This window comes from Pseudophryne corroboree, unplaced genomic scaffold (genome assembly GCF_028390025.1).
Source record: "Pseudophryne corroboree isolate aPseCor3 unplaced genomic scaffold, aPseCor3.hap2 scaffold_298, whole genome shotgun sequence".
Taxonomy (NCBI): domain Eukaryota; kingdom Metazoa; phylum Chordata; class Amphibia; order Anura; family Myobatrachidae; genus Pseudophryne; species Pseudophryne corroboree.
In genome coordinates this window covers 42,020-593,356 of record NW_026969651.1, presented here as the reverse complement: position 1 = coordinate 593,356, position 551,337 = coordinate 42,020, and the positions used below count along the sequence as shown (strand labels likewise).

General features: G+C 43.1%; 222 non-coding genes and 20 pseudogenes across 222 annotated transcripts; 114 read left to right on the top strand and 128 right to left on the bottom strand.

Annotated features, from left to right (window-relative positions):
- The first annotated feature begins 29,917 nt into the window (after positions 1 to 29,917).
- On the top strand, positions 29,918 to 30,081 carry LOC135016077 (U1 spliceosomal RNA). Its single transcript, XR_010214222.1, has one exon. It is a non-coding gene; the product is annotated as a U1 spliceosomal RNA (small nuclear RNA).
- Positions 30,082 to 30,233: 152 nt separating this feature from the next.
- Positions 30,234 to 30,396, top strand: LOC135015930 (U1 spliceosomal RNA). Its single transcript, XR_010214099.1, has one exon. It is a non-coding gene; the product is annotated as a U1 spliceosomal RNA (small nuclear RNA).
- Positions 30,397 to 31,070: 674 nt separating this feature from the next.
- LOC135016084 (U1 spliceosomal RNA) lies at positions 31,071 to 31,234 on the top strand. The gene has a single exon (XR_010214229.1). It is a non-coding gene; the product is annotated as a U1 spliceosomal RNA (small nuclear RNA).
- Positions 31,235 to 31,386: 152 nt separating this feature from the next.
- Positions 31,387 to 31,549, top strand: LOC135015929 (U1 spliceosomal RNA). Its single transcript, XR_010214098.1, has one exon. It is a non-coding gene; the product is annotated as a U1 spliceosomal RNA (small nuclear RNA).
- Positions 31,550 to 32,223: 674 nt separating this feature from the next.
- Positions 32,224 to 32,387, top strand: LOC135015787 (U1 spliceosomal RNA). Its single transcript, XR_010213971.1, has one exon. It is a non-coding gene; the product is annotated as a U1 spliceosomal RNA (small nuclear RNA).
- A 150-nt stretch (positions 32,388 to 32,537) lies between these two features.
- Positions 32,538 to 32,701, top strand: LOC135015855 (U1 spliceosomal RNA). The gene has a single exon (XR_010214035.1). It is a non-coding gene; the product is annotated as a U1 spliceosomal RNA (small nuclear RNA).
- Positions 32,702 to 43,694: 10,993 nt separating this feature from the next.
- LOC135015759 (U1 spliceosomal RNA) lies at positions 43,695 to 43,858 on the top strand. The gene has a single exon (XR_010213944.1). It is a non-coding gene; the product is annotated as a U1 spliceosomal RNA (small nuclear RNA).
- Positions 43,859 to 44,010: 152 nt separating this feature from the next.
- On the top strand, positions 44,011 to 44,173 carry LOC135015928 (U1 spliceosomal RNA). Its single transcript, XR_010214097.1, has one exon. It is a non-coding gene; the product is annotated as a U1 spliceosomal RNA (small nuclear RNA).
- A 674-nt stretch (positions 44,174 to 44,847) lies between these two features.
- LOC135015782 (U1 spliceosomal RNA) lies at positions 44,848 to 45,011 on the top strand. Its single transcript, XR_010213967.1, has one exon. It is a non-coding gene; the product is annotated as a U1 spliceosomal RNA (small nuclear RNA).
- Positions 45,012 to 45,162: 151 nt separating this feature from the next.
- Positions 45,163 to 45,326, top strand: LOC135015853 (U1 spliceosomal RNA). The gene has a single exon (XR_010214033.1). It is a non-coding gene; the product is annotated as a U1 spliceosomal RNA (small nuclear RNA).
- Positions 45,327 to 77,035: 31,709 nt separating this feature from the next.
- Positions 77,036 to 77,198, bottom strand: LOC135015948 (U1 spliceosomal RNA). The gene has a single exon (XR_010214112.1). It is a non-coding gene; the product is annotated as a U1 spliceosomal RNA (small nuclear RNA).
- Positions 77,199 to 77,350: 152 nt separating this feature from the next.
- Positions 77,351 to 77,514, bottom strand: LOC135015830 (U1 spliceosomal RNA). The gene has a single exon (XR_010214012.1). It is a non-coding gene; the product is annotated as a U1 spliceosomal RNA (small nuclear RNA).
- A 674-nt stretch (positions 77,515 to 78,188) lies between these two features.
- On the bottom strand, positions 78,189 to 78,351 carry LOC135015857 (U1 spliceosomal RNA). The gene has a single exon (XR_010214037.1). It is a non-coding gene; the product is annotated as a U1 spliceosomal RNA (small nuclear RNA).
- A 152-nt stretch (positions 78,352 to 78,503) lies between these two features.
- LOC135015800 (U1 spliceosomal RNA) lies at positions 78,504 to 78,667 on the bottom strand. The gene has a single exon (XR_010213984.1). It is a non-coding gene; the product is annotated as a U1 spliceosomal RNA (small nuclear RNA).
- A 674-nt stretch (positions 78,668 to 79,341) lies between these two features.
- LOC135015881 (U1 spliceosomal RNA) lies at positions 79,342 to 79,504 on the bottom strand. Its single transcript, XR_010214059.1, has one exon. It is a non-coding gene; the product is annotated as a U1 spliceosomal RNA (small nuclear RNA).
- A 152-nt stretch (positions 79,505 to 79,656) lies between these two features.
- Positions 79,657 to 79,813, bottom strand: LOC135015978 (U1 spliceosomal RNA). The gene has a single exon (XR_010214132.1). It is a non-coding gene; the product is annotated as a U1 spliceosomal RNA (small nuclear RNA).
- Positions 79,814 to 80,487: 674 nt separating this feature from the next.
- LOC135015879 (U1 spliceosomal RNA) lies at positions 80,488 to 80,650 on the bottom strand. The gene has a single exon (XR_010214058.1). It is a non-coding gene; the product is annotated as a U1 spliceosomal RNA (small nuclear RNA).
- A 152-nt stretch (positions 80,651 to 80,802) lies between these two features.
- LOC135015799 (U1 spliceosomal RNA) lies at positions 80,803 to 80,966 on the bottom strand. The gene has a single exon (XR_010213983.1). It is a non-coding gene; the product is annotated as a U1 spliceosomal RNA (small nuclear RNA).
- Positions 80,967 to 81,633: 667 nt separating this feature from the next.
- Positions 81,634 to 81,796, bottom strand: LOC135015876 (U1 spliceosomal RNA). Its single transcript, XR_010214055.1, has one exon. It is a non-coding gene; the product is annotated as a U1 spliceosomal RNA (small nuclear RNA).
- Positions 81,797 to 81,948: 152 nt separating this feature from the next.
- On the bottom strand, positions 81,949 to 82,112 carry LOC135016086 (U1 spliceosomal RNA). Its single transcript, XR_010214231.1, has one exon. It is a non-coding gene; the product is annotated as a U1 spliceosomal RNA (small nuclear RNA).
- Positions 82,113 to 82,783: 671 nt separating this feature from the next.
- LOC135015847 (U1 spliceosomal RNA) lies at positions 82,784 to 82,946 on the bottom strand. Its single transcript, XR_010214028.1, has one exon. It is a non-coding gene; the product is annotated as a U1 spliceosomal RNA (small nuclear RNA).
- A 152-nt stretch (positions 82,947 to 83,098) lies between these two features.
- On the bottom strand, positions 83,099 to 83,262 carry LOC135015760 (U1 spliceosomal RNA). Its single transcript, XR_010213945.1, has one exon. It is a non-coding gene; the product is annotated as a U1 spliceosomal RNA (small nuclear RNA).
- Positions 83,263 to 83,936: 674 nt separating this feature from the next.
- Positions 83,937 to 84,099, bottom strand: LOC135015951 (U1 spliceosomal RNA). The gene has a single exon (XR_010214115.1). It is a non-coding gene; the product is annotated as a U1 spliceosomal RNA (small nuclear RNA).
- Positions 84,100 to 84,251: 152 nt separating this feature from the next.
- Positions 84,252 to 84,415, bottom strand: LOC135015776 (U1 spliceosomal RNA). Its single transcript, XR_010213961.1, has one exon. It is a non-coding gene; the product is annotated as a U1 spliceosomal RNA (small nuclear RNA).
- Positions 84,416 to 84,559: 144 nt separating this feature from the next.
- LOC135016026 (U5 spliceosomal RNA) lies at positions 84,560 to 84,675 on the top strand. The gene has a single exon (XR_010214173.1). It is a non-coding gene; the product is annotated as a U5 spliceosomal RNA (small nuclear RNA).
- Positions 84,676 to 84,945: 270 nt separating this feature from the next.
- On the top strand, positions 84,946 to 85,062 carry LOC135016069 (U5 spliceosomal RNA). The gene has a single exon (XR_010214214.1). It is a non-coding gene; the product is annotated as a U5 spliceosomal RNA (small nuclear RNA).
- Positions 85,063 to 85,348: 286 nt separating this feature from the next.
- Positions 85,349 to 85,461, top strand: LOC135016073 (U5 spliceosomal RNA). Its single transcript, XR_010214218.1, has one exon. It is a non-coding gene; the product is annotated as a U5 spliceosomal RNA (small nuclear RNA).
- Positions 85,462 to 90,275: 4,814 nt separating this feature from the next.
- LOC135016065 (U1 spliceosomal RNA) lies at positions 90,276 to 90,438 on the bottom strand. Its single transcript, XR_010214210.1, has one exon. It is a non-coding gene; the product is annotated as a U1 spliceosomal RNA (small nuclear RNA).
- Positions 90,439 to 90,582: 144 nt separating this feature from the next.
- On the top strand, positions 90,583 to 90,698 carry LOC135016023 (U5 spliceosomal RNA). Its single transcript, XR_010214170.1, has one exon. It is a non-coding gene; the product is annotated as a U5 spliceosomal RNA (small nuclear RNA).
- Positions 90,699 to 90,968: 270 nt separating this feature from the next.
- Positions 90,969 to 91,084, top strand: LOC135016052 (U5 spliceosomal RNA). The gene has a single exon (XR_010214198.1). It is a non-coding gene; the product is annotated as a U5 spliceosomal RNA (small nuclear RNA).
- Positions 91,085 to 91,370: 286 nt separating this feature from the next.
- LOC135016011 (U5 spliceosomal RNA) lies at positions 91,371 to 91,486 on the top strand. Its single transcript, XR_010214159.1, has one exon. It is a non-coding gene; the product is annotated as a U5 spliceosomal RNA (small nuclear RNA).
- A 275-nt stretch (positions 91,487 to 91,761) lies between these two features.
- Positions 91,762 to 91,877, top strand: LOC135016063 (U5 spliceosomal RNA). Its single transcript, XR_010214208.1, has one exon. It is a non-coding gene; the product is annotated as a U5 spliceosomal RNA (small nuclear RNA).
- Positions 91,878 to 98,504: 6,627 nt separating this feature from the next.
- LOC135015989 (U1 spliceosomal RNA) lies at positions 98,505 to 98,668 on the bottom strand. The gene has a single exon (XR_010214140.1). It is a non-coding gene; the product is annotated as a U1 spliceosomal RNA (small nuclear RNA).
- Positions 98,669 to 99,339: 671 nt separating this feature from the next.
- LOC135015981 (U1 spliceosomal RNA) lies at positions 99,340 to 99,502 on the bottom strand. Its single transcript, XR_010214135.1, has one exon. It is a non-coding gene; the product is annotated as a U1 spliceosomal RNA (small nuclear RNA).
- Positions 99,503 to 99,654: 152 nt separating this feature from the next.
- On the bottom strand, positions 99,655 to 99,818 carry LOC135015803 (U1 spliceosomal RNA). Its single transcript, XR_010213986.1, has one exon. It is a non-coding gene; the product is annotated as a U1 spliceosomal RNA (small nuclear RNA).
- A 668-nt stretch (positions 99,819 to 100,486) lies between these two features.
- On the bottom strand, positions 100,487 to 100,650 carry LOC135015937 (U1 spliceosomal RNA). Its single transcript, XR_010214103.1, has one exon. It is a non-coding gene; the product is annotated as a U1 spliceosomal RNA (small nuclear RNA).
- Positions 100,651 to 100,800: 150 nt separating this feature from the next.
- On the bottom strand, positions 100,801 to 100,964 carry LOC135015756 (U1 spliceosomal RNA). The gene has a single exon (XR_010213942.1). It is a non-coding gene; the product is annotated as a U1 spliceosomal RNA (small nuclear RNA).
- Positions 100,965 to 101,634: 670 nt separating this feature from the next.
- On the bottom strand, positions 101,635 to 101,797 carry LOC135015950 (U1 spliceosomal RNA). Its single transcript, XR_010214114.1, has one exon. It is a non-coding gene; the product is annotated as a U1 spliceosomal RNA (small nuclear RNA).
- Positions 101,798 to 101,949: 152 nt separating this feature from the next.
- Positions 101,950 to 102,113, bottom strand: LOC135016093 (U1 spliceosomal RNA). The gene has a single exon (XR_010214238.1). It is a non-coding gene; the product is annotated as a U1 spliceosomal RNA (small nuclear RNA).
- A 702-nt stretch (positions 102,114 to 102,815) lies between these two features.
- LOC135015961 (U1 spliceosomal RNA) lies at positions 102,816 to 102,950 on the bottom strand (annotated as a pseudogene).
- Positions 102,951 to 103,102: 152 nt separating this feature from the next.
- On the bottom strand, positions 103,103 to 103,266 carry LOC135015790 (U1 spliceosomal RNA). Its single transcript, XR_010213974.1, has one exon. It is a non-coding gene; the product is annotated as a U1 spliceosomal RNA (small nuclear RNA).
- Positions 103,267 to 105,627: 2,361 nt separating this feature from the next.
- LOC135015994 (U1 spliceosomal RNA) lies at positions 105,628 to 105,783 on the top strand. The gene has a single exon (XR_010214143.1). It is a non-coding gene; the product is annotated as a U1 spliceosomal RNA (small nuclear RNA).
- Positions 105,784 to 106,457: 674 nt separating this feature from the next.
- Positions 106,458 to 106,621, top strand: LOC135015848 (U1 spliceosomal RNA). The gene has a single exon (XR_010214029.1). It is a non-coding gene; the product is annotated as a U1 spliceosomal RNA (small nuclear RNA).
- Positions 106,622 to 106,773: 152 nt separating this feature from the next.
- On the top strand, positions 106,774 to 106,936 carry LOC135015957 (U1 spliceosomal RNA). The gene has a single exon (XR_010214121.1). It is a non-coding gene; the product is annotated as a U1 spliceosomal RNA (small nuclear RNA).
- Positions 106,937 to 110,240: 3,304 nt separating this feature from the next.
- LOC135015765 (U1 spliceosomal RNA) lies at positions 110,241 to 110,404 on the bottom strand. Its single transcript, XR_010213951.1, has one exon. It is a non-coding gene; the product is annotated as a U1 spliceosomal RNA (small nuclear RNA).
- Positions 110,405 to 111,096: 692 nt separating this feature from the next.
- LOC135015903 (U1 spliceosomal RNA) lies at positions 111,097 to 111,238 on the bottom strand (annotated as a pseudogene).
- A 152-nt stretch (positions 111,239 to 111,390) lies between these two features.
- Positions 111,391 to 111,554, bottom strand: LOC135015983 (U1 spliceosomal RNA). The gene has a single exon (XR_010214136.1). It is a non-coding gene; the product is annotated as a U1 spliceosomal RNA (small nuclear RNA).
- A 692-nt stretch (positions 111,555 to 112,246) lies between these two features.
- LOC135015901 (U1 spliceosomal RNA) lies at positions 112,247 to 112,388 on the bottom strand (annotated as a pseudogene).
- A 152-nt stretch (positions 112,389 to 112,540) lies between these two features.
- On the bottom strand, positions 112,541 to 112,704 carry LOC135016042 (U1 spliceosomal RNA). The gene has a single exon (XR_010214188.1). It is a non-coding gene; the product is annotated as a U1 spliceosomal RNA (small nuclear RNA).
- A 6,742-nt stretch (positions 112,705 to 119,446) lies between these two features.
- Positions 119,447 to 119,562, bottom strand: LOC135016062 (U5 spliceosomal RNA). Its single transcript, XR_010214207.1, has one exon. It is a non-coding gene; the product is annotated as a U5 spliceosomal RNA (small nuclear RNA).
- Positions 119,563 to 119,837: 275 nt separating this feature from the next.
- On the bottom strand, positions 119,838 to 119,953 carry LOC135016008 (U5 spliceosomal RNA). The gene has a single exon (XR_010214156.1). It is a non-coding gene; the product is annotated as a U5 spliceosomal RNA (small nuclear RNA).
- Positions 119,954 to 120,227: 274 nt separating this feature from the next.
- Positions 120,228 to 120,343, bottom strand: LOC135016035 (U5 spliceosomal RNA). The gene has a single exon (XR_010214182.1). It is a non-coding gene; the product is annotated as a U5 spliceosomal RNA (small nuclear RNA).
- A 275-nt stretch (positions 120,344 to 120,618) lies between these two features.
- On the bottom strand, positions 120,619 to 120,734 carry LOC135016049 (U5 spliceosomal RNA). Its single transcript, XR_010214195.1, has one exon. It is a non-coding gene; the product is annotated as a U5 spliceosomal RNA (small nuclear RNA).
- Positions 120,735 to 121,008: 274 nt separating this feature from the next.
- On the bottom strand, positions 121,009 to 121,124 carry LOC135016016 (U5 spliceosomal RNA). Its single transcript, XR_010214164.1, has one exon. It is a non-coding gene; the product is annotated as a U5 spliceosomal RNA (small nuclear RNA).
- A 264-nt stretch (positions 121,125 to 121,388) lies between these two features.
- LOC135016048 (U5 spliceosomal RNA) lies at positions 121,389 to 121,504 on the bottom strand. Its single transcript, XR_010214194.1, has one exon. It is a non-coding gene; the product is annotated as a U5 spliceosomal RNA (small nuclear RNA).
- A 270-nt stretch (positions 121,505 to 121,774) lies between these two features.
- On the bottom strand, positions 121,775 to 121,890 carry LOC135016031 (U5 spliceosomal RNA). The gene has a single exon (XR_010214178.1). It is a non-coding gene; the product is annotated as a U5 spliceosomal RNA (small nuclear RNA).
- Positions 121,891 to 122,034: 144 nt separating this feature from the next.
- On the top strand, positions 122,035 to 122,162 carry LOC135015991 (U1 spliceosomal RNA; annotated as a pseudogene).
- Positions 122,163 to 122,755: 593 nt separating this feature from the next.
- LOC135015808 (U1 spliceosomal RNA) lies at positions 122,756 to 122,919 on the top strand. The gene has a single exon (XR_010213991.1). It is a non-coding gene; the product is annotated as a U1 spliceosomal RNA (small nuclear RNA).
- Positions 122,920 to 123,071: 152 nt separating this feature from the next.
- LOC135015887 (U1 spliceosomal RNA) lies at positions 123,072 to 123,234 on the top strand. The gene has a single exon (XR_010214065.1). It is a non-coding gene; the product is annotated as a U1 spliceosomal RNA (small nuclear RNA).
- Positions 123,235 to 123,909: 675 nt separating this feature from the next.
- On the top strand, positions 123,910 to 124,073 carry LOC135015824 (U1 spliceosomal RNA). Its single transcript, XR_010214007.1, has one exon. It is a non-coding gene; the product is annotated as a U1 spliceosomal RNA (small nuclear RNA).
- Positions 124,074 to 124,225: 152 nt separating this feature from the next.
- Positions 124,226 to 124,388, top strand: LOC135015942 (U1 spliceosomal RNA). Its single transcript, XR_010214108.1, has one exon. It is a non-coding gene; the product is annotated as a U1 spliceosomal RNA (small nuclear RNA).
- Positions 124,389 to 134,130: 9,742 nt separating this feature from the next.
- On the bottom strand, positions 134,131 to 134,294 carry LOC135015775 (U1 spliceosomal RNA). The gene has a single exon (XR_010213960.1). It is a non-coding gene; the product is annotated as a U1 spliceosomal RNA (small nuclear RNA).
- A 655-nt stretch (positions 134,295 to 134,949) lies between these two features.
- On the bottom strand, positions 134,950 to 135,112 carry LOC135015909 (U1 spliceosomal RNA). The gene has a single exon (XR_010214079.1). It is a non-coding gene; the product is annotated as a U1 spliceosomal RNA (small nuclear RNA).
- Positions 135,113 to 135,264: 152 nt separating this feature from the next.
- Positions 135,265 to 135,428, bottom strand: LOC135015834 (U1 spliceosomal RNA). Its single transcript, XR_010214016.1, has one exon. It is a non-coding gene; the product is annotated as a U1 spliceosomal RNA (small nuclear RNA).
- A 9,198-nt stretch (positions 135,429 to 144,626) lies between these two features.
- On the bottom strand, positions 144,627 to 144,789 carry LOC135015941 (U1 spliceosomal RNA). The gene has a single exon (XR_010214107.1). It is a non-coding gene; the product is annotated as a U1 spliceosomal RNA (small nuclear RNA).
- Positions 144,790 to 144,941: 152 nt separating this feature from the next.
- LOC135015823 (U1 spliceosomal RNA) lies at positions 144,942 to 145,105 on the bottom strand. The gene has a single exon (XR_010214006.1). It is a non-coding gene; the product is annotated as a U1 spliceosomal RNA (small nuclear RNA).
- A 675-nt stretch (positions 145,106 to 145,780) lies between these two features.
- On the bottom strand, positions 145,781 to 145,943 carry LOC135015886 (U1 spliceosomal RNA). The gene has a single exon (XR_010214064.1). It is a non-coding gene; the product is annotated as a U1 spliceosomal RNA (small nuclear RNA).
- A 152-nt stretch (positions 145,944 to 146,095) lies between these two features.
- On the bottom strand, positions 146,096 to 146,259 carry LOC135015796 (U1 spliceosomal RNA). The gene has a single exon (XR_010213980.1). It is a non-coding gene; the product is annotated as a U1 spliceosomal RNA (small nuclear RNA).
- Positions 146,260 to 146,852: 593 nt separating this feature from the next.
- On the bottom strand, positions 146,853 to 146,980 carry LOC135015990 (U1 spliceosomal RNA; annotated as a pseudogene).
- A 144-nt stretch (positions 146,981 to 147,124) lies between these two features.
- On the top strand, positions 147,125 to 147,240 carry LOC135016029 (U5 spliceosomal RNA). Its single transcript, XR_010214176.1, has one exon. It is a non-coding gene; the product is annotated as a U5 spliceosomal RNA (small nuclear RNA).
- A 270-nt stretch (positions 147,241 to 147,510) lies between these two features.
- On the top strand, positions 147,511 to 147,626 carry LOC135016047 (U5 spliceosomal RNA). The gene has a single exon (XR_010214193.1). It is a non-coding gene; the product is annotated as a U5 spliceosomal RNA (small nuclear RNA).
- A 264-nt stretch (positions 147,627 to 147,890) lies between these two features.
- Positions 147,891 to 148,006, top strand: LOC135016015 (U5 spliceosomal RNA). Its single transcript, XR_010214163.1, has one exon. It is a non-coding gene; the product is annotated as a U5 spliceosomal RNA (small nuclear RNA).
- A 274-nt stretch (positions 148,007 to 148,280) lies between these two features.
- Positions 148,281 to 148,396, top strand: LOC135016044 (U5 spliceosomal RNA). Its single transcript, XR_010214190.1, has one exon. It is a non-coding gene; the product is annotated as a U5 spliceosomal RNA (small nuclear RNA).
- Positions 148,397 to 148,671: 275 nt separating this feature from the next.
- Positions 148,672 to 148,787, top strand: LOC135016034 (U5 spliceosomal RNA). The gene has a single exon (XR_010214181.1). It is a non-coding gene; the product is annotated as a U5 spliceosomal RNA (small nuclear RNA).
- Positions 148,788 to 149,061: 274 nt separating this feature from the next.
- LOC135016005 (U5 spliceosomal RNA) lies at positions 149,062 to 149,177 on the top strand. Its single transcript, XR_010214154.1, has one exon. It is a non-coding gene; the product is annotated as a U5 spliceosomal RNA (small nuclear RNA).
- A 275-nt stretch (positions 149,178 to 149,452) lies between these two features.
- Positions 149,453 to 149,568, top strand: LOC135016061 (U5 spliceosomal RNA). Its single transcript, XR_010214206.1, has one exon. It is a non-coding gene; the product is annotated as a U5 spliceosomal RNA (small nuclear RNA).
- Positions 149,569 to 156,311: 6,743 nt separating this feature from the next.
- On the top strand, positions 156,312 to 156,475 carry LOC135016030 (U1 spliceosomal RNA). The gene has a single exon (XR_010214177.1). It is a non-coding gene; the product is annotated as a U1 spliceosomal RNA (small nuclear RNA).
- Positions 156,476 to 156,627: 152 nt separating this feature from the next.
- On the top strand, positions 156,628 to 156,769 carry LOC135015900 (U1 spliceosomal RNA; annotated as a pseudogene).
- Positions 156,770 to 157,461: 692 nt separating this feature from the next.
- Positions 157,462 to 157,625, top strand: LOC135015972 (U1 spliceosomal RNA). The gene has a single exon (XR_010214130.1). It is a non-coding gene; the product is annotated as a U1 spliceosomal RNA (small nuclear RNA).
- Positions 157,626 to 157,777: 152 nt separating this feature from the next.
- On the top strand, positions 157,778 to 157,919 carry LOC135015945 (U1 spliceosomal RNA; annotated as a pseudogene).
- Positions 157,920 to 158,611: 692 nt separating this feature from the next.
- Positions 158,612 to 158,775, top strand: LOC135015805 (U1 spliceosomal RNA). The gene has a single exon (XR_010213988.1). It is a non-coding gene; the product is annotated as a U1 spliceosomal RNA (small nuclear RNA).
- Positions 158,776 to 162,077: 3,302 nt separating this feature from the next.
- Positions 162,078 to 162,240, bottom strand: LOC135015956 (U1 spliceosomal RNA). The gene has a single exon (XR_010214120.1). It is a non-coding gene; the product is annotated as a U1 spliceosomal RNA (small nuclear RNA).
- Positions 162,241 to 162,392: 152 nt separating this feature from the next.
- LOC135015842 (U1 spliceosomal RNA) lies at positions 162,393 to 162,556 on the bottom strand. The gene has a single exon (XR_010214023.1). It is a non-coding gene; the product is annotated as a U1 spliceosomal RNA (small nuclear RNA).
- Positions 162,557 to 163,230: 674 nt separating this feature from the next.
- Positions 163,231 to 163,386, bottom strand: LOC135015993 (U1 spliceosomal RNA). The gene has a single exon (XR_010214142.1). It is a non-coding gene; the product is annotated as a U1 spliceosomal RNA (small nuclear RNA).
- Positions 163,387 to 165,747: 2,361 nt separating this feature from the next.
- On the top strand, positions 165,748 to 165,911 carry LOC135015789 (U1 spliceosomal RNA). The gene has a single exon (XR_010213973.1). It is a non-coding gene; the product is annotated as a U1 spliceosomal RNA (small nuclear RNA).
- A 152-nt stretch (positions 165,912 to 166,063) lies between these two features.
- Positions 166,064 to 166,198, top strand: LOC135015984 (U1 spliceosomal RNA; annotated as a pseudogene).
- Positions 166,199 to 166,900: 702 nt separating this feature from the next.
- LOC135016092 (U1 spliceosomal RNA) lies at positions 166,901 to 167,064 on the top strand. The gene has a single exon (XR_010214237.1). It is a non-coding gene; the product is annotated as a U1 spliceosomal RNA (small nuclear RNA).
- Positions 167,065 to 167,216: 152 nt separating this feature from the next.
- On the top strand, positions 167,217 to 167,379 carry LOC135015966 (U1 spliceosomal RNA). Its single transcript, XR_010214126.1, has one exon. It is a non-coding gene; the product is annotated as a U1 spliceosomal RNA (small nuclear RNA).
- Positions 167,380 to 168,049: 670 nt separating this feature from the next.
- On the top strand, positions 168,050 to 168,213 carry LOC135015755 (U1 spliceosomal RNA). Its single transcript, XR_010213941.1, has one exon. It is a non-coding gene; the product is annotated as a U1 spliceosomal RNA (small nuclear RNA).
- A 152-nt stretch (positions 168,214 to 168,365) lies between these two features.
- On the top strand, positions 168,366 to 168,529 carry LOC135015936 (U1 spliceosomal RNA). The gene has a single exon (XR_010214102.1). It is a non-coding gene; the product is annotated as a U1 spliceosomal RNA (small nuclear RNA).
- A 668-nt stretch (positions 168,530 to 169,197) lies between these two features.
- LOC135015810 (U1 spliceosomal RNA) lies at positions 169,198 to 169,361 on the top strand. The gene has a single exon (XR_010213993.1). It is a non-coding gene; the product is annotated as a U1 spliceosomal RNA (small nuclear RNA).
- Positions 169,362 to 169,513: 152 nt separating this feature from the next.
- LOC135015971 (U1 spliceosomal RNA) lies at positions 169,514 to 169,676 on the top strand. Its single transcript, XR_010214129.1, has one exon. It is a non-coding gene; the product is annotated as a U1 spliceosomal RNA (small nuclear RNA).
- A 671-nt stretch (positions 169,677 to 170,347) lies between these two features.
- LOC135015872 (U1 spliceosomal RNA) lies at positions 170,348 to 170,511 on the top strand. The gene has a single exon (XR_010214051.1). It is a non-coding gene; the product is annotated as a U1 spliceosomal RNA (small nuclear RNA).
- A 6,627-nt stretch (positions 170,512 to 177,138) lies between these two features.
- LOC135016060 (U5 spliceosomal RNA) lies at positions 177,139 to 177,254 on the bottom strand. Its single transcript, XR_010214205.1, has one exon. It is a non-coding gene; the product is annotated as a U5 spliceosomal RNA (small nuclear RNA).
- Positions 177,255 to 177,529: 275 nt separating this feature from the next.
- On the bottom strand, positions 177,530 to 177,645 carry LOC135016010 (U5 spliceosomal RNA). The gene has a single exon (XR_010214158.1). It is a non-coding gene; the product is annotated as a U5 spliceosomal RNA (small nuclear RNA).
- A 286-nt stretch (positions 177,646 to 177,931) lies between these two features.
- On the bottom strand, positions 177,932 to 178,047 carry LOC135016051 (U5 spliceosomal RNA). Its single transcript, XR_010214197.1, has one exon. It is a non-coding gene; the product is annotated as a U5 spliceosomal RNA (small nuclear RNA).
- Positions 178,048 to 178,317: 270 nt separating this feature from the next.
- LOC135016041 (U5 spliceosomal RNA) lies at positions 178,318 to 178,433 on the bottom strand. The gene has a single exon (XR_010214187.1). It is a non-coding gene; the product is annotated as a U5 spliceosomal RNA (small nuclear RNA).
- Positions 178,434 to 178,577: 144 nt separating this feature from the next.
- LOC135016082 (U1 spliceosomal RNA) lies at positions 178,578 to 178,740 on the top strand. Its single transcript, XR_010214227.1, has one exon. It is a non-coding gene; the product is annotated as a U1 spliceosomal RNA (small nuclear RNA).
- A 4,818-nt stretch (positions 178,741 to 183,558) lies between these two features.
- Positions 183,559 to 183,671, bottom strand: LOC135016067 (U5 spliceosomal RNA). Its single transcript, XR_010214212.1, has one exon. It is a non-coding gene; the product is annotated as a U5 spliceosomal RNA (small nuclear RNA).
- Positions 183,672 to 183,957: 286 nt separating this feature from the next.
- Positions 183,958 to 184,074, bottom strand: LOC135016072 (U5 spliceosomal RNA). Its single transcript, XR_010214217.1, has one exon. It is a non-coding gene; the product is annotated as a U5 spliceosomal RNA (small nuclear RNA).
- A 270-nt stretch (positions 184,075 to 184,344) lies between these two features.
- On the bottom strand, positions 184,345 to 184,460 carry LOC135016025 (U5 spliceosomal RNA). The gene has a single exon (XR_010214172.1). It is a non-coding gene; the product is annotated as a U5 spliceosomal RNA (small nuclear RNA).
- Positions 184,461 to 184,604: 144 nt separating this feature from the next.
- LOC135015767 (U1 spliceosomal RNA) lies at positions 184,605 to 184,768 on the top strand. The gene has a single exon (XR_010213953.1). It is a non-coding gene; the product is annotated as a U1 spliceosomal RNA (small nuclear RNA).
- A 152-nt stretch (positions 184,769 to 184,920) lies between these two features.
- On the top strand, positions 184,921 to 185,083 carry LOC135015947 (U1 spliceosomal RNA). The gene has a single exon (XR_010214111.1). It is a non-coding gene; the product is annotated as a U1 spliceosomal RNA (small nuclear RNA).
- A 674-nt stretch (positions 185,084 to 185,757) lies between these two features.
- On the top strand, positions 185,758 to 185,921 carry LOC135015878 (U1 spliceosomal RNA). Its single transcript, XR_010214057.1, has one exon. It is a non-coding gene; the product is annotated as a U1 spliceosomal RNA (small nuclear RNA).
- Positions 185,922 to 186,073: 152 nt separating this feature from the next.
- Positions 186,074 to 186,236, top strand: LOC135015846 (U1 spliceosomal RNA). The gene has a single exon (XR_010214027.1). It is a non-coding gene; the product is annotated as a U1 spliceosomal RNA (small nuclear RNA).
- Positions 186,237 to 186,907: 671 nt separating this feature from the next.
- Positions 186,908 to 187,071, top strand: LOC135015774 (U1 spliceosomal RNA). Its single transcript, XR_010213959.1, has one exon. It is a non-coding gene; the product is annotated as a U1 spliceosomal RNA (small nuclear RNA).
- Positions 187,072 to 187,223: 152 nt separating this feature from the next.
- Positions 187,224 to 187,386, top strand: LOC135015985 (U1 spliceosomal RNA). The gene has a single exon (XR_010214138.1). It is a non-coding gene; the product is annotated as a U1 spliceosomal RNA (small nuclear RNA).
- A 674-nt stretch (positions 187,387 to 188,060) lies between these two features.
- Positions 188,061 to 188,224, top strand: LOC135015866 (U1 spliceosomal RNA). Its single transcript, XR_010214045.1, has one exon. It is a non-coding gene; the product is annotated as a U1 spliceosomal RNA (small nuclear RNA).
- A 972-nt stretch (positions 188,225 to 189,196) lies between these two features.
- LOC135015795 (U1 spliceosomal RNA) lies at positions 189,197 to 189,360 on the top strand. Its single transcript, XR_010213979.1, has one exon. It is a non-coding gene; the product is annotated as a U1 spliceosomal RNA (small nuclear RNA).
- A 152-nt stretch (positions 189,361 to 189,512) lies between these two features.
- Positions 189,513 to 189,675, top strand: LOC135015845 (U1 spliceosomal RNA). The gene has a single exon (XR_010214026.1). It is a non-coding gene; the product is annotated as a U1 spliceosomal RNA (small nuclear RNA).
- Positions 189,676 to 190,345: 670 nt separating this feature from the next.
- On the top strand, positions 190,346 to 190,510 carry LOC135015923 (U1 spliceosomal RNA). Its single transcript, XR_010214091.1, has one exon. It is a non-coding gene; the product is annotated as a U1 spliceosomal RNA (small nuclear RNA).
- A 149-nt stretch (positions 190,511 to 190,659) lies between these two features.
- Positions 190,660 to 190,822, top strand: LOC135015875 (U1 spliceosomal RNA). Its single transcript, XR_010214054.1, has one exon. It is a non-coding gene; the product is annotated as a U1 spliceosomal RNA (small nuclear RNA).
- A 674-nt stretch (positions 190,823 to 191,496) lies between these two features.
- LOC135015798 (U1 spliceosomal RNA) lies at positions 191,497 to 191,660 on the top strand. The gene has a single exon (XR_010213982.1). It is a non-coding gene; the product is annotated as a U1 spliceosomal RNA (small nuclear RNA).
- A 152-nt stretch (positions 191,661 to 191,812) lies between these two features.
- LOC135015931 (U1 spliceosomal RNA) lies at positions 191,813 to 191,975 on the top strand. The gene has a single exon (XR_010214100.1). It is a non-coding gene; the product is annotated as a U1 spliceosomal RNA (small nuclear RNA).
- Positions 191,976 to 192,649: 674 nt separating this feature from the next.
- Positions 192,650 to 192,813, top strand: LOC135015797 (U1 spliceosomal RNA). Its single transcript, XR_010213981.1, has one exon. It is a non-coding gene; the product is annotated as a U1 spliceosomal RNA (small nuclear RNA).
- A 152-nt stretch (positions 192,814 to 192,965) lies between these two features.
- On the top strand, positions 192,966 to 193,128 carry LOC135015856 (U1 spliceosomal RNA). Its single transcript, XR_010214036.1, has one exon. It is a non-coding gene; the product is annotated as a U1 spliceosomal RNA (small nuclear RNA).
- Positions 193,129 to 209,940: 16,812 nt separating this feature from the next.
- Positions 209,941 to 210,104, bottom strand: LOC135015852 (U1 spliceosomal RNA). Its single transcript, XR_010214032.1, has one exon. It is a non-coding gene; the product is annotated as a U1 spliceosomal RNA (small nuclear RNA).
- A 148-nt stretch (positions 210,105 to 210,252) lies between these two features.
- On the bottom strand, positions 210,253 to 210,417 carry LOC135015921 (U1 spliceosomal RNA). The gene has a single exon (XR_010214090.1). It is a non-coding gene; the product is annotated as a U1 spliceosomal RNA (small nuclear RNA).
- Positions 210,418 to 211,087: 670 nt separating this feature from the next.
- Positions 211,088 to 211,250, bottom strand: LOC135015844 (U1 spliceosomal RNA). Its single transcript, XR_010214025.1, has one exon. It is a non-coding gene; the product is annotated as a U1 spliceosomal RNA (small nuclear RNA).
- Positions 211,251 to 211,402: 152 nt separating this feature from the next.
- On the bottom strand, positions 211,403 to 211,566 carry LOC135015829 (U1 spliceosomal RNA). Its single transcript, XR_010214011.1, has one exon. It is a non-coding gene; the product is annotated as a U1 spliceosomal RNA (small nuclear RNA).
- A 972-nt stretch (positions 211,567 to 212,538) lies between these two features.
- Positions 212,539 to 212,702, bottom strand: LOC135015854 (U1 spliceosomal RNA). The gene has a single exon (XR_010214034.1). It is a non-coding gene; the product is annotated as a U1 spliceosomal RNA (small nuclear RNA).
- A 674-nt stretch (positions 212,703 to 213,376) lies between these two features.
- On the bottom strand, positions 213,377 to 213,539 carry LOC135015979 (U1 spliceosomal RNA). The gene has a single exon (XR_010214133.1). It is a non-coding gene; the product is annotated as a U1 spliceosomal RNA (small nuclear RNA).
- Positions 213,540 to 213,691: 152 nt separating this feature from the next.
- LOC135015772 (U1 spliceosomal RNA) lies at positions 213,692 to 213,855 on the bottom strand. The gene has a single exon (XR_010213957.1). It is a non-coding gene; the product is annotated as a U1 spliceosomal RNA (small nuclear RNA).
- A 671-nt stretch (positions 213,856 to 214,526) lies between these two features.
- Positions 214,527 to 214,689, bottom strand: LOC135015946 (U1 spliceosomal RNA). The gene has a single exon (XR_010214110.1). It is a non-coding gene; the product is annotated as a U1 spliceosomal RNA (small nuclear RNA).
- Positions 214,690 to 214,841: 152 nt separating this feature from the next.
- Positions 214,842 to 215,005, bottom strand: LOC135015766 (U1 spliceosomal RNA). The gene has a single exon (XR_010213952.1). It is a non-coding gene; the product is annotated as a U1 spliceosomal RNA (small nuclear RNA).
- Positions 215,006 to 215,149: 144 nt separating this feature from the next.
- Positions 215,150 to 215,265, top strand: LOC135016024 (U5 spliceosomal RNA). Its single transcript, XR_010214171.1, has one exon. It is a non-coding gene; the product is annotated as a U5 spliceosomal RNA (small nuclear RNA).
- A 270-nt stretch (positions 215,266 to 215,535) lies between these two features.
- Positions 215,536 to 215,652, top strand: LOC135016071 (U5 spliceosomal RNA). Its single transcript, XR_010214216.1, has one exon. It is a non-coding gene; the product is annotated as a U5 spliceosomal RNA (small nuclear RNA).
- Positions 215,653 to 215,938: 286 nt separating this feature from the next.
- Positions 215,939 to 216,051, top strand: LOC135016066 (U5 spliceosomal RNA). The gene has a single exon (XR_010214211.1). It is a non-coding gene; the product is annotated as a U5 spliceosomal RNA (small nuclear RNA).
- A 4,815-nt stretch (positions 216,052 to 220,866) lies between these two features.
- On the bottom strand, positions 220,867 to 221,029 carry LOC135016081 (U1 spliceosomal RNA). The gene has a single exon (XR_010214226.1). It is a non-coding gene; the product is annotated as a U1 spliceosomal RNA (small nuclear RNA).
- A 144-nt stretch (positions 221,030 to 221,173) lies between these two features.
- LOC135016040 (U5 spliceosomal RNA) lies at positions 221,174 to 221,289 on the top strand. The gene has a single exon (XR_010214186.1). It is a non-coding gene; the product is annotated as a U5 spliceosomal RNA (small nuclear RNA).
- A 270-nt stretch (positions 221,290 to 221,559) lies between these two features.
- On the top strand, positions 221,560 to 221,675 carry LOC135016050 (U5 spliceosomal RNA). Its single transcript, XR_010214196.1, has one exon. It is a non-coding gene; the product is annotated as a U5 spliceosomal RNA (small nuclear RNA).
- A 286-nt stretch (positions 221,676 to 221,961) lies between these two features.
- On the top strand, positions 221,962 to 222,077 carry LOC135016009 (U5 spliceosomal RNA). Its single transcript, XR_010214157.1, has one exon. It is a non-coding gene; the product is annotated as a U5 spliceosomal RNA (small nuclear RNA).
- Positions 222,078 to 222,352: 275 nt separating this feature from the next.
- On the top strand, positions 222,353 to 222,468 carry LOC135016059 (U5 spliceosomal RNA). The gene has a single exon (XR_010214204.1). It is a non-coding gene; the product is annotated as a U5 spliceosomal RNA (small nuclear RNA).
- A 6,627-nt stretch (positions 222,469 to 229,095) lies between these two features.
- LOC135015754 (U1 spliceosomal RNA) lies at positions 229,096 to 229,259 on the bottom strand. The gene has a single exon (XR_010213940.1). It is a non-coding gene; the product is annotated as a U1 spliceosomal RNA (small nuclear RNA).
- A 671-nt stretch (positions 229,260 to 229,930) lies between these two features.
- LOC135015970 (U1 spliceosomal RNA) lies at positions 229,931 to 230,093 on the bottom strand. Its single transcript, XR_010214128.1, has one exon. It is a non-coding gene; the product is annotated as a U1 spliceosomal RNA (small nuclear RNA).
- Positions 230,094 to 230,245: 152 nt separating this feature from the next.
- LOC135015809 (U1 spliceosomal RNA) lies at positions 230,246 to 230,409 on the bottom strand. The gene has a single exon (XR_010213992.1). It is a non-coding gene; the product is annotated as a U1 spliceosomal RNA (small nuclear RNA).
- Positions 230,410 to 231,077: 668 nt separating this feature from the next.
- LOC135015959 (U1 spliceosomal RNA) lies at positions 231,078 to 231,241 on the bottom strand. Its single transcript, XR_010214122.1, has one exon. It is a non-coding gene; the product is annotated as a U1 spliceosomal RNA (small nuclear RNA).
- Positions 231,242 to 231,393: 152 nt separating this feature from the next.
- LOC135016095 (U1 spliceosomal RNA) lies at positions 231,394 to 231,557 on the bottom strand. The gene has a single exon (XR_010214240.1). It is a non-coding gene; the product is annotated as a U1 spliceosomal RNA (small nuclear RNA).
- A 670-nt stretch (positions 231,558 to 232,227) lies between these two features.
- LOC135015964 (U1 spliceosomal RNA) lies at positions 232,228 to 232,390 on the bottom strand. Its single transcript, XR_010214125.1, has one exon. It is a non-coding gene; the product is annotated as a U1 spliceosomal RNA (small nuclear RNA).
- A 152-nt stretch (positions 232,391 to 232,542) lies between these two features.
- Positions 232,543 to 232,706, bottom strand: LOC135016091 (U1 spliceosomal RNA). Its single transcript, XR_010214236.1, has one exon. It is a non-coding gene; the product is annotated as a U1 spliceosomal RNA (small nuclear RNA).
- Positions 232,707 to 233,408: 702 nt separating this feature from the next.
- Positions 233,409 to 233,543, bottom strand: LOC135015982 (U1 spliceosomal RNA; annotated as a pseudogene).
- Positions 233,544 to 233,695: 152 nt separating this feature from the next.
- LOC135015788 (U1 spliceosomal RNA) lies at positions 233,696 to 233,859 on the bottom strand. Its single transcript, XR_010213972.1, has one exon. It is a non-coding gene; the product is annotated as a U1 spliceosomal RNA (small nuclear RNA).
- A 2,361-nt stretch (positions 233,860 to 236,220) lies between these two features.
- LOC135015992 (U1 spliceosomal RNA) lies at positions 236,221 to 236,376 on the top strand. Its single transcript, XR_010214141.1, has one exon. It is a non-coding gene; the product is annotated as a U1 spliceosomal RNA (small nuclear RNA).
- A 674-nt stretch (positions 236,377 to 237,050) lies between these two features.
- On the top strand, positions 237,051 to 237,214 carry LOC135015841 (U1 spliceosomal RNA). The gene has a single exon (XR_010214022.1). It is a non-coding gene; the product is annotated as a U1 spliceosomal RNA (small nuclear RNA).
- A 152-nt stretch (positions 237,215 to 237,366) lies between these two features.
- On the top strand, positions 237,367 to 237,529 carry LOC135015955 (U1 spliceosomal RNA). Its single transcript, XR_010214119.1, has one exon. It is a non-coding gene; the product is annotated as a U1 spliceosomal RNA (small nuclear RNA).
- Positions 237,530 to 240,832: 3,303 nt separating this feature from the next.
- LOC135015804 (U1 spliceosomal RNA) lies at positions 240,833 to 240,996 on the bottom strand. The gene has a single exon (XR_010213987.1). It is a non-coding gene; the product is annotated as a U1 spliceosomal RNA (small nuclear RNA).
- A 692-nt stretch (positions 240,997 to 241,688) lies between these two features.
- On the bottom strand, positions 241,689 to 241,830 carry LOC135015944 (U1 spliceosomal RNA; annotated as a pseudogene).
- Positions 241,831 to 241,982: 152 nt separating this feature from the next.
- On the bottom strand, positions 241,983 to 242,146 carry LOC135015938 (U1 spliceosomal RNA). The gene has a single exon (XR_010214104.1). It is a non-coding gene; the product is annotated as a U1 spliceosomal RNA (small nuclear RNA).
- A 692-nt stretch (positions 242,147 to 242,838) lies between these two features.
- LOC135015899 (U1 spliceosomal RNA) lies at positions 242,839 to 242,980 on the bottom strand (annotated as a pseudogene).
- A 152-nt stretch (positions 242,981 to 243,132) lies between these two features.
- LOC135016018 (U1 spliceosomal RNA) lies at positions 243,133 to 243,296 on the bottom strand. Its single transcript, XR_010214166.1, has one exon. It is a non-coding gene; the product is annotated as a U1 spliceosomal RNA (small nuclear RNA).
- Positions 243,297 to 250,038: 6,742 nt separating this feature from the next.
- On the bottom strand, positions 250,039 to 250,154 carry LOC135016058 (U5 spliceosomal RNA). The gene has a single exon (XR_010214203.1). It is a non-coding gene; the product is annotated as a U5 spliceosomal RNA (small nuclear RNA).
- A 275-nt stretch (positions 250,155 to 250,429) lies between these two features.
- On the bottom strand, positions 250,430 to 250,545 carry LOC135016004 (U5 spliceosomal RNA). The gene has a single exon (XR_010214153.1). It is a non-coding gene; the product is annotated as a U5 spliceosomal RNA (small nuclear RNA).
- Positions 250,546 to 250,819: 274 nt separating this feature from the next.
- On the bottom strand, positions 250,820 to 250,935 carry LOC135016033 (U5 spliceosomal RNA). Its single transcript, XR_010214180.1, has one exon. It is a non-coding gene; the product is annotated as a U5 spliceosomal RNA (small nuclear RNA).
- A 275-nt stretch (positions 250,936 to 251,210) lies between these two features.
- LOC135016019 (U5 spliceosomal RNA) lies at positions 251,211 to 251,326 on the bottom strand. Its single transcript, XR_010214167.1, has one exon. It is a non-coding gene; the product is annotated as a U5 spliceosomal RNA (small nuclear RNA).
- Positions 251,327 to 251,600: 274 nt separating this feature from the next.
- On the bottom strand, positions 251,601 to 251,716 carry LOC135016014 (U5 spliceosomal RNA). Its single transcript, XR_010214162.1, has one exon. It is a non-coding gene; the product is annotated as a U5 spliceosomal RNA (small nuclear RNA).
- Positions 251,717 to 251,980: 264 nt separating this feature from the next.
- LOC135016046 (U5 spliceosomal RNA) lies at positions 251,981 to 252,096 on the bottom strand. Its single transcript, XR_010214192.1, has one exon. It is a non-coding gene; the product is annotated as a U5 spliceosomal RNA (small nuclear RNA).
- A 270-nt stretch (positions 252,097 to 252,366) lies between these two features.
- Positions 252,367 to 252,482, bottom strand: LOC135016028 (U5 spliceosomal RNA). The gene has a single exon (XR_010214175.1). It is a non-coding gene; the product is annotated as a U5 spliceosomal RNA (small nuclear RNA).
- A 144-nt stretch (positions 252,483 to 252,626) lies between these two features.
- On the top strand, positions 252,627 to 252,754 carry LOC135015988 (U1 spliceosomal RNA; annotated as a pseudogene).
- A 593-nt stretch (positions 252,755 to 253,347) lies between these two features.
- Positions 253,348 to 253,511, top strand: LOC135015784 (U1 spliceosomal RNA). The gene has a single exon (XR_010213969.1). It is a non-coding gene; the product is annotated as a U1 spliceosomal RNA (small nuclear RNA).
- A 152-nt stretch (positions 253,512 to 253,663) lies between these two features.
- Positions 253,664 to 253,826, top strand: LOC135015885 (U1 spliceosomal RNA). The gene has a single exon (XR_010214063.1). It is a non-coding gene; the product is annotated as a U1 spliceosomal RNA (small nuclear RNA).
- A 675-nt stretch (positions 253,827 to 254,501) lies between these two features.
- On the top strand, positions 254,502 to 254,665 carry LOC135015822 (U1 spliceosomal RNA). The gene has a single exon (XR_010214005.1). It is a non-coding gene; the product is annotated as a U1 spliceosomal RNA (small nuclear RNA).
- A 152-nt stretch (positions 254,666 to 254,817) lies between these two features.
- On the top strand, positions 254,818 to 254,980 carry LOC135015940 (U1 spliceosomal RNA). The gene has a single exon (XR_010214106.1). It is a non-coding gene; the product is annotated as a U1 spliceosomal RNA (small nuclear RNA).
- A 9,198-nt stretch (positions 254,981 to 264,178) lies between these two features.
- Positions 264,179 to 264,342, top strand: LOC135015833 (U1 spliceosomal RNA). Its single transcript, XR_010214015.1, has one exon. It is a non-coding gene; the product is annotated as a U1 spliceosomal RNA (small nuclear RNA).
- Positions 264,343 to 264,494: 152 nt separating this feature from the next.
- LOC135015908 (U1 spliceosomal RNA) lies at positions 264,495 to 264,657 on the top strand. The gene has a single exon (XR_010214078.1). It is a non-coding gene; the product is annotated as a U1 spliceosomal RNA (small nuclear RNA).
- Positions 264,658 to 265,312: 655 nt separating this feature from the next.
- Positions 265,313 to 265,476, top strand: LOC135015771 (U1 spliceosomal RNA). The gene has a single exon (XR_010213956.1). It is a non-coding gene; the product is annotated as a U1 spliceosomal RNA (small nuclear RNA).
- A 9,742-nt stretch (positions 265,477 to 275,218) lies between these two features.
- LOC135015939 (U1 spliceosomal RNA) lies at positions 275,219 to 275,381 on the bottom strand. Its single transcript, XR_010214105.1, has one exon. It is a non-coding gene; the product is annotated as a U1 spliceosomal RNA (small nuclear RNA).
- A 152-nt stretch (positions 275,382 to 275,533) lies between these two features.
- Positions 275,534 to 275,697, bottom strand: LOC135015821 (U1 spliceosomal RNA). The gene has a single exon (XR_010214004.1). It is a non-coding gene; the product is annotated as a U1 spliceosomal RNA (small nuclear RNA).
- A 675-nt stretch (positions 275,698 to 276,372) lies between these two features.
- Positions 276,373 to 276,535, bottom strand: LOC135015884 (U1 spliceosomal RNA). The gene has a single exon (XR_010214062.1). It is a non-coding gene; the product is annotated as a U1 spliceosomal RNA (small nuclear RNA).
- Positions 276,536 to 276,687: 152 nt separating this feature from the next.
- Positions 276,688 to 276,851, bottom strand: LOC135015773 (U1 spliceosomal RNA). The gene has a single exon (XR_010213958.1). It is a non-coding gene; the product is annotated as a U1 spliceosomal RNA (small nuclear RNA).
- A 593-nt stretch (positions 276,852 to 277,444) lies between these two features.
- Positions 277,445 to 277,572, bottom strand: LOC135015987 (U1 spliceosomal RNA; annotated as a pseudogene).
- Positions 277,573 to 277,716: 144 nt separating this feature from the next.
- Positions 277,717 to 277,832, top strand: LOC135016027 (U5 spliceosomal RNA). The gene has a single exon (XR_010214174.1). It is a non-coding gene; the product is annotated as a U5 spliceosomal RNA (small nuclear RNA).
- Positions 277,833 to 278,102: 270 nt separating this feature from the next.
- Positions 278,103 to 278,218, top strand: LOC135016045 (U5 spliceosomal RNA). Its single transcript, XR_010214191.1, has one exon. It is a non-coding gene; the product is annotated as a U5 spliceosomal RNA (small nuclear RNA).
- Positions 278,219 to 278,482: 264 nt separating this feature from the next.
- Positions 278,483 to 278,598, top strand: LOC135016013 (U5 spliceosomal RNA). Its single transcript, XR_010214161.1, has one exon. It is a non-coding gene; the product is annotated as a U5 spliceosomal RNA (small nuclear RNA).
- Positions 278,599 to 278,872: 274 nt separating this feature from the next.
- On the top strand, positions 278,873 to 278,988 carry LOC135016017 (U5 spliceosomal RNA). Its single transcript, XR_010214165.1, has one exon. It is a non-coding gene; the product is annotated as a U5 spliceosomal RNA (small nuclear RNA).
- A 275-nt stretch (positions 278,989 to 279,263) lies between these two features.
- LOC135016032 (U5 spliceosomal RNA) lies at positions 279,264 to 279,379 on the top strand. The gene has a single exon (XR_010214179.1). It is a non-coding gene; the product is annotated as a U5 spliceosomal RNA (small nuclear RNA).
- A 274-nt stretch (positions 279,380 to 279,653) lies between these two features.
- LOC135016003 (U5 spliceosomal RNA) lies at positions 279,654 to 279,769 on the top strand. Its single transcript, XR_010214152.1, has one exon. It is a non-coding gene; the product is annotated as a U5 spliceosomal RNA (small nuclear RNA).
- Positions 279,770 to 280,044: 275 nt separating this feature from the next.
- Positions 280,045 to 280,160, top strand: LOC135016057 (U5 spliceosomal RNA). The gene has a single exon (XR_010214202.1). It is a non-coding gene; the product is annotated as a U5 spliceosomal RNA (small nuclear RNA).
- A 6,743-nt stretch (positions 280,161 to 286,903) lies between these two features.
- On the top strand, positions 286,904 to 287,067 carry LOC135016007 (U1 spliceosomal RNA). Its single transcript, XR_010214155.1, has one exon. It is a non-coding gene; the product is annotated as a U1 spliceosomal RNA (small nuclear RNA).
- A 152-nt stretch (positions 287,068 to 287,219) lies between these two features.
- On the top strand, positions 287,220 to 287,361 carry LOC135015898 (U1 spliceosomal RNA; annotated as a pseudogene).
- Positions 287,362 to 288,053: 692 nt separating this feature from the next.
- On the top strand, positions 288,054 to 288,217 carry LOC135015960 (U1 spliceosomal RNA). The gene has a single exon (XR_010214123.1). It is a non-coding gene; the product is annotated as a U1 spliceosomal RNA (small nuclear RNA).
- Positions 288,218 to 288,369: 152 nt separating this feature from the next.
- Positions 288,370 to 288,511, top strand: LOC135015897 (U1 spliceosomal RNA; annotated as a pseudogene).
- A 692-nt stretch (positions 288,512 to 289,203) lies between these two features.
- Positions 289,204 to 289,367, top strand: LOC135015764 (U1 spliceosomal RNA). Its single transcript, XR_010213950.1, has one exon. It is a non-coding gene; the product is annotated as a U1 spliceosomal RNA (small nuclear RNA).
- Positions 289,368 to 292,672: 3,305 nt separating this feature from the next.
- LOC135015954 (U1 spliceosomal RNA) lies at positions 292,673 to 292,835 on the bottom strand. Its single transcript, XR_010214118.1, has one exon. It is a non-coding gene; the product is annotated as a U1 spliceosomal RNA (small nuclear RNA).
- A 152-nt stretch (positions 292,836 to 292,987) lies between these two features.
- Positions 292,988 to 293,151, bottom strand: LOC135015837 (U1 spliceosomal RNA). The gene has a single exon (XR_010214019.1). It is a non-coding gene; the product is annotated as a U1 spliceosomal RNA (small nuclear RNA).
- Positions 293,152 to 364,513: 71,362 nt separating this feature from the next.
- Positions 364,514 to 364,692, bottom strand: LOC135015977 (U1 spliceosomal RNA; annotated as a pseudogene).
- Positions 364,693 to 368,190: 3,498 nt separating this feature from the next.
- Positions 368,191 to 368,354, top strand: LOC135015817 (U1 spliceosomal RNA). Its single transcript, XR_010214000.1, has one exon. It is a non-coding gene; the product is annotated as a U1 spliceosomal RNA (small nuclear RNA).
- A 152-nt stretch (positions 368,355 to 368,506) lies between these two features.
- On the top strand, positions 368,507 to 368,669 carry LOC135015868 (U1 spliceosomal RNA). The gene has a single exon (XR_010214047.1). It is a non-coding gene; the product is annotated as a U1 spliceosomal RNA (small nuclear RNA).
- Positions 368,670 to 369,493: 824 nt separating this feature from the next.
- On the bottom strand, positions 369,494 to 369,656 carry LOC135015906 (U1 spliceosomal RNA). The gene has a single exon (XR_010214076.1). It is a non-coding gene; the product is annotated as a U1 spliceosomal RNA (small nuclear RNA).
- Positions 369,657 to 369,808: 152 nt separating this feature from the next.
- Positions 369,809 to 369,972, bottom strand: LOC135015825 (U1 spliceosomal RNA). The gene has a single exon (XR_010214008.1). It is a non-coding gene; the product is annotated as a U1 spliceosomal RNA (small nuclear RNA).
- A 674-nt stretch (positions 369,973 to 370,646) lies between these two features.
- Positions 370,647 to 370,807, bottom strand: LOC135015953 (U1 spliceosomal RNA). Its single transcript, XR_010214117.1, has one exon. It is a non-coding gene; the product is annotated as a U1 spliceosomal RNA (small nuclear RNA).
- Positions 370,808 to 370,959: 152 nt separating this feature from the next.
- LOC135016085 (U1 spliceosomal RNA) lies at positions 370,960 to 371,123 on the bottom strand. Its single transcript, XR_010214230.1, has one exon. It is a non-coding gene; the product is annotated as a U1 spliceosomal RNA (small nuclear RNA).
- Positions 371,124 to 371,797: 674 nt separating this feature from the next.
- Positions 371,798 to 371,960, bottom strand: LOC135015894 (U1 spliceosomal RNA). Its single transcript, XR_010214072.1, has one exon. It is a non-coding gene; the product is annotated as a U1 spliceosomal RNA (small nuclear RNA).
- Positions 371,961 to 372,112: 152 nt separating this feature from the next.
- LOC135015793 (U1 spliceosomal RNA) lies at positions 372,113 to 372,276 on the bottom strand. Its single transcript, XR_010213977.1, has one exon. It is a non-coding gene; the product is annotated as a U1 spliceosomal RNA (small nuclear RNA).
- Positions 372,277 to 372,950: 674 nt separating this feature from the next.
- Positions 372,951 to 373,113, bottom strand: LOC135015893 (U1 spliceosomal RNA). Its single transcript, XR_010214071.1, has one exon. It is a non-coding gene; the product is annotated as a U1 spliceosomal RNA (small nuclear RNA).
- A 152-nt stretch (positions 373,114 to 373,265) lies between these two features.
- On the bottom strand, positions 373,266 to 373,429 carry LOC135015813 (U1 spliceosomal RNA). Its single transcript, XR_010213996.1, has one exon. It is a non-coding gene; the product is annotated as a U1 spliceosomal RNA (small nuclear RNA).
- A 674-nt stretch (positions 373,430 to 374,103) lies between these two features.
- Positions 374,104 to 374,266, bottom strand: LOC135015892 (U1 spliceosomal RNA). The gene has a single exon (XR_010214070.1). It is a non-coding gene; the product is annotated as a U1 spliceosomal RNA (small nuclear RNA).
- Positions 374,267 to 374,418: 152 nt separating this feature from the next.
- Positions 374,419 to 374,582, bottom strand: LOC135015812 (U1 spliceosomal RNA). The gene has a single exon (XR_010213995.1). It is a non-coding gene; the product is annotated as a U1 spliceosomal RNA (small nuclear RNA).
- Positions 374,583 to 375,256: 674 nt separating this feature from the next.
- On the bottom strand, positions 375,257 to 375,419 carry LOC135015910 (U1 spliceosomal RNA). The gene has a single exon (XR_010214080.1). It is a non-coding gene; the product is annotated as a U1 spliceosomal RNA (small nuclear RNA).
- Positions 375,420 to 375,571: 152 nt separating this feature from the next.
- On the bottom strand, positions 375,572 to 375,735 carry LOC135015811 (U1 spliceosomal RNA). Its single transcript, XR_010213994.1, has one exon. It is a non-coding gene; the product is annotated as a U1 spliceosomal RNA (small nuclear RNA).
- Positions 375,736 to 376,409: 674 nt separating this feature from the next.
- LOC135015867 (U1 spliceosomal RNA) lies at positions 376,410 to 376,572 on the bottom strand. Its single transcript, XR_010214046.1, has one exon. It is a non-coding gene; the product is annotated as a U1 spliceosomal RNA (small nuclear RNA).
- Positions 376,573 to 376,724: 152 nt separating this feature from the next.
- Positions 376,725 to 376,888, bottom strand: LOC135015761 (U1 spliceosomal RNA). The gene has a single exon (XR_010213946.1). It is a non-coding gene; the product is annotated as a U1 spliceosomal RNA (small nuclear RNA).
- Positions 376,889 to 377,562: 674 nt separating this feature from the next.
- Positions 377,563 to 377,725, bottom strand: LOC135015874 (U1 spliceosomal RNA). The gene has a single exon (XR_010214053.1). It is a non-coding gene; the product is annotated as a U1 spliceosomal RNA (small nuclear RNA).
- A 152-nt stretch (positions 377,726 to 377,877) lies between these two features.
- On the bottom strand, positions 377,878 to 378,042 carry LOC135015883 (U1 spliceosomal RNA). The gene has a single exon (XR_010214061.1). It is a non-coding gene; the product is annotated as a U1 spliceosomal RNA (small nuclear RNA).
- A 671-nt stretch (positions 378,043 to 378,713) lies between these two features.
- On the bottom strand, positions 378,714 to 378,876 carry LOC135015924 (U1 spliceosomal RNA). Its single transcript, XR_010214092.1, has one exon. It is a non-coding gene; the product is annotated as a U1 spliceosomal RNA (small nuclear RNA).
- Positions 378,877 to 379,028: 152 nt separating this feature from the next.
- On the bottom strand, positions 379,029 to 379,192 carry LOC135016080 (U1 spliceosomal RNA). The gene has a single exon (XR_010214225.1). It is a non-coding gene; the product is annotated as a U1 spliceosomal RNA (small nuclear RNA).
- A 671-nt stretch (positions 379,193 to 379,863) lies between these two features.
- LOC135015865 (U1 spliceosomal RNA) lies at positions 379,864 to 380,026 on the bottom strand. The gene has a single exon (XR_010214044.1). It is a non-coding gene; the product is annotated as a U1 spliceosomal RNA (small nuclear RNA).
- Positions 380,027 to 380,178: 152 nt separating this feature from the next.
- On the bottom strand, positions 380,179 to 380,344 carry LOC135015858 (U1 spliceosomal RNA). The gene has a single exon (XR_010214038.1). It is a non-coding gene; the product is annotated as a U1 spliceosomal RNA (small nuclear RNA).
- A 972-nt stretch (positions 380,345 to 381,316) lies between these two features.
- On the bottom strand, positions 381,317 to 381,480 carry LOC135016083 (U1 spliceosomal RNA). The gene has a single exon (XR_010214228.1). It is a non-coding gene; the product is annotated as a U1 spliceosomal RNA (small nuclear RNA).
- A 674-nt stretch (positions 381,481 to 382,154) lies between these two features.
- Positions 382,155 to 382,317, bottom strand: LOC135015962 (U1 spliceosomal RNA). Its single transcript, XR_010214124.1, has one exon. It is a non-coding gene; the product is annotated as a U1 spliceosomal RNA (small nuclear RNA).
- Positions 382,318 to 382,469: 152 nt separating this feature from the next.
- LOC135015770 (U1 spliceosomal RNA) lies at positions 382,470 to 382,633 on the bottom strand. The gene has a single exon (XR_010213955.1). It is a non-coding gene; the product is annotated as a U1 spliceosomal RNA (small nuclear RNA).
- A 692-nt stretch (positions 382,634 to 383,325) lies between these two features.
- LOC135015849 (U1 spliceosomal RNA) lies at positions 383,326 to 383,467 on the bottom strand (annotated as a pseudogene).
- A 152-nt stretch (positions 383,468 to 383,619) lies between these two features.
- On the bottom strand, positions 383,620 to 383,783 carry LOC135015843 (U1 spliceosomal RNA). Its single transcript, XR_010214024.1, has one exon. It is a non-coding gene; the product is annotated as a U1 spliceosomal RNA (small nuclear RNA).
- A 46,158-nt stretch (positions 383,784 to 429,941) lies between these two features.
- Positions 429,942 to 430,105, top strand: LOC135016076 (U1 spliceosomal RNA). Its single transcript, XR_010214221.1, has one exon. It is a non-coding gene; the product is annotated as a U1 spliceosomal RNA (small nuclear RNA).
- Positions 430,106 to 430,257: 152 nt separating this feature from the next.
- Positions 430,258 to 430,420, top strand: LOC135015927 (U1 spliceosomal RNA). The gene has a single exon (XR_010214096.1). It is a non-coding gene; the product is annotated as a U1 spliceosomal RNA (small nuclear RNA).
- A 674-nt stretch (positions 430,421 to 431,094) lies between these two features.
- On the top strand, positions 431,095 to 431,258 carry LOC135015786 (U1 spliceosomal RNA). Its single transcript, XR_010213970.1, has one exon. It is a non-coding gene; the product is annotated as a U1 spliceosomal RNA (small nuclear RNA).
- A 150-nt stretch (positions 431,259 to 431,408) lies between these two features.
- Positions 431,409 to 431,572, top strand: LOC135015851 (U1 spliceosomal RNA). The gene has a single exon (XR_010214031.1). It is a non-coding gene; the product is annotated as a U1 spliceosomal RNA (small nuclear RNA).
- Positions 431,573 to 442,567: 10,995 nt separating this feature from the next.
- LOC135015757 (U1 spliceosomal RNA) lies at positions 442,568 to 442,731 on the top strand. Its single transcript, XR_010213943.1, has one exon. It is a non-coding gene; the product is annotated as a U1 spliceosomal RNA (small nuclear RNA).
- A 152-nt stretch (positions 442,732 to 442,883) lies between these two features.
- LOC135015926 (U1 spliceosomal RNA) lies at positions 442,884 to 443,046 on the top strand. Its single transcript, XR_010214094.1, has one exon. It is a non-coding gene; the product is annotated as a U1 spliceosomal RNA (small nuclear RNA).
- Positions 443,047 to 463,228: 20,182 nt separating this feature from the next.
- On the top strand, positions 463,229 to 463,407 carry LOC135015975 (U1 spliceosomal RNA; annotated as a pseudogene).
- Positions 463,408 to 466,653: 3,246 nt separating this feature from the next.
- LOC135015889 (U1 spliceosomal RNA) lies at positions 466,654 to 466,816 on the bottom strand. The gene has a single exon (XR_010214067.1). It is a non-coding gene; the product is annotated as a U1 spliceosomal RNA (small nuclear RNA).
- A 16,601-nt stretch (positions 466,817 to 483,417) lies between these two features.
- LOC135015802 (U1 spliceosomal RNA) lies at positions 483,418 to 483,581 on the top strand. The gene has a single exon (XR_010213985.1). It is a non-coding gene; the product is annotated as a U1 spliceosomal RNA (small nuclear RNA).
- A 152-nt stretch (positions 483,582 to 483,733) lies between these two features.
- Positions 483,734 to 483,896, top strand: LOC135015863 (U1 spliceosomal RNA). Its single transcript, XR_010214043.1, has one exon. It is a non-coding gene; the product is annotated as a U1 spliceosomal RNA (small nuclear RNA).
- Positions 483,897 to 484,551: 655 nt separating this feature from the next.
- Positions 484,552 to 484,715, top strand: LOC135015768 (U1 spliceosomal RNA). Its single transcript, XR_010213954.1, has one exon. It is a non-coding gene; the product is annotated as a U1 spliceosomal RNA (small nuclear RNA).
- A 6,732-nt stretch (positions 484,716 to 491,447) lies between these two features.
- Positions 491,448 to 491,611, top strand: LOC135015820 (U1 spliceosomal RNA). The gene has a single exon (XR_010214003.1). It is a non-coding gene; the product is annotated as a U1 spliceosomal RNA (small nuclear RNA).
- Positions 491,612 to 491,763: 152 nt separating this feature from the next.
- On the top strand, positions 491,764 to 491,898 carry LOC135015963 (U1 spliceosomal RNA; annotated as a pseudogene).
- Positions 491,899 to 492,600: 702 nt separating this feature from the next.
- Positions 492,601 to 492,764, top strand: LOC135016089 (U1 spliceosomal RNA). The gene has a single exon (XR_010214234.1). It is a non-coding gene; the product is annotated as a U1 spliceosomal RNA (small nuclear RNA).
- A 152-nt stretch (positions 492,765 to 492,916) lies between these two features.
- On the top strand, positions 492,917 to 493,079 carry LOC135015914 (U1 spliceosomal RNA). The gene has a single exon (XR_010214084.1). It is a non-coding gene; the product is annotated as a U1 spliceosomal RNA (small nuclear RNA).
- Positions 493,080 to 493,750: 671 nt separating this feature from the next.
- LOC135015762 (U1 spliceosomal RNA) lies at positions 493,751 to 493,914 on the top strand. The gene has a single exon (XR_010213947.1). It is a non-coding gene; the product is annotated as a U1 spliceosomal RNA (small nuclear RNA).
- A 152-nt stretch (positions 493,915 to 494,066) lies between these two features.
- LOC135015969 (U1 spliceosomal RNA) lies at positions 494,067 to 494,229 on the top strand. The gene has a single exon (XR_010214127.1). It is a non-coding gene; the product is annotated as a U1 spliceosomal RNA (small nuclear RNA).
- Positions 494,230 to 494,900: 671 nt separating this feature from the next.
- LOC135016079 (U1 spliceosomal RNA) lies at positions 494,901 to 495,064 on the top strand. The gene has a single exon (XR_010214224.1). It is a non-coding gene; the product is annotated as a U1 spliceosomal RNA (small nuclear RNA).
- Positions 495,065 to 501,691: 6,627 nt separating this feature from the next.
- Positions 501,692 to 501,807, bottom strand: LOC135016000 (U5 spliceosomal RNA). Its single transcript, XR_010214149.1, has one exon. It is a non-coding gene; the product is annotated as a U5 spliceosomal RNA (small nuclear RNA).
- Positions 501,808 to 502,093: 286 nt separating this feature from the next.
- LOC135016068 (U5 spliceosomal RNA) lies at positions 502,094 to 502,210 on the bottom strand. Its single transcript, XR_010214213.1, has one exon. It is a non-coding gene; the product is annotated as a U5 spliceosomal RNA (small nuclear RNA).
- A 270-nt stretch (positions 502,211 to 502,480) lies between these two features.
- LOC135015997 (U5 spliceosomal RNA) lies at positions 502,481 to 502,596 on the bottom strand. The gene has a single exon (XR_010214146.1). It is a non-coding gene; the product is annotated as a U5 spliceosomal RNA (small nuclear RNA).
- A 144-nt stretch (positions 502,597 to 502,740) lies between these two features.
- On the top strand, positions 502,741 to 502,904 carry LOC135015831 (U1 spliceosomal RNA). The gene has a single exon (XR_010214013.1). It is a non-coding gene; the product is annotated as a U1 spliceosomal RNA (small nuclear RNA).
- Positions 502,905 to 506,743: 3,839 nt separating this feature from the next.
- Positions 506,744 to 506,856, bottom strand: LOC135016074 (U5 spliceosomal RNA). Its single transcript, XR_010214219.1, has one exon. It is a non-coding gene; the product is annotated as a U5 spliceosomal RNA (small nuclear RNA).
- A 275-nt stretch (positions 506,857 to 507,131) lies between these two features.
- LOC135016037 (U5 spliceosomal RNA) lies at positions 507,132 to 507,247 on the bottom strand. Its single transcript, XR_010214184.1, has one exon. It is a non-coding gene; the product is annotated as a U5 spliceosomal RNA (small nuclear RNA).
- Positions 507,248 to 507,522: 275 nt separating this feature from the next.
- On the bottom strand, positions 507,523 to 507,638 carry LOC135016036 (U5 spliceosomal RNA). Its single transcript, XR_010214183.1, has one exon. It is a non-coding gene; the product is annotated as a U5 spliceosomal RNA (small nuclear RNA).
- Positions 507,639 to 510,095: 2,457 nt separating this feature from the next.
- On the bottom strand, positions 510,096 to 510,211 carry LOC135016056 (U5 spliceosomal RNA). Its single transcript, XR_010214201.1, has one exon. It is a non-coding gene; the product is annotated as a U5 spliceosomal RNA (small nuclear RNA).
- Positions 510,212 to 510,481: 270 nt separating this feature from the next.
- Positions 510,482 to 510,597, bottom strand: LOC135015996 (U5 spliceosomal RNA). Its single transcript, XR_010214145.1, has one exon. It is a non-coding gene; the product is annotated as a U5 spliceosomal RNA (small nuclear RNA).
- A 144-nt stretch (positions 510,598 to 510,741) lies between these two features.
- On the top strand, positions 510,742 to 510,905 carry LOC135015819 (U1 spliceosomal RNA). The gene has a single exon (XR_010214002.1). It is a non-coding gene; the product is annotated as a U1 spliceosomal RNA (small nuclear RNA).
- Positions 510,906 to 536,867: 25,962 nt separating this feature from the next.
- Positions 536,868 to 537,030, top strand: LOC135015888 (U1 spliceosomal RNA). The gene has a single exon (XR_010214066.1). It is a non-coding gene; the product is annotated as a U1 spliceosomal RNA (small nuclear RNA).
- Positions 537,031 to 539,111: 2,081 nt separating this feature from the next.
- On the bottom strand, positions 539,112 to 539,290 carry LOC135015974 (U1 spliceosomal RNA; annotated as a pseudogene).
- Positions 539,291 to 551,337: the final 12,047 nt, after the last annotated feature.

Sequence of the window (551,337 nt, the reverse complement as noted above, 5' to 3'; positions counted from 1 at the left end):
ATACTTGGCTTTGTGGACACTTTTCAGAGAACAAATTAGTTAGCATAAAAATAAAGCCAGAAAATGAAGAGCTGTTTAATCACTCAATTGGATTTTTCTGCCAGCATTTTTCTTTTTCTCTGCAACCCACTGCTAAATTGTGCTTCCTAGCTGTTTTTATAAAATCACTGAATCAAATCTAACTCTGATTACATCAGAGAAGGCCAGGTACCCTACACCATAACAGGGGGTTTGAAATTTTGACTTGTCTACTTAAAGATCACCAAAATCTGATAACAAGGTCAATTAAGTCCCTGGGTGGGATTGAACCACCAACCTTTTGGTTAATAGCCTTACACACTAACTGATTGCGCCACCGCGACACTTTGCAAAAGTACATACTGACAAAGGCTAATAAGCATTCATCTAGAACGATTCCTAGAAACATTTTAAAAAGTCAATAATGTTGAGAGTTTTTGTATGATGTTTCTTCCATCAACCAATGAAGAAACACATTGGTACTTTCCCATGATGAGTGAGTGCTTCAGGATCTCTTGCACTTACATGTGCAGCAGAGTACTGTAATGGAAGCATGCTGGGTCCATAACCCAGAGGTAGGCAGATTGAAACTATCCTCTGCTATATGCATTTTTTTTTTGTTAATTAAAGTAATCCAAAACTGGGATTGATATTTTTGCTCTTTTATTTTTACTTAAAGTACAATAACTTTTACCATTTTAATTTGTTTTAATAGTATATTGACAGTATTGTTTTCTTTCAAAAATCCAATTAATTTTCTTTACCCGATTATTAAAATGGTTATTGACAAAAGCAAACTACATTGTCACCAGAAGAGCAATACAAAATGTACAAGTGATATATTAAAATCATCTTTCCAGCTTGAATTTCAATGATGCATTGGGGCAACGATTTTGTGAGAAACATCTTCACCCTTAAATAAAGATTTTCTTAATTCCTTACCTGTGTGCTAATTAGATATCACCTTGTTTTCACATTAAACAGACTTCCACATGAGAAAGCAGCAAGGATGCAGTGGCGTTAATGTTTCCTGGTGTCAACCTGTATTATTTCAGTAGATATTGAAATGAGGATGCATCTTGCTGCCTTTCCAATGAAGCAAGTTTAATTTAGTAATAGGTGAAAAACCATCCCTACAAAGATGTTAATCAGATACTTGGCTTTGTGGACACTTTTCAGAGAACAAATTTGTTAGCATAAAAATAAAGCCAGAAAATGAAGAGCTGTTTAATCAGTCAATTGGATTTTTTTGCCAGCATATTTCTTTTTCTCTGCAACCCACTGCTAAATTGTGCTTCCTAGCTGTTTTTATAAAATCACTGAATCAAATCTAACTCTGATTACATCAGAGAAGGCCAGGTACCCTACACCATAACAGGGGTTTTCGAAATTTTGACTTGTCTACTTAAATATCACCAAAATCTGATCACAAGGTCAATTACATCCCTGGGTGGGATTGAACCACCAACCTTTTGATTAATAGCTGAACACACTAACCGATTGCGCCACAGAGACACTTTGCAAAAAGTACATACTGACAAAGACTAATAAGCATTCATCTAGAACGTTTCCTAGAAAAACTTTAAAAAGTCAATAATCTGGAGAGTTTTTGTAAGATGTTTCTTCCAGCAACCAATGAAGAAACACATTGGTACTTTCGCATGATGAGTGAGTGCTTCAGGATCTCTTGCACTTACATGTGCAACAGAGTACTGCACTGGAAGCATGCTGGGCCCATAACCCAGAGGTAGGCAGATTGAAACTATCCTTTGCTATATGCATTTTTTTTTGTTCATTAAAGTAATCCAAAACTGGGATTGATATTTTAGCTTTTATTTTTACTTAAAGTACAATAACTTTTACCATTTTAATTTGTTTTAATAGTATATTGACAGTATTGTTTTCTTTCAAAAATCCAATTAATTTTCTTTACCCGATTATTAAAATGGTAATTGACAAAAACAAACTACATTGTCACCAGAAGAGCAATACAAAATGTACAAGTGATATATTAAAATCATCTTTCCAGCTTGAATTTCAATGATGCATTGGGGCAACGATTTTGTGAGAAACATCTTCACCCTTAAATAAAGATTTTCTTAATTCCTTACCTGTGTGCTAATTAGATATCACCTTGTTTTCACATTAAACAGACTTCCACATGAGAAAGCAGCAAGGATGCAGTGGCGTTAATGTTTCCTGGTGTCAACCTGTATTATTTCAGTAGATATTGAAATGAGGATGCATCTTGCTGCCTTTCCAATGAAGCAAGTTTAATTTAGTAATAGGTGAAAAACCATCCCTACAAAGATGTTAATCAGATACTTGGCTTTGTGGACACTTTTCAGAGAACAAATTTGTTAGCATAAAAATAAAGCCAGAAAATGAAGAGCTGTTTAATCAGTCAATTGGATTTTTTTGCCAGCATATTTCTTTTTCTCTGCAACCCACTGCTAAATTGTGCTTCCTAGCTGTTTTTATAAAATCACTGAATCAAATCTAACTCTGATTACATCAGAGAAGGCCAGGTACCCTACACCATAACAGGGGTTTTCGAAATTTTGACTTGTCTACTTAAATATCACCAAAATCTGATCACAAGGTCAATTACGTCCCTGGGTGGGATTGAACCACCAACCTTTTGATTAATAGCTGAACACACTAACCGATTGCGCCACAGAGACACTTTGCAAAAAGTACATACTGACAAAGACTAATAAGCATTCATCTAGAACGTTTCCTAGAAAAACTTTAAAAAGTCAATAATCTGGAGAGTTTTTGTAAGATGTTTCTTCCAGCAACCAATGAAGAAACACATTGGTACTTTCGCATGATGAGTGAGTGCTTCAGGATCTCTTGCACTTACATGTGCAGCAGAGTACTGCACTGGAAGCATGCTGGGCCCATAACCCAGATTTAGGCAGATTGAAACTATCCTTTGCTATATGCATTTTTTTTTGTTCATTAAAGTAATCCAAAACTGGGATTGATATTTTAGCTTTTATTTTTACTTAAAGTACAATAACTTTTACCATTTTAATTTGTTTTAATAGTATATTGACAGTATTGTTTTCTTTCAAAAATCCAATTAATTTTCTTTACCCGATTATTAAAATGGTAATTGACAAAAACAAACTACATTGTCACCAGAAGAGCAATACAAAATGTACAAGTGATATATTAAAATCATCTTTCCAGCTTGAATTTCAATGATGCATTGGGGCAACGATTTTGTGAGAAACATCTTCACCCTTAAATAAAGATTTTCTTAATTCCTTACCTGTGTGCTAATTAGATATCACCTTGTTTTCACATTAAACAGACTTCCACATGAGAAAGCAGCAAGGATGCAGTGGCGTTAATGTTTCCTGGTGTCAACCTGTATTATTTCAGTAGATATTGAAATGAGGATGCATCTTGCTGCCTTTCCAATGAAGCAAGTTTAATTTAGTAATAGGTGAAAAACCATCCCTACAAATATGTTAATCAGATACTTGGCTTTGTGGACACTTTTCAGAGAACAAATTAGTTAGCATAAAAATAAAGCCAGAAAATGAAGAGCTGTTTAATCACTCAATTGGATTTTTCTGCCAGCATTTTTCTTTTTCTCTGCAACCCACTGCTAAATTGTGCTTCCTAGCTGTTTTTATAAAATCACTGAATCAAATCTAACTCTGATTACATCAGAGAAGGCCAGGTACCCTACACCATAACAGGGGGTTTGAAATTTTGACTTGTCTACTTAAAGATCACCAAAATCTGATAACAAGGTCAATTAAGTCCCTGGGTGGGATTGAACCACCAACCTTTTGGTTAATAGCCTTACACACTAACTGATTGCGCCACTGCGACACTTTGCAAAAGTACATACTGACAAAGGCTAATAAGCATTCATCTAGAACGATTCCTAGAAACATTTTAAAAAGTCAATAATGTGGAGAGTTTTTGTATGATGTTTCTTCCATCAACCAATGAAGAAACACATTGGTACTTTCCCATGATGAGTGAGTGCTTCAGGATCTCTTGCACTTACATGTGCAGCAGAGTACTGTAATGGAAGCATGCTGGGTCCATAACCCAGAGGTAGGCAGATTGAAACTATCCTCTGCTATATGCATTTTTTTTTTGTTAATTAAAGTAATCCAAAACTGGGATTGATATTTTTGCTCTTTTATTTTTACTTAAAGTACAATAACTTTTACCATTTTAATTTGTTTTAATAGTATATTGACAGTATTGTTTTCTTTCAAAAATCCAATTAATTTTCTTTACCCAATTATTAAAATGGTAATTGACAAAGCCAAACTACATTGTCACCAGAAGAGCAATACAAAATGTACAAGTGATATATTAAAATCATCTTTCCAGCTTGAATTTCAATGATGCATTGGGGCAACGATTTTGTGAGAAACATCTTCACCCTTAAATAAAGATTTTCTTAATTCCTTACCTGTGTGCTAATTAGATATCACCTTGTTTTCACATTAAACAGACTTCCACATGAGAAAGCAGCAAGGATGCAGTGGCGTTAATGTTTCCTGGTGTCAACCTGTATTATTTCAGTAGATATTGAAATGAGGATGCATCTTGCTGCCTTTCCAATGAAGCAAGTTTAATTTAGTAATAGGTGAAAAACCATCCCTACAAAGATGTTAATCAGATACTTGGCTTTGTGGACACTTTTCAGAGAACAAATTTGTTAGCATAAAAATAAAACCAGAAAATGAAGAGCTGTTTAATCAGTCAATTGGATTTTTTTGCCAGCATATTTCTTTTTCTCTGCAAACCACTGCTAAATTGTGCTTCCTAGCTGTTTTTATAAAATCACTGAATCAAATCTAATTACATCAGAGAAGGCCAGGTACCCTACACCATAACAGGGGTTTTCGAAATTTTGACTTGTCTACTTAAATATCACCAAAATCTGATCACAAGGTCAATTACGTCCCTGGGTGGGATTGAACCACCAACCTTTTGATTAATAGCTGAACACACTAACCGATTGCGCCACAGAGACACTTTGCAAAAAGTACATACTGACAAAGACTAATAAGCATTCATCTAGAACGTTTCCTAGAAAAACTTTAAAAAGTCAATAATCTGGAGAGTTTTTGTAAGATGTTTCTTCCAGCAACCAATGAAGAAACACATTGGTACTTTCGCATGATGAGTGAGTGCTTCAGGATCTCTTGCACTTACATGTGCAGCAGAGTACTGCACTGGAAGCATGCTGGGCCCATAACCCAGAGGTAGGCAGATTGAAACTATCCTTTGCTATATGCATTTTTTTTTTGTTCATTAAAGTAATCCAAAACTGGGATTGATATTTTAGCTTTTATTTTTACTTAAAGTACAATAACTTTTACCATTTTAATTTTTTTTAATAGTATATTGACAGTATTGTTTTCTTTCAAAAATCCAATTAATTTTCTTTACCCGATTATTAAAATGGTAATTGACAAAAACAAACTACATTGTCACCAGAAGAGCAATACAAAATGTACAAGTGATATATTAAAATCATCTTTTCAGCTTGAATTTCAATGATGCATTGGGGCAACGATTTTGTGAGAAACATCTTCACCCTTAAATAAAGATTTTCTTAATTCCTTACCTGTGTGCTAATTAGATATCACCTTGTTTTCACATTAAACAGACTTCCACATGAGAAAGCAGCAAGGATGCAGTGGCGTTAATGTTTCCTGGTGTCAACCTGTATTATTTCAGTAGATATTGAAATGAGGATGCATCTTGCTGCCTTTCCAATGAAGCAAGTTTAATTTAGTAATAGGTGAAAAACCATCCCTACAAATATGTTAATCAGATACTTGGCTTTGTGGACACTTTTCAGAGAACAAATTAGTTAGCATAAAAATAAAGCCAGAAAATGAAGAGCTGTTTAATCATTCAATTGGATTTTTCTGCCAGCATATTTCTTTTTCTCTGCAACCCACTGCTAAATTGTGCTTCCTAGCTGTTTTTATAAAATCACTGAATCAAATCTAACTCTGATTACATCAGAGAAGGCCAGGTACCCTACACCATAAGAGGGGGTTTGCAATTTTGACTTGTCTACTTAAATATCACCAAAATCTGATCACAAGGTCAATTACGTCCCTGGGTGGGATTGAACCACCAACCTTTTGATTAATAGCTGAACACACTAACCGATTGCGCCACAGAGACACTTTGCGAAAAGTATATACTGACAAAGACTAATAAGCATTCATCTAGAACGTTTCCTAGAAAAACTTTAAAAAGTCAATAATCTGGAGAGTTTTTGTAAGATGTTTCTTCCAGCAACCAATGAAGAAACACATTGGTACTTTCGCATGATGAGTGAGTGCTTCAGGATCTCTTGCACTTACATGTGCAGCAGAGTACTGCAATGGAAGCATGCTGGGTCCATAACCCAGAGGTAGGCAGATTGAAACTATCCTTTGCTATATGCATTTTTTTTTGTTCATTAAAGTAATCCAAAACTGGGATTGATATTTTAGCTTTTATTTTTACTTAAAGTACAATAACTTTTACCATTTTAATTTGTTTTAATAGTATATTGACAGTATTGTTTTCTTTCAAAAATCCACTTAATTTTCTTTACCCTATTATTAAAATGGTAATTGACAAAAACAAACTACATTGTCACCAGAAGAGCAATACAAAATGTACAAGTGATATATTAAAATCATCTTTCCAGCTTGAATTTCAATGATGCATTGGGGCAACGATTTTGTGAGAAACATCTTCACCCTTAAATAAAGATTTTCTTAATTCCTTACCTGTGTGCTAATTAGATATCACCTTGTTTTCACATTAAACAGACTTCCACATGAGAAAGCAGCAAGGATGCAGTGGCGTTAATGTTTCCTGGTGTCAACCTGTATTATTTCAGTAGATATTGAAATGAGGATGCATCTTGCTGCCTTTCCAATGAAGCAAGTTTAATTTAGTAATAGGTGAAAAACCATCCCTACAAATATGTTAATCAGATACTTGGCTTTGTGGACACTTTTCAGAGAACAAATTAGTTAGCATAAAAATAAAGCCAGAAAATGAAGAGCTGTTTAATCACTCAATTGGATTTTTCTGCCAGCATTTTTCTTTTTCTCTGCAACCCACTGCTAAATTGTGCTTCCTAGCTGTTTTTATAAAATCACTGAATCAAATCTAACTCTGATTACATCAGAGAAGGCCAGGTACCCTACACCATAACAGGGGGTTTGAAATTTTGACTTGTCTACTTAAAGATCACCAAAATCTGATAACAAGGTCAATTAAGTCCCTGGGTGGGATTGAACCACCAACCTTTTGGTTAATAGCCTTACACACTAACTGATTGCGCCACCGCGACACTTTGCAAAAGTACATACTGACAAAGGCTAATAAGCATTCATCTAGAACGATTCCTAGAAACATTTTAAAAAGTCAATAATGTTGAGAGTTTTTGTATGATGTTTCTTCCATCAACCAATGAAGAAACACATTGGTACTTTCCCATGATGAGTGAGTGCTTCAGGATCTCTTGCACTTACATGTGCAGCAGAGTACTGTAATGGAAGCATGCTGGGTCCATAACCCAGAGGTAGGCAGATTGAAACTATCCTCTGCTATATGCATTTTTTTTTTGTTAATTAAAGTAATCCAAAACTGGGATTGATATTTTTGCTCTTTTATTTTTACTTAAAGTACAATAACTTTTACCATTTTAATTTGTTTTAATAGTATATTGACAGTATTGTTTTCTTTCAAAAATCCAATTAATTTTCTTTACCCGATTATTAAAATGGTTATTGACAAAAGCAAACTACATTGTCACCAGAAGAGCAATACAAAATGTACAAGTGATATATTAAAATCATCTTTCCAGCTTGAATTTCAATGATGCATTGGGGCAACGATTTTGTGAGAAACATCTTCACCCTTAAATAAAGATTTTCTTAATTCCTTACCTGTGTGCTAATTAGATATCACCTTGTTTTCACATTAAACAGACTTCCACATGAGAAAGCAGCAAGGATGCAGTGGCGTTAATGTTTCCTGGTGTCAACCTGTATTATTTCAGTAGATATTGAAATGAGGATGCATCTTGCTGCCTTTCCAATGAAGCAAGTTTAATTTAGTAATAGGTGAAAAACCATCCCTACAAAGATGTTAATCAGATACTTGGCTTTGTGGACACTTTTCAGAGAACAAATTTGTTAGCATAAAAATAAAGCCAGAAAATGAAGAGCTGTTTAATCAGTCAATTGGATTTTTTTGCCAGCATATTTCTTTTTCTCTGCAACCCACTGCTAAATTGTGCTTCCTAGCTGTTTTTATAAAATCACTGAATCAAATCTAACTCTGATTACATCAGAGAAGGCCAGGTACCCTACACCATAACAGGGGTTTTCGAAATTTTGACTTGTCTACTTAAATATCACCAAAATCTGATCACAAGGTCAATTACGTCCCTGGGTGGGATTGAACCACCAACCTTTTGATTAATAGCTGAACACACTAACCGATTGCGCCACAGAGACACTTTGCAAAAAGTACATACTGACAAAGACTAATAAGCATTCATCTAGAACGTTTCCTAGAAAAACTTTAAAAAGTCAATAATCTGGAGAGTTTTTGTAAGATGTTTCTTCCAGCAACCAATGAAGAAACACATTGGTACTTTCGCATGATGAGTGAGTGCTTCAGGATCTCTTGCACTTACATGTGCAGCAGAGTACTGCACTGGAAGCATGCTGGGCCCATAACCCAGATTTAGGCAGATTGAAACTATCCTTTGCTATATGCATTTTTTTTTTTGTTCATTAAAGTAATCCAAAACTGGGATTGATATTTTAGCTTTTATTTTTACTTAAAGTACAATAACTTTTACCATTTTAATTTGTTTTAATAGTATATTGACAGTATTGTTTTCTTTCAAAAATCCAATTAATTTTCTTTACCCGATTATTAAAATGGTAATTGACAAAAACAAACTACATTGTCACCAGAAGAGCAATACAAAATGTACAAGTGATATATTAAAATCATCTTTCCAGCTTGAATTTCAATGATGCATTGGGGCAACGATTTTGTGAGAAACATCTTCACCCTTAAATAAAGATTTTCTTAATTCCTTACCTGTGTGCTAATTAGATATCACCTTGTTTTCACATTAAACAGACTTCCACACGAGAAAGCAGCAAGGATGCAGTGGCGTTAATGTTTCCTGGTGTCAACCTGTATTATTTCAGTAGATATTGAAATGAGGATGCATCTTGCTGCCTTTCCAATGAAGCAAGTTTAATTTAGTAATAGGTGAAAAACCATCACTACAAATATGTTAATCAGATACTTGGCTTTGTGGACACTTTTCAGAGAACAAATTAGTTAGCATAAAAATAAAGCCAGAAAATGAAGAGCTGTTTAATCACTCAATTGGATTTTTCTGCCAGCATATTTCTTTTTCTCTGCAACCCACTGCTAAATTGTGCTTCCTAGCTGTTTTTATAAAATCACTGAATCAAATCTAACTCTGATTACATCAGAGAAGGCCAGGTACCCTACACCATAACAGGGGGTTTGAAATTTTGACTTGTCTACTTAAAGATCACCAAAATCTGATAACAAGGTCAATTAAGTCCCTGGGTGGGATTGAACCACCAACCTTTTGGTTAATAGCCTTACACACTAACTGATTGCGCCACAGCGACACTTTGCAAAACTATATACTGACAAAGGCTAATAAGCATTCATCTAGAACGATTCCTAGAAACATTTTAAAAAGTCAATAATGTGGAGAGTTTTTGTAAGATGTTTCTTCCATCAACCAATGAAGAAACACATTGGTACTTTCCCATGATGAGTGAGTGCTTCAGGATCTCTTGCACTTACATGTGCAGCAGAGTACTGTAATGGAAGCATGCTGGGTCCATAACCCAGAGGTAGGCAGATTGAAACTATCCTCTGCTATATGCATTTTTTTTGTTAATTAAAGTAATCCAAAACTGGGATTGATATTTTTGCTCTTTTATTTTTACTTAAAGTACAATAACTTTTACCATTTTAATTTGTTTTAATAGTATATTGACAGTATTGTTTTCTTTCAAAAATCCAATTAATTTTCTTTACCCGATTATTAAAATGGTAATTGACAAAAACAAACTACATTGTCACCAGAAGAGCAATACAAAATGTACAAGTGATATATTAAAATCATCTTTCCAGCTTGAATTTCAATGATGCATTGGGGCAACGATTTTGTGAGAAACATCTTCACCCTTAAATAAAGATTTTCTTAATTCCTTACCTGTGTGCTAATTAGATATCACCTTGTTTTCACATTAAACAGACTTCCACATGAGAAAGCAGCAAGGATGCAGTGGCGTTAATGTTTCCTGGTGTCAACCTGTATTATTTCCGTAGATATTGAAATGAGGATGCATCTTGCTGCCTTTCCAATGAAGCAAGTTTAATTTAGTAATAGGTGAAAAACCATCCCTACAAAGATGTTAATCAGATACTTGGCTTTGTGGACACTTTTCAGAGAACAAATTTGTTATCATAAAAATAAAGCCAGAAAATGAAGAGCTGTTTAATCACTCAATTGGATTTTTCTGCCAGCATTTTTCTTTTTCTCTGCAACCCACTGCTAAATTGTGCTTCCTAGCTGATTTTTTATAAAATCACTTAATCAAATCTAACTCTGATTACATCAGAGAAGGCCAGGTACCCTACACCATAAGAGGGGGTTTGCAATTTTGACTTGTCTACTTAAATATCACCAAAATCTGATCACAAGGTCAATTACGTCCCTGGGTGGGATTGAACCACCAACCTTTTGACTAATAGCTGAACACACTAACCGATTGCGCCACAGAGACACTTTGCAAAAAGTCCATACTGACAAAGACTAATAAGCATTCATCTAGAACGTTTCCTAGAAAAACTTTAAAAAGTCATTAATCTGGAGAGTTTTTGTAAGATGTTTCTTCCAGCAACCAATGAAGAAACACATTGGTACTTTCCCATGATGAGTGAGTGCTTCAGGATCTCTTGCACTTACATGTGCAGCAGAGTACTGTAATGGAAGCATGCTGGGTCCATAACCCAGAGGTAGGCAGATTGAAACTATCCTCTGCTATATGCATTTTTTTTTGTTAATTAAAGTAATCCAAAACTGGGATTGATATTTTTGCTCTTTTATTTTTACTTAAAGTACAATAACTTTTACCATTTTAATTTGTTTTAATAGTATATTGACAGTATTGTTTTCTTTCAAAAATCCAATTAATTTTCTTTACCCGATTATTAAAATGGTAATTGACAAAAGCAAACTACATTGTCACCAGAAGAGCAATACAAAATGTACAAGTGATATATTAAAATCATCTTTCCAGCTTGAATTTCAATGATGCATTGGGGCAACGATTTTGTGAGACACATCTTCACCCTTAAATAAAGATTTTTTTAATTCCTTACCTGTGTGCTAATTAGATATCACCTTGTTTTCACATTAAACAGACTTCCACATGAGAAAGCAGCAAGGATGCAGTGGCGTTAATGTTTCCTGGTGTCAACCTGTATTATTTCAGTAGATATTGAAATGAGGATGCATCTTGCTGCCTTTCCAATGAAGCAAGTTTAATTTAGTAATAGGTGAAAAACCATCCCTACAAAGATGTTAATCAGATACTTGGCTTTGTGGACACTTTTCAGAGAACAAATTTGTTAGCATAAAAATAAAGCCAGAAAATGAAGAGCTGTTTAATCAGTCAATTTGATTTTTTTGCCAGCATATTTCTTTTTCTCTGCAACCCACTGCTAAATTGTGCTTCCTAGCTGTTTTTATAAAATCACTGAATCAAATCTAACTCTGATTACATCAGAGAAGGCCAGGTACCCTACACCATAACAGGGGTTTTCGAAATTTTGACTTGTCTACTTAAATATCACCAAAATCTGATCACAAGGTCAATTACGTCCCTGGGTGGGATTGAACCACCAACCTTTTGATTAATAGCTGAACACACTAACCGATTGCGCCACAGAGACACTTTGCAAAAAGTACATACTGACAAAGACTAATAAGCATTCATCTAGAACGTTTCCTAGAAAAACTTTAAAAAGTCAATAATCTGGAGAGTTTTTGTAAGATGTTTCTTCCAGCAACCAATGAAGAAACACATTGGTACTTTCGCATGATGAGTGAGTGCTTCAGGATCTCTTGCACTTACATGTGCAGCAGAGTACTGCACTGGAAGCATGCTGGGCCCATAACCCAGAGGTAGGCAGATTGAAACTATCCTTTGCTATATGCATTTTTTTTTGTTCATTAAAGTAATCCAAAACTGGGATTGATATTTTAGCTTTTATTTTTACTTAAAGTACAATAACTTTTACCATTTTAATTTGTTTTAATAGTATATTGACAGTATTGTTTTCTTTCAAAAATCCAATTAATTTTCTTTACCCGATTATTAAAATGGTAATTGACAAAAACAAACTACATTGTCACCAGAAGAGCAATACAAAATGTACAAGTGATATATTAAAATCATCTTTCCAGCTTGAATTTCAATGATGCATTGGGGCAACGATTTTGTGAGAAACATCTTCACCCTTAAATAAAGATTTTCTTAATTCCTTACCTGTGTGCTAATTAGATATCACCTTGTTTTCACATTAAACAGACTTCCACATGAGAAAGCAGCAAGGATGCAGTGGCGTTAATGTTTCCTGGTGTCAACCTGTATTATTTCAGTAGATATTGAAATGAGGATGCATCTTGCTGCCTTTCCAATGAAGCAAGTTTAATTTAGTAATAGGTGAAAAACCATCCCTACAAAGATGTTAATCAGATACTTGGCTTTGTGGACACTTTTCAGAGAACAAATTTGTTAGCATAAAAATAAAGCCAGAAAATGAAGAGCTGTTTAATCAGTCAATTGGATTTTTTTGCCAGCATATTTCTTTTTCTCTGCAACCCACTGCTAAATTGTGCTTCCTAGCTGTTTTTATAAAATCACTGAATCAAATCTAACTCTGATTACATCAGAGAAGGCCAGGTACCCTACACCATAACAGGGGTTTTCGAAATTTTGACTTGTCTACTTAAATATCACCAAAATCTGATCACAAGGTCAATTACGTCCCTGGGTGGGATTGAACCACCAACCTTTTGATTAATAGCTGAACACACTAACCGATTGCGCCACAGAGACACTTTGCAAAAAGTACATACTGACAAAGACTAATAAGCATTCATCTAGAACGTTTCCTAGAAAAACTTTAAAAAGTCAATAATCTGGAGAGTTTTTGTAAGATGTTTCTTCCAGCAACCAATGAAGAAACACATTGGTACTTTCGCATGATGAGTGAGTGCTTCAGGATCTCTTGCACTTACATGTGCAGCAGAGTACTGCACTGGAAGCATGCTGGGCCCATAACCCAGAGGTAGGCAGATTGAAACTATCCTTTGCTATATGCATTTTTTTTTGTTCATTAAAGTAATCCAAAACTGGGATTGATATTTTAGCTTTTATTTTTACTTAAAGTACAATAACTTTTACCATTTTAATTTTTTTTAATAGTATATTGACAGTATTGTTTTCTTTCAAAAATCCAATTAATTTTCTTTACCCGATTATTAAAATGGTAATTGACAAAAACAAACTACATTGTCACCAGAAGAGCAATACAAAATGTACAAGTGATATATTAAAATCATCTTTCCAGCTTGAATTTCAATGATGCATTGGGGCAACGATTTTGTGAGAAACATCTTCACCCTTAAATAAAGATTTTCTTAATTCCTTACCTGTGTGCTAATTAGATATCACCTTGTTTTCACATTAAACAGACTTCCACATGAGAAAGCAGCAAGGATGCAGTGGCGTTAATGTTTCCTGGTGTCAACCTGTATTATTTCAGTAGATATTGAAATGAGGATGCATCTTGCTGCCTTTCCAATGAAGCAAGTTTAATTTAGTAATAGGTGAAAAACCATCACTACAAATATGTTAATCAGATACTTGGCTTTGTGGACACTTTTCAGAGAACAAATTAGTTAGCATAAAAATAAAGCCAGAAAATGAAGAGCTGTTTAATCAGTCAATTGGATTTTTTTGCCAGCATATTTCTTTTTCTCTGCAACCCACTGCTAAATTGTGCTTCCTAGCTGTTTTTATAAAATCACTGAATCAAATCTAACTCTGATTACATCAGAGAAGGCCAGGTACCCTACACCATAACAGGGGTTTTCGAAATTTTGACTTGTCTACTTAAATATCACCAAAATCTGATCACAAGGTCAATTACGTCCCTGGGTGGGATTGAACCACCAACCTTTTGATTAATAGCTGAACACACTAACCGATTGCGCCACAGAGACACTTTGCAAAAAGTACATACTGACAAAGACTAATAAGCATTCATCTAGAACGTTTCCTAGAAAAACTTTAAAAAGTCAATAATCTGGAGAGTTTTTGTAAGATGTTTCTTCCAGCAACCAATGAAGAAACACATTGGTACTTTCGCATGATGAGTGAGTGCTTCAGGATCTCTTGCACTTACATGTGCAGCAGAGTACTGCACTGGAAGCATGCTGGGCCCATAACCCAGAGGTAGGCAGATTGAAACTATCCTTTGCTATATGCATTTTTTTTTGTTCATTAAAGTAATCCAAAACTGGGATTGATATTTTAGCTTTTATTTTTACTTAAAGTACAATAACTTTTACCATTTTAATTTTTTTTAATAGTATATTGACAGTATTGTTTTCTTTCAAAAATCCAATTAATTTTCTTTACCCGATTATTAAAATGGTAATTGACAAAAACAAACTACATTGTCACCAGAAGAGCAATACAAAATGTACAAGTGATATATTAAAATCATCTTTCCAGCTTGAATTTCAATGATGCATTGGGGCAACGATTTTGTGAGAAACATCTTCACCCTTAAATAAAGATTTTCTTAATTCCTTACCTGTGTGCTAATTAGATATCACCTTGTTTTCACATTAAACAGACTTCCACATGAGAAAGCAGCAAGGATGCAGTGGCGTTAATGTTTCCTGGTGTCAACCTGTATTATTTCAGTAGATATTGAAATGAGGATGCATCTTGCTGCCTTTCCAATGAAGCAAGTTTAATTTAGTAATAGGTGAAAAACCATCACTACAAATATGTTAATCAGATACTTGGCTTTGTGGACACTTTTCAGAGAACAAATTAGTTAGCATAAAAATAAAGCCAGAAAATGAAGAGCTGTTTAATCACTCAATTGGATTTTTCTGCCAGCATATTTCTTTTTCTCTGCAACCCACTGCTAAATTGTGCTTCCTAGCTGTTTTTATAAAATCACTGAATCAAATCTAACTCTGATTACATCAGAGAAGGCCAGGTACCCTACACCATAAGAGGGGGTTTGCAATTTTGACTTGTCTACTTAAATATCACCAAAATCTGATCACAAGGTCAATTACGTCCCTGGGTGGGATTGAACCACCAACCTTTTGATTAATAGTTGAACACACTAACCGATTGCGCCACAGAGACACTTTGCAAAAAGTATATACTGACAAAGACTAATAAGCATTCATCTAGAACGTTTCCTAGAAAAACTTTAAAAAGTCAATAATCTGGAGAGTGTTTGTAAGATGTTTCTTCCAGCAACCAATGAAGAAACACATTGGTACTTTCGCATGATGAGTGAGTGCTTCAGGATCTCTTGCACTTACATGTGCAGCAGAGTACTGCAATGGAAGCATGCTGGGTCCATAACCCAGAGGTAGGCAGATTGAAACTATCCTTTGCTATATGCATTTTTTTTTGTTCATTAAAGTAATCCAAAACTGGGATTGATATTTTAGCTTTTATTTTTACTTAAAGTACAATAACTTTTACCATTTTAATTTGTTTTAATAGTATATTGACAGTATTGTTTTCTTTCAAAAATCCACTTAATTTTCTTTACCCTATTATTAAAATGGTAATTGACAAAAACAAACTACATTGTCACCAGAAGAGCAATACAAAATGTACAAGTGATATATTAAAATCATCTTTCCAGCTTGAATTTCAATGATGCATTGGGGCAACGATTTTGTGAGAAACATCTTCACCCTTAAATAAAGATTTTCTTAATTCCTTACCTGTGTGCTAATTAGATATCACCTTGTTTTCACATTAAACAGACTTCCACATGAGAAAGCAGCAAGGATGCAGTGGCGTTAATGTTTCCTGGTGTCAACCTGTATTATTTCAGTAGATATTGAAATGAGGATGCATCTTGCTGCCTTTCCAATGAAGCAAGTTTAATTTAGTAATAGGTGAAAAACCATCCCTACAAATATGTTAATCAGATACTTGGCTTTGTGGACACTTTTCAGAGAACAAATTAGTTAGCATAAAAATAAAGCCAGAAAATGAAGAGCTGTTTAATCACTCAATTGGATTTTTCTGCCAGCATTTTTCTTTTTCTCTGCAACCCACTGCTAAATTGTGCTTCCTAGCTGTTTTTATAAAATCACTGAATCAAATCTAACTCTGATTACATCAGAGAAGGCCAGGTACCCTACACCATAACAGGGGGTTTGAAATTTTGACTTGTCTACTTAAAGATCACCAAAATCTGATAACAAGGTCAATTAAGTCCCTGGCTGGGATTGAACCACCAACCTTTTGGTTAATAGCCTTACACACTAACTGATTGCGCCACCGCGACACTTTGCAAAAGTACATACTGACAAAGGCTAATAAGCATTCATCTAGAACGATTCCTAGAAACATTTTAAAAAGTCAATAATGTGGAGAGTTTTTGTATGATGTTTCTTCCATCAACCAATGAAGAAACACATTGGTACTTTCCCATGATGAGTGAGTGCTTCAGGATCTCTTGCACTTACATGTGCAGCAGAGTACTGTAATGGAAGCATGCTGGGTCCATAACCCAGAGGTAGGCAGATTGAAACTATCCTCTGCTATATGCATTTTTTTTTTGTTAATTAAAGTAATCCAAAACTGGGATTGATATTTTTGCTCTTTTATTTTTACTTAAAGTACAATAACTTTTACCATTTTAATTTGTTTTAATAGTATATTGACAGTATTGTTTTCTTTCAAAAATCCAATTAATTTTCTTTACCCGATTATTAAAATGGTAATTGACAAAAACAAACTACATTGTCACCAGAAGAGCAATACAAAATGTACAAGTGATATATTAAAATCATCTTTCCAGCTTGAATTTCAATGATGCATTGGGGCAACGATTTTGTGAGAAACATCTTCACCCTTAAATAAAGATTTTCTTAATTCCTTACCTGTGTGCTAATTAGATATCACCTTGTTTTCACATTAAACAGACTTCCACATGAGAAAGCAGCAAGGATGCAGTGGCGTTAATGTTTCCTGGTGTCAACCTGTATTATTTCAGTAGATATTGAAATGAGGATGCATCTTGCTGCCTTTCCAATGAAGCAAGTTTAATTTAGTAATAGGTGAAAAACCATCCCTACAAAGATGTTAATCAGATACTTGGCTTTGTGGACCCTTTTCAGAGAACAAATTTGTTAGCATAAAAATAAAGCCAGAAAATGAAGAGCTGTTTAATCAGTCAATTGGATTTTTTTGCCAGCATATTTCTTTTTCTCTGCAACCCACTGCTAAATTGTGCTTCCTAGCTGTTTTTATAAAATCACTGAATCAAATCTAACTCTGATTACATCAGAGAAGGCCAGGTACCCTACACCATAACAGGGGTTTTCGAAATTTTGACTTGTCTACTTAAATATCACCAAAATCTGATCACAAGGTCAATTACGTCCCTGGGTGGGATTGAACCACCAACCTTTTGATTAATAGCTGAATACACTAACCGATTGCGCCACAGAGACACTTTGCAAAAAGTACATACTGACAAAGACTAATAAGCATTCATCTAGAACGTTTCCTATAAAAACTTTAAAAAGTCAATAATCTGGAGAGTTTTTGTAAGATGTTTCTTCCAGCAACCAATGAAGAAACACATTGGTACTTTCGCATGATGAGTGAGTGCTTCAGGATCTCTTGCACTTACATGTGCAGCAGAGTACTGCACTGGAAGCATGCTGGGCCCATAACCCAGAGGTAGGCAGATTGAAACTATCCTTTGCTATATGCATTTTTTTTTTGTTCATTAAAGTAATCCAAAACTGGGATTGATATTTTAGCTTTTATTTTTACTTAAAGTACAATAACTTTTACCATTTTAATTTGTTTTAATAGTATATTGACAGTATTGTTTTCTTTCAAAAATCCAATTAATTTTCTTTACCCGATTATTAAAATGGTAATTGACAAAAACAAACTACATTGTCACCAGAAGAGCAATACAAAATGTACAAGTGATATATTAAAATCATCTTTCCAGCTTGAATTTCAATGATGCATTGGGGCAACGATTTTGTGAGAAACATCTTCACCCTTAAATAAAGATTTTCTTAATTCCTTACCTGTGTGCTAATTAGATATCACCTTGTTTTCACATTAAACAGACTTCCACATGAGAAAACAGCAAAGATGCAGTGGCGTTAATGTTTCCTGGTGTCAACCTGTATTATTTCCGTAGATATTGAAATGAGGATGCATCTTGCTGCCTTTCCAATGAAGCAAGTTTAATTTAGTAATAGGTGAAAAACCATCCCTACAAAGATGTTAATCAGATACTTGGCTTTGTGGACACTTTTCAGAGAACAAATTTGTTATCATAAAAATAAAGCCAGAAAATGAAGAGATGTTTAATCACTCAATTGGATTTTTCTGCCAGCATTTTTCTTTTTCTCTGCAACCCACTGCTAAATTGTGCTTCCTAGCTGATTTTTTATAAAATCACTTAATCAAATCTAACTCTGATTACATCAGAGAAGGCCAGGTACCCTACACCATAAGAGGGGGTTTGCAATTTTGACTTGTCTACTTAAATATCACCAAAATCTGATCACAAGGTCAATTACGTCCCTGGGTGGGATTGAACCACCAACCTTTTGACTAATAGCTGAACACACTAACCGATTGCGCCACAGAGACACTTTGCAAAAAGTCCATACTGACAAAGACTAATAAGCATTCATCTAGAACGTTTCCTAGAAAAACTTTAAAAAGTCAATAATCTGGAGAGTTTTTGTAAGATGTTTCTTCCAGCAACCAATGAAGAAACACATTGGTACTTTCCCATGATGAGTGAGTGCTTCAGGATCTCTTGCACTTACATGTGCAGCAGAGTACTGTAATGGAAGCATGCTGGGTCCATAACCCAGAGGTAGGCAGATTGAAACTATCCTCTGCTATATGCATTTTTTTTTTGTTAATTAAAGTAATCCAAAACTGGGATTGATATTTTTGCTCTTTTATTTTTACTTAAAGTACAATAACTTTTACCATTTTAATTTGTTTTAATAGTATATTGACAGTATTGTTTTCTTTCAAAAAACCAATTAATTTTCTTTACCCGATTATTAAAATGGTAATTGACAAAAGCAAACTACATTGTCACCAGAAGAGCAATACAAAATGTACAAGTGATATATTAAAATCATCTTTCCAGCTTGAATTTCAATGATGCATTGGGGCAACGATTTTGTGAGAAACATCTTCACCCTTAAATAAAGATTTTCTTAATTCCTTACCTGTGTGCTAATTAGATATCACCTTGTTTTCACATTAAACAGACTTCCACATGAGAAAGCAGCAAGGATGCAGTGGCGTTAATGTTTCCTGGTGTCAACCTGTATTATTTCAGTAGATATTGAAATGAGGATGCATCTTGCTGCCTTTCCAATGAAGCAAGTTTAATTTAGTAATAGGTGAAAAACCATCCCTACAAAGATGTTAATCAGATACTTGGCTTTGTGGACACTTTTCAGAGAACAAATTTGTTAGCATAAAAATAAAGCCAGAAAATGAAGAGCTGTTTAATCAGTCAATTGGATTTTTTTGCCAGCATATTTCTTTTTCTCTGCAACCCACTGCTAAATTGTGCTTCCTAGCTGTTTTTATAAAATCACTGAATCAAATCTAACTCTGATTACATCAGAGAAGGCCAGGTACCCTACACCATAACAGGGGTTTTCGAAATTTTGACTTGTCTACTTAAATATCACCAAAATCTGATCACAAGGTCAATTACGTCCCTGGGTGGGATTGAACCACCAACCTTTTGATTAATAGCTGAACACACTAACCGATTGCGCCACAGAGACACTTTGCAAAAAGTACATACTGACAAAGACTAATAAGCATTCATCTAGAACGTTTCCTAGAAAAACTTTAAAAAGTCAATAATCTGGAGAGTTTTTGTAAGATGTTTCTTCCAGCAACCAATGAAGAAACACATTGGTACTTTCGCATGATGAGTGAGTGCTTCAGGATCTCTTGCACTTACATGTGCAGCAGAGTACTGCACTGGAAGCATGCTGGGCCCATAACCCAGAGGTAGGCAGATTGAAACTATCCTTTGCTATATGCATTTTTTTTTGTTCATTAAAGTAATCCAAAACTGGGATTGATATTTTAGCTTTTATTTTTACTTAAAGTACAATAACTTTTACCATTTTAATTTTTTTTAATAGTATATTGACAGTATTGTTTTCTTTCAAAAATCCAATTAATTTTCTTTACCCGATTATTAAAATGGTAATTGACAAAAACAAACTACATTGTCACCAGAAGAGCAATACAAAATGTACAAGTGATATATTAAAATCATCTTTCCAGCTTGAATTTCAATGATGCATTGGGGCAACGATTTTGTGAGAAACATCTTCACCCTTAAATAAAGATTTTCTTAATTCCTTACCTGTGTGCTAATTAGATATCACCTTGTTTTCACATTAAACAGACTTCCACATGAGAAAGCAGCAAGGATGCAGTGGCGTTAATGTTTCCTGGTGTCAACCTGTATTATTTCAGTAGATATTGAAATGAGGATGCATCTTGCTGCCTTTCCAATGAAGCAAGTTTAATTTAGTAATAGGTGAAAAACCATCCCTACAAATATGTTAATCAGATACTTGGCTTTGTGGACACTTTTCAGAGAACAAATTAGTTAGCATAAAAATAAAGCCAGAAAATGAAGAGCTGTTTAATCACTCAATTGGATTTTTCTGCCAGCATTTTTCTTTTTCTCTGCAACCCACTGCTAAATTGTGCTTCCTAGCTGTTTTTATAAAATCACTGAATCAAATCTAACTCTGATTACATCAGAGAAGGCCAGGTACCCTACACCATAACAGGGGTTTTCGAAATTTTGACTTGTCTACTTAAATATCACCAAAATCTGATCACAAGGTCAATTACGTCCCTGGGTGGGATTGAACCACCAACCTTTTGATTAATAGCTGAACACACTAACCGATTGCGCCACAGAGACACTTTGCAAAAAGTACATACTGACAAAGACTAATAAGCATTCATCTAGAACGTTTCCTAGAAAAACTTTAAAAAGTCAATAATCTGGAGAGTTTTTGTAAGATGTTTCTTCCAGCAACCAATGAAGAAACACATTGGTACTTTCGCATGATGAGTGAGTGCTTCAGGATCTCTTGCACTTACATGTGCAGCAGAGTACTGCACTGGAAGCATGCTGGGCCCATAACCCAGAGGTAGGCAGATTGAAACTATCCTTTGCTATATGCATTTTTTTTTGTTCATTAAAGTAATCCAAAACTGGGATTGATATTTTAGCTTTTATTTTTACTTAAAGTACAATAACTTTTACCATTTTAATTTTTTTTAATAGTATATTGACAGTATTGTTTTCTTTCAAAAATCCAATTAATTTTCTTTACCCGATTATTAAAATGGTAATTGACAAAAACAAACTACATTGTCACCAGAAGAGCAATACAAAATGTACAAGTGATATATTAAAATCATCTTTCCAGCTTGAATTTCAATGATGCATTGGGGCAACGATTTTGTGAGAAACATCTTCACCCTTAAATAAAGATTTTCTTAATTCCTTACCTGTGTGCTAATTAGATATCACCTTGTTTTCACATTAAACAGACTTCCACATGAGAAAGCAGCAAGGATGCAGTGGCGTTAATGTTTCCTGGTGTCAACCTGTATTATTTCAGTAGATATTGAAATGAGGATGCATCTTGCTGCCTTTCCAATGAAGCAAGTTTAATTTAGTAATAGGTGAAAAACCATCACTACAAATATGTTAATCAGATACTTGGCTTTGTGGACACTTTTCAGAGAACAAATTAGTTAGCATAAAAATAAAGCCAGAAAATGAAGAGCTGTTTAATCACTCAATTGGATTTTTCTGCCAGCATATTTCTTTTTCTCTGCAACCCACTGCTAAATTGTGCTTCCTAGCTGTTTTTATAAAATCACTGAATCAAATCTAACTCTGATTACATCAGAGAAGGCCAGGTACCCTACACCATAACAGGGAGTTTGAAATTTTGACTTGTCTTCTTAAAGATCACCAAAATCTGATCACAAGGTCAATTAAGTCCCTGTGTGGGATTGAACCACCAACCTTTTGGTTAATAGCCTTACACACTAACTGATTGCGCCACAGCGACACTTTGCAAAACTATATACTGACAAAGGCTAATAAGCATTCATCTAGAACGATTCCTAGAAACATTTTAAAAAGTCAATAATGTGGAGAGTTTTTGTAAGATGTTTCTTCCATCAACCAATGAAGAAACACATTGGTACTTTCCCATGATGAGTGAGTGCTTCAGGATCTCTTGCACTTACATGTGCAGCAGAGTACTGTAATGGAAGCATGCTGGGTCCATAACCCAGAGGTAGGCAGATTGAAACTATCCTCTGCTATATGCATTTTTTTTGTTAATTAAAGTAATCCAAAACTGGGATTGATATTTTTGCTCTTTTATTTTTACTTAAAGTACAATAACTTTTACCATTTTAATTTGTTTTAATAGTATATTGACAGTATTGTTTTCTTTCAAAAATCCAATTAATTTTCTTTACCCGATTATTAAAATGGTAATTGACAAAAACAAACTACATTGTCACCAGAAGAGCAATACAAAATGTACAAGTGATATATTAAAATCATCTTTCCAGCTTGAATTTCAATGATGCATTGGGGCAACGATTTTGTGAGAAACATCTTCACCCTTAAATAAAGATTTTCTTAATTCCTTACCTGTGTGCTAATTAGATATCACCTTGTTTTCACATTAAACAGACTTCCACATGAGAAAACAGCAAAGATGCAGTGGCGTTAATGTTTCCTGGTGTCAACCTGTATTATTTCCGTAGATATTGAAATGAGGATGCATCTTGCTGCCTTTCCAATGAAGCAAGTTTAATTTAGTAATAGGTGAAAAACCATCCCTACAAAGATGTTAATCAGATACTTGGCTTTGTGGACACTTTTCAGAGAACAAATTTGTTATCATAAAAATAAAGCCAGAAAATGAAGAGCTGTTTAATCACTCAATTGGATTTTTCTGCCAGCATTTTTCTTTTTCTCTGCAACCCACTGCTAAATTGTGCTTCCTAGCTGATTTTTTATAAAATCACTTAATCAAATCTAACTCTGATTACATCAGAGAAGGCCAGGTACCCTACACCATAAGAGGGGGTTTGCAATTTTGACTTGTCTACTTAAATATCACCAAAATCTGATCACAAGGTCAATTACGTCCCTGGGTGGGATTGAACCACCAACCTTTTGACTAATAGCTGAACACACTAACCGATTGCGCCACAGAGACACTTTGCAAAAAGTCCATACTGACAAAGACTAATAAGCATTCATCTAGAACGTTTCCTAGAAAAACTTTAAAAAGTCAATAATCTGGAGAGTTTTTGTAAGATGTTTCTTCCAGCAACCAATGAAGAAACACATTGGTACTTTCCCATGATGAGTGAGTGCTTCAGGATCTCTTGCACTTACATGTGCAGCAGAGTACTGCAATGGAAGCATGCTGGGCCCATAACCCAGAGGTAGGCAGATTGAAACTATCCTTTGCTATATGCATTTTTTTTTGTTCATTAAAGTAATCCAAAACTGGGATTGATATTTTAGCTTTTATTTTTACTTAAAGTACAATAACTTTTACCATTTTAATTTGTTTTAATAGTATATTGACAGTATTGTTTTCTTTCAAAAATCCACTTAATTTTCTTTACCCTATTATTAAAATGGTAATTGACAAAAACAAACTACATTGTCACCAGAAGAGCAATACAAAATGTACAAGTGATATATTAAAATCATCTTTCCAGCTTGAATTTCAATGATGCATTGGGGCAACGATTTTGTGAGAAACATCTTCACCCTTAAATAAAGATTTTCTTAATTCCTTACCTGTGTGCTAATTAGATATCACCTTGTTTTCACATTAAACAGACTTCCACATGAGAAAGCAGCAAGGATGCAGTGGCGTTAATGTTTCCTGGTGTCAACCTGTATTATTTCAGTAGATATTGAAATGAGGATGCATCTTGCTGCCTTTCCAATGAAGCAAGTTTAATTTAGTAATAGGTGAAAAACCATCCCTACAAATATGTTAATCAGATACTTGGCTTTGTGGACACTTTTCAGAGAACAAATTAGTTAGCATAAAAATAAAGCCAGAAAATGAAGAGCTGTTTAATCACTCAATTGGATTTTTCTGCCAGCATATTTCTTTTTCTCTGCAACCCACTGCTAAATTGTGCTTCCTAGCTGTTTTTATAAAATCACTGAATCAAATCTAACTCTGATTACATCAGAGAAGGCCAGGTACCCTACACCATAACAGGGGGTTTGAAATTTTGACTTGTCTACTTAAAGATCACCAAAATCTGATAACAAGGTCAATTAAGTCCCTGGGTGGGATTGAACCACCAACCTTTTGGTTAATAGCCTTACACACTAACTGATTGCGCCACAGCGATACTTTGCAAAAGTACATACTGACAAAGGCTAATAAGCATCCATCTAGAACGATTCCTAGAAACATTTTAAAAAGTCAATAATGTGGAGAGTTTTTGTAAGATGTTTCTTCCATCAACCAATGAAGAAACACATTGGTACTTTCCCATGACGAGTGAGTGCTTCAGGATCTCTTGCACTTACATGTGCAGCAGAGTACTGTAATGGAAGCATGCTGGGTCCATAACCCAGAGGTAGGCAGATTGAAACTATCCTCTGCTATATGCATTTTGTTTTGTTAATTAAATTAATCCAAAACTGGGATTGATATTTTTGCTCTTTTATTTTTACTTAAAGTACAATAACTTTTACCATTTTAATTTGTTTTAATAGTATATTGACAGTATTGTTTTCTTTCAAAAATCCACTTAATTTTCTTTACCCGATTATTAAAATGGTAATTGACAAAAACAAACTACATTGTCACCAGAAGAGCAATACAAAATGTACAAGTGATATATTAAAATCATCTTTCCAGCTTGAATTTCAATGATGCATTGGGGCAACGATTTTGTGAGAAACATCTTCACCCTTAAATAAAGATTTTCTTAATTCCTTACCTGTGTGCTAATTAGATATCACCTTGTTTTCACATTAAACAGACTTCCACATGAGAAAACAGCAAAGATGCAGTGGCGTTAATGTTTCCTGGTGTCAACCTGTATTATTTCCGTAGATATTGAAATGAGGATGCATCTTGCTGCCTTTCCAATGAAGCAAGTTTAATTTAGTAATAGGTGAAAAAACATCCCTACAAAGATGTTAATCAGATACTTGGCTTTGTGGACACTTTTCAGAGAACAAATTTGTTATCATAAAAATAAACCCAGAAAATGAAGAGCTGTTTAATCACTCAATTGGATTTTTCTGCCAGCATTTTTCTTTTTCTCTGCAACCCACTGCTAAATTGTGCTTCCTAGCTGTTTTTTTTATAAAATCACTTAATCAAATCTAACTCTGATTACATCAGAGAAGGCCAGGTACCCTACACCATAAGAGGGGGTTTGCAATTTTGACTTGTCTACTTAAATATCACCAAAATCTGATTACAAGGTCAATTACGTCCCTGGGTGGGATTGAACCACCAACCTTTTGATTAATAGCTGAACACACTAACCGATTGCGCCACAGAGACACTTTGCAAAAAGTACATACTGACAAAGATTAATAAGCATTCATCTAGAACGTTTCCTAGAAAAACTTTAAAAAGTCAATAATCTGGAGAGTTTTTGTAAGATGTTTCTTCCAGCAACCAATGAAGAAACACATTGGTACTTTCGCATGATGAGTGAGTGCTTCAGGATCTCTTGCACTTACATGTGCAGCAGAGTACTGCAATGGAAGCATGCTGGGCCCATAACCCAGAGGTAGGCAGATTGAAACTATCCTTTGCTATATGCATTTTTTTTTTGTTCATTAAAGTAATCCAAAACTGGGATTGATATTTTAGCTTTTATTTTTACTTAAAGTACAATAACTTTTACCATTTTAATTTGTTTTAGTGCAAAAGGCATATCAGCAGTCAGCACTAACTGGTGACATGCCATTTGTACAAGTAAGCCATGTGTGACTAATATATAAACATACTTTATTAAATAACACCTCAAACTATCATACCCTGGATTCAAACCTATAACCTGTTGAATTCTAATCAAACACCCTACCCATGGAGCTACTTGATCCTGCATCTTTTCTAACCTCCAAAAACAGATTCAGTTGCATTTTCCAGCGTGTTTTGTTTGCGCCTTTGCAAATGTCTTACATCGACAAACTTATTTAGTACTATTTTGCAAATAGGGTTACATTGTCGCAACATTGTGTTCCCTAATTGCTTGATTTTTTAAATGCAACAATTGATAAAGACACCTGATAATTGCTCTGTGGAGTCTTATTTTGTGTTTTGTGTTTAGTCTTTAGATCTGAATTTGAATGTACTTGTGAACTAACTTAATTTCCTACTTCTAAATTCATTCCTAAATTCACTACTTACATGAATCCTGTAGTTGGGCATTTTGGGACTTCGATTGTGGGCATTGTTTTGTGTCCAGACCAGCAGCAGGTGGTGTGCATTTGCTGGAAAGGCATCGAAGACCTCCGATATGCTGCATCTCCTGATGTGTGTCTCCCTCAAGTGGCTGTCAGCAAATGCCTGCTAGACACCCCATTCCAAGCTGATTGTGACATCATGGAACATGCATCATAGAACAGGCATGCTAGAACATGGGTCTTCAACCTGCGACCCTCCAGCTGCTGTGGAACTACATATCCCAGCATGCCCTGCCTCAGTTTTAGCATACCTTAAAAGCAAAACTGTGGCAGGGCATGCTGGGATGTGTAGTTTCACAGCAGCTGGAGGGCCACAGGATGAAGACCCATGTGCTAGAACCAAACCGCAGGTACATTGAATGCTAGCAAGCTGAATATTTAAATCCTTTTTGTTCCGCAGCATTCCAATGCGGAAGATTCCATGGAACCAGAGATTATTCCATTGAGAAGGACATGCTGCCTGGATGACTGCACTGTGCAAATTAAATCACGGAGCCAGTTGGCTTGTGGGTGGCTCTGGTGACTGGGTGGTTGGGTGGGTGGTGTGTCGGAAGTGGAGCGCATGCAAATGATTGTGTATCATCCAGCTAGTGAGAGAGAAAACTCATGCAGGAGTGTGCCTGCTTGTCAGTGGGTTATGCACCTTGCCAGACGTTAAATCTACATAGAGCAGCTGGAGGGGACAAGAGCAGGTTTGCAAAATATAGATAGAAGAGCATATATGCTGGCGCATTCTCCATGATTGTGTCAGCTTATGTTTTGGTGCACTGCACTTTCCTCCACTAAGTTTTAGCCATTTTTGTTAAGCTCAAGTGTAGTTGCTTCTCGGCCTTTTGGCTGTGATCTTGTATTGTGGTTGAAGGGTCTGCTGGAGGGAGGGATTGTTTTCTTCATTGGCGAAAGACCAAAGATATTCCAGGATGGAAGGCTTGAAATTTTGTGAGGATACCAAGGAGGACTGAGTTCTAGCCAGAATACCAGTATTCACTGCCTAATGAAAATACAAGTGGTCATAGGATAAATTGAGTGACTCTCAACTGCTGAATTTTAAATACCCTCTTGATATTATATCAGATATTTATACCCACTCTTATTATTATTTTTTATATTTAATAAATGTATTATTTTATTTTTTAATTGATACAACTGTTTCCGTTCTTTCATTTTTGAGATCCAGCCGGCGCCAGTATATTTCTCTCTGCTTTGTATTACTGTTTAGGGACTTACCATCCCTATACCGGCTGCCGCTGACAGCGCACTCACTCAAATTGTCTTTACTTGTACAAATGGCATGTCACCAGTTAGTGCTGACTGCTGATATGCCATTTACACAAACATGCCATGTGTGACTGTATATGCATTTAAGGAGGGCACCCTTGCAATACCACAAACCATTGAGTGTCAAGTATACTAGATATATCTTCATATCTCATGTGCTTTCTCTGAGACCAATCTTGTTATGCCCCTTCCCCACAAGGCATGCGCCTTTTGTCCATATTGCAAAAATGGGGGGGAGGGCATATAATTCTCTGTCACAGGGCACCAAAAAGTCTAGTTATGGCTCTGGTATGCATTATGTAATCTGGCAGACCATCTCTCCAACACTGGCTGGTTGGAATAGAAATCCGGTTATCTATGTGAGCAAATGACCATCAACGATTTACTCTCAAACACTAAAAAATGGACAAAAATGGTCCCCTAAACAAATTGGTTAAATTTTGGGTTTAACCAATTTGTGTAATGACCATTTTTGACCACTTTTCTAGTGTTTGGGAGCAAATGGTTAATTGACATTTGCTCCTATACATTACCAGATTTTCATTCCAACCATCCAGACTGGATAGATAGCCTGACAGATAATTGTGTAGTGTACGCCCAGGATAACTGTTAGTCATGCTTTATTTTATGGCGGCACATAAATGGGTGGACAGATCCAGGGCAAGCACTGCCCACTCATGCATAGTTGTCAACTGATGTGAAGTTCCAGGGGGCAATCTCAGTTATAAAGGGAAGTATCTGGAAATTGTCCCTAGTTAACAAAAAAAAAAAAATTTGATCAACTCCATTTATTTAGTATGATATCCCAGCTGATAGGATGCCGGCAGTCAGAACAACATACTTTATTAAATAACACATCTCAAACTACCATACCCAGGATTCAAACCTATAACCTGTTGAATTCTAATCAAACACCCTACCTATTGAGCTATTTGATCCTGCATAAAAATTGTGAACATTATATGAAGCTATTGGTACTTTGCAAAAAAAAAGAATCAGCATTACAACGCAGCAGATCCATGCAGTTTGCAGCCACACACTACATGTATCTGCTCAGCCACAATGCTGATTATTTCTTCACAAAGTACAAGGTGAGCTCCAAACAGAATTCTCTAGCTTAGAATTATACCTTTCTTTGCCAAACCTAGAAGTCGGGCCCCCCACCCTGGGATCCCCCAGAGGGAGGCCTGCACCGTCATGCGGCAGGCTTGTCCGTTTTGGAAGCAGGCTGATGGGCAGCCCAGGATTGCTTCAGTCTGGGCTTGGCAGGTCTGGAAACATGAGCTTGCTTTGGGTATGCCTGACCTTGGGTACGCTTTACCTGGAGGATGAAAGGGCCAAGAAAAGTACTTTTAGCCTTCTGCGTGGTAGGAGTCATACTAGGTAGGCAAGCTGTTTTAGCAGTAGCCAGATCAGCTACAATCTTATTGAGGTCTTCTCCAAAAGGAGATTCAACTGAGGCAGCACAAGGGAACTCTCATCTGGGGACAACAACTGCAGGGAGAACACATATTTTCAGATGAACGTGGTAGGGCAGAAGGCTGCCTAATACTGAAGCACCCCCAAACAACAAATCAAATGCAACTTACTTGACAGAGATGTGCCTGAGCAACGGCCCTCCCCAGCCCTATCCCAAATCATACTTATTTTGCATAGGAGATACCATGGTCATGAAGATTGTTCTCCCAGGGTTAGGTTCATTCATTGCATTCTGGGTATGCTGACCCCTGTGATTTCCCCAAATGTGGGAAACTCGACTGCATTATTTGTGGTAGTGGGGGACTGTATTTGTGCTTTCCTCTGGTCAGCTCTGGTAAAATTCAGATTTCTTTGTCTCAGATCTTCCTCTAGCCTTGTTCTTCTTTCGAGAGTTCCCTTGTGCTGCCTCAGTTGGATCTCCTTCACTTGACAGGGGGGTGCCCGAGCAGCGACCCTCCCCAGCTCTAGCCCAACTCCTACTTACCTGCCAGGTGAGATACTATGATCATGAAGTTGCTTCTCCCAGGGCAAGGCTCACCCATTGCACTCTGGGTGTGCTGCCCCTGCGATTTCCCCAAATGTGGGAAACTTGACTGCATAATTTGAGTTTTCCCTGGTCGGCTCTCATGTAATTCAGATCTCTTTGTCTCAGGTCTCTCTCCAGCCTAGTTTGCTGTCTGGTTCCACTTCTTTTTTCTTGAGCCCCTCCCTTCTATACCCTTGTGCACTATCCTGACTTCTCCTCCCGTCTGCTTACTTTGTGCCTCCCAATGCACAATGCAAACTACGGGTAGTGCTGCAGGGCCCACACCCTTTTACTTGCTTTACAGAGCAGCTCTGGAGCTGTTACAGTGCCCAGCTGCTGCAAGAAATCAGCTTGAATGCTTCAGGGGCTGGGGAATGGCCAACATGAGCCCCACACCGAAGGAGGGTGGGGGTGCTTAATGCGAACTAGGGGTCATCCAAGCACCACAAAAGGCCTCCATGCCCTGCACGCTCCTTTTCTCTTTTCATATGCAGACAAAGGTTGAAGCCAACTTTGACCCACTGCTTGGATGACATCACCATATTCAAATCCATCTGCTGCAGGCCATCCCCCAGGAATGCTTGCACTAGTTGTTGCATTTGGTTTGTTGTTTGGGGGTGCTTCAGTATTAGGCAGCCTTCTGCCACCCCATGTTCATCTGAAAATATGTGTTCTCCCTGCAGTTGTTGTCCCCAGATGAGAGTTCCCTTGTGCTGCCTCAGTTGAATCTCCTTTACTTGACAGAGATGTGCCTGAGCAGCGGCCCTCCCCAGCCCTATCCCAAATCATACTTATTTTGCATAGGAGATACTATTGTCATGAAGATTGTTTTCCCAGGGTGAGGTTCATTCATTGCATTCTGGGTATGCTGACCCCTGTGATTTCCCCAAATGTGGGAAACTCGACTGCATTATTTGTGGTAGTGGGGGACTGTATTTGTGCTTTCCTCTGGTCAGCTCTGGTAAAATTCAGATTTCTTTGTCTCAGATCTTCCTCTAGCCTTGTTCTTCTTTCGAGAGTTCCCTTGTGCTGCCTCAGTTGGATCTCCTTCACTTGACAGGGGGGTGCCCGAGCAGCGACCCTCCCCAGCTCTAGCCCAACTCCTACTTACCTGCCAGGTGAGATACTATGATCATGAAGTTGCTTCTCCCAGGGCAAGGCTCACCCATTGCACTCTGGGTGTGCTGCCCCTGCGATTTCCCCAAATGTGGGAAACTTGACTGCATAATTTGAGTTTTCCCTGGTCGGCTCTCATGTAATTCAGATCTCTATGTCTCAGGTCTCTCTCCAGCCTAGTTTGCTGTCTGGTTCCACTTCTTTTTTCTTGAGCCCCTCCCTTCTATACCCTTGTGCACTATCCTGACTTCTCCTCCCGTCTGCTTACTTTGTGCCTCCCAATGCACAATGCAAACTACGGGTAGTGCTGCAGGGCCCACACCCTTTTACTTGCTTTACAGAGCAGCTCTGGAGCTGTTACAGTGCCCAGCTGCTGCAAGAAATCAGCTTGAATGCTTCAGGGGCTGGGGAATGGCCAACATGAGCCCCACACCGAAGGAGGGTGGGGGTGCTTAATGCGAACTAGGGGTCATCCAAGCACCACAAAAGGCCTCCATGCCCTGCACGCTCCTTTTCTCTTTTCATATGCAGACAAGGGTTGAAGCCAACTTTGACCCACTGCTTGGATGACATCACCATATTCAAATCCATCTGCTGCAGGCCATCCCCCAGGAATGCTTGCACTAGTTGTTGCATTTGGTTTGTTGTTTGGGGGTGCTTCAGTATTAGGCAGCCTTCTGCCACCCCATGTTCATCTGAAAATATGTGTTCTCCCTGCAGTTGTTGTCCCCAGATGAGAGTTCCCTTGTGCTGCCTCAGTTGAATCTCCTTTACTTGACAGAGATGTGCCTGAGCAGCGGCCCTCCCCAGCCCTATCCCAAATCATACTTATTTTGCATAGGAGATACTATTGTCATGAAGATTGTTTTCCCAGGGTGAGGTTCATTCATTGCATTCTGGGTATGCTGACCCCTGTGATTTCCCCAAATGTGGGAAACTCGACTGCATTATTTGTGGTAGTGGTGGACTGTGTTTGTGCTTTCCTCTGGTCAGCTCTGGTAAAGTCAGATTTCTTTGTCTCAGATCTTCCTCTAGCCTTGTTCTTCTTTTGAGAGTTCCCTTGTGCTGCCTCAGTTGGATCTCCTTCACTTGAAAGGTAGTGCCCGAGCAGCGACCCTCCCCAGCTCTAGCCCAACTCCTACTAACCTGCCAGGTGAGATACTATGATCATGAAGGTGCTTCTCCCAGGGCAAGGCTCACCCATTGCACTCTGGGTGTGCTGCCCCTTGCGATTTCCCCAAATGTGGGAAACTTGACTGCATAATTTGTGTTTCCCCTGGACGGCTCTCGTATAATTCAGATCTCTTTGTCTCAGGTCTCTCTCAAGCCTAGTATGCTGTCTGTTTCCACTTCTCTTTTCTTGAGCCCCTCCCTTCTATAACCTTGTGCACTATCCTGACTTCTCCTCCCGTCTGCTTACTTTGTGCCTTCCAATGCACAATGCAAACTACAGGTAGTGCTGCAGGGCCCACACCCTTTTACTTGCCTTACAGAGCAGCTCTGGAGCTGTTACAGTACCCAGCTGCTGCAAGAAATCAGCTTGAATGCTTCAGGGGCTGGGGCATGGCCAACATGAGCCCCACACCGAAGGAGGGTGGGGGTGTTTAATGCGAACTAGGGGTCATCCAAGCGTCGCAAAAGGCCGCCATGCCCTGCATATCCCTTTTCTCTTTTCATAAGCAGACGAGGGTTGAAGCCAACTTTGACCCACTGCTTGGATGACATCACTTGCTGCCTTTCCAATGAAGCAAGTTTAATTTAGTAATAGGTGAAAAACCATCCCTACAAAGGTGTTAATCAGATACTTGGCTTTGTGGACACTTTTCAGAGAACAAATTAGTTAGCATAAAAATAAAGCCAGAAAATGAAGAGCTGTTTAATCACTCAATTGGATTTTTCTGCAAGCGTATTTCTTTTTCTCTGCAACCCACTGCTAAGTTGTGCTTCCTAGCTGTTCTTTTATAAAATCACTTAATCAAATCTAACTCTGATTACATCAGAGAAGGCCAGGTACCCTACACCATAAGAGGGGGTTTGAAATTTTGACTTGTCTACTTAAAGATCACCAAAATCTGATGACAAGGTCAATAACATCCCTGGGTGGGATTGAACCACCAACCCTTTGGTTAATAACCAAACACACTAACCGATTGCACCACCGAGACACTTTGCAAAAGTACATACTGACAAAGGTTAATAAGCATTCATCTAGAACGTTTCCTAGAAAACTTTAAAAAGTCAATAATCTGGAGAGTTTTTGTAAAATGTTTCTTCCATCAACCAATGAAGAAACGCATTGGTACTTTCCCATGATGAGTGAGTGCTTCAGGATCTCTTGCACTTACATGTGCAGCAGAGTACTGCAATGGAAGCATGCTGGGCCCCTTAACCCAGAGGTAGGCAGATTGAAACTATCCTCTGCTATATGCATTTTTTTTTTTGTTAATTAAAGTAATCCAAAACTGGGATTGATATTTTTGCTCTTTTATTTTTACTTAAAGTACAATAACTTTTACCATTTTAATTTGTTTTAATAGTATATTGACAGTATTGTTTTCTTTCAAAAATCCACTTAATTTTCTTTACCCTATTATTAAAATGGTAATTGACAAAAACAAACTACATTGTCACCAGAAGAGCAATACAAAATGTACAAGTGATATATTAAAATCATCTTTCCAGCTTGAATTTCAATGATGCATTGGGGCAACGATTTTGTGAGAAACATCTTCACCCTTAAATAAAGATTTTCTTAATTCCTTACCTGTGTGCTAATTAGATATCACCTTGTTTTCACATTAAACAGACTTCCACATGAGAAAGCAGCAAGGATGCAGTGGCGTTAATGTTTCCTGGTGTCAACCTGTATTATTTCAGTAGATATTGAAATGAGGATGCATCTTGCTGCCTTTCCAATGAAGCAAGTTTAATTTAGTAATAGGTGAAAAACCATCCCTACAAAGATGTTAATCAGATACTTGGCTTTGTGGACACTTTTCAGAGAACAAATTTGTTAGCATAAAAATAAAGCCAGAAAATGAAGAGCTGTTTAATCACTCAATTTGATTTTTTTGCCAGCATATTTCTTTTTCTCTGCAAACCACTGCTAAATTGTGCTTCCTAGCTGTTTTTATAAAATCACTGAATCAAATCTAACTCTGATTACATCAGAGAAGGCCAGGTACCCTACACCATAACAGGGGTTTTTGAAATTTTGACTTGTCTACTTAAAGATCACCAAAATCTGATAACAAGGTCAATTACATCCCTGGGTGGGATTGAACCACCAACCTTTTGGTTAATAGCTGTACACACTAACTGATTGCGCCACAGCGACACTTTGCAAAAGTACATACTGACAAAGGCTAATAAGCATTCATCTAGAACGTTTCCTAGAAAAACTTTAAATAGTCAATAATCTGGAGAGTTTTTGTAAGATGTTTCTTCCATCAACCAATGAAGAAACACATTGGTACTTTCCCATGATGAGTGAGTGCTTCAGGATCTCTTGCAATTACATGTGCAGCAGAGTACTGTAATGGAAGCATGCTGGGTCCATAGCCCAGAGGTAGGCAGATTGAAACTATCCTCTGCTATATGCGTTTTTTTTTTGTTAATTAAAGTAATCCAAAACTGGGATTGATATTTTTGCTCTTTTATTTTTACTTAAAGTACAATAACTTTTACCATTTTCATTTGTTTTAATAGTATATTGACAGTATTGTTTTCTTTCAAAAATCCACTTAATTTTCTTTACCCGATTATTAAAATGGTAATTGACAAAAACAAACTACATTGTCACCAGAAGAGCAATACAAAATGTACAAGTGATATATTAAAATCATCTTTCCAGCTTGAATTTCAATGATGCATTGGGGCAACGATTTTGTGAGAAACATCTTCACCCTTAAATAAATATTTTCTTAATTCCTTACCTGTGTGCTAATTAGATATCACCTTGTTTTCACATTAAACAGACTTCCACATGAGAAAGCACAAAGGATGCAGTGGCGTTAATGTTTCCTGGTGTCAACCTGTATTATTTCAGTAGATATTGAAATGAGGATGCATCTTGCTGCCTTTCCAATGAAGCAAGTTTAATTTAGTAATAGGTTAAAAACCATCCCTACAAATGTGTTAATCAGAAACTTGGCTTTGTGGACACTTTTCAGAGAACAAATTTGTTAGCATAAAAATAAAGCCAGAAAATGAAAAGCTGTTTAATCACTCAATTGGATTTTTTTGCCAGCATATTTCTTTTTCTCTGCAACCCACTGCTAAATTGTGCTTCCTAGCTGTTTTTATAAAATCACTGAATCAAATCTAACTCTGATTACATCAGAGAAGGCCAGGTACCCTACACCATAAGAGGGGGTTTGAAATTTTCACTTGTCTACATAAAGATCACCAAAATCTGATAACAAGGTCAATTACGTCCCTGGGTGGGATTGAACCACCAACCTTTTGGTTAATAGCCTTACACAGTAACTGATTGCGCCACAGCAACACTTTGTAAAAGTCCATACTGACAAAGGCTAATAAGCATTCATCTAGAACGATTCCTAGAAACATTTTAAAAAGTCAATAATGTGGAGAGTTTTTGTAAGATGTTTCTTCCATCAACCAATGAAGAAACACATTGGTACTTTCCCATGATGAGTGAGTGCTTCAGGATCTCTTGCACTTACATGTGCAGCAGAGTACTGTAATGGAAGCATGCTGGGTCCATAACCCAGAGGTAGGCAGATTGAAACTATCCTTTGCTATATGCATTTTTTTTTTGTTCATTAAAGTAATCCAAAACTGGGATTGATATTTTAGCTTTTATTTTTACTTAAAGTACAATAACTTTTACCATTTTAATTTGTTTTAGTGCAAATGGCATATCAGCAGTCAGCACTAACTGGTGACATGCCATTTGTACAAGTAAGCCATGTGTGACTAATATATAAACATGCTTTATTAAATAACACCTCAAACTATCATACCCAGGATTCAAACCTATAACCTGTTGAATTCTAATCAAACACCCTACCCATGGAGCTACTTGATCCTGCATCTTTTCTAACCTCCAAAAACAGATTCAGTTGCATTTTCCAGCGTGTTTTGTTTGCGCCTTTGCAAATGTCTTACATCGACAAACTTATTTAGTACTATTTTGCAAATAGGGTTACATTGTCGCAACATTGTGCTCCCTAATTGCTTGATTTTTTAAATGCAACAATTGATAAAGACACCTGATAATTGCTCTGTGGAGTCTTATTTTGTGTTTTGTGTTTAGTCTTTAGATCTGAATTTGAATGTACTTGTGAACTAACTTAATTTCCTACTTCTAAATTCATTCCTAAATTCACTACTTACATGAATCCTGTAGTTGGGCATTTTGGGACTTCGATTGTGGGCATTGTTTTGTGTCCAGACCAGCAGCAGGTGGTGTGCATTTGCTGGAAAGGCATCGAAGACCTCCGATATGCTGCATCTCCTGATGTGTGTCTCCCTCAAGTGGCTGTCAGCAAATGCCTGCTAGACACCCCATTCCAAGCTGATTGTGACATCATGGAACATGCATCATAGAACAGGCATGCTAAAACATGGGTCTTCAACCTGCGACCCTCCAGCTGCTGTGGAACTACACATCCCAGCATGCCCTGCCTCAGTTTTAGCATACCTTAATAGCAAAACTGTGGCAGGGCATGCTGGGATGTGTAGTTTCACAGCAGCTGGAGGGCCACAGGATGAAGACCCATGTGCTAGAGCCAAGCCGCAGGTACATTGAATGCTAGCAAGCTGAATATTTAAATCCTTTTTGTTCCGCAGCATTCCAATGCGGAAGATTCCATGGAACCAGAGATCCTTCCATTGAGAAGGACATGCTGCCTGGATGACTACACTGTGCAAATTAAATCACGGAGCCAGTTGGCTTGTGGGTGGCTCTGGTGACTGGGTGGTTGGGTGGGTGGTGTGTCGGAAGTGGAGCGCATGCAAATGATTGTGTATCATCCAGCTAGTGAGAGAGAAAACTCATGCAGGAGTGTTCCTGCTTGTCAGTGGGTTATGCACCTTGCCAGACGTTAAATCTACATAGAGCAGCTGGAGGGGACAAGAGCAGGTTTGCAAAATATAGATAGAAGAGCATATATGCTGGCGCATTCTCCATGATTGTGTCAGCTTATGTTTTGGTGCACTGCACTTTCCTCCACTAAGTTTTAGCCATTTTTGTTAAGCTCAAGTGTAGTTGCTTCTCGGCCTTTTGGCTGTGATCTTGTATCGTGGTTGAAGGGTCTGCTGGAGGGAGGGATTGTTTTCTTCATTGGCGAAAGACCAAAGATATTCCAGGATGGAAGGCTTGGGAACACTATCTGTTTTTCAGTTGTGGAAGAGCACAGAGGTCGGATTGGACTACATTCTATAGTAAAGGATATCTTTCTATTTATTGACCCTCCCCTTATATGTGTCTGTGTTACAATAAAGCTTCGGTTTTGTGAATCCCTCACCCTCTTACACTCCACACCCATAGCCTTATTAACTGTTGTATTATTGTATACTTTAAATGTATAGTGCAGTTCATGATTTATAGTGTAGACTGGCCTGTGCTGTAGTTCTTGAACTGTACTATACCGTCAGCATTTGTATTGTGTTTTGGCTGTGCTGCAACACTGTATTTATGTGTGCAATGTTTATGTATGTTTTTTTTTTTATGTCAATAAAGACTGCTTTTTCAAGCCAATATCTGAAAACAATCAATGTTTATCTTTGATGGCAATAAAAGTGGTATGATATTTGATGCTTTTGAAAGGCAATATCTGATATGTCCCCTATCTGGGAACCATATATTAAATGGCTTTTCAGAAAAGGGAGATGGGAGAAGAGCTTTCATTACTTGTAGGACCGATGCACATAAAGAAGCAAAAAAACATACATAAACATTACACACATAAGTACCGCGTTGCGGCACAGCCAAAACACAATAGAAATGCTGATGGTATAGTACAGTTCAAGAACTATAGCACAGGCCAACCTACACTATAAATCATGAACTGCACTATACATTTAAACTGTACAATAATACAACAGTTAATAAGGCTATGGGTGTGGAGTGTAAGAGGGTGAGGGAATCACAAGCCCGAAGCTTTATTGAAAGACTGACACATATAAGGGGAGGTTTAATAAATAGAAAGACATCCTTTACTATAGAATGTAGTCCAATCCGACCTCTGTGCTCTTCCACAACTGAAAAACAGATAGTGTTCCCAAGCCTTCCATCCTGGAATATCTTTGGTCTTTCGCCAATGAAGAAAGCAATCCCTCCCTCCAGCAGACCCTTCAACCACAATACAAGATCACAGCCAAAAGGCCGAGAAGCAACTACACTTGAGCTTAACAAAAATGGCTAAAACTTAGTGGAGGAAAGTGCAGTGCACCAAAACATAAGCTGACACAATCATGGAGAATGCGCCAGCATATATGCTCTTCTATCTATATTTTGCAAACATGCTCTTGTCCCCTCCAGCTGCTCTATGTAGATTTAACGTCTGGCAAGGTGCATAACCCACTGACAAGCAGGCACACTCCTGCATGAGTTTTCACTCTCACTAGCTGGATGATACACAATCATTTGCATGTGCTCCACCTCCGACACACCACCCACCCAACCACCCAGTCACCAGAGCCACCCACAAACCAACTGGCTCTGTGATTTAATTTGCACAGTGTATTCATCCAGGCAGCATGTCCTTCTCAATGGAAGGATCTCTGGTTCCATGGAATCTTCCGCATTGGAATGCTGCGGAACAAAAAGGATTTAAATATTCAGCTTGCTAGCATTCAATGTACCTGCGGCTTGGCTCTAGCACATGGGTCTTCATCCTGTGGCCCTCCAGCTGCTGTGAAACTACACATCCCAGCACGCCCTGCCACAGTTTTGCTATAAGGTATGCTAAAACTGAGGCAGGGCATGCTGGGATGTGTAGTTCCACAGCAGCTGGAGGGTCGCAGGTTGAAGACCCATGTTTTAGCATGCCTGTTCTATGATGCATGTTCCGTGATGTCACAATCAGCTTGGAATGAGGTGTCTAGCAGGCATTTGCTGACAGCCACTTGAGGGAGACACACATCAGGAGATGCAGCATATCGGAGGTCTTTGATGCCTTTCCAGCAAATGCACACCACCTGCTGCTGGTCTGGACACAAAACAATGCCCACAATCGAAGTCCCAAAATGCCCAACTACAGGATTCATGTAAGTAGTGAATTTAGGAATGAATTTAGAAGTAGGAAATTAAGTTAGTTCACAAGTACATTCAAATTCAGATCTAAAGTCTAGGTAGGCCTCACGTCCTGGCAGCCGCCAGCATTTAAAAATGCCTTGATTAGAGGTACGGAATTAAATGTAGATAAGAAGTAGACACAAAATAAGACTCCGCAGAGCAGTTATCAGGTGTTTTTATCAATTGTTGCATTTAAAAAATCAAGCAATTAGGGAACACAATGTTGCAACAATGTAACCCTATTTGCAAAATAGTACTAAATAAGTTTGTCGATGTAAGACATTTGCAAAGGCGCATCCAAAACACGCTGGAAAATGCAACTGAATCTGTTTTTGGAGGCTAGAATAGGAAATGTGCATCGGTCCTACAAGTACTGAAAGCTCTTCTCCCATCTCCCTTTTCTGAAAAGCCATTTAATATATGGTTCCCAGATAGGGGACATATCAGATATTGCCTTTCAAAAGCAGCAAATATCATACCACTTCTATTGCCATCAAAGATAAACATTGATTGTTTTCAGATATTGGATTGAAAAAGCAGTCTTTATTGACATAAAGAAGCAAAAAAACATACATAAACATTACACACATAAGTACTGTGTTGCAGCACAGCCAAAACACAATACAAATGCTGTCGGTATAGTACAGTTCAAGAACTACAGCACAGGTCAGCCTACACTATAAATCATGAACTGCACTATACATTTAAACAATACAATAGTTAATAAGGCTATGGGTGTGGAGTGTAAGAGGGTGACGGAATCACAAGCCCAAAGCTTTATTGAAAGACAGACACATATAAAGGGAGGATTAATAAATACAAAGATACCCTTTACTATAGAATGTAGTCCAATCCGGTCTTTCAACTCTTCCACAACTGAAAAACGGATAGTGTTCCCAAGCCTTCCATCCTGGAATATCTTCAGTCTCTCGCCAATGAAGAAAACAATCCCTCCAGCAGACTCTTCAACCACAATACAATATCACAGCCAAAAGAGCGAGAAGCAACTACACTTGCGTTTAAACAAAATGGCTAAAACTTAGTGGAGGAAAGTGCAGTGCACCAAAACATAAGCTGACACAATCATGGAGAATGCGCCAGCATATATGCTCTTCTGTGTATATTTTCCAAACCTGCTCTTGTCCCCTCCAGTTGCTCCATGTAGATTTGACGTCTGGCAAGGTGCATAACTCACTGACAAGCAGGCACACTCCTGCATGAGTTTTCTCTCTCACTAGCTGGATGATACACATTCATTTGCATGTGCTCCACCTCCGACACACCGCCCACCCAACCACCCAGTCACCAGAGCCACCCACAAGCCAACTGGCTCCGTGATTTAATTTGCACAGTGCAGTCATCCAGGCAGCATGTCCTTCTCAATGAAATAATCTCTGGTTCCATGGAATCTTCCGCATTGGAATGCTGCGGAACAAAAAGGATTTAAACATTCAGCTTGCTAGCATTCAATGTACCTGCGGTTTGGTTCTAGCACATGGGTCTTCATCCTGTGGCCCTCCAGCTGCTGTGAAACTACACATCCCAGCATGCCCTGCCACAGTTTTGCTATTAAGGTATGCTAAAACTGAGGCAGGGCATGCTGGGATATGTAGTTCCACAGCAGCTGGAGGGTCGCAGGTTGAAGACCCATGTTCTAGCATGCCTGTTCTATGATGCATGTTCCGTGATGTCACAATCAGCTTGGAATGGGGTGTCTAGCATGCATTTGCTGACAGCCACTTGAGGCAGACACACATCAGGAGATGCAGCATATCGGAGGTCTTCGATGCCTTTCCAGCAAATGCACACCACCAGCTGCTGGTCTGGACACAAAACAATGCCCACAATTGAAGGCTCAAAATGCCCAACTACAGGATTAATGTAAGTAGTGAATTTAGGAATGAGTTTAGAGTAGGAAATTAAGTTAGTTCACAAGTACATTCAAATTCAGATCTAAAGACTAGGTAGGCCTCACGTCCTGGCAGCACCCAGCATTTAAAAATGCCTTGATTATAGGTAGGGAATTAAATGTAGATAAGAAGTAGACACAAAAGAAGACTCCACAGAGCAATTATCAGGTGTCTTTATCAATTTTTGCATTTAAAAAATCAAGCAATTAGGGAACACAATGTTGCGACAATGTAACCCTATTTGCAAAATAGTACTAAATAAGTTTGTCGATGTAAGACATTTGCAAAGGCGCAAACAAAACACGCTGGAAAATGCAACTGAATCTGTTTTTGGAGGTTAGAATAGATGCAGGATCAAGTAGCTCAATGGGTAGGGTGTTTGATTAGAATTTAACAGGTTATAGGTTTGAATCCTGGGTATGATAGTTTGAGGTGTTATTTAATAAAGTATGTTTATATATTAGTCACACATGGCTTACTTGTACAAATGGCATGTCACCAGTTAGTGCTGACTGCTGATATGCCATTTACACAAACATGCCATGTGTGACTGTATATGCATTTAAGGAGGGCACCCCTGCAATACCACAAACCTTTGAGTGTCAAGTATACTAGATATATCTTCATATCTCATGTGCTTTCTCTGAGACCAATCTTGTTATGCCCCTTCCCCACAAGGCATGCGCCTTTTGTCCATATTGCAAAAATGGGGGGGAGGGCATATAATTCTCTGTCACAGGGCACCAAAAAGTCTAGTTATGGCTCTGGTATGCATTATGTAATCTGGCAGACCATCTCTCCAACACTGGCTGGTTGGAATAGAAATCCGGTTATCTATGTGAGCAAATGACCATCAACGATTTACTCTCAAACACTAAAAAATGGACAAAAATGGTCCCCTAAACAAATTGGTTAAATTTTGGGTTTAACCAATTTGTGTAATGACCATTTTTGACCACTTTTCTAGTGTTTGGGAGCAAATGGTTAATTGACATTTGCTCCTATACATTACCAGATTTTCATTCCATCCATCCAGACTGGATAGATAGCCTGACAGATAATTGTGTAGTGTACGCCCAGGATAACTGTTAGTCATGCTTTATTTTATGGCGGCACATAAATGGGTGGACAGATCCAGGGCAAGCACTGCCCACTCATGCATAGTTGTCAACTGATGTGAAGTTCCAGGGGGCAATCTCAGTTATAAAGAGAAGTATCTGGAAATTGTCCCTAGTTAAAAAAAAAAAAAAAATTTTTATCAACTCCATTTATTTAGTATGATATCCCAGGTGATAGGATGCCGGCAGTCAGAACAACATACTTTATTAAATAACACATCTCAAACTACCATACCCAGGATTCAAACCTATAACCTGTTGAATTCTAATCAAACACCCTACCTATTGAGCTATTTGATCCTGCATAAAAATTGTGAACATTATATGAAGCTATTGGTACTTTGCAAAAAAAAAGAATCAGCATTACAACGCAGCAGATCCATGCAGTTTGCAGCCACACACTACATGTATCTGCTCAGCCACAATGCTGATTATTTCTTCACAAAGTACAAGGTGAGCTCCAAACAGAATTCTCTAGCTTAGAATTATACCTTTCTTTGCCAAACCTAGAAGTCGGGCCCCCCACCCTGGGATCCCCCAGAGGGAGGCCTGCACCGTCATGCGGCAGGCTTGTCCGTTTTGGAAGCAGGCTGATGGGCAGCCCAGGATTGCTTCAGTCTGGGCTTGGCAGGTCTGGAAACATGAGCTTGCTTTGGGTATGCCTGACCTTGGGTACGCTTTACCTGGAGGATGAAAGGGCCAAGAAAAGTACTTTTAGCCTTCTGCGTGGTAGGAGTCATACTAGGTAGGCAAGCTGTTTTAGCAGTAGCCAGATCAGCTACAATCTTATTGAGGTCTTCTCCAAAAGGAGATTCAACTGAGGCAGCACAAGGGAACTCTCATCTGGGGACAACAACTGCAGGGAGAACACATATTTTCAGATGAACATGGTAGGGCAGAAGGCTGCCTAATACTGAAGCACCCCCAAACAACAAATCAAATGCAACTTACTTGACAGAGATGTGCCTGAGCAACGGCCCTCCCCAGCCCTATCCCAAATCATACTTATTTTGCATAGGAGATACCATGGTCATGAAGATTGTTCTCCCAGGGTTAGGTTCATTCATTGCATTCTGGGTATGCTGACCCCTGTGATTTCCCCAAATGTGGGAAACTCGACTGCATTATTTGTGGTAGTGGGGGACTGTGTTTGTGCTTTCCTCTGGTCAGCTCTGGTAAAAGTCAGATTTCTTTGTCTCAGATCTTCCTCTAGCCTTTGTCTTCTTTCGAGAGTTCCCTTGTGCTGCCTCAGTTGGATCTCCTTCACTTGACAGGGGGGTGCCCGAGCAGCGACCCTCCCCAGCTCTAGCCCAACTCCTACTTACCTGCCAGGTGAGATACTATGATCATGAAGTTGCTTCTCCCAGGGCAAGGCTCACCCATTGCACTCTGGGTGTGCTGCCCCTGCGATTTCCCCAAATGTGGGAAACTTGACTGCATAATTTGAGTTTTCCCTGGTCGGCTCTCATGTAATTCAGATCTCTTTGTCTCAGGTCTCTCTCCAGCCTAGTTTGCTGTCTGGTTCCACTTCTTTTTTCTTGAGCCCCTCCCTTCTATACCCTTGTGCACTATCCTGACTTCTCCTCCCGTCTGCTTACTTTGTGCCTCCCAATGCACAATGCAAACTACGGGTAGTGCTGCAGGGCCCACACCCTTTTACTTGCTTTACAGAGCAGCTCTGGAGCTGTTACAGTGCCCAGCTGCTGCAAGAAATCAGCTTGAATGCTTCAGGGGCTGGGGAATGGCCAACATGAGCCCCACACCGAAGGAGGGTGGGGGTGCTTAATGCGAACTAGGGGTCATCCAAGCACCACAAAAGGCCTCCATGCCCTGCACGCTCCTTTTCTCTTTTCATATGCAGACGAGGGTTGAAGCCAACTTTGACCCACTGCTTGGATGACATCACCATATTCAAATCCATCTGCTGCAGGCCATCCCCCAGGAATGCTTGCACTAGTTGTTGCATTTGGTTTGTTGTTTGGGGGTGCTTCAGTATTAGGCAGCCTTCTGCCACCCAATGTTCATCTGAAAATATGTGTTCTCCCTGCAGTTGTTGTCCCCAGATGAGAGTTCCCTTGTGCTGCCTCAGTTGAATCTCCTTTACTTGACAGAGATGTGCCTGAGCAACGGCCCTCCCCAGCCCTATCCCAAATCATACTTATTTTGCATAGGAGATACTATTGTCATGAAGATTGTTCTCCCAGGGTGAGGTTCATTCATTGCATTCTGGGTATGCTGACCCCTGTGATTTCCCCAAATGTGGGAAACTCGACTGCATTATTTGTGGTAGTGGTGGACTGTGTTTGTGCTTTCCTCTGGTCAGCTCTGGTAAAAGTCAGATTTCTTTGTCTCAGATCTTCCTCTAGCCTTGTTCTTCTTTTGAGAGTTCCCTTGTGCTGCCTCAGTTGGATCTCCTTCACTTGAAAGGTAGTGCCCGAGCAGCGACCCTCCCCAGCTCTAGCCCAACTCCTACTAACCTGCCAGGTGAGATACTATGATCATGAAGGTGCTTCTCCCAGGGCAAGGCTCACCCATTGCACTCTGGGTGTGCTGCCCCTTGCGATTTCCCCAAATGTGGGAAACTTGACTGCATAATTTGTGTTTCCCCTGGACGGCTCTCGTATAATTCAGATCTCTTTGTCTCAGGTCTCTCTCCAGCCTAGTATGCTGTCTGTTTCCACTTCTCTTTTCTTGAGCCCATCCCTTCTATAACCTTGTGCACTATCCTGACTTCTCCTCCCGTCTGCTTACTTTGTGCCTTCCAATGCACAATGCAAACTACAGGTAGTGCTGCAGGGCCCACACCCTTTTACTTGCCTTACAGAGCAGCTCTGGAGCTGTTACAGTACCCAGCTGCTGCAAGAAATCAGCTTGAATGCTTTAGGGGCTGGGGCATGGCCAACATGAGCCCCACACCGAAGGAGGGTGGGGGTGTTTAATGCGAACTAGGGGTCATCCAAGCGTCGCAAAAGGCCGCCATGCCCTGCATATCCCTTTTCTCTTTTCATAAGCAGACGAGGGATGAAGCCAACTTTGACCCACTGCTTGGATGACATCACTTGCTGCCTTTCCAATGAAGCAAGTTTAATTTAGTAATAGGTGAAAAACCATCCCTACAAAGGTGTTAATCAGATACTTGGCTTTGTGGACTCTTTTCAGAGAACAAATTTGTTAGCATAAAAATAAAGCCAGAAAATGAAGAGCTGTTTAATCACTCAATTGGATTTTTCTGCCAGCATATTTCTTTTTCTCTGCAACCCACTGCTAAATTGTGCTTCCTAGCTGTTTTTTTCATAAAATCACTTAATCAAATCTAACTGATTACATCAGAGTAGGCCAGGTACCCTACACCATAAGAGAGGGTTTGAAATTTTGACTTGTCTACTTAAATATCACCAAAATCTGATCACAAGGTCAATTACGTCCCTGGGTGGGATTGAACCACCAACTTTTTGGTTAATAGCCGTACACACTAACTGATTGCGCTACAGCGACGCTTTGTCAAAGTACATACTGACAAAGGCTAATAAGCATTCATCTGGAACGTTTCCTAGAAAAACTTTAAATAGTCAATAATCTGGAGAGTTTTTGTAAGATGTTTCTTCCATCAACCAATGAAGAAACACATTGGTACTTTCCCATGATGAGTGAGTGCTTCAGGATCTCTTGCACTTACATGTGCAGCAGAGTACTGTAATGGAAGCATGCTGGGTCCATAACCCAGAGGTAGGCAGATTGAAATTATCCTCTGCTATATGCATTTTTTTTGTTAATTAAAGTAATCCAAAACTGGGATTGATATATTTGCTCTTTTTATTTTACTTAAAGTACAATAACTTTTACCTTTTTAATTTGTTTTAATAGTATATAGACAGTATTGTTTTCTTTCAAAAATCCACTTAATTTTCTTTACCCGATTATTAAAATGGTAATTGACAAAAACAAACTACATTGTCACCAGAAGAGCAATACAAAATGTACAAGTGATATATTAAAATCATCTTTCCAGCTTGAATTTCAATGATGCATTGGGGCAACGATTTTGTGAGAAACATCTTACCCTTAAATAAAGATTTTCTTAATTCCTTACCTGTGTGCTAATTAGATATCACCTTGTTTTCACATTAAACAGACTTCCACATGAGAAAGCAGCAAGGATGCAGTGGCGTTAATGTTTCCTGGTGTCAACCTGTATTATTTCAGTAGATATTGAAATGAGGATGCATCTTGCTGCCTTTCCAATGAAGCAAGTTTAATTTAGTAATAGGTGAAAAACCATCCCTACAAAGATGTTAATCCGATACTTGGCTTTGTGGACACTTTTCAGAGAACAAATTAGTTAGCATAAAAATAAAGCCAGAAAATGAAGAGCTGTTTAATCACTCAATTGGATTTTTCTGCCAGCATATTTCATTTTCTCTGCAAACCACTGCTAAATTGTGCTTCCTAGCTGTTTTTTGATAAAATCACTTAATCAAATCTAACTCTGATTACATCAGAGTAGGCCAGGTACCCTACACCATAAGAGGGGGTTTGAAATTTTGACTTGTCTACTTAAAGATCACCAAAATCTGATGACAAGGTCAATAACATCCCTGGGTGGGATTGAACCACCAACCCTTTGGTTAATAACCAAACACACTAACCGATTACACCACAGAGACACTTTGCGAAAGTACATACTGACAAAGGCTAATAAGCATTCATCTAGAACGTTTCCTAGAAAACTTTAAAAAGTCAATAATCTGGAGAGTTTTTGTAAGATGTTTCTTCCATCAACCAATGAAGAAACGCATTGGTACTTTCCCATGATGAGTGAGTGCTTCAGGATCTCTTGCACTTACATGTGCAGCAGAGTACTGCAATGGAAGCATGCTGGGCCCCTTAACCCAGAGGTAGGCAGATTGAAACTATCCTCTGCTATATGCATTTTTTTTTGTTAATTAAAGTAATCCAAAACTGGGATTGATATTTTTGCTCTTTTATTTTTACTTAAAGTACAATAACTTTTACCATTTTAATTTGTTTTAATAGTATATTGACAGTATTGTTTTCTTTCAAAAATCCACTTAATTTTCTTTACCCTATTATTAAAATGGTAATTGACAAAAACAAACTACATTGTCACCAGAAGAGCAATACAAAATGTACAAGTGATATATTAAAATCATCTTTCCAGCTTGAATTTCAATGATGCATTGGGGCAATGATTTTGTGAGAAACATCTTCACCCTTAAATAAAGATTTTCTTAATTCCTTACCTGTGTGCTAATTAGATATCACCTTGTTTTCACATTAAACAGACTTCCACATGAGAAAGCAGCAAGGATGCAGTGGCGTTAATGTTTCCTGGTGTCAACCTGTATTATTTCAGTAGATATTGAAATGAGGATGCATCTTGCTGCCTTTCCAATGAAGCAAGTTTAATTTAGTAATAGGTGAAAAACCATCCCTACAAAGATGTTAATCAGATACTTGGCTTTGTGGACACTTTTCAGAGAACAAATTTGTTAGCATAAAAATAAAGCCAGAAAATGAAGAGCTGTTTAATCACTCATTTGGATTTTTTTGCCAGCATATTTCTTTTTCTCTGCAAACCACTGCTAAATTGTGCTTCCTAGCTGTTTTTATAAAATCACTGAATCAAATCTAACTCTGATTACATCAGAGAAGGCCAGGTACCCTACACCATAACAGGGGTTTTTGAAATTTTGACTTGTCTACTTAAAGATCACCAAAATCTGATAACAAGGTCAATTACATCCCTGGGTGGGATTGAACCACCAACCTTTTGGTTAATAGCCGTACACACTAACTGATTGCGCCACAGCGACACTTTGCAAAAGTACATACTGACAAAGGCTAATAAGCATTCATCTAGAACGTTTCCTAGAAAAACTTTAAATAGTCAATAATCTGGAGAGTTTTTGTAAGATGTTTCTTCCATCAACCAATGAAGAAACACATTGGTACTTTCCCATGATGAGTGAGTACTTCAGGATCTCTTGCAATTACATGTGCAGCAGAGTACTGTAATGGAAGCATGCTGGGTCCATAACCCAGAGGTAGGCAGATTGAAACTATCCTCTGCTATATGCATTTTTTTTTGTTAATTAAAGTAATCCAAAACTGGGATTGATATTTTTGCTCTTTTATTTTTACTTAAAGTACAATAACTTTTACCATTTTAATTTGTTTTAATAGTATATTGACAGTATTGTTTTCTTTCAAAAATCCAATTAATTTTCTTTACCCGATTATTAAAATGGTAATTGACAAAAACAAACTACATTGTCACCAGAAGAGCAATACAAAATGTACAAATGATATATTAAAATCATCTTTCCAGCTTGAATTTCAATGATGCATTGGGGCAACGATTTTGTGAGAAACATCTTCACCCTTAAATAAAGATTTTCTTAATTCCTTACCTGTGTGCTAATTAGATATCACCTTGTTTTCACATTAAACAGACTTCCACATGAGAAAGCAGCAAGGATGCAGTGGCGTTAATGTTTCCTGGTGTCAACCTGTATTATTTCAGTAGATATTGAAATGAGGATGCATCTTGCTGCCTTTCCAATGAAGCAAGTTTAATTTAGTAATAGGTGAAAAACCATCCCTACAAAGATGTTAATCAGATACTTGGCTTTGTGGACACTTTTCAGAGAACAAATTTGTTAGCATAAAAATAAAGCCAGAAAATGAAGAGCTATTTAATCACTCAATTGGATTTTTTTGCCAGCATATTTCTTTTTCTCTGCAACCCACTGCTAAATTGTGCTTCCTAGCTGTTTTTATAAAATCACTGAATCAAATCTAACTCTGATTACATCAGAGAAGGCCAGGTACCCTACACCATAACAGGGGTTTTCGAAATTTTGACTTGTCTACATAAAGATCACCAAAATCGGATAACAAGGTCAATTACATCCCTGGGTGGGATTGAACCACCAACCTTTTGGTTAATAGCCTTACACAGTAACTGATTGCGCCACAGCAACACTTTGCAAAAGTCCATACTGACAAAGGCTAATAAGCATTCATCTAGAACGATTCCTAGAAACATTTTAAAAAGTCAATAATGTGGAGAGTTTTTGTAAGATGTTTCTTCCATCAACCAATGAAGAAACACATTGGTACTTTCCCATGATGAGTGAGTGCTTCAGGATCTCTTGCACTTACATGTGCAGCAGAGGACTGTAATGGAAGCATGCTGGGTCCATAACCCAGAGGTAGGCAGATTGAAACTATCCTCTGCTATATGCATTTTTTTTTTGTTAATTAAAGTAATCCAAAACTGGGATTGATATTTTTGCTCTTTTATTTTTACTTAAAGTACAATAACTTTTACCATTTTAATTTGTTTTAATAGTATATTGACAGTATTGTTTTCTTTCAAAAATCCACTTAATTTTCTTTACCCGATTATTAAAATGGTAATTGACAAAAACAAACTACATTGTCACCAGAAGAGCAATACAAAATGTACAAGTGATATATTAAAATCATCTTTCCAGCTTGAATTTCAATGATGCATTGGGGCAACGATTTTGTGAGAAACATCTTACCCTTAAATAAAGATTTTCTTAATTCCTTACCTGTGTGCTAATTAGATATCACCTTGTTTTCACATTAAACAGACTTCCACATGAGAAAGCAGCAAGGATGCAGTGGCGTTAATGTTTCCTGGTGTCAACCTGTATTATTTCAGTAGATATTGAAATGAGGATGCATCTTGCTGCCTTTCCAATGAAGCAAGTTTAATTTAGTAATAGGTGAAAAACCATCCCTACAAAGATGTTAATCAGATACTTGGCTTTGTGGACACTTTTCAGAGAACAAATTTGTTAGCATAAAAATAAAGCCAGAAAATGAAGAGCTGTTTAATCACTCAATTGGATTTTTTTGCCAGCATATTTCTTTTTCTCTGCAAACCACTGCTAAATTGTGCTTCCTAGCTGTTTTTATAAAATCACTGAATCAAATCTAACTCTGATTACATCAGAGAAGGCCAGGTACCCAACACCATAACAGGGGTTTTTGAAATTTTGACTTGTCTACTTAAAGATCACCAAAATCTGATAACAAGGTCAATTACATCCCTGGGTGGGATTGAACCACCAACCTTTTGGTTAATAGCCGTACACACTAACTGATTGCGCCACAGCGACACTTTGCAAAAGTACATACTGACAAAGGCTAATAAGCATTCATCTAGAACGTTTCCTAGAAAAACTTTAAATAGTCAATAATCTGGAGAGTTTTTGTAAGATGTTTCTTCCATCAACCAATGAAGAAACACATTGGTACTTTCCCATGATGAGTAAGTACTTCAGGATCTCTTGCAATTACATGTGCAGCAGAGTACTGTAATGGAAGCATGCTGGGTCCATAGCCCAGAGGTAGGCAGATTGAAACTATCCTCTGCTATATGCGTTTTTTTTTGTTAATTAAAGTAATCCAAAACTGGGATTGATATTTTTGCTCTTTTATTTTTACTTAAAGTACAATAACTTTTACCATTTTCATTTGTTTTAATAGTATATTGACAGTATTGTTTTCTTTCAAAAATCCACTTAATTTTCTTTACCCGATTATTAAAATGGTAATTGACAAAAACAAACTACATTGTCACCAGAAGAGCAATACAAAATGTACAAGTGTTATATTAAAATCATCTTTCCAGCTTGAATTTCAATGATGCATTGGGGCAACGATTTTGTGAGAAACATCTTCACCCTTAAATAAAGATTTTCTTAATTCCTTACCTGTGTGCTAATTAGATATCACCTTGTTTTCACATTAAACAGACTTCCACATGAGAAAGCAGCAAGGATGCAGTGGCGTTAATGTTTCCTGGTGTCAACCTGTATTATTTCAGTAGATATTCAAATGAGGATGCATCTTGCTGCCTTTCCAATGAAGCAAGTTTAATTTAGTAATAGGTGAAAAACCATCCCTACAAAGGTGTTAATCAGAAACTTGGCTTTGTGGACACTTTTCAGAGAACAAATTTGTTAGCATAAAAATAAAGCCAGAAAATGAAGAGCTGTTTAATCACTCAATTGGATTTTTTTGCCAGCATATTTCTTTTTCTCTGCAACCCACTGCTAAATTGTGCTTCCTAGCTGTTTTTATAAAATCACTGAATCAAATCTAACTCTGATTACATCAGAGAAGGCCAGGTACCCTACACCATAAGAGGCGGTTTGAAATTTTGACTTGTCTACATAAAGATCACCAAAATCTGATAACAAGGTCAACTACGTCCCTGGGTGGGATTGAACCACCAACCTTTTGGTTAATAGTCTTACACAGTAACTGATTGCGCCACAGCAACACTTTGCGAAAGTCCATACTGACAAAGGCTAATAAGCATTCATCTAGAACGATTCCTAGAAACATTTTAAAAAGTCAATAATGTGGAGAGTTTTTGTAAGATGTTTCTTCCATCAACCAATGAAGAAACACATTGGTACTTTCCCATGATGAGTGAGTGCTTCAGGATCTCTTGCACTTACATGTGCAGCAGAGTACTGTAATGGAAGCATGCTGGGTCCATAACCCAGAGGTAGGCAGATTGAAACTATCCTCTGCTATATGCATTTTTTTTGTTAATTAAAGTAATCCAAAACTGGGATTGATATTTTTGCTCTTTTATTTTTACTTAAAGTACAATAACTTTTACCATTTTAATTTGTTTTAATAGTATATTGACAGTATTGTTTTCTTTCAAAAATCCAATTAATTTTCTTTACCCGATTATTAAAATGGTAATTGACAAAAACAAACTACATTGTCACCAGAAGAGCAATACAAAATGTACAAATGATATATTAAAATCATCTTTCCAGCTTGAATTTCAATGATGCATTGGGGCAACGATTTTGTGAGAAACATCTTCACCCTTAAATAAAGATTTTCTTAATTCCTTACCTGTGTGCTAATTAGATATCACCTTGTTTTCACATTAAACAGACTTCCACATGAGAAAGCAGCAAGGATGCAGTGGCGTTAATGTTTCCTGGTGTCAACCTGTATTATTTCAGTAGATATTGAAATGAGGATGCATCTTGCTGCCTTTCCAATGAAGCAAGTTTAATTTAGTAATAGGTGAAAAACCATCCCTACAAAGATGTTAATCAGATACTTGGCTTTGTGGACACTTTCAGAGAACAAATTTGTTAGCATAAAAATAAAGCCAGAAAATGAAGAGCTATTTAATCACTCAATTGGATTTTTTTGCCAGCATATTTCTTTTTCTCTGCAACCCACTGCTAAATTGTGCTTCCTAGCTGTTTTTATAAAATCACTGAATCAAATCTAACTCTGATTACATCAGAGAAGGCCAGGTACCCTACACCATAACAGGGGTTTTCGAAATTTTGACTTGTCTACATAAAGATCACCAAAATCTGATAACAAGGTCAATTACATCCCTGGGTGGGATTGAACCACCAACCTTTTGGTTAATAGCCTTACACAGTAACTGATTGCGCCACAGCAACACTTTGCAAAAGTCCATACTGACAAAGGCTAATAAGCATTCATCTAGAACGATTCCTAGAAACATTTTAAAAAGTCAATAATGTGGAGAGTTTTTGTAAGATGTTTCTTCCATCAACCAATGAAGAAACACATTGGTACTTTCCCATGATGAGTGAGTGCTTCAGGATCTCTTGCACTTACATGTGCAGCAGAGGACTGTAATGGAAGCATGCTGGGTCCATAACCCAGAGGTAGGCAGATTGAAACTATCCTCTGCTATATGCATTTTTTTTGTTAATTAAAGTAATCCAAAACTGGTATTGATATTTTTGCTCTTTTATTTTTACTTAAAGTACAATAACTTTTACCATTTTAATTTGTTTTAATAGTATATTGACAGTATTGTTTTCTTTCAAAAATCCACTTAATTTTCTTTACCCGATTATTAAAATGGTAATTGACAAAAACAAACTACATTGTCACCAGAAGAGCAATACAAAATGTACAAGTGATATATTAAAATCATCTTTCCAGCTTGAATTTCAATGATGCATTGGGGCAACGATTTTGTGAGAAACATCTTACCCTTAAATAAAGATTTTCTTAATTCCTTACCTGTGTGCTAATTAGATATCACCTTGTTTTCACATTAAACAGACTTCCACATGAGAAAGCAGCAAGGATGCAGTGGCGTTAATGTTTCCTGGTGTCAACCTGTATTATTTCAGTAGATATTGAAATGAGGATGCATCTTGCTGCCTTTCCAATGAAGCAAGTTTAATTTAGTAATAGGTGAAAAACCATCCCTACAAAGATGTTAATCAGATACTTGGCTTTGTGGACACTTTTTAGAGAACAAATTAGTTAGCATAAAAATAAAGCCAGAAAATGAAGAGCTGTTTAATCACTCAATTGGATTTTTTTGCCAGCATATTTCTTTTTCTCTGCAAACCACTGCTAAATTGTGCTTCCTAGCTGTTTTTATAAAATCACTGAATCAAATCTAACTCTGATTACATCAGAGAAGGCCAGGTACCCTACACCATAACAGGGGTTTTTGAAATTTTGACTTGTCTACTTAAAGATCACCAAAATCTGATAACAAGGTCAATTACATCCCTGGGTGGGATTGAACCACCAACCTTTTGGTTAATAGCCGTACACACTAACTGATTGCGCCACAGCGACACTTTGCAAAAGTACATACTGACAAAGGCTAATAAGCATTCATCTAGAACGTTTCCTAGAAAAACTTTAAGTAGTCAATAATCTGGAGAGTTTTTGTAAGATGTTTCTTCCATCAACCAATGAAGAAACGCATTGGTACTTTCCCATGATGAGTGAGTACTTCAGGATCTCTTGCAATTACATGTGCAGCAGAGTACTGTAATGGAAGCATGCTGGGTCCATAGCCCAGAGGTAGGCAGATTGAAACTATCCTCTGCTATATGCGTTTTTTTTTGTTAATTAAAGTTATCCAAAACTGGGATTGATATTTTTGCTCTTTTATTTTTACTTAAAGTACAATAACTTTTACCATTTTCATTTGTTTTAATAGTATATTGACAGTATTGTTTTCTTTCAAAAATCCACTTAATTTTCTTTACCCGATTATTAAAATGGTAATTGACAAAAACAAACTACATTGTCACCAGAAGAGCAATACAAAATGTACAAGTGATATATTAAAATCATCTTTCCAGCTTGAATTTCAATGATGCATTGGGGCAACGATTTTGTGAGAAACATCTTCACCCTTAAATAAAGATTTTCTTAATTCCTTACCTGTGTGCTAATTAGATATCACCTTGTTTTCACATTAAACAGACTTCCACATGAGAAAGCAGCAAGGATGCAGTGGCGTTAATGTTTCCTGGTGTCAACCTGTATTATTTCAGTAGATATTCAAATGAGGATGCATCTTGCTGCCTTTCCAATGAAGCAAGTTTAATTTAGTAATAGGTGAAAAACCATCCCTACAAAGGTGTTAATCAGAAACTTGGCTTTGTGGACACTTTTCAGAGAACAAATTTGTTAGCATAAAAATAAAGCCAGAAAATGAAGAGCTGTTTAATCACTCAATTGGATTTTTTTGCCAGCATATTTCTTTTTCTCTGCAACCCACTGCTAAATTGTGCTTCCTAGCTGTTTTTATAAAATCACTGAATCAAATCTAACTCTGATTACATCAGAGAAGGCCAGGTACCCTACACCATAAGAGGGGGTTTGAAATTTTGACTTGTCTACATAAAGATCACCAAAATCTGATAACAAGGTCAATTACGTCCCTGGGTGGGATTGAACCACCAACCTTTTGGTTAATAGCCTTACACAGTAACTGATTGCGCCACAGCAACACTTTGCGAAAGTCCATACTGACAAAGGCTAATAAGCATTCATCTAGAACGATTCCTAGAAACATTTTAAAAAGTCAATAATGTGGAGAGTTTTTGTAAGATGTTTCTTCCATCAACCAATGAAGAAACACATTGGTACTTTCCCATGATGAGTGAGTGCTTCAGGATCTCTTGCACTTACATGTGCAGCAGAGTACTGTAATGGAAGCATGCTGGGTCCATAACCCAGAGGTAGGCAGATTGAAACTATCCTCTGCTATATGCATTTTTTTTTGTTAATTAAAGTAATCCAAAACTGGGATTGATATTTTTGCTCTTTTATTTTTACTTAAAGTACAATAACTTTTACCATTTTAATTTGTTTTAATAGTATATTGACAGTATTGTTTTCTTTCAAAAATCCAATTAATTTTCTTTACCCGATTATTAAAATGGTAATTGACAAAAACAAACTACATTGTCACCAGAAGAGCAATACAAAATGTACAAATGATATATTAAAATCATCTTTCCAGCTTGAATTTCAATGATGCATTGGGGCAACGATTTTGTGAGAAACATCTTCACCCTTAAATAAAGATTTTCTTAATTCCTTACCTGTGTGCTAATTAGATATCACCTTGTTTTCACATTAAACAGACTTCCACATGAGAAAGCAGCAAGGATGCAGTGGCGTTAATGTTTCCTGGTGTCAACCTGTATTATTTCAGTAGATATTGAAATGAGGATGCATCTTGCTGCCTTTCCAATGAAGCAAGTTTAATTTAGTAATAGGTGAAAAACCATCCCTACAAAGATGTTAATCAGATACTTGGCTTTGTGGACACTTTTCAGAGAACAAATTTGTTAGCATAAAAATAAAGCCAGAAAATGAAGAGCTATTTAATCACTCAATTGGATTTTTTTGCCAGCATATTTCTTTTTCTCTGCAACCCACTGCTAAATTGTGCTTCCTAGCTGTTTTTATAAAATCACTGAATCAAATCTAACTCTGATTACATCAGAGAAGGCCAGGTACCCTACACCATAACAGGGGTTTTCGAAATTTTGACTTGTCTACATAAAGATCACCAAAATCTGATCACAAGGTCAATTACATCCCTGGGTGGGATTGAACCACCAACCTTTTGGTTAATAGCCTTACACAGTAACTGATTGCGCCACAGCAACACTTTGCAAAAGTCCATACTGACAAAGGCTAATAAGCATTCATCTAGAACGATTCCTAGAAACATTTTAAAAAGTCAATAATGTGGAGAGTTTTTGTAAGATGTTTCTTCCATCAACCAATGAAGAAACACATTGGTACTTTCCCATGATGAGTGAGTGCTTCAGGATCTCTTGCACTTACATGTGCAGCAGAGGACTGTAATGGAAGCATGCTGGGTCCATAACCCAGAGGTAGGCAGATTGAAACTATCCTCTGCTATATGCATTTTTTTTGTTAATTAAAGTAATCCAAAACTGGTATTGATATTTTTGCTCTTTTATTTTTACTTAAAGTACAATAACTTTTACCATTTTAATTTGTTTTAATAGTATATTGACAGTATTGTTTTCTTTCAAAAATCCACTTAATTTTCTTTACCCGATTATTAAAATGGTAATTGACAAAAACAAACTACATTGTCACCAGAAGAGCAATACAAAATGTACAAGTGATATATTAAAATCATCTTTCCAGCTTGAATTTCAATGATGCATTGGGGCAACGATTTTGTGAGAAACATCTTACCCTTAAATAAAGATTTTCTTAATTCCTTACCTGTGTGCTAATTAGATATCACCTTGTTTTCACATTAAACAGACTTCCACATGAGAAAGCAGCAAGGATGCAGTGGCGTTAATGTTTCCTGGTGTCAACCTGTATTATTTCAGTAGATATTGAAATGAGGATGCATCTTGCTGCCTTTCCAATGAAGCAAGTTTAATTTAGTAATAGGTGAAAAACCATCCCTACAAAGATGTTAATCAGATACTTGGCTTTGTGGACACTTTTTAGAGAACAAATTAGTTAGCATAAAAATAAAGCCAGAAAATGAAGAGCTGTTTAATCACTCAATTGGATTTTTTTGCCAGCATATTTCTTTTTCTCTGCAAACCACTGCTAAATTGTGCTTCCTAGCTGTTTTTATAAAATCACTGAATCAAATCTAACTCTGATTACATCAGAGAAGGCCAGGTACCCTACACCATAACAGGGGTTTTTGAAATTTTGACTTGTCTACTTAAAGATCACCAAAATCTGATAACAAGGTCAATTACATCCCTGGGTGGGATTGAACCACCAACCTTTTGGTTAATAGCCGTACACACTAACTGATTGCGCCACAGCGACACTTTGCAAAAGTACATACTGACAAAGGCTAATAAGCATTCATCTAGAACGTTTCCTAGAAAAACTTTAAGTAGTCAATAATCTGGAGAGTTTTTGTAAGATGTTTCTTCCATCAACCAATGAAGAAACGCATTGGTACTTTCCCATGATGAGTGAGTACTTCAGGATCTCTTGCAATTACATGTGCAGCAGAGTACTGTAATGGAAGCATGCTGGGTCCATAGCCCAGAGGTAGGCAGATTGAAACTATCCTCTGCTATATGCGTTTTTTTTTGTTAATTAAAGTTATCCAAAACTGGGATTGATATTTTTGCTCTTTTATTTTTACTTAAAGTACAATAACTTTTACCATTTTCATTTGTTTTAATAGTATATTGACAGTATTGTTTTCTTTCAAAAATCCACTTAATTTTCTTTACCCGATTATTAAAATGGTAATTGACAAAAACAAACTACATTGTCACCAGAAGAGCAATACAAAATGTACAAGTGATATATTAAAATCATCTTTCCAGCTTGAATTTCAATGATGCATTGGGGCAACGATTTTGTGAGAAACATCTTCACCCTTAAATAAAGATTTTCTTAATTCCTTACCTGTGTGCTAATTAGATATCACCTTGTTTTCACATTAAACAGACTTCCACATGAGAAAGCAGCAAGGATGCAGTGGCGTTAATGTTTCCTGGTGTCAACCTGTATTATTTCAGTAGATATTCAAATGAGGATGCATCTTGCTGCCTTTCCAATGAAGCAAGTTTAATTTAGTAATAGGTGAAAAACCATCCCTACAAAGGTGTTAATCAGAAACTTGGCTTTGTGGACACTTTTCAGAGAACAAATTTGTTAGCATAAAAATAAAGCCAGAAAATGAAGAGCTGTTTAATCACTCAATTGGATTTTTTTGCCAGCATATTTCTTTTTCTCTGCAACCCACTGCTAAATTGTGCTTCCTAGCTGTTTTTATAAAATCACTGAATCAAATCTAACTCTGATTACATCAGAGAAGGCCAGGTACCCTACACCATAAGAGGGGGTTTGAAATTTTGACTTGTCTACATAAAGATCACCAAAATCTGATAACAAGGTCAATTACGTCCCTGGGTGGGATTGAACCACCAACCTTTTGGTTAATAGCCTTACACAGTAACTGATTGCGCCACAGCAACACTTTGCAAAAGTCCATACTGACAAAGGCTAATAAGCATTCATCTAGAACGATTCCTAGAAACATTTTAAAAAGTCAATAATGTGGAGAGTTTTTGTAAGATGTTTCTTCCATCAACCAATGAAGAAACACATTGGTACTTTCCCATGATGAGTGAGTGCTTCAGGATCTCTTGCACTTACATGTGCAGCAGAGTACTGTAATGGAAGCATGCTGGGTCCATAACCCAGAGGTAGGCAGATTGAAACTATCCTCTGCTATATGCATTTTTTTTTGTTAATTAAAGTAATCCAAAACTGGGATTGATATTTTTGCTCTTTTATTTTTACTTAAAGTACAATAACTTTTACCATTTTAATTTGTTTTAATAGTATATTGACAGTATTGTTTTCTTTCAAAAATCCAATTAATTTTCTTTACCCGATTATTAAAATGGTAATTGACAAAAACAAACTACATTGTCACCAGAAGAGCAATACAAAATGTACAAATGATATATTAAAATCATCTTTCCAGCTTGAATTTCAATGATGCATTGGGGCAACGATTTTGTGAGAAACATCTTACCCTTAAATAAAGATTTTCTTAATTCCTTACCTGTGTGCTAATTAGATATCACCTTGTTTTCACATTAAACAGACTTCCACATGAGAAAGCAGCAAGGATGCAGTGGCGTTAATGTTTCCTGGTGTCAACCTGTATTATTTCAGTAGATATTGAAATGAGGATGCATCTTGCTGCCTTTCCAATGAAGCAAGTTTAATTTAGTAATAGGTGAAAAACCATCCCTACAAAGATGTTAATCCGATACTTGGCTTTGTGGACACTTTTCAGAGAACAAATTAGTTAGCATAAAAATAAAGCCAGAAAATGAAGAGCTGTTTAATCACTCAATTGGATTTTTCTGCCAGCATATTTCATTTTCTCTGCAAACCACTGCTAAATTGTGCTTCCTAGCTGTTTTTTTATAAAATCACTTAATCAAATCTAACTCTGATTACATCAGAGTAGGCCAGGTACCCTACACCATAAGAGGGGGTTTGAAATTTTGACTTGTCTACTTAAAGATCACCAAAATCTGATGACAAGGTCAATAACATCCCTGGGTGGGATTGAACCACCAACCCTTTGGTTAATAACCAAACACACTAACCGATTGCACCACAGAGACACTTTGCAAAAGTACATACTGACAAAGGCTAATAAGCATTCATCTAGAACGTTTCCTAGAAAACTTTAAAAAGTCAATAATCTGGAGAGTTTTTGTAAGATGTTTCTTCCATCAACCAATGAAGAAACGCATTGGTACTTTCCCATGATGAGTGAGTGCTTCAGGTTCTCTTGCACTTACATGTGCAGCAGATTACTGCAATGGAAGCATGCTGGGCCCCTTAACCCAGAGGTAGGCAGATTGAAACTATCCTCTGCTATATGCATTTTTTTTTTGTTAATTAAAGTAATCCAAAACTGGGATTGATATTTTTGCTCTTTTATTTTTACTTAAAGTACAATAACTTTTACCATTTTAATTTGTTTTAATAGTATATTGACAGTATTGTTTTCTTTCAAAAATCCAATTAATTTTCTTTACCCGATTATTAAAATGGTAATTGACAAAAACAAACTACATTGTCACCAGAAGAGCAATACAAAATGTACAAATGATATATTAAAATCATCTTTCCAGCTTGAATTTCAATGATGCATTGGGGCAACGATTTTGTGAGAAACATCTTCACCCTTAAATAAAGATTTTCTTAATTCCTTACCTGTGTGCTAATTAGATATCACCTTGTTTTCACATTAAACAGACTTCCACATGAGAAAGCAGCAAGGATGCAGTGGCGTTAATGTTTCCTGGTGTCAACCTGTATTATTTCAGTAGATATTGAAATGAGGATGCATCTTGCTGCCTTTCCAATGAAGCAAGTTTAATTTAGTAATAGGTGAAAAACCATCCCTACAAAGATGTTAATCAGATACTTGGCTTTGTGGACACTTTTCAGAGAACAAATTTGTTAGCATAAAAATAAAGCCAGAAAATGAAGAGCTATTTAATCACTCAATTGGATTTTTTTGCCAGCATATTTCTTTTTCTCTGCAACCCACTGCTAAATTGTGCTTCCTAGCTGTTTTTATAAAATCACTGAATCAAATCTAACTCTGATTACATCAGAGAAGGCCAGGTACCCTACACCATAACAGGGGTTTTCGAAATTTTGACTTGTCTACATAAAGATCACCAAAATCGGATAACAAGGTCAATTACATCCCTGGGTGGGATTGAACCACCAACCTTTTGGTTAATAGCCTTACACAGTAACTGATTGCGCCACAGCAACACTTTGCAAAAGTCCATACTGACAAAGGCTAATAAGCATTCATCTAGAACGATTCCTAGAAACATTTTAAAAAGTCAATAATGTGGAGAGTTTTTGTAAGATGTTTCTTCCATCAACCAATGAAGAAACACATTGGTACTTTCCCATGATGAGTGAGTGCTTCAGGATCTCTTGCACTTACATGTGCAGCAGAGGACTGTAATGGAAGCATGCTGGGTCCATAACCCAGAGGTAGGCAGATTGAAACTATCCTCTGCTATATGCATTTTTTTTTTGTTAATTAAAGTAATCCAAAACTGGTATTGATATTTTTGCTCTTTTATTTTTACTTAAAGTACAATAACTTTTACCATTTTAATTTGTTTTAATAGTATATTGACAGTATTGTTTTCTTTCAAAAATCCACTTAATTTTCTTTACCCGATTATTAAAATGGTAATTGACAAAAACAAACTACATTGTCACCAGAAGAGCAATACAAAATGTACAAGTGATATATTAAAATCATCTTTCCAGCTTGAATTTCAATGATGCATTGGGGCAACGATTTTGTGAGAAACATCTTACCCTTAAATAAAGATTTTCTTAATTCCTTACCTGTGTGCTAATTAGATATCACCTTGTTTTCACATTAAACAGACTTCCACATGAGAAAGCAGCAAGGATGCAGTGGCGTTAATGTTTCCTGGTGTCAACCTGTATTATTTCAGTAGATATTCAAATGAGGATGCATCTTGCTGCCTTTCCAATGAAGCAAGTTTAATTTAGTAATAGGTGAAAAACCATCCCTACAAAGGTGTTAATCAGAAACTTGGCTTTGTGGACACTTTTCAGAGAACAAATTTGTTAGCATAAAAATAAAGCCAGAAAATGAAGAGCTGTTTAATCACTCAATTGGATTTTTTTGCCAGCATATTTCTTTTTCTCTGCAACCCACTGCTAAATTGTGCTTCCTAGCTGTTTTTATAAAATCACTGAATCAAATCTAACTCTGATTACATCAGAGAAGGCCAGGTACCCTACACCATAAGAGGGGGTTTGAAATTTTGACTTGTCTACATAAAGATCACCAAAATCTGATAACAAGGTCAATTACGTCCCTGGGTGGGATTGAACCACCAACCTTTTGGTTAATAGCCTTACACAGTAACTGATTGCGCCACAGCAACACTTTGCAAAAGTCCATACTGACAAAGGCTAATAAGCATTCATCTAGAACGATTCCTAGAAACATTTTAAAAAGTCAATAATGTGGAGAGTTTTTGTAAGATGTTTCTTCCATCAACCAATGAAGAAACACATTGGTACTTTCCCATGATGAGTGAGTGCTTCAGGATCTCTTGCACTTACATGTGCAGCAGAGTACTGTAATGGAAGCATGCTGGGTCCATAACCCAGAGGTAGGCAGATTGAAACTATCCTCTGCTATATGCATTTTTTTTTGTTAATTAAAGTAATCCAAAACTGGGATTGATATTTTTGCTCTTTTATTTTTACTTAAAGTACAATAACTTTTACCATTTTAATTTGTTTTAATAGTATATTGACAGTATTGTTTTCTTTCAAAAATCCAATTAATTTTCTTTACCCGATTATTAAAATGGTAATTGACAAAAACAAACTACATTGTCACCAGAAGAGCAATACAAAATGTACAAATGATATATTAAAATCATCTTTCCAGCTTGAATTTCAATGATGCATTGGGGCAACGATTTTGTGAGAAACATCTTACCCTTAAATAAAGATTTTCTTAATTCCTTACCTGTGTGCTAATTAGATATCACCTTGTTTTCACATTAAACAGACTTCCACATGAGAAAGCAGCAAGGATGCAGTGGCGTTAATGTTTCCTGGTGTCAACCTGTATTATTTCAGTAGATATTGAAATGAGGATGCATCTTGCTGCCTTTCCAATGAAGCAAGTTTAATTTAGTAATAGGTGAAAAACCATCCCTACAAAGATGTTAATCCGATACTTGGCTTTGTGGACACTTTTCAGAGAACAAATTAGTTAGCATAAAAATAAAGCCAGAAAATGAAGAGCTGTTTAATCACTCAATTGGATTTTTCTGCCAGCATATTTCATTTTCTCTGCAAACCACTGCTAAATTGTGCTTCCTAGCTGTTTTTTTATAAAATCACTTAATCAAATCTAACTCTGATTACATCAGAGTAGGCCAGGTACCCTACACCATAAGAGGGGGTTTGAAATTTTGACTTGTCTACTTAAAGATCACCAAAATCTGATGACAAGGTCAATAACATCCCTGGGTGGGATTGAACCACCAACCCTTTGGTTAATAACCAAACACACTAACCGATTGCACCACAGAGACACTTTGCAAAAGTACATACTGACAAAGGCTAATAAGCATTCATCTAGAACGTTTCCTAGAAAACTTTAAAAAGTCAATAATCTGGAGAGTTTTTGTAAGATGTTTCTTCCATCAACCAATGAAGAAACGCATTGGTACTTTCCCATGATGAGTGAGTGCTTCAGGTTCTCTTGCACTTACATGTGCAGCAGATTACTGCAATGGAAGCATGCTGGGCCCCTTAACCCAGAGGTAGGCAGATTGAAACTATCCTCTGCTATATGCATTTTTTTTTTGTTAATTAAAGTAATCCAAAACTGGGATTGATATTTTTGCTCTTTTATTTTTACTTAAAGTACAATAACTTTTACCATTTTAATTTGTTTTAATAGTATATTGACAGTATTGTTTTCTTTCAAAAATCCAATTAATTTTCTTTACCCGATTATTAAAATGGTAATTGACAAAAACAAACTACATTGTCACCAGAAGAGCAATACAAAATGTACAAATGATATATTAAAATCATCTTTCCAGCTTGAATTTCAATGATGCATTGGGGCAACGATTTTGTGAGAAACATCTTCACCCTTAAATAAAGATTTTCTTAATTCCTTACCTGTGTGCTAATTAGATATCACCTTGTTTTCACATTAAACAGACTTCCACATGAGAAAGCAGCAAGGATGCAGTGGCGTTAATGTTTCCTGGTGTCAACCTGTATTATTTCAGTAGATATTGAAATGAGGATGCATCTTGCTGCCTTTCCAATGAAGCAAGTTTAATTTAGTAATAGGTGAAAAACCATCCCTACAAAGATGTTAATCAGATACTTGGCTTTGTGGACACTTTTCAGAGAACAAATTTGTTAGCATAAAAATAAAGCCAGAAAATGAAGAGCTATTTAATCACTCAATTGGATTTTTTTGCCAGCATATTTCTTTTTCTCTGCAACCCACTGCTAAATTGTGCTTCCTAGCTGTTTTTATAAAATCACTGAATCAAATCTAACTCTGATTACATCAGAGAAGGCCAGGTACCCTACACCATAACAGGGGTTTTCGAAATTTTGACTTGTCTACATAAAGATCACCAAAATCGGATAACAAGGTCAATTACATCCCTGGGTGGGATTGAACCACCAACCTTTTGGTTAATAGCCTTACACAGTAACTGATTGCGCCACAGCAACACTTTGCAAAAGTCCATACTGACAAAGGCTAATAAGCATTCATCTAGAACGATTCCTAGAAACATTTTAAAAAGTCAATAATGTGGAGAGTTTTTGTAAGATGTTTCTTCCATCAACCAATGAAGAAACACATTGGTACTTTCCCATGATGAGTGAGTGCTTCAGGATCTCTTGCACTTACATGTGCAGCAGAGGACTGTAATGGAAGCATGCTGGGTCCATAACCCAGAGGTAGGCAGATTGAAACTATCCTCTGCTATATGCATTTTTTTTTTGTTAATTAAAGTAATCCAAAACTGGTATTGATATTTTTGCTCTTTTATTTTTACTTAAAGTACAATAACTTTTACCATTTTAATTTGTTTTAATAGTATATTGACAGTATTGTTTTCTTTCAAAAATCCACTTAATTTTCTTTACCCGATTATTAAAATGGTAATTGACAAAAACAAACTACATTGTCACCAGAAGAGCAATACAAAATGTACAAGTGATATATTAAAATCATCTTTCCAGCTTGAATTTCAATGATGCATTGGGGCAACGATTTTGTGAGAAACATCTTACCCTTAAATAAAGATTTTCTTAATTCCTTACCTGTGTGCTAATTAGATATCACCTTGTTTTCACATTAAACAGACTTCCACATGAGAAAGCAGCAAGGATGCAGTGGTGTTAATGTTTCCTGGTGTCAACCTGTATTATTTCAGTAGATATTGAAATGAGGATGCATCTTGCTGCCTTTCCAATGAAGCAAGTTTAATTTAGTAATAGGTGAAAAACCATCCCTACAAAGATGTTAATCAGATACTTGGCTTTGTGGACACTTTTCAGAGAACAAATTTGTTAGCATAAAAATAAAGCCAGAAAATGAAGAGCTGTTTAATCACTCAATTGGATTTTTTTGCCAGCATATTTCTTTTTCTCTGCAAACCACTGCTAAGTTGTGCTTCCTAGCTGTTTTTATAAAATCACTGAATCAAATCTAACTCTGATTACATCAGAGAAGGCCAGGTACCCAACACCATAACAGGGGTTTTTGAAATTTTGACTTGTCTACTTAAAGATCACCAAAATCTGATAACAAGGTCAATTACATCCCTGGGTGGGATTGAACCACCAACCTTTTGGTTAATAGCCGTACACACTAACTGATTGCGCCACAGCGACACTTTGCAAAAGTACATACTGACAAAGGCTAATAAGCATTCATCTAGAACGTTTCCTAGAAAAACTTTAAATAGTCAATAATCTGGAGAGTTTTTGTAAGATGTTTCTTCCATCAACCAATGAAGAAACACATTGGTACTTTCCCATGATGAGTAAGTACTTCAGGATCTCTTGCAATTACATGTGCAGCAGAGTACTGTAATGGAAGCATGCTGGGTCCATAGCCCAGAGGTAGGCAGATTGAAACTATCCTCTGCTATATGCGTTTTTTTTTGTTAATTAAAGTAATCCAAAACTGGGATTGATATTTTTGCTCTTTTATTTTTACTTAAAGTACAATAACTTTTACCATTTTCATTTGTTTTAATAGTATATTGACAGTATTGTTTTCTTTCAAAAATCCACTTAATTTTCTTTACCCGATTATTAAAATGGTAATTGACAAAAACAAACTACATTGTCACCAGAAGAGCAATACAAAATGTACAAGTGTTATATTAAAATCATCTTTCCAGCTTGAATTTCAATGATGCATTGGGGCAACGATTTTGTGAGAAACATCTTCACCCTTAAATAAAGATTTTCTTAATTCCTTACCTGTGTGCTAATTAGATATCACCTTGTTTTCACATTAAACAGACTTCCACATGAGAAAGCAGCAAGGATGCAGTGGCGTTAATGTTTCCTGGTGTCAACCTGTATTATTTCAGTAGATATTCAAATGAGGATGCATCTTGCTGCCTTTCCAATGAAGCAAGTTTAATTTAGTAATAGGTGAAAAACCATCCCTACAAAGGTGTTAATCAGAAACTTGGCTTTGTGGACACTTTTCAGAGAACAAATTTGTTAGCATAAAAATAAAGCCAGAAAATGAAGAGCTGTTTAATCACTCAATTGGATTTTTTTGCCAGCATATTTCTTTTTCTCTGCAACCCACTGCTAAATTGTGCTTCCTAGCTGTTTTTATAAAATCACTGAATCAAATCTAACTCTGATTACATCAGAGAAGGCCAGGTACCCTACACCATAAGAGGGGGTTTGAAATTTTGACTTGTCTACATAAAGATCACCAAAATCTGATAACAAGGTCAACTACGTCCCTGGGTGGGATTGAACCACCAACCTTTTGGTTAATAGTCTTACACAGTAACTGATTGCGCCACAGCAACACTTTGCGAAAGTCCATACTGACAAAGGCTAATAAGCATTCATCTAGAACGATTCCTAGAAACATTTTAAAAAGTCAATAATGTGGAGAGTTTTTGTAAGATGTTTCTTCCATCAACCAATGAAGAAACACATTGGTACTTTCCCATGATGAGTGAGTGCTTCAGGATCTCTTGCACTTACATGTGCAGCAGAGTACTGTAATGGAAGCATGCTGGGTCCATAACCCAGAGGTAGGCAGATTGAAACTATCCTCTGCTATATGCATTTTTTTTGTTAATTAAAGTAATCCAAAACTGGTATTGATATTTTTGCTCTTTTATTTTTACTTAAAGTACAATAACTTTTACCATTTTAATTTGTTTTAATAGTATATTGACAGTATTGTTTTCTTTCAAAAATCCAATTAATTTTCTTTACCCGATTATTAAAATGGTAATTGACAAAAACAAACTACATTGTCACCAGAAGAGCAATACAAAATGTACAAATGATATATTAAAATCATCTTTCCAGCTTGAATTTCAATGATGCATTGGGGCAACGATTTTGTGAGAAACATCTTCACCCTTAAATAAAGATTTTCTTAATTCCTTACCTGTGTGCTAATTAGATATCACCTTGTTTTCACATTAAACAGACTTCCACATGAGAAAGCAGCAAGGATGCAGTGGCGTTAATGTTTCCTGGTGTCAACCTGTATTATTTTAGTAGATATTGAAATGAGGATGCATCTTGCTGCCTTTCCAATGAAGCAAGTTTAATTTAGTAATAGGTGAAAAACCATCCCTACAAAGATGTTAATCAGATACTTGGCTTTGTGGACACTTTTCAGAGAACAAATTTGTTAGCATAAAAATAAAGCCAGAAAATGAAGAGCTATTTAATCACTCAATTGGATTTTTTTGCCAGCATATTTCTTTTTCTCTGCAACCCACTGCTAAATTGTGCTTCCTAGCTGTTTTTATAAAATCACTGAATCAAATCTAACTCTGATTACATCAGAGAAGGCCAGGTACCCTACACCATAACAGGGGTTTTCGAAATTTTGACTTGTCTACATAAAGATCACCAAAATCTGATAACAAGGTCAATTACATCCCTGGGTGGGATTGAACCACCAACCTTTTGGTTAATAGCCTTACACAGTAACTGATTGCGCCACAGCAACACTTTGCAAAAGTCCATACTGACAAAGGCTAATAAGCATTCATCTAGAACGATTCCTAGAAACATTTTAAAAAGTCAATAATGTGGAGAGTTTTTGTAAGATGTTTCTTCCATCAACCAATGAAGAAACACATTGGTACTTTCCCATGATGAGTGAGTACTTCAGGATCTCTTGCAATTACATGTGCAGCAGAGTACTGTAATGGAAGCATGCTGGGTCCATAGCCCAGAGGTAGGCAGATTGAAACTATCCTCTGCTATATGCGTTTTTTTTGTTAATTAAAGTAATCCAAAACTGGGATTGATATTTTTGCTCTTTTATTTTTACTTAAAGTACAATAACTTTTACCATTTTCATTTGTTTTAATAGTATATTGACAGTATTGTTTTCTTTCAAAAATCCACTTAATTTTCTTTACCCGATTATTAAAATGGTAATTGACAAAAACAAACTACATTGTCACCAGAAGAGCAATACAAAATGTACAAATGATATATTAAAATAATCTTTCCAGCTTGAATTTCAATGATGCATTGGGGCAACGATTTTGTGAGAAACATCTTCACCCTTAAATAAAGATTTTCTTAATTCCTTACCTGTGTGCTAATTAGATATCACCTTGTTTTCACATTAAACAGACTTCCACATGAGAAAGCAGCAAGGATGCAGTGGCGTTAATGTTTCCTGGTGTCAACCTGTATTATTTCAGTAGATATTCAAATGAGGATGCATCTTGCAGCCTTTCCAATGAAGCAAGTTTAATTTAGTAATAGGTGAAAAACCATCCCTACAAAGGTGTTAATCAGAAACTTGGCTTTGTGGACACTTTTCAGAGAACAAATTTGTTAGCATAAAAATAAAGCCAGAAAATGAAGAGCTGTTTAATCACTCAATTGGATTTTTTTGCCAGCATATTTCTTTTTCTCTGCAACCCACTGCTAAATTGTGCTTCCTAGCTGTTTTTATAAAATCACTGAATCAAATCTAACTCTGATTACATCAGAGAAGGCCAGGTACCCTACACCATAAGAGGGGGTTTGAAATTTTGACTTGTCTACATAAAGATCACCAAAATCTGATAACAAGGTCAATTACGTCCCTGGGTGGGATTGAACCACCAACCTTTTGGTTATTAGCCTTACACAGTAACTGATTGCGCCACAGCAACACTTTGCAAAAGTCCATACTGACAAAGGCTAATAAGCATTCATCTAGAACGATTCCTAGAAACATTTTAAAAAGTCAATAATGTGGAGAGTTTTTGTAAGATGTTTCTTCCATCAACCAATGAAGAAACACATTGGTACTTTCCCATGATGAGTGAGTGCTTCAGGATCTCTTGCACTTACATGTGCAGCAGAGTACTGTAATGGAAGCATGCTGGGTCCATAACCCAGAGGTAGGCAGATTGAAACTATCCTCTGCTATATGCATTTTTTTTTGTTAATTAAAGTAATCCAAAACTGGGATTGATATTTTTGCTCTTTTATTTTTACTTAAAGTACAATAACTTTTACCATTTTAATTTGTTTTAATAGTATATTGACAGTATTGTTTTCTTTCAAAAATCCAATTAATTTTCTTTACCCGATTATTAAAATGGTAATTGACAAAAACAAACTACATTGTCACCAGAAGAGCAATACAAAATGTACAAATGATATATTAAAATCATCTTTCCAGCTTGAATTTCAATGATGCATTGGGGCAACGATTTTGTGAGAAACATCTTCACCCTTAAATAAAGATTTTCTTAATTCCTTACCTGTGTGCTAATTAGATATCACCTTGTTTTCACATTAAACAGACTTCCACATGAGAAAGCAGCAAGGATGCAGTGGCGTTAATGTTTCCTGGTGTCAACCTGTATTATTTCAGTAGATATTGAAATGAGGATGCACCTTGCTGCCTTTCCAATGAAGCAAGTTTAATTTAGTAATAGGTTAAAAACCATCCCTACAAAGATGTTAATCAGATACTTGGCTTTGTGGACACTTTTCAGAGAACAAATTTGTTAGCATAAAAATAAAGCCAGAAAATGAAGAGCTATTTAATCACTCAATTGGATTTTTTTGCCAGCATATTTCTTTTTCTCTGCAACCCACTGCTAAATTGTGCTTCCTAGCTGTTTTTATAAAATCACTGAATCAAATCTAACTCTGATTACATCAGAGAAGGCCAGGTACCCTACACCATAACAGGGGTTTTCGAAATTTTGACTTGTCTACATAAAGATCACCAAAATCTGATAACAAGGTCAATTACGTCCCTGGGTGGGATTGAACCACCAACCTTTTGGTTAATAGCCTTACGCAGTAACTGATTGCACCACAGCAACACTTTGCAAAAGTCCATACTGACAAAGGCTAATAAGCATTCATCTAGAACGATTCCTAGAAACATTTTAAAAAGTCAATAATGTGGAGAGTTTTTGTAAGATGTTTCTTCCATCAACCAATGAAGAAACACATTGGTACTTTCCCATGATGAGTGAGTGCTTCAGGATCTCTTGCACTTACATGTGCAGCAGAGTACTGTAATGGAAGCATGCTGGGTCCATAACCCAGAGGTAGGCAGATTGAAACTATCCTCTGCTATATGCATTTTTTTTTTGTTAATTAAAGTAATCCAAAACTGGGATTGATATTTTTGCTCTTTTATTTTTACTTAAAGTACAATAACTTTTACCATTTTAATTTGTTTTAATAGTATATTGACAGTATTGTTTTCTTTCAAAAATCCACTTAATTTTCTTTACCCGATTATTAAAATGGTAATTGACAAAAACAAACTACATTATCACCAGAAGAGCAATATAAAATGTTCAAGTAATATATTAAAATCATCTTTCCAGCTTGGATTTCAATGATGCATTGGGGCAACGATTTTGTGAGAAACATCTTCACCCTTAAATAAAGATTTTCTTAATTCCTTACCTGTGTGCTAATTAGAGATCACCTTGTTTTCACATTAAACAGACTTCCACATGAGAAAACAGCAAAGATGCAGTGGCGTTAATGTTTCATGGTGTCAACCTGTATTATTTCCGTAGATATTGAAATGAGGATACATCTTGCTGCCTTTCCAATGAAGCAAGTTTAATTTAGTAATAGGTGAAAAACCATCCCTACAAAGATGTTAATCAGATACTTGGCTTTGTGGACACTTTTCAGAGAACAAATTTGTTATCATAAAAATAAAGCCAGAAAATGAAGAGCTGTTTAATCACTCAATTGGATTTTTCTGCCAGCATTTTTCTTTTTCTCTGCAACCCACTGCTAAATTGTGCTTCCTAGCTGTTTTTTTTATAAAATCACTTAATTAAATCTAACTCTGATTACATCAGAGAAGGCCAGGTACCCTACACCATAAGAGGGGGTTTGCAATTTTGACTTGTCTACTTAAAGATCACCAAAATCTGATAACAAGGTCAATTACGTCCCTGGGTGGGATTGAACCACCAACCTTTTGGTTAATAGCCGTACACACTAACTGATTGCGCCACAGCGACACTTTGCAAAAGTACATACTGACAAAGGCTGATAAGCATTCATCTAGAACGTTTCCAAGAAAAACTTTAAATAGTCAATAATCTGGAGAGTTTTTGTAAGATGTTTCTTCCATCAACCAATGAAGAAACACATTGGTACTTTCCCATGATGAGTGAGTGCTTCAGGATCTCTTGCAATTACATGTGCAGCAGAGTACTGTAATGGAAGCATGCTGGGTCCATAGCCCAGAGGTAGGCAGATTGAAACTATCCTCTGCTATATGCATTTTTTTTTGTTAATTAAAGTAATCCAAAACTGGGATTGATATTTTTGCTCTTTTATTTTTACTTAAAGTACAATAACTTTTACCATTTTAATTTGTTTTAATAGTATATTGACAGTATTGTTTTCTTTCAAAAATCCACTTAATTTTCTTTACCCGATTATTAAAATGGTAATTGACAAAAATAAACTGATGAGGATACTACTGCAGTCTTTGTTTCGTCTGTACCCGCTGAAAGAGCAGCAAAAGGTGGAGATCTTGATGGGACAGTTGAAAGGGCTTGCACTTAGAGAGGTTACTTCCTGGCCTACTGAAGAGAAGAAGACTGTGGACCAGATCCTCAACAGGCTTGCTACCACATTTGACACAAGGACAGTGTCAGAACTTAAAATGCACTTCTTTGCTCGAAAGCAACAACCAGGAGAGTCACTACGGGGCTATGCCCTCAGCTTGCAGGAAGCACTCAGAGATGTTCAGCAAGCAGACCCTGAGCAAGTGCATGACAAAGAGAAAATGTTATTGGACCAGTTCACTGAAGGTGCAAGGGGCGAATTTGTAAAACTCAGCTGCGACTATTGAGATTGCAGAAGCCTGGAAGCACATTCCTGGATTTTAAAGAGGCTGCGATTAAAGTTCTAGGCTCCAGTCTTACTTCAGGGGCTGTTCCACAAGAGTCTATTCCAGAGATGCCACGGTATCAAGAGAATTCTGATGCCCAGGAGTCAAGTTTTAAAGGAGCTACTTACCCACCTACAGTAAAAGGAGTGACAGTGCCATGTTCAAAGACATGCATATTTGACTCTTCTAGTGAGTTACGAAGTCTGCTGGCTGAACTGACACGTGGTGTGACAGAGATGCGCAGAGACCTGCAGATTCTGAAGAGACAGCAGGCACTGCTCCATGAAGAAATGGAATGGTGCCAGGAGAGGAGACCACTGAGCAGTTCCCAATGGGACCTACATAGAAACAGGGAGACACTTTTTTCCAACCACTTTGCCTCCCAAAGGCGACCCATTTTTCAAAGCTGTGAAGGAAGCGGACAAATTAAGAGAGAATTTGAGCAGCCAGATCATTTAAACTCCAAATTCATGTGGTTAACCCGTTATGTTAGCCAAAGCCCGGTGGTTCAAGTTTGCATCAATGGAGTCTCAATGCCCGCTCTCTTAGACACTGGATCACAAGTGACCACAATACAAGCAACACAGTTTGAGCAGCATTGGACTGAGGAACAGATGTTTCCGTCAACTTCCACATTGATAAACCCGATTGCAAGCAATGGGCACTGCATCCCTTGCAAAGGATACTCGGAAGCTGAAATTCAAATCGGACGAACAGTGCTACCACAGCAAGGCTTCATCATCACCACTGCCCAAGATGATGGATTGCCTCCAGTGATAGTGGGCATGAATGTGTTGCGGAACTGCTGTGAGGAGCTCGTAGCAGCACTCCAAGGAGAGTTTCAAACTGACAAGCTCCAGGAGAAACAAGGCCTTCAACCTGGGATAGCCAAACAAAAGGGAAGAATGATAACAGAATTATCTGTAAGAGAGGAACATGAAAAAAATAAGGCTAGCCAAATAATGATAGAAATGCCCATCTCCAGTGTCCAGATTATCCGAAAGAATGCTTCAATGTTAGGCATGAATAATATAGCATCCAGTTCTAGAAACTGTGAGCAACCTATTCAAGGAACCAGTTTTGACCACCTGCAAGATAAAAGTCAGATGATAAGACACCTCAAAGCCTTACTGAAGATTGGGAAATACCTGACCAAGCGACAAAGGCAAGAATCCTCGCCAGAACTCCTGAAGTTGTTGAGACAGCGAGAAAGGCTGTTTGAAGAGAAAGGACAGTTGGTTCGATGTAGTGTGGATCCTAATACTCATTATAGGATCAGTCAACTTGTAATTCCAAGACAAAGTGCTTGTTATGTGCTTGAAGAATATCACGACAAGTCAGGTCACCCTGGGTGCAAAAGGATGGAAACAAGCATCTGGAAAAAGTTCTTTTGGGTTGAAATGAGGGAAGACATCAAGAGATGGTGCCGAAACTGTCCAACCTGTTCTGTAAGAAGAACCTTGCTGCCTCTTTCTCTCCAGAATCCATTGTCCCAAACCAGCTGTGATACTGAATCCCAAGATGGAATGGAAGAGGCTCATAAAATGTATTTACAGCAGACTAAGGTGGTTTGTCACCGACAAGGAGGCAAGAAGACTAGGGCTTGCAAAACAGAAAACCACCATAGTCAGCTGCAGTTTTGTACAGCATGTCCCAAAGACAGTTTAGAAAGAGTTCAATACTCATCCATGGCAGGGGGGTTGAGGTTTCCTAGACAAACTTTTCAAGACCATATACTGTCCAGATTTCAACCGATTGCTCCAGGAGCATGTGTTAATGTACTATAGCACAAAAGGAATTATACCTATCAGATACTGATGTTAAAAATGTTGATAAATGTTAATGTTTCAGACATAATCTGTGTTCACTAATGAATGTGACTGGATATAGTGAGAAGTTTATATAGGGATAAAACCAAAATGCGTGAGGACACGCATGTTTTGGGGGGGGGGGCACGTGTGATATCCCATAACAACAAGGACATTTTTGACAACAGTGTAGTTGCCTGTGCCATTTTAAATAAAGTTTATTTAAAAGAAAATTGAACAGCAGTTTGAGAAGTCAGTTGGAGCCATGGTGAGGAAAGAGCTGGCGACGCCATTACGCAGAGATGAGCAGCTGAGAGAGGGGAGACAAATAAGCTGAAAATTGCATGAGAGAGTAAGCAGTAGTGCAAAATACAGCAGTGGAAGTGCAGCAATTAACAAGTAAGAACGCCATGACACTCTCAGCCAAGAGAGTGCACAGCAAGTGTCAGAGACAGGAGAGTATAAAGCCTTTATACCAATGCTGACTGGCCTACATCTGAGGGGAAACTGCCTCAGAAACATCTATTGACTGGGTGAGATAAATCCATATTTATACTGAAACCTACTCCACTGCAAAGGACATTATCCTATATTTACTATACCTATGCAGCGATTTACATGGGAAGCAGCTCCAGTTTGTTTTAAACAATCATCTTTACTACACAGAGCTACAATATTTTGTTCACAGCTAAAGGAGACAATAGCTGCATATAACTATGTAACAACATAACCGGGCCCCAACGTGCACATAGAGACTCCCTGCAGTGACACCAATGTTATCTGGGACTTAAATATTGTCTGCATAAGTTGATTTCTATTACTAAGCAACATAGTATTAATCTCAGATTTAGTTATATTACCATTTGTGTAATGACTTAAAGTGTATATGGTGTCTGTGTTTAAGTTGCTTGAATCAAATCTTTCCCTTCCCTACTGTAATCAGTTCCTTTTCTGAGATATGTGGTAAACCATTTATTCTTTCATACAAAGCCCTGCCTGCCTTTCTTTGTGTCTGGGGAAACCTTGCCTCTCTGCCAGGAATAGAGAAGAGCTGCTGCTGAAGGAGGAATAGTCCATCAAGGTATCCCTGACCTGTTCCACATAGTTTACACACTTGTTATACCGGGGTGTTACATTGTGTGTGACTGACCTTAGGAAGAAACCGGAGCCTCCGCTGCAGTGACCCAGCAACCAGGGCACGGGAGTATACAGTGCCGCTGGGAGTGATGAAGCTGCAGTAAAGATGTCTATTAGACCTAGCCTGCTGCAGCCCTTGTAGATTCTCATAAAAAAAGTTCTTCTTTTCTTGTCAAAATTAATAGCTAAGAATAGGCTGCTTGAGGCAGGCCCCTGTTAAGTGGCCTGCTACTGAAGGCAACAACTACAAACTGAGCTCCCTGTTCATGGAAGCGGGGTTATAGAGGAGAATGCGCTGAGCATCTTGGGAACAGTCAAAAGCTTTGAGCCGGTTGGTGCCTCAGATCAAGATCCTACTCTACACCCCAATGTGAATCCTTGTGGAGTCCAGTGTACCCCACAGAAGAAATTAATGTGTCACACCCATTGGCAGCAACCTTAGAATAGCTGCTGACGGGCACAATTGAGAAAGGAAGGGGGGGGGACATTTGAATCCAGCACATAGATGCAATTCAAATATGTAATTTGAACCTTCCTATTTTAAAATATAATGGATGAACCTCACCCTGTGAGAACAATCTTCATGATATAGAGATCTCATATGCAAAATAAGTATGAGTTGGGATAGGGCTGGGGAGGGTGGCTGCTCGGGCAGCCCCTCCCCCGTCAAGTTAAGGAGATTCAACTGAGGAAGCACAAGGGAACTCTCGTCTGGGGACAACAACTGCAGGGAGACCACATCTTTTCAGATGAACATGGGAGGGCGGAAGGCTGCCTAATACTGAAGCACCATCAAATATCAAACCATATGCAATAACTAGTACAAGCATTCCTGGGGGAAGGTCTGCAGGAGACGAATTTGCATACGGTGATGTCATCCAAGCAGTGGGCCAAAGTTGGCTGGAACCCTCATCTGCATATGAAAAGAGAAAAGGGTTATGCAGGGCATGGCGGCCTTTTGCGGCGCTTGGATGACCCCTAGTTCGCATTAAACACCTCCACCCTCCTTCGGTGTGGGGCTCATGTTGACTATGCCCCAGCCCCTGAAGCATTCAAGCTGATTTCTTGCAGCAGCTGGGCACTGTAACAGCTCCAGAGCTGCTCTGTAAGGCAAATAAAAGGGTGTGGGCCCTGCAGCACTACCTGTAGTTCGCATTGTGCGTTGGAAGGCACAAAGTAATCAGACGGGAGAAGTCAGGATAGTGCGCAAGGGCATAGAAGGGAGCGGCTCAAGAAAAGAGAAGTGGAAACAGACAGCAAACTAGGCTGGAGAGAGACCTGAGACAAAGAGATCTGAATTATACGAGAGCCGACCAGGGGAAACACAAATTATGCAGTCAAGTTTCCCACATTTGGGGAAATCGCAGGGGCAGCACAGCCAGAGTGCAATGGGTGAGCCTTGCCCTGGGAGAAGCACCTTCAAGATCATAGTATCTCACCTGGCAGGTAAGTAGGAGTTGGGCTAGAGCTGGGGAGGGTCGCTGCTCGGGCACCCCCCTGTCAAGTGAAGGAGATCCAACTGAGGCAGCACAATGGAACTCTCGAAAGAAGAACAAGGCTAGAGGAAGATCTGAGACAAAGAAATCTGACTTTTACCAGAGCTGACCAGCGGAAAACACAAACACAGTCCCCCACTACCACAAATAATGCAGGCGAGTTTCCCACATTTGGGGAAATCACAGGGGTCAGCATACCCAGAATGCAATGAATGAACCTCACCCTGGGTGAACAATCTTCATGACCATGGTGTCTCCTATGCAAAATAAGTATGATTTGGGATAGGGCTGGGGAGGGCCGCTGCTCAGGCACATCTCTGTCAAGTAAAGTTAATTCAACTGAGGCAGCACAAGGGAACTCTCATCTGGGGACAACAACTGCAGGGAGAACACATATTTTCAGATGAACATGGGAGGGCAGAAGGCTGCCTAATACTGAAGCACCCCCAAACAACAAACCAAATGCAACAACTAGTGCAAGCATTCCTGGGGGAAGGCCTGCAGCAGATGGATTTGCATATGGTGATGTTATCCAAGCAGTGGGTCAAAGTTGGCTTCAACCCTCATCTGCATATGAAAAGAGAAAAGGGGCGTGCAGGGCATGGCGGCCTTTTGCGCTGCTTGGATGACCCCTAGATCGCATTAAACACCCCCACCCTCCTTTGGTGTGGGGCTCATGTTGGCCATGCCCCATCCCATGAAGCATTCAAGCTGATTTCTTGCAGCAGCTGGGCACTGTAACAGCTCCAGAGCTGCTCTGTAAGGCAAGTAAAAGGGTGTGGGCCCTGCAGCACTACCTGTAGTTTGCATTGTGCATTGGAAGGCACAAAGTAAGCAGACGGGAGGAGAAGTCAGGATAGTGCACAAGGGTATAGAAGGGAGGGGCTCAAGAAAAGAGAAGTGGAAACAGACAGCAAACTAGGCTGGAGAGAGACCTGAGACAAAGAGATCTGAATTATACGAGAGCCGACCAGGGGAAACACAAATTATGCAGTCAAGTTTCCCACATTTGGGGAAATTGCAGGGGCAGCACACCCAGAGTGCAATGGGTGAGCCTTGCCCTGGGAGAAGCACCTTCATGATCATAGTATCTCACCTGGCAGGTAAGTAGGAGTTGGGCTAGAGCTGGGGAGGGTCGCTGCTCGGACACCCCCCTGTCAAGTGAAGGAGATCCAACTGAGGCAGCACAAAGGAACTCTCGAAAGAAGAACAAGGCTAGAGGAAGATCTGAGACAAAGAAATTTGACTTTTACCAGAGCTGACCAGAGGAAAGCACAAACACAGTCCACCACTACCACAAATAATGCAGTCGAGTTTCCCACATTTGGGGAAATCACAGGGGTCAGCATACCCAGAGTGCAATGAATGAACCGCACCCTGGGAGAACAATCTTCATAACAATGGTATCTCCTATGCAAAATAAGTATGATTTGGGATATGGCTGGGGAGGGCCGCTGCTCAGGCACATCTCTGTCAAGTAAAGGAGATTCAACTGAGGCAGCACAAGGGAACTCTCATCTGGGGACAACAACTGCAGGGAGAACACATATTTTCAGATGAACATGGGAGGGCAGAAGGCTGCCTAATACTGAAGCACCCCCAAACAACAAACCAAATGCAACAACTAGTGCAAGCATTCCTGGGGGAAGGCCTGCAGCAGATAGATTTGCATATGGTGATGTCATCCAAGCAGTGGGTCAAAGTTGGCTTCAACCCTCGTCTGCATATGAAAAGAGAAAAGGGGCGTGCAGGGCATGGTGGCCTTTTGCGGCACTTGGCTGACCCCTAGTGTGCATTAAACACCTCCACCCTCCTTCGGTGTGGGGCTCATGTTGGCTATGCCCCAGCCCCTGAAGCATTCAAGCTGATTTCTTGCAGCAGCTGGGCACTGTAACAGCTCCAGAGCTGCTCTGTAAGGCAAGTAAAAGGTTGTGGGCCCTGCAGCACTACCTGTAGTTCGCATTGTGCGTTGGAAGGCACAAAGTAAGCAGAAAGGAGGAGAAGTCAGGATAGTGCGCAAGGGCATAGAAGGGAGCTGCTGAAGAAAAGAGAAGTGGAAACAGACAGCAAACTAGGCTGGAGAGAGACCTGAGACAAAGAGATCTGAATTATACGAGACCTGACCAGGGGAAACACAAATTATGCAGTCAAGTTTCCCACATTTGGGGAAATCGCAGGAGCAGCACACCCAGAGTGCAATGGGTGAGCCTTGCCCTGGGAGAAGCACCTTCATGATCATAGTATCTCACCTGGCAGGTAAGTAGGAGTTGGGCTAGAGCTGGGGAGGGTCGCTGCTCGGGCACCCCCCTGTCAAGTGAAGGAGATCCAACTGAGGCAGCACAAAGGAACTCTCGAAAGAAGAACAAGGCTAGAGGAAGATCTGAGACAAAGAAATCTGACTTTTACCAGAGCTGACCAGAGGAAAGCACAAACACAGTCCACCACTACCACAAATAATGCAGTCGAGTTTCCCACATTTGGGGAAATCACAGCATACCCAGAGTGCAATGAATGAACCGCACCCTGGGAGAACAATCTTCATAACAATGGTATCTCCTATGCAAAATAAGTATGATTTGGGATATGGCTGGGGAGGGCCGCTGCTCAGGCACATCTCTGTCAAGTAAAGGAGATTCAACTGAGGCAGCACAAGGGAACTCTCATCTGGGGACAACAACTGCAGGGAGAACACATATTTTCAGATGAACATGGGAGGGCAGAAGGCTGCCTAATACTGAAGCACCCCCAAACAACAAACCAAATGCAACAACTAGTGCAAGCATTCCTGGGGGAAGGCCTGCAGCAGATAGATTTGCATATGGTGATGTCATCCAAGCAGTGGGTCAAAGTTGGCTTCAACCCTCGTCTGCATATGAAAAGAGAAAAGGGGCGTGCAGGGCATGGTGGCCTTTTGCGGCACTTGGCTGACCCCTAGTTTGCATTAAACACCTCCACCCTCCTTCGGTGTGGGGCTCATGTTGGCTATGCCCCAGCCCCTGAAGCATTCAAGCTGATTTCTTGCAGCAGCTGGGCACTGTAACAGCTCCAGAGCTGCTCTGTAAGGCAAGTAAAAGGTTGTGGGCCCTGCAGCACTACCTGTAGTTCGCATTGTGCGTTGGAAGGCACAAAGTAAGCAGAAAGGAGGAGAAGTCAGGATAGTGCGCAAGGGCATAGAAGGGAGCTGCTGAAGAAAAGAGAAGTGGAAACAGACAGCAAACTAGGCTGGAGAGAGACCTGAGACAAAGAGATCTGAATTATACGAGACCTGACCAGGGGAAACACAAATTATGCAGTCAAGTTTCCCACATTTGGGGAAATCGCAGGAGCAGCACACCCAGAGTGCAATGGGTGAGCCTTGCCCTGGGAGAAGCACCTTCATGATCATAGTATCTCACCTGGCAGGTAAGTAGGAGTTGGGCTAGAGCTGGGGAGGGTCGCTGCTCGGGCACCCCCCTGTCAAGTGAAGGAGATCCAACTGAGGCAGCACAAAGGAACTCTCGAAAGAAGAACAAGGCTAGAGGAAGATCTGAGACAAAGAAATCTGACTTTTACCAGAGCTGACCAGAGGAAAGCACAAACACAGTCCACCACTACCACAAATAATGCAGTCGAGTTTCCCACATTTGGGGAAATCACAGGGGTCAGCATACCCAGAGTGCAATGAATGAACCGCACCCTGGGAGAACAATCTTCATAACAATGGTATCTCCTATGCAAAATAAGTATGATTTGGGATATGGCTGGGGAGGGCCGCTGCTCAGGCACATCTCTGTCAAGTAAAGGAGATTCAACTGAGGCAGCACAAGGGAACTCTCATCTGGGGACAACAACTGCAGGGAGAACACATATTTTCAGATGAACATGGGAGGGCAGAAGGCTGCCTAATACTGAAGCACCCCCAAACAACAAACCAAATGCAACAACTAGTGCAAGCATTCCTGGGGGAAGGCCTGCAGCAGATAGATTTGCATATGGTGATGTCATCCAAGCAGTGGGTCAAAGTTGGCTTCAACCCTCGTCTGCATATGAAAAGAGAAAAGGGGCGTGCAGGGCATGGTGGCCTTTTGCGGCACTTGGCTGACCCCTAGTTTGCATTAAACACCTCCTTCGGTGTAGGGCTCATGTTGGCTATGCCCCAGCCCCTGAAGCATTCAAGCTGATTTCTTGCAGCAGCTGGGCACTGTAACAGCTCCAGAGCTGCTCTGTAAGGCAAGTAAAAGGGTGTGGGCCCTGCAGCACTACCTGTAGTTCGCATTGTGCGTTGGAAGGCACAAAGTAAGCAGAAAGGAGGAGAAGTCAGGATAGTGCGCAAGGGCATAGAAGGGAGCGGCTCAAGAAAAGAGAAGTGGAAACAGACAGCAAACTAGGCTGGAGAGAGACCTGAGACAAAGAGATCTGAATTATACGAGACCTGACCAGGGGAAACACAAATTATGCAGTCAAGTTTCCCACATTTGGGGAAATCGCAGGGGCAGCACACCCAGAGTGCAATGGGTGAGCCTTGCCCTGGGAGAAGCACCTTCATGATCATAGTATCTCACCTGGCAGGTAAGTAGGAGTTGGGCTAGAGCTGGGGAGGGTCGCTGCTCGGGCACCCCCCTGTCAAGTGAAGGAGATCCAACTGAGGCAGCACAAGGAAACTCTCGAAAGAAGAACAAGGCTAGAGGAAGATCTGAGACAAATAAATCTGACTTTTACCAGAGCTGTCCAGAGGAAAGCACAAACACAGTCCCCCACTACCACAAATAATGCAGTTGAGTTTCCCACATTTGGGGAAATCACAGGGGTCAGCATACCCAGAATGCAATGAATGAACCTCACCCTGGGAGAACAATCTTCATGACCATGGTATCGCCTATGCAAAATAAGTATGATTTGGGATAGGGCTGGGGAGGGCCGCTGCTCAGGCACATCTCTGTCAAGTAAAGGAGATTCAACTGAGGCAGCACAAGGGAACTCTCATCTGGGGACAACAACTGCAGGGAGAACACATATTTTCAGATAAACATGGGAGGGCAGAAGGCAGCCTAATACTGAAGCACCCCCAAACAACAAACCAAATGCAACAACTAGTACAAGCATTCCTGGGGGAAGGCCTGCAGCAGATGGATTTGCATATGGTGATGTCATCCAACCAGTGGGTCAAAGTTGGCTTCAACCCTCGTCTGCATATGAAAAGAGAAAAGGGGCGTGCAGGGCATGGCGGCCTTTTGCGGCGCTTGGATGACCCCTAGTTCGCATTAAACACCTCCACCCTCCTTCGGTGTGGGGCTCATGTTGGCTATGCCCCAGCCCCTGAAGCATTCAAGCTGATTTCTTGCAGCAGCTGGGCACTGTAACAGCTCCAGAGCTGCTCTGAACGGCAAGTAAAAGGGTGTGGGCCCTGCAGCACTACCTGTAGTTTGCATTGTGCATTGGAAGGCACAAAGTAAGCAGACGGGAGAAGTCAGGATAGTGCGCAAGGGCATAGAAGGGAGCGGCTCAAGAAAAGAGAAGTTGAAACAGACAGCAAACTAGGCTGGAGAGAGACCTGAGACAAAGAGATCTGAATTATACGAGAGCCGACCAGGGGAAACACAAATTATGCAGTCAAGTTTCCCACATTTGGGGAAATCGCAGGAGCAGCACACCCAGAGTGCAATGGGTGAGCCTTGCCCTGGGAGAAGCACCTACATGATCATAGTATCTCACCTGCCAGGTAAGTAGAAGTTGGGCTAGAGCTGGGGAGGGTCGCTGCTCGGGTACCCCCCTGTCAAGTGAAGGAGATTCAACTGAGGCAGCACAAGGGAACTCTCGAAAGAAGAACAAGGCTAGAGGAAGATCTGAGACAAATAAATCTGACTTTTACCAGAGCTGACCAGAGGAAAGCACAAACACAGTCCCCCACTACCACAAATAATGCAGTCAAGTTTCCCACATTTGGGGAAATCACAGGGGTCAGCATACCCAGAATGCAATGAATGAACCTCACCCTGGGAGAACAATCTTCATGACCATGGTATCTCCTATGCAAAATAAGTATGATTTGGGATAGGGCTGGGGAGGGCCGCTGCTCAGGCACATCTCTGTCAAGTAAAGGAGATTCAACTGAGGCAGCACAAGGGAACTCTCATCTGGGGACAACAACTGCAGGGAGAACACATATTTTCAGATGAACATGGGAGGGCAGAAGGCTGCCTAATAATGAAGCACCCCCAAACAACAAACCAAATGCAACAACTAGTGCAAGCATTCCTGGGGGAAGGCCTGCAGCAGATGGATTTGCATACGGTGATGTCATCCAAGCAGTGGGTCAAAGTTGGCTTCAACCCTCGTCTGCATATGAAAAGAGAAAAGGGGCGTGCAGGGCATAGCGGCCTTTTGCGGCACTTGGATGACCCCTAGTTCGCATTAAACACCTCCACCCTCCTTCGGTGTGGGGCTCATGTTGGCTATGCCCCAGCCCCTGAAGCATTCAAGCTGATTTCTTGCAGCAGCTGGGCACTGTAACAGCTCCAGAGCTGCTCTGTACGGCAAGTAAAAGGGTGTGGGCCCTGCAGCACTACCAGTAGTTTGCATTGTGCATTGGAAGGCACAAAGTAAGCAGACAAGAGGAGAAGTCAGGATAGTGCACAAGGGTATAAAAGGGAGGGGCTCATGAAAAAAGAAGTGGAAACAGACAGCAAACTAGGCTGGAGAGAGACCTGAGACAAAGAGATCTGAATTATACGAGAGCCGACCAGGGGAAACACAAATTATGCAGTCAAGCTTCCCACATTTGGGGAAATCGCAGGGGCACCACACCCAGAGTGCAATGGGTGAGCCTTGCCCTGGGAGAAGCACCTTCATGATCATAGTATCTCGCCTGGCAGGTAAGTAGGAGTTGGGCTAGAGCTGGGGAGGGTCGCTACTCGGGCACCCCCCTGTCAAGTGAAAGAGATCCAACTGAGGCAGCACAAGGGAACTCTCGAAAGAAGAACAAGGCTAGAGGAAGATCTGAGACAAATAAATCTGACTTTTACCAGAGCTGACCAGAGGAAAGCACAAACACAGTCCCCCACTACCACAAATAATGCAGTCGAGTTTCCCACATTTGGGGAAATCACAGGGGTCAGCATACCCAGAATGCAATGAATGAACCTCACCCTGGGAGAACAATCTTCATGACCATGGTATCGCCTATGCAAAATAAGTATGATTTGGGATAGGGCTGGGGAGGGCCGCTGCTCAGGCACATCTCTGTCAAGTAAAGGAGATTCAGCTGAGGCAGCACAAGGGAACTCTCATCTGGGGACAACAACTGCAGGGAGAACACATATTTTCAGATAAAAATCTTGGTCATGCTCTGGTTTCTCTTCAGAACGAACAAATCTTTCGCCTCTTACTAAAGATTTCCGTGGAGAGGAGCAAAACCGAGTTTTATCTCAATTTTTGCATGCCCCATCTTTTTGGGGTTTCTTTTACCGGTTTAAAGATAGAATGAGTGTGCTTTAATGTAAGCTCATTTGCATAGAAATGACAGTAAATGTTTATTTATGTTCAAACAGAACTTTCTTGACCATGCTACTTGCTTTAAAGATCTGGGAGCACATGGAATACAGTACAAACCATGCTTATAGCAAGGAGAAGCCAGGTGAGAAATCTGCTTTCTTTCAAATTGGGCGCTCACTTTGATCTGAATGAGGACTGCTGGCACAGCACTCAGGCGACAGGTGGAATCTTGGTCATGCTCTGGTTTCTCTTCAGAATGAACAAATCTTTCGCCTTTTATTAAAGATTATCCGTGGAGAGGAGCAAAACTGAGTTTTATCTCAATTTTTGCATGCCCCATATTATTGGGGTTTCTTTTATCAGTTTAAAGACAGAACGAGTGTGCTTTCTTGTTAGCTTTAATGTAAGTTTATTTGCATAACAATGACAATAAATGTCTGTTTCTTTTCAAGCAGAACTTTCTTGACCATACTAATTGCTTGAAAGATCTGGGAGCACATGGAAAATAGTACAAACCATGTTTATAGCAAGGGGAAGCCTGGTGAGAAATCTGCTTTCTTTCTTTCAAATTGGGTGCTCACTTTGAGCTGAATGAGGACTGCTGGCATGGCACTCAGGCGACAGGTGGAATCTTGGTCATGCTCTGGTTTCTCTTCAGAACGAACAAATCTATCGCCTTTTACTAAAGATTTCCGTGGAGAGGAGCAAAACTGAGTTTTATCTCAATTTTTGCATGCCCCATATCATACCTCCCAACTGTCCCGATTTTCGCGGGACAGTCCCGTTTTTTGGGGACTGTCCCGCTGTCCCACCTGCGGGCCGCAGTGTCCCGCGGTGGGGAGGACAGTTGGGAGGCTCTGTCTGTCGCTGCCCTGCTTAGCAGAGCAGCGGTGAATAGTCGCTGTGCGCACAGCGTCTATTCACTGAAGTCAGAGGGAGAGGTGGCATGCCAGCGGCTCACAGAGCGCTGGGCATGCCCCCTCAGTGCCGAAAACGGGGGCGTGACTCGCGATCGCGGGTCCTCCCGCGAAGCCATGCCCCTTTTTACTTAGGCCACGCCCTTTTTGGGAGCGCGTGCGACTTCGCCGCGCGTGTGTCCCTCTTTGCGAGCCGACAAAGTTGGGAGGTATGCCCATATTATTGGGGTTTCTTTTATCAGTTTAAAGACAGAACGAGTGTGCTTTCTGGTTAGCTTTAATGTAAGTTTATTTGCATAACAATGACAGTAAATGTTTGTTTCTTTTCAAACAGAACTTTCTTGACCATGCTACTTGCTTGAAAGATCTGGGAGCACATGGAAAACAGTACAAACCATGCAGTATCACAAGAGCCTTTATTTGATCTTTCATGAAGATAGAGCAGAATTGAGGACACGTCAACAATTTCTGCCGAAGGTGGTTCATCTTTCCACATGGTGCCTTTGGCCACTGACACCTTCGTTGAGTCAAAGTCTCTGGCTGTGGTCAGAACTTTGAAAATTTATGTCACCAGAACGGTTCAGATTAGGAAAACAGAGGCTCTGTTTGTCCTGTATGCTCCCAACAGGATTGGGTGTCCTGCTTCCATGTAGACCATTATGCGCTGGATCTGTGGTAAGATTCAGCATGCTCATTCCATGGCAGGATTGCCGTTACTGAATTAGGTGAAGACCCATTCTACTAGAAAGGTGGGTTCATCCTGGGCAGCAGGTCGGGGAGTCTCGGCATTGCAACTTTGCCGAGCAGCTATTTAGTAAACACTTTTGCTAAGTTTTACAAGTTTGATACCTTGGCCGATGATAACTTCAAGTTGGGTCATTCGGTGCTGCAGAGTCGTACGCACTCTTCCACCCGTTCAAGAGCTTTGGTATAACCCCATGGTTCTTAATGTGACCCCAGCATCCTCTAGGTCGTATGAGAAAATAGGATTTTAATACCTACCGGTAAATCCTTTTCTCTTAGTCTGTAGAGGATGCTGGGCACCCGTCCCAGTCCATACTGTGTCTGCAGTTATTACTTGTGGTTATACACATGTTGTGTTATGGTTCTGGTCAGCTTTTTGCTGCAATTGTTCATGCCGTTGGCTTGTGTTCTGTTGAATGCCACATTCTGCGGCATGCTTAAGATGTGAGCTGGTAAGATGCTCACCTTAGTTTAACAATAAATCCTTTCCTCGAAATGTCCGTCTCCATGGGCACAGTTCCTATAACTGGAGTCTGGAGGAGGGGCATAGAGGGAGGAGCCAGTTCACACCCTTTGATAGTCTTAAAGTGCCCATGTCTCTTGCGGATCCCGTCTATACCCCATGGTTCTTAATGTGACCCCAGCATCCTCTACGGACTAAGAGAAAAGGATGCCCTTGCGCACTATCCTGACTTCTCCTCCCGTCTGCTTACTTTGTGCCTTCCAACGCACAATGCAAACTACAGGTGGTGCTGCAGGGCCCACACCCTTTTACTTGCCTTACAGAACAGCTCTGGAGCTGTTACAGTGCCCAGCTGCTGCAAGAAATCAGCTTGAATGCTTCAGGGGATGGGGCATGGCCAACATGAGCCCCACACCAAAGGAGGGTGGGGGTGTTTAATGAGAACTAGGGGTCATCCAAGCACTGCAAAAGGCCGCCATGCCCTGCACGCCCCTTTTCTCTTTTCATATGCAGATGAGGGTTCCAGCCAACTTTGGCCCACTGCTTGAATAACATCACTGTATGCAAATCCGTCTGCTGCAGACCTTCCCCCAGGAAGGCTTGTACTAGATGTTGCATATGGTTTGATATTTGATGGTGCTTCAGTATTAGGCAGCCTTCCGCCCTCCCATGTTCATCTGAAAAGATGTGGTCTCCCTGCAGTTGTTGTCCCCAGACGAGAGTTCCCTTGTGCTTCCTCAGTTGAATCTCCTTAACTTGACGGGGGAGGGGCTGCCCGAGCAGCCACCCTCCCCAGCCCTATCCCAACTCATACTTATTTTGCATATGAGATCTCTTGATCATGAAGATTGTTATCACAGGGTGAGGTTCATCCATTATATTTTAAAATAGGAAGGTACAAATTACATATTTGAATTGCATTTATGTGCTGGATTCAAATGTCCCCCCCCCCCCTTCCTTTCTCAATTGTGCCCGTCAGCAGCTATTCTAAGGTTGCTGCCAATGGGTGTGACACATTAATTTCTTCTGTGGGGTACACTGGACTCCACAAGGATTCACATTGGGGTGTAGAGTAGGATCTTGATCTGAGGCACCAACCGGCTCAAAGCTTTTGACTGTTCCCAAGATGCTCAGTGCATTCTCCTCTATAACCCCGCTTCCATGAACAGGGAGCTCAGTTTGTAGTTGGTGCCTTCAGTAGCAGGCCACTTAACAGGGGCCTGCCTCAGGCAGCCTATTCTTAGCTATAAATTTTGACAAGAAAAGAAGAACTTGTTTTATGAGAATCTACAAGGGCTGCAGCAGGCTAGGTCTAATAGACATCTTTACTGCAGCTTCATCACTCCCAGCGGCGCTGTATACTCCCGTGCCCTGGTTGCTGGGTCACTGCAGCGGAGGGTCCGGTTTCATCCTAAGGTCAGTCACACACACACCACCCTTCCGGATCACGAGGCCGCTGATGAAGGGGAGCGTGGCCGTAGGGGGTGGACCGTGTGCGCACTGGCGTGGACACTGATTACTGGGCAGCCGCTCCACTAGCCACCAGGTACAGTTAAGGAGCACAGGTCTGGGGGTTTTTCTCCTATATTAACCCAATTTTGTACTGCCCGCAGCGCATTGTGATAGGTAATAGGGCCTGATTCAGGTTGGATTGCAATCACAATAAGCGATCCAACTGCAAAAATTGCTAAGAGCATACGCATGTGCCTGCATTTTCTGCGGCACCCCGCAGAGAATGCGATCGCCTCTGCCTGTCAATCGGGGCGGGGGGGGGATAGGTGGGTCAGCAACACTCCATTTCCAAGTCAGGGATGGAGCGGTGCGGGGGCAAGGCTTCAAAATGGGGTCTGCAACGGAGGAGACACAGGGGGCGTGGTCACAGCGGCTGTATGACATCACATTCAGCCGCTGTGATCACAAAAATGGTGGCGGCTTCCTGCGCGCACATACAGTCTGCACCAGCAGGAGGCTACACCATTTTTTATGATCACGCTGAACTGCAGTGCGACTGCAATTACAGCATGGTCAAGAAGGGAGGCGTCATGCTGGGTGGCCATGCCCTTTCTCTGTGCAGGAGCCAGCACCGCTCACACACTAGTCCCCGGGTGCAGCCCCCAACCCCCGGGACACCCGGAGCAACAAAATGTAGATTCAGGCCACCAGGCCACGCCCCTACCTATGAAACCATGCCTCCTTTTTACCATTGCGCTGCTTATCTGCGCGCACTGCATTACAATCTCCCTCGCCACCTCTCTGGGTGTCACCAGTGATAGTGACACCTCTGCCATGCTTGTAGCAGCTGGTCCTAAGATCTACGCCTCAAGCCCTGAGTGTTTGCCCTTGTGACTTGTTGATCATCATAGCGAAGCAGATGCTTACAGAAAACTGCAGGGGCTTAGATTGAAAATAAAAAAATTGATTGGTATAAGGTAGAGAGGAGCGGGTTCGGTTCTCCGAGAACCGAATTCCCCACGAACTCCACGTTGTTTACACTGGTCCGAGGCAGGCTCGGTTGTTCCCGCCTGACTCGCAAAACCTGAACAAGGGAAAATGTCATCATCCCGCTGTCGGATTCTCGCGAGATTCGGATTCCATATAAAGAGCTGCGCGTTGCCGCCATTTTTACTCGTGCATTGAAGAGAGAGCGGAATGGACGTGGCTATGTTCTCTCAGTGGAAATCTCAATATCAGTGCTCAGTATCAGTGGTTACTTATTGCTGCTCAGTAATACTAGTAGTGTGTCTCTCCTGCTCAGTGTCAGTTCTCAGTAGTATCCTCATCAGTGCTCAGTATCACTGCTCATTGTCTTGTGCTGCATTGTGGTGCTCAGCATACTACAGTACATTACTAATAGTCCAGTGCTGCATCTTGCTGCTCAGTGTCAGTTCTAGTATCCTCATCAGTGCTCACTATCACTGTTCATTGCATTTTGGTTTTCTGTATACTACAGTAACATAGTAATATAGTAACATATAGTAACATAGTTTTTGAGGTTGAATAGAGGCAAATTGCCCATCGTGTTCAACCTGTTTTAAGTTGTGATGATTCTACATACTTGCTGAATAATGTTTTATGACTAGTTAGCTACTATAACTCATGTTACCCCCGGATTAACCATGTTGATATTTTAAGTATTATAACCTTAGATAGCTTTTTCATTCAGAAATGTATCCATTCCTTTTTTAAATCCAATTACAGAGTCCGCCATTACCACCTTCCCTGGCAGGGAATTCCACATCCTGATTGCCCTAACAGTGAAGATCATAGTATCTCACCTGGCAGGTAAGTAGGAGTTGGGCTAGAGCTGTGGAGGATTGCTGCTCGGGCACCCCCTGTCAAGTGAAGGAGATCCAACTGAGGCAGCACAAGGGAACTCTCGAAAGAAGAACAAGGCTAGAGGAAGATCTGAGACAAAGAAATCTGACTTTTACCAGAGCTGACCAGAGGAAAGCACAAACACAGTCCCCCACTACCACAAATAATGCAGTCGAGTTTCCCACATTGGGGAAATCACAGGGGTCAGCATACCCAGAATGCAATGAATGAACCTCACCCTGGGAGAACAATCTTCATGACCATGGTATCTCCTATGCAAAATAAGTATGATTTGGGATAGGGCTGGGGAGGGCCGCTGCTCAGGCACATCTCTGTCAAGTAAAGGAGATTCAACTGAGGCAGCACAAGGGAACTCTCATCTGGGGACAACAACTGCAGGGAGAACACATATTTTCAGATGAAAATCTTGGTCATGCTCTGGCTTCTCTTCAGAACGAACAAATCTTTCGCCTTTTACTAAAGATTTCCGTGGAGAGGAGCAAAACTGAGTTTTACCTCAATTTTTGCATGCCCCATCTTTTTGGATTTTCTTTTATCGGTTTAAAGATAGAATGAGTGTGCTTTAATGAAAGCTCATTTGCATAGAAATTACAGTAAATGTTTGTTTCTTTTCAAACAGAACTTTCTTGACCATGCTACTTGCTTGAAAGATCTGGGAGCACATGGAATACAGTACAAACCATGCTTATAGCAAGGAGAAGCCAGGTGAGAAATCTGCTTTCTTTCAAATTGGGCGCTCACTTTGATCTGAATGAGGACTGCTGGCATGGCACTCAGGCGACAGGTGGAATCTTGGTCATGCTCTGGTTTCTCTTCAGAATGAACAAATCTTTCGCCATTTATTAAAGATTTCCGTGGAGAGGAGCAAAACTGAGTTTTATCTCAATTTTTGCATGCCCCATATTATTGGGGTTTCTTTTATCAGTTTAAGGACAGAATGAGTGTGCTTTCTTGTTGGCTTTAATGTAAGTTTATTTGTATAACAATGACAGTAAATGTCTGTTTCTTTTCAAACAGAACTTTCTTGACCATGCTACTTGCTTGAAAGATCTGGGAGCACATGGAAAAGAGTAAAAACCATGCTTATAGCAAGGGGAAGCCTGGTGAGAAATCTGCTTTCTTTCTTTCAAATTGGGTGCTCACTTTGAGCTGAATGAGGACTGCTGGCATGGCACTCAGGCGACAGGTGGAATCTTGGTCATGCTCTGGTTTCTCTTCAGAACGAACAAATCTTTCGCCTTTTACTAAAGATTTCCGTGGAGAGGAGCAAAACTGAGTTTTATCTCAAATTTTGCATTCCCCATCTTATTGGGGTTTTATTTTATCTGTTTAAAGATAGAACGAGTGTGCTTTAATGTAAGCTCATTTGCATAGAAATGACAGTAAATGTTTGTTTCTTTTCAAACAGAACTTTCTTGACTATACTAATTGCTTGAAAGATCTGGGAACACATGGAAAAGAGTACAAACCATGTTTATAGCTAGGGGAAGCCTGGTGAGAAATCTGCTATCTTTCTTTCAAATTGGGTGCTCACTTTGAGCTCAATGAGAACTGCTGGCATGGCACTCAGGCGACAGGTGGAATCTTGGTCATGCTCTGGTTTCTCTTCAGAACTAACAAATATTTCGCCTTTTATTAAAGATTTCCGTGGAGAGGAGCAAAACTGAGTTTTATCTCAATTTTTGCATGCCCCATATTATTGGGGTTTCTTTTATCAGTTTAAAGACAGAACGAGTGTGCTTTCTTGTTAGCTTTAATGTAAGTTGCCATAGATGCAGTGAAACACACGTGTAGGGCACGGCGTGTCCGCGTGTATTTGACTCATGTGAAATGTTATAAAACAAAAATATATGATTATGATGTTAGCTGTTAGTCTCCACTAATAGGGAATAGAAGCTGAGCTATAAGAAAGGAATACACTAGATATGATGTCACTTAGCAGATACAATGTCTAAAGTGCATACAGATAGCTACTAATAACTCTTGATAAGAAAGTATATCAGTGTGGGTATATTTATATGATGGGATATTGGGACTAGTGAATATATATCACTCCTGCTGTCCAGATTGGCAATAACCAGACAATTATGATAAGAGTAGAGATGTCACATGGGCTGCTATAGATATTAATTTAATGCTGTATGTGTCATTTGTTACAAATGGATACATTTTCTATGAGTCAGCCTAGCAGCTGCATGTTCTAACAGAACACTATCCTCACACAGAATCTGCTAACCTTGAGATAACTAAATGACAGTGTGTAACAGTCTCTTTACTATAAGACTGTTACAAAGTAATATATATATTTGAAGTCAGTCTAGCAGCTGTGTGTTCCAGCAGTTTATAAGACAAAGAAAATCTCCTATTGTGGAATCTAGACACATGGGACTGCTGGCCTGTGTCATACTATTTCTATGTAATACCAGTAACATGTATATAACTGTTACATAATTGTTACAAATGGATAAATCTTTGAGTCAGCCTAGCAGCTGCATGTCCGAACAGGACACCATAAATCCTTTACAGTGTAACAAATTGATTGGTAACACTTAAAGGCTGGAGAGCAGTTATATGCCTTACTAGCATACTCAATATACCACATTATTACACCAGTTACCACGATTATTGACAGCGCATTTGATATATTATATTACCCTCACACTGAGTCTGTTTACCTTTAGATAACTAAGTGACCGAATATGTAACAGTTTCTCTATCATAAGACTGTTACAAAGTGAGATAGATATATTTGGAAGTCAGTCAAACAGCTGTGTGTTTCAGCGGTTTATAAGAAAATTCCTCATTGTGGAATCTGGACCACTAAGGGTTATTATATATATAGCACATGGAATTGCCACATCTCCCTATATGATAATTTCATTACACTGTAACATAATACGAATTAACTCTTTAACAGTGTAAATAGAGAGTAATGAATCTCTGACACATGGAATATATTATTTCTTAGATGAATTGGATAAACCATTATGACAGACACTTTGCTTCCTAATAAGAATTGAGGTGGCTATACCTCTAAGGAAAGCATTATTGCCTACGCCTAGATCAGATTAAATAAGATCTGGCTGAATATATGAAGGAAGGTTGCTATTTATATGAGAATTGGAATTGCTATATTCCTTAAGGCAACCCCACCGATTGATATATGTTGTCAATTAAGTATATCTGAACGGCTATATCTGGACCAGATTTAATAAGATCTGGCTGATTATATGAAGGAGGGCTGCTATTTATATTGGAATTGCCATATTCCTTAAGGCAACCGCACCTGTTGGTATATCTCGCCAATTAACTATATCTAAACAGCTAAATTAAAGCTATTCATCATTTTTTTAGTTTGGATATTAATAAATATGATCTTTCCATGATGCATAGAGATTTCCCTATCAAGTGATTCCTTATCCGATATAGAAAGCTATCCCCCTGTGGTATTGAATTTAGGAATATAGTCTTAGGGGACACAGAGAAATAAGTGATCCCCATCTACCTAAGCACCCCACAAATTGGAGGTTAGCTTACCGGTTATACTCAATCACCCCCACAAATTCGCCAATGGGGATGGCTTCCCGGGAGGTAACCCCTATTGAGTGAAGGGAGTATATAGGATACGACCCAGTGGTACCTGACGACATAGATACTAACAGCTATTTAATAACATTACGCTAGAAAGTGATTATTAGCAACATATATATCTATATAAACAACCCCGCCAGGGTTGTGCCTTTAAAAATAATCACACACGGACACGCTTTTTAAACCTTTTTTTCACATCTCTTTATTCTTCTTATGCACATGTATGTTAGTTCTGTGATTTTAACCTTTATGTTTCACTGCAGTTTGGGATAATAATATTAATATTTATCCAATTTTAATACATACTTAATAAAGGTTATATTTTATGATTCATTCATTCTGTCCAGTGCGTCAACAGTGCAGATTTCTTCTTGTTTTTTCTCCCAAATTCTATAACAATGACAGTAAATGTTGTTTCTTTTCAAACAGAACTTTCTTGACCATGCTACTTGCTTGAAAGATCTGGGAGCACATGGAAAACAGTACAAACCATGCAGTATCACAAGAGCCTTTATTTGATCTTTCATGAAGATAGAGCAGAATTGAGGACACGTCAACAATTTCTGCCGAAGGTGGTTCATCTTTCCACATGGTGCCTTTGGCCACTGACACCTTCGTTGAGTCAAAGTCTCTGGCTGTGGTCAGAACTTTGAAAATTTATGTCACCAGAACGGTTCAGATTAGGAAAACAGAGGCTCTGTTTGTCCTGTATGCTCCCAACAGGATTGGGTGTCCTGCTTCCATGTAGACCATTATGCGCTGGATCTGTGGTAAGATTCAGCATGCTCATTCCATGGCAGGATTGCCGTTACTGAATTAGGTGAAGACCCATTCTACTAGAAAGGTGGGTTCATCCTGGGCAGCTGGTCGGGGAGTCTCGGCATTGCAACTTTGCCGAGCAGCTATTTAGTAAACACTTTTGCTAAGTTTTACAAGTTTGATACCTTGGCTGATGATAACCTCAAGTTGGGTCATTCGGTGCTGCAGAGTCGTACGCACTCTCCCACCCGTTCAAGAGCTTTGGTATAACCCCATGGTTCTTAATGTGACCCCAGCATCCTCTAGGTCGTATGAGAAAATAGGATTTTAATACCTACCGGTAAATCCTTTTCTCTTAGTCCGTAGAGGATGCTGGGCACCCGTCCCAGTCCATACTGTGTCTGCAGTTATTACTTGTGGTTATACACATGTTATGTTATGGTTCTGGTCAGCTTTTTGCTGCAATTGTTCATGCCGTTGGCTTGTGTTCTGTTGAATGCCACGTTCTGCGGCATGCTTAAGGTGTGAGCTGGTAAGATGCTCACCTTAGTTTAACAATAAATCCTTTCCTCGAAATGTCCGTCTCCCTGGGCACAGTTCCTATAACTGGAGTCTGGAGGAGGGGCATAGAGGGAGGAGCCAGTTCACACCCTTTGAAAGTCTTAAAGTGCCCATGTCTCTTGCGGATCCCGTCTATACCCCATGGTTCTTAATGTGACCCCAGCATCCTCTACGGACTAAGAGAAAAGGATGCCCTTGCGCACTATCCTGACTTCTCCTCCCGTCTGCTTACTTTGTGCCTTCCAACGCACAATGCGAACTACAGGTGGTGCTGCAGGGCCCACACCCTTTTACTTGCCTTACAGAACAGCTCTGGAGCTGTTACAGTGCCCAGCTGCTGCAAGAAATCAGCTTGAATGCTTCAGGGGATGGGGCATGGCCAACATGAGCCCCACACCAAAGGAGGGTGGGGGTGTTTAATGCGAACTAGGGGTCATCCAAGCACCGCAAAAGGCCGCCATGCCCTGCATGCCCCTTTTCTCTTTTCATATGCAGATGAGGGTTCCAGCCAACTTTGGCCCACATCTTGGATGACATCACCGTATGCAAATCCGTCTTCTGCAGACCTTCCCCCAGGAATGCTTGTACTAGTTGTTGCATATGGTTTGATATTTGATGGTGCTTCAATATTAGGCAGCCTTCCACCCTCCCATGTTCATCTGAACAGATGTGGTCTCCCTGCAGTTGTTGTCCCCAGACGAGAGTTCCCTTGTGCGTCCTCAGTTGAATCTCCTTAACTTGACGGGGGAGGGGCTGCCCGAGCAGCCACCCTCCCCAGCCCTATCCCAACTCATACTTATTTTGCATATGAGATCTCTTGATCATGAAGATTGTTCTCACAGGGTGAGGTTCATCCATTATATTTTAAAATAGGAAGGTACAAATTACATATTTGAATTGCATCTATGTGCTGGATTCAAATGTCCCCCCCCCCCCTTCCTTTCTCAATTGTGCCCGTCAGCAGCTATTCTAAGGTTGCTGCCAATGGGTGTGACACATTAATTTCTTCTGTGGGGTACACTGGACTCCACAAGGATTCACATTGGGGTGTAGAGTAGGATCTTGATCTGAGGCACCAACCGGCTCAAAGCTTTTGACTGTTCCCAAGATGCTCAGCGCATCCTCCTCTATAACCCCGCTTCCATGAACAGGGAGCTCAGTTTGTAGTTGGTGCCTTCAGTAGCAGGCCACTTAACAGGGGCCTGCCTCAGGCAGCCTATTCTTAGCTATTAATTTTGACAAGAAAAGAAGAACTTGTTTTATGAGAATCTACAAGGGCTGCAGCAGGCTAGGTCTAATAGACATCTTTACTGCAGCTTCATCACTCCCAGCGGCGCTGTATACTCCCGTGCCCTGGTTGCTGGGTCACTGCAGCGGAGGCTCCAGTTTCTTCCTAAGGTCAGTCACACACACACCGCCCTTCCGGATCACGAGGCCGCTGATGAAGGGGAGCGTGGCCGTAGGGGGTGGACCGTGTGCGCACTGGCGTGGACACTGATTACTGGGCAGCCGCTCCACTAGCCACCAGGTACAGTTAAGGAGCACAGGTCTGGGAGTTTTACTCCTATATTAACCCAATTTTGTACTGCCCGCAGCGCATTGTGATAGGTAATAGGGCCTGATTCAGGTTGGAATGCAATCACAATAAGCGATCCAACTGCAAAAATTGCTAACAGCATACGCATGTGCCTGCATTTTCTGCGGCACCCCGCAGAGAATGCGATCGCCTCTGCCTGTCAATCGGGGCGGGGGGGGGAGAGGGGGGTCAGCAACACTCCATTTCCAAGTCAGGGATGGAGCGGTGCGGGGGCAAGGCTTCAAAATGGGGTCTGCAACGGAGGAGACACAGGGGGCGTGGTCACAGCGGCTGTATGACATCACATTCAGCCGCTGTGATCACAAAAATGGTGGCGGCTTCCTGCGCGCACATACAGTCTGCACCAGCAGGAGGCTACACCATTTTTTATGATCACGCTGAACTGCAGTGCGACTGCAATTACAGCATGGTCAAGAATGGAGGTGTCATGCTGGGTGGCCATGCCCTGTCACTGTGCAGGAGCCAGCACCGCACACACACTAGTCCCCGGGTGCAGCCCCCAACCCCCGGGACACCCGGAGCAACAAAATGTAGATTCAGGCCAGCAGGCCACGCCCCTACCTATGAAACCATGCCTCCTTTTTACCATTGCGCTGCTTATCTGCGCGCACTGCATTACAATCTCCTTCGCCACCTCTCTGGGTGTCACCAGTGATAGTGACACCTCTGCCATGCTTGTAGCAGCTGGTCCTAAGATCTACGCCTCAAGCCCTGAGTGTTTGCCCTTGTGACTTGTTGATCATCATAGCGAAGCAGATGCTTACAGAAAACTGCAGGGGCTTAGATTGAAAATAAAAAAATTGATGGGTATAAGGTAGAGAGGAGCGGGTTCGGTTCTCCGAGAACCGAATTCCCGACGAACTCCACGTGGTTTACACTGGTCCGAGGCAGGCTCGGTTGTTCCCGCCTGACTCGGAAAACCTGAACAAGGGAAAATGTCATCATCCCGCTGTCGGATTCTCTCGAGATTCGGATTCCATATAAAGAGCTGCGCGTTGCCGCCATTTTTACTCGAGCATTGAAGAGAGAGCGGAGAGGACGTGGCTATGTTCTCTCAGTGGAAATCTCAATATCAGTGCTCAGTATCAGTGGTTACTTATTGCTGCTCAGTAATACTAGTAGTGTGTCTCTCCTGCTCAGTGTCAGTTCTCAGTAGTATCCTCATCAGTGCTCAGTATCACTGCTCATTGTCTTGTGCTGCATTGTGGTGCTCAGCATACTACAGTACATTACTAATAGTCCAGTGCTGCATCTTGCTGCTCAGTGTCAGTTCTAGTATCCTCATCAGTGCTCACTATCACTGCTCATTACATTGTGGTGTTCTGTATACTACAGTAACATAGTAATATAGTAACATATAGTAACATAGTTTTTGAGGTTGAATAGAGGCAAATTGCCCATCGTGTTCAACCTGTTTTAAGTTGTGATGATTCTACATACTTGCTGAATAATGTTTTATGACTAGTTAGCTACTATAACTCATGTTACCCCCGGATTAACCATGTTGATATTTTAAGTATTATAACCTTGGATAGCTTTTTCATTCAGAAATGTATCCATTCCTTTTTTAAATCCAATTACAGAGTCCGCCATTACCACCTTCCCTGGCAGGGAATTCCACATCCTGATTGCCCTAACAGTGAACATCATAGTATCTCACCTGGCAGGTAAGTAGGAGTTGGGCTAGAGCTGTGGAGGATTGCTGCTCGGGCACCCCCTGTCAAGTGAAGGAGATCCAACTGAGGCAGCACAAGGGAACTCTCGAAAGAAGAACAAGGCTAGAGGAAGATCTGAGACAAAGAAATCTGACTTTTACCAGAGCTGACCAGAGGAAAGCACAAACGCAGTCCCCCACTACCACAAATAATGCAGTCGAGTTTCCCACATTTGGGGAAATCACAGGGGTCAGCATACCCAGAGTGCAATGAATGAACCTCACCCTGGGAGAACAATCTTCATGACCATGGTATCTCCTATGCAAAATAAGTATGATTTGGGATAGGGCTGGGGAGGGCCGCTGCTCAGGCACATCTCTGTCAAGTAAAGGAGATTCAACTGAGGCAACACAAGGGAACTCTCATCTGGGGACAACAACTGCAGGGAGAACACATATTTTCAGATGAACATGGGAGGGCAGAAGGCTGCCTAACACTGAAGCACCCCCAAACAACAAACCAAATGCAACTACTAGTGCAAGCATTCCTGGGGGAAGGCCTGCAGCAGATGGATTTGCATATGGTGATGTCATCCAAGCAGTGGGTCAAAGTTGGCTTCAACCCTCGTCTGCATATGAAAATAAAAAAGGGGTGTGCAGGGCATGGCGGCCTTTTGCGGCACTTGGATGACCCCTAGTTTGCATTAAACACCTCCACCTTCCTTCGGTGTGGGGCTCATGTTGGCTATGCCCCAGCCCCTGAAGCATTCAAGCTGATTTCTTGCAGCAGCTGGGCACTGTAACAGCTCCAGAGCTGCTCTGTAAAGCAAGTAAAAGGGTGTGGGCCCTGCAGCACTACCTGTAGTTTGCATTGTGCGTTGGAAGGCACAAAGTAAGCAGACGGGAGAAGTCAGGATAGTGCACAAGGGCATAGAAGGGAGCGGCTCAAGAAAAGAGAAGTGGAAACAGACAGCAAACTAGGCTGGAGAGAGACCTGAGACAAAGAGATCTGAATTATACGAGAGCCGACCAGAGGAAACACAAATTATGTAATCAAGTGTCCCACATTTGGGGAAATCGTAGGAGCAGCACACCCAGAGTGCATTGGGTGAGCCTTGCCCTGGGAGAAGCACCTTCCTGATCATAGTATCTCACCAGGCAGGTAAGTAGGAGTTGGGCTAGAGCTGGGGAGGGTCGCTGTTCGGGCACCCCCCTGTCAAGTGAAGGAGATCCAACTGAGGCAGCACAAGGAAACTCTCGAAAAAAGAACAAGGCTAGAGGAAGATCTGAGACAAAGAAATCTGACTTTTACCAGAGCTGACCAGAGGAAAGCACAAACACAGTCCCCCACTACCACAAATAATGCAGTCGAGTTTCCCACATTTGGGGAAATAACAGGGGTCAGCATACCCAGAATGCAATGAATGAACCTCACCCTGGGAGAACAATCTTCATGACAATGGTATCTCCTATGCAAAATAAGTATGATTTGGGATAGGGCTGGGGAGGGCCGCTGCTCAGGCACATCTCTGTCAAGTAAAGGAGATTCAACTGAGGCAGCACAAGGGAACTCTCATCTGGGGACAACAACTGCAGGGAGAACACATATTTTCAGATGAACATGGGAGAGCAGAAGGCTGCCTAATACTGAAGCACCCCCAAACAACAAACCAAATGCAACAACTAGTACAAGCATTCCTGGGAAAAGGTCTGCAGAAGACGGATTTGCATACGGTGATGTCATCCAAGTAGTGGGCCAAAGTTGGCTGGAACCCTCATCTGCATATGAAAAGAGAAAAGGGGTATGCAGGGCATGGCGGCCTTTTGCGGCGCTTGGATGACCCTTAGTTCGCATTAAACACCTCCACCCTCCGTCGGTGTGGGGCTCATGTTGGCTATGCCCCAGCCCCTGAAGCATTCAAGCTGATTTCTTGCAGCAGCTGGGCACTGTAACAGCTCCAGAGCTGCTCTGTAAGGCAAGTAAAAGGGTGTTGGCCCTGCAGCACTACCTATAGTTTGCATTGTGCGTTGGAAGGCACAAAGTAAGCAGACAGGAGAAGTCAGGAGAGTGCACAAGGGCAAGGGCAGGGGCTCAAGAAAAGAGAAGTGGAAACAGACAGCAAACTAGGCTGGAGAGAGACCTGAGACAAAGAGATCTGAATTATACGAGTAGCCGACCAGAGGAAACACAAATTATGTAGTCAAGTGTCCCACATTTGGGGAAATCGTAGGAGCAGCACACCCAGAGTGCAATGGGTGAGCCTTGCCCTGGGAGAAGCACCTTCCTGATCATAGTATCTCACCTGGCAGGTAAGTAGGAGTTGGGCTAGAGCTGGGGAGGGTCGCTGCTCGGGCACCCCCCTGTCAAGTGAAGGAAATCCAACTGAGGCAGCACAAGGAAACTCAAAAAAAGAACAAGGCTAGAGGAAGATCTGAGACAAAGAAATCTGACTTTTACCAGAGCTGACCAGAGGAAAGCACAAACACAGTCCCCCACTACCACAAATAATGCAGTCGAGTTTCCCACATTTGGGGAAATCACAGGGGTCAGCATACCCAGAATGCAATGAATGAACCTCACCCTGGAAGAACAATCTTCATGACCATGGTATCTCCTATGCAAAATAAGTATGATTTGGGATAGGGCTGGGGAGGGCCGCTGCTCAGGCACATCTCTGTCAAGTAAAGGAGATTCAACTGAGGCAGCACAAGAGAACTCTCATCTGGGGACAACAACTGCAGGGAGAACACATATTTTCAGATGAACATGGGAGAGCAGAAGGCTGCCTAATACTGAAGCACCCCAAACAACAAACCAAATGCAACAACTAGTACAAGCATTCCTGGGGGAAGGTCTGCAGAAGACGTATTTGCATACGGTGATGTCATCCAAGCAGTGGGCCAAAGTTGGCTGGAACCCTCATCTGCATATGAAAAGAGAAAAGGGGTATGCAGGGCATGGCGGCCTTTTGCGGCGCTTGGATGACCCTTAGTTCGCATTAAACACCTCCACCCTCCGTCGGTGTGGGGCTCATGTTGGCTATGCCCCAGCCCCTGAAGCATTCAAGCTGATTTCTTGCAGCAGCTGGGCACTGTAACAGCTCCAGAGCTGCTCTGAAAGGCAAGTAAAAGGGTGTGGGCCCTGCAGCACTACCTGTAGTTTGCATTGTGCGTTGGAAGGCACAAAGTAAGCAGACAGGAGAAGTCAGGAGAGTGCACAAGGGCATAGAAGGCAGCGGCTCAAGAAAAGAGAAGTGGAAACAGACAGCAAACTAGGCTGGAGAGAGACCTGAGACAAAGAGATCTGAATTATACGAGAGCCGACCAGGGGAAACACAAATTATGCAGTCAAGTTTCCCACATTTGGGGAAATCGCAGGAGCAGCACACCCAGAGTGCAATGGGTGAGCCTTGCCCTGGGAGAAGCACCTTCATGATCATAGTATCTCACCTGGCAGTTATGTAGGAGTTGGGCTAGAGCTGGGGAGGGTCGCTGCTCGGGTACCCCCCTGTCAAGTGAAGGAGATCAAACTGAGGCAGCACAATGGAACTCTCGAAAGAAGAACAAGGCTAGAGGAAGATCTGAGACAAAGAAATCTGACTTTTACCAGAGCTGACCAGAGGAAAACACAAACACAGTCCCCCACTACCACAAATAATGCAGTTGAGTTTCCCACATTTGGGGAAATCACAGGGGTCAGCATACCCAGAATGCAATGAATGAACCTCACCCTGGGAGAACAATCTTTATGACCATGGTATCTCCTATGCAAAATAAGTATGATTTGGGATAGGGCTGGGGAGGGCCGCTGCTCAGGCACATCTCTGTCAAGTAAAGGAGATTCAACTGAGGCAGCACAAGGGAACTCTCATCTGGGGACAACAACTGCCGGGAGAACACATATTTTCAGATGAACATGGGAGGGCAGAAGGCTGCCTAATACTGAAGCACCCCCAAACAACAAACCAAATGCAACAACTAGTACAAGCATTCCTGGGGGAAGGTCTGCAGAAGACGGATTTGCATACAGTGATGTCATCCAAGCAGTGGGCCAAAGTTGGCTGGAACCCTCATCTGCATATGAAAAGAGAAAAGGGGTATGCAGGGCATGGCGGCCTTTTGCGGCGCTTGGATGACCCTTAGTTCGCATTAAACACCCCCACCCTACTTCGGTGTGGGGCTCATGTTGGCCATGCCCCAGCCCCTGAAGCATTCAAGCTGATTTCTTGCAGCAGCTTGGCACTGTAACAGCTCCAGAGCTGCTCTGTAAGGCAAGTAAAAGGGTGTGGGCCCTGCAGCACTACCTGTAGTTTGCATTCTGCATCGGAAGGCACAAAGTAAGCAGACAGGAGGAGAAGTCAGGATAGTGCACAAGGGTATAGAAGGGAGGGGCTCAAGAAAAAAGAAGTGGAAACAGACAGCAAACTAGGCTGGAGAGAGACCTGAGACAAAGAGATCTGAATTATATGAGAGCCGACTAGGGGAAACACAAATTATGCAATCAAGTTTCCCATATTTGGGGAAATCGCAGGGGCAGCACACCCAGAGTGCAATGGGTGAGCCTTGCCCTGGGAGAAGCAACTTCATGATCATAGTATCTCACCTGGCAGGTAAGTAGGAGTTGGGCTAGAGCTGGGGAGGGTCGCTGCTCGGGCACCCCCCTGTCAAGTGAAGGAGATCCAACTGAGGCAGCACAAGGGAACTCTTGAAAGAAGAACAAGGCTAGAGGAAGATCTGAGACAAAGAAATCTGACTTTTACCAGAGCTGACCAGAGGAAAGCACAAACACAGTCCCCCACTACCACAAATAATGCAGTTGAGTTTCCCACATTTGGGGAAATCACAGAGGTCAGCATACCCAGAACGCAATGAATGAACCTAACCCTGGGAGAACAATCTTCATGACCATGGTATCTCCTATGCAAAATAAGTATGATTTGGGATAGGGCTGGGGAGGGCCGCTGCTCAGGCACATCTCTGTCAAGTAAAGGAGATTCAACTGAGGCAGCACAAGGGAACTCTCATCTGGGGACAACAACTGCAGGGAGAACACATATTTTCAGATGAACATGGGAGGGCAGAAGGCTGCCTAATACTGAAGCACCCCCAAACAACAAACCAAATGCAACAACTAGTGCAAGCATTCCTGGGGGAAGGCCTGCCGCAGATGGATTTGCATATGGTGATGTCATCCAAGCAGTGGGTCAAAGTTGGCTTCAACCCTCGTCTGCATATGAAAAGAGAAAAGGGGCATGCAGGGCATGGCGGCCTTTTGCGGCGCTTGGCTGACCCCTAGTTTGCATTAAACACCTCCACCCTCCGTCGGTGTGGGGCTCATGTTGGCTATGCCCCAGCCCCTGAAGCATTCAAGCTGATTTCTTGCTGCAGCTGGGCACTGTAACAGCTCCAGAGCTGCTCTGTAAGGCAAGTAAAAGGGTGTGGGCCCTGCAGCACTACCTGTAGTTTGCATTGTGCGTTGGAAGGCACAAAGTAAGCAGACAGGAGAAGTCTGGAGAGTGCACAAGGGCATAGAAGGCAGCGGCTCAAGAAAAGAGAAGTGGAAACAGACAGCAAACTAGGCTGGAGAGAGACCTGAGACAAAGAGATCTGAATTATACGAGAGCCGACCAGGGGAAACACAAATTATGCAGTCAAGTTTCCCACAGGAGTATATAGGATACGACCCAGTGGTACCTGACGACATAGATACTAACAGCTATTTAATAACATTACGCTAGAAAGTGATTATTAGCAACATATATATCTATATAAACAACCCCGCCAGGGTTGTGCCTTCAAAAATAATCACACACGGACACGCTTTTTAAACCTTTTTTTCACATCTCTTTATTCTTCTTATGCACATGTATGTTAGTTCTGTGATTTTAACCTTTATGTTTCACTGCAGTTTGGGATAATAATATTAATATTTATCCAATTTTAATACATACTTAATAAAGGTTATATTTTATGATTCATTCATTCTGTCCAGTGCGTCAACAGTGCAGATTTCTTCTTGTTTTTTCTCCCAAATTCTATAACAATGACAGTAAATGTTGTTTCTTTTCAAACAGAACTTTCTTGACCATGCTTCTTGCTTGAAAGATCTGGGAGCACATGGAAAACAGTACAAACCATGCAGTATCACAAGAGCCTTTATTTGATATTTCATGAAGATAGAGCAGAATTGAGGACACGTCAACTATTTCTGCCGAAGGTGGTTCATCTTTCCACATGGTGCCTTTGGCCACTGACACCTTCGTTGAGTCAAAGTCTCTGGCTGTGGTCAGAACTTTGAAAATTTATGTCACCAGAACGGTTCAGATTAGGAAAACAGAGGCTCTGTTTGTCCTGTATGCTCCCAACAGGATTGGGTGTCCTGCTTCCATGTAGACAATTATGCGCTGGATCTGTGGTAAGATTCAGCATGCTCATTCCACGGCAGGATTGCCGTTACTGAATTAGGTGAAGACCCATTCTACTAGAAAGGTGGGTTCATCCTGGGCAGCTGGTCGGGGAGTCTCGGCATTGCAACTTTGCCGAGCAGCTATTTAGTAAACACTTTTGCTAAGTTTTACAAGTTTTAGAGTAAAGGAGATTCAACTGAGGCAGCACAAGGGAACTCTCATCTGGGGACAACAACTGCAGTGAGAACACATATTTTCAGATGAACATGGGAGGGCAGAAGGCTGCCTAATACTGAAGCACCCCCAAACAACAAACCAAATGCAACAACTAGTACAAGCATTCCTGGGGGAAGGTCTGCAGAAGACGGATATGCATATAGTGATGTCATCCAAGCAGTGGGCCAAAGTTGGCTGGAACCCTCATCTGCATATGAAAAGAGAAAAGGGGTATGCAGGGCATGGCGGCCTTTTGCGGCGCTTGGATGACCCTTAGTTCGCATTAAACACCCCCACCCTCCTTCGGTGTGGGGCTCATGTTGGCCATGCCCCAGCCCCTGAAGCATTCAAGCTGATTTCTTGCAGCAGCTTGGCACTGTAACAGCTCCAGAGCTGCTCTGTAAGGCAAGTAAAAGGGTGTGGGCCCTGCAGCACTACCTGTAGTTTGCATTGTGCATTGGAAGGCACAAAGTAAGCAGACAGGAGGAGAAGTCAGGATAGTCCACAAGGGTATAGAAGGGAGGGGCTCAAGAAAAAAGAAGTGGAAACAGACAGCAAACTAGGCTGGAGAGAGACCTGAGACAAAGAGATCTGAATTATATGAGAGCCGACCAGGGGAAACACAAATTATGCAGTCAAGTTTCCCACATTTGGGGAAATCGCAGGGGCAGCACACCCAGGTGAGATACTATAATCAGGAAGGTGCTTCTCCCAGGGCAAGGCTCACCCATTGCACACTGGGTGTGCTGCTCCTACGATTTCCCCAAATGTGGGACACTTGACTGCATAATTTGTGTTTCCTCTGGTCGGCTCTCGTATAATTCAGATCTCTTTGTCTCAGGTCTCTCTCCAGCCTAGTTTGCTCTCTGTTTCCACTTCTTTTTTCTTGAGCCCCTCCCTTCTATACCCTTGTGGACTATCCTGACTTCTCCTCCCGTCTGCTTACTTTGTGCCTTCCAATGCACAATGCAAACTACAGGTAGTGCTGCAGGGCCCACACCCTTTTACTTGCCTTACAGAGCAGCTCTGGAGCTGTTACAGTGCCCAGCTGCTGCAAGAAATCAGCTTGAATGCTTCATGGGATGGGGCATGGCCAACATGAGCCCCACACCAAAGGAGGGTGGGGGTGTTTAATGCGATCTAGGGGTCATCCAAGCACCGCAAAAGGCCGCCATGCCCTGCACGCCCCTTTTCTCTTTTCATATGCAGATGAGGGTTGAAGCCAACTTTGACCCACTGCTTGGATAACATCACCATATGCAAATCCATCTGCTGCAGGCCTTCCCCCAGGAATGCTTGCACTAGTTGTTGCATTTGGTTTGTTGTTTGGGGGTGCTTCAGTATTAGGCAGCCTTCTGCCCTCCCATGTTCATCTGAAAATATGTGTTCTCCCTGCAGTTGTTGTCCCCATATGAGAGTTCCCTTGTGCTGCCTCAGTTGAATCTCCTTTACTTGACAGAGATGTGCCTGAGCAGCGGCCCTCCCCAGCCCTATCCCAAATCATACTTATTTTGCATAGGAGACACCATGGTCATGAAAATTGTTCACCCAGGGTGAGGTTCATTCATTGAATTCTGGGTATGCTGACCCCTGTGATTTACCCAAATGTGGGAAACTCGCCTGCATTATTTGTGGTAGTTGGGGACTGTGTTTGTATTTTCCGCTGGTCAGCTCTGGTAAAAGTCAGATTTCTTTGTCTCAGATCTTCCTCTAGCCTTGTTCTTCTTTCGAGAGTTCCATTGTGCTGCCTCAGTTGGATCTCCTTCACTTGACAGGGGGGTGCCCGAGCAGCGACCCTCCCCAGCTCTAGCCCAACTCCTACTTACCTGCCAGGTGAGATACTATGATCTTGAAGGTGCTTCTCCCAGGGCAAGGCTCAACCATTGCACTCTGGGTGTGCTGCCCCTGCGATTTCCCCAAATATGGGAAACTTGACTGCATAATTTGTGTTTCCCCTGGTCGGCTCTCGTATAATTCAGATCTCTTTGTCTCAGGTCTCTCTCCAGCCTAGTTTGCTGTCTGTTTCCACTTCTCTTTTCTTGAGCCGCTCCCTTCTATGCCCTTGCGCACTATCCTGACTTCTCCCGTCTGCTTACTTTGTGCCTTCCAACGCACAATGCGAACTACAGGTAGTGCTGCAGGGCCCACACCCTTTTATTTGCCTTACAGAGCAGCTCTGGAGCTGTTACAGTGCCCAGCTGCTGCAAGAAATCAGCTTGAATGCTTCAGGGGCTGGGGCATAGCCAACATGAGCCCCACACCGAAGGAGGGTGGAGGTGTTTAATGCGAACTAGGGGTCATCCAAGCGCCGCAATAGGCCGCCATGCCCTGCATAACCCTTTTCTCTTTTCATATGCAGATGAGGGTTCCAGCCAACTTTGGCCCACTGCTTGGATGACATCACCGTATGCAAATTCGTCTCCTGCAGACCTTCCCCCAGGAATGCTTGTACTAGTTATTGCATATGGTTTGATATTTGATGGTGCTTCAGTATTAGGCAGCCTTCCGCCCTCCCATGTTCATCTGAAAAAATGTGGTCTCCCTGCAGTTGTTGTCCCCAGACGAGAGTTCCCTTGTGCTTCCTCAGTTGAATCTCCTTAACTTGACGGGGGAGGGGCTTGCCCGAGCAGCCACCCTCCCCAGCCCTATCCCAACTCATACTTATTTTGCATATGAGATCTCTATATCATGAAGATTGTTATCACAGGGTGAAGTTCATCCATTATATTTTAAAATAGGAAGGTTCAAATTACATATTTGAATTGCATCTATGTGCTGGATTCAAATGTCCCCCCCCCCTTCCTTTCTCAATTGTGCCCGTCAGCAGCTATTCTAAGGTTGCTGCCAATGGGTGTGACACATTAATTTCTTCTGTGGGGTACACTGGACTCCACAAGGATTCACATTGGGGTGTAGAGTAGGATCTTGATCTGAGGCACCAACCGGCTCAAAGCTTTTGACTGTTCCCAAGATGCTCAGCGCATTCTCCTCTATAACCCCGCTTCCATGAACAGGGAGCTCAGTTTGTAGTTGGTGCCTTCAGTAGCAGGCCACTTAACAGGGGCCTGCCTCAGGCAGCCTATTCTTAGCTATTAATTTTGACAAGAAAATAAGAACTTTTTTTATGAGAATCTACAAGGGCTGCAGCAGGCTAGGTCTAATAGACATCTTTACTGCAGCTTCATCACTCCCAGCGGCGCTGTATACTCCCGTGCCCTGGTTGCTGGGTCACTGCAGCGGAGGCTCCGGTTTCTTCCTAAGGTCAGTCACACACGCACCGCCCTTCCGGATCACGAGGCCGCTGATGAAGGGGAGCGTGGCCGTAGGGGGTGGACCGTGTGCGCACTGGCGTGGACACTGATTACTGGGCAGCCGCTCCACGAGCCACCAGGTACAGTTAAGGAGCACAGGTCTGGGGTTTTTTCTCCCATATTAAACCAATTTTGTACTGCCCGCAGCGCATTGTGATAGGTAATAGGGCCTGATTCAGGTTGGATTGCAATCACAGTAAGCGATCCAACTGCAAAAATTGCTAAGAGCATACGCATGTGCCTGCATTTTCTGCGGCACCCCGCAGAGAATGCGATCGCCTCTGCCTGTCAATCGGGGCAGGGGGGGAGAGGGGGGTCAGCAACACTCCATTTCCAAGTCAGGGATGGAGCGGTGCGGGGGCAAGGCTTCAAAATGGGGTCTGCAACGGAGGAGACACAGGGGGCGTGGTCACAGCGGCTGTATGACATCACATTCAGCCGCTGTGATCACAAAAATGGTGGCGGCTTCCTGCGCGCACATACAGTCTGCACCAGCAGGAGGCTACACCATTTTTTATGATCACGCTGAACTGCAGTGCGACTGCAATTACAGATTGGTCAAGAAGGGAGGCGTCATGCTGGGTGGCCATGTCCTGTCACTGTGCAGGAGCCAGCACCGCTCACACACTAGTCCCCGGGTGCAGCCCCCAACCCCCGGGACACCCGGAGCAACAAAATGTAGATTCAGGCCACCAGGCCACGCCCCTACCTATGAAACCATGCCTCCTTTTTACCATTGCGCTGCTTATCTGCGCGCACTGCATTACAATCTCCTTCGCCACCTCTCTGGGTGTCACCAGTGATAGTGACACCTCTGCCATGCTTGTAGCAGCTGGTCCTAAGATCTACGCCTCAAGCCCTGAGTGTTTGCCCTTGTGACTTGTTGATCATCATAGCGAAGCAGATGCTTACAGAAAACTGCAGGGGCTTAGATTGAAAATAAAAAAATTGATGGGTATAAGGTAGAGAGGAGCGGGTTCGGTTCTCCGAGAACCGAATTCCCCACGAACTCCACGTGGTTTACACTGGTCCGAGGCAGGCTCGGTTGTTCCCGCCTGACTCGGAAAACCTGAACAAGGGAAAATGTCATCATCCCGCTGTCGGATTCTCGCGAGATTCGGATTTCATATAAAGAGCTGCGCGTTGCCGCCATTTTTACTCGTGCATTGAAGAGGGAGCGGAGAGGACGTGGCTATGTTCTCTCAGTGGAAATCTCAATATCAGTGCTCAGTATCAGTGGTTACTTATTGCTGCTCAGTAATACTAGTAGTGTGTCTCTCCTGCTCAGTGTCAGTTCTCAGTAGTATCCTCATCAGTGCTCAGTATCACTGCTCATTGTCTTGTGCTGCATTGTGGTGCTCAGCATACTACAGTACATTACTAATAGTCCAGTGCTGCATCTTGCTGCTCAGTGTCAGTTCTAGTATCCTCATCAGTGCTCACTATCACTGCTCATTACATTGTGGTGTTCTGTATACTACAGTAACATAGTAATATAGTAACATATAGTAATATAGTTTTTGAGGTTGAAAAGAGGCAAATTGCCCATCGTGTTCAACCTGTTTTAAGTTGTGATGATTCTACATACTTGCTGAATAATGTTTTATGACTAGTTAACTACTACAACTCATGTTACCCCCGGATTAACCATGTTGATATTTTAAGTATTATAACCTTGGATAGCTTTTTCATTCAGAAATGTATCCATTCCTTTTTTAAATCCAATTACAGAGTCCGCCATTACCACCTTCCCTGGCAGGGAATTCCACATCCTGATTGCCCTAACAGTGAAGATCATAGTATCTCACCTGGCAGGTAAGTAGGAGTTGGGCTAGAGCTGTGGAGGATTGCTGCTTGGGCACCCCCTGTCAAGTGAAGGAGATCCAACTGAGGCAGCACAAGGGAACTCTCGAAAGAAGAACAAGGCTAGAGGAAGATCTGAGACAAAGAAATCTGACTTTTACCAGAGCTGACCAGAGGAAAGCACAAACACAGTCCCCCACTACCACAAATAATGCAGTCGAGTTTCCCACATTTGGGGAAATCACAGGGGTCAGCATACCCAGAATGCAATGAATGAACCTCACCCTGGGAGAACAATCTTCATGACCAAGGTATCTCCTATGCAAAATAAGTATGATTTGGGATAGGGCTGGGGAGGGCCGCTGCTCAGGCACATCTCTGTCAAGTAAAGGAGATTCAACTGAGGCAGCACAAGGGAACTCTCATCTGGGGACAACAACTGCAGGGAGAACACATATTTTCAGATGAACATGGGAGGGCAGAAGGCTGCCTAAAACTGAAGCACCCCCAAACAACGAACCAAATGCAACTACTAGTGCAAGCATTCCTGGGGGAAGGCCTGCAGCAGATGGATTTGCTTATGGTGATGTCATCCAAGCAGTGGGTCAAAGTTGGCTTCAACCCTCGTCTGCATATGAAAAGAAAAAAGGGGTGTGCAGGGCATGGCGGCCTTTTGCGGCGCTTGGATGACCCCTAGTTCGCATTAAACACCTCCACCCTCCTTCGGTGTGGGGCTCATGTTGGCTATGCCCCAGCCCCTGAAGCATTCAAGCTGATTTCTTGCAGCAGCTGGGCACTGTAACAGCTCCAGAGCTGCTCTGTAAAGCAAGTAAAAGGGTGTGGGCCCTGCAGCACTACCTGTAGTTTGCATTGTGCGTTGGAAGGCACAAAGTAAGCAGATGGGAGAAGTCAGGATAGTGCACAAGGGTATAGAAGGGAGGGGCTCAAGAAAAAAGAAGTGGAAACAGACAGCAAACTAGGCTGGAGAGAGACCTGAGACAAAGAGATCTGAATTATATGAGAGCCGACCAGGGGAAACACAAATTATGCAGTCAAGTTTCCCACATTTGGGGAAATCGCAGGGGCAGCACACCCAGAGTGCAATGGGTGAGCCTTGCCCTGGGAGAAGCATCTTCATGATCATAGTATCTCACCTGGCAGGTAAGTAGGAGTTGGGCTAGAGCTGGGGAGGGTCGCTGCTCGGGCACCCCCCTGTCAAGTGAAGGAGATCCAACTGAGGCAGCACAAGGGAACTCTCGAAAGAAGAACAAGGCTAGAGGAAGATCTGAGACAAAGAAATCTGACTTTTACCAGAGCTGACCAGAGGAAAGCACAAACACAGTCCCCCACTACCACAAATAATGCAGTTGAGTTTCCCACATTTGGGGAAATCACAGGGGTCAGCATACCCAGAATGCAATGAATGAACCTAACCCTGGGAGAACAATCTTCATGACCATGGTATCTCCTATGCAAAATAAGTATGATTTGGGATAGGGCTGGGGAGGGCCGCTGCTCAGGCACATCTCTGTCAAGTAAAGGAGATTCAACTGAGGCAGCACAAGGGAACTCTCATCTGGGGACAACAACTGCAGGGAGAACACATATTTTCAGATGAACATGGGAGGGCAGAAGGCTGCCTAATACTGAAGCACCCCCAAACAACAAACCAAATGCAACAACTAGTGCAAGCATTCCTGGGGGAAGGCCTGCAGCAGATGGATTTGAATATGGTGATGTCATCCAAGCAGTGGGTCAAAGTTGGCTTCAACCCTCGTCTGCATATGAAAAGAATAAAGGGGTGTGCAGGGCATGGCGGCCTTTTGCGGCGCTTGGATGACCCCTAGTTCGCATTAAACACCTCCACCCTCCTTCGGTGTGGGGCTCATGTTGGCTATGCCCCAGCCCCTGAAGCATTCAAGCTGATTTCTTGCAGCAGCTGGGCACTGTAACAGCTCCAGAGCTGCTCTGTAAAGCAAGTAAAAGGGTGTGGGCCCTGCAGCACTACCTGTAGTTTGTATTGTGCGTTGGAAGGCACAAAGTAAGCAGACGGGAGAAGTCAGGATAGTGCACAAGGGTATAGAAGGGAGGGGCTCAAGAAAAAAGAAGTGGAAACAGACAGCAAACTAGGCTGGAGAGAGACCTGAGACAAAGAGATCTGAATTATATGAGAGCCGACCAGGGGAAACACAAATTATGCAGTCAAGTTTCCCACATTTGGGGAAATCGCAGGGGCAGCACACCCAGAGTGCAATGGGTGAGCCTTGCCCTGGGAGAAGCATCTTCATGATCATAGTATCTCACCTGGCAGGTAAGTAGGAGTTGGGCTAGAGCTGGGGAGGGTCGCTGCTCGGGCACCCCCCTGTCAAGTGAAGGAGATCCAACTGAGGCAGCACAAGGGAACTCTCGAAAGAAGAACAAGGCTAGAGGAAGATCTGAGACAAAGAAATCTGACTTTTACCAGAGCTGACCAGAGGAAAGCACAAACACAGTCCCCCACTACCACAAATAATGCAGTTGAGTTTCCCACATTTGGGGAAATCACAGGGGTCAGCATACCCAGAATGCAATGAATTAACCTAACCCTGGGAGAACAATCTTCATGACCATGGTATCTCCTATGCAAAATAAGTATGATTTGGGATAGGGCTGGGGAGGGCCGCTGCTCAGGCACATCTCTGTCAAGTAAAGGAGATTCAACTGAGGCAGCACAAGGGAACTCTCATCTGGGGACAACAACTGCAGGGAGAACACATATTTTCAGATGAACATGGGAGGGCAGAAGGCTGCCTAATACTGAAGCACCCCCAAACAACAAACCAAATGCAACAACTAGTGCAAGCATTCCTGGGGGAAGGCCTGCCGCAGATGGATTTGCATATGGTGATGTCATCCAAGCAGTGGGTCAAAGTTGGTTCAAACACCTTTGCAAAGTTCTATAAGTTTGATACCCTGGCTGAGGAGGACCTCCTGTTTGCTCAATCGGTGCTGCAAAGTCATCCGCACTCTCCTGCCCGTTTGGGAGCTTTGGTATAATCCCCATGGTCCTTACGGAGTCCCCAGCATCCTCTAGGACGTAAGAGAAAATAAGATTTTAAACCTACCGGTAAATCTTTTTCTCGTAGTCCGTAGAGGATGCTGGGTGCCCGTCCCAAGTGCGGTCTACTTCTGCAAGACTTGTATATAGTTATTGCTTACATAAGGGTTATATGTTAGTTTTCATCGGTCTTGGACTGATGCTATGTTGTTTTCATACTGTTAACTGGGTAGTATATCACAAGTTATACGGTGTGATTGGTGTGGCTGGTATGAATCTTGACCTTGGATTAACAAAAATCCTTTCCTCGTACTGTCCGTCTCCTCTGGGCACAGTTTCTCTAACTGAGGTATGGAGGAGGGGCATAGAGGGAGGAGCCAGTGCACACCCAGGTCTAAAGTCTTTCTTAAAGTGCCCATGTCTGCTGCGGAGCCCGTCTATCCCCCATGGTCCTTACGGAGTCCCCATCATCCTCTACGGACTACGAGAAAAAAAAATTACCGGTAGGTTTAAAATGTTATTTTTTTCTCTGCAACCCACTGCTAAATTGTGCTTCCTAGCTGTTTTTTATAAAATCACTTAATTAAATCTAACTCTGATTACGTCAGAGAAGGCCAGGTACCCTACACCATAAGAGGGGGTTTGAAATTTTGACTTGTCTACTTAAAGATCACCAAAATCTGATGACAAGGTCAATTACATCCCTGGGTGGGATTGAACCACCAACCTTTTGGTTAATAGCCCATGTAAGTGCAAGAAATCCTGAAGCACTCACTCATCATGGGAAAGTACCAATGTGTTTCTTACAAAAATTCTCCAGATTATTGACTTTTTAAAGTTTTTCTAGGAAACGTTCTAGATGAATGCTTATTAGCCTTTGTCAGTATTGACTTTCGCAAGGTGTCTCTGTGGCGCAATCGGTTAGCATGTTTGGCTATTAACCAAAAGGTTGGTGGTTCAATCCCACCCAGGGATGTAATTGACCTTGTAATCAGATTTTGGTGATCTTTAAGTAGACAAGTCAAAATTTCAAAAACCCCCCTTATGGTGTAGGGTACCTGGCCTTCTCTGATGTAATCAGAGTTAGATTTGATTAAGTGATTTTATAAAAAAACAGCTAGGAAGCACAATTTAGCAGTGAGTTGCAGAGAAAAAAAATTATGCTGGCAGAAAAGTCCAATTGAGTGATTAAACAGCTCTTCATTTTCTGATTTTATGTTTATGCTAACAAATTTGCTCTCTGAAAAGTGTCCACAAAGCCAAGTCTCTGATTAACACCTTTGTAGGAATGGTTTTTCACCTATTACTGAATTAAACTTGCTTCATTGGAAAGGCATCAAAGATGCATCCTCATTTCAATGTCTACTGAAATAATACAGGTTGACACCAGGAAACGTCACTGCATCCTTGCTGCTTCCTCATGGGGAAGTCTGTTTAATGTGAAAACAAGGTGATATCTAATCAGCACACAGGTAAGGAATTAAGAAAATCTTTCTTTATGGGTGAAGATGTTTCTCACAAATTGTTGTCCCAATGCATCATTGAAATTCAAGATGGAAGATGATTTTCATATATCACTTGTACATTTTGCATTGCTCTTCTGGTGACAATGTAGTTTGTTTTTGTCAATTACCATTTCAGTAATAGGGTAAAGAAAATTAAGTGGATTTTTTAAAGAAAACAATGCTGTCAATATACTATTAAAACAAATTAAAATGATAAAAGTTATTGTACTTTAAGTAAAAATAAAAGTGCCAAAATATCAATCCCAGTTTTTGATTACTTTAATTATAAAAAAAAAAATGCACATAGCAGAGGATAGTTTCGATCAATCGACCTCTGGGTTATGGGCCCAGCATGCTTCCATTGCACTACTCTGCTGCTCATGGAAGTGTCAGAGATCCTGAAGACTAAATTGATTAAAGGCCTTAAAGTACTGGACTATAAGGAAAGACTTACTAGGCTGAATATTTATACACTAGAAAAGAGGTGCCTAAGAGGAGATATTATTAATATCTTCAAATATGTAAAGATACATAACAAAGAGTTATCAGAGGAATTATTTATTAAAAGAACACGTGGTCACTCGCTGCGACTGGAGGAAAGTTCAGAACGCAATGGAGGAAAGGTTTCTTCACTGTTAGGGCAATCAGGATGTGGAATTCCCTGCCAGGGAAGGTGGTAATGGCGGACTCTGTAATTGGATTTAAAAAAGGAATGGATACATTTCTGAATGAAAAAGCTATCCAAGGTTATAATACTTAAAATATCAACATGGTTAATCCGGGGGTAACATGAGTTATAGTAGCTAACTAGTCATAAAACATTATTCAGCAAGTATGTAGAATCATCACAACTTAAAACAGGTTGAACACGATGGGCAATTTGCCTCTATTCAACCTCAAAAACTATGTTACTATATTACTATGTTATTGTAGTATACAGAACACCACAATGCAATGAGCAGTGATAGTGAGCACTGATGAGGATACTAGAACTGACACTGAGCAGCAAGATGCAGCACTGGACTATTAGTAATGTACTGTATTATGCTGAGCAACACAATGCAGCACAAGACAATGAACAGTGATACTGAGCACTGATGAGGATACTACTGAGAACTGACACTGAGCAGGAGAGACACACTACTAGTATTACTGAGCAGCAATAAGTAACCACTGATACTGAGCACTGATATTGAGATTTCCACTGAGAGAACATAGCCACGTCCTCTCCGCTCTCTCTTCAATGCACGAGTAAAAATGGCAGCAACGCGCAGCTCTTTATATGGAATCCGAATCTCGCGAGAATCCGACAGCGGGATGATGACATTTTCCCTTGTTCAGGTTTTCCGAGTCAGGCGGGAACAACCGAGCCTGCCTCGGACCAGTGTAAACCACGTGGAGTTCGTGGGGAATTCGGTTCTCGGAGAACCGAACCCGCTCCTCTCTACCTTATACCCTATCAATTTTTTTATTTTCAATCTAAGCCCCTGCAGTTTTCTGTAAGCATCTGCTTCGCTATGATGATCAACAAGTCACAAGGGCAAACACTCAGGGTTTGAGGCGTAGATCTTAGGACCAGCTGCTACAAGCATGGCAGAGGTGTCACTATCACTGGTGACACCCAGAGAGGTGGCGAGGGAGATTGTAATGCAGTGCGCGCAGATAAGCAGTGCAATGGTAAAAAGGAGGCATGGTTTCATAGGTAGGGGCGTGGCCTGGTGGCCTGAATCTACATTTTGTTGCTCCGGGTGTCCCGGGGGTTGGGGGCTGCACCCGGGGACTAGTGTGTGAGCGGTGCTGGCTCCTGCAAAGTGACAGGGCATGGCCACCCAGCATGACGCCTCCCTTCTTGACCATGCTGTAATTGCAGTCGCACTGCAGTTCAGCGTGATCATAAAAAATGGTGTAGGCTCCTGCTGGTGCAGACTGTATGTGCGCGCAGGAAGCCGCCACCATTTTTGTGATCACAGCGGCTGAATGTGATGTCATACAGTCGCTGTGACCACGCCCCCTGTGTCTCCTCCGTTGCAGACCCCATTTTGAAGCCTTGCCCCCGCACCGCTCCATCCCTGACTTGGAAATGGAGTGTTGCTGACCCACCTCTCCCCCCCTTCCCCGCCCCGATTGACAGGCAGAGGCGATCACATTCTCTGCGGGGTGCCGCAGAAAATGCAGGCACATGCGTATGCTCTTAGCAATTTTTGCAGTTGGATCGCTTATTGTGATTGCAATCCAACCTGAATCAGGCCCTATTACCTATCACAATGCGCTGCGGGCAGTACAAAATTGGGTTAATATAGGAGAAAAACTCCCAGACCTGTGCTCCTTAACTGTACCTGGTGGCTAGTGGAGCGGCTGCCCAGTAATCAGTGTCCACCGCAGTGCGCACACGGCCCACCCCCTACGGCCACGCTCCCCTTCAGCAGCGGCCTCGTGATCCGGAAGGGTGGTGTGTGTGTGACTGACCTTAGGATGAAACCGGAGCCTCCGCTGCAGTGACCCAGCAACCAGGGCACGGGAGTATACAGCGCCGCTGGGAGTGATGAAGCTGCAGTAAAGATGTCTATTAGACCTAGCCTGCTGCAGCCCTTGTAGATTCTCATAAAACAAGTTCTTCTTTTCTTGTCAAAATTAATAGCTAAGAATAGGCTGCCTGAGGCAGGCCCCTGTTAATTGGCCTGCTACTGAAGGCACCAACTACAAACTGAGCTCCCTGTTCATGGAAGCGGGGTTATAGAGGAGAATGCACTGAGCTTCTTGGGAACAGTCAAAAGCTTTGAGCCGGTTGGTGCCTCAGATCAAGATCCTACTCTACACCCCAATGTGAATCCTTGTGGAGTCCAGTGTACCCCACAGAAGAAATTAATGTGTCACACCCATTGGCAGCAACCTTAGAATAGCTGCTGACGGGCACAATTGAGAAAGGAAGGGGGGGGGACATTTGAATCCAGCACATAGATGCAATTCAAATATGTAATTCGTACCTTCCTATTTTAAAATATAATGGATGAACCTCACCCTGTGAGAACAATCTTCATGATCAAGAGATCTCATATGCAAAATAAATATGAGTTGGGATAGGGCTGGGGAGGGCTGCTCGGGCAGCACCTCCCCCGTCAAGTTAAGGAGATTCAACTGAGGAAGCACAAGGGAACTCTCGTCTGGGGACAACAACTGCAGGGAGACCACATCTTTTCAGATGAACATGGGAGGGCGGAAGGCTGCCTAATACTGAAGCACCATATGCAACAACTAGTACAAGCATTCCTGGGGGAAGGTCTGCAGCAGACAGATTTGCATACGGTGATGTTATCCAAGCAGTGGGCCAAAGTTGACTGGAACCCTCATCTGCATATGAAAAGAGAAAAGGGGCATGCAGGGCATGGCGGCCTTTTGCAGTGCTTGGATGACACCTAGTTCACATTAAACACCCCCACCCTCCTTTGGTGTGGGGCTCATGTTGGCCATGCCCCATCCCCTGAAGCATTCAAGCTGATTTCTTGCAGCAGCTGGGCACTGTAACAGCTCCAGAGCTGTTCTGTAAGGCAAGTAAAAGGGTGTGGGCCCTGCAGCACCACCTGTAGTTCGCATTGTGCGTTGGAAGGCACAAAGTAAGCAGACGGGAGGAGAAGTCAGGATAGTGCGCAAGGGCATTCTTTTCTCTTAGTCCGTAGAGGATGCTGGGGTCACATTAAGAACCATGGGGTATAGACGGGATCCGCAAGAGACATGGGCACTTTAAGACTTTCAAAGGGTGTGAACTGGCTCCTCCCTCTATGCCCCTCCTCCAGACTCCAGTTATAGGAACTGTGCCCAGGGAGACGGACATTTCGAGGAAAGGATTTATTGTTAAACTAAGGTGAGCATCTTACCAGCTCACACCTTAAACATGCCGCAGAACGTGGCATTCAACAGAACACAAGCCAACGGCATGAACAATTGCAGCAAAAAGCTGACCAGAACCATAACACAACATGTGTATAACCACAAGTAATAACTGCAGACACAGTATGGACTGGGACGGGTGCCCAGCATCCTCTACAGACTAAGAGAAAAGGATTTACCGGTAGGTATTAAAATCCTATTTTCTCATACGACCTAGAGGATGCTGGGGTCACATTAAGAACCATGGGGTTATACCAAAGCTCTTGAACGGGTGGGAGAGTGCGTACGACTCTGCAGCACCGAATGACCCAACTTGAGGTTATCATCAGCCAAGGTATCAAACTTGTAAAACTTAGCAAAAGTGTTTACTAAATAGCTGCTCGGCAAAGTTGCAATGCCGAGACTCCCCGACCAGCTGCCAAGGATGAACCCACCTTTCTAGTAGAATGGGTCTTCACCTACTTCAGTAACGGCAATCCTGCCGTGGAACGAGCATGCTGAATCTTACCACAGATCCAGCGCATAATGGTCTGCATGGAAGCAGGACACCAAATCCTGTTGGGAGCATACAGGACAAACAGAGCCTCTGTTTTCCTAATCTGAACCGTTCTGGTGACATACATTTTCAAAGTTCTGACCACAGCCAGAGACTTTGACTCAACGAAGGTGTCAGTGGCCAAAGGCACCATGTGGAAAGATGAACCACCTTCGGCAGAAATTGTTGACGTGTCCTCAATTCTGCTCTATCTTCATGAAAGATCAAATAAAGGCTCTTGTGATACTGCATGGTTTGTACTGTTTTCCATGTGCTCCCAGACCTTTAAGCAAGTAGCATGGTCAAGAAAGTTCTGTTTGAAAAGAAACAACATTTACTGTCATTGTTATGCAAATAAACTTACATTAAAGCTAACAAGAAAGCACACTCGTTCTGTCTTTAAACTGATAAAAGAAACCCCAATAATATGGGGCATGCAAAAATTGAGATAAAACTCAGTTTTGCTCCTCTCCACGGAAATCTTTAATAAAAGGCGAAATATTTGTTAGTTCTGAAGAGAAACCAGAGCATGACCAAGATTCCACCTGTCGCCTGAGTGCCATGCCAGCAGTTCTCATTCAGCTGAAAGTGAGCACCCAATTTGAATGAAAGAAAGCAGATTTCTCACCAGGCTTCCCCTTGCTATAAACATGGTTTGTACTCTTTTCCATGTGCTCCCAGATCTTTCAAGCAATTAGTGTGGTCAAGAAAGTTCTGTTTGAAAAGAAACAAACATTTACTGTCATTTCTATGCAAATGAGCTTACATTAAAGCACACTCGTTCTATCTTTAAACCGATAAAATAAAACCCCAATAAGATGGGGCATGCAAAAATTGAGATAAAACTCAGTTTTGCTCCTCTCCACGGAAATCTTTAGTAAAAGGCGAAAGATTTGTTCGTTCTGAAGAGAAACCAGAACATGACCAAGATTCCACCTGTCGCCTGAGTGCCATGCCAGCAGTCCTCATTCAGCTCAAAGTGAGCACCCAATTTGAAAGAAAGAAAGCAGATTTCTCACCAGGCTTCCCCTTGCTATAAACATGGTTTGTACTCTTTTCCATGTGCTCCCAGATCTTTCAAGCAATTAGTATAGTCAAGAAAGTTCTGTTTGAAAAGAAACAAACATTTACTGTCATTTCTATGCAAATGAGCTTACATTAAAGCACACTCGTTCTATCTTTAAACCGATAAAAGAAACCCCAATAAGACGGAGCATGCAAAAATTGAGATAAAACTCAGTTTTGCTCCTCTCCACGGAAATCTTTAGTAAAAGGCGAAAGATCTGTTCGTTTTGAAGAGAAACCAGAGCATGACCAAGATTCCACCTGTCGCCTGAGTGCCATGCCAGCAATCCTCATTCAGCTCAAAGTGAGCACCCAATTTGAAAGAAAGAAAGCAGATTTCTCACCAGGCTTCCCCTTGCTATAAACATGGTTTGTACTCTTTTCCATGTGCTCCCAGATCTTTCAAGCAATTAGTGTGGTCAAGAAAGTTCTGTTTGAAAAGAAACAAACATTTACTGTCATTTCTATGCAAATGAGCTTACATTAAAGCACACTCGTTCTATCTTTAAACCGATAAAATAAAATCCCAATAAGATGGGGCATGCAAAAATTGAGATAAAACTCAGTTTTGCTCCTCTCCACGGAAATCTTTAATAAAAGGCGAAAGATTTGTTCGTTCTGAAGAGAAACCAGAACATGACCAAGATTCCACCTGTCGCCTGAGTGCCATGCCAGCAGTCCTCATTCAGCTCAAAGTGAGCACCCAATTTGAAAGAAAGAAAGCAGATTTCTCACCAGGCTTCCCCTTGCTATAAACATGGTTTGTACTCTTTTCCATGTGCTCCCAGATCTTTCAAGCATTTAGTATAGTCAAGAAAGTTCTGTTTGAAAAGAAACAAACATTTACTGTCATTTCTATGCAAATGAGCTTACATTAAAGCACACTCGTTCTATCTTTAAACCGATAAAAGAAACCCCAATAAGACGGAGCATGCAAAAATTGAGATAAAACTCAGTTTTGCTCCTCTCCACGGAAATCTTTAGTAAAAGGCGAAAGATCTGTTCGTTTTGAAGAGAAACCAGAGTATGACTAAGATTCCACCTGTCGCCTGAGTGCCATGCCAGCAGTCCTCATTCAGCGCAAAGTGAGCACCCAATTTGAAAGAAAGAAAGCAGATTTCTCACCAGGCTTCCCCTTGCTATAAGCATGGTTTGTACTCTTTTCCATGTGCTCCCAGATCTTTCAAGCAATTAGAATGGTCAAGAAAGTTCTGCTTGAAAAGAAACAGACATTTATAGTCATTGTTATGCAAATAAACTTACATTAAAGCTAACAAGAAACTGATAAAAGAAACCCCAATAATATGGGGCATGCAAAAATTGAGATAAAACTCAGTTTTGCTCCTCTCCACAGAAATCTTTAATAAAAGGCGAAAGATTTGTTCGTTCTGAAGAGAAACCAGAGCATGACCAAGATTCCACCTGTCGCCTAAATGCTGTGCCAGCAGTCCTCATTCAGATCAAAGTGAGCGCCCAACTTGAAAGTAAGCAGATTTCTCACCTGGCTTCTCCTTGCTATAAGCATGGTTTGTACTGTATTCCATGTGCTCCCAGATCTTTCAAGCAAGTAGCATGGTCAAGAAAGTTCTGTTTGAAAAGAAACAAACATTTACTGTCATTTCTATGCAAATGAGCTTACATTAAAGCACACTCATTCTATCTTTAAACCGATAAAAGAAACCCCAAAAAGATGGGGCATGCAAAAATTGAGATAAAACTCGGTTTTGCTCCTCTCCACGGAAATCTTTAATAAAAGGCGAAAGATTTGTTCGTTCTGAAGAGAAACCAGAGCATGACCAAGATTTTTATCTGAAAATATGTGTTCTCCCTGCAGTTGTTGTCCCCAGATGAGAGTTCCCTTGTGCTGCCTCAGTTGAATCTCCTTTACTTGACAGAGATGTGCCTGAGCAGCGGCCCTCCCCAGCCCTATCCCAAATCATACTTATTTTGCATAGGAGATACCATGGTCATGAAGATTGTTCTCCCAGGGTGAGGTTCATTCATTGCATTCTGGGTATGCTGACCCCTGTGATTTTCCCAAATGTGGGAAACTCGCTTTTATACCCTTGTGCACTATCCTGACTTCTCCTCCTGTCTGCTTACTTTGTGCCTTCCAATGCACAATGCAAACTACAGGTAGTGCTGCAGGGCCCACACCCTTTTACTTGCCTTACAGAGCAGCTCTGGAGCTGATACAGTGCCAAGCTGCTGCAAGAAATCAGCTTGAATGCTTCAGGGGATGGGGCATGGCCAACATGAGCCCCACACCGAAGGAGGGTGGGGGTGTTTAATGCGAACTAAGGGTCATCCAAGCGCCGCAAAAGGCCGCCATGCCCTGCATACCCCTTTTCTCTTTTCATATGCAGATGAGGGTTCCAGCCAACTTTGGCCCACTGCTTGGATGACATCACCGTATGCAAATCCGTCTTCTGCAGAACTTCCCCCAGGAATGCTTGCACTAGTTGTTGCATTTGGTTTGTTGTTTGGGGGTGCTTCAGTATTAGGCAGCCTTCTGCCCTCCCATGTTCATCTGAAAATATGTGTTCTCCCTGCAGTTGTTGTCCCCAGATGAGAGTTCCCTTGTGCTGCCTCAGTTGAATCTCCTTTACTTGACAGAGATGTGCATGAGCAGCGGCCCTCCCCAGCCCTATCCCAAATCATACTTATTTTGCATAGGAGATACCATGGTCATGAAGATTGTTCTCCCAGGGTGAGGTTCATTCATTGCATTTTGGGTATGCTGACCCCTGTGATTTACCCAAATGTGGGAAACTCGACTGCATTATTTGTGGTAGTGGGGGACTGTGTTTGTGCTTTCCTCTGGTCAGCTCTGTTAAAACTCAGATTTCTTTGTCTCAGATTTTCCTCTAGCCTTGTTCTTCTTTCGAGAGTTCCCTTGTGCTGCCTCAGGTGGATCTCCTTCACTTGACAGGGGGGTGCCCGAGCAGCGACCCTCCCCAGCTCTAGCCCAACTCCTACTTACCTGCCAGGTGAGATACTATGATCAGGAAGGTGCTTCTCCCAGGGCAAGGCTCACCCATTGCACTCTGGGTGTGCTGCTCCTACGATTTCCCCAAATGTGGGACACTTGACTGCATAATTTGTGTTTCCTCTGGTCGGCTCTCGTATAATTCAGATCTCTTTGTCTCAGGTCTTTCTCCAGCCTAGTTTGCTGTCTGTTTCCACTTCTTTTATCTTGAGCCCCTCCCTTCTATACCCTTGTGCACTATCCTGACTTCTCCTCCCGTCTGCTTACTTTGTGCCTTCCAATGCACAATGCAAACTACAGGTAGTGCTGCAGGGCCCACACAATCTTTTACTTGCCTTAAAGAGCAGCTCTGGAGCTGTTACAGTGCCCAGCTGCTGCAAGAAATCAGCTTGAATGCTTCAGGGGATGGGGCATGGCCAACATGAGCCCCACACCAAAGGTGGGTGGGGGTGTTTAATGCGAACTAGGGGTAATCCAAGCACCGCAAAAGGCCGCCATGCCCTGCACGCCCCTTTTCTCTTTTCATATGCAGATGAGGGTTGAAGCCAACTTTGACCCACTGCTTGGATGACATCACCATATGCAAATCCATCTGCTGCAGGCCTTGCCCCAGGAATGCTTGCACTAGTTGTTGCATTTGGTTTGTTGTTTGGGGGTGCTTCAGTATTAGGCAGCCTTCTGCCCTCCCATGTTCATCTGAAAATATGTGTTCTCCCTGCAGTTGTTGTCCCCAGATGAGAGTTCCCTTGTGCTGCCTCAGTTGAATCTCCTTTACTTGACAGAGATGTGCCTGAGCAGCGGCCCTCCCAGCCCTATCCCAAATCATACTTATTTTGCATAGGAGACACCATGGTCATGAAGATTGTTCACCCAGGGTGAGGTTCATTCATTGCATTCTGGGTATGCTGACCCCTGTGATTTCCCCAAATGTGGGAAACTCGCCTGCATTTTTTGTGGTAGTGGGGGACTGTGTTTGTGTTTTCCTCTGGTCAGCTCTGGTAAAAGTCAGATTTCTTTGTCTCATATATTCCTCTAGCCTTGTTCTTCTTTCGAGAGTTCCCTTGTGCTGCCTCAGTTGGATCTCCTTCACTTGACAGGGGGGTGCCCGAGCAGTGACCCTCCCCAGCTCTAGCCCAACTCCTACTTACCTGCCAGGTGAGATACTATGATCATGAAGGTGCTTCTCCCAGGGCAAGGCTCACCCATTGCACTCTGGGTGTGCTGCTCCTGTGATTTCCCCAAATGTGGGAAACTTGATTGCATAATTTGTGTTTCCCCTGGTCGGCTCTCGTATAATTCAGATCTCTTTGTCTCAGGTCTCTCTCCAGCCTAGTTTGCTGTCTGTTTCCACTTCTCTTTTCTGGAGCCACTCCCTTCTATGCCCTTGCGCACTATCCTGACTTCTCCCGTCTGCTTACTTTGTGCCTTCCAACGCACAATGCGAACTACAGGTAGTGCTGCAGGGCCCACACCCTTTTAGTTGCCTTACAGAGCAGCTCTGGAGCTGTTACAGTGCCCAGCTGCTGCAAGAAATCAGCTTGAATGCTTCAGGGGCTGGGGCATAGCCAACATGAGCCCCACACCAAAGGAGGGTGGGGGTGTTTAATGCGAACTAGGGGTCATCCAAGCACCGCAAAAGGCCGCCATGCCCTGCATGCCCCTTTTCTCTTTTCATATGCAGATGAGGGTTCCAGCCAACTTTGGCCCACTGCTTGGATGACATCACCGTATGCAAATCCGTCTGCTGCAGACCTTCCCCCAGGAATGCTTGTACTAGTTGTTGCATATGGTTTGATATTTGATGGTGCTTCAGTATTAGGCAGCCTTCCGCCCTCCCATGTTCATCTGAAAAGATGTGGTCTCCCTGCAGTTGTTGTCCCCAGACGAGAGTTCCCTTGTGCTTCCTCAGTTGAATCTCCTTAACTTGATGGGGGAGGGGCTGCCCGAGCAGCCACCCTCCCCAGCCCTATCCCAACTCATACTTATTTTGCATATGAGATCTCTTGATCATGAAGATTGTTCTCACAGGGTGAAGTTCATCCATTATATTTTAAAATAGGAAGGTACAAATTACATATTTGAATTGCATCTATGTGCTGGATTCAAATGTCCCCCCCCCTTCCTTTCTCAATTGTGCCCATCAGCAGCTATTCTAAGGTTGCTGCCAATGGGTGTGACACATTAATTTCTTCTGTGGGGTACACAGGACTCCACAAGGATTCACATTGGGGTGTAGAGTAGGATCTTGATCTGAGGCACCAACCGACTCAAAGCTTTTGACTGTTCCCAAGATGCTCAGCGCATCCTCCTCTATAACCCCGCTTCCATGAACAGGGAGCTCAGTTTGTAGTTGGTGCCTTCAGTAGCAGGCCACTTAACAGGGGCCTGCCTCAGGAAGCCAATTCTTAGCTATTCATTTTGACAAGAAAAGAAGAACTTGTTTTATGAGAATCTACAAGGGCTGCAGCAGGCTAGGTCTAATAGACATCTTTACTGCAGCTTCATCACTCCCAGCGGCGCTGTATACTCCCGTGCCCTGGTTGCTGGGTCACTGCAGCGGAGGCTCCGGTTTCTTCCTAAGGTCAGTCACACACACACCGCCCTTCCGGATCACGAGGCCGCTGATGAAGGGGAGCGTGGCCGTAGGGGGTGGACCGTGTGCGCACTGGCGTGGACACTGATTACTGGGCAGCCGCTCCACTAGCCACCAGGTACAGTTAAGGAGCACAGGTCTGGGGGTTTTTCTCCTATATTAAACCAATTTTGTACTGCCCGCAGCGCATTGTGATAGGTAATAGGGCCTGATTCAGGTTGGATTGCAATCACAATAAGTGATCCAACTGCAAAAATTGCTAAGAGCATACGCATGTGCCTGCATTTTCTGCGGCACCCCGCAGAGAATGCGATCGCCTCTGCCTGTCAATCGGGGCAGGGGGGGAGAGGGGGGTCAGCAACACTCCATTTCCAAGTCAGGGATGGAGCGGTGCGGGGGCAAGGCTTCAAAATGGGGTCTGCAATGGAGGAGACACAGGGGGCGTGGTCACAGCAGCTGTATGACATCACATTCAGCCGCTGTGATCACAAAAATGGTGGCGGCTTCCTGCGCGCACATACAGTCTGCACCAGCAGGAGGCTACACCATTTTTTATGATCACGCTGAACTGCAGTGCGACTGCAATTACAGCATGGTCAAGAAGGGAGGCGTCATGCTGGGTGGCCATAAGAGATGAGCGGGTTCGGTTCCTCGGAATCCGAACCCGCCCGAACTTCACCCTTTTTTGCTCGGGTCCGAGCAGACTCGGATCCTCTCGCCTTGCTCGGTTAACCCGAGCGCGCCCGAACGTCATCATCCCGCTGTCGGATTCTCACGAGACTTGGATTCTATATAAGGAGCCGCGCGTCGCCGCCATTTTCACACGTGCATTGAGATTGATAGGGAGAGGACGTGGCTGGCGTCCTCTCCGTTTAGATTAGAAGATAGAGACGAGTGACATTTGATTTACTACTAATTTGGGGAGCAGTTGAACTTGTCAGGAGTACTCAGTAGTGCAGAGTTTTGCTGATAGTGACCACCAGTTTTATTATTTATAATCCGTTCTCTGCCTGAAAAAAAACGATACACATACCATATCTGTGCTCAGCCTCAGTGTGCTGCATGATATATCATCTATGTATATCTGACTGTGCTGAGTGCTCACTGCTCACACAGCTTAATTGTGGGGGAGACTGGGGAGCAGTTATAGCAGGAGTACAGTGCACACTTTTGCTGCCAGTGTGACCACCAGTATATTGTCTGCCTGAAAAAGTTAAACACTCCTGTGGTGTTTTTTTTTTATTCTATAAATGCATTCTGCTGACAGTGTCCAGCAGGTCTGTCATACATATATTATATAAATATTTACCTGCAGTAGTGTTATATTTTTTTTTTCATCTTTATCATCTCTATATTAGCAGACGCAGTACGGTAGTCCACGGCTGTGGCTATCTCTGTGTCGTCAGTGCTCGTCCATAATTGTATACCTACCTACCTGTGGTGGGTTTTTTTTTTCTATCTTCTTCATACTAGTAGTTTAGGAGTCTACTGACAGTGTCCACCAGGTCCATCATTATATTATATACCTACAGTAGTAATATATTTATTATATTATCTATACTAGCAGACGCAGTACGGTAGTCCACGGCTGTGGCTATCTCTGTGTCGTCAGTGCTCGTCCATAATTGTATACCTACCTACCTGTGGTGGGTTTTTTTTTTTATCTTCTTCATACTAGTAGTTTAGCAGTCTGCTGACAGTGTCCACCAGGTCCGTCATTATATTATATACCTACAGTAGTAATATATTTATTATATTATCTATACTAGCAGATGCAGTACGGTAGTCCACGGCTGTACCTACCTCTGTGTCGTCAGTGCTCGTCCATAATTGTATACCTACCTGTGGTGGGTTTTTTTTTTCTATCTTCTTCATACTAGTAGTTTAGGAGTCTGCTGACAGTGTCCACCAGGTCCGTCATTATATTATATACCTACAGTAGTAATATATTTAGTATATTATCTATACTAGCAGACGCAGTACGGTAGTCCACGGCTGTACCTACCTCTGTGTCGTCACTCGTCCATAATTGTATACCTAACTGTGGTGGGTTTTTTTTTCTATCTTCTTCATACTAGTAGTTTAGCAGTCTGCTGACAGTGTCCACCAGGTCCGTCATTATATTATATATACCTACAGTAGTTATATATATTTTTTTTTATATCATTAATTATCATCTCTATACTAGCAGACGCAGTATGGTAGGCCACGGCTGTGGCTATCTCTGTGTCGTCAGTGCTCGTCCATAATTGTATACCTACCTACCTGTGGTGGAAGTTTTTTTCTATCTTCTTCATACTAGTAGTTTAGCAGTCTGCTGACAGTGTCCACCAGGTCCGTCATTATATTATATATACCTACAGTAGTTATATATATATATTTTTTTATATAATTAATTATCATCTCTATACTAGCAGACGCAGTACGGTAGTCCACGGCTGTAGCTACCTCTGTGTCGTCAGTCACTCGTCATCCATAAGTATACTAGTATCCATCCATCTCCATTGTTTACCTGAGGTGCCTTTTAGTTGTGCCTATTAAAATATGGAGAACAAAAATGTTGAGGTTCCAAAAATAGGGAAAGATCAAGATCCACTTCCACCTCGTGCTGAAGCTGCTGCCACTAGTCATGGCCGAGACGATGAAATTCCATCAACGTCGTCTGCCAAGGCCGATGCCCAATGTCATAGTACAGAGCATGTAAAATCCAAAACACAAAAGATCAGTAAAAAAATGACTCAAAAATCTAAATAAAAATCGTCGGAGGAGAAGCGTAAACTTGCCAATATGCCATTTACCACACGGAGTGGCAAGGAACGGCTGAGGCCCTGGCCTATCTTCATGGCTAGTGGTTCAGCTTCACATGAGGATGGAAGCACTCAGCCTCTCGCTAGAAAAATGAAAAGACTTAAGCTGGCAAAAGCACAGCAAAGAACTGTGCGTTCTTCAAAATCACAAATCCACAAGGAGAGTCCAATTGTGTCGGTTGCGATGCCTGACCTTCCCAACACTGGACGTGAAGAGCATGCACCTTCCACCATTTGCACGCCCCCTGCAAGTGCTGGAAGGAGCACCCGCAGTCCAGTTCCTGATAGTCAGATTGAAGATGTCAGTGTTGAAGTACACCAGGATGAGGAGAATATGGGTGTTGCTGGCGCTGGGGAGGAAATTGACAAGGAGGATTCTGATGGTGAGGTGGTTTGTTTAAGTCAGGCACCCGGCGAGACACCTGTTGTCCGTGGGAGGAATATGGCCATTGACATGCCTGGTGAAAATACCAAAAAAATCAGCTCTTCGGTGTGGAAGTATTTCAACAGAAATGCGGACAACAGGTGTCAAGCCGTGTGTTGCCTTTGTCAAGCTGTAATAAGTAGGGGTAAGGACGTTAACCACCTCGGAACATCCTCCCTTATACGTCACCTGCAGCGCATTCATCATAAGTCAGTGACAAGTTCAAAAACTTTGGGCGACAGCGGAAGCAGTCCACTGACCAGTAAATCCCTTCCTCTTGTAACCAAGCTCACGCAGACCACCCCACCAACTCCCTCAGTGTCAATTTCCTCCTTCCCCAGGAATGCCAATAGTCCTGCAGGCCATGTCACTGGCAATTCTGACGAGTTCTCTCCTGCCTGGGATTCCTCCGATGCATCCTTGAGTGTAACGCCTACTGCTGCTGGCGCTGCTGTTGTTGCTGCTGGGAGTCGATGGTCATCCCAGAGGGGAAGTCGTAAGACCACTTTTACTACTTCCACCAAGCAATTGACTGTCCAACAGTCCTTTGCGAGGAAGATGAAATATCACAGCAGTCATCCTGCTGCAAAGCGGATAACTGAGGCCTTGGCATCCTGGGCAGTGAGAAACGTGGTTCCGGTATCCATCATTACTTCAGAGCCAACTATAGACTTGATTGAGGTACTGTGTCCCCGGTACCAAATACTATATAGGTTCCATTTCTCTAGGCAGGCGATACCGAAAATGTACACAGACCTCAGAAAAAGACTCACCAGTGTCCTAAAAAATGCAGTTGTACCCAATGTCCACTTAACCACGGACATGTGGACAAGTGGAGCAGGGCAGACTCAGGACTATATGACTGTGACAGCCCACTGGGTAGATGTATTGACTCCCGCCGCAAGAACAGCAGCGGCGGCACCAGTAGCAGCATCTCGCAAACGCCAACTCTTTCCTAGGCAGGCTACGCTTTGTATCACCGCTTTCCAGAATACGCACACAGATGAAAACCTCTTACGGCAACTGAGGAAGATCATCACAGAATGGCTTACCCCAATTGGACTCTCCTGTGGATTTGTGGCATCGGACAACGCCAGCAATATTGTGCGTGCATTATATCTGGGCAAATTCCAGCACGTCCCATGTTTTGCACATACCTTGAATTTGGTGGTGCAGAATTATTTAAAAAACGACAGGGGCGTGCAAGAGATGCTGTCGGTGGCCACAAGAATTGCGGGACACTTTCGGCGTACAGGCACCACGTACAGAAGACTGGAGCAACACCAAAAACGCCTGAACCTGCCCTGCCATCATCTGAAGCAAGAAGTGGAAACGAGGTGGAATTCAACCCTCTATATGCTTCAGAGGATGGAGGAGCAGCAAAAGGCCATTCAAGCCTATACATCTGACCACGATATAGGAGGTGGAATGCACCTGTCTCAAGCGCAGTGGAGAATGATTTCAACGTTGTGCAAGGTTCTGCAACCTTTGAACTTGCCACACGTGAAGTCAGTTCAGACACTGCCAGCCTGAGTCAGGTCATTCCCGTCATCAGGCTTTTGCAGAAGAAGCTGGAGACATTGAAGGAGGAGCTAAGACAGAGCGATTCCGCTAGGCATGTGGGACTTGTGGATGGAGCCCTTCATTCGCTTAACCAGGATTCACGGGTGGTCAATCTGTTGAAATCAGAGCACTACATTTTGGCCACCGTGCTCGATCCTAGATTTAAAACCTACGTTGTATCTCTCTTTCCGGCAGACACAAGTCTGCAGGGGTTCAAAGACCTGCTGGTGAGAAAATTATCAAGTCAAGCGGAACTTGATCGGTCAACAGCTCCTCCTTCACAGTCTCCCGCAATTGGGGGTGCGAGGAAAAGGCTCAGAATTCCGAGCCCACCCGCTGGCGGTGATGCAGGGCAGTCTGGAGCGACTGCTGATGCTGACATCTGGTCCGGACTGAAGGACCTGCCAACGATTACGGACATGTCGTCTACTGTCACTGCATATGATTCTCTCACCATTGAAAGAATGGTGGAGGATTATATGAGTGACCGCATCCAAGTAGGCACGTCAGACAGTCCGTACGTATACTGGCAGGAAAAAGAGGCAATTTGGAGGCCCTTGCACAAACTGGCTTTATTCTACCTAAGTTGCCCTCCCACAAGTGTGTACTCCGAAAGAGTGTTTAGTGCCGCCGCTCACCTTGTCAGCAATCGGCGTACGAGGTTACTTCCAGAAAATGTGGAGAAGATGATGTTCATTAAAATGAATTATAATCAATTGCTCCGTGGAGACATTGACCAGCAGCAATTGCCTCCACAAAGTATACAGGGAGCTGAGATGGTGGATTCCAGTGGGGACGAATTGATAATCTGTGAGGAGGGGGATGTACACGGTGATGAATCGGAGGATGATGATGAGGTGGACATCTTGCCTCTATAGAGCCAGTTTGTGCAAGGAGAGATTTATTGCTTCTTTTTTGGTGGGGGTCCAAACCAACCCGTCATTTCAGTCACAGTCGTGTGGCAGACCCTGTCACTGAAATGATGGGTTGGTTAAAGTGTGCATGTCCTGTTTATACAACATAAGGGTGGGTGGGAGGGCCCAAGGCAATTCCACCTTGCACCTCTTTTTTCTTTTATTTTTCTTTGCGTCATGTGCTGTTTGGGGAGTGTTTTTTGGAAGGGCCATCCTGCGTGACACTGCAGTGCCACTCCTAGATGGGCCAGGTGTTTGTGTCGGCCACTTGGGTCGCTGAGCTTAGTCACACAGCTACCTCATTGCGCCTCTTTTTTTCTTTGCGTCATGTGCTGTTTGGGGAGTGTTTTTTGGAAGGGCCATCCTGCGTGACACTGCAGTGACACTCCTAGATGGGCCAGGTGTTTGTGTCGTCCACTTGGGTCGCTGAGCTTAGTCACACAGCTACCTCATTGCGCCACTTTTTTTCTTTGCGTCATGTGCTGTTTGGGGAGTGTTTTTTGGAAGGGCCATCCTGCGTGACACTGCAGTGCCACTCCTAGATGGGCCAGGTGTTTGTGTCGGCCACTTGGGTCGCTGAGCTTAGTCACACAGCTACCTCATTGCGCCTCTTTTTTTCTTTGCGTCATGTGCTGTTTGGGGAGTGTTTCTGGAAGGGCCATCCTGCGTGACAATGCAGTGCCACTCCTAGATGGGCCAGGTGTTTGTGTCGGCCACTTGGGTCGCTGAGCTTAGTCACACAGCTACCTCATTGCGCCTCTTTTTTTCTTTGCATCATGTGCTGTTTGGGGAGTGTTTTTTGGAAGGGCCATCCTGCGTGACACTGCAGTGCCACTCCTAGATGGGCCAGGTGTTTGTGTCGGCCACTTGGGTCGCTGAGCTTAGTCACACAGCTACCTCATTGCGCCTCTTTTTTTCTTTGCGTCATGTGCTGTTTGGGGAGTGTTTTTTGGAAGGGCCATCATGCGTGACACTGCAGTGCCACTCCTAGATGGGCCAGGTGTTTGTGTCGGCCACTTGGGTCACTGAGCTTAGTCATCCAGCGACCTCGGTGCAAATTTTAGGACTAAAAATAATATTGTGAGGTGTGAGGTGTTAAGAATAGACTGAAAATTAGTGGAAATTATGGTTATTGAGGTTAATAATACTTTGGGATCAAAATGACTCCCAAATTCTATGATTTAAGCTGTTTTTTAGGGTTTTTTGAAAAAAACACCCGAATCCAAAACACACCCGAATCCGACAAAAAAAATTCGGTGAGGTTTAGCCAAAACGCGTTCGAACCCAAAACACGGCCGCGGAACCGAACCCAAAACCAAAACACAAAACCCGAAAAATTTCCGGTGCACATCTCTAGTGGCCATGCCATGTCACTGTGCAGGAGCCAGCACCGCTCACACACTAGTCCCCGGTGCAGCCCCCAACCCCCGGGACACCCGGAGCAACAAAATGTAGATTCAGGCCACCAGGCCACGCCCCTACCTATGAAACCATGCCTCCTTTTTACCATTGCGCTGCTTATCTGCGCGCACTGCATTACAATCTCCCTCGCCACCTCTCTGGGTGTCACCAGTGATAGTGACACCTCTGCCATGCTTGTAGCAGCTGGTCCTAAGATCTACACCTCAAGCCCTGAGTGTTTGCCCTTGTGACTTGTTGATCATCATAGCAAAGCAGATGCTTACAGAAAACTGCAGGGGCTTAGATTGAAAATAAAAAAAATTGATGGGTATAAGGTAGAGAGGAGCGGGTTCGGTTCTCCGAGAACCGAATTCCCCACGAACCCCACGAACTCCTCCTCCGAGGCAGGCTCGGTTGTTCCCGCCTGACTCGGAAAACCTGAACAAGGGAAAATGTCATCATCCCGCTGTCGGATTCTCGCGAGATTCGGATTCCATATAAAGAGCTGCGCGTTGCCGCCATTTTTACTCGTGCATTGAAGAGAGAGCGGAGAGGACGTGGCTATGTTCTCTCAGTGGAAATCTCAATATCAGTGCTCAGTATCAGTGGATACTTATTGCTGCTCAGTAATACTAGTAGTGTGTCTCTCCTGCTCAGTGTCAGTTCTCAGTAGTATCCTCATCAGTGCTCAGTATCACTGCTCATTGTCTTGTGCTGCATTGTTGTGCTCAGCATACTACAGTACATTACTAATAGTCCAGTGCTGCATCTTGCTGCTCAGTGTCAGTTCTAGTATCCTCATCAGTGCTCACTATCACTGCTCATTGCATTGTGGTGTTCTGTATACTACAGTAACATAGTAATATAGTAACATATAGTAACATAGTTTTTGAGGTTGAATAGAGGCAAATTGCCCATCGTGTTCAACCTGTTTTAAGTTGTGATGATTCTACATACTTGCTGAATAATGTTTTATGACTAGTTAGCTACTACAACTCATGTTACCCCCGGATTAACCATGTTGATATTTTAAGTATTATAACCTTGGATAGCTTTTTCATTCAGAAATGTATCCATTCCTTTTTTAAATCCAATTACAGAGTCCGCCATTACCACCTTCCCTGGCAGGGAATTCCACATCCTGATTGCCCTAACAGTGAAGATCATAGTATCTCACCTGGCAGGTAAGTAGGAGTTGGGCCAGAGCTGTGGAGGATTGCTGCTCGGGCACCCCCTGTCAACTGAAGGAGATCCAACTGAGGCAGCACAAGGGAACTCTCGAAAGAAGAACAAGGCTAGAGGAAGATCTGAGACAAAGAAATCTGACTTTTACCAGAGCTGACCAGAGGAAAGCACAAACACAGTCCCCCACTACCACAAATAATGCAGTCGAGTTTCCCACATTTGGGGAAATCACAGGGGTCAGCATACCCAGAATGCAATGAATGAACCTCACCCTGGGAGAACAATCTTCATGACCATGGTATCGCCTATGCAAAATAAGTATGATTTGGGATAGGGCTGGGGAGGGCCGCTGCTCAGGCACATCTCTGTCAAGTAAAGGAGATTCAACTGAGGCAGCACAAGGGAACTCTCATCTGGGGACAACAACTGCAGGGAGAACACATATTTTCAGATGAACATGGGAGGGCAGAAGGCTGCCTAATACTGAAGCACCCCCAAACAACAAACCAAATGCAACAACTAGTACAAGCATTCCTGGGGGAAGTTCTGCAGAAGACGGATTTGCATACGGTGATGTCATCCAAGCAGTGGGCCAAAGTTGGCTGGATCCCTCATCTGCATATGAAAAGAGAAAAGGGGTATGCAGGGCATGGCGGCCTTTTGCGGCGCTTGGATGACCCTTAGTTCGCATTAAACACCCCCACCCTCCTTCGGTGTGGGGCTCATGTTGACAATGCCCCAGCCCCTGAAGCATTCAAGCTGATTTCTTACAGCAGCTTGGCACTGTAACAGCTCCAGAGCTGCTCTGTAAGGCAAGTAAAAGGGTGTGTAGTTTGCATTGTGCATTGGAAGGCACAAAGTAAGCAGACAGGAGGAGAAGTCAGGATAGTGCACAAGGGTATAAAAGGGAGGGGCTCAAGAAAAAAGAAGTGGAAACAGACAGCAAACTAGGCTGGAGAGAGACCTGAGACAAAGAGATCTGAATTATACGAGAGCCGACCAGGGGAAACACAAATTATGCAGTCAAGTTTCCCACATTTGGGGAAATCGCAGGGGCAGCACACCCAGAGTGCAATGGGTGAGCCTTGCCCTGGAAGAAGCACCTTCATGATCATAGTATCTCACCTGGCAGGTAAGTAGGAGTTGGGCTTGAGCTGGGGAGGGTCGCTGCTCGGGCACCCCCCTGTCAAGTGAAGGAGATCCAACTGAGGCAGCACAAGGGAACTCTCGAAAGAAGAACAAGGCTAGAGGAAGATCTGAAACAAAGAAATCTGACTTTTACCAGAGCTGACCAGAGGAAAACACAAACACAGTCCCCCACTACCACAAATAATGCAGTCGAGTTACCCACATTTGGGGAAATCACAGGGGTCAGCATACCCAGAATGCAATGAATGAACCTCACCCTGGGAGAATAATCTTCATGACCATGGTATCTCATATGCAAAATAAGTATGATTTGGGATAGGGCTGGGGAGGGCCGCTGCTCAGGCACATCTCTGTCAAGTAAAGGAGATTCAACTGAGGCAGCACAAGGGAACTCTCATCTGGGGACAACAACTGCAGGGAGAACACATATTTTCAGATGAACATGGGAGGGCAGAAGGCTGCCTAATACTGAAGCACCCCCAAACAACAAACCAAATGCAACAACTAGTGCAAGCATTCCTGTTTGTTTCTGAAGCCAACTTTGACCCACTGCTTGGATGACATCACCATATGCAAATCCATCTGCTGCAGGCCTTCCCCCAGGAATGCTTGCACTCTTTATATGAAATCCGAATCTCGCGAGAATCCGACAGCGGGATGATGACATTTTCCCTTGTTCAGGTTTTCCGAGTCAGGCGGGAACAACCGAGCCTGCCTCGGAGGAGGAGTTCGTGGGGTTCGTGGGGAATTCGGTTCTCCTCTCTACCAATTATCCCAACAATTTTTTTTATTTTCAATCTAAGCCCCTGCAGTTTTCTGTAAGCATCTGCTTTGCTATGATGATCAACAAGTCACAAGGGCAAACACTCAGGGCTTGAGGTGTAGATCTTAGGACCAGCTGCTACAAGCATGGCAGAGGTGTCACTATCACTGGTGACACCCAGAGAGGTGGCGAGGGAGATTGTAATGCAGTGCGCGCAGATAAGCAGCGCAATGGTAAAAAGGAGGCATGGTTTCATAGGTAGGGGCGTGGCCTGGTGGCCTGAATCTACATTTTGTTGCTCCGGGTGTCCCGGGGGTTGGGGGCTGCACCGGGGACTAGTGTGTGAGCGGTGCTGGCTCCTGCACAGTGACATGGCATGGCCACTAGAGATGTGCACCGGAAATTTTTCGGGTTTTGTGTTTTGGTTTTGGGTTCGGTTCCGCGGCCGTGTTTTGGGTTCGAACGCATTTTGGCTAAACCTCACCGAATTTTTTTTGTCGGATTCGGGTGTGTTTTGGATTCGGGTGTTTTTTTCAAAAAACCCTAAAAAACAGCTTAAATCATAGAATTTGGGAGTCATTTTGATCCCAAAGTATTATTAACCTCAATAACCATAATTTCCACTAATTTTCAGTCTATTCTTAACACCTCACACCTCACAATATTATTTTTAGTCCTAAAATTTGCACCGAGGTCGCTGGATGACTAAGCTCAGTGACCCAAGTGGCCGACACAAACACCTGGCCCATCTAGGAGTGGCACTGCAGTGTCACGCATGATGGCCCTTCCAAAAAACACTCCCCAAACAGCACATGACGCAAAGAAAAAAAGAGGCGCAATGAGGTAGCTGTGTGACTAAGCTCAGCGACCCAAGTGGCCGACACAAACACCTGGCCCATCTAGGAGTGGCACTGCAGTGTCACGCAGGATGGCCCTTCCAAAAAACACTCCCCAAACAGCACATGACGCAAAGAAAAAAAGAGGCGCAATGAGGTAGCTGTGTGACTAAGCTCAGCGACCCAAGTGGCCGACACAAACACCTGGCCCATCTAGGAGTGGCACTGCAGTGTCACGCAGGATGGCCCTTCCAAAAACACTCCCCAAACAGCACATGACGCAAAGAAAAAAAGAGGCGCAATGAGGTAGCTGTGTGACTAAGCTCAGCGACCCAAGTGGCCGACACAAACACCTGGCCCATCTAGGAGTGGCACTGCAGTGTCACGCAGGATGGCCCTTCCAAAAAACACTCCCCAAACAGCACATGACGCAAAGAAAAAAAGTGGCGCAATGAGGTAGCTGTGTGACTAAGCTCAGCGACCCAAGTGGACGACACAAACACCTGGCCCATCTAGGAGTGTCACTGCAGTGTCACGCAGGATGGCCCTTCCAAAAAACACTCCCCAAACAGCACATGACGCAAAGAAAAAAAGAGGCGCAATGAGGTAGCTGTGTGACTAAGCTCAGCGACCCAAGTGGCCGACACAAACACCTGGCCCATCTAGGAGTGGCACTGCAGTGTCACGCAGGATGGCCCTTCCAAAAAACACTCCCCAAACAGCACATGACGCAAAGAAAAATAAAAGAAAAAAGAGGTGCAAGGTGGAATTGCCTTGGGCCCTCCCACCCACCCTTATGTTGTATAAACAGGACATGCACACTTTAACCAACCCATCATTTCAGTGACAGGGTCTGCCACACGACTGTGACTGAAATGACGGGTTGGTTTGGACCCCCACCAAAAAAGAAGCAATAAATCTCTCCTTGCACAAACTGGCTCTATAGAGGCAAGATGTCCACCTCATCATCATCCTCCGATTCATCACCGTGTACATCCCCCTCCTCACAGATTATCAATTCGTCCCCACTGGAATCCACCATCTCAGCTCCCTGTATACTTTGTGGAGGCAATTGCTGCTGGTCAATGTCTCCACGGAGCAATTGATTATAATTCATTTTAATGAACATCATCTTCTCCACATTTTCTGGAAGTAACCTCGTACGCCGATTGCTGACAAGGTGAGCGGCGGCACTAAACACTCTTTCGGAGTACACACTTGTGGGAGGGCAACTTAGGTAGAATAAAGCCAGTTTGTGCAAGGGCCTCCAAATTGCCTCTTTTTCCTGCCAGTATACGTACGGACTGTCTGACGTGCCTACTTGGATGCGGTCACTCATATAATCCTCCACCATTCTTTCAATGGTGAGAGAATCATATGCAGTGACAGTAGACGACATGTCCGTAATCGTTGGCAGGTCCTTCAGTCCGGACCAGATGTCAGCATCAGCAGTCGCTCCAGACTGCCCTGCATCACTGCCAGCGGGTGGGCTCGGAATTCTGAGCCTTTTCCTCGCACCCCCAATTGCGGGAGACTGTGAAGGAGGAGCTGTTGACCGATCAAGTTCCGCTTGACTTGATAATTTTCTCACCAGCAGGTCTTTGAACCCCTGCAGACTTGTGTCTGCCGGAAAGAGAGATACAACGTAGGTTTTAAATCTAGGATCGAGCACGGTGGCCAAAATGTAGTGCTCTGATTTCAACAGATTGACCACCCGTGAATCCTGGTTAAGCGAATGAAGGGCTCCATCCACAAGTCCCACATGCCTAGCGGAATCGCTCTGTCTTAGCTCCTCCTTCAATGTCTCCAGCTTCTTCTGCAAAAGCCTGATGACGGGAATGACCTGACTCAGGCTGGCAGTGTCTGAACTGACTTCACGTGTGGCAAGTTCAAAAGGTTGCAGAACCTTGCACAACGTTGAAATCATTCTCCACTGCGCTTGAGACAGGTGCATTCCACCTCCTATATCGTGGTCAGATGTATAGGCTTGAATGGCCTTTTGCTGCTCCTCCATCCTCTGAAGCATATAGAGGGTTGAATTCCACCTCGTTTCCACTTCTTGCTTCAGATGATGGCAGGGCAGGTTCAGGCGTTTTTGGTGTTGCTCCAGTCTTCTGTACGTGGTGCCTGTACGCCGAAAGTGTCCCGCAATTCTTGTGGCCACCGACAGCATCTCTTGCACGCCCCTGTCGTTTTTTAAATAATTCTGCACCACCAAATTCAAGGTATGTGCAAAACATGGGACGTGCTGGAATTTGCCCAGATATAATGCACGCACAATATTGCTGGCGTTGTCCGATGCCACAAATCCACAGGAGAGTCCAATTGGGGTAAGCCATTCTGTGATGATCTTCCTCAGTTGCCGTAAGAGGTTTTCATCTGTGTGCGTATTCTGGAAAGCGGTGATACAAAGCGTAGCCTGCCTAGGAAAGAGTTGGCGTTTGCGAGATGCTGCTACTGGTGCCGCCGCTGCTGTTCTTGCGGCGGGAGTCAATACATCTACCCAGTGGGCTGTCACAGTCATATAGTCCTGAGTCTGCCCTGCTCCACTTGTCCACATGTCCGTGGTTAAGTGGACATTGGGTACAACTGCATTTTTTAGGACACTGGTGAGTCTTTTTCTGAGGTCTGTGTACATTTTCGGTATCGCCTGCCTAGAGAAATGGAACCTAGATAGTATTTGGTACCGGGGACACAGTACCTCAATCAAGTCTATAGTTGGCTCTGAAGTAATGATGGATACCGGAACCACGTTTCTCACTGCCCAGGATGCCAAGGCCTCAGTTATCCGCTTTGCAGCAGGATGACTGCTGTGATATTTCATCTTCCTCGCAAAGGACTGTTGGACAGTCAATTGCTTGGTGGAAGTAGTAAAAGTGGTCTTACGACTTCCCCTCTGGGATGACCATCGACTCCCAGCAGCAACAACAGCAGCGCCAGCAGCAGTAGGCGTTACACTCAAGGATGCATCGGAGGAATCCCAGGCAGGAGAGAACTCGTCAGAATTGCCAGTGACATGGCCTGCAGGACTATTGGCATTCCTGGGGAAGGAGGAAATTGACACTGAGGGAGTTGGTGGGGTGGTTTGCGTGAGCTTGGTTACAAGAGGAAGGGATTTACTGGTCAGTGGACTGCTTCCGCTGTCGCCCAAAGTTTTTGAACTTGTCACTGACTTATGATGAATGCGCTGCAGGTGACGTATAAGGGAGGATGTTCCGAGGTGGTTAACGTCCTTACCCCTACTTATTACAGCTTGACAAAGGCAACACACGGCTTGACACCTGTTGTCCGCATTTCTGTTGAAATACTTCCACACCGAAGAGCTGATTTTTTTGGTATTTTCACCAGGCATGTCAATGGCCATATTCCTCCCACGGACAACAGGTGTCTCGCCGGGTGCCTGACTTAAACAAACCACCTCACCATCAGAATCCTCCTTGTCAATTTCCTCCCCAGCGCCAGCAACACCCATATTCTCCTCATCCTGGTGTACTTCAACACTGACATCTTCAATCTGACTATCAGGAACTGGACTGCGGGTGCTCCTTCCAGCACTTGCAGGGGGCGTGCAAATGGTGGAAGGTGCATGCTCTTCACGTCCAGTGTTGGGAAGGTCAGGCATCGCAACCGACACAATTGGACTCTCCTTGTGGATTTGTGATTTTGAAGAACGCACAGTTCTTTGCTGTGCTTTTGCCAGCTTAAGTCTTTTCATTTTTCTAGCGAGAGGCTGAGTGCTTCCATCCTCATGTGAAGCTGAACCACTAGCCATGAAGATAGGCCAGGGCCTCAGCCGTTCCTTGCCACTCCGTGTGGTAAATGGCATATTGGCAAGTTTACGCTTCTCCTCCGACGATTTTTATTTAGATTTTTGAGTCATTTTTTTACTGATCTTTTGTGTTTTGGATTTTACATGCTCTGTACTATGACATTGGGCATCGGCCTTGGCAGACGACGTTGATGGAATTTCATCGTCTCGGCCATGACTAGTGGCAGCAGCTTCAGCACGAGGTGGAAGTGGATCTTGATCTTTCCCTATTTTTGGAACCTCAACATTTTTGTTCTCCATATTTTAATAGGCACAACTAAAAGGCACCTCAGGTAAACAATGGAGATGGATGGATACTAGTATACTTATGGATGACGAGTGACTGACGACACAGAGGTAGCTACAGCCGTGGACTACCGTACTGCGTCTGCTAGTATAGAGATGATAATTAATGATATAAAAAAAAAAATATATATAACTACTGTAGGTATATATAATATAATGACGGACCTGGTGGACACTGTCAGCAGACTGCTAAACTACTAGTATGAAGAAGATAGAAAAAAACTTCCACCACAGGTAGGTAGGTATACAATTATGGACGAGCACTGACGACACAGAGATAGCCACAGCCGTGGCCTACCGTACTGCGTCTGCTAGTATAGAGATGATAATTAATGATATAAAAAAAAATATATATAACTACTGTAGGTATATATAATATAATGACGGACCTGGTGGACACTGTCAGCAGACTGCTAAACTACTAGTATGAAGAAGATAGAAAAAAAAACCCACCACAGTTAGGTATACAATTATGGACGAGTGACGACACAGAGGTAGGTACAGCCGTGGACTACCGTACTGCGTCTGCTAGTATAGATAATATACTAAATATATTACTACTGTAGGTATATAATATAATGACGGACCTGGTGGACACTGTCAGCAGACTCCTAAACTACTAGTATGAAGAAGATAGAAAAAAAACCCCCACCACAGGTAGGTATACAATTATGGACGAGCACTGACGACACAGAGGTAGGTACAGCCGTGGACTACCGTACTGCATCTGCTAGTATAGATAATATAATAAATATATTACTACTGTAGGTATATAATATAATGACGGACCTGGTGGACACTGTCAGCAGACTGCTAAACTGCTAGTATGAAGAAGATAAAAAAAAAAACCCCACCACAGGTAGGTAGGTATACAATTATGGACGAGCACTGACGACACAGAGATAGCCACAGCCGTGGACTACCGTACTGCGTCTGCTAGTATAGATAATATAATAAATATATTACTAATGTAGGTATATAATATAATGATGGACCTGGTGGACACTGTCAGTAGACTCCTAAACTACTAGTATGAAGAAGATAGAAAAAAAAAAACCACCACAGGTAGGTAGGTATACAATTATGGACGAGCACTGACGACACAGAGATAGCCACAGCCGTGGACTACCGTACTGCGTCTGCTAATATAGAGATGATAAAGATGAAAAAAAAAATATAACACTACTGCAGGTAAATATTTATATAATATATGTATGACGGACCTGCTGGACACTGTCAGCAGAATGCATTTATAGAATAAAAAAAAAACACCACAGGAGTGTTTAACTTTTTCAGGCAGACAATATACTGGTGGTCACACTGGCTGCAAAAGTGTGCACTGTACTCCTGCTATAACTGCTCCCCAGTCTCCCCCACAATTAAGCTGTGTGAGCAGTGAGCACTCAGCACAGTCAGATATACATAGATGATATATCATGCAGCACACTGAGGCTGAGCACAGATATGGTATGTGTATCGTTTTTTTTCAGGCAGAGAACGGATTATAAATAATAAAACTGGTGGTCACTATCAGCAAAACTCTGCACTACTGAGTACTCCTGACAAGTTCAACTGCTCCCCAAATTAGTAGTAAATCAAATGTCACTCGTCTCTATCTTCTAATCTAAACGGAGAGGACGCCAGCCACGTCCTCTCCCTATCAATCTCAATGCACGTGTGAAAATGGCGGCGACGCGCGGCTCCTTATATAGAATCCAAGTCTCGTGAGAATCCGACAGCGGGATGATGACGTTCGGGCGCGCTCGGGTTAACCGAGCAAGGCGAGAGGATCCGAGTCTGCTCGGACCCGAGCAAAAAAGGGTGAAGTTCGGGCGGGTTCGGATTCCGAGGAACCGAACCCGCTCATCTCTTATGGCCACCCAGCATGACGCCTCCCTTCTTGACCATGCTGTAATTGCAGTCGCACTGCAGTTCAGCGTGATCATAAAAAATGGTGTAGCCTCCTGCTGGTGCAGACTGTATGTGCGCGCAGGAAGCCGCCACCATTTTTGTGATCACAGCGGCTGAATGTGATGTCATACAGCTGCTGTGACCACGCCCCCTGTGTCTCCTCCATTGCAGACCCCATTTTGAAGCCTTGCCCCCGCACCGCTCCATCCCTGACTTGGAAATGGAGTGTTGCTGACCCCCCTCTCCCCCCCTGCCCCGATTGACAGGCAGAGGCGATCGCATTCTCTGCGGGGTGCCGCAGAAAATGCAGGCACATGCGTATGCTCTTAGCAATTTTTGCAGTTGGATCACTTATTGTGATTGCAATCCAACCTGAATCAGGCCCTATTACCTATCACAATGCGCTGCGAGCAGTACAAAATTGGTTTAATATAGGAGAAAACCCCCCAGACCTGTGCTCCTTAACTGTACCTGGTGGCTAGTGGAGCGGCTGCCCAGTAATCAGTGTCCACGCCAGTGCGCACACGGTCCACCCCCTACGGCCACGCTCCCCTTCATCAGCGGCCTCATGATCCGGAAGGGCGGTGTGTGTGTGACTGACCTTAGGAAGAAACCGGAGCCTCCGCTGCAGTGACCCAGCAACCAGGGCACGGGAGTATACAGTGCCGCTGGGAGTGATGAAGCTGCAGTAAAGATGTCTATTAGACCTAGCCTGCTGCAGCCCTTGTAGATTCTCATAAAACAAGTTCTTCTTTTCTTGTCAAAATGAATAGCTAAGAATTGGCTTCCTGAGGCAGGCCCCTGTTAAGTGGCCTGCTACTGAAGGCACCAACTACAAACTGAGCTCCCTGTTCATGGAAGCGGGGTTATAGAGGAGGATGCGCTGAGCATCTTGGGAACAGTCAAAAGCTTTGAGTCGGTTGGTGCCTCAGATCAAGATCCTACTCTACACCCCAATGTGAATCCTTGTGGAGTCCTGTGTACCCCACAGAAGAAATTAATGTGTCACACCCATTGGCAGCAACCTTAGAATAGCTGCTGATGGGCACAATTGAGAAAGGAAGGGGGGGGGGGACATTTGAATCCAGCACATAGATGCAATTCAAATATGTAATTTGTACCTTCCTATTTTAAAATATAATGGATGAACTTCACCCTGTGAGAACAATCTTCATGATCAAGAGATCTCATATGCAAAATAAGTATGAGTTGGGATAGGGCTGGGGAGGGTGGCTGCTCGGGCAGCCCCTCCCCCATCAAGTTAAGGAGATTCAACTGAGGAAGCACAAGGGAACTCTCGTCTGGGGACAACAACTGCAGGGAGACCACATCTTTTCAGATGAACATGGGAGGGCGGAAGGCTGCCTAATACTGAAGCACCATCAAATATCAAACCATATGCAACAACTAGTACAAGCATTCCTGGGGGAAGGTCTGCAGCAGACGGATTTGCATACGGTGATGTCATCCAAGCAGTGGGCCAAAGTTGGCTGGAACCCTCATCTGCATATGAAAAGAGAAAAGGGGCATGCAGGGCATGGCGGCCTTTTGCGGTGCTTGGATGACCCCTAGTTCGCATTAAACACCCCCACCCTCCTTTGGTGTGGGGCTCATGTTGGCTATGCCCCAGCCCCTGAAGCATTCAAGCTGATTTCTTGCAGCAGCTGGGCACTGTAACAGCTCCAGAGCTGCTCTGTAAGGCAACTAAAAGGGTGTGGGCCCTGCAGCACTACCTGTAGTTCGCATTGTGCGTTGGAAGGCACAAAGTAAGCAGACGGGAGAAGTCAGGATAGTGCGCAAGGGCATAGAAGGGAGTGGCTCCAGAAAAGAGAAGTGGAAACAGACAGCAAACTAGGCTGGAGAGAGACCTGAGACAAAGAGATCTGAATTATACGAGAGCCGACCAGGGGAAACACAAATTATGCAATCAAGTTTCCCACATTTGGGGAAATCACAGGAGCAGCACACCCAGAGTGCAATGGGTGAGCCTTGCCCTGGGAGAAGCACCTTCATGATCATAGTATCTCACCTGGCAGGTAAGTAGGAGTTGGGCTAGAGCTGGGGAGGGTCACTGCTCGGGCACCCCCCTGTCAAGTGAAGGAGATCCAACTGAGGCAGCACAAGGGAACTCTCGAAAGAAGAACAAGGCTAGAGGAATATATGAGACAAAGAAATCTGACTTTTACCAGAGCTGACCAGAGGAAAACACAAACACAGTCCCCCACTACCACAAAAAATGCAGGCGAGTTTCCCACATTTGGGGAAATCACAGGGGTCAGCATACCCAGAATGCAATGAATGAACCTCACCCTGGGTGAACAATCTTCATGACCATGGTGTCTCCTATGCAAAATAAGTATGATTTGGGATAGGGCTGGGAGGGCCGCTGCTCAGGCACATCTCTGTCAAGTAAAGGAGATTCAACTGAGGCAGCACAACGGAACTCTCATCTGGGGACAACAACTGCAGGGAGAACACATATTTTCAGATGAACATGGGAGGGCAGAAGGCTGCCTAATACTGAAGCACCCCCAAACAACAAACCAAATGCAACAACTAGTGCAAGCATTCCTGGGGCAAGGCCTGCAGCAGATGGATTTGCATATGGTGATGTCATCCAAGCAGTGGGTCAAAGTTGGCTTCAACCCTCATCTGCATATGAAAAGAGAAAAGGGGCGTGCAGGGCATGGCGGCCTTTTGCGGTGCTTGGATTACCCCTAGTTCGCATTAAACACCCCCACCCACCTTTGGTGTGGGGCTCATGTTGGCCATGCCCCATCCCCTGAAGCATTCAAGCTGATTTCTTGCAGCAGCTGGGCACTGTAACAGCTCCAGAGCTGCTCTTTAAGGCAAGTAAAAGATTGTGTGGGCCCTGCAGCACTACCTGTAGTTTGCATTGTGCATTGGAAGGCACAAAGTAAGCAGACGGGAGGAGAAGTCAGGATAGTGCACAAGGGTATAGAAGGGAGGGGCTCAAGATAAAAGAAGTGGAAACAGACAGCAAACTAGGCTGGAGAAAGACCTGAGACAAAGAGATCTGAATTATACGAGAGCCGACCAGAGGAAACACAAATTATGCAGTCAAGTGTCCCACATTTGGGGAAATCGTAGGAGCAGCACACCCAGAGTGCAATGGGTGAGCCTTGCCCTGGGAGAAGCACCTTCCTGATCATAGTATCTCACCTGGCAGGTAAGTAGGAGTTGGGCTAGAGCTGGGGAGGGTCGCTGCTCGGGCACCCCCCTGTCAAGTGAAGGAGATCCACCTGAGGCAGCACAAGGGAACTCTCGAAAGAAGAACAAGGCTAGAGGAAAATCTGAGACAAAGAAATCTGAGTTTTAACAGAGCTGACCAGAGGAAAGCACAAACACAGTCCCCCACTACCACAAATAATGCAGTCGAGTTTCCCACATTTGGGTAAATCACAGGGGTCAGCATACCCAAAATGCAATGAATGAACCTCACCCTGGGAGAACAATCTTCATGACCATGGTATCTCCTATGCAAAATAAGTATGATTTGGGATAGGGCTGGGGAGGGCCGCTGCTCATGCACATCTCTGTCAAGTAAAGGAGATTCAACTGAGGCAGCACAAGGGAACTCTCATCTGGGGACAACAACTGCAGGGAGAACACATATTTTCAGATGAACATGGGAGGGCAGAAGGCTGCCTAATACTGAAGCACCCCCAAACAACAAACCAAATGCAACAACTAGTGCAAGCATTCCTGGGGGAAGTTCTGCAGAAGACGGATTTGCATACGGTGATGTCATCCAAGCAGTGGGCCAAAGTTGGCTGGAACCCTCATCTGCATATGAAAAGAGAAAAGGGGTATGCAGGGCATGGCGGCCTTTTGCGGCGCTTGGATGACCCTTAGTTCGCATTAAACACCCCCACCCTCCTTCGGTGTGGGGCTCATGTTGGCCATGCCCCATCCCCTGAAGCATTCAAGCTGATTTCTTGCAGCAGCTTGGCACTGTATCAGCTCCAGAGCTGCTCTGTAAGGCAAGTAAAAGGGTGTGGGCCCTGCAGCACTACCTGTAGTTTGCATTGTGCATTGGAAGGCACAAAGTAAGCAGACAGGAGGAGAAGTCAGGATAGTGCACAAGGGTATAAAAGCGAGTTTCCCACATTTGGGAAAATCACAGGGGTCAGCATACCCAGAATGCAATGAATGAACCTCACCCTGGGAGAACAATCTTCATGACCATGGTATCTCCTATGCAAAATAAGTATGATTTGGGATAGGGCTGGGGAGGGCCGCTGCTCAGGCACATCTCTGTCAAGTAAAGGAGATTCAACTGAGGCAGCACAAGGGAACTCTCATCTGGGGACAACAACTGCAGGGAGAACACATATTTTCAGATAAAAATCTTGGTCATGCTCTGGTTTCTCTTCAGAACGAACAAATCTTTCGCCTTTTATTAAAGATTTCCGTGGAGAGGAGCAAAACCGAGTTTTATCTCAATTTTTGCATGCCCCATCTTTTTGGGGTTTCTTTTATCGGTTTAAAGATAGAATGAGTGTGCTTTAATGTAAGCTCATTTGCATAGAAATGACAGTAAATGTTTGTTTCTTTTCAAACAGAACTTTCTTGACCATGCTACTTGCTTGAAAGATCTGGGAGCACATGGAATACAGTACAAACCATGCTTATAGCAAGGAGAAGCCAGGTGAGAAATCTGCTTACTTTCAAGTTGGGCGCTCACTTTGATCTGAATGAGGACTGCTGGCACAGCATTTAGGCGACAGGTGGAATCTTGGTCATGCTCTGGTTTCTCTTCAGAACGAACAAATCTTTCGCCTTTTATTAAAGATTTCTGTGGAGAGGAGCAAAACTGAGTTTTATCTCAATTTTTGCATGCCCCATATTATTGGGGTTTCTTTTATCAGTTTCTTGTTAGCTTTAATGTAAGTTTATTTGCATAACAATGACTATAAATGTCTGTGTCTTTTCAAGCAGAACTTTCTTGACCATTCTAATTGCTTGAAAGATCTGGGAGCACATGGAAAAGAGTACAAACCATGCTTATAGCAAGGGGAAGCCTGGTGAGAAATCTGCTTTCTTTCTTTCAAATTGGGTGCTCACTTTGAGCTGAATGAGGACTGCTGGCATGGCACTCAGGCGACAGGTGGAATCTTAGTCATACTCTGGTTTCTCTTCAAAACGAACAGATCTTTCGCCTTTTACTAAAGATTTCCGTGGAGAGGAGCAAAACTGAGTTTTATCTCAATTTTTGCATGCTCCGTCTTATTGGGGTTTCTTTTATCGGTTTAAAGATAGAACGAGTGTGCTTTAATGTAAGCTCATTTGCATAGAAATGACAGTAAATGTTTGTTTCTTTTCAAACAGAACTTTCTTGACTATACTAAATGCTTGAAAGATCTGGGAGCACATGGAAAAGAGTACAAACCATGTTTATAGCAAGGGGAAGCCTGGTGAGAAATCTGCTTTCTTTCTTTCAAATTGGGTGCTCACTTTGAGCTGAATGAGGACTGCTGGCATGGCACTCAGGCGACAGGTGGAATCTTGGTCATGTTCTGGTTTCTCTTCAGAACGAACAAATCTTTCGCCTTTTACTAAAGATTTCTGTGGAGAGGAGCAAAACTGAGTTTTATCTCAATTTTTGCATGCCCCATCTTATTGGGATTTTATTTTATCGGTTTAAAGATAGAACGAGTGTGCTTTAATGTAAGCTCATTTGCATAGAAATGACAGTAAATGTTTGTTTCTTTTCAAACAGAACTTTCTTGACCACACTAATTGCTTGAAAGATCTGGGAGCACATGGAAAAGAGTACAAACCATGTTTATAGCAAGGGGAAGCCTGGTGAGAAATCTGCTTTCTTTCTTTCAAATTGGGTGCTCACTTTGAGCTGAATGAGGATTGCTGGCATGGCACTCAGGCGACAGGTGGAATCTTGGTCATGCTCTGGTTTCTCTTCAAAACGAACAGATCTTTCGCCTTTTACTAAAGATTTCCGTGGAGAGGAGCAAAACTGAGTTTTATCTCAATTTTTGCATGCTCCGTCTTATTGGGGTTTCTTTTATCGGTTTAAAGATAGAACGAGTGTGCTTTAATGTAAGCTCATTTGCATAGAAATGACAGTAAATGTTTGTTTCTTTTCAAACAGAACTTTCTTGACTATACTAATTGCTTGAAAGATCTGGGAGCACATGGAAAAGAGTACAAACCATGTTTATAGCAAGGGGAAGCCTGGTGAGAAATCTGCTTTCTTTCTTTCAAATTGGGTGCTCACTTTGAGCTGAATGAGGACTGCTGGCATGGCACTCAGGCGACAGGTGGAATCTTGGTCATGTTCTGGTTTCTCTTCAGAACGAACAAATCTTTCGCCTTTTACTAAAGATTTCCGTGGAGAGGAGCAAAACTGAGTTTTATCTCAATTTTTGCATGCCCCATCTTATTGGGGTTTTATTTTATCGGTTTAAAGATAGAACGAGTGTGCTTTAATGTAAGCTCATTTGCATAGAAATGACAGTAAATGTTTGTTTCTTTTCAAACAGAACTTTCTTGACCACACTAATTGCTTGAAAGATCTGGGAGCACATGGAAAAGAGTACAAACCATGTTTATAGCAAGGGGAAGCCTGGTGAGAAATCTGCTTTCTTTCATTCAAATTGGGTGCTCACTTTCAGCTGAATGAGAACTGCTGGCATGGCACTCAGGCGACAGGTGGAATCTTGGTCATGCTCTGGTTTCTCTTCAGAACTAACAAATATTTCGCCTTTTATTAAAGATTTCCGTGGAGAGGAGCAAAACTGAGTTTTATCTCAATTTTTGCATGCCCCATATTATTGGGGTTTCTTTTATCAGTTTAAAGACAGAACGAGTGTGCTTTCTTGTTAGCTTTAATGTAAGTTTATTTGCATAACAATGACAGTAAATGTTGTTTCTTTTCAAACAGAACTTTCTTGACCATGCTACTTGCTTAAAGGTCTGGGAGCACATGGAAAACAGTACAAACCATGCAGTATCACAAGAGCCTTTATTTGATCTTTCATGAAGATAGAGCAGAATTGAGGACACGTCAACAATTTCTGCCGAAGGTGGTTCATCTTTCCACATGGTGCCTTTGGCCACTGACACCTTCGTTGAGTCAAAGTCTCTGGCTGTGGTCAGAACTTTGAAAATGTATGTCACCAGAACGGTTCAGATTAGGAAAACAGAGGCTCTGTTTGTCCTGTATGCTCCCAACAGGATTTGGTGTCCTGCTTCCATGCAGACCATTATGCGCTGGATCTGTGGTAAGATTCAGCATGCTCGTTCCACGGCAGGATTGCCGTTACTGAAGTAGGTGAAGACCCATTCTACTAGAAAGGTGGGTTCATCCTTGGCAGCTGGTCGGGGAGTCTCGGCATTGCAACTTTGCCGAGCAGCTATTTAGTAAACACTTTTGCTAAGTTTTACAAGTTTGATACCTTGGCTGATGATAACCTTAAGTTGGGTCATTCGGTGCTGCAGAGTCGTACGCACTCTCCCACCCGTTCAAGAGCTTTGGTATAACCCCATGGTTCTTAATGTGACCCCAGCATCCTCTAGGTCGTATGAGAAAATAGGATTTTAATACCTACCGGTAAATCCTTTTCTCTTAGTCTGTAGAGGATGCTGGGCACCCGTCCCAGTCCATACTGTGTCTGCAGTTATTACTTGTGGTTATACACATGTTGTGTTATGGTTCTGGTCAGCTTTTTGCTGCAATTGTTCATGCCGTTGGCTTGTGTTCTGTTGAATGCCACGTTCTGCGGCATGTTTAAGGTGTGAGCTGGTAAGATGCTCACCTTAGTTTAACAATAAATCCTTTCCTCGAAATGTCCGTCTCCCTGGGCACAGTTCCTATAACTGGAGTCTGGAGGAGGGGCATAGAGGGAGGAGCCAGTTCACACCCTTTGAAAGTCTTAAAGTGCCCATGTCTCTTGCGGATCCCGTCTATACCCCATGGTTCTTAATGTGACCCCAGCATCCTCTACGGACTAAGAGAAAAGAATGCCCTTGCGCACTATCCTGACTTCTCCTCCCGTCTGCTTACTTTGTGCCTTCCAACGCACAATGCGAACTACAGGTGGTGCTGCAGGGCCCACACCCTTTTACTTGCCTTACAGAACAGCTCTGGAGCAGTTACAGTGCCCAGCTGCTGCAAGAAATCAGCTTGAATGCTTCAGGGGATGGGGCATGGCCAACATGAGCCCCACACCAAAGGAGGGTGGGGGTGTTTAATGTGAACTAGGGGTCATCCAAGCACTGCAAAAGGCCGCCATGCCCTGCATGCCCCTTTTCTCTTTTCATATGCAGATGAGGGTTCCAGTCAACTTTGGCCCACTGCTTGGATAACATCACCGTATGCAAATCCGTCTGCTGCAGACCTTCCCCCAGGAATGCTTGTACTAGTTGTTGCATATGGTGCTTCAGTATTAGGCAGCCTTCCGCCCTCCCATGTTCATCTGAAAAGATGTGGTCTCCCTGCAGTTGTTGTCCCCAGACGAGAGTTCCCTTGTGCTTCCTCAGTTGAATCTCCTTAACTTGACGGGGGAGGTGCTGCCCGAGCAGCCCTCCCCAGCCCTATCCCAACTCATATTTATTTTGCATATGAGATCTCTTGATCATGAAGATTGTTCTCACAGGGTGAGGTTCATCCATTATATTTTAAAATAGGAAGGTACGAATTACATATTTGAATTGCATCTATGTGCTGGATTCAAATGTCCCCCCCCCCTTCCTTTCTCAATTGTGCCCGTCAGCAGCTATTCTAAGGTTGCTGCCAATGGGTGTGACACATTAATTTCTTCTGTGGGGTACACTGGACTCCACAAGGATTCACATTGGGGTGTAGAGTAGGATCTTGATCTGAGGCACCAACCGGCTCAAAGCTTTTGACTGTTCCCAAGAAGCTCAGTGCATTCTCCTCTATAACCCCGCTTCCATGAACAGGGAGCTCAGTTTGTAGTTGGTGCCTTCAGTAGCAGGCCAATTAACAGGGGCCTGCCTCAGGCAGCCTATTCTTAGCTATTAATTTTGACAAGAAAAGAAGAACTTGTTTTATGAGAATCTACAAGGGCTGCAGCAGGCTAGGTCTAATAGACATCTTTACTGCAGCTTCATCACTCCCAGCGGCGCTGTATACTCCCATGCCCTGGTTGCTGGGTCACTGCAGCGGAGGCTCCGGTTTCATCCTAAGGTCAGTCACACACACACCACCCTTCCGGATCACGAGGCCGCTGCTGAAGGGGAGCGAGGCCGTAGGGGGTGGGCCGTGTGCGCACTGCGGTGGACACTGATTACTGGGCAGCCGCTCCACTAGCCACCAGGTACAGTTAAGGAGCACAGGTCTGGGGGTTTTTCTCCTATATTAACCCAATTTTGTACTGCCCGCAGCGCATTGTGATAGGTAATAGGGCCTGATTCAGGTTGGATTGCAATCACAATAAGCGATCCAACTGCAAAAATTGCTAAGAGCATACGCATGTGCCTGCATTTTCTGCGGCACCCCGCAGAGAATGTGATCGCCTCTGCCTGTCAATCGGGGCGGGGAAGGGGGGGAGAGGTGGGTCAGCAACACTCCATTTCCAAGTCAGGGATGGAGCGGTGCGGGGGCAAGGCTTCAAAATGGGGTCTGCAACGGAGGAGACACAGGGGGCGTGGTCACAGCGACTGTATGACATCACATTCAGCCGCTGTGATCACAAAAATGGTGGCGGCTTCCTGCGCGCACATACAGTCTGCACCAGCAGGAGCCTACACCATTTTTTATGATCACGCTGAACTGCAGTGCGACTGCAATTACAGCATGGTCAAGAAGGGAGGCGTCATGCTGGGTGGCCATGCCCTGTCACTTTGCAGGAGCCAGCACCGCTCACACACTAGTCCCCGGGTGCAGCCCCCAACCCCCGGGACACCCGGAGCAACAAAATGTAGATTCAGGCCACCAGGCCACGCCCCTACCTATGAAACCATGCCTCCTTTTTACCATTGCACTGCTTATCTGCGCGCACTGCATTACAATCTCCCTCGCCACCTCTCTGGGTGTCACCAGTGATAGTGACACCTCTGCCATGCTTGTAGCAGCTGGTCCTAAGATCTACGCCTCAAACCCTGAGTGTTTGCCCTTGTGACTTGTTGATCATCATAGCGAAGCAGATGCTTACAGAAAACTGCAGGGGCTTAGATTGAAAATAAAAAAATTGATAGGGTATAAGGTAGAGAGGAGCGGGTTCGGTTCTCCGAGAACCGAATTCCCCACGAACTCCACGTGGTTTACACTGGTCCGAGGCAGGCTCGGTTGTTCCCGCCTGACTCGGAAAACCTGAACAAGGGAAAATGTCATCATCCCGCTGTCGGATTCTCGCGAGATTCGGATTCCATATAAAGAGCTGCGCGTTGCTGCCATTTTTACTCGTGCATTGAAGAGAGAGCGGAGAGGACGTGGCTATGTTCTCTCAGTGGAAATCTCAATATCAGTGCTCAGTATCAGTGGTTACTTATTGCTGCTCAGTAATACTAGTAGTGTGTCTCTCCTGCTCAGTGTCAGTTCTCAGTAGTATCCTCATCAGTGCTCAGTATCACTGTTCATTGTCTTGTGCTGCATTGTGTTGCTCAGCATAATACAGTACATTACTAATAGTCCAGTGCTGCATCTTGCTGCTCAGTGTCAGTTCTAGTATCCTCATCAGTGCTCACTATCACTGCTCATTGCATTGTGGTGTTCTGTATACTACAATAACATAGTAATATAGTAACATAGTTTTTGAGGTTGAATAGAGGCAAATTGCCCATCGTGTTCAACCTGTTTTAAGTTGTGATGATTCTACATACTTGCTGAATAATGTTTTATGACTAGTTAGCTACTATAACTCATGTTACCCCCGGATTAACCATGTTGATATTTTAAGTATTATAACCTTGGATAGCTTTTTCATTCAGAAATGTATCCATTCCTTTTTTAAATCCAATTACAGAGTCCGCCATTACCACCTTCCCTGGCAGGGAATTCCACATCCTGATTGCCCTAACAGTGAAGAAACCTTTCCTCCATTGCGTTCTGAACTTTCCTCCAGTCGCAGCGAGTGACCACGTGTTCTTTTAATAAATAATTCCTCTGATAACTCTTTGTTATGTATCTTTACATATTTGAAGATATTAATAATATCTCCTCTTAGGCACCTCTTTTCTAGTGTATAAATATTCAGCCTAGTAAGTCTTTCCTTATAGTCCAGTACTTTAAGGCCTTTAATCAATTTAGTCTTCAGGATCTCTGACACTTCCATGAGCAGCAGAGTAGTGCAATGGAAGCATGCTGGGCCCATAACCCAGAGGTCGATTGATCGAAACTATCCTCTGCTATGTGCATTTTTTTTTTTATAATTAAAGTAATCAAAAACTGGGATTGATATTTTGGCACTTTTATTTTTACTTAAAGTACAATAACTTTTATCATTTTAATTTGTTTTAATAGTATATTGACAGCATTGTTTTCTTTAAAAAATCCACTTAATTTTCTTTACCCTATTACTGAAATGGTAATTGACAAAAACAAACTACATTGTCACCAGAAGATCAATGCAAAATGTACAAGTGATATATGAAAATCATCTTCCATCTTGAATTTCAATGATGCATTGGGACAACAATTTGTGAGAAACATCTTCACCCATAAAGAAAGATTTTCTTAATTCCTTACCTGTGTGCTGATTAGATATCACCTTGTTTTCACATTAAACAGACTTCCCCATGAGGAAGCAGCAAGGATGCAGTGACGTTTCCTGGTGTCAACCTGTATTATTTCAGTAGACATTGAAATGAGGATGCATCTTTGATGCCTTTCCAATGAAGCAAGTTTAATTCAGTAATAGGTGAAAAACCATTCCTACAAAGGTGTTAATCAGAGACTTGGCTTTGTGGACACTTTTCAGAGAGCAAATTTGTTAGCATAAACATAAAATCAGAAAATGAAGAGCTGTTTAATCACTCAATTGGACTTTTCTGCCAGCATAATTTTTTTTCTCTGCAACTCACTGCTAAATTGTGCTTCCTAGCTGTTTTTTTATAAAATCACTTAATCAAATCTAACTCTGATTACATCAGAGAAGGCCAGGTACCCTACACCATAAGGGGGGTTTTTGAAATTTTGACTTGTCTACTTAAAGATCACCAAAATCTGATTACAAGGTCAATTACATCCCTGGGTAGGATTGAACCACCAACCTTTTGGTTAATAGCCAAACATGCTAACCGATTGCGCCACAGAGACACCTTGCGAAAGTCAATACTGACAAAGGCTAATAAGCATTCATCTAGAACGTTTCCTAGAAAAACTTTAAAAAGTCAATAATCTGGAGAATTTTTGTAAGAAACACATTGGTACTTTCCCATGATGAGTGAGTGCTTCAGGATTTCTTGCACTTACATGGGCTATTAACCAAAAGGTTGGTGGTTCAATCCCACCCAGGGATGTAATTGACCTTGTCATCAGATTTTGGTGATCTTTAAGTAGACAAGTCAAAATTTCAAACCCCCTCTTATGGTGTAGGGTACCTGGCCTTCTCTGACGTAATCAGAGTTAGATTTAATTAAGTGATTTTATAAAAAACAGCTAGGAAGCACAATTTAGCAGTGGGTTGCAGAGAAAAAAATAACATTTTAAACCTACCGGTAATTTTTTTTTCTCGTAGTCCGTAGAGGATGATGGGGACTCCGTAAGGACCATGGGGGATAGACGGGCTCCGCAGCAGACATGGGCACTTTAAGAAAGACTTTAGATCTGGGTGTGCACTGGCTCCTCCCTCTATGCCCCTCCTCCATACCTCAGTTAGAGAAACTGTGCCCAGAGGAGACGGACAGTACGAGGAAAGGATTTTTGTTAATCCAAGGTCAAGATTCATACCAGCCACACCAATCACACCGTATAACTTGTGATATACTACCCAGTTAACAGTATGAAAACAACATAGCATCAGTCCAAGACCGATGAAAACTAACATATAACCCTTATGTAAGCAATAACTATATACAAGTCTTGCAGAAGTAGACCGCACTTGGGACGGGCACCCAGCATCCTCTACGGACTACGAGAAAAAGATTTACCGGTAGGTTTAAAATCTTATTTTCTCTTACGTCCTAGAGGATGCTGGGGACTCCGTAAGGACCATGGGGATTATACCAAAGCTCCCAAACGGGCAGGAGAGTGCGGATGACTTTGCAGCACCGATTGAGCAAACAGGAGGTCCTCCTCAGCCAGGGTATCAAACTTATAGAACTTTGCAAAGGTGTTTGAACCAACTTTGACCCACTGCTTGGATGACATCACCATATGCAAATCCATCTGCGGCAGGCCTTCCCCCAGGAATGCTTGCACTAGTTGTTGCATTTGGTTTGTTGTTTGGGGGTGCTTCAGTATTAGGCAGCCTTCTGCCCTCCCATGTTCATCTGAAAATATGTGTTCTCCCTGCAGTTGTTGTCCCCAGATGAGAGTTCCCTTGTGCTGCCTCAGTTGAATCTCCTTTACTTGACAGAGATGTGCCTGAGCAGCGGCCCTCCCCAGCCCTATCCCAAATCATACTTATTTTGCATAGGAGATACCATGGTCATGAAGATTGTTCTCCCAGGGTTAGGTTAATTCATTGCATTCTGGGTATGCTGACCCCTGTGATTTCCCCAAATGTGGGAAACTCAACTGCATTATTTGTGGTAGTGGGGGACTGTGTTTGTGCTTTCCTCTGGTCAGCTCTGGTAAAAGTCAGATTTCTTTGTCTCAGATCTTCCTCTAGCCTTGTTCTTCTTTCGAGAGTTCCCTTGTGCTGCCTCAGTTGGATCTCCTTCACTTGACAGGGGGGTGCCCGAGCAGCGACCCTCCCCAGCTCTAGCCCAACTCCTACTTACCTGCCAGGTGAGATACTATGATCATGAAGATGCTTCTCCCAGGGCAAGGCTCACCCATTGCACTCTGGGTGTGCTGCCCCTGCGATTTCCCCAAATGTGGGAAACTTGACTGCATAATTTGTGTTTCCCCTGGTCGGCTCTCATATAATTCAGATCTCTTTGTCTCAGGTCTCTCTCCAGCCTAGTTTGCTGTCTGTTTCCACTTCTTTTTTCTTGAGCCCCTCCCTTCTATACCCTTGTGCACTATCCTGACTTCTCCCGTCTGCTTACTTTGTGCCTTCCAACGCACAATACAAACTACAGGTAGTGCTGCAGGGCCCACACCCTTTTACTTGCTTTACAGAGCAGCTCTGGAGCTGTTACAGTGCCCAGCTGCTGCAAGAAATCAGCTTGAATGCTTCAGGGGCTGGGGCATAGCCAACATGAGCCCCACACCGAAGGAGGGTGGAGGTGTTTAATGCGAACTAGGGGTCATCCAAGCGCCGCAAAAGGCCGCCATGCCCTGCACACCCCTTTATTCTTTTCATATGCAGACGAGGGTTGAAGCCAACTTTGACCCACTGCTTGGATGACATCACCATATTCAAATCCATCTGCTGCAGGCCTTCCCCCAGGAATGCTTGCACTAGTTGTTGCATTTGGTTTGTTGTTTGGGGGTGCTTCAGTATTAGGCAGCCTTCTGCCCTCCCATGTTCATCTGAAAATATGTGTTCTCCCTGCAGTTGTTGTCCCCAGATGAGAGTTCCCTTGTGCTGCCTCAGTTGAATCTCCTTTACTTGACAGAGATGTGCCTGAGCAGCGGCCCTCCCCAGCCCTATCCCAAATCATACTTATTTTGCATAGGAGATACCATGGTCATGAAGATTGTTCTCCCAGGGTTAGGTTCATTCATTGCATTCTGGGTATGCTGACCCCTGTGATTTCCCCAAATGTGGGAAACTCAACTGCATTATTTGTGGTAGTGGGGGACTGTGTTTGTGCTTTCCTCTGGTCAGCTCTGGTAAAAGTCAGATTTATTTGTCTCAGATCTTCCTCTAGCCTTGTTCTTCTTTCGAGAGTTCCCTTGTGCTGCCTCAGTTGGATCTCCTTCACTTGACAGGGGGGTGCCCGAGCAGCGACCCTCCCCAGCTCTAGCCCAACTCCTACTTACCTGCCAGGTGAGATACTATGATCATGAAGATGCTTCTCCCAGGGCAAGGCTCACCCATTGCACTCTGGCTGTGCTGCCCCTGCGATTTCCCCAAATGTGGGAAACTTGACTGCATAATTTGTGTTTCCCCTGGTCGGCTCTCATATAATTCAGATCTCTTTGTCTCAGGTCTCTCTCCAGCCTAGTTTGCTGTCTGTTTCCACTTCTTTTTTCTTGAGCCCCTCCCTTCTATACCCTTGTGCACTATCCTGACTTCTCCCATCTGCTTACTTTGTGCCTTCCAACGCACAATGCAAACTACAGGTAGTGCTGCAGGGCCCACACCCTTTTACTTGCTTTACAGAGCAGCTCTGGAGCTGTTACAGTGCCCAGCTGCTGCAAGAAATCAGCTTGAATGCTTCAGGGGCTGGGGCATAGCCAACATGAGCCCCACACCGAAGGAGGGTGGAGGTGTTTAATGCGAACTAGGGGTCATCCAAGCGCCGCAAAAGGCCGCCATGCCCTGCACACCCCTTTTTTCTTTTCATATGCAGACGAGGGTTGAAGCCAACTTTGACCCACTGCTTGGATGACATCACCATATGCAAATCCATCTGCTGCAGGCCTTCCCCCAGGAATGCTTGCACTAGTAGTTGCATTTGGTTCGTTGTTTGGGGGTGCTTCAGTTTTAGGCAGCCTTCTGCCCTCCCATGTTCATCTGAAAATATGTGTTCTCCCTGCAGTTGTTGTCCCCAGATGAGAGTTCCCTTGTGCTGCCTCAGTTGAATCTCCTTTACTTGACAGAGATGTGCCTGAGCAGCGGCCCTCCCCAGCCCTATCCCAAATCATACTTATTTTGCATAGGAGATACCTTGGTCATGAGGATTTTTCTCCCAGGGTGAGGTTCATTCATTGCATTCTGGGTATGCTGACCCCTGTGATTTCCCCAAATGTGGGAAACTCGACTGCATTATTTGTGGTAGTGGGGGACTGTGTTTGTGCTTTCCTCTGGTCAGCTCTGGTAAAAGTCAGATTTCTTTGTCTCAGATCTTCCTCTAGCCTTGTTCTTCTTTCGAGAGTTCCCTTGTGCTGCCTCAGTTGGATCTCCTTCACTTGACAGGGGGTGCCCAAGCAGCAATCCTCCACAGCTCTAGCCCAACTCCTACTTACCTGCCAGGTGAGATACTATGATCTTCACTGTTAGGGCAATCAGGATGTGGAATTCCCTGCCAGGGAAGGTGGTAATGGCGGACTCTGTAATTGGATTTAAAAAAGGAATGGATACATTTCTGAATGAAAAAGCTATCCAAGGTTATAATACTTAAAATATCAACATGGTTAATCCGGGGGTAACATGAGTTGTAGTAGTTAACTAGTCATAAAACATTATTCAGCAAGTATGTAGAATCATCACAACTTAAAACAGGTTGAACACGATGGGCAATTTGCCTCTTTTCAACCTCAAAAACTATATTACTATATGTTACTATATTACTATGTTACTGTAGTATACAGAACACCACAATGTAATGAGCAGTGATAGTGAGCACTGATGAGGATACTAGAACTGACACTGAGCAGCAAGATGCAGCACTGGACTATTAGTAATGTACTGTAGTATGCTGAGCACCACAATGCAGCACAAGACAATGAGCAGTGATACTGAGCACTGATGAGGATACTACTGAGAACTGACACTGAGCAGGAGAGACACACTACTAGTATTACTGAGCAGCAATAAGTAACCACTGATACTGAGCACTGATATTGAGATTTCCACTGAGAGAACATAGCCACGTCCTCTCCGCTCCCTCTTCAATGCACGAGTAAAAATGGCGGCAACGCGCAGCTCTTTATATGAAATCCGAATCTCGCGAGAATCCGACAGCGGGATGATGACATTTTCCCTTGTTCAGGTTTTCCGAGTCAGGCGGGAACAACCGAGCCTGCCTCGGACCAGTGTAAACCACGTGGAGTTCGTGGGGAATTCGGTTCTCGGAGAACCGAACCCGCTCCTCTCTACCTTATACCCATATATTTTTTTATTTTCAATCTAAGCCCCTGCAGTTTTCTGTAAGCATCTGCTTCGCTATGATGATCAACAAGTCACAAGGGCAAACACTCAGGGCTTGAGGCGTAGATCTTAGGACCAGCTGCTACAAGCATGGCAGAGGTGTCACTATCACTGGTGACACCCAGAGAGGTGGCTAAGGAGATTGTAATGCAGTGCGCGCAGATAAGCAGCGCAATGGTAAAAAGGAGGCATGGTTTTATAGGTAGGGGCGTGGCCTGGTGGCCTGAATCTACATTTTGTTGCTCCGGGTGTCCCGGGGGTTGGGGGCTGCACCCGGGGACTAGTGTGTGAGCGGTGCTGGCTCCTGCACAGTGACAGGACATGGCCACCCAGCATGACGCCTCCCTTCTTGACCAATCTGTAATTGCAGTTGCACTGCAGTTCAGCGTGATCATACAAAATGGTGTAGCCTCCTGCTGGTGCAGACTGTATGTGCGCGCAGGAAGCCGCCACCATTTTTGTGATCACAGCGGCTGAATGTGATGTCATACAGCCGCTGTGACCACGCCCCCTGTGTCTCCTCCGTTGCAGACCCCATTTTGAAGCCTTGCGCCCGCACCGCTCCATCCCTGACTTGGAAATGGAGTGTTGCTGACCCCCCTCTCCCCCCCTGCCCCGATTGACAGGCAGAGGCGATCGCATTCTCTGCGGGGTGCCGCAGAAAATGCAGGCACATGCGTATGCTCTTAGCAATTTTTGCAGTTGGATCGCTTACTGTGATTGCAATCCAACCTGAATCAGGCCCTATTACCTATCACAATGCGCTGCGGGCAGTACAAAATTGGTTTAATATGGGAGAAAAAACCCCAGACCTGTGCTCCTTAACTGTACCTGGTGGCTCGTGGAGCGGCTGCCCAGTAATCAGTGTCCACGCCAGTGCGCACACGGTCCACCCCCTACGGCCACGCTCCCCTTCATCAGCGGCCTCGTGATCCGGAAGGGCGGTGCGTGTGTGACTGACCTTAGGAAGAAACCGGAGCCTCCGCTGCAGTGACCCAGCAACCAGGGCACGGGAGTATACAGCGCCGCTGGGAGTGATGAAGCTGCAGTAAAGATGTCTATTAGACCTAGCCTGCTGCAGCCCTTGTAGATTCTCATAAAAAAAGTTCTTATTTTCTTGTCAAAATTAATAGCTAAGAATAGGCTGCCTGAGGCAGGCCCCTGTTAAGTGGCCTGCTACTGAAGGCACCAACTACAAACTGAGCTCCCTGTTCATGGAAGCGGGGTTATAGAGGAGAATGCGCTGAGCATCTTGGGAACAGTCAAAAGCTTTGAGCCGGTTGGTGCCTCAGATCAAGATCCTACTCTACACCCCAATGTGAATCCTTGTGGAGTCCAGTGTACCCCACAGAAGAAATTAATGTGTCACACCCATTGGCAGCAACCTTAGAATAGCTGCTGACGGGCACAATTGAGAAAGGAAGGGGGGGGACATTTGAATCCAGCACATAGATGCAATTCAAATATGTAATTTGAACCTTCCTATTTTAAAATATAATGGATGAACTTCACCCTGTGATAACAATCTTCATGATATAGAGATCTCATATGCAAAATAAGTATGAGTTGGGATAGGGCTGGGGAGGGTGGCTGCTCGGGCAAGCCCCTCCCCCGTCAAGTTAAGGAGATTCAACTGAGGAAGCACAAGGGAACTCTCGTCTGGGGACAACAACTGCAGGGAGACCACATTTTTTCAGATGAACATGGGAGGGCGGAAGGCTGCCTAATACTGAAGCACCATCAAATATCAAACCATATGCAATAACTAGTACAAGCATTCCTGGGGGAAGGTCTGCAGGAGACGAATTTGCATACGGTGATGTCATCCAAGCAGTGGGCCAAAGTTGGCTGGAACCCTCATCTGCATATGAAAAGAGAAAAGGGTTATGCAGGGCATGGCGGCCTTTTGCGGCGCTTGGATGACCCCTAGTTCGCATTAAACACCTCCACCCTCCTTCGGTGTGGGGCTCATGTTGGCTATGCCCCAGCCCCTGAAGCATTCAAGCTGATTTCTTGCAGCAGCTGGGCACTGTAACAGCTCCAGAGCTGCTCTGTAAGGCAAATAAAAGGGTGTGGGCCCTGCAGCACTACCTGTAGTTCGCATTGTGCGTTGGAAGGCACAAAGTAAGCAGACGGGAGAAGTCAGGATAGTGCGCAAGGGCATAGAAGGGAGCGGCTCAAGAAAAGAGAAGTGGAAACAGACAGCAAACTAGGCTGGAGAGAGACCTGAGACAAAGAGATCTGAATTATACGAGAGCCGACCAGGGGAAACACAAATTATGCAGTCAAGTTTCCCATATTTGGGGAAATCGCAGGGGCAGCACACCCAGAGTGCAATGGTTGAGCCTTGCCCTGGGAGAAGCACCTTCAAGATCATAGTATCTCACCTGGCAGGTAAGTAGGAGTTGGGCTAGAGCTGGGGAGGGTCGCTGCTCGGGCACCCCCCTGTCAAGTGAAGGAGATCCAACTGAGGCAGCACAATGGAACTCTCGAAAGAAGAACAAGGCTAGAGGAAGATCTGAGACAAAGAAATCTGACTTTTACCAGAGCTGACCAGCGGAAAACACAAACACAGTCCCCAACTACCACAAATAATGCAGGCGAGTTTCCCACATTTGGGTAAATCACAGGGGTCAGCATACCCAGAATGCAATGAATGAACCTCACCCTGGGTGAACAATTTTCATGACCATGGTGTCTCCTATGCAAAATAAGTATGATTTGGGATAGGGCTGGGGAGGGCCGCTGCTCAGGCACATCTCTGTCAAGTAAAGGAGATTCAACTGAGGCAGCACAAGGGAACTCTCATATGGGGACAACAACTGCAGGGAGAACACATATTTTCAGATGAACATGGGAGGGCAGAAGGCTGCCTAATACTGAAGCACCCCCAAACAACAAACCAAATGCAACAACTAGTGCAAGCATTCCTGGGGGAAGGCCTGCAGCAGATGGATTTGCATATGGTGATGTTATCCAAGCAGTGGGTCAAAGTTGGCTTCAACCCTCATCTGCATATGAAAAGAGAAAAGGGGCGTGCAGGGCATGGCGGCCTTTTGCGGTGCTTGGATGACCCCTAGATCGCATAAAACACCCCCACCCTCCTTTGGTGTGGGGCTCATGTTGGCCATGCCCCATCCCATGAAGCATTCAAGCTGATTTCTTGCAGCAGCTGGGCACTGTAACAGCTCCAGAGCTGCTCTGTAAGGCAAGTAAAAGGGTGTGGGCCCTGCAGCACTACCTGTAGTTTGCATTGTGCATTGGAAGGCACAAAGTAAGCAGACGGGAGGAGAAGTCAGGATAGTGCACAAGGGTATAGAAGGGAGGGGCTCAAGAAAAAAGAAGTGGAAACAGAGAGCAAACTAGGCTGGAGAGAGACCTGAGACAAAGAGATCTGAATTATACGAGAGCCGACCAGAGGAAACACAAATTATGCAGTCAAGTGTCCCACATTTGGGGAAATCGTAGGAGCAGCACACCCAGTGTGCAATGGGTGAGCCTTGCCCTGGGAGAAGCACCTTCCTGATTATAGTATCTCACCTGGGTGTGCTGCCCCTGCGATTTCCCCAAATGTGGGAAACTTGACTGCATAATTTGTGTTTCCCCTGGTCGGCTCTCATATAATTCAGATCTCTTTGTCTCAGGTCTCTCTCCAGCCTAGTTTGCTGTCTGTTTCCACTTCTTTTTTCTTGAGCCCCTCCCTTCTATACCCTTGTGGACTATCCTGACTTCTCCTCCTGTCTGCTTACTTTGTGCCTTCCAATGCACAATGCAAACTACAGGTAGTGCTGCAGGGCCCACACCCTTTTACTTGCCTTACAGAGCAGCTCTGGAGCTGTTACAGTGCCAAGCTGCTGCAAGAAATCAGCTTGAATGCTTCAGGGGCTGGGGCATGGCCAACATGAGCCCCACACCGAAGGAGGGTGGGGGTGTTTAATGCGAACTAAGGGTCATCCAAGCGCCGCAAAAGGCCGCCATGCCCTGCATACCCCTTTTCTCTTTTCATATGCAGATGAGGGTTCCAGCCAACTTTGGCCCACTGCTTGGATGACATCACTATATGCATATCCGTCTTCTGCAGACCTTCCCCCAGGAATGCTTGTACTAGTTGTTGCATTTGGTTTGTTGTTTGGGGGTGCTTCAGTATTAGGCAGCCTTCTGCCCTCCCATGTTCATCTGAAAATATGTGTTCTCACTGCAGTTGTTGTCCCCAGATGAGAGTTCCCTTGTGCTGCCTCAGTTGAATCTCCTTTACTCTAAAACTTGTAAAACTTAGCAAAAGTGTTTACTAAATAGCTGCTCGGCAAAGTTGCAATGCCGAGACTCCCCGACCAGCTGCCCAGGATGAACCCACCTTTCTAGTAGAATGGGTCTTCACCTAATTCAGTAACGGCAGTCCTGCCGTGGAATGAGCATGCTGAATCTTACCACAGATCCAGCGCATAATTGTCTACATGGAAGCAGGACACCCAATCCTGTTGGGAGCATACAGGACAAACAGAGCCTCTGTTTTCCTAATCTGAACCGTTCTGGTGACATAAATTTTCAAAGTTCTGACCACAGCCAGAGACTTTGACTCAACGAAGGTGTCAGTGGCCAAAGGCACCATGTGGAAAGATGAACCACCTTCGGCAGAAATAGTTGACGTGTCCTCAATTCTGCTCTATCTTCATGAAATATCAAATAAAGGCTCTTGTGATACTGCATGGTTTGTACTGTTTTCCATGTGCTCCCAGATCTTTCAAGCAAGAAGCATGGTCAAGAAAGTTCTGTTTGAAAAGAAACAACATTTACTGTCATTGTTATAGAATTTGGGAGAAAAAACAAGAAGAAATCTGCACTGTTGACGCACTGGACAGAATGAATGAATCATAAAATATAACCTTTATTAAGTATGTATTAAAATTGGATAAATATTAATATTATTATCCCAAACTGCAGTGAAACATAAAGGTTAAAATCACAGAACTAACATACATGTGCATAAGAAGAATAAAGAGATGTGAAAAAAAGGTTTAAAAAGCGTGTCCGTGTGTGATTATTTTTGAAGGCACAACCCTGGCGGGGTTGTTTATATAGATATATATGTTGCTAATAATCACTTTCTAGCGTAATGTTATTAAATAGCTGTTAGTATCTATGTCGTCAGGTACCACTGGGTCGTATCCTATATACTCCTGTGGGAAACTTGACTGCATAATTTGTGTTTCCCCTGGTCGGCTCTCGTATAATTCAGATCTCTTTGTCTCAGGTCTCTCTCCAGCCTAGTTTGCTGTCTGTTTCCACTTCTCTTTTCTTGAGCCGCTGCCTTCTATGCCCTTGTGCACTCTCCAGACTTCTCCTGTCTGCTTACTTTGTGCCTTCCAACGCACAATGCAAACTACAGGTAGTGCTGCAGGGCCCACACCCTTTTACTTGCCTTACAGAGCAGCTCTGGAGCTGTTACAGTGCCCAGCTGCAGCAAGAAATAAGCTTGAATGCTTCAGGGGCTGGGGCATAGCCAACATGAGCCCCACACCGACGGAGGGTGGAGGTGTTTAATGCAAACTAGGGGTCAGCCAAGCGCCGCAAAAGGCCGCCATGCCCTGCATGCCCCTTTTCTCTTTTCATATGCAGACGAGGGTTGAAGCCAACTTTGACCCACTGCTTGGATGACATCACCATATGCAAATCCATCTGCGGCAGGCCTTCCCCCAGGAATGCTTGCACTAGTTGTTGCATTTGGTTTGTTGTTTGGGGGTGCTTCAGTATTAGGCAGCCTTCTGCCCTCCCATGTTCATCTGAAAATATGTGTTCTCCCTGCAGTTGTTGTCCCCAGATGAGAGTTCCCTTGTGCTGCCTCAGTTGAATCTCCTTTACTTGACAGAGATGTGCCTGAGCAGCGGCCCTCCCCAGCCCTATCCCAAATCATACTTATTTTGCATAGGAGATACCATGGTCATGAAGATTGTTCTCCCAGGGTTAGGTTCATTCATTGCGTTCTGGGTATGCTGACCTCTGTGATTTCCCCAAATGTGGGAAACTCAACTGCATTATTTGTGGTAGTGGGGGACTGTGTTTGTGCTTTCCTCTGGTCAGCTCTGGTAAAAGTCAGATTTCTTTGTCTCAGATCTTCCTCTAGCCTTGTTCTTCTTTCAAGAGTTCCCTTGTGCTGCCTCAGTTGGATCTCCTTCACTTGACAGGGGGGTGCCCGAGCAGCGACCCTCCCCAGCTCTAGCCCAACTCCTACTTACCTGCCAGGTGAGATACTATGATCATGAAGTTGCTTCTCCCTGGGCAAGGCTGACCCATTGCACTCTGGGTGTGCTGCCCCTGCGATTTCCCCAAATATGGGAAACTTGATTGCATAATTTGTGTTTCCCCTAGTCGGCTCTCATATAATTCAGATCTCTTTGTCTCAGGTCTCTCTCCAGCCTAATTTGCTGTCTGTTTCCACTTCTTTTTTCTTGAGCCCCTCCCTTCTATACCCTTGTGCACTATCCTGACTTCTCCTCCTGTCTGCTTACTTTGTGCCTTCCGATGCACAATGCAAACTACAGGTAGTGCTGCAGGGCCCACACCCTTTTACTTGCCTTACAGAGCAGCTCTGGAGCTGTTACAGTGCCAAGCTGCTGCAAGAAATCAGCTTGAATGCTTCAGGGGCTGGGGCATGGCCAACATGAGCCCCACACCGAAGTAGGGTGGGGGTGTTTAATGCGAACTAAGGGTCATCCAAGCGCCGCAAAAGGCCGCCATGCCCTGCATACCCCTTTTCTCTTTTCATATGCAGATGAGGGTTCCAGCCAACTTTGGCCCACTGCTTGGATGACATCACTGTATGCAAATCCGTCTTCTGCAGACCTTCCCCCAGGAATGCTTGTACTAGTTGTTGCATTTGGTTTGTTGTTTGGGGGTGCTTCAGTATTAGGCAGCCTTCTGCCCTCCCATGTTCATCTGAAAATATGTGTTCTCCCGGCAGTTGTTGTCCCCAGATGAGAGTTCCCTTGTGCTGCCTCAGTTGAATCTCCTTTACTTGACAGAGATGTGCCTGAGCAGCGGCCCTCCCCAGCCCTATCCCAAATCATACTTATTTTGCATAGGAGATACCATGGTCATAAAGATTGTTCTCCCAGGGTGAGGTTCATTCATTGCATTCTGGGTATGCTGACCCCTGTGATTTCCCCAAATGTGGGAAACTCAACTGCATTATTTGTGGTAGTGGGGGACTGTGTTTGTGTTTTCCTCTGGTCAGCTCTGGTAAAAGTCAGATTTCTTTGTCTCAGATCTTCCTCTAGCCTTGTTCTTCTTTCGAGAGTTCCATTGTGCTGCCTCAGTTTGATCTCCTTCACTTGACAGGGGGGTACCCGAGCAGCGACCCTCCCCAGCTCTAGCCCAACTCCTACATAACTGCCAGGTGAGATACTATGATCATGAAGGTGCTTCTCCCAGGGCAAGGCTCACCCATTGCACTCTGGGTGTGCTGCTCCTGCGATTTCCCCAAATGTGGGAAACTTGACTGCATAATTTGCGTTTCCCCTGGTCGGCTCTCGTATAATTCAGATCTCTTTGTCTCAGGTCTCTCTCCAGCCTAGTTTGCTGTCTGTTTCCACTTCTCTTTTCTTGAGCCGCTGCCTTCTATGCCCTTGTGCACTCTCCTGACTTCTCCTGTCTGCTTACTTTGTGCCTTCCAACGCACAATGCAAACTACAGGTAGTGCTGCAGGGCCCACACCCTTTTACTTGCCTTTCAGAGCAGCTCTGGAGCTGTTACAGTGCCCAGCTGCTGCAAGAAATCAGCTTGAATGCTTCAGGGGCTGGGGCATAGCCAACATGAGCCCCACACCGACGGAGGGTGGAGGTGTTTAATGCGAACTAAGGGTCATCCAAGCGCCGCAAAAGGCCGCCATGCCCTGCATACCCCTTTTCTCTTTTCATATGCAGATGAGGGTTCCAGCCAACTTTGGCCCACTGCTTGGATGACATCACCGTATGCAAATACGTCTTCTGCAGACCTTCCCCCAGGAATGCTTGTACTAGTTGTTGCATTTGGTTTGTTGTTTGGGGTGCTTCAGTATTAGGCAGCCTTCTGCTCTCCCATGTTCATCTGAAAATATGTGTTCTCCCTGCAGTTGTTGTCCCCAGATGAGAGTTCTCTTGTGCTGCCTCAGTTGAATCTCCTTTACTTGACAGAGATGTGCCTGAGCAGCGGCCATCCCCAGCCCTATCCCAAATCATACTTATTTTGCATAGGAGATACCATGGTCATGAAGATTGTTCTTCCAGGGTGAGGTTCATTCATTGCATTCTGGGTATGCTGACCCCTGTGATTTCCCCAAATGTGGGAAACTCGACTGCATTATTTGTGGTAGTGGGGGACTGTGTTTGTGCTTTCCTCTGGTCAGCTCTGGTAAAAGTCAGATTTCTTTGTCTCAGATCTTCCTCTAGCCTTGTTCTTTTTTTGAGAGTTTCCTTGTGCTGCCTCAGTTGGATTTCCTTCACTTGACAGGGGGGTGCCCGAGCAGCGACCCTCCCCAGCTCTAGCCCAACTCCTACTTACCTGCCAGGTGAGATACTATGATCAGGAAGGTGCTTCTCCCAGGGCAAGGCTCACCCATTGCACTCTGGGTGTGCTGCTCCTACGATTTCCCCAAATGTGGGACACTTGACTACATAATTTGTGTTTCCTCTGGTCGGCTACTCGTATAATTCAGATCTCTTTGTCTCAGGTCTCTCTCCAGCCTAGTTTGCTGTCTGTTTCCACTTCTCTTTTCTTGAGCCCCTGCCCTTGCCCTTGTGCACTCTCCTGACTTCTCCTGTCTGCTTACTTTGTGCCTTCCAACGCACAATGCAAACTACAGGTAGTGCTGCAGGGCCAACACCCTTTTACTTGCCTTACAGAGCAGCTCTGGAGCTGTTACAGTGCCCAGCTGCTGCAAGAAATCAGCTTGAATGCTTCAGGGGCTGGGGCATAGCCAACATGAGCCCCACACCGACGGAGGGTGGAGGTGTTTAATGCGAACTAAGGGTCATCCAAGCGCCGCAAAAGGCCGCCATGCCCTGCATGCCCCTTTTCTCTTTTCATATGCAGATGAGGGTTCCAGCCAACTTTGGCCCACTGCTTGGATGACATCACCGTATGCAAATCCGTCTTCTGCAGACCTTTTCCCAGGAATGCTTGTACTAGTTGTTGCATTTGGTTTGTTGTTTGGGGGTGCTTCAGTATTAGGCAGCCTTCTGCTCTCCCATGTTCATCTGAAAATATGTGTTCTCCCTGCAGTTGTTGTCCCCAGATGAGAGTTCCCTTGTGCTGCCTCAGTTGAATCTCCTTTACTTGACAGGGATGTGCCTGAGCAGCGGCCCTCCCCAGCCCTATCCCAAATCATACTTATTTTGCATAGGAGATACCATTGTCATGAAGATTGTTCTCCCAGGGTGAGGTTCATTCATTGCATTCTGGGTATGCTGACCCCTGTCATTTCCCCAAATGTGGGAAACTCGACTGCATTATTTGTGGTAGTGGGGGACTGTGTTTGTGCTTTCCTCTGGTCAGCTCTGGTAAAAGTCAGATTTCTTTGTCTCAGATCTTCCTCTAGCCTTGTTCTTTTTTCGAGAGTTTCCTTGTGCTGCCTCAGTTGGATCTCCTTCACTTGACAGGGGGGTGCCCGAACAGCGACCCTCCCCAGCTCTAGCCCAACTCCTACTTACCTGCCAGGTGAGATACTATGATCAGGAAGGTGCTTCTCCCAGGGCAAGGCTCACCCAATGCACTCTGGGTGTGCTGCTCCTACGATTTCCCCAAATGTGGGACACTTGATTACATAATTTGTGTTTCCTCTGGTCGGCTCTCGTATAATTCAGATCTCTTTGTCTCAGGTCTCTCTCCAGCCTAGTTTGCTGTCTGTTTCCACTTCTCTTTTCTTGAGCCGCTCCCTTCTATGCCCTTGTGCACTATCCTGACTTCTCCCGTCTGCTTACTTTGTGCCTTCCAACGCATAATGCAAACTACAGGTAGTGCTGCAGGGCCCACACCCTTTTACTTGCTTTACAGAGCAGCTCTGGAGCTGTTACAGTGCCCAGCTGCAGCAAGAAATCAGCTTGAATGCTTCAGGGGCTGGGGCATAGCCAACATGAGCCCCACACCGAAGGAAGGTGGAGGTGTTTAATGCAAACTAGGGGTCATCCAAGCGCCGCAAAAGGCCGCCATGCCCTGCACACCCCTTTTTTATTTTCATATGCAGACGAGGGTTGAAGCCAACTTTGACCCACTGCTTGGATGACATCACCATATGCAAATCCATCTGCTGCAGGCCTTCCCCCAGGAATGCTTGCACTAGTAGTTGCATTTGGTTTGTTGTTTGGGGGTGCTTCAGTGTTAGGGAGCCTTCTGCCCTCCCATGTTCATCTGAAAATATGTGTTCTCCCTGCAGTTGTTGTCCCCAGATGAGAGTTCCCTTGTGTTGCCTCAGTTGAATCTCCTTTACTTGACAGAGATGTGCCTGAGCAGCGGCCCTCCCCAGCCCTATCCCAAATCATACTTATTTTGCATAGGAGATACCATGGTCATGAAGATTGTTCTCCCAGGGTGAGGTTCATTCATTGCACTCTGGGTATGCTGACCCCTGTGATTTCCCCAAATGTGGGAAACTCGACTGCATTATTTGTGGTAGTGGGGGACTGCGTTTGTGCTTTCCTCTGGTCAGCTCTGGTAAAAGTCAGATTTCTTTGTCTCAGATCTTCCTCTAGCCTTGTTCTTCTTTCGAGAGTTCCCTTGTGCTGCCTCAGTTGGATCTCCTTCACTTGACAGGGGGTGCCCGAGCAGCAATCCTCCACAGCTCTAGCCCAACTCCTACTTACCTGCCAGGTGAGATACTATGATCTTCACTGTTAGGGCAATCAGGATGTGGAATTCCCTGCCAGGGAAGGTGGTAATGGCGGACTCTGTAATTGGATTTAAAAAAGGAATGGATACATTTCTGAATGAAAAAGCTATCCAAGGTTATAATACTTAAAATATCAACATGGTTAATCCGGGGGTAACATGAGTTATAGTAGCTAACTAGTCATAAAACATTATTCAGCAAGTATGTAGAATCATCACAACTTAAAACAGGTTGAACACGATGGGCAATTTGCCTCTATTCAACCTCAAAAACTATGTTACTATATGTTACTATATTACTATGTTACTGTAGTATACAGAACACCACAATGTAATGAGCAGTGATAGTGAGCACTGATGAGGATACTAGAACTGACACTGAGCAGCAAGATGCAGCACTGGACTATTAGTAATGTACTGTAGTATGCTGAGCACCACAATGCAGCACAAGACAATGAGCAGTGATACTGAGCACTGATGAGGATACTACTGAGAACTGACACTGAGCAGGAGAGACACACTACTAGTATTACTGAGCAGCAATAAGTAACCACTGATACTGAGCACTGATATTGAGATTTCCACTGAGAGAACATAGCCACGTCCTCTCCGCTCTCTCTTCAATGCACGAGTAAAAATGGCGGCAACGCGCAGCTCTTTATATGGAATCCGAATCTCGAGAGAATCCGACAGCGGGATGATGACATTTTCCCTTGTTCAGGTTTTCCGAGTCAGGCGGGAACAACCGAGCCTGCCTCGGACCAGTGTAAACCACATGGAGTTCGTCGGGAATTCGGTTCTCGGAAAACCGAACCCGCTCCTCTCTACCTTATACCCATCAATTTTTTTATTTTCAATCTAAGCCCCTGCAGTTTTCTGTAAGCATCTGCTTCGCTATGATGATCAACAAGTCACAAGGGCAAACACTCAGGGCTTGAGGCGTAGATCTTAGGACCAGCTGCTACAAGCATGGCAGAGGTGTCACTATCACTGGTGACACCCAGAGAGGTGGCGAAGGAGATTGTAATGCAGTGCGCGCAGATAAGCAGCGCAATGGTAAAAAGGAGGCATGGTTTCATAGGTAGGGGCGTGGCCTGGTGGCCTGAATCTACATTTTGTTGCTCCGGGTGTCCCGGGGGTTGGGGGCTGCACCCGGGGACTAGTGTGTGTGCGGTGCTGGCTCCTGCACAGTGACAGGGCATGGCCACCCAGCATGACGCCTCCATTCTTGACCATGCTGTAATTGCAGTCGCACTGCAGTTCAGCGTGATCATAAAAAATGGTGTAGCCTCCTGCTGGTGCAAACTGTATGTGCGCGCAGGAAGCCGCCACCATTTTTGTGATCACAGCGGCTGAATGTGATGTCATACAGCCGCTGTGACCACGCCCCCTGTGTCTCCTCCGTTGCAGACCCCATTTTGAAGCCTTGCCCCCGCACCGCTCCATCCCTGACTTGGAAATGGAGTGTTGCTGACCCCCCTCTCCCCCCCCCGCCCCGATTGACAGGCAGAGGCGATCGCATTCTCTGCGGGGTGCCGCAGAAAATGCAGGCACATGCGTATGCTGTTAGCAATTTTTGCAGTTGGATCGCTTATTGTGATTGCATTCCAACCTGAATCAGGCCCTATTACCTATCACAATGCGCTGCGGGCAGTACAAAATTGGGTTAATATAGGAGTAAAACTCCCAGACCTGTGCTCCTTAACTGTACCTGGTGGCTAGTGGAGCGGCTGCCCAGTAATCAGTGTCCACGCCAGTGCGCACACGGTCCACCCCCTACGGCCACGCTCCCCTTCATCAGCGGCCTCGTGATCCGGAAGGGCGGTGTGTGTGTGACTGACCTTAGGAAGAAACTGGAGCCTCCGCTGCAGTGACCCAGCAACCAGGGCACGGGAGTATACAGCGCCGCTGGGAGTGATGAAGCTGCAGTAAAGATGTCTATTAGACCTAGCCTGCTGCAGCCCTTGTAGATTCTCATAAAACAAGTTCTTCTTTTCTTGTCAAAATTAATAGCTAAGAATAGGCTGCCTGAGGCAGGCCCCTGTTAAGTGGCCTGCTACTGAAGGCACCAACTACAAACTGAGCTCCCTGTTCATGGAAGCGGGGTTATAGAGGAGGATGCGCTGAGCATCTTGGGAACAGTCAAAAGCTTTGAGCCGGTTGGTGCCTCAGATCAAGATCCTACTCTACACCCCAATGTGAATCCTTGTGGAGTCCAGTGTACCCCACAGAAGAAATTAATGTGTCACACCCATTGGCAGCAACCTTAGAATAGCTGCTGACGGGCACAATTGAGAAAGGAAGGGGGGGGGGGGACATTTGAATCCAGCACATAGATGCAATTCAAATATGTAATTTGTACCTTCCTATTTTAAAATATAATGGATGAACCTCACCCTGTGAGAACAATCTTCATGATCAAGAGATCTCATATGCAAAATAAGTATGAGTTGGGATAGGGCTGGGGAGGGTGGCTGCTCGGGCAGCCCCTCCCCCGTCAAGTTAAGGAGATTCAACTGAGGACGCACAAGGGAACTCTCGTCTGGGGACAACAACTGCAGGGAGACCACATCTGTTCAGATGAACATGGGAGGGTGGAAGGCTGCCTAATATTGAAGCACCATCAAATATCAAACCATATGCAACAACTAGTACAAGCATTCCTGGGGGAAGGTCTGCAGAAGACGGATTTGCATACGGTGATGTCATCCAAGATGTGGGCCAAAGTTGGCTGGAACCCTCATCTGCATATGAAAAGAGAAAAGGGGCATGCAGGGCATGGCGGCCTTTTGCGGTGCTTGGATGACCCCTAGTTCGCATTAAACACCCCCACCCTACTTTGGTGTGGGGCTCATGTTGGCCATGCCCCATCCCCTGAAGCATTCAAGCTGATTTCTTGCAGCAGCTGGGCACTGTAACAGCTCCAGAGCTGTTCTGTAAGGCAAGTAAAAGGGTGTGGGCCCTGCAGCACCACCTGTAGTTCGCATTGTGCGTTGGAAGGCACAAAGTAAGCAGACGGGAGGAGAAGTCAGGATAGTGCGCAAGGGCATCCTTTTCTCTTAGTCCGTAGAGGATGCTGGGGTCACATTAAGAACCATGGGGTATAGACGGGATCCGCAAGAGACATGGGCACTTTAAGACTTTCAAAGGGTGTGAACTGGCTCCTCCCTCTATGCCCCTCCTCCAGACTCCAGTTATAGGAACTGTGCCCAGGGAGACGGACATTTCGAGGAAAGGATTTATTGTTAAACTAAGGTGAGCATCTTACCAGCTCACACCTTAAGCATGCCGCAGAACGTGGCATTCAACAGAACACAAGCCAACGGCATGAACAATTGCAGCAAAAAGCTGACCAGAACCATAACATAACATGTGTATAACCACAAGTAATAACTGCAGACACAGTATGGACTGGGACGGGTGCCCAGCATCCTCTACGGACTAAGAGAAAAGGATTTACCGGTAGGTATTAAAATCCTATTTTCTCATACGACCTAGAGGATGCTGGGGTCACATTAAGAACCATGGGGTTATACCAAAGCTCTTGAACGGGTGGGAGAGTGCGTACGACTCTGCAGCACCGAATGACCCAACTTGAGGTTATCATCAGCCAAGGTATCAAACTTGTAAAACTTAGCAAAAGTGTTTACTAAATAGCTGCTCGGCAAAGTTGCAATGCCGAGACTTCCCGACCAGCTGCCCAGGATGAACCCACCTTTCTAGTAGAATGGGTCTTCACCTAATTCAGTAACGGCAATCCTGCCATGGAATGAGCATGCTGAATCTTACCACAGATCCAGCGCATAATGGTCTACATGGAAGCAGGACACCCAATCCTGTTGGGAGCATACAGGACAAACAGAGCCTCTGTTTTCCTAATCTGAACCGTTCTGGTGACATAAATTTTCAAAGTTCTGACCACAGCCAGAGACTTTGACTCAACGAAGGTGTCAGTGGCCAAAGGCACCATGTGGAAAGATGAACCACCTTCGGCAGAAATTGTTGACGTGTCCTCAATTCTGCTCTATCTTCATGAAAGATCAAATAAAGGCTCTTGTGATACTGCATGGTTTGTACTGTTTTCCATGTGCTCCCAGATCTTTCAAGCAAGTAGCATGGTCAAGAAAGTTCTGTTTGAAAAGAAACAACATTTACTGTCATTGTTAAAGAATTTGGGAGAAAAAACAAGAAGAAATCTGCACTGTTGACGCACTGGACAGAATGAATGAATCATAAAATATAACCTTTATTAAGTATGTATTAAAATTGGATAAATATTAATATTATTATCCCAAACTGCAGTGAAACATAAAGGTTAAAATCACAGAACTAACATACATGTGCATAAGAAGAATAAAGAGATGTGAAAAAAAGGTTTAAAAAGCGTGTCCGTGTGTGATTATTTTTGAAGGCACAACCCTGGCGGGGTTGTTTATATAGATATATATGTTGCTAATAATCACTTTCTAGCGTAATGTTATTAAATAGCTGTTAGTATCTATGTCGTCAGGTACCACTGGGTCGTATCCTATATACTCCCTTCACTCAATAGGGGTTACCTCCCGGGAAGCCATCCCCATTGGCGAATTTGTGGGGGTGATTGAGTATAACCGGTAAGCTAACCTCCAATTTGTGGGGTGCTTAGGTAGATGGGGATCACTTATTTCTCTGTGTCCCCTAAGACTATATTCCTAAATTCAATACCACAGGGGGATAGCTTTCTATATCGGATAAGGAATCACTTGATAGGGAAATCTCTATGCATCATGGAAAGATCATATTTATTAATATCCAAACTAAAAAAATGATGAATAGCTTTAATTTAGCTGTTTAGATATAGTTAATTGGCGAGATATACCAACAGGTGCGGTTGCCTTAAGGAATATGGCAATTCCAATATAAATAGCAGCCCTCCTTCATATAATCAGCCAGATCTTATTAAATCTGGTCCAGATATAGCCGTTCAGATATACTTAATTGACAACATATATCAATCGGTGGGGTTGCCTTAAGGAATATAGCAATTCCAATTCTCATATAAATAGCAACCTTCCTTCATATATTCAGCCAGATCTTATTTAATCTGATCTAGGCGTAGGCAATAATGCTTTCCTTAGAGGTATAGCCACCTCAATTCTTATTAGGAAGCAAAGTGTCTGTCATAATGGTTTATCCAATTCATCTAAGAAATAATATATTCCATGTGTCAGAGATTCATTACTCTCTATTTACACTGTTAAAGAGTTAATTCTTATTATGTTACAGTGTAATGAAATTATCATATAGGGAGATGTGGCAATTCCATGTGCTATATATATAATAACCCTTAGTGGTCCAGATTCCACAATGAGGAATTTTCTTATAAACCGCTGAAACACACAGCTGTTTGACTGACTTCCAAATATATCTATCTCACTTTGTAACAGTCTTATGATAGAGAAACTGTTACATATTCGGTCACTTAGTTATCTAAAGGTAAACAGACTCAGTGTGAGGGTAATATAATATATCAAATGCGCTGTCAATAATCGTGGTAACTGGTGTAATAATGTGGTATATTGAGTATGCTAGTAAGGCATATAACTGCTCTCCAGCCTTTAAGTGTTACCAATCAATTTGTTACACTGTAAAGGATTTATGGTGTCCTGTTAGGACATGCAGCTGCTAGGCTGACTCAAAGATTTATCCATTTGTAACAATTATGTAACAGTTATATACATGTTACTGGTATTACATAGAAATAGTATGACACAGGCCAGCAGTCCCATGTGTCTAGATTCCACAATAGGAGATTTTCTTTGTCTTATAAACTGCTGGAACACACAGCTGCTAGACTGACTTCAAATATATATATTACTTTGTAACAGTCTTATAGTAAAGAGACTGTTACACACTGTCATTTAGTTATCTCAAGGTTAGCAGATTCTGTGTGAGGATAGTGTTCTGTTAGAACATGCAGCTGCTAGGCTGACTCATAGAAAATGTATCCATTTGTAACAAATGACACATACAGCATTAAATTAATATCTATAGCAGCCCATGTGACATCTCTACTCTTATCATAATTGTCTGGTTATTGCCAATCTGGACAGCAGGAGTGATATATATTCACTAGTCCCAATATCCCATCATATAAATATACCCACACTGATATACTTTCTTATCAAGAGTTATTAGTAGCTATCTGTATGCACTTTAGACATTGTATCTGCTAAGTGACATCATATCTAGTGTATTCCTTTCTTATAGCTCAGCTTCTATTCCCTATTAGTGGAGACTAACAGCTAACATCATAATCATATATTTTTGTTTTATAACATTTCACATGAGTCAAATACACGCGGACACGCCGTGCCCTACACGTGTGTTTCACTGCATCTATGGCAACTTACATTAAAGCTAACAAGAAAGCACACTCGTTCTGTCTTTAAACTGATAAAAGAAACCCCAATAATATGGGGCATGCAAAAATTGAGATAAAACTCAGTTTTGCTCCTCTCCACGGAAATCTTTAATAAAAGGCGAAATATTTGTTAGTTCTGAAGAGAAACCAGAGCATGACCAAGATTCCACCTGTCGCCTGAGTGCCATGCCAGCAGTTCTCATTGAGCTCAAAGTGAGCACCCAATTTGAAAGAAAGATAGCAGATTTCTCACCAGGCTTCCCCTAGCTATAAACATGGTTTGTACTCTTTTCCATGTGTTCCCAGATCTTTCAAGCAATTAGTATAGTCAAGAAAGTTCTGTTTGAAAAGAAACAAACATTTACTGTCATTTCTATGCAAATGAGCTTACATTAAAGCACACTCGTTCTATCTTTAAACAGATAAAATAAAACCCCAATAAGATGGGGAATGCAAAATTTGAGATAAAACTCAGTTTTGCTCCTCTCCACGGAAATCTTTAGTAAAAGGCGAAAGATTTGTTCGTTCTGAAGAGAAACCAGAGCATGACCAAGATTCCACCTGTCGCCTGAGTGCCATGCCAGCAGTCCTCATTCAGCTCAAAGTGAGCACCCAATTTGAAAGAAAGAAAGCAGATTTCTCACCAGGCTTCCCCTTGCTATAAGCATGGTTTGTACTCTTTTCCATGTGCTCCCAGATCTTTCAAGCAAGTAGCATGGTCAAGAAAGTTCTGTTTGAAAAGAAACAGACATTTACTGTCATTGTTATACAAATAAACTTACATTAAAGCCAACAAGAAAGCACACTCATTCTGTCCTTAAACTGATAAAAGAAACCCCAATAATATGGGGCATGCAAAAATTGAGATAAAACTCAGTTTTGCTCCTCTCCACGGAAATCTTTAATAAATGGCGAAAGATTTGTTCATTCTGAAGAGAAACCAGAGCATGACCAAGATTCCACCTGTCGCCTGAGTGCCATGCCAGCAGTCCTCATTCAGATCAAAGTGAGCGCCCAATTTGAAAGAAAGCAGATTTCTCACCTGGCTTCTCCTTGCTATAAGCATGGTTTGTACTGTATTCCATGTGCTCCCAGATCTTTCAAGCAAGTAGCATGGTCAAGAAAGTTCTGTTTGAAAAGAAACAAACATTTACTGTAATTTCTATGCAAATGAGCTTTCATTAAAGCACACTCATTCTATCTTTAAACCGATAAAAGAAAATCCAAAAAGATGGGGCATGCAAAAATTGAGGTAAAACTCAGTTTTGCTCCTCTCCACGGAAATCTTTAGTAAAAGGCGAAAGATTTGTTCGTTCTGAAGAGAAACCAGAGCATGACCAAGATTTTCATCTGAAAATATGTGTTCTCCCTGCAGTTGTTGTCCCCAGATGAGAGTTCCCTTGTGCTGCCTCAGTTGAATCTCCTTTACTTGACAGAGATGTGCCTGAGCAGCGGCCCTCCCCAGCCCTATCCCAAATCATACTTATTTTGCACAGGAGATACCATGGTCATGAAGATTGTTCTCCCAGGGTGAGGTTCATTCATTGCATTCTGGGTATGCTGACCCCTGTGATTTCCCCAATGTGGGAAACTCGACTGCATTATTTGTGGTAGTGGGGGACTGTGTTTGTGCTTTCCTCTGGTCAGCTCTGGTAAAAGTCAGATTTCTTTGTCTCAGATCTTCCTCTAGCCTTGTTCTTCTTTCGAGAGTTCCCTTGTGCTGCCTCAGTTGGATCTCCTTCACTTGACAGGGGGTGCCCGAGCAGCAATCCTCCACAGCTCTAGCCCAACTCCTACTTACCTGCCAGGTGAGATACTATGATCTTCACTGTTAGGGCAATCAGGATGTGGAATTCCCTGCCAGGGAAGGTGGTAATGGCGGACTCTGTAATTGGATTTAAAAAAGGAATGGATACATTTCTGAATGAAAAAGCTATCTAAGGTTATAATACTTAAAATATCAACATGGTTAATCCGGGGGTAACATGAGTTATAGTAGCTAACTAGTCATAAAACATTATTCAGCAAGTATGTAGAATCATCACAACTTAAAACAGGTTGAACACGATGGGCAATTTGCCTCTATTCAACCTCAAAAACTATGTTACTATATGTTACTATATTACTATGTTACTGTAGTATACAGAAAACCAAAATGCAATGAACAGTGATAGTGAGCACTGATGAGGATACTAGAACTGACACTGAGCAGCAAGATGCAGCACTGGACTATTAGTAATGTACTGTAGTATGCTGAGCACCACAATGCAGCACAAGACAATGAGCAGTGATACTGAGCACTGATGAGGATACTACTGAGAACTGACACTGAGCAGGAGAGACACACTACTAGTATTACTGAGCAGCAATAAGTAACCACTGATACTGAGCACTGATATTGAGATTTCCACTGAGAGAACATAGCCACGTCCTCTCCGCTCCCTCTTCAATGCACGAGTAAAAATGGCGGCAACGCGCAGCTCTTTATATGAAATCCGAATCTCGCGAGAATCCGACAGCGGGATGATGACATTTTCCCTTGTTCAGGTTTTGCGAGTCAGGCGGGAACAACCGAGCCTGCCTCGGACCAGTGTAAACAACGTGGAGTTCGTGGGGAATTCGGTTCTCGGAGAACCGAACCCGCTCCTCTCTACCTTATACCAATCAATTTTTTTATTTTCAATCTAAGCCCCTGCAGTTTTCTGTAAGCATCTGCTTCGCTATGATGATCAACAAGTCACAAGGGCAAACACTCAGGGCTTGAGGCGTAGATCTTAGGACCAGCTGCTACAAGCATGGCAGAGGTGTCACTATCACTGGTGACACCCAGAGAGGTGGCGAGGGAGATTGTAATGCAGTGCGCGCAGATAAGCAGCGCAATGGTAAAAAGGAGGCATGGTTTCATAGGTAGGGGCGTGGCCTGGTGGCCTGAATCTACATTTTGTTGCTCCGGGTGTCCCGGGGGTTGGGGGCTGCACCCGGGGACTAGTGTGTGAGCGGTGCTGGCTCCTGCACAGTGAAAGGGCATGGCCACCCAGCATGACGCCTCCCTTCTTGACCATGCTGTAATTGCAGTCGCACTGCAGTTCAGCGTGATCATAAAAAATGGTGTAGCCTCCTGCTGGTGCAGACTGTATGTGCGCGCAGGAAGCCGCCACCATTTTTGTGATCACAGCGGCTGAATGTGATGTCATACAGCCGCTGTGACCACGCCCCCTGTGTCTACTCCGTTGCAGACCCCATTTTGAAGCCTTGCCCCCGCACTGCTCCATCCCTGACTTGGAAATGGAGTGTTGCTGACCCACCTATCCCCCCCCGCCCCGATTGACAGGCAGAGGCGATCGCATTCTCTGCGGGGTGCCGCAGAAAATGCAGGCACATGCGTATGCTCTTAGCAATTTTTGCAGTTGGATCGCTTATTGTGATTGCAATCCAACCTGAATCAGGCCCTATTACCTATCACAATGCGCTGCGGGCAGTACAAAATTGGGTTAATATAGGAGAAAAACCCCCAGACCTGTGCTCCTTAACTGTACCTGGTGGCTAGTGGAGCGGCTGCCCAGTAATCAGTGTCCACGCCAGTGCGCACACGGTCCACCCCCTACGGCCACGCTCCCCTTCATCAGCGGCCTCGTGATCCGGAAGGGTGGTGTGTGTGTGACTGACCTTAGGATGAAACCGGACCCTCCGCTGCAGTGACCCAGCAACCAGGGCACGGGAGTATACAGCGCCGCTGGGAGTGATGAAGCTGCAGTAAAGATGTCTATTAGACCTAGCCTGCTGCAGCCCTTGTAGATTCTCATAAAACAAGTTCTTCTTTTCTTGTCAAAATGTATAGCTAAGAATAGGCTGCCTGAGGCAGGCCCCTGTTAAGTGGCCTGCTACTGAAGGCACCAACTACAAACTGAGCTCCCTGTTCATGGAAGCGGGGTTATAGAGGAGAATGCACTGAGCATCTTGGGAACAGTCAAAAGCTTTGAGCCGGTTGGTGCCTCAGATCAAGATCCTACTCTACACCCCAATGTGAATCCTTGTGGAGTCCAGTGTACCCCACAGAAGAAATTAATGTGTCACACCCATTGGCAGCAACCTTAGAATAGCTGCTGACGGGCACAATTGAGAAAGGAAGGGGGGGGGGGGGGGGGACATTTGAATCCAGCACATAAATGCAATTCAAATATGTAATTTGTACCTTCCTATTTTAAAATATAATGGATGAACCTCACCCTGTGAGAACAATCTTCATGATCAAGAGATCACATATGCAAAATAAGTATGAGTTGGGATAGGGCTGGGGAGGGTGGCTGCTCGGGCAGCCCCTCCCCCGTCAAGTTAAGGAGATTCAACTGAGGAAGCACAAGGGAACTCTCGTCTGGGGACAACAACTGCAGGGAGACCACATCTTTTCAGATGAACATGGGAGGGCGGAAGGCTGCCTAATACTGAAGCATCATCTAATATCAAACCATATGCAACATCTAGTACAAGCCTTCCTGGGGGAAGGTCTGCAGCAGACGGATTTGCATACAGTGATGTTATTCAAGCAGTGGGCCAAAGTTGGCTGGAACCCTCATCTGCATATGAAAAGAGAAAAGGGGCGTGCAGGGCATGGCGGCCTTTTGCAGTGCTTGGATGACCCCTAGTTCTCATTAAACACCCCCACCCTCCTTTGGTGTGGGGCTCATGTTGGCCATGCCCCATCCCCTGAAGCATTCAAGCTGATTTCTTGCAGCAGCTGGGCACTGTAACAGCTCCAGAGCTGTTCTGTAAGGCAAGTAAAAGGGTGTGGGCCCTGCAGCACCACCTGTAGTTTGCATTGTGCGTTGGAAGGCACAAAGTAAGCAGACGGGAGGAGAAGTCAGGATAGTGCGCAAGGGCATCCTTTTCTCTTAGTCCGTAGAGGATGCTGGGGTCACATTAAGAACCATGGGGTATAGACGGGATCCGCAAGAGACATGGGCACTTTAAGACTATCAAAGGGTGTGAACTGGCTCCTCCCTCTATGCCCCTCCTCCAGACTCCAGTTATAGGAACTGTGCCCATGGAGACGGACATTTCGAGGAAAGGATTTATTGTTAAACTAAGGTGAGCATCTTACCAGCTCACACCTTAAGCATGCCGCAGAACGTGGCATTCAACAGAACACAAGCCAACGGCATGAATAATTGCAGCAAAAAGCTGACCAGAACCATAACACAACATGTGTATAACCACAAGTAATAACTGCAGACACAGTATGGACTGGGACGGGTGCCCAGCATCCTCTACAGACTAAGAGAAAAGGATTTACCGGTAGGTATTAAAATCCTATTTTCTCATACGACCTAGAGGATGCTGGGGTCACATTAAGAACCATGGGGTTATACCAAAGCTCTTGAACGGGTGGAAGAGTGCGTACGACTCTGCAGCACCGAATTACCCAACTTGAAGTTATCATCGGCCAAGGTATCAAACTTGTAAAACTTAGCAAAAGTGTTTACTAAATAGCTGCTCGGCAAAGTTGCAATGCCGAGACTCCCCGACCAGCTGCCCAGGATGAACCCACCTTTCTAGTAGAATGGGTCTTCACCTAATTCAGTAACGGCAATCCTGCCATGGAATGAGCATGCTGAATCTTACCACAGATCCAGCGCATAATGGTCTACATGGAAGCAGGACACCCAATCCTGTTGGGAGCATACAGGACAAACAGAGCCTCTGTTTTCCTAATCTGAACCGTTCTGGTGACATAAATTTTCAAAGTTCTGACCACAGCCAGAGACTTTGACTCAACGAAGGTGTCAGTGGCCAAAGGCACCATGTGGAAAGATGAACCACCTTCGGCAGAAATTGTTGACGTGTCCTCAATTCTGCTCTATCTTCATGAAAGATCAAATAAAGGCTCTTGTGATACTGCATGGTTTGTACTGTTTTCCATGTGCTCCCAGATCTTTCAAGCAAGTAGCATGGTCAAGAAAGTTCTGTTTGAAAAGAAACAAACATTTACTGTCATTGTTATGCAAATAAACTTACATTAAAGCTAACCAGAAAGCACACTCGTTCTGTCTTTAAACTGATAAAAGAAACCCCAATAATATGGGCATACCTCCCAACTTTGTCGGCTCGCAAAGAGGGACACACGCGCGGCGAAGTCGCACGCGCTCCCAAAAAGGGCGTGGCCTAAGTAAAAAGGGGCATGGCTTCGCGGGAGGACCCGCGATCGCGAGTCACGCCCCCGTTTTCGGCACTGAGGGGGCATGCCCAGCGCTCTGTGAGCCGCTGGCATGCCACCTCTCCCTCTGACTTCAGTGAATAGACGCTGTGCGCACAGCGACTATTCACCGCTGCTCTGCTAAGCAGGGCAGCGACAGACAGAGCCTCCCAACTGTCCTACCCACCGCGGGACACTGCGGCCCGCAGGTGGGACAGCGGGACAGTCCCCAAAAAACGGGACTGTCCCGCGAAAATCGGGACAGTTGGGAGGTATGATATGGGGCATGCAAAAATTGAGATAAAACTCAGTTTTGCTCCTCTCCACGGAAATCTTTAGTAAAAGGCGAAAGATTTGTTCGTTCTGAAGAGAAACCAGAGCATGACCAAGATTCCACCTGTCGCCTGAGTGCCATGCCAGCAGTCCTCATTCAGCTCAAAGTGAGCACCCAATTTGAAAGAAAGAAAGCAGATTTCTCACCAGGCTTCCCCTTGCTATAAACATGGTTTGTACTCTTTTCCATGTGCTCCCAGATCTTTCAAGCAATTAGTATGGTCAAGAAAGTTCTGCTTGAAAAGAAACAGACATTTATTGTCATTGTTATGCAAATAAACTTACATTAAAGCTAACAAGAAAGCACACTTGTTCTGTCTTTAAACTGATAAAAGAAACCGCAATAATATGGGGCATGCAAAAATTGAGATAAAACTCAGTTTTGCTCCTCTCCACGGATAATCTTTAATAAAAGGCGAAAGATTTGTTCATTCTGAAGAGAAACCAGAGCATGACCAAGATTCCACCTGTCGCCTGAGTGCTGTGCCAGCAGTCCTCATTCAGATCAAAGTGAGCGCCCAATTTGAAAGAAAGCAGATTTCTCACCTGGCTTCTCCTTGCTATAAGCATGGTTTGTACTGTATTCCATGTGCTCCCAGATCTTTAAAGCAAGTAGCATGGTCAAGAAAGTTCTGTTTGAACATAAATAAACATTTACTGTCATTTCTATGCAAATGAGCTTACATTAAAGCACACTCATTCTATCTTTAAACCGGTAAAAGAAACCCCAAAAAGATGGGGCATGCAAAAATTGAGATAAAACTCGGTTTTGCTCCTCTCCACGGAAATCTTTAGTAAGAGGCGAAAGATTTGTTCGTTCTGAAGAGAAACCAGAGCATGACCAAGATTTTTATCTGAAAATATGTGTTCTCCCTGCAGTTGTTGTCCCCAGATGAGAGTTCCCTTGTGCTGCCTCAGCTGAATCTCCTTTACTTGACAGAGATGTGCCTGAGCAGCGGCCCTCCCCAGCCCTATCCCAAATCATACTTATTTTGCATAGGCGATACCATGGTCATGAAGATTGTTCTCCCAGGGTGAGGTTCATTCATTGCATTCTGGGTATGCTGACCCCTGTGATTTCCCCAAATGTGGGAAACTCGACTGCATTATTTGTGGTAGTGGGGGACTGTGTTTGTGCTTTCCTCTAGTCAGCTCTGGTAAAAGTCAGATTTATTTGTCTCAGATCTTCCTCTAGCCTTGTTCTTCTTTCGAGAGTTCCCTTGTGCTGCCTCAGTTGGATCTCTTTCACTTGACAGGGGGGTGCCCGAGTAGCGACCCTCCCCAGCTCTAGCCTAACTCCTACTTACCTGCCAGGTGAGATACTATGATCATGAAGGTGCTTCTCCCAGGGCAAGGCTCACCCATTGCACTCTGGGTGTGGTGCCCCTGCAATTTCCCCAAATGTGGGAAGCTTGACTGCATAATTTGTGTTTCCCCTGGTCGGCTCTCGTATAATTCAGATCTCTTTGTCTCAGGTCTCTCTCCAGCCTAGTTTGCTGTCTGTTTCCACTTCTTTTTTCATGAGCCCCTCCCTTTTATACCCTTGTGCACTATCCTGACTTCTCCTCTTGTCTGCTTATTTTGTGCCTTCCAATGCACAATGCAAACTACAGGTAGTGCTGCAGGGCCCACACCCTTTTACTTGCCGTACAGAGCAGCTCTGGAGCTGTTACAGTGCCCAGCTGCTGCAAGAAATCAGCTTGAATGCTTCAGGGGCTGGGGCATAGCCAAAATGAGCCCCACACCGAAGGAGGGTGGAGGTGTTTAATGCGAACTAGGGGTCATCCAAGCGCCGCAAAAGGCCGCTATGCCCTGCACGCCCCTTTTCTCTTTTCATATGCAGACGAGGGTTGAAGCCAACTTTGACCCACTGCTTGGATGACATCACCGTATGCAAATCCATCTGCTGCAGGCCTTCCCCCAGGAATGCTTGCACTAGTTGTTGCATTTGGTTTGTTGTTTGGGGGTGCTTCATTATTAGGCAGCCTTCTGCCCTCCCATGTTCATCTGAAAATATGTGTTCTCCCTGCAGTTGTTGTCCCCAGATGAGAGTTCCCTTGTGCTGCCTCAATTGAATCTCCTTTACTTGACAGAGATGTGCCTGAGCAGCGGCCCTCCCCAGCCCTATCCCAAATCATACTTATTTTGCATAGGAGATACCATGGTCATGAAGATTGTTCTCCCAGGGTGAGGTTCATTCATTGCATTCTGGGTATGCTGACCCCTGTGATTTCCCCAAATGTGGGAAACTCGACTGCATTATTTGTGGTAGTGGGGGACTGTGTTTGTGCTTTCCTCTGGTCAGCTCTGGTAAAAGTCAGATTTATTTGTCTCAGATCTTCCTCTAGCCTTGTTCTTCTTTCGAGAGTTCCCTTGTGCTGCCTCAGTTGAATCTCCTTCACTTGACAGGGGGGTACCCGAGCAGCGACCCTCCCCAGCTCTAGCCCAACTTCTACTTACCTGGCAGGTGAGATACTATGATCATGTAGGTGCTTCTCCCAGGGCAAGGCTCACCCATTGCACTCTGGGTGTGCTGCTCCTGCGATTTCCCCAAATGTGGGAAACTTGACTGCATAATTTGTGTTTCCCCTGGTCGGCTCTCGTATAATTCAGATCTCTTTGTCTCAGGTCTCTCTCCAGCCTAGTTTGCTGTCTGTTTCCACTTCTCTTTTCTTGAGCCGCTCCCTTCTATGCCCTTGCGCACTATCCTGACTTCTCCCGTCTGCTTACTTTGTGCCTTCCAATGCACAATGCAAACTACAGGTAGTGCTGCAGGGCCCACACCCTTTTACTTGCCGTTCAGAGCAGCTCTGGAGCTGTTACAGTGCCCAGCTGCTGCAAGAAATCAGCTTGAATGCTTCAGGGGCTGGGGCATAGCCAACATGAGCCCCACACCGAAGGAGGGTGGAGGTGTTTAATGCGAACTAGGGGTCATCCAAGCGCCGCAAAAGGCCGCCATGCCCTGCACGCCCCTTTTCTCTTTTCATATGCAGACGAGGGTTGAAGCCAACTTTGACCCACTGCTTGGATGACATCACTATATGCAAATCCATCTGCTGCAGGCCTTCCCCCAGGAATGCTTGTACTAGTTGTTGCATTTGGTTTGTTGTTTGGGGGTGCTTCAGTATTAGGCAGCCTTCTGCCCTCCCATGTTTATCTGAAAATATGTGTTCTCCCTGCAGTTGTTGTCCCCAGATGAGAGTTCCCTTGTGCTGCCTCAGTTGAATCTCCTTTACTTGACAGAGATGTGCCTGAGCAGCGGCCCTCCCCAACCCTATCCCAAATCATACTTATTTTGCATAGGCGATACCATGGTCATGAAGATTGTTCTCCCAGGGTGAGGTTCATTCATTGCATTCTGGGTATGCTGACCCCTGTGATTTCCCCAAATGTGGGAAACTCGACTGCATTATTTGTGGTAGTGGGGGACTGTGTTTGTGCTTTCCTCTGGACAGCTCTGGTAAAAGTCAGATTTCTTTGTCTCAGATCTTCCTCTAGCCTTGTTCTTCTTTCGAGAGTTCCCTTGTGCTGCCTCAGTTGGATCTCTTTAACTTGACAGGGGGGTGCCCGAGCAGCGACCCTCCCAAGCTCTAGCCCAACTCCTACTTATTTGCCAGGTGAGATACTATGATCATGAAGGATCTTCTCCCAGGGCAAGGCTCACCCATTGCACTCTGGGTGTGGTGCCCCTGCGATTTCCCCAAATGTGGGAAGCTTGACTGCATAATTTGTGTTTCCCCTGGTCGGCTCTCGTATAATTCAGATCTCTTTGTCTCAGGTCTCTCTCCAGCCTAGTTTGCTGTCTGTTTCCACTTCTTTTTTCATGAGCCCCTCCCTTTTATACCCTTGTGCACTATCCTGACTTCTCCTCCTGTCTGCTTACTTTGTGCCTTCCAATGCACAATGCAAACTACAGGTAGTGCTGTAGGGCCCACACCCTTTTACTTGCCGTACAGAGCAGCTCTGGAGCTGTTACAGTGCCCAGCTACTGCAAGAAATCAGCTTGAATGCTTCAGGGGCTGGGGCACAGCCAACATGAGCCCCACACCGAAGGAGGGTGGAGGTGTTTAATGTGAACTAGGGGTCATCCAAGCACCGCAAAAGGCCGCCATGCCCTGCACGCCCCTTTTCTCTTTTCATATGCAGACGAGGGTTGAAGCCAACTTTGACCCACTGCTTGGATGACATCACCGTATGCAAATCCATCTGCTGCAGGCCTTCCCCCAGGAATGCTTGCACTAGTTGTTGCATTTGGTTTGTTGTTTGGGGGTGCTTCAGTATTAGGCAGCCTTCTGCCCTCCCATGTTCATCTGAAAATATGTGTTCTCCCTGCAGTTGTTGTCCCCAGATGAGAGTTCCCTTGTGCTGCCTCAGTTGAATCTCCTTTACTTGACAGAGATGTGCCTGAGCAGCGGCCCTCCCCAGCCCTATCCCAAATCATACTTATTTTGCATAGGAGATACCATGGTCATGAAGATTGTTCTCCCAGGGTGAGGTTCATTCATTGCATTCTGGGTATGCTGACCCCTGTGATTTCCCCAAATGTGGGAAACTCGACTGCATTATTTGTGGTAGTGGGGGACTGTGTTTGTGCTTTCCTCTGGTCAGCTCTGGTAAAAGTCAGATTTATTTGTCTCAGATCTTCCTCTAGCCTTGTTCTTCTTTCGAGAGTTTCCTTGTGCTGCCTCAGTTGGATCTCTTTCACTTGACAGGGGGGTGCCCGAGCAGCGACCCTCCCCAGCTCTAGCCCAACTCCTACTTACCTGCCAGGTGAGATACTATGATCATGAAGGTGCTTCTCCCAGGGCAAGGCTCACCCATTGCACTCTGATTTCCCCAAATGTGGGAAGCTTGACTGCATAATTTGTGTTTCCCCTGGTCGGCTCTCGTATAATTCAGATCTCTTTGTCTCAGGTCTCTCTCCAGCCTAGTTTGCTGTCTGTTTCCACTTCTTTTTTCATGAGCCCCTCCCTTTTATACCCTTGTGCACTATCCTGACTTCTCCTCCTGTCTGCTTACTTTGTGCCTTCCAATGCACAATGCAAACTACAGGTAGTGCTGCAGGGCCCACACCCTTTTACTTGCCGTACAGAGCAGCTCTGGAGCTGTTACAGTGCCCAGCTGCTGCAAGAAATCAGCTTGAATGCTTCAGGGGCTGGGGCATAGCCAACATGAGCCCCACACCGAAGGAGGGTGGAGGTGTTTAATGCGAACTAGGGGTCATCCAAGCGCCGCAAAAGGCCGCCATGCCCTGCACGCCCCTTTTCTCTTTTCATATGCAGACGAGGGTTGAAGCCAACTTTGACCCACTGCTTGGATGACATCACCGTATGCAAATCCATCTGCTGCAGGCCTTCCCCCAGGAATGCTTGCACTAGTTGATGCATTTGGTTTGTTGTTTGGGGGTGCTTCAGTATTAGGCAGCCTTCTGCCCTCCCATGTTCATCTGAAAATATGTGTTCTCCCTGCAGTTGTTGTCCCCAGATGAGAGTTCCCTTGTGCTGCCTCAGTTGAATCTCCTTTACTTGACAGAGATGTGCCTGAGCAGCGGCCCTCCCCAGCCCTATCCCAAATCATACTTATTTTGCATAGGAGATACCATGGTCATGAAGATTGTTCTCCCACGGTGAGGTTCATTCATTGCATTCTGGGTATGCTGACCCCTGTGATTTCCCCAAATGTGGGAAACTCGACTGCTTTATTTGTGGTAGTGGGGGACTGTGTTTGTGCTTTCCTCTGGTCAGCTCTGGTAAAAGTCAGATTTCTTTGTCTCAGATCTTCCTTTAGCCTTGTTCTTCTTTCGATAGTTCCCTTGTGCTGCCTCAGTTGGATCTCCTTCACTTGACAGGGGGGTACCCGAGCAGCGACCCTCCCCAGCTCTAGCCCAACTTCTACTTACCTGGCAGGTGAGATACTATGATCATGTAGGTGCTTCTCCCAGGGCAAGGCTCACCCATTGCACTCTGGGTGTGCTGCTCCTGCGATTTCCCCAAATGTGGGAAACTTGACTGCATAATTTGTGTTTCCCCTGGTCGGCTCTCGTATAATTCAGATCTCTTTGTCTCAGGTCTCTCTCCAGCCTAGTTTGCTGTCTGTTTCAACTTCTCTTTTCTTGAGCCGCTCCCTTCTATGCCCTTGCGCACTATCCTGACTTCTCCCGTCTGCTTACTTTGTGCCTTCCAATGCACAATGCAAACTACAGGTAGTGCTGCAGGGCCCACACCCTTTTACTTGCCGTTCAGAGCTGCTCTGGAGCTGTTACAGTGCCCAGCTGCTGCAATAAATCAGCTTGAATGCTTCAGGGGATGGGGCATGGCCAACATGAGCCCCACACCAAAGGAGGGTGGGGTGTTTAATGCGAACTAGGGGTCATCCAAGCACCGCAAAAGGCCGCCATGCCCTGCACGCCCCTTTTCTCTTTTCATATGCAGATGAGGGTTGAAGCCAACTTTGACCCACTGCTTGGATGACATCACCGTATGCAAATCCGTCTTCTGCAGAACTTCCCCCAGGAATGCTTGCACTAGTTGTTGCATTTGGTTTGTTGTTTGGGGGTGCTTCAGTATTAGGCAGCCTTCTGCCCTCCCATGTTCATCTGAAAATATGTGTTCTCCCTGCAGTTGTTGTCCCCAGATGAGAGTTCCCTTGTGCTGCCTCAGTTGAATCTCCTTTACTTGACAGAGATGTGCATGAGCAGCGGCCCTCCCCAGCCCTATCCCAAATCATACTTATTTTGCATAGGAGATACCATGGTCATGAAGATTACTCTCCCAGGGTGAGGTTCATTCATTGCATTCTGGGTATGCTGACCCCTGTGATTTCCCCAAATGTGGGAAACGTGACTGCTTTATTTGTTGGTAGTGGGGGACTGTGTTTGTGTTTTCCTCTGATCTCTGGTAAAAGTCAGATTTCTTTGTTTCAGATCTTCCTCTAGCCTTGTTCTTCTTTCGAGAGTTTCCTTGTGCTGCCTCAGTTGGATCTCCTTCACTTGACAGGGGGGTGCCCGAGCAGCGACCCTCCCCAGCTCTAGCCCAACTCCTACTTACCTGCCAGGTGAGATACTATGATCATGAAGGTGCTTCTCCCAGGGCAAGGCTCACCCATTGCACTCTGGGTGTGCTGCCCCTGCGATTTCCCCAAATGTGGGAAACTTGACTGCATAATTTGTGTTTCCCCTGGTCAGGTCTCGTATAATTCAGATCTCTTTGTCTCAGGTCTCTCTCCAGCCTAGTTTGCTGTCTGTTTCCACTTCTCTTTTCTTGAGCCGCTCCCTTCTATGCCCTTGCGCACTATCCTGACTTCTCCTCCTTTCTGCTTACTTTGTGCCTTCCAACGCACAATGCGAACTACAGGTAGTGCTGCAGGGCCCACACCCTTTTACTTGCCTTACAGAGCAGCTCTGGAGCTGTTACAGTGCCCAGCTGCTGCAAGAAATCAGCTTGAATGCTTCAGGGGCTGGGGCATAGCCAACATGAGCCCCACACCGAAGGAGGGTGGAGGTGTTTAATGCAAACTAGGGGTCAGCCAAGTGCTGCAAAAGGCCACCATGCCCTGCACGCCCCTTTTCTCTTTTCATATGCAGACGAGGGTTGAAGCCAACTTTGACCCACTGCTTGGATGACATCACCATATGCAAATCTATCTGCTGCAGGCCTTCCCCCAGGAATGCTTGCACTAGTTGTTGCATTTGGTTTGTTGTTTGGGGGTGCTTCAGTATTAGGCAGCCTTCTGCCCTCCCATGTTCATCTGAAAATATGTGTTCTCCCTGCAGTTGTTGTCCCCAGATGAGAGTTCCCTTGTGCTGCCTCAGTTGAATCTCCTTTACTTGACAGAGATGTGCCTGAGCAGCGGCCCTCCCCAGCCATATCCCAAATCATACTTATTTTGCATAGGAGATACCATTGTTATGAAGATTGTTCTCCCAGGGTGCGGTTCATTCATTGCACTCTGGGTATGCTGACCCCTGTGATTTCCCCAAATGTGGGAAACTCGACTGCATTATTTGTGGTAGTGGTGGACTGTGTTTGTGCTTTCCTCTGGTCAGCTCTGGTAAAAGTCAGATTTCTTTGTCTCAGATCTTCATCTAGCCTTGTTCTTCTTTCGAGAGTTCCTTTGTGCTGCCTCAGTTGGATCTCCTTCACTTGACAGGGGGGTGCCCGAGCAGCGACCCTCCCCAGCTCTAGCCCAACTCCTACTTACCTGCCAGGTGAGATACTATGATCATGAAGGTGCTTCTCCAAGGGCAAGGCTCACCCATTGCACTCTGGGTGTGCTGCTCCTGCGATTTCCCCAAATGTGGGAAACTTGACTGCATAATTTGTGTTTCCCCTGGTCAGGTCTCGTATAATTCAGATATCTTTGTCTCAGGTCTCTCTCCAGCCTAGTTTGCTGTCTGTTTCCACTTCTCTTTTCTTGAGCCGCTCCCTTCTATGCCCTTGCGCACTATCCTGACTTCTCCTCCTTTCTGCTTACTTTGTGCCTTCCAACGCACAATGCGAACTACAGGTAGTGCTGCAGGGCCCACACCCTTTTACTTGCCTTACAGAGCAGCTCTGGAGCTGTTACAGTGCCCAGCTGCTGCAAGAAATCAGCTTGAATGCTTCAGGGGCTGGGGCATAGCCAACATGAGCCCCACACCGAAGGAGGGTGGAGGTGTTTAATGCAAACTAGGGGTCAGCCAAGTGCCGCAAAAGGCCACCATGCCCTGCACGCCCCTTTTCTCTTTTCATATGCAGACGAGGGTTGAAGCCAACTTTGACCCACTGCTTGGATGACATCACCATATGCAAATCTATCTGCTGCAGGCCTTCCCCCAGGAATGCTTGCACTAGTTGTTGCATTTGGTTTGTTGTTTGGGGGTGCTTCAGTATTAGGCAGCCTTCTGCCCTCCCATGTTCATCTGAAAATATGTGTTCTCCCTGCAGTTGTTGTCCCCAGATGAGAGTTCCCTTGTGCTGCCTCAGTTGAATCTCCTTTACTTGACAGAGATGTGCCTGAGCAGCGGCCCTCCCCAGCCATATCCCAAATCATACTTATTTTGCATAGGAGATACCATTGTTATGAAGATTGTTCTCCCAGGGTGCGGTTCATTCATTGCACTCTGGGTATGCTGACCCCTGTGATTTCCCCAAATGTGGGAAACTCGACTGCATTATTTGTGGTAGTGGTGGACTGTGTTTGTGCTTTCCTCTGGTCAGCTCTGGTAAAAGTCAGATTTCTTTGTCTCAGATCTTCCTCTAGCCTTGTTCTTCTTTCGAGAGTTCCTTTGTGCTGCCTCAGTTGGATCTCCTTCACTTGACAGGGGGGTGCCCGAGCAGCGACCCTCCCCAGCTCTAGCCCAACTCCTACTTACCTGCCAGGTGAGATACTATGATCATGAAGGTGCTTCTCCCAGGGCAAGGCTCACCCATTGCACTCTGGGTGTGCTGCCCCTGCAATTTCCCCAAAAGTGGGAAACTTGACTGCATAATTTGTGTTTCCCCTGGTCGGCTCTCGTATAATTCAGATCTCTTTGTCTCAGGTCTCTCTCCAGCCTAGTTTGCTGTCTGTTTCCACTTCTCTTTTCTTGAGCCCCTCCCTTCTATACCCTTGTGCACTATCCTGACTTCTCCTCCCGTCTGCTTACTTTGTGCCTTCCAATGCACAATGCAAACTACAGGTAGTGCTGCAGGGCCCACACCCTTTTACTTGCCTTACAGAGCAGCTCTGGAGCTGTTACAGTGCCCAGCTGCTGCAAGAAATCAGCTTGAATGCTTCATGGGATGGGGCATGGCCAACATGAGCCCCACACCAAAGGAGGGTGGGGGTGTTTAATGCGATCTAGGGGTCATCCAAGCAGCGCAAAAGGCCGCCATGCCCTGCACGCCCCTTTTCTCTTTTCATATGCAGATGAGGGTTGAAGCCAACTTTGACCCACTGCTTGGATGACATCACTTGCTGCCTTTCCAATGAAGCAAGTTTAATTTAGTAATAGGTGAAAAACCATCCCTACAAAGGTGTTAATCAGATACTTGGCTTTGTGGACACTTTTCAGAGAACAAATTTGTTAGCATAAAAATAAAGCCAGAAAATGAAGAGCTGTTTAATCACTCAATTGGATTTTTCTGCAAGCGTATTTCTTTTTCTCTGCAACCCACTGCTAAGTTGTGCTTCCTAGCTGTTCTTTTATAAAATCACTTAATCAAATCTAACTCTGATTACATCAGAGAAGGCCAGGTACCCTACACCATAAGAGGGGGTTTGAAATTTTGACTTGTCTACTTAAAGATCACCAAAATCTGATAACAAGGTAAATTACGTCCCTGGGTAGGATTGAACCACCAACCTTTTGGTTAATAACCGAACACGCTAACTGATTGCGCCACAGAGACACATTGCAAAAGCATATACTGACAAAGGCTAATAAGCATTCATCTAGAACGTTTCCTAGAAAAACTTTAAAAAGTCAATAATCTGGAGAGTTTTTGTAAGATGTTTCTTCCATCAACCAATGAAGAAACACATTGGTACTTTCCCATGATGAGTGAGTGCTTCAGGATCTCTTGCACTTACATGTGCAGCAGAGTACTGCAATGGAAGCATGCTGGGCCCATAACCCAGAGGTAGGCAGATTGAAACTATCCTCTGCTATATGCATTTTTTTTTTGTTAATTAAAGTAATCCAAAACTGGGATTGATATTTTTGCTCTTTTATTTTTACTTAAAGTACAATAACTTTTATTATTTTAATTTGTTTTAATAGTATATTGACAGTATTGTTTTCTTTCAAAAATCCACTTAATTTTCTTTACCCTATTATTCAAATGGTAATTGACAAAAACAAACTACATTGTCACCAGAAGAGCAATACAAAATGTACAAGTGATATATTAAAATCATCTTTCCAGCTTGAATTTCAATGATGCATTGGGGCAACGATTTTGTGAGAAACCTCTTCACCCTTAAATAAAGATTTTCTTAATTCCTTACCTGTGTGCTAATTAGATATCACCTTGTTTTCACATTAAACAGACTTCCACATGAGAAAGCAGCAAGGATGCAGTGGCGTTAATGTTTCCTGGTGTCAACCTGTATTATTTCAGTAGATATTGAAATGAGGATGCATCTTGCTGCCTTTCCAATGAAGCATGTTTAATTTAGTAATAGGTGAAAAACCATCCCTACAAAGGTGTTAATCAGATACTTGGCTTTGTGGACTCTTTTCAGAGAACAAATTTGTTAGCATAAAAATAAAGCCAGAAAATGAAGAGCTGTTTAATCACTCAATTGGATTTTTCTGCCAGCATATTTCTTTTTCTCTGCAACCCACTGCTAAATTGTGCTTCCTAGCTGTTTTTTTTATAAAATCACTTAATCAAATCTAACTGATTACATCAGAGTAGGCCAGGTACCCTACACCATAAGAGAGGGTTTGAAATTTTGACTTGTCTACTTAAATATCACCAAAATCTGATCACAAGGTCAATTACGTCCCTGGGTGGGATTTAACCACCAACTTTTTGGTTAATAGCCGTACACACTAACTGATTGCGCTACAGCGACACTTTGTGAAAGTACATACTGACAAAGGCTAATAAGCATTCATCTAGAACGTTTCCTAGAAAAACTTTAAATAGTCAATAATCTGGAGAGTTTTTGTAAGATGTTTCTTCCATCAACCAATGAAGAAACACATTGGTACTTTCCCATGATGAGTGAGTGCTTCAGGATCTCTTGCACTTACATGTGCAGCAGAGTACTGTAATGGAAGCATGCTGGGTCCATAACCCAGAGGTAGGCAGATTGAAATTATCCTCTGCTATATGCATTTTTTTTTGTTAATTAAAGTAATCCAAAACTGGGATTGATATTTTTGCTCTTTTTATTTTACTTAAAGTACAATAACTTTTACCTTTTTAATTTGTTTTAATAGTATATAGACAGTATTGTTTTCTTTCAAAAATCCACTTAATTTTCTTTACCCGATTATTAAAATGGTAATTGACAAAAACAAACTACATTGTCACCAGAAGAGCAATACAAAATGTACAAGTGATATATTAAAATCATCTTTCCAGCTTGAATTTCAATGATGCATTGGGGCAACGATTTTGTGAGAAACATCTTACCCTTAAATAAAGATTTTCTTAATTCCTTACCTGTGTGCTAATTAGATATCACCTTGTTTTCACATTAAACAGACTTCCACATGAGAAAGCAGCAAGGATGCAGTGGCGTTAATGTTTCCTGGTGTCAACCTGTATTATTTCAGTAGATATTGAAATGAGGATGCATCTTGCTGCCTTTCCAATGAAGCAAGTTTAATTTAGTAATAGGTGAAAAACCATCCCTACAAAGATGTTAATCCGATACTTGGCTTTGTGGACACTTTTCAGAGAATAAATTAGTTAGCATAAAAATAAAGCCAGAAAATGAAGAGCTGTTTAATCACTCAATTGGATTTTTCTGCCAGCATATTTCATTTTCTCTGCAAACCACTGCTAAATTGTGCTTCCTAGCTGTTTTTTGATAAAATCACTTAATCAAATCTAACTCTGATTACATCAGAGTAGGCCAGGTACCCTACACCATAAGAGGGGGTTTGAAATTTTGACTTGTCTACTTAAAGATCACCAAAATCTGATGACAAGGTCAATAACATCCCTGGGTGGGATTGAACCACCAACCCTTTGGTTAATAACCAAACACACTAACCGATTGCACCACAGAGACACTTTGCAAAAGTACATACTGACAAAGGCTAATAAGCATTCATCTAGAACGTTTCCTAGAAAACTTTAAAAAGTCAATAATCTGGAGAGTTTTTGTAAGATGTTTCTTCCATCAACCAATGAAGAAACACATTGGTACTTTCCCATGATGAGTGAGTGCTTCAGAATCTCTTGCACTTACATGTGCAGCAGAGTACTGCAATGGAAGCATGCTGGGCCCCTTAACCCAGAGGTAGGCAGATTGAAACTATCCTCTGCTATATGCATTTTTTTTTTGTTAATTAAAGTAATCCAAAACTGGGATTGATATTTTTGCTCTTTTATTTTTACTTAAAGTACAATAACTTTTACCATTTTAATTTGTTTTAATAGTATATTGACAGTATTGTTTTCTTTCAAAAATCCACTTAATTTTCTTTACCCTATTATTAAAATGGTAATTGACAAAAACAAACTACATTGTCACCAGAAGAGCAATACAAAATGTACAAGTGATATATTAAAATCATCTTTCCAGCTTGAATTTCAATGATGCATTGGGGCAACGATTTTGTGAGAAACATCTTCACCCTTAAATAAAGATTTTCTTAATTCCTTACCTGTGTGCTAATTAGATATCACCTTGTTTTCACATTAAACAGACTTCCACATGAGAAAGCAGCAAGGATGCAGTGGCGTTAATGTTTCCTGGTGTCAACCTGTATTATTTCCGTAGATATTGAAATGAGGATGCATCTTGCTGCCTTTCCAATAAAGCAAGTTTAATTTAGCAATAGGTGAAAAACCATCCCTACAAAGATGTTAATCAGATACTTGGCTTTGTGGACACTTTTCAGAGAACAAATTTGTTAGCATAAAAATAAAGCCAGAAAATGAAGAGCTGTTTAATCACTCAATTGGATTTTTTTGCCAGCATATTTCTTTTTCTCTGCAAACCGCTGCTAAATTGTGCTTCCTAGCTGTTTTTATAAAATCACTGAATCAAATCTAACTCTGATTACATCAGAGAAGGCCAGGTACCCTACACCATAACAGGGGTTTTTGAAATTTTGACTTGTCTACTTAAAGATCACCAAAATCTGATAACAAGGTCAATTACATCCCTGGGTGGGATTGAACCACCAACCTTTTGGTTAATAGCCGTACACACTAACTGATTGCGCCACAGCGACACTTTGCAAAAGTACATACTGACAAAGGCTAATAAGCATTCATCTAGAACGTTTCCTAGAAAAACTTTAAATAGTCAATAATCTGGAGAGTTTTTGTAAGATGTTTCTTCCATCAACCAATGAAGAAACACATTGGTACTTTCCCATGATGAGTGAGTACTTCAGGATCTCTTGCAATTACATGTGCAGCAGAGTACTGTAATGGAAGCATGCTGGGTCCATAGCCCAGAGGTAGGCAGATTGAAACTATCCTCTGCTATATGCATTTTTTTTTGTTAGGGCAAGGCTCACCCATTGCACTCTGGCTGTGCTGCCCCTGCGATTTCCCCAAATGTGGGAAACTTGACTGCATAATTTGTGTTTCCCCTGGTCGGCTCTCGTATAATTCAGATCTCTTTGTCTCAGGTCTCTCTCCAGCCTAGTTTGCTGTCTGTTTCCACTTCTCTATTCTTGAGCCGCTCCCTTCTATGCCCTTGCGCACTATCCTGACTTCTCCCGTCTGCTTACTTTGTGCCTTCCAACGCACAATGCGAACTACAGGTAGTGCTGCAGGGCCCACACCCTTTTATTTGCCTTACAGAGCAGCTCTGGAGCTGTTACAGTGCCCAGCTGCTGCAAGAAATCAGCTTGAATGCTTCAGGGGCTGGGGCATAGTCAACATGAGCCCCACACCGAAGGAGGGTGGAGGTGTTTAATGCGAACTAGGGGTCATCCAAGCGCCGCAAAATGCCGCCATGCCCTGCATAACCCTTTTCTCTTTTCATATGCAGATGAGGGTTCCAGCCAACTTTGGCCCACTGCTTGGATGACATCACCGTATGCAAATTCGTCTCCTGCAGACCTTCCCCCAGGAATGCTTGTACTAGTTATTGCATATGGTTTGATATTTGATGGTGCTTCAGTATTAGGCAGCCTTCCGCCCTCCCATGTTCATCTGAAAAGATGTGGTCTCCCTGCAGTTGTTGTCCCCAGACGAGAGTTCCCTTGTGCTTCCTCAGTTGAATCTCCTTAACTTGACGGGGGAGGGGCTGCCCGAGCAGCCACCCTCCCCAGCCCTATCCCAACTCATACTTATTTTGCATATGAGATCTCTTGATCATGAAGATTGTTCTCACAGGGTTAGGTTCATCCATTATATTTTAAAATAGGAAGGTTCAAATTACATATTTGAATTGCATCTATGTGCTGGATTCAAATGTCCCCCCCCCCTTCCTTTCTCAATTGTGCCCATCAGCAGCTATTCTAAGGTTGCTGCCAATGGGTGTGACACATTAATTTCTTCTGTGGGGTACACTGGACTCCACAAGGATTCACATTGGGGTGTAGAGTAGGATCTTGATCTGAGGCACCAACCGGCTCAAAGCTTTTGACTGTTCCCAAGATGCTCAGCGCATTCTCCTCTATAACCCCGCTTCCATGAACAGGGAGCTCAGTTTGTAGTTGTTGCCTTCAGTAGCAGGCCACTTAACAGGGGCCTGCCTCAAGCAGCCTATTCTTAGCTATTAATTTTGACAAGAAAAGAAGAACTTTTTTTATGAGAATCTACAAGGGCTGCAGCAGGCTAGGTCTAATAGACATCTTTACTGCAGCTTCATCACTCCCAGCGGCACTGTATACTCCCGTGCCCTGGTTGCTGGGTCACTGCAGCGGAGGCTCCGGTTTCTTCCTAAGGTCAGTCACACACAATGTAACACCCCGGTATAACAAGTGTGTAAACTATGTGGAACAGGTCAGGGATACCTTGATGGACTATTCCTCCTTCAGCAGCAGCTCTTCTCTATTCCTGGCAGAGAGGCAAGGTTTCCCCAGACACAAAGAAAGGCAGGCAGGGCTTTGTATGAAAGAATAAATGGTTTACCACATAACTCAGAAAAGGAACTGATTACAGTAGGGAAGGGAAAGATTTGATTCAAGCAACTTAAACACAGACACCATATACACTTTTAGTCATTACACAAATGGTAATATAACTAAATCTGAGATTAATACTATGTTGCTTAGTAATAGAAATCAACTTATGCAGACAATATTTAAGTCCCAGATAACATTGGTGTCACTGCAGGGAGTCTCTATGTGCACGTTGGGGCCCGGTTATGTTGTTACATAGTTATATGCAGCTATTGTCTCCTTTAGCTGTGAACAAAATATTGTAGCTCTGTGTAGTAAAGATGATTGTTTAAAACAAACTGGAGCTGCTTCCCATGTAAATCGCTGCATAGGTATAGTAAATATAGGATAATGTCCTTTGCAGTGGAGTAGGTTTCAGTATAAATATGGATTTATCTCACCCAGTCAATAGATGTTTCTGAGGCAGTTTCCCCTCAGATGTAGGCCAGTCAGCATTGGTATAAAGGCTTTATACTCTCCTGTCTCTGACACTTGCTGTGCACTCTCTTGGCTGAGAGTGTCATGGCGTTCTTACTTGTTAATTGCTGCACTTCCACTGCTGTATTTTGCACTACTGCTTACTCTCTCATGCAATTTTCAGCTTATTTGTCTCCCCTCTCTCAGCTGCTCATCTCTGCGTAATGGCGTCGCCAGCTCTTTCCTCACCATGGCTCCAACTGACTTCTCAAACTGCTGTTCAATTTTCTTTTAAATAAACTTTATTTAAAATGGCACAGGCAACTACACTGTTGTCAAAAATGTCCTTGTTGTTATGGGATATCACACGTGCCCCCCCCCCAAAACATGCGTGTCCTCACGCATTTTGGTTTTATCCCTATATAAACTTCTCACTATATCCAGTCACATTCATTAGTGAACACAGATTATGTCTGAAACATTAACATTTATCAACATTTTTAACATCAGTATCTGATAGGTATAATTCCTTTTGTGCTATAGTACATTAACACATGCTCCTGGAGCAATCGGTTGAAATCTGGACAGTATATGGTCTTGAAAAGTTTGTCTAGGAAACCTCAACCCCCCTGCCATGGATGAGTATTGAACTCTTTCTAAACTGTCTTTGGGACATGCTGTACAAAACTGCAGCTGACTATGGTGGTTTTCTGTTTTGCAAGCCCTAGTCTTCTTGCCTCCTTGTCGGTGACAAACCACCTTAGTCTGCTGTAAATACATTTTATGAGCCTCTTCCATTCCATCTTGGGATTCAGTATCACAGCTGGTTTGGGACAATGGATTCTGGAGAGAAAGAGGCAGCAAGGTTCTTCTTACAGAACAGGTTGGACAGTTTCGGCACCATCTCTTGATGTCTTCCCTCATTTCAACCCAAAAGAACTTTTTCCAGATGCTTGTTTCCATCCTTTTGCACCCAGGGTGACCTGACTTGTCGTGATATTCTTCAAGCACATAACAAGCACTTTGTCTTGGAATTACAAGTTGACTGATCCTATAATGAGTATTAGGATCCACACTACATCGAACCAACTGTCCTTTCTCTTCAAACAGCCTTTCTCGCTGTCTCAACAACTTCAGGAGTTCTGGCGAGGATTCTTGCCTTTGTCGCTTGGTCAGGTATTTCCCAATCTTCAGTAAGGCTTTGAGGTGTCTTATCATCTGACTTTTATCTTGCAGGTGGTCAAAACTGGTTCCTTGAATAGGTTGCTCACAGTTTCTAGAACTGGATGCTATATTATTCATGCCTAACATTGAAGCATTCTTTCGGATAATCTGGACACTGGAGATGGGCATTTCTATCATTATTTGGCTAGCCTTATTTTTTTCCTGTTCCTCTCTTACAGATAATTCTGTTATCATTCTTCCCTTTTGTTTGGCTATCCCAGGTTGAAGGCCTTGTTTCTCCTGGAGCTTGTCAGTTTGAAACTCTCCTTGGAGTGCTGCTACGAGCTCCTCACAGCAGTTCCGCAACACATTCATGCCCACTATCACTGGAGGCAATCCATCATCTTGGGCAGTGGTGATGATGAAGCCTTGCTGTGGTAGCACTGTTCGTCCGATTTGAATTTCAGCTTCCCAGTATCCTTTGCAAGGGATGCAGTGCCCATTGCTTGCAATCGGGTTTATCAATGTGGAAGTTGACGGAAACATCTGTTCCTCAGTCCAATGCTGCTCAAACTGTGTTGCTTGTATTGTGGTCACTTGTGATCCAGTGTCTAAGAGAGCGGGCATTGAGACTCCATTGATGCAAACTTGAACCACCGGGCATTGGCTAACATAACGGGTTAACCACATGAATTTGGAGTTTAAATGATCTGGCTGCTCAAATTCTCTCTTAATTTGTCCGCTTCCTTCACAGCTTTGAAAAATGGGTCGCCTTTGGGAGGCAAAGTGGCTGGAAAAAAGTGTCTCCCTGTTTCTATGTAGGTCCCATTGGGAACTGTTCAGTGGTCTCCTCTCCTGGCACCATTCCATTTCTTCATGGAGCAGTGCCTGCTGTCTCTTCAGAATCTGCAGGTCTCTGCGCATCTCTGTCACACCACGTGTCAGTTCAGCCAGCAGACTTCGTAACTCACTAGAAGAGTCAAATATGCATGTCTTTGAACATGGCACTGTCACTCCTTTTACTGTAGGTGGGTAAGTAGCTCCTTTAAAACTTGACTCCTGGGCATCAGAATTCTCTTGATACCGTGGCATCTCTGGAATAGACTCTTGTGGAACAGCCCCTGAAGTAAGACTGGAGCCTAGAACTTTAATCGCAGCCTCTTTAAAATCCAGGAATGTGCTTCCAGGCTTCTGCAATCTCAATAGTCGCAGCTGAGTTTTTACAAATTCGCCCCTTGCAACTTCAGTGAACTGGTCCAATAACATTTTCTCTTTGTCATGCACTTCCTCAGGGTCTGCTTGCTGAACATCTCTGAGTGCTTCCTGAAAGCTGAGGGCATAGCCCCGTAGTGACTCTCCTGGTTGTTGCTTTCGAGCAAAGAAGTGCATTTTAAGTTCTGACACTGTCCTTGTGTCAAATGTGGTAGCAAGCCTGTTGAGGATCTGGTCCACAGTCTTCTTCTCTTCAGTAGGCCAGGAAGTAACCTCTCTAAGTGCAAGCCCTTTCAACTGTCCCATCAAGATCTCCACCTTTTGCTGCTCTTTCAGCGGGTACAGACGAAACAAAGACTGCAGTAGTATCCTCATCAGTTTATTTTTGTCAATTACCATTTTAATAATCGGGTAAAGAAAATTAAGTGGATTTTTGAAAGAAAACAATACTGTCAATATACTATTAAAACAAATTAAAATGGTAAAAGTTATTGTACTTTAAGTAAAAATAAAAGAGCAAAAATATCAATCCCAGTTTTGGATTACTTTAATTAACAAAAAAAAATGCATATAGCAGAGGATAGTTTCAATCTGCCTACCTCTGGGCTATGGACCCAGCATGCTTCCATTACAGTACTCTGCTGCACATGTAATTGCAAGAGATCCTGAAGCACTCACTCATCATGGGAAAGTACCAATGTGTTTCTTCATTGGTTGATGGAAGAAACATCTTACAAAAACTCTCCAGATTATTGACTATTTAAAGTTTTTCTTGGAAACGTTCTAGATGAATGCTTATCAGCCTTTGTCAGGATGTACTTTTGCAAAGTGTCGCTGTGGCGCAATCAGTTAGTGTGTAAGGCTATTAACCAAAAGGTTGGTGGTTCAATCCCACCCAGGGACGTAATTGACCTTGTTATCAGATTTTGGTGATCTTTAAGTAGACAAGTCAAAATTTCAAAAACCCCTCTTATGGTGTAGGGTACCTGGCCTTCTCTGATGTAATCAGAGTTAGATTTGATTCAGTGATTTTATAAAAACAGCTAGGAAGCACAATTTAGCAGTGGTTTGCAGAGAAAAAGAAATATGCTGGCAAAAAAATCCAATTGAGTGATTAAACAGCTCTTCATTTTCTGGCTTTACTTTTATGCTAACAAATTTGTTCTCTGAAAAGTGTCCACAAAGCCAAATATCTGATTAACATCTTTGTAGGGATGGTTTTTCACCTATTACTAAATTAAACTTGCTTCATTGGAAAGGCAGCAAGATGCATCCTCATTTCAATATCTACTGAAATAATACAGGTTGACACCAGGAAACATTAACGCCACTGCATCCTTGCTGCTTTCTCATGTGGAAGTCTGTTTAATGTGAAAACAAGGTGATATCTAATTAGCACACAGGTAAGGAATTAAGAAAATCTTTATTTAAGGGTGAAGATGTTTCTCACAAAATCGTTGCCCCAATGCATCATTGAAATTCAAGCTGGAAAGATGATTTTAATATATCACTTGTACATTTTGTATTGCTCTTCTGGTGACAATGTAGTTTGTTTTTGTCAATTACCATTTTAATAATAGGGTAAAGAAAATTAAGTGGATTTTTGAAAGAAAACAATACTGTCAATATACTATTAAAACAAATTAAAATGGTAAAAGTTATTGTACTTTAAGTAAAAATAAAAGCTAAAATATCAATCCCAGTTTTGGATTACTTTAATGAACAAAAAAAAATGCATATAGCAAAGGATAGTTTCAATCTGCCTACCTCTGGGTTATGGACCCAGCATGCTTCCATTACAGTACTCTGCTGCACATGTAAGTGCAAGAGATCCTGAAGCACTCACTCATCATGCGAAAGTACCAATGTGTTTCTTCATTGGTTGCTGGAAGAAACATCTTACAAAAACTCTCCAGATTATTGACTTATTAAAGTTTTTCTAGGAAACGTTCTAGATGAATGCTTATTAGTCTTTGTCAGTATTTACTTTTTGCAAAGTGTCTCTGTGGCGCAATCGGTTAGTGTGTTCAGCTATTAATCAAAAGGTTGGTGGTTCAATCCCACCCAGGGACGTGATTGACCTTGTGATCAGATTTTGGTGATATTTAAGTAGACAAGTCAAAATTGCAAACCCCCTCTTATGGTGTAGGGTACCTGGCCTTCTCTGATGTAATCAGAGTTGGATTTGATTCAGTGATTTTATAAAAACAGCTAGGAAGCACAATTTAGCAGTGGGTTGCTGAGAAAAAGAAATATGCTGGCAAAAAAATCCAATTGAGTGATTAAACAGCTCTTCATTTTCTGGCTTTATTTTTATGCTAACAAATTTGTTCTCTGAAAAGTGTCCACAAAGCCAAGTTTCTGATTAACACCTTTGTAGGGATGGTTTTTCACCTATTACTAAATTAAACTTGCTTCATTGGAAAGGCAGCAAGATGCATCCTCATTTGAATATCTACTGAAATAATACAGGTTGACACCAGGAAACATTAACGCCACTGCATCCTTGCTGCTTTCTCATGTGGAAGTCTGTTTAATGTGAAAACAAGGTGATATCTAATTAGCACACAGGTAAGGAATTAAGAAAATCTTTATTTAAGGGTGAAGATGTTTCTCACAAAATCGTTGCCCCAATGCATCATTGAAATTCAAGCTGGAAAGATGATTTTAATATATCACTTGTACATTTTGTATTGCTCTTCTGGTGACAATGTAGTTTGTTTTTGTCAATTACCATTTTAATAATCGGGTAAAGAAAATTAAGTGGATTTTTGAAAGAAAACAATACTGTCAATATACTATTAAAACAAATGAAAATGGTAAAAGTTATTGTACTTTAAGTAAAAATAAAAGAGCAAAAATATCAATCCCAGTTTTGGATTACTTTAATTAACAAAAAAAAAACGCATATAGCAGAGGATAGTTTCAATCTGCCTACCTCTGGGCTATGGACCCAGCATGCTTCCATTACAGTACTCTGCTGCACATGTAATTGCAAGAGATCCTGAAGTACTCACTCATCATGGGAAAGTACCAATGTGTTTCTTCATTGGTTGATGGAAGAAACATCTTACAAAAACTCTCCAGATTATTGACTATTTAAAGTTTTTCTAGGAAACGTTCTAGATGAATGCTTATTAGCCTTTGTCAGTATGTACTTTTGCAAAGTGTCGCTGTGGCGCAATCAGTTAGTGTGTACGGCTATTAACCAAAAGGTTGGTGGTTCAATCCCACCCAGGGATGTAATTGACCTTGTTATCAGATTTTGGTGATCTTTAAGTAGACAAGTCAAAATTTCAAAAACCCCTGTTATGGTGTAGGGCACAGGTTCTCAAACTCGGTCCTCAGGACCCCACACAGTGCATGTTTTGCAGGTCTCCTCAAAGAATCACAAGTTAAATAATTAGCTCCACCTGTGGTCCTTTTAAAATGTGTCAGTGAGTAATTAATACACCTGTGCACCTGCTGGGTTACATGCAAAACATGCACTGTGTGGGGTCCTGAGGACCGAGTTTGAGAACCTATGGTGTAGGGTACCTGGCCTTCTCTGATGTAATCAGAGTTAGATTTGATTCAGTGATTTTATAAAAACAGCTAGGAAGCACAATTTAGCAGCGGTTTGCAGAGAAAAAGAAATATGCTGGCAAAAAAATCCAATTGAGTGATTAAACAGCTCTTCATTTTCTGGCTTTATTTTTATGCTAACAAATTTGTTCTCTGAAAAGTGTCCACAAAGCCAAGTATCTGATTAACATCTTTGTAGGGATGGTTTTTCACCTATTGCTAAATTAAACTTGCTTTATTGGAAAGGCAGCAAGATGCATCCTCATTTCAATATCTACGGAAATAATACAGGTTGACACCAGGAAACATTAACGCCACTGCATCCTTGCTGCTTTCTCATGTGGAAGTCTGTTTAATGTGAAAACAAGGTGATATCTAATTAGCACACAGGTAAGGAATTAAGAAAATCTTTATTTAAGGGTGAAGATGTTTCTCACAAAATCGTTGCCCCAATGCATCATTGAAATTCAAGCTGGAAAGATGATTTTAATATATCACTTGTACATTTTGTATTGCTCTTCTGGTGACAATGTAGTTTGTTTTTGTCAATTACCATTTTAATAATAGGGTAAAGAAAATTAAGTGGATTTTTGAAAGAAAACAATACTGTCAATATACTATTAAAACAAATTAAAATGGTAAAAGTTATTGTACTTTAAGTAAAAATAAAAGAGCAAAAATATCAATCCCAGTTTTGGATTACTTTAATTAACAAAAAAAAAAATGCATATAGCAGAGGATAGTTTCAATCTGCCTACCTCTGGGTTAAGGGGCCCAGCATGCTTCCATTGCAGTACTCTGCTGCACATGTAAGTGCAAGAGATTCTGAAGCACTCACTCATCATGGGAAAGTACCAATGTGTTTCTTCATTGGTTGATGGAAGAAACATCTTACAAAAACTCTCCAGATTATTGACTTTTTAAAGTTTTCTAGGAAACGTTCTAGATGAATGCTTATTAGCCTTTGTCAGTATGTACTTTTGCAAAGTGTCTCTGTGGTGCAATCGGTTAGTGTGTTTGGTTATTAACCAAAGGGTTGGTGGTTCAATCCCACCCAGGGATGTTATTGACCTTGTCATCAGATTTTGGTGATCTTTAAGTAGACAAGTCAAAATTTCAAACCCCCTCTTATGGTGTAGGGTACCTGGCCTACTCTGATGTAATCAGAGTTAGATTTGATTAAGTGATTTTATCAAAAAACAGCTAGGAAGCACAATTTAGCAGTGGTTTGCAGAGAAAATGAAATATGCTGGCAGAAAAATCCAATTGAGTGATTAAACAGCTCTTCATTTTCTGGCTTTATTTTTATGCTAACTAATTTATTCTCTGAAAAGTGTCCACAAAGCCAAGTATCGGATTAACATCTTTGTAGGGATGGTTTTTCACCTATTACTAAATTAAACTTGCTTCATTGGAAAGGCAGCAAGATGCATCCTCATTTCAATATCTACTGAAATAATACAGGTTGACACCAGGAAACATTAACGCCACTGCATCCTTGCTGCTTTCTCATGTGGAAGTCTGTTTAATGTGAAAACAAGGTGATATCTAATTAGCACACAGGTAAGGAATTAAGAAAATCTTTATTTAAGGGTAAGATGTTTCTCACAAAATCGTTGCCCCAATGCATCATTGAAATTCAAGCTGGAAAGATGATTTTAATATATCACTTGTACATTTTGTATTGCTCTTCTGGTGACAATGTAGTTTGTTTTTGTCAATTACCATTTTAATAATCGGGTAAAGAAAATTAAGTGGATTTTTGAAAGAAAACAATACTGTCTATATACTATTAAAACAAATTAAAAAGGTAAAAGTTATTGTACTTTAAGTAAAATAAAAAGAGCAAAAATATCAATCCCAGTTTTGGATTACTTTAATTAACAAAAAAAAATGCATATAGCAGAGGATAATTTCAATCTGCCTACCTCTGGGTTATGGACCCAGCATGCTTCCATTACAGTACTCTGCTGCACATGTAAGTGCAAGAGATCCTGAAGCACTCACTCATCATGGGAAAGTACCAATGTGTTTCTTCATTGGTTGATGGAAGAAACATCTTACAAAAACTCTCCAGATTATTGACTATTTAAAGTTTTTCTAGGAAACGTTCTAGATGAATGCTTATTAGCCTTTGTCAGTATGTACTTTCACAAAGTGTCGCTGTAGCGCAATCAGTTAGTGTGTACGGCTATTAACCAAAAAGTTGGTGGTTAAATCCCACCCAGGGACGTAATTGACCTTGTGATCAGATTTTGGTGATATTTAAGTAGACAAGTCAAAATTTCAAACCCTCTCTTATGGTGTAGGGTACCTGGCCTACTCTGATGTAATCAGTTAGATTTGATTAAGTGATTTTATAAAAAAAACAGCTAGGAAGCACAATTTAGCAGTGGGTTGCAGAGAAAAAGAAATATGCTGGCAGAAAAATCCAATTGAGTGATTAAACAGCTCTTCATTTTCTGGCTTTATTTTTATGCTAACAAATTTGTTCTCTGAAAAGAGTCCACAAAGCCAAGTATCTGATTAACACCTTTGTAGGGATGGTTTTTCACCTATTACTAAATTAAACATGCTTCATTGGAAAGGCAGCAAGATGCATCCTCATTTCAATATCTACTGAAATAATACAGGTTGACACCAGGAAACATTAACGCCACTGCATCCTTGCTGCTTTCTCATGTGGAAGTCTGTTTAATGTGAAAACAAGGTGATATCTAATTAGCACACAGGTAAGGAATTAAGAAAATCTTTATTTAAGGGTGAAGAGGTTTCTCACAAAATCGTTGCCCCAATGCATCATTGAAATTCAAGCTGGAAAGATGATTTTAATATATCACTTGTACATTTTGTATTGCTCTTCTGGTGACAATGTAGTTTGTTTTTGTCAATTACCATTTGAATAATAGGGTAAAGAAAATTAAGTGGATTTTTGAAAGAAAACAATACTGTCAATATACTATTAAAACAAATTAAAATAATAAAAGTTATTGTACTTTAAGTAAAAATAAAAGAGCAAAAATATCAATCCCAGTTTTGGATTACTTTAATTAACAAAAAAAAAATGCATATAGCAGAGGATAGTTTCAATCTGCCTACCTCTGGGTTATGGGCCCAGCATGCTTCCATTGCAGTACTCTGCTGCACATGTAAGTGCAAGAGATCCTGAAGCACTCACTCATCATGGGAAAGTACCAATGTGTTTCTTCATTGGTTGATGGAAGAAACATCTTACAAAAACTCTCCAGATTATTGACTTTTTAAAGTTTTTCTAGGAAACGTTCTAGATGAATGCTTATTAGCCTTTGTCAGTATATGCTTTTGCAATGTGTCTCTGTGGCGCAATCAGTTAGCGTGTTCGGTTATTAACCAAAAGGTTGGTGGTTCAATCCTACCCAGGGACGTAATTTACCTTGTTATCAGATTTTGGTGATCTTTAAGTAGACAAGTCAAAATTTCAAACCCCCTCTTATGGTGTAGGGTACCTGGCCTTCTCTGATGTAATCAGAGTTAGATTTGATTAAGTGATTTTATAAAAGAACAGCTAGGAAGCACAACTTAGCAGTGGGTTGCAGAGAAAAAGAAATACGCTTGCAGAAAAATCCAATTGAGTGATTAAACAGCTCTTCATTTTCTGGCTTTATTTTTATGCTAACAAATTTGTTCTCTGAAAAGTGTCCACAAAGCCAAGTATCTGATTAACACCTTTGTAGGGATGGTTTTTCACCTATTACTAAATTAAACTTGCTTCATTGGAAAGGCAGCAAGTGATGTCATCCAAGCAGTGGGTCAAAGTTGGCTTCATCCCTCGTCTGCTTATGAAAAGAGAAAAGGGATATGCAGGGCATGGCGGCCTTTTGCGACGCTTGGATGACCCCTAGTTCGCAATAAACACCCCCACCCTCCTTCGGTGTGGGGCTCATGTTGGCCATGCCCCAGCCCCTAAAGCATTCAAGCTGATTTCTTGCAGCAGCTGGGTACTGTAACAGCTCCAGAGCTGCTCTGTAAGGCAAGTAAAAGGGTGTGGGCCCTGCAGCACTACCTGTAGTTTGCATTGTGCATTGGAAGGCACAAAGTAAGCAGACGGGAGGAGAAGTCAGGATAGTGCACAAGGTTATAGAAGGGATGGGCTCAAGAAAAGAGAAGTGGAAACAGACAGCATACTAGGCTGGAGAGAGACCTGAGACAAAGAGATCTGAATTATACGAGAGCCGTCCAGGGGAAACACAAATTATGCAGTCAAGTTTCCCACATTTGGGGAAATCGCAAGGGGCAGCACACCCAGAGTGCAATGGGTGAGCCTTGCCCTGGGAGAAGCACCTTCATGATCATAGTATCTCACCTGGCAGGTTAGTAGGAGTTGGGCTAGAGCTGGGGAGGGTCGCTGCTCGGGCACTACCTTTCAAGTGAAGGAGATCCAACTGAGGCAGCACAAGGGAACTCTCAAAAGAAGAACAAGGCTAGAGGAAGATCTGAGACAAAGAAATCTGACTTTTACCAGAGATCAGAGGAAAACACAAACACAGTCCCCCACTACCAACAAATAAAGCAGTCACGTTTCCCACATTTGGGGAAATCACAGGGGTCAGCATACCCAGAATGCAATGAATGAACCTCACCCTGGGAGAGTAATCTTCATGACCATGGTATCTCCTATGCAAAATAAGTATGATTTGGGATAGGGCTGGGGAGGGCCGCTGCTCATGCACATCTCTGTCAAGTAAAGGAGATTCAACTGAGGCAGCACAAGGGAACTCTCATCTGGGGACAACAACTGCAGGGAGAACACATATTTTCAGATGAACATGGGAGGGCAGAAGGCTGCCTAATACTGAAGCACCCCCAAACAACAAACCAAATGCAACAACTAGTGCAAGCATTCCTGGGGGAAGTTCTGCAGAAGACGGATTTGCATACGGTGATGTCATCCAAGCAGTGGGTCAAAGTTGGCTTCAACCCTCATCTGCATATGAAAAGAGAAAAGGGGCGTGCAGGGCATGGCGGCCTTTTGCGGTGCTTGGATGACCCCTAGTTCGCATTAAACACCCCACCCTCCTTTGGTGTGGGGCTCATGTTGGCCATGCCCCATCCCCTGAAGCATTCAAGCTGATTTATTGCAGCAGCTGGGCACTGTAACAGCTCCAGAGCAGCTCTGAACGGCAAGTAAAAGGGTGTGGGCCCTGCAGCACTACCTGTAGTTTGCATTGTGCATTGGAAGGCACAAAGTAAGCAGACGGGAGAAGTCAGGATAGTGCGCAAGGGCATAGAAGGGAGCGGCTCAAGAAAAGAGAAGTTGAAACAGACAGCAAACTAGGCTGGAGAGAGACCTGAGACAAAGAGATCTGAATTATACGAGAGCCGACCAGGGGAAACACAAATTATGCAGTCAAGTTTCCCACATTTGGGGAAATCGCAGGAGCAGCACACCCAGAGTGCAATGGGTGAGCCTTGCCCTGGGAGAAGCACCTACATGATCATAGTATCTCACCTGCCAGGTAAGTAGAAGTTGGGCTAGAGCTGGGGAGGGTCGCTGCTCGGGTACCCCCCTGTCAAGTGAAGGAGATCCAACTGAGGCAGCACAAGGGAACTATCGAAAGAAGAACAAGGCTAAAGGAAGATCTGAGACAAAGAAATCTGACTTTTACCAGAGCTGACCAGAGGAAAGCACAAACACAGTCCCCCACTACCACAAATAAAGCAGTCGAGTTTCCCACATTTGGGGAAATCACAGGGGTCAGCATACCCAGAATGCAATGAATGAACCTCACTGTGGGAGAACAATCTTCATGACCATGGTATCTCCTATGCAAAATAAGTATGATTTGGGATAGGGCTGGGGAGGGCCGCTGCTCAGGCACATCTCTGTCAAGTAAAGGAGATTCAACTGAGGCAGCACAAGGGAACTCTCATCTGGGGACAACAACTGCAGGGAGAACACATATTTTCAGATGAACATGGGAGGGCAGAAGGCTGCCTAATACTGAAGCACCCCCAAACAACAAACCAAATGCATCAACTAGTGCAAGCATTCCTGGGGGAAGGCCTGCAGCAGATGGATTTGCATACGGTGATGTCATCCAAGCAGTGGGTCAAAGTTGGCTTCAACCCTCGTCTGCATATGAAAAGAGAAAAGGGGCGTGCAGGGCATGGCGGCCTTTTGCGGCGCTTGGATGACCCCTAGTTCGCATTAAACACCTCCACCCTCCTTCGGTGTGGGGCTCATGTTGGCTATGCCCCAGCCCCTGAAGCATTCAAGCTGATTTCTTGCAGCAGCTGGGCACTGTAACAGCTCCAGAGCTGCTCTGTACGGCAAGTAAAAGGGTGTGGGCCCTGCAGCACTACCTGTAGTTTGCATTGTGCATTGGAAGGCACAAAGTAAGCAGACAGGAGGAGAAGTCAGGATAGTGCACAAGGGTATAAAAGGGAGGGGCTCATGAAAAAAGAAGTGGAAACAGACAGCAAACTAGGCTGGAGAGAGACCTGAGACAAAGAGATCTGAATTATACGAGAGCCGACCAGGGGAAACACAAATTATGCAGTCAAGCTTCCCACATTTGGGGAAATCAGAGTGCAATGGGTGAGCCTTGCCCTGGGAGAAGCACCTTCATGATCATAGTATCTCACCTGGCAGGTAAGTAGGAGTTGGGCTAGAGCTGGGGAGGGTCGCTGCTCGGGCACCCCCCTGTCAAGTGAAAGAGATCCAACTGAGGCAGCACAAGGAAACTCTCGAAAGAAGAACAAGGCTAGAGGAAGATCTGAGACAAATAAATCTGACTTTTACCAGAGCTGACCAGAGGAAAGCACAAACACAGTCCCCCACTACCACAAATAATGCAGTCGAGTTTCCCACATTTGGGGAAATCACAGGGGTCAGCATACCCAGAATGCAATGAATGAACCTCACCCTGGGAGAACAATCTTCATGACCATGGTATCTCCTATGCAAAATAAGTATGATTTGGGATAGGGCTGGGGAGGGCCGCTGCTCAGGCACATCTCTGTCAAGTAAAGGAGATTCAACTGAGGCAGCACAAGGGAACTCTCATCTGGGGACAACAACTGCAGGGAGAACACATATTTTCAGATGAACATGGGAGGGCAGAAGGCTGCCTAATACTGAAGCACCCCCAAACAACAAACCAAATGCAACAACTAGTGCAAGCATTCCTGGGGGAAGGCCTGCAGCAGATGGATTTGCATACGGTGATGTCATCCAAGCAGTGGGTCAAAGTTGGCTTCAACCCTCGTCTGCATATGAAAAGAGAAAAGGGGCGTGCAGGGCATGGCGGCCTTTTGCGGTGCTTGGATGACCCCTAGTTCACATTAAACACCTCCACCCTCCTTCGGTGTGGGGCTCATGTTGGCTGTGCCCCAGCCCCTGAAGCATTCAAGCTGATTTCTTGCAGTAGCTGGGCACTGTAACAGCTCCAGAGCTGCTCTGTACGGCAAGTAAAAGGGTGTGGGCCCTACAGCACTACCTGTAGTTTGCATTGTGCATTGGAAGGCACAAAGTAAGCAGACAGGAGGAGAAGTCAGGATAGTGCACAAGGGTATAAAAGGGAGGGGCTCATGAAAAAAGAAGTGGAAACAGACAGCAAACTAGGCTGGAGAGAGACCTGAGACAAAGAGATCTGAATTATACGAGAGCCGACCAGGGGAAACACAAATTATGCAGTCAAGCTTCCCACATTTGGGGAAATCGCAGGGGCACCACACCCAGAGTGCAATGGGTGAGCCTTGCCCTGGGAGAAGATCCTTCATGATCATAGTATCTCACCTGGCAAGTAAGTAGGAGTTGGGCTAGAGCTTGGGAGGGTCGCTGCTCGGGCACCCCCCTGTCAAGTTAAAGAGATCCAACTGAGGCAGCACAAGGGAACTCTCGAAAGAAGAACAAGGCTAGAGGAAGATCTGAGACAAAGAAATCTGACTTTTACCAGAGCTGTCCAGAGGAAAGCACAAACACAGTCCCCCACTACCACAAATAATGCAGTCGAGTTTCCCACATTTGGGGAAATCACAGGGGTCAGCATACCCAGAATGCAATGAATGAACCTCACCCTGGGAGAACAATCTTCATGACCATGGTATCGCCTATGCAAAATAAGTATGATTTGGGATAGGGTTGGGGAGGGCCGCTGCTCAGGCACATCTCTGTCAAGTAAAGGAGATTCAACTGAGGCAGCACAAGGGAACTCTCATCTGGGGACAACAACTGCAGGGAGAACACATATTTTCAGATAAACATGGGAGGGCAGAAGGCTGCCTAATACTGAAGCACCCCCAAACAACAAACCAAATGCAACAACTAGTACAAGCATTCCTGGGGGAAGGCCTGCAGCAGATGGATTTGCATATAGTGATGTCATCCAAGCAGTGGGTCAAAGTTGGCTTCAACCCTCGTCTGCATATGAAAAGAGAAAAGGGGCGTGCAGGGCATGGCGGCCTTTTGCGGCGCTTGGATGACCCCTAGTTCGCATTAAACACCTCCACCCTCCTTCGGTGTGGGGCTCATGTTGGCTATGCCCCAGCCCCTGAAGCATTCAAGCTGATTTCTTGCAGCAGCTGGGCACTGTAACAGCTCCAGAGCTGCTCTGAACGGCAAGTAAAAGGGTGTGGGCCCTGCAGCACTACCTGTAGTTTGCATTGTGCATTGGAAGGCACAAAGTAAGCAGACGGGAGAAGTCAGGATAGTGCGCAAGGGCATAGAAGGGAGCGGCTCAAGAAAAGAGAAGTTGAAACAGACAGCAAACTAGGCTGGAGAGAGACCTGAGACAAAGAGATCTGAATTATACGAGAGCCGACCAGGGGAAACACAAATTATGCAGTCAAGCTTCCCACATTTGGGGAAATTGCAGGGGCACCACACCCAGAGTGCAATGGGTGAGCCTTGCCCTGGGAGAAGCACCTTCATGATCATAGTATCTCACCTGGCAGGTAAGTAGGAGTTAGGCTAGAGCTGGGGAGGGTCGCTACTCGGGCACCCCCCTGTCAAGTGAAAGAGATCCAACTGAGGCAGCACAAGGGAACTCTCGAAAGAAGAACAAGGCTAGAGGAAGATCTGAGACAAATAAATCTGACTTTTACCAGAGCTGACTAGAGGAAAGCACAAACACAGTCCCCCACTACCACAAATAATGCAGTCGAGTTTCCCACATTTGGGGAAATCACAGGGGTCAGCATACCCAGAATGCAATGAATGAACCTCACCCTGGGAGAACAATCTTCATGACCATGGTATCGCCTATGCAAAATAAGTATGATTTGGGATAGGGCTGGGGAGGGCCGCTGCTCAGGCACATCTCTGTCAAGTAAAGGAGATTCAGCTGAGGCAGCACAAGGGAACTCTCATCTGGGGACAACAACTGCAGGGAGAACACATATTTTCAGATAAAAATCTTGGTCATGCTCTGGTTTCTCTTCAGAACGAACAAATCTTTCGCCTCTTACTAAAGATTTCCGTGGAGAGGAGCAAAACCGAGTTTTATCTCAATTTTTGCATGCCCCATCTTTTTGGGGTTTCTTTTACCGGTTTAAAGATAGAATGAGTGTGCTTTAATGTAAGCTCATTTGCATAGAAATGACAGTAAATGTTTATTTATGTTCAAACAGAACTTTCTTGACCATGCTACTTGCTTTAAAGATCTGGGAGCACATGGAATACAGTACAAACCATGCTTATAGCAAGGAGAAGCCAGGTGAGAAATCTGCTTTCTTTCAAATTGGGCGCTCACTTTGATCTGAATGAGGACTGCTGGCACAGCACTCAGGCGACAGGTGGAATCTTGGTCATGCTCTGGTTTCTCTTCAGAATGAACAAATCTTTCGCCTTTTATTAAAGATTATCCGTGGAGAGGAGCAAAACTGAGTTTTATCTCAATTTTTGCATGCCCCATATTATTGCGGTTTCTTTTATCAGTTTAAAGACAGAACAAGTGTGCTTTCTTGTTAGCTTTAATGTAAGTTTATTTGCATAACAATGACAATAAATGTCTGTTTCTTTTCAAGCAGAACTTTCTTGACCATACTAATTGCTTGAAAGATCTGGGAGCACATGGAAAAGAGTACAAACCATGTTTATAGCAAGGGGAAGCCTGGTGAGAAATCTGCTTTCTTTCTTTCAAATTGGGTGCTCACTTTGAGCTGAATGAGGACTGCTGGCATGGCACTCAGGCGACAGGTGGAATCTTGGTCATGCTCTGGTTTCTCTTCAGAACGAACAAATCTTTCGCCTTTTACTAAAGATTTCCGTGGAGAGGAGCAAAACTGAGTTTTATCTCAATTTTTGCATGCCCCATATCATACCTCCCAACTGTCCCGATTTTCGCGGGACAGTCCCGTTTTTTGGGGACTGTCCCGCTGTCCCACCTGCGGGCCGCAGTGTCCCGCGGTGGGTAGGACAGTTGGGAGGCTCTGTCTGTCGCTGCCCTGCTTAGCAGAGCAGCGGTGAATAGTCGCTGTGCGCACAGCGTCTATTCACTGAAGTCAGAGGGAGAGGTGGCATGCCAGCGGCTCACAGAGCGCTGGGCATGCCCCCTCAGTGCCGAAAACGGGGGCGTGACTCGCGATCGCGGGTCCTCCCGCGAAGCCATGCCCCTTTTTACTTAGGCCACGCCCTTTTTGGGAGCGCGTGCGACTTCGCCGCGCGTGTGTCCCTCTTTGCGAGCCGACAAAGTTGGGAGGTATGCCCATATTATTGGGGTTTCTTTTATCAGTTTAAAGACAGAACGAGTGTGCTTTCTGGTTAGCTTTAATGTAAGTTTATTTGCATAACAATGACAGTAAATGTTTGTTTCTTTTCAAACAGAACTTTCTTGACCATGCTACTTGCTTGAAAGATCTGGGAGCACATGGAAAACAGTACAAACCATGCAGTATCACAAGAGCCTTTATTTGATCTTTCATGAAGATAGAGCAGAATTGAGGACACGTCAACAATTTCTGCCGAAGGTGGTTCATCTTTCCACATGGTGCCTTTGGCCACTGACACCTTCGTTGAGTCAAAGTCTCTGGCTGTGGTCAGAACTTTGAAAATTTATGTCACCAGAACGGTTCAGATTAGGAAAACAGAGGCTCTGTTTGTCCTGTATGCTCCCAACAGGATTGGGTGTCCTGCTTCCATGTAGACCATTATGCGCTGGATCTGTGGTAAGATTCAGCATGCTCATTCCATGGCAGGATTGCCGTTACTGAATTAGGTGAAGACCCATTCTACTAGAAAGGTGGGTTCATCCTGGGCAGCTGGTCGGGGAGTCTCGGCATTGCAACTTTGCCGAGCAGCTATTTAGTAAACACTTTTGCTAAGTTTTACAAGTTTGATACCTTGGCCGATGATAACTTCAAGTTGGGTAATTCGGTGCTGCAGAGTCGTACGCACTCTTCCACCCGTTCAAGAGCTTTGGTATAACCCCATGGTTCTTAATGTGACCCCAGCATCCTCTAGGTCGTATGAGAAAATAGGATTTTAATACCTACCGGTAAATCCTTTTCTCTTAGTCTGTAGAGGATGCTGGGCACCCGTCCCAGTCCATACTGTGTCTGCAGTTATTACTTGTGGTTATACACATGTTGTGTTATGGTTCTGGTCAGCTTTTTGCTGCAATTATTCATGCCGTTGGCTTGTGTTCTGTTGAATGCCACGTTCTGCGGCATGCTTAAGGTGTGAGCTGGTAAGATGCTCACCTTAGTTTAACAATAAATCCTTTCCTCGAAATGTCCGTCTCCATGGGCACAGTTCCTATAACTGGAGTCTGGAGGAGGGGCATAGAGGGAGGAGCCAGTTCACACCCTTTGATAGTCTTAAAGTGCCCATGTCTCTTGCGGATCCCGTCTATACCCCATGGTTCTTAATGTGACCCCAGCATCCTCTACGGACTAAGAGAAAAGGATGCCCTTGCGCACTATCCTGACTTCTCCTCCCGTCTGCTTACTTTGTGCCTTCCAACGCACAATGCAAACTACAGGTGGTGCTGCAGGGCCCACACCCTTTTACTTGCCTTACAGAACAGCTCTGGAGCTGTTACAGTGCCCAGCTGCTGCAAGAAATCAGCTTGAATGCTTCAGGGGATGGGGCATGGCCAACATGAGCCCCACACCAAAGGAGGGTGGGGGTGTTTAATGAGAACTAGGGGTCATCCAAGCACTGCAAAAGGCCGCCATGCCCTGCACGCCCCTTTTCTCTTTTCATATGCAGATGAGGGTTCCAGCCAACTTTGGCCCACTGCTTGAATAACATCACTGTATGCAAATCCGTCTGCTGCAGACCTTCCCCCAGGAAGGCTTGTACTAGATGTTGCATATGGTTTGATATTAGATGATGCTTCAGTATTAGGCAGCCTTCCGCCCTCCCATGTTCATCTGAAAAGATGTGGTCTCCCTGCAGTTGTTGTCCCCAGACGAGAGTTCCCTTGTGCTTCCTCAGTTGAATCTCCTTAACTTGACGGGGGAGGGGCTGCCCGAGCAGCCACCCTCCCCAGCCCTATCCCAACTCATACTTATTTTGCATATGTGATCTCTTGATCATGAAGATTGTTCTCACAGGGTGAGGTTCATCCATTATATTTTAAAATAGGAAGGTACAAATTACATATTTGAATTGCATTTATGTGCTGGATTCAAATGTCCCCCCCCCCCCCTTCCTTTCTCAATTGTGCCCGTCAGCAGCTATTCTAAGGTTGCTGCCAATGGGTGTGACACATTAATTTCTTCTGTGGGGTACACTGGACTCCACAAGGATTCACATTGGGGTGTAGAGTAGGATCTTGATCTGAGGCACCAACCGGCTCAAAGCTTTTGACTGTTCCCAAGATGCTCAGTGCATTCTCCTCTATAACCCCGCTTCCATGAACAGGGAGCTCAGTTTGTAGTTGGTGCCTTCAGTAGCAGGCCACTTAACAGGGGCCTGCCTCAGGCAGCCTATTCTTAGCTATAAATTTTGACAAGAAAAGAAGAACTTGTTTTATGAGAATCTACAAGGGCTGCAGCAGGCTAGGTCTAATAGACATCTTTACTGCAGCTTCATCACTCCCAGCGGCGCTGTATACTCCCGTGCCCTGGTTGCTGGGTCACTGCAGCGGAGGGTCCGGTTTCATCCTAAGGTCAGTCACACACACACCACCCTTCCGGATCACGAGGCCGCTGATGAAGGGGAGCGTGGCCGTAGGGGGTGGACCGTGTGCGCACTGGCGTGGACACTGATTACTGGGCAGCCGCTCCACTAGCCACCAGGTACAGTTAAGGAGCACAGGTCTGGGGGTTTTTCTCCTATATTAACCCAATTTTGTACTGCCCGCAGCGCATTGTGATAGGTAATAGGGCCTGATTCAGGTTGGATTGCAATCACAATAAGCGATCCAACTGCAAAAATTGCTAAGAGCATACGCATGTGCCTGCATTTTCTGCGGCACCCCGCAGAGAATGCGATCGCCTCTGCCTGTCAATCGGGGCGGGGGGGGGATAGGTGGGTCAGCAACACTCCATTTCCAAGTCAGGGATGGAGCAGTGCGGGGGCAAGGCTTCAAAATGGGGTCTGCAACGGAGTAGACACAGGGGGCGTGGTCACAGCGGCTGTATGACATCACATTCAGCCGCTGTGATCACAAAAATGGTGGCGGCTTCCTGCGCGCACATACAGTCTGCACCAGCAGGAGGCTACACCATTTTTTATGATCACGCTGAACTGCAGTGCGACTGCAATTACAGCATGGTCAAGAAGGGAGGCGTCATGCTGGGTGGCCATGCCCTTTCACTGTGCAGGAGCCAGCACCGCTCACACACTAGTCCCCGGGTGCAGCCCCCAACCCCCGGGACACCCGGAGCAACAAAATGTAGATTCAGGCCACCAGGCCACGCCCCTACCTATGAAACCATGCCTCCTTTTTACCATTGCGCTGCTTATCTGCGCGCACTGCATTACAATCTCCCTCGCCACCTCTCTGGGTGTCACCAGTGATAGTGACACCTCTGCCATGCTTGTAGCAGCTGGTCCTAAGATCTACGCCTCAAGCCCTGAGTGTTTGCCCTTGTGACTTGTTGATCATCATAGCGAAGCAGATGCTTACAGAAAACTGCAGGGGCTTAGATTGAAAATAAAAAAATTGATTGGTATAAGGTAGAGAGGAGCGGGTTCGGTTCTCCGAGAACCGAATTCCCCACGAACTCCACGTTGTTTACACTGGTCCGAGGCAGGCTCGGTTGTTCCCGCCTGACTCGCAAAACCTGAACAAGGGAAAATGTCATCATCCCGCTGTCGGATTCTCGCGAGATTCGGATTTCATATAAAGAGCTGCGCGTTGCCGCCATTTTTACTCGTGCATTGAAGAGGGAGCGGAGAGGACGTGGCTATGTTCTCTCACTGGAAATCTCAATATCAGTGCTCAGTATCAGTGGTTACTTATTGCTGCTCAGTAATACTAGTAGTGTGTCTCTCCTGCTCAGTGTCAGTTCTCAGTAGTATCCTCATCAGTGCTCAGTATCACTGCTCATTGTCTTGTGCTGCATTGTGGTGCTCAGCATACTACAGTACATTACTAATAGTCCAGTGCTGCATCTTGCTGCTCAGTGTCAGTTCTAGTATCCTCATCAGTGCTCACTATCACTGTTCATTGCATTTTGGTTTTCTGTATACTACAGTAACATAGTAATATAGTAACATATAGTAACATAGTTTTTGAGGTTGAATAGAGGCAAATTGCCCATCGTGTTCAACCTGTTTTAAGTTGTGATGATTCTACATACTTGCTGAATAATGTTTTATGACTAGTTAGCTACTATAACTCATGTTACCCCCGGATTAACCATGTTGATATTTTAAGTATTATAACCTTAGATAGCTTTTTCATTCAGAAATGTATCCATTCCTTTTTTAAATCCAATTACAGAGTCCGCCATTACCACCTTCCCTGGCAGGGAATTCCACATCCTGATTGCCCTAACAGTGAAGATCATAGTATCTCACCTGGCAGGTAAGTAGGAGTTGGGCTAGAGCTGTGGAGGATTGCTGCTCGGGCACCCCCTGTCAAGTGAAGGAGATCCAACTGAGGCAGCACAAGGGAACTCTCGAAAGAAGAACAAGGCTAGAGGAAGATCTGAGACAAAGAAATCTGACTTTTACCAGAGCTGACCAGAGGAAAGCACAAACACAGTCCCCCACTACCACAAATAATGCAGTCGAGTTTCCCACATTGGGGAAATCACAGGGGTCAGCATACCCAGAATGCAATGAATGAACCTCACCCTGGGAGAACAATCTTCATGACCATGGTATCTCCTGTGCAAAATAAGTATGATTTGGGATAGGGCTGGGGAGGGCCGCTGCTCAGGCACATCTCTGTCAAGTAAAGGAGATTCAACTGAGGCAGCACAAGGGAACTCTCATCTGGGGACAACAACTGCAGGGAGAACACATATTTTCAGATGAAAATCTTGGTCATGCTCTGGTTTCTCTTCAGAACGAACAAATCTTTCGCCTTTTACTAAAGATTTCCGTGGAGAGGAGCAAAACTGAGTTTTACCTCAATTTTTGCATGCCCCATCTTTTTGGATTTTCTTTTATCGGTTTAAAGATAGAATGAGTGTGCTTTAATGAAAGCTCATTTGCATAGAAATTACAGTAAATGTTTGTTTCTTTTCAAACAGAACTTTCTTGACCATGCTACTTGCTTGAAAGATCTGGGAGCACATGGAATACAGTACAAACCATGCTTATAGCAAGGAGAAGCCAGGTGAGAAATCTGCTTTCTTTCAAATTGGGCGCTCACTTTGATCTGAATGAGGACTGCTGGCATGGCACTCAGGCGACAGGTGGAATCTTGGTCATGCTCTGGTTTCTCTTCAGAATGAACAAATCTTTCGCCATTTATTAAAGATTTCCGTGGAGAGGAGCAAAACTGAGTTTTATCTCAATTTTTGCATGCCCCATATTATTGGGGTTTCTTTTATCAGTTTAAGGACAGAATGAGTGTGCTTTCTTGTTGGCTTTAATGTAAGTTTATTTGTATAACAATGACAGTAAATGTCTGTTTCTTTTCAAACAGAACTTTCTTGACCATGCTACTTGCTTGAAAGATCTGGGAGCACATGGAAAAGAGTACAAACCATGCTTATAGCAAGGGGAAGCCTGGTGAGAAATCTGCTTTCTTTCTTTCAAATTGGGTGCTCACTTTGAGCTGAATGAGGACTGCTGGCATGGCACTCAGGCGACAGGTGGAATCTTGGTCATGCTCTGGTTTCTCTTCAGAACGAACAAATCTTTCGCCTTTTACTAAAGATTTCCGTGGAGAGGAGCAAAACTGAGTTTTATCTCAAATTTTGCATTCCCCATCTTATTGGGGTTTTATTTTATCTGTTTAAAGATAGAACGAGTGTGCTTTAATGTAAGCTCATTTGCATAGAAATGACAGTAAATGTTTGTTTCTTTTCAAACAGAACTTTCTTGACTATACTAATTGCTTGAAAGATCTGGGAACACATGGAAAAGAGTACAAACCATGTTTATAGCTAGGGGAAGCCTGGTGAGAAATCTGCTATCTTTCTTTCAAATTGGGTGCTCACTTTGAGCTCAATGAGAACTGCTGGCATGGCACTCAGGCGACAGGTGGAATCTTGGTCATGCTCTGGTTTCTCTTCAGAACTAACAAATATTTCGCCTTTTATTAAAGATTTCCGTGGAGAGGAGCAAAACTGAGTTTTATCTCAATTTTTGCATGCCCCATATTATTGGGGTTTCTTTTATCAGTTTAAAGACAGAACGAGTGTGCTTTCTTGTTAGCTTTAATGTAAGTTGCCATAGATGCAGTGAAACACACGTGTAGGGCACGGCGTGTCCGCGTGTATTTGACTCATGTGAAATGTTATAAAACAAAAATATATGATTATGATGTTAGCTGTTAGTCTCCACTAATAGGGAATAGAAGCTGAGCTATAAGAAAGGAATACACTAGATATGATGTCACTTAGCAGATACAATGTCTAAAGTGCATACAGATAGCTACTAATAACTCTTGATAAGAAAGTATATCAGTGTGGGTATATTTATATGATGGGATATTGGGACTAGTGAATATATATCACTCCTGCTGTCCAGATTGGCAATAACCAGACAATTATGATAAGAGTAGAGATGTCACATGGGCTGCTATAGATATTAATTTAATGCTGTATGTGTCATTTGTTACAAATGGATACATTTTCTATGAGTCAGCCTAGCAGCTGCATGTTCTAACAGAACACTATCCTCACACAGAATCTGCTAACCTTGAGATAACTAAATGACAGTGTGTAACAGTCTCTTTACTATAAGACTGTTACAAAGTAATATATATATTTGAAGTCAGTCTAGCAGCTGTGTGTTCCAGCAGTTTATAAGACAAAGAAAATCTCCTATTGTGGAATCTAGACACATGGGACTGCTGGCCTGTGTCATACTATTTCTATGTAATACCAGTAACATGTATATAACTGTTACATAATTGTTACAAATGGATAAATCTTTGAGTCAGCCTAGCAGCTGCATGTCCTAACAGGACACCATAAATCCTTTACAGTGTAACAAATTGATTGGTAACACTTAAAGGCTGGAGAGCAGTTATATGCCTTACTAGCATACTCAATATACCACATTATTACACCAGTTACCACGATTATTGACAGCGCATTTGATATATTATATTACCCTCACACTGAGTCTGTTTACCTTTAGATAACTAAGTGACCGAATATGTAACAGTTTCTCTATCATAAGACTGTTACAAAGTGAGATAGATATATTTGGAAGTCAGTCAAACAGCTGTGTGTTTCAGCGGTTTATAAGAAAATTCCTCATTGTGGAATCTGGACCACTAAGGGTTATTATATATATAGCACATGGAATTGCCACATCTCCCTATATGATAATTTCATTACACTGTAACATAATAAGAATTAACTCTTTAACAGTGTAAATAGAGAGTAATGAATCTCTGACACATGGAATATATTATTTCTTAGATGAATTGGATAAACCATTATGACAGACACTTTGCTTCCTAATAAGAATTGAGGTGGCTATACCTCTAAGGAAAGCATTATTGCCTACGCCTAGATCAGATTAAATAAGATCTGGCTGAATATATGAAGGAAGGTTGCTATTTATATGAGAATTGGAATTGCTATATTCCTTAAGGCAACCCCACCGATTGATATATGTTGTCAATTAAGTATATCTGAACGGCTATATCTGGACCAGATTTAATAAGATCTGGCTGATTATATGAAGGAGGGCTGCTATTTATATTGGAATTGCCATATTCCTTAAGGCAACCGCACCTGTTGGTATATCTCGCCAATTAACTATATCTAAACAGCTAAATTAAAGCTATTCATCATTTTTTTAGTTTGGATATTAATAAATATGATCTTTCCATGATGCATAGAGATTTCCCTATCAAGTGATTCCTTATCCGATATAGAAAGCTATCCCCCTGTGGTATTGAATTTAGGAATATAGTCTTAGGGGACACAGAGAAATAAGTGATCCCCATCTACCTAAGCACCCCACAAATTGGAGGTTAGCTTACCGGTTATACTCAATCACCCCCACAAATTCGCCAATGGGGATGGCTTCCCGGGAGGTAACCCCTATTGAGTGAAGGGAGTATATAGGATACGACCCAGTGGTACCTGACGACATAGATACTAACAGCTATTTAATAACATTACGCTAGAAAGTGATTATTAGCAACATATATATCTATATAAACAACCCCGCCAGGGTTGTGCCTTCAAAAATAATCACACACGGACACGCTTTTTAAACCTTTTTTTCACATCTCTTTATTCTTCTTATGCACATGTATGTTAGTTCTGTGATTTTAACCTTTATGTTTCACTGCAGTTTGGGATAATAATATTAATATTTATCCAATTTTAATACATACTTAATAAAGGTTATATTTTATGATTCATTCATTCTGTCCAGTGCGTCAACAGTGCAGATTTCTTCTTGTTTTTTCTCCCAAATTCTTTAACAATGACAGTAAATGTTGTTTCTTTTCAAACAGAACTTTCTTGACCATGCTACTTGCTTGAAAGATCTGGGAGCACATGGAAAACAGTACAAACCATGCAGTATCACAAGAGCCTTTATTTGATCTTTCATGAAGATAGAGCAGAATTGAGGACACGTCAACAATTTCTGCCGAAGGTGGTTCATCTTTCCACATGGTGCCTTTGGCCACTGACACCTTCGTTGAGTCAAAGTCTCTGGCTGTGGTCAGAACTTTGAAAATTTATGTCACCAGAACGGTTCAGATTAGGAAAACAGAGGCTCTGTTTGTCCTGTATGCTCCCAACAGGATTGGGTGTCCTGCTTCCATGTAGACCATTATGCGCTGGATCTGTGGTAAGATTCAGCATGCTCATTCCATGGCAGGATTGCCGTTACTGAATTAGGTGAAGACCCATTCTACTAGAAAGGTGGGTTCATCCTGGGCAGCTGGTCGGGAAGTCTCGGCATTGCAACTTTGCCGAGCAGCTATTTAGTAAACACTTTTGCTAAGTTTTACAAGTTTGATACCTTGGCTGATGATAACCTCAAGTTGGGTCATTCGGTGCTGCAGAGTCGTACGCACTCTCCCACCCGTTCAAGAGCTTTGGTATAACCCCATGGTTCTTAATGTGACCCCAGCATCCTCTAGGTCGTATGAGAAAATAGGATTTTAATACCTACCGGTAAATCCTTTTCTCTTAGTCCGTAGAGGATGCTGGGCACCCGTCCCAGTCCATACTGTGTCTGCAGTTATTACTTGTGGTTATACACATGTTATGTTATGGTTCTGGTCAGCTTTTTGCTGCAATTGTTCATGCCGTTGGCTTGTGTTCTGTTGAATGCCACGTTCTGCGGCATGCTTAAGGTGTGAGCTGGTAAGATGCTCACCTTAGTTTAACAATAAATCCTTTCCTCGAAATGTCCGTCTCCCTGGGCACAGTTCCTATAACTGGAGTCTGGAGGAGGGGCATAGAGGGAGGAGCCAGTTCACACCCTTTGAAAGTCTTAAAGTGCCCATGTCTCTTGCGGATCCCGTCTATACCCCATGGTTCTTAATGTGACCCCAGCATCCTCTACGGACTAAGAGAAAAGGATGCCCTTGCGCACTATCCTGACTTCTCCTCCCGTCTGCTTACTTTGTGCCTTCCAACGCACAATGCGAACTACAGGTGGTGCTGCAGGGCCCACACCCTTTTACTTGCCTTACAGAACAGCTCTGGAGCTGTTACAGTGCCCAGCTGCTGCAAGAAATCAGCTTGAATGCTTCAGGGGATGGGGCATGGCCAACATGAGCCCCACACCAAAGTAGGGTGGGGGTGTTTAATGCGAACTAGGGGTCATCCAAGCACCGCAAAAGGCCGCCATGCCCTGCATGCCCCTTTTCTCTTTTCATATGCAGATGAGGGTTCCAGCCAACTTTGGCCCACATCTTGGATGACATCACCGTATGCAAATCCGTCTTCTGCAGACCTTCCCCCAGGAATGCTTGTACTAGTTGTTGCATATGGTTTGATATTTGATGGTGCTTCAATATTAGGCAGCCTTCCACCCTCCCATGTTCATCTGAACAGATGTGGTCTCCCTGCAGTTGTTGTCCCCAGACGAGAGTTCCCTTGTGCGTCCTCAGTTGAATCTCCTTAACTTGACGGGGGAGGGGCTGCCCGAGCAGCCACCCTCCCCAGCCCTATCCCAACTCATACTTATTTTGCATATGAGATCTCTTGATCATGAAGATTGTTCTCACAGGGTGAGGTTCATCCATTATATTTTAAAATAGGAAGGTACAAATTACATATTTGAATTGCATCTATGTGCTGGATTCAAATGTCCCCCCCCCCCCCTTCCTTTCTCAATTGTGCCCGTCAGCAGCTATTCTAAGGTTGCTGCCAATGGGTGTGACACATTAATTTCTTCTGTGGGGTACACTGGACTCCACAAGGATTCACATTGGGGTGTAGAGTAGGATCTTGATCTGAGGCACCAACCGGCTCAAAGCTTTTGACTGTTCCCAAGATGCTCAGCGCATCCTCCTCTATAACCCCGCTTCCATGAACAGGGAGCTCAGTTTGTAGTTGGTGCCTTCAGTAGCAGGCCACTTAACAGGGGCCTGCCTCAGGCAGCCTATTCTTAGCTATTAATTTTGACAAGAAAAGAAGAACTTGTTTTATGAGAATCTACAAGGGCTGCAGCAGGCTAGGTCTAATAGACATCTTTACTGCAGCTTCATCACTCCCAGCGGCGCTGTATACTCCCGTGCCCTGGTTGCTGGGTCACTGCAGCGGAGGCTCCAGTTTCTTCCTAAGGTCAGTCACACACACACCGCCCTTCCGGATCACGAGGCCGCTGATGAAGGGGAGCGTGGCCGTAGGGGGTGGACCGTGTGCGCACTGGCGTGGACACTGATTACTGGGCAGCCGCTCCACTAGCCACCAGGTACAGTTAAGGAGCACAGGTCTGGGAGTTTTACTCCTATATTAACCCAATTTTGTACTGCCCGCAGCGCATTGTGATAGGTAATAGGGCCTGATTCAGGTTGGAATGCAATCACAATAAGCGATCCAACTGCAAAAATTGCTAACAGCATACGCATGTGCCTGCATTTTCTGCGGCACCCCGCAGAGAATGCGATCGCCTCTGCCTGTCAATCGGGGCGGGGGGGGAGAGGGGGGTCAGCAACACTCCATTTCCAAGTCAGGGATGGAGCGGTGCGGGGGCAAGGCTTCAAAATGGGGTCTGCAACGGAGGAGACACAGGGGGCGTGGTCACAGCGGCTGTATGACATCACATTCAGCCGCTGTGATCACAAAAATGGTGGCGGCTTCCTGCGCGCACATACAGTTTGCACCAGCAGGAGGCTACACCATTTTTTATGATCACGCTGAACTGCAGTGCGACTGCAATTACAGCATGGTCAAGAATGGAGGCGTCATGCTGGGTGGCCATGCCCTGTCACTGTGCAGGAGCCAGCACCGCACACACACTAGTCCCCGGGTGCAGCCCCCAACCCCCGGGACACCCGGAGCAACAAAATGTAGATTCAGGCCACCAGGCCACGCCCCTACCTATGAAACCATGCCTCCTTTTTACCATTGCGCTGCTTATCTGCGCGCACTGCATTACAATCTCCTTCGCCACCTCTCTGGGTGTCACCAGTGATAGTGACACCTCTGCCATGCTTGTAGCAGCTGGTCCTAAGATCTACGCCTCAAGCCCTGAGTGTTTGCCCTTGTGACTTGTTGATCATCATAGCGAAGCAGATGCTTACAGAAAACTGCAGGGGCTTAGATTGAAAATAAAAAAATTGATGGGTATAAGGTAGAGAGGAGCGGGTTCGGTTTTCCGAGAACCGAATTCCCGACGAACTCCATGTGGTTTACACTGGTCCGAGGCAGGCTCGGTTGTTCCCGCCTGACTCGGAAAACCTGAACAAGGGAAAATGTCATCATCCCGCTGTCGGATTCTCTCGAGATTCGGATTCCATATAAAGAGCTGCGCGTTGCCGCCATTTTTACTCGTGCATTGAAGAGAGAGCGGAGAGGACGTGGCTATGTTCTCTCAGTGGAAATCTCAATATCAGTGCTCAGTATCAGTGGTTACTTATTGCTGCTCAGTAATACTAGTAGTGTGTCTCTCCTGCTCAGTGTCAGTTCTCAGTAGTATCCTCATCAGTGCTCAGTATCACTGCTCATTGTCTTGTGCTGCATTGTGGTGCTCAGCATACTACAGTACATTACTAATAGTCCAGTGCTGCATCTTGCTGCTCAGTGTCAGTTCTAGTATCCTCATCAGTGCTCACTATCACTGCTCATTACATTGTGGTGTTCTGTATACTACAGTAACATAGTAATATAGTAACATATAGTAACATAGTTTTTGAGGTTGAATAGAGGCAAATTGCCCATCGTGTTCAACCTGTTTTAAGTTGTGATGATTCTACATACTTGCTGAATAATGTTTTATGACTAGTTAGCTACTATAACTCATGTTACCCCCGGATTAACCATGTTGATATTTTAAGTATTATAACCTTGGATAGCTTTTTCATTCAGAAATGTATCCATTCCTTTTTTAAATCCAATTACAGAGTCCGCCATTACCACCTTCCCTGGCAGGGAATTCCACATCCTGATTGCCCTAACAGTGAACATCATAGTATCTCACCTGGCAGGTAAGTAGGAGTTGGGCTAGAGCTGTGGAGGATTGCTGCTCGGGCACCCCCTGTCAAGTGAAGGAGATCCAACTGAGGCAGCACAAGGGAACTCTCGAAAGAAGAACAAGGCTAGAGGAAGATCTGAGACAAAGAAATCTGACTTTTACCAGAGCTGACCAGAGGAAAGCACAAACGCAGTCCCCCACTACCACAAATAATGCAGTCGAGTTTCCCACATTTGGGGAAATCACAGGGGTCAGCATACCCAGAGTGCAATGAATGAACCTCACCCTGGGAGAACAATCTTCATGACCATGGTATCTCCTATGCAAAATAAGTATGATTTGGGATAGGGCTGGGGAGGGCCGCTGCTCAGGCACATCTCTGTCAAGTAAAGGAGATTCAACTGAGGCAACACAAGGGAACTCTCATCTGGGGACAACAACTGCAGGGAGAACACATATTTTCAGATGAACATGGGAGGGCAGAAGGCTCCCTAACACTGAAGCACCCCCAAACAACAAACCAAATGCAACTACTAGTGCAAGCATTCCTGGGGGAAGGCCTGCAGCAGATGGATTTGCATATGGTGATGTCATCCAAGCAGTGGGTCAAAGTTGGCTTCAACCCTCGTCTGCATATGAAAATAAAAAAGGGGTGTGCAGGGCATGGCGGCCTTTTGCGGCGCTTGGATGACCCCTAGTTTGCATTAAACACCTCCACCTTCCTTCGGTGTGGGGCTCATGTTGGCTATGCCCCAGCCCCTGAAGCATTCAAGCTGATTTCTTGCTGCAGCTGGGCACTGTAACAGCTCCAGAGCTGCTCTGTAAAGCAAGTAAAAGGGTGTGGGCCCTGCAGCACTACCTGTAGTTTGCATTGTGCGTTGGAAGGCACAAAGTAAGCAGACGGGAGAAGTCAGGATAGTGCACAAGGGCATAGAAGGGAGCGGCTCAAGAAAAGAGAAGTGGAAACAGACAGCAAACTAGGCTGGAGAGAGACCTGAGACAAAGAGATCTGAATTATACGAGAGCCGACCAGAGGAAACACAAATTATGTAATCAAGTGTCCCACATTTGGGGAAATCGTAGGAGCAGCACACCCAGAGTGCATTGGGTGAGCCTTGCCCTGGGAGAAGCACCTTCCTGATCATAGTATCTCACCTGGCAGGTAAGTAGGAGTTGGGCTAGAGCTGGGGAGGGTCGCTGTTCGGGCACCCCCCTGTCAAGTGAAGGAGATCCAACTGAGGCAGCACAAGGAAACTCTCGAAAAAAGAACAAGGCTAGAGGAAGATCTGAGACAAAGAAATCTGACTTTTACCAGAGCTGGCCAGAGGAAAGCACAAACACAGTCCCCCACTACCACAAATAATGCAGTCGAGTTTCCCACATTTGGGGAAATGACAGGGGTCAGCATACCCAGAATGCAATGAATGAACCTCACCCTGGGAGAACAATCTTCATGACAATGGTATCTCCTATGCAAAATAAGTATGATTTGGGATAGGGCTGGGGAGGGCCGCTGCTCAGGCACATCCCTGTCAAGTAAAGGAGATTCAACTGAGGCAGCACAAGGGAACTCTCATCTGGGGACAACAACTGCAGGGAGAACACATATTTTCAGATGAACATGGGAGAGCAGAAGGCTGCCTAATACTGAAGCACCCCCAAACAACAAACCAAATGCAACAACTAGTACAAGCATTCCTGGGAAAAGGTCTGCAGAAGATGGATTTGCATACGGTGATGTCATCCAAGCAGTGGGCCAAAGTTGGCTGGAACCCTCATCTGCATATGAAAAGAGAAAAGGGGTATGCAGGGCATGGCGGCCTTTTGCGGCGCTTGGATGACCCTTAGTTCGCATTAAACACCTCCACCCTCCGTCGGTGTGGGGCTCATGTTGGCTATGCCCCAGCCCCTGAAGCATTCAAGCTGATTTCTTGCAGCAGCTGGGCACTGTAACAGCTCCAGAGCTGCTCTGTAAGGCAAGTAAAAGGGTGTTGGCCCTGCAGCACTACCTGTAGTTTGCATTGTGCGTTGGAAGGCACAAAGTAAGCAGACAGGAGAAGTCAGGAGAGTGCACAAGGGCAAGGGCAGGGGCTCAAGAAAAGAGAAGTGGAAACAGACAGCAAACTAGGCTGGAGAGAGACCTGAGACAAAGAGATCTGAATTATACGAGTAGCCGACCAGAGGAAACACAAATTATGTAGTCTAGTGTCCCACATTTGGGGAAATCGTAGGAGCAGCACACCCAGAGTGCAATGGGTGAGCCTTGCCCTGGGAGAAGCACCTTCCTGATCATAGTATCTCACCTGGCAGGTAAGTAGGAGTTGGGCTAGAGCTGGGGAGGGTCGCTGCTCGGGCACCCCCCTGTCAAGTGAAGGAAATCCAACTGAGGCAGCACAAGGAAACTCTCAAAAAAAGAACAAGGCTAGAGGAAGATCTGAGACAAAGAAATCTGACTTTTACCAGAGCTGACCAGAGGAAAGCACAAACACAGTCCCCCACTACCACAAATAATGCAGTCGAGTTTCCCACATTTGGGGAAATCACAGGGGTCAGCATACCCAGAATGCAATGAATGAACCTCACCCTGGAAGAACAATCTTCATGACCATGGTATCTCCTATGCAAAATAAGTATGATTTGGGATAGGGCTGGGGATGGCCGCTGCTCAGGCACATCTCTGTCAAGTAAAGGAGATTCAACTGAGGCAGCACAAGAGAACTCTCATCTGGGGACAACAACTGCAGGGAGAACACATATTTTCAGATGAACATGGGAGAGCAGAAGGCTGCCTAATACTGAAGCACCCCAAACAACAAACCAAATGCAACAACTAGTACAAGCATTCCTGGGGGAAGGTCTGCAGAAGACGTATTTGCATACGGTGATGTCATCCAAGCAGTGGGCCAAAGTTGGCTGGAACCCTCATCTGCATATGAAAAGAGAAAAGGGGTATGCAGGGCATGGCGGCCTTTTGCGGCGCTTGGATGACCCTTAGTTCGCATTAAACACCTCCACCCTCCGTCGGTGTGGGGCTCATGTTGGCTATGCCCCAGCCCCTGAAGCATTCAAGCTGATTTCTTGCAGCAGCTGGGCACTGTAACAGCTCCAGAGCTGCTCTGAAAGGCAAGTAAAAGGGTGTGGGCCCTGCAGCACTACCTGTAGTTTGCATTGTGCGTTGGAAGGCACAAAGTAAGCAGACAGGAGAAGTCAGGAGAGTGCACAAGGGCATAGAAGGCAGCGGCTCAAGAAAAGAGAAGTGGAAACAGACAGCAAACTAGGCTGGAGAGAGACCTGAGACAAAGAGATCTGAATTATACGAGAGCCGACCAGGGGAAACGCAAATTATGCAGTCAAGTTTCCCACATTTGGGGAAATCGCAGGAGCAGCACACCCAGAGTGCAATGGGTGAGCCTTGCCCTGGGAGAAGCACCTTCATGATCATAGTATCTCACCTGGCAGTTATGTAGGAGTTGGGCTAGAGCTGGGGAGGGTCGCTGCTCGGGTACCCCCCTGTCAAGTGAAGGAGATCAAACTGAGGCAGCACAATGGAACTCTCGAAAGAAGAACAAGGCTAGAGGAAGATCTGAGACAAAGAAATCTGACTTTTACCAGAGCTGACCAGAGGAAAACACAAACACAGTCCCCCACTACCACAAATAATGCAGTTGAGTTTCCCACATTTGGGGAAATCACAGGGGTCAGCATACCCAGAATGCAATGAATGAACCTCACCCTGGGAGAACAATCTTTATGACCATGGTATCTCCTATGCAAAATAAGTATGATTTGGGATAGGGCTGGGGAGGGCCGCTGCTCAGGCACATCTCTGTCAAGTAAAGGAGATTCAACTGAGGCAGCACAAGGGAACTCTCATCTGGGGACAACAACTGCCGGGAGAACACATATTTTCAGATGAACATGGGAGGGCAGAAGGCTGCCTAATACTGAAGCACCCCCAAACAACAAACCAAATGCAACAACTAGTACAAGCATTCCTGGGGGAAGGTCTGCAGAAGACGGATTTGCATACAGTGATGTCATCCAAGCAGTGGGCCAAAGTTGGCTGGAACCCTCATCTGCATATGAAAAGAGAAAAGGGGTATGCAGGGCATGGCGGCCTTTTGCGGCGCTTGGATGACCCTTAGTTCGCATTAAACACCCCCACCCTACTTCGGTGTGGGGCTCATGTTGGCCATGCCCCAGCCCCTGAAGCATTCAAGCTGATTTCTTGCAGCAGCTTGGCACTGTAACAGCTCCAGAGCTGCTCTGTAAGGCAAGTAAAAGGGTGTGGGCCCTGCAGCACTACCTGTAGTTTGCATTGTGCATCGGAAGGCACAAAGTAAGCAGACAGGAGGAGAAGTCAGGATAGTGCACAAGGGTATAGAAGGGAGGGGCTCAAGAAAAAAGAAGTGGAAACAGACAGCAAACTAGGCTGGAGAGAGACCTGAGACAAAGAGATCTGAATTATATGAGAGCCGACTAGGGGAAACACAAATTATGCAATCAAGTTTCCCATATTTGGGGAAATCGCAGGGGCAGCACACCCAGAGTGCAATGGGTCAGCCTTGCCCAGGGAGAAGCAACTTCATGATCATAGTATCTCACCTGGCAGGTAAGTAGGAGTTGGGCTAGAGCTGGGGAGGGTCGCTGCTCGGGCACCCCCCTGTCAAGTGAAGGAGATCCAACTGAGGCAGCACAAGGGAACTCTTGAAAGAAGAACAAGGCTAGAGGAAGATCTGAGACAAAGAAATCTGACTTTTACCAGAGCTGACCAGAGGAAAGCACAAACACAGTCCCCCACTACCACAAATAATGCAGTTGAGTTTCCCACATTTGGGGAAATCACAGAGGTCAGCATACCCAGAACGCAATGAATGAACCTAACCCTGGGAGAACAATCTTCATGACCATGGTATCTCCTATGCAAAATAAGTATGATTTGGGATAGGGCTGGGGAGGGCCGCTGCTCAGGCACATCTCTGTCAAGTAAAGGAGATTCAACTGAGGCAGCACAAGGGAACTCTCATCTGGGGACAACAACTGCAGGGAGAACACATATTTTCAGATGAACATGGGAGGGCAGAAGGCTGCCTAATACTGAAGCACCCCCAAACAACAAACCAAATGCAACAACTAGTGCAAGCATTCCTGGGGGAAGGCCTGCCGCAGATGGATTTGCATATGGTGATGTCATCCAAGCAGTGGGTCAAAGTTGGCTTCAACCCTCGTCTGCATATGAAAAGAGAAAAGGGGCATGCAGGGCATGGCGGCCTTTTGCGGCGCTTGGCTGACCCCTAGTTTGCATTAAACACCTCCACCCTCCGTCGGTGTGGGGCTCATGTTGGCTATGCCCCAGCCCCTGAAGCATTCAAGCTGATTTCTTGCTGCAGCTGGGCACTGTAACAGCTCCAGAGCTGCTCTGTAAGGCAAGTAAAAGGGTGTGGGCCCTGCAGCACTACCTGTAGTTTGCATTGTGCGTTGGAAGGCACAAAGTAAGCAGACAGGAGAAGTCTGGAGAGTGCACAAGGGCATAGAAGGCAGCGGCTCAAGAAAAGAGAAGTGGAAACAGACAGCAAACTAGGCTGGAGAGAGACCTGAGACAAAGAGATCTGAATTATACGAGAGCCGACCAGGGGAAACACAAATTATGCAGTCAAGTTTCCCACAGGAGTATATAGGATACGACCCAGTGGTACCTGACGACATAGATACTAACAGCTATTTAATAACATTACGCTAGAAAGTGATTATTAGCAACATATATATCTATATAAACAACCCCGCCAGGGTTGTGCCTTCAAAAATAATCACACACGGACACGCTTTTTAAACCTTTTTTTCACATCTCTTTATTCTTCTTATGCACATGTATGTTAGTTCTGTGATTTTAACCGTTATGTTTCACTGCAGTTTGGGATAATAATATTAATATTTATCCAATTTTAATACATACTTAATAAAGGTTATATTTTATGATTCATTCATTCTGTCCAGTGCGTCAACAGTGCAGATTTCTTCTTGTTTTTTCTCCCAAATTCTATAACAATGACAGTAAATGTTGTTTCTTTTCAAACAGAACTTTCTTGACCATGCTTCTTGCTTGAAAGATCTGGGAGCACATGGAAAACAGTACAAACCATGCAGTATCACAAGAGCCTTTATTTGATATTTCATGAAGATAGAGCAGAATTGAGGACACGTCAACTATTTCTGCCGAAGGTGGTTCATCTTTCCACATGGTGCCTTTGGCCACTGACACCTTCGTTGAGTCAAAGTCTCTGGCTGTGGTCAGAACTTTGAAAATTTATGTCACCAGAACGGTTCAGATTAGGAAAACAGAGGCTCTGTTAGTCCTGTATGCTCCCAACAGGATTGGGTGTCCTGCTTCCATGTAGACAATTATGCGCTGGATCTGTGGTAAGATTCAGCATGCTCATTCCACGGCAGGACTGCCGTTACTGAATTAGGTGAAGACCCATTCTACTAGAAAGGTGGGTTCATCCTGGGCAGCTGGTCGGGGAGTCTCGGCATTGCAACTTTGCCGAGCAGCTATTTAGTAAACACTTTTGCTAAGTTTTACAAGTTTTAGAGTAAAGGAGATTCAACTGAGGCAGCACAAGGGAACTCTCATCTGGGGACAACAACTGCAGTGAGAACACATATTTTCAGATGAACATGGGAGGGCAGAAGGCTGCCTAATACTGAAGCACCCCCAAACAACAAACCAAATGCAACAACTAGTACAAGCATTCCTGGGGGAAGGTCTGCAGAAGACGGATATGCATATAGTGATGTCATCCAAGCAGTGGGCCAAAGTTGGCTGGAACCCTCATCTGCATATGAAAAGAGAAAAGGGGTATGCAGGGCATGGCGGCCTTTTGCGGCGCTTGGATGACCCTTAGTTCGCATTAAACACCCCCACCCTCCTTCGGTGTGGGGCTCATGTTGGCCATGCCCCAGCCCCTGAAGCATTCAAGCTGATTTCTTGCAGCAGCTTGGCACTGTAACAGCTCCAGAGCTGCTCTGTAAGGCAAGTAAAAGGGTGTGGGCCCTGCAGCACTACCTGTAGTTTGCATTGTGCATTGGAAGGCACAAAGTAAGCAGACAGGAGGAGAAGTCAGGATAGTCCACAAGGGTATAGAAGGGAGGGGCTCAAGAAAAAAGAAGTGGAAACAGACAGCAAACTAGGCTGGAGAGAGACCTGAGACAAAGAGATCTGAATTATATGAGAGCCGACCAGGGGAAACACAAATTATGCAGTCAAGTTTCCCACATTTGGGGAAATCGCAGGGGCAGCACACCCAGGTGAGATACTATAATCAGGAAGGTGCTTCTCCCAGGGCAAGGCTCACCCATTGCACACTGGGTGTGCTGCTCCTACGATTTCCCCAAATGTGGGACACTTGACTGCATAATTTGTGTTTCCTCTGGTCGGCTCTCGTATAATTCAGATCTCTTTGTCTCAGGTCTCTCTCCAGCCTAGTTTGCTCTCTGTTTCCACTTCTTTTTTCTTGAGCCCCTCCCTTCTATACCCTTGTGCACTATCCTGACTTCTCCTCCCGTCTGCTTACTTTGTGCCTTCCAATGCACAATGCAAACTACAGGTAGTGCTGCAGGGCCCACACCCTTTTACTTGCCTTACAGAGCAGCTCTGGAGCTGTTACAGTGCCCAGCTGCTGCAAGAAATCAGCTTGAATGCTTCATGGGATGGGGCATGGCCAACATGAGCCCCACACCAAAGGAGGGTGGGGGTGTTTTATGCGATCTAGGGGTCATCCAAGCACCGCAAAAGGCCGCCATGCCCTGCACGCCCCTTTTCTCTTTTCATATGCAGATGAGGGTTGAAGCCAACTTTGACCCACTGCTTGGATAACATCACCATATGCAAATCCATCTGCTGCAGGCCTTCCCCCAGGAATGCTTGCACTAGTTGTTGCATTTGGTTTGTTGTTTGGGGGTGCTTCAGTATTAGGCAGCCTTCTGCCCTCCCATGTTCATCTGAAAATATGTGTTCTCCCTGCAGTTGTTGTCCCCATATGAGAGTTCCCTTGTGCTGCCTCAGTTGAATCTCCTTTACTTGACAGAGATGTGCCTGAGCAGCGGCCCTCCCCAGCCCTATCCCAAATCATACTTATTTTGCATAGGAGACACCATGGTCATGAAAATTGTTCACCCAGGGTGAGGTTCATTCATTGCATTCTGGGTATGCTGACCCCTGTGATTTACCCAAATGTGGGAAACTCGCCTGCATTATTTGTGGTAGTTGGGGACTGTGTTTGTGTTTTCCGCTGGTCAGCTCTGGTAAAAGTCAGATTTCTTTGTCTCAGATCTTCCTCTAGCCTTGTTCTTCTTTCGAGAGTTCCATTGTGCTGCCTCAGTTGGATCTCCTTCACTTGACAGGGGGGTGCCCGAGCAGCGACCCTCCCCAGCTCTAGCCCAACTCCTACTTACCTGCCAGGTGAGATACTATGATCTTGAAGGTGCTTCTCCCAGGGCAAGGCTCAACCATTGCACTCTGGGTGTGCTGCCCCTGCGATTTCCCCAAATATGGGAAACTTGACTGCATAATTTGTGTTTCCCCTGGTCGGCTCTCGTATAATTCAGATCTCTTTGTCTCAGGTCTCTCTCCAGCCTAGTTTGCTGTCTGTTTCCACTTCTCTTTTCTTGAGCCGCTCCCTTCTATGCCCTTGCGCACTATCCTGACTTCTCCCGTCTGCTTACTTTGTGCCTTCCAACGCACAATGCGAACTACAGGTAGTGCTGCAGGGCCCACACCCTTTTATTTGCCTTACAGAGCAGCTCTGGAGCTGTTACAGTGCCCAGCTGCTGCAAGAAATCAGCTTGAATGCTTCAGGGGCTGGGGCATAGCCAACATGAGCCCCACACCGAAGGAGGGTGGAGGTGTTTAATGCGAACTAGGGGTCATCCAAGCGCCGCAAAAGGCCGCCATGCCCTGCATAACCCTTTTCTCTTTTCATATGCAGATGAGGGTTCCAGCCAACTTTGGCCCACTGCTTGGATGACATCACCGTATGCAAATTCGTCTCCTGCAGACCTTCCCCCAGGAATTCTTGTACTAGTTATTGCATATGGTTTGATATTTGATGGTGCTTCAGTATTAGGCAGCCTTCCGCCCTCCCATGTTCATCTGAAAAAATGTGGTCTCCCTGCAGTTGTTGTCCCCAGACGAGAGTTCCCTTGTGCTTCCTCAGTTGAATCTCCTTAACTTGACGGGGGAGGGGCTTGCCCGAGCAGCCACCCTCCCCAGCCCTATCCCAACTCATACTTATTTTGCATATGAGATCTCTATATCATGAAGATTGTTATCACAGGGTGAAGTTCATCCATTATATTTTAAAATAGGAAGGTTCAAATTACATATTTGAATTGCATCTATGTGCTGGATTCAAATGTCCCCCCCCCTTCCTTTCTCAATTGTGCCCGTCAGCAGCTATTCTAAGGTTGCTGCCAATGGGTGTGACACATTAATTTCTTCTGTGGGGTACACTGGACTCCACAAGGATTCACATTGGGGTGTAGAGTAGGATCTTGATCTGAGGCACCAACCGGCTCAAAGCTTTTGACTGTTCCCAAGATGCTCAGCGCATTCTCCTCTATAACCCCGCTTCCATGAACAGGGAGCTCAGTTTGTAGTTGGTGCCTTCAGTAGCAGGCCACTTAACAGGGGCCTGCCTCAGGCAGCCTATTCTTAGCTATTAATTTTGACAAGAAAATAAGAACTTTTTTTATGAGAATCTACAAGGGCTGCAGCAGGCTAGGTCTAATAGACATCTTTACTGCAGCTTCATCACTCCCAGCGGCGCTGTATACTCCCGTGCCCTGGTTGCTGGGTCACTGCAGCGGAGGCTCCGGTTTCTTCCTAAGGTCAGTCACACACGCACCGCCCTTCCGGATCACGAGGCCGCTGATGAAGGGGAGCGTGGCCGTAGGGGGTGGACCGTGTGCGCACTGGCGTGGACACTGATTACTGGGCAGCCGCTCAACGAGCCACCAGGTACAGTTAAGGAGCACAGGTCTGGGGTTTTTTCTCCCATATTAAACCAATTTTGTACTGCCCGCAGCGCATTGTGATAGGTAATAGGGCCTGATTCAGGTTGGATTGCAATCACAGTAAGCGATCCAACTGCAAAAATTGCTAAGAGCATACGCATGTGCCTGCATTTTCTGCGGCACCCCGCAGAGAATGCGATCGCCTCTGCCTGTCAATCGGGGCAGGGGGGGAGAGGGGGGTCAGCAACACTCCATTTCCAAGTCAGGGATGGAGCGGTGCGGGCGCAAGGCTTCAAAATGGGGTCTGCAACGGAGGAGACACAGGGGGCGTGGTCACAGCGGCTGTATGACATCACATTCAGCCGCTGTGATCACAAAAATGGTGGCGGCTTCCTGCGCGCACATACAGTCTGCACCAGCAGGAGGCTACACCATTTTTTATGATCACGCTGAACTGCAGTGCAACTGCAATTACAGATTGGTCAAGAAGGGAGGCGTCATGCTGGGTGGCCATGTCCTGTCACTGTGCAGGAGCCAGCACCGCTCACACACTAGTCCCCGGGTGCAGCCCCCAACCCCCGGGACACCCGGAGCAACAAAATGTAGATTCAGGCCACCAGGCCACGCCCCTACCTATGAAACCATGCCTCCTTTTTACCATTGCGCTGCTTATCTGCGCGCACTGCATTACAATCTCCTTCGCCACCTCTCTGGGTGTCACCAGTGATAGTGACACCTCTGCCATGCTTGTAGCAGCTGGTCCTAAGATCTACGCCTCAAGCCCTGAGTGTTTGCCCTTGTGACTTGTTGATCATCATAGCGAAGCAGATGCTTACAGAAAACTGCAGGGGCTTAGATTGAAAATAAAAAAATATATGGGTATAAGGTAGAGAGGAGCGGGTTCGGTTCTCCGAGAACCGAATTCCCCACGAACTCCACGTGGTTTACACTGGTCCGAGGCAGGCTCGGTTGTTCCCGCCTGACTCGGAAAACCTGAACAAGGGAAAATGTCATCATCCCGCTGTCGGATTCTCGCGAGATTCGGATTTCATATAAAGAGCTGCGCGTTGCCGCCATTTTTACTCGTGCATTGAAGAGGGAGCGGAGAGGACGTGGCTATGTTCTCTCAGTGGAAATCTCAATATCAGTGCTCAGTATCAGTGGTTACTTATTGCTGCTCAGTAATACTAGTAGTGTGTCTCTCCTGCTCAGTGTCAGTTCTCAGTAGTATCCTCATCAGTGCTCAGTATCACTGCTCATTGTCTTGTGCTGCATTGTTGTGCTCAGCATACTACAGTACATTACTAATAGTCCAGTGCTGCATCTTGCTGCTCAGTGTCAGTTCTAGTATCCTCATCAGTGCTCACTATCACTGCTCATTACATTGTGGTGTTCTGTATACTACAGTAACATAGTAATATAGTAACATATAGTAATATAGTTTTTGAGGTTGAAAAGAGGCAAATTGCCCATCGTGTTCAACCTGTTTTAAGTTGTGATGATTCTACATACTTGCTGAATAATGTTTTATGACTAGTTAACTACTACAACTCATGTTACCCCCGGATTAACCATGTTGATATTTTAAGTATTATAACCTTGGATAGCTTTTTCATTCAGAAATGTATCCATTCCTTTTTTAAATCCAATTACAGAGTCCGCCATTACCACCTTCCCTGGCAGGGAATTCCACATCCTGATTGCCCTAACAGTGAAGATCATAGTATCTCACCTGGCAGGTAAGTAGGAGTTGGGCTAGAGCTGTGGAGGATTGCTGCTTGGGCACCCCCTGTCAAGTGAAGGAGATCCAACTGAGGCAGCACAAGGGAACTCTCGAAAGAAGAACAAGGCTAGAGGAAGATCTGAGACAAAGAAATCTGACTTTTACCAGAGCTGACCAGAGGAAAGCACAAACACAGTCCCCCACTACCACAAATAATGCAGTCGAGTTTCCCACATTTGGGGAAATCACAGGGGTCAGCATACCCAGAATGCAATGAATGAACCTCACCCTGGGAGAAAAATCCTCATGACCAAGGTATCTCCTATGCAAAATAAGTATGATTTGGGATAGGGCTGGGGAGGGCCGCTGCTCAGGCACATCTCTGTCAAGTAAAGGAGATTCAACTGAGGCAGCACAAGGGAACTCTCATCTGGGGACAACAACTGCAGGGAGAACACATATTTTCAGATGAACATGGGAGGGCAGAAGGCTGCCTAAAACTGAAGCACCCCCAAACAACGAACCAAATGCAACTACTAGTGCAAGCATTCCTGGGGGAAGGCCTGCAGCAGATGGATTTGCATATGGTGATGTCATCCAAGCAGTGGGTCAAAGTTGGCTTCAACCCTCGTCTGCATATGAAAAGAAAAAAGGGGTGTGCAGGGCATGGCGGCCTTTTGCGGCGCTTGGATGACCCCTAGTTCGCATTAAACACCTCCACCCTCCTTCGGTGTGGGGCTCATGTTGGCTATGCCCCAGCCCCTGAAGCATTCAAGCTGATTTCTTGCAGCAGCTGGGCACTGTAACAGCTCCAGAGCTGCTCTGTAAAGCAAGTAAAAGGGTGTGGGCCCTGCAGCACTACCTGTAGTTTGCATTGTGCGTTGGAAGGCACAAAGTAAGCAGATGGGAGAAGTCAGGATAGTGCACAAGGGTATAGAAGGGAGGGGCTCAAGAAAAAAGAAGTGGAAACAGACAGCAAACTAGGCTGGAGAGAGACCTGAGACAAAGAGATCTGAATTATATGAGAGCCGACCAGGGGAAACACAAATTATGCAGTCAAGTTTCCCACATTTGGGGAAATCGCAGGGGCAGCACAGCCAGAGTGCAATGGGTGAGCCTTGCCCTGGGAGAAGCATCTTCATGATCATAGTATCTCACCTGGCAGGTAAGTAGGAGTTGGGCTAGAGCTGGGGAGGGTCGCTGCTCGGGCACCCCCCTGTCAAGTGAAGGAGATCCAACTGAGGCAGCACAAGGGAACTCTCGAAAGAAGAACAAGGCTAGAGGAAGATCTGAGACAAAGAAATCTGACTTTTACCAGAGCTGACTAGAGGAAAGCACAAACACAGTCCCCCACTACCACAAATAATGCAGTTGAGTTTCCCACATTTGGGGAAATCACAGGGGTCAGCATACCCAGAATGCAATGAATGAACCTAACCCTGGGAGAACAATCTTCATGACCATGGTATCTCCTATGCAAAATAAGTATGATTTGGGATAGGGCTGGGGAGGGCCGCTGCTCAGGCACATCTCTGTCAAGTAAAGGAGATTCAACTGAGGCAGCACAAGGGAACTCTCATCTGGGGACAACAACTGCAGGGAGAACACATATTTTCAGATGAACATGGGAGGGCAGAAGGCTGCCTAATACTGAAGCACCCCCAAACAACAAACCAAATGCAACAACTAGTGCAAGCATTCCTGGGGGAAGGCCTGCAGCAGATGGATTTGAATATGGTGATGTCATCCAAGCAGTGGGTCAAAGTTGGCTTCAACCCTCGTCTGCATATGAAAAGAATAAAGGGGTGTGCAGGGCATGGCGGCCTTTTGCGGCGCTTGGATGACCCCTAGTTCGCATTAAACACCTCCACCCTCCTTCGGTGTGGGGCTCATGTTGGCTATGCCCCAGCCCCTGAAGCATTCAAGCTGATTTCTTGCAGCAGCTGGGCACTGTAACAGCTCCAGAGCTGCTCTGTAAAGCAAGTAAAAGGGTGTGGGCCCTGCAGCACTACCTGTAGTTTGTATTGTGCGTTGGAAGGCACAAAGTAAGCAGACGGGAGAAGTCAGGATAGTGCACAAGGGTATAGAAGGGAGGGGCTCAAGAAAAAAGAAGTGGAAACAGACAGCAAACTAGGCTGGAGAGAGACCTGAGACAAAGAGATCTGAATTATATGAGAGCCGACCAGGGGAAACACAAATTATGCAGTCAAGTTTCCCACATTTGGGGAAATCGCAGGGGCAGCACACCCAGAGTGCAATGGGTGAGCCTTGCCCTGGGAGAAGCATCTTCATGATCATAGTATCTCACCTGGCAGGTAAGTAGGAGTTGGGCTAGAGCTGGGGAGGGTCGCTGCTCGGGCACCCCCCTGTCAAGTGAAGGAGATCCAACTGAGGCAGCACAAGGGAACTCTCGAAAGAAGAACAAGGCTAGAGGAAGATCTGAGACAAAGAAATCTGACTTTTACCAGAGCTGACCAGAGGAAAGCACAAACACAGTCCCCCACTACCACAAATAATGCAGTTGAGTTTCCCACATTTGGGGAAATCACAGGGGTCAGCATACCCAGAATGCAATGAATTAACCTAACCCTGGGAGAACAATCTTCATGACCATGGTATCTCCTATGCAAAATAAGTATGATTTGGGATAGGGCTGGGGAGGGCCGCTGCTCAGGCACATCTCTGTCAAGTAAAGGAGATTCAACTGAGGCAGCACAAGGGAACTCTCATCTGGGGACAACAACTGCAGGGAGAACACATATTTTCAGATGAACATGGGAGGGCAGAAGGCTGCCTAATACTGAAGCACCTCCAAACAACAAACCAAATGCAACAACTAGTGCAAGCATTCCTGGGGGAAGGCCTGCCGCAGATGGATTTGCATATGGTGATGTCATCCAAGCAGTGGGTCAAAGTTGGTTCAAACACCTTTGCAAAGTTCTATAAGTTTGATACCCTGGCTGAGGAGGACCTCCTGTTTGCTCAATCGGTGCTGCAAAGTCATCCGCACTCTCCTGCCCGTTTGGGAGCTTTGGTATAATCCCCATGGTCCTTACGGAGTCCCCAGCATCCTCTAGGACGTAAGAGAAAATAAGATTTTAAACCTACCGGTAAATCTTTTTCTCGTAGTCCGTAGAGGATGCTGGGTGCCCGTCCCAAGTGCGGTCTACTTCTGCAAGACTTGTATATAGTTATTGCTTACATAAGGGTTATATGTTAGTTTTCATCGGTCTTGGACTGATGCTATGTTGTTTTCATACTGTTAACTGGGTAGTATATCACAAGTTATACGGTGTGATTGGTGTGGCTGGTATGAATCTTGACCTTGGATTAACAAAAATCCTTTCCTCGTACTGTCCGTCTCCTCTGGGCACAGTTTCTCTAACTGAGGTATGGAGGAGGGGCATAGAGGGAGGAGCCAGTGCACACCCAGATCTAAAGTCTTTCTTAAAGTGCCCATGTCTGCTGCGGAGCCCGTCTATCCCCCATGGTCCTTACGGAGTCCCCATCATCCTCTACGGACTACGAGAAAAAAAAATTACCGGTAGGTTTAAAATGTTATTTTTTTCTCTGCAACCCACTGCTAAATTGTGCTTCCTAGCTGTTTTTTATAAAATCACTTAATTAAATCTAACTCTGATTACGTCAGAGAAGGCCAGGTACCCTACACCATAAGAGGGGGTTTGAAATTTTGACTTGTCTACTTAAAGATCACCAAAATCTGATGACAAGGTCAATTACATCCCTGGGTGGGATTGAACCACCAACCTTTTGGTTAATAGCCCATGTAAGTGCAAGAAATCCTGAAGCACTCACTCATCATGGGAAAGTACCAATGTGTTTCTTACAAAAATTCTCCAGATTATTGACTTTTTAAAGTTTTTCTAGGAAACGTTCTAGATGAATGCTTATTAGCCTTTGTCAGTATTGACTTTCGCAAGGTGTCTCTGTGGCGCAATCGGTTAGCATGTTTGGCTATTAACCAAAAGGTTGGTGGTTCAATCCTACCCAGGGATGTAATTGACCTTGTAATCAGATTTTGGTGATCTTTAAGTAGACAAGTCAAAATTTCAAAAACCCCCCTTATGGTGTAGGGTACCTGGCCTTCTCTGATGTAATCAGAGTTAGATTTGATTAAGTGATTTTATAAAAAAACAGCTAGGAAGCACAATTTAGCAGTGAGTTGCAGAGAAAAAAAATTATGCTGGCAGAAAAGTCCAATTGAGTGATTAAACAGCTCTTCATTTTCTGATTTTATGTTTATGCTAACAAATTTGCTCTCTGAAAAGTGTCCACAAAGCCAAGTCTCTGATTAACACCTTTGTAGGAATGGTTTTTCACCTATTACTGAATTAAACTTGCTTCATTGGAAAGGCATCAAAGATGCATCCTCATTTCAATGTCTACTGAAATAATACAGGTTGACACCAGGAAACGTCACTGCATCCTTGCTGCTTCCTCATGGGGAAGTCTGTTTAATGTGAAAACAAGGTGATATCTAATCAGCACACAGGTAAGGAATTAAGAAAATCTTTCTTTATGGGTGAAGATGTTTCTCACAAATTGTTGTCCCAATGCATCATTGAAATTCAAGATGGAAGATGATTTTCATATATCACTTGTACATTTTGCATTGCTCTTCTGGTGACAATGTAGTTTGTTTTTGTCAATTACCATTTCAGTAATAGGGTAAAGAAAATTAAGTGGATTTTTTAAAGAAAACAATGCTGTCAATATACTATTAAAACAAATTAAAATGATAAAAGTTATTGTACTTTAAGTAAAAATAAAAGTGCCAAAATATCAATCCCAGTTTTTGATTACTTTAATTATAAAAAAAAAATGCACATAGCAGAGGATAGTTTCGATCAATCGACCTCTGGGTTATGGGCCCAGCATGCTTCCATTGCACTACTCTGCTGCTCATGGAAGTGTCAGAGATCCTGAAGACTAAATTGATTAAAGGCCTTAAAGTACTGGACTATAAGGAAAGACTTACTAGGCTGAATATTTATACACTAGAAAAGAGGTGCCTAAGAGGAGATATTATTAATATCTTCAAATATGTAAAGATACATAACAAAGAGTTATCAGAGGAATTATTTATTAAAAGAACACGTGGTCACTCGCTGCGACTGGAGGAAAGTTCAGAACGCAATGGAGGAAAGGTTTCTTCACTGTTAGGGCAATCAGGATGTGGAATTCCCTGCCAGGGAAGGTGGTAATGGCGGACTCTGTAATTGGATTTAAAAAAGGAATGGATACATTTCTGAATGAAAAAGCTATCCAAGGTTATAATACTTAAAATATCAACATGGTTAATCCGGGGGTAACATGAGTTATAGTAGCTAACTAGTCATAAAACATTATTCAGCAAGTATGTAGAATCATCACAACTTAAAACAGGTTGAACACGATGGGCAATTTGCCTCTATTCAACCTCAAAAACTATGTTACTATATTACTATGTTATTGTAGTATACAGAACACCACAATGCAATGAGCAGTGATAGTGAGCACTGATGAGGATACTAGAACTGACACTGAGCAGCAAGATGCAGCACTGGACTATTAGTAATGTACTGTATTATGCTGAGCAACACAATGCAGCACAAGACAATGAACAGTGATACTGAGCACTGATGAGGATACTACTGAGAACTGACACTGAGCAGGAGAGACACACTACTAGTATTACTGAGCAGCAATAAGTAACCACTGATACTGAGCACTGATATTGAGATTTCCACTGAGAGAACATAGCCACGTCCTCTCCGCTCTCTCTTCAATGCACGAGTAAAAATGGCAGCAACGCGCAGCTCTTTATATGGAATCCGAATCTCGCGAGAATCCGACAGCGGGATGATGACATTTTCCCTTGTTCAGGTTTTCCGAGTCAGGCGGGAACAACCGAGCCTGCCTCGGACCAGTGTAAACCACGTGGAGTTCGTGGGGAATTCGGTTCTCGGAGAACCGAACCCGCTCCTCTCTACCTTATACCCTATCAATTTTTTTATTTTCAATCTAAGCCCCTGCAGTTTTCTGTAAGCATCTGCTTCGCTATGATGATCAACAAGTCACAAGGGCAAACACTCAGGGTTTGAGGCGTAGATCTTAGGACCAGCTGCTACAAGCATGGCAGAGGTGTCACTATCACTGGTGACACCCAGAGAGGTGGCGAGGGAGATTGTAATGCAGTGCGCGCAGATAAGCAGTGCAATGGTAAAAAGGAGGCATGGTTTCATAGGTAGGGGCGTGGCCTGGTGGCCTGAATCTACATTTTGTTGCTCCGGGTGTCCCGGGGGTTGGGGGCTGCACCCGGGGACTAGTGTGTGAGCGGTGCTGGCTCCTGCAAAGTGACAGGGCATAGCCACCCAGCATGACGCCTCCCTTCTTGACCATGCTGTAATTGCAGTCGCACTGCAGTTCAGCGTGATCATAAAAAATGGTGTAGGCTCCTGCTGGTGCAGACTGTATGTGCGCGCAGGAAGCCGCCACCATTTTTGTGATCACAGCGGCTGAATGTGATGTCATACAGTCGCTGTGACCACGCCCCCTGTGTCTCCTCCGTTGCAGACCCCATTTTGAAGCCTTGCCCCCGCACCGCTCCATCCCTGACTTGGAAATGGAGTGTTGCTGACCCACCTCTCCCCCCCTTCCCCGCCCCGATTGACAGGCAGAGGCGATCACATTCTCTGCGGGGTGCCGCAGAAAATGCAGGCACATGCGTATGCTCTTAGCAATTTTTGCAGTTGGATCGCTTATTGTGATTGCAATCCAACCTGAATCAGGCCCTATTACCTATCACAATGCGCTGCGGGCAGTACAAAATTGGGTTAATATAGGAGAAAACCCCCCAGACCTGTGCTCCTTAACTGTACCTGGTGGCTAGTGGAGCGGCTGCCCAGTAATCAGTGTCCACCGCAGTGCGCACACGGCCCACCCCCTACGGCCTCGCTCCCCTTCAGCAGCGGCCTCGTGATCCGGAAGGGTGGTGTGTGTGTGACTGACCTTAGGATGAAACCGGAGCCTCCGCTGCAGTGACCCAGCAACCAGGGCATGGGAGTATACAGCGCCGCTGGGAGTGATGAAGCTGCAGTAAAGATGTCTATTAGACCTAGCCTGCTGCAGCCCTTGTAGATTCTCATAAAACAAGTTCTTCTTTTCTTGTCAAAATTAATAGCTAAGAATAGGCTGCCTGAGGCAGGCCCCTGTTAATTGGCCTGCTACTGAAGGCACCAACTACAAACTGAGCTCCCTGTTCATGGAAGCGGGGTTATAGAGGAGAATGCACTGAGCTTCTTGGGAACAGTCAAAAGCTTTGAGCCGGTTGGTGCCTCAGATCAAGATCCTACTCTACACCCCAATGTGAATCCTTGTGGAGTCCAGTGTACCCCACAGAAGAAATTAATGTGTCACACCCATTGGCAGCAACCTTAGAATAGCTGCTGACGGGCACAATTGAGAAAGGAAGGGGGGGGGGACATTTGAATCCAGCACATAGATGCAATTCAAATATGTAATTCGTACCTTCCTATTTTAAAATATAATGGATGAACCTCACCCTGTGAGAACAATCTTCATGATCAAGAGATCTCATATGCAAAATAAATATGAGTTGGGATAGGGCTGGGGAGGGCTGCTCGGGCAGCACCTCCCCCGTCAAGTTAAGGAGATTCAACTGAGGAAGCACAAGGGAACTCTCGTCTGGGGACAACAACTGCAGGGAGACCACATCTTTTCAGATGAACATGGGAGGGCGGAAGGCTGCCTAATACTGAAGCACCATATGCAACAACTAGTACAAGCATTCCTGGGGGAAGGTCTGCAGCAGACGGATTTGCATACGGTGATGTTATCCAAGCAGTGGGCCAAAGTTGACTGGAACCCTCATCTGCATATGAAAAGAGAAAAGGGGCATGCAGCGCATGGCGGCCTTTTGCAGTGCTTGGATGACCCCTAGTTCACATTAAACACCCCCACCCTCCTTTGGTGTGGGGCTCATGTTGGCCATGCCCCATCCCCTGAAGCATTCAAGCTGATTTCTTGCAGCAGCTGGGCACTGTAACAGCTCCAGAGCTGTTCTGTAAGGCAAGTAAAAGGGTGTGGGCCCTGCAGCACCACCTGTAGTTCGCATTGTGCGTTGGAAGGCACAAAGTAAGCAGACGGGAGGAGAAGTCAGGATAGTGCGCAAGGGCATTCTTTTCTCTTAGTCCGTAGAGGATGCTGGGGTCACATTAAGAACCATGGGGTATAGACGGGATCCGCAAGAGACATGGGCACTTTAAGACTTTCAAAGGGTGTGAACTGGCTCCTCCCTCTATGCCCCTCCTCCAGACTCCAGTTATAGGAACTGTGCCCAGGGAGACGGACATTTCGAGGAAAGGATTTATTGTTAAACTAAGGTGAGCATCTTACCAGCTCACACCTTAAACATGCCGCAGAACGTGGCATTCAACAGAACACAAGCCAACGGCATGAACAATTGCAGCAAAAAGCTGACCAGAACCATAACACAACATGTGTATAACCACAAGTAATAACTGCAGACACAGTATGGACTGGGACGGGTGCCCAGCATCCTCTACAGACTAAGAGAAAAGGATTTACCGGTAGGTATTAAAATCCTATTTTCTCATACGACCTAGAGGATGCTGGGGTCACATTAAGAACCATGGGGTTATACCAAAGCTCTTGAACGGGTGGGAGAGTGCGTACGACTCTGCAGCACCGAATGACCCAACTTAAGGTTATCATCAGCCAAGGTATCAAACTTGTAAAACTTAGCAAAAGTGTTTACTAAATAGCTGCTCGGCAAAGTTGCAATGCCGAGACTCCCCGACCAGCTGCCAAGGATGAACCCACCTTTCTAGTAGAATGGGTCTTCACCTACTTCAGTAACGGCAATCCTGCCGTGGAACGAGCATGCTGAATCTTACCACAGATCCAGCGCATAATGGTCTGCATGGAAGCAGGACACCAAATCCTGTTGGGAGCATACAGGACAAACAGAGCCTCTGTTTTCCTAATCTGAACCGTTCTGGTGACATACATTTTCAAAGTTCTGACCACAGCCAGAGACTTTGACTCAACGAAGGTGTCAGTGGCCAAAGGCACCATGTGGAAAGATGAACCACCTTCGGCAGAAATTGTTGACGTGTCCTCAATTCTGCTCTATCTTCATGAAAGATCAAATAAAGGCTCTTGTGATACTGCATGGTTTGTACTGTTTTCCATGTGCTCCCAGACCTTTAAGCAAGTAGCATGGTCAAGAAAGTTCTGTTTGAAAAGAAACAACATTTACTGTCATTGTTATGCAAATAAACTTACATTAAAGCTAACAAGAAAGCACACTCGTTCTGTCTTTAAACTGATAAAAGAAACCCCAATAATATGGGGCATGCAAAAATTGAGATAAAACTCAGTTTTGCTCCTCTCCACGGAAATCTTTAATAAAAGGCGAAATATTTGTTAGTTCTGAAGAGAAACCAGAGCATGACCAAGATTCCACCTGTCGCCTGAGTGCCATGCCAGCAGTTCTCATTCAGCTGAAAGTGAGCACCCAATTTGAATGAAAGAAAGCAGATTTCTCACCAGGCTTCCCCTTGCTATAAACATGGTTTGTACTCTTTTCCATGTGCTCCCAGATCTTTCAAGCAATTAGTGTGGTCAAGAAAGTTCTGTTTGAAAAGAAACAAACATTTACTGTCATTTCTATGCAAATGAGCTTACATTAAAGCACACTCGTTCTATCTTTAAACCGATAAAATAAAACCCCAATAAGATGGGGCATGCAAAAATTGAGATAAAACTCAGTTTTGCTCCTCTCCACGGAAATCTTTAGTAAAAGGCGAAAGATTTGTTCGTTCTGAAGAGAAACCAGAACATGACCAAGATTCCACCTGTCGCCTGAGTGCCATGCCAGCAGTCCTCATTCAGCTCAAAGTGAGCACCCAATTTGAAAGAAAGAAAGCAGATTTCTCACCAGGCTTCCCCTTGCTATAAACATGGTTTGTACTCTTTTCCATGTGCTCCCAGATCTTTCAAGCAATTAGTATAGTCAAGAAAGTTCTGTTTGAAAAGAAACAAACATTTACTGTCATTTCTATGCAAATGAGCTTACATTAAAGCACACTCGTTCTATCTTTAAACCGATAAAAGAAACCCCAATAAGACGGAGCATGCAAAAATTGAGATAAAACTCAGTTTTGCTCCTCTCCACGGAAATCTTTAGTAAAAGGCGAAAGATCTGTTCGTTTTGAAGAGAAACCAGAGCATGACCAAGATTCCACCTGTCGCCTGAGTGCCATGCCAGCAATCCTCATTCAGCTCAAAGTGAGCACCCAATTTGAAAGAAAGAAAGCAGATTTCTCACCAGGCTTCCCCTTGCTATAAACATGGTTTGTACTCTTTTCCATGTGCTCCCAGATCTTTCAAGCAATTAGTGTGGTCAAGAAAGTTCTGTTTGAAAAGAAACAAACATTTACTGTCATTTCTATGCAAATGAGCTTACATTAAAGCACACTCGTTCTATCTTTAAACCGATAAAATAAAATCCCAATAAGATGGGGCATGCAAAAATTGAGATAAAACTCAGTTTTGCTCCTCTCCACGGAAATCTTTAGTAAAAGGCGAAAGATTTGTTCGTTCTGAAGAGAAACCAGAACATGACCAAGATTCCACCTGTCGCCTGAGTGCCATGCCAGCAGTCCTCATTCAGCTCAAAGTGAGCACCCAATTTGAAAGAAAGAAAGCAGATTTCTCACCAGGCTTCCCCTTGCTATAAACATGGTTTGTACTCTTTTCCATGTGCTCCCAGATCTTTCAAGCATTTAGTATAGTCAAGAAAGTTCTGTTTGAAAAGAAACAAACATTTACTGTCATTTCTATGCAAATGAGCTTACATTAAAGCACACTCGTTCTATCTTTAAACCGATAAAAGAAACCCCAATAAGACGGAGCATGCAAAAATTGAGATAAAACTCAGTTTTGCTCCTCTCCACGGAAATCTTTAGTAAAAGGCGAAAGATCTGTTCGTTTTGAAGAGAAACCAGAGTATGACTAAGATTCCACCTGTCGCCTGAGTGCCATGCCAGCAGTCCTCATTCAGCGCAAAGTGAGCACCCAATTTGAAAGAAAGAAAGCAGATTTCTCACCAGGCTTCCCCTTGCTATAAGCATGGTTTGTACTCTTTTCCATGTGCTCCCAGATCTTTCAAGCAATTAGAATGGTCAAGAAAGTTCTGCTTGAAAAGAAACAGACATTTATAGTCATTGTTATGCAAATAAACTTACATTAAAGCTAACAAGAAACTGATAAAAGAAACCCCAATAATATGGGGCATGCAAAAATTGAGATAAAACTCAGTTTTGCTCCTCTCCACAGAAATCTTTAATAAAAGGCGAAAGATTTGTTCGTTCTGAAGAGAAACCAGAGCATGACCAAGATTCCACCTGTCGCCTAAATGCTGTGCCAGCAGTCCTCATTCAGATCAAAGTGAGCGCCCAACTTGAAAGTAAGCAGATTTCTCACCTGGCTTCTCCTTGCTATAAGCATGGTTTGTACTGTATTCCATGTGCTCCCAGATCTTTCAAGCAAGTAGCATGGTCAAGAAAGTTCTGTTTGAAAAGAAACAAACATTTACTGTCATTTCTATGCAAATGAGCTTACATTAAAGCACACTCATTCTATCTTTAAACCGATAAAAGAAACCCCAAAAAGATGGGGCATGCAAAAATTGAGATAAAACTCGGTTTTGCTCCTCTCCACGGAAATCTTTAATAAAAGGCGAAAGATTTGTTCGTTCTGAAGAGAAACCAGAGCATGACCAAGATTTTTATCTGAAAATATGTGTTCTCCCTGCAGTTGTTGTCCCCAGATGAGAGTTCCCTTGTGCTGCCTCAGTTGAATCTCCTTTACTTGACAGAGATGTGCCTGAGCAGCGGCCCTCCCCAGCCCTATCCCAAATCATACTTATTTTGCATAGGAGATACCATGGTCATGAAGATTGTTCTCCCAGGGTGAGGTTCATTCATTGCATTCTGGGTATGCTGACCCCTGTGATTTTCCCAAATGTGGGAAACTCGCTTTTATACCCTTGTGCACTATCCTGACTTCTCCTCCTGTCTGCTTACTTTGTGCCTTCCAATGCACAATGCAAACTACAGGTAGTGCTGCAGGGCCCACACCCTTTTACTTGCCTTACAGAGCAGCTCTGGAGCTGATACAGTGCCAAGCTGCTGCAAGAAATCAGCTTGAATGCTTCAGGGGATGGGGCATGGCCAACATGAGCCCCACACCGAAGGAGGGTGGGGGTGTTTAATGCGAACTAAGGGTCATCCAAGCGCCGCAAAAGGCCGCCATGCCCTGCATACCCCTTTTCTCTTTTCATATGCAGATGAGGGTTCCAGCCAACTTTGGCCCACTGCTTGGATGACATCACCGTATGCAAATCCGTCTTCTGCAGAACTTCCCCCAGGAATGCTTGCACTAGTTGTTGCATTTGGTTTGTTGTTTGGGGGTGCTTCAGTATTAGGCAGCCTTCTGCCCTCCCATGTTCATCTGAAAATATGTGTTCTCCCTGCAGTTGTTGTCCCCAGATGAGAGTTCCCTTGTGCTGCCTCAGTTGAATCTCCTTTACTTGACAGAGATGTGCATGAGCAGCGGCCCTCCCCAGCCCTATCCCAAATCATACTTATTTTGCATAGGAGATACCATGGTCATGAAGATTGTTCTCCCAGGGTGAGGTTCATTCATTGCATTTTGGGTATGCTGACCCCTGTGATTTACCCAAATGTGGGAAACTCGACTGCATTATTTGTGGTAGTGGGGGACTGTGTTTGTGCTTTCCTCTGGTCAGCTCTGTTAAAACTCAGATTTCTTTGTCTCAGATTTTCCTCTAGCCTTGTTCTTCTTTCGAGAGTTCCCTTGTGCTGCCTCAGGTGGATCTCCTTCACTTGACAGGGGGGTGCCCGAGCAGCGACCCTCCCCAGCTCTAGCCCAACTCCTACTTACCTGCCAGGTGAGATACTATGATCAGGAAGGTGCTTCTCCCAGGGCAAGGCTCACCCATTGCACTCTGGGTGTGCTGCTCCTACGATTTCCCCAAATGTGGGACACTTGACTGCATAATTTGTGTTTCCTCTGGTCGGCTCTCGTATAATTCAGATCTCTTTGTCTCAGGTCTTTCTCCAGCCTAGTTTGCTGTCTGTTTCCACTTCTTTTATCTTGAGCCCCTCCCTTCTATACCCTTGTGCACTATCCTGACTTCTCCTCCCGTCTGCTTACTTTGTGCCTTCCAATGCACAATGCAAACTACAGGTAGTGCTGCAGGGCCCACACAATCTTTTACTTGCCTTAAAGAGCAGCTCTGGAGCTGTTACAGTGCCCAGCTGCTGCAAGAAATCAGCTTGAATGCTTCAGGGGATGGGGCATGGCCAACATGAGCCCCACACCAAAGGTGGGTGGGGGTGTTTAATGCGAACTAGGGGTAATCCAAGCGCCGCAAAAGGCCGCCATGCCCTGCACGCCCCTTTTCTCTTTTCATATGCAGATGAGGGTTGAAGCCAACTTTGACCCACTGCTTGGATGACATCACCATATGCAAATCCATCTGCTGCAGGCCTTGCCCCAGGAATGCTTGCACTAGTTGTTGCATTTGGTTTGTTGTTTGGGGGTGCTTCAGTATTAGGCAGCCTTCTGCCCTCCCATGTTCATCTGAAAATATGTGTTCTCCCTGCAGTTGTTGTCCCCAGATGAGAGTTCCCTTGTGCTGCCTCAGTTGAATCTCCTTTACTTGACAGAGATGTGCCTGAGCAGCGGCCCTCCCAGCCCTATCCCAAATCATACTTATTTTGCATAGGAGACACCATGGTCATGAAGATTGTTCACCCAGGGTGAGGTTCATTCATTGCATTCTGGGTATGCTGACCCCTGTGATTTCCCCAAATGTGGGAAACTCGCCTGCATTTTTTGTGGTAGTGGGGGACTGTGTTTGTGTTTTCCTCTGGTCAGCTCTGGTAAAAGTCAGATTTCTTTGTCTCATATATTCCTCTAGCCTTGTTCTTCTTTCGAGAGTTCCCTTGTGCTGCCTCAGTTGGATCTCCTTCACTTGACAGGGGGGTGCCCGAGCAGTGACCCTCCCCAGCTCTAGCCCAACTCCTACTTACCTGCCAGGTGAGATACTATGATCATGAAGGTGCTTCTCCCAGGGCAAGGCTCACCCATTGCACTCTGGGTGTGCTGCTCCTGTGATTTCCCCAAATGTGGGAAACTTGATTGCATAATTTGTGTTTCCCCTGGTCGGCTCTCGTATAATTCAGATCTCTTTGTCGTAGGTCTCTCTCCAGCCTAGTTTGCTGTCTGTTTCCACTTCTCTTTTCTGGAGCCACTCCCTTCTATGCCCTTGCGCACTATCCTGACTTCTCCCGTCTGCTTACTTTGTGCCTTCCAACGCACAATGCGAACTACAGGTAGTGCTGCAGGGCCCACACCCTTTTAGTTGCCTTACAGAGCAGCTCTGGAGCTGTTACAGTGCCCAGCTGCTGCAAGAAATCAGCTTGAATGCTTCAGGGGCTGGGGCATAGCCAACATGAGCCCCACACCAAAGGAGGGTGGGGGTGTTTAATGCGAACTAGGGGTCATCCAAGCACCGCAAAAGGCCGCCATGCCCTGCATGCCCCTTTTCTCTTTTCATATGCAGATGAGGGTTCCAGCCAACTTTGGCCCACTGCTTGGATGACATCACCGTATGCAAATCCGTCTGCTGCAGACCTTCCCCCAGGAATGCTTGTACTAGTTGTTGCATATGGTTTGATATTTGATGGTGCTTCAGTATTAGGCAGCCTTCCGCCCTCCCATGTTCATCTGAAAAGATGTGGTCTCCCTGCAGTTGTTGTCCCCAGACGAGAGTTCCCTTGTGCTTCCTCAGTTGAATCTCCTTAACTTGATGGGGGAGGGGCTGCCCGAGCAGCCACCCTCCCCAGCCCTATCCCAACTCATACTTATTTTGCATATGAGATCTCTTGATCATGAAGATTGTTCTCACAGGGTGAAGTTCATCCATTATATTTTAAAATAGGAAGGTACAAATTACATATTTGAATTGCATCTATGTGCTGGATTCAAATGTCCCCCCCCCCCTTCCTTTCTCAATTGTGCCCATCAGCAGCTATTCTAAGGTTGCTGCCAATGGGTGTGACACATTAATTTCTTCTGTGGGGTACACAGGACTCCACAAGGATTCATATTGGGGTGTAGAGTAGGATCTTGATCTGAGGCACCAACCGACTCAAAGCTTTTGACTGTTCCCAAGATGCTCAGCGCATCCTCCTCTATAACCCCGCTTCCATGAACAGGGAGCTCAGTTTGTAGTTGGTGCCTTCAGTAGCAGGCCACTTAACAGGGGCCTGCCTCAGGAAGCCAATTCTTAGCTATTCATTTTGACAAGAAAAGAAGAACTTGTTTTATGAGAATCTACAAGGGCTGCAGCAGGCTAGGTCTAATAGACATCTTTACTGCAGCTTCATCACTCCCAGCGGCACTGTATACTCCCGTGCCCTGGTTGCTGGGTCACTGCAGCGGAGGCTCCGGTTTCTTCCTAAGGTCAGTCACACACACACCGCCCTTCCGGATCACGAGGCCGCTGATGAAGGGGAGCGTGGCCGTAGGGGGTGGACCGTGTGCGCACTGGCGTGGACACTGATTACTGGGCAGCCGCTCCACTAGCCACCAGGTACAGTTAAGGAGCACAGGTCTGGGGGGTTTTCTCCTATATTAAACCAATTTTGTACTGCTCGCAGCGCATTGTGATAGGTAATAGGGCCTGATTCAGGTTGGATTGCAATCACAATAAGTGATCCAACTGCAAAAATTGCTAAGAGCATACGCATGTGCCTGCATTTTCTGCGGCACCCCGCAGAGAATGCGATCGCCTCTGCCTGTCAATCGGGGCAGGGGGGGAGAGGGGGGTCAGCAACACTCCATTTCCAAGTCAGGGATGGAGCGGTGCGGGGGCAAGGCTTCAAAATGGGGTCTGCAATGGAGGAGACACAGGGGGCGTGGTCACAGCAGCTGTATGACATCACATTCAGCCGCTGTGATCACAAAAATGGTGGCGGCTTCCTGCGCGCACATACAGTCTGCACCAGCAGGAGGCTACACCATTTTTTATGATCACGCTGAACTGCAGTGCGACTGCAATTACAGCATGGTCAAGAAGGGAGGCGTCATGCTGGGTGGCCATAAGAGATGAGCGGGTTCGGTTCCTCGGAATCCGAACCCGCCCGAACTTCACCCTTTTTTGCTCGGGTCCGAGCAGACTCGGATCCTCTCGCCTTGCTCGGTTAACCCGAGCGCGCCCGAACGTCATCATCCCGCTGTCGGATTCTCACGAGACTTGGATTCTATATAAGGAGCCGCGCGTCGCCGCCATTTTCACACGTGCATTGAGATTGATAGGGAGAGGACGTGGCTGGCGTCCTCTCCGTTTAGATTAGAAGATAGAGACGAGTGACATTTGATTTACTACTAATTTGGGGAGCAGTTGAACTTGTCAGGAGTACTCAGTAGTGCAGAGTTTTGCTGATAGTGACCACCAGTTTTATTATTTATAATCCGTTCTCTGCCTGAAAAAAAACGATACACATACCATATCTGTGCTCAGCCTCAGTGTGCTGCATGATATATCATCTATGTATATCTGACTGTGCTGAGTGCTCACTGCTCACACAGCTTAATTGTGGGGGAGACTGGGGAGCAGTTATAGCAGGAGTACAGTGCACACTTTTGCTGCCAGTGTGACCACCAGTATATTGTCTGCCTGAAAAAGTTAAACACTCCTGTGGTGTTTTTTTTTTATTCTATAAATGCATTCTGCTGACAGTGTCCAGCAGGTCCGTCATACATATATTATATAAATATTTACCTGCAGTAGTGTTATATTTTTTTTTTCATCTTTATCATCTCTATATTAGCAGACGCAGTACGGTAGTCCACGGCTGTGGCTATCTCTGTGTCGTCAGTGCTCGTCCATAATTGTATACCTACCTACCTGTGGTGGGTTTTTTTTTTCTATCTTCTTCATACTAGTAGTTTAGGAGTCTACTGACAGTGTCCACCAGGTCCATCATTATATTATATACCTACAGTAGTAATATATTTATTATATTATCTATACTAGCAGACGCAGTACGGTAGTCCACGGCTGTGGCTATCTCTGTGTCGTCAGTGCTCGTCCATAATTGTATACCTACCTACCTGTGGTGGGGTTTTTTTTTTTATCTTCTTCATACTAGCAGTTTAGCAGTCTGCTGACAGTGTCCACCAGGTCCGTCATTATATTATATACCTACAGTAGTAATATATTTATTATATTATCTATACTAGCAGATGCAGTACGGTAGTCCACGGCTGTACCTACCTCTGTGTCGTCAGTGCTCGTCCATAATTGTATACCTACCTGTGGTGGGGTTTTTTTTTCTATCTTCTTCATACTAGTAGTTTAGGAGTCTGCTGACAGTGTCCACCAGGTCCGTCATTATATTATATACCTACAGTAGTAATATATTTAGTATATTATCTATACTAGCAGACGCAGTACGGTAGTCCACGGCTGTACCTACCTCTGTGTCGTCACTCGTCCATAATTGTATACCTAACTGTGGTGGTTTTTTTTTTCTATCTTCTTCATACTAGTAGTTTAGCAGTCTGCTGACAGTGTCCACCAGGTCCGTCATTATATTATATATACCTACAGTAGTTATATATATTTTTTTTTATATCATTAATTATCATCTCTATACTAGCAGACGCAGTACGGTAGGCCACGGCTGTGGCTATCTCTGTGTCGTCAGTGCTCGTCCATAATTGTATACCTACCTACCTGTGGTGGAAGTTTTTTTCTATCTTCTTCATACTAGTAGTTTAGCAGTCTGCTGACAGTGTCCACCAGGTCCGTCATTATATTATATATACCTACAGTAGTTATATATATATATTTTTTTTATATCATTAATTATCATCTCTATACTAGCAGACGCAGTACGGTAGTCCACGGCTGTAGCTACCTCTGTGTCGTCAGTCACTCGTCATCCATAAGTATACTAGTATCCATCCATCTCCATTGTTTACCTGAGGTGCCTTTTAGTTGTGCCTATTAAAATATGGAGAACAAAAATGTTGAGGTTCCAAAAATAGGGAAAGATCAAGATCCACTTCCACCTCGTGCTGAAGCTGCTGCCACTAGTCATGGCCGAGACGATGAAATTCCATCAACGTCGTCTGCCAAGGCCGATGCCCAATGTCATAGTACAGAGCATGTAAAATCCAAAACACAAAAGATCAGTAAAAAAATGACTCAAAAATCTAAATAAAAATCGTCGGAGGAGAAGCGTAAACTTGCCAATATGCCATTTACCACACGGAGTGGCAAGGAACGGCTGAGGCCCTGGCCTATCTTCATGGCTAGTGGTTCAGCTTCACATGAGGATGGAAGCACTCAGCCTCTCGCTAGAAAAATGAAAAGACTTAAGCTGGCAAAAGCACAGCAAAGAACTGTGCGTTCTTCAAAATCACAAATCCACAAGGAGAGTCCAATTGTGTCGGTTGCGATGCCTGACCTTCCCAACACTGGACGTGAAGAGCATGCACCTTCCACCATTTGCACGCCCCCTGCAAGTGCTGGAAGGAGCACCCGCAGTCCAGTTCCTGATAGTCAGATTGAAGATGTCAGTGTTGAAGTACACCAGGATGAGGAGAATATGGGTGTTGCTGGCGCTGGGGAGGAAATTGACAAGGAGGATTCTGATGGTGAGGTGGTTTGTTTAAGTCAGGCACCCGGCGAGACACCTGTTGTCCGTGGGAGGAATATGGCCATTGACATGCCTGGTGAAAATACCAAAAAAATCAGCTCTTCGGTGTGGAAGTATTTCAACAGAAATGCGGACAACAGGTGTCAAGCCGTGTGTTGCCTTTGTCAAGCTGTAATAAGTAGGGGTAAGGACGTTAACCACCTCGGAACATCCTCCCTTATACGTCACCTGCAGCGCATTCATCATAAGTCAGTGACAAGTTCAAAAACTTTGGGCGACAGCGGAAGCAGTCCACTGACCAGTAAATCCCTTCCTCTTGTAACCAAGCTCACGCAAACCACCCCACCAACTCCCTCAGTGTCAATTTCCTCCTTCCCCAGGAATGCCAATAGTCCTGCAGGCCATGTCACTGGCAATTCTGACGAGTTCTCTCCTGCCTGGGATTCCTCCGATGCATCCTTGAGTGTAACGCCTACTGCTGCTGGCGCTGCTGTTGTTGCTGCTGGGAGTCGATGGTCATCCCAGAGGGGAAGTCGTAAGACCACTTTTACTACTTCCACCAAGCAATTGACTGTCCAACAGTCCTTTGCGAGGAAGATGAAATATCACAGCAGTCATCCTGCTGCAAAGCGGATAACTGAGGCCTTGGCATCCTGGGCAGTGAGAAACGTGGTTCCGGTATCCATCATTACTTCAGAGCCAACTATAGACTTGATTGAGGTACTGTGTCCCCGGTACCAAATACTATCTAGGTTCCATTTCTCTAGGCAGGCGATACCGAAAATGTACACAGACCTCAGAAAAAGACTCACCAGTGTCCTAAAAAATGCAGTTGTACCCAATGTCCACTTAACCACGGACATGTGGACAAGTGGAGCAGGGCAGACTCAGGACTATATGACTGTGACAGCCCACTGGGTAGATGTATTGACTCCCGCCGCAAGAACAGCAGCGGCGGCACCAGTAGCAGCATCTCGCAAACGCCAACTCTTTCCTAGGCAGGCTACGCTTTGTATCACCGCTTTCCAGAATACGCACACAGATGAAAACCTCTTACGGCAACTGAGGAAGATCATCACAGAATGGCTTACCCCAATTGGACTCTCCTGTGGATTTGTGGCATCGGACAACGCCAGCAATATTGTGCGTGCATTATATCTGGGCAAATTCCAGCACGTCCCATGTTTTGCACATACCTTGAATTTGGTGGTGCAGAATTATTTAAAAAACGACAGGGGCGTGCAAGAGATGCTGTCGGTGGCCACAAGAATTGCGGGACACTTTCGGCGTACAGGCACCACGTACAGAAGACTGGAGCAACACCAAAAACGCCTGAACCTGCCCTGCCATCATCTGAAGCAAGAAGTGGAAACGAGGTGGAATTCAACCCTCTATATGCTTCAGAGGATGGAGGAGCAGCAAAAGGCCATTCAAGCCTATACATCTGACCACGATATAGGAGGTGGAATGCACCTGTCTCAAGCGCAGTGGAGAATGATTTCAACGTTGTGCAAGGTTCTGCAACCTTTTGAACTTGCCACACGTGAAGTCAGTTCAGACACTGCCAGCCTGAGTCAGGTCATTCCCGTCATCAGGCTTTTGCAGAAGAAGCTGGAGACATTGAAGGAGGAGCTAAGACAGAGCGATTCCGCTAGGCATGTGGGACTTGTGGATGGAGCCCTTCATTCGCTTAACCAGGATTCACGGGTGGTCAATCTGTTGAAATCAGAGCACTACATTTTGGCCACCGTGCTCGATCCTAGATTTAAAACCTACGTTGTATCTCTCTTTCCGGCAGACACAAGTCTGCAGGGGTTCAAAGACCTGCTGGTGAGAAAATTATCAAGTCAAGCGGAACTTGATCGGTCAACAGCTCCTCCTTCACAGTCTCCCGCAATTGGGGGTGCGAGGAAAAGGCTCAGAATTCCGAGCCCACCCGCTGGCAGTGATGCAGGGCAGTCTGGAGCGACTGCTGATGCTGACATCTGGTCCGGACTGAAGGACCTGCCAACGATTACGGACATGTCGTCTACTGTCACTGCATATGATTCTCTCACCATTGAAAGAATGGTGGAGGATTATATGAGTGACCGCATCCAAGTAGGCACGTCAGACAGTCCGTACGTATACTGGCAGGAAAAAGAGGCAATTTGGAGGCCCTTGCACAAACTGGCTTTATTCTACCTAAGTTGCCCTCCCACAAGTGTGTACTCCGAAAGAGTGTTTAGTGCCGCCGCTCACCTTGTCAGCAATCGGCGTACGAGGTTACTTCCAGAAAATGTGGAGAAGATGATGTTCATTAAAATGAATTATAATCAATTGCTCCGTGGAGACATTGACCAGCAGCAATTGCCTCCACAAAGTATACAGGGAGCTGAGATGGTGGATTCCAGTGGGGACGAATTGATAATCTGTGAGGAGGGGGATGTACACGGTGATGAATCGGAGGATGATGATGAGGTGGACATCTTGCCTCTATAGAGCCAGTTTGTGCAAGGAGAGATTTATTGCTTCTTTTTTGGTGGGGGTCCAAACCAACCCGTCATTTCAGTCACAGTCGTGTGGCAGACCCTGTCACTGAAATGATGGGTTGGTTAAAGTGTGCATGTCCTGTTTATACAACATAAGGGTGGGTGGGAGGGCCCAAGGCAATTCCACCTTGCACCTCTTTTTTCTTTTATTTTTCTTTGCGTCATGTGCTGTTTGGGGAGTGTTTTTTGGAAGGGCCATCCTGCGTGACACTGCAGTGCCACTCCTAGATGGGCCAGGTGTTTGTGTCGGCCACTTGGGTCGCTGAGCTTAGTCACACAGCTACCTCATTGCGCCTCTTTTTTTCTTTGCGTCATGTGCTGTTTGGGGAGTGTTTTTTGGAAGGGCCATCCTGCGTGACACTGCAGTGACACTCCTAGATGGGCCAGGTGTTTGTGTCGTCCACTTGGGTCGCTGAGCTTAGTCACACAGCTACCTCATTGCGCCACTTTTTTTCTTTGCGTCATGTGCTGTTTGGGGAGTGTTTTTTGGAAGGGCCATCCTGCGTGACACTGCAGTGCCACTCCTAGATGGGCCAGGTGTTTGTGTCGGCCACTTGGGTCGCTGAGCTTAGTCACACAGCTACCTCATTGCGCCTCTTTTTTTCTTTGCGTCATGTGCTGTTTGGGGAGTGTTTTTGGAAGGGCCATCCTGCGTGACACTGCAGTGCCACTCCTAGATGGGCCAGGTGTTTGTGTCGGCCACTTGGGTCGCTGAGCTTAGTCACACAGCTACCTCATTGCGCCTCTTTTTTTCTTTGCGTCATGTGCTGTTTGGGGAGTGTTTTTTGGAAGGGCCATCCTGCGTGACACTGCAGTGCCACTCCTAGATGGGCCAGGTGTTTGTGTCGGCCACTTGGGTCGCTGAGCTTAGTCACACAGCTACCTCATTGCGCCTCTTTTTTTCTTTGCGTCATGTGCTGTTTGGGGAGTGTTTTTTGGAAGGGCCATCATGCGTGACACTGCAGTGCCACTCCTAGATGGGCCAGGTGTTTGTGTCGGCCACTTGGGTCACTGAGCTTAGTCATCCAGCGACCTCGGTGCAAATTTTAGGACTAAAAATAATATTGTGAGGTGTGAGGTGTTAAGAATAGACTGAAAATTAGTGGAAATTATGGTTATTGAGGTTAATAATACTTTGGGATCAAAATGACTCCCAAATTCTATGATTTAAGCTGTTTTTTAGGGTTTTTTGAAAAAAACACCCGAATCCAAAACACACCCGAATCCGACAAAAAAAATTCGGTGAGGTTTAGCCAAAATGCGTTCGAACCCAAAACACGGCCGCGGAACCGAACCCAAAACCAAAACACAAAACCCGAAAAATTTCCGGTGCACATCTCTAGTGGCCATGCCATGTCACTGTGCAGGAGCCAGCACCGCTCACACACTAGTCCCCGGTGCAGCCCCCAACCCCCGGGACACCCGGAGCAACAAAATGTAGATTCAGGCCACCAGGCCACGCCCCTACCTATGAAACCATGCCTCCTTTTTACCATTGCGCTGCTTATCTGCGCGCACTGCATTACAATCTCCCTCGCCACCTCTCTGGGTGTCACCAGTGATAGTGACACCTCTGCCATGCTTGTAGCAGCTGGTCCTAAGATCTACACCTCAAGCCCTGAGTGTTTGCCCTTGTGACTTGTTGATCATCATAGCAAAGCAGATGCTTACAGAAAACTGCAGGGGCTTAGATTGAAAATAAAAAAAATTGATGGGTATAAGGTAGAGAGGAGAACCGAATTCCCCACGAACCCCACGAACTCCTCCTCCGAGGCAGGCTCGGTTGTTCCCGCCTGACTCGGAAAACCTGAACAAGGGAAAATGTCATCATCCCGCTGTCGGATTCTCGCGAGATTCGGATTTCATATAAAGAGTGCAAGCATTCCTGGGGGAAGGCCTGCAGCAGATGGATTTGCATATGGTGATGTCATCCAAGCAGTGGGTCAAAGTTGGCTTCAGAAACAAACAGGAATGCTTGCACTAGTTGTTGCATTTGGTTTGTTGTTTGGGGGTGCTTCAGTATTAGGCAGCCTTCTGCCCTCCCATGTTCATCTGAAAATATGTGTTCTCCCTGCAGTTGTTGTCCCCAGATGAGAGTTCCCTTGTGCTGCCTCAGTTGAATCTCCTTTACTTGACAGAGATGTGCCTGAGCAGCGGCCCTCCCCAGCCCTATCCCAAATCATACTTATTTTGCATATGAGATACCATGGTCATGAAGATTATTCTCCCAGGGTGAGGTTCATTCATTGCATTCTGGGTATGCTGACCCCTGTGATTTCCCCAAATGTGGGTAACTCGACTGCATTATTTGTGGTAGTGGGGGACTGTGTTTGTGTTTTCCTCTGGTCAGCTCTGGTAAAAGTCAGATTTCTTTGTTTCAGATCTTCCTCTAGCCTTGTTCTTCTTTCGAGAGTTCCCTTGTGCTGCCTCAGTTGGATCTCCTTCACTTGACAGGGGGGTGCCCGAGCAGCGACCCTCCCCAGCTCAAGCCCAACTCCTACTTACCTGCCAGGTGAGATACTATGATCATGAAGGTGCTTCTTCCAGGGCAAGGCTCACCCATTGCACTCTGGGTGTGCTGCCCCTGCGATTTCCCCAAATGTGGGAAACTTGACTGCATAATTTGTGTTTCCCCTGGTCGGCTCTCGTATAATTCAGATCTCTTTGTCTCAGGTCTCTCTCCAGCCTAGTTTGCTGTCTGTTTCCACTTCTTTTTTCTTGAGCCCCTCCCTTTTATACCCTTGTGCACTATCCTGACTTCTCCTCCTGTCTGCTTACTTTGTGCCTTCCAATGCACAATGCAAACTACACACCCTTTTACTTGCCTTACAGAGCAGCTCTGGAGCTGTTACAGTGCCAAGCTGCTGTAAGAAATCAGCTTGAATGCTTCAGGGGCTGGGGCATTGTCAACATGAGCCCCACACCGAAGGAGGGTGGGGGTGTTTAATGCGAACTAAGGGTCATCCAAGCGCCGCAAAAGGCCGCCATGCCCTGCATACCCCTTTTCTCTTTTCATATGCAGATGAGGGATCCAGCCAACTTTGGCCCACTGCTTGGATGACATCACCGTATGCAAATCCGTCTTCTGCAGAACTTCCCCCAGGAATGCTTGTACTAGTTGTTGCATTTGGTTTGTTGTTTGGGGGTGCTTCAGTATTAGGCAGCCTTCTGCCCTCCCATGTTCATCTGAAAATATGTGTTCTCCCTGCAGTTGTTGTCCCCAGATGAGAGTTCCCTTGTGCTGCCTCAGTTGAATCTCCTTTACTTGACAGAGATGTGCCTGAGCAGCGGCCCTCCCCAGCCCTATCCCAAATCATACTTATTTTGCATAGGCGATACCATGGTCATGAAGATTGTTCTCCCAGGGTGAGGTTCATTCATTGCATTCTGGGTATGCTGACCCCTGTGATTTCCCCAAATGTGGGAAACTCGACTGCATTATTTGTGGTAGTGGGGGACTGTGTTTGTGCTTTCCTCTGGTCAGCTCTGGTAAAAGTCAGATTTCTTTGTCTCAGATCTTCCTCTAGCCTTGTTCTTCTTTCGAGAGTTCCCTTGTGCTGCCTCAGTTGGATCTCCTTCAGTTGACAGGGGGTGCCCGAGCAGCAATCCTCCACAGCTCTGGCCCAACTCCTACTTACCTGCCAGGTGAGATACTATGATCTTCACTGTTAGGGCAATCAGGATGTGGAATTCCCTGCCAGGGAAGGTGGTAATGGCGGACTCTGTAATTGGATTTAAAAAAGGAATGGATACATTTCTGAATGAAAAAGCTATCCAAGGTTATAATACTTAAAATATCAACATGGTTAATCCGGGGGTAACATGAGTTGTAGTAGCTAACTAGTCATAAAACATTATTCAGCAAGTATGTAGAATCATCACAACTTAAAACAGGTTGAACACGATGGGCAATTTGCCTCTATTCAACCTCAAAAACTATGTTACTATATGTTACTATATTACTATGTTACTGTAGTATACAGAACACCACAATGCAATGAGCAGTGATAGTGAGCACTGATGAGGATACTAGAACTGACACTGAGCAGCAAGATGCAGCACTGGACTATTAGTAATGTACTGTAGTATGCTGAGCACAACAATGCAGCACAAGACAATGAGCAGTGATACTGAGCACTGATGAGGATACTACTGAGAACTGACACTGAGCAGGAGAGACACACTACTAGTATTACTGAGCAGCAATAAGTATCCACTGATACTGAGCACTGATATTGAGATTTCCACTGAGAGAACATAGCCACGTCCTCTCCGCTCTCTCTTCAATGCACGAGTAAAAATGGCGGCAACGCGCAGCTCTTTATATGGAATCCGAATCTCGCGAGAATCCGACAGCGGGATGATGACATTTTCCCTTGTTCAGGTTTTCCGAGTCAGGCGGGAACAACCGAGCCTGCCTCGGAGGAGGAGTTCGTGGGGTTCGTGGGGAATTCGGTTCTCGGAGAACCGAACCCGCTCCTCTCTACCTTATACCCATCAATTTTTTTTATTTTCAATCTAAGCCCCTGCAGTTTTCTGTAAGCATCTGCTTTGCTATGATGATCAACAAGTCACAAGGGCAAACACTCAGGGCTTGAGGTGTAGATCTTAGGACCAGCTGCTACAAGCATGGCAGAGGTGTCACTATCACTGGTGACACCCAGAGAGGTGGCGAGGGAGATTGTAATGCAGTGCGCGCAGATAAGCAGCGCAATGGTAAAAAGGAGGCATGGTTTCATAGGTAGGGGCGTGGCCTGGTGGCCTGAATCTACATTTTGTTGCTCCGGGTGTCCCGGGGGTTGGGGGCTGCACCGGGGACTAGTGTGTGAGCGGTGCTGGCTCCTGCACAGTGACATGGCATGGCCACTAGAGATGTGCACCGGAAATTTTTCGGGTTTTGTGTTTTGGTTTTGGGTTCGGTTCCGCGGCCGTGTTTTGGGTTCGAACGCATTTTGGCTAAACCTCACCGAATTTTTTTTGTCGGATTCGGGTGTGTTTTGGATTCGGGTGTTTTTTTCAAAAAACCCTAAAAAACAGCTTAAATCATAGAATTTGGGAGTCATTTTGATCCCAAAGTATTATTAACCTCAATAACCATAATTTCCACTAATTTTCAGTCTATTCTTAACACCTCACACCTCACAATATTATTTTTAGTCCTAAAATTTGCACCGAGGTCGCTGGATGACTAAGCTCAGTGACCCAAGTGGCCGACACAAACACCTGGCCCATCTAGGAGTGGCACTGCAGTGTCACGCATGATGGCCCTTCCAAAAAACACTCCCCAAACAGCACATGACGCAAAGAAAAAAAGAGGCGCAATGAGGTAGCTGTGTGACTAAGCTCAGCGACCCAAGTGGCCGACACAAACACCTGGCCCATCTAGGAGTGGCACTGCAGTGTCACGCAGGATGGCCCTTCCAAAAAACACTCCCCAAACAGCACATGACGCAAAGAAAAAAAGAGGCGCAATGAGGTAGCTGTGTGACTAAGCTCAGCGACCCAAGTGGCCGACACAAACACCTGGCCCATCTAGGAGTGGCACTGCATTGTCACGCAGGATGGCCCTTCCAGAAACACTCCCCAAACAGCACATGACGCAAAGAAAAAAAGAGGCGCAATGAGGTAGCTGTGTGACTAAGCTCAGCGACCCAAGTGGCCGACACAAACACCTGGCCCATCTAGGAGTGGCACTGCAGTGTCACGCAGGATGGCCCTTCCAAAAAACACTCCCCAAACAGCACATGACGCAAAGAAAAAAAGTGGCGCAATGAGGTAGCTGTGTGACTAAGCTCAGCGACCCAAGTGGACGACACAAACACCTGGCCCATCTAGGAGTGTCACTGCAGTGTCACGCAGGATGGCCCTTCCAAAAAACACTCCCCAAACAGCACATGACGCAAAGAAAAAAAGAGGCGCAATGAGGTAGCTGTGTGACTAAGCTCAGCGACCCAAGTGGCCGACACAAACACCTGGCCCATCTAGGAGTGGCACTGCAGTGTCACGCAGGATGGCCCTTCCAAAAAACACTCCCCAAACAGCACATGACGCAAAGAAAAATAAAAGAAAAAAGAGGTGCAAGGTGGAATTGCCTTGGGCCCTCCCACCCACCCTTATGTTGTATAAACAGGACATGCACACTTTAACCAACCCATCATTTCAGTGACAGGGTCTGCCACACGACTGTGACTGAAATGACGGGTTGGTTTGGACCCCCACCAAAAAAGAAGCAATAAATCTCTCCTTGCACAAACTGGCTCTATAGAGGCAAGATGTCCACCTCATCATCATCCTCCGATTCATCACCGTGTACATCCCCCTCCTCACAGATTATCAATTCGTCCCCACTGGAATCCACCATCTCAGCTCCCTGTATACTTTGTGGAGGCAATTGCTGCTGGTCAATGTCTCCACGGAGCAATTGATTATAATTCATTTTAATGAACATCATCTTCTCCACATTTTCTGGAAGTAACCTCGTACGCCGATTGCTGACAAGGTGAGCGGCGGCACTAAACACTCTTTCGGAGTACACACTTGTGGGAGGGCAACTTAGGTAGAATAAAGCCAGTTTGTGCAAGGGCCTCCAAATTGCCTCTTTTTCCTGCCAGTATACGTACGGACTGTCTGACGTGCCTACTTGGATGCGGTCACTCATATAATCCTCCACCATTCTTTCAATGGTGAGAGAATCATATGCAGTGACAGTAGACGACATGTCCGTAATCGTTGGCAGGTCCTTCAGTCCGGACCAGATGTCAGCATCAGCAGTCGCTCCAGACTGCCCTGCATCACCGCCAGCGGGTGGGCTCGGAATTCTGAGCCTTTTCCTCGCACCCCCAATTGCGGGAGACTGTGAAGGAGGAGCTGTTGACCGATCAAGTTCCGCTTGACTTGATAATTTTCTCACCAGCAGGTCTTTGAACCCCTGCAGACTTGTGTCTGCCGGAAAGAGAGATACAACGTAGGTTTTAAATCTAGGATCGAGCACGGTGGCCAAAATGTAGTGCTCTGATTTCAACAGATTGACCACCCGTGAATCCTGGTTAAGCGAATGAAGGGCTCCATCCACAAGTCCCACATGCCTAGCGGAATCGCTCTGTCTTAGCTCCTCCTTCAATGTCTCCAGCTTCTTCTGCAAAAGCCTGATGATGGGAATGACCTGACTCAGGCTGGCAGTGTCTGAACTGACTTCACGTGTGGCAAGTTCAAAGGTTGCAGAACCTTGCACAACGTTGAAATCATTCTCCACTGCGCTTGAGACAGGTGCATTCCACCTCCTATATCGTGGTCAGATGTATAGGCTTGAATGGCCTTTTGCTGCTCCTCCATCCTCTGAAGCATATAGAGGGTTGAATTCCACCTCGTTTCCACTTCTTGCTTCAGATGATGGCAGGGCAGGTTCAGGCGTTTTTGGTGTTGCTCCAGTCTTCTGTACGTGGTGCCTGTACGCCGAAAGTGTCCCGCAAATCTTGTGGCCACCGACAGCATCTCTTGCACGCCCCTGTCGTTTTTTAAATAATTCTGCACCACCAAATTCAAGGTATGTGCAAAACATGGGACGTGCTGGAATTTGCCCAGATATAATGCACGCACAATATTGCTGGCGTTGTCCGATGCCACAAATCCACAGGAGAGTCCAATTGGGGTAAGCCATTCTGTGATGATCTTCCTCAGTTGCCGTAAGAGGTTTTCATCTGTGTGCGTATTCTGGAAAGCGGTGATACAAAGCGTAGCCTGCCTAGGAAAGAGTTGGCGTTTGCGAGATGCTGCTACTGGTGCCGCCGCTGCTGTTCTTGCGGCGGGAGTCAATACATCTACCCAGTGGGCTGTCACAGTCATATAGTCCTGAGTCTGCCCTGCTCCACTTGTCCACATGTCCGTGGTTAAGTGGACATTGGGTACAACTGCATTTTTTAGGACACTGGTGAGTCTTTTTCTGAGGTCTGTGTACATTTTCGGTATCGCCTGCCTAGAGAAATGGAACCTATATAGTATTTGGTACCGGGGACACAGTACCTCAATCAAGTCTATAGTTGGCTCTGAAGTAATGATGGATACCGGAACCACGTTTCTCACTGCCCAGGATGCCAAGGCCTCAGTTATCCGCTTTGCAGCAGGATGACTGCTGTGATATTTCATCTTCCTCGCAAAGGACTGTTGGACAGTCAATTGCTTGGTGGAAGTAGTAAAAGTGGTCTTACGACTTCCCCTCTGGGATGACCATCGACTCCCAGCAGCAACAACAGCAGCGCCAGCAGCAGTAGGCGTTACACTCAAGGATGCATCGGAGGAATCCCAGGCAGGAGAGAACTCGTCAGAATTGCCAGTGACATGGCCTGCAGGACTATTGGCATTCCTGGGGAAGGAGGAAATTGACACTGAGGGAGTTGGTGGGGTGGTTTGCGTGAGCTTGGTTACAAGAGGAAGGGATTTACTGGTCAGTGGACTGCTTCCGCTGTCGCCCAAAGTTTTTGAACTTGTCACTGACTTATGATGAATGCGCTGCAGGTGACGTATAAGGGAGGATGTTCCGAGGTGGTTAACGTCCTTACCCCTACTTATTACAGCTTGACAAAGGCAACACACGGCTTGACACCTGTTGTCCGCATTTCTGTTGAAATACTTCCACACCGAAGAGCTGATTTTTTTGGTATTTTCACCAGGCATGTCAATGGCCATATTCCTCCCACGGACAACAGGTGTCTCGCCGGGTGCCTGACTTAAACAAACCACCTCACCATCAGAATCCTCCTTGTCAATTTCCTCCCCAGCGCCAGCAACACCCATATTCTCCTCATCCTGGTGTACTTCAACACTGACATCTTCAATCTGACTATCAGGAACTGGACTGCGGGTGCTCCTTCCAGCACTTGCAGGGGGCGTGCAAATGGTGGAAGGTGCATGCTCTTCACGTCCAGTGTTGGGAAGGTCAGGCATCGCAACCGACACAATTGGACTCTCCTTGTGGATTTGTGATTTTGAAGAACGCACAGTTCTTTGCTGTGCTTTTGCCAGCTTAAGTCTTTTCATTTTTCTAGCGAGAGGCTGAGTGCTTCCATCCTCATGTGAAGCTGAACCACTAGCCATGAAGATAGGCCAGGGCCTCAGCCGTTCCTTGCCACTCCGTGTGGTAAATGGCATATTGGCAAGTTTACGCTTCTCCTCCGACGATTTTTATTTAGATTTTTGAGTCATTTTTTTACTGATCTTTTGTGTTTTGGATTTTACATGCTCTGTACTATGACATTGGGCATCGGCCTTGGCAGACGACGTTGATGGAATTTCATCGTCTCGGCCATGACTAGTGGCAGCAGCTTCAGCACGAGGTGGAAGTGGATCTTGATCTTTCCCTATTTTTGGAACCTCAACATTTTTGTTCTCCATATTTTAATAGGCACAACTAAAAGGCACCTCAGGTAAACAATGGAGATGGATGGATACTAGTATACTTATGGATGACGAGTGACTGACGACACAGAGGTAGCTACAGCCGTGGACTACCGTACTGCGTCTGCTAGTATAGAGATGATAATTAATGATATAAAAAAATATATATATATAACTACTGTAGGTATATATAATATAATGACGGACCTGGTGGACACTGTCAGCAGACTGCTAAACTACTAGTATGAAGAAGATAGAAAAAAACTTCCACCACAGGTAGGTAGGTATACAATTATGGACGAGCACTGACGACACAGAGATAGCCACAGCCGTGGCCTACCATACTGCGTCTGCTAGTATAGAGATGATAATTAATGATATAAAAAAAAATATATATAACTACTGTAGGTATATATAATATAATGACGGACCTGGTGGACACTGTCAGCAGACTGCTAAACTACTAGTATGAAGAAGATAGAAAAAAAAACCCACCACAGTTAGGTATACAATTATGGACGAGTGACGACACAGAGGTAGGTACAGCCGTGGACTACCGTACTGCGTCTGCTAGTATAGATAATATACTAAATATATTACTACTGTAGGTATATAATATAATGACGGACCTGGTGGACACTGTCAGCAGACTCCTAAACTACTAGTATGAAGAAGATAGAAAAAAAAAACCCACCACAGGTAGGTATACAATTATGGACGAGCACTGACGACACAGAGGTAGGTACAGCCGTGGACTACCGTACTGCATCTGCTAGTATAGATAATATAATAAATATATTACTACTGTAGGTATATAATATAATGACGGACCTGGTGGACACTGTCAGCAGACTGCTAAACTACTAGTATGAAGAAGATAAAAAAAAAAACCCACCACAGGTAGGTAGGTATACAATTATGGACGAGCACTGACGACACAGAGATAGCCACAGCCGTGGACTACCGTACTGCGTCTGCTAGTATAGATAATATAATAAATATATTACTACTGTAGGTATATAATATAATGATGGACCTGGTGGACACTGTCAGTAGACTCCTAAACTACTAGTATGAAGAAGATAGAAAAAAAAAACCCACCACAGGTAGGTAGGTATACAATTATGGACGAGCACTGACGACACAGAGATAGCCACAGCCGTGGACTACCGTACTGCGTCTGCTAATATAGAGATGATAAAGATGAAAAAAAAAATATAACACTACTGCAGGTAAATATTTATATAATATATGTATGACAGACCTGCTGGACACTGTCAGCAGAATGCATTTATAGAATAAAAAAAAAACACCACAGGAGTGTTTAACTTTTTCAGGCAGACAATATACTGGTGGTCACACTGGCAGCAAAAGTGTGCACTGTACTCCTGCTATAACTGCTCCCCAGTCTCCCCCACAATTAAGCTGTGTGAGCAGTGAGCACTCAGCACAGTCAGATATACATAGATGATATATCATGCAGCACACTGAGGCTGAGCACAGATATGGTATGTGTATCGTTTTTTTTCAGGCAGAGAACGGATTATAAATAATAAAACTGGTGGTCACTATCAGCAAAACTCTGCACTACTGAGTACTCCTGACAAGTTCAACTGCTCCCCAAATTAGTAGTAAATCAAATGTCACTCGTCTCTATCTTCTAATCTAAACGGAGAGGACGCCAGCCACGTCCTCTCCCTATCAATCTCAATGCACGTGTGAAAATGGCGGCGACGCGCGGCTCCTTATATAGAATCCAAGTCTCGTGAGAATCCGACAGCGGGATGATGACGTTCGGGCGCGCTCGGGTTAACCGAGCAAGGCGAGAGGATCCGAGTCTGCTCGGACCCGAGCAAAAAAGGGTGAAGTTCGGGCGGGTTCGGATTCCGAGGAACCGAACCCGCTCATCTCTTATGGCCACCCAGCATGACGCCTCCCTTCTTGACCATGCTGTAATTGCAGTCGCACTGCAGTTCAGCGTGATCATAAAAAATGGTGTAGCCTCCTGCTGGTGCAGACTGTATGTGCGCGCAGGAAGCCGCCACCATTTTTGTGATCACAGCGGCTGAATGTGATGTCATACAGCTGCTGTGACCACGCCCCCTGTGTCTCCTCCATTGCAGACCCCATTTTGAAGCCTTGCCCCCGCACCGCTCCATCCCTGACTTGGAAATGGAGTGTTGCTGACCCCCCTCTCCCCCCCTGCCCCGATTGACAGGCAGAGGCGATCGCATTCTCTGCGGGGTGCCGCAGAAAATGCAGGCACATGCGTATGCTCTTAGCAATTTTTGCAGTTGGATCACTTATTGTGATTGCAATCCAACCTGAATCAGGCCCTATTACCTATCACAATGCGCTGCGGGCAGTACAAAATTGGTTTAATATAGGAGAAAAACCCCCAGACCTGTGCTCCTTAACTGTACCTGGTGGCTAGTGGAGCGGCTGCCCAGTAATCAGTGTCCACGCCAGTGCGCACACGGTCCACCCCCTACGGCCACGCTCCCCTTCATCAGCGGCCTCGTGATCCGGAAGGGCGGTGTGTGTGTGACTGACCTTAGGAAGAAACCGGAGCCTCCGCTGCAGTGACCCAGCAACCAGGGCACGGGAGTATACAGCGCCGCTGGGAGTGATGAAGCTGCAGTAAAGATGTCTATTAGACCTAGCCTGCTGCAGCCCTTGTAGATTCTCATAAAACAAGTTCTTCTTTTCTTGTCAAAATGAATAGCTAAGAATTGGCTTCCTGAGGCAGGCCCCTGTTAAGTGGCCTGCTACTGAAGGCACCAACTACAAACTGAGCTCCCTGTTCATGGAAGCGGGGTTATAGAGGAGGATGCGCTGAGCATCTTGGGAACAGTCAAAAGCTTTGAGTCGGTTGGTGCCTCAGATCAAGATCCTACTCTACACCCCAATGTGAATCCTTGTGGAGTCCTGTGTACCCCACAGAAGAAATTAATGTGTCACACCCATTGGCAGCAACCTTAGAATAGCTGCTGATGGGCACAATTGAGAAAGGAAGGGGGGGGGACATTTGAATCCAGCACATAGATGCAATTCAAATATGTAATTTGTACCTTCCTATTTTAAAATATAATGGATGAACTTCACCCTGTGAGAACAATCTTCATGATCAAGAGATCTCATATGCAAAATAAGTATGAGTTGGGATAGGGCTGGGGAGGGTGGCTGCTCGGGCAGCCCCTCCCCCATCAAGTTAAGGAGATTCAACTGAGGAAGCACAAGGGAACTCTCGTCTGGGGACAACAACTGCAGGGAGACCACATCTTTTCAGATGAACATGGGAGGGCGGAAGGCTGCCTAATACTGAAGCACCATCAAATATCAAACCATATGCAACAACTAGTACAAGCATTCCTGGGGGAAGGTCTGCAGCAGACGGATTTGCATACGGTGATGTCATCCAAGCAGTGGGCCAAAGTTGGCTGGAACCCTCATCTGCATATGAAAAGAGAAAAGGGGCATGCAGGGCATGGCGGCCTTTTGCGGTGCTTGGATGACCCCTAGTTCGCATTAAACACCCCCACCCTCCTTTGGTGTGGGGCTCATGTTGGCTATGCCCCAGCCCCTGAAGCATTCAAGCTGATTTCTTGCAGCAGCTGGGCACTGTAACAGCTCCAGAGCTGCTCTGTAAGGCAACTAAAAGGGTGTGGGCCCTGCAGCACTACCTGTAGTTCGCATTGTGCGTTGGAAGGCACAAAGTAAGCAGACGGGAGAAGTCAGGATAGTGCGCAAGGGCATAGAAGGGAGTGGCTCCAGAAAAGAGAAGTGGAAACAGACAGCAAACTAGGCTGGAGAGAGACCTGAGACAAAGAGATCTGAATTATACGAGAGCCGACCAGGGGAAACACAAATTATGCAATCAAGTTTCCCACATTTGGGGAAATCACAGGAGCAGCACACCCAGAGTGCAATGGGTGAGCCTTGCCCTGGGAGAAGCACCTTCATGATCATAGTATCTCACCTGGCAGGTAAGTAGGAGTTGGGCTAGAGCTGGGGAGGGTCACTGCTCGGGCACCCCCCTGTCAAGTGAAGGAGATCCAACTGAGGCAGCACAAGGGAACTCTCGAAAGAAGAACAAGGCTAGAGGAATATATGAGACAAAGAAATCTGACTTTTACCAGAGCTGACCAGAGGAAAACACAAACACAGTCCCCCACTACCACAAAAAATGCAGGCGAGTTTCCCACATTTGGGGAAATCACAGGGGTCAGCATACCCAGAATGCAATGAATGAACCTCACCCTGGGTGAACAATCTTCATGACCATGGTGTCTCCTATGCAAAATAAGTATGATTTGGGATAGGGCTGGGAGGGCCGCTGCTCAGGCACATCTCTGTCAAGTAAAGGAGATTCAACTGAGGCAGCACAAGGGAACTCTCATCTGGGGACAACAACTGCAGGGAGAACACATATTTTCAGATGAACATGGGAGGGCAGAAGGCTGCCTAATACTGAAGCACCCCCAAACAACAAACCAAATGCAACAACTAGTGCAAGCATTCCTGGGGCAAGGCCTGCAGCAGATGGATTTGCATATGGTGATGTCATCCAAGCAGTGGGTCAAAGTTGGCTTCAACCCTCATCTGCATATGAAAAGAGAAAAGGGGCGTGCAGGGCATGGCGGCCTTTTGCGGTGCTTGGATTACCCCTAGTTCGCATTAAACACCCCCACCCACCTTTGGTGTGGGGCTCATGTTGGCCATGCCCCATCCCCTGAAGCATTCAAGCTGATTTCTTGCAGCAGCTGGGCACTGTAACAGCTCCAGAGCTGCTCTTTAAGGCAAGTAAAAGATTGTGTGGGCCCTGCAGCACTACCTGTAGTTTGCATTGTGCATTGGAAGGCACAAAGTAAGCAGACGGGAGGAGAAGTCAGGATAGTGCACAAGGGTATAGAAGGGAGGGGCTCAAGATAAAAGAAGTGGAAACAGACAGCAAACTAGGCTGGAGAAAGACCTGAGACAAAGAGATCTGAATTATACGAGAGCCGACCAGAGGAAACACAAATTATGCAGTCAAGTGTCCCACATTTGGGGAAATCGTAGGAGCAGCACACCCAGAGTGCAATGGGTGAGCCTTGCCCTGGGAGAAGCACCTTCCTGATCATAGTATCTCACCTGGCAGGTAAGTAGGAGTTGGGCTAGAGCTGGGGAGGGTCGCTGCTCGGGCACCCCCCTGTCAAGTGAAGGAGATCCACCTGAGGCAGCACAAGGGAACTCTCGAAAGAAGAACAAGGCTAGAGGAAAATCTGAGACAAAGAAATCTGAGTTTTAACAGAGCTGACCAGAGGAAAGCACAAACACAGTCCCCCACTACCACAAATAATGCAGTCGAGTTTCCCACATTTGGGTAAATCACAGGGGTCAGCATACCCAAAATGCAATGAATGAACCTCACCCTGGGAGAACAATCTTCATGACCATGGTATCTCCTATGCAAAATAAGTATGATTTGGGATAGGGCTGGGGAGGGCCGCTGCTCATGCACATCTCTGTCAAGTAAAGGAGATTCAACTGAGGCAGCACAAGGGAACTCTCATCTGGGGACAACAACTGCAGGGAGAACACATATTTTCAGATGAACATGGGAGGGCAGAAGGCTGCCTAATACTGAAGCACCCCCAAACAACAAACCAAATGCAACAACTAGTGCAAGCATTCCTGGGGGAAGTTCTGCAGAAGACGGATTTGCATACGGTGATGTCATCCAAGCAGTGGGCCAAAGTTGGCTGGAACCCTCATCTGCATATGAAAAGAGAAAAGGGGTATGCAGGGCATGGCGGCCTTTTGCGGCGCTTGGATGACCCTTAGTTCGCATTAAACACCCCCACCCTCCTTCGGTGTGGGGCTCATGTTGGCCATGCCCCATCCCCTGAAGCATTCAAGCTGATTTCTTGCAGCAGCTTGGCACTGTATCAGCTCCAGAGCTGCTCTGTAAGGCAAGTAAAAGGGTGTGGGCCCTGCAGCACTACCTGTAGTTTGCATTGTGCATTGGAAGGCACAAAGTAAGCAGACAGGAGGAGAAGTCAGGATAGTGCACAAGGGTATAAAAGCGAGTTTCCCACATTTGGGAAAATCACAGGGGTCAGCATACCCAGAATGCAATGAATGAACCTCACCCTGGGAGAACAATCTTCATGACCATGGTATCTCCTATGCAAAATAAGTATGATTTGGGATAGGGCTGGGGAGGGCCGCTGCTCAGGCACATCTCTGTCAAGTAAAGGAGATTCAACTGAGGCAGCACAAGGGAACTCTCATCTGGGGACAACAACTGCAGGGAGAACACATATTTTCAGATAAAAATCTTGGTCATGCTCTGGTTTCTCTTCAGAACGAACAAATCTTTCGCCTTTTATTAAAGATTTCCGTGGAGAGGAGCAAAACCGAGTTTTATCTCAATTTTTGCATGCCCCATCTTTTTGGGGTTTCTTTTATCGGTTTAAAGATAGAATGAGTGTGCTTTAATGTAAGCTCATTTGCATAGAAATGACAGTAAATGTTTGTTTCTTTTCAAACAGAACTTTCTTGACCATGCTACTTGCTTGAAAGATCTGGGAGCACATGGAATACAGTACAAACCATGCTTAAAGCAAGGAGAAGCCAGGTGAGAAATCTGCTTACTTTCAAGTTGGGCGCTCACTTTGATCTGAATGAGGACTGCTGGCACAGCATTTAGGCGACAGGTGGAATCTTGGTCATGCTCTGGTTTCTCTTCAGAACGAACAAATCTTTCGCCTTTTATTAAAGATTTCTGTGGAGAGGAGCAAAACTGAGTTTTATCTCAATTTTTGCATGCCCCATATTATTGGGGTTTCTTTTATCAGTTTCTTGTTAGCTTTAATGTAAGTTTATTTGCATAACAATGACTATAAATGTCTGTTTCTTTTCAAGCAGAACTTTCTTGACCATTCTAATTGCTTGAAAGATCTGGGAGCACATGGAAAAGAGTACAAACCATGCTTATAGCAAGGGGAAGCCTGGTGAGAAATCTGCTTTCTTTCTTTCAAATTGGGTGCTCACTTTGCGCTGAATGAGGACTGCTGGCATGGCACTCAGGCGACAGGTGGAATCTTAGTCATACTCTGGTTTCTCTTCAAAACGAACAGATCTTTCGCCTTTTACTAAAGATTTCCGTGGAGAGGAGCAAAACTGAGTTTTATCTCAATTTTTGCATGCTCCGTCTTATTGGGGTTTCTTTTATCGGTTTAAAGATAGAACGAGTGTGCTTTAATGTAAGCTCATTTGCATAGAAATGACAGTAAATGTTTGTTTCTTTTCAAACAGAACTTTCTTGACTATACTAAATGCTTGAAAGATCTGGGAGCACATGGAAAAGAGTACAAACCATGTTTATAGCAAGGGGAAGCCTGGTGAGAAATCTGCTTTCTTTCTTTCAAATTGGGTGCTCACTTTGAGCTGAATGAGGACTGCTGGCATGGCACTCAGGCGACAGGTGGAATCTTGGTCATGTTCTGGTTTCTCTTCAGAACGAACAAATCTTTCGCCTTTTACTAAAGATTTCCGTGGAGAGGAGCAAAACTGAGTTTTATCTCAATTTTTGCATGCCCCATCTTATTGGGATTTTATTTTATCGGTTTAAAGATAGAACGAGTGTGCTTTAATGTAAGCTCATTTGCATAGAAATGACAGTAAATGTTTGTTTCTTTTCAAACAGAACTTTCTTGACCACACTAATTGCTTGAAAGATCTGGGAGCACATGGAAAAGAGTACAAACCATGTTTATAGCAAGGGGAAGCCTGGTGAGAAATCTGCTTTCTTTCTTTCAAATTGGGTGCTCACTTTGAGCTGAATGAGGATTGCTGGCATGGCACTCAGGCGACAGGTGGAATCTTGGTCATGCTCTGGTTTCTCTTCAAAACGAACAGATCTTTCGCCTTTTACTAAAGATTTCCGTGGAGAGGAGCAAAACTGAGTTTTATCTCAATTTTTGCATGCTCCGTCTTATTGGGGTTTCTTTTATCGGTTTAAAGATAGAACGAGTGTGCTTTAATGTAAGCTCATTTGCATAGAAATGACAGTAAATGTTTGTTTCTTTTCAAACAGAACTTTCTTGACTATACTAATTGCTTGAAAGATCTGGGAGCACATGGAAAAGAGTACAAACCATGTTTATAGCAAGGGGAAGCCTGGTGAGAAATCTGCTTTCTTTCTTTCAAATTGGGTGCTCACTTTGAGCTGAATGAGGACTGCTGGCATGGCACTCAGGCGACAGGTGGAATCTTGGTCATGTTCTGGTTTCTCTTCAGAACGAACAAATCTTTCGCCTTTTACTAAAGATTTCCGTGGAGAGGAGCAAAACTGAGTTTTATCTCAATTTTTGCATGCCCCATCTTATTGGGGTTTTATTTTATCGGTTTAAAGATAGAACGAGTGTGCTTTAATGTAAGCTCATTTGCATAGAAATGACAGTAAATGTTTGTTTCTTTTCAAACAGAACTTTCTTGACCACACTAATTGCTTGAAAGATCTGGGAGCACATGGAAAAGAGTACAAACCATGTTTATAGCAAGGGGAAGCCTGGTGAGAAATCTGCTTTCTTTCATTCAAATTGGGTGCTCACTTTCAGCTGAATGAGAACTGCTGGCATGGCACTCAGGCGACAGGTGGAATCTTGGTCATGCTCTGGTTTCTCTTCAGAACTAACAAATATTTCGCCTTTTATTAAAGATTTCCGTGGAGAGGAGCAAAACTGAGTTTTATCTCAATTTTTGCATGCCCCATATTATTGGGGTTTCTTTTATCAGTTTAAAGACAGAACGAGTGTGCTTTCTTGTTAGCTTTAATGTAAGTTTATTTGCATAACAATGACAGTAAATGTTGTTTCTTTTCAAACAGAACTTTCTTGACCATGCTACTTGCTTAAAGGTCTGGGAGCACATGGAAAACAGTACAAACCATGCAGTATCACAAGAGCCTTTATTTGATCTTTCATGAAGATAGAGCAGAATTGAGGACACGTCAACAATTTCTGCCGAAGGTGGTTCATCTTTCCACATGGTGCCTTTGGCCACTGACACCTTCGTTGAGTCAAAGTCTCTGGCTGTGGTCAGAACTTTGAAAATGTATGTCACCAGAACGGTTCAGATTAGGAAAACAGAGGCTCTGTTTGTCCTGTATGCTCCCAACAGGATTTGGTGTCCTGCTTCCATGCAGACCATTATGCGCTGGATCTGTGGTAAGATTCAGCATGCTCGTTCCACGGCAGGATTGCCGTTACTGAAGTAGGTGAAGACCCATTCTACTAGAAAGGTGGGTTCATCCTTGGCAGCTGGTCGGGGAGTCTCGGCATTGCAACTTTGCCGAGCAGCTATTTAGTAAACACTTTTGCTAAGTTTTACAAGTTTGATACCTTGGCTGATGATAACCTCAAGTTGGGTCATTCGGTGCTGCAGAGTCGTACGCACTCTCCCACCCGTTCAAGAGCTTTGGTATAACCCCATGGTTCTTAATGTGACCCCAGCATCCTCTAGGTCGTATGAGAAAATAGGATTTTAATACCTACCGGTAAATCCTTTTCTCTTAGTCTGTAGAGGATGCTGGGCACCCGTCCCAGTCCATACTGTGTCTGCAGTTATTACTTGTGGTTATACACATGTTGTGTTATGGTTCTGGTCAGCTTTTTGCTGCAATTGTTCATGCCGTTGGCTTGTGTTCTGTTGAATGCCACGTTCTGCGGCATGTTTAAGGTGTGAGCTGGTAAGATGCTCACCTTAGTTTAACAATAAATCCTTTCCTCGAAATGTCCGTCTCCCTGGGCACAGTTCCTATAACTGGAGTCTGGAGGAGGGGCATAGAGGGAGGAGCCAGTTCACACCCTTTGAAAGTCTTAAAGTGCCCATGTCTCTTGCGGATCCCGTCTATACCCCATGGTTCTTAATGTGACCCCAGCATCCTCTACGGACTAAGAGAAAAGAATGCCCTTGCGCACTATCCTGACTTCTCCTCCCGTCTGCTTACTTTGTGCCTTCCAACGCACAATGCGAACTACAGGTGGTGCTGCAGGGCCCACACCCTTTTACTTGCCTTACAGAACAGCTCTGGAGCTGTTACAGTGCCCAGCTGCTGCAAGAAATCAGCTTGAATGCTTCAGGGGATGGGGCATGGCCAACATGAGCCCCACACCAAAGGAGGGTGGGGGTGTTTAATGTGAACTAGGTGTCATCCAAGCACTGCAAAAGGCCGCCATGCCCTGCATGCCCCTTTTCTCTTTTCATATGCAGATGAGGGTTCCAGTCAACTTTGGCCCACTGCTTGGATAACATCACCGTATGCAAATCTGTCTGCTGCAGACCTTCCCCCAGGAATGCTTGTACTAGTTGTTGCATATGGTGCTTCAGTATTAGGCAGCCTTCCGCCCTCCCATGTTCATCTGAAAAGATGTGGTCTCCCTGCAGTTGTTGTCCCCAGACGAGAGTTCCCTTGTGCTTCCTCAGTTGAATCTCCTTAACTTGACGGGGGAGGTGCTGCCCGAGCAGCCCTCCCCAGCCCTATCCCAACTCATATTTATTTTGCATATGAGATCTCTTGATCATGAAGATTGTTCTCACAGGGTGAGGTTCATCCATTATATTTTAAAATAGGAAGGTACGAATTACATATTTGAATTGCATCTATGTGCTGGATTCAAATGTCCCCCCCCCCTTCCTTTCTCAATTGTGCCCGTCAGCAGCTATTCTAAGGTTGCTGCCAATGGGTGTGACACATTAATTTCTTCTGTGGGGTACACTGGACTCCACAAGGATTCACATTGGGGTGTAGAGTAGGATCTTGATCTGAGGCACCAACCGGCTCAAAGCTTTTGACTGTTCCCAAGAAGCTCAGTGCATTCTCCTCTATAACCCCGCTTCCATGAACAGGGAGCTCAGTTTGTAGTTGGTGCCTTCAGTAGCAGGCCAATTAACAGGGGCCTGCCTCAGGCAGCCTATTCTTAGCTATTAATTTTGACAAGAAAAGAAGAACTTGTTTTATGAGAATCTACAAGGGCTGCAGCAGGCTAGGTCTAATAGACATCTTTACTGCAGCTTCATCACTCCCAGCGGCGCTGTATACTCCCGTGCCCTGGTTGCTGGGTCACTGCAGCGGAGGCTCCGGTTTCATCCTAAGGTCAGTCACACACACACCACCCTTCCGGATCACGAGGCCGCTGCTGAAGGGGAGCGAGGCCGTAGGGGGTGGGCCGTGTGCGCTCTGCGGTGGACACTGATTACTGGGCAGCCGCTCCACTAGCCACCAGGTACAGTTAAGGAGCACAGGTCTGGGAGTTTTTCTCCTATATTAACCCAATTTTGTACTGCCCGCAGCGCATTGTGATAGGTAATAGGGCCTGATTCAGGTTGGATTGCAATCACAATAAGCGATCCAACTGCAAAAATTGCTAAGAGCATACGCATGTGCCTGCATTTTCTGCGGCACCCCGCAGAGAATGTGATCGCCTCTGCCTGTCAATCGGGGCGGGGAAGGGGGGGAGAGGTGGGTCAGCAACACTCCATTTCCAAGTCAGGGATGGAGCGGTGCGGGGGCAAGGCTTCAAAATGGGGTCTGCAACGGAGGAGACACAGGGGGCGTGGTCACAGCGACTGTATGACATCACATTCAGCCGCTGTGATCACAAAAATGGTGGCGGCTTCCTGCGCGCACATACAGTCTGCACCAGCAGGAGCCTACACCATTTTTTATGATCACGCTGAACTGCAGTGCGACTGCAATTACAGCATGGTCAAGAAGGGAGGCGTCATGCTGGGTGGCCATGCCCTGTCACTTTGCAGGAGCCAGCACCGCTCACACACTAGTCCCCGGGTGCAGCCCCCAACCCCCGGGACACCCGGAGCAACAAAATGTAGATTCAGGCCACCAGGCCACGCCCCTACCTATGAAACCATGCCTCCTTTTTACCATTGCACTGCTTATCTGCGCGCACTGCATTACAATCTCCCTCGCCACCTCTCTGGGTGTCACCAGTGATAGTGACACCTCTGCCATGCTTGTAGCAGCTGGTCCTAAGATCTACGCCTCAAACCCTGAGTGTTTGCCCTTGTGACTTGTTGATCATCATAGCGAAGCAGATGCTTACAGAAAACTGCAGGGGCTTAGATTGAAAATAAAAAAATTGATAGGGTATAAGGTAGAGAGGAGCGGGTTCGGTTCTCCGAGAACCGAATTCCCCACGAACTCCACGTGGTTTACACTGGTCCGAGGCAGGCTCGGTTGTTCCCGCCTGACTCGGAAAACCTGAACAAGGGAAAATGTCATCATCCCGCTGTCGGATTCTCGCGAGATTCGGATTCCATATAAAGAGCTGCGCGTTGCTGCCATTTTTACTCGTGCATTGAAGAGAGAGCGGAGAGGACGTGGCTATGTTCTCTCAGTGGAAATCTCAATATCAGTGCTCAGTATCAGTGGTTACTTATTGCTGCTCAGTAATACTAGTAGTGTGTCTCTCCTGCTCAGTGTCAGTTCTCAGTAGTATCCTCATCAGTGCTCAGTATCACTGTTCATTGTCTTGTGCTGCATTGTGTTGCTCAGCATAATACAGTACATTACTAATAGTCCAGTGCTGCATCTTGCTGCTCAGTGTCAGTTCTAGTATCCTCATCAGTGCTCACTATCACTGCTCATTGCATTGTGGTGTTCTGTATACTACAATAACATAGTAATATAGTAACATAGTTTTTGAGGTTGAATAGAGGCAAATTGCCCATCGTGTTCAACCTGTTTTAAGTTGTGATGATTCTACATACTTGCTGAATAATGTTTTATGACTAGTTAGCTACTATAACTCATGTTACCCCCGGATTAACCATGTTGATATTTTAAGTATTATAACCTTGGATAGCTTTTTCATTCAGAAATGTATCCATTCCTTTTTTAAATCCAATTACAGAGTCCGCCATTACCACCTTCCCTGGCAGGGAATTCCACATCCTGATTGCCCTAACAGTGAAGAAACCTTTCCTCCATTGCGTTCTGAACTTTCCTCCAGTCGCAGCGAGTGACCACGTGTTCTTTTAATAAATAATTCCTCTGATAACTCTTTGTTATGTATCTTTACATATTTGAAGATATTAATAATATCTCCTCTTAGGCACCTCTTTTCTAGTGTATAAATATTCAGCCTAGTAAGTCTTTCCTTATAGTCCAGTACTTTAAGGCCTTTAATCAATTTAGTCTTCAGGATCTCTGACACTTCCATGAGCAGCAGAGTAGTGCAATGGAAGCATGCTGGGCCCATAACCCAGAGGTCGATTGATCGAAACTATCCTCTGCTATGTGAATTTTTTTTTTTATAATTAAAGTAATCAAAAACTGGGATTGATATTTTGGCACTTTTATTTTTACTTAAAGTACAATAACTTTTATCATTTTAATTTGTTTTAATAGTATATTGACAGCATTGTTTTCTTTAAAAAATCCACTTAATTTTCTTTACCCTATTACTGAAATGGTAATTGACAAAAACAAACTACATTGTCACCAGAAGAGCAATGCAAAATGTACAAGTGATATATGAAAATCATCTTCCATCTTGAATTTCAATGATGCATTGGGACAACAATTTGTGAGAAACATCTTCACCCATAAAGAAAGATTTTCTTAATTCCTTACCTGTGTGCTGATTAGATATCACCTTGTTTTCACATTAAACAGACTTCCCCATGAGGAAGCAGCAAGGATGCAGTGACGTTTCCTGGTGTCAACCTGTATTATTTCAGTAGACATTGAAATGAGGATGCATCTTTGATGCCTTTCCAATGAAGCAAGTTTAATTCAGTAATAGGTGAAAAACCATTCCTACAAAGGTGTTAATCAGAGACTTGGCTTTGTGGACACTTTTCAGAGAGCAAATTTGTTAGCATAAACATAAAATCAGAAAATGAAGAGCTGTTTAATCACTCAATTGGACTTTTCTGCCAGCATAATTTTTTTTCTCTGCAACTCACTGCTAAATTGTGCTTCCTAGCTGTTTTTTTATAAAATCACTTAATCAAATCTAACTCTGATTACATCAGAGAAGGCCAGGTACCCTACACCATAAGGGGGGTTTTTGAAATTTTGACTTGTCTACTTAAAGATCACCAAAATCTGATTACAAGGTCAATTACATCCCTGGGTGGGATTGAACCACCAACCTTTTGGTTAATAGCCAAACATGCTAACCGATTGCGCCACAGAGACACCTTGCGAAAGTCAATACTGACAAAGGCTAATAAGCATTCATCTAGAACGTTTCCTAGAAAAACTTTAAAAAGTCAATAATCTGGAGAATTTTTGTAAGAAACACATTGGTACTTTCCCATGATGAGTGAGTGCTTCAGGATTTCTTGCACTTACATGGGCTATTAACCAAAAGGTTGGTGGTTCAATCCCACCCAGGGATGTAATTGACCTTGTCATCAGATTTTGGTGATCTTTAAGTAGACAAGTCAAAATTTCAAACCCCCTCTTATGGTGTAGGGTACCTGGCCTTCTCTGACGTAATCAGAGTTAGATTTAATTAAGTGATTTTATAAAAAACAGCTAGGAAGCACAATTTAGCAGTGGGTTGCAGAGAAAAAAATAACATTTTAAACCTACCGGTAATTTTTTTTTCTCGTAGTCCGTAGAGGATGATGGGGACTCCGTAAGGACCATGGGGGATAGACGGGCTCCGCAGCAGACATGGGCACTTTAAGAAAGACTTTAGATCTGGGTGTGCACTGGCTCCTCCCTCTATGCCCCTCCTCCATACCTCAGTTAGAGAAACTGTGCCCAGAGGAGACGGACAGTACGAGGAAAGGATTTTTGTTAATCCAAGGTCAAGATTCATACCAGCCACACCAATCACACCGTATAACTTGTGATATACTACCCAGTTAACAGTATGAAAACAACATAGCATCAGTCCAAGACCGATGAAAACTAACATATAACCCTTATGTAAGCAATAACTATATACAAGTCTTGCAGAAGTAGACCGCACTTGGGACGGGCACCCAGCATCCTCTACGGACTACGAGAAAAAGATTTACCGGTAGGTTTAAAATCTTATTTTCTCTTACGTCCTAGAGGATGCTGGGGACTCCGTAAGGACCATGGGGATTATACCAAAGCTCCCAAACGGGCAGGAGAGTGCGGATGACTTTGCAGCACCGATTGAGCAAACAGGAGGTCCTCCTCAGCCAGGGTATCAAACTTATAGAACTTTGCAAAGGTGTTTGAACCAACTTTGACCCACTGCTTGGATGACATCACCATATGCAAATCCATCTGCGGCAGGCCTTCCCCCAGGAATGCTTGCACTAGTTGTTGCATTTGGTTTGTTGTTTGGGGGTGCTTCAGTATTAGGCAGCCTTCTGCCCTCCCATGTTCATCTGAAAATATGTGTTCTCCCTGCAGTTGTTGTCCCCAGATGAGAGTTCCCTTGTGCTGCCTCAGTTGAATCTCCTTTACTTGACAGAGATGTGCCTGAGCAGCGGCCCTCCCCAGCCCTATCCCAAATCATACTTATTTTGCATAGGAGATACCATGGTCATGAAGATTGTTCTCCCAGGGTTAGGTTAATTCATTGCATTCTGGGTATGCTGACCCCTGTGATTTCCCCAAATGTGGGAAACTCAACTGCATTATTTGTGGTAGTGGGGGACTGTGTTTGTGCTTTCCTCTGGTCAGCTCTGGTAAAAGTCAGATTTCTTTGTCTCAGATCTTCCTCTAGCCTTGTTCTTCTTTCGAGAGTTCCCTTGTGCTGCCTCAGTTGGATCTCCTTCACTTGACAGGGGGGTGCCCGAGCAGCGACCCTCCCCAGCTCTAGCCCAACTCCTACTTACCTGCCAGGTGAGATACTATGATCATGAAGATGCTTCTCCCAGGGCAAGGCTCACCCATTGCACTCTGGGTGTGCTGCCCCTGCGATTTCCCCAAATGTGGGAAACTTGACTGCATAATTTGTGTTTCCCCTGGTCGGCTCTCATATAATTCAGATCTCTTTGTCTCAGGTCTCTCTCCAGCCTAGTTTGCTGTCTGTTTCCACTTCTTTTTTCTTGAGCCCCTCCCTTCTATACCCTTGTGCACTATCCTGACTTCTCCCGTCTGCTTACTTTGTGCCTTCCAACGCACAATACAAACTACAGGTAGTGCTGCAGGGCCCACACCCTTTTACTTGCTTTACAGAGCAGCTCTGGAGCTGTTACAGTGCCCAGCTGCTGCAAGAAATCAGCTTGAATGCTTCAGGGGCTGGGGCATAGCCAACATGAGCCCCACACCGAAGGAGGGTGGAGGTGTTTAATGCGAACTAGGGGTCATCCAAGCGCCGCAAAAGGCCGCCATGCCCTGCACACCCCTTTATTCTTTTCATATGCAGACGAGGGTTGAAGCCAACTTTGACCCACTGCTTGGATGACATCACCATATTCAAATCCATCTGCTGCAGGCCTTCCCCCAGGAATGCTTGCACTAGTTGTTGCATTTGGTTTGTTGTTTGGGGGTGCTTCAGTATTAGGCAGCCTTCTGCCCTCCCATGTTCATCTGAAAATATGTGTTCTCCCTGCAGTTGTTGTCCCCAGATGAGAGTTCCCTTGTGCTGCCTCAGTTGAATCTCCTTTACTTGACAGAGATGTGCCTGAGCAGCGGCCCTCCCCAGCCCTATCCCAAATCATACTTATTTTGCATAGGAGATACCATGGTCATGAAGATTGTTCTCCCAGGGTTAGGTTCATTCATTGCATTCTGGGTATGCTGACCCCTGTGATTTCCCCAAATGTGGGAAACTCAACTGCATTATTTGTGGTAGTGGGGGACTGTGTTTGTGCTTTCCTCTGGTCAGCTCTGGTAAAAGTCAGATTTCTTTGTCTCAGATCTTCCTCTAGCCTTGTTCTTCTTTCGAGAGTTCCCTTGTGCTGCCTCAGTTGGATCTCCTTCACTTGACAGGGGGGTGCCCGAGCAGCGACCCTCCCCAGCTCTAGCCCAACTCCTACTTACCTGCCAGGTGAGATACTATGATCATGAAGATGCTTCTCCCAGGGCAAGGCTCACCCATTGCACTCTGGGTGTGCTGCCCCTGCGATTTCCCCAAATGTGGGAAACTTGACTGCATAATTTGTGTTTCCCCTGGTCGGCTCTCATATAATTCAGATCTCTTTGTCTCAGGTCTCTCTCCAGCCTAGTTTGCTGTCTGTTTCCACTTCTTTTTTCTTGAGCCCCTCCCTTCTATACCCTTGTGCACTATCCTGACTTCTCCCATCTGCTTACTTTGTGCCTTCCAACGCACAATGCAAACTACAGGTAGTGCTGCAGGGCCCACACCCTTTTACTTGCTTTACAGAGCAGCTCTGGAGCTGTTACAGTGCCCAGCTGCTGCAAGAAATCAGCTTGAATGCTTCAGGGGCTGGGGCATAGCCAACATGAGCCCCACACCGAAGGAGGGTGGAGGTGTTTAATGCGAACTAGGGGTCATCCAAGCGCCGCAAAAGGCCGCCATGCCCTGCACACCCCTTTTTTCTTTTCATATGCAGACGAGGGTTGAAGCCAACTTTGACCCACTGCTTGGATGACATCACCATAAGCAAATCCATCTGCTGCAGGCCTTCCCCCAGGAATGCTTGCACTAGTAGTTGCATTTGGTTCGTTGTTTGGGGGTGCTTCAGTTTTAGGCAGCCTTCTGCCCTCCCATGTTCATCTGAAAATATGTGTTCTCCCTGCAGTTGTTGTCCCCAGATGAGAGTTCCCTTGTGCTGCCTCAGTTGAATCTCCTTTACTTGACAGAGATATGCCTGAGCAGCGGCCCTCCCCAGCCCTATCCCAAATCATACTTATTTTGCATAGGAGATACCTTGGTCATGAAGATTGTTCTCCCAGGGTGAGGTTCATTCATTGCATTCTGGGTATGCTGACCCCTGTGATTTCCCCAAATGTGGGAAACTCGACTGCATTATTTGTGGTAGTGGGGGACTGTGTTTGTGCTTTCCTCTGGTCAGCTCTGGTAAAAGTCAGATTTCTTTGTCTCAGATCTTCCTCTAGCCTTGTTCTTCTTTCGAGAGTTCCCTTGTGCTGCCTCAGTTGGATCTCCTTCACTTGACAGGGGGTGCCCAAGCAGCAATCCTCCACAGCTCTAGCCCAACTCCTACTTACCTGCCAGGTGAGATACTATGATCTTCACTGTTAGGGCAATCAGGATGTGGAATTCCCTGCCAGGGAAGGTGGTAATGGCGGACTCTGTAATTGGATTTAAAAAAGGAATGGATACATTTCTGAATGAAAAAGCTATCCAAGGTTATAATACTTAAAATATCAACATGGTTAATCCGGGGGTAACATGAGTTGTAGTAGTTAACTAGTCATAAAACATTATTCAGCAAGTATGTAGAATCATCACAACTTAAAACAGGTTGAACACGATGGGCAATTTGCCTCTTTTCAACCTCAAAAACTATATTACTATATGTTACTATATTACTATGTTACTGTAGTATACAGAACACCACAATGTAATGAGCAGTGATAGTGAGCACTGATGAGGATACTAGAACTGACACTGAGCAGCAAGATGCAGCACTGGACTATTAGTAATGTACTGTAGTATGCTGAGCACCACAATGCAGCACAAGACAATGAGCAGTGATACTGAGCACTGATGAGGATACTACTGAGAACTGACACTGAGCAGGAGAGACACACTACTAGTATTACTGAGCAGCAATAAGTAACCACTGATACTGAGCACTGATATTGAGATTTCCACTGAGAGAACATAGCCACGTCCTCTCCGCTCCCTCTTCAATGCACGAGTAAAAATGGCGGCAACGCGCAGCTCTTTATATGAAATCCGAATCTCGCGAGAATCCGACAGCGGGATGATGACATTTTCCCTTGTTCAGGTTTTCCGAGTCAGGCGGGAACAACCGAGCCTGCCTCGGACCAGTGTAAACCACGTGGAGTTCGTGGGGAATTCGGTTCTCGGAGAACCGAACCCGCTCCTCTCTACCTTATACCCATCAATTTTTTTATTTTCAATCTAAGCCCCTGCAGTTTTCTGTAAGCATCTGCTTCGCTATGATGATCAACAAGTCACAAGGGCAAACACTCAGGGCTTGAGGCGTAGATCTTAGGACCAGCTGCTACAAGCATGGCAGAGGTGTCACTATCACTGGTGACACCCAGAGAGGTGGCGAAGGAGATTGTAATGCAGTGCGCGCAGATAAGCAGCGCAATGGTAAAAAGGAGGCATGGTTTCATAGGTAGGGGCGTGGCCTGGTGGCCTGAATCTACATTTTGTTGCTCCGGGTGTCCCGGGGGTTGGGGGCTGCACCCGGGGACTAGTGTGTGAGCGGTGCTGGCTCCTGCACAGTGACAGGACATGGCCACCCAGCATGACGCCTCCCTTCTTGACCAATCTGTAATTGCAGTCGCACTGCAGTTCAGCGTGATCATAAAAAATGGTGTAGCCTCCTGCTGGTGCAGACTGTATGTGCGCGCAGGAAGCCGCCACCATTTTTGTGATCACAGCGGCTGAATGTGATGTCATACAGCCGCTGTGACCACGCCCCCTGTGTCTCCTCCGTTGCAGACCCCATTTTGAAGCCTTGCCCCCGCACCGCTCCATCCCTGACTTGGAAATGGAGTGTTGCTGACCCCCCTCTCCCCCCCTGCCCCGATTGACAGGCAGAGGCGATCGCATTCTCTGCGGGGTGCCGCAGAAAATGCAGGCACATGCGTATGCTCTTAGCAATTTTTGCAGTTGGATCGCTTACTGTGATTGCAATCCAACCTGAATCAGGCCCTATTACCTATCACAATGCGCTGCGGGCAGTACAAAATTGGTTTAATATGGGAGAAAAAACCCCAGACCTGTGCTCCTTAACTGTACCTGGTGGCTCGTGGAGCGGCTGCCCAGTAATCAGTGTCCACGCCAGTGCGCACACGGTCCACCCCCTACGGCCACGCTCCCCTTCATCAGCGGCCTCGTGATCCGGAAGGGCGGTGCGTGTGTGACTGACCTTAGGAAGAAACCGGAGCCTCCGCTGCAGTGACCCAGCAACCAGGGCACGGGAGTATACAGCGCCGCTGGGAGTGATGAAGCTGCAGTAAAGATGTCTATTAGACCTAGCCTGCTGCAGCCCTTGTAGATTCTCATAAAAAAAGTTCTTATTTTCTTGTCAAAATTAATAGCTAAGAATAGGCTGCCTGAGGCAGGCCCCTGTTAAGTGGCCTGCTACTGAAGGCACCAACTACAAACTGAGCTCCCTGTTCATGGAAGCGGGGTTATAGAGGAGAATGCGCTGAGCATCTTGGGAACAGTCAAAAGCTTTGAGCCGGTTGGTGCCTCAGATCAAGATCCTACTCTACACCCCAATGTGAATCCTTGTGGAGTCCAGTGTACCCCACAGAAGAAATTAATGTGTAACACCCATTGGCAGCAACCTTAGAATAGCTGCTGACGGGCACAATTGAGAAAGGAAGGGGGGGGGGGACATTTGAATCCAGCACATAGATGCAATTCAAATATGTAATTTGAACCTTCCTATTTTAAAATATAATGGATGAACTTCACCCTGTGATAACAATTTTCATGATATAGAGATCTCATATGCAAAATAAGTATGAGTTGGGATAGGGCTGGGGAGGGTGGCTGCTCGGGCAAGCCCCTCCCCCGTCAAGTTAAGGAGATTCAACTGAGGAAGCACAAGGGAACTCTCGTCTGGGGACAACAACTGCAGGGAGACCACATTTTTTCAGATGAACATGGGAGGGCGGAAGGCTGCCTAATACTGAAGCACCATCAAATATCAAACCATATGCAATAACTAGTACAAGCATTCCTGGGGGAAGGTCTGCAGGAGACGAATTTGCATACGGTGATGTCATCCAAGCAGTGGGCCAAAGTTGGCTGGAACCCTCATCTGCATATGAAAAGAGAAAAGGGTTATGCAGGGCATGGCGGCCTATTGCGGCGCTTGGATGACCCCTAGTTCGCATTAAACACCTCCACCCTCCTTCGGTGTGGGGCTCATGTTGGCTATGCCCCAGCCCCTGAAGCATTCAAGCTGATTTCTTGCAGCAGCTGGGCACTGTAACAGCTCCAGAGCTGCTCTGTAAGGCAAATAAAAGGGTGTGGGCCCTGCAGCACTACCTGTAGTTCGCATTGTGCGTTGGAAGGCACAAAGTAAGCAGACGGGAGAAGTCAGGATAGTGCGCAAGGGCATAGAAGGGAGCGGCTCAAGAAAAGAGAAGTGGAAACAGACAGCAAACTAGGCTGGAGAGAGACCTGAGACAAAGAGATCTGAATTATACGAGAGCCGACCAGGGGAAACACAAATTATGCAGTCAAGTTTCCCATATTTGGGGAAATCGCAGGGGCAGCACACCCAGAGTGCAATGGTTGAGCCTTGCCCTGGGAGAAGCACCTTCAAGATCATAGTATCTCACCTGGCAGGTAAGTAGGAGTTGGGCTAGAGCTGGGGAGGGTCGCTGCTCGGGCACCCCCCTGTCAAGTGAAGGAGATCCAACTGAGGCAGCACAATGGAACTCTCGAAAGAAGAACAAGGCTAGAGGAAGATCTGAGACAAAGAAATCTGACTTTTACCAGAGCTGACCAGCGGAAAATACAAACACAGTCCCCAACTACCACAAATAATGCAGGCGAGTTTCCCACATTTGGGTAAATCACAGGGGTCAGCATACCCAGAATGCAATGAATGAACCTCACCCTGGGTGAACAATTTTCATGACCATGGTGTCTCCTATGCAAAATAAGTATGATTTGGGATAGGGCTGGGGAGGGCCGCTGCTCAGGCACATCTCTGTCAAGTAAAGGAGATTCAACTGAGGCAGCACAAGGGAACTCTCATATGGGGACAACAACTGCAGGGAGAACACATATTTTCAGATGAACATGGGAGGGCAGAAGGCTGCCTAATACTGAAGCACCCCCAAACAACAAACCAAATGCAACAACTAGTGCAAGCATTCCTGGGGGAAGGCCTGCAGCAGATGGATTTGCATATGGTGATGTTATCCAAGCAGTGGGTCAAAGTTGGCTTCAACACTCATCTGCATATGAAAAGAGAAAAGGGGCGTGCAGGGCATGGCGGCCTTTTGCGGTGCTTGGATGACCCCTAGATCGCATTAAACACCCCCACCCTCCTTTGGTGTGGGGCTCATGTTGGCCATGCCCCATCCCATGAAGCATTCAAGCTGATTTCTTGCAGCAGCTGGGCACTGTAACAGCTCCAGAGCTGCTCTGTAAGGCAAGTAAAAGGGTGTGGGCCCTGCAGCACTACCTGTAGTTTGCATTGTGCATTGGAAGGCACAAAGTAAGCAGACGGGAGGAGAAGTCAGGATAGTCCACAAGGGTATAGAAGGGAGGGGCTCAAGAAAAAAGAAGTGGAAACAGAGAGCAAACTAGGCTGGAGAGAGACCTGAGACAAAGAGATCTGAATTATACGAGAGCCGACCAGAGGAAACACAAATTATGCAGTCAAGTGTCCCACATTTGGGGAAATCGTAGGAGCAGCACACCCAGTGTGCAATGGGTGAGCCTTGGCCTTGGAGAAGCACCTTCCTGATTATAGTATCTCACCTGGGTGTGCTGCCCCTGCGATTTCCCCAAATGTGGGAAACTTGACTGCATAATTTGTGTTTCCCCTGGTCGGCTCTCATATAATTCAGATCTCTTTGTCTCAGGTCTCTCTCCAGCCTAGTTTGCTGTCTGTTTCCACTTCTTTTTTCTTGAGCCCCTCCCTTCTATACCCTTGTGGACTATCCTGACTTCTCCTCCTGTCTGCTTACTTTGTGCCTTCCAATGCACAATGCAAACTACAGGTAGTGCTGCAGGGCCCACACCCTTTTACTTGCCTTACAGAGCAGCTCTGGAGCTGTTACAGTGCCAAGCTGCTGCAAGAAATCAGCTTGAATGCTTCAGGGGCTGGGGCATGGCCAACATGAGCCCCACACCGAAGGAGGGTGGGGGTGTTTAATGCGAACTAAGGGTCATCCAAGCGCCGCAAAAGGCCGCCATGCCCTGCATACCCCTTTTCTCTTTTCATATGCAGATGAGGGTTCCAGCCAACTTTGGCCCACTGCTTGGATGACATCACTATATGCATATCCGTCTTCTGCAGACCTTCCCCCAGGAATGCTTGTACTAGTTGTTGCATTTGGTTTGTTGTTTGGGGGTGCTTCAGTATTAGGCAGCCTTCTGCCCTCCCATGTTCATCTGAAAATATGTGTTCTCACTGCAGTTGTTGTCCCCAGATGAGAGTTCCCTTGTGCTGCCTCAGTTGAATCTCCTTTACTCTAAAACTTGTAAAACTTAGCAAAAGTGTTTACTAAATAGCTGCTCGGCAAAGTTGCAATGCCGAGACTCCCCGACCAGCTGCCCAGGATGAACCCACCTTTCTAGTAGAATGGGTCTTCACCTAATTCAGTAACGGCAATCCTGCCGTGGAATGAGCATGCTGAATCTTACCACAGATCCAGCGCATAATTGTCTACATGGAAGCAGGACACCCAATCCTGTTGGGAGCATACAGGACAAACAGAGCCTCTGTTTTCCTAATCTGAACCGTTCTGGTGACATAAATTTTCAAAGTTCTGACCACAGCCAGAGACTTTGACTCAACGAAGGTGTCAGTGGCCAAAGGCACCATGTGGAAAGATGAACCACCTTCGGCAGAAATAGTTGACGTGTCCTCAATTCTGCTCTATCTTCATGAAATATCAAATAAAGGCTCTTGTGATACTGCATGGTTTGTACTGTTTTCCATGTGCTCCCAGATCTTTCAAGCAAGAAGCATGGTCAAGAAAGTTCTGTTTGAAAAGAAACAACATTTACTGTCATTGTTATAGAATTTGGGAGAAAAAACAAGAAGAAATCTGCACTGTTGACGCACTGGACAGAATGAATGAATCATAAAATATAACCTTTATTAAGTATGTATTAAAATTGGATAAATATTAATATTATTATCCCAAACTGCAGTGAAACATAAAGGTTAAAATCACAGAACTAACATACATGTGCATAAGAAGAATAAAGAGATGTGAAAAAAAGGTTTAAAAAGCGTGTCCGTGTGTGATTATTTTTGAAGGCACAACCCTGGCGGGGTTGTTTATATAGATATATATGTTGCTAATAATCACTTTCTAGCGTAATGTTATTAAATAGCTGTTAGTATCTATGTGGCAAGGAAAAGCTGTCTTGTACCATTGCATTTTTCTCCCAAACGAAGGACACTAGAAGAAAATTTTAAAGCCTCCTGTTAGGCCATCATCTACACGACATAGCCCTGAATTTTCCAATGCGCAGCTCTTTGCAAAAGAGAGATATTGGCAAGGAAAAGCTGTCTTGTACCTTTGCATTTTTCTCCCAAACGAAGGACACTAGAATTAAAATTTTAAAGCCTCCTGTTAGGCCATCATCTACACGACATAGCCCTGAATTTTCCAATGCGTAGCTCTTTGCAAAAGAGAGATATTGGCAAGGAAAAGCTGTCTTGTACCATTGCATTTTTCTCCCAAACGAAGGACACTAGAAAGAAAATTTTAAAGCCTCCTGTTAGGCCATCATCTACACGACATAGCCCTGAATTTTCCAATGCGTAGCTCTTTGCAAAAGAGAGATATTGGCAAGGAAAAGCTGTCTTGTACCATTGCATTTTTCTCCCAAACAAAGGACACTAGAAAGAAAATTTTAAAGCCTCCTGTTAGGCCATCATCTACACGACATAGCCCTGAATTTTCCAATGCGTAGCTCTTTGCAAAAGAGAGATATTGGCAAGGAAAAGCTGTCTTGTACCATTGCATATTTCTCCCAAACGAAGGACACTAGAAAGAAAATTTTAAAGCCTCCTGTTAGGCCATCATCTACACGACATAGCCCTGAATTTTCCAATGCGTAGCTCTTTGCAAAAGAGAGATATTGGCAAGGAAAAGCTGTCTTGTACCTTTGCATTTTTCTCCCAAACGAAGGACACTAGAATTAAAATTTTAAAGCCTCCTGTTAGGCCATCATCTACACGACATAGCCCTGAATTTTCCAATGCGCAGCTCTTTGCAAAAGAGAGATATTGGCAAGGAAAAGCTGTCTTGTACCTTTGCATTTTTCTCCCAAACGAAGGACACTAGAAAGAAAATTTTAAAGCCTCCTGTTAGGCCATCATCTACACGAAATAGCCCTGAATTTTCCAATGCGCAGCTCTTTGCAAAAGAGAGATATTGGCAAGGAAAAGCTGTCTTGTACCATTGCATTTTTCTCCCAAACGAAGGACACTAGAAAGAAAATTTTAAAGCCTCCTGTTAGGCCATCATCTACACGACATAGCCATGAATTTTCCAATGCGCAGCTCTTTGCAAAAGAGAGATATTGGCAAGGAAAAGCTGTCTTGTACCTTTGCATTTTTCTCCCAAACGAAGGTCACTAGAAAGAAAATTTTAAAGCCTCCTGTTAGGCCATCATCTACACGACATAGCCCTGAATTTTCCAATGCGTAGCTCTTTGCAAAAGAGAGATATTGGCAAGGAAAAGCTGTCTTGTACCATTGCATTTTTCTCCCAAACGAAGGACACTAGAAAGAAAATTTTAAAGCCTCCTGTTAGACCATCATCTACACGGCATAGCCATGAATTTTCCAATGCGCAGCTCTTTGCAAAAGAGAGATATTGGCAAGGAAAAGCTGTCTTGTACCTTTGCATTTTTCTCCCAAACGAAGGACACTAGAATTAAAATTTTAAAGCCTCATGTTAGGCCATCATCTACACGATATAGCCCTGAATTTTCCAAAGCGCAGCTCTTTGCAAAAGAGAGATATTGGCACGGAAAAGCTGTCTTGTACCTTTGCATTTTTCTCCCAAACGAAGGACACTAGAAAGAAAATTTTAAAGCCTCCTGTTAGGCCATCATCTACACGACATAGCCCTGAATTTTCCAATGCGCAGCTCTTTGCAAAAGAGAGATATTGGCAAGGAAAAGCTGTCTTGTACCTTTGCATTTTTCTTCCAAACGAAGGTCACTAGAAAGAAAATTTTAAAGCCTCCTGTTAGGCTATCATCTACACGACATAGCCCTGAATTTTCCAATGCGCAGCTCTTTGCAAAAGAGAGATATTGGCAAGGAAAAGCTGTCTTGTACCATTGCATTTTTCTCCCAAACGAAGGACACTAGAAAGAAAATTTTAAAGCCTCCTGTTAGACCATCATCTACACGGCATAGCCATGAATTTTCCAATGCGCAGCTCTTTGCAAAAGAGAGATATTGGCAAGGAAAAGCTGTCTTGTACCTTTGCATTTTTCTCCCAAACGAAGGACACTAGAAAGAAATGTTAAAGCCTCCAGTTAAGCCATCATCTACACGACATAGCCCTGAATTTTCCAATGCGCAGCTCTTTGCAAAAGAGAGATATTGGCAAGGAAAAGCTGTCTTGTACCTTTGCATTTTTCTCCCAAACGAAGGTCACTAGAAAGAAAATTTTAAAGCCTCCTGTTAGGCCATCATCTACACGACATAGCCCTGAATTTTCCAATGCGTAGCTCTTTGCAAAAGAGAGATATTGGCAAGGAAAAGCTGTCTTGTACCATTGCATTTTTCTCCCAAACGAAGGACACTAGAAGAAAATTTTAAAGCCTCCTGTTAGGCCATCATCTACACGACATAGCCCTGAATTTTCCAATGCGCAGCTCTTTGCAAAAGAGAGATATTGGCAAGGAAAAGCTGTCTTGTACCATTGCATTTTTCTCCCAAACGAAGGTCACTAGAAAGAAAATTTTAAAGCCTCCTGTTAGACCATCATCTACACGGCATAGCCATGAATTTTCCAATGCGCAGCTCTTTGCAAAAGAGAGATATTGGCAAGGAAAAGCTGTCTTATACCTTTGCATTTTTCTCCCAAACGAAGGACACTAGAATTAAAATTTTAAAGCCTCATGTTAGGCCATCATCTACACGATATAGCCCTGCATTTTCCAATGCGCAGCTCTTTGCAAAAGAGAGATATTGGCAAGGAAAAGCTGTCTTGTACCTTTGCATTTTTCTCCCAAACGAAGGACACTAGAAAGAAAATTTTAAAGCCTCCTGTTAGGCCATCATCTACACGACATAGCCCTGAATTTTCCAATGCGTAGCTCTTTGCAAAAGAGAGATATTGGCAAGGAAAAGCTGTCTTGTACCATTGCATTTTTCTCCCAAACGAAGGACACTAGAAAGAAAATTTTAAAGCCTCCTGTTAGGCCATCATCTACACGAAATAGCCCTGAATTTTCCAATGCGTAGCTCTTTGCAAAAGAGAGATATTGGCAAGGAAAAGCTGTCTTGTACCATTGCATTTTTCTCCCAAACGAAGGACACTAGAAAGAAAATTTTAAAGCCTCCTGTTAGGCCATCATCTACACGACATAGCCCTGAATTTTCCAATGCGTAGCTCTTTGCAAAAGAGAGATATTGGCAAGGTAAAGCTGTCTTGTACCATTGCATATTTCTCCCAAACGAAGGACACTAGAATTAAAATTTTAAAGCCTCATGTTAGGCCATCATCTACACGACATAGCCCTGAATTTTCCAATGCGCAGCTCTTTGCAAAAGAGAGATATTGGCAAGGAAAAGCTGTCTTGTACCATTGCATTTTTCTCCCAAACGAAGGTCACTAGAAAGAAAATTTTAAAGCCTCCTGTTAGGCCATCATCTACACGACATAGCCCTGAATGTTCCAATGCGTAGCTCTTTGCAAAAGAGAGATATTGGCAAGGAAAAGCTGTCTTGTACCATTGCATTTTTCTCCCAAACGAAGGTCACTAGAAAGAAAATTTTAAAGCTTCCTGTTAGGCCATCATCTACACGACATAGCCCTGAATTTTCCAATGCGTAGCTCTTTGCAAAAGAGAGATATTGGCAAGGAAAAGCTGTCTTGTACCATTGCATTTTTCTCCCAAACGAAGGACACTAGAAAGAAAATTTTAAAGCCTCCTGTTAGGCCATCATCTACACGACATAGCCCTGAATTTTCCAATGCGTAGCTCTTTGCAAAAGAGAGATATTGGCAAGGAAAAGCTGTCTTGTACCATTGCATATTTCTCCCAAACGAAGGACACTAGAAAGAAAATTTTAAAGCCTCCTGTTAGGCCATCATCTACACGACATAGCCCTGAATTTTCCAATGCGTAGCTCTTTGCAAAAGAGAGATATTGGCAACGAAAAGCTGTCTTGTACCTTTGCATTTTTCTCCCAAACGAAGGACACTAGAATTAAAATTTTAAAGCCTCCTGTTAGGCCATCATCTACACGACATAGCCCTGAATTTTCCAATGCGCAGCTCTTTGCAAAAGAGAGATATTGGCAAGGAAAAGCTGTCTTGTACCTTTGCATTTTTCTCCCAAACGAAGGACACTAGAAAGAAAATTTTAAAGCCTCCTGTTAGGCCATCATCTACACGAAATAGCCCTGAATTTTCCAATGCGCAGCTCTTTGCAAAAGAGAGATATTGGCAAGGAAAAGCTGTCTTGTACCATTGCATTTTTCTCCCAAACGAAGGACACTAGAAAGAAAATTTTAAAGCCTCCTGTTAGGCCATCATCTACACGACATAGCCATGAATTTTCCAATGCGCAGCTCTTTGCAAAAGAGAGATATTGGCAAGGAAAAGCTGTCTTGTACCATTGCATTTTTCTCCCAAACGAAGGACACTAGAAAGAAAATTTTAAAGCCTCCTGTTAGGCCATCATCTACACGACATAGCCCTGAATTTTTCAATGCGCAGCTCTTTGCAAAAGAGAGATATTGGCAAGGAAAAGCTGTCTTGTACCTTTGCATTTTTCTCCCAAACGAAGGTCACTAGAAAGAAAATTTTAAAGCCTCCTGTTAGGCCATCATCTACACGACATAGCCCTGAATTTTCCAATGCGTAGCTCTTTGCAAAAGAGAGATATTGGCAAGGTAAAGCTGTCTTGTACCATTGCATATTTCTCCCAAACGAAGGACAATAGAATTAAAATTTTAAAGCCTCCTGTTAGGCCATCATCTACACGACATAGCCCTGAGATTTCCAATGCGCAGCTCTTTGCAAAAGAGAGATAATTGCAAGGAAAAGCTGTCTTGTACCATTGCATTTTTCTCCCAAACGAAGGTCACTAGAAAGAAAATTTTAAAGCCTCCTGTTAGGCCATCATCTACACGACATAGCCCTGAATTTTCCAATGCGTAGCTCTTTGCAAAAGAGAGATATTGGCAAGGAAAAGCTGTCTTGTACCATTGCATTTTTCTCCCAAACGAAGGTCACTAGAAAGAAAATTTTAAAGCCTCCTGTTAGGCCATCATCTACACGACATAGCCCTGAATTTTCCAAAGCGTAGCTCTTTGCAAAAGAGAGATATTGGCAAGGAAAAGCTGTCTTGTACCTTTGCATTTTTCTCCCAAACGAAGGACACTAGAAAGAAAATTTTAAAGCCTCCTGTTAGACCATCATCTACACGGCATAGCCATGAATTTTCCAATGCGCAGCTCTTTGCAAAAGAGAGATATTGGCAAGGAAAAGCTGTTTTGTACCTTTGCATTTTTCTCCCAAACGAAGGACACTAGAATTAAAATTTTAAAGCCTCATGTTAGGCCATCATCTACACGATATAGCCCTGAATTTTCCAATGCGCAGCTCTTTGCAAAAGAGAGATATTGGCAAGGAAAAGCTGTCTTGTACCTTTGCATTTTTCTCCCAAACGAAGGTCACTAGAAAGAAAATTTTAAAGCCTCCAGTTAAGCCATCATCTACACGACATAGCCCTGAATTTTCCAATGCGCAGCTCTTTGCAAAAGAGAGATATTGGCAAGGAAAAGCTGTCTTGTACCATTGCATTTTTCTCCCAAACGAAGGACACTAGAAAGAAAATTTTAAAGCCTCCTGTTAGGCCATCATCTACACGAAATAGCCCTGAATTTTCCAATGCGCAGCTCTTTGCAAAAGAGAGATATTGGCAAGGAAAAGCTGTCTTGTACCATTGCATTTTTCTCCCAAACGAAGGACACTAGAAAGAAAATTTTAAAGCCTCCTGTTAGGCCATCATCTACACGACATAGCCATGAATTTTCCAATGCGCAGCTCTTTGCAAAAGAGAGATATTGGCAAGGAAAAGCTGTCTTGTACCATTGCATTTTTCTCCCAAACGAAGGACACTAGAAAGAAAATTTTAAAGCCTCCTGTTAGGCCATCATCTACACGACATAGCCCTGAATTTTTCAATGCGCAGCTCTTTGCAAAAGAGAGATATTGGCAAGGAAAAGCTGTCTTGTACCTTTGCATTTTTCTCCCAAACGAAGGTCACTAGAAAGAAAATTTTAAAGCCTCCTGTTAGGCCATCATCTACACGACATAGCCCTGAATTTTCCAATGCGTAGCTCTTTGCAAAAGAGAGATATTGGCAAGGTAAAGCTGTCTTGTACCATTGCATATTTCTCCCAAACGAAGGACAATAGAATTAAAATTTTAAAGCCTCCTGTTAGGCCATCATCTACACGACATAGCCCTGAGATTTCCAATGCGCAGCTCTTTGCAAAAGAGAGATAATTGCAAGGAAAAGCTGTCTTGTACCATTGCATTTTTCTCCCAAACGAAGGTCACTAGAAAGAAAATTTTAAAGCCTCCTGTTAGGCCATCATCTACACGACATAGCCCTGAATTTTCCAATGCGTAGCTCTTTGCAAAAGAGAGATATTGGCAAGGAAAAGCTGTCTTGTACCATTGCATTTTTCTCCCAAACGAAGGTCACTAGAAAGAAAATTTTAAAGCCTCCTGTTAGGCCATCATCTACACGACATAGCCCTGAATTTTCCAAAGCGTAGCTCTTTGCAAAAGAGAGATATTGGCAAGGAAAAGCTGTCTTGTACCTTTGCATTTTTCTCCCAAACGAAGGACACTAGAAAGAAAATTTTAAAGCCTCCTGTTAGACCATCATCTACACGGCATAGCCATGAATTTTCCAATGCGCAGCTCTTTGCAAAAGAGAGATATTGGCAAGGAAAAGCTGTTTTGTACCTTTGCATTTTTCTCCCAAACGAAGGACACTAGAATTAAAATTTTAAAGCCTCATGTTAGGCCATCATCTACACGATATAGCCCTGAATTTTCCAATGCGCAGCTCTTTGCAAAAGAGAGATATTGGCAAGGAAAAGCTGTCTTGTACCTTTGCATTTTTCTCCCAAACGAAGGTCACTAGAAAGAAAATTTTAAAGCCTCCAGTTAAGCCATCATCTACACGACATAGCCCTGAATTTTCCAATGCGCAGCTCTTTGCAAAAGAGAGATATTGGCAAGGAAAAGCTGTCTTGTACCTTTGCATTTTTCTCCCAAACGAAGGACACTAGAAAGAAAATTTTAAAGCCTCCTGTTAGGCCATCATCTACACGAAATAGCCCTGAATTTTCCAATGCGTAGCTCTTTGCAAAAGAGAGATATTGGCAAGGAAAAGCTGTCTTGTACCATTGCATTTTTCTCCCAAACGAAGGACACTAGAAAGAAAATTTTAAAGCCTCCTGTTAGGCCATCATCTACACGAAATAGCCCTGAATTTTCCAATGCGTAGCTCTTTGCAAAAGAGAGATATTGGCAAGGAAAAGCTGTCTTGTACCATTGCATTTTTCTCCCAAACGAAGGACACTAGAAAGAAAATTTTAAAGCCTCCTGTTAGGCCATCATCTACACGACATAGCCCTGAATTTTCCAATGCGCAGCTCTTTGCAAAAGAGAGATATTGGCAAGGAAAAGCTGTCTTGTACCATTGCATTTTTCTCCCAAACGAAGGACACTAGAAAGAAAATTTTAAAGCCTCCTGTTAGGCCATCATCTACACGACATAGCCCTGAATTTTCCAATGCGCAGCTCTTTGCAAAAGAGAGATATTGGCAAGGAAAAGCTGTCTTGTACCTTTGCATTTTTCTCCCAAACGAAGGACACTAGAAAGAAAATTTTAAAGCCTCCTGTTAGGCCATCATCTACACGAAATAGCCCTGAATTTTCCAATGCGTAGCTCTTTGCAAAAGAGAGATATTGGCAAGGAAAAGCTGTCTTGTACCATTGCATTTTTCTCCCAAACGAAGGACACTAGAAAGAAAATTTTAAAGCCTCCTGTTAGGCCATCATCTACACGACATAGCCCTGAATTTTCCAATGCGTAGCTCTTTGCAAAAGAGAGATATTGGCAAGGTAAAGCTGTCTTGTACCATTGCATATTTCTCCCAAACGAAGGACACTAGAATTAAAATTTTAAAGCCTCCTGTTAGGCCATCATCTACACGACATAGCCCTGAATTTTCCAATGCGCAGCTCTTTGCAAAAGAGAGATATTGGCAAGGAAAAGCTGTCTTGTACCATTGCATTTTTCTCCCAAACGAAGGTCACTAGAAAGAAAATTTTAAAGCCTCCTGTTAGGCCATCATCTACACGACATAGCCCTGAATATTCCAATGCGTAGCTCTTTGCAAAAGAGAGATATTGGCAAGGAAAAGCTGTCTTGTACCATTGCATTTTTCTCCCAAACGAAGGTCACTAGAAAGAAAATTTTAAAGCCTCCTGTTAGGCCATCATCTACACGACATAGCCCTGAATTTTCCAATGCGTAGCTCTTTGCAAAAGAGAGATATTGGCAAGGAAAAGCTGTCTTGTACCTTTGCATTTTTCTCCCAAACGAAGGACACTAGAAAGAAAATTGTAAAGCCTCCTGTTAGGCCATCATCTACACGAAATAGCCCTGAATTTTCCAATACGCAGCTCTTTGCAAAAGAGAGATATTGGCAAGGAAAAGCTGTCTTGTACCATTGCATTTTTCTCCCAAACGAAGGACACTAGAAAGAAAATTTTAAAGCCTCCTGTTAGGCCATCATCTACACGACATAGCCCTGAATTTTCCAATGCGCAGCTCTTTGCAAAAGAGAGATATTGGCAAGGAAAAGCTGTCTTGTACCATTGCATTTTTCTCCCAAACGAAGGACACTAGAAAGAAAATTTTAAAGCCTCCTGTTAGGCCATCATCTACACGACATAGCCCTGAATTTTCCAATGCGCAGCTCTTTGCAAAAGAGAGATATTGGCAAGGAAAAGCTGTCTTGTTCCTTTGCATTTTTCTCCCAAACGAAGGTCACTAGAAAGAAAATTTTAAAGCCTCCTGTTAGGCCATCATCTACACGACATAGCCCTGAATTTTCCAATGCGTAGCTCTTTGCAAAAGAGAGATATTGGCAAGGAAAAGCTGTCTTGTACCTTTGCATTTTTCTCCCAAACGAAGGACACTAGAAAGAAAATTTTAAAGCCTCCTGTTAGGCCATCATCTACACGACATAGCCCTGAATTTTCCAATGCGCAGCTCTTTGCAAAAGAGAGATATTGGCAAGGAAAAGCTGTCTTGTACCATTGCATTTTTCTCCCAAACGAAGGGCACTAGAAAGAAAATTTTAAAGCCTCCTGTTAGGCCATCATCTACACGACATAGCCCTGAATTTTTTAATGCGCAGCTCTTTGCAAAAGAGAGATATTGGCAAGGAAAAGCTGTCTTGTACCTTTGCATTTTTCTCCCAAACGAAGGGCACTAGAAAGAAAATTTTAAAGCCTCCTGTTAGGCCATCATCTACACGACATAGCCCTGAATTTTCCAATGAGTAGCTCTTTGCAAAAGAGAGATATTGGCAAGGAAAAGCTGTCTTGTACCTTTGCATTTTTCTCCCAAACGAAGGACACTAGAAAGAAAATTTTAAAGCCTCCTGTTAGGCCATCATCTACACGACATAGCCCTGAATTTTCCAATGCGCAGCTCTTTGCAAAAGAGAGATATTGGCAAGGAAAAGCTGTCTTGTACCAATGCATTTTTCTCCCAAACGAAGGACACTAGAAAGAACATTTTAAAGCCTCCTGTTAGGCCATCATCTACACGACATAGCCCTGAATTTTCCAATGCGCAGCTCTTTGCAAAAGAGAGATATTGGCAAGGAAAAGCTGTCTTGTACCTTTGCATTTTTCTCCCAAACGAAGGTCACTAGAAAGAAAATTTTAAAGCCTCCTGTTAGGCCATCATCTACACGACATAGCCCTGAATTTTCCAATGCGTAGCTCTTTGCAAAAGAGAGATATTGGCAAGGAAAAGCTGTCTTGTACCTTTGCATTTTTCTCCCAAACGAAGGACACTAGAAAGAAAATTTTAAAGCCTCCTGTTAGGCCATCATCTACACGACATAGCCCTGAATTTTCCAATGCGTAGCTCTTTGCAAAAGAGAGATATTGGCAAGGAAAAGCTGTCTTGTACCTTTGCATTTTTCTCCCAAACGAAGGACACTAGAAAGAACATTTTAAAGCCTCCTGTTCGGCCATCATCTACACGACATAGCCCTGAATTTTCCAATGCGCAGCTCTTTGCAAAAGAGAGATATCGGCAAGGAAAAACTGTATTGTACCTTTGCATTTTTCTCCCAAACGAAAGACACTAGAATGAAAATTTTAAAGCCTCCTGTTAGTGCTTCATCTACACGTTATAGCCCTGAATTTTCCAATGCCTAGCTCTTTGCAAAAGAGAGATATCGGCAAGGAAAAGCTGTATTGAACCTTTGCATTTTTCTCCCAAACGAAGGACACTAGAATGAAAATTTTAAAGCCTCCTATTAGTGCTTCATCTACACGTTATAGCCCTGAATTTTCCAATGCCTATCTCTTTGCAAAAGAGAGATATCGGCAAGGAAAAGCTGTATTGTACCTTTGCATTTTTCTCCCAAACGAAGGACACTAGAATGAAAATTTTAAAGCCTCCTGTTAGTGCTTCATCTACACATTATAGCCCTGAATTTTCCAATGCCTAGCTCTTTGCAAAAGAGAGATATTGGCAAGGAAAAGCTGTCTTGTACCTTTGCATTTTTCTCCCAAACGAAGGGCACTAGAAAGAAAATTTTAAAGCCTCCTGTTAGGCCATCATCTACACGACATAGCCCTGAATTTTCCAATGAGTAGCTCTTTGCAAAAGAGAGATATTGGCAAGGAAAAGCTGTCTTGTACCTTTGCATTTTTCTCCCAAACGAAGGACACTAGAAAGAAAATTTTAAAGCCTCCTGTTAGGCCATCATCTACACGACATAGCCCTGAATTTTCCAATGCGCAGCTCTTTGCAAAAGAGAGATATTGGCAAGGAAAAGCTGTCTTGTACCTTTGCATTTTTCTCCCAAACGAAGGACACTAGAAAGAAAATTTTAAAGCCTCCTGTTAGGCCATCATCTACACGACATAGCCCTGAATTTTCCAATGCGCAGCTCTTTGCAAAAGAGAGATATTGGCAAGGAAAAGCTGTCTTGTACCATTGCATTTTTCTCCCAAACGAAGGACACTAGAAAGAACATTTTAAAGCCTCCTGTTAGGCCATCATCTACACGACATAGCCCTGAATTTTCCAATGCGCAGCTCTTTGCAAAAGAGAGATATTGGCAAGGAAAAGCTGTCTTGTACCTTTGCATTTTTCTCCCAAACGAAGGTCACTAGAAAGAAAATTTTAAAGCCTCCTGTTAGGCCATCATCTACACGACATAGCCCTGAATTTTCCAATGCGTAGCTCTTTGCATAAGAGAGATATTGGCAAGGAAAAGCTGTCTTGTACCATTGCATTTTTCTCCCAAACGAAGGACACTAGAAAGAAAATTTTAAAGCCTCCTGTTAGGCCATCATCTACACGACATAGCCCTGAATTTTCCAATGCGCAGCTCTTTGCAAAAGAGAGATATTGGCAAGGAAAAGCTGTCTTGTACCTTTGCATTTTTCTCCCAAACGAAGGACACTAGAAAGAAAATTTTAAAGCCTCCTGTTAGGCCATCATCTACACGACATAGCCCTGAATTTTCCAATGCGTAGCTCTTTGCAAAATAGAGATATTGGCAAGGAAAAGCTGTCTTGTATCTTTGCATTTTTCTCCCAAACGAAGGACACTAGAAAGAAAATTTTAAAGCCTCCTGTTAGGCCATCATCTACACGACATAGCCCTGAATTTTCCAATGCGCAGCTCTTTGCAAAAGAGAGATATTGGCAAGGAAAAGCTGTCTTGTACCATTGCATTTTTCTCCCAAACGAAGGGCACTAGAAAGAAAATTTTAAAGCCTCCTGTTAGGCCATCATCTACACGACATAGCCCTGAATTTTCCAATGCGTAGCTCTTTGCAAAATAGAGATATTGGCAAGGAAAAGCTGTCTTGTACCTTTGCATTTTTCTCCCAAACGAAGGACACTAGAAAGAAAATTTTAAAGCCTCCTGTTAGGCCATCATCTACACGACATAGCCCTGAATTTTCCAATGCGCAGCTCTTTGCAAAAGAGAGATATTGGCAAGGAAAAGCTGTCTTGTACCATTGCATTTTTCTCCCAAACGAAGGACACTAGAAAGAAAATTTTAAAGCCTCCTGTTAGGCCATCATCTACACGACATAGCCCTGAATTTTCCAATGCGCAGCTCTTTGCAAAAGAGAGATATTGGCAAGGAAAAGCTGTCTTGTACCATTGCATTTTTCTCCCAAACGAAGGACACTAGAAAGAACATTTTAAAGCCTCCTGTTAGGCCATCATCTACACGACATAGCCCTGAATTTTCCAATGCGCAGCTCTTTGCAAAAGAGAGATATTGGCAAGGAAAAGCTGTCTTGTACCTTTGCATTTTTCTCCCAAACGAAGGACACTAGAATGAAAATTTTAAAGCCTCCTGTTAGTGCTTCATCTACACGTTATAGCCCTGAATTTTCCAATGCCTATCTCTTTGCAAAAGAGAGATATCGGCAAGGAAAAGCTGTATTGTAACTTTGCATTTTTCTCCCAAACGAAAGACACTAGAATGAAAAATTTAAAGCCTCCTGTTAGTGCTTCATCTACGCGTTATAGCCCTGAATTTTCCAATGCCTATCTCTTTGCCAAAGAGAGATATCGGCAAGGAAAAACTGTATTGTACCTTTGCCTTTTTCTCCCAAACGAAGGACACTAGAATGAAAATTTTAAAGCCTCCTGTTAGTGCTTCATCTACACGTTATAGCCCTGAATTTTCCAATGCCTATCTCTTTGCAAAAGAGAGATATCGGCAAGGAAAAGCTGTATTGTACCTTTGCATTTTTCTCCCAAACGAAAGACACTAGAATTAAAATTTTAAAGCCTCCTGTTAGTGCTTCATCTACACGTTATAGCCCTGAATTTTCCAATGCCTATCTCTGCAAAAGAGAGATATCGGCAAGGAAAAGCTGTATTGTACCTTTGCATTTTTCTCCCAAACGAAGGACACTAGAATGAAAATTTAAAAGCCTCCTGTTAGTGCTTCATCTACACGTTATAGCCCTGAATTTTCCAATGCCTATCTCTTTGCAAAAGAGAGATATCGGCAAGGAAAAGCTGTATTGTACCTTTGCATTTTTCTCCCAAACGAAGGACACTAGAATGAAAATTTAAAAGCCTCCTGTTAGTGCTTCATCTACACGTTATAGCCCTGAATTTTCCAATGCCTATCTCTTTGCAAAAGAGAGATATCGGCAAGGAAAAACTGTATTGTACCTTTGCATTTTTCTCCCAAACGAAAGACACTAGAATGAAAATTTTAAAGCCTCCTGTTAGTGCTTCATCTACACGTTATAGCCCTGAATTTTCCAATGCCTAGCTCTTTGCAAAAGAGAGATATTGGCAAGGAAAAGCTGTATTGTACCTTTGCATTTTTCTCCCAAACGAAGGACACTAGAATGAAAATTTTAAAGCCTACTGTTAGTGCTTCATCTACACGTTATAGCCCTGAATTTTCCAATGCCTAGCTCTTTGCAAAAGAGAGATATCGGCAAGGAAAAGCTGTATTGTACCTTTGCATTTTTCTCCCAAACGAAAGACACTAGAATGAAAATTTTAAATCCTCCTGTTAGTGCTTCATCTACACGTTATAGCCCTGAATTTTCCAATGCCTATCTCTTTGCAAAAGAGAGATATCGGCAAGGAAAAGCTGTATTGAACCTTTGCATTTTTCTCCCAAACGAAGGACACTAGAATGAAAATTTTAAAGCCTCCTGTTAGTGCTTCATCTACACGTTATAGCCCTGAATTTTCCAATGCCTATCTCTTTGCAAAAGAGAGATATCGGCAAGGAAAAGCTGTATTGTACCTTTGCATTTTTCTCCCAAACGAAAGACACTAGAATGAACATTTTAAAGCCTCCTGTTAGTGCTTCATCTACACGTTATAGCCCTGAATTTTCCAATGCCTATCTCTTTGCAAAAGAGAGATATCGGCAAGGAAATGCTGTATTGTACCTTTGCATTTTTCTCCCAAACGAAAGACACTAGAATGAAAATTTTAAAGCCTCCTGTTAGTGCTTCATCTACACGGTATAGCCCTGAATTTTCCAATGCCTAGCTCTTTGCAAAAGAGAGATATCGGCAAGGAAAAGCAGCATTGTACCTTTGCATTTTTCTCCCAAACGAAAGACACTAGAATGAAAATTGTAAAGCCTCCTGTTAGTGCTTCATCTACACGTTATAGCCCTGCATTTTCCAATGCCTAGCTCTTTGCAAAAGAGAGATATTGGCAAGGAAAAGCTGTATTGTACCTTTGCATTTTTCTCCCAAACGAAAGACACTAGAATGAAAATTTTAAAGCCTCCTGTTAGTGCTTCATCTACACATTATAGCCCTGAATTTTCCAATGCCTAGCTCTTTGCAAAAGAGAGATATTGGCAAGGAAAAGCTGTATTGTACCTTTGCATTTTTCTCCCAAACGAAGGACACTAGAATGAAAATTTTAAAGCCTACTGTTAGTGCTTCATCTACACGTTATAGCCCTGAATTTTCCAATGCCTAGCTCTTTGCAAAAGAGAGATATCGGCAAGGAAAAGCTGTATTGTACCTTTGCATTTTTCTCCAAAACGAAAGACACTAGAATGAAAATTTTAAAGCCTCCTGTTAGTGCTTCATCTACACGTTATAGCCCTGAATTTTCCAATGCCTATCTCTTTGCAAAAGAGAGATATCGGCAAGGAAAAGCTGTATTGAACCTTTGCATTTTTCTCCCAAACGAAGGACACTAGAATGAAAATTTTAAAGCCTCCTATTAGTGCTTCATCTACACGTTATAGCCCGGAATTTTCCAATGCCTATCTCTTTGCAAAAGAGAGATATCGGCAAGGAAAAGCTGTATTGTACCTTTGCATTTTTCTCCCAAACGAAGGACACTAGAATGAAAATTTTAAAGCCTCCTGTTAGTGCTTCATCTACACGTTATAGCCCTGAATTTTCCAATGCCTATCTCTTTGCAAAAGAGAGATATCGGCAAGGAAAAGCTGTATTGTACCTTTGCATTTTTCTCCCAAACGAAAGACACTAGAATGAACATTTTAAAGCCTCCTGTTAGTGCTTCATCTACACGTTATAGCCCTGAATTTTCCAATGCCTATCTCTTTGCAAAAGAGAGATATCGGCAAGGAAATGCTGTATTGTACCTTTGCATTTTTCTCCCAAACGAAAGACACTAGAATGAAAATTTTAAAGCCTCCTGTTAGTGCTTCATCTACACGGTATAGCCCTGAATTTTCCAATGCCTAGCTCTTTGCAAAAGAGAGATATTGGCAAGGAAAAGCTGTATTGTACCTTTGCATTTTTCTCCCAAACGAAGGACACTAGATTGAAAATTTTAAAGCCTCCTATTAGTGCTTCATCTACACGTTATAGCCCTGAATTTTCCAATGCCTATCTCTTTGCAAAAGAGAGATATCGGCAAGGAAAAGCTGTATTGTACCTTTGCATTTTTCTCCCAAACGAAGGACACTAGAATTAAAATTTTAAAGCCTCCTGTTAGTGCTTCATCTACACGTTATAGCCCTGAATTTTCCAATGCCTATCTCTTTGCAAAAGAGAGATATCGGCAAGGAAAAGCTGTATTGTACCTTTGCATTTTTCTCCCAAACGAAGGACACTAGAATGAAAATTTAAAAGCCTCCTGTTAGTGCTTCATCTACACGTTATAGCCCTGAATTTTCCAATGCCTATCTCTTTGCAAAAGAGAGATATCGGCAAGGAAAAGCTGTATTGTACCTTTGCATTTTTCTCCCAAACGAAGGACACTAGAATGAAAATTTAAAAGCCTCCTGTTAGTGCTTCATCTACACGTTATAGCCCTGAATTTTACAATGCCTATCTCTTTGCAAAAGAGAGATATCGGCAAGGAAAAACTGTATTGTACCTTTGCATTTTTCTCCCAAACGAAAGACACTAGAATGAAAATTTTAAAGCCTCCTGTTAGTGCTTCATCTACACGTTATAGCCCTGAATTTTCCAATGCCTAGCTCTTTGCAAAAGAGAGATATTGGCAAGGAAATGCTGTATTGTACCTTTGCATTTTTCTCTCAAACGAAGGACACTAGAATGAAAATTTTAAAGCCTACTGTTAGTGCTTCATCTACACGTTATAGCCCTGAATTTTCCAATGCCTAGCTCTTTGCAAAAGAGAGATATCGGCAAGGAAAAGCTGTATTGTACCTTTGCATTTTTCTCCCAAACGAAAGACACTAGAATGAAAATTTTAAAGCCTCCTGTTAGTGCTTCATCTACACGGTATAGCCCTGAATTTTCCAATGCCTAGCTCTTTGCAAAAGAGAGATATCGGCAAGGAAAAGCAGCATTGTACCTTTGCATTTTTCTCCCAAACGAAAGACACTAGAATGAAAATTGTAAAGCCTCCTGTTAGTGCTTCATCTACACGTTATAGCCCTGCATTTTCCAATGCCTAGCTCTTTGCAAAAGAGAGATATTGGCAAGGAAAAGCTGTATTGTACCTTTGCATTTTTCTCCCAAACGAAAGACACTAGAATGAAAATTTTAAAGCCTCCTGTTAGTGCTTCATCTACACATTATAGCCCTGAATTTTCCAATGCCTAGCTCTTTGCAAAAGAGAGATATTGGCAAGGAAAAGCTGTATTGTACCTTTGCATTTTTCTCCCAAACGAAGGACACTAGAATGAAAATTTTAAAGCCTACTGTTAGTGCTTCATCTACACGTTATAGCCCTGATTTTTCCAATGCCTAGCTCTTTGCAAAAGAGAGATATCGGCAAGGAAAAGCTGTATTGTACCTTTGCATTTTTCTCCAAAACGAAAGACACTAGAATGAAAATTTTAAAGCCTCCTGTTAGTGCTTCATCTACACATTATAGCCCTGAATTTTCCAATGCCTAGCTCTTTGCAAAAGAGAGATATTGGCAAGGAAAAGCTGTCTTGTACCTTTGCATTTTTCTCCCAAACGAAGGGCACTAGAAAGAAAATTTTAAAGCCTCCTGTTAGGCCATCATCTACACGACATAGCCCTGAATTTTCCAATGAGTAGCTCTTTGCAAAAGAGAGATATTGGCAAGGAAAAGCTGTCTTGTACCTTTGCATTTTTCTCCCAAACGAAGGACACTAGAAAGAAAATTTTAAAGCCTCCTGTTAGGCCATTATCTACACGACATAGCCCTGAATTTTCCAATGCGCAGCTCTTTGCAAAAGAGAGATATTGGCAAGGAAAAGCTGTCTTGTACCATTGCATTTTTCTCCCAAACGAAGGACACTAGAAAGAAAATTTTAAAGCCTCCTGTTAGGCCATCATCTACACGACATAGCCCTGAATTTTCCAATGCGCAGCTCTTTGCAAAAGAGAGATATTGGCAAGGAAAAGCTGTCTTGTACCATTGCATTTTTCTCCCAAACGAAGGGCACTAGAAAGAAAATTTTAAAGCCTCCTGTTAGGCCATCATCTACACGACATAGCCCTGAATTTTTTAATGCGCAGCTCTTTGCAAAAGAGAGATATTGGCAAGGAAAAGCTGTATTGTACCTTTGCATTTTTCTCCCAAACGAAAGACACTAGAATGAAAATTTTAAAGCCTCCTGTTAGTGCTTCATCTACACGTTATAGCCCTGAATTTTCCAATGCCTAGCTCTTTGCAAAAGAGAGATATCGGCAAGGAAAAGCTGTATTGAACCTTTGCATTTTTCTCCCAAACGAAGGACACTAGAATGAAAATTTTAAAGCCTCCTATTAGTGCTTCATCTACACGTTATAGCCCTGAATTTTCCAATGCCTATCTCTTTGCAAAAGAGAGATATCGGCAAGGAAAAGCTGTATTGTACCTTTGCATTTTTCTCCCAAACGAAGGACACTAGAATGAAAATTTTAAAGCCTCCTGTTAGTGCTTCATCTACACATTATAGCCCTGAATTTTCCAATGCCTAGCTCTTTGCAAAAGAGAGATATTGGCAAGGAAAAGCTGTCTTGTACCTTTGCATTTTTCTCCCAAACGAAGGGCACTAGAAAGAAAATTTTAAAGCCTCCTGTTAGGCCATCATCTACACGACATAGCCCTGAATTTTCCAATGAGTAGCTCTTTGCAAAAGAGAGATATTGGCAAGGAAAAGCTGTCTTGTACCTTTGCATTTTTCTCCCAAACGAAGGACACTAGAAAGAAAATTTTAAAGCCTCCTGTTAGGCCATCATCTACACGACATAGCCCTGAATTTTCCAATGCGCAGCTCTTTGCAAAAGAGAGATATTGGCAAGGAAAAGCTGTCTTGTACCTTTGCATTTTTCTCCCAAACGAAGGACACTAGAAAGAAAATTTTAAAGCCTCCTGTTAGGCCATCATCTACACGACATAGCCCTGAATTTTCCAATGCGCAGCTCTTTGCAAAAGAGAGATATTGGCAAGGAAAAGCTGTCTTGTACCATTGCATTTTTCTCCCAAACGAAGGACACTAGAAAGAACATTTTAAAGCCTCCTGTTAGGCCATCATCTACACGACATAGCCCTGAATTTTCCAATGCGCAGCTCTTTGCAAAAGAGAGATATTGGCAAGGAAAAGCTGTCTTGTACCTTTGCATTTTTCTCCCAAACGAAGGTCACTAGAAAGAAAATTTTAAAGCCTCCTGTTAGGCCATCATCTACACGACATAGCCCTGAATTTTCCAATGCGTAGCTCTTTGCATAAGAGAGATATTGGCAAGGAAAAGCTGTCTTGTACCATTGCATTTTTCTCCCAAACGAAGGACACTAGAAAGAAAATTTTAAAGCCTCCTGTTAGGCCATCATCTACACGACATAGCCCTGAATTTTCCAATGCGCAGCTCTTTGCAAAAGAGAGATATTGGCAAGGAAAAGCTGTCTTGTACCTTTGCATTTTTCTCCCAAACGAAGGACACTAGAAAGAAAATTTTAAAGCCTCCTGTTAGGCCATCATCTACACGACATAGCCCTGAATTTTCCAATGCGTAGCTCTTTGCAAAATAGAGATATTGGCAAGGAAAAGCTGTCTTGTATCTTTGCATTTTTCTCCCAAACGAAGGACACTAGAAAGAAAATTTTAAAGCCTCCTGTTAGGCCATCATCTACACGACATAGCCCTGAATTTTCCAATGCGCAGCTCTTTGCAAAAGAGAGATATTGGCAAGGAAAAGCTGTCTTGTACCATTGCATTTTTCTCCCAAACGAAGGGCACTAGAAAGAAAATTTTAAAGCCTCCTGTTAGGCCATCATCTACACGACATAGCCCTGAATTTTCCAATGCGTAGCTCTTTGCAAAATAGAGATATTGGCAAGGAAAAGCTGTCTTGTACCTTTGCATTTTTCTCCCAAACGAAGGACACTAGAAAGAAAATTTTAAAGCCTCCTGTTAGGCCATCATCTACACGACATAGCCCTGAATTTTCCAATGCGCAGCTCTTTGCAAAAGAGAGATATTGGCAAGGAAAAGCTGTCTTGTACCATTGCATTTTTCTCCCAAACGAAGGACACTAGAAAGAAAATTTTAAAGCCTCCTGTTAGGCCATCATCTACACGACATAGCCCTGAATTTTCCAATGCGCAGCTCTTTGCAAAAGAGAGATATTGGCAAGGAAAAGCTGTCTTGTACCATTGCATTTTTCTCCCAAACGAAGGACACTAGAAAGAACATTTTAAAGCCTCCTGTTAGGCCATCATCTACACGACATAGCCCTGAATTTTCCAATGCGCAGCTCTTTGCAAAAGAGAGATATTGGCAAGGAAAAGCTGTCTTGTACCTTTGCATTTTTCTCCCAAACGAAGGACACTAGAATGAAAATTTTAAAGCCTCCTGTTAGTGCTTCATCTACACGTTATAGCCCTGAATTTTCCAATGCCTATCTCTTTGCAAAAGAGAGATATCGGCAAGGAAAAGCTGTATTGTAACTTTGCATTTTTCTCCCAAACGAAAGACACTAGAATGAAAAATTTAAAGCCTCCTGTTAGTGCTTCATCTACGCGTTATAGCCCTGAATTTTCCAATGCCTATCTCTTTGCCAAAGAGAGATATCGGCAAGGAAAAACTGTATTGTACCTTTGCCTTTTTCTCCCAAACGAAGGACACTAGAATGAAAATTTTAAAGCCTCCTGTTAGTGCTTCATCTACACGTTATAGCCCTGAATTTTCCAATGCCTATCTCTTTGCAAAAGAGAGATATCGGCAAGGAAAAGCTGTATTGTACCTTTGCATTTTTCTCCCAAACGAAAGACACTAGAATTAAAATTTTAAAGCCTCCTGTTAGTGCTTCATCTACACGTTATAGCCCTGAATTTTCCAATGCCTATCTCTGCAAAAGAGAGATATCGGCAAGGAAAAGCTGTATTGTACCTTTGCATTTTTCTCCCAAACGAAGGACACTAGAATGAAAATTTAAAAGCCTCCTGTTAGTGCTTCATCTACACGTTATAGCCCTGAATTTTCCAATGCCTATCTCTTTGCAAAAGAGAGATATCGGCAAGGAAAAGCTGTATTGTACCTTTGCATTTTTCTCCCAAACGAAGGACACTAGAATGAAAATTTAAAAGCCTCCTGTTAGTGCTTCATCTACACGTTATAGCCCTGAATTTTCCAATGCCTATCTCTTTGCAAAAGAGAGATATCGGCAAGGAAAAACTGTATTGTACCTTTGCATTTTTCTCCCAAACGAAAGACACTAGAATGAAAATTTTAAAGCCTCCTGTTAGTGCTTCATCTACACGTTATAGCCCTGAATTTTCCAATGCCTAGCTCTTTGCAAAAGAGAGATATTGGCAAGGAAAAGCTGTATTGTACCTTTGCATTTTTCTCCCAAACGAAGGACACTAGAATGAAAATTTTAAAGCCTACTGTTAGTGCTTCATCTACACGTTATAGCCCTGAATTTTCCAATGCCTAGCTCTTTGCAAAAGAGAGATATCGGCAAGGAAAAGCTGTATTGTACCTTTGCATTTTTCTCCCAAACGAAAGACACTAGAATGAAAATTTTAAATCCTCCTGTTAGTGCTTCATCTACACGTTATAGCCCTGAATTTTCCAATGCCTATCTCTTTGCAAAAGAGAGATATCGGCAAGGAAAAGCTGTATTGAACCTTTGCATTTTTCTCCCAAACGAAGGACACTAGAATGAAAATTTTAAAGCCTCCTGTTAGTGCTTCATCTACACGTTATAGCCCTGAATTTTCCAATGCCTATCTCTTTGCAAAAGAGAGATATCGGCAAGGAAAAGCTGTATTGTACCTTTGCATTTTTCTCCCAAACGAAAGACACTAGAATGAACATTTTAAAGCCTCCTGTTAGTGCTTCATCTACACGTTATAGCCCTGAATTTTCCAATGCCTATCTCTTTGCAAAAGAGAGATATCGGCAAGGAAATGCTGTATTGTACCTTTGCATTTTTCTCCCAAACGAAAGACACTAGAATGAAAATTTTAAAGCCTCCTGTTAGTGCTTCATCTACACGGTATAGCCCTGAATTTTCCAATGCCTAGCTCTTTGCAAAAGAGAGATATCGGCAAGGAAAAGCAGCATTGTACCTTTGCATTTTTCTCCCAAACGAAAGACACTAGAATGAAAATTGTAAAGCCTCCTGTTAGTGCTTCATCTACACGTTATAGCCCTGCATTTTCCAATGCCTAGCTCTTTGCAAAAGAGAGATATTGGCAAGGAAAAGCTGTATTGTACCTTTGCATTTTTCTCCCAAACGAAAGACACTAGAATGAAAATTTTAAAGCCTCCTGTTAGTGCTTCATCTACACATTATAGCCCTGAATTTTCCAATGCCTAGCTCTTTGCAAAAGAGAGATATTGGCAAGGAAAAGCTGTATTGTACCTTTGCATTTTTCTCCCAAACGAAGGACACTAGAATGAAAATTTTAAAGCCTACTGTTAGTGCTTCATCTACACGTTATAGCCCTGAATTTTCCAATGCCTAGCTCTTTGCAAAAGAGAGATATCGGCAAGGAAAAGCTGTATTGTACCTTTGCATTTTTCTCCAAAACGAAAGACACTAGAATGAAAATTTTAAAGCCTCCTGTTAGTGCTTCATCTACACGTTATAGCCCTGAATTTTCCAATGCCTATCTCTTTGCAAAAGAGAGATATCGGCAAGGAAAAGCTGTATTGAACCTTTGCATTTTTCTCCCAAACGAAGGACACTAGAATGAAAATTTTAAAGCCTCCTATTAGTGCTTCATCTACACGTTATAGCCCGGAATTTTCCAATGCCTATCTCTTTGCAAAAGAGAGATATCGGCAAGGAAAAGCTGTATTGTACCTTTGCATTTTTCTCCCAAACGAAGGACACTAGAATGAAAATTTTAAAGCCTCCTGTTAGTGCTTCATCTACACGTTATAGCCCTGAATTTTCCAATGCCTATCTCTTTGCAAAAGAGAGATATCGGCAAGGAAAAGCTGTATTGTACCTTTGCATTTTTCTCCCAAACGAAAGACACTAGAATGAACATTTTAAAGCCTCCTGTTAGTGCTTCATCTACACGTTATAGCCCTGAATTTTCCAATGCCTATCTCTTTGCAAAAGAGAGATATCGGCAAGGAAATGCTGTATTGTACCTTTGCATTTTTCTCCCAAACGAAAGACACTAGAATGAAAATTTTAAAGCCTCCTGTTAGTGCTTCATCTACACGGTATAGCCCTGAATTTTCCAATGCCTAGCTCTTTGCAAAAGAGAGATATTGGCAAGGAAAAGCTGTATTGTACCTTTGCATTTTTCTCCCAAACGAAGGACACTAGATTGAAAATTTTAAAGCCTCCTATTAGTGCTTCATCTACACGTTATAGCCCTGAATTTTCCAATGCCTATCTCTTTGCAAAAGAGAGATATCGGCAAGGAAAAGCTGTATTGTACCTTTGCATTTTTCTCCCAAACGAAGGACACTAGAATTAAAATTTTAAAGCCTCCTGTTAGTGCTTCATCTACACGTTATAGCCCTGAATTTTCCAATGCCTATCTCTTTGCAAAAGAGAGATATCGGCAAGGAAAAGCTGTATTGTACCTTTGCATTTTTCTCCCAAACGAAGGACACTAGAATGAAAATTTAAAAGCCTCCTGTTAGTGCTTCATCTACACGTTATAGCCCTGAATTTTCCAATGCCTATCTCTTTGCAAAAGAGAGATATCGGCAAGGAAAAGCTGTATTGTACCTTTGCATTTTTCTCCCAAACGAAGGACACTAGAATGAAAATTTAAAAGCCTCCTGTTAGTGCTTCATCTACACGTTATAGCCCTGAATTTTACAATGCCTATCTCTTTGCAAAAGAGAGATATCGGCAAGGAAAAACTGTATTGTACCTTTGCATTTTTCTCCCAAACGAAAGACACTAGAATGAAAATTTTAAAGCCTCCTGTTAGTGCTTCATCTACACGTTATAGCCCTGAATTTTCCAATGCCTAGCTCTTTGCAAAAGAGAGATATTGGCAAGGAAATGCTGTATTGTACCTTTGCATTTTTCTCTCAAACGAAGGACACTAGAATGAAAATTTTAAAGCCTACTGTTAGTGCTTCATCTACACGTTATAGCCCTGAATTTTCCAATGCCTAGCTCTTTGCAAAAGAGAGATATCGGCAAGGAAAAGCTGTATTGTACCTTTGCATTTTTCTCCCAAACGAAAGACACTAGAATGAAAATTTTAAAGCCTCCTGTTAGTGCTTCATCTACACGGTATAGCCCTGAATTTTCCAATGCCTAGCTCTTTGCAAAAGAGAGATATCGGCAAGGAAAAGCAGCATTGTACCTTTGCATTTTTCTCCCAAACGAAAGACACTAGAATGAAAATTGTAAAGCCTCCTGTTAGTGCTTCATCTACACGTTATAGCCCTGCATTTTCCAATGCCTAGCTCTTTGCAAAAGAGAGATATTGGCAAGGAAAAGCTGTATTGTACCTTTGCATTTTTCTCCCAAACGAAAGACACTAGAATGAAAATTTTAAAGCCTACTGTTAGTGCTTCATCTACACGTTATAGCCCTGATTTTTCCAATGCCTAGCTCTTTGCAAAAGAGAGATATCGGCAAGGAAAAGCTGTATTGTACCTTTGCATTTTTCTCCAAAACGAAAGACACTAGAATGAAAATTTTAAAGCCTCCTGTTAGTGCTTCATCTACACATTATAGCCCTGAATTTTCCAATGCCTAGCTCTTTGCAAAAGAGAGATATTGGCAAGGAAAAGCTGTCTTGTACCTTTGCATTTTTCTCCCAAACGAAGGGCACTAGAAAGAAAATTTTAAAGCCTCCTGTTAGGCCATCATCTACACGACATAGCCCTGAATTTTCCAATGAGTAGCTCTTTGCAAAAGAGAGATATTGGCAAGGAAAAGCTGTCTTGTACCTTTGCATTTTTCTCCCAAACGAAGGACACTAGAAAGAAAATTTTAAAGCCTCCTGTTAGGCCATTATCTACACGACATAGCCCTGAATTTTCCAATGCGCAGCTCTTTGCAAAAGAGAGATATTGGCAAGGAAAAGCTGTCTTGTACCATTGCATTTTTCTCCCAAACGAAGGACACTAGAAAGAAAATTTTAAAGCCTCCTGTTAGGCCATCATCTACACGACATAGCCCTGAATTTTCCAATGCGCAGCTCTTTGCAAAAGAGAGATATTGGCAAGGAAAAGCTGTCTTGTACCATTGCATTTTTCTCCCAAACGAAGGACACTAGAAAGAACATTTTAAAGCCTCCTGTTAGGCCATCATCTACACGACATAGCCCTGAATTTTCCAATGCGCAGCTCTTTGCAAAAGAGAGATATTGGCAAGGAAAAGCTGTCTTGTACCTTTGCATTTTTCTCCCAAACGAAGGTCACTAGAAAGAAAATTTTAAAGCCTCCTGTTAGGCCATCATCTACACGACATAGCCCTGAATTTTCCAATGCGCAGCTCTTGGCAAGGAAAAGCTGTCTTGTACCATTGCATTTTTCTCCCAAACGAAGGACACTAGAAAGAAAATTTTAAAGCCTCCTGTTAGGCCATCATCTACACGACATAGCCCTGAATTTTCCAATGCGTAGCTCTTTGCAAAAGAGAGATATTGGCAAGGAAAAGCTGTCTTGTACCTTTGCATTTTTCTCCCAAACGAAGGACACTAGAAAGAAAATTTTAAAGCCTCCTGTTAGGCCATCATCTACACGACATAGCCCTGAATTTTCCAATGCGCAGCTCTTTGCAAAAGAGAGATATTGGCAAGGAAAAGCTGTCTTGTACCATTGCATTTTTCTCCCAAACGAAGGACACTAGAAAGAACATTTTAAAGCCTCCTGTTAGGCCATCATCTACACGACATAGCCCTGAATTTTCCAATGCGCAGCTCTTTGCAAAAGAGAGATATTGGCAAGGAAAAGCTGTCTTGTACCTTTGCATTTTTCTCCCAAACGAAGGTCACTAGAAAGAAAATTTTAAAGCCTCCTGTTAGGCCATCATCTACACGACATAGCCCTGAATTTTCCAATGCGTAGCTCTTTGCATAAGAGAGATATTGGCAAGGAAAAGCTGTCTTGTACCTTTGCATTTTTCTCCCAAACGAAGGACACTAGAAAGAAAATTTTAAAGCCTCCTGTTAGGCCATCATCTACACGACATAGCCCTGAATTTTCCAATGCGCAGCTCTTTGCAAAAGAGAGATATTGGCAAGGAAAAGCTGTCTTGTACCTTTGCATTTTTCTCCCAAACGAAGGACACTAGAAAGAAAATTTTAAAGCCTCCTGTTAGGCCATCATCTACACGACATAGCCCTGAATTTTCCAATGCGTAGCTCTTTGCAAAATAGAGATATTGGCAAGGAAAAGCTGTCTTGTACCTTTGCATTTTTCTCCCAAACGAAGGACACTAGAAAGAAAATTTTAAAGCCTCCTGTTAGGCCATCATCTACACGACATAGCCCTGAATTTTCCAATGCGCAGCTCTTTGCAAAAGAGAGATATTGGCAAGGAAAAGCTGTCTTGTACCATTGCATTTTTCTCCCAAACGAAGGACACTAGAAAGAAAATTTTAAAGCCTCCTTTTAGGCCATCATCTACACGACATAGCCCTGAATTTTCCAATGCGCAGCTCTTTGCAAAAGAGAGATATTGGCAAGGAAAAGCTGTCTTGTACCATTGCATTTTTCTCCCAAACGAAGGACACTAGAAAGAAAATGTTAAAGCCTCCTGTTAGGCCATCATCTACACGACATAGCCCTGAATTTTCCAATGCGCAGCTCTTTGCAAAAGAGAGATATTGGCAAGGAAAAGCTGTCTTGTACCATTGCATTTTTCTCCCAAACGAAGGACACTAGAAAGAAAATTTTAAAGCCTCCTTTTAGGCCATCATCTACACGACATAGCCCTGAATTTTCCAATGCGCAGCTCTTTGCAAAAGAGAGATATTGGCAAGGAAAAGCTGTCTTGTACCATTGCATTTTTCTCCCAAACGAAGGACACTAGAAAGAAAATTTTAAAGCCTCCTGTTAGGCCATCATCTACACGACATAGCCCTGAATTTTCCAATGCGCAGCTCTTTGCAAAAGATAGATATTGGCAAGGAAAAGCTGTCTTGTACCATTGCATTTTTCTCCCAAACGAAGGACACTAGAAAGAACATTTTAAAGCCTCCTGTTAGGCCATCATCTACACGACATAGCCCTGAATTTTCCAATGCGCAGCTCTTTGCAAAAGAGAGATATTGGCAAGGAAAAGCTGTCTTGTACCTTTGCATTTTTCTCCCAAACGAAGGACACTAGAATGAAAATTTTAAAGCCTCCTGTTAGTGCTTCATCTACACGTTATAGCCCTGAATTTTCCAATGCCTATCTCTTTGCAAAAGAGAGATATCGGCAAGGAAAAGCTGTATTGTAACTTTGCATTTTTCTCCCAAACGAAAGACACTAGAATGAAAATTTTAAAGCCTCCTGTTAGTGCTTCATCTACGCGTTATAGCCCTGAATTTTCCAATGCCTATCTCTTTGCCAAAGAGAGATATCGGCAAGGAAAAACTGTATTGTACCTTTGCCTTTTTCTCCCAAACGAAGGACACTAGAATGAAAATTTTAAAGCCTCCTGTTAGTGCTTCATCTACACGTTATAGCCCTGAATTTTCCAATGCCTATCTCTTTGCAAAAGAGAGATATCGGCAAGGAAAAGCTGTATTGTACCTTTGCATTTTTCTCCCAAACGAAAGACACTAGAATTAAAATTTTAAAGCCTCCTGTTAGTGCTTCATCTACACGTTATAGCCCTGAATTTTCCAATGCCTATCTCTGCAAAAGAGAGATATCGGCAAGGAAAAGCTGTATTGTACCTTTGCATTTTTCTCCCAAACGAAGGACACTAGAATGAAAATGTAAAAGCCTCCTGTTAGTGCTTCATCTACACGTTATAGCCCTGAATTTTCCAATGCCTATCTCTTTGCAAAAGAGAGATAACGGCAAGGAAAAGCTGTATTGTACCTTTGCATTTTTCTCCCAAACGAAGGACACTAGAATGAAAATTTAAAAGCCTCCTGTTAGTGCTTCATCTACACGTTATAGCCCTGAATTTTCCAATGCCTATCTCTTTGCAAAAGAGAGATATCGGCAAGGAAAAACTGTATTGTACCTTTGCATTTTTCTCCCAAACGAAAGACACTAGAATGAAAATTTTAAAACCTCCTGTTAGTGCTTCATCTACACGTTATAGCCCTGAATTTTCCAATGCCTAGCTCTTTGCAAAAGAGAGATATTGGCAAGGAAAAGCTGTATTGTACCTTTGCATTTTTCTCCCAAACGAAGGACACTAGAATGAAAATTTTAAAGCCTACTGTTAGTGCTTCATCTACACGTTATAGCCCTGAATTTTCCAAAGCCTAGCTCTTTGCAAAAGAGAGATATCGGCAAGGAAAAGCTGTATTGTACCTTTGCATTTTTCTCCCAAACGAAAGACACTAGAATGAAAATTTTAAATCCTCCTGTTAGTGCTTCATCTACACGTTATAGCCCTGAATTTTCCAATGCCTATCTCTTTGCAAAAGAGAGATATCGGCAAGGAAAAGCTGTATTGAACCTTTGCATTTTTCTCCCAAACGAAGGACACTAGAATGAAAATTTTAAAGCCTCCTGTTAGTGCTTCATCTACACGTTATAGCCCTGAATTTTCCAATGCCTATCTCTTTGCAAAAGAGAGATATCGGCAAGGAAAAGCTGTATTGTACCTTTGCATTTTTCTCCCAAATGAAAGACACTAGAATGAACATTTTAAAGCCTCCTGTTAGTGCTTCATCTACACGTTATAGCCCTGAATTTTCCAATGCCTATCTCTTTGCAAAAGAGAGATATCGGCAAGGAAATGCTGTATTGTACCTTTGCATTTTTCTCCCAAACGAAAGACACTAGAATGAAAATTTTAAAGCCTCCTGTTAGTGCTTCATCTACACGGTATAGCCCTGAATTTTCCAATGCCTAGCTCTTTGCAAAAGAGAGATATCGGCAAGGAAAAGCAGCATTGTACCTTTGCATTTTTCTCCCAAACGAAAGACACTAGAATGAAAATTGTAAAGCCTCCTGTTAGTGCTTCATCTACACGTTATAGCCCTGCATTTTCCAATGCCTAGCTCTTTGCAAAAGAGAGATATTGGCAAGGAAAAGCTGTATTGTACCTTTGCATTTTTCTCCCAAACGAAAGACACTAGAATGAAAATTTTAAAGCCTCCTGTTAGTGCTTCATCTACACATTATAGCCCTGAATTTTCCAATGCCTAGCTCTTTGCAAAAGAGAGATATTGGCAAGGAAAAGCTGTATTGTACCTTTGCATTTTTCTCCCAAACGAAGGACACTAGAATGAAAATTTTAAAGCCTACTGTTAGTGCTTCATCTACACGTTATAGCCCTGAATTTTCCAATGCCTATCTCTTTGCAAAAGAGAGATATCGGCAAGGAAAAGCTGTATTGTACCTTTGCATTTTTCTCCAAAACGAAAGACACTAGAATGAAAATTTTAAAGCCTCCTGTTAGTGCTTCATCTACACGTTATAGCCCTGAATTTTCCAATGCCTATCTCTTTGCAAAAGAGAGATATCGGCAAGGAAAAGCTGTATTGAACCTTTGCATTTTTCTCCCAAACGAAGGACACTAGAATGAAAATTTTAAAGCCTCCTATTAGTGCTTCATCTACACGTTATAGCCCTGAATTTTCCAATGCCTATCTCTTTGCAAAAGAGAGATATCGGCAAGGAAAAGCTGTATTGTACCTTTGCATTTTTCTCCCAAACGAAGGACACTAGAATGAAAATTTTAAAGCCTCCTGTTAGTGCTTCATCTACACGTTATAGCCCTGAATTTTCCAATGCCTATCTCTTTGCAAAAGAGAGATATCGGCAAGGAAAAGCTGTATTGTACCTTTGCATTTTTCTCCCAAACGAAAGAAACTAGAATGAACATTTTAAAGCCTCCTGTTAGTGCTTCATCTACACGTTATAGCCCTGAATTTTCCAATGCCTATCTCTTTGCAAAAGAGAGATATCGGCAAGGAAATGCTGTATTGTACCTTTGCATTTTTCTCCCAAACGAAAGACACTAGAATGAAAATTTTAAAGCCTCCTGTTAGTGCTTCATCTACACGGTATAGCCCTGAATTTTCCAATGCCTAGCTCTTTGCAAAAGAGAGATATTGGCAAGGAAAAGCTGTATTGTACCTTTGCATTTTTCTCCCAAACGAAGGACACTAGATTGAAAATTTTAAAGCCTCCTATTAGTGCTTCATCTACACGTTATAGCCCTGAATTTTCCAATGCCTATCTCTTTGCAAAAGAGAGATATCGGCAAGGAAAAGCTGTATTGTACCTTTGCATTTTTCTCCCAAACGAAGGACACTAGAATTAAAATTTTAAAGCCTCCTGTTAGTGCTTCATCTACACGTTATAGCCCTGAATTTTCCAATGCCTATCTCTTTGCAAAAGAGAGATATCGGCAAGGAAAAGCTGTATTGTACCTTTGCATTTTTCTCCCAAACGAAGGACACTAGAATGAAAATTTAAAAGCCTCCTGTTAGTGCTTCATCTACACGTTATAGCCCTGAATTTTCCAATGCCTATCTCTTTGCAAAAGAGAGATATCGGCAAGGAAAAGCTGTATTGTACCTTTGCATTTTTCTCCCAAACGAAGGACAGTAGAATGAAAATTTAAAAGCCTCCTGTTAGTGCTTCATCTACACGTTATAGCCCTGAATTTTACAATGCCTATCTCTTTGCAAAAGAGAGATATCGGCAAGGAAAAACTGTATTGTACCTTTGCATTTTTCTCCCAAACGAAAGACACTAGAATGAAAATTTTAAAGCCTCCTGTTAGTGCTTCATCTACACGTTATAGCCCTGAATTTTCCAATGCCTAGCTCTTTGCAAAAGAGAGATATTGGCAAGGAAATGCTGTATTGTACCTTTGCATTTTTCTCTCAAACGAAGGACACTAGAATGAAAATTTTAAAGCCTACTGTTAGTGCTTCATCTACACGTTATAGCCCTGAATTTTCCAATGCCTAGCTCTTTGCAAAAGAGAGATATCGGCAAGGAAAAGCTGTATTGTACCTTTGCATTTTTCTCCCAAACGAAAGACACTAGAATGAAAATTTTAAAGCCTCCTGTTAGTGCTTCATCTACACGGTATAGCCCTGAATTTTCCAATGCCTAGCTCTTTGCAAAAGAGAGATATCGGCAAGGAAAAGCAGCATTGTACCTTTGCATTTTTCTCCCAAACGAAAGACACTAGAATGAAAATTGTAAAGCCTCCTGTTAGTGCTTCATCTACACGTTATAGCCCTGCATTTTCCAATGCCTAGCTCTTTGCAAAAGAGAGATATTGGCAAGGAAAAGCTGTATTGTACCTTTGCATTTTTCTCCCAAACGAAAGACACTAGAATGAAAATTTTAAAGCCTCCTGTTAGTGCTTCATCTACACATTATAGCCCTGAATTTTCCAATGCCTAGCTCTTTGCAAAAGAGAGATATTGGCAAGGAAAAGCTGTATTGTACCTTTGCATTTTTCTCCCAAACGAAGGACACTAGAATGAAAATTTTAAAGCCTACTGTTAGTGCTTCATCTACACGTTATAGCCCTGAATTTTCCAATGCCTAGCTCTTTGCAAAAGAGAGATATCGGCAAGGAAAAGCTGTATTGTACCTTTGCATTTTTCTCCAAAACGAAAGACACTAGAATGAAAATTTTAAAGCCTCCTGTTAGTGCTTCATCTACACGTTATAGCCCTGAATTTTCCAATGCCTATCTCTTTGCAAAAGAGAGATATCGGCAAGGAAAAGCTGTATTGAACCTTTGCATTTTTCTCCCAAACGAAGGACACTAGAATGAAAATTTTAAAGCCTCCTATTAGTGCTTCATATACACGTTATAGCCCTGAATTTTCCAATGCCTATCTCTTTGCAAAAGAGAGATATCGGCAAGGAAAAGCTGTATTGTACCTTTGCATTTTTCTCCCAAACGAAGGACACTAGAATGAAAATTTTAAAGCCTCCTGTTAGTGCTTCATCTACACGTTATAGCCCTGAATTTTCCAATGCCTATCTCTTTGCAAAAGAGAGATATCGGCAAGGAAAAGCTGTATTGTACCTTTGCATTTTTCTCCCAAACGAAAGACACTAGAATGAACATTTTAAAGCCTCCTGTTAGTGCTTCATCTACACGTTATAGCCCTGAATTTTCCAATGCCTATCTCTTTGCAAAAGAGAGATATCGGCAAGGAAATGCTGTATTGTACCTTTGCATTTTTCTCCCAAACGAAAGACACTAGAATGAAAATTTTAAAGCCTCCTGTTAGTGCTTCATCTACACGGTATAGCCCTGAATTTTCCAATGCCTAGCTCTTTGCAAAAGAGAGATATTGGCAAGGAAAAGCTGTATTGTACCTTTGCATTTTTCTCCCAAACGAAGGACACTAGATTGAAAATTTTAAAGCCTCCTATTAGTGCTTCATCTACACGTTATAGCCCTGAATTTTCCAATGCCTATCTCTTTGCAAAAGAGAGATATCGGCAAGGAAAAGCTGTATTGTACCTTTGCATTTTTCTCCCAAACGAAGGACACTAGAATTAAAATTTTAAAGCCTCCTGTTAGTGCTTCATCTACACGTTATAGCCCTGAATTTTCCAATGCCTATCTCTTTGCAAAAGAGAGATATCGGCAAGGAAAAGCTGTATTGTACCTTTGCATTTTTCTCCCAAACGAAGGACACTAGAATGAAAATTTAAAAGCCTCCTGTTAGTGCTTCATCTACACGTTATAGCCCTGAATTTTCCAATGCCTATCTCTTTGCAAAAGAGAGATATCGGCAAGGAAAAGCTGTATTGTACCTTTGCATTTTTCTCCCAAACGAAGGACACTAGAATGAAAATTTAAAAGCCTCCTGTTAGTGCTTCATCTACACGTTATAGCCCTGAATTTTACAATGCCTATCTCTTTGCAAAAGAGAGATATCGGCAAGGAAAAACTGTATTGTACCTTTGCATTTTTCTCCCAAACGAAAGACACTAGAATGAAAATTTTAAAGCCTCCTGTTAGTGCTTCATCTACACGTTATAGCCCTGAATTTTCCAATGCCTAGCTCTTTGCAAAAGAGAGATATTGGCAAGGAAATGCTGTATTGTACCTTTGCATTTTTCTCTCAAACGAAGGACACTAGAATGAAAATTTTAAAGCCTACTGTTAGTGCTTCATCTACACGTTATAGCCCTGAATTTTCCAATGCCTAGCTCTTTGCAAAAGAGAGATATCGGCAAGGAAAAGCTGTATTGTACCTTTGCATTTTTCTCCCAAACGAAAGACACTAGAATGAAAATTTTAAAGCCTCCTGTTAGTGCTTCATCTACACGGTATAGCCCTGAATTTTCCAATGCCTAGCTCTTTGCAAAAGAGAGATATCGGCAAGGAAAAGCAGCATTGTACCTTTGCATTTTTCTCCCAAACGAAAGACACTAGAATGAAAATTGTAAAGCCTCCTGTTAGTGCTTCATCTACACGTTATAGCCCTGCATTTTCCAATGCCTAGCTCTTTGCAAAAGAGAGATATTGGCAAGGAAAAGCTGTATTGTACCTTTGCATTTTTCTCCCAAACGAAAGACACTAGAATGAAAATTTTAAAGCCTCCTGTTAGTGCTTCATCTACACATTATAGCCCTGAATTTTCCAATGCCTAGCTCTTTGCAAAAGAGAGATATTGGCAAGGAAAAGCTGTATTGTACCTTTGCATTTTTCTCCCAAACGAAGGACACTAGAATGAAAATTTTAAAGCCTACTGTTAGTGCTTCATCTACACGTTATAGCCCTGAATTTTCCAATGCCTAGCTCTTTGCAAAAGAGAGATATCGGCAAGGAAAAGCTGTATTGTACCTTTGCATTTTTCTCCAAAACGAAAGACACTAGAATGAAAATTTTAAAGCCTCCTGTTAGTGCTTCATCTACACGTTATAGCCCTGAATTTTCCAATGCCTATCTCTTTGCAAAAGAGAGATATCGGCAAGGAAAAGCTGTATTGAACCTTTGCATTTTTCTCCCAAACGAAGGACACTAGAATGAAAATTTTAAAGCCTCCTATTAGTGCTTCATCTACACGTTATAGCCCTGAATTTTCCAATGCCTATCTCTTTGCAAAAGAGAGATATCGGCAAGGAAAAGCTGTATTGTACCTTTGCATTTTTCTCCCAAACGAAGGACACTAGAATGAAAATTTTAAAGCCTCCTGTTAGTGCTTCATCTACACGTTATAGCCCTGAATTTTCCAATGCCTATCTCTTTGCAAAAGAGAGATATCGGCAAGGAAAAGCTGTATTGTACCTTTGCATTTTTCTCCCAAACGAAAGACACTAGAATGAACATTTTAAAGCCTCCTGTTAGTGCTTCATCTACACGTTATAGCCCTGAATTTTCCAATGCCTATCTCTTTGCAAAAGAGAGATATCGGCAAGGAAATGCTGTATTGTACCTTTGCATTTTTCTCCCAAACGAAAGACACTAGAATGAAAATTTTAAAGCCTCCTGTTAGTGCTTCATCTACACGGTATAGCCCTGAATTTTCCAATGCCTAGCTCTTTGCAAAAGAGAGATATTGGCAAGGAAAAGCTGTATTGTACCTTTGCATTTTTCTCCCAAACGAAGGACACTAGATTGAAAATTTTAAAGCCTCCTATTAGTGCTTCATCTACACGTTATAGCCCTGAATTTTCCAATGCCTATCTCTTTGCAAAAGAGAGATATCGGCAAGGAAAAGCTGTATTGTACCTTTGCATTTTTCTCCCAAACGAAGGACACTAGAATTAAAATTTTAAAGCCTCCTGTTAGTGCTTCATCTACACGTTATAGCCCTGAATTTTCCAATGCCTATCTCTTTGCAAAAGAGAGATATCGGCAAGGAAAAGCTGTATTGTACCTTTGCATTTTTCTCCCAAACGAAGGACACTAGAATGAAAATTTAAAAGCCTCCTGTTAGTGCTTCATCTACACGTTATAGCCCTGAATTTTCCAATGCCTATCTCTTTGCAAAAGAGAGATATCGGCAAGGAAAAGCTGTATTGTACCTTTGCATTTTTCTCCCAAACGAAGGACACTAGAATGAAAATTTAAAAGCCTCCTGTTAGTGCTTCATCTACACGTTATAGCCCTGAATTTTCCAATGCCTATCTCTTTGCAAAAGAGAGATATCGGCAAGGAAAAACTGTATTGTACCTTTGCATTTTTCTCCCAAACGAAAGACACTAGAATGAAAATTTTAAAGCCTCCTGTTAGTGCTTCATCTACACGTTATAGCCCTGAATTTTCCAATGCCTAGCTCTTTGCAAAAGAGAGATATTGGCAAGGAAATGCTGTATTGTACCTTTGCATTTTTCTCTCAAACGAAGGACACTAGAATGAAAATTTTAAAGCCTACTGTTAGTGCTTCATCTACACGTTATAGCCCTGAATTTTCCAATGCCTAGCTCTTTGCAAAAGAGAGATATCGGCAAGGAAAAGCTGTATTGTACCTTTGCATTTTTCTCCCAAACGAAAGACACTAGAATGAAAATTTTAAAGCCTCCTGTTAGTGCTTCATCTACACGTTATAGCCCTGAATTTTCCAATGCCTATCTCTTTGCAAAAGAGAGATATCGGCAAGGAAAAGCTGTATTGAACCTTTGCATTTTTCTCCCAAACGAAGGACACTAGAATGAAAATTTTAAAGCCTCCTGTTAGTGCTTCATCTACACGTTATAGCCCTGAATTTTCCAATGCCTATCTCTTTGCAAAAGAGAGATATCGGCAAGGAAAAGCTGTATTGTACCTTTGCATTTTTCTCCCAAACGAAAGACACTAGAATGAACATTTTAAAGCCTCCTGTTAGTGCTTCATCTACACGTTATAGCCCTGAATTTTCCAATGCCTATCTCTTTGCAAAAGAGAGATATCGGCAAGGAAATGCTGTATTGTACCTTTGCATTTTTCTCCCAAACGAAAGACACTAGAATGAAAATTTTAAAGCCTCCTGTTAGTGCTTCATCTACACGGTATAGCCCTGAATTTTCCAATGCCTAGCTCTTTGCAAAAGAGAGATATCGGCAAGGAAAAGCAGCATTGTACCTTTGCATTTTTCTCCCAAACGAAAGACACTAGAATGAAAATTGTAAAGCCTCCTGTTAGTGCTTCATCTACACGTTATAGCCCTGCATTTTCCAATGCCTAGCTCTTTGCAAAAGAGAGATATTGGCAAGGAAAAGCTGTATTGTACCTTTGCATTTTTCTCCCAAACGAAAGACACTAGAATGAAAATTTTAAAGCCTCCTGTTAGTGCTTCATCTACACGTTATAGCCCTGAATTTTCCAATGCCTAGCTCTTTGCAAAAGAGAGATATTGGCAAGGAAAAGCTGTATTGTACCTTTGCATTTTTCTCCCAAACGAAGGACACTAGAATGAAAATTTTAAAGCCTACTGTTAGTGCTTCATCTACACGTTATAGCCCTGAATTTTCCAATGCCTAGCTCTTTGCAAAAGAGAGATATCGGCAAGGAAAAGCTGTATTGTACCTTTGCATTTTTCTCCCAAACGAAAGACACTAGAATGAAAATTTTAAAGCCTCCTGTTAGTGCTTCATCTACACGTTATAGCCCTGCATTTTCCAATGCCTAGCTCTTTGCAAAAGAGAGATATTGGCAAGGAAAAGCTGTATTGTACCTTTGCATTTTTCTCCCAAACGAAAGACACTAGAATGAAAATTTTAAAGCCTCCTGTTAGTGCTTCATCTACGCGTTATAGCCCTGAATTTTCCAATGCCTATCTCTTTGCCAAAGAGAGATATCGGCAAGGAAAAACTGTATTGTACCTTTGCATTTTTCTCCCAAACGAAAGACACTAGAATGAAAATTTTAAAGCCTCCTGTTAGTGCTTCATCTACACGTTATAGCCCTGAATTTTCCAATGCCTATCTCTTTGCCAAAGAGAGATATCGGCAAGGAAAAACTGTATTGTACCTTTGCATTTTTCTCCCAAACGAAGGACACTAGAATGAAAATTTAAAAGCCTCCTGTTAGTGCTTCATCTACACGGTATAGCCCTGAATTTTCCAATGCCTAGCTCTTTGCAAAAGAGAGATATTGGCAAGGAAAAGCTGTATTGTACCTTTGCATTTTTTCTCTCAAACAAAAGACACTAGAATGAAAATTTTAAAGCCTCCTGTTAGTGCTTCATCTTCACGTTATAGCCCTGCATTTTCAAATGCCTATCTCTTTGCAAAAGAGAGATATCGGCAAGGAAAAGCAGCATTGTACTTTTGCATTTTTCTCCCAAACGAAGGACACTAGAATGAAAATTTAAAAGCCTCCTGTTAGTGCTTCATCTACACGGTATAGCCCTGAATTTTCCAATGCCTAGCTCTTTGCAAAAGAGAGATATTGGCAAGGAAAAGCTGTATTGTACCTTTGCATTTTTCTCCCAAACGAAGGACACTAGAATGAAAATTTTAAAGCCTCCTGTTAGTGCTTCATCTGCACGTTATAGCCCTGAATTTTCCAATGCCTATCTCTTTGCAAAAGAGATATATTGGCAAGGAAAAGCTGTATTGTACCTTTGCATTTTTTCTCTCAAACGAAAGACACTAGAATGAAAATTTTAAAGCCTCCTGTTAGTGCTTCATCTACACGTTATAGCCCTGAATTTTCCAATGCCTATCTCTTTGCAAAAGAGAGATATCGGCAAGGAAAAGCTGTATTGTACCTTTGCATTTTTCTCCCAAACGAAGGACACTAGAATGAAAATTTAAAAGCCTCCTGTTAGTGCTTCATCTACACGGTATAGCCCTGAATTTTCCAATGCCTAGCTCTTTGCAAAAGAGAGATATTGGCAAGGAAAAGCTGTATTGTACCTTTGCATTTTTCTCCCAAACGAAGGACACTAGAATGAAAATTTTAAAGCCTCCTGTTAGTGCTTCATCTGCACGTTATAGCCCTGAATTTTCCAATGCCTATCTCTTTGCAAAAGAGATATATTGGCAAGGAAAAACTGTATTGTACCTTTGCATTTTTCTCCTAAACGAAAGACACTAGAATGAAAATTTTAAAGCCTCCTGTTAGTGCTTCATCTACACGTTATAGCCCTGAATTTTCCAATGCCTAGCTCTTTGCAAAAGAGAGATATTGGCAAGGAAAAGCTGTATTGTACCTTTGCATTTTTCTCCCAAACGAAAGACACTAGAATGAAAATTTTAAAGCCTACTGTTAATGCTTCATCTACACGTTATAGCCCTGAATTTTCCAATGCCTAGCTCTTTGCAAAAGAGAGATATCGGCAAGGAAAAGCTGTATTGTACCTTTGCATTTTTCTCCCAAACGAAAGACACTAGAATGAAAATTTTAAAGCCTCCTGTTAGTGCTTCATATACACGTTATAGCCCTGAATTTTCCAATGCCTATCTCTTTGCAAAAGAGAGATATCGGCAAGGAAAAGCTGTATTGTACCTTTGCATTTTTCTCCCAAACGAAGGACACTAGAATGAAAATTTTAAAGCCTCCTATTAGTGCTTCATCTACACGTTATAGCCCTGAATTTTCCAATTCCTATCTCTTTGCAAAAGAGAGATATCGGCAAGGAAAAGCTATATTGTACCTTTGCATTTTTCTCCCAAACGAAGGACACTAGAATAAAAATTTTAAAGCCTCCTGTTAGTGCTTCATCTACACGTTATAGCCCTGAATTTTCCAATGCCTATCTCTTTGCAAAAGAGAGATATCGGCAAGGAAAAGCTGTATTGTACCTTTGCATTTTTCTCCCAAACGAAAGACACTAGAATTAAAATTTTAAAGCCTCCTGTTAGTGCTTCATCTACACGTTATAGCCCTGAATTTTCCAATGCCTATCTCTTTGCAAAAGAGAGATATCGGCAAGGAAATGCTGTATTGTACCTTTGCATTTTTCTCCCAAACGAAAGACACTAGAATGAAAATTTTAAAGCCTCCTGTTAGTGCTTCATCTACACGTTATAGCCCTGCATTTTCCAATGCCTATCTCTTTGCAAAAGAGAGATATCGGCAAGGAAAAGCTGCATTGTACTTTTGCATTTTTCTCCCAAACGAAAGACACTAGAATGAAAATTTTAAAGCCTCCTGTTAGTGCTTCATCTACACGTAATAGCCCTGAATTTTCCAATGCCTATCTCTTTACAAAAGAGAGATATCGGCAAGGAAATGCTGTATTGTACCTTTGCATTTTTCTCCCAAACGAAAGACACTAGAATGAAAATTTTAAAGCCTCCTGTTAGTGCTTCATCTACACGTTATAGCCCTGCATTTTCCAATGCCTAGCTCTTTGCAAAAGAGAGATATTGGCAAGGAAAAGCTGTATTGTACCTTTGCATTTTTCTCCCAAACGAAAGACACTAGAATGAAAATTTTAAAGCCTCCTGTTAGTGCTTCATCTACGCGTTATAGCCCTGAATTTTCCAATGCCTATCTCTTTGCCAAAGAGAGATATCGGCAAGGAAAAACTGTATTGTACCTTTGCATTTTTCTCCCAAACGAAAGACACTAGAATGAAAATTTTAAAGCCTCCTGTTAGTGCTTCATCTACACGTTATAGCCCTGAATTTTCCAATGCCTATCTCTTTGCCAAAGAGAGATATCGGCAAGGAAAAACTGTATTGTACCTTTGCATTTTTCTCCCAAACGAAAGACACTAGAATTAAAATTTTAAAGCCTCCTGTTAGTGCTTCATCTACACGTTATAGCCCTGAATTTTCCAATGCCTATCTCTTTGCAAAAGAAAGATATCGGCAAGGAAAAGCTGTATTGTACCTTTGCATTTTTCTCCCAAACGAAGGACACTAGAATGAAAATTTAAAAGCCTCCTGTTAGTGCTTCATCTACACGGTATAGCCCTGAATTTTCCAATGCCTAGCTCTTTGCAAAAGAGAGATATTGGCAAGGAAAAGCTGTATTGTACCTTTGCATTTTTCTCCCAAACGAAAGACACTAGAATTAAAATTTTAAAGCCTACTGTTAGTGCTTCATCTACACGTTATAGCCCTGAATTTTCCAATGCCTAGCTCTTTGCAAAAGAGAGATATCGGCAAGGAAAAGCTGTATTGTACCTTTGCATTTTTCTCCCAAACGAAAGACACTAGAATGAAAATTTTAAAGCCTCCTGTTAGTGCTTCATCTACACGTTATAGCCCTGAATTTTCCAATGCCTATCTCTTTGCAAAAGAGAGATATCGGCAAGGAAAAGCTGTATTGTACCTTTGCATTTTTCTCCCAAACGTAGGACACTAGAATGAAAATTTAAAAGCCTCCTGTTAGTGCTTCATCTACACGGTATAGCCCTGAATTTTCCAATGCCTAGCTCTTTGCAAAAGAGAGATATTGGCAAGGAAAAGCTGTATTGTACCTTTGCATTTTTCTCCCAAACGAAGGACACTAGAATGAAAATTTTAAAGCCTCCTGTTAGTGCTTCATCTGCACGTTATAGCCCTGAATTTTCCAATGCCTATCTCTTTGCAAAAGAGATATATTGGCAAGGAAAAACTGTATTGTACCTTTGCATTTTTCTCCTAAACGAAAGACACTAGAATGAAAATTTTAAAGCCTCCTGTTAGTGCTTCATCTACACGTTATAGCCCTGAATTTTCCAATGCCTATCTCTTTGCAAAAGAGATATATTGGCAAGGAAAAACTGTATTGTACCTTTGCATTTTTCTCCTAAACGAAAGACACTAGAATGAAAATTTTAAAGCCTCCTGTTAGTGCTTCATCTACACGTTATAGCCCTGAATTTTCCAATGCCTAGCTCTTTGCAAAAGAGAGATATTGGCAAGGAAAAGCTGTATTGTACCTTTGCATTTTTCTCCCAAACGAAAGACACTAGAATGAAAATTTTAAAGCCTACTGTTAATGCTTCATCTACACGTTATAGCCCTGAATTTTCCAATGCCTAGCTCTTTGCAAAAGAGAGATATCGGCAAGGAAAAGCTGTATTGTACCTTTGCATTTTTCTCCCAAACGAAAGACACTAGAATGAAAATTTTAAAGCCTCCTGTTAGTGCTTCATCTACACGTTATAGCCCTGAATTTTCCAATGCCTATCTCTTTGCAAAAGAGAGATATCGGCAAGGAAAAGCTGTATTGTACCTTTGCATTTTTCTCCCAAACGAAGGACACTAGAATGAAAATTTTAAAGCCTACTGTTAATGCTTCATCTACACGTTATAGCCCTGAATTTTCCAATGCCTAGCTCTTTGCAAAAGAGAGATATTGGCAAGGAAAAGCTGTATTGTACCTTTGCATTTTTCTCCCAAACGAAAGACACTAGAATGAAAATTTTAAAGCCTACTGTTAATGCTTCATCTACACGTTATAGCCCTGAATTTTCCAATGCCTAGCTCTTTGCAAAAGAGAGATATCGGCAAGGAAAAGCTGTATTGTACCTTTGCATTTTTCTCCCAAACGAAAGACACTAGAATGAAAATTTTAAAGCCTCCTGTTAGTGCTTCATCTACACGTTATAGCCCTGAATTTTCCAATGCCTATCTCTTTGCAAAAGAGAGATATCGGCAAGGAAAAGCTGTATTGTACCTTTGCATTTTTCTCCCAAACGAAGGACACTAGAATGAAAATTTTAAAGCCTCCTATTAGTGCTTCATCTACACGTTATAGCCCTGAATTTTCCAATTCCTATCTCTTTGCAAAAGAGAGATATCGGCAAGGAAAAGCTATATTGTACCTTTGCATTTTTCTCCCAAACGAAGGACACTAGAATAAAAATTTTAAAGCCTCCTGTTAGTGCTTCATCTACACGTTATAGCCCTGAATTTTCCAATGCCTATCTCTTTGCAAAAGAGAGATATCGGCAAGGAAAAGCTGTATTGTACCTTTGCATTTTTCTCCCAAACGAAAGACACTAGAATGAAAATTTTAAAGCCTCCTGTTAGTGCTTCATCTACACGTTATAGCCCTGAATTTTCCAATGCCTATCTCTTTGCAAAAGAGAGATATCGGCAAGGAAATGCTGTATTGTACCTTTGCATTTTTCTCCCAAACGAAAGACACTAGAATGAAAATTTTAAAGCCTCCTGTTAGTGCTTCATCTACACGTTATAGCCCTGCATTTTCCAATGCCTATCTCTTTGCAAAAGAGAGATATCGGCAAGGAAAAGCTGCATTGTACTTTTGCATTTTTCTCCCAAACGAAAGACACTAGAATGAAAATTTTAAAGCCTCCTGTTAGTGCTTCATCTACACGTAATAGCCCTGAATTTTCCAATGCCTATCTCTTTACAAAAGAGAGATATCGGCAAGGAAATGCTGTATTGTACCTTTGCATTTTTCTCCCAAACGAAAGACACTAGAATGAAAATTTTAAAGCCTCCTGTTAGTGCTTCATCTACACGTTATAGCCCTGCATTTTCCAATGCCTAGCTCTTTGCAAAAGAGAGATATCGGCAAGGAAAAGCTGCATTGTACTTTTGCATTTTTCTCCCAAACGAAAGACACTAGAATGAAAATTTTAAAGCCTCCTGTTAGTGCTTCATCTACACGTAATAGCCCTGAATTTTCCAATGCCTATCTCTTTACAAAAGAGAGATATCGGCAAGGAAATGCTGTATTGTACCTTTGCATTTTTCTCCCAAACGAAAGACACTAGAATGAAAATTTTAAAGCCTCCTGTTAGTGCTTCATCTACACGTAATAGCCCTGAATTTTCCAATGCCTATCTCTTTACAAAAGAGAGATATCGGCAAGGAAATGCTGTATTGTACCTTTGCATTTTTCTCCCAAACGAAAGACACTAGAATGAAAATTTTAAAGCCTCCTGTTAGTGCTTCATCTACACGGTATAGCCCTGAATTTTCCAATGCCTAGCTCTTTGCAAAAGAGAGATATTGGCAAGGAAAAGCTGTATTGTACCTTTGCATTTTTCTCCCAAACGAAAGACACTAGAATGAAAATTTTAAAGCCTCCTGTTAGTGCTTCATCTACGCGTTATAGCCCTGAATTTTCCAATGCCTATCTCTTTGCCAAAGAGAGATATCGGCAAGGAAAAACTGTATTGTACCTTTGCATTTTTCTCCCAAACGAAAGACACTAGAATGAAAATTTTAAAGCCTCCTGTTAGTGCTTCATCTACACGTTATAGCCCTGAATTTTCCAATGCCTATCTCTTTGCCAAAGAGAGATATCGGCAAGGAAAAACTGTATTGTACCTTTGCATTTTTCTCCCAAACGAAAGACACTAGAATTAAAATTTTAAAGCCTCCTGTTAGTGCTTCATCTACACGTTATAGCCCTGAATTTTCCAATGCCTATCTCTTTGCAAAAGAAAGATATCGGCAAGGAAAAGCTGTATTGTACCTTTGCATTTTTCTCCCAAACGAAGGACACTAGAATGAAAATTTAAAAGCCTCCTGTTAGTGCTTCATCTACACGGTATAGCCCTGAATTTTCCAATGCCTAGCTCTTTGCAAAAGAGAGATATTGGCAAGGAAAAGCTGTATTGTACCTTTGCATTTTTCTCCCAAACGAAAGACACTAGAATTAAAATTTTAAAGCCTACTGTTAGTGCTTCATCTACACGTTATAGCCCTGAATTTTCCAATGCCTAGCTCTTTGCAAAAGAGAGATATCGGCAAGGAAAAGCTGTATTGTACCTTTGCATTTTTCTCCCAAACGAAAGACACTAGAATGAAAATTTTAAAGCCTCCTGTTAGTGCTTCATCTACACGTTATAGCCCTGAATTTTCCAATGCCTATCTCTTTGCAAAAGAGAGATATCGGCAAGGAAAAGCTGTATTGTACCTTTGCATTTTTCTCCCAAACGTAGGACACTAGAATGAAAATTTAAAAGCCTCCTGTTAGTGCTTCATCTACACGGTATAGCCCTGAATTTTCCAATGCCTAGCTCTTTGCAAAAGAGAGATATTGGCAAGGAAAAGCTGTATTGTACCTTTGCATTTTTCTCCCAAACGAAGGACACTAGAATGAAAATTTTAAAGCCTCCTGTTAGTGCTTCATCTGCACGTTATAGCCCTGAATTTTCCAATGCCTATCTCTTTGCAAAAGAGATATATTGGCAAGGAAAAACTGTATTGTACCTTTGCATTTTTCTCCTAAACGAAAGACACTAGAATGAAAATTTTAAAGCCTCCTGTTAGTGCTTCATCTACACGTTATAGCCCTGAATTTTCCAATGCCTAGCTCTTTGCAAAAGAGAGATATTGGCAAGGAAAAGCTGTATTGTACCTTTGCATTTTTCTCCCAAACGAAAGACACTAGAATGAAAATTTTAAAGCCTACTGTTAATGCTTCATCTACACGTTATAGCCCTGAATTTTCCAATGCCTAGCTCTTTGCAAAAGAGAGATATCGGCAAGGAAAAGCTGTATTGTACCTTTGCATTTTTCTCCCAAACGAAAGACACTAGAATGAAAATTTTAAAGCCTCCTGTTAGTGCTTCATCTACACGTTATAGCCCTGAATTTTCCAATGCCTATCTCTTTGCAAAAGAGAGATATCGGCAAGGAAAAGCTGTATTGTACCTTTGCATTTTTCTCCCAAACGAAGGACACTAGAATGAAAATTTTAAAGCCTCCTATTAGTGCTTCATCTACACGTTATAGCCCTGAATTTTCCAATTCCTATCTCTTTGCAAAAGAGAGATATCGGCAAGGAAAAGCTATATTGTACCTTTGCATTTTTCTCCCAAACGAAGGACACTAGAATAAAAATTTTAAAGCCTCCTGTTAGTGCTTCATCTACACGTTATAGCCCTGAATTTTCCAATGCCTATCTCTTTGCAAAAGAGAGATATCGGCAAGGAAAAGCTGTATTGTACCTTTGCATTTTTCTCCCAAACGAAGGACACTAGAATAAAAATTTTAAAGCCTCCTGTTAGTGCTTCATCTACACGTTATAGCCCTGAATTTTCCAATGCCTATCTCTTTGCAAAAGAGAGATATCGGCAAGGAAAAGCTGTATTGTACCTTTGCATTTTTCTCCCAAACGAAAGACACTAGAATGAAAATTTTAAAGCCTCCTGTTAGTGCTTCATCTACACGTTATAGCCCTGAATTTTCCAATGCCTATCTCTTTGCAAAAGAGAGATATCGGCAAGGAAATGCTGTATTGTACCTTTGCATTTTTCTCCCAAACGAAAGACACTAGAATGAAAATTTTAAAGCCTCCTGTTAGTGCTTCATCTACACGTTATAGCCCTGCATTTTCCAATGCCTATCTCTTTGCAAAAGAGAGATATCGGCAAGGAAAAGCTGCATTGTACTTTTGCATTTTTCTCCCAAACGAAAGACACTAGAATGAAAATTTTAAAGCCTCCTGTTAGTGCTTCATCTACACGTAATAGCCCTGAATTTTCCAATGCCTATCTCTTTACAAAAGAGAGATATCGGCAAGGAAATGCTGTATTGTACCTTTGCATTTTTCTCCCAAACGAAAGACACTAGAATGAAAATTTTAAAGCCTCCTGTTAGTGCTTCATCTACACGTTATAGCCCTGCATTTTCCAATGCCTAGCTCTTTGCAAAAGAGAGATATTGGCAAGGAAAAGCTGTATTGTACCTTTGCATTTTTCTCCCAAACGAAAGACACTAGAATGAAAATTTTAAAGCCTCCTGTTAGTGCTTCATCTACGCGTTATAGCCCTGAATTTTCCAATGCCTATCTCTTTGCCAAAGAGAGATATCGGCAAGGAAAAACTGTATTGTACCTTTGCATTTTTCTCCCAAACGAAAGACACTAGAATGAAAATTTTAAAGCCTCCTGTTAGTGCTTCATCTACACGTTATAGCCCTGAATTTTCCAATGCCTATCTCTTTGCCAAAGAGAGATATCGGCAAGGAAAAACTGTATTGTACCTTTGCATTTTTCTCCCAAACGAAAGACACTAGAATTAAAATTTTAAAGCCTCCTGTTAGTGCTTCATCTACACGTTATAGCCCTGAATTTTCCAATGCCTATCTCTTTGCAAAAGAAAGATATCGGCAAGGAAAAGCTGTATTGTACCTTTGCATTTTTCTCCCAAACGAAGGACACTAGAATGAAAATTTAAAAGCCTCCTGTTAGTGCTTCATCTACACGGTATAGCCCTGAATTTTCCAATGCCTAGCTCTTTGCAAAAGAGAGATATTGGCAAGGAAAAGCTGTATTGTACCTTTGCATTTTTCTCCCAAACGAAAGACACTAGAATTAAAATTTTAAAGCCTACTGTTAGTGCTTCATCTACACGTTATAGCCCTGAATTTTCCAATGCCTAGCTCTTTGCAAAAGAGAGATATCGGCAAGGAAAAGCTGTATTGTACCTTTGCATTTTTCTCCCAAACGAAAGACACTAGAATGAAAATTTTAAAGCCTCCTGTTAGTGCTTCATCTACACGTTATAGCCCTGAATTTTCCAATGCCTATCTCTTTGCAAAAGAGAGATATCGGCAAGGAAAAGCTGTATTGTACCTTTGCATTTTTCTCCCAAACGTAGGACACTAGAATGAAAATTTAAAAGCCTCCTGTTAGTGCTTCATCTACACGGTATAGCCCTGAATTTTCCAATGCCTAGCTCTTTGCAAAAGAGAGATATTGGCAAGGAAAAGCTGTATTGTACCTTTGCATTTTTCTCCCAAACGAAGGACACTAGAATGAAAATTTTAAAGCCTCCTGTTATTGCTTCATCTACACGTTATAGCCCTGAATTTTCCAATGCCTAGCTCTTTGCAAAAGAGAGATATCGGCAAGGAAAATCTGTATTGTACCTTTGCATTTTTCTCCCAAACGAAAGACACTAGAATGAAAATTTTAAAGCCTCCTGTTAGTGCTTCATCTACACGTTATAGCCCTGCATTTTCCAATTGCTATCTCTTTGCAAAAGAGAGATATCGGCAAGGAAAAGCTGCATTGTACTTTTGCATTTTTCTCCCAAACGAAAGACACTAGAATGAAAATTTTAAAGCCTCCTGTTAGTGCTTCATCTACACGTAATAGCCCTGAATTTTCCAATGCCTATCTCTTTACAAAAGAGAGATATTGGCAAGGAAAAGCTGTATTGTACCTTTGCATTTTTTCTCTCAAACGAAAGACACTAGAATGAAAATTTTAAAGCCTCCTGTTAGTGCTTCATCTACACGTTATAGCCCTGCATTTTCAAATGCCTATCTCTTTGCAAAAGAGAGATATCGGCAAGGAAAAGCAGCATTGTACTTTTGCATTTTTCTCCCAAACGAAAGACACTAGAATGAAAATTTTAAAGCCTCCTGTTAGTGCTTCATCTACACGTTATAGCCCTGAATTTTCCAATGCCTAGCTCTTTGCAAAAGAGAGATATCGGCAAGGAAAAGCTGTATTGTACCTTTGCATTTTTCTCCCAAACGAAGGACACTAGATTGAAAATTTTAAAGCCTCCTATTAGTGCTTCATCTACACGTTATAGCCCTGAATTTTCCAATGCCTATCTCTTTGCAAAAGAGAGATATCGGCAAGGAAAAGCTGTATTGTACCTTTGCATTTTTCTCCCAAACGAAGGACACTAGAATGAAAATTTTAAAGCCTCCTGTTAGTGCTTCATCTACACGTTATAGCCCTGAATTTTCCAATGCCTATCTCTTTGCAAAAGAGAGATATCGGCAAGGAAAAGCTGTATTGTACCTTTGCATTTTTCTCCCAAACGAAAGACACTAGAATGAAAATTTTAAAGCCTCCTGTTAGTGCTTCATCTACACGTTATAGCCCTGAATTTTCCAATGCCTATCTCTTTGCAAAAGAGAGATATCGGCAAGGAAAAGCTGTATTGTACCTTTGCATTTTTCTCCCAAACGAAAGACACTAGAATGAAAATTTTAAAGCCTCCTGTTAGGGCTTCATCTACACGTTATAGCCCTGAATTTTCCAATGCCTATCTCTTTGCAAAAGAGAGATATCGGCAAGGAAAAGCTGTATTGTACCTTTGCATTTTTCTCCCAAACGAAGGACACTAGAATGAAAATTTAAAAGCCTCCTGTTAGTGCTTCATCTACACGGTATAGCCCTGAATTTTCCAATGCCTAGCTCTTTGCAAAAGAGAGATATTGGCAAGGAAAAGCTGTATTGTACCTTTGCATTTTTCTCCCAAACGAAGGACACTAGAATGAAAATTTTAAAGCCTCCTGTTAGTGCTTCATCTGCACGTTATAGCCCTGAATTTTCCAATGCCTATCTCTTTGCAAAAGAGATATATTGGCAAGGAAAAACTGTATTGTACCTTTGCATTTTTCTCCTAAACGAAAGACACTAGAATGAAAATTTTAAAGCCTCCCGTTAGTGCTTCATCTACACGTTATAGCCCTGAATTTTCCAATGCCTAGCTCTTTGCAAAAGAGAGATATTGGCAAGGAAAAGCTGTATTGTACCTTTGCATTTTTCTCCCAAACGAAAGACACTAGAATGAAAATTTTAAAGCCTACTGTTAATGCCTCATCTACACGTTATAGCCCTGAATTTTCCAATGCCTATCTCTTTGCAAAAGAGAGATATCGGCAAGGAAAAGCTGTATTGTACCTTTGCATTTTTCTCCCAAACGAAGGACACTAGAATGAAAATTTTAAAGCCTCCTATTAGTGCTTCATCTACACGTTATAGCCCTGAATTTTCCAATTCCTATCTCTTTGCAAAAGAGAGATATCGGCAAGGAAAAGCTGTATTGTACCTTTGCATTTTTCTCCCAAACGAAGGACACTAGAATAAAAATTTTAAAGCCTCCTGTTAGTGCTTCATCTACACGTTATAGCCCTGAATTTTCCAATGCCTATCTCTTTGCAAAAGAGAGATATCGGCAAGGAAAAGCTGTATTGTACCTTTGCATTTTTCTCCCAAACGAAAGACACTAGAATGAAAATTTTAAAGCCTCCTGTTAGTGCTTCATCTACACGTTATAGCCCTGAATTTTCCAATGCCTATCTCTTTGCAAAAGAGAGATATCGGCAAGGAAATGCTGTATTATACCTTTGCATTTTTCTCCCAAACGAAAGACACTAGAATGAAAATTTTAAAGCCTCCTGTTAGTGCTTCATCTACACGTTATAGCCCTGCATTTTCCAATGCCTATCTCTTTGCAAAAGAGAGATATCGGCAAGGAAAAGCTGCATTGTACTTTTGCATTTTTCTCCCAAACGAAAGACACTAGAATGAAAATTTTAAAGCCTCCTGTTAGTGCTTCATCTACACGTAATAGCCCTGAATTTTCCAATGCCTATCTCTTTACAAAAGAGAGATATCGGCAAGGAAATGCTGTATTGTACCTTTGCATTTTTCTCCCAAACGAAAGACACTAGAATGAAAATTTTAAAGCCTCCTGTTAGTGCTTCATCTACACGTTATAGCCCTGAATTTTCCAATGCCTATCTCTTTGCAAAAGAGAGATATCGGCAAGGAAAAGCTGTATTGTACCTTTGCATTTTTCTCCCAAACGAAAGACACTAGAATGAAAATTTTAAAGCCTCCTGTTAGTGCTTCATCTACACGTTATAGCCCTGAATTTTCCAATGCCTATCTCTTTGCCAAAGAGAGATATCGGCAAGGAAAAACTGTATTGTACCTTTGCATTTTTCTCCCAAACGAAAGACACTAGAATTAAAATTTTAAAGCCTCCTGTTAGTGCTTCATCTACACGTAATAGCCCTGAATTTTCCAATGCCTATCTCTTTACAAAAGAGAGATATCGGCAAGGAAATGCTGTATTGTACCTTTGCATTTTTCTCCCAAACGAAAGACACTAGAATGAAAATTTTAAAGCCTCCTGTTAGTGCTTCATCTACACGTTATAGCCCTGCATTTTCCAATGCCTATCTCTTTGCAAAAGAGAGATATCGGCAAGGAAAAGCTGCATTGTACTTTTGCATTTTTCTCCCAAACGAAAGACACTAGAATGAAAATTTTAAAGCCTCCTGTTAGTGCTTCATCTACACGTTATAGCCCTGAATTTTCCAATGCCTATCTCTTTGCCAAAGAGAGATATCGGCAAGGAAAAACTGTATTGTACCTTTGCATTTTTCTCCCAAACGAAAGACACTAGAATTAAAATTTTAAAGCCTCCTGTTAGTGCTTCATCTACACGTTATAGCCCTGAATTTTCCAATGCCTATCTCTTTGCAAAAGAGAGATATCGGCAAGGAAAAGCTGTATTGTACCTTTGCATTTTTCTCCCAAACGAAGGACACTAGAATGAAAATTTAAAAGCCTCCTGTTAGTGCTTCATCTACACGGTATAGCCCTGAATTTTCCAATGCCTAGCTCTTTGCAAAAGAGAGATATTGGCAAGGAAAAGCTGTATTGTACCTTTGCATTTTTCTCCCAAACGAAAGACACTAGAATGAAAATTTTAAAGCCTACTGTTAGTGCTTCATCTACACGTTATAGCCCTGAATTTTCCAATGCCTAGCTCTTTGCAAAAGAGAGATATCGGCAAGGAAAAGCTGTATTGTACCTTTGCATTTTTCTCCCAAACGAAAGACACTAGAATGAAAATTTTAAAGCCTCCTGTCAGTGCTTCATCTACACGTTATAGCCCTGAATTTTCCAATGCCTATCTCTTTGCAAAAGAGAGATATCGGCAAGGAAAAGCTGTATTGTAACTTTGCATTTTTCTCCCAAACGAAGGACACTAGAATGAAAATTTAAAAGCCTCCTGTTAGTGCTTCAACTACACGGTATAGCCCTGAATTTTCCAATGCCTAGCTCTTTGCAAAAGAGAGATATTGGCAAGGAAAAGCTGTATTGTACCTTTGCATTTTTCTCCCAAACGAAGGACACTAGAATGAAAATTTTAAAGCCTCCTGTTAGTGCTTCATCTACACGTTATATCCCTGAATTTTCCAATGCCTAGCTCTTTGCAAAAGAGAGATATCGGCAAGGAAAATCTGTATTGTACCTTTGCATTTTTCTCCCAAACGAAAGACACTAGAATGAAAATTTTAAAGCCTCCTGTTAGTGCTTCATCTACACGTTATAGCCCTGCATTTTCCAATGCCTATCTCTTTGCAAAAGAGAGATATTGGCAAGGAAAAGCTGTATTGTACCTTTGCATTTTTCTCCCAAACGAAAGACACTAGAATGAAAATTTTAAAGCCTACTGTTAGTGCTTCATCTACACGTTATAGCTCTGAATTTTCCAATGCCTAGCTCTTTGCAAAAGAGAGATATCGGCAAGGAAAAGCTGTATTGTACCTTTGCATTTTTCTCCCAAACGAAAGACACTAGAATGAAAATTTTAAAGCCTCCTGTTAGTGCTTCGTCTACACGTTATAGCCCTGAATTTTCCAATGCCTATCTCTTTGCAAAAGAGAGATATCGGCAAGGAAAAGCTGTATTGTACCTTTGCATTTTTCTCCCAAACGAAGGACACTAGAATGAAAATTTTAAAGCCTCCTGCTAGTGCTTCATCTACACGTAATAGCCCTGAATTTTCCAATGCCTATCTCTTTGCAAAAGAGAGATATCGGCAAGGAAATGCTGTATTGTACCTTTGCATTTTTCTCCCAAACGAAAGACACTAGAATGAAAATTTTAAAGCCTCCTGTTAGTGCTTCATCTACACGTTATAGCCCTGCATTTTCCAATGCCTATCTCTTTGCAAAAGAGAGATATCGGCAAGGAAAAGCTGCATTGTACTTTTGCATTTTTCTCCCAAACGAAAGACACTAGAATGAAAATTTTAAAGCCTCCTGTTAGTGCTTCATCTACACGTTATAGCCCTGAATTTTCCAATTCCTATCTCTTTGCAAAAGAGAGATATCGGCAAGGAAAAGCTGTATTGTACCTTTGCATTTTTCTCCCAAACGAAGGACACTAGAATGAAAATTTTAAAGCCTCCTATTAGTGCTTCATCTACACGTTATAGCCCTGAATTTTCCAATGCCTATCTCTTTGCAAAAGAGAGATATCGGCAAGGAAAAGCTGTATTGTACCTTTGCATTTTTCTCCCAAACGAAGGACACTAGAATGAAAATTTTAAAGCCTCCTATTAGTGCTTCAACTACACGTTATAGCCCTGAATTTTCCAATGCCTATCTCTTTGCAAAAGAGAGATATCGGCAAGGAAAAGCTGTATTGCACCTTTGCATTTTTCTCCCAAACGAAGGACACTAGAATGAAAATTTTAAAGCCTCCTGTTAGTGCTTAATCTACACGTTATAGCCCTGAATTTTCCAATGCCTATCTCTTTGCAAAAGAGAGATATCGGCAAGGAAATGCTGTATTGTACCTTTGCATTTTTCTCCCAAACGAAAGACACTAGAATGAAAATTTTAAAGCCTCCTGTTAGTGCTTCATCTACACGTTATAGCCCTGCATTTTCCAATGCCTATCTCTTTGCAAAAGAGAGATATCGGCAAGGAAAAGCTGCATTGTACTTTTGCATTTTTCTCCCAAACGAAAGACACTAGAATGAAAATTTTAAAGCCTCCTGTTAGTGCTTCATCTACACGTAATAGCCCTGAATTTTCCAATGCCTATCTCTTTGCAAAAGAGAGATATCGGCAAGGAAATGCTGTATTGTACCTTTGCATTTTTCTCCCAAACGAAAGACACTAGAATGAAAATTTTAAAGCCTCCTGTTAGTGCTTCATCTACACGTTATAGCCCTGCATTTTCCAATGCCTATCTCTTTGCAAAAGAGAGATATCGGCAAGGAAAAGCTGCATTGTACTTTTGCATTTTTCTCCCAAACGAAAGACACTAGAATGAAAATTTTAAAGCCTCCTGTTAGTGCTTCATCTACACGTTATAGCCCTGAATTTTCCAATGCCTATCTCTTTGCAAAAGAGAGATATCGGCAAGGAAAAGCTGTATTGTACCTTTGCATTTTTCTCCCAAACGAAGGACACTAGAATAAAAATTTTAAAGCCTCCTGTTAGTGCTTCATCTACACGTTATAGCCCTGAATTTTCCAATGCCTATCTCTTTGCAAAAGAGAGATATCGGCAAGGAAAAGCTGTATTGTACCTTTGCATTTTTCTCCCAAACGAAGGACACTAGAATGAAAATTTTAAAGCCTCCTGTTAATGCTTCATCTACACGTTATAGCCCTGAATTTTCCAATGCCTATCTCTTTGCAAAAGAGAGATATCGGCAAGGAAAAGCTGTATTGTACCTTTGCATTTTTCTCCCAAACGAAAGACACTAGAATGAAAATTTTAAAGCCTCCTGTTAGTGCTTCATCTACTTGTTATAGCCCTGAATTTTCCAATGCCTATCTCTTTGTTATCATGCTGTTAACTGGGTTCAGATCACAAGTTGTACGGTGTGATTGGTGTGGCTGGTATGAGTCTTACCCGGGATTCAAAATCCTTCCTTATTGTGTACGCTCGTCCGGGCACAGTATCCTAACTGAGGCTTGGAGGAGGGTCATAGGGGGAGGAGCCAGTGCACACCAGCTAGTCCTAAAGCTTTTACTTTGTGCCCAGTCTCCTGCGGAGCCGCTATTCCCCATGGTCCTTTCGGAGTCCCCAGCATCCACTACTATGAGAAATAGAATTATCGGTAAGTAAATTCTTATTTTCTGGACTGTATCCAGGATCATCCTTAGGAATAGAAGACGTGTCGTCGGGATCAGCTGCGATTTTGGAATATTAAGAATCCAACCGTGCTGCCGCAACACTACCTGAGATAGTGCTACCCCGACTACCAACTGTTCCCTGGATCTTGCCCTTATCCGGAGATCGTCCAAGTAAGGGATAATTAAAACTCCCTTCCTTCGAAGGAGTATCATCATTTCGGCCATTACTTTGGTAAAGACCCGGGGTGCCGTGGACAAACCAAACGGCAGCGTCTGAAACTGATAGTGACAGTTCTGTACCACAAACCTGAGGTACCCTTGGTGAGAAGGGTAATTTGGGACATGGAGATAAGCATCCTTGATGTCCAGAGACACCATATAATCCCCTTCTTCCCGGTTTGCCATCACCGCTCTGAGTGACTCCATCTTGAATTTGAACCTTTGTATGTAAGTGTTCAAGGAATTCAGATTTAAATTAGGTCTCACCGAGCCGTCCGGCTTCGGTACCACAAACAGCGTGGAATAATACCCCTTTCCCTGTTGTAGGAGGGGTACCTTGATTATCACCTGCTGGGAATACAGCTTGTGAATGGCTTCCCATACCGCCTCCCTGTCGGAGGGAGACGTCGGTAAAGCAGACTTTAGGAAAACGGCGAAGGGGAGACGTCTCGAATTCCAATTTGTACCCCTGAGATACCACCTGAAGGATCCAGGGGTCCACCTGTGAGTGAGCCCACTGCACGCTGAAATTTATGAGACGGGCCCACACCGTTTCTGTTCCTGGGAACTGGCTGTTTGCTGCAGCCTTTTTCCTCTCCCTCTGCCACGGGGCAGAAATGAGGAGCCTTTTGCCCGCTTGCCCTTATGGGGCCCAAAGGACTGCGCCTGATAATACGGCGTCTTCTTATGTTGAGAGGCTACCTGGGGTAAAAATGTGGATTTCCCAGCCGTTGCCGTGGCCACCAGGTCTGTTAGACCTACCCCAAATAACTCCTCCCTTTTATAAGGCGATACTTCCATATGCCTTTTGGAATCAGCATCACCTGACCACTGTCTTGTCCATAACCCTCTTCTGGCAGAAATGGACAGCGCACTTACTCTTGATGCCAGTCGGCAAATATCCCTCTGTGCATCACGCATATATAGAAAGCATATTTTAAATGCTCTATAGTCAGTAATATACTGTCCCTATCTAGGGTATCAATATTGTCAGTCAGGGAATCCGACCAAGCCACCCCAGCACTGCACATCCAGGCTGAGGCGATTGCTGGTCGCAGTATCACACCCGTGTGAGTGTATATACATTTTAGGATATTTTACTGCTTTCTGTCAGCAGGTTCCTTAAGGGCGGCCGTATCCGGGGACGGTAGTGCCACCTGTTTAGACAAGCGTGTGAGCGCTTTATTCACCCTAGGGGGTGTTTCCCAATGTGCCCTATCCTCTGGCGGGAAGGGGTATGATGCTAATAACTTTTTAGGAATTAACAGTTTTTATCGGGGGAAACCCACGCATCATCACACACTTCATTTAATTCCTCAGATGCAGGAAAAACTACAGGCAGTTTTTTCTCACCCAACATAATACCCTTTTTAGTGGTACTGGTATTATCAGAAATGTGTAAAAACATTTTCCATAGCCTCAATCATGTAACGTGTGGCCCTACTGGAAGTCACATTCGTCTCTTAATCGTCGACACTGGAATCAGTATCCGTGTCGGCGTCTGTATCTGCCATCTGCGGTAACGGGCGTTTTAGAGCCCCTGATGGCTTTTGAGACACCTGGACAGGCACAGGCTGAGTAGCCGGCTGTCTCATGTCATCAATCTTTTGTAAAGAGCTGACACTGTCACGTAATTCCTTCCATAAGCTCAGCCACTCAGGTGTTGACTCCCTAGGGGGTGACAACTCCATTACAGGCAATTGCTCCGCCTCCACACCATTTTCCTCCTCATACATGTCGACACAATCGTACCGACACACAGCACACACACAGGGAATGCTCTGATAGAGGACAGGACCCCACTAGCCCTTTGGGGAGACAGAGGGAGAGTATGCCAGCACACACCAGAGCGCTAATAATATATATACAGGGATAACCTTATATAAGTGTTTTTCCCCTTATAGCTGCTGTATTGTTATACTACGCCTAATTAGTGCCCCCCTCTCTTTTTTAACCCCTTTCTGTAGTGTAGTAACTGCAGGGGAGAGCCAGGGAGCTTCCCTCCAACGGAGCTGTGAGAGAAAATGGCGCCAGTGTGCTGAGGAGATAGGCTCCGCCCCCTTCTCGGCGGCCTTTTCTCCCGTTTTTCTGTGGAATCTGGCAGGGGTTAAAATTCATCCATATAGCCCTGGGGGCTATATGTGATGTATTTTCGCCAGCCAAGGTGTTTCTATTGCTGCTCAGGGCGCCCCCCCCTAGCGCCCTGCACCCTCAGTGACCGAAGTGTGAAGTGTGCTGAGGAGCAATGGCGCACAGCTGCAGTGCTGTGCGCTACCTTGGTGAAGACAGGATGTCTTCTGCCGCCGATTTTCCGGACCTCTTCTTGCTTCTGGCTCTGTAAGGGGATCGGCGGCGCGGCTCTGGGACCGAGCTCCGAGGCTGGGCCTGTGTTCGGTCCCTCTGGAGCTAATGGTGTCCAGTAGCCTAAGAAGCCCAATCCACTCTGCACGCAGGTGAGTTCGCTTCTTCTCCCCTTAGTCCCTCGATGCAGTGAGCCTGTTGCCAGCAGGTCTCACTGAAAATAAAAAACCTAAAACTAAACTTTCACTAAGAAGCTCAGGAGAGCCCCTAGTGTGCACCCTTCTCGGCCGGGCACAAAAATCTAACTGAGGCTTGGAGGATTGTCATAGGGGGAGGAGCCAGTGCACACCAGGTAGTCCTAAAGCTTTACTTTTGTGCCCAGTCTCCAGCGGAGCCGCTAATCCCCATGGTCCTTATGGAGTTCCCAGCATCCACTAGGACGTCAGAGAAACACTGATAGAGTACATTATATTTATGAATTAATTGCTTCCAGATTCTGCAGCAGCATCATCAGCACCACCAGTGTTACTCACAGTCACTTCACACTGACTGCTGCACAACACATCACTTAATTTCCGGGCCGCCCGCCACCTGGTGAAGAGACATGGGAGATGAAGGACCAGCAGTGCCACGTTGAGCGGAAGTATTGTGAATTAGTTACCCACACACTCCTTGTGACACCTGCTCCCCGTCTGCCCTCCCACCCGCCGCCTGCCGTCCGGAACCCGCACTGACAAGTAAGTCTCAGCAGAATGTGTCTGCCAGCAGCTCCCAGTCCCTCCTAGAGGAACACTGCCAGTGGTGTGGCGGCCGCGGCACACTAGGACTGAGAGACCGCAGCAGGAGGAAAGCACAGGTGGGCGGGAGGAGAGCATGGGCGGACATCACCATGTCACATTGCAAGGTGACGCCAGTCCCCCCAGTGAGGCCGCCGACGAATGCACTCAGCATAGTATTAGCAGCAGGCAGAGGGGGGTCGGGTGCAGCGGTGGTGGGAGGTACGGAAATGAGCTGCAGGCTAGACTCCACCGATCACACACTCAGCGATCACTGTGCTACAGCAAGCGTGGCGTGCAGCGGTGCTGGACATTAGGGAGTGCCTGTGCGCACCAGGCACCCCCTGTACGCACGCCTATGCGCTACCACCACCCATATGCCACACTACATCACTATGCTACAGCCCTCCCATATGCTGCACTTCATAATTACACTATACCCCCCATACAACATACTACATCACCACACTACACTACTCACAATAAAATTAAAACATCCCAGTTCCTCATTCTTAATGAGCTCACGTGAGTTCTCTCCCCAACGGAGCTCCAGACCAAGTAACAATGAAGACACCAGCAGCGTGTAGGGGGCAGGCCTGGTCCACTTGTCAGGAGAGAGCAGTCACAGGAGGGTAAGAAGGGGGCGGGGCCTAGTCCTACAGACGGGAGAGAGCACAGACAGGAGAGAGCAAGGTACAGGGGTAGAAGGGGACGGAGCCTATTCTTACACGCTTTCAAAATTCGACTTTAAAATTCGACATTTGACAAATTCGACTTTTCTGCAATGGTACAAATGCGGCAATTCGACAAAAGTATATTCAATTGAAGTTTGTAAATTCGACAACAGTGCTTTTAAACAGTAAATTCGTCATTTTCAATCCGCCACACTTTGCTGGCGGAATCTAATAAAAAAAATTTAAAAACATGTTTTTTTTTTGCAGTTTTTTTTTTTTGGTAATAGCATATCTATTTATATTAGAAGGGATTAGGTACTTGGTTTGTCTTTTTTGGAGGCACAAGTATTATTTATATATTTTTTAAAATATTATTTATTTTTTAAATGGAATGTGAAAAACCCGAAAAAAAATTGCGTGGGTCCCCCCTCCAAAGCATAACGAGCCTCGGGCTCTTCGAGCCGGTCCTGGTTCTAAAAATCTGGGGGAAAAACGGACAGGGGATCCCCCGTATTTTTAAAACCAGCACCGGGCTCTGCGCCTGGTGCTGGTGCAAAAAATACGGGGAACAAAAAGAGTAGGGGTCCCCCGTATTTTTTACACCAGCATCGGGCTCCACTAGCTGGACAGATAATGCCACAGCCGGGGGTCACTTTTATACAGTGCCCTGCGGCCGTGGCATTAAATATCCAACTAGTCACCCCTGGCCGGGGTACCCTTGGGGAGTGGGGACCCCTTCAATCAAGGGGTCCCCCCCAGCCACCCAAGGGCCAGGGGTGAAGCCCGAGGCTGTCCCCCCCATCCAAGGGCTGCGGATGGGAGGCTGATAGCCTTGAGAAAATTTAAATAATATTGTTTTTTCTAGTAGTACTACAAGTCCCAGCAAGCCTCCCCCGCAAGCTGGTACTTGGAGAACCACAAGTACCAGCATGCAGGAGAAAAACGGGCCCGCTGGTACCTGTAGTTCTACTGGGGAAAAAATACCCAAATAAAAACAGGACACAGACACCGTAAAAATTTAACTTTATTTCCCACCTGCCGACACACCCATACTTACCTATGTTGACATGAAGCAGTCGGTCCTCTTCTCCAAGTAGAATCCACGGGTACCTGAAAATAAAAGATAATTATACTCACCTGATCCAGGTTCCAGATTAAATCCACGTACTTGGCAAAACAACAAACCGAACACCCGGACCAGACGGACTGAAAGGGGTCCCATGTTTACACATGGGATCCCTTTCCACGAATGCAGACATCCGAATCTCGCGAGAATCCGACAGCGGGATGATGACGTTCGTGCGCGCTCGGGCTAGCCGAGCAAGGCGGGAAGGTTCGAACCTGCCTCGGACCCGTGTAAAATGGGTGAAGTTCGGGGGGTTCGGATTCCGACGAACCGAACCCACTCATCACTAGTATGTACGTGAGTGTCAGGTGCCGTGCGCGTACATACGTGTCAGTGCCGTGCGTGTACGTACGTGTGTGTCAAGTGTCGTGCGTGTACGTGTGTGTGTGTGTCAGGTGGCGCGTACCTACATGTGTGTATGTCAGGTGCTGTGCATGTGTGTACGTACAGGCGTGTGTCAGGTGCCGCGCGTGTACGTACGTGTGTGTGTGTGCCAGGAGCCGCGCGTGTACATGCGTGTGGGTGTCAGGAGCCGTGCGTATACGTACATACGTGTAGGTGTCAGGTGCCGTGCGTATACGTATATACGTGTGTGTGTCAGGAGCCGCGCGTGTTCGTACATGTGTGTGTGTGTCAGGAGCCACGCGTGTGTGTGTGTGTCAGGAGCCGCGCGTGTTCGTACATGTGTGTCAGGTGCCGCACGTGTATGTGTGTGTGTGTGTTAAATTCCGCGTGTGTACGTACGTATGTGTGTGCCTGGAGCCGCGCGTGTACATACATGTGTGTGTGTGTCAGGTGCTGTACGTGTATGTGTGTGTCTCAGGTGCTGCACGTGTATATGTGTGTATCTCAGGTGCTGCATTTGTATGCGTCAGCTGCCACGTGGGTGTCAGGTGTTGAGCGTGTATGTGTTTGTGTCGCATCTGTATGTGTGTGACTGTCAGGTGCTGCACGTGTATGTGTGTGTCAGGTGCTGCATGTATATATGTGTGTGTTAGGTGCTGTTCATGTATGTGGGAGTGGCAGGTGCTACATGTGTATATATGTGTGAGTGGCAGGTGCTGCGTGTGTATACGAGTGTGTGTGAGGTGCTGCGAGTGTATGTGTGTGTTAGGTGCTCTGAGTGTATATGATTGTGTGTCAGGTGCTGTGCGTGTGTGCGTTAAATGCCACATGTATGTATGTATGTGTGTCAGGTGCTGCGTGTGTGTGTGGGTGTGTCAGGTGCTGCATGTCTGTGTGTGTGGGTGTGTCAGGTGCTGCATGTGTGTGTGTGTGTGTGTCTGTCAGGTGCTGCATGTGTGTGTCAGGTGCTGCATGTCTGCGTGTGTGTCAGGCGCTGCATGTCTGTGTCAGGTGCTGCGTGTGTGTGTGTGTGTGTGTGTGTGTCAGGTGCTGTGTGTGTGTGTGTGTGTCAGGTGCTGCGTGTCTGTGTGTGTGTGTCAGGTGCTGCGTGTCTGCGTGTGTGTGTCAGGTGCTGCGTGTGTGTGTGTGTGTGTGTGTGTCAGGTGCTGCGTGTCTGCGTGTGTGTGTCAGGCGCTGCATGTCTGTGTGTCAGGTGCTGCGTGTGTGTGTGTCAGGTGCTGTGTGTGTGTGTCAGGTGCTGCGTGCCGTGTGCGTGTGTCAGGTGCGTGAGTGTGCGTGTGTCAGGTGCGTGAGTGTGTGTGTGTCAGGTGCGTGAGTGTGTGTGTGTGTGTCAGGTGCGTGAGTGTGTGTGTCAGGTGCGTGAGTGTGTGTGTGTCAGGCGCTGCGTGTCTGTGTGTGTCAGGCGCTGCGTGTCTGTGTGTGTAAGGCGCTGCGTGTGAGTGTGTGCGTGTGTGTCAGGTCCGTGTGAGTGTCAGGTGCTGCGTCTGTGTGTGTGTGTCAGGTGCTGCGTGTGTGCGTGTGTGTCAGGCGCTGCGTGTGCGTGTGTCAGGCGCTGCAGGGAGGGCGGGGGGGACGGACAGCAGGGAGGGCGGGGGGGGACGGACACACAGCAGGGAGGGCGGGGGGAGAACGGACACACAGCAGAGAGGAGGAGGGGGGGTGGCCGGACACAGCGGGAGGAGGGGGGGTGGCCGGACACAGCGGGAGGAGGGGGGTGGCCGGACACAGCGGGAGGAGGGGGGGTGGCCGGACACAGCGGGAGGAGAGGGGGTGGCCGGACACAGCGGGAGGGGGGGGTGGCCGGACACAGCGCGAGGGGGGGGTGGCCAGACACAGCGGGAGGGGGGGTGGACGGACACAGCGGGAGGGGGGGGTGGCCGGACACAGCGGGAGGGGGGGGTGGCCGGACACAGCGGGAGGAGGGGAGGGTGGCCGGACACAGCGGGAGGGGGGGGTGGCCAGACACAGCGGGAGGGGGGGGTGGCCGGACACAGCGGGAGGGGGGGGGTGGCCGGACACAGCGGGAGGGGGGGTGGACGGACACAGCGAGAGGGGGGGGTGGCCGGACACAGCGGGAGGGGGGGGTGGCCGGACACAGCGGGAGGAGGGGAGGGTGGCCGGACACAGCGGGAGGAGGGGAGGGTGGCCGGACACAGCGGGAGGAGGGGAGGGTGGCCGGACACACAGCAGGGAGGGCGCGGGGGGGAACACACTGCAGGGAGGAGGGGGGGGACACACAGCAGGGAGGGCAAGGGGGGGCGACGGACACACAGCAGGGGGGGGGAGGGAGACGGACACACAGCAGGGAGGGCGAGAGGGGGAGGGGGGGGGTGACTGGTGACCATAGAGACCTTGATAAATACCGCATACTGCACGGAGGGAGGGCCGGACACAGCGGGAGGAGGAGGAGGGAGGAGTGGCCGGACACAGCTGCCCGAGGCGCCTCCTACTGCCAGCCGCACTACAGACGCGGGGAGGAGACGCAGGCAGCCACCAGGGAAGGTCCGGCGGGCGGCCGGGCACACAGCGGGCGAGCGGGCGGGCGAGCGGGCGGGCGGGCGGGCGGGAGGGGAGGGTGGCCGGGCGGGCGGGAGGGGAGGGTGGCCGGACACGCGGGGGAGAAGTGGAAGCTGGGTACACAGCGGTGGGCTGCCTGACAGAACTCACCCAGTGCTACGCAGCTCCGGCGATCTCCTCCCGCTTCATGGACCTCAATGAACTCACACGCCGGGAACCGCTGGCTGTCCTCCTGCAGCTCCACGTGACTCCTTCCCGCTCTGTCTCCTCGTGCCCAACTGCCAGAGCTACTCTCTGTACACCCCCTGCTTGCGGTCACTGCGCAGGCGCAACAAATTGAAATGCCCTATCTCTATAATGGGGCATATTTCTCTTAATTAAAAAAACCCTATAACTTTCTGAAAAACCACAACCCCAAAAGGCACTACACTGGGGCATACTCTATCTAGTAAAACAAACCCCAAGTCTTAATTCGTCCTCTATCCTGACTTATGCCTTCCCAAAAAAATCTTCATTCACTCTATGGGAAAACGTTGTCAAAAAGCCACAGAGGGAGTGGCAGAAAAAAACTGACAGTTGGAAATTTAGCTTACTCCCAATTCCTCATTTTTTATTATTTTGCCCTGAAATTTGTCCTGCAGCAGCGGGTGACGTTTCTACGCGTCCATACCAAATTTCAGCTCAGTACGTCCAATCAGTTTTGAGGTGTAGCCCCTCAAACACCATGCCCCCATCTCAGAAGTTCCCTATGGGAGAATTCCGTTTGTTCGATTCAGCCTTAATATAAGGGCACGACCGTGCCCTTATAATTGACTGTATTGTTTTCTTTCAAAAATCCACTTAATTTTCTTTACCCGATTATTAAAATGGTAATTGACAAAAACAAACTACATTGTCACCAGAAGAGCAATACAAAATGTACAAGTGATATATTAAAATCATCTTTCCAGCTTGAATTTCAATGATGCATTGGGGCAACGATTTTGTGAGAAACATCTTCACCCTTAAATAAAGATTTTCTTAATTCCTTACCTGTGTGCTAATTAGATATCACCTTGTTTTCACATTAAACAGACTTCCACATGAGAAAACAGCAAAGATGCAGTGGCGTTAATGTTTCCTGGTGTCAACCTGTATTATTTCCGTAGATATTGAAATGAGGATGCATCTTGCTGCCTTTCCAATGAAGCAAGTTTAATTTAGTAATAGGTGAAAAACCATCCCTACAAAGATGTTAATCAGATACTTGGCTTTGTGGACACTTTTCAGAGAACAAATTTGTTATCATAAAAATAAAGCCAGAAAATGAAGAGCTGTTTAATCACTCAATTGGATTTTTCTGCCAGCATTTTTCTTTTTCTCTGCAACCCACTGCTAAATTGTGCTTCCTAGCTGTTTTTTTATAAAATCACTTAATCAAATCTAACTCTGATTACATCAGAGAAGGCCAGGTACCCTACACCATAAGAGGGGGTTTGCAATTTTGACTTGTCTACTTAAATATCACCAAAATCTGATCACAAGGTCAATTACGTCCCTGGGTGGGATTGAACCACCAACCTTTTGATTAATAGCTGAACACACTAACCGATTGCGCCACAGAGACACTTTGCAAAAACTATATACTGACAAAGACTAATAAGCATTCATCTAGAACGTTTCCTAGAAAAACTTTAAAAAGTCAATAATCTGGAGAGTTTTTGTAAGATGTTTCTTCCAGCAACCAATGAAGAAACACATTGGTACTTTCGCATGATGAGTGAGTGCTTCAGGATCTCTTGCACTTACATGTGCAGCAGAGTACTGCAATGGAAGCATGCTGGGCCCATAACCCAGAGGTAGGCAGATTGAAACTATCCTTTGCTATATGCATTTTTTTTGTTCATTAAAGTAATCCAAAACTGGGATTGATATTTTAGCTTTTATTTTTACTTAAAGTACAATAACTTTTACCATTTTAATTTGTTTTAATAGTATATTGACAGTATTGTTTTCTTTCAAAAATCCACTTAATTTTCTTTACCCTATTATTAAAATGGTAATTGACAAAAACAAACTACATTGTCACCAGAAGAGCAATACAAAATGTACAAGTGATATATTAAAATCATCTTTCCAGCTTGAATTTCAATGATGCATTGGGGCAACGATTTTGTGAGAAACATCTTCACCCTTAAATAAAGATTTTCTTAATTCCTTACCTGTGTGCTAATTAGATATCACCTTGTTTTCACATTAAACAGACTTCCACATGAGAAAGCAGCAAGGATGCAGTGGCGTTAATGTTTCCTGGTGTCAACCTGTATTATTTCAGTAGATATTGAAATGAGGATGCATCTTGCTGCCTTTCCAATGAAGCAAGTTTAATTTAGTAATAGGTGAAAAACCATCCCTACAAATATGTTAATCAGATACTTGGCTTTGTGGACACTTTTCAGAGAACAAATTAGTTAGCATAAAAATAAAGCCAGAAAATGAAGAGCTGTTTAATCAATCAATTGGATTTTTCTGCCAGCATATTTCTTTTTCTCTGCAACCCACTGCTAAATTGTGCTTCCTAGCTGTTTTTATAAAATCACTGAATCAAATCTAACTCTGATTACATCAGAGAAGGCCAGGTACCCTACACCATAACAGGGGGTTTGAAATTTTGACTTGTCTACTTAAAGATCACCAAAATCTGATAACAAGGTCAATTAAGTCCCTTGGTGGAATTGAACCACCAACCTTTTGGTTAATAGCCTTACACACTAACTGATTGCGCCACAGCAACACTTTGCAAAAGTAGATACTGACAAAGGCTAATAAGCATTCATCTAGAACGATTCCTAGAAACATTTTAAAAAGTCAATAATGTGGAGAGTTTTTGTAAGATGTTTCTTCCATCAACCAATGAAGAAACACATTGGTACTTTCCCATGATGAGTGAGTGCTTCAGGATCTCTTGCACTTACATGTGCAGCAGAGTACTGTAATGGAAGCATGCTGGGTCCATAACCCAGAGGTAGGCAGATTGAAACTATCCTCTGCTATATGCATTTTTTTTTGTTAATTAAAGTAATCCAAAACTGGGATTGATATTTTTGCTCTTTTATTTTTACTTAAAGTACAATAACTTTTACCATTTTAATTTGTTTTAATAGTATATTGACAGTATTGTTTTCTTTCAAAAATCCAATTAATTTTCTTTACCCGATTATTAAAATGGTAATTGACAAAAGCAAACTACATTGTCACCAGAAGAGCAATACAAAATGTACAAGTGATATATTAAAATCATCTTTCCAGCTTGAATTTCAATGATGCATTGGGGCAACGATTTTGTGAGAAACATCTTCACCCTTAAATAAAGATTTTCTTAATTCCTTACCTGTGTGCTAATTAGATATCTCCTTGTTTTCACATTAAACAGACTTCCACATGAGAAAGCAGCAAGGATGCAGTGGCGTTGATGTTTCCTGGTGTCAACCTGTATTATTTCAGTAGATATTGAAATGAGGATGCATCTTGCTGCCTTTCCAATGAAGCAAGTTTAATTTAGTAATAGGTGAAAAACCATCCCTACAAAGATGTTAATCAGATACTTGGCTTTGTGGACACTTTTCAGAGAACAAATTTGTTAGCATAAAAATAAAGCCAGAAAATGAAGAGCTGTTTAATCACTCAATTGGATTTTTTTGCCAGCATATTTCTTTTTCTCTGCAACCCACTGCTAAATTGTGCTTCCTAGCTGTTTTTATAAAATCACTGAATCAAATCTAATTCTGATTCCATCAGAGAAGGCCAGGTACCCTACACCATAACAGGGGTATTCGAAATTTTGACTTGTCTACTTAAAGATCAACAAAATCTGATAACAAGGTCAATTACGTCCCTGGGTGGGATTGAACCACCAACCTTTTGGTTAATTGCCGTACACACTAACTGATTGCGCCACAGCGATACTTTTCAAAAGTACATACTGACAAAGGCTAATAAGCATTCATCTAGAACGTTTCCTATAAAAACTTTAAATAGTCAATAATCTGGAGAGTTTTTGTAAGATGTTTCTTCCATCAACCAATGAAGAAACACATTGGTACTTTCCCATGATGAGTGAGTGCTTCAGGATCTCTTGCACTTACATGTGCAGCAGAGTACTGTAATGGAAGCATGCTGGGTCCATAACCCAGAGGTAGGCAGATTGAAACTATCCTCTGCTATATGCATTTTTTTTTGTTAATTAAAGTAATCCAAAACTGGGATTGACATTTTTGCTCTTTTATTTTTACTTAAAGTACAATAACTTTTACCATTTTAATTTGTTTTAATAGTATATTGACAGTATTGTTTTCTTTCAAAAATCCAATTAATTTTCTTTACCCGATTATTAAAATGGTAATTGACAAAAACAAACTACATTGTCACCAGAAGAGCAATACAAAATGTACAAGTGATATATTGAAATCATCTTTCCAGCTTGAATTTCAATGATGCATTGGGGCAACGATTTTGTGAGAAACATCTTCACCCTTAAATAAAGATTTTCTTAATTCCTTACCTGTGTGCTAATTAGATATCACCTTGTTTTCACATTAAACAGACTTCCACATGAGAAAACAGCAAAGATGCAGTGGCGTTAATGTTTCCTGGTGTCAACCTGTATTATTTCCGTAGATATTGAAATGAGGATGCATCTTGCTGCCTTTCCAATGAAGCATGTTTAATTTAGTAATAGGTGAAAAACCATCCCTACAAAGATGTTAATCAGATACTTGGCTTTGTGGACACTTTTCAGAGAACAAATTTGTTATAAAAATAAAGCCAGAAAATGAAGAGCTGTTTAATCACTCAATTGGATTTTTCTGCCAGCATTTTTCTTTTTCTCTGCAACCCACTGCTAAATTGTGCTTCCTAGCTGTTTTTTTATAAAATCACTTAATCAAATCTAACTCTGATTACATCAGAGAAGGCCAGGTACCCTACACCATAAGAGGGGGTTTGCAATTTTGACTTGTCTACTTAAATATCACCAAAATCTGATCACAAGGTCAATTACGTCCCTGGGTGGGATTGAACCACCAACCTTTTGATTAATAGCTGAACACACTAACCGATTGCGCCACAGAGACACTTTGCAAAAAGTACATACTGACAAAGACTAATAAGCATTCATCTAGAACGTTTCCTAGAAAAACTTTAAAAAGTCAATAATCTGGAGAGTTTTTGTAAGATGTTTCTTCCAGCAACCAATGAAGAAACACATTGGTACTTTCGCATGATGAGTGAGTGCTTCAGGATCTCTTGCACTTACATGTGTAGCAGAGTACTGCACTGGAAGCATGCTGGGCCCATAACCCAGAGGTAGGCAGATTGAAACTATCCTTTGCTATATGCATTTTTTTTTGTTCATTAAAGTAATCCAAAACTGGGATTGATATTTTAGCTTTTATTTTTACTTAAAGTACAATAACTTTTACCATTTTAATTTGTTTTAATAGTATATTGACAGTATTGTTTTCTTTCAAAAATCCAATTAATTTTCTTTACCCGATTATTAAAATGGTAATTGACAAAAACAAACTACATTGTCACCAGAAGAGCAATACAAAATGTACAAGTGATATATTAAAATCATCTTTCCAGCTTGAATTTCAATGATGCATTGGGGCAACGATTTTGTGAGAAACATCTTCACCCTTAAATAAAGATTTTCTTAATTCCTTACCTGTGTGCTAATTAGATATCACCTTGTTTTCACATTAAACAGACTTCCATATGAGAAAACAGCAAAGATGCAGTGGCTTGGATTTTTGAAAGAAAACAATACTGTCAATATACTATTAAAACAAATTAAAATGGTAAAAGTTATTGTACTTTAAGTAAAAATAAAAGCTAAAATATCAATCCCAGTTATGAATTACTTTAATGTACAAAAAAATAATGCATATAGCAAAGGATAGTTTCAATCTGCCTACCTCTGGGTTATGGGCCCAGCATGCTTCCATTGCAGTACTCTGCTGCACATGTAAGTGCAAGAGATCCTGAAGCACTCACTCATCATGCGAAAGTACCAATGTGTTTCTTCATTGGTTGCTGGAAGAAACATCTTACAAAAACTCTCCAGATTATTGACTTTTTAAAGTTTTTCTAGGAAACGTTCTAGATGAATGCTTATTAGTCTTTGTCAGTATGTATTTTCTGCAAAGTGTCTCTGTGGCGCAATCGGTTAGTGTGTTCAGCTATTTATCAAAAGGTTGGTGGTTCAATCCCACCCAGGGATGTAATTGACCTTGTGATCAGATTTTGGTGATATTTAAGTAGACAAGTCAAAATTGCAAACCCCCTCTTATGGTGTAGGGTACCTGGCCTTCTCTGATGTAATCAGAGTTAGATTTGATTAAGTGATTTTATAAAAAAAACAGCTAGGAAGCACAATTTAGCAGTGGGTTGCAGAGAAAAAGAAAAATGCTGGCAGAAAAATCCAATTGAGTGATTAAACAGCTCTTCATTTTCTGGCTTTATTTTTATGATAACAAATTTGTTCTCAGAAAAGTGTCCACAAAGCCAAGTATCTGATTAACATCTTTGTAGGGATGGTTTTTCACCTATTACTAAATTAAACTTGCTTCATTGGAAAGGCAGCAAGATGCATCCTCATTTCAATATCTACGGAAATAATACAGGTTGACACCAGGAAACATTAACGCCACTGCATCTTTGCTGTTTTCTCATGTGGAAGTCTGTTTAATATGAAAACAAGGTGATATCTAATTAGCACACAGGTAAGGAATTAAGAAAATCTTTATTTAAGGGTGAAGATGTTTCTCACAAAATCGTTGCCCCAATGCATCATTGAAATTCAAGCTGGAAAGATGATTTTAATATATCACTTGTACATTTTGTATTGCTCTTCTGGTGACAATGTAGTTTGTTTTTGTCAATTACCATTTTAATAATCGGGTAAAGAAAATTAATTGGATTTTTGAAAGAAAACAATACTGTCAATATACTATTAAAACAAATTAAAATGGTAAAAGTTATTGTACTTTAAGTAAAAATAAAAGAGCAAAAATATCAATCCCAGTTTTGGATTACTTTAATTAACAAAAAAAAATGCATATAGCAGAGGATAGTTTCAATCTGCCTACCTCTGGGTTATGGACCCAGCACTTCCATTACAGTACTCTGCTGCACATGTAAGTGCAAAAGATCCTGAAGCACTCACTCATCATGGGAAAGTACCAATGTGTTTCTTCATTGGTTGATGGAAGAAACATCTTACAAAAACTCTCCACATTATTGACTTTTTAAAATGTTTCTAGGAATCGTTCTAGATGAATGCTTATTAGCCTTTGTCAGTATGGACTTTTGCAAAGTGTTGCTGTGGCGCAATCAGTTAGTGTGTAAGGCTATTAACCAAAAGGTTGGTGGTTCAATCCCACCCAGAGACTTAATTGACCTTGTTATCAGATTTTGGTGATCTTTAAGTAGACAAGTCAAAATTTCAAACCCCCTGTTATGGTGTAGGGTACCTGGCCTTCTCTGATGTAATCAGAGTTAGATTTGATTCAGTGATTTTATAAAAACAGCTAGGAAGCACAATTTAGCAGTGGGTTGCAGAGAAAAAGAAATATGCTGGCAGAAAAATCCAATTGAGTGATTAAACAGCTCTTCATTTTCTGGCTTTATTTTATGCTAACAAATTTGTGCTCTGAAAAGTGTCCACAAAGCCAAGTATCTGATTAACACCTTTGTAGGGATGGTTTTTCACCTATTATTAAATTAAACTTGCTTCATTGGAAAGGCAGCAAGTGATGTCATCCAAGCAGTGGGTCAAAGTTGGCTTCAAACCTCGTCTGCTTATGAAAAGAGAAAAGGGGTATGCAGGGCATGGCGGCCTTTTGCGGTGCTTGGATGACCCCTAGTTCGCATTAAATAATGCAGTCGAGTTTCCCACATTTGGGGAAATCACAGGGGTCAGCATACCCAGAATGCAATGAATGAACCGCTCCCTGGGAGAACAGTCTTCATGACCATGGTATCTCCTATGCAAAATAAGTATGATTTGGGATAGGGCTGGGGAGGGCCGCTGCTCAGGCACATCTCTGTCAAGTAAAGGAGATTCAACTGAGGCAGCACAAGGGAACTCTCATCTGGGGACAACAACTGCAGGGAGAACACATATTTTCAGATGAACATGGGAGGGCAGAAGGCTGCCTAATACTGAAGCACCCCCAAACAACAAACCAAATGCAACAACTAGTGCAAGCATTCCTGGGGGAAGGCCTGCAGCAGATGGATTTGCATATGGCGATGTCATCCAAGCAGTGGGTCAAAGTTGGCTTCAACCCTCGTCTGCATATGAAAAGAGAAAAGGGGCGTGCAGGGCATGGCGGCCTTTTGCGGCACTTGGATGACCCCTAGTTCACATTTCTTGCAGCAGCTGGGCACTGTAACAGCTCCAGAGCTGCTCTGTAAGGCAAGTAAAAGGGTGTGGGCCCTGCAGCACTACCTGTAGTTCGCATTGTGCGAGACCCCTAGTTCGCATTAAACACCCCCACCCTCCTTCGGTGTGGGGCTCATGTTGGCCATGCCCCAGCCCCTGAAGCATTCACGCTGATTTCTTGCAGCAGCTGGGCACTGTAACAGCTCAAGAGCTGCTCTGTAAGGCAAGTAAAAGGGTGTGGGCCCTGCAGCACTACCTGTAGTTTGCATTGTGCTTTGGAAGGCACAAAGTAAGCAGACGGGAAGAGAAGTCAGGATAGTGCACAAGGGTATAGACGGGAGGGGCTCAAGAAAAAAGAAGTGGAAACAGACAGCAAACTAGGCTTCCAATGCACAATGCAAACTACAGGTAGTGCTGCAGGGCCCACACCCTTTTACTTGCCTTACAGAGCAGCTCTGGAGCTGTTTAATCACTCAATTGGATTTTTCTGCCAGCATAATTTTTCTCTTACGTCCTAGAGGATGCTGGGGACTCCGTAAGGACCATGGGGGATAGACGGGCTCCGCAGGAGACATGGGCACTTTAAGAAAGACTTTAGATCTGGGTGTGCACTGGCTCCTCCCTCTATGCCCCTCCTCCAGACCTCAGTTTACTACTGTGCCCAGAGGAGACTGGGTGCTTTTCAGGGAGCTCTCCTGAGTTTCCTGACAGAAAGTATATTTGTTAGATTTTTTATTTTCAGGGAGCCTGCTGGCAACAGACTCCCTGCATCGAGGGGCGGAAGGGAGAGATGCACACCTACTTCTGTGAGTTGATAGGCTCTGCTTCTTAGGCTACTGTACAGCATTAGCTCCAGAGGGATCGGTACGCAGGTCTCACCCTCGCCGTCCGTCCCAGCGCCGCGCCGCCGTCCCCCTCGCAGAGCCGGAAGATAGAAGCCGGGTGAGTATGAGAAGAAAAGAAGACTTCAGAGGCGGCGGAAGACTTCATGATCTTCACTGAGGTAACGCACAGCAGTAAAGCTGTGCTCCATTGCTCCCATACACCTCTCACACGGCAGTCAGTGTAAGGGTGAAGGGCGCAGGGGGGACGCCCTGGGCAGCAATATAGACCTCTCTTTGGCAAAATAAATATATATGCAGCTAGGCACTGTATATATATATATAAGAGCCCCCGCCTTTTTTTTACTATATTTGAGCGGGACAGAAGCCCGTCGCTGAGGGGGTGGGGCTTCTCCCTCAGCACTCACCAGCGCCATTTTCTCCACAGCACCGCTGAGGGGAAGCTCCACGGACTCTCCCCTGCTTATACCACGGTAGAAAGAGGGTCTTAAAGAAGAGGGGGGCACATAATTAGGCGCATATATATATGGAAATACAGCGCTACTGGGTAAACATACAATTATTGTGTTTTTTTCCTGGGTCATATAGCGCTGGGGTGTGTGCTGGCATACTCTCTCTCTCTGTCTCTCCAAAGGGCCTTGTTGGGGAACTGTCCTCAGATAAGAGGATTCCCTGAGTGTATGGTGTGTCGGTACACGTGTGTCGACATGTCTGAGGTAGAAGGCTCTCCTAGAGAGGAGCAGGAGCAAATTAATGTGGTGTCTCCATCGACAACGCCGACACCTGACTGGATGGATATGTGGAATGTTTTAAGTGCTAATGTAAACTTATTACACAAGAGATTAGACAAAGCTGAAGCTAGGGAACAGTCAGGGAGTCAACCCATGCCTGTCCCTATGTCGCAGGGACCTTCGGGGTCTCAAAAGCGCCCACTATCCCAAATAGTTGACACAGATACCGACACGGATTCTGACTCCAGTGTCGACTACGATGATGCAAAGTTACAGCCAAAATTGGCTAAATGTATTCGATATATGATTATTGCACTAAAAGATGTTTTGCACATCACAGAGTCCCCTGTCCCTGACACGAGGGTACACATGTATAAGGGAAAGAAACCTGAGATAACCTTTCCCCCCTCACATGAGTTGAACGAATTATGTGAAAAAGCTTGGGAATCTCCAGACAAAAAGCTGCAGATTCCCAAAAGGATTCTTATAGCGTATCCTTTCCCGCCAATGGACAGGATACGGTGGGAATCCTCCCCTAGGGTGGATAAAGCATTGACACGCTTATCCAAAAAGGTAGCGCTGCCATCCCAGGATACGGCTACCATCAGGGACCCTGCTGACCGCAAGCAGGAGGTTACCCTAAAGTCCATTTACACACATTCTGGTACCTTACTCAGACCGGCAATTGCGTCGGCCGGGGTTGTAGCGCGGTGGCAGCGGAATTGCAGACCCGTCCTCAATTCCTGCTAAAAGTGGAATCATCCTTTCATATGAACCAACCTATTGTGATGCCTGTGGCTACGCGTGACTTGGAGGATTCCGAGTCCCTTGATGTGGTCAGGGCTTTGAAAATTTACGTGGCCAGAACGGCTAGAGTCAGAAAAACAGAAGCACTGTTTGTCCTGTATGCAGCCAACAAGATTGGCACCCCTGCTTCAAAGCAGACTATTGCTCTCTGGATCTGTAACACGATTCAGCAGGCGCATTCTATGGCGGCAAATCCATCTGCGAACTACAGGTAGTGCTGCAGGGCCCACACCCTTTTACTTGCCTTACAGAGCAGCTCTGGAGCTGTTACAGTGCCCAGCTGCTGCAAGAATTCAGCTTGAATGCTTCAGGGGCTGGGGCATAGCCAACATGAGCCCCACACCAAAGGAGGGTGGAGGTGTTTAATGCAAACTAGGGGTCAGCCAAGCGCCGCAAAAGGCCACCATGCCCTGCACGCCCCTTTTCTCTTTTCATATGCAGACGAGGGTTGAAGCCAACTTTGACCAACTGCTTGGATGACATCACCATATGCAAATCCATCTGCGGCAGGCCTTCCCCCAGGAATGCTTGCACTAGTTGTTGCATTTGGTTTGTTGTTTGGGGGTGCTTCAGTATTAGGCAGCCTTCTGCCCTCCCATGTTCATCTGAAAATATATGTTCTCCCTGCAGTTGTTGTCCCAAGATGAGAGTTCCCTTGTGCTGCCTCAGTTGAATCTCCTTTACTTGACAGAGATGTGCATGAGCAGCGGCCCTCCCCAGCCCTATTCCAAATCATACTTATTTTGCATAGGAGATACCATGGTCATGAAGATTTTTCTCCCAGGGTGAGGTTCATTCATTGCATTTTGGGTATGCTGACCCCTGTGATTTCCCCAAATGTGGGAAACTCGACTGCATTATTTGTGGTAGTGGGAGGCTGTGTTTGTGATTTCTTCTGGTCAGCTCTGGTAAAAGTCAGATTTCTTTGTTTCAGATTTTCCTTTAGCCTTGTTCTTCTTTCGAGAGTTCCCTTGTGCTGCCTCAGTTGGATCTCCTTCACTTAACAGGGGGGTGCCCGAGCAGCGACCCTCCCCAGCTCTAGCCCAACTCCTACTTACCTGCCAGGTGAGATACTATGATCATGAAGGTGCTTCTCCCAGGGCAAGGCTCACCCATTGCACTCTGGGTGTGCTGCCCCTGCGATTTCCCCAAATGTGGGAAACTTGACTGCATAATTTGTGTTTCCCCTGGTCGGCTCTCGTATAATTCAGATCTCTTTGTCTCAGATCTCTCTCCAGCCTAGTTTGCTGTCTGTTTCCACTTCTCTTTTCTTCAGCCGCTCCCTTCTATACCCTTGTGCACTATCCTGACTTCTCCTCCCGTCTGCTTACTTTGTGCCTTCCAATGCACAATGCAAACTACAGGTAGTGCTGCAGGGCCCACACCCTTTTACTTGCCTTACAGAGCGTCTCTGGAGCTGTTACAGTGCCCAGCTGCTGCAAGAAATCTGCTTGAATGCTTCAGGGGATGGGACATGGCCAACATGAGCCCCACACCAAAGGAGGGTGGAGCAGAAGGCTGCCTAATACTGAAGCACCCCCAAACAACAAACCAAATGCAACAACTAGTGCAAGCATTCCTGGGGGAAGGCCTGCCGCAGATGGATTTGTGGTGATGTCATCCAAGCAGTTGGTCAAAGGTGGCTTCAACCCTCGTCTGCATATGAAAACAGAAAAGGGGCGTGCAGGGCATGGTGGCCTTTTGCGGCGCTTGACTGACCCCTAGTTTGCATTAAACACCTCCACCCTCCTTCGGTGTGGGGCTCATGTTGGCTATGCCCCAGCCCCTGAAGCATTCAAGCTGATTTCTTGCAGCAGCTGGCCACTGTAACAGCTCCAGAGCTGCTCTGTAAGGCAAGTAAAAGGGTGTGGGCCCTGCAGCACTACCTGTAGTTTGCATTGTGCATTGGAAGGCACAAAGTAAGCAGACGGGAGGAGAAGTCAGGATAGTGCACAAGGGTATAGAAGGGAGCGGCTGAAGAAAAGAGAAGTGGAAACAGACAGCAAACTAGGCTGGAGAGAGACCTGAGACAAAGAGATCTGAATTATACGAGAGCCGACCAGGGGAAACACAAATTATGCAGTCAAGTTTCCCACATTTGGGGAAATCGCAGGAGCAGCACACCCAGAGTACAATGGGTGAGCCTTGCCCTGGGAGAAGCACCTTCATGATCATAGTATCTCACCTGGCAGGTAAGTAGGAGTTGGGCTAGAGCTGGGGAGGGTCGCTGCTCGGGTACCCCCCTGTAAAGTGAAGGAGATCCAACTGAGGCAGCACAAGGGAACTCTCGAAAGAAGAACAAGGCTAAAGGAAAATCTGAGACAAAGAAATCTGACTTTTACCAGAGCTGACCAGAAGAAATCACAAACACAGCCTCCCACTACCACAAATAATGCAGTCAAGTTTCCCACATTTGGGGAAATCACAGGGGTCAGCATACCCAAAATGCAATGAATAAACCTCACCCTGGGAGAAAAATCTTTATGACCATGGTATCTCCTATGCAAAATAAGTATGATTTGGAATAGGGCTGGGGAGGGCCGCTGCTCATGCACATCTCTGTCAAGTAAAGGAGATTTAACTGAGGCAACACAAGGGAACTCTCATCTGGGGACAACAACTGCAGGGAGAACATATATTTTCAGATGAACATGGGAGGGCAGAAGGCTGCCTAATACTGAAGCACCCCCAAACAACAAACCAAATGCAACAACTAGTGCAAGCATTCCTGGGGGAAGGCCTGCCGCAGATGGATTTGCATATGGTGATGTCATCCAAGCAGTGGGTCAAAGTTGGCTTCAACCCTCGTCTGCATATGAAAAGAGAAAAGGGGCGTGCAGGGCATGGTGGCCTTTTGCGGCGCTTGGCTGACCCCTAGTTTGCATTAAACACCTCCACCCTCCTTTGGTGTGGGGCTCATGTTGGCTATGCCCCAGCCCCTGAAGCATTCAAGCTGATTTCTTGCAGCAGCTGGGCACTGTAACAGCTCCAGAGCTGCTCTGTAAGGCAAGTAAAAGGGCGTGGGCCCTGCAGCACTACCTGTAGTTCGCATTGTGCGTTGGAAGGCACAAAGTAAGCAGACAGGAGGAGAAGTCAGGATAGTGCGCAAGGGCATAGAAGGGAGCGGCTCAAGAAAAGAGAAGTGGAAACAGACAGCAAACTAGGCTGGAGAGAGACCTGAGACAAAGAGATCTGAATTATACGAGAGCCGACCAGGGGAAACACAAATTATGCAGTCAAGTTTCCCACATTTGGGGAAATCGCAGGAGCAGCACACCCAGAGCAATGGGTGAGCCTTGCCCTGGGAGAATTACCTTCATGATCATAGTATCTCACCTGGCAGGTAAGTAGGAGTTGGGCTAGAGCTGGGGAGGGTCGCTGCTCGGGTACCCCCCTGTAAAGTGAAGGAGATCCAACTGAGGCAGCACAAGGGAACTCTCGAAAGAAGAACAAGGCTAGAGGAAAATCTGAGACAAAGAAATCTGACTTTTACCAGAGCTGACCAGAGGAAAGCACAAACACAGTCCCCCACTACCACAAATAATGCAGTCAAGTTTCCCACATTTGGGGAAATCACAGGGGTCAGCATACCCAAAATGCAATGAATGAACCTCACCCTGGGAGAACAATCTTCATGACCATGGTATCTCCTATGCAAAATAAGTATGATTTGGAATAGGGCTGGGGAGGGCCGCTGCTCATGCACATCTCTGTCAAGTAAAGGAGATTCAACTGAGGCAGCACAAGGGAACTCTCATCTGGGGACAACAACTGCAGGGAGAACACATATTTTCAGATGAACATGGGAGGGCAGAAGGCTGCCTAATACTGAAGCACCCCCAAACAACAAACCAAATGCAACAACTAGTGCAAGCATTCCTGGGGGAAGTTCTGCAGAAGACGGATTTGCATACGGTGATGTCATCCAAGCAGTGGGTCAAAGTTGGCTTCAACACTCATCTGCATATGAAAAGAGAAAAGGGGCGTGCAGGGCATGGCGGCCTTTTGCGGTGCTTGGATGACCCCTAGTTCGCATTAAACACCTCCACCCTCCTTTGGTGTGGGGCTCATGTTGGCCATGCCCCATCCCCTGAAGCATTCAAGCAGATTTCTTGCAGCAGCTGGGCACTGTAACAGCTCCAGAGCTGCTCTGTAAGGCAAGTAAAAGGGTGTGGGCCCTGCAGCACTACCTGTAGTTTGCATTGTGCATTGGAAGGCACAAAGTAAGCAGACGGGAGGAGAAGTCAGGATAGTGCACAAGGGTATAGAAGGGAGCGGCTGAAGAAAAGAGAAGTGGAAACAGACAGCAAACTAGGCTGGAGAGAGACCTGAGACAAAGAGATCTGAATTATACGAGAGCCGACCAGGGGAAACACAAATTATGCAGTCAAGTTTCCCACATTTGGGGAAATCGCAGGGGCAGCACACCCAGAGTGCAATGGGTGAGCCTTGCCCTGGGAGAAGCACCATCATGATCATAGTATCTCACCTGGCAGGTAAGTAGGAGTTGGGCTAGAGCTGGGGAGGGTCTCTGCTCGGGCACCCCCCTGTCAAGTGAAGGAGATCCAACTGAGGCAGCACAAGGGAACTCTCAAAAGAAGAACAAGGCTAGAGGAAGATCTGAAACAAAGAAATCTGACTTTTACCAGAGCTGACCAGAGGAAAACACAAACACAGTCCCCCACTACCACAAATAAAGCAGTCGAGTTTCCCACATTTGGGGAAATCACAGGGGTCAGCATACCCAGAATGCAATGAATGAACCTCACCCTGGGAGAATAATCTTCATGACCATGGTATCTCCTATGCAAAATAAGTATGATTTGGGATAGAGCTGGGGTGGGCCGCTGCTCAGGCACATCTCTGTCAAGTTAAGGAGATTCAACTGAGGCAGCACAAGGGAACTCTCATCTGGGGACAACAACTGCAGGGAGAACACATATTTTCAGATGAACATGGGAGGGCAGAAGGCTGCCTAATACTGAAGCACCCCCAAACAACAAACCAAATGCAACAACTAGTGCAAGCATTCCTGGGGGAAGGCCTGCCGCAGATGGATTTGCATATGGTGATGTCATCCAAGCAGTGGGTCAAAGTTGGCTTCAACCCTCGTCTGCATATGAAAACAGAAAAGGGGCGTGCAGGGCATGGTGGCCTTTTGCGGCGCTTGTCTGACCCCTAGTTTGCATTAAACACCTCCACCCTCCTTCGGTGTGGGGCTCATGTTGGCTATGCCCCAGCCCCTGAAGCATTCAAGCTGATTTCTTGCAGCAGCTGGGCACTGTAACAGCTCCAGAGCTGCTCTGTAAGGCAAGTAAAAGGGTGTGGGCCCTGCAGCACTACCTGTAGTTTGCATTGTGCATTGGAAGGCACAAAGTAAGCAGACGGGAGGAGAAGTCAGGATAGTGCACAAGGGTATAGAAGGGAGCGGCTGAAGAAAAGAGAAGTGGAAACAGACAGCAAACTAGGCTGGAGAGAGACCTGAGACAAAGAGATCTGAATTATACGAGAGCCGACCAGGGGAAACACAAATTATGCAGTCAAGTTTCCCACATTTGGGGAAATTGCAGGAGCAGCACACCCAGAGTACAATGGGTGAGCCTTGCCCTGGGAGAAGCACCTTCATGATCATAGTATCTCACCTGGCAGGTAAGTAGGAGTTGGGCTAGAGCTGGGGAGGGTCGCTGCTCGGGTACCCCCCTGTAAAGTGAAGGAGATCCAACTGAGGCAGCACAAGGGAACTCTCGAAAGAAGAACAAGGCTAAAGGAAAATCTGAGACAAAGAAATCTGACTTTTACCAGAGCTGACCAGAGGAAAGCACAAACACAGTCTCCCACTACCACAAATAATGCAGTCAAGTTTCCCACATTTGGGGAAATCACAGGGGTCAGCATACCCAAAATGCAATGAATGAACCTCACCCTGGGAGAAAAATCTTCATGACCATGGTATCTCCTATGCAAAATAAGTATGATTTGGAATAGGGCTGGGGAGGGCCGCTGCTCATGCACATCTCTGTCAAGTAAAGGAGATTCAACTGAGGCAGCACAAGGGAACTCTCATCTTGGGACAACAACTGCAGGGAGAACACATATTTTCAGATGAACATGGGAGGGCAGAAGGCTGCCTAATACTGAAGCACCCCCAAACAACAAACCAAATGCAACAACTAGTGCAAGCATTCCTGGGGGAAGTTCTGCAGAAGACGGATTTGCATACGGTGATGTCATCCAAGCAGTGGGTCAAAGTTGGCTTCAACCCTCATCTGCATATGAAAAGAGAAAAGGGGCGTGCAGGGCATGGCGGCCTTTTGCGGTGCTTGGATGACCCCTAGTTCGCATTAAACACCTCCACCCTCCTTTGGTGTGGGGCTCATGTTGGCCATGCCCCATCCCCTGAAGCATTCAAGCTGATTTCTTGCAGCAGCTGGGCACTGTAACAGCTCCAGAGCTGCTCTGTAAGGCAAGTAAAAGGGTGTGGGCCCTGCAGCACTACCTGTAGTTTGCATTGTGCATTGGAAGGCACAAAGTAAGCAGACGGGAGGAGAAGTCAGGATAGTGCACAAGGGTATAGAAGGGAGCGGCTGAAGAAAAGAGAAGTGGAAACAGACAGCAAACTAGGCTGGAGAGAGACCTGAGACAAAGAGATCTGAATTATACGAGAGCCGACCAGGGGAAACACAAATTATGCAGTCAAGTTTCCCACATTTGGGGAAATTGCAGGAGCAGCACACCCAGAGTACAATGGGTGAGCCTTGCCCTGGGAGAAGCACCTTCATGATCATAGTATCTCACCTGGCAGGTAAGTAGGAGTTGGGCTAGAGCTGGGGAGGGTCGCTGCTCGGGTACCCCCCTGTAAAGTGAAGGAGATCCAACTGAGGCAGCACAAGGGAACTCTCGAAAGAAGAACAAGGCTAAAGGAAAATCTGAGACAAAGAAATCTGACTTTTACCAGAGCTGACCAGAGGAAAGCACAAACACAGTCTCCCACTACCACAAATAATGCAGTCAAGTTTCCCACATTTGGGGAAATCACAGGGGTCAGCATACCCAAAATGCAATGAATGAACCTCACCCTGGGAGAAAAATCTTCATGACCATGGTATCTCCTATGCAAAATAAGTATGATTTGGAATAGGGCTGGGGAGGGCCGCTGCTCATGCACATCTCTGTCAAGTAAAGGAGATTCAACTGAGGCAGCACAAGGGAACTCTCATCTTGGGACAACAACTGCAGGGAGAACACATATTTTCAGATGAACATGGGAGGGCAGAAGGCTGCCTAATACTGAAGCACCCCCAAACAACAAACCAAATGCAACAACTAGTGCAAGCATTCCTGGGGGAAGTTCTGCAGAAGACGGATTTGCATACGGTGATGTCATCCAAGCAGTGGGTCAAAGTTGGCTTCAACCCTCATCTGCATATGAAAAGAGAAAAGGGGCGTGCAGGGCATGGCGGCCTTTTGCGGTGCTTGGATGACCCCTAGTTCGCATTAAACACCTCCACCCTCCTTTGGTGTGGGGCTCATGTTGGCCATGCCCCATCCCCTGAAGCATTCAAGCTGATTTCTTGCAGCAGCTGGGCACTGTAACAGCTCCAGAGCTGCTCTGTAAGGCAAGTAAAAGGGTGTGGGCCCTGCAGCACTACCTGTAGTTTGCATTGTGCATTGGAAGGCACAAAGTAAGCAGACGGGAGGAGAAGTCAGGATAGTGCACAAGGGTATAGAAGGGAGCGGCTGAAGAAAAGAGAAGTGGAAACAGACAGCAAACTAGGCTGGAGAGAGACCTGTGACAAAGAGATCTGAATTATACGAGAGCCTACCAGGGGAAACACAAATTATGCAGTCAAGTTTCCCACATTTGGGGAAATCGCAGGAGCAGCACACCCAGAGTACAATGGGTGAGCCTTGCCCTGGGAGAAGCACCTTCATGATCATAGTATCTCACCTGGCAGGTAAGTAGGAGTTGGGCTAGAGCTTGGGAGGGTCGCTGCTCGGGTACCCCCCTGTAAAGTGAAGTAGATCCAACTGAGGCAGCACAAGGGAACTCTCGAAAGAAGAACAAGGCTAAAGGAAAATCTGAGACAAAGAAATCTGACTTTTACCAGAGCTGACCAGAGGAAAGCACAAACACAGTCTCCCACTACCACAAATAATGCAGTCAAGTTTCCCACATTTGGGGAAATCACAGGGGTCAGCATACCCAAAATGCAATGAATGAACCTCACCCTGGGAGAAAAATCTTCATGACCATGGTATCTCCTATGCAAAATAAGTATGATTTGGAATAGGGCTGGGGAGGGCCGCTGCTCATGCACATCTCTGTCAAGTAAAGGAGATTCAACTGAGGCAGCACAAGGGAACTTTCATCTGGGGACAACAACTGCAGGGAGAACACATATTTTCAGATGAACATGGGAGGGCAGAAGGCTGCCTAATACTGAAGCACCCCCAAACAACAAACCAAATGCAACAACTAGTCCAAGCATTCCTGGGGGAAGTTCTGCAGAAGACGGATTTGCATACGGTGATGTCATCCAAGCAGTGGGTCAAAGTTGGCTTCAACCCTCATCTGCATATGAAAAGAGAAAAGGGGCGTGCAGGGCATGGCGGCCTTTTGCGGTGCTTGGATGACCCCTAGTTCGCATTAAACACCTCCACCCTCCTTTGGTGTGGGGCTCATGTTGGCCATGCCCCATCCCCTGAAGCATTCAAGCTGATTTCTTGCAGCAGCTGGGCACTGTAACAGCTCCAGAGCTGCTCTGTAAGGCAAGTAAAAGGGTGTGGGCCCTGCAGCACTACCTGTAGTTTGCATTGTGCATTGGAAGGCACAAAGTAAGCAGATGGGAGGAGAAGTCAGGATAGTGCACAAGGGTATAGAAGGGAGCGGCTGAAGAAAAGAGAAGTGGAAACAGACAGCAAACTAGGCTGGAGAGAGACCTGAGACAAAGAGATCTGAATTATACGAGAGCCGACCAGGGGAAACACAAATTATGCAGTCAAGTTTCCCACATTTGGGGAAATCGCAGGGGCAGCACACCCAGAGTGCAATGGGTGAGCCTTGCCCTGGGAGAAGCACCTTCATGATCATAGTATCTCACCTGGCAGGTAAGTAGGAGTTGGGCTAGAGCTGGGGAAAGTCGCTGTTCGGGCACCCCCCTGTCAAGTGAAAGAGATCCAACTGAGGCAGCACAAGGGAACTCTCGAAAGAAGAACAAGGCTAGAGGAAGATCTGAGACAAAGAAATCTGACTTTTTCCAGAGCTGACCAGAGGAAAGCACAAACACAGTCCCCCACTACCACAAATAATGCAGTCGAGTTTCCCACATTTGGGGAAATCACAGGGGTCAGCATACCCAAAATGCAATGAATGAACCTCACCCTGGGAGAACAATCTTCATGACCATGGTATCTCCTATGCAAAATAAGTATGATTTGGGATAGGGCTGGGGAGGGCCGCTGCTCATGCACATCTCTGTCAAGTAAAGGAGATTCAACTGAGGCAGCACAAGGAAACTCTCATCTGGGGACAACAACTGCAGGGAGAACACATATTTTCAGATGAACATGGGAGGGCAGAAGGCTGCCTAATACTGAAGCACCCCCAAACAACAAACCAAATGCAACAACTAGTACAAGCATTCCTGGGGGAAGTTCTGCAGAAGACGGAATTGCATACGGTGATGTCATCCAAGCAGTGGGCCAAAGTTGGCTGGAACCCTCATCTGCATATGAAAAGAGAAAAGGGGTATGCAGGGCATGGCGGCCTTTTGCGGCGCTTGGATGACCCTTAGTTCGCATTAAACACCCCCACCCTCCTTCGGTGTGGGGCTCATGTTGGCCATGCCCCATCCCCTGAAGCATTCAAGCTGATTTCTTGCAGCAGCTTGGCACTGTAACAGCTCCAGAGCTGTTCTGTTAGGCAAGTAAAAGGGTGTGGGCCCTGCAGCACTACCTGTAGTTTGCATTGCGCATTGGAAGGCACAAAGTAAGCAGACAGGAGGAGAAGTCAGGATAGTGCACAAGGGTATAAAAGGGAGCGGCTCAAGAAAAGAGAAGTTGAAACAGACAGCAAACTAGGCTGGAGAGAGACCTGAGACAAAGAGATCTGAATTATACGAGACCTGACCAGGGGAAACACAAATTATGCAGTCAAGTTTCCCACATTTGGGGAAATCGCAGGGGCAGCACACCCAGAGTGCAATGGGTGAGCCTTGCCCTGGGAGAAGCACCTTCATGATCATAGTATCTCACCTGGCAGGTAAGTAGGAGTTGGGCTAGAGCTGGGGAGGGTCGCTGCTCGGGCACCCCCCTGTCAAGTGAAGGAGATCCAACTGAGGCAGCACAAGGAAACTCTCGAAAGAAGAACAAGGCTAGAGGAAGATCTGAGACAAAGAAATTTGACTTTTACCAGAGCTGACCAGAGGAAAACACAAACACAGTCCCCCACTACCAACAAATAAAGCAGTCGCGTTTCCCACATTTGGGGAAATCACAGGGGTCAGCATACCCAGAATGCAATGAATGAACCTCACCCTGGGAGAGTAATCTTCATGACCATGGTATCTCCTATGCAAAATAAGTATGATTTGGGATAGGGCTGGGGAGGGCCGCTGCTCATGCACATCTCTGTCAAGTAAAGGAGATTCAACTGAGGCAGCACAAGGGAACTCTCATCTGGGGACAACAACTGCAGGGAGAACACATATTTTCAGATGAACATGGGAGGGCAGAAGGCTGCCTAATACTGAAGCACCCCCAAACAACAAACCAAATGCAACAACTAGTGCAAGCATTCCTGGGGTAAGTTCTGCAGAAGACGGATTTGCATACGGTGATGTCATCCAAGCAGTGGGTCAAAGTTGGCTTCAACCCTCATCTGCATATGAAAAGAGAAAAGGGGCGTGCAGGGCATGGCGGCCTTTTGCGGTGCTTGGATGACCCCTAGTTCGCATTAAACACCCCCACCCTCCTTTGGTGTGGGGCTCATGTTGGCCATGCCCCATCCCCTGAAGCATTCAAGCTGATTTATTGCAGCAGCTGGGCACTGTAACAGCTCCAGAGCTGCTCTGAATGGCAAGTAAAAGGGTGTGGGCCCTGCAGCACTACCTGTAGTTTGCATTGTGCATTGGAAGGCACAAAGTAAGCAGACGGGAGAAGTCAGGATAGTGCGCAAGGGCATAGAAGGGAGCGGCTCAAGAAAAGAGAAGTTGAAACAGACAGCAAACTAGGCTGGAGAGAGACCTGAGACAAAGAGATCTGAATTATACGAGAGCCGACCAGGGGAAACACAAATTATGCAGTCAAGTTTCCCACATTTGGGGAAATCGCAGGAGCAGCACACCCAGAGTGCAATGGGTGAGCCTTGCCCTGGGAGAAGCACCTTCCTGATTATAGTATCTCACCTGGCAGGTAAGTAGGAGTTGGGCTAGAGCTTGGGAGGGTCGCTGCTCGGGCACCCCCCTGTCAAGTGAAGGAGATCCAACTGAGGCAGCACAAGGAAACTCTCGAAAGAAGAACAAGGCTAGAGGAAGATCTGAGACAAAGAAATCTGACTTTTACCAGAGCTGACCAGAGGAAAGCACAAACACAGTCCCCCACTACCACAAATAATGCAGTCGAGTTTCCCAAATTTGGGGAAATCACAGGGGTCAGCATACCCAGAATGCAATGAATGAACCTCACCCTGGGAGAACAATCTTCATGACCATGGTATCTCCTATGCAAAATAAGTATGATTTGGGATAGGGCTGGGGAGGGCCGCTGCTCAGGCACATCTCTGTCAAGTAAAGGAGATTCAACTGAGGCAGCACAAGGGAACTCTCATCTGGGGACAACAACTGCAGGGAGAACACATATTTTCAGATGAACATGGGAGGACAGAAGGCTGCCTAATACTGAAGCACCCCCAAACAACAAACCAAATGCAACAACTAGTAAAAGCATTCCTGGGTGAAGGTCTGCAGAAGACGGATTTGCATACGGTGATGTCATCCAAGCAGTGGGCCAAAGTTGGCTGGAACCCTCATCTGCATATGAAAAGAGAAAAGGGTTATGCAGGGCATGGCGGCCTTTTGCGGCGCTTGGATGACCCCTAGTTCGCATTAAACACCTCCACCCTCCTTCGGTGTGGGGCTCATGTTGGCTATGCCCCAGCCCCTGAAGCATTCAAGCTGATTTCTTGCAGCAGCTGGGCACTGTAACAGCTCCAGAGCTGCTCTGTAAGGCAACTAAAAGGGTGTGGGCCCTGCAGCACTACCTGTAGTTCGCATTGTGCGTAGGAAGGCACAAAGTAAGCAGACGGGAGAAGTCAGGATAGTGCGCAAGGGCATAGAAGGGAGCGGCTCAAGAAAAGAGAAGTGGAAACAGACAGCAAACTAGGCTGGAGAGAGACCTGAGACAAAGAGATCTGAATTATACGAGAGCCGACCAGGGGAAACACAAATTATGCAGTCAAGTTTCCCACATTTGGGGAAATCGCAGGGGCAGCACACCCAGAGTGCAATGGGTGAGCCTTGCCCTGGGAGAAGCACCTTCATGATCATAGTATCTCACCTGGCAGGTAAGTAGGAGTTGGGCAAGAGCTGGGGAGGGTCGCTGCTCGGGCACCCCCCTGTCAAGTGAAGGAGATCCAACTGAGGCAGCACAAAGGAACTCTCGAAAGAAGAACAAGGCTAGAGGAAGATCTGAGACAAAGAAATCTGACTTTTACCAGAGCTGACCAGAAGAAAGCACAAACACAGTCCCCCCACTACCAACAAATAAAGCAGTCGCGTTTCCCACATTTGGGGAAATCACAGGGGTCAGCATACCCAGAATGCAATGAATGAACCTCACCCTGGGAGAGTAATCTTCATGACCATGGTATCTCCTATGCAAAATAAGTATGATTTGGGATAGGGCTGGGGAGGGCCGCTGCTCATGCACATCTCTGTCAAGTAAAGGAGATTCAACTGAGGCAGCACAAGGGAACTCTCATCTGGGGACAACAACTGCAGGGAGAACACATATTTTCAGATGAACATGGGAGGGCAGAAGGCTGCCTAATACTGAAGCACCCCCAAACAACAAACCAAATGCAACAACTAGTGCAAGCATTCCTGGGGGAAGGCCTGCAGCAGATGGATTTGCATACGGTGATGTCATCCAAGCAGTGGGTCAAAGTTGGCTTCAACCCTCGTCTGCATATGAAAAGAGAAAAGGGGCGTGCAGGGCATGGCGGCCTTTTGCGACGCTTGGATGACCCCTAGTTCGCATTAAACACCTCCACCCTCCTTCGGTGTGGGGCTCATGTTGGCTATGCCCCAGCCCCTGAAGCATTCAAGCTGATTTCTTGCAGCAGCTGGGCACTGTAACAGCTCCAGAGCTGCTCTGTACGGCAAGTAAAAGGGTGTGGGCCCTGCAGCACTACCTGTAGTTTGCATTGTGCATTGGAAGGCACAAAGAAAGCAGACAGGAGGAGAAGTCAGGATAGTGCACAAGGGTATAAAAGGGAGGGGCTCATGAAAAAAGAAGTGGAAACAGACAGCAAATTAGGCTGGAGAGAGACCTGAGACAAAGAGATCTGAATTATACGAGAGCCGACCAGGGGAAACACAAATTATGCAGTCAAGCTTCCCACATTTGGGGAAATCAGAGTGCAATGGGTGAGCCTTGCCCTGGGAGAAGCACCTTCATGATCATAGTATCTCACCTGGCAGGTAAGTAGGAGTTGGGCTAGAGCTGGGGAGGGTCGCTGCTCGGGCACCCCCCTGTCAAGTGAAAGAGATCCAACTGAGGCAGCACAAGGGAACGCTCGAAAGAAGAACAAGGCTAGAGGAAGATCTGAGACAAATAAATCTGACTTTTACCAGAGCTGACCAGAGGAAAGCACAAACACAGTCCCCCACTACCACAAATAATGCAGTCGAGTTTCCCACATTTGGGGAAATCACAGGGGTCAGCATACCCAGAATACAATGAATGAACCTCACCCTGGGAGAACAATCTTCATGACCATGGTATCTCCTATGCAAAATAAGTATGATTTGGGATAGGGCTGGGGAGGGCCGCTGCTCAGGCACATCTCTGTCAAGTAAAGGAGATTCAACTGAGGCAGCACAAGGGAACTCTCATCTGGGGACAACAACTGCAGGGAGAACACATATTTTCAGATGAACATGGGAGGGCAGAAGGCTGCTTAATACTGAAGCACCCCCAAACAACAAACCAAATGCAACAACTAGTGCAAGCATTCCTGGGGGAAGGCCTGCAGCAGATGGATTTGCATACGGTGATGTCATCCAAGCAGTGGGTCAAAGTTGGCTTCAACCCTCGTCTGCATATGAAAAGAGAAAAGGGGCGTGCAGGGCATGGCGGCCTTTTGCGGCGCTTGGATGACCCCTAGTTCACATTAAACACCTCCACCCTCCTTCGGTGTGGGGCTCATGTTGGCTATGCCCCAGCCCCTGAAGCATTCAAGCTGATTTCTTGCAGCAGCTGGGCACTGTAACAGCTCCAGAGCTGCTCTGTACGGCAAGTAAAAGGGTGTGGGCCCTGCAGCACTACCTGTAGTTTGCATTGTGCATTGGAAGGCACAAAGTAAGCAGACAGGAGGAGAAGTCAGGATAGTGCACAAGGGTATAAAAGGGAGGGGCTCATGAAAAAAGAAGTGGAAACAGACAGCAAACTAGGCTGGAGAGAGACCTGAGACAAAGAGATCTGAATTATACGAGAGCTGACCAGGGGAAACACAAATTATGCAGTCAAGCTTCCCACATTTGGGGAAATCGCAGGGGCACCACACCCAGAGTGCAATGGGTGAGCCTTGCCCTGGGAGAAGCACCTTCATGATCAAAGTATCTCACCTGGCAGGTAAGTAGGAGTTGGGCTAGAGCTGAGGAGGGTCGCTGCTCTGGCACCCCCCTGTCAAGTGAAAGAGATCCAACTGAGGCAGCACAAGGGAACTCTCGAAAGAAGAACAAGGCTAGAGGAAGATCTGAGACAAATAAATCTGACTTTTACCAGAGCTGTCCAGAGGAAAGCACAAACACAGTCCCCCACTACCACAAATAATGCAGTCGAGTTTCCCACATTTGGGGAAATCACAGGGGTCAGCATACCCAGAATGCAATGAATGAACCTCACCCTGGGAGAACAATCTTCATGACCATGGTATCGCCTATGCAAAATAAGTATGATTTTGGATAGGGCTGGGGAGGGCCGCTGCTCAGGCACATCTCTGTCAAGTAAAGGAGATTCAACTGAGGCAGCACAAGGGAACTCTCATCTGGGGACAACAACTGCAGGGAGAACACATATTTCCAGATAAACATGGGAGGGCAGAAGGCTGCCTAATACTGAAGCACCCCCAAACAACAAACCAAATGCAACAACTAGTACAAGCATTCCTGGGGGAAGGCCTGCAGCAGATGGATTTGCATATGGTGATGTCATCCAAGCAGTGGGTCAAAGTTGGCTTCAACCCTCGTCTGCATATGAAAAGAGAAAAGGGGCGTGCAGGGCATGGCGGCCTTTTGCGGCGCTTGGATGACCCCTAGTTCGCATTAAACACCTCCACCCTCCTTCGGTGTGGGGCTCATGTTGGCTATGCCCCAGCCCCTGAAGCATTCAAGCTGATTTCTTGCAGCAGCTGGGCACTGTAACAGCTCCAGAGCTGCTCTGAACGGCAAGTAAAAGGGTGTGGGCCCTGCAGCACTACCTGTAGTTTGCATTGTGCATTGGAAGGCACAAAGTAAGCAGACGGGAGAAGTCAGGATAGTGCGCAAGGGCATAGAAGGGAGCGGCTCAAGAAAAGAGAAGTTGAAACAGACAGCAAACTAGGCTGGAGAGAGACCTGAGACAAAGAGATCTGAATTATATGAGAGCCGACCAGGGGAAACACAAATTATGCAGTCAAGTTTCCCACATTTGGGGAAATCGCAGGAGCAGCACACCCAGAGTGCAATGGGTGAGCCTTGCCCTGGGAGAAGCACCTACATGATCATAGTATCTCACCTGCCAGGTAAGTAGAAGTTGGGCTAGAACTGGGGAGGGTCGCTGCTCGGGTACCCCCCTGTCAAGTGAAGGAGATCCAACTGAGGCAGCACAAGGGAACTCTCGAAAGAAGAACAAGGCTAGAGGAAGATCTGAGACAAATAAATCTGACTTTTACCAGAGCTGACCAGAGGAAAGCACAAACACAGTCCCCCACTACCACAAATAATGCAGTCGAGTTTCCCACATTTGGGGAAATCACAGGGGTCAGCATACCCAGAATGCAATGAATGAACCTCACCCTGGGAGAACAATCTTCATGACCATGGTATCTCCTATGCAAAATAAGTATGATTTGGGATAGGGCTGGGGAGGGCCGCTGCTCAGGCACATCTCTGTCAAGTAAAGGAGATTCAACTGAGGCAGCACAAGGGAACTCTCATCTGGGGACAACAACTGCAGGGAGAACACAAATTTTCAGATGAACATGGGAGGGCAGAAGGCTGCCTAATAATGAAGCACCCCCAAACAACAAACCAAATGCAACAACTAGTGCAAGCATTCCTGGGGGAAGGCCTGCAGCAGATGGATTTGCATACGGTGATGTCATCCAAGCAGTGGGTCAAACAACAAACCAAATGCAACAACTAGTGCAAGCATTCCTGGGGGAAGGCCTGCAGCAGATGGATTTGCATACGGTGATGTCATCCAAGCAGTGGGTCAAAGTTGGCTTCAACCCTCGTCTGCATATGAAAAGAGAAAAGGGGCGTGCAGGGCATGGCGGCCTTTTGCGGCGCTTGGATGACCCCTAGTTCGCATTAAACACCTCCACCCTCCTTCGGTGTGGGGCTCATGTTGGCTATGCCCCAGCCCCTGAAGCATTCAAGCTGATTTCTTGCAGCAGCTGGGCACTGTAACAGCTCCAGAGCTGCTCTGTACGGCAAGTAAAAGGGTGTGGGCCCTGCAGCACTACCTGTAGTTTGCATTGTGCATTGGAAGGCACAAAGTAAGCAGGCAAGGTCCAGAGAACAGTTAGAGGTCGGAGTAGCACTATCTCAAGTAGTACTACGACAGCACGGATGGATTCTAAATATTCCAAAATCGCAGCTGATTCCGACGACACGTCTGCTGTTCCTAGGGATGATTCTGGACACAGTACAGAAAAAGGTGTTTCTCCCGGAGGAGAAAGCCAAGGAGTTATCCGACATAGTCATGAACCTCCTAAGACCAGGCCAAGTGTCAGTACAATGCACAATGGTCCTGGGAAAGATGGTGGCTTCTTACGAAGCGATTCCATTCGGCAGATTCCATGCAAGAACTTTTCAGTGGGATCTGCTGGACAAATGGTCCGGATCGCATCTTCAAATGCATCAGCGGATAACCCTGTCTCCAAGGACAAGGATGTCTCTCCTGTGGTGGTTACAGAGTGCTCATCTCCTAGAGGGCCGCAGATTCGGCATTCAGGATTGGGTCCTGGTGACCACGGATGCCAGCCTGAGAGGCTGGGGAGCAGTCACACAGGGAAGAAATTTCCTGGGCTTGTGGTCAAGCATGGAAACGTCACTTCACATAAATATCCTGGAACTAAGGGCCATTTACAATGCCCTAAGTCAGGCAAGACCTCTGCTTCAGGGTCAGCCGGTGTTGATCCAGTCGGACAACATCACGGCAGTCGCCCACGTAAACAGACAGGGCGGCACAAGAAGCAGGAGGGCAATGATGGAAGTGGCAAGGATTCTTCGCTGGGCGGAGAATCATGTGATAGCACTGTCAGCAGTGTTCATTCCGGGAGTGGACAACTGGGAAGCAGACTTCCTCAGCAGACACGATCTTCACCCGGGGGAGTGGGGACTTCACCCAGAAGTCTTCCACATGATTGTGAACCGTTGGGAAAAACCAAAGGGTGGACATGATGGCGTCCCGCCTCAACAAAAAGCTGGACAGATATTGCGCCAGGTCAAGGGACCCTCAGGCAATAGCTGTGGACTCTCTGGTAACACAGTGGGTGTACCAGTCAGTGTATGTGTTCCCTCCTCTTCCTCTCATACCAAAAGTACTGAGAATCATAAGAAGGAGAGGAGTAAAGACTATACTCGTGGCTCCGGATTGGCCAAGAAGGACTTGAAAGACCCGTGGCCTCTACCTCTAAGAAAGGACCTGCTCCAGCAGGGACCATGTCTGTTCCAAGACTTACCGTGGCTGCGTTTGACGGCATGGCGGTTGAACGCCGGATCCTGAAGGAAAAAGGCATTCCGGATGAAGTCATCCCTACCCTGATCAAAGCCAGGAAGGATGTAACCATACAACATTATCACCGTATTTGGCGTAAATATGTTGCGTGGTGCGAGGCCAGGAAGGCCCCTACAGAGGAATTTCAACTGGGTCGTTTCCTGCATTTCCTGCAAACAGGACTGTCTATGGGCCTCAAATTAGGGTCCATTAAGGTTCAAATTTCGGCCCTGTCAATATTCTTCCAAAAAGAACTGGCTTCTGTTCCTGAAGTTCAGACGTTTGTCAAGGGAGTACTGCATATACATCCTCCTTTTGTGCCTCCAGTGGCACCTTGGGATCTCAATGTAGTTTTGGGATTCCTAAAATCACATTGGTTTGAACCACTCACCACTGTGGACTTAAAATATCTCACATGGAAAGTGGTAATGCTGTTAGCCCTGGCTTCAGCCAGGCGTGTCTCAGAATTGACCAAAACAAAAAACTGCAACAAACGAGCGCCTAATCATCAAAATAAAAAGTGAAAACCAATACGTGTTTCATAGAATTAAATAATCACAATTTTATGTTCCTGATAGTCTGCGCTTGCCGGAATACTATGTGTAGTATTGTGGTGATAGCATAGAAAAAGAACAAACGGCTGCGCTGAATATCAGGAACGAAACATGATGTACAGAGAGCCAACGTAAAAAATAACAATGTTTATTAATAAAACATATAAAAAGATTAATTGTCAAATAACCGGTGAAAAATATATACAAATATATATAAGAACAGTCACTAGACGTGAACTAGTGGTATATTGTAATGACTCAGCTTATTGGGGTGAAAAGTTCAGTGATTCACTTGTTAGATAGTTGATAAATACCAGGTGTGTTGGTAGGATCCTAATGAATAAAAAAGTCCCTCAGTTGAAATTGATATTCAATACCTTTCCAAAATGGGCTGGTAAGAGCCGAGCGTCCTCGGCTTCAATGTCCTGCAATGCCCATATACGCTGTGCAGCGGAAAGGAATGGACCGTCTCTCTCACAACCCGGTCGTGGCGGCGTGTGCGCTGAAGCCGCTGATGTCGGATGCTGTAGAAGGAGGGTGCAGCGGGGACCAAGGAACACCTGGAAGATTTCACCTGAGCTGAGTGTGGATAGGGGCGGGTCCTGACGCGTTTCGTCACGTTCACGTGACTTTCTCAAAGGTAGAATGTTCTTATATATATTTATATATATTTTTCACCGGTTATTTGACAATTAATCTTTTTATATGTTTTATTAATAAACATTGTTATTTTTTACGTTGGCTCTCTGTACATCGTGTCTCAGAATTGGCGGCTTTATCCTATAAAAGCCCTTACCTAATTTTTCATATGTGGTGCCTGCGGCTACTAGGGACTTGGAGGATTCCAAGTTGCTGGACGTAGTCAGGGCCCTGAAAATATATGTTTCCAGGACGGCTGGAGTCAGAAAATCTGATTCGCTGTTTATCCTGTATGCACCCAGCAAGCTGGGTGCTCCTGCTTCTAAGCAGACGATTGCTCGTTGGATTTGTAGTACAATTCAGCTTGCACATTCTGTGGCAGGCCTGCCACAGCCAAAATCTGTAAAAGCCCATTCCACACGGAAAGTGGGCTCATCTTGGGCGGCTGCCCGAGGGGTCTCGGCTTTACAACTTTGCCGAGCAGCTACTTGGTCAGGGGAAAACATGTTTGCTAAATTCTACAAATTTGATACCCTGGCTGAGGAGGACCTGGAGTTCTCTCATTCGGTGCTGCAGAGTCATCCGCACTCTCCCACCCGGTTGGGAGCTTTGGTATAATCCCCATGGTCCTTTCGGAGTCCCCAGCATCCACTAGGACGTTAGAGAAAATAAGAATTTACTTACCGATAATTCTATTTCTCATAGTCCATAGTGGATGCTGGGCGCCCATCCCAAGTGCGGATTGTCTGCATTACTTGTACATAGTTATTGTTACAAAAATCGGGTTATTGTTGTTGTGAGCCATCTTTTCAGAGGCTCCTTCTGTTATCATGCTGTTAACTGGGTTCAGATCACAAGTTGTACGGTGTGATTGGTGTGGCTGGTATGAGTCTTACCCGGGATTCAAAATCCTTCCTTATTGTGTACGCTCGTCCGGGCACAGTATCCTAACTGAGGCTTGGAGGAGGGTCATAGGGGGAGGAGCCAGTGCACACCAGCTAGTCCTAAAGCTTTTACTTTGTGCCCAGTCTCCTGCGGAGCCGCTATTCCCCATGGTCCTTTCGGAGTCCCCAGCATCCACTACGGACTATGAGAAATAGAATTATCGGTAAGTAAATTCTTATTTTCTGGACTGTGTCCAGGATCATCCTTAGGAATAGAAGACGTGTCGTCGGAATCAGCTGCGATTTTGGAATATTAAGAATCCAACCGTGCTGCCGCAACACTACTTGAGATAGTGCTACCCCGACTACCAACTGTTCCCTGGATCTTGCCCTTATCCGGAGATCGTCCAAGTAAGGGATAATTAAAACTCCCTTCCTTCGAAGGAGTATCATCATTTCGGCCATTACTTTGGTAAAGACCCGGGGTGCCGTGGACAAACCAAACGGCAGCGTCTGAAACTGATAGTGACAGTTCTGTACCACAAACCTGAGGTACCCTTGGTGAGAAGGGTAATTTGGGACATGGAGATAAGCATCCTTGATGTCCAGAGACACCATATAATCCCCTTCTTCCCGGTTTGCCATCACCGCTCTGAGTGACTCCATCTTGAATTTGAACCTTTGTATGTAAGTGTTCAAGGATTTCAGATTTAAATTAGGTCTCACCGAGCCGTCCGGCTTCGGTACCACAAACAGCGTGGAATAATACCCCTTTCCCTGTTGTAGGAGGGGTACCTTGATTATCACCTGCTGGGAATACAGCTTGTGAATGGCTTCCCATACCGCCTCCCTGTCGGAGGGAGACGTCGGTAAAGCAGACTTTAGGAAAACGGCGAAGGGGAGACGTCTCGAATTCCAATTTGTACCCCTGAGATACCACCTGAAGGATCCAGGGGTCCACCTGTGAGTGAGCCCACTGCACGCTGAAATTTATGAGACGGGCCCCCACCGTTTCTGTTCCTGGGAACTGGCTGTTTGCTGCAGCCTTTTTCCTCTCCCTCTGCCACGGGGCAGAAATGAGGAGCCTTTTGCCCGCTTGCCCTTATGGGGCCCAAAGGACTGCGCCTGATAATACGGCGTCTTCTTATGTTGAGAGGCTACCTGGGGTAAAAATGTGGATTTCCCAGCCGTTGCCGTGGCCACCAGGTCTGTTAGACCTACCCCAAATAACTCCTCCCTTTTATAAGGCGATACTTCCATATGCCTTTTGGAATCAGCATCACCTGACCACTGTCTTGTCCATAACCCTCTTCTGGCAGAAATGGACAGCGCACTTACTCTTGATGCCAGTCGGCAAATATCCCTCTGTGCATCACGCATATATAGAAAGCATCTTTTAAATGCTCTATAGTCAGTAATATACTGTCCCTATCTAGGGTATCAATATTGTCAGTCAGGGAATCCGACCAAGCCACCCCAGCACTGCACATCCAGGCTGAGGCGATTGCTGGTCGCAGTATCACACCCGTGTGAGTGTATATACATTTTAGGATATTTTACTGCTTTCTGTCAGCAGGTTCCTTAAGGGCGGCCGTATCCGGGGACGGTAGTGCCACCTGTTTAGACAAGCGTGTGAGCGCTTTATTCACCCTAGGGGGTGTTTCCCAATGTGCCCTATCCTCTGGCGGGAAGGGGTATGATGCTAATAACTTTTTAGGAATTAACAGTTTTTATCGGGGGAAACCCACGCATCATCACACACTTCATTTAATTCCTCAGATGCAGGAAAAACTACAGGCAGTTTTTTCTCACCCAACATAATACCCTTTTTAGTGGTACTGGTATTATCAGAAATGTGTAAAAACATTTTCCATAGCCTCAATCATGTAACGTGTGGCCCTACTGGAAGTCACATTCGTCTCCTAATCGTCGACACTGGAATCAGTATCCGTGTCGGCGTCTGTATCTGCCATCTGCGGTAACGGGCGTTTTAGAGCCCCTGATGGCTTTTGAGACACCTGGACAGGCACAGGCTGAGTAGCCGGCTGTCTCATGTCATCAATCTTTTGTAAAGAGCTGACACTGTCACGTAATTCCTTCCATAAGCTCAGCCACTCAGGTGTCGACTCCCTAGGGGGTGACAACTCCATTACAGGCAATTGCTCCGCCTCCACACCATTTTCCTCCTCATACATGTCGACACAATCGTACCGACACACACACACACAGGGAATGCTCTGATAGAGGACAGGACCCCACTAGCCCTTTGGGGAGACAGAGGGAGAGTATGCCAGCACACACCAGAGCGCTATATATATATATATATATATATACAGGGATAACCTTATATAAGTGTTTTTCCCCTTATAGCTGCTGTATTGTTATACTACGCCTAATTAGTGCCCCCCTCTCTTTTTTAACCCCTTTCTGTAGTGTAGTAACTGCAGGGGAGAGCCAGGGAGTTTCCCTCCAACGGAGCTGTGAGAGAAAATGGCGCCAGTGTGCTGAGGAGATAGGCTCCGCCCCCTTCTCGGCGGCCTTTTCTCCCGTTTTTCTGTGGAATCTGCCAGGGGTTAAAATTCATCCATATAGCCCTGGGGGCTATATGTGATGTATTTTCGCCAGCCAAGGTGTTTCTATTGCTGCTCAGGGTGCCCCCCCCTAGCGCCCTGCACCCTCAGTGACCGAAGTGTGAAGTGTGCTGAGGAGCAATGGCGCACAGCTGCAGTGCTGTGCGCTACCTTGGTGAAGACAGGATGTCTTCTGCCGCCGATTTTCCGGACCTCTTCTTGCTTCTGGCTCTGTAAGGGGGCCGGCGGCGCGGCTCTGGGACCGAGCTCCGAGGCTGGGCCTGTGTTCGGTCCCTCTGGAGCTAATGGTGTCCAGTAGCCTAAGAAGCCCAATCCACTCTGCACGCAGGTGAGTTCGCTTCTTCTCCCCTTAGTCCCTCGATGCAGTGAGCCTGTTGCCAGCAGGTCTCACTGAAAATAAAAAACCTAAAACTAAACTTTCACTAAGAAGCTCAGGAGAGCCCCTAGTGTGCACCCTTCTCGGCCGGGCACAAAAATCTAACTGAGGCTTGGAGGATTGTCATAGGGGGAGGAGCCAGTGCACACCAGGTAGTCCTAAAGCTTTACTTTTGTGCCCAGTATCCTGCGGAGCCGCTAATCCCCATGGTCCTTACGGAGTTCCCAGCATCCACTAGGACGTCAGAGAAACACTGATAGAGTACATTATATTTATGAATTAATTGCTTCCAGATTCTGCAGCAGCATCATCAGCACCACCAGTGTTACTCACAGTCACTTCACACTGACTGCTGCACAACACATCACTTAATTTCCGGGCCGCCCGCCACCTGGTGAAGAGACATGGGAGATGAAGGACCAGCAGTGCCACGTTGAGCGGAAGTATTGTGAATTAGTTACCCACACACTCCTTGTGACACCTGCTCCCCGTCTGCCCTCCCACCCGCCGCCTGCCGTCCGGAACCCGCACTGACAAGTAAGTCTCAGCAGAATGTGTCTGCCAGCAGCTCCCAGTCCCTCCTAGAGGAACACTGCCAGTGGTGTGGCGGCCGCGGCACACTAGGACTGAGAGACCGCAGCAGGAGAAAAGCACAGGTGGGCGGGAGGAGAGCATGGGCGGACATCACCACGTCACATTGCAAGGTGACGCCAGTCCCCCCAGTGAGGCCGCCGACGAATGCACTCAGCATAGTATTAGCAGCAGGCAGAGGGGGGTCGGGTGCAGCGGTGGTGGGAGGTACGGAAATGAGCTGCAGGCTAGGCTCCACCGATCACACAGTCAGCGATCACTGTGCTACAGCAAGCGTGGCGTGCAGCGGTGCTGGACATTAGGGAGTGCCTGTGCGCACCAGGCACCCCCTGTACGCACGCCTATGCGCTACCACCCCCCATATGCCACACTACATCACTATGCTACAGCCCTCCCATATGCTGCACTTCATAATTACACTATACCCCCCATACAACATACTACATCACCACACTACACTACTCACAATAAAATTAAAACATCCCAGTTCCTCATTCTTAATGAGCTCACGTGAGTTCTCTCCCCAACGGAGCTCCAGACCAAGTAACAATGAAGACACCAGCAGCGTGTAGGGGGCAGGCCTGGTCCACTTGTCAGGAGAGAGCAGTCACAGGAGGGTAAGAAGGGGGCGGGGCCTAGTCCTACAGACGGGAGAGAGCACAGACAGGAGAGAGCAAGGTACAGGGGTAGAAGGGGACGGAGCCTATTCTTACAGGCTTTCAAAATTCGACTTTAAAATTCGACATTTGACAAATTCGACTTTTCTGCAATGGTACAAATGCGGCAATTCGACAAAAGTATATTCAATTGAAGTTTGTAAATTCGACAACAGTGCTTTTAAACAGTAAATTCGTCATTTTCAATCCGCCACACTTTGCTGGCGGAATCTAATAAAAAAAATTTAAAAACATGTTTTTTTTTTTTGCAGTTTTTTTTTTTTGGTAATAGCATATCTATTTATATTAGAAGGGATTAGGTACTTGGTTTGTCTTTTTTGGAGGCACAAGTATTATTTATATATTTTTTAAAATATTATTTATTTTTTTAATGGAATGTGAAAAACCCGAAAAAAAAATTGCGTGGGTCCCCCCTCCAAAGCATTACCAGCCTCGGGCTCTTCGAGCCGGTCCTGGTTCTAAAAATCCGGGGGAAAAACGGACAGGGGATCCCCCGTATTTTTAAAACCAGCACCGGGCTCTGCGCCTGGTGCTGGTGCAAAAAATACGGGGGACAAAAAGAGTAGGGGTCCCCCGTATTTTTTACACCAGCATCGGGCTCCACTAGCTGGACAGATAATGCCACAGCCGGGGGTCACTTTTATACAGTGCCCTGCGGCCGTGGCATTAAATATCCAACTAGTCACCCCTGGCCGGGGTACCCTGGGGGAGTGGGGACCCCTTCAATCAAGGGGTCCCCCCCCCCCAGCCACCTAAGGGCCAGGGGTGAAGCCCGAGGCTGTCCCCCCCATCCAAGGGCTGCGGATGGGAGGCTGATAGCCTTGAGAAAATTTAAAGAATATTGTTTTTTCTAGTAGTACTACAAGTCCCAGCAAGCCTCCCCCGCAAGCTGGTACTTGGAGAACCACAAGTACCAGCATGCAGGAGAAAAACGGGCCCGCTGGTACCTGTAGTTCTACTGGGGAAAAAATACCCAAATAAAAACAGGACAGACACCGTGAAAGTATAACTTTATTTCCCACCTGCCGACACACACATACTTACCTATGTTGACATGAAGCAGTCGGTCCTCTTCTCCAAGTAGAATCCACGGGTACCTGAAAATAAAAGATAATTATACTCACCTGATCCAGGTTCCAGATTAAATCCACGTACTTGGCAAAACAACAAACCGAACACCCGGACCAGACGGACTGAAAGGGGTCCCATGTTTACACATGGGATCCCTTTCCACGAATGCAGACATCCGAATCTCGCGAGAATCCGACAGCGGGATGATGACGTTCGTGCGCGCTCAGGCTAGCCGAGCAAGGCGGGAAGGTTCGAACCTGCCTCGGACCCGTGTAAAATGGGTGAAGTTCGGGGGGTTCGGATTCCGACGAACCGAACCCACTCATCACTAGTATGTACGTATGTACGTGAGTGTCAGGTGCCGTGCGCGTACATACGTGTCAGTGCCGTGCGTGTACGTACGTGTGTGTCAAGTGTCGTACGTGTACGTGTGTGTGTGTGTGTGTGTCAGGTGGCGCGTACCTACATGTGTGTATGTCAGGTGCTGTGCATGTGTGTACGTACAGGCGTGTGTCAGGTGCCGCGCGTGTACGTACGTGTGTGTGTGTGTGTGCCAGGAGCCGCGCGTGTACATGCGTGTGGGTGTCAGGAGCCGTGCGTATACGTACATACGTGTAGGTGTCAGGTGCCGTGCGTATACGTATATACGTGTGTGTGTCAGGAGCCGCGCGTGTTCGTACATGTGTGTGTGTGTGTGTGTCAGGAGCCACGCGTGTGTGTGTGTCAGGAGCCACGCGTGTTCGTACATGTGTGTCAGGTGCCGCACGTGTATGTGTGTGTGTGTGTTAAATTCCGCGTGTGTACGTACGTATGTGTGTGCCTGGAGCCGCGCGTGTACATACATGTGTGTGTGTGTCAGGTGCTGTACGTGTATGTGTGTGTCTCAGGTGCTGCACGTGTATATGTGTGTATCTCAGGTGCTGCATTTGTATGCGTCAGCTGCCACGTGGGTGTCAGGTGTTGAGCGTGTATGTGTTTGTGTCGCATCTGTATGTGTGTGACTGTCAGGTGCTGCACGTGTATGTGTGTGTCAGGTGCTGCATGTATATATGTGTGTGTTAGGTGCTGTTCATGTATGTGGGAGTGGCAGGTGCTACATGTGTATATATGTGTGAGTGGCAGGTGCTGCGTGTGTATACGAGTGTGTGTGAGGTGCTGCGAGTGTATGTGTGTGTTAGGTGCTCTGAGTGTATATGATTGTGTGTCAGGTGCTGTGCGTGTGTGCGTTAAATGCCACATGTATGTATGTGTGTCAGGTGCTGCGTGTGTGTGTGGGTGTGTCAGGTGCTGCATGTCTGTGTGTGTGGGTGTGTCAGGTGCTGCATGTGTGTGTGTGTGTGTGTGTGTGTGTCTGTCTGTCAGGTGCTGCATGTGTGTGTCAGGTGCTGCATGTCTGCGTGTGTGTGTCAGGCGCTGCATGTCTGTGTCAGGTGCTGCGTGTGTGTGTGTCAGGTGCTGTGTGTGTGTGTGTGTCAGGTGCTGCGTATGTGTGTGTGTGTCAGGTGCTGCGTGTCTGTGTCAGGTGCTGCGTGTCTGCGTGTGTGTGTCAGGTGCTGCGTGTCTGCGTGTGTGTGTCAGGTGCTGCATGTCTGCGTGTGTGTGTCAGGTGCTGCGTGTGTGTGTGTGTGTCAGGTGCTGCGTGTCTGCGTGTGTGTGTCAGGTGCTGCGTGTCTGTGTGTGTGTGTCAGGCGCTGCATGTCTGTGTGTCAGGTGCTGCGTGTGTGTGTGTGTGTCAGGTGCTGTGTGTGTGTGTCAGGTGCTGCGTGCCGTGTGCGTGTGTCAGGTGCGTGAGTGTGCGTGTGTCAGGTGCGTGAGTGTGTGTGTGTCAGGTGCGTGAGTGTGTGTGTGTGTGTCAGGTGCGTGAGTGTGTGTGTCAGGTGCGTGAGTGTGTGTGTGTCAGGCGCTGCGTGTCTGTGTGTGTCAGGCGCTGCGTGTCTGTGTGTGTCAGGCGCTGCGTGTGAGTGTGTGCGTGTGTGTCAGGTCCGTGTGAGTGTCAGGTGCTGCGTCTGTGTGTGTGTGTCAGGTGCTGCGTGTGTGCGTGTGTGTCAGGCGCTGCGTGTGCGTGTGTCAGGCGCTGCAGGGAGGGCGGGGGGGGACGGACACACAGCAGGGAGGGCGGGGGGAGAACGGACACACAGCAGAGAGGAGGAGGGGGGGTGGACAGACACAGCGGGAGGAGGGGGGGTGGCCTGACACAGCGGGAGGAGGGGGGGTGGCCGGACACAGCGGGAGGAGGGGGGGGTGGCCGGACACAGCGGCAGGGGGAGGGTGGCCGGACACAGCGGGAGGGGGGGGTGGACGGACACAGCGGGAGGGGGGGTGGCCGGACACAGCGGGAGGGGGGGGTGGCCGGACACAGCGGGAGGAGGGGAGGGTGGCCGGACACAGCGGGAGGAGGGGAGGGTGGCCGGACACAGCGGGAGGGGGGGGTGGCCAGACACAGCGGGAGTGGGGGGGTGGCCGGTCACAGCGGGAGGGGGGGGTGGCCGGACACAGCGGGAGGGGGGGTGGACGGACACAGCGAGAGGGGGGGGGGTGGCCGGACACAGCGGGAGGGGGGTGTGGCCGGACACAGCGGGAGGAGGGGAGGGTGGCCGGACACACAGCAGGGAGGGCACGGGGGGGAACACACTGCAGGGAGGAGGGGGGGACACACAGCAGGGAGGGCAAGGGGGGGGGGGCGACGGACACACAGCAGGGGGGGGGAGACGGACACACAGCAGGGAGGGCGAGAGGGGGAAGGGGGGGTGACTGGTGACCATAGAGACCTTGATAAATACCGCATACTGCAGGTAGGGAGGGCCGGACACAGCGGGAGGAGGAGGAGGGAGGAGTGGCCGGACACAGCTGCCCGAGACGCCTCCTACTGCCAGCCGCACCACAGACGCGGGGAGGAGATGCAGGCAGCCACCAGGGAAGGTCCGGCGGGCGGCCGGGCACACAGCGGGCAAGCGGGCGGGCGAGCGGGCGAGCGGGCGGGCGGGCGGGCGGGAGGGGAGGGTGGCCGGGCGGGCGGGAAGGGAGGGTGGCCGGACACGCGGGGGAGAAGTGGAAGCTGGGTACACAGCGGTGGGCTGCCTGACAGAACTCACCCAGTGCTACGCAGCTCCGGCGATCTCCTCCCGCTTCATGGACCTCAATGAACTCACACGCCGGGAACCGCTGGCTGTCCTCCTGCAGCTCCACGTGACTACTTCCCGCTCTGTCTCCTCGTGCCCAACTGCCAGAGCTACTCTCTGTACACCCCCTGCTGGCGGTCACTGCGCAGGCGCAACAAATTGAAATGCCCTATCTCTATAATGGGGCATATTTCTCTTAATTAAAAAAACCCTATAACTTTCTGAAAAACCACAACCCCAAAAGGCACTACACTGGGGCATACTCTATCTAGTAAAACAAACCCCAAGTCTTAATTCGTCCTCTATCCTGAGTTATGCCTTCCCAAAAAAATCTTCATTCACTCTATAGGAAAACGTTGTCAAAAAGCCACAGAGGGAGTGGCAGAAAAAAACTGACAGTTGGAACTTTAGCTTACTCCCAATTCCTCATTTTTTATTATTTTGCCCTGAAATTTGGCCTGCAGCAGCGGGTTACGATTCTACGCGTCCATGCCAAATTTCAGCTCAGTACGTCCTATCAGTTTTGAGGTGTAGCCCCTCAAACACCATGCCCCCATCTCAGAAGTTCCCTATGGGAGAATTCCGTTTGTTCGATTCAGCCTTAATATAAGGGCACGACCGTGCCCTTATAATTGACAGTATTGTTTTCTTTCAAAAATCCACTTAATTTTCTTTACCCGATTATTAAAATGGTAATTGACAAAAACAAACTACATTGTCACCAGAAGAGCAATACAAAATGTACTAGTGATATATTAAAATCATCTTTCCAGCTTGAATTTCAATGATGCATTGGCGCAACGATTTTGTGAGAAACATCTTCACCCTTAAATAAAGATTTTCTTAATTCCTTACCTGTGTGCTAATTAGATATCACCTTGTTTTCACATTAAACAGACTTCCACATGAGAAAACAGCAAAGATGCAGTGGCGTTAATGTTTCCTGGTGTCAACCTGTATTATTTCCGTAGACATTGAAATGAGGATGCATCTTGCTGCCTTTCCAATGAAGCAAGTTTAATTTAGTAATAGGTGAAAAACCATCCCTACAAAGATGTTAATCAGATACTTGGCTTTGTGGACACTTTTCAGAGAACAAATTAGTTAGCATAAAAATAAAGCCAGAAAATGAAGAGCTGTTTAATCACTCAATTGGATTTTTCTGCCAGCATTTTTCTTTTTCTCTGCAACCCACTGCTAAATTGTGCTTCCTAGCTGTTTTTTTATAAAATCACTGAATCAAATCTAACTCTGATTACATCAGAGAAGGCCAGGTACCCTACACCATAAGAGGGGGTTTGCAATTTTGACTTGTCTACTTAAATATCACCAAAATCTGATCACAAGGTCAATTACGTCCCTGGGTGGGATTGAACCACCAACCTTTTGGTTAATAGCCTTACACACTAACTGTTTGCGCCACCGCGACACTTTGCAAAAGTCCATACTGACAAAGGCTAATAAGCATTCATCTAGAACGCTTCCTAGAAACATTTTAAAAAGTCAATAATGTGGAGAGTTTTTGTATGATGTTTCTTCCATCAACCAATGAAGAAACACATTGGTACTTTCCCATGATGAGTGAGTGCTTCAGGATCTCTTGCACTTACATGTGCAGCAGAGTACTGTAATGGAAGCATGCTGGGTCCATAACCCAGAGGTAGGCAGATTGAAACTATCCTCTGCTATATGCATTTTTTTTTTGTTAATTAAAGTAATCCAAAACTGGGATTGATATTTTTGCTCTTTTATTTTTACTTAAAGTACAATAACTTTTACCATTTTAATTTGTTTTAATAGTATATTGACAGTATTGTTTTCTTTCAAAAATCCAATTAATTTTCTTTACCCGATTATTAAAATGGTAATTGACAAAAGCAAACTACATTGTCACCAGAAGAGCAATACAAAATGTACAAGTGATATATTAAAATCATCTTTCCAGCTTGAATTTCAATGATGCATTGGGGCAACGATTTTGTGAGAAACATCTTCACCCTTAAATAAAGATTTTCTTAATTCCTTACCTGTGTGCTAATTAGATATCACCTTGTTTTCACATTAAACAGACTTCCACATGAGAAAGCAGCAAGGATGCAGTGGCGTTAATGTTTCCTGGTGTCAACCTGTATTATTTCAGTAGATATTGAAATGAGGATGCATCTTGCTGCCTTTCCAATGAAGCAAGTTTAATTTAGTAATAGGTGAAAAACCATCCCTACAAAGATGTTAATCAGATACTTGGCTTTGTGGACACTTTTCAGAGAACAAATTTGTTAGCATAAAAATAAAGCCAGAAAATGAAGAGCTGTTTAATCAGTCAATTGGATTTTTTTGCCAGCATATTTCTTTTTCTCTGCAACCCACTGCTAAATTGTGCTTCCTAGCTGTTTTTATAAAATCACTGAATCAAATCTAACTCTGATTACATCAGAGAAGGCCAGGTACCCTACACCATAACAGGGGTTTTCGAAATTTTGACTTGTCTACTTAAAGATCACCAAAATCTGATAACAAGGTCAATTAAGTCCCTGGGTGGGATTGAACCACCAACCTTTTGGTTAATAGCCTTACACACTAACTGATTGCGCCACCGCGACACTTTGCAAAAGTACATACTGACAAAGGCTAATAAGCATTCATCTAGAACGATTCCTAGAAACATTTTAAAAAGTCAATAATGTGGAGAGTTTTTGTATGATGTTTCTTCCATCAACCAATGAAGAAACACATTGGTACTTTCCCATGATAAGTGAGTGCTTCAGGATCTCTTGCACTTACATGTGCAGCAGAGTACTGTAATGGAAGCATGCTGGGTCCATAACCCAGAGGTAGGCAGATTGAAACTATCCTCTGCTATATGCATTTTTTTTTTTTGTTAATTAAAGTAATCCAAAACTGGGATTGATATTTTTGCTCTTTTATTTTTACTTAAAGTACAATAACTTTTACCATTTTAATTTGTTTTAATAGTATATTGACAGTATTGTTTTCTTTCAAAAATCCAATTAATTTTCTTTACCCGATTATTAAAATGGTAATTGACAAAAGCAAACTACATTGTCACCAGAAGAGCAATACAAAATGTACAAGTGATATATTAAAATCATCTTTCCAGCTTGAATTTCAATGATGCATTGGGGCAACAATTTTGTGAGAAACATCTTCACCCTTAAATAAAGATTTTCTTAATTCCTTACCTGTGTGCTAATTAGATATCACCTTGTTTTCACATTAAACAGACTTCCACATGAGAAAGCAGCAAGGATGCAGTGGCGTTAATGTTTCCTGGTGTCAACCTGTATTATTTCAGTAGATATTGAAATGAGGATGCATCTTGCTGCCTTTCCAATGAAGCAAGTTTAATTTAGTAATAGGTGAAAAACCATCCCTACAAAGATGTTAATCAGATACTTGGCTTTGTGGACACTTTTCAGAGAACAAATTTGTTAGCATAAAAATAAAGCCAGAAAATGAAGAGCTGTTTAATCAGTCAATTGGATTTTTTTGCCAGCATATTTCTTTTTCTCTGCAACCCACTGCTAAATTGTGCTTCCTAGCTGTTTTTATAAAATCACTGAATCAAATCTAACTCTGATTACATCAGAGAAGGCCAGGTACCCTACACCATAACAGGGGTTTTCGAAATTTTGACTTGTCTACTTAAATATCACCAAAATCTGATCACAAGGTCAATTACATCCCTGGGTGGGATTGAACCACCAACCTTTTGATTAATAGCTGAACACACTAACCGATTGCGCCACAGAGACACTTTGCAAAAAGTACATACTGACAAAGACTAATAAGCATTCATCTAGAACGTTTCCTAGAAAAACTTTAAAAAGTCAATAATCTGGAGAGTTTTTGTAAGATGTTTCTTCCAGCAACCAATGAAGAAACACATTGGTACTTTCGCATGATGAGTGAGTGCTTCAGGATCTCTTGCACTTACATGTGCAGCAGAGTACTGCACTGGAAGCATGCTGGGCCCATAACCCAGAGGTAGGCAGATTGAAACTATCCTTTGCTATATGCATTTTTTTTTTTTGTTCATTAAAGTAATCCAAAACTGGGATTGATATTTTAGCTTTTATTTTTACTTAAAGTACAATAACTTTTACCATTTTAATTTTTTTTAATAGTATATTGACAGTATTGTTTTCTTTCAAAAATCCAATTAATTTTCTTTACCCGATTATTAAAATGGTAATTGACAAAAACAAACTACATTGTCACCAGAAGAGCAATACAAAATGTACAAGTGATATATTAAAATCATCTTTCCAGCTTGAATTTCAATGATGCATTGGGGCAACGATTTTGTGAGAAACATCTTCACCCTTAAATAAAGATTTTCTTAATTCCTTACCTGTGTGCTAATTAGATATCACCTTGTTTTCACATTAAACAGACTTCCACATGAGAAAGCAGCAAGGATGCAGTGGCGTTAATGTTTCCTGGTGTCAACCTGTATTATTTCAGTAGATATTGAAATGAGGATGCATCTTGCTGCCTTTCCAATGAAGCAAGTTTAATTTAGTAATAGGTGAAAAACCATCCCTACAAATATGTTAATCAGATACTTGGCTTTGTGGACACTTTTCAGAGAACAAATTAGTTAGCATAAAAATAAAGCCAGAAAATGAAGAGCTGTTTAATCACTCAATTGGATTATTCTGCCAGCATTTTTCTTTTTCTCTGCAACCCACTGCTAAATTGTGCTTCCTAGCTGTTTTTATAAAATCACTGAATCAAATCTAACTCTGATTACATCAGAGAAGGCCAGGTACCCTACACCATAACAGGGGGTTTGAAATTTTGACTTGTCTACTTAAAGATCACCAAAATCTGATAACAAGGTCAATTAAGTCCCTGGGTGGGATTGAACCACCAACCTTTTGGTTAATAGCCTTACACACTAACTGATTGCGCCACCGCGACACTTTGCAAAAGTACATACTGACAAAGGCTAATAAGCATTCATCTAGAACGATTCCTAGAAACATTTTAAAAAGTCAATAATGTGGAGAGTTTTTGGATGATGTTTCTTCCATCAACCAATGAAGAAACACATTGGTACTTTCCCATGATGAGTGAGTGCTTCAGGATCTCTTGCACTTACATGTGCAGCAGAGTACTGTAATGGAAGCATGCTGGGTCCATAACCCAGAGGTAGGCAGATTGAAACTATCCTCTGCTATATGCATTTTTTTTTGTTAATTAAAGTAATCCAAAACTGGGATTGATATTTTTGCTCTTTTATTTTTACTTAAAGTACAATAACTTTTACCATTTTAATTTGTTTTAATAGTATATTGACAGTATTGTTTTCTTTCAAAAATCCAATTAATTTTCTTTACCCGATTATTAAAATGGTAATTGACAAAAGCAAACTACATTGTCACCAGAAGAGCAATACAAAATGTACAAGTGATATATTAAAATCATCTTTCCAGCTTGAATTTCAATGATGCATTGGGGCAACGATTTTGTGAGAAACATCTTCACCCTTAAATAAAGATTTTCTTAATTCCTTACCTGTGTGCTAATTAGATATCACCTTGTTTTCACATTAAACAGACTTCCACATGAGAAAGCAGCAAGGATGCAGTGGCGTTAATGTTTCCTGGTGTCAACCTGTATTATTTCAGTAGATATTGAAATGAGGATGCATCTTGCTGCCTTTCCAATGAAGCAAGTTTAATTTAGTAATAGGTGAAAAACCATCCCTACAAAGATGTTAATCAGATACTTGGCTTTGTGGACACTTTTCAGAGAACAAATTTGTTAGCATAAAAATAAAGCCAGAAAATGAAGAGCTGTTTAATCAGTCAATTGGATTTTTTTGCCAGCATATTTCTTTTTCTCTGCAACCCACTGCTAAATTGTGCTTCCTAGCTGTTTTTATAAAATCACTGAATCAAATCTAACTCTGATTACATCAGAGAAGGCCAGGTACCCTACACCATAACAGGGGTTTTCGAAATTTTGACTTGTCTACTTAAATATCACCAAAATCTGATCACAAGGTCAATTACGTCCCTGGGTGGGATTGAACCACCAACCTTTTGATTAATAGCTGAACACACTAACCGATTGCGCCACAGAGACACTTTGCAAAAAGTACATACTGACAAAGACTAATAAGCATTCATCTAGAACGTTTCCTAGAAAAACTTTAAAAAGTCAATAATCTGGAGAGTTTTTGTAAGATGTTTCTTCCAGCAACCAATGAAGAAACACATTGGTACTTTCGCATGATGAGTGAGTGCTTCAGGATCTCTTGCACTTACATGTGCAGCAGAGTACTGCACTGGAAGCATGCTGGGCCCATAACCCAGAGGTAGGCAGATTGAAACTATCCTTTGCTATATGCATTTTTTTTTGTTCATTAAAGTAATCCAAAACTGGGATTGATATTTTAGCTTTTATTTTTACTTAAAGTACAATAACTTTTACCATTTTAATTTTTTCTAATAGTATATTGACAGTATTGTTTTCTTTCAAAAATCCAATTAATTTTCTTTACCCGATTATTAAAATGGTAATTGACAAAAACAAACTACATTGTCACCAGAAGAGCAATACAAAATGTACAAGTGATATATTAAAATCATCTTTCCAGCTTGAATTTCAATGATGCATTGGGGCAACGATTTTGTGAGAAACATCTTCACCCTTAAATAAAGATTTTCTTAATTCCTTACCTGTGTGCTAATTAGATATCACCTTGTTTTCACATTAAACAGACTTCCACATGAGAAAGCAGCAAGGATGCAGTGGCGTTAATGTTTCCTGGTGTCAACCTGTATTATTTCAGTAGATATTGAAATGAGGATGCATCTTGCTGCCTTTCCAATGAAGCAAGTTTAATTTAGTAATAGGTGAAAAACCATCACTACAAATATGTTAATCAGATACTTGGCTTTGTGGACACTTTTCAGAGAACAAATTAGTTAGCATAAAAATAAAGCCAGAAAATGAAGAGCTGTTTAATCATTCAATTGGATTTTTCTGCCAGCATATTTCTTTTTCTCTGCAACCCACTGCTAAATTGTGCTTCCTAGCTGTTTTTATAAAATCACTGAATCAAATCTAACTCTGATTACATCAGAGAAGGCCAGGTACCCTACACCATAAGAGGGGGTTTGCAATTTTGACTTGTCTACTTAAATATCACCAAAATCTGATCACAAGGTCAATTACGTCCCTGGGTGGGATTGAACCACCAACCTTTTGATTAATAGCGGAACACACTAACCGATTGCGCCACAGAGACACTTTGCAAAAAGTATATACTGACAAAGACTAATAAGCATTCATCTAGAACGTTTCCTAGAAAAACTTTAAAAAGTCAATAATCTGGAGAGTGTTTGTAAGATGTTTCTTCCAGCAACCAATGAAGAAACACATTGGTACTTTTGCATGATGAGTGAGTGCTTCAGGATCTCTTGCACTTACATGTGCAGCAGAGTACTGCAATGGAAGCATGCTGGGTCCATAACCCAGAGGTAGGCAGATTGAAACTATCCTTTGCTATATGCATTTTTTTTTGTTCATTAAAGTAATCCAAAACTGGGATTGATATTTTAGCTTTTATTTTTACTTAAAGTACAATAACTTTTACCATTTTAATTTGTTTTAATAGTATATTGACAGTATTGTTTTCTTTCAAAAATCCACTTAATTTTCTTTACCCTATTATTAAAATGGTAATTGACAAAAACAAACTACATTGTCACCAGAAGAGCAATACAAAATGTACAAGTGATATATTAAAATCATCTTTCCAGCTTGAATTTCAATGATGCATTGGGGCAACGATTTTGTGAGAAACATCTTCACCCTTAAATAAAGATTTTCTTAATTCCTTACCTGTGTGCTAATTAGATATCACCTTGTTTTCACATTAAACAGACTTCCACATGAGAAAGCAGCAAGGATGCAGTGGCGTTAATGTTTCCTGGTGTCAACCTGTATTATTTCAGTAGATATTGAAATGAGGATGCATCTTGCTGCCTTTCCAATGAAGCAAGTTTAATTTAGTAATAGGTGAAAAACCATCCCTACAAATATGTTAATCAGATACTTGGCTTTGTGGACACTTTTCAGAGAACAAATTAGTTAGCATAAAAATAAAGCCAGAAAATGAAGAGCTGTTTAATCACTCAATTGGATTTTTCTGCCAGCATTTTTCTTTTTCTCTGCAACCCACTGCTAAATTGTGCTTCCTAGCTGTTTTTATAAAATCACTGAATCAAATCTAACTCTGATTACATCAGAGAAGGCCAGGTACCCTACACCATAACAGGGGGTTTGAAATTTTGACTTGTCTACTTAAAGATCACCAAAATCGGATAACAAGGTCAATTAAGTCCCTGGGTGGGATTGAACCACCAACCTTTTGGTTAATAGCCTTACACACTAACTGATTGCGCCACCGCGACACTTTGCAAAAGTACATACTGACAAAGGCTAATAAGCATTCATCTAGAACGATTCCTAGAAACATTTTAAAAAGTCAATAATGTGGAGAGTTTTTGTATGATGTTTCTTCCATCAACCAATGAAGAAACACATTGGTACTTTCCCATGATGAGTGAGTGCTTCAGGATCTCTTGCACTTACATGTGCAGCAGAGTACTGTAATGGAAGCATGCTGGGTCCATAACCCAGAGGTAGGCAGATTGAAACTATCCTCTGCTATATGCATTTTTTTTTTGTTAATTAAAGTAATCCAAAACTGGGATTGATATTTTTGCTCTTTTATTTTTACTTAAAGTACAATAACTTTTACCATTTTAATTGGTTTTAATAGTATATTGACAGTATTGTTTTCTTTCAAAAATCCAATTAATTTTCTTTACCCGATTATTAAAATGGTAATTGACAAAAGCAAACTACATTGTCACCAGAAGAGCAATACAAAATGTACAAGTGATATATTAAAATCATCTTTCCAGCTTGAATTTCAATGATGCATTGGGGCAACGATTTTGTGAGAAACATCTTCACCCTTAAATAAAGATTTTCTTAATTCCTTACCTGTGTGCTAATTAGATATCACCTTGTTTTCACATTAAACAGACTTCCACATGAGAAAGCAGCAAGGATGCAGTGGCGTTAATGTTTCCTGGTGTCAACCTGTATTATTTCAGTAGATATTGAAATGAGGATGCATCTTGCTGCCTTTCCAATGAAGCAAGTTTAATTTAGTAATAGGTGAAAAACCATCCCTACAAAGATGTTAATCAGATACTTGGCTTTGTGGACACTTTTCAGAGAACAAATTTGTTAGCATAAAAATAAAGCCAGAAAATGAAGAGCTGTTTAATCAGTCAATTGGATTTTTTTGCCAGCATATTTCTTTTTCTCTGCAACCCACTGCTAAATTGTGCTTCCTAGCTGTTTTTATAAAATCACTGAATCAAATCTAACTCTGATTACATCAGAGAAGGCCAGGTACCCTACACCATAACAGGGGTTTTCGAAATTTTGACTTGTCTACTTAAATATCACCAAAATCTGATCACAAGGTCAATTACGTCCCTGGGTGGGATTGAACCACCAACCTTTTGATTAATAGCTGAACACACTAACCGATTGCGCCACAGAGACACTTTGCAAAAAGTACATACTGACAAAGACTAATAAGCATTCATCTAGAACGTTTCCTAGAAAAACTTTAAAAAGTCAATAATCTGGAGAGTTTTTGTAAGATGTTTCTTCCAGCAACCAATGAAGAAACACATTGGTACTTTCGCATGATGAGTGAGTGCTTCAGGATCTCTTGCACTTACATGTGCAGCAGAGTACTGTACTGGAAGCATGCTGGGCCCATAACCCAGAGGTAGGCAGATTGAAACTATCCTTTGCTATATGCATTTTTTTTTTGTTCATTAAAGTAATCCAAAACTGGGATTGATATTTTAGCTTTTATTTTTACTTAAAGTACAATAACTTTTACCATTTTAATATGTTTTAATAGTATATTGACAGTATTGTTTTCTTTCAAAAATCCAATTAATTTTCTTTACCCGAGTATTAAAATGGTAATTGACAAAAACAAACTACATTGTCACCAGAAGAGCAATACAAAATGTACAAGTGATATATTAAAATCATCTTTCCAGCTTGAATTTCAATGATGCATTGGGGCAACGATTTTGTGAGAAACATCTTCACCCTTAAATAAAGATTTTCTTAATTCCTTACCTGTGTGCTAATTAGATATCACCTTGTTTTCACATTAAACAGACTTCCACATGAGAAAGCAGCAAGGATGCAGTGGCGTTAATGTTTCCTGGTGTCAACCTGTATTATTTCAGTAGATATTGAAATGAGGATGCATCTTGCTGCCTTTCCAATGAAGCAAGTTTAATTTAGTAATAGGTGAAAAACCATCCCTACAAAGATGTTAATCAGATACTTGGCTTTGTGGACACTTTTCAGAGAACAAATTTGTTAGCATAAAAATAAAGCCAGAAAATGAAGAGCTGTTTAATCAGTCAATTGGATTTTTTTGCCAGCATATTTCTTTTTCTCTGCAACCCACTGCTAAATTGTGCTTCCTAGCTGTTTTTATAAAATCACTGAATCAAATCTAACTCTGATTACATCAGAGAAGGCCAGGTACCCTACACCATAACAGGGGTTTTCGAAATTTTGACTTGTCTACTTAAATATCACCAAAATCTGATCACAAGGTCAATTACGTCCCTGGGTGGGATTGAACCACCAACCTTTTGATTAATAGCTGAACACACTAACCGATTGCGCCACAGAGACACTTTGCAAAAAGTACATACTGACAAAGACTAATAAGCATTCATCTAGAACGTTTCCTAGAAAAACTTTAAAAAGTCAATAATCTGGAGAGTTTTTGTAAGATGTTTCTTCCAGCAACCAATGAAGAAACACATTGGTACTTTCGCATGATGAGTGAGTGCTTCAGGATCTCTTGCACTTACATGTGCAGCAGAGTACTGCACTGGAAGCATGCTGGGCCCATAACCCAGAGGTAGGCAGATTGAAACTATCCTTTGCTATATGCATTTTTTTTTTGTTCATTAAAGTAATCCAAAACTGGGATTGATATTTTAGCTTTTATTTTTACTTAAAGTACAATAACTTTTACCATTTTAATTTGTTTTAATAGTATATTGACAGTATTGTTTTCTTTCAAAAATCCAATTAATTTTCTTTACCCGATTATTAAAATGGTAATTGACAAAAACAAACTACATTGTCACCAGAAGAGCAATACAAAATGTACAAGTGATATATTAAAATCATCTTTCCAGCTTGAATTTCAATGATGCATTGGGGCAACGATTTTGTGAGAAACATCTTCACCCTTAAATAAAGATTTTCTTAATTCCTTACCTGTGTGCTAATTAGATATCACCTTGTTTTCACATTAAACAGACTTCCACATGAGAAAGCAGCAAGGATGCAGTGGCGTTAATGTTTCCTGGTGTCAACCTGTATTATTTCAGTAGATATTGAAATGAGGATGCATCTTGCTGCCTTTCCAATGAAGCAAGTTTAATTTAGTAATAGGTGAAAAACCATCACTACAAATATGTTAATCAGATACTTGGCTTTGTGGACACTTTTCAGAGAACAAATTAGTTAGCATAAAAATAAAGCCAGAAAATGAAGAGCTGTTTAATCACTCAATTGGATTTTTCTGCCAGCATATTTCTTTTTCTCTGCAACCCACTGCTAAATTGTGCTTCCTAGCTGTTTTTATAAAATCACTGAATCAAATCTAACTCTGATTACATCAGAGAAGGCCAGGTACCCTACACCATAACAGGGGGTTTGAAATTTTGACTTGTCTACTTAAAGATCACCAAAATCTGATAACAAGGTCAATTAAGTCCCTGGGTGGGATTGAACCACCAACCTTTCGGTTAATAGCCTTACACACTAACTGATTGCGCCACAGCGACACTTTGCAAAGCTATATACTGACAAAGGCTAATAAGCATTCATCTAGAACGATTCCTAGAAACATTTTAAAAAGTCAATAATGTGGAGAGTTTTTGTAAGATGTTTCTTCCATCAACCAATGAAGAAACACATTGGTACTTTCCCATGATGAGTGAGTGCTTCAGGATCTCTTGCACTTACATGTGCAGCAGAGTACTGTAATGGAAGCATGCTGGGTCCATAACCCAGAGGTAGGCAGATTGAAACTATCCTCTGCTATATGCATTTTTTTTGTTAATTAAAGTAATCCAAAACTGGGATTGATATTTTTGCTCTTTTATTTTTACTTAAAGTACAATAACTTTTACCATTTTAATTTGTTTTAATAGTATATTGACAGTATTGTTTTCTTTCAAAAATCCAATTAATTTTCTTTACCCGATTATTAAAATGGTAATTGACAAAAACAAACTACATTGTCACCAGAAGAGCAATACAAAATGTACAAGTGATATATTAAAATCATCTTTCCAGCTTGAATTTCAATGATGCATTGGGGCAACGATTTTGTGAGAAACATCTTCACCCTTAAATAAAGATTTTCTTAATTCCTTACCTGTGTGCTAATTAGATATCACCTTGTTTTCACATTAAACAGACTTCCACATGAGAAAACAGCAAAGATGCAGTGGCGTTAATGTTTCCTGGTGTCAACCTGTATTATTTCCGTAGATATTGAAATGAGGATGCATCTTGCTGCCTTTCCAATGAAGCAAGTTTAATTTAGTAATAGGTGAAAAACCATCCCTACAAAGATGTTAATCAGATACTTGGCTTTGTGGACACTTTTCAGAGAACAAATTTGTTATCATAAAAATAAAGCCAGAAAATGAAGAGCTGTTTAATCACTCAATTGGATTTTTCTGCCAGCATTTTTCTTTTTCTCTGCAACCCACTGCTAAATTGTGCTTCCTAGCTGATTTTTTATAAAATCACTTAATCAAATCTAACTCTGATTACATCAGAGAAGGCCAGGTACCCTACACCATAACAGGGGGTTTGAAATTTTGACTTGTCTACTTAAAGTTCACCAAAATCTGATAACAAGGTCAATTAAGTCCCTGGGTGGGATTGAACCACCAACCTTTTGGTTAATAGCCTTACACACTAACTGATTGCGCCACCGCGACACTTTGCAAAAGTACATACTGACAAAGGCTAATAAGCATTCATCTAGAACGATTCCTAGAAACATTTTAAAAAGTCAATAATGTGGAGAGTTTTTGTATGATGTTTCTTCCATCAACCAATGAAGAAACACATTGGTACTTTCCCATGATGAGTGAGTGCTTCAGGATCTCTTGCACTTACATGTGCAGCAGAGTACTGTAATGGAAGCATGCTGGGTCCATAACCCAGAGGTAGGCAGATTGAAACTATCCTCTGCTATATGCATTTTTTTTTTGTTAATTAAAGTAATCCAAAACTGGGATTGATATTTTTGCTCTTTTATTTTTACTTAAAGTACAATAACTTTTACCATTTTAATTGGTTTTAATAGTATATTGACAGTATTGTTTTCTTTCAAAAATCCAATTAATTTTCTTTACCCGATTATTAAAATGGTAATTGACAAAAGCAAACTACATTGTCACCAGAAGAGCAATACAAAATGTACAAGTGATATATTAAAATCATCTTTCCAGCTTGAATTTCAATGATGCATTGGGGCAACGATTTTGTGAGAAACATCTTCACCCTTAAATAAAGATTTTCTTAATTCCTTACCTGTGTGCTAATTAGATATCACCTTGTTTTCACATTAAACAGACTTCCACATGAGAAAGCAGCAAGGATGCAGTGGCGTTAATGTTTCCTGGTGTCAACCTGTATTATTTCAGTAGATATTGAAATGAGGATGCATCTTGCTGCCTTTCCAATGAAGCAAGTTTAATTTAGTAATAGGTGAAAAACCATCCCTACAAAGATGTTAATCAGATACTTGGCTTTGTGGACACTTTTCAGAGAACAAATTTGTTAGCATAAAAATAAAGCCAGAAAATGAAGAGCTGTTTAATCAGTCAATTGGATTTTTTTGCCAGCATATTTCTTTTTCTCTGCAACCCACTGCTAAATTGTGCTTCCTAGCTGTTTTTATAAAATCACTGAATCAAATCTAACTCTGATTACATCAGAGAAGGCCAGGTACCCTACACCATAACAGGGGTTTTCGAAATTTTGACTTGTCTACTTAAATATCACCAAAATCTGATCACAAGGTCAATTACGTCCCTGGGTGGGATTGAACCACCAACCTTTTGATTAATAGCTGAACACACTAACCGATTGCGCCACAGAGACACTTTGCAAAAAGTACATACTGACAAAGACTAATAAGCATTCATCTAGAACGTTTCCTAGAAAAACTTTAAAAAGTCAATAATCTGGAGAGTTTTTGTAAGATGTTTCTTCCAGCAACCAATGAAGAAACACATTGGTACTTTCGCATGATGAGTGAGTGCTTCAGGATCTCTTGCACTTACATGTGCAGCAGAGTACTGCACTGGAAGCATGCTGGGCCCATAACCCAGAGGTAGGCAGATTGAAACTATCCTTTGCTATATGCATTTTTTTTTTGTTCATTAAAGTAATCCAAAACTGGGATTGATATTTTAGCTTTTATTTTTACTTAAAGTACAATAACTTTTACCATTTTAATTTGTTTTAATAGTATATTGACAGTATTGTTTTCTTTCAAAAATCCAATTAATTTTCTTTACCCGAGTATTAAAATGGTAATTGACAAAAACAAACTACATTGTCACCAGAAGAGCAATACAAAATGTACAAGTGATATATTAAAATCATCTTTCCAGCTTGAATTTCAATGATGCATTGGGGCAACGATTTCGTGAGAAACATCTTCACCCTTAAATAAAGATTTTCTTAATTCCTTACCTGTGTGCTAATTAGATATCACCTTGTTTTCACATTAAACAGACTTCCACATGAGAAAGCAGCAAGGATGCAGTGGCGTTAATGTTTCCTGGTGTCAACCTGTATTATTTCAGTAGATATTGAAATGAGGATGCATCTTGCTGCCTTTCCAATGAAGCAAGTTTAATTTAGTAATAGGTGAAAAACCATCCCTACAAAGATGTTAATCAGATACTTGGCTTTGTGGACACTTTTCAGAGAACAAATTTGTTAGCATAAAAATAAAGCCAGAAAATGAAGAGCTGTTTAATCAGTCAATTGGATTTTTTTGCCAGCATATTTCTTTTTCTCTGCAACCCACTGCTAAATTGTGCTTCCTAGCTGTTTTTATAAAATCACTGAATCAAATCTAACTCTGATTACATCAGAGAAGGCCAGGTACCCTACACCATAACAGGGGTTTTCGAAATTTTGACTTGTCTACTTAAATATCACCAAAATCTGATCACAAGGTCAATTACGTCCCTGGGTGGGATTGAACCACCAACCTTTTGATTAATAGCTGAACACACTAACCGATTGCGCCACAGAGACACTTTGCAAAAAGTACATACTGACAAAGACTAATAAGCATTCATCTAGAACGTTTCCTAGAAAAACTTTAAAAAGTCAATAATCTGGAGAGTTTTTGTAAGATGTTTCTTCCAGCAACCAATGAAGAAACACATTGGTACTTTCGCATGATGAGTGAGTGCTTCAGGATCTCTTGCACTTACATGTGCAGCAGAGTACTGCACTGGAAGCATGCTGGGCCCATAACCCAGAGGTAGGCAGATTGAAACTATCCTTTGCTATATGCATTTTTTTTTTGTTCATTAAAGTAATCCAAAACTGGGATTGATATTTTAGCTTTTATTTTTACTTAAAGTACAATAACTTTTACCATTTTAATTTGTTTTAATAGTATATTGACAGTATTGTTTTCTTTCAAAAATCCAATTAATTTTCTTTACCCGATTATTAAAATGGTAATTGACAAAAACAAACTACATTGTCACCAGAAGAGCAATACAAAATGTACAAGTGATATATTAAAATCATCTTTCCAGCTTGAATTTCAATGATGCATTGGGGCAACGATTTTGTGAGAAACATCTTCACCCTTAAATAAAGATTTTCTTAATTCCTTACCTGTGTGCTAATTAGATATCACCTTGTTTTCACATTAAACAGACTTCCACATGAGAAAGCAGCAAGGATGCAGTGGCGTTAATGTTTCCTGGTGTCAACCTGTATTATTTCAGTAGATATTGAAATGAGGATGCATCTTGCTGCCTTTCCAATGAAGCAAGTTTAATTTAGTAATAGGTGAAAAACCATCACTACAAATATGTTAATCAGATACTTGGCTTTGTGGACACTTTTCAGAGAACAAATTAGTTAGCATAAAAATAAAGCCAGAAAATGAAGAGCTGTTTAATCACTCAATTGGATTTTTCTGCCAGCATATTTCTTTTTCTCTGCAACCCACAGCTAAATTGTGCTTCCTAGCTGTTTTTATAAAATCACTGAATCAAATCTAACTCTGATTACATCAGAGAAGGCCAGGTACCCTACACCATAACAGGGGGTTTGAAATTTTGACTTGTCTACTTAAAGATCACAAAAATCTGATAACAAGGTCAATTAAGTCCTTGGGTGGGATTGAACCACCAACCTTTTGGTTAATAGCCTTACACACTAACTGATTGCGCCACAGCGACAATTTGCAAAACTATATACTGACAAAGGCTAATAAGCATTCATCTAGAACGATTCCTAGAAACATTTTAAAAAGTCAATAATGTGGAGAGTTTTTGTAAGATGTTTCTTCCATCAACCAATGAAGAAACACATTGGTACTTTCCCATGATGAGTGAGTGCTTCAGGATCTCTTGCACTTACATGTGCAGCAGAGTACTGTAATGGAAGCATGCTGGGTCCATAACCCAGAGGTAGGCAGATTGAAACTATCCTCTGCTATATGCATTTTTTTTTTGTTAATTAAAGTAATCCAAAACTGGGATTGATATTTTTGCTCTTTTATTTTTACTTAAAGTACAATAACTTTTACCATTTTAATTTGTTTTAATAGTATATTGACAGTATTGTTTTCTTTCAAAAATCCAATTAATTTTCTTTACCCGATTATTAAAATGGTAATTGACAAAAACAAACTACATTGTCACCAGAAGAGCAATACAAAATGTACAAGTGATATATTAAAATCATCTTTCCAGCTTGAATTTCAATGATGCATTGGGGCAACGATTTTGTGAGAAACATCTTCACCCTTAAATAAAGATTTTCTTAATTCCTTACCTGTGTGCTAATTAGATATCACCTTGTTTTCACATTAAACAGACTTCCACATGAGAAAACAGCAAAGATGCAGTGGCGTTAATGTTTCCTGGTGTCAACCTGTATTATTTCCGTAGATATTGAAATGAGGATGCATCTTGCTGCCTTTCCAATGAAGCAAGTTTAATTTAGTAATAGGTGAAAAACCATCCCTACAAAGATGTTAATCAGATACTTGGCTTTGTGGACACTTTTCAGAGAACAAATTTGTTATCATAAAAATAAAGCCAGAAAATGAAGAGCTGTTTAATCACTCAATTGGATTTTTCTGCCAGCATTTTTCTTTTTCTCTGCAACCCACTGCTAAATTGTGCTTCCTAGCTGATTTTTTATAAAATCACTTAATCAAATCTAACTCTGATTACATCAGAGAAGGCCAGGTACCCTACACCATAAGAGGGGGTTTGCAATTTTGACTTGTCTACTTAAATATCACCAAAATCTGATCACAAGGTCAATTACGTCCCTGGGTGGGATTGAACCACCAACCTTTTGACTAATAGCTGAACACACTAACCGATTGCGCCACAGATACACTTTGCAAAAAGTCCATACTGACAAAGACTAATAAGCATTCATCTAGAACGTTTCCTAGAAAAACTTTAAAAAGTCAATAATCTGGAGAGTTTTTGTAAGATGTTTCTTCCAGCAACCAATGAAGAAACACATTGGTACTTTCCCATGATGAGTGAGTGCTTCAGGATCTCTTGCACTTACATGTGCAGCAGAGTACTGTAATGGAAGCATGCTGGGTCCATAACCCAGAGGTAGGCAGATTGAAACTATCCTCTGCTATATGCATTTTTTTTTGTTAATTAAAGTAATCCAAAACTGGGATTGATATTTTTGCTCTTTTATTTTTACTTAAAGTACAATAACTTTTACCATTTTAATTTGTTTTAATAGTATATTGACAGTATTGTTTTCTTTCAAAAATCCAATTAATTTTCTTTACCCGATTATTAAAATGCTAATTGACAAAAGCAAACTACATTGTCACCAGAAGAGCAATACAAAATGTACAAGTGATATATTAAAATCATCTTTCCAGCTTGAATTTCAATGATGCATTGGGGCAACGATTTTGTGAGAAACATCTTCACCCTTAAATAAAGATTTTCTTAATTCCTTACCTGTGTGCTAATTAGATATCACCTTGTTTTCACATTAAACAGACTTCCACATGAGAAAGCAGCAAGGATGCAGTGGCGTTAATGTTTCCTGGTGTCAACCTGTATTATTTCAGTAGATATTGAAATGAGGATGCATCTTGCTGCCTTTCCAATGAAGCAAGTTTAATTTAGTAATAGGTGAAAAACCATCCCTACAAAGATGTTAATCAGATACTTGGCTTTGTGGACACTTTTCAGAGAACAAATTTGTTAGCATAAAAATAAAGCCAGAAAATGAAGAGCTGTTTAATCAGTCAATTGGATTTTTTTGCCAGCATATTTCTTTTTCTCTGCAACCCACTGCTAAATTGTGCTTCCTAGCTGTTTTTATAAAATCACTGAATCAAATCTAACTCTGATTACATCAGAGAAGGCCAGGTACCCTACACCATAACAGGGGTTTTCGAAATTTTGACTTGTCTACTTAAATATCACCAAAATCTGATCACAAGGTCAATTACGTCCCTGGGTGGGATTGAACCACCAACCTTTTGATTAATAGCTGAACACACTAACCGATTGCGCCACAGAGACACTTTGCAAAAAGTACATACTGACAAAGACTAATAAGCATTCATCTAGAACGTTTCCTAGAAAAACTTTAAAAAGTCAATAATCTGGAGAGTTTTTGTAAGATGTTTCTTCCAGCAACCAATGAAGAAACACATTGGTACTTTCGCATGATGAGTGAGTGCTTCAGGATCTCTTGCACTTACATGTGCAGCAGAGTACTGCACTGGAAGCATGCTGGGCCCATAACCCAGAGGTAGGCAGATTGAAACTATCCTTTGCTATATGCATTTTTTTTTGTTCATTAAAGTAATCCAAAACTGGGATTGATATTTTAGCTTTTATTTTTACTTAAAGTACAATAACTTTTACCATTTTAATTTTTTTTAATAGTATATTGACAGTATTGTTTTCTTTCAAAAATCCAATTAATTTTCTTTACCCGATTATTAAAATGGTAATTGACAAAAACAAACTACATTGTCACCAGAAGAGCAATACAAAATGTACAAGTGATATATTAAAATCATCTTTCCAGCTTGAATTTCAATGATGCATTGGGGCAACGATTTTGTGAGAAACATCTTCACCCTTAAATAAAGATTTTCTTAATTCCTTACCTGTGTGCTAATTAGATATCACCTTGTTTTCACATTAAACAGACTTCCACATGAGAAAGCAGCAAGGATGCAGTGGCGTTAATGTTTCCTGGTGTCAACCTGTATTATTTCAGTAGATATTGAAATGAGGATGCATCTTGCTGCCTTTCCAATGAAGCAAGTTTAATTTAGTAATAGGTGAAAAACCATCACTACAAATATGTTAATCAGATACTTGGCTTTGTGGACACTTTTCAGAGAACAAATTAGTTAGCATAAAAATAAAGCCAGAAAATGAAGAGCTGTTTAATCACTCAATTGGATTTTTCTGCCAGCATATTTCTTTTTCTCTGCAACCCACTGCTAAATTGTGCTTCCTAGCTGTTTTTATAAAATCACTGAATCAAATCTAACTCTGATTACATCAGAGAAGGCCAGGTACCCTACACCATAAGAGGGGGTTTGCAATTTTGACTTGTCTACTTAAATATCACCAAAATCTGATCACAAGGTCAATTACGTCCCTTGGTGGGATTGAACCACCAACCTTTTGATTAATAGCTGAACACACTAACCGATTGCGCCACAGAGACACTTTGCAAAAAGTACATACTGACAAAGGCTAATAAGCATTCATCTAGAACGATTCCTAGAAACATTTTAAAAAGTCAATAATGTGGAGAGTTTTTGTATGATGTTTCTTCCATCAACCAATGAAGAAACACATTGGTACTTTCCCATGATGAGTGAGTGCTTCAGGATCTCTTGCACTTACATGTGCAGCAGAGTACTGTAATGGAAGCATGCTGGGTCCATAACCCAGAGGTAGGCAGATTGAAACTATCCTCTGCTATATGCATTTTTTTTTTGTTAATTAAAGTAATCCAAAACTGGGATTGATATTTTTGCTCTTTTATTTTTACTTAAAGTACAATAACTTTTACCATTTTAATTTGTTTTAATAGTATATTGACAGTATTGTTTTCTTTCAAAAATCCAATTAATTTTCTTTACCCGATTATTAAAATGGTAATTGACAAAAGCAAACTACATTGTCACCAGAAGAGCAATACAAAATGTACAAGTGATATATTAAAATCATCTTTCCAGCTTGAATTTCAATGATGCATTGGGGCAACGATTTTGTGAGAAACATCTTCACCCTTAAATAAAGATTTTCTTAATTCCTTACCTGTGTGCTAATTAGATATCACCTTGTTTTCACATTAAACAGACTTCCACATGAGAAAGCAGCAAGGATGCAGTGGCGTTAATGTTTCCTGGTGTCAACCTGTATTATTTCAGTAGATATTGAAATGAGGATGCATCTTGCTGCCTTTCCAATGAAGCAAGTTTAATTTAGTAATAGGTGAAAAACCATCCCTACAAAGATGTTAATCAGATACTTGGCTTTGTGGACACTTTTCAGAGAACAAATTTGTTAGCATAAAAATAAAGCCAGAAAATGAAGAGCTGTTTAATCAGTCAATTGGATTTTTTTGCCAGCATATTTCTTTTTCTCTGCAACCCACTGCTAAATTGTGCTTCCTAGCTGTTTTTATAAAATCACTGAATCAAATCTAACTCTGATTACATCAGAGAAGGCCAGGTACCCTACACCATAACAGGGGTTTTCGAAATTTTGACTTGTCTACTTAAATATCACCAAAATCTGATCACAAGGTCAATTACGTCCCTGGGTGGGATTGAACCACCAACCTTTTGATTAATAGCTGAACACACTAACCGATTGCGCCACAGAGACACTTTGCAAAAAGTACATACTGACAAAGACTAATAAGCATTCATCTAGAACGTTTCCTAGAAAAACTTTAAAAAGTCAATAATCTGGAGAGTTTTTGTAAGATGTTTCTTCCAGCAACCAATGAAGAAACACATTGGTACTTTCGCATGATGAGTGAGTGCTTCAGGATCTCTTGCACTTACATGTGCAGCAGAGTACTGCACTGGAAGCATGCTGGGCCCATAACCCAGAGGTAGGCAGATTGAAACTATCCTTTGCTATATGCATTTTTTTTTTGTTCATTAAAGTAATCCAAAACTGGGATTGATATTTTAGCTTTTATTTTTACTTAAAGTACAATAACTTTTACCATTTTAATTTGTTTTAATAGTATATTGACAGTATTGTTTTCTTTCAAAAATCCAATTAATTTTCTTTACCCGATTATTAAAATGGTAATTGACAAAAACAAACTACATTGTCACCAGAAGAGCAATACAAAATGTACAAGTGATATATTAAAATCATCTTTCCAGCTTGAATTTCAATGATGCATTGGGGCAACGATTTTGTGAGAAACATCTTCACCCTTAAATAAAGATTTTCTTAATTCCTTACCTGTGTGCTAATTAGATATCACCTTGTTTTCACATTAAACAGACTTCCACATGAGAAAGCAGCAAGGATGCAGTGGCGTTAATGTTTCCTGGTGTCAACCTGTATTATTTCAGTAGATATTGAAATGAGGATGCATCTTGCTGCCTTTCCAATGAAGCAAGTTTAATTTAGTAATAGGTGAAAAACCATCACTACAAATATGTTAATCAGATACTTGGCTTTGTGGACACTTTTCAGAGAACAAATTAGTTAGCATAAAAATAAAGCCAGAAAATGAAGAGCTGTTTAATCACTCAATTGGATTTTTCTGCCAGCATATTTCTTTTTCTCTGCAACCCACTGCTAAATTGTGCTTCCTAGCTGTTTTTATAAAATCACTGAATCAAATCTAACTCTGATTACATCAGAGAAGGCCAGGTACCCTACACCATAACAGGGGGTTTGAAATTTTGACTTGTCTACTTAAAGATCACCAAAATCTGATAACAAGGTCAATTAAGTCCCTGGGTGGGATTGAACCACCAACCTTTTGGTTAATAGCCTTACACACTAACTGATTGCGCCACAGCGACACTTTGCAAAACTATATACTGACAAAGGCTAATAAGCATTCATCTAGAACGATTCCTAGAAACATTTTAAAAAGTCAATAATGTGGAGAGTTTTTGTAAGATGTTTCTTCCATCAACCAATGAAGAAACACATTGGTACTTTCCCATGATGAGTGAGTGCTTCAGGATCTCTTGCACTTACATGTGCAGCAGAGTACTGTAATGGAAGCATGCTGGGTCCATAACCCAGAGGTAGGCAGATTGAAACTATCCTCTGCTATATGCATTTTTTTTGTTAATTAAAGTAATCCAAAACTGGGATTGATATTTTTGCTCTTTTATTTTTACTTAAAGTACAATAACTTTTACCATTTTAATTTGTTTTAATAGTATATTGACAGTATTGTTTTCTTTCAAAAATCCAATTAATTTTCTTTACCCGATTATTAAAATGGTAATTGACAAAAACAAACTACATTGTCACCAGAAGAGCAATACAAAATGTACAAGTGATATATTAAAATCATCTTTCCAGCTTGAATTTCAATGATGCATTGGGGCAACGATTTTGTGAGAAACATCTTCACCCTTAAATAAAGATTTTCTTAATTCCTTACCTGTGTGCTAATTAGATATCACCTTGTTTTCACATTAAACAGACTTCCACATGAGAAAACAGCAAAGATGCAGTGGCGTTAATGTTTCCTGGTGTCAACCTGTATTATTTCCATAGATATTGAAATGAGGATGCATCTTGCTGCCTTTCCAATGAAGCAAGTTTAATTTAGTAATAGGTGAAAAACCATCCCTACAAAGATGTTAATCAGATACTTGGCTTTGTGGACACTTTTCAGAGAACAAATTTGTTATCATAAAAATAAAGCCAGAAAATGAAGAGCTGTTTAATCACTCAATTGGATTTTTCTGCCAGCATTTTTCTTTTTCTCTGCAACCCACTGCTAAATTGTGCTTCCTAGCTGATTTTTTATAAAATCACTTAATCAAATCTAACTCTGATTACATCAGAGAAGGCCAGGTACCCTACACCATAAGAGGGGGTTTGCAATTTTGACTTGTCTACTTAAATATCACCAAAATCTGATCACAAGGTCAATTACGTCCCTGGGTGGGATTGAACCACCAACCTTTTGACTAATAGCTGAACACACTAACCGATTGCGCCACAGAGACACTTTGCAAAAAGTACATACTGACAAAGACTAATAAGCATTCATCTAGAACGTTTCCTAGAAAAACTTTAAAAAGTCAATAATCTGGAGAGTTTTTGTAAGATGTTTCTTCCAGCAACCAATGAAGAAACACATTGGTACTTTCGCATGATGAGTGAGTGCTTCAGGATCTCTTGCACTTACATGTGCAGCAGAGTACTGCAATGGAAGCATGCTGGGCCCATAACCCAGAGGTAGGCAGATTGAAACTATCCTTTGCTATATGCATTTTTTTTTTGTTCATTAAAGTAATCCAAAACTGGGATTGATATTTTAGCTTTTATTTTTACTTAAAGTACAATAACTTTTACCATTTTAATTTGTTTTAATAGTATATTGACAGTATTGTTTTCTTTCAAAAATCCACTTAATTTTCTTTACCCTATTATTAAAATGGTAATTGACAAAAACAAACTACATTGTCACCAGAAGAGCAATACAAAATGTACAAGTGATATATTAAAATCATCTTTCCAGCTTGAATTTCAATGATGCATTGGGGCAACGATTTTGTGAGAAACATCTTCACCCTTAAATAAAGATTTTCTTAATTCCTTACCTGTGTGCTAATTAGATATCACCTTGTTTTCACATTAAACAGACTTCCACATGAGAAAGCAGCAAGGATGCAGTGGCGTTAATGTTTCCTGGTGTCAACCTGTATTATTTCAGTAGATATTGAAATGAGGATGCATCTTGCTGCCTTTCCAATGAAGCAAGTTTAATTTAGTAATAGGTGAAAAACCATCCCTACAAATATGTTAATCAGATACTTGGCTTTGTGGACACTTTTCAGAGAACAAATTAGTTAGCATAAAAATAAAGCCAGAAAATGAAGAGCTGTTTAATCACTCAATTGGATTTTTCTGCCAGCATATTTCTTTTTCTCTGCAACCCACTGCTAAATTGTGCTTCCTAGCTGTTTTTATAAAATCACTGAATCAAATCTAACTCTGATTACATCAGAGAAGGCCAGGTACCCTACACCATAACAGGGGGTTTGAAATTTTGACTTGTCTACTTAAAGATCACCAAAATCTGATAACAAGGTCAATTAAGTCCCTGGGTGGGATTGAACCACCAACCTTTTGGTTAATAGCCTTACACACTAACTGATTGCGCCACAGCGACACTTTGCAAAAGTACATACTGACAAAGGCTAATAAGCATTCATCTAGAACGATTCCTAGAAACATTTTAAAAAGTCAATAATGTGGAGAGTTTTTGTAAGATGTTTCTTCCATCAACCAATGAAGAAACACATTGGTACTTTCCCATGATGAGTGAGTGCTTCAGGATCTCTTGCACTTACATGTGCAGCAGAGTACTGTAATGGAAGCATGCTGGGTCCATAACCCAGAGGTAGGCAGATTGAAACTATCCTCTGCTATATGCATTTTTTTTTGTTAATTAAATTAATCCAAAACTGGGATTGATATTTTTGCTCTTTTATTTTTACTTAAAGTACAATAACTTTTACCATTTTAATTTGTTTTAATAGTATATTGACAGTATTGTTTTCTTTCAAAAATCCAATTAATTTTCTTTACCCGATTATTAAAATGGTAATTGACAAAAACAAACTACATTGTCACCAGAAGAGCAATACAAAATGTACAAGTGATATATTAAAATCATCTTTCCAGCTTGAATTTCAATGATGCACTGGGGCAACGATTTTGTGAGAAACATCTTCACCCTTAAATAAAGATTTTCTTAATTCCTTACCTGTGTGCTAATTAGATATCACCTTGTTTTCACATTAAACAGACTTCCACATGAGAAAACAGCAAAGATGCAGTGGCGTTAATGTTTCCTGGTGTCAACCTGTATTATTTCCGTAGATATTGAAATGAGGATGCATCTTGCTGCCTTTCCAATGAAGCAAGTTTAATTTAGTAATAGGTGAAAAAACATCCCTACAAAGATGTTAATCAGATACTTGGCTTTGTGGACACTTTTCAGAGAACAAATTTGTTATCATAAAGATAAACCCAGAAAATGAAGAGCTGTTTAATCACTCAATTGGATTTTTCTGCCAGCATTTTTCTTTTTCTCTGCAACCCACTGCTAAATTGTGCTTCCTAGCTGTTTTTTTTATAAAATCACTTAATCAAATCTAACTCTGATTACATCAGAGAAGGCCAGGTACCCTACACCATAAGAGGGGGTTTGCAATTTTGACTTGTCTACTTAAATATCACCAAAATCTGATTACAAGGTCAATTACGTCCCTGGGTGGGATTGAACCACCAACCTTTTGATTAATAGCTGAACACACTAACCGATTGCGCCACAGAGACACTTTGCAAAAAGTACATACTGACAAAGATTAATATGCATTCATCTAGAACGTTTCCTAGAAAAACTTTAAAAAGTCAATAATCTGGAGAGTTTTTGTAAGATGTTTCTTCCAGCAACCAATGAAGAAACACATTGGTACTTTCGCATGATGAGTGAGTGCTTCAGGATCTCTTGCACTTACATGTGCAGCAGAGTACTGCAATGGAAGCATGCTGGGCCCATAACCCAGAGGTAGGCAGATTGAAACTATCCTTTGCTATATGCATTTTTTTTTTGTTCATTAAAGTAATCCAAAACTGGGATTGATATTTTAGCTTTTATTTTTACTTAAAGTACAATAACTTTTACCATTTTAATTTGTTTTAGTGCAAAAGGCATATCAGCAGTCAGCACTAACTGGTGACATGCCATTTGTACAAGTAAGCCATGTGTGACTAATATATAAACATACTTTATTAAATAACACCTCAAACTATCATACCCTGGATTCAAACCTATAACCTGTTGAATTCTAATCAAACACCCTAACCATGGAGCTACTTGATCCTGCATCTTTTCTAACCTCCAAACACAGATTCAGTTGCATTTTCCAGCGTGTTTTGTTTGCGCCTTTGCAAATGTCTTACATCGACAAACTTATTTAGTACTATTTTGCAAATAGGGTTACATTGTCGCAACATTGTGTTCCCTAATTGCTTGATTTTTTAAATGCAACAATTGATAAAGACACCTGATAATTGCTCTGTGGAGTCTTATTTTGTGTTTTGTGTTTAGTCTTTAGATCTGAATTTGAATGTACTTGTGAACTAACTTAATTTCCTACTTCTAAATTCATTCCTAAATTCACTACTTACATGAATCCTGTAGTTGGGCATTTTGGGACTTCGATTGTGGGCATTGTTTTGTGTCCAGACCAGCAGCAGGTGGTGTGCATTTGCTGGAAAGGCATCGAAGACCTCCGATATGCTGCATCTCCTGATGTGTGTCTCCCTCAAGTGGCTGTCAGCAAATGCCTGCTAGACACCCCATTCCAAGCTGATTGTGACATCATGGAACATGCATCATAGAACAGGCATGCTAAAACATGGGTCTTCAACCTGCGACCCTCCAGCTGCTGTGGAACTACACATCCCAGCATGCCCTGCCTCAGTTTTAGCATACCTTAATAGCAAAACTGTGGCAGGGCATGCTGGGATGTGTAGTTTCACAGCAGCTGGAGGGCCACAGGATGAAGACCCATGTGCTAGAGCCAAGCCGCAGGTACATTGAATGCTAGCAAGCTGAATATTTAAATCCTTTTTGTTCCGCAGCATTCCAATGCGGAAGATTCCATGGAACCAGAGATCCTTCCATTGAGAAGGACATGCTGCCTGGATGACTACACTGTGCAAATTAAATCACGGAGCCAGTTGGCTTGTGGGTGGCTCTGGTGACTGGGTGGTTGGGTGGGTGGTGTGTCGGAAGTGGAGCGCATGCAAATGATTGTGTATCATCCAGCTAGTGAGAGAGAAAACTCATGCAGGAGTGTGCCTGCTTGTCAGTGGGTTATGCACCTTGCCAGACGTTAAATCTACATAGAGCAGCTGGAGGGGACAAGAGCAGGTTTGCAAAATATAGATAGAAGAGCATATATGCTGGCGCATTCTCCATGATTGTGTCAGCTTATGTTTTGGTGCACTGCACTTTCCTCCACTAAGTTTTAGCCATTTTTGTTAAGCTCAAGTGTAGTTGCTTCTCGGCCTTTTGGCTGTGATCTTGTATCGTGGTTGAAGGGTCTGCTGGAGGGAGGGATTGTTTTCTTCATTGGCGAAAGACCAAAGATATTCCAGGATGGAAGGCTTGGGAACACTATCTGTTTTTCAGTTGTGGAAGAGCACAGAGGTCGGATTGGACTACATTCTATAGTAAAGGATATCTTTCTATTTATTGACCCTCCCCTTATATGTGTCTGTGTTACAATAAAGCTTCGGTTTTGTGAATCCCTCACCCTCTTACACTCCACACCCATAGCCTTATTAACTGTTGTATTATTGTATAGTTTAAATGTATAGTGCAGTTCATGATTTATAGTGTAGGCTGGCCTGTGCTGTAGTTCTGGAACTGTACTATACCGTCAGCATTTGTATTGTGTTTTGGCTGTGCTGCAACACTGTACTTATGTGTGTAATGTTTATGTATGTTTTTTTAATGTCAATAAAAACTGATTTTTCAAGCCAATATCTGAAAACAATCAATGTTTATCTTTGATGGCAATAAAAGTGGTATGATATTTGATGCTTTTGAAAGGCAATATCTGATATGTCCCCTATCTGGGAACCATATATTAAATGGCTTTTCAGAAAAGGGAGATGGGAGAAGAGCTTTCAGTACTTGTAGGACCGATGCACATAAAGAAGCAAAAAAACATACATAAACATTACACACATAAGTACCGCGTTGCGGCAATGCCAAAACACAATAGAAATGCTGACGGTATAGTACAGTTCAAGAACTACAGCACAGGCCAGCCTACACTATAAATCATGAACTGCACTATACATTTAAACTGTACAATAATACAACAGTTAATAAGGCTATGGGTGTGGAGTGTAAGAGGGTGAGGGAATCACAAGCCCGAAGCTTTATTGAAAGACTGACACATATAAGGGGAGGATTAATAAATAGAAAGACATCCTTTACTATAGAATGTAGTCCAATCCGGTCTTTCAACTCTTCCACAATTGAAAAACGGATAGTGTTCCCAAGCCTTCCATCCTGGAATATCTTTGGTCTTTCGCCAATGAAGAAAGCAATCCCTCCCTCCAGCAGACCCTTCAACCACAATACAAGATCACAGCCAAAAGGCCGAGAAGCAACTACACTTGAGCTTAACAAAAATGGCTAAAACTTAGTGGAGGAAAGTGCAGTGCACCAAAACATAAGCTGACACAATCATGGAGAATGCGCCAGCATATATGCTCTTCTATCTATATTTTGCAAACCTGCTCTTGTCCCCTCCAGCTGCTCTATGTAGATTTAACGTCTGGCAAGGTGCATAACCCACTGACAAGCAGGCACACTCCTGCATGAGTTTTCACTCTCACTAGCTGGATGATACACAATCATTTGCATGTGCTCCACCTCCGACACACCACCCACCCAACCACCCAGTCACCAGAGCCACCCACAAACCAACTGGCTCCGTGATTTAATTTGCACAGTGTAGTCATCCAGGCAGCATGTCCTTCTCAATGGAAGGATCTCTGGTTCCATGGAATCTTCCGCATTGGAATGCTGCGGAACAAAAAGGATTTAAATATTCAGCTTGCTAGCATTCAATGTACCTGCGGCTTGGCTCTAGCACATGGGTCTTCATCCTGTGGCCCTCCAGCTGCTGTGAAACTACACATCCCAGCATGCCCTGCCACAGTTTTGCTATAAGGTATGCTAAAACTGAGGCAGGGCATGCTGGGATGTGTAGTTCCACAGCAGCTGGAGGGTCGCAGGTTGAAGACCCATGTTTTAGCATGCCTGTTCTATGATGCATGTTCCGTGATGTCACAATCAGCTTGGAATGGGGTGTCTAGCAGGCATTTGCTGACAGCCACTTGAGGGAGACACACATCAGGAGATGCAGCATATCGGAGGTCTTCGATGCCTTTCCAGCAAATGCACACCACCTGCTGCTGGTCTGGACACAAAACAATGCCCACAATCGAAGTCCCAAAATGCCCAACTACAGGATTCATGTAAGTAGTGAATTTAGGAATGAATTTAGAAGTAGGAAATTAAGTTAGTTCACAAGTACATTCAAATTCAGATCTAAAGTCTAGGTAGGCCTCACGTCCTGGCAGCCGCCAGCATTTAAAAATGCCTTGATTAGAGGTACGGAATTAAATGTAGATAAGAAGTAGACACAAAATAAGACTCCGCAAAGCAGTTATCAGGTGTTTTTATCAATTGTTGCATTTAAAAAATCAAGCAATTAGGTTGCAACAATGTAACCCTATTTGCAAAATAGTACTAAATAAGTTTGTCGATGTAAGACATTTGCAAAGGCGCATCCAAAACACGCTGGAAAATGCAACTGAATCTGTTTTTGGAGGCTAGAATAGGAAATGTGCATCGGTCCTACAAGTACTGAAAGCTCTTCTCCCATCTCCCTTTTCTGAAAAGCCATTTAATATATGGTTCCCAGATAGGGGACATATCAGATATTGCCTTTCAAAAGCAGCAAATATCATACCACTTCTATTGCCATCAAAGATAAACATTGATTGTTTTCAGATATTGGATTGAAAAAGCAGTCTTTATTGACATAAAGAAGCAAAAAAACATACATAAACATTACACACATAAGTACTGTGTTGCAGCACAGCCAAAACACAATACAAATGCTGTCGGTATAGTACAGTTCAAGAACTACAGCACAGGTCAGCCTACACTATAAATCATGAACTGCACTATACATTTAAACAATACAATAGTTAATAAGGCTATGGGTGTGGAGTGTAAGAGGGTGACGGAATCACAAGCCCAAAGCTTTATTGAAAGACAGACACATATAAAGGGAGGATTAATAAATACAAAGATACCCTTTACTATAGAATGTAGTCCAATCCGGTCTTTCAACTCTTCCACAACTGAAAAACGGATAGTGTTCCCAAGCCTTCCATCCTGGAATATCTTCAGTCTCTCGCCAATGAAGAAAACAATCCCTCCAGCAGACTCTTCAACCACAATACAATATCACAGCCAAAAGAGCGAGAAGCAACTACACTTGCGTTTAAACAAAATGGCTAAAACTTAGTGGAGGAAAGTGCAGTGCACCAAAACATAAGCTGACACAATCATGGAGAATGCGCCAGCATATATGCTCTTCTGTCTATATTTTCCAAACCTGCTCTTGTCCCCTCCAGTTGCTCCATGTAGATTTGACGTCTGGCAAGGTGCATAACTCACTGACAAGCAGGCACACTCCTACATGAGTTTTCTCTCTCACTAGCTGGATGATACACATTCATTTGCATGTGCTCCACCTCCGACACACCGCCCACCCAACCACCCAGTCACCAGAGCCACCCACAAGCCAACTGGCTCCGTGATTTAATTTGCACAGTGCAGTCATCCAGGCAGCATGTCCTTCTCAATGGAATAATCTCTGGTTCCATGGAATCTTCCGCATTGGAATGCTGCGGAACAAAAAGGATTTAAACATTCAGCTTGCTAGCATTCAATGTACCTGCGGTTTGGTTCTAGCACATGGGTCTTCATCCTGTGGCCCTCCAGCTGCTGTGAAACTACACATCCCAGCATGCCCTGCCACAGTTTTGCTTTTAAGGTATGCTAAAACTGAGGCAGGGCATGCTGGGATATGTAGTTCCACAGCAGCTGGAGGGTCGCAGGTTGAAGACCCATGTTCTAGCATGCCTGTTCTATGATGCATGTTCCGTGATGTCACAATCAGCTTGGAATGGGGTGTCTAGCATGCATTTGCTGACAGCCACTTGAGGCAGACACACATCAGGAGATGCAGCATATCGGAGGTCTTCGATGCCTTTCCAGCAAATGCACACCACCAGCTGCTGGTCTGGGCACAAAACAATGCCCACAATTGAAGGCTCAAAATGCCCAACTACAGGATTAATGTAAGTAGTGAATTTAGGAATGAATTTAGAAGTAGGAAATTAAGTTAGTTCACAAGTACATTCAAATTCAGATCTAAAGACTAGGTAGGCCTCACGTCCTGGCAGCACCCAGCATTTAAAAATGCCTTGATTATAGGTAGGGAATTAAATGTAGATAAGAAGTAGACACAAAAGAAGACTCCACAGAGCAATTATCAGGTGTCTTTATCAATTTTTGCATTTAAAAAATCAAGCAATTAGGGAACACAATGTTGCGACAATGTAACCCTATTTGCAAAATAGTACTAAATAAGTTTGTCGATGTAAGACATTTGCAAAGGCGCAAACAAAACACGCTGGAAAATGCAACTGAATCTGTTTTTGGAGGTTAGAATAGATGCAGGATCAAGTAGCTCAATGGGTAGGGTGTTTGATTAGAATTTAACAGGTTTTAGGTTTGAATCCTGGGTATGATAGTTTGAGGTGTTATTTAATAAATTATGTTTATATATTAGTCACACATGGCTTACTTGTACAAATGGCATGTCACCAGTTAGTGCTGACTGCTGATATGCCATTTACACAAACATGCCATGTGTGACTGTATATGCATTTAAGGAGGGCACCCCTGCAATACCACAAACCATTGAGTGTCAAGTATACTAGATATATCTTCATATCTCATGTGCTTTCTCTGAGACCAATCTTGTTATGCCCCTTCCCCACAAGGCATGCGCCTTTTGTCCATATTGCAAAAATGGGGGGGAGGGCATATAATTCTCTGTCACAGGGCACCAAAAAGTCTAGTTATGGCTCTGGTATGCATTATGTAATCTGGCAGACCATCTCTCCAACACTGGCTGGTTGGAATAGAAATCCGGTTATCTATGTGAGCAAATGACCATCAACGATTTACTCTCAAACACTAAAAAATGGACAAAAATGGTCCCCTAAACAAATTGGTTAAATTTTGGGTTTAACCAATTTGTGTAATGACCATTTTTGACCACTTTTCTAGTGTTTGGGAGCAAATGGTTAATTGACATTTGCTCCTATACATTACCAGATTTTCATTCCAACCATCCAGACTGGATAGATAGCCTGACAGATAATTGTGTAGTGTACGCCCAGGATAACTGTTAGTCATGCTTTATTTTATGGCGGCACATAAATGGGTGGACAGATCCAGGGCAAGCACTGCCCACTCATGCATAGTTGTCAACTGATGTGAAGTTCCAGGGGGCAATCTCAGTTATAAAGGGAAGTATCTGGAAATTGTCCCTAGTTAAAAAAAAAAAAAAAATTTGATCAACTCCATTTATTTAGTATGATATCCCAGGTGATAGGATGCCGGCAGTCAGAACAACATACTTTATTAAATAACACATCTCAAACTACCATACCCAGGATTCAAACCTATAACCTGTTGAATTCTAATCAAACACCCTACCTATTGAGCTATTTGATCCTGCATAAAAATTGTGAACATTATATGAAGCTATTGGTACTTTGCAAAAAAAAAGAATCAGCATTACAACGCAGCAGATCCATGCAGTTTGCAGCCACACACTACATGTATCTGCTCAGCCACAATGCTGATTATTTCTTCACAAAGTACAAGGTGAGCTCCAAACAGAATTCTCTAGCTTAGAATTATACCTTTCTTTGCCAAACCTAGAAGTCGGGCCCCCCACCCTGGGATCCCCCAGAGGGAGGCCTGCACCGTCATGCGGCAGGCTTGTCCGTTTTGGAAGCAGGCTGATGGGCAGCCCAGGATTGCTTCAGTCTGGGCTTGGCAGGTCTGGAAACATGAGCTTGCTTTGGGTATGCCTGACCTTGGGTACGCTTTACCTGGAGGATGAAAGGGCCAAGAAAAGTACTTTTAGCCTTCTGCGTGGTAGGAGTCATACTAGGTAGGCAAGCTGTTTTAGCAGTAGCCAGATCAGCTACAATCTTATTGAGGTCTTCTCCAAAAGGAGATTCAACTGAGGCAGCACAAGGGAACTCTCATCTGGGGACAACAACTGCAGGGAGAACACATATTTTCAGATGAACATGGTAGGGCAGAAGGCTGCCTAATACTGAAGCACCCCCAAACAACAAATCAAATGCAACTTACTTGACAGAGATGTGCCTGAGCAACGGCCCTCCCCAGCCCTATCCCAAATCATACTTATTTTGCATAGGAGATACCATGGTCATGAAGATTGTTCTCCCAGGGTTAGGTTCATTCATTGCATTCTGGGTATGCTGACCCCTGTGATTTCCCCAAATGTGGGAAACTCGACTGCATTATTTGTGGTAGTGGGGGACTGTATTTGTGCTTTCCTCTGGTCAGCTCTGGTAAAATTCAGATTTCTTTGTCTCAGATCTTCCTCTAGCCTTGTTCTTCTTTCGAGAGTTCCCTTGTGCTGCCTCAGTTGGATCTCCTTCACTTGACAGGGGGGTGCCCGAGCAGCGACCCTCCCCAGCTCTAGCCCAACTCCTACTTACCTGCCAGGTGAGATACTATGATCATGAAGTTGCTTCTCCCAGGGCAAGGCTCACCCATTGCACTCTGGGTGTGCTGCCCCTGCGATTTCCCCAAATGTGGGAAACTTGACTGCATAATTTGAGTTTTCCCTGGTCGGCTCTCATGTAATTCAGATCTCTTTGTCTCAGGTCTCTCTCCAGCCTAGTTTGCTGTCTGGTTCCACTTCTTTTTTCTTGAGCCCCTCCCTTCTATACCCTTGTGCACTATCCTGACTTCTCCTCCCGTCTGCTTACTTTGTGCCTCCCAATGCACAATGCAAACTACGGGTAGTGCTGCAGGGCCCACACCCTTTTACTTGCTTTACAGAGCAGCTCTGGAGCTGTTACAGTGCCCAGCTGCTGCAAGAAATCAGCTTGAATGCTTCAGGGGCTGGGGAATGGCCAACATGAGCCCCACACCGAAGGAGGGTGGGGGTGCTTAATGCCAACTAGGGGTCATCCAAGCACCACAAAAGGCCTCCATGCCCTGCACGCTCCTTTTCTCTTTTCATATGCAGACAAGGGTTGAAGCCACCTTTGACCCACTGCTTGGATGACATCACCATATTCAATTCCATCTGCTGCAGGCCATCCCCCAGGAATGCTTGCACTAGTTGTTGCATTTGGTTTGTTGTTTGGGGGTGCTTCAGTATTAGGCAGCCTTCTGCCACCCCATGTTCATCTGAAAATATGTGTTCTCCCTGCAGTTGTTGTCCCCAGATGAGAGTTCCCTTGTGCTGCCTCAGTTGAATCTCCTTTACTTGACAGAGATGTGCCTGAGCAGCGGCCCTCCCCAGCTCTATCCCAAATCATACTTATTTTGCATAGGAGATACTATTGTCATGAAGATTGTTTTCCCAGGGTGAGGTTCATTCATTGCATTCTGGGTATGCTGACCCCTGTGATTTCCCCAAATGTGGGAAACTCGACTGCATTATTTGTGGTAGTGGTGGACTGTGTTTGTGCTTTCCTCTGGTCAGCTCTGGTAAAGTCAGATTTCTTTGTCTCAGATCTTCCTCTAGCCTTGTTCTTCTTTTGAGAGTTCCCTTGTGCTGCCTCAGTTGGATCTCCTTCACTTGAAAGGTAGTGCCCGAGCAGCGACCCTCCCCAGCTCTAGCCCAACTCCTACTAACCTGCCAGGTGAGATACTATGATCATGAAGGTGCTTCTCCCAGGGCAAGGCTCACCCATTGCACTCTGGGTGTGCTGCCCCTTGCGATTTCCCCAAATGTGGGAAACTTGACTGCATAATTTGTGTTTCCCCTGGACGGCTCTCGTATAATTCAGATCTCTTTGTCTCAGGTCTCTCTCCAGCCTAGTATGCTGTCTGTTTCCACTTCTCTTTTCTTGAGCCCCTCCCTTCTATAACCTTGTGCACTATCCTGACTTCTCCTCCCGTCTGCTTACTTTGTGCCTTCCAATGCACAATGCAAACTACAGGTAGTGCTGCAGGGCCCACACCCTTTTACTTGCCTTACAGAGCAGCTCTGGAGCTGTTACAGTACCCAGCTGCTGCAAGAAATCAGCTTGAATGCTTCAGGGGCTGGGGCATGGCCAACATGAGCCCCACACCGAAGGAGGGTGGGGGTGTTTAATGCGAACTAGGGGTCATCCAAGCGTCGCAAAAGGCCGCCATGCCCTGCATATCCCTTTTCTCTTTTCATAAGCAGACGAGGGTTGAAGCCAACTTTGACCCACTGCTTGGATGACATCACTTGCTGCCTTTCCAATGAAGCAAGTTTAATTTAGTAATAGGTGAAAAACCATCCCTACAAAGGTGTTAATCAGATACTTGGCTTTGTGGACACTTTTCAGAGAACAAATTAGTTAGCATAAAAATAAAGCCAGAAAATGAAGAGCTGTTTAATCACTCAATTGGATTTTTCTGCAAGCGTATTTCTTTTTCTCTGCAACCCACTGCTAAGTTGTGCTTCCTAGCTGTTCTTTTATAAAATCACTTAATCAAATCTAACTCTGATTACATCAGAGAAGGCCAGGTACCCTACACCATAAGAGGGGGTTTGAAATTTTGACTTGTCTACTTAAAGATCACCAAAATCTGATGACAAGGTCAATAACATCCCTGGGTGGGATTGAACCACCAACCCTTTGGTTAATAACCAAACACACTAACCGATTGCACCACCGAGACACTTTGCAAAAGTACATACTGACAAAGGTTAATAAGCATTCATCTAGAACGTTTCCTAGAAAACTTTAAAAAGTCAATAATCTGGAGAGTTTTTGTAAGATGTTTCTTCCATCAACCAATGAAGAAACGCATTGGTACTTTCCCATGATGAGTGAGTGCTTCAGGATCTCTTGCACTTACATGTGCAGCAGAGTACTGCAATGGAAGCATGCTGGGCCCCTTAACCCAGAGGTAGGCAGATTGAAACTATCCTCTGCTATATGCATTTTTTTTTTTGTTAATTAAAGTAATCCAAAACTGGGATTGATATTTTTGCTCTTTTATTTTTACTTAAAGTACAATAACTTTTACCATTTTAATTTGTTTTAATAGTATATTGACAGTATTGTTTTCTTTCAAAAATCCACTTAATTTTCTTTACCCTATTATTAAAATGGTAATTGACAAAAACAAACTACATTGTCACCAGAAGAGCAATACAAAATGTACAAGTGATATATTAAAATCATCTTTCCAGCTTGAATTTCAATGATGCATTGGGGCAACGATTTTGTGAGAAACATCTTCACCCTTAAATAAAGATTTTCTTAATTCCTTACCTGTGTGCTAATTAGATATCACCTTGTTTTCACATTAAACAGACTTCCACATGAGAAAGCAGCAAGGATGCAGTGGCGTTAATGTTTCCTGGTGTCAACCTGTATTATTTCAGTAGATATTGAAATGAGGATGCATCTTGCTGCCTTTCCAATGAAGCAAGTTTAATTTAGTAATAGGTGAAAAACCATCCCTACAAAGATGTTAATCAGATACTTGGCTTTGTGGACACTTTTCAGAGAACAAATTTGTTAGCATAAAAATAAAGCCAGAAAATGAAGAGCTGTTTAATCACTCAATTTGATTTTTTTGCCAGCATATTTCTTTTTCTCTGCAAACCACTGCTAAATTGTGCTTCCTAGCTGTTTTTATAAAATCACTGAATCAAATCTAACTCTGATTACATCAGAGAAGGCCAGGTACCCTACACCATAACAGGGGTTTTTGAAATTTTGACTTGTCTACTTAAAGATCACCAAAATCTGATAACAAGGTCAATTACATCCCTGGGTGGGATTGAACCACCAACCTTTTGGTTAATAGCTGTACACACTAACTGATTGCGCCACAGCGACACTTTGCAAAAGTACATACTGACAAAGGCTAATAAGCATTCATCTAGAACGTTTCCTAGAAAAACTTTAAATAGTCAATAATCTGGAGAGTTTTTGTAAGATGTTTCTTCCATCAACCAATGAAGAAACACATTGGTACTTTCCCATGATGAGTGAGTGCTTCAGGATCTCTTGCAATTACATGTGCAGCAGAGTACTGTAATGGAAGCATGCTGGGTCCATAGCCCAGAGGTAGGCAGATTGAAACTATCCTCTGCTATATGCGTTTTTTTTTTGTTAATTAAAGTAATCCAAAACTGGGATTGATATTTTTGCTCTTTTATTTTTACTTAAAGTACAATAACTTTTACCATTTTCATTTGTTTTAATAGTATATTGACAGTATTGTTTTCTTTCAAAAATCCACTTAATTTTCTTTACCCGATTATTAAAATGGTAATTGACAAAAACAAACTACATTGTCACCAGAAGAGCAATACAAAATGTACAAGTGATATATTAAAATCATCTTTCCAGCTTGAATTTCAATGATGCATTGGGGCAACGATTTTGTGAGAAACATCTTCACCCTTAAATAAAGATTTTCTTAATTCCTTACCTGTGTGCTAATTAGATATCACCTTGTTTTCACATTAAACAGACTTCCACATGAGAAAGCACAAAGGATGCAGTGGCGTTAATGTTTCCTGGTGTCAACCTGTATTATTTCAGTAGATATTGAAATGAGGATGCATCTTGCTGCCTTTCCAATGAAGCAAGTTTAATTTAGTAATAGGTTAAAAACCATCCCTACAAATGTGTTAATCAGAAACTTGGCTTTGTGGACACTTTTCAGAGAACAAATTTGTTAGCATAAAAATAAAGCCAGAAAATGAAAAGCTGTTTAATCACTCAATTGGATTTTTTTGCCAGCATATTTCTTTTTCTCTGCAACCCACTGCTAAATTGTGCTTCCTAGCTGTTTTTATAAAATCACTGAATCAAATCTAACTCTGATTACATCAGAGAAGGCCAGGTACCCTACACCATAAGAGGGGGTTTGAAATTTTCACTTGTCTACATAAAGATCACCAAAATCTGATAACAAGGTCAATTACGTCCCTGGGTGGGATTGAACCACCAACCTTTTGGTTAATAGCCTTACACAGTAACTGATTGCGCCACAGCAACACTTTGTAAAAGTCCATACTGACAAAGGCTAATAAGCATTCATCTAGAACGATTCCTAGAAACATTTTAAAAAGTCAATAATGTGGAGAGTTTTTGTAAGATGTTTCTTCCATCAACCAATGAAGAAACACATTGGTACTTTCCCATGATGAGTGAGTGCTTCAGGATCTCTTGCACTTACATGTGCAGCAGAGTACTGTAATGGAAGCATGCTGGGTCCATAACCCAGAGGTAGGCAGATTGAAACTATCCTTTGCTATATGCATTTTTTTTTTTGTTCATTAAAGTAATCCAAAACTGGGATTGATATTTTAGCTTTTATTTTTACTTAAAGTACAATAACTTTTACCATTTTAATTTGTTTTAGTGCAAATGGCATATCAGCAGTCAGCACTAACTGGTGACATGCCATTTGTACAAGTAAGCCATGTGTGACTAATATATAAACATGCTTTATTAAATAACACCTCAAACTATCATACCCAGGATTCAAACCTATAACCTGTTGAATTCTAATCAAACACCCTACCCATGGAGCTACTTGATCCTGCATCTTTTCTAACCTCCAAAAACAGATTCAGTTGCATTTTCCAGCGTGTTTTGTTTGCGCCTTTGCAAATGTCTTACATCGACAAACTTATTTAGTACTATTTTGCAAATAGGGTTACATTGTCGCAACATTGTGTTCCCTAATTGCTTGATTTTTTAAATGCAACAATTGATAAAGACACCTGATAATTGCTCTGTGGAGTCTTATTTTGTGTTTTGTGTTTAGTCTTTAGATCTGAATTTGAATGTACTTGTGAACTAACTTAATTTCCTACTTCTAAATTCATTCCTAAATTCACTACTTACATGAATACTGTAGTTGGGCATTTTGGGACTTCGATTGTGGGCATTGTTTTGTGTCCAGACCAGCAGCAGGTGGTGTGCATTTGCTGGAAAGGCATCGAAGACCTCCGATATGCTGCATCTCCTGATGTGTGTCTCCCTCAAGTGGCTGTCAGCAAATGCCTGCTAGACACCCCATTCCAAGCTGATTGTGACATCATGGAACATGCATCATAGAACAGGCATGCTAAAACATGGGTCTTCAACCTGCGACCCTCCAGCTGCTGTGGAACTACACATCCCAGCATGCCCTGCCTCAGTTTTAGCATACCTTAATAGCAAAACTGTGGCAGGGCATGCTGGGATGTGTAGTTTCACAGCAGCTGGAGGGCCACAGGATGAAGACCCATGTGCTAGAGCCAAGCCGCAGGTACATTGAATGCTAGCAAGCTGAATATTTAAATCCTTTTTGTTCCGCAGCATTCCAATGCGGAAGATTCCATGGAACCAGAGATCCTTCCATTGAGAAGGACATGCTGCCTGGATGACTACACTGTGCAAATTAAATCACGGAGCCAGTTGGCTTGTGGGTGGCTCTGGTGACTGGGTGGTTGGGTGGGTGGTGTGTCGGAAGTGGAGCGCATGCAAATGATTGTGTATCATCCAGCTAGTGAGAGAGAAAACTCATGCAGGAGTGTGCCTGCTTGTCAGTGGGTTATGCACCTTGCCAGACGTTAAATCTACATAGAGCAGCTGGAGGGGACAAGAGCAGGTTTGCAAAATATAGATAGAAGAGCATATATGCTGGCGCATTCTCCATGATTGTGTCAGCTTATGTTTTGGTGCACTGCACTTTCCTCCACTAAGTTTTAGCCATTTTTGTTAAGCTCAAGTGTAGTTGCTTCTCGGCCTTTTGGCTGTGATCTTGTATCGTGGTTGAAGGGTCTGCTGGAGGGAGGGATTGTTTTCTTCATTGGCGAAAGACCAAAGATATTCCAGGATGGAAGGCTTGGGAACACTATCTGTTTTTCAGTTGTGGAAGAGCACAGAGGTCGGATTGGACTACATTCTATAGTAAAGGATATCTTTCTATTTATTGACCCTCCCCTTATATGTGTCTGTGTTACAATAAAGCTTCGGTTTTGTGAATCCCTCACCCTCTTACACTCCACACCCATAGCCTTATTAACTGTTGTATTATTGTATACTTTAAATGTATAGTGCAGTTCATGATTTATAGTGTAGACTGGCCTGTGCTGTAGTTCTTGAACTGTACTATACCGTCAGCATTTGTATTGTGTTTTGGCTGTGCTGCAACACTGTATTTATGTGTGCAATGTTTATGTATGTTTTTTTTTTATGTCAATAAAGACTGCTTTTTCAAGCCAATATCTGAAAACAATCAATGTTTATCTTTGATGGCAATAAAAGTGGTATGATATTTGATGCTTTTGAAATCCAATATCTGATATGTCCCCTATCTGGGAACCATATATTAAATGGCTTTTCAGAAAAGGGAGATGGGAGAAGAGCTTTCATTACTTGTAGGACCGATGCACATAAAGAAGCAAAAAAACATACATAAACATTACACACATAAGTACCGCGTTGCGGCACAGCCAAAACACAATAGAAATGCTGATGGTATAGTACAGTTCAAGAACTACAGCACAGGCCAGCCTACACTATAAATCATGAACTGCACTATACATTTAAACTGTACAATAATACAACAGTTAATAAGGCTATGGGTGTGGAGTGTAAGAGGGTGAGGGAATCACAAGCCCGAAGCTTTATTGAAAGACTGACACATATAAGGGGAGGTTTAATAAATAGAAAGACATCCTTTACTATAGAATGTAGTCCAATCCGACCTCTGTGCTCTTCCACAACTGAAAAACAGATAGTGTTCCCAAGCCTTCCATCCTGGAATATCTTTGGTCTTTCGCCAATGAAGAAAGCAATCCCTCCCTCCAGCAGACCCTTCAACCACAATACAAGATCACAGCCAAAAGGCCGAGAAGCAACTACACTTGAGCTTAACAAAAATGGCTAAAACTTAGTGGAGGAAAGTGCAGTGCACCAAAACATAAGCTGACACAATCATGGAGAATGCGCCAGCATATATGCTCTTCTATCTATATTTTGCAAACATGCTCTTGTCCCCTCCAGCTGCTCTATGTAGATTTAACGTCTGGCAAGGTGCATAACCCACTGACAAGCAGGCACACTCCTGCATGAGTTTTCACTCTCACTAGCTGGATGATACACAATCATTTGCATGTGCTCCACCTCCGACACACCACCCACCCAACCACCCAGTCACCAGAGCCACCCACAAACCAACTGGCTCCGTGATTTAATTTGCACAGTGTAGTCATCCAGGCAGCATGTCCTTCTCAATGGAAGGATCTCTGGTTCCATGGAATCTTCCGCATTGGAATGCTGCGGAACAAAAAGGATTTAAATATTCAGCTTGCTAGCATTCAATGTACCTGCGGCTTGGCTCTAGCACATGGGTCTTCATCCTGTGGCCCTCCAGCTGCTGTGAAACTACACATCCCAGCACGCCCTGCCACAGTTTTGCTATAAGGTATGCTAAAACTGAGGCAGGGCATGCTGGGATGTGTAGTTCCACAGCAGCTGGAGGGTCGCAGGTTGAAGACCCATGTTTTAGCATGCCTGTTCTATGATGCATGTTCCGTGATGTCACAATCAGCTTGGAATGGGGTGTCTAGCAGGCATTTGCTGACAGCCACTTGAGGGAGACACACATCAGGAGATGCAGCATATCGGAGGTCTTCGATGCCTTTCCAGCAAATGCACACCACCTGCTGCTGGTCTGGACACAAAACAATGCCCACAATCGAAGTCCCAAAATGCCCAACTACAGGATTCATGTAAGTAGTGAATTTAGGAATGAATTTAGAAGTAGGAAATTAAGTTAGTTCACAAGTACATTCAAATTCAGATCTAAAGTCTAGGTAGGCCTCACGTCCTGGCAGCCGCCAGCATTTAAAAATGCCTTGATTAGAGGTACGGAATTAAATGTAGATAAGAAGTAGACACAAAATAAGACTCCGCAGAGCAGTTATCAGGTGTTTTTATCAATTGTTGCATTTAAAAAATCAAGCAATTAGGGAACACAATGTTGCAACAATGTAACCCTATTTGCAAAATAGTACTAAATAAGTTTGTCGATGTAAGACATTTGCAAAGGCGCATCCAAAACACGCTGGAAAATGCAACTGAATCTGTTTTTGGAGGCTAGAATAGGAAATGTGCATCGGTCCTACAAGTACTGAAAGCTCTTCTCCCATCTCCCTTTTCTGAAAAGCCATTTAATATATGGTTCCCAGATAGGGGACATATCAGATATTGCCTTTCAAAAGCAGCAAATATCATACCACTTCTATTGCCATCAAAGATAAACATTGATTGTTTTCAGATATTGGATTGAAAAAGCAGTCTTTATTGACATAAAGAAGCAAAAAAACATACATAAACATTACACACATAAGTACTGTGTTGCAGCACAGCCAAAACACAATACAAATGCTGTCGGTATAGTACAGTTCAAGAACTACAGTACAGGTCAGCCTACACTATAAATCATGAACTGCACTATACATTTAAACAATACAATAGTTAATAAGGCTATGGGTGTGGAGTGTAAGAGGGTGACGGAATCACAAGCCCAAAGCTTTATTGAAAGACAGACACATATAAAGGGAGGATTAATAAATACAAAGATACCCTTTACTATAGAATGTAGTCCAATCCGGTCTTTCAACTCTTCCACAACTGAAAAACGGATAGTGTTCCCAAGCCTTCCATCCTGGAATATCTTCAGTCTCTCGCCAATGAAGAAAACAATCCCTCCAGCAGACTCTTCAACCACAATACAATATCACAGCCAAAAGAGCGAGAAGCAACTACACTTGCGTTTAAACAAAATGGCTAAAACTTAGTGGAGGAAAGTGCAGTGCACCAAAACATAAGCTGACACAATCATGGAGAATGCGCCAGCATATATGCTCTTCTGTGTATATTTTCCAAACCTGCTCTTGTCCCCTCCAGTTGCTCCATGTAGATTTGACGTCTGGCAAGGTGCATAACTCACTGACAAGCAGGCACACTCCTGCATGAGTTTTCTCTCTCACTAGCTGGATGATACACATTCATTTGCATGTGCTCCACCTCCGACACACCGCCCACCCAACCACCCAGTCACCAGAGCCACCCACAAGCCAACTGGCTCCGTGATTTAATTTGCACAGTGCAGTCATCCAGGCAGCATGTCCTTCTCAATGGAATAATCTCTGGTTCCATGGAATCTTCCGCATTGGAATGCTGCGGAACAAAAAGGATTTAAACATTCAGCTTGCTAGCATTCAATGTACCTGCGGTTTGGTTCTAGCACATGGGTCTTCATCCTGTGGCCCTCCAGCTGCTGTGAAACTACACATCCCAGCATGCCCTGCCACAGTTTTGCTATTAAGGTATGCTAAAACTGAGGCAGGGCATGCTGGGATATGTAGTTCCACAGCAGCTGGAGGGTCGCAGGTTGAAGACCCATGTTCTAGCATGCCTGTTCTATGATGCATGTTCCGTGATGTCACAATCAGCTTGGAATGGGGTGTCTAGCATGCATTTGCTGACAGCCACTTGAGGCAGACACACATCAGGAGATGCAGCATATCGGAGGTCTTCGATGCCTTTCCAGCAAATGCACACCACCAGCTGCTGGTCTGGACACAAAACAATGCCCACAATTGAAGGCTCAAAATGCCCAACTACAGGATTAATGTAAGTAGTGAATTTAGGAATGAGTTTAGAAGTAGGAAATTAAGTTAGTTCACAAGTACATTCAAATTCAGATCTAAAGACTAGGTAGGCCTCACGTCCTGGCAGCACCCAGCATTTAAAAATGCCTTGATTATAGGTAGGGAATTAAATGTAGATAAGAAGTAGACACAAAAGAAGACTCCACAGAGCAATTATCAGGTGTCTTTATCAATTTTTGCATTTAAAAAATCAAGCAATTAGGGAACAGAATGTTGCGACAATGTAACCCTATTTGCAAAATAGTACTAAATAAGTTTGTCGATGTAAGACATTTGCAAAGGGGCAAACAAAACACGCTGGAAAATGCAACTGAATCTGTTTTTGGAGGTTAGAATAGATGCAGGATCAAGTAGCTCAATGGGTAGGGTGTTTGATTAGAATTTAACAGGTTATAGGTTTGAATCCTGGGTATGATAGTTTGAGGTGTTATTTAATAAAGTATGTTTATATATTAGTCACACATGGCTTACTTGTACAAATGGCATGTCACCAGTTAGTGCTGACTGCTGATATGCCATTTACACAAACATGCCATGTGTGACTGTATATGCATTTAAGGAGGGCACCCCTGCAATACCACAAACCATTGAGTGTCAAGTATACTAGATATATCTTCATATCTCATGTGCTTTCTCTGAGACCAATCTTGTTATGCCCCTTCCCCACAAGGCATGCGCCTTTTGTCCATATTGCAAAAATGGGGGGGAGGGCATATAATTCTCTGTCACAGGGCACCAAAAAGTCTAGTTATGGCTCTGGTATGCATTATGTAATCTGGCAGACCATCTCTCCAACACTGGCTGGTTGGAATAGAAATCCGGTTATCTATGTGAGCAAATGACCATCAACGATTTACTCTCAAACACTAAAAAATGGACAAAAATGGTCCCCTAAACAAATTGGTTAAATTTTGGGTTTAACCAATTTGTGTAATGACCATTTTTGACCACTTTTCTAGTGTTTGGGAGCAAATGGTTAATTGACATTTGCTCCTATACATTACCAGATTTTCATTCCATCCATCCAGACTGGATAGATAGCCTGACAGATAATTGTGTAGTGTACGCCCAGGATAACTGTTAGTCATGCTTTATTTTATGGCGGCACATAAATGGGTGGACAGATCCAGGGCAAGCACTGCCCACTCATGCATAGTTGTCAACTGATGTGAAGTTCCAGGGGGCAATCTCAGTTATAAAGAGAAGTATCTGGAAATTGTCCCTAGTTAAAAAAAAAAAAAAAAAATTTATCAACTCCATTTATTTAGTATGATATCCCAGGTGATAGGATGCCGGCAGTCAGAACAACATACTTTATTAAATAACACATCTCAAACTACCATACCCAGGATTCAAACCTATAACCTGTTGAATTCTAATCAAACACCCTACCTATTGAGCTATTTGATCCTGCATAAAAATTGTGAACATTATATGAAGCTATTGGTACTTTGCAAAAAAAAAAGAATCAGCATTACAACGCAGCAGATCCATGCAGTTTGCAGCCACACACTACATGTATCTGCTCAGCCACAATGCTGATTATTTCTTCACAAAGTACAAGGTGAGCTCCAAACAGAATTCTCTAGCTTAGAATTATACCTTTCTTTGCCAAACCTAGAAGTCGGGCCCCCCACCCTGGGATCCCCCAGAGGGAGGCCTGCACCGTCATGCGGCAGGCTTGTCCGTTTTGGAAGCAGGCTGATGGGCAGCCCAGGATTGCTTCAGTCTGGGCTTGGCAGGTCTGGAAACATGAGCTTGCTTTGGGTATGCCTGACCTTGGGTACGCTTTACCTGGAGGATGAAAGGGCAAAGAAAAGTACTTTTAGCCTTCTGCGTGGTAGGAGTCATACTAGGTAGGCAAGCTGTTTTAGCAGTAGCCAGATCAGCTACAATCTTATTGAGGTCTTCTCCAAAAGGAGATTCAACTGAGGCAGCACAAGGGAACTCTCATCTGGGGACAACAACTGCAGGGAGAACACATATTTTCAGATGAACATGGTAGGGCAGAAGGCTGCCTAATACTGAAGCACCCCCAAACAACAAATCAAATGCAACTTACTTGACAGAGATGTGCCTGAGCAACGGCCCTCCCCAGCCCTATCCCAAATCATACTTATTTTGCATAGGAGATACCATGGTCATGAAGATTGTTCTCCCAGGGTTAGGTTCATTCATTGCATTCTGGGTATGCTGACCCCTGTGATTTCCCCAAATGTGGGAAACTCGACTGCATTATTTGTGGTAGTGGGGGACTGTGTTTGTGCTTTCCTCTGGTCAGCTCTGGTAAAAGTCAGATTTCTTTGTCTCAGATCTTCCTCTAGCCTTGTTCTTCTTTCGAGAGTTCCCTTGTGCTGCCTCAGTTGGATCTCCTTCACTTGACAGGGGGGTGCCCGAGCAGCGACCCTCCCCAGCTCTAGCCCAACTCCTACTTACCTGCCAGGTGAGATACTATGATCATGAAGTTGCTTCTCCCAGGGCAAGGCTCACCCATTGCACTCTGGGTGTGCTGCCCCTGCGATTTCCCCAAATGTGGGAAACTTGACTGCATAATTTGAGTTTTCCCTGGTCGGCTCTCATGTAATTCAGATCTCTTTGTCTCAGGTCTCTCTCCAGCCTAGTTTGCTGTCTGGTTCCACTTCTTTTTTCTTGAGCCCCTCCCTTCTATACCCTTGTGCACTATCCTGACTTCTCCTCCCGTCTGCTTACTTTGTGCCTCCCAATGCACAATGCAAACTACAGGTAGTGCTGCAGGGCCCACACCCTTTTACTTGCTTTACAGAGCAGCTCTGGAGCTGTTACAGTGCCCAGCTGCTGCAAGAAATCAGCTTGAATGCTTCAGGGGCTGGGGAATGGCCAACATGAGCCCCACACCGAAGGAGGGTGGGGGTGCTTAATGCGAACTAGGGGTCATCCAAGCACCACAAAAGGCCTCCATGCCCTGCACGCTCCTTTTCTCTTTTCATATGCAGACGAGGGTTGAAGCCAACTTTGACCCACTGCTTGGATGACATCACCATATTCAAATCCATCTGCTGCAGGCCATCCCCCAGGAATGCTTGCACTAGTTGTTGCATTTGGTTTGTTGTTTGGGGGTGCTTCAGTATTAGGCAGCCTTCTGCCACCCCATGTTCATCTGAAAATATGTGTTCTCCCTGCAGTTGTTGTCCCCAGATGAGAGTTCCCTTGTGCTGCCTCAGTTGAATCTCCTTTACTTGACAGAGATGTGCCTGAGCAACGGCCCTCCCCAGCCCTATCCCAAATCATACTTATTTTGCATAGGAGATACTATTGTCATGAAGATTGTTCTCCCAGATTTAATTAAGTGATTTTATAAAAAACAGCTAGGAAGCACAATTTAGCAGTGGGTTGCAGAGAAAAAAATAACATTTTAAACCTACCGGTAAATTTTTTTTCTCGTAGTCCGTAGAGGATGATGGGGACTCCGTAAGGACCATGGGGGATAGACGGGCTCCGCAGCAGACATGGGCACTTTAAGAAAGACTTTAGATCTGGGTGTGCACTGGCTCCTCCCTCTATGCCCCTCCTCCATACCTCAGTTAGAGAAACTGTGCCCAGAGGAGACGGACAGTACGAGGAAAGGATTTTTGTTAATCCAAGGTCAAGATTCATACCAGCCACACCAATCACACCGTATAACTTGTGATATACTACCCAGTTAACAGTATGAAAACAACATAGCATCAGTCCAAGACCGATGAAAACTAACATATAACCCTTATGTAAGCAATAACTATATACAAGTCTTGCAGAAGTAGTCCGCACTTGGGACGGGCACCCAGCATCCTCTACGGACTACGAGAAAAAGATTTACCGGTAGGTTTAAAATCTTATTTTCTCTTACGTCCTAAAAGATGCTGGGGACTCCGTAAGGACCATGGGGATTATACCAAAGCTCCCAAACGGGCTCCTGCGGATGACTCTGCAGCACCGATTGAGCAAACAGGAGGTCCTCCTCAGCCAGGGTATCAAACTTATAGAACTTTGCAAAGGTGTTTGAACCCGACCAAGTAGCAGCTCGGCACAGCTGTAGTGCCGAGACCCCCGGGCAGCTGCCCAAGAAGAGCCCACCTTCCTAGTGGAATGGGCCTTGACTGAATTAGGCAACGGCAATCCCGCCATAGAATGCGCCTGCTGAATCGTGTTACAGATCCAGAGAGCAATAGTCTGATTTGAAGCAGGGGTGCCAATCTTGTTGGCTGCATACAGGACAAACAGTGCTTCTGTTTTTCTGACTCTAGCCGTTCTGGCCACGTAAATTTTCAAAGCCACATCAAGGGACTCGGAATCCTCCAAGTCACGCGTAGCCACAGGCACCACAATAGGTTGGTTCATATGAAAGGATGAGTCCACTTTTAGCAGGAATTGAGGACGGGTCTGCAATCCATATCCATATGGAAAACCAGATAGGGGATTTTATGTGATAAAGCTGCTAATTCCGACACTCGCCTAGCGGAAGCCAAGGCTAATAACATGACCACCTTCCAAGTGAGATATTTAAACTCCACCATTTTAAGTGGTTCAAACCATAACCTTAACACCACGTTAAGGTCCCAAGGGACCACCGGAGGTACAAAAGGAGGCTGAATATGCAGTACTCCCTTCACAAAAGTTTGTACTTACTTCAGGAAGAGAGGCCAATTCCTTTTGAAAGAAAATGGATAAGGCCAAAATCTGAACCTTAATAGAGCCTAATTTTAGACCCAAATTCACTCCAGTTTGTAGGAAGTGAAGGAAGTGGCCCAGGTGGAATTCTTACGTATGAGCATTCCTGGCCTCACACAAAGAAACATATTTTCGCCATATACAGTGATAATGTTTAGATGTCATGTCCTTCCTAGCCTTTATTAGCGTAGGAATGACCTCATCTGGAATACCCTTTTCCGCTAGGATCCGGCGTTCAACCGCCATGCCGTCAAACGCAGCCGCGGTAAGTCTTGGAACAGACAGGGCCCCTGTTGCAACAGGTCCTGTCTTAGAGGAAGTGGCCACGGATCTTCTGTGAGCATTTCCTGCAGATCTGGATACCAGGTCCTTCGCGGCCAATCTGGAACAATGAGAATTGTTCTTACTCCTCTTTTTCTTACTATTATCAACACCTTGGGTATGAGAGGTAGAGGAGGAAATACATAGACCGACCGGAACACCCACGGTGTCACTAGGGCGTCTACAGCTACTGCCCGAGGGTCTCTTGACCTGTTGCAATACCTCTGTAGCTTTTTGTTGAGGCGGGACGCCATCATGTCTATCTGGAACAGTCCCCACCGACTTGCAATCTGTGCGAAGACTTCCTGATGGAGTCCCCACTCTCCTGGATGTAGGTCGTGTCTGCTGAGGAAGTCTGCATCCCAGTTGTCCACTCCCGGAATGAACACTGCTGACAGTGCGCTTTGATAAAGCTAAATATTTATCTTATTTAAAACCCTTTGTGAGGTCTAAGAACACTGTACGCTATTTGCGTATGGAGTACCGTAAGGGTACGCTCGTTGCGTAACAATCGCTTAGCCGTGGTCGAGACGCTCAAGCGTCACGTTCGCTCACGGCCAAGAGATCACAGGCAGGCACGCTATTGGCTGCTGACTAACGTAATGGTTCGCTATAGCGTAACGGACGCTGTATCGGGAGCGGGCTGCTCGAGCGATACAGACGCTCACGAGAATACGCTGTTGGTATCGGGCACACTTATAGGTGAGCGACTACCGTAATGCTACGCTATCAGCGTAGCGGACGCTCGAGACCACGAGGAGATCACGAGCGGCGCCGACGCTCACAATGTTAAACCTTTATGTCTAAACCACAAACAATGTAATTTGCTGTAAAACCTTAGTGTAGAGATAGGGTGTAAATGCAACACTGTATAACCTTATTAACTCAAAAGCTGTTCGAGCGTCACCGACGCTCTGAGAATACTTAACACTATAAGAAATACACAAATACCGTGCTTAGGGTCCAACGCCTAATATATATATTATGAATGTTATACTTGCAAAAGAATTAATACAATACAAGTCATACACTACAATATAACATAGACTAACTAACCAGGTAACTACACAGTAAATACAATACAAGTACGTTTAAGAGAAAATGAGAGAAAGAGAAGAGAGAGAGAGAAAGATATGGCCCATAATAACAAGAAAAGACAATATGATTACGGAGAAAACTTACGCACAAAGGAAACGATCGCATGCGCCTCTGGACATCCAGCTCCCGATTTTCAGCAATGATAACCGATGAAGAGTGAGTGCTGGATGTGATCGGCCTGTCTATTTATGCCCCACACACAATACAATTCAATGGTCCCTACAATCTCATTGTTCATTGGACACAGGAATTCGTCTTCGCATTATAACAAAAGGTCATAGGTTGATTCATACAGGTGGGCTGTGACTATTTCCAACAGCTCAGGTGGGAGGGAAACTGGGTTTCCCGCCGCATGGATAAGTAAGTGCAAATACAGTAAATGTTCATAAACTTCTTATGTCCATAACTATTCGCACGAGCGATTGATCCGCTTCAAACCAACACCGGAATATTGCTAATTAAATACTCTTCCGATGGATACTAAACACCACTGTATTACTCCTGTCTGACCCTTCGTATCAAACAATGAGGGATCTCTCTGTCCAGGAACATACTACATTAACTAAACTTTCAGAATCTATCAAAGGGACCATAATCTACAAAATGCATTATATGGTGAAAATATGTAACGAAAGAGTCGCCCGCTAGACGCACACAATCTCTACCGTAAATGTGCATACCGTGCGCCTGCGGGTGCCCGCAACAGCGAGTATGCGCACGCACGGTAGAGCGCACGCATGCGCAGCAGGGACACATATGAGGTGCAAATATGGCAGTGTGCATCGTGATATTTTTCTGACTTTGACAGTCCACCCTTTGGCAGTCAACAATAACTGCCACTTCCTAAAACATTTCAAAAAGAGAAAAATATATGTCAGGGGTTAATACATTTACATGGTTGGGTAGGGGAGGAGAGGAGAAGGTAGGAAAAGGGTATGACCTAGTGAGATAGCAGAAGCATGTGTGTATGAATCCATGTTTGGGGGGTCATGTATCATCGTGCCGTACGTGTTTTAAATCAAGCTTTGAGGTATTGCGAAGTATACATTTGAATTCCTTCTTATCCCGTGGTACGGGTCTGTGGATGGGCTGTCAAACTTTACCGAGCTTTTTTCGGATTTTGGTTGTAACAAAAATGGGGAGCACATTTTAGTTGATGATACATGAATGGGGGAATATGTGATTGCTGATATCTGTGCCTGTATTCCCTATACTATGTGTGTAATTACCTGAAGGTTGTAGAGATGAAGAAAATACATAGTTACGGTAAATGCAGTGGTATTCTATGTCAGGTTAATGAACATTCGTCGATTGAGGTCTTGTTTGGTGTCTGTTGAATGCAGTCTTCTTTGTGCTTTTGCCCATAAGGTGCGAGCAAAAAGCTTTGTCAATGTCCATAGATTTACAAAAGTGTTGGGCTAGAGTAATTTTAAAATTTCTAGGGAAACTGGGGATCTATGGCATAGTTCATCAAAAATCTGTGTATAAGGTTGTCAAAACTTCTTCTTTAATCCATCTGTTGTCTGTATATCGGCTCATCAAATTCCTCGTCCAAGTGGGTCTTTTTACCTCAGAGGAAAACGGAAAAACAGGTGAAAGAAACGGACCGTAGAAATCGCATTACAATTTCCTCACTCCTTAAACTCATCACCCTGGTACTTCGTTTGCACTTCGTTAAAGCCTGACCGCATCTAAATATCAAGCCAATCGTTATGATAACACCTAAGATACATAGGAGAAACTTCCCTACATCCATTATAACTCCTTGAGCCCATTCTCCTAAACCGGAGAACCAATTTCGCGGGTTCAACCATGACACCCAACTAGTCAGCTCATTACTCACAGCAGCAAGGGTGAGATTGTGTCTCCTGCGAAATTCCCACTTCAATTGGAGAATATCGTCCATCTTTTGGTCTATGACCTCGACCGGGTCCTCGGTACTATTCGTTATATATGTGCAGCATTTCACGCCGTACTGCGTTGCCAGTGTGACACAATATCCACCTGTTACTGCTGTGAGATAATTGAGAATCATTCTATGCTGAACTAGTTCTGTTTTATAAGCTTGAAGTTCTCTTCCAGTATACCTAAACGTGTCATCATACATTTCTGTGATATTGTCTAACAAATTTGCGAGCGCAGATATGTATTTATAATTCAACACTCCTCTGGCGGTGCGAGTGAGGTCTAACGCAAGTAGAAACTGAATCCCGGTGGATTCATGGATCATGTCAGAGGCCGGGTGCTCTGTTCTTTCTATCAGGTGCCGTTTAACTACGTGCTCGTAATGGGTGTGAGTATAAGGAGTTTGGGCAACACGGTGTATGTCTTTCATTTTGGCATGTGATACAGTCATTACCTCAGGCAATACTTTTCCAATATAACACAATCCTTCAGAGTTTGGGGCAAGCCACTTATACGCCTTCCTCCCGCATATGAAATATGCATCATCGGGGAGAACATATGGGACGGAGTAGGACATAACCATATTACACATTTTCCATGTGAAATCTCCTAACCCTAATTCTCCCATCTGTCTAGTACACGTATCAGCTTGTACGATATGTGCACAGTATCCTGGTGATACCTCTCCAACTCTCGTAATCCTACTTCCTAGGGTATACCTATACCGGAAAGATTTTCCTCTACTGGCTATGTGGCGTATAAGCTCTGTATCTGTCGGCATTCTATCTGCTCTATATGAAAAGGTCATGGTTTGGTTACTCCATGACACTTCCCAATTTCCCGGCTTTCGGGGATTGGAAATGTTAAAACATATGAGGGATCTATCCACATGATATTGGTGGAGCTTCAAACTAGGAGGACTGGAGATATTAAACCTCCTGTCCACCGGTCTCCCACCACTTAGCTCAAGTACCTCCCCTATCGTTAAAGGAAATGGTACTAGTCCTGATTTGCTATGACCTTGAGGTACTTGAGAGCATACCCAACAATCTGTTTGATTTAACACGCTACCCACTAAGGAGTGATAGTCACTCAAGGGATGCCGGTCCATGTGGATATTAAAACTGGATTGGCATTTCTTAATGCACCCATCCTCGACTACGTTGTCACAGAGCCTACAGATACAGTTTTCTTCAGCTAACAATCCTTCACAATTCCTTCTATTGTCAATGCTATCGGATCGTTTTCTGATACTCGCCTTTGCTTGTTGATTATGTTGTTCTCGGAAAACTACGCCTCCATCTCTGTCATCAGAACCCATTCCAGAACCTCTCTCGACCTCCATGGTACTCTCGCCGGAACAGACTGCTCTGGTCAACATCATGGTCAACAGGAAAATCCGGATCACAGTCTCTTGGGGCAAGTCCATCTTATAGGAGGAAACGAAGAAGAATGAGAAGGGGGGGAAAATAATTTGAGGGAGAGGGGATGGGAAGTTGGAGAAAAACAATAAAAGGGAACAGGGAATCGACAACTGCTTTTGATCTTGTGATTTTCAATGCTCAGGTGCCGCCTCAGTCCTCCTGGAACAGACACTCCAGTGATACAACGTCCTCTACCGTCTGTTCCTTATCACGGGACCTCTCTGGATCAGCAACCTTCTTACAATGGGACGAATGAACCCAAGTCTCTCTCTCGGCAACTTTCAATGCTGTAGTGCTAGTCAATAAGACTTGGTATGGTCCTTCCCATCTGTCAATAAGGCAACCTGAGCGTAGAAAATTTCGTATCATTACATACTCCCCAGGTTCAATGTCATGACAATTACTATCTGGTAAATCAGGAATCACCAACTTCAAATTATTATTTTGATTCCTTAGCTGTTTACTCATATTAACCAGGTACTTTACAGTCACTTCATTGTTACACTTCAAATCATCCTGAGGGTTAATCATAACATGCGGTTGTCGACCAAACAAGATTTCAAAAGGGGACAGATTAAGAGGGGACCTGGGAGTGGTTCTGATGCTGTACAGTACAATGGGTAAAGCTTCTGGCCATGTCAATCCTGTTTCTGCCATAACTTTGCTCAAATTATTTTTAATAGTGCTATTCACTCTTTCCACCTTCGCACTCGCCTGTGGACGGTATGGAGTGTGCAGCTTGCTATCAATTCCCATCAACTTACACATTCCTTGAAAGACATCACCTGTAAAATGGGTACCCCTATCACTTTCGATAATTCTAGGGATACCATATCTACATACAAATTCCTGCACAATTTTCTTAGCAGTAAACATAGCGGTATTTGTGGCCGCCGGGAATGCTTCAACCCAATTTGAGAACACATCTATACAAACAAGTACATATTTCAAATTTCGACAAGGGGGTAATTGAATGAAGTCAATCTGTATTGCCTGGAAAGGACCGCCTGCAGGTGGGATATGAGATGGTTCTGTTGGTATTGCCTTTCCGATATTCTTTCTCAAACAGGTAAGGCATGACATTGCTCTCTTACTTGCATGAGATGAAAATCCTGGGGCGCACCAATATGCTCTTACCAACTTGCACATTCCTTCCTTGCCCAGATGAGTCAGCCCGTGAGCTGCCTCAGCTAAACATGGAAGATATGCTCTGGGGGCCACCGGTTTACCTTGTCCATCCGTCCAGAGTCCTGAGGACTCCTGGCCATATCCCTTCGCCTTCCAGACTGCCTTTTCCTGTGTGGAACACAAATTTTGCATTTCACACAACTTCTGTGTGTTGATGGTATTAAATACCATCAGTTGTGTGGTGTCTGTCTGTCTGGGGGTACCAGCTGCTAACTTAGCTGCTTCGTCTGCTCGGCTGTTACCAAGTGATACTGGGTCCTGGCTATATGTGTGTGCTTTACACTTGATAACAGCCACTCTGTCGGGTTCCTGTATCGCTGTTAGAAGCCTTTTGATGTGAGCTGCATGCGCTACCGGTGTACCAGCTGCCGTCATGAAATTTCTGAGGCGCCATAGGGCTCCGAAATCATGGACTACCCCGAATGCGTATCTAGAGTCGGTGTAGATATTGGCTGATTTGCCCTTAGCCAATTCACATGCTCTGGTTAGGGCGACCAGTTCAGCAACCTGGGCTGAGTGAGGTGGGCCTAGCGGTTCCGCTTCTATGGTGCCTTGGTCATCTACGACTGCGTATCCAGTACACAAGTCTCCCGAGTCTGACTGTCTGTGACAACTACCGTCCGTGTAGAAAGTTAGATCTACATTTTCCAGCGGGTTGTCACTGATGTCAGGCCTTGCGGTAAAATTTTGGGTCAAATATTCCATACAATCATGTGTGTCCTCCTGTGTGTTAAATTCTCCTTCCCCACCACTCTCATCCTCCACCTTTTGTGCCTGTCCAGGCACACCTGGGAGATATGTTGCAGGATTTAATGCACTGCATCTCCTTATGGTGATGTTTACGGGGGCCATTAGTGCCAATTCCCATCTTGTAAACCGCGCTGATGAGACGTGCCTGGTTTGGGCAGAATTTAGCAAGGCTGACACTGCATGTGGTGTATGAATTGTGAGGTTGTGACCTAGCACTACATCTTCGCTTTTCGTTACTAGCAATGCTATCGCAGCGACGCTTCGCAAGCATGTGGGGAGGGATCGCGCTACCGTGTCTAGCTGAGCGCTGTAGTATGCTACTGGCCTGCTGGCATCACCGTGCTTTTGGGTTAAGACGCCTGCCGCGCAACCAGCACTTTCTGTTCCGTACAGCTCAAAGGGTTTCCCATAGTCTGGCATACCTAATGCTGGTGCCTGCGTTAGGCACTGTTTAAGTCTCTCAAATGCCATCTCGGACTCGTCTGTATGCGAAATCCGATCAGGTTTGTTTGAGGAGACCATCTCCTGCAGAGGTAACGCTAGAATGGAAAACCCTGGGATCCAGTTACGGCAATACCCACACATTCCTAAAAATGTTCTGATCTGTTGCTGGGTTTTTGGCAGAGTCATGTCTCTAATTGCTTGAATTCTATCAGTGGTCAGGTGTCTCAGTCCTTGTGTTAGACAGTGTCCCAAATATTTTACCTTAGTTTGGCATAATTGCAACTTGTCTTTGGAAACCTTGTGTCCTGTGTCTGAAAGATGAAACAGGAGCTGTTTCGTATCCTTCAGGGATGCTTCCAATGAATCAGAACACAGTAGTAGATCATCCACGTACTGTATTAATACTGATCCACTCTCTGGTTGGAAAGACTGTAAACAATCATGCAAAGCCTGGGAAAATATACTTGGACTGTCTATGAAACCTTGTGGTAATCGAGTCCATGTGTATTGGACTCCTCTGTATGTGAATGCAAACAAATATTGGCTGTCAGGGTGCAGAGGTACCGAAAAGAAAGCGGAGCAGAGGTCAATAACAGTGAAAAATTTCGCAGTGGGAGGGATTTGCATAAGGATGACAGCTGGATTTGGCACTACGGGGAACTGACTCTCAACTATTTTGTTGATCCCCCTTAGATCCTGCACTAGCCGGTAACCCCTCCCCCCACTATTTTTCACAGGGAAGATGGGACTATTGGCAGTGCTGGACGTTCTTACCAGAATACCCTGTTGTAGCAAGCGCTCTATTACGGGATACACTCCTAACTCCACCTCTGGCTTCAGAGGGTACTGTGGGATTTTTGGAGCTATCCTACCATCTTTTACTTGTACAACTACTGGAGCTACGTTTGCCATTAATCCAGTGTCCTGTCCATCTTTAGTCCAAAGTGACTCTGGTATCTGGGATGTCATTTCTTCTACTTTGGATGGAGTCCTATTTGTCATAATGGTATGTGACATTAATTTTGATGGGGAGTCTAACATGTCTCGCACTTCCTGAGCGTGATTCTCAGGTATGTCCAAGAATACACCTTCAGGAGTACAATAAATGACGCACCCCATTTTACACAGTAAGTCTCTTCCCAGGAGATTAGTCGGTGCCGATGCAGCCAGCAAAAAGGAATGCTTGGTATGTAAAGGCCCTACTGTAATCTCGGCTGGTTTGCTAACAGGGTAGTGCTGGACTACTCCCGTTACCCCTATGGCTGGAATTGTCTTACCAGTGGTTCTCATGCCCACTGTCGAATTTATCACTGATTTGGCCGCCCCTGTGTCTACAAGAAAGTTTAATGATTTACCAGCTACATTGATTGCAATTTCAGGTTCACTCCCAAGGCTTGCAATCAATTTTACTGGCTGCAGATTACAGGTATGGCTACACCCCTATTGGGTATGGTGACCTCCCTGAATCCCGCTGGCAGCAACTACTTGTGAAGGGGTTAAATGGGAACTGCCAGGAGTTTGCCAGTCTCTGTTCGGGGGGTATCTTTTTGTTTCTCCTGCATGTGGCTCATAACTCCGTCTCTGCGGACCTTGCTCCCAATGTCGTGTGTCGTGTCGTTGTCTAGGGGGTTGGTAAGATCTTTGCGAATTTTTCGCTCTACAGTCTCGTGCTATGTGTCCCTGTTTATGACAAAAATAACATGTTACCACATTTGACTTACCCACAGGGTTTGGTGATATAAACACAGGCTGTTTTGTGGTCAGGGCCTGTATACTTACTGACATTAACTTATCACCTTGCGACTCCCTGTGTCTGGTGATATTCCGGTCGTGATCAATAGCAGCCTCTCTCAAAGTAGCCACTGACAGACCTCGCCAACATGGTTGCGTGGTCTGTACCCTTGTCTTTAATGCTTCTTTTAAACCATCCATTAGCACAGATACTGCTACTTCTTGATGGTTTGCATTGGTCCTAATGTCCTCTATGCCAGTGTACTTTGCCATTTCTAATAATGCCCGGTGAAAATAATCAGCAGCTGTTTCTGTCTCTTTTTGTTTAATGGAAAAAATTCTATTCCATTTGGCTACAGCTGGGAAATACTCCTTTAACTGTAAATTTATTCTTTTTACGTTATCTTTGTTGTACACATCTGTAAGAGGTACATCCAGATCCAATCCACAGTCAGCTAAAAATTGAGCTGAGTCGACATTGGAGGGTAAACATGCCCTCAGCAATATCTGCCAGTCTTTGTTATTGGGCTCTAAAGTGTTTCCTAGGTCTCTGATGTATTTTTGGCTAGCAACTAAGTCTTTTCTGGGGTCAGGGAATTCAGACACTATGGTCCTTAATTCCATTCTGGAAAATGGGATATACATGGCAATGTTCCTGATAGGAGTGACTCCTGATGTGTCAGTTTTCCCATTTGGAACAGCTATTACCCTAACAGGATTTAGTCTACTAACATCATTCTGTGTAGATTCTACAGCCTGTGGTGAAATGGTTTCAGCATAGTGTAAGGTGCCGTACTTACCCGTTGATACGACCTCACCTGTCCCTCCGCTAGGGGGCTTTGTTACTAATCTTATGGGTTGGGCCGTGCCTACTGTCGTTTCTGATATAGTGGCTGCTAGAGAGAGCGCCGATATTGTTGCCGATTCGTCCTCTTGATCACACTCCTGGGGAAAGTTCAAAACAGGGTACAACTTGCACGGGTTAATGCTTGCATTGGTTAACTTATTAACATTATCCTTAACATTTATACAGTTGCTAAGTGCCTGTTTGTTACCCCCTGATGCGTCATTCTCCGCAACCAATTTCTCTCCTGATATGTATGGTGGCGGCGGGGCCGTGGCTATCAGTTTCCTGATAGGGCCAGATCCCGCCGCCAGAGCCAATCCTCTCTGTATTTCACCCTCCTGTTGCCATAGCTGCAAATAATCATAATGTTGGATTCGTCTCTTTGTTGATTTAATGAGACATATCCTCCTCCTTAAATTCATTAACACTTCTGGGCTGAAGCTACCTACTCTTGGGAATTTCTCCCCGTCATGTACTGTCATTCTCTCCCATTCATCACATAAAATTTCTGTATGTAAACCATATTTTTCACACATTACATACCTTGCCGACCCGACTGGTCGGTTTACTGAATCAACCCGAACCGAGGTTGATCGCCCCCTTCCTGAACAACTGGCCCCCATAATTTGCAGGTGTTGCTTGCTCTACCTCTGACCTTTATCTCAGGGTCTTCAGCGAACCCTTACAAAAAACCAAAATATTAAAAGATAGGTTGACGGTGAAGTTTACCGAGCACCTCACTCACTCGCCCACGCCGACCAATACGCCCACACACTGATATAGCGCTGGCGTACTCGACCCAGGGCCCCTATGAACCTCTATTTACTGGAACATGCGAGAGATATCCGAAGAACACTTACTCTTTCCAGTAACTATTGGTTGTTGGACAATTCCTGAGTGACCAGCGAACTTCCCTTCAGAAAATAAAAAATTACACAAATAACGTCAGAATGTACAAATAGTTTTATGACCGGGTTTGTACACAAATGGTACTGGTCAGACTAACTTAATGCACACAATTACGTGCGGTACAATCGTTCAGCACATAAGCAACTAATCTTATGTACGGAGCGACCAGTGGAATCGACATTCAGCAGCTGCGAATTCCTTCAGCCTGAGCTTTTTATGGCCTATATGGGTGTCGCACCAACCCTTCTTGGTGTTGTGCCTTGTCTCTATAGCGGACTTCCTTGTCTGCTGTACTTGGACCTCCTGGTCTGTTATGCGACCTCCTGGTCTGACCTCCTGGTCTGTTACAGTATGACCTCCTGGTCTGCTACACTCTAATGCTCAAATTTTATGTTTAACCAGAGATGCCTCCCTAGCCACCACGTATGTCACTTACACGTATGTACTTCACGAGAACTCGATGATTTCTGTGGTTCAATCCCCAAAATTGTAAAAACAAACACTCACTCACCACATACACACTTTTGTTTCTATTTCTATTTCTGCGCAGAAATTTTTCTTTAGACCAGATGTGTTGTAAATTTGGAGAAGGATCTGTTAATTTAAATTTCGGATTTAAAATAGATTTGCGCTATTTATCGCCTGTTGCGCTATTTATCGCTTGTTGCGCTATTTATCGCCTGTTGCGATATTTATCGCTTATTGCGCTATTTATCGCTTATTGTGCTATTTAAAAATCAACACTATCGTGTGATTTGAGTTACGTGGGCGTACCCAGACGCTCCGTTGCATAATTTACGCTGCGTGCGTCGGCCTTTGCGTACGCGAGTCTCAGCCTTTTGTTAGAGACACGTGTATACAAAACCAATGTCCACCGTAACACAACTAACACGTTTTATCAATGTAGATGATCCTCAGTCGTCTACCGTGCAACACACCAATCTCTCCTTTTACCTTTAGGTAGAGCTGCGTGTGTGCTTTACACTTTATCCCTTAACGCATTACTTTTACACTTTAACTATGAAATAGCGACAAATCTCTCTTAGCACGTTTTATCAATTATAAAATGGCAAACAGGAGAGTGATATATGAAAATACACGAATGAAAAAGAAATGCAGATATGCGTGTGTGCGTACGCAAGATAGAAATAAACAGTTTTAAAAGACACTAGTGTGTTGTTCTTACCTCCGGTTCCCGGATTCCTTCAGCACCCTTTACTAAGCGAAACAGACGCTTATCCCGTCAGCACTGCGAAGAATATGATCTCCCGCCCTTTGCTGATGGATAATGTCTGCTGAAATTACCTAGCAGAGATATGTGAAGGACAGGACGAGCCGCCAATTGATAAAGCTAAATATTTATCTTATTTAAAACCCTTTGTGAGGTCTAAGAACACTGTACGCTATTTGCGTATGGAGTACCGTAAGGGTACGCTCGTTGCGTAACAATCGCTTAGCCGTGGTCGAGACGCTCAAGCGTCACGTTCGCTCACGGCCAAGAGATCACAGGCAGGCACGCTATTGGCTGCTGACTAACGTAATGGTTCGCTATAGCGTAACGGACGCTGTATCGGGAGCGGGCTGCTCAAGCGATACAGACGCTCACGAGAATACGCTGTTGGTATCGGGCACACTTATAGGTGAGCGACTACCGTAATGCTACGCTATCAGCGTAGCGGACGCTCGAGACCACGAGGAGATCACGAGCGGCGCCGACGCTCACAATGTTAAACCTTTATGTCTAAACCACAAACAATGTAATTTGCTGTAAAACCTTAGTGTAGAGATAGGGTGTAAATGCAACACTGTATAACCTTATTAACTCAAAAGCTGTTCGAGCGTCACCGACGCTCTGAGAATACTTAACACTATAAGAAATACACAAATACCGTGCTTAGGGTCCAACGCCTAATATATATATTATGAATGTTATACTTGCAAAAGAATTAATACAATACAAGTCATACACTACAATATAACATAGACTAACTAACCAGGTAACTACACAGTAAATACAATACAAGTACGTTTAAGAGAAAATGAGAGAAAGAGAAGAGAGAGAGAGAAAGATATGGCCCATAATAACAAGAAAAGACAATATGATTACGGAGAAAACTTACGCACAAAGGAAACGATCGCATGCGCCTCTGGACATCCAGCTCCCGATTTTCAGCAATGATAACCGATGAAGAGTGAGTGCTGGATGTGATCGGCCTGTCTATTTATGCCCCACACACAATACAATTCAATGGTCCCTACAATCTCATTGTTCATTGGACACAGGAATTCGTCTTCGCATTATAACAAAAGGTTATTCATACAGGTGGGCTGTGACTATTTCCAACAGCTCAGGTGGGAGGGAAACTGGATTTCCCGCCGCATGGATACAGTAAATGTTCATAAACTTCTTATGTCCATAACTATTCGCACGAGCGATTGATCCGCTTCAAACCAACACCGGAATATTGCTAATTAAATACTCTTCCGATGGATACTAAACACCACTGTATTACTCCTGTCTGACCCTTCGTATCAAACAATGAGGGATCTCTCTGTCCAGGAACATACTACATTAACTAAACTTTCAGAATCTATCAAAGGGACCATAATCTACAAAATGCATTATATGGTGAAAATATGTAACGAAAGAGTCGCCCGCTAGATGCACACAATCTCTACCGTAAATGCGCATACCGTGCGCCTGCGGGTGCCCGCAACAGCGAGTATGCGCACGCACGGGAGAGCGCACGCATGCGCAGCAGGGACACATATGAGGTGCAAATATGGCAGTGTGCATCGTGATATTTTTCTGACTTTGACAGCTTACATGATTCTCCGCCCAGCGAAGAATTCTGGTGGCTTCCGCCATCGCCACTCTGCTCCTTGTGCCGCCTTGGCGGTTTACATGAACTAGTGCGGTGACGTTGTCTGACTGGATCAGAACTGGTTGGTCGCGAAGTAAGGTCTCCGCTTGACATAGGGCGTTGTATATGGCCCTTAGCTCCAGGATGTTGATGTGAAGACAAGTCTCCTGACTTGACCAAAGACCTTGGAAATTTCTTCCCTGTGTGGCTGCTCCCCAACCTCGGAGGCTCGCGTTCGTGGTCACCAGGATCCAGTCCTGAATGCCGAACCTGCGGCCCTCTAGAAGGTGAGCACTCTGCAGCCACCACAGGAGAGATACCCTGGCCCTGGGGGACAGGGTGATCAACTGATGAATCTGTAGATGTGACCCGGACCACTTGTCCAGTAGGTCCCATTGCAAGATCCTCGCATGGAACCTGCCGAAGGGAATGGCCTCGTATGATGCCACCATCATTCCCAGGACTCGAGTGCAGTGATGCACTGACACCTGTTTTGGTTTCAATAGGTTCCTGACCAGAGTCATGAGTTCCTGGGCCTTTTCTATCGGAAGATAAACCCTTTTCTGGTCCGTATCCAGAATAATGCCCAAGCAAAGTCAGACGAGTCGTAGGAACCAACTGCGACTTCGGGATATTGAGAATCCAGCCGTGTTGCTGTAACACCTTCAGTGAAAGTTATACGCTGTTCAGCAACTGCTCTCTTGATCTCGCTTTTATGAGGAGATCGTTCAAGTACGGGATAATTGTGACACCTTGCTTTCGCAGGAGCACCATAATTTCCGTCATTACCTTGGTGAAAATTCTCGGAGAAAATTCTGGAGAGACCAAACGGCAACGTCTGAAATTGGTAATGACAATACTGTACCGCAAATCTTAGGTACGCCTGATGAGGTGGATAAATGAGTACATGAAGGTATGCATCCTTTATGTCCAGAGATATCATAAAATCCCCCCCTTCTAGGCTGGCGATGACCGCTCTTAGCGATTCCATCTTGAACTTGAACCTTTTCAAGTATAGGTTCAGGGATTTTAAATTTAATATGGGTCTGACCAAACCGTCCGGTTTTGGGACTACAAACAGGGTCGAATAATTTCCATTTCCTTGTTGAAGCAGGGGAACCTTGACCACCACCTGTTGAAGATACAATTTGTGAATTGCATTTAACACTATCTCCCTTTCCTGGGGAGAAGATGGTAGGGCCGATTTGAAAAACCGGCGAGGAGGCACCTCTTCGAATTTCAGCTTGTAACCCTGAGAAACAATTTCTATTGCCTAGGGATCCACCTGCGAATGAACCCAGATGTGGCTGAAAACTCGAAGACGTGCCCCCAACTGGGCGGACTCCTTTAGCGGAGCCCCAGCGTCATGCGGTGGATTTTGTAGAGGCCGGGGAGGACTTCTGTTCCTGGGAACTAGCTGTGTTGTGCAGCTTCTTCCCTCTGCCCTTACCTCTGGCAAGAAAGGACACACCTCGTACTTTCTTGTTTCTCTGTGATCGAAAGGACTGCATTTGATAATGTGGTGCTTTCTTAGGCTGTGAGGGAATATAAGGCAAAAAATTTGATTTACCAGCTGTAGCTGTGGAGACTAGGTCCGAGAGACCTTCCCCAAACAATTCCTCACCCCTGTAAGGTAAAACCTCCATATACCTTTTTGAGTCGGCATCACCTGTCCATTGCCGGGTCCATAGGACTCGTCTAGCAGAAATTGACATAGCGTTTATTCTAGAACCCAGTAGACTAATGTCACTTTGAGCATCTCTTATATATAGGACAGCATCTTTTATATGCCCTATGGTCAATAACATAGCATCCTTATCTAGGGTCTCAATCTCTGCTGATAAGGTATCTGTCCATGCTGCCACCGCGCTACAACCCCGGCCGACGCAATTGCCGGTCTGAGTAAGGTACCAGAATGTGTGTAAATGGACTTTAGGGTAACCTCCTGCTTGCGGTCAGCATGGTCCCTGATGGTAGCCGTATCCTGGGATGGCAGCGCTACCTTTTTGGATAAGCGTGTCAATGCTTTATCCACCCTAGGGGAGGATTCCCACCGTATCCTGTCCATTGGCGGGAAAGGATACGCCATAAGAATCCTTTTGGGAATCTGCAGCTTTTTGTCTGGAGATTCCCAAGCTTTTTCACATAATTCGTTCAACTCATGTGAGGGGGGAAAGGTTATCTCAGGTTTCTTTCCCTTATAGATGTGTACCCTCGTGTCAGGGACAGGGGACTCTGTGATGTGCAAAACATCTTTTATTGCAATAATCATATATCGAATACATTTAGCCAATTTTGGCTGTAACTTTGCATCATCGTAGTCGACACTGGAGTCAGAATCCGTGTCGGTATCTGTGTCAACTATTTGGGATAGTGGGCGCTTTTGAGACCCCGAAGGTCCCTGCGACATAGGGACAGGCATGGGTTGACTCCCTGACTGTTCCCTAGCTTCAGCTTTGTCTAATCTCTTGTGTAATAAGTTTACATTAGCACTTAAAACATTTCACATATCCATTCAGTCAGGTGTCGGCGTTGTCGATGGAGACACCACATTAATTTGCTCCTGCTCCTCTCTAGGAGAGCCTTCTACCTCAGACATGTCGACACACGTGTACCGACACACCATACACTCAGGGAATCCTCTTATCTGAGGACAGTTCCCCAACAAGGCCCTTTGGAGAGACAGAGAGAGAGAGTATGCCAGCACACACCCCAGCGCTATATGACCCAGGAAAAAAACACAATAATTTTATGTTTACCCAGTAGCGCTGTATTTCCATATATATATGCGCCTAATTATGTGCCCCCCTCTTCTTTAAGACCCTCTTTCTACCGTGGTATAAGCAGGGGAGAGTCCGTGGAGCTTCCCCTCAGCGGTGCTGTGGAGAAAATGGTGCTGGTGAGTGCTGAGGGAGAAGCCCCACCCCCTCAGCGACGGGCTTCTGTCCCGCTCAAATATAGTAAAAAAATGGCGGGGGCTCTTATATATATATATACAGTGCCTAGCTGCATATATATTTATTTTGCCAAAGAGAGGTCTATATTGCTGCCCAGGGCGTCCCCCCTGAGCCCTTCACCCTTACACTGACTGCCGTGTGTGAGGTGTATGGGAGCAATGGAGCACAGCTTTACTGCTGTGCGTTACCTCAGTGAAGATCATGAAGTCTCCCGCCGCCTCTGAAGTCTTCTTTTCTTCTCATACTCACCCGGCTTCTATCTTCCGGCTCTGCGAGGGGGACGGCGGCGCGGCTCTGGGACGGACGGCGAGGGTGAGACCTGCGTACCGATCCCTCTGGAGCTAATGCTGTACAGTAGCCTAAGAAGCAGAGCCTATCAACTCACAGAAGTAGGTGTGCATCTCTCCCCTCCGCCCCTCGATGCAGGGAGTCTGTTGCCAGCAGGCTCCCTGAAAATAAAAAAATCTAACAAATATACTTTCTGTCAGGAAACTCAGGAGAGCTCCCTGAAAAGCACCCAGTCTCCTCTGGGCACAGTAGTAAACTGAGGTCTGGAGGAGGGGCATAGAGGGAGGAGCCAGTGCACACCCAGATCTAAAGTCTTTCTTTAAGTGCCCATGTCTCCTGCGGAGCCCGTCTATCCCCCATGGTCCTTACGGAGTCCCCAGCATCCTCTAGGACGTAAGAGAAAAATTATGCTGGCAGAAAAATCCAATTGAGTGATTAAACAGCTCCAGAGCTGCTCTGTAAGGCAAGTAAAAGGGTGTGGGCCCTGCAGCACTACCTGTAGTTTGCATTGTGCATTGGAAGCCTAGTTTGCTGTCTGTTTCCACTTCTTTTTTCTTGAGCCCCTCCCGTCTATACCCTTGTGCACTATCCTGACTTCTCCTCCCGTCTGCTTACTTTGTGCCTTCCAATGCACAATGCAAACTACAGGTAGTGCTGCAGGGCCCACACCCTTTTACTTGCCTTACAGAGCAGCTCTTGAGCTGTTACAGTGCCCAGCTGCTGCAAGAAATCAGCGTGAATGCTTCAGGGGCTGGGGCATGGCCAACATGAGCCCCACACCGAATGAGGGTGGGGGTGTTTAATGCGAACTAGGGGTCTCGCACAATGCGAACTACAGGTAGTGCTGCAGGGCCCACACCCTTTTACTTGCCTTACAGAGCAGCTCTGGAGCTTTTACAGTGCCCAGCTGCTGCAAGAAATCAGCTTGAATGCTTCAGGGGCTGGGGCATAGCCAACATAAGCCCCACACCGACGGAGGGTGGAGGTGTTTAATGCAAACTAGGGGTCATCCAAGTGCCGCAAAAGGCCGCCATGCCCTGCACGCCCCTTTTCTCTTTTCATATGCAGACGAGGGTTGAAGCCAACTTTGACCCACTGCTTGGATGACATCGCCATATGCAAATCCATCTGCTGCAGGCCTTCCCCCAGGAATGCTTGCACTAGTTGTTGCATTTGGTTTGTTGTTTGGGGGTGCTTCAGTATTAGGCAGCCTTCTGCCCTCCCATGTTCATCTGAAAATATGTGTTCTCCCTGCAGTTGTTGTCCCCAGATGAGAGTTCCCTTGTGCTGCCTCAGTTGAATCTCCTTTACTTGACAGAGATGTGCCTGAGCAGCGGCCCTCCCCAGCCCTATCCCAAATCATACTTATTTTGCATAGGAGATACCATGGTCATGAAGACTGTTCTCCCAGGGTGCGGTTCATTCATTGCATTCTGGGTATGCTGACCCCTGTGATTTCCCCAAATGTGGGAAACTCGACTGCATTATTTAATGCGAACTAGGGGTCATCCAAGCACCGCAAAAGGCCGCCATGCCCTGCATACCCCTTTTCTCTTTTCATAAGCAGACGAGGTTTGAAGCCAACTTTGACCCACTGCTTGGATGACATCACTTGCTGCCTTTCCAATGAAGCAAGTTTAATTTAATAATAGGTGAAAAACCATCCCTACAAAGGTGTTAATCAGATACTTGGCTTTGTGGACACTTTTCAGAGCACAAATTTGTTAGCATAAAAATAAAGCCAGAAAATGAAGAGCTGTTTAATCACTCAATTGGATTTTTCTGCCAGCATATTTCTTTTTCTCTGCAACCCACTGCTAAATTGTGCTTCGTGGCTGTTTTTTTTATAAAATCACTTAATCAAATCTAACTCTGATTACATCAGAGAAGGCCAGGTACCCTACACCATAAGAGGTGGTTTGAAATTTTTACTTTTAAAGATCACCAAAATCTGATAACGAGGTCAATTACGTCCCTAGGTGGGATTGAACCACCAACCTTTTGGTTAACAACTGAACACGCTAACTGTTTGCGCCTCAGAGACACTTTGCAAAAGTACATACTGACAAAGGTTAATAAGCATTCATCTAGAACGTTTCCTAGAAAAACTTTAAAAAGTCAATAATCTGGAGAGTTTTTGTAAGATGTTCCTTCCATCAACCAATGAAGAAACACATTGGTACTTTCCCATGATGAGTGAGTGCTTCAGGATCTCTTGCACTTACATGTGCAGCAAAGGACTACAATGGAAGCATGCTGGGCCTATAACCCAGAGGTAGGCAGATTGCAACTGTCCTCTGCTATATGCATTTTTTTTGTTAATTAAAGTAATCCAAAACTGGGATTGATATTTTGGCTCTTTTATTTTTACTTAAAGTACAATAACTTTTACTGTTTTAATTTGTTTTAATAGTATATTGACAGTATTGTTTTCTTTCAAAAATCCACTTAATTTTCTTTACCCTATTATTAAAATGGTAATTGACAAAAACAAACTACATTGTCACCAGAAGAGCAATACAAAATGTACAAGTGATATATTAAAATCATCTTTTCAGCTTGAATTTCAATGATGCATTGAGGTAACGATTTTGTGAGAAACATCTTCACCCTTAAATAAAGATTTTCTTAATTCCCTACCTGTGTGCTAATTAGATATCACCTTGTTTTCACATTAAACAGACTTTCACATGAGAAAGCAGCAAGGATGCAGTGGCGTTAATGTTTCCTGGTGCCAACCTGTATTATTTCAGTAGACATTGAAATGAGGATGCATCTTGCTGCCTTTCCAATGAAGCAAGTTTAATTTAGTAATAGGTTAAAAACCATCCCTACAAAGGTGTTAATCAGAGACTTGGCTTTGTGGACACTTTTCAGAGAACAAATTTGTTAGCATAAAACTAAAGCCAGAAAATGAAGAGCTGTTTAATCACTCAATTGGATTTTTCTGCCAGCATTTTTCTTTTTCTCTGCAACCCACTGCTAAATTGTGCTTCCTAGCTGTTTTTTTTATAAAATCACTTAATCAAATCTAACTCTGATTACATCAGAGAAGGCCAGGTACCCTACACCATAAGAGGGGGTTTGAAATTTTGACTTGTCTACTTAAAGATCACCGAAATCTGATAACAAGGTCAATTACGTCCCTGGGTGGGATTGAACCACCAACCTTTTGGTTAATAGCCTTATACACTAACTGATTGCGCCACAGCGACACTTTTCAAAAGTACATACTGACAAAGGCTAATAAGCATTCATCTAGAACGTTTCCTAGAAACATTTTAAAAAGTCAATAATGTGGAGAGTTTTTGTAAGATGTTTCTTCCATCAACCAATGAAGAAACACATTGGTACTTTCCTATGATGAGTGAGTGCTTCAGGATCTCTTGCACTTACATGTGCAGCAGAGTACTGTAATGGAAGCATGCTGGGTCCATAACCCAGAGGTAGGCAGATTGAAACTATCCTCTGCTATATGCATTGTTTTTATTAATTAAAGTAATCCAAAACTGGGATTGATATTTTTGCTCTTTTATTTTTACTTAAAGTACAATAACTTTTACCATTTTAATTTGTTTTAATAGTATATTGACAGTATTGTTTTCTTTCAAAAATCCAATTAATTTTCTTTACCCGATTATTAAAATGGTAATTGACAAAAACAATCTACATTGTCACCAGAAGAGCAGTACAAAATGTACAAGTGATATATTAAAATCATCTTTCCAGCTTGAATTTCAATGATGCCTTGGTGCAACAATTTTGTGAGAAACATCTTCACCCATAAAGAAAGATTTTCTTAATTCATTACCTGTGTGCTGATTAGATATCACCTTGTTTTCACATTAAACAGACTTCCCCATGAGGAAGCAGCAAGGATGCAGTGACGTTTATGTTTCCTGGTGTCAACCTGTATTATTTCAGTAGACATTGAAATGAGGATATATCTTGCTGCCTTTCCAATGAAGCAAGTTTAATTCAGTAATAGGTGAAAAACCATTCCTACAAAGGTGTTAATCAGAGACTTGGCTTTGTGGACACTTTTCAGAGAGCAAATTTGTTAGCATAAACATAAAATCAGAAAATGAAGAGCTGTTTAATCACTCAATTGGACTTTTCTGCCAGCATAATTTTTTTTCTCTGCAACCCACTGCTAAATTGTGCTTCCTAGCTGTTTTTTATAAAATCACTTAATCAAATCTAATTCTGATTACATCAGAGAAGGCCGGGTACCCTACACCATAAGAGGGGGTTTGAAATTTTGACTTGTCTACTTAAAGATCACCAAAATCTGATAACAAGGTCTATTACGTCCCTGGGTGGGATTGAATCACCAACCTTTAGGTTAATAGCCATACACACTAACTGATTGCGCCACAGCGACACTTTGCAAAAGTACATACTGACAAAGGCTAATAAGCATTCATCTAGAACGTTTCCTAGAAAAACTTTAAAAAGTCAATAATCTGGAGAATTTTTGTAAGAAACACATTGGTACATTCCCATGATGAGTGAGTGCTTCAGGATCTCTTGCACTTACATGGGCTATTAACCAAAAGGTTCCCACCCAGTGATGTAATTGACCTTGTGATCAGATTTTGGTGATCTTTAAGTAGACAAGTCAAAATTTCAAACCCCCTCTTATGGTGTAGGGTACCTGGCCTTCTCTGACGTAATCAGAGTTAGATTTAATTAAGGTGCACAAGGGCATAGAAGGGAGCGGTTTAAGAAAAGAGAAGTGGAAACAGACAGCAAACTAGGCTGGAGAGAGACCTGAGACAAAGAGATCTGAATTATACGAGAGCCGACCAGGGGAAACACAAATTATGCAGTCAAGTTTCCCACATTTGGGGAAATCGCAGGAGCAGCACACCCAGAGTGCAATGGGTGAGCCTTTCCCTGGGAGAAGCACCTTCCTGATCATAGTATCTCACCTGGCAGGTAAGTAGGAGTTGGGCTAGTGCTGGGGAGGGTCGCTGCTCGGGTACCCCCCCTGTCAAGTGAAGGAGATCCAACTGAGGCAGCACAAGGGAACTCTCGAAAGAAGAACAAGGCTAGAGGAAGATCTGAGACAAAGAAATCTGACTTTTACCAGAGCTGACCAGAGGAAAGCACAAACACAGTACCCCACTACCACCAGGAAACATTAACGCCACTGCATCCTTGCTGCTTTCTCATGTGGAAGTCTATTTAATGTGAAAACAAGGTGATATCTAATTAGCACACAGAAAAGAAAATTAAGTGAATTTTTGAAAGAAAACAATACTGTCAATATACTATTAAAACAAATTAAAATGGTAAAAGTTATTGTACTTTAAGTAAAAATAAAAGAGCAAAAATATCAATCCCAGTTTTGGATTACTTTAATTAACAAAAAAAATGCATATAGCAGAGGATAGTTTCAATCTTTCTACCTCTGGGTTATGGGCCCAGCATGCTTCCATTGCAGTACTCTGCTGCACATGTAAGTGCAAGAGATCCTGAAGCACTCACTCATCATGGGAAAGTACCAATGTGTTTCTTCATTGGTTGATGGCAGAAACATCTTACAAAAACACTCCAGATTATTGACTTTTTAAAGTTTTTCTAGGAAACGTTCTAGATGATTGTTTATTAGCCTTTGTCAGTATGTAATTTTGCAAAGTGTCGCTGTGGCGCAATCAGTTAGTGTGTATGGCTATTAACCAAAAGGTTGGTGGTTCAATCCCACCCAGGGATGTAATTGACTTTGTTATCAGATTTTGGTGATCTTTAAGTAGACAAGTCAAAATTTCAAACCCCCTGTTATGGTGTTAGGTATTTAGACTTCTCTGATGTAATCAGAGTTAGATTTGATTCAGTGATTTTATAAAAACAGCTAGGAAGCACAATTTAGCAGTGGGTTGCAGAGAAAAAGAAATATGCTGGCAAAAAAATCCAATTGAGTGATTAAACAGCTCTTGGATGGTTTTTCACCTATTACTAAATTAAACTTGCTTCATTGGAAAGGCAGCAAGATGCATCCTCATTTCAATATCTACTGAAATAATACAGGTTGACACCAGGAAACATTAACGCCACTGCATCCTTGCTGCTTTCTCATGTGGAAGTCTGTTTAATGTGAAAACAAGGTGATATCTAATTAGCACACAGGTAAGGAATTAAGAAAATCTTTATTAAAGGGTGAAGATGTTTCTCACAAAATCGTTGCCCCAATGCATCATTGAAATTCAAGCTGGAAAGATGATTTTAATATATCACTTGTACATTTTGTATTGCTCTTCTGGTGACAATGTAGTTTGTTTTTGTCAATTACCATTTTAATAATCGGGTAAAGAAAATTAATTGGATTTTTGAAAGAAAACAATACTGTCAATATACTATTAAAACAAATTAAAATGGTAAAAGTTATTGTACTTTAAGTAAAAATAAAAGAGCAAAAATATCAATCCCAGTTTTGGATTACTTTAATTAACAAAAAAAAAATGCATATAGCAGAGGATAGTTTCAATCTGCCTACCTCTGGGTTATGGACCCAGCATGCTTCCATTACAGTACTCTGCTGCACATGTAAGTGCAAGAGGTCCTGAAGCACTCACTTATCATGGGAAAGTTCCAATGTGTTTCTTTATTGGTTGATGGAAGAAACATCTTACAAAAACTCTCCACATTATTGACTTTTTAAAATGTTTCTAGGAAACGTTCTAGATGAATGCTTATTAGCATTTGTCAGTATGTACTTTTGCAAAGTGTCGCTGTGGCGCAATCAGTCTGTGTGTATGGTTATTAACTAAAAGGTTGGTGGTTCAATCCCACCCAGGGACGTAATTGACCTTGTTATCAGATTTTGGTGATCTTTAAGTAGACAAGTCAAAATTTCAAACCCCCTGTTATGGTGTAGGGTACCTGGCCTTCTCTGATGTAATCAGAGTTAGATTTGATTCAGTGATTTTATAAAAACAGCTAGGAAGCACAATTTAGCAGTGAGTTGCAGAGAAAAAGAAATATGCTGGCAAAAAAATCCAATTGAGTGATTAAACAGCTCTTCATTTTCTGGCTTTATTTTTATGCTAACAAATTTGTTCTCTGAAAAGTGTCCACAAAGCCAAGTCTCTGATTAACACCTTTGTAGGGATGGTTTTTCACCTATTACTAAATTAAACTTGCTTCATTGGAAAGGCAGCAAGATGCATCCTCATTTCAATGTCTACTGAAATAATACAGGTTGACACCAGGAAACATTAACGCCACTGCATCCTTGCTGCTTTCGCATGTGGAAGTCTGTTTAATGTGAAAACAAGGTGATATCTAATTAGCACACAGGTAAGGAATTAAGAAAATCTTTATTTAAGGGTGAAGATGTTTCTCACAAAATCGTTGCCCCAATGCATCATTGAAATTCAAGCTGGAAAGATGATTTTAATATATCACTTGTACATTTTGTATTGCTCTTCTGGTGACAATGTAGTTTGTTTTTGTCAATTACCATTATAAAAATAGGGTAAAGAAAATTAAGTGGATTTTTGAAAGAAAACAATACTGTCAATATACTATTAAAACAAATTAAAATGGTAAAAGTTATTGTACTTTAAAGTAAAAATAAAAGAGCAAAAATATCAATCCCAGTTTTGGATTACTTTAATTAACAATAAAAAATGCATATAGCAGAGGATAGTTTCAATCTGCCTACCTCTGGGTTATGGGCCCAGCATGTTTCCAATGCAGTACTCTGCTGCACATGTAAGTGCAAGAGATCCTGAAGCACTCACTCATCATGGGAAAGTACCAATGTGTTTCTTCGTTGGTTGATGGAAGAAACATCTTACAAAAACTCTCCAGATTATTGACTTTTTAAAGTTTTTCTAGGAAACGTTCTAGATGAATGCTTATTAGCCTTTGTCAGTATGTAAGTTTGCAAAGTGTCTCTGTGGCGCAATCGGTTAGTGTGTTTGGTTATTAATCAAAGGGTTGGTGGTTCAATCCCACCCAGGGATGTAATTGACCTTGTTATCAGATTTTGGTGATCTTTAAGTAGACTAGTCAAAATTTCAAACCCCCTCTTATGGTGTAGGGTACCTGGCCTTCTCTGATGTAATCAGAGTTAGATTTGATTAAGTGATTTTATAAAAAAACAGCTAGGAAGCACAATTTAGCAGTGGGTTGCAGAGAAAAAGAAATATGCTGGCAGAAAAATCCAATTGAGTGATTAAACTGCTCTTCATTTTCTGGCTTTATTTTTATGCTAACTAATTTGTTCTCTGAAAAGTGTCCACAAAGCCAAGTGTCTGATTAACATCTTTGTAGGGATGGTTTTTCACCTATTACTAAATTAAACTTGCTTCATTGGAAAGGCAGCAAGATGCATCCTCATTTCAATATCTACGGAAATAATACAGGTTGACACCAGGAAACATTAACGCCACTGCATCTTTGCTGTTTTCTCATGTGGAAGTCTGTTTAATGTGAAAACAAGGTGATATCTAATTAGCACACAGGTAAGGAATTAAGAAAATCTTTATTTAAGGGTGAAGATGTTTCTCACAAAATCGTTGCCCCAATGCATCATTGAAATTCAAGCTGGAAAGATGATTTTAATATATCACTTGTACATTTTGTATTGCTCTTCTGGTGACAATGTAGTTTGTTTTTGTCAATTACCATTTTAATAATCGGGTAAAGAAAATTAATTGGATTTTTGAAAGAAAACAATACTGTCAATATACTATTAAAACAAATTAAAATGGTAAAAGTTATTGTACTTTAAGTAAAAATAAAAGAGCACAAATATCAATCCCAGTTTTGGATTACTTTAATTAACAAAAAAAATGCATATAGCAGAGGATAGTTTCAATCTGCCTACCTCTGGGTTATGGACCCAGCATGCTTCCATTACAGTACTCTGCTGCACATGTAAGTGCAAGAGATCCTGAAGCACTCACTCATCATGGGAAAGTACCAATGTGTTTCTTCATTGGTTGATGGAAGAAACATCTTACAAAAACTCTCCAGATTATTGACTATTTAAAGTTTTTATAGGAAACGTTCTAGATGAATGCTTATTAGCCTTTGTCAGTAACTACTTTTGCAAAGTGTCGCTGTGGCGCAATCAGTTAGTGTGTATGGCTATTAACCAAAAGGTTGGTGGTTCAACCCCACCCAGGGACGTAATTGACCTTGTTATCAGATTTTGTTGATCTTTAAGTAGACAAGTCAAAATTTCGAAAACCCCTGTTATGGTGTAGGGTACCTGGCCTTCTCTGATGTAGTTAGATTTGATTCAGTGATTTTATAAAAACAGCTAGGAAGCACAATTTAGCAGTGGGTTGCAGAGAAAAAGAAATATGCTGGCAGAAAAATCCAATTGAGTGATTAAACAGCTCTTCATTTTCTGGCTTTATTTTTATGCTAACTAATTTGTTCTCTGAAAAGTGTCCACAAAGCCAAGTATCTGATTAACATATTTGTAGGGATGGTTTTTCATCTATTACTAAATTAAACTTGCTTCATTGGAAAGGCAGCAAGATGCATCCTCATTTCAATATCTACTGAAATAATACAGGTTGACACCAGGAAACATTAACGCCACTGCATCCTTGCTGCTTTCTCATGTGGAAGTCTGTTTAATGTGAAAACAAGGTGATATCTAATTAGCACACAGGTAAGGAATTAAGAAAATCTTTATTTAAGGGTGAAGATGTTTCTCACATAATCGTTGCCCCAATGCATCATTGAAATTCAAGCTGGAAAGATGATTTTAATGTATCACTTGTACATTTTGTATTGCTCTTCTGGTGACAATGTAGTTTGTTTTTGTCAATTACCATTTTAATAATAGGGTAAAGAAAATTAAGTGGATTTTTGAAAGAAAACAATTCTGTCAATATACTATTAAAACAAATTAAAATGGTAAAAGTTATTGTACTTTAAGTAAAAATAAAAGCTAAAATATCAATCCCAGTTTTGGATTACTTTAATGAACAAAAAAAATGCATATAGCAAAGGATAGTTTCAATCTGCCTACCTCTGGGTTATGGGCCCAGCATGCTTCCATTGCAGTACTCTGCTGCACATTTAAGTGCAAGAGATCCTGAAGCACTCACTCATCATGCGAAAGTACCAATGTGTTTCTTCATTGGTTGCTGGAAGAAACATCTTACAAAAACTCTCCAGATTATTGACTTTTTAAAGTTTTTCTAGGAAACGTTCTAGATGAATGCTTATTAGTCTTTGTCAGTATGGACTTTTTGCAAAGTGTCTCTGTGGCGCAATCTGTTAGTGTGTTCAGCTATTAATCAAAAGGTTGGTGGTTCAATCCCACCCAGGGACGTAATTGACCTTGTGATCAGATTTTGGTGATATTTAAGTAGACAAGTCAAAATTGCAAACCCTCTCTTATGGTGTAGGGTACCTGGCCTTCTCTGAAGTAATCAGAGTTAGATTTGATTAAGTGATTTTATAAAAAAAACAGCTAGGAAGCACAATTTAGCAGTGGGTTGCAGAGAAAAAGAAAAATGCTGGCAGAAAAATCCAATTGAGTGATTAAACAGCTCTTCATTTTCTGGCTTTATTTTTATGATAACAAATTTGTTCTCTGAAAAGTGTCCACAAAGCCAAGTATCTGATTAACATCTTTGTAGGGATGGTTTTTCACCTATTACTAAATTAAACTTGCTTCATTAAAAAGGCAGCAAGATGCATCCTCATTTCAATATCTACAGAAATAATACAGGTTGACACCAGGAAACATTAACACCACTGCATCTTTGCTGTTTTCTCATGTGGAAGTCTGTTTAATGTGAAAACAAGGTGATATCTAATTAGCACACAGGTAAAGAATTAAGAAAATCTTTATTTAAGGGTGAAGATGTTTCTCACAAAATCGTTGCCCCAATGCATCATTGAAATTCAAGCTGGAAAGATGATTTTAATATATCACTTGTACATTTTGTATTGCTCTTCTGGTGACAATGTAGTTTGTTTTTGTCAATTACCATTTTAATAATCGGGTAAAGAAAATTAATTGGATTTTTGAAAGAAAACAATACTGTCAATATACTATTAAAACAAATTAAAATGGTAAAAGTTATTGTACTTTAAGTAAAAATAAAAGCTAAAATATCAATCCCAGTTTTGGATTACTTTAATGAACAAAAAAAAATGCATATAGCAAAGGATAGTTTCAATCTGCATACCTCTGGGTTATGGGCCCAGCATGCTTCCATTGCAGTACTCTGCTGCACATGTAAGTGCAAGAGATCCTGAAGCACTCACTCATCATGCGAAAGTACCAATGTGTTTCTTCGTTGGTTGCTGGAAGAAACATCTTACAAAAACTCTCCAGATTATTGACTTTTTAAAGTTTTTTTAGGAAACGTTCTAGATGAATGCTTATTAGTCTTTGTCAGTATGTACTTTTTGCAAAGTGTCTCTGTGGCGCAATTGGTTAGTGTGTTCAGCTATTAATCAAAAAGTTGGTGGTTCAATCCCACCCAGGGACATAATTGACCTTGTGATCAGATTTTGGTGATATTTAAGTAGACAAGTCAAAATTGCAAACCCCCTCTTATGGTGTAGGGTACCTGGCCTTCTCTGATGTAATCAGAGTTAGATTTGATTAAGTGATTTTATAAAAAAACAGCTAGGAAGCACAATTTAGCAGTGGGTTGCAGAGAAAAAGAAAAATGCTGGCAGAAAAATCCAATTGAGTGATTAAACAGCTCTTCATTTTCTGGCTTTATTTTTATGATAACAAATTTGTTCTCTGAAAAGTGTCCACAAAGCCAAGTATCTGATTAACATTTTTGTAGGGATGGTTTTTCACCTATTACTAAATTAAACTTGCTTCATTGGAAAGGCAGCAAGATGCATCCTCATTTCAATATCTACGGAAATAATACAGGTTGACACCAGGAAACATTAACGCCACTGCATCTTTGCTGTTTTCTCATGTGGAAGTCTGTTTAATGTGAAAACAAGGTGATATCTAATTAGCACACAGGTAAGGAATTAAGAAAATCTTTATTTAAGGGTGAAGATGTTTCTCACAAAATCGTTGCCCCAATGCATCATTGAAATTCAAGCTGGAAAGATGATTTTAATATATCACTTGTACATTTTGTATTGCTCTTCTGGTGACAATGTAGTTTGTTTTTGTCAATTACCATTTTAAAAATCGGGTAAAGAAAATTAATTGGATTTTTGAATGAAAACAATACTGTCAATATACTATTAAAACAAATTAAAATGGTAAAAGTTATTGTACTTTAAGTAAAAATAAAAGCTAAAATATCAATCCCAGTTTTGGATTACTTTAATGAACAAAAAAAAAATGCATATAGCAAAGGATAGTTTCAATCTGCCTACCTCTGGGTTATGGGCCCAGCATGCTTCCAGTGCAGTACTCTGCTGCACATGTAAGTGCAAGAGATCCTGAAGCACTCACTCATCATGCGAAAGTACCAATGTGTTTCTTCATTGGTTGCTGGAAGAAACATCTTACAAAAACTCTCCAGATTATTGACTTTTTAAAGTTTTTCTAGGAAACGTTCTAGATGAATGCTTATTAGTCTTTGTCAGTATGTACTTTTTGCAAAGTGTCTCTGTGGTGCAATCGGTTAGTGTGTTCAGCTATTAATCAGAAGGTTGGTGGTTCAATCCCACCCAGGGACGTAATTGACATTGTGATCAGATTTTGGTAATATTTAAGTAGACAAGTCAAAATTGCAAAACCCCTCTTATGGTGTAGGGTACCTGGCCTTCTCTGATGTAATCAGAGTTAGATTTGATTAAGTGATTTTATAAAAAAAACAGCTAGGAAGCACAATTTAGCAGTGGGTTGCAGAGAAAAAGAAAAATGCTGGCAGAAAAATCCAATTGAGTGATTAAACAGCTCTTCATTTTCTGGCTTTATTTTTATGATAACAAATTTGTTCTCTGAAAAGTGTCCACAAAGCCAAGTATCTGATTAACATCTTTGTAGGGATGGTTTTTCACCTATTACTAAATTAAACTTGCTTCATTGGAAAGGCAGCAAGATGCATCCTCATTTCAATATCTACGGAAATAATACAGGTTGACACCAGGAAACATTAACGCCACTGCATCTTTGCTGTTTTCTCATGTGGAAGTCTGTTTAATGTGAAAACAAAGTGATATATAATTAGCACACAGGTAAGGAATTAAGAAAATCTTTATTTAAGGGTGAAGATGTTTCTCACAAAATCGTTGCCCCAATGCATCATTGAAATTCAAGCTGGAAAGATGATTTTAATATATCACTTGTACATTTTGTATTGCTCTTCTGGTGACAATGTAGTTTGTTTTTGTCAGTTACCATTTTAATAATCGGGTAAAGAAAATTAATTGGATTTTTGAAAGAAAACAATACTGTCAATATACTATTAAAACAAATTAAAATGGTAAAAGTTATTGTACTTTAAGTAAAAATAAAAGCTAAAATATCAATCCCAGTTTTGGATTACTTTAATGAACAAAAAAAAATGCATATAGCAGAGGATAGTTTCAATCTGCCTACCTCTGGGTTATGGACCCAGCATGCTTCCATTACAGTACTCTGCTGCACATGTAAGTGCAAGAGATCCTGAAGCACTCACTCATCATGCGAAAGTACCAATGTGTTTCTTCATTGGTTGCTGGAAGAAACATCTTACAAAAACTCTCCAGATTATTGACTTTTTAAAGTTTTTCTAGGAAACGTTCTAGATGAATGCTTATTAGTCTTTGTCAGTATATTCTTTTTGCAAAGTGTCTCTGTGGCGCAATCGGTTAGTGTGTTCAGCTATTAATCAAAAGGTTGGTGGTTCAATCCCACCCAGGGACGTAATTGACCTTGTGATCAGATTTTGGTGATATTTAAGTAGACAAGTCAAAATTGCAAACCCCCTCTTATGGTGTAGGGTACCTGGCCTTCTCTGATGTAATCAGAGTTAGATTTGATTAAGTGATTTTATAAAAAAACAGCTAGGAAGCACAATTTAGCAGTGGGTTGCAGAGAAAAAGAAAAATGCTGGCAGAAAAATACAATTGAGTGATTAAACAGCTCTTCATTTTCTGGCTTTATTTTTATGATAACAAATTTGTTCTCTGAAAAGTGTCCACAAAGCCAAGTCTCTGATTAACACCTTTGTAGGGATGGTTTTTCACCTATTACTAAATTAAACTTGCTTCATTGGAAAGGCAGCAAGATGCATCCTCATTTCAATATCTACTGAAATAATACAGGTTGACACCAGGAAACATTAACGCCACTGCATCCTTGCTGCTTTCTCATGTGGAAGTCTGTTTAATGTGAAAACAAGGTGATATCTAATTAGCACACAGGTAAGGAATTAAGAAAATCTTTATTTAAGGGTGAAGATGTTTCTCACAAAATCGTTGCCCCAATGCATCATTGAAATTCAAGCTGGAAAGATGATTTTAATATATCACTTGTACATTTTGTATTGCTCTTCTGGTGACAATGTAGTTTGTTTTTGTCAGTTACCATTTTAATAATCGGGTAAAGAAAATTAATTGGATTTTTGAAAGAAAACAATACTGTCAATATACTATTAAAACAAATTAAAATGGTAAAAGTTATTGTACTTTAAGTAAAAATAAAAGCTAAAATATCAATACCAGTTTTGGATTACTTTAATGAACAAAAAAAAAATGCATATAGCAGAGGATAGTTTCAATCTGCCTACCTCTGGGTTATGGACCCAGCATGCTTCCATTACAGTACTCTGCTGCACATGTAAGTGCAAGAGATCCTGAAGCACTCACTCATCATGGGAAAGTACCAATGTGTTTCTTCATTGGTTGATGGAAGAAACATCTTACAAAAACTCTCCACATTATTGACTTTTTAAAATGTTTCTAGGAATCGTTCTAGATGAATGCTTATTAGCCTTTGTCAGTAAGTACTTTTGCAAAGTGTCGCTGTGGCGCAATCAGTTAGTGTGTAAGGCTATTAACCAAAAGGTTGGTGGTTCAATCCCACCCAGGGACTTAATTGACCTTGTTATCAGATTTTGGTGATCTTTAAGCAGACAAGTCAAAATTTCAAACCCCCTGTTATGGTGTAGGGTACCTGGCCTTCTCTGATGTAATCAGAGTTAGATTTGATTCAGTGATTTTATAAAAACAGCTAGGAAGCACAATTTAGCAGTGGGTTGCAGAGAAAAAGAAATATGCTGGCAGAAAAATCCAATTGAGTGATTAAACAGCTCTTCATTTTCTGGCTTTATTTTTATGCTAACTAATTTGTTCTCTGAAAAGTGTCCACAAAGCCAAGTATCTGATTAACATATTTGTAGGGATGGTTTTTCACCTATTACTAAATTAAACTTGCTTCATTGGAAAGGCAGCAAGATGCATCCTCATTTCAATATCTACTGAAATAATACAGGTTGACACCAGGAAACATTAACGCCACTGCATCCTTGCTGCTTTCTCATGTGGAAGTCTGTTTAATGTGAAAACAAGGTGATATCTAATTAGCACACAGGTAAGGAATTAAGAAAATCTTTATTTAAGGGTAAAGATGTTTCTCACAAAATCATTGCCCCAATGCATCATTGAAATTCAAGCTGTAAAGATGATTTTAATATATCACTTGTACATTTTGTATTGCTCTTCTGGTGACAATGTAGTTTGTTTTTGTCAATTACCATTTTAATAATAGGGTAAAGAAAATTAAGTGGATTTTTGAAAGAAAACAATACTGTCAATATACTATTAAAACAAATTAAAATGGTAAAAGTTATTGTACTTTAAGTAAAAATAAAAGCTAAAATATCAATCCCAGTTTTGGATTACTTTAATGAACAAAAAAAAAATGCATATAGCAAAGGATAGTTTCAATCTGCCTACCTCTGGGTTATGGGCCCAGCATGCTTCCATTGCAGTACTCTGCTGCACATGTAAGTGCAAGAGATCCTGAAGCACTCACTCATCATGCAAAAGTACCAATGTGTTTCTTCATTGGTTGCTGGAAGAAACATCTTACAAAAACTCTCCAGATTATTGACTTTTTAAAGTTTTTCTAGGAAACGTTCTAGATGAATGCTTATTAGTCTTTGTCAGTATATTCTTTTTGCAAAGTGTCTCTGTGGCGCAATCGGTTAGTGTGTTCAGCTATTAATCAAAAGGTTGGTGGTTCAATCCCACCCAGGGACGTAATTGACCTTGTGATCAGATTTTGGTGATATTTAAGTAGACAAGTCAAAATTGCAAACCCCCTCTTATGGTGTAGGGTACCTGGCCTTCTCTGATGTAATCAGAGTTAGATTTGATTAAGTGATTTTATAAAAAAACAGCTAGGAAGCACAATTTAGCAGTGGGTTGCAGAGAAAAAGAAAAATGCTGGCAGAAAAATACAATTGAGTGATTAAACAGCTCTTCATTTTCTGGCTTTATTTTTATGATAACAAATTTGTTCTCTGAAAAGTGTCCACAAAGCCAAGTATCTGATTAACATATTTGTAGGGATGGTTTTTCACCTATTACTAAATTAAACTTGCTTCATTGGAAAGGCAGCAAGATGCATCCTCATTTCAATATCTACTGAAATAATACAGGTTGACACCAGGAAACATTAACGCCACTGCATCCTTGCTGCTTTCTCATGTGGAAGTCTGTTTAATGTGAAAACAAGGTGATATCTAATTAGCACACAGGTAAGGAATTAAGAAAATCTTTATTTAAGGGTAAAGATGTTTCTCACAAAATCATTGCCCCAATGCATCATTGAAATTCAAGCTGGAAAGATGATTTTAATATATCACTTGTACATTTTGTATTGCTCTTCTGGTGACAATGTAGTTTGTTTTTGTCAATTACCATTTTAATAATAGGGTAAAGAAAATTAAGTGGATTTTTGAAAGAAAACAATACTGTCAATATACTATTAAAACAAATTAAAATGGTAAAAGTTATTGTACTTTAAGTAAAAATAAAAGCTAAAATATAAATCCCAGTTTTGGATTACTTTAATGAACAAAAAAAAAATGCATATAGCAAAGGATAGTTTCAATCTGCCTACCTCTGGGTTATGGGCCCAGCATGCTTCCATTGCAGTACTCTGCTGCACATGTAAGTGCAAGAGATCCTGAAGCACTCACTCATCATGCGAAAGTACCAATGTGTTTCTTCATTGGTTGCTGGAAGAAACATCTTACAAAAACTCTCCAGATTATTGACTTTTTAAAGTTTTTCTAGGAAACGTTCTAGATGAATGCTTATTAGTCTTTGTCAGTATATTCTTTTTGCAAAGTGTCTCTGTGGCGCAATCGGTTAGTGTGTTCAGCTATTAATCAAAAGGTTGGTGGTTCAATCCCACCCAGGGACGTAATTGACCTTGTGATCAGATTTTGGTGATATTTAAGTAGACAAGTCAAAATTGCAAACCCCCTCTTATGGTGTAGGGTACCTGGCCTTCTCTGATGTAATCAAAGTTAGATTTGATTAAGTGATTTTATAAAAAAACAGCTAGGAAGCACAATTTAGCAGTGGGTTGCAGAGAAAAAGAAAAATGCTGGCAGAAAAATACAATTGAGTGATTAAACAGCTCTTCATTTTCTGGCTTTATTTTTATGATAACAAATTTGTTCTCTGAAAAGTGTCCACAAAGCCAAGTATCTGATTAACATCTTTGTAGGGATGGTTTTTCACCTATTACTAAATTAAACTTGCTTCATTGGAAAGGCAGCAAGATGCATCCTCATTTCAATATCTACGGAAATAATACAGGTTGACACCATGAAACATTAACGCCACTGCATCTTTGCTGTTTTCTCATGTGGAAGTCTGTTTAATGTGAAAACAAGGTGATATCTAATTAGCACACAGGTAAGGAATTAAGAAAATCTTTATTTAAGGGTGAAGATGTTTCTCACAAAATCGTTGCCCCAATGCATCATTGAAATCCAAGCTGGAAAGATGATTTTAATATATCACTTGTACATTTTGTATTGCTCTTCTGGTGACAATGTAGTTTGTTTTTGTCAATTACCATTTTAATAATCGGGTAAAGAAAATTAAGTGGATTTTTGAAAGAAAACAATACTGTCAATATACTATTAAAACAAATTAAAATGGTAAAAGTTATTGTACTTTAAGTAAAAATAAAAGAGCAAAAATATCAATCCCAGTTTTGGTTTACTTTAATTAACAAAAAAAAATGCATATAGCAGAGGATAGTTTCAATCTGCCTACCTCTGGGTTATGGACCCAGCGAGCTTCCATTACAGTACTCTGCTGCACATGTAATTGCAAGAGATCCTGAAGCACTCACTCATCATGGGAAAGTACCAATGTGTTTCTTCATTGGTTGATGGAAGAAACATCTTACAAAAACTCTCCAGATTATTGACTATTTAAAGTTTTTCTAGGAAACGTTCTAGATGAATGCTTATTAGCCTTTGTCAGTATGTACTTTTGCAAAGTGTCGCTGTGGCGCAATCAGTTAGTGTGTACGGCTATTAACCAAAAGGTTGGTGGTTCAATCCCACCCAGGGACGTAATTGACCTTGTTATCAGATTTTGGTGATCTTTAAGTAGACAAGTCAAAATTTCAAAAACCCCTGTTATGGTGTAGGGTACCTGGCCTTCTCTGATGTAATCAGAGTTAGATTTGATTCAGTGATTTTATAAAAACAGCTAGGAAGCACAATTTAGCAGTGGTTTGCAGAGAAAAAGAAATATGCTGGCAAAAAAATCCAATTGAGTGATTAAACAGCTCTTCATTTTCTGGCTTTATTTTTATGCTAACAAATTTGTTCTCTGAAAAGTGTCCACAAAGCCAAGTATCTGATTAACATCTTTGTAGGGATGGTTTTTCACCTATTACTAAATTAAACTTGCTTCATTGGAAAGGCAGCAAGATGCATCCTCATTTCAATATCTACTAAAATAATACAGGTTGACACCAGGAAACATTAACGCCACTGCATCCTTGCTGCTTTCTCATGTGGAAGTCTGTTTAATGTGAAAACAAGGTGATATCTAATTAGCACACAGGTAAGGAATTAAGAAAATCTTTATTTAAGGGTGAAGATGTTTCTCACAAAATCGTTGCCCCAATGCATCATTGAAATTCAAGCTGGAAAGATGATTTTAATATATCACTTGTACATTTTGTATTGCTCTTCTGGTGACAATGTAGTTTGTTTTTGTCAATTACCATTTTAATAATAGGGTAAAGAAAATTAAGTGGATTTTTGAAAGAAAACAATACTGTCAATATACTATTAAAACAAATTAAAATGGTAAAAGTTATTGTACTTTAAGTAAAAATAAAAGAGCAAAAATATCAATCCCAGTTTTGGATTACTTTAATTAACAAAAAAAAATGCATATAGCAGAGGATAGTTTCAATCTGCCTACCTCTGGGTTATGGGCCCAGCATGCTTCCATTGCAGTACTCTGCTGCACATGTAAGTTCAAGAGATCCTGAAGCACTCACTCATCATGGGAAAGTACCAATGCGTTTCTTCATTGGTTGATGGAAGAAACATCTTACAAAATCTCTCCAGATTATTGACTTTTTAAAGTTTTCTAGGAAACGTTCTAGATGAATGCTTATTAGCCTTTGTCAGTATGTACTTTTGCAAAGTGTCTCTGTGGTGCAATCGGTTAGTGTGTTTGGTTATTAACCAAAGGGTTGGTGGTTCAATCCTACCCAGGGATGTTATTGACCTTGTCATCAGATTTTGGTGATCTTTAAGTAGACAAGTCAAAATTTCAAACCCCCTCTTATGGTGTAGGGTACCTGGCCTACTCTGATGTAATCAGAGTTAGATTTGATTAAGTGATTTTATCAAAAAACAGCTAGGAAGCACAATTTAGCAGTGGGTTGCAGAGAAAATGAAATATGCTGGCAGAAAAATCCAATTGAGTGATTAAACAGCTCTTCATTTTCTGGCTTTATTTTTATGCTAACAAATTTGTTCTCTGAAAAGTGTCCACAAAGCCAAGTATCGGATTAACATCTTTGTAGGGATGGTTTTTCACCTATTACTAAATTAAACTTGCTTCATTGGAAAGGCAGCAAGATGCATCCTCATTTCAATATCTACTGAAATAATACAGGTTGACACCAGGAAACATTAACGCCACTGCATCCTTGCTGCTTTCTCATGTGGAAGTCTGTTTAATGTGAAAACAAGGTGATATCTAATTAGCACACAGGTAAGGAATTAAGAAAATCTTTATTTAAGGGTGAAGATGTTTCTCACAAAATCGTTGCCCCAATGCATCATTGAAATTCAAGCTGGAAAGATGATTTTAATATATCACTTGTACATTTTGTATTGCTCTTCTGGTGACAATGTAGTTTGTTTTTGTCAATTACCATTTTAATAATCGGGTAAAGAAAATTAAGTGGATTTTTGAAAGAAAACAATACTGTCAATATACTATTAAAACATATTAAAATGGTAAAAGTTATTGTACTTTAAGTAAAAATAAAAGAGAAAAAATATCAATCCCAGTTTTGGATTACTTTAATTAACAAAAAAAAAATGCATATAGCAGAGGATAGTTTCAATCTGCCTACCTCTGGCTTATGAACCCAGCATGCTTTCATTACAGTACTCTGCTGCACATGTAAGTGCAAGAGATCTTGAAGCACTCACTCATCATGGGAAAGTAACAATGTGTTTCTTCGTTGGTTGATGGAAGAAACATCTTACAAAAACTCTCCAGATTATTGACTTTTTAAAGTTTTTCTAGGAAACGTTCTAGATGAATGCTTATTAGCCTTTGTCAGTATGGACTTTTGCAAAGTGTCTCTGTGGCGCAATTGGTTAGTGTGATTGGTTATTAACCAAAGGGTTGGTGGTTCAATCCCACCCAGGGATGTAATTGACCTTGTTATCAGATTTTGGTGATCTTTAAGTAGACAAGTCAAAATTTCAAAAACCCCTGTTATGGTGTAGGGTACCTGGCCTTCTCTGATGTAATCAGAGTTAGATTTGATTCAGTGATTTTATAAAAACAGCTAGGAAGCACAATTTAGCAGTGGTTTGCAGAGAAAAAGAAATATGCTGGCAAAAAAATCCAATTGAGTGATTAAACAGCTCTTCATTTTCTGGCTTTATTTTTATGCTAACAAATTTGTTCTCTGAAAAGTGTCCACAAAGCCAAGTATCTGATTAACATCTTTGTAGGGATGGTTTTTCACCTATTACTAAATTAAACTTGCTTCATTGGAAAGGCAGCAAGATGCATCCTCATTTCAATATCTACTGAAATAATACAGGTTGACACCAGGAAACATTAACGCCACTGCATCCTTGCCGATGATAACCTCAAGTTGGGTCATTCGGTGCTGCAGAGTCGTACGCACTCTTCCACCCGTTCAAGAGCTTTGGTATAACCCCATGGTTCTTAATGTGACCCCAGCATCCTCTAGGTCGTATGAGAAAATAGGATTTTAATACCTACCGGTAAATCCTTTTCTCTTAGTCTGTAGAGGATGCTGGAGTTCCCTTGTGCTGCCTCAGTTGAATCTCCTTTACTTGACAGAGATGTGCCTGAGCAGCGGCCCTCCCCAGCCCTATCCCAAATCATACTTATTTTGCATAGGAGATACCATGGTCATGAAGATTATTCTCCCAGGGTGAGGTTCATTCATTGCATTCTGGGTATGCTGACCCCTGTGATTTCCCCAAATGTGGGTAACTCGACTGCATTATTTGTGGTAGTGGGGGACTGTGTTTGTGTTTTCCTCTGGTCAGCTCTGGTAAAAGTCAGATTTCTTTGTTTCAGATCTTCCTCTAGCCTTGTTCTTCTTTCGAGAGTTCCCTTGTGCTGCCTCAGTTGGATCTCCTTCACTTGACAGGGGGGTGCCCGAGCAGCGACCCTCCCCAGCTCAAGCCCAACTCCTACTTACCTGCCAGGTGAGATACTATGATCATGAAGGTGCTTCTCCCAGGGCAAGGCTCACCCATTGCACTCTGGGTGTGCTGCCCCTGCGATTTCCCCAAATGTGGGAAACTTGACTGCATAATTTGTGTTTCCCCTGGTCGGCTCTCGTATAATTCAGATCTCTTTGTCTCAGGTCTCTCTCCAGCCTAGTTTGCTGTCTGTTTCCACTTCTTTTTTCTTGAGCCCCTCCCTTTTATACCCTTGTGCACTATCCTGACTTCTCCTCCTGTCTGCTTACTTTGTGCCTTCCAATGCACAATGCAAACTACACACCCTTTTACTTGCCTTACAGAGCAGCTCTGGAGCTGTTACAGTGCCAAGCTGCTGTAAGAAATCAGCTTGAATGCTTCAGGGGCTGGGGCATTGTCAACATGAGCCCCACACCGAAGGAGGGTGGGGGTGTTTAATGCGAACTAAGGGTCATCCAAGCACCGCAAAAGGCCGCCATGCCCTGCATACCCCTTTTCTCTTTTCATATGCAGATGAGGGTTCCAGCCAACTTTGGCCCACTGCTTGGATGACATCACCGTATGCAAATCCATCTTCTGCAGAACTTCCCCCAGGAATGCTTGTACTAGTTGTTGCATTTGGTTTGTTGTTTGGGGGTGCTTCAGTATTAGGCAGCCTTCTGCCCTCCCATGTTCATCTGAAAATATGTGTTCTCCCTGCAGTTGTTGTCTCCAGATGAGAGTTCCCTTGTGCTGCCTCAGTTGAATCTCCTTTACTTGACAGAGATGTGCCTGAGCAGCGGCCCTCCCCAGCCCTATCCCAAATCATACTTATTTTGCATAGGCGATACCATGGTCATGAAGATTGTTCTCCCAGGGTGAGGTTCATTCATTGCATTCTGGGTATGCTGACCCCTGTGATTTCCCCAAATGTGGGAAACTCGACTGCATTATTTGTGGTAGTGGGGGACTGTGTTTGTGCTTTCCTCTGGTCAGCTCTGGTAAAAGTCAGATTTCTTTGTCTCAGATCTTCCTCTAGCCTTGTTCTTCTTTCGAGAGTTCCCTTGTGCTGCCTCAGTTGGATCTCCTTCACTTGACAGGGGGTGCCCGAGCAGCAATCCTCCACAGCTCTGGCCCAACTCCTACTTACCTGCCAGGAGAGATACTATGATCTTCACTGTTAGGGCAATCAGGATGTGGAATTCCCTGCCAGGGAAGGTGGTAATGGCGGACTCTGTAATTGGATTTAAAAAAGGAATGGATACATTTCTGAATGAAAAAGCTATCCAAGGTTATAATACTTAAAATATCAACATGGTTAATCCGGGGGTAACATGAGTTGTAGTAGCTAACTAGTCATAAAACATTATTCAGCAAGTATGTAGAATCATCACAACTTAAAACAGGTTGAACACGATGGGCAATTTGCCTCTATTCAACCTCAAAAACTATGTTACTATATGTTACTATATTACTATGTTACTGTAGTATACAGAACACCACAATGCAATGAGCAGTGATAGTGAGCACTGATGAGGATACTAGAACTGACACTGAGCAGCAAGATGCAGCACTGGACTATTAGTAATGTACTGTAGTATGCTGAGCACAACAATGCAGCACAAGACAATGAGCAGTGATACTGAGCACTGATGAGGATACTACTGAGAACTGACACTGAGCAGGAGAGACACACTACTAGTATTACTGAGCAGCAATAAGTATCCACTGATACTGAGCACTGATATTGAGATTTCCACTGAGAGAACATAGCCACGTCCTCTCCGCTCTCTCTTCAATGCACGAGTAAAAATGGCGGCAACGCGCAGCTCTTTATATGGAATCCGAATCTCGCGAGAATCCGACAGCGGGATGATGACATTTTCCCTTGTTCAGGTTTTCCGAGTCAGGCGGGAACAACCGAGCCTGCCTCGTACCAGTGTAAACCACGTGGAGTTCGTGGGGAATTCGGTTCTCGGAGAACCGAACCCGCTCCTCTCTACCTTATACCCATCAATTTTTTTTATTTTCAATCTAAGCCCCTGCAGTTTTCTGTAAGCATCTGCTTTGCTATGATGATCAACAAGTCACAAGGGCAAACACTCAGGGCTTGAGGCGTAGATCTTAGGACCAGCTGCTACAAGCATGGCAGAGGTGTCACTATCACTGGTGACACCCAGAGAGGTGGCGAGGGAGATTGTAATGCAGTGCGCGCAGATAAGCAGCGCAATGGTAAAAAGGAGGCATGGTTTCATAGGTAGGGGCGTGGCCTGGTGGCCTGAATCTACATTTTGTTGCTCCGGGTGTCCCGGGGGTTGGGGGCTGCACCGGGGACTAGTGTGTGAGCGGTGCTGGCTCCTGCACAGTGACATGGCATGGCCACTAGAGATGTGCACCGGAAATTTTTCGGGTTTTGTGTTTTGGTTTTGGGTTCGGTTCCGCGGCCGTGTTTTGGGTTCGAACGCGTTTTGGCTAAACCTCACCGAATTTTTTTTGTCGGATTCGGGAGTGTTTTGGATTCGGGTGTTTTTTTCAAAAAACCCTAAAAAACAGCTTAAATCATAGAATTTGGGAGTCATTTTGATCCCAAAGTATTATTAACCTCAATAACCATAATTTCCACTCATTTTCAGTCTATTCTTAACACCTCACACCTCACAATATTATTTTTAGTCCTAAAATTTGCACCGAGGTCGCTGGATGACTAAGCTCAGTGACCCAAGTGGCCGACACAAACACCTGGCCCATCTAGGAGTGGCACTGCAGTGTCACGCATGATGGCCCTTCCAAAAAACACTCCCCAAACAGCACATGACGCAAAGAAAAAAAGAGGCGCAATGAGGTAGCTGTGTGACTAAGCTCAGCGACCCAAGTGGCCGACACAAACACCTGGCCCATCTAGGAGTGGCACTGCAGTGTCACGCAGGATGGCCCTTCCAAAAAACACTCCCCAAACAGCACATGACGCAAAGAAAAAAAGAGGCGCAATGAGGTAGCTGTGTGACTAAGCTCAGCGACCCAAGTGGACGACACAAACACCTGGCCCATCTAGGAGTGTCACTGCAGTGTCACGCAGGATGGCCCTTCCAAAAAACACTCCCCAAACAGCACATGACGCAAAGAAAAAAAGAGGCGCAATGAGGTAGCTGTGTGACTAAGCTCAGCGACCCAAGTGGCCGACACAAACACCTGGCCCATCTAGGAGTGGCACTGCAGTGTCACGCAGGATGGCCCTTCCAAAAAACACTCCCCAAACAGCACATGACGCAAAGAAAAATAAAAGAAAAAAGAGGTGCAAGGTGGAATTGCCTTGGGCCCTCCCACCCACCCTTATGTTGTATAAACAGGACATGCACACTTTAACCAACCCATCATTTCAGTGACAGGGTCTGCCACACGACTGTGACTGAAATGACGGGTTGGTTTGGACCCCCACCAAAAAAGAAGCAATTAATCTCTCCTTGCACAAACTGGCTCTATAGAGGCAAGATGTCCACCTCATCATCCTCCGATTCATCACCGTGTACATCCCCCTCCTCACAGATTATCAATTCGTCCCCACTGGAATCCACCATCTCAGCTCCCTGTATACTTTGTGGAGGCAATTGCTGCTGGTCAATGTCTCCACGGAGAAATTGATTATAATTCATTTTAATGAACATCATCTTCTCCACATTTTCTGGAAGTAACCTCGTACGCCGATTGCTGACAAGGTGAGCGGCGGCACTAAACACTCTTTCGGAGTACACACTTGTGGGAGGGCAACTTAGGTAGAATAAAGCCAGTTTGTGCAAGGGCCTCCAAATTGCCTCTTTTTCCTGCCAGTATACGTACGGACTGTCTGACGTGCCTACTTGGATGCGGTCACTCATATAATCCTCCACCATTCTTTCAATGGTGAGAGAATCATATGCAGTGACAGTAGACGACATGTCCGTAATCGTTGGCAGGTCCTTCAGTCCGGACCAGATGTCAGCATCAGCAGTCGCTCCAGACTGCCCTGCATCACCGCCAGCGGGTGGGCTCGGAATTCTGAGCCTTTTCCTCGCACCCCCAATTGCGGGAGAATGTGAAGGAGGAGCTGTTGACCGATCAAGTTCCGCTTGACTTGATAATTTTCTCACCAGCAGGTCTTTGAACCCCTGCAGACTTGTGTCTGCCGGAAAGAGAGATACAACGTAGGTTTTAAATCTAGGATCGAGCACGGTGGCCAAAATGTAGTGCTCTGATTTCAACAGATTGACCACCCGTGAATCCTGGTTAAGCGAATGAAGGGCTCCATCCACAAGTCCCACATGCCTAGCGGAATCGCTCTGTCTTAGCTCCTCCTTCAATGTCTCCAGCTTCTTCTGCAAAAGCCTGATGACGGGAATGACCTGACTCAGGCTGGCAGTGTCTGAACTGACTTCACGTGTGGCAAGTTCAAAAGGTTGCAGAACCTTGCACAACGTTGAAATCATTCTCCACTGCGCTTGAGACAGGTGCATTCCACCTCCTATATCGTGGTCAGATGTATAGGCTTGAATGGCCTTTTGCTGCTCCTCCATCCTCTGAAGCATATAGAGGGTTGAATTCCACCTCGTTACCACTTCTTGCTTCAGATGATGGCAGGGCAGGTTCAGGCGTTTTTGGTGTTGCTCCAGTCTTCTGTACGTGGGGCCTGTACGCCGAAAGTGTCCCGCAATTCTTGTGGCCACCGACAGCATCTCTTGCACGCCCCTGTCGTTTTTTAAATAATTCTGCACCACCAAATTCAAGGTATGTGCAAAACATGGGACGTGCTGGAATTTGCCCAGATATAATGCACGCACAATATTGCTGGCGTTGTCCGATGCCACAAATCCACAGGAGAGTCCAATTGGGGTAAGCCATTCTGTGATGATCTTCCTTAGTTGCCGTAAGAGGTTTTCAGCTGTGTGCGTATTCTGGAAAGCGGTGATACAAAGCGTAGCCTGCCTAGGAAAGAGTTGGCGTTTGCGAGATGCTGCTACTGGTGCCGCCGCTGCTGTTCTTGCGGCGGGAGTCAATACATCTACCCAGTGGGCTGTCACAGTCATATAGTCCTGAGTCTGCCCTGCTCCACTTGTCCACATGTCCGTGGTTAAGTGGACATTGGGTACAACTGCATTTTTTAGGACACTGGTGAGTCTTTTTCTGAGGTCTGTGTACATTTTCGGTATCGCCTGCCTAGAGAAATGGAACCTAGATGGTATTTGGTACCGGGGACACAGTACCTCAATCAAGTCTATAGTTGGCTCTGAAGTAATGATGGATACCGGAACCACGTTTCTCACTGCCCAGGATGCCAAGGCCTCAGTTATCCGCTTTGCAGCAGGATGACTGCTGTGATATTTCATCTTCCTTGCAAAAGACTGTTGGACAGTCAATTGCTTGGTGGAAGTAGTAAAAGTGGTCTTACGACTTCCCCTCTGGGATGACCATCGACTCCCAGCAGCAACAACAGCAGCGCCAACAGCAGTAGGCGTTACACTCAAGGATGCATCGGAGGAATCCCAGGCAGGAGAGAACTCGTCAGAATTGTCAGTGACATGGCCTGCAGGACTATTGGCATTCCTGGGGAAGGAGGAAATTGACACTGAGGGAGTTGGTGGGGTGGTTTGCGTGAGCTTGGTTACAAGAGGAAGGGATTTACTGGTCAGTGGACTGCTTCCGCTGTCGCCCAAAGTTTTTGAACTTGTCACTGACTTATGATGAATGCGCTGCAGGTGACGTATAAGGGAGGATGTTCCGAGGTGGTTAACGTCCTTACCCCTACTTATTACAGCTTGACAAAGGCAACACACGGCTTGACACCTGTTGTCCGCATTTCTGTTGAAATACTTCCACACCGAAGAGCTGATTTTTTTGGTATTTTCACCAGGCATGTCAATGGCCATATTCCTCCCACGGACAACAGGTGTCTCGCCGGGTGCCTGACTTAAACAAACCACCTCACCATCAGAATCCTCCTTGTCAATTTCCTCCCCAGCGCCAGCAACACCCATATCCTCCTCATCCTGGTGTACTTCAACACTGACATCTTCAATCTGACTATCAGGAACTGGACTGCGGGTGCTCCTTCCAGCAATTGCAGGGGGCGTGCAAATGGTGGAAGGTGCATGCTCTTCACGTCCAGTGTTGGGAAGGTCAGGCATCGCAACCGACACAATTGGACTCTCCTTGTGGATTTGTGATTTTGAAGAACGCACAGTTCTTTGCTGTGCTTTTGCCAGCTTAAGTCTTTTCATTTTTCTAGCGAGAGGCTGAGTGCTTCCATCCTCATGTGAAGCTGAACCACTAGCCATGAACATAGGCCAGGGCCTCAGCCGTTCCTTGCCACTCCGTGTGGTAAATGGCATATTGGCAAGTTTACGCTTCTCCTCCGACGATTTTTATTTAGATTTTTGAGTCCTTTTTTTACTGATCTTTTGTGTTTTGGATTTTACATGCTCTGTACTATGACATTGGGCATCGGCCTTGGCAGACGACGTTGATGGAATTTCATCGTCTCGGCCATGACTAGTGGCAGCAGCTTCAGCACGAGGTGGAAGTGGATCTTGATCTTTCCCTATTTTTGGAACCTCAACATTTTTGTTCTCCATATTTTAATAGGCACAACTAAAAGGCACCTCAGGTAAACAATGGAGATGGATGGATACTAGTATACTTATGGATGACGAGTGACTGACGACACAGAGGTAGCTACAGCCGTGGACTACCGTACTGCGTCTGCTAGTATAGAGATGATAATTAATGATATAAAAAAAATATATATATAACTACTGTAGGTATATATAATATAATGACGGACCTGGTGGACACTGTCAGCAGACTGCTAAACTACTAGTATGAAGAAGATAGAAAAAAACTTCCACCACAGGTAGGTAGGTATACAATTATGGACGAGCACTGACGACACAGAGATAGCCACAGCCGTGGACTACCGTACTGCGTCTGCTAGTATAGAGATGATAATTAATGATATAAAAAAAAATATATATAACTACTGTAGGTATATATAATATAATGACGGACCTGGTGTAATTCAGATCTCTTTGTCTCAGGTCTCTCTCCAGCCTAGTTTGCTGTCTGTTTCCACTTCTCTTTTCTTGAGCCGCTGCCTTCTATGCCCTTGTGCACTCTCCTGACTTCTCCTGTCTGCTTAATTTGTGCCTTCCAACGCACAATGCAAACTACAGGTAGTGCTGCAGGGCCCACACCCTTTTACCTTGCCTTACAGAGCAGCTCTGGAGCTGTTACAGTGCCCAGCTGCAGCAAGAAATCAGCTTGAATGCTTCAGGTGCTGGGGCATAGCCAACAAGAGCCCCACACCGACGGAGGGTGGAGGTGTTTAATGCAAACTAGGGGTCAGCCAAGCGCCGCAAAAGGCCGCCATGCCCTGCATGCCCCTTTTCTCTTTTCATATGCAGACGAGGGTTGAAGCCAACTTTGACCCACTGCTTGGATGACATCACCATATGCAAATCCATCTGCGGCAGGCCTTCCCCCAGGAATGCTTGCACTAGTTGTTGCATTTGGTTTGTTGTTTGGGGGTGCTTCAGTATTAGGCAGCCTTCTGCCCTCCCATGTTCATCTGAAAATATGTGTTCTCCCTGCAGTTGTTGTCCCCAGATGAGAGTTCCCTTGTGCTGCCTCAGTTGAATCTCCTTTACTTGACAGAGATGTGCCTGAGCAGCGGCCCTCCCCAGCCCTATCCCAAATCATACTTATTTTGCATAGAAGATAACATGGTCATGAAGATTGTTCTCCCAGGGTTAGGTTCATTCATTGCATTCTGGGTATGCTGACCTCTGTGATTTCCCCAAATGTGGGAAACTCAACTGCATTATTTGTGGTAGTGGGGGACTGTGTTTGTGCTTTCCTCTGGTCAGCTCTGGTAAAAGTCAGATTTCTTTGTCTCAGATCTTCCTCTAGCCTTGTTCTTCTTTCAAGAGTTCCCTTGTGCTGCCTCAGTTGGATCTCCTTCACTTGACAGGGGGGTGCCCGAGCAGCGACCCTCCCCAGCTCTAGCCCAACTCCTACTTACCTGCCAGGTTAGATACTATGATCATGAAGTTGCTTCTCCCAGGGCAAGGCTCACCCATTGCACTCTGGGTGTGCTGCCCCTGCGATTTCCCCAAATGTGGGAAACTTGACTGCATAATTTGTGTTTCCCCTAGTCGGCTCTCATATAATTCAGATCTCTTTGTCTCAGGTCTCTCTCCAGCCTAGTTTGCTGTCTGTTTCCACTTCTTTTTTCTTGAGCCCCTCCCTTCTACACCCTTGTGCACTATCCTGACTTCTCCTCCTGTCTGCTTACTTTGTGCCTTCCGATGCACAATGCAAACTACAGGTAGTGCTGCAGGGCCCACACCCTTTTACTTGCCTTACAGAGCAGCTCTGGAGCTGTTACAGTGCCAAGCTGCTGAAAGAAATCAGCTTGAATGCTTCAGGGGCTGGGGCATGGCCAACATGAGCCCCACACCGAAGGAGGGTGGGGGTGTTTAATGCGAACTAAGGGTCATCCAAGCGCCGCAAAAGGCCGCCATGCCCTGCATACCCCTTTTCTCTTTTCATATGCAGATGAGGGTTCCAGCCAACTTTGGCCCACTGCTTGGATGACATCACTGTATGCAAATCCGTCTTCTGCAGACCTTCCCCCTGGAATGCTTGAACTAGTTGTTGCATTTGGTTTGTTGTTTGGGGGTGCTTCAGTATTAGGCAGCCTTCTGCCCTCCCATGTTCATCTGAAAATATGTGTTCTCCCGGCAGTTGTTGTCCCCAGATGAGAGTTCCTTTGTGCTGCCTCAGTTGAATCTCCTTTACTTGACAGAGATGTGCCTGAGCAGCGGCCCTCCCCAGCCCTTTCCCAAATCATACTTATTTTGCATAGGAGATACCATGGTCATAAAGATTGTTCTCCCAGGGTGAGGTTCATTCATTGCATTCTGGGTATGCTGACCCCTGTGATTTCCCCAAATGTGGGAAACTCAACTGCATTATTTGTGGTAGTGGGGGACTGTGTTTGTGTTTTCCTCTGGTCAGCTCTGGTAAAAGTCAGATTTCTTTGTCTCAGATCTTCCTCTAGCCTTGTTCTTCTTTCGAGAGTTCCATTGTGCTGCCTCAGTTTGATCTCCTTCACTTGACAGGGGGGTACCCAAGCAGCGACCCTCCCCAGCTCTAGCCCAACTCCTACATACCTGCCAGGTGAGATACTATGATCATGAAGGTGCTTCTCCCAGGGCAAGGCTCACCCATTGCACTCTGGGTGTGCTGCTCCTGCGATTTCCCCAAATGTGGGAAACTTGACTGCATAATTTGTGTTTCCCCTGGTCGGCTCTCGTATAATTCAGATCTCTTTGTCTCAGGTCTCTCTCCAGCCTAGTTTGCTGTCTGTTTCCACTTCTCTTTTCTTGAGCCGCTGCCTTCTATGCCCTTGTGCACTCTCCTGACTTCTCCTGTCTGCTTACTTTGTGCCTTCCAACGCACAATGCAAACTACAGGTAGTGCTGCAGGGCCCACACCCTTTTACTTGCCTTTCAGAGCAGCTCTGGAGCTGTTACAGTGCCCAGCTGCTGCAAGAAATCAGCTTGAATGCTTCAGGGGCTGGGGCATAGCCAACATGAGCCCCACACCGACGGAGGGTGGAGGTGTTTAATGCGAACTAAGGGTCATCCAAGCGCCGCAAAAGGCCGCCATGCCCTGCATACCCCTTTTCTCTTTTCATATGCAGATGAGGGTTCCAGCCAACTTTGGCCCACTGCTTGGATGACATCACCGTATGCAAATCCGTCTTCTGCAGACCTTTTCCCAGGAATGCTTGTACTAGTTGTTGCATTTGGTTTGTTGTTTGGGGGTGCTTCAGTATTAGGCAGCCTTCTGCTCTCCCATGTTCATCTGAAAATATGTGTTCTCCCTGCAGTTGTTGTCCCCAGATGAGAGTTCCCTTGTGCTGCCTCAGTTGAATCTCCTTTACTTGACATAGATGTGCCTGAGCAGCGGCCCTCCCCAGCCCTATCCCAAATCATACTTATTTTGCATAGGAGATACCATTGTCATGAAGATTGTTCTCCCAGGGTGAGGTTCATTCATTGCATTCTGGGTATGCTGACCCCTGTGATTTCCCCAAATGTGGGAAACTCGACTGCATTATTTGTGGTAGTGGGGGACTGTGTTTGTGCTTTCCTCTGGTCAGCTCTGGTAAAAGTCAGATTTCTTTGTCTCAGATCTTCCTCTAGCCTTGTTCTTTTTTCGAGAGTTTCCTTGTGCTGCCTCAGTTGGAGCTCCTTCACTTGACAGGGGGGTGCCCGAACAGCGACCCTCCCCAGCTCTAGCCCAACTCCTACTTACCTGCCAGGTGAGATACTATGATCAGGAAGGTGCTTCTCCCAGGGCAAGGCTCACCCAATGCACTCTGGGTGTGCTGCTCCTACGATTTCCCCAAATGTGGGACACTTGATTACATAATTTGTGTTTCCTCTGGTCGGCTCTCGTATAATTCAGATCTCTTTGTCTCAGGTCTCTCTCCAGCCTAGTTTGCTGTCTGTTTCCACTTCTCTTTTCTTGAGCCGCTCCCTTCTATGCCCTTGTGCACTATCCTGACTTCTCCCGTCTGCTTACTTTGTGCCTTCCAAAGCACAATGCAAACTACAGGTAGTGCTGCAGGGCCCACACCCTTTTACTTGCTTTACAGAGCAGCTCTGGAGCTGTTACAGTGCCCAGCTGCTGCAAGAAATCAGCTTGAATGCTTCAGGGGCTGGGGCATAGCCAACATGAGCCCCACACCGAAGGAAGGTGGAGGTGTTTAATGCGAACTAGGGGTCATCCAAGCGCCGCAAAAGGCCGCCATGCCCTGCACACCCCATTTTTATTTTCATATGCAGACGAGGGTTGAAGCCAACTTTGACCCACTGCTTGGATGACATCACCATATGCAAATCCATCTGCTGCAGGCCTTCCCCCAGGAATGCTTGCACTAGTAGTTGCATTTGGTTTGTTGTTTGGGGGTGCTTCAGTATTAGGCAGCCTTCTGCCCTCCCATGTTCATCTGAAAATATGTGTTCTCCCTGCAGTTGTTGTCCCCAGATGAGAGTTCCCTTGTGTTGCCTCAGTTGAATCTCCTTTACTTGACAGAGATGTGCCTGAGCAGCGGCCCTCCCCAGCCCTATCCCAAATCATACTTATTTTGCATAGGAGATACCATGGTCATGAAGATTGTTCTCCCAGGGTGAGGTTCATTCATTGCACTCTGGGTATGCTGACCCCTGTGATTTCCCCAAATGTGGGAAACTCGACTGCATTATTTGTGGTAGTGGGGGACTGTGTTTGTGCTTTCCTCTGGTCAGCTCTGGTAAAAGTCAGATTTCTTTGTCTCAGATCTTCCTCTAGCCTTGTTCTTCTTTCGAGAGTTCCCTTGTGCTGCCTCAGTTGGATCTCCTTCACTTGACAGGGGGTGCCCGAGCAGCAATCCTCCACAGCTCTAGCCCAACTCCTACTTACCTGCCAGGTGAGATACTATGATCTTCACTGTTAGGGCAATCAGGATGTGGAATTCCCTGCCAGGGAAGGTGGTAATGGCGGACTCTGTAATTGGATTTAAAAAAGGAATGGATACATTTCTGAATGAAAAAGCTATCCAAGGTTATAATACTTAAAATATCAACATGGTTAATCCGGGGGTAACATGAGTTATAGTAGTTAACTAGTCATAAAACATTATTCAGCAAGTATGTAGAATCATCACAACTTAAAACAGGTTGAACACGATGGGCAATTTGCCTCTATTCAACCTCAAAAACTATGTTACTATATGTTACTATATTACTATGTTACTGTAGTATACAGAACACCACAATGTAATGAGCAGTGATAGTGAGCACTGATGAGGATACTAGAACTGACACTGAGCAGCAAGATGCAGCACTGGACTATTAGTAATGTACTGTAGTATGCTGAGCACCACAATGCAGCACAAGACAATGAGCAGTGAAACTGAGCACTGATGAGGATACTACTGAGAACTGACACTGAGCAGGAGAGACACACTACTAGTATTACTGAGCAGCAATAAGTAACCACTGATACTGAGCACTGATATTGAGATTTCCACTGAGAGAACATAGCCACGTCCTCTCCGCTCTCTCTTCAATGCACGAGTAAAAATGGCGGCAACGCGCAGCTCTTTATATGGAATCCGAATCTCGCGAGAATCCGACAGCGGGATGATGACATTTTCCCTTGTTCAGGTTTTCCGAGTCAGGCGGGAACAACCGAGCCTGCCTCGGACCAGTGTAAACCACGTGGAGTTCGTCGGGAATTCGGTTCTCGGAGAACCGAACCCGCTCCTCTCTACCTTATACCCATCAATTTTTTTATTTTCAATCTAAGCCCCTGCAGTTTTCTGTAAGCATCTGCTTCGCTATGATGATCAACAAGTCACAAGGGCAAACACTCAGGGCTTGAGGCGTAGATCTTAGGACCAGCTGCTACAAGCATGGCAGAGGTGTCACTATCACTGGTGACACCCAGAGAGGTGGCGAGGGAGATTGTAATGCAGTGCGCGCAGATAAGCAGTGCAATGGTAAAAAGGAGGCATGGTTTCATAGGTAGGGGCGTGGCCTGGTAGCCTGAATCTACATTTTGTTGCTCCGGGTGTCCCGGGGGTTGGGGGCTGCACCCGGGGACTAGTGTGTGTGCGGTGCTGGCTCCTGCACAGTGACAGTGCATGGCCACCGAGCATGACGCCTCCATTCTTGACCATGCTGTAATTGCAGTCGCACTGCAGTTCAGCGTGATCATATAAAATGGTGTAGCCTCCTGCTGGTGCAGACTGTATGTGCGCGCAGGAAGCCGCCACCATTTTTGTGATCACAGCGGCTGAATGTGATGTCATACAGCCGCTGTGACCACGCCCCCTGTGTCTCCTCCGTTGCAGACCCCATTTTGAAGCCTTGCCCCCGCACCGCTCCTTCCCTGACTTGGAAATGGAGTGTTGCTGACCCCCCTCTCCCCCCCCCCCCGCCCCGATTGACAGGCAGAGGCGATCGCATTCTCTGCGGGGTGCCGCAGAAAATGCAGGCACATGCGTATGCTCTTAGCAATTTTTGCAGTTGGATCGCTTATTGTGATTGCAATCCAACCTGAATCAGGCCCTATTACCTATCACAATGCGCTGCGGGCAGTACAAAATTGGGTTAATATAGGAGTAAAACTCCCAGACCTGTGCTCCTTAACTGTACCTGGTGGCTAGTGGAGCGGCTGCCCAGTAATCAGTGTCCACGCCAGTGCGCACACGGTCCACCCCCTACGGCCACGCTCCCCTTCATCAGCGGCCTCGTGATCCGGAAGGGCGGTGTGTGTGTGACTGACCTTAGGAAGAAACTGGAGCCTCCGCTGCAGTGACCCAGCAACCAGGGCACGGGAGTATACAGCGCCGCTGGGAGTGATGAAGCTGCAGTAAAGATGTCTATTAGACCTAGCCTGCTGCAGCCCTTGTAGATTCTCATAAAACAAGTTCTTCTTTTCTTGTCAAAATTAATAGCTAAGAATAGGCTGCTTGAGGCAGGCCCCTGTTAAGAGGCCTGCTACTGAAGGCACCAACTACAAACTGAGCTCCCTGTTCATGGAAGCGGGGTTATAGAGGAGAATGCACTGAGCATCTTGGGAACAGTCAAAAGCTTTGAGCCGGTTGGTGCCTCAGATCAAGATCCTACTCTACACCCCAATGTGAATCCTTGTGGAGTCCAGTGTACCCCACAGAAGAAATTAATGTGTCACACCCATTGGCAGCAACCTTAGAATAGCTGCTGACGGGCACAATTGAGAAAGGAAGGGGGGGGGGGGACATTTGAATCCAGCACATAGATGCAATTCAAATATGTAATTTGTACCTTCCTATTTTAAAATATAATGGATGAACCTCACCCTGTGAGAACAATCTTCATGATCAAGAGATCTCATATGCAAAATAAGTATGAGTTGGGATAGGGCTGGGGAGGGTGGCTGCTCGGGCAGCCCCTCCCCCGTCAAGTTAAGGAGATTCAACTGAGGACGCACAAGGGAACTCTCGTCTGGGGACAACAACTGCAGGGAGACCACATCTGTTCAGATGAACATGGGAGGGTGGAAGGCTGCCTAATATTGAAGCACCATCAAATATCAAACCATATGCAACAACTAGTACAAGCATTCCAGGGGGAAGGTCTGCAGAAGACGGATTTGCATACGGTGATGTCATCCAAGCAGTGGGCCAAAGTTGGCTGGAACCCTCATCTGCATATGAAAAGAGAAAAGGGGCATGCAGGGCATGGCGGCCTTTTGCGGTGCTTGGATGACCCCTAGTTCGCATTAAACACCCCCACCCTCCTTTGGTGTGGGGCTCATGTTGGCCATGCCCCATCCCCTGAAGCATTCAAGCTGATTTCTTGCAGCAGCTGGGCACTGTAACAGCTCCAGAGCTGTTCTGTAAGGCAAGTAAAAGGGTGTGGGCCCTGCAGCACCACCTGTAGTTCGCATTGTGCGTTGGAAGGCACAAAGTAAGCAGACGGGAGGAGAAGTCAGGATAGTGCGCAAGGGCATCCTTTTCTCTTAGTCCGTAGAGGATGCTGGGGTCACATTAAGAACCATGGGGTATAGACGGGATCCGCAAGAGACATGGGCACTTTAAGACTTTCAAAGGGTGTGAACTGGCTCCTCCCTCTATGCCCCTCCTCCAGACTCCAGTTATAGGAACTGAGCCCAGGGAGACGGACATTTCGAGGAAAGGATTTATTGTTAAACTAAGGTGAGCATCTTACCAGCTCACACCTTAAGCATGCCGCAGAACGTGGCATTCAACAGAACACAAGCCAACGGCATGAACAATTGCAGCAAAAAGCTGACCAGAACCATAACACAACATGTGTATAACCACAAGTAATAACTGCAGACACAGTATGGACTGGGACGGGTGCCCAGCATCCTCTACGGACTAAGAGAAAAGGATTTACCGGTAGGTATTAAAATCCTATTTTCTCATACGACCTAGATGCTGGGGTCACATTAAGAACCATGGGGTTATACCAAAGCTCTTGAACGGGTGGGAGAGTGCGTACGACTCTGCAGCACCGAATGACCCAACTTGAGGTTATCATCAGCCAAGGTATCAAACTTGTAAAACTTAGCAAAAGTGTTTACTAAATAGCTGCTCGGCAAAATTGCAATGCCGAGACTCCCCGACCAGCTGCCCAGGATGAACCCACCTTTCTAGTAGAATGGGTCTTCACCTATTTCAGTAACGGCAATCCTGCCGTGGAATGAGCATGCTGAATCTTACCACAGATCCAGCGCATAATGGTCTACATGGAAGCAGGACACCCAATCCTGTTGGGAGCATACAGGACAAACAGAGCCTCTGTTTTCCTAATCTGAACCGTTCTGGTGACATAAATTTTCAAAGTTCTGACCACAGCCAGAGACTTTGACTCAACGAAGGTGTCAGTGGCCAAAGGCACCATGTGGAAAGATGAACCACCTTCGGCAGAAATTGTTGACGTGTCCTCAATTCTGCTCTATCTTCATGAAAGATCAAATAAAGGCTCTTGTGATACTGCATGGTTTGTACTGTTTTCCATGTGCTCCCAGATCTTTCAAGCAAGTAGCATGGTCAAGAAAGTTCTGTTTGAAAAGTAACAACATTTACTGTCATTGTTATAGAATTTGGGAGAAAAAACAAGAAGAAATCTGCACTGTTGACGCACTGGACAGAATGAATGAATCATAAAATATAACCTTTATTAAGTATGTATTAAAATTGGATAAATATTAATATTATTATCCCAAACTGCAGTGAAACATAAAGGTTAAAATCACAGAACTAACATACATGTGCATAAGAAGAATAAAGAGATGTGAAAAAAAGGTTTAAAAAGCGTGTCCGTGTGTGATTATTTTTGAAGGCACAACCCTGGCGGGGTTGTTTATATAGATATATATGTTGCTAATAATCACTTTCTAGCGTAATGTTATTAAATAGCTGTTAGTATCTATGTCGTCAGGTACCACTGGGTCGTATCCTATATACTCCCTTCACTCAATAGGGGTTACCTCCCGGGAAGCCATCCCCATTGGCGAATTTGTGGGGGTGATTGAGTATAACCGGTAAGCTAACCTCCAATTTGTGGGGTGCTTAGGTAGATGGGGATCACTTATTTCTCTGTGTCCCCTAAGACTATATTCCTAAATTCAATACCATAGGGGGATAGCTTTCTATATCGGATAAGGAATCACTTGATAGGGAAATCTCTATGCATCATGGAAAGATCATATTTATTAATATCCAAACTAAAAAAATGATGAATAGCTTTAATTTAGCTGTTTAGATATAGTTAATTGGCGAGATATACCAACAGGTGCGGTTGCCTTAAGGAATATGGCAATTCCAATATAAATAGCAGCCCTCCTTCATATAATCAGCCAGATCTTATTAAATCTGGTCCAGATATAGCCGTTCAGATATACTTAATTGACAACATATATCAATCGGTGGGGTTGCCTTAAGGAATATAGCAATTCCAATTCTCATATAAATAGCAACCTTCCTTCATATATTCAGCCAGATCTTATTTAATCTGATCTAGGCGTAGGCAATAATGCTTTCCTTAGAGGTATAGCCACCTCAATTCTTATTAGGAAGCAAAGTGTCTGTCATAATGGTTTATCCAATTCATCTAAGAAATAATATATTCCATGTGTCAGAGATTTATTACTCTCTATTTACACTGTTAAAGAGTTAATTCTTATTATGTTACAGTGTAATGAAATTATCATATAGGGAGATGTGGCAATTCCATGTGCTATATATATAATAACCCTTAGTGGTCCAGATTCCACAATGAGGAATTTTCTTATAAACCGCTGAAACACACAGCTGTTTGACTGACTTCCAAATATATCTATCTCACTTTGTAACAGTCTTATGATAGAGAAACTGTTACATATTCGGTCACTTAGTTATCTAAAGGTAAACAGACTCAGTGTGAGGGTAATATAATATATCAAATGCGCTGTCAATAATCGTGGTAACTGGTGTAATAATGTGGTATATTGAGTATGCTAGTAAGGCATATAACTGCTCTCCAGCCTTTAAGTGTTACCAATCAATTTGTTACACTGTAAAGGATTTATGGTGTCCTGTTAGGACATGCAGCTGCTAGGCTGACTCAAAGATTTATCCATTTGTAACAATTATGTAACAGTTATATACATGTTACTGGTATTACATAGAAATAGTATGACACAGGCCAGCAGTCCCATGTGTCTAGATTCCACAATAGGAGATTTTCTTTGTCTTATAAACTGCTGGAACACACAGCTGCTAGACTGACTTCAAATATATATATTACTTTGTAACAGTCTTATAGTAAAGAGACTGTTACACACTGTCATTTAGTTATCTCAAGGTTAGCAGATTCTGTGTGAGGATAGTGTTCTGTTAGAACATGCAGCTGCTAGGCTGACTCATAGAAAATGTATCCATTTGTAACAAATGACACATACAGCATTAAATTAATATCTATAGCAGCCCATGTGACATCTCTACTCTTATCATAATTGTCTGGTTATTGCCAATCTGGACAGCAGGAGTGATATATATTCACTAGTCCCAATATCCCATCATATAAATATACCCACACTGATATACTTTCTTATCAAGAGTTATTAGTAGCTATCTGTATGCACTTTAGACATTGTAATTGCTAAGTGACATCATATCTAGTGTATTCCTTTCTTATAGCTCAGCTTCTATTCCCTATTAGTGGAGACTAACAGCTAACATCATAATCATATATTTTTGTTTTATAACATTTCACATGAGTCAAATACACGAGGACACGCCGTGCCCTACACGCGTGTTTCACTGCATCTATGGCAACTTACATTAAAGCTAACAAGAAAGCACACTCGTTCTGTCTTTAAACAGATAAAAGAAACCCCAATAATATGGGGCATGCAAAAATTTAGATAAAACTCAGTTTTGCTCCTCTCCACGGAAATCTTTAGTAAAAGGCGAAAGATTTGTTCGTTCTGAAGAGAAACCAGAGCATGACCAAGATTCCACCTGTCGCCTGAGTGCCATGCCAGCAGTCCTCATTCAGCTCAAAGTGAGCACCCAATATGAAAGAAAGAAAGCAGATTTCTCACCAGGCTTCCCCTTGCTATAAGCATGGTTTGTACTCTTTTCCATGTGCTCCCAGATCTTTCAAGCAATTAGTATGGTCAAGAAAGTTCTGCTTGAAAAGAAACAGACATTTACTGTCATTGTTATACAAATAAACTTACATTAAAGCCAACAAGAAAGCTCACTCGTTCTGTCTTTAAACTGATAAAAGAAACCCCAATAATATGGGGCATGCAAAAATTGAGATAAAACTCAGTTTTGCTCCTCTCCACGGATAATCTTTAATAAAAGGCGAAAGATTTGTTCATTCTGAAGAGAAACCAGAGCATGACCAAGATTCCACCTGTCGCCTGAGTGCCATGCCAGCAGTCCTCATTCAGATCAAAGTGAGCGCCCAATTTGAAAGAAAGCAGATTTCTCACCTGGCTTCTCCTTGCTATAAGCATGGTTTGTACTGTATTCCATGTGCTCCCAGATCTTTCAAGCAAGTAGCATGGTCAAGAAAGTTCTGTTTGAAAAGAAACAAACATTTACTGTAATTTCTATGCAAATGAGCTTTCATTAAAGCACACTCATTCTATCTTTAAACCGATAAAAGAAACCCCAAAAAGATGGGGCATGCAAAAATTGAGGTAAAACTCAGTTTTGCTCCTCTCCACGGAAATCTTTAGTAAAAGGCGAAAGATTTGTTCGTTCTGAAGAGAAACCAGAGCATGACCAAGATTTTCATCTGAAAATATGTGTTCTCCCTGCAGTTGTTGTCCCCAGATGAGAGTTCCCTTGTGCTGCCTCAGTTGAATCTCCTTTACTTGACAGAGATGTGCCTGAGCAGCGGCCCTCCCCAGCCCTATCCCAAATCATACTTATTTTGCATAGGAGATACCATGGTCATGAAGATTGTTCTCCCAGGGTGAGGTTCATTCATTGCATTCTGGGTATGCTGACCCCTGTGATTTCCCCAAATGTGGGAAACTCGACTGCATTATTTGTGGTAGTGGGGGACTGTGTTTGTGCTTTCCTCTGGTCAGCTCTGGTAAAAGTCAGATTTCTTTGTCTCAGATCTTCCTCTAGCCTTGTTCTTCTTTCGAGAGTTCCCTTGTGCTGCCTCAGTTGGATCTCCTTCACTTGACAGGAGGTGCACGAGCAGCAATCCTCCACAGCTCTAGCCCAACTCCTACTTACCTGCCAGGTGAGATACTATGATCTTCACTGTTAGGGCAATCAGGATGTGGAATTCCCTGCCAGGGAAGGTGGTAATGGCGGACTCTGTAATTGGATTTAAAAAAGGAATGGATACATTTCTGAATGAAAAAGCTATCCAAGGTTATAATACTTAAAATATCAACATGGTTAATCCGGGGGTAACATGAGTTATAGTAGCTAACTAGTCATAAAACATTATTCAGCAAGTATGTAGAATCATCACAACTTAAAACAGGTTGAACACGATGGGCAATTTGCCTCTATTCAACCTCAAAAACTATGTTACTATATGTTACTATATTACTATGTTACTGTAGTATACAGAAAACCAAAATGCAATGAACAGTGATAGTGAGCACTGATGAGGATACTAGAACTGACACTGAGCAGCAAGATGCAGCACTGGACTATTAGTAATGTACTGTAGTATGCTGAGCACCACAATGCAGCACAAGACAATGAGCAGTGATCTGAGCACTGATGAGGATACTACTGAGAACTGACACTGAGCAGGAGAGACACACTACTAGTATTACTGAGCAGCAATAAGTAACCACTGATACTGAGCACTGCTATTGAGATTTCCACTGAGAGAACATAGCCACGTCCATTCCGCTCTCTCTTCAATGCACGAGTAAAAATGGCGGCAACGCGCAGCTCTTTATATGGAATCTGAATCTCGCGAGAATCCGACAGCGGGATGATGACATTTTCCCTTGTTCAGGTTTTCCGAGTCAGGCGGGAACAACCGAGCCTGCCTCGGACCAGTGTAAACCACGTGGAGTTCGTATGGGAATTCGGTTCTCGGAGAACCGAACCCGCTCCTCTCTACCTTATACCCATCAATTTTTTTATTTTCAATCTAAGCCCCTGCAGTTTTCTGTAAGCATCTGCTTCGCTATGATGATCAACAAGTCACAAGGGCAAACACTCAGGGCTTGAGGCGTAGATCTTAGGACCAGCTGCTACAAGCATGGCAGAGGTGTCACTATTACTGGTGACACCCAGAGAGGTGGCGAGGGAGATTGTAATGCAGTGCGCGCAGATAAGCAGCGCAATGGTAAAAAGGAGGCATGGTTTCATAGGTAGGGACGTGGCCTGGTGGCCTGAATCTACATTTTGTTGCTCCGGGTGTCCCTGGGGTTGGGGACTGCACCCGGGGACTAGTGTGTGAGCGGTGCTGGCTCCTGCACAGTGAAAAGGCATGGCCACCCAGCATGACGCCTCCCTTCTTGACCATGCTGTAATTGCAGTCGCACTGCAGTTCAGCGTGATCATAAAAAATGGTGTAGCCTCCTGCTGGTGCAGACTGTATGTGCGCGCAGGAAGCCGCCACCATTTTTGTGATCACAGCGGCTGAATGTGATGTCATACAGCCGCTGTGACCACGCCCCCTGTGTCTCCTCCATTGCAGACCCCATTTTGAAGCCTTGCACCCGCACCGCTCCATCCCTCACTTGGAAATGGAGTGTTGCTGACCCACCTATCCCCCCCCCCGCCCCGATTGACAGGCAGAGGCGATCGCATTCTCTGCGGGGTGCCGCAGAAAATGCAGGCACATGCGTATGCTCTTAGCAATTTTTGCAGTTGGATCGCTTATTGTGATTGCAATCCAACCTGAATCAGGCCCTATTACCTATCACAATGCGCTGCGGGCAGTACAAAATTGGGTTAATATAGGAGAAAAACCCCCAGACCTGTGCTCCTTAACTGTACCTGGTGGCTAGTGGAGCGGCTGCCCAGTAATCAGTGTCCACGCCAGTGCGCACACGGTCCACCCCCTACGGCCACGCTCCCCTTCAACAGCGGCCTCGTGATCCGGAAGGGTGGTGTGTGTGTGACTGACCTTAGGATGAAACCGGAGCCTCCGCTGCAGTGACCCAGCAACCAGGGCACGGGAGTATACAGCGTCGCTGGGAGTGATGAAGCTGCAGTAAAGATGTCTATTAGACCTAGCCTGCTGCAGCCCTTGTAGATTCTCATAAAACAAGTTCTTCTTTTCTTGTCAAAATTTATAGCTAAGAATAGGCTGCCTGAGGCAGGCCCCTGTTAAGTGGCCTGCTACTGAAGGCACCAACTACAAACTGAGCTCCCTGTTCATGGAAGCGGGGTTATAGAGGAGAATGCACTGAGCATCTTGGGAACAGTCAAAAGCTTTGAGCCGGTTGGTGCCTCAGATCAAGATCCTACTCTACACCCCAATGTGAATCCTTGTGGAGTCCAGTGTACCCCACAGAAGAAATTAATGTGTCACACCCATTGGCAGCAACCTTAGAATAGCTGCTGACGGGCACAATTGAGAATGGAAGGGGGGGGGGGGACATTTGAATCCAGCACATAAATGCAATTCAAATATGTAATTTGTACCTTCCTATTTTAAAATATAATGGATGAACCTCACCCTGTGAGAACAATCTTCATGATCAAGAAATCTCATATGCAAAATAAGTATGAGTTGGGATAGGGCTGGGGAGGGTGTCTGCTCTGGCAGCCCCTCCCCCGTCAAGTTAAGGAGATTCAACTGAGGAAGCACAAGGGAACTCTCGTCTGGGGACAACAACTGCAGGGAGACCACATCTTTTCAGATGAACATGGGAGGGCGGAAGGCTGCCTAATACTGAAGCACCATCAAATATCAAACCATATGCAACATCTAGTACAAGCATTCCTGGGGGAAGGTCTGCAGCAGACGGATTTGCATACAGTGATGTTATCCAAGCAGTGGGCCAAAGTTGGCTGGAACCCTCATCTGCATATGAAAAGAGAAAAGGGGCGTGCAGGGCATGGCGGCCTTTTGCAGTGCTTGGATGACCCCTAGTTCTCATTAAACACCCCCACCCTCCTTTGGTGTGGGGCTCATGTTGGCCATGCCCCATCCCCTGAAGCATTCAAGCTGATTTCTTGCAGCAGCTGGGCACTGTAACAGCTCCAGAGCTGTTCTGTAAGGCAAGTAAAAGGGTGTGGGCCCTGCAGCACCACCTGTAGTTCGCATTGTGCGTTGGAAGGCACAAAGTAAGCAGACGGGAGGAGAAGTCAGGATAGTGCGCAAGGGCATCCTTTTCTCTTAGTCCGTAGAGGATGCTGGGGTCACATTAAGAACCATGGGGTATAGACGGGATCCGCAAGAGACATGGGCACTTTAAGACTATCAAAGGGTGTGAACTGGCTCCTCCCTCTATGCCCCTCCTCCAGACTCCAGTTATAGGAACTGTGCCCAGGGAGACGGACATTTCGAGGAAAGGATTTATTGTTAAACTAAGGTGAGCATCTTACCAGCTCACACCTTAAGCATGCCGCAGAACGTGGCATTCAACAGAACACAAGCCAACGGCATGAACAATTGCAGCGTGGCCTAAGTAAAAGGGGGTGTGACTTCGCGGGAGGACCCGCGATCGCGAGTCACGCCCCCGTTTTCGGCACTGAGGGGGCATGCCCAGCGCTCTGTGAGCCGCTGGCATGCCACCTCTCCCTCTGACTTCAGTGAATAGACGCTGTGCGCATGCGCACAGCGTCTATTCACCGCTGCTCTGCTAAGCAGGGCAGCGACAGACAGAGCCTCCCAACTGTCCTCCCCACCGCGGGACACTGCGGCCCGCAGGTGGGACAGCGGGACAGTCCCCAAAAAACGGGACTGTCCCGCGAAAATCGGGACAGTTGGGAGGTATGATATGGGGCATGCAAAAATTGAGATAAAACTCAGTTTTGCTCCTCTCCACGGAAATCTTTAATAAAAGGCGAAATATTTGTTAGTTCTGAAGAGAAACCAGAGCATGACCAAGATTCCACCTGTCGCCTGAGTGCCATGCCAGCAGTTCTCATTCAGCTGAAAGTGAGCACCCAATTTGAATGAAAGAAAGCAGATTTCTCACCAGGCTTACCCTTGCTATAAACATGGTTTGTACTCTTTTCCATGTGCTCCCAGATCTTTCAAGCAATTAGTGTGGTCAAGAAAGTTCTGTTTGAAAAGAAACAAACATTTACTGTAATTTCTATGCAAATGAGCTTACATTAAAGCACACTCGTTCTATCTTTAAACAGATAAAATAAAACCCCAATAAGATGGGGCAAGGAAAAAATGAGATAAAACTCAGTTTTGCTCCTCTCCACGGAAATCTTTAGTAAAAGGCGAAAGATTTGTTCGTTCTGAAGAGAAACCAGAGCATGACCAAGATTCCACCTGTCGCCTGAGTGCCATGCCAGCAGTTCTTATTCAGCTCAAAGTGAGCACCCAATTTGAAAGAAAGAAAGCAGATTTCTCACCAGGCTTCCCCTAGCTATAAACATGGTTTGTATTTTTTTCCATGTGTTCCCAGATCTTTCAAGCAATTAGTATAGTCAAGAAAGTTCTGTTTGAAAAGAAACAAACATTTACTGTCATTTCTATGCAAATGAGCTTACATTAAAGCACACTCGTTCTATCTTTAAACCGATAAAATAAAACCCCAATAAGATGGGGCATGCAAAATTTGAGATAAAACTCAGTTTTGCTCCTCTCCACGGAAATCTTTAGTAAAAGGCGAAAGATTTGTTAGTTCTGAAGAGAAACCAGAGCATGACCAAGATTCCACCTGTCGCCTGAGTGCCATGCCAGCCAGGGCCGGCTCCAGGCCTACTAGCACCCTGAGCGAGAAAATGTAAAAGTGCCCCCCCCCATGCGCGCGCCGAAGGCGCGCGCGCTCTTGGAAAAGTGGGCGTGGCCTCTTGAAAAAGTGGGTGTGGTCTCGTCCCCCAGCAGTGCCAGCTACACATGACATGCCCTCCAGCAGTGCCAGCTACACGTGCTAGTGTTCACTTTTTAGGGCAGGTTGCTGATCACAGGGAGGGCACATTTTTAAGTTAGGTGGGCAAAATGATGTACATACTGTAATGCTTGTTGTTCCCATTTCCACACGCTAAAGCATGGACAGTGCGCGCCGAAGGCGCGCAGCAAAAATTTAGGGGAGTTACTTCGTGGGGAAGGTGCGTAGCCACATTATAGTGGCAATTCACATTACACCACACAGTAGTGCAGCTAATACACATTGCACCAGGTAGAACCTCCTATAAGAGCACGTTAGACACATTGCGCCAGGTAGAGCACTGAGACACACTGCCCAGCCACAGACGCCTAGCGGGAACACTACATGATATGCCCCCCAGCAGTGCCAGCTACACATGACATGCCCCCCAGCAGTGCCAGCTACACGTGACATGCCCCCCAGCAGTGCCAGCTACATAAATGGCCACACAGTTCCAGATGGATAAATGCCCCCACAGCGCAGATATGCCCCCACAGTGCCACATACATTAATGCCCTCACAGTGCAAGATATGCCCCCACAGTGCAAGAAATGTCCCCACAGTGCAAGAAATGCCCCCACAGTGCAAGAAATGCCCCCACGGTGCCAGATACATAAATGCCCCCACGGTGCCAGATACATAAATGCCCCCACGGTGCCAGATACATAAATGCCCCCACGGTGCCTGATACATAAATGCCCCCACGGTGCCAGATACATAAATGCCCCCACGGTGCCAGATACATAAATGCCCCCACGGTGCCAGATACATAAATGTCCCCACGGTGCCTGATACATAAATGCCCCCACGGTGCATGATACATAAATGCCCCCACGGTGCATGATACATAAATGCCCCCACGGTGCCTGATACATAAATGCCCCCACGGTGCCTGATACATAAATGCCCCCACAGAGCCAGATAAATGCCCCCACAGTGCCAGATATGTCCCCACAGTGCCAGATATGCCCCCACAGTGCCAGATATGCCCTCACGGTGCCAGAAATGCCCCCACAGTGCCAGATAAATGCCCCCAGTGCCAGATAAATGCCCCCACAGTGCCAGATAAATGCCCCCACAGAGCCAGATAAATGCCCCCACAGTGCCAGAAATGCCCCCACAGTGCCATAAATGCCCCCACAGTGCCAGATATGCCCCCACAGTGCCAGATATGCCCCCACAGTGCCAGATATGCCCCCACAGTGCCTGATATGTCCCCACAGTGCCAGAAATGCCCCCACAGTGCCAGAAATGCCCCCACAGTGCCAGATAAATGCCCCCACAGAGCCAGATAAATGCCCCCACAGAGCCAGATAAATGCCCCCACAGTGCCAGAAATGCCCCCACAGTGCCAGAAATGCCCACACAGTGCCAGAAATGCCCCCACAGTGCCAGAAATGTCCCCACAGTGCCTGATATGCCCCCACAGGGCCAGATATGTCCCCACAGTGCCAAATATGCCCCCACAGAGCCAGATATGCAATGCCCCCACAGTGCCAGAAATGCCCCCACAGTGCCAGAAATGCCCCCCACAGAGCCAGAAATGCCCCCACAGTGCCAGAAATGCCCCCACATAACCAAAAATGCCCCCTGTGTGCCAGAAATGCCCCCACAGTGCGGATCTCCCCCCCCCCAAAAAAAAAAAAATACCTGCGGCGCTGGGGAGGAGTACTGCTGTCCGCCTGTGTGGGAGCGCTGGCGGGCGGGCGGTAGGCCGGGCGAGTGAGCCTGAGCCTGGGTCCGGGCTGGCGGGCGGGTGGGCGGCCACTTGTGCAGGCGGGCTATGCGCGGCGCCGGCGTCTGACGTTAGAAACCGGCGCCGCGCAGCGCGCATACACAGCGCGACCGCCAAATGCTGCAGCAGCACACACACAGGGCCGGCTCCAGCATCGAATATGGCGGCGCCAGCGAGTGGCGCCCATTAAGGGTGGCGCCCTGCGCGGCCGCTCTATTCGAACATGCCTAGAGCCGGCCCTGATGCCAGCAGTCCTCATTCAGCTCAAAGTGAGCACCCAATTTGAAAGAAAGAAAGCAGATTTCTCACCAGGCTTCCCCTTGCTATAAGCATGGTTTGTACTCTTTTCCATGTGCTCCCAGATCTTTCAAGCAATTAGTATGGTCAAGAAAGTTCTGCTTGAAAAGAAACAGACATTTACTGTCATTGTTATACAAATAAACTTACATTAAAGCTAACAAGAAAGCACACTCGTTCTGTCTTTAAACTGATAAAAGAAACCCCAATAATATGGGGCATGCAAAAATTGAGATAAAACTCAGTTTTGCTCCTCTCCACGGAAATCTTTAATAAAAGGCGAAATATTTGTTAGTTCTGAAGAGAAACCAGAGCATGACCAAGATTCCACCTGTCGCCTGAGTGCCATGCCAGCAGTCCTCATTCAGATCAAAGTGAGCGCCCAATTTGAAAGAAAGCAGATTTCTCACCTGGCTTCTCCTTGCTATAAGCATGGTTTGTACTGTATTCCATGTGCTCCCAGATCTTTCAAGCAAGTAGCATGGTCAAGAAAGTTCTGTTTGAAAAGAAACAAACATTTACTGTAATTTCTATGCAAATGAGCTTTCATTAAAGCACACTCATTCTATCTTTAAACCGATAAAAGAAACCCCAAAAAGATGGGGCATGCAAAAATTGAGGTAAAACTCAGTTTTGCTCCTCTCCACGGAAATCTTTAGTAAAAGGCGAAAGATTTGTTCGTTCTGAAGAGAAACCAGAGCATGACCAAGATTTTCATCTGAAAATATGTGTTCTCCCTGCAGTTGTTGTCCCCAGATGAGAGTTCCCTTGTGCTGCCTCAGTTGAATCTCCTTTACTTGACAGAGATGTGCCTGAGCAGCGGCCCTCCCCAGCCCTATCCCAAATCATACTTATTTTGCATAGGAGATACCATGGTCATGAAGATTGTTCTCCCAGGGTGAGGTTCATTCATTGCATTCTGGGTATGCTGACCCCTGTGATTTCCCCAAATGTGGGAAACTCGACTGCATTATTTGTGGTAGTGGGGGACTGTGTTTGTGCTTTCCTCTGGTCAGCTCTGGTAAAAGTCAGATTTCTTTGTCTCAGATCTTCCTCTAGCCTTGTTCTTCTTTCGAGAGTTCCCTTGTGCTGCCTCAGTTGGATCTCCTTCACTTGACAGGGGGTGCCCGAGCAGCAATCCTCCACAGCTCTAGCCCAACTCCTACTTACCTGCCAGGTGAGATACTATGATCTTCACTGTTAGGGCAATCAGGATGTGGAATTCCCTGCCAGGGAAGGTGGTAATGGTGGACTCTGTAATTGGATTTAAAAAAGGAATGGATACATTTCTGAATGAAAAAGCTATCCAAGGTTATAATACTTAAAATATCAACATGGTTAATCCGGGGGTAACATGAGTTATAGTAGCTAACTAGTCATAAAACATTATTCAGCAAGTATGTAGAATCATCACAACTTAAAACAGGTTGAACACGATGGGCAATTTGCCTCTATTCAACCTCAAAAACTATGTTACTATATGTTACTATATTACTATGTTACTGTAGTATACAGAAAACCAAAATGCAATGAACAGTGATAGTGAGCACTGATGAGGATACTAGAACTGACACTGAGCAGCAAGATGCAGCACTGGACTATTAGTAATGTACTGTAGTATGCTGAGCACCACAATGCAGCACAAGACAATGAGCAGTGATACTGAGCACTGATGAGGATACTACTGAGAACTGACACTGAGCAGGAGAGACACACTACTAGTATTACTGAGCAGCAATAAGTAACCACTGATACTGAGCACTGATATTGAGATTTCCACTGAGAGAACATAGCCACGTCCATTCCGCTCTATCTTCAATGCACGAGTAAAAATGGCGGCAACGCGCAGCTCTTTATATGGAATCCGAATCTCGCGAGAATCCGACAGCGGGATGATGACATTTTCCCTTTTTCAGGTTTTCCGAGTCAGGCGGGAACAACCGAGCCTGCCTCGGACCAGTGTAAACAACGTGGAGTTCGTGGGGAATTCGGTTCTCGGAGAACCGAACCCGCTCCTCTCTACCTTATACCTATCAATTTTTTTATTTTCAATCTAAGCCCCTGCAGTTTTCTGTAAGCATCTGCTTCGCTATGATGATCAACAAGTCACAAGGGCAAACACTCAGGGCTTGAGGCGTAGATCTTAGGACCAGCTGCTACAAGCATGGCAGAGGTGTCACTATCACTGGTGACACCCAGAGAGGTGGCGAGGGAGATTGTAATGCAGTGCGCGCAGATAAGCAGCGCAATGGTAAAAAGGAGGCATGGTTTCATAGGTAGGGGCGTGGCCTGGTGGCCTGAATCTACATTTTGTTGCTCCGGGTGTCCCGGGGGTTGGGGGCTGCACCCGGGGACTAGTGTGTGAGCGGTGCTGGCTCCTGCACAGTGAAAGGGCATGGCCACCCAGCATGACGCCTCCCTTCTTGACCATGCTGTAATTGCAGTCGCACTGCAGTTCAGCGTGATCATAAAAAATGATGTAGCCTCCTGCTGGTGCAGACTGTATGTGCGCGCAGGAAGCCGCCACCATTTTTGTGATCACAGCGGCTGAATGTGATGTCATACAGCCGCTGTGACCACGCCCCCTGTGTCTCCTCCGTTGCAGACCCCATTTTGAAGCCTTGCCCCCGCACCGCTCCATCCCTGACTTGGAAATGGAGTGTTGCTGACCCACCTATCCCCCCCCCCCCCGCCCCGATTGACAGGCAGAGGCGATCGCATTCTCTGCGGGGTGCCACAGAAAATGCAGGCACATGCGTATGCTCTTAGCAATTTTTGCAGTTGGATCGCTTATTGTGATTGCAATCCAACCTGAATCAGGCCCTATTACCTATCACAATGCGCTGCGGGCAGTACAAAATTGGGTTAATATAGGAGAAAAACCCCCAGACCTGTGCTCCTTAACTGTACCTGGTGGCTAGTGGAGCAGCTGCCCAGTAATCAGTGTCCACGCCAGTGCGCACACGGTCCACCCAATACGGCCACGCTTCCCTTCATCAGCGGCCTCGTGATCCGGAAGGGTGGTGTGTGTGTGACTGACCTTAGGATGAAACCGGAGCCTCCGCTGCAGTGACCCAGCAACCAGGGCATGGGAGTATACAGCGCCGCTGGGAGTGATGAAGCTGCAGTAAAGATGTCTATTAGACCTAGCCTGCTGCAGCCCTTGTAGATTCTCATAAAACAAGTTCTTCTTTTCTTGTCAAAATTTATAGCTAAGAATAGGCTGCCTGAGGCAGGCCCCTGTTAAGTGGCCTGCTACTGAAGGCACCAACTACAAACTGAGCTCCCTGTTCATGGAAGCGGGGTTATAGAGGAGAATGCACTGAGCATCTTGGGAACAGTCAAAAGCTTTGAGCCGGTTGGTGCCTCAGATCAAGATCCTACTCTACACCCCAATGTGAATCCTTGTGGAGTCCAGTGTACCCCACAGAAGAAATTAATGTGTCACACCCATTGGCAGCAACCTTAGAATAGCTGCTGACGGGCACAATTGAGAATGGAAGGGGGGGGGGCGACATTTGAATCCAGCACATAAATGCAATTCAAATATGAAATTTGTACCTTCCTATTTTAAAATATAATGGATGAACCTCACCATGTGAGAACAATCTTCATGATCAAGAGATCTCATATGCAAAATAAGTATGAGTTGGGATAGGGCTGGGGAGGGTGGCTGCTCGGGCAGCCCCTCCCCCGTCAAGTTAAGGAGATTCAACTGAGGAAGCACAAGGGAACTCTCGTCTGGGGACAACAACTGCAGGGAGACCACATCTTTTCAGATGAACATGGGAGGGCGGAAGGCTGCCTAATACTGAAGCACCATCAAATATCAAACCATATGCAACATCAAGTACAAGCATTCCTGGGGGAAGGTCTGCAGCAGACGGATTTGCATACAGTGATGTTATCCAAGCAGTGGGCCAAAGTTGGCTGGAACCCTCATCTGCATATGAAAAGAGAAAAGGGGCGTGCAGGGCATGGCGGCCTTTTGCAGTGCTTGGATGACCCCTAGTTCTCATTAAACACCCACACCCTCCTTTGGTGTGGGGCTCATGTTGGCCATGCCCCATCCCCTGAAGCATTCAAGCTGATTTCTTGCAGCAGCTGGGCACTGTAACAGCTCCAGAGCTGTTCTGTAAGGCAAGTAAAAGGGTGTGGGCCCTGCAGCACCACCTGTAGTTCGCATTGTGCGTTGGAAGGCACAAAGTAAGCAGACGGGAGGAGAAGTCAGGATAGTGCGCAAGGGCATCCTTTTCTCTTAGTCCGTAGAGGATGCTGGGGTCACATTAAGAACCATGGGGTATAGACGGGATCCGCAAGAGACATGGGCACTTTAAGACTATCAAAGGGTGTGAACTGGCTCCTCCCTCTATGCCCCTCCTCCAGACTCCAGTTATAGGAACTGTGCCCAGGGAGACGGACATTTTGAGGAAAGGATTTATTGTTAAACTAAGGTGAGCATCTTACCAGCTCACACCTTAAGCATGCCGCAGAACGTGGCATTCAACAGAACACAAGCCAACGGCATGAACAATTGCAGCAAAAAGCTGACCAGAACCATAACACAACATGTGTATAACCACAAGTAATAACTGCAGACACAGTATGGACTGGGACGGGTGCCCAGCATCCTCTACAGACTAAGAGAAAAGGATTTACCGGTAGGTATTAAAATCCTATTTTCTCATACGACCTAGAGGATGCTGGGGTCACATTAAGAACCATGGGGTTATACCAAAGCTCTTGAACGGGTGGAAGAGTGCGTACGACTCTGCAGCACCGAATGACCCAACTTGAGGTTATCATCGGCAAGGATGCAGTGGCGTTAATGTTTCCTGGTGTCAACCTGTATTATTTCAGTAGATATTGAAATGAGGATGCATCTTGCTGCCTTTCCAATGAAGCAAGTTTAATTTAGTAATAGGTGAAAAACCATCCCTACAAAGATGTTAATCAGATACTTGGCTTTGTGGACACTTTTCAGAGAACAAATTTGTTAGCATAAAAATAAAGCCAGAAAATGAAGAGCTGTTTAATCACTCAATTGGATTTTTTTGCCAGCATATTTCTTTTTCTCTGCAAACCACTGCTAAATTGTGCTTCCTAGCTGTTTTTATAAAATCACTGAATCAAATCTAACTCTGATTACATCAGAGAAGGCCAGGTACCCTACACCATAACAGGGGTTTTTGAAATTTTGACTTGTCTACTTAAAGATCACCAAAATCTGATAACAAGGTCAATTACATCCCTGGGTGGGATTGAACCACCAACCCTTTGGTTAATAACCAATCACACTAACCAATTGCGCCACAGAGACACTTTGCAAAAGTCCATACTGACAAAGGCTAATAAGCATTCATCTAGAACGTTTCCTAGAAAAACTTTTAAAAGTCAATAATCTGGAGAGTTTTTGTAAGATGTTTCTTCCATCAACCAACGAAGAAACACATTGTTACTTTCCCATGATGAGTGAGTGCTTCAAGATCTCTTGCACTTACATGTGCAGCAGAGTACTGTAATGAAAGCATGCTGGGTTCATAACCCAGAGGTAGGCAGATTGAAACTATCCTCTGCTATATGCATTTTTTTTTTGTTAATTAAAGTAATCCAAAACTGGGATTGATATTTTTTCTCTTTTATTTTTACTTAAAGTACAATAACTTTTACCATTTTAATATGTTTTAATAGTATATTGACAGTATTGTTTTCTTTCAAAAATCCACTTAATTTTCTTTACCCGATTATTAAAATGGTAATTGACAAAAACAAACTACATTGTCACCAGAAGAGCAATACAAAATGTACAAGTGATATATTAAAATCATCTTTCCAGCTTGAATTTCAATGATGCATTGGGGCAACAATTTTGTGAGAAACATCTTCACCCTTAAATAAAGATTTTCTTAATTCCTTACCTGTGTGCTAATTAGATATCACCTTGTTTTCACATTAAACAGACTTCCACATGAGAAAGCAGCAAGGATGCAGTGGCGTTAATGTTTCCTGGTGTCAACCTGTATTATTTCAGTAGATATTGAAATGAGGATGCATCTTGCTGCCTTTCCAATGAAGCAAGTTTAATTTAGTAATAGGTGAAAAACCATCCCTACAAAGATGTTAATCCGATACTTGGCTTTGTGGACACTTTTCAGAGAACAAATTTGTTAGCATAAAAATAAAGCCAGAAAATGAAGAGCTGTTTAATCACTCAATTGGATTTTTCTGCCAGCATATTTCATTTTCTCTGCAACCCACTGCTAAATTGTGCTTCCTAGCTGTTTTTTGATAAAATCACTTAATCAAATATAACTCTGATTACATCAGAGTAGGCCAGGTACCCTACACCATAAGAGGGGGTTTGAAATTTTGACTTGTCTATTTAAAGATCACCAAAATCTGATGACAAGGTCAATAACATCCCTGGGTGGGATTGAACCACCAACCCTTTGGTTAATAACCAAACACACTAACCGATTGCACCACAGAGACACTTTGCAAAAGTACATACTGACAAAAGCTAATAAGCATTCATCTAGAACAATTCCTAGAAAACTTTAAAAAGTCAATAATCTGGAGAGATTTTGTAAGATGTTTCTTCCATCAACCAATGAAGAAACGCATTGGTACTTTCCCATGATGAGTGAGTGCTTCAGGATCTCTTGCACTTACATGTGCAGCAGAGTACTGCAATGGAAGCATGCTGGGCCCATAACCCAGAGGTAGGCAGATTGAAACTATCCTCTGCTATATGCATTTTTTTTTGTTAATTAAAGTAATCCAAAACTGGGATTGATATTTTTGCTCTTTTATTTTTACTTAAAGTACAATAACTTTTACCATTTTAATTTGTTTTAATAGTATATTGACAGTATTGTTTTCTTTCAAAAATCCACTTAATTTTCTTTACCCTATTATTAAAATGGTAATTGACAAAAACAAACTACATTGTCACCAGAAGAGCAATACAAAATGTACAAGTGATATATTAAAATCATCTTTCCAGCTTGAATTTCAATGATGCATTGGGGCAACGATTTTGTGAGAAACATCTTCACCCTTAAATAAAGATTTTCTTAATTCCTTACCTGTGTGCTAATTAGATATCACCTTGTTTTCACATTAAACAGACTTCCACATGAGAAAGCAGCAAGGATGCAGTGGCGTTAATGTTTCCTGGTGTCAACCTGTATTATTTCAGTAGATATTGAAATGAGGATGCATCTTGCTGCCTTTCCAATGAAGCAAGTTTAATTTAGTAATAGGTGAAAAACCATCCCTACAAAGATGTTAATCAGATACTTGGCTTTGTGGACACTTTTCAGAGAACAAATTTGTTAGCATAAAAATAAAGCCAGAAAATGAAGAGCTGTTTAATCACTCAATTGGATTTTTTTGCCAGCATATTTCTTTTTCTCTGCAAACCACTGCTAAATTGTGCTTCCTAGCTGTTTTTATAAAATCACTGAATCAAATCTAACTCTGATTACATCAGAGAAGGCCAGGTACCCTACACCATAACAGGGGTTTTTGAAATTTTGACTTGTCTACTTAAATATCACCAAAATCTGATCACAAGGTCAATTACGTCCCTGGGTGGGATTGAACCACCAACCTTTTGATTAATAGCTGAACACACTAACCGATTGCGCCACAGAGACACTTTGCAAAAAGAATATACTGACAAAGACTAATAAGCATTCATCTAGAACGTTTCCTAGAAAAACTTTAAAAAGTCAATAATCTGGAGAGTTTTTGTAAGATGTTTCTTCCAGCAACCAATGAAGAAACACATTGGTACTTTCGCATGATGAGTGAGTGCTTCAGGATCTCTTGCACTTACATGTGCAGCAGAGTACTGCAATGGAAGCATGCTGGGCCCATAACCCAGAGGTAGGCAGATTGAAACTATCCTTTGCTATATGCATTTTTTTTTTGTTCATTAAAGTAATCCAAAACTGGGATTGATATTTTAGCTTTTATTTTTACTTAAAGTACAATAACTTTTACCATTTTAATTTGTTTTAATAGTATATTGACAGTATTGTTTTCTTTCAAAAATCCACTTAATTTTCTTTACCCTATTATTAAAATGGTAATTGACAAAAACAAACTACATTGTCACCAGAAGAGCAATACAAAATGTACAAGTGATATATTAAAATCATCTTTCCAGCTTGAATTTCAATGATGCATTGGGGCAATGATTTTGTGAGAAACATCTTTACCCTTAAATAAAGATTTTCTTAATTCCTTACCTGTGTGCTAATTAGATATCACCTTGTTTTCACATTAAACAGACTTCCACATGAGAAAGCAGCAAGGATGCAGTGGCGTTAATGTTTCCTGGTGTCAACCTGTATTATTTCAGTAGATATTGAAATGAGGATGCATCTTGCTGCCTTTCCAATGAAGCAAGTTTAATTTAGTAATAGGTGAAAAACCATCCCTACAAATATGTTAATCAGATACTTGGCTTTGTGGACACTTTTCAGAGAACAAATTTGTTATCATAAAAATAAAGCCAGAAAATGAAGAGCTGTTTAATCACTCAATTGTATTTTTCTGCCAGCATTTTTCTTTTTCTCTGCAACCCACTGCTAAATTGTGCTTCCTAGCTGTTTTTTTATAAAATCACTTAATCAAATCTAACTCTGATTACATCAGAGAAGGCCAGGTACCCTACACTATAAGAGGGGGTTTGCAATTTTGACTTGTCTACTTAAATATCACCAAAATCTGATCACAAGGTCAATTACGTCCCTGGGTGGGATTGAACCACCAACCTTTTGATTAATAGCTGAACACACTAACCGATTGCGCCACAGAGACACTTTGCAAAAAGAATATACTGACAAAGACTAATAAGCATTCATCTAGAACGTTTCCTAGAAAAACTTTAAAAAGTCAATAATCTGGAGAGTTTTTGTAAGATGTTTCTTCCAGCAACCAATGAAGAAACACATTGGTACTTTCGCATGATGAGTGAGTGCTTCAGGATCTCTTGCACTTACATGTGCAGCAGAGTACTGCAATGGAAGCATGCTGGGCCCATAACCCAGAGGTAGGCAGATTGAAACTATCCTTTGCTATATGCATTTTTTTTTTGTTCATTAAAGTAATCCAAAACTGGGATTGATATTTTAGCTTTTATTTTTACTTAAAGTACAATAACTTTTACCATTTTAATTTGTTTTAATAGTATATTGACAGTATTGTTTTCTTTCAAAAATCCACTTAATTTTCTTTACCCTATTATTAAAATGGTAATTGACAAAAACAAACTACATTGTCACCAGAAGAGCAATACAAAATGTACAAGTGATATATTAAAATCATCTTTCCAGCTTGAATTTCAATGATGCATTGGGGCAATGATTTTGTGAGAAACATCTTTACCCTTAAATAAAGATTTTCTTAATTCCTTACCTGTGTGCTAATTAGATATCACCTTGTTTTCACATTAAACAGACTTCCACATGAGAAAGCAGCAAGGATGCAGTGGCGTTAATGTTTCCTGGTGTCAACCTGTATTATTTCAGTAGATATTGAAATGAGGATGCATCTTGCTGCCTTTCCAATGAAGCAAGTTTAATTTAGTAATAGGTGAAAAACCATCCCTACAAATATGTTAATCAGATACTTGGCTTTGTGGACACTTTTCAGAGAACAAATTAGTTAGCATAAAAATAAAGCCAGAAAATGAAGAGCTGTTTAATCACTCAATTGGATTTTTCTGCCAGCATATTTCTTTTTCTCTGCAACCCACTGCTAAATTGTGCTTCCTAGCTGTTTTTATAAAATCACTGAATCAAATCTAACTCTGATTACATCAGAGAAGGCCAGGTACCCTACACCATAACAGGGGGTTTGAAATTTTGACTTGTCTGCTTAAAGATCACCAAAATCTGATAACAAGGTCAATTAAGTCCCTGGGTGGGATTGAACCACCAACCTTTTGGTTAATAGCCTTACACACAAACTGATTGCGCCACAGCGACACTTTGCAAAAGTAGTTACTGACAAAGGCTAATAAGCATTCATCTAGAACGATTCCTAGAAACATTTTAAAAAGTCAATAATGTGGAGAGTTTTTGTAAGATGTTTCTTCCATCAACCAATGAAGAAACACATTGGTACTTTCCCATGAGGAGTGAGTGCTTCAGGATCTCTTGCACTTACATGTGCAGCAGAGTACTGTAATGGAAGCATGCTGGGTCCATAACCCAGAGGTAGGCAGATTGAAACTATCCTCTGCTATATGCATTTTTTTTTGTTCATTAAAGTAATCCAAAACTGGGATTGATATTTTAGCTTTTATTTTTACTTAAAGTACAATAACTTTTACCATTTTAATTTGTTTTAATAGTATATTGACAGTATTGTTTTCTTTCAAAAATCCAATTAATTTTCTTTACCCGATTATTAAAATGGTAACTGACAAAAACAAACTACATTGTCACCAGAAGAGCAATACAAAATGTACAAGTGATATATTAAAATCATCTTTCCAGCTTGAATTTCAATGATGCATTGGGGCAACGATTTTGTGAGAAACATCTTCACCCTTAAATAAAGATTTTCTTAATTCCTTACCTGTGTGCTAATTAGATATCACCTTGTTTTCACATTAAACAGACTTCCACATGAGAAAGCAGCAAGGATGCAGTGGCGTTAATGTTTCCTGGTGTCAACCTGTATTATTTCAGTAGATATTGAAATGAGGATGCATCTTGCTGCCTTTCCAATGAAGCAAGTTTAATTTAGTAATAGGTGAAAAACCATCCCTACAAAGGTGTTAATCAGAGACTTGGCTTTGTGGACACTTTTCAGAGAACAAATTTGTTATCATAAAAATAAAGCCAGAAAATGAAGAGCTGTTTAATCACTCAATTGTATTTTTCTGCCAGCATTTTTCTTTTTCTCTGCAACCCACTGCTAAATTGTGCTTCCTAGCTGTTTTTTTATAAAATCACTTAATCAAATCTAACTCTGATTACATCAGAGAAGGCCAGGTACCCTACACCATAAGAGGGGGTTTGCAATTTTGACTTGTCTACTTAAATATCACCAAAATCTGATCACAAGGTCAATTACGTCCCTGGGTGGGATTGAACCACCAACCTTTTGATTAATAGCTGAACACACTAACCGATTGCGCCACAGAGACACTTTGCAAAAAGAATATACTGACAAAGACTAATAAGCATTCATCTAGAACGTTTCCTAGAAAAACTTTAAAAAGTCAATAATCTGGAGAGTTTTTGTAAGATGTTTCTTCCAGCAACCAATGAAGAAACACATTGGTACTTTCGCATGATGAGTGAGGGCTTCAGGATCTCTTGCACTTACATGTGCAGCAGAGTACTGCAATGGAAGCATGCTGGGCCCATAACCCAGAGGTAGGCAGATTGAAACTATCCTTTGCTATATGCATTTTTTTTTTGTTCATTAAAGTAATCCAAAACTGGGATTGATATTTTAGCTTTTATTTTTACTTAAAGTACAATAACTTTTACCATTTTAATTTGTTTTAATAGTATATTGACAGTATTGTTTTCTTTCAAAAATCCACTTAATTTTCTTTACCCTATTATTAAAATGGTAATTGACAAAAACAAACTACATTGTCACCAGAAGAGCAATACAAAATGTACAAGTGATATATTAAAATCATCTTTCCAGCTTGAATTTCAATGATGCATTGGGGCAATGATTTTGTGAGAAACATCTTTACCCTTAAATAAAGATTTTCTTAATTCCTTACCTGTGTGCTAATTAGATATCACCTTGTTTTCACATTAAACAGACTTCCACATGAGAAAGCAGCAAGGATGCAGTGGCGTTAATGTTTCCTGGTGTCAACCTGTATTATTTCAGTAGATATTGAAATGAGGATGCATCTTGCTGCCTTTCCAATGAAGCAAGTTTAATTTAGTAATAGGTGAAAAACCATCCCTACAAATATGTTAATCAGATACTTGGCTTTGTGGACACTTTTCAGAGAACAAATTAGTTAGCATAAAAATAAAGCCAGAAAATGAAGAGCTGTTTAATCACTCAATTGGATTTTTCTGCCAGCATATTTCTTTTTCTCTGCAACCCACTGCTAAATTGTGCTTCCTAGCTGTTTTTATAAAATCACTGAATCAAATCTAACTCTGATTACATCAGAGAAGGCCAGGTACCCTACACCATAACAGGGGGTTTGAAATTTTGACTTGTCTGCTTAAAGATCACCAAAATCTGATAACAAGGTCAATTAAGTCCCTGGGTGGGATTGAACCACCAACCTTTTGGTTAATAGCCTTACACACTAACTGATTGCGCCACAGCGACACTTTGCAAAAGTACTTACTGACAAAGGCTAATAAGCATTCATCTAGAACGATTCATAGAAACATTTTAAAAAGTCAATAATGTGGAGAGTTTTTGTAAGATGTTTCTTCCATCAACCAATGAAGAAACACATTGGTACTTTCCCATGATGAGTGAGTGCTTCAGGATCTCTTGCACTTACATGTGCAGCAGAGTACTGTAATGGAAGTATGCTGGGTCCATAACCCAGAGGTAGGCAGATTGAAACTATCCTCTGCTATATGCATTTTTTTTTGTTCATTAAAGTAATCCAAAACTGGGATTGATATTTTAGCTTTTATGTTTACTTAAAGTACAATAACTTTTACCATTTTAATTTGTTTTAATAGTATATTGACAGTATTGTTTTCTTTCAAAAATCCAATTAATTTTCTTTACCCGATTATTAAAATGGTAACTGACAAAAACAAACTACATTGTCACCAGAAGAGCAATACAAAATGTACAAGTGATATATTAAAATCATCTTTCCAGCTTGAATTTCAATGATGCATTGGGGCAACGATTTTGTGAGAAACATCTTCACCCTTAAATAAAGATTTTCTTAATTCCTTACCTGTGTGCTAATTAGATATCACCTTGTTTTCACATTAAACAGACTTCCACATGAGAAAGCAGCAAGGATGCAGTGGCGTTAATGTTTCCTGGTGTCAACCTGTATTATTTCAGTAGATATTGAAATGAGGATGCATCTTGCTGCCTTTCCAATGAAGCAAGTTTAATTTAGTAATAGGTGAAAAACCATCCCTACAAAGGTGTTAATCAGAGACTTGGCTTTGTGGACACTTTTCAGAGAACAAATTTGTTAGCATAAAAATAAAGCCAGAAAATGAAGAGCTGTTTAATCACTCAATTGGATTTTTTTGATAGCATATTTCTTTTTCTCTGCAACCCACTGCTAAATTGTGCTTCCTAGCTGTTTTTATAAAATCACTGAATCAAATCTAACTCTGATTACATCAGAGAAGGCCAGGTACCCTACACCATAACAGGGGTTTTCGAAATTTTGACTTGTCTACTTAAAGATCAACAAAATCTGATAACAAGGTCAATTATGTCCCTGGGTGGGATTGAACCACCAACCTTTTGGTTAATAGCTGTACACACTAACTGATTGCGCCACAGCGACACTTTGCAAAAGTACATACTGACAAAGGCTAATAAGCATTCATCTAGAACGTTTCCTATAAAAACTTTAAATAGTCAATAATCTGGAGAGTTTTTGTAAGATGTTTCTTCCATCAACCAATGAAGAAACACATTGGTACTTTCCCATGATGAGTGAGTGCTTCAGGATCTCTTGCACTTACATGTGCAGCAGAGTACTGTTATGAAAGCATGCTGGGTCCATAACCCAGAGGTAGGCAGATTGAAACTATCCTCTGCTATATGCATTTTTTTTTTGTTAATTAAAGTAATCCAAAACTGGGATTGATATTTTTGCTCTTTTATTTTTACTTAAAGTACAATAACTTTTACCATTTTAATTTGTTTTAATAGTATATTGACAGTATTGTTTTCTTTCAAAAATCCAATTACTTTTCTTTACCCGATTATTAAAATGGTAATTGACAAAAACAAACTACATTGTCACCAGAAGAGCAATACAAAATGTACAAGTGATATATTAAAATCATCTTTCCAGCTTGAATTTCAATGATGCATTGGGGCAACGATTTTGTGAGAAACATCTTCACCCTTAAATAAAGATTTTCTTAATTCCTTACCTGTGTGCTAATTAGATATCACTTTGTTTTCACATTAAACAGACTTCCACATGAGAAAACAGCAAAGATGCAGTGGCGTTAATGTTTCCTGGTGTCAACCTGTATTATTTCCGTAGATATTGAAATGAGGATGCATCTTGCTGCCTTTCCAATGAAGCAAGTTTAATTTAGTAATAGGTGAAAAACCATCCCTACAAAGATGTTAATCAGATACTTGGCTTTGTGGACACTTTTCAGAGAACAAATTTGTTATCATAAAAATAAAGCCAGAAAATGAAGAGCTGTTTAATCACTCAATTGGATTTTTCTGCCAGCATTTTTCTTTTTCTCTGCAACCCACTGCTAAATTGTGCTTCCTAGCTGTTTTTTTTATAAAATCACTTAATCAAATCTAACTCTGATTACATCAGAGAAGGCCAGGTACCCTACACCATAAGAGGGGTTTTGCAATTTTGACTTGTCTACTTAAATATTACCAAAATCTGATCACAAGGTCAATTACGTCCCTGGGTGGGATTGAACCACCAACCTTCTGATTAGTAGCTGAACACACTAACCGATTGCGCCACAGAGACACTTTGCGAAAAGTACATACTGACAAAGACTAATAAGCATTCATCTAGAACGTTTCCTAGAAAAACTTTAAAAAGTCAATAATCTGGAGAGTTTTTGTAAGATGTTTCTTCCAGCAACCAATGAAGAAACACATTGGTACTTTCGCATGATGAGTGAGTGCTTCAGGATCTCTTGCACTTACATGTGCAGCAGAGTACTGCACTGGAAGCATGCTGGGCCCATAACCCAGAGGTAGGCAGATTGAAACTATCCTTTGCTATATGCATTTTTTTTTTGTTCATTAAAGTAATCCAAAACTGGGATTGATATTTTAGCTTTTATTTTTACTTAAAGTACAATAACTTTTACCATTTTAATTTGTTTTAATAGTATATTGACAGTATTGTTTTCTTTCAAAAATCCAATTAATTTTCTTTACCCGATTTTTAAAATGGTAATTGACAAAAACAAACTACATTGTCACCAGAAGAGCAATACAAAATGTACAAGTGATATATTAAAATCATCTTTCCAGCTTGAATTTCAATGATGCATTGGGGCAACGATTTTGTGAGAAACATCTTCACCCTTAAATAAAGATTTTCTTAATTCCTTACCTGTGTGCTAATTAGATATCACCTTGTTTTCACATTAAACAGACTTCCACATGAGAAAACAGCAAAGATGCAGTGGCGTTAATGTTTCCTGGTGTCAACCTGTATTATTTCCGTAGATATTGAAATGAGGATGCATCTTGCTGCCTTTCCAATGAAGCAAGTTTAATTTAGTAATAGGTGAAAAACCATCCCTACAAAAATGTTAATCAGATACTTGGCTTTGTGGACACTTTTCAGAGAACAAATTTGTTATCATAAAAATAAAGCCAGAAAATGAAGAGCTGTTCAATCACTCAATTGGATTTTTCTGCCAGCATTTTTCTTTTTCTCTGCAACCCACTGCTAAATTGTGCTTCCTAGCTGTTTTTTTTATAAAATCACTTAATCAAATCTAACTCTGATTACATCAGAGAAGGCCAGGTACCCTACACCATAAGAGGGGGTTTGCAATTTTGACTTGTCTACTTAAATATCACCAAAATCTGATCACAAGGTCAATTATGTCCCTGGGTGGGATTGAACCACCAACTTTTTGATTAATAGCTGAACACACTAACCAATTGCGCCACAGAGACACTTTGCAAAAAGTCCATACTGACAAAGACTAATAAGCATTCATCTAGAACGTTTCCTAAAAAAACTTTAAAAAGTCAATAATCTGGAGAGTTTTTGTAAGATGTTTCTTCCAGCAACCAACGAAGAAACACATTGGTACTTTCGCATGATGAGTGAGTGCTTCAGGATCTCTTGCACTTACATGTGCAGCAGAGTACTGCAATGGAAGCATGCTGGGCCCATAACCCAGAGGTAGGCAGATTGAAACTATCCTTTGCTATATGCATTTTTTTTTGTTCATTAAAGTAATCCAAAACTGGGATTGATATTTTAGCTTTTATTTTTACTTAAAGTACAATAACTTTTACCATTTTAATTTGTTTTAATAGTATATTGACAGTATTGTTTTCTTTCAAAAATCCAATTAATTTTCTTTACCCGATTATTAAAATGGTAATTGACAAAAACAAACTACATTGTCACCAGAAGAGCAATACAAAATGTACAAGTGATACATTAAAATCATCTTTCCAGCTTGAATTTCAATGATGCATTGGGGCAACGATTATGTGAGAAACATCTTCACCCTTAAATAAAGATTTTCTTAATTCCTTACCTGTGTGCTAATTAGATATCACCTTGTTTTCACATTAAACAGACTTCCACATGAGAAAGCAGCAAGGATGCAGTGGCGTTAATGTTTCCTGGTGTCAACCTGTATTATTTCAGTAGATATTGAAATGAGGATGCATCTTGCTGCCTTTCCAATGAAGCAAGTTTAATTTAGTAATAGATGAAAAACCATCCCTACAAATATGTTAATCAGATACTTGGCTTTGTGGACACTTTTCAGAGAACAAATTAGTTAGCATAAAAATAAAGCCAGAAAATGAAGAGCTGTTTAATCACTCAATTGGATTTTTCTGCCAGCATATTTCTTTTTCTCTGCAACCCACTGCTAAATTGTGCTTCCTAGCTGTTTTTATAAAATCACTGAATCAAATCTAACTACATCAGAGAAGGCCAGGTACCCTACACCATAACAGGGGGTTTGAAATTTTGACTTGTCTACTTAAAGATCACCAAAATCTGATAACAAGGTCAATTAAGTCCCTGGGTGGGATTGAACCACCAACCTTTTGGTTAATAGCCTTACACACTAACTGATTGCGCCACAGCGACACTTTGCAAAAGTACATACTGACAAAGGCTAATAAGCATTCATCTAGAACGATTCCTAGAAACATTTTAAAAAGTCAATAATGTGGAGAGTTTTTGTAAGATGTTTCTTCCATCAACCAATGAAGAAACACATTGGTACTTTCCCATGATGAGTGAGTGCTTCAGGATCTTTTGCACTTACATGTGCAGCAGAGTACTGTAATGGAAGCATGCTGGGTCCATAACCCAGAGGTAGGCAGATTGAAACTATCCTCTGCTATATGCATTTTTTTTTTGTTCATTAAAGTAATCCAAAACTGGGATTGATATTTTAGCTTTTATTTTTACTTAAAGTACAATAACTTTTACCATTTTAATTTGTTTTAATAGTATATTGACAGTATTGTTTTCTTTCAAAAATCCACTTAATTTTCTTTACCCGATTATTAAAATGGTAATTGACAAAAACAAACTACATTGTCACCAGAAGAGCAATACAAAATGTACAAGTGATATATTAAAATCATCTTTCCAGCTTGAATTTCAATGATGCATTGGGGCAACGATTTTGTGAGAAACATCTTCACCCTTAAATAAAGATTTTCTTAATTCCTTACCTGTGTGCTAATTAGATATCACCTTGTTTTCACATTAAACAGACTTCCACATGAGAAAGCAGCAAGGATGCAGTGGCGTTAATGTTTCCTGGTGTCAACCTGTATTATTTCAGTAGATATTGAAATGAGGATGCATCTTGCTGCCTTTCCAATGAAGCAAGTTTAATTTAGTAATAGGTGAAAAACCATCCCTACAAATATGTTAATCAGATACTTGGCTTTGTGGACACTTTTCAGAGAACAAATTAGTTAGCATAAAAATAAAGCCAGAAAATGAAGAGCTGTTTAATCACTCAATTGGATTTTTCTGCCAGCATATTTCTTTTTCTCTGCAACCCACTGCTAAATTGTGCTTCCTAGCTGTTTTTATAAAATCACTGAATCAAATCTAACTCTGATTACATCAGAGAAGGCCAGGTACCCTACACCATAACAGGGGGTTTGAAATTTTGACTTGTCTACTTAAAGATCACCAAAATCTGATAACAAGATCAATTAAGTCCCTGGGTGGGATTGAACCACCAACTTTTTGGTTAATAGCCTTACACACTAACTGATTGCGCCACAGTGACACTTTGCAAAAGTACTTACTGACAAAGGCTAATAAGCATTCATCTAGAACGATTCCTAGAAACATTTTAAAAAGTCAATAATGTGGAGAGTTTTTGTAAGATGTTTCTTCCATCAACCAATGAAGAAACACATTGGTACTTTCCCATGATGAGTGAGTGCTTCAGGATCTCTTGCACTTACATGTGCAGCAGAGTACTGTAATGGAAGCATGCTGGGTCCATAACCCAGAGGTAGGCAGATTGAAACTATCCTCTGCTATATGCATTTTTTTTTGTTAATTAAAGTAATCCAAAACTGGGATTGATATTTTTGCTCTTTTATTTTTACTTAAAGTACATTAACTTTTACCATTTTAATTTGTTTTAATAGTATATTGACAGTATTGTTTTCTTTCAAAAATCCAATTAATTTTCTTTACCCGATTATTAAAATGGTAATTGACAAAAGCAAACTACATTGTCACCAGAAGAGCAATACAAAATGTACAAGTGATATATTAAAATCATCTTTCCAGCTTGAATTTCAATGATGCATTGGGGCAACGATTTTGTGAGAAACATCTTCACCCTTAAATAAAGATTTCTTAATTCCTTACCTGTGTGCTAATTAGATATCACCTTGTTTTCACATTAAACAGACTTCCACATGAGAAAGCAGCAAGGATGCAGTGGCGTTAATGTTTCCTGGTGTCAACCTGTATTATTTCAGTAGATATTGAAATGAGGATGCATCTTGCTGCCTTTCCAATGAAGCAAGTTTAATTTAGTAATAGGTGAAAAACCATCCCTACAAAGATGTTAATTAGATACTTGGCTTTGTGGACACTTTTCAGAGAACAAATTTGTTAGCATAAAAATAAAGCCAGAAAATGAAGAGCTGTTTAATCACTCAATTGGATTTTTTTGCCAGCATATTTCTTTTTCTCTGCAACCCACTGCTAAATTGTGCTTCCTAGCTGTTTTTATAAAATCACTGAATCAAATCTAACTCTGATTACATCAGAGAAGGCCAGGTACCCTACACCATAACAGGGGTTTTCGAAATTTTGACTTGTCTACTTAAAGATCAACAAAATCTGATAACAAGGTCAATTACGTCCCTGGGTGGGATTGAACCACCAACCTTTTGGTTAATAGCCGTACACACTAACTGATTGCGCCACAGCGACACTTTGCAAAAGTACTTACTGACAAAGGCTAATAAGCATTCATCTAGAATGTTTCCTAGAAAAACTTTAAAAAGTCAATAATCTGGAGAGTTTTTGTAAGATGTTTCTTCCATCAACCAACGAAGAAACACATTGGTACTTTCCCATGATGAGTGAGTGCTTCAGGATCTCTTGCACTTACATGTGCAGCAGAGTACTGCATTGGAAACATGCTGGGCCCATAACCCAGAGGTAGGCAGAATGAAACTATCCTCTGCTATATGCATTTTTTATTGTTAATTAAAGTAATCCAAAACTGGGATTGATATTTTTGCTCTTTTATTTTTACTTAAAGTACAATAACTTTTACCATTTTAATTTGTTTTAATAGTATATTGACAGTATTGTTTTCTTTCAAAAATCCACTTAATTTTCTTTACCCTATTATTATAATGGTAATTGACAAAAACAAACTACATTGTCACCAGAAGAGCAATACAAAATGTACAAGTGATATATTAAAATCATCTTTCCAGCTTGAATTTCAATGATGCATTGGGGCAACGATTTTGTGAGAAACATCTTCACCCTTAAATAAAGATTTTCTTAATTCCTTACCTGTGTGCTAATTAGATATCACCTTGTTTTCACATTAAACAGACTTCCACATGAGAAAACAGCAAAGATGCAGTGGCGTTAATGTTTCCTGGTGTCAACCTGTATTATTTCCGTAGATATTGAAATGAGGATGCATCTTGCTGCCTTTCCAATGAAGCAAGTTTAATTTAGTAATAGGTTAAAAACCATCCCTACAAAGATGTTAATCAGACACTTGGCTTTGTGGACACTTTTCAGAGAACAAATTAGTTAGCATAAAAATAAAGCCAGAAAATGAAGAGCTGTTTAATCACTCAATTGGATTTTTCTGCCAGCATATTTCTTTTTCTCTGCAACCCACTGCTAAATTGTGCTTCCTAGCTGTTTTTTTATAAAATCACTTAATCAAATCTAACTCTGATTACATCAGAGAAGGCCAGGTACCCTACACCATAAGAAGAGGTTTGCAATTTTGACTTGTCTACTTAAATATCACCAAAATCTGATCACAAGGTCAATTATGTCCCTGGGTGGGATTGAACCACCAACTTTTTGATTAATAGCTGAACACACTAACCAATTGCGCCACAGAGACACTTTGCAAAAAGTACATACTGACAAAGACTAATAAGCATTCATCTAGAACGTTTCCTAAAAAAACTTTAAAAAGTCAATAATCTGGAGAGTTTTTGTAAGATGTTTCTTCCAGCAACCAACGAAGAAACACATTGGTACTTTCGCATGATGAGTGAGTGCTTCAGGATCTCTTGCACTTACATGTGCAGCAGAGTACTGCAATGGAAGCATGCTGGGCCCATAACCCAGAGGTAGGCAGATTGAAACTATCCTTTGCTATATGCATTTTTTTTTTGTTCATTAAAGTAATCCAAAACTGGGATTGATATTTTAGCTTTTATTTTTACTTAAAGTACAATAACTTTTACCATTTTAATTTGTTTTAATAGTATATTGACAGTATTGTTTTCTTTCAAAAATCCAATTAATTTTCTTTACCCGATTATTAAAATGGTAATTGACAAAAACAAACTACATTGTCACCAGAAGAGCAATACAAAATGTACAAGTGATACATTAAAATCATCTTTCCAGCTTGAATTTCAATGATGCATTGGGGCAACGATTATGTGAGAAACATCTTCACCCTTAAATAAAGATTTTCTTAATTCCTTACCTGTGTGCTAATTAGATATCACCTTGTTTTCACATTAAACAGACTTCCACATGAGAAAGCAGCAAGGATGCAGTGGCGTTAATGTTTCCTGGTGTCAACCTGTATTATTTCAGTAGATATTGAAATGAGGATGCATCTTGCTGCCTTTCCAATGAAGCAAGTTTAATTTAGTAATAGATGAAAAACCATCCCTACAAATATGTTAATCAGATACTTGGCTTTGTGGACACTTTTCAGAGAACAAATTAGTTAGCATAAAAATAAAGCCAGAAAATGAAGAGCTGTTTAATCACTCAATTGGATTTTTCTGCCAGCATATTTCTTTTTCTCTGCAACCCACTGCTAAATTGTGCTTCCTAGCTGTTTTTATAAAATCACTGAATCAAATCTAACTACATCAGAGAAGGCCAGGTACCCTACACCATAACAGAGGGTTTGAAATTTTGACTTGTCTACTTAAAGATCACCAAAATCTGATAACAAGGTCAATTAAGTCCCTGGGTGGGATTGAACCACCAACCTTTTGGTTAATAGCCTCACACACTAACTGATTGCGCCACAGCAACACTTTGCAAAAGTACTTACTGACAAAGACTAATACGCATTCATCTAGAACGATTCCTAGAAACATTTTAAAAAGTCAATAATGTGGAGAGTTTTTGTAAGATGTTTCTTCCATCAACCAATGAAGAAACACATTGGTACTTTCCCATGATGAGTGAGTGCTTCAGGATCTCTTGCACTTACATGTGCAGCAGAGTACTGTAATGGAAGCATGCTGGGTCCATAACCCAGAGGTAGGCAGATTGAAACTATCCTCTGTTATATGCATTTTTTTTGTTAATTAAAGTAATCCAAAACTGGGATTGATATTTTTGCTCTTTTATTTTTACTTAAAGTACAATAACTTTTACCATTTTAATTTGTTTTAATAGTATATTGACAGTATTGTTTTCTTTCAAAAATCCAATTAATTTTCTTTACCCGATTATTAAAATGGTAATTGACAAAAGCAAACTACATTGTCACCAGAAGAGCAATACAAAATGTACAAGTGATATATTAAAATCATCTTTCCAGCTTGAATTTCAATGATGCATTGGGGCAACGATTTTGTGAGAAAAATCTTCACCCTTAAATAAAGATTTTCTTAATTCCTTACCTGTGTGCTAATTAGATATCACCTTGTTTTCACATTAAACAGACTTCCACATGAGAAAGCAGCAAGGATGCAGTGGCGTTAATGTTTCCTGGTGTCAACCTGTATTATTTCAGTAGATATTGAAATGAGGATGCATCTTGCTGCCTTTCCAATGAAGCAAGTTTAATTTAGTAATAGGTGAAAAACCATCCCTACAAAGATGTTAATCAGATACTTGGCTTTGTGGACACTTTTCAGAGAACAAATTTGTTAGCATAAAAATAAAGCCAGAAAATGAAGAGCTGTTTAATCACTCAATTGGATTTTTTTGCCAGCATATTTCTTTTTCTCTGCAACCCACTGCTAAATTGTGCTTCCTAGCTGTTTTTATAAAATCACTGAATCAAATCTAACTCTGATTACATCAGAGAAGGCCAGGTACCCTACACCATAACAGCGGTTTTCGAAATTTTGACTTGTCTACTTAAAGATCAACAAAATCTGATAACAAGGTCAATTATGTCCCTGGGTGGGGTTGAACCAACAACCTTTTGGTTAATAGCCATACACACTAACTGATTGAGCCACAGCGACACTTTGCAAAAGTACTTACTGACAAAGGCTAATAAGCATTCATCTAGAACGTTTCCTATAAAAACTTTAAATAGTCAATAATCTGGAGAGTTTTTGTAAGATGTTTCTTCCATCAACCAATGAAGAAACACATTGGTACTTTCCCATGATGAGTGAGTGCTTCAGGATCTCTTGCACTTACATGTGCAGCAGAGTACTGTAATGGAAGCATGCTGGGTCCATAACCCAGAGGTAGGCAGATTGAAACTATCCTCTGCTATATGCATTTTTTTTGTTAATTAAAGTAATCCAAAACTGGGATTGATATTTGTGCTCTTTTATTTTTACTTAAAGTACAATAACTTTTACCATTTTAATTTGTTTTAATAGTATATTGACAGTATTGTTTTCTTTCAAAAATCCAATTAATTTTCTTTACCCGATTATTAAAATGGTAATTGACAAAAACAAACTACATTGTCACCAGAAGAGCAATACAAAATGTACAAGTGATATATTAAAATCATCTTTCCAGCTTGAATTTCAATGATGCATTGGGGCAACGATTTTGTGAGAAACATCTTCACCCTTAAATAAAGATTTTCTTAATTCCTTACCTGTGTGCTAATTAGATATCACCTTGTTTTCACATTAAACAGACTTCCACATGAGAAAACAGCAAAGATGCAGTGGCGTTAATGTTTCCTGGTGTCAACCTGTATTATTTCCGTAGATATTGAAATGAGGATGCATCTTGCTGCCTTTCCAATGAAGCAAGTTTAATTTAGTAATAGGTGAAAAACCATCCCTACAAAGATGTTAATCAGACACTTGGCTTTGTGGACACTTTTCAGAGAACAAATTAGTTAGCATAAAAATAAAGCCAGAAAATGAAGAGCAGTTTAATCACTCAATTGGATTTTTCTGCCAGCATATTTCTTTTTCTCTGCAACCCACTGCTAAATTGTGCTTCCTAGCTGTTTTTTTATAAAATCACTTAATCAAATCTAACTCTGATTACATCAGAGAAGGCCAGGTACCCTACACCATAAGAGGGGGTTTGAAATTTTGACTAGTCTACTTAAAGATCACCAAAATCTGATAACAAGGTCAATTACATCCCTGGGTGGGATTGAACCACCAACCCTTTGATTAATAACCAAACACACTAACCGATTGCGCCACAGAGACACTTTGCAAACTTACATACTGACAAAGGCTAATAAGCATTCATCTAGAACGTTTCCTAGAAAAACTTTAAAAAGTCAATAATCTGGAGAGTTTTTGTAAGATGTTTCTTCCATCAACCAACGAAGAAACACATTGGTACTTTCCCATGATGAGTGAGTGCTTCAGGATCTCTTGCACTTACATGTGCAGCAGAGTACTGCATTGGAAACATGCTGGGCCCATAACCCAGAGGTAGGCAGATTGAAACTATCCTCTGCTATATGCATTTTTTATTGTTAATTAAAGTAATCCAAAACTGGGATTGATATTTTTGCTCTTTTATTTTTACTTTAAAGCACAATAACTTTTAAAATTTTAATTTGTTTTAATAGTATATTGACAGTATTGTTTTCTTTCAAAAATCCACTTAATTTTCTTTACCCTATTTTTATAATGGTAATTGACAAAAACAAACTACATTGTCACCAGAAGAGCAATACAAAATGTACAAGTGATATATTAAAATCATCTTTCCAGCTTGAATTTCAATGATGCATTGGGGCAACGATTTTGTGAGAAACATCTTCACCCTTAAATAAAGATTTTCTTAATTCCTTACCTGTGTGCTAATTAGATATCACCTTGTTTTCACATTAAACAGACTTCCACATGCGAAAGCAGCAAGGATGCAGTGGCGTTAATGTTTCCTGGTGTCAACCTGTATTATTTCAGTAGACATTGAAATGAGGATGCATCTTGCTGCCTTTCCAATGAAGCAAGTTTAATTTAGTAATAGGTGAAAAACCATCCCTACAAAGGTGTTAATCAGAGACTTGGCTTTGTGGACACTTTTCAGAGAACAAATTTGTTAGCATAAAAATAAAGCCAGAAAATGAAGAGCTGTTTAATCACTCAATTGGATTTTTTTGCCAGCATATTTCTTTTTCTCTGCAACTCACTGCTAAATTGTGCTTCCTAGCTGTTTTTATAAAATCACTGAATCAAATCTAACTCTGATTACATCAGAGAAGGCCAGGTACCCTACACCATAACAGGGGGTTTGAAATTTTGACTTGTCTACTTAAAGATCACCAAAATCTGATAACAAGGTCAATTACGTCCCTGGGTGGGATTGAACCACCAACCTTTTGGTTAATAACCATACACACAGACTGATTGCGCCACAGCGACACTTTGCAAAAGTACATACTGACAAATGCTAATAAGCATTCATCTAGAACGTTTCCTAGAAACATTTTAAAAAGTCAATAATGTGGAGAGTTTTTGTAAGATGTTTCTTCCATCAACCAATGAAGAAACACATTGGAACTTTCCCATGATAAGTGAGTGCTTCAGGACCTCTTGCACTTACATGTGCAGCAGAGTACTGTAATGGAAGCATGCTGGGTCCATAACCCAGAGGTAGGCAGATTGAAACTATCCTCTGCTATATGCATTTTTTTTTGTTAATTAAAGTAATCCAAAACTGGGATTGATATTTTTGCTCTTTTATTTTTACTTAAAGTACAATAACTTTTACCATTTTAATTTGTTTTAATAGTATATTGACAGTATTGTTTTCTTTCAAAAATCCAATTAATTTTCTTTACCCGATTATTAAAATGGTAATTGACAAAAACAAACTACATTGTCACCAGAAGAGCAATACAAAATGTACAAGTGATATATTAAAATCATCTTTCCAGCTTGAATTTCAATGATGCATTGGGGCAACGATTTTGTGAGAAACATCTTCACCCTTTAATAAAGATTTTCTTAATTCCTTACCTGTGTGCTAATTAGATATCACCTTGTTTTCACATTAAACAGACTTCCACATGAGAAAGCAGCAAGGATGCAGTGGCGTTAATGTTTCCTGGTGTCAACCTGTATTATTTCAGTAGATATTGAAATGAGGATGCATCTTGCTGCCTTTCCAATGAAGCAAGTTTAATTTAGTAATAGGTGAAAAACCATCCAAGAGCTGTTTAATCACTCAATTGGATTTTTTTGCCAGCATATTTCTTTTTCTCTGCAACCCACTGCTAAATTGTGCTTCCTAGCTGTTTTTATAAAATCACTGAATCAAATCTAACTCTGATTACATCAGAGAAGTCTAAATACCTAACACCATAACAGGGGGTTTGAAATTTTGACTTGTCTACTTAAAGATCACCAAAATCTGATAACAAAGTCAATTACATCCCTGGGTGGGATTGAACCACCAACCTTTTGGTTAATAGCCATACACACTAACTGATTGCGCCACAGCGACACTTTGCAAAATTACATACTGACAAAGGCTAATAAACAATCATCTAGAACGTTTCCTAGAAAAACTTTAAAAAGTCAATAATCTGGAGTGTTTTTGTAAGATGTTTCTGCCATCAACCAATGAAGAAACACATTGGTACTTTCCCATGATGAGTGAGTGCTTCAGGATCTCTTGCACTTACATGTGCAGCAGAGTACTGCAATGGAAGCATGCTGGGCCCATAACCCAGAGGTAGAAAGATTGAAACTATCCTCTGCTATATGCATTTTTTTTGTTAATTAAAGTAATCCAAAACTGGGATTGATATTTTTGCTCTTTTATTTTTACTTAAAGTACAATAACTTTTACCATTTTAATTTGTTTTAATAGTATATTGACAGTATTGTTTTCTTTCAAAAATTCACTTAATTTTCTTTTCTGTGTGCTAATTAGATATCACCTTGTTTTCACATTAAATAGACTTCCACATGAGAAAGCAGCAAGGATGCAGTGGCGTTAATGTTTCCTGGTGGTAGTGGGGTACTGTGTTTGTGCTTTCCTCTGGTCAGCTCTGGTAAAAGTCAGATTTCTTTGTCTCAGATCTTCCTCTAGCCTTGTTCTTCTTTCGAGAGTTCCCTTGTGCTGCCTCAGTTGGATCTCCTTCACTTGACAGGGGGGTACCCGAGCAGCGACCCTCCCCAGCACTAGCCCAACTCCTACTTACCTGCCAGGTGAGATACTATGATCAGGAAGGTGCTTCTCCCAGGGAAAGGCTCACCCATTGCACTCTGGGTGTGCTGCTCCTGCGATTTCCCCAAATGTGGGAAACTTGACTGCATAATTTGTGTTTCCCCTGGTCGGCTCTCGTATAATTCAGATCTCTTTGTCTCAGGTCTCTCTCCAGCCTAGTTTGCTGTCTGTTTCCACTTCTCTTTTCTTAAACCGCTCCCTTCTATTCCCTTGTGCACCTTAATTAAATCTAACTCTGATTACGTCAGAGAAGGCCAGGTACCCTACACCATAAGAGGGGGTTTGAAATTTTGACTTGTCTACTTAAAGATCACCAAAATCTGATCACAAGGTCAATTACATCACTGGGTGGGAACCTTTTGGTTAATAGCCCATGTAAGTGCAAGAGATCCTGAAGCACTCACTCATCATGGGAATGTACCAATGTGTTTCTTACAAAAATTCTCCAGATTATTGACTTTTTAAAGTTTTTCTAGGAAACGTTCTAGATGAATGCTTATTAGCCTTTGTCAGTATGTACTTTTGCAAAGTGTCGCTGTGGCGCAATCAGTTAGTGTGTATGGCTATTAACCTAAAGGTTGGTGATTCAATCCCACCCAGGGACGTAATAGACCTTGTTATCAGATTTTGGTGATCTTTAAGTAGACAAGTCAAAATTTCAAACCCCCTCTTATGGTGTAGGGTACCCGGCCTTCTCTGATGTAATCAGAATTAGATTTGATTAAGTGATTTTATAAAAAACAGCTAGGAAGCACAATTTAGCAGTGGGTTGCAGAGAAAAAAAATTATGCTGGCAGAAAAGTCCAATTGAGTGATTAAACAGCTCTTCATTTTCTGATTTTATGTTTATGCTAACAAATTTGCTCTCTGAAAAGTGTCCACAAAGCCAAGTCTCTGATTAACACCTTTGTAGGAATGGTTTTTCACCTATTACTGAATTAAACTTGCTTCATTGGAAAGGCAGCAAGATGCATCCTCATTTCAATGTCTACTGAAATAATACAGGTTGACACCAGGAAACATAAACGTCACTGCATCCTTGCTGCTTCCTCATGGGGAAGTCTGTTTAATGTGAAAACAAGGTGATATCTAATCAGCACACAGGTAAGGAATTAAGAAAATCTTTCTTTATGGGTGAAGATGTTTCTCACAAAATTGTTGCACCAAGGCATCATTGAAATTCAAGCTGGAAAGATGATTTTAATATATCACTTGTACATTTTGTACTGCTCTTCTGGTGACAATGTAGATTGTTTTTGTCAATTACCATTTTAATAATCGGGTAAAGAAAATTAATTGGATTTTTGAAAGAAAACAATACTGTCAATATACTATTAAAACAAATTAAAACAGTAAAAGTTATTGTACTTTAAGTAAAAATAAAAGAGCCAAAATATCAATCCCAGTTTTGGATTACTTTAATTAACAAAAAAAATGCATATAGCAGAGGACAGTTGCAATCTGCCTACCTCTGGGTTATAGGCCCAGCATGCTTCCATTGTAGTCCTTTGCTGCACATGTAAGTGCAAGAGATCCTGAAGCACTCACTCATCATGGGAAAGTACCAATGTGTTTCTTCATTGGTTGATGGAAGGAACATCTTACAAAAACTCTCCAGATTATTGACTTTTTAAAGTTTTTCTAGGAAACGTTCTAGATGAATGCTTATTAACCTTTGTCAGTATGTACTTTTGCAAAGTGTCTCTGAGGCGCAAACAGTTAGCGTGTTCAGTTGTTAACCAAAAGGTTGGTGGTTCAATCCCACCTAGGGACGTAATTGACCTCGTTATCAGATTTTGGTGATCTTTAAGTAGACAAGTAAAAATTTCAAACCACCTCTTATGGTGTAGGGTACCTGGCCTTCTCTGATGTAATCAGAGTTAGATTTGATTAAGTGATTTTATAAAAAAAACAGCCACGAAGCACAATTTAGCAGTGGGTTGCAGAGAAAAAGAAATATGCTGGCAGAAAAATCCAATTGAGTGATTAAACAGCTCTTCATTTTCTGGCTTTATTTTTATGCTAACAAATTTGTGCTCTGAAAAGTGTCCACAAAGCCAAGTATCTGATTAACACCTTTGTAGGGATGGTTTTTCACCTATTATTAAATTAAACTTGCTTCATTGGAAAGGCAGCAAGTGATGTCATCCAAGCAGTGGGTCAAAGTTGGCTTCAAACCTCGTCTGCTTATGAAAAGAGAAAAGGGGTATGCAGGGCATGGCGGCCTTTTGCGGTGCTTGGATGACCCCTAGTTCGCATTAAATAATGCAGTCGAGTTTCCCACATTTGGGGAAATCACAGGGGTCAGCATACCCAGAATGCAATGAATGAACCGCACCCTGGGAGAACAGTCTTCATGACCATGGTATCTCCTATGCAAAATAAGTATGATTTGGGATAGGGCTGGGGAGGGCCGCTGCTCAGGCACATCTCTGTCAAGTAAAGGAGATTCAACTGAGGCAGCACAAGGGAACTCTCATCTGGGGACAACAACTGCAGGGAGAACACATATTTTCAGATGAACATGGGAGGGCAGAAGGCTGCCTAATACTGAAGCACCCCCAAACAACAAACCAAATGCAACAACTAGTGCAAGCATTCCTGGGGGAAGGCCTGCAGCAGATGGATTTGCATATGGCGATGTCATCCAAGCAGTGGGTCAAAGTTGGCTTCAACCCTCGTCTGCATATGAAAAGAGAAAAGGGGCGTGCAGGGCATGGCGGCCTTTTGCGGCACTTGGATGACCCCTAGTTTGCATTAAACACCTCCACCCTCCGTCGGTGTGGGGCTCACATTGGCTATGCCCCTGAAGCATTCAAGCTGATTTCTTGCAGCAGCTGGGCACTGTAACAGCTCCAGAGCTGCTCTGTAAGGCAAGTAAAAGGGTGTGGGCCCTGCAGCACTACCTGTAGTTCGCATTGTGCGAGACCCCTAGTTCGCATTAAACACCCCCACCCTCCTTCGGTGTGGGGCTCATGTTGGCCATGCCCCAGCCCCTGAAGCATTCAAGCTGATTTCTTGCAGCAGCTGGGCACTGTAACAGCTCCAGAGCTGCTCTGTAAGGCAAGTAAAAGGGTGTGGGCCCTGCAGCACTACCTGTAGTTCGCATTGTGCGAGACCCCTAGTTCGCATTAAACACCCCCACCCTCCTTCGGTGTGGGGCTCATGTTGGCCATGCCCCAGCCCCTGAAGCATTCACGCTGATTTCTTGCAGCAGCTGGGCACTGTAACAGCTCAAGAGCTGCTCTGTAAGGCAAGTAAAAGGGTGTGGGCCCTGCAGCACTACCTGTAGTTTGCATTGTGCATTGGAAGGCACAAAGTAAGCAGACGGGAGGAGAAGTCAGGATAGTGCACAAGGGTATAGACGGGAGGGGCTCAAGAAAAAAGAAGTGGAAACAGACAGCAAACTAGGCTTCCAATGCACAATGCAAACTACAGGTAGTGCTGCAGGGCCCACACCCTTTTACTTGCCTTACAGAGCAGCTCTGGAGCTGTTTAATCACTCAATTGGATTTTTCTGCCAGCATAATTTTTCTCTTACGTCCTAGAGGATGCTGGGGACTCCGTAAGGACCATGGGGGATAGACGGGCTCCGCAGGAGACATGGGCACTTAAAGAAAGACTTTAGATCTGGGTGTGCACTGGCTCCTCCCTCTATGCCCCTCCTCCAGACCTCAGTTTACTACTGTGCCCAGAGGAGACTGGGTGCTTTTCAGGGAGCTCTCCTGAGTTTCCTGACAGAAAGTATATTTGTTAGATTTTTTTATTTTCAGGGAGCCTGCTGGCAACAGACTCCCTGCATCGAGGGGCGGAGGGGAGAGATGCACACCTACTTCTGTGAGTTGATAGGCTCTGCTTCTTAGGCTACTGTACAGCATTAGCTCCAGAGGGATCGGTACGCAGGTCTCACCCTCGCCGTCCGTCCCAGAGCCGCGCCGCCGTCCCCCTCGCAGAGCCGGAAGATAGAAGCCGGGTGAGTATGAGAAGAAAAGAAGACTTCAGAGGCGGCGGGAGACTTCATGATCTTCACTGAGGTAACGCACAGCAGTAAAGCTGTGCTCCATTGCTCCCATACACCTCACACACGGCAGTCAGTGTAAGGGTGAAGGGCTCAGGGGGGACGCCCTGGGCAGCAATATAGACCTCTCTTTGGCAAAATAAATATATATGCAGCTAGGCACTGTATATATATATATAAGAGCCCCCGCCATTTTTTTACTATATTTGAGCGGGACAGAAGCCCGTCGCTGAGGGGGTGGGGCTTCTCCCTCAGCACTCACCAGCACCATTTTCTCCACAGCACCGCTGAGGGGAAGCTCCACGGACTCTCCCCTGCTTATACCACGGTAGAAAGAGGGTCTTAAAGAAGAGGGGGGCACATAATTAGGCGCATATATATATGGAAATACAGCGCTACTGGGTAAACATAAAATTATTGTGTTTTTTTCCTGGGTCATATAGCGCTGGGGTGTGTGCTGGCATACTCTCTCTCTCTGTCTCTCCAAAGGGCCTTGTTGGGGAACTGTCCTCAGATAAGAGGATTCCCTGAGTGTATGGTGTGTCGGTACACGTGTGTCGACATGTCTGAGGTAGAAGGCTCTCCTAGAGAGGAGCAGGAGCAAATTAATGTGGTGTCTCCATCGACAACGCCGACACCTGACTGAATGGATATGTGAAATGTTTTAAGTGCTAATGTAAACTTATTACACAAGAGATTAGACAAAGCTGAAGCTAGGGAACAGTCAGGGAGTCAACCCATGCCTGTCCCTATGTCGCAGGGACCTTCGGGGTCTCAAAAGCGCCCACTATCCCAAATAGTTGACACAGATACCGACACGGATTCTGACTCCAGTGTCGACTACGATGATGCAAAGTTACAGCCAAAATTGGCTAAATGTATTCGATATATGATTATTGCAATAAAAGATGTTTTGCACATCACAGAGTCCCCTGTCCCTGACACGAGGGTACACATCTATAAGGGAAAGAAACCTGAGATAACCTTTCCCCCCTCACATGAGTTGAACGAATTATGTGAAAAAGCTTGGGAATCTCCAGACAAAAAGCTGCAGATTCCCAAAAGGATTCTTATGGCGTATCCTTTCCCGCCAATGGACAGGATACGGTGGGAATCCTCCCCTAGGGTGGATAAAGCATTGACACGCTTATCCAAAAAGGTAGCGCTGCCATCCCAGGATACGGCTACCATCAGGGACCATGCTGACCGCAAGCAGGAGGTTACCCTAAAGTCCATTTACACACATTCTGGTACCTTACTCAGACCGGCAATTGCGTCGGCCGGGGTTGTAGCGCGGTGGCAGCATGGACAGATACCTTATCAGCAGAGATTGAGACCCTAGATAAGGATGCTATGTTATTGACCATAGGGCATATAAAAGATGCTGTCCTATATATAAGAGATGCTCAAAGTGACATTAGTCTACTGGGTTCTAGAATAAACGCTATGTCAATTTCTGCTAGACGAGTCCTATGGACCCGGCAATGGACAGGTGATGCCGACTCAAAAAGGTATATGGAGGTTTTACCTTACAGGGGTGAGGAATTGTTTGGGGAAGGTCTCTCGGACCTAGTCTCCACAGCTACAGCTGGTAAATCAAATTTTTTGCCTTATATTCCCTCACAGCCTAAGAAAGCACCACATTATCAAATGCAGTCCTTTCGATCACAGAGAAACAAGAAAGTACGAGGTGTGTCCTTTCTTGCCAGAGGTAAGGGCAGAGGGAAGAAGCTGCACAACACAGCTAGTTCCCAGGAACAGAAGTCCTCCCCGGCCTCTACAAAATCCACCGCATGACGCTGGGGCTCCGCTAAAGGAGTCCGCCCAGTTGGGGGCACGTCTTCGAGTTTTCAGCCACATCTGGGTTCATTCGCAGGTGGATCCCTAGGCAATAGAAATTGTTTCTCAGGGTTACAAGCTGAAATTCGAAGAGGTGCCTCCTCGCCGGTTTTTCAAATCGGCCCTACCATCTTCTCCCCAGGAAAGGGAGATAGTGTTAAATGCAATTCACAAATTGTATCTTCAACAGGTGGTGGTCAAGGTTCCCCTGCTTCAACAAGGAAATGGAAATTATTCGACCCTGTTTGTAGTCCCAAAACCGGACGGTTTGGTCAGACCCATATTAAATTTAAAATCCCTGAACCTATACTTGAAAAGGTTCAAGTTCAAGATGGAATCGCTAAGAGCGGTCATCGCCAGCCTAGAAGGGGGGGATTTTATGATATCTCTGGACATAAAGGATGCATACCTTCATGTACTCATTTATCCACCTCATCAGGCGTACCTAAGATTTGCGGTACAGTATTGTCATTACCAATTTCAGACGTTGCCGTTTGGTCTCTCCAGAATTTTCTCCGAGAATTTTCACCAAGGTAATGACGGAAATTATGGTGCTCCTGCGAAAGCAAGGTGTCACAATTATCCCGTACTTGAACGATCTCCTCATAAAAGCGAGATCAAGAGAGCAGTTGCTGAACAGCGTATAACTTTCACTGAAGGTGTTACAGCAACACGGCTGGATTCTCAATATCCCGAAGTCGCAGTTGGTTCCTACGACTCGTCTGACTTTGCTTGGGCATTATTCTGGATACGGACCAGAAAAGGGTTTATCTTCCGATAGAAAAGGCCCAGGAACTCATGACTCTGGTCAGGAACCTATTGAAACCAAAACAGGTGTCAGTGCATCACTGCACTCGAGTCCTGGGAATGATGGTGGCATCATACGAGGCCATTCCCTTCGGCAGGTTCCATGCGAGGATCTTGCAATGGGACCTACTGGACAAGTGGTCCGGGTCACATCTACAGATTCATCAGTTGATCACCCTGTCCCCCAGGGCCAGGGTATCTCTCCTGTGGTGGCTGCAGAGTGCTCACCTTCTAGAGGGCCGCAGGTTCGGCATTCAGGACTGGATCCTGGTGACCACGAACGCGAGCCTCCGAGGTTGGGGAGCAGCCACACAGGGAAGAAATTTCCAAGGTCTTTGGTCAAGTCAGGAGACTTGTCTTCACATCAACATCCTGGAGCTAAGGGCCATATACAACGCCCTATGTCAAGCGGAGACCTTACTTCGCGACCAACCAGTTCTGATCCAGTCAGACAACGTCACCGCACTAGTTCATGTAAACCGCCAAGGCGGCACAAGGAGCAGAGTGGCGATGGCGGAAGCCACCAGAATTCTTCGCTGGGCGGAGAATCATGTAAGCTGTCAAAGTCAGAAAAATATCACGATGCACACTGCCATATTTGCACCTCATATGTGTCCCTGCTGCGCATGCGTGCGCTCTCCCGTGCGTGCGCATACTCGCTGTTGCGGGCACCCGCAGGCGCACGGTATGCGCATTTACGGTAGAGATTGTGTGCGTCTAGCGGGCGACTCTTTCGTTACATATTTTCACCATATAATGCATTTTGTAGATTATGGTCCCTTTGATAGAGTCTGAAAGTTTAGTTAATGTAGTATGTTCCTGGACAGAGAGATCCCTCATTGTTTGATACGAAGGGTCAGACAGGAGTAATACAGTGGTGTTTAGTATCCATCGGAAGAGTATTTAATTAGCAATATTCCGGTGTTGGTTTGAAGCGGATCAATCGCTCGTGCGAATAGTTATGGACATAAGAAGTTTATGAACATTTACTGTATTTGCACTTACTTATCCATGCGGCGGGAAACCCAGTTTCCCTCCCACCTGAGCTGTTGGAAATAGTCACAGCCCACCTGTATGAATCAACCTATGACCTTTTGTTATAATGCGAAGACGAATTCCTGTGTCCAATGAACAATGAGATTGTAGGGACCATTGAATTGTATTGTGTGTGGGGCATAAATAGACAGGCCGATCACATCCAGCACTCACTCTTCATCGGTTATCATTGCTGAAAATCGGGAGCTGGATGTCCAGAGGCGCATGCGATCGTTTCCTTTGTGCGTAAGTTTTCTCCGTAATCATATTGTCTTTTCTTGTTATTATGGGCCATATCTTTCTCTCTCTCTCTTCTCTTTCTCTCATTTTCTCTTAAACGTACTTGTATTGTATTTACTGTGTAGTTACCTGGTTAGTTAGTCTATGTTATATTGTAGTGTATGACTTGTATTGTATTAATTCTTTTGCAAGTATAACATTCATAATATATATATTAGGCGTTGGACCCTAAGCACGGTATTTGTGTATTTCTTATAGTGTTAAGTATTCTCAGAGCGTCGGTGACGCTCGAACAGCTTTTGAGTTAATAAGGTTATACAGTGTTGCATTTACACCCTATCTCTACACTAAGGTTTTACAGCAAATTACATTGTTTGTGGTTTAGACATAAAGGTTTAACATTGTGAGCGTCGGCGCCGCTCGTGATCTCCTCGTGGTCTCGAGCGTCCGCTACGCTGATAGCGTAGCATTACGGTAGTCGCTCACCTATAAGTGTGCCCGATACCAACAGCGTATTCTCGTGAGCGTCTGTATCGCTTGAGCAGCCCGCTCCCGATACAGCGTCCGTTACGCTATAGCGAACCATTACGTTAGTCAGCAGCCAATAGCGTGCCTGCCTGTGATCTCTTGGCCGTGAGCGAACGTGACGCTTGAGCGTCTCGACCACGGCTAAGCGATTGTTACGCAACGAGCGTACCCTTACGGTACTCCATACGCAAATAGCGTACAGTGTTCTTAGACCTCACAAAGGGTTTTAAATAAGATAAATATTTAGCTTTATCAATTGGCGGCTCGTCCTGTCCTTCACATATCTCTGCTAGGTAATTTCAGCAGACATTATCCATCAGCAAAGGGCGGGAGATCATATTCTTCGCAGTGCTGACGGGATAAGCGTCTGTTTCGCTTAGTAAAGGGTGCTGAAGGAATCCGGGAACCGGAGGTAAGAACAACACACTAGTGTCTTTTAAAACTGTTTATTTCTATCTTGCGTACGCACACACGCATATCTGCATTTCTTTTTCATTCGTGTATTTTCATATATCACTCTCCTGTTTGCCATTTTATAATTGATAAAACGTGCTAAGAGAGATTTGTCGCTATTTCATAGTTAAAGTGTAAAAGTAATGCGTTAAGGGATAAAGTGTAAAGCACACACGCAGCTCTACCTAAAGGTAAAAGGAGAGATTGGTGTGTTGCACGGTAGACGACTGAGGATCATCTACATTGATAAAACGTGTTAGTTGTGTTACGGTGGACATTGGTTTTGTATACACGTGTCTCTAACAAAAGGCTGAGACTCGCGTACGCAAAGGCCGACGCACGCAGCGTAAATTATGCAACGGAGCGTCTGGGTACGCCCACGTAACTCAAATCACACGATAGTGTTGATTTTTAAATAGCACAATAAGCGATAAATAGCGCAATAAGCGATAAATATCGCAACAGGCGATAAATAGCGCAACAAGCGATAAATAGCGCAACAGGCGATAAATAGCGCAAATCTATTTTAAATCCGAAATTTAAATTAACAGATCCTTCTCCAAATTTACAACACATCTGGTCTAAAGAAAAATTTCTGCGCAGAAATAGAAATAGAAACAAAAGTGTGTATGTGGTGAGTGAGTGTTTGTTTTTACAATTTTGGGGATTGAACCACAGAAATCATCGAGTTCTCGTGAAGTACATACGTGTAAGTGACATACGTGGTGGCTAGGGAGGCATCTCTGTTTAAACATAAAATTTGAGCATTAGAGTGTAGCAGACCAGGAGGTCATACTGTAACAGACCAGGAGGTCAGACCAGGAGGTCGCATAACAGACCAGGAGGTCCAAGTACAGCAGACAAGGAAGTCCGCTATAGAGACAAGGCACAACACCAAGAAGGGTTGGTGCGACACCCATATAGGCCATAAAAAGCTCAGGCTGAAGGAATTCGCAGCTGCTGAATGTCGATTCCACTGGTCGCTCCGTACATAAGATTAGTTGCTTATGTGCTGAACGATTGTACCGCACGTAATTGTGTGCATTAAGTTAGTCTGACCAGTACCATTTGTGTACAAACCCGGTCATAAAACTATTTGTACATTCTGACGTTATTTGTGTAATTTTTTATTTTCTGAAGGGAAGTTCGCTGGTCACTCAGGAATTGTCCAACAACCAATAGTTACTGGAAAGAGTAAGTGTTCTTCGGATATCTCTCGCATGTTCCAGTAAATAGAGGTTCATAGGGGCCCTGGGTCGAGTACGCCAGCGCTATATCAGTGTGTGGGCGTATTGGTCGGCGTGGGCGAGTGAGTGAGGTGCTCGGTAAACTTCACCGTCAACCTATCTTTTAATATTTTGGTTTTTTGTAAGGGTTCGCTGAAGACCCTGAGATAAAGGTCAGAGGTAGAGCAAGCAACACCTGCAAATTATGGGGGCCAGTTGTTCAGGAAGGGGGCGATCAACCTCGGTTCGGGTTGATTCAGTAAACCGACCAGTCGGGTCGGCAAGGTATGTAATGTGTGAAAAATATGGTTTACATACAGAAATTTTATGTGATGAATGGGAGAGAATGACAGTACATGACGGGGAGAAATTCCCAAGAGTAGGTAGCTTCAGCCCAGAAGTGTTAATGAATTTAAGGAGGAGGATATGTCTCATTAAATCAACAAAGAGACGAATCCAACATTATGATTATTTGCAGCTATGGCAACAGGAGGGTGAAATACAGAGAGGATTGGCTCTGGCGGCGGGATCTGGCCCTATCAGGAAACTGATAGCCACGGCCCCGCCGCCACCATACATATCAGGAGAGAAATTGGTTGCGGAGAATGACGCATCAGGGGGTAACAAACAGGCACTTAGCAACTGTATAAATGTTAAGGATAATGTTAATAAGTTAACCAATGCAAGCATTAACCCGTGCAAGTTGTACCCTGTTTTGAACTTTCCCCAGGAGTGTGATCAAGAGGACGAATCGGCAACAATATCGGCGCTCTCTCTAGCAGCCACTATATCAGAAACGACAGTAGGCACGGCCCAACCCATAAGATTAGTAACAAAGCCCCCTAGCGGAGGGACAGGTGAGGTCGTATCAACGGGTAAGTACGGCACCTTACACTATGCTGAAACCATTTCACCACAGGCTGTAGAATCTACACAGAATGATGTTAGTAGACTTAATCCTGTTAGGGTAATAGCTGTTCCAAATGGGAAAACTGACACATCAGGAGTCACTCCTATCAGGAACATTGCCATGTATATCCCATTTTCCAGAATGGAATTAAGGACCATAGTGTCTGAATTCCCTGACCCCAGAAAAGACTTAGTTGCTAGCCAAAAATACATCAGAGACCTAGGAAACACTTTAGAGCCCAATAACAAAGACTGGCAGATATTGCTGAGGGCATGTTTACCCTCCAATGTCGACTCAGCTCAATTTTTAGCTGACTGTGGATTGGATCTGGATGTACCTCTTACAGATGTGTACAACAAAGATAACGTAAAAAGAATAAATTTACAGTTAAAGGAGTATTTCCCAGCTGTAGCCAAATGGAATAGAATTTTTTTCATTAAACAAAAAGAGACAGAAACAGCTGCTGATTATTTTCACCGGGCATTATTAGAAATGGCAAAGTACACTGGCATAGAGGGCATTAGGACCAATGCAAACCATCAAGAAGTAGCAGTATCTGTGCTAATGGATGGTTTAAAAGAAGCATTAAAGACAAGGGTACAGACCACGCAACCATGTTGGCGAGGTCTGTAAGTGGCTACTTTGAGAGAGGATGCTATTGATCACGACCGGAATATCACCAGACACAGGGAGTCGCAAGGTGATAAGTTAATGTCAGTAAGTATACAGGCCCTGACCACAAAACAGCCTGTGTTTATATCACCAAACCCTGTGGGTAAGTCAAATGTGGTAACATGTTATTTTTGTCATAAACAGGGACACATAGCACGAGACTGTAGAGCGAAAAATTCGCAAAGATCTTACCAACCCCCTAGACAACGACACGACACACGACATTGGGAGCAAGGTCCGCAGAGACGGAGTTATGAGCCACATGCAGGAGAAACAAAAAGATACCCCCCGAACAGAGACTGGCAAACTCCTGGCAGTTCCCATTTAACCCCTTCACAAGTAGTTGCTGCCAGCGGGATTCAGGGAGGTCACCATACCCAATAGGGGTGTAGCCATACCTGTAATCTGCAGCCAGTAAAATTGATTGCAAGCCTTGGGAGTGAACCTGAAATTGCAATCAATGTAGCTGGTAAATCATTAAACTTTCTTGTAGACACAGGGGCGGCCAAATCAGTGATAAATTCGACAGTGGGCATGAGAACCACTGGTAAGACAATTCCAGCCATAGGGGTAACGGGAGTAGTCCAGCACTACCCTGTTAGCAAACCAGCCGAGATTACAGTAGGGCCTTTACATACCAAGCATTCCTTTTTGCTGGCTGCATCGGCACCGACTAATCTCCTGGGAAGAGACTTATTGTGTAAAATGGGGTGCGTCATTTATTGTACTCCTGAAGGTGTATTCTTGGACATACCTGAGAATCACGCTCAGGAAGTGCGAGACATGTTAGACTCCCCATCAAAATTAATGTCACATACCATTATGACAAATAGGACTCCATCCAAAGTAGAAGAAATGACATCCCAGATACCAGAGTCACTTTGGACTAAAGATGGACAGGACACTGGATTAATGGCAAACGTAGCTCCAGTAGTTGTACAAGTAAAAGATGGTAGGATAGCTCCAAAAATCCCACAGTACCCTCTGAAGCCAGAGGTGGAGTTAGGAGTGTATCCCGTAATAGAGCGCTTGCTACAACAGGGTATTCTGGTAAGAACGTCCAGCACTGCCAATAGTCCCATCTTCCCTGTGAAAAAGAGTGGGGGGAGGGGTTACCGGCTAGTGCAGGATCTAAGGGGGATCAACAAAATAGTTGAGAGTCAGTTCCCCGTAGTGCCAAATCCAGCTGTCATCCTTATGCAAATCCCTCCCACTGCGAAATTTTTCACTGTTATTGACCTCTGCTCCGCTTTCTTTTCGGTACCTCTGCACCCTGACAGCCAATATTTGTTTGCATTCACATACAGAGGAGTCCAATACACATGGACTCGATTACCACAAGGTTTCATAGACAGTCCAAGTATATTTTCCCAGGCTTTGCATGATTGTTTACAGTCTTTCCAACCAGAGAGTGGATCAGTATTAATACAGTACGTGGATGATCTACTACTGTGTTCTGATTCATTGGAAGCATCCCTGAAGGATACGAAACAGCTCCTGTTTCATCTTTCAGACACAGGACACAAGGTTTCCAAAGACAAGTTGCAATTATGCCAAACTAAGGTAAAATATTTGGGACACTGTCTAACACAAGGACTGAGACACCTGACCACTGATAGAATTCAAGCAATTAGAGACATGACTCTGCCAAAAACCCAGCAACAGATCAGAACATTTTTAGGAATGTGTGGGTATTGCCGTAACTGGATCCCAGGGTTTTCCATTCTAGCGTTACCTCTGCAGGAGATGGTCTCCTCAAACAAACCTGATCGGATTTCGCATACAGACGAGTCCGAGATGGCATTTGAGAGACTTAAACAGTGCCTAACGCAGGCACCAGCATTAGGTATGCCAGACTATGGGAAACCCTTTGAGCTGTACGGAACAGAAAGTGCTGGTTGCGCGGCAGGCGTCTTAACCCAAAAGCACGGTGATGCCAGCAGGCCAGTAGCATACTACAGCGCTCAGCTAGACACGGTAGCGCGATCCCTCCCCACATGCTTGCGAAGCGTCGCTGCGATAGCATTGCTAGTAACGAAAAGCGAAGATGTAGTGCTAGGTCACAACCTCACAATTCATACACCACATGCAGTGTCAGCCTTGCTAAATTCTGCCCAAACCAGGCACGTCTCATCAGCGCGGTTTACAAGATGGGAATTGGCACTAATGGCCCCCGTAAACATCACCATAAGGAGATGCAGTGCATTAAATCCTGCAACATATCTCCCAGGTGTGCCTGGACAGGCACAAAGGGTGGAGGATGAGAGTGGTGGGGAAGGAGAATTTAACACACAGGAGGACACACATGATTGTATGGAATATTTGACCCAAAATTTTACCGCAAGGCCTGACATCAGTGACAACCCGCTGGAAAATGTAGATCTAACTTTCTACACGGACGGTAGTTGTCACAGACAGTCAGACTCGGGAGACTTGTGTACTGGATACGCAGTCGTAGATGACCAAGGCACCATAGAAGCGGAACCGCTAGGCCCACCTCACTCAGCCCAGGTTGCTGAACAGGTCGCCCTAACCAGAGCATGTGAATTGGCTAAGGGCAAATCAGCCAATATCTACACCGACTCTAGATACGCATTCGGGGTAGTCCATGATTTCGGAGCCCTATGGCGCCTCAGAAATTTCATGACGGCAGCTGGTACACCGGTAGCGCATGCAGCTCACATCAAAAGGCTTCTAACAGCGATACA